Source organism: Aedes aegypti, chromosome 3 (assembly GCF_002204515.2).
Source record: "Aedes aegypti strain LVP_AGWG chromosome 3, AaegL5.0 Primary Assembly, whole genome shotgun sequence".
In the NCBI taxonomy this organism is placed as follows: domain Eukaryota; kingdom Metazoa; phylum Arthropoda; class Insecta; order Diptera; family Culicidae; genus Aedes; species Aedes aegypti.
The window spans coordinates 79,378,101-79,954,816 of NC_035109.1; the positions used below are offsets into that span (position 1 = coordinate 79,378,101).

At 37.4% G+C, this 576,716-nt stretch overlaps 2 protein-coding genes across 4 annotated transcripts; one reads left to right on the forward strand and one right to left on the reverse strand.

Moving 5' to 3' along the window:
- Nucleotides 1-8,476: 8,476 nt before the first annotated feature.
- LOC5578025 (cytochrome P450 4C1) lies at nt 8,477-29,455 on the forward strand. The gene is made up of 6 exons (XM_021848881.1): nt 8,477-8,741; nt 27,314-27,697; nt 27,759-27,828; nt 27,884-28,196; nt 28,732-28,975; nt 29,038-29,455. The coding sequence occupies exons 1-6, from the start codon at nt 8,585-8,587 to the stop codon at nt 29,376-29,378; spliced, it is 1,509 nt and encodes a 502-aa protein (XP_021704573.1). The 5' UTR covers nt 8,477-8,584; the 3' UTR covers nt 29,379-29,455.
- Nucleotides 29,456-34,038: 4,583 nt separating this feature from the next.
- LOC5579300 (FMRFamide receptor) lies at nt 34,039-446,042 on the reverse strand. Of its 3 annotated transcripts, XM_021848882.1 has the most exons (5): nt 445,124-446,042; nt 431,412-432,240; nt 415,715-416,599; nt 99,543-99,695; nt 34,039-36,429 (listed from the first exon to the last, which is right to left on the reverse strand). In XM_021848882.1, exon 5 carries the CDS (start codon nt 35,855-35,857, stop codon nt 34,442-34,444), a length of 1,416 nt encoding a protein of 471 aa, XP_021704574.1. In that variant the 5' UTR covers nt 35,858-36,429; nt 99,543-99,695; nt 415,715-416,599; nt 431,412-432,240; nt 445,124-446,042; the 3' UTR covers nt 34,039-34,441. The 3 variants fall into 3 exon arrangements, with proteins under 3 accessions (XP_021704574.1, XP_021704576.1, XP_021704575.1); XM_021848884.1 differs by lacking the exon at nt 431,412-432,240; XM_021848883.1 differs by lacking the exon at nt 99,543-99,695.
- Between the last annotated feature and the right edge of the window lie 130,674 nt (nt 446,043-576,716).

The window sequence follows — 576,716 nt, forward strand, 5'->3', positions numbered from 1 at the left end:
CGATCAACTTCCGCGAAACGGTATGCGCTCGTCACAAAATGAGAACAAGGTTCTAATCCGCATAGAAAAAAACTGCAAATAAAAAAATATCACTTTTCGACATAATTCGATTTCAAATAAAAAGATAAGGACACCGTCTTCAGCCATTTAGCTGCACGGAATGTAACTTAACACTAGACAATGGATAAGGATGCTCCAGTGGCACAGATGAGAAACATTCCTGACGAAACGTTTCAATGGCTGAAGCGGAAATCGAACCCACACCCAATGACACGATGCGCTTGAATGCCTAACGACGCTAACCACACGGCCACGAGGCCCACAATATTATATTTTATTTCATGTTACGGCCAGCGCTTTCTTTTTAGGGCATAAAAGCGATCCACAAATCAGTTAGGCTGTATTGTAAGTAATTTCTTATAGATTACTTTTCCGCAAAACAAAGCACTAACACGTCAATTAATCTTTTCACCGAACGAATTGGTACGCTTTTAAGTTCATTTGGTGCTTAAACTTGGTGATTTTATCAAATTTATTTCCATAGGCAGAGCAAAATATCAGACTCGCCCTTATTTCATTTCATTCCATTCGTTGTTTTGCACCGTCAACAACGAAACAAAATTCCGATCTGCCATAGTGAAAAATTGTGCCGGCAGCGGTGGATGGCCCCATTGTTTACGTTGAAAGTAGGTACGTGAAAATTGCGTTATCTGTCACTTCGCGGGGGGGTTGGGTTACTCGTACCCCGGCCAGTACCGTGAGGAGGTAGGGATAGGAGTTGCTGGGCAAGAGGCTAAGGACCGCACAGAGGGGTCTATTTTATTCCTTCAGGTACGCGAGGTACCAATGGTACGCCATGCCCAGCCATTTACCAACCATAAACGAAACAAATCATGCGGAATCTTATTCGCGATTTCCGACCGCTCCGACATAGCACTTCACTTCATGCGTGTTACTAACTCTCTCTAATTCTTCTCTCTTCTATTATCCTGCTGTTTTTATGAAGAGCAAAAAGTGACGCCACTATTTGCTCCGCATAAAAACAGAGGGAAAGTAAAAGAAAGTATTAATGCGCGCATCAATGATCTACGCCACCTGAGTAAATCCTAAACATTGAGGACTTGCTCCGCGAAAATGCTTTTTTTACATTTGTGTGCAGTAGAGTTGCAGCGTGGGCTATGCCGTTTCTGTTCGAAACTTCGTGAAATTCCGTTTTATTCCGTTTGTATCCAATTTCGTGAACAAATTTTGAAAATTTAGCGAAACTAAATTGTAAAATAAAAATTCCGCCTGTATGTGTTCGTGAAATTCCGCAGAATTTCGTTTTGAAGCGTAGATGACGGAATCATTTGGCATTTCGCTTACCCTTAGCAAAAAGCGTCACCCTTTTTGACACCCTTCTTCGTTGATTCCTTCGAAGGACAAAATCGAGCGATATGCACGAATCTACCACAGCAACGGCATTTTGCACCCTTGAACGAGAAATTGTTAGATCCGCTATGCTTGTTTTTTCCAGGTCCCTTGGACAGAAACGCTGGATCGACGGTTGTCGATGACTGTTGAACCTTCTGTAATAGCTTCGTTTTCATTACATCGCAAATAGGGTCCTAAAGGCCTGTCCCAATCTTAGTGCCAAACGATTAAGTTTGGGCCAGGAACACATGTTTACTCAATTTTTTAGTGTTTTTTTTTTTGATTAAGTCCAAAAACATTTTTTTAGCTTTTGTCATACTCCTTGGCTTAAACTCAAATTTTGGATGTATTTTGCTTTCCGTGTCCCTTCCGAAATATCAGATAGGAACAAACCCAGTGTTAAAACTAAAAGCGTTGTGGTGTTTTTGTCGATAAGGCGAACGTTAAACATGATCTTAAGTGTCTAGGTTCATTTATGGACCTAATTTTTAAATAGAAATTTAAATATATATAGTCGTTATTTGAGCGGGAAAAATTGCTAAAGTAGTTGCAGTAACATGCTTTTTCGTGTTATTAAATAAAAACAAGATTTCATCAAACATTTTAGGACCCTATTATCGCTGTTCCAGAGTTCTCTAATGCTATGACCATTGACTTGTACGTTTCCGGTAATCTAGCGAGATGCAGCATTCCGAGCCATTTATCGTCGATCTTCGAGCCGACTCCATTCTGTGTTTATTTTGATGCTCCAAATATGTGCATGAAAATTAACTTAAATTTACAACATTTTTTAGCTGTGTACGAATGCAAAAACGGCAACTTTGGCAAAGAAAGCTCTCAGTTTATAACTGTAGAACTGCTCATAAGAACACTAAGCTGAGAAGCAGGCTCTGTCCCAGTGAGGACGTAATGTCAAGAAGAAGAAGACAAGTCCGCAGCGCAAATTTTCCAGGTGTGCTAGTTTTCGTGGCCGTATGTGGACGGTACTAAAGTGAAGTTTATTCTATAAACTTTTATTCTAGTCTTAAGGACATATCCCCATGAGTACCAAAATGGCCTCTAATATGGCACCTTACTTCCCCCTTCGCTTTTCGCTCACTCCTCCCACGCTTCTCACAGTGTTTTGAAGAGCGATCACAAAAAATGATTATTTGAAGTTACTAACCTTATTGTAGAGCGGTGGTTTCTAAACTGAAAGCATTCCATAATGTGTTTTTCACAAATCACCAGTTTTTGAATGCAAATACGTAGTTATTGCTGTGATTTGTGTTATAAAATACCACGCACTTCCGAATCACTTCTTCTTCACGCACCGAGATATTGTTTGCTGGCTTTTCGGTGCCCGTTCTAAAACTCACTTTTAATCGTATTTCTACTCACCGTAGCAATTCAAAAATCTAATGCGATACTTGAAGCACTTTGATTATTCACGCACGATGCTCCTGGGAGCAATAAATCACTTATATTAGTCAATTTGTGCTCGAAAACAGCACCGGAACGCGAATTCACCGAGCCAACATTGTTTATGATTCGGATGCGCCGCTCTCACTGATTGGAAGTGATGCCAGTTTTTATGTTTGCAATTAGAATGGTTTGGATATTCATACACTTGCTGCAACCACGTATTTTACAATTTCCCCAAGCAACCAATAGTTCGGATTGTACTTAAGCAGTGAACTCCAGAGTTCACTTTTGGTACAAATCTAGTTTTAGTGAAACTTTTTCGCTGATTAAGAGAAACCATGGATATTAAATGAACTTCATTCTCAGAGAAGTAACTTATGAACTCATCAACAACTTGAAAGTTCAGAACAAGTTCGAACTGAACTTCTTTTGTACTTGAAGGAAACAATCAAACTTAAACGAACTTCATGTAAACTGTAAAGTTCGGTTAACTACTTAAAAAGGGAGCTGATTAAGCCAAAACATGCCCTTTTATCCGAACTTTTGGTTGCTTGGGTCATAATACTCAAAAGGTGTGCAATGTCACAAGTGTTGCAAAACATTTTTATGCGTGAGAAAAACAATGTACGACGCAATTTAACAGCAAAAATGAATATAAGATATTATACAGTACAATTGACTGTAGAATCCAAATGCATACTGATGGAAACTTCCTCCGTCCGTGAGAAGAGAGGAGAAAACTGCCAAAAATAGTAAACAACACACGCATGGTGTGAAAAATGCTTATAATTTTGGTCAAAAAACATGTTTTCACTACCAAATAAAATAAATTGTGATTTTGAGTTTTTATGAAGTTGTTGATGAATTCATATCGACAATAATACCTTTGTATGAAACGTGTGCAAGTAACACTACCTACATAACTTTGTTGGAGGAGGTATACATGAAACATGATGATTCATTTTTGGCCGACGCACATAACATTGTGCTCCGCCTTGTTGGGTGGCTCGAGAGGGTGCTTTGGCGGGTGGCTCGAGTGGGTGGCAACATTATGTTTACGTGCTCAATGAACCTTCACCTTAAAGTCATAGGTTGCTCCACTTCAATAAATTTCATATTATCACCAATATTGTGTGTATCATCAAACCATAATGTATTTTTACAACGTTAATAGTTTATTGTTTGTTATAGTACACACAAAATTACGATACACAAAATATTTAAAATTTTGTGGAAAGTCTTGCTTCGAATTCCGGACAGCATTTTAGAACTGATTCCAATTCCGGACTAATTAACGTTGAATACCGGACACTTTCATTTAACTAATATACTCGGTAGTTTTGTAAATATTTCAATAACATGGAGTTTATGGCACGCTATCAAAGGTTATTTCATCAGTCTTTGATTCCTGTCCCTGTTATTTTTACTTTTGAACAGCAAAATAATCACTTCTATCGCCACTCTCGATTCAGTGACATGCAATCTCTAGAATTTAGCACGTCACATTTTTATTCGATATTTTACCAAGTCCAAAGGGCAACTTTGTAGTTTTTTTGCCGTGGGTTCTCAAAAACTTTTGCGGTCATGAAATAACTGTTTTGGATTGTTTTATTTTGATTTTAAAGCATATTTTACTTCACATATACGAATTTTCGACTTTCGAAGCAGCTGCAAATCGTGCATCGTATACCGGATACTGGATTTTAACCACTAATAACGGTGTTTTATCTTATATTTAAGTGAATTTTACTAGTTGTAATTGTTATTACACTATTCTCGTTTTGTTTTTCATTTTTGATGGAACTGAAACGATTGTTGATATTCGTGTTTCGGTATCACATCCAAGCACTAATTACAAGTACCTAACTGTTTGCCAAAGTAGGAAATCAGCAAACGATCTGACATGCAAAACATTTTTATTTTTACAATTTTAAAGCCTACTGCGATGTATATACATTAAAAAAAAAACACAAAACGGTTCAATTAAACCTGTTTTGAGCAATTTTTTTTTTGAACATTAAGTGTGTATTTTTCTATAAACACAAGTTCTGTGTGGTACTGAATGAACATTGTCATAGATCTTGTCTTCCAACCCTGTTATGATGGCTGACAATCAAAAGCCTGTTGAAAGATATCCGAGAATGTAGCAGCGGATTGAACATCAAACGATCTAGTAGGCATGGCACAACTTTGACGCCTCACTCCTATAGTAACGTCAGAATAAGCCATTTTACGAGACGTTTCGGAACAGCTGATCGCTGAAGCGGCATCAATTGACAGGAGACCTGGGATTAAATCCAGCGTGATTTTTAACAACGCCGCATCTTACTAAACGAGGACATGGAGAAAATGGTAAAAAAGAGATCTAAAAATGTTCGTTACTGCAACATTACAACTAGATATTGTATAAGCTATCTCTTTTTCATCTATATTTCACATAAAAAGGCATGTTTGTGATCAGAAATATTTTAATATTTTTCTCCATTTATGTTTTTGCCTGTATGAAAAGCTACGCTAGAAATGCGCACAGTCATCAGCCATCATCATCGCGACAACTGACGACGATGATTGAAAAGTCCCAGGTCTCCTGTCATTTGACCTGCTTCGTAAAATGGCTCATAGAATGAATGGTTTTTCGTGGGGCTCCCGCTTGCCAACATCGATTCTGAGCTTCACAAGTTCATGGCTGGTATAAAGTATGTCTGTCATAAAAATGTCGATATTTTGTGTTTTGACATGCGAACTTTTGCCCTATACTAGTTTCAAACTTTTGCCCCTCCCGGTGGGACAAAAGTTCGTTTTGAACAATCTATTTTTAAATTGTTATAACTTAAGGGGACACGGGAGACCGTGTTATTTTCCCTATCTTTCGTCTCACTCTAACAATAATCATCAAAACATTGTGGAAGCAAATCTAAAGTTTTAGTGAACCGATGAAGCTGAAAATTTATCGGGTTGTGCACTACATATATAGAATCATAGTGATACATTTTCGCATCGATATATGGAGTGGTTCTTGGGATTTGCTTCTTGAAATGGATAGGATGATTATGATGACTTCCCGTGCGGCCTTAAAATGGGTAAATATTTTGACACAGAAGTTTGTTCAGTAAAATTCTTTTATGTTGAAGGTTCACTTTGTGGTATTGATTTCTTTTAAACTGTTATTGTTTTCCTGGTCGAGCTTTTACGTCACCTTACTCTATAACTGAAAGTTCTTGAATGCCGATCGATTTGCACCGGTTCATGGCAAACATTGTACACTGGAACCAGCTCTGAATTCATGATAACCATAAACAAGGTTTCGAATTTACTGTTCTAACCGATTTGTATGTGCGTTCGCATGAGCATGAGCATGAGCATTGATGACCGTACAATTCGTAGTTGCTTTGATAACAATGTCTAAACCATGCTGGATCATCTCATTAACTTACAGTAAATTCGGGTGAAATTGATCACTTTTCACTGTTTTCCATATCTGTTTTTTATGATGTTGCCAATTCCAAACAACTTAATGCAGGAAAACAAGTACGACGGTTAGCCTCATTGGTTTATGTACTCAAATTTCCAAACAGTTGTGATTTTAGTGCTGAAAATCGTCTATAAAATAAAAAATCAAGGAATTCCATTTCGGGGTGAAATTGATCACCTGTCAAAACAATTATTGTTAGTTTTGAAAACAAGTTTACTTATTTGATTTAGGCCTCCTGAATACAAATATGCTTGCCAAATTCTTAACAATGCAAAATTTATGGAAATAATAAACAATTAATTTTCAAAAATACTGCACAAAACGCCTTAATGTAGGCAATTTCCGAAGGAATCTTCTGATATCTATAAAAAATCAATTATTACAACAAAATGAACAAATTGGTACGAGTTTTGATGATAAAATTCGTTTTGGGGATATATTTCGAGCATCCTTACAAATTTTCAGGTTGACAACATGTCCAAATCCTTGTTTAAAAATATAAGTTTATTGATGTCTGCCAATACCACACAGAACACGATTATGGAATTTTCTATTATTTTCATAGAAATAAACATTCCTTAACACAAAAAGCTTCACAACATGCAATTCGACAATAGTTAAGAAAAACAACGTTCATTTACATAGATTGCATTGATTTCTGAGCTCTATTAGAGGGAAATTAAATCGTGTGACACAGTGATCAATTCCACCCGAATTTACGGTACTTTCAGAGCAACACTGCTTTTCTGCTGTAGAATATAGTAGCCTAGATTACTTTGATCTATTCTACCCTCCAGAAGCACCACCGCCGAGCAGTTTATATTTATGAATAACAATTTATCCTGACGTCCAATCAAAATGTGGTATTCGGTAAAGATGTAGCTAAAAGGATTACACATGAGAAGAATGTGTTTACTTTTCCATAAAACATTATGACGTAGAGATAGAGGGCTGAACACTAAAGGATGGCGTTTTCCATAGTAATCTCCATATAAACTTCAAATGGCCTGTGCACAGTCAAATTTCTTCTGAATCATGTTAAACTTTGGGAGGATGCTATTTACCATATTAAAACTCGTTTAAGCATAGGGGAGCCAAAATTTCAAAATTTGCATCACTCTAATGTTGTATACTGTACCAATATGAACTATTTGTTGAAAGATAGCTCTGTATAGGATTCATAATAAAATTTTATAAATCATTTTGAGGCTCCCTCTTTACTATGGTACTAATAAATTGCATTGAATATACAATCCAAAATGCAATTTAGATTTAGTAAGTTAACAGTTTTTTTTTCTTTTATAAACATGTTGCTCAAGTGGTTTGCAAACTTTTGTTTCAACTTAAAAAATAATCAATGATAACCCATTTGCAAATCTATTTCTTTCACTTGCTCAGCATGTCTCATGTTGACATCATCCAGATGAAATCGATAAATCACACAAAGAAGTTTTGTATGTAATCGGATTTACTTGTGGTTCTACCAAATCCCGTTTGGTCGTCTCTAATTCCTTCTAGCAAACAAGGAACTTTACAATAAGTTTCTTGTTATTCTGCAAAAATGTAGCGGCACAACATGTGACCCATGCAACGGTTCTCTCGATCACAGTTGTTTTATTTAAGGTGAAACATGTCGGAATCCAAGCATGAATGTCACGATAACTGGCGGCTTGTGCCCCTACTTAAGATTCTAATTGCCAGAAATATTGAACGTAAAAAGTTGATCTTCTTATTTTAAATTCTCTGCTAGTACACAAAGCTATAATGGAAATCACTCAGTAGTATGATGCTTCCCTCGCGAGATTTGTGCCTTCAAAGTTTTGGTCCATTATTGAATTTCGATTCCAAGCTCTTTCACCTTAAAGCACAGATTAGTCAATCGACTAAGCTTTGCGCTCGGTAGAGAGATTAGACCGAAAACACCGGTTAACGAACAGCAACGGCTATGCCAAATATTATTGGCAGCCCCCGTAGAGTAACAAAAGCAACGGCGATAATCGAGAGAGTGTTGCCTGCGCTGATAACCCCCCAGAGACACTTTTTTGGGTTTGTTTCGGACGATTTTGAAAAATCAAATGGCAAAGTTAACACGATAAAATGCGTCACGATGTCATTGAACATGGTCAAATCTTCGATTCGATGCTGTGTTGCGATTTTTTTGGTCTGGTTTAGAATCGCATCTTGGCAAAACGTCAGTCTGCAAACAAGCGTTGGAGGATACAGATCAAGAACATATTCTTGAACGAAGAACTTTTTTTTGTGTAATGCACCTTGGCAAGGACGTGAGCAGTGAAAATGATTACTCTAGTGTTGGTTGCGGGTGTGGTTTTGTATTTTCTGAGAAGTTTCCTACAGAAAAGGAATAAGCTGCTGAAAATAGCGAACCATTTCGGTGGTCCAAAGCCGCTACCAGTTATTGGAAATTTGCTCGAGTTTAACACCGATATTCCGGGTAAGTGTCAGATGCATTTGCGTTTTACTGAACTGGATCAAGAAATTTGTTCTTCTTATTGGTTAAGTGTGGCTAAGAATAAAAATAAGAAACTCAACATTTCCTATTTCATCGTCTTTTGGGCTCAAAATTCTCTTGAAACATTAATTTGAAATATGTGTCATCAAATATGAAGGATGTGGTGGACAATTGCGGGCCTGAAATAATAAGGCGATTCGAAATCCAAAAAAGTTTGAAAATTCAATCTGCCATACCTTCCGTAACATCCTTATGTTATAAAAGTGATCTGTGAAATTTTAAGCTTATTCGGTGATGATATGAAAGTGGCCTAAAACTATATAGAGTAAAGTGGGGCAAAAGTTCGAGTGGGGTAAGAGTTTCTTTTTAAGATTTCTAGCTCAATTCAAAACAAATCTTATAAATGTCATGATGGTTAGAATGCTATTCAAGTAAGAGACTTTCAATCCAAATATCATAAAAAATGATTGAGATTTATAAAAGTTATGGCTGTTTGTTGTTTTTTGACTTGAATATTGTAATTTTTGGTCAAACTTTCGTAGCATGGAATCAATTGAAAATAAAATCTTTTTGAATATTTTATGTAAGGGCGTTTCTAAACCTATCATAAGGTTGCTTTGAGGTGTATTAGTTTTTGCATAAATGCTTGAAAACAATTTTTGGCCCATAGTGGGGCAAAAGTTCGAATCAGCGGGCAAAAGTTCGACCCATGTATAAAATCACGGAAAAAATTGCAAATTGCCTAAAATCCACATATTATCTTTAAATTTAGTTAAATTTGTCTGATCGTGTGAAAACTGTCACCAAAATTTTACATTGCCACTTAGTTTTGCGAAAAACTGCTATTTTTGAGTATATTACAATAAACCCGGTTTTGGGCAATTTTTTGATGAAAATTTAGTGTGTATTTTTCGTCAAACTTAAGTTTACGGCTGGTGTAAAGTATGCTTGTCATAAAAGGATCGATATTTTGTGTTTTAGCTAGCGAATTTTTGCCCCACACTAGATTCGAACTCTTGCCCCACCGGTGGGGCAAAAGTTCGAATAAGACAATCAACTTTGAAACTGTTATAACTAAAAATGGGTAAATATTTTTACACAAGTTTGTTCAGCAAAATTATAGCCAATATGTTGAAGATTCACTGTATGGTATTTGTTTTGTTTTAACTGCTATTATTTTCCTGGAAACTTTGATCATACCACTAAGGTCGAACTTTTGCCCCACCTTACTCTAGATTTATATGAAAATTTACCGATATAAACGTGGTGGAAAATGTACAAATATTCAGTAAGATAATATTGGGGATGACGGGTTCTAACCACGCTGGTCGATGCTTTTTTCAAGTTGAAAATGTTTTCGACTTCTTCTTCTTATTCTTCTTCTTGGTATTAAGTCCTCACTGTGACAGAGCCTGCTTCAACGCTTAGTGTTCAATTAGCATTTCCACAGTTATTACCTGAGAGCTTTCTTTGCCGAAGTTGCCATTTTCGCATTCGTATATCGTGTGGCAGGTACGATGATATTCTATGCCCAGGGAAGTCAAGAAAATGTCCATTACGAAAAGATCCTGGACCGACCGGGAATCGAATCAAGACACCTTCAGCATGGCTTTGCTTTGTAGGCGCGAACTCTAACCACTTGGCTAAGGAAGGTCCCCTAGGGCTTCCTAGGGCATAGAATATATTCCTACTTCAAGTGGGGTAAGAGTTTCTTTTTAAGATTTCTAGCTGAATTCAAAACAAATCTTATTAATGTCATGGTGGTTCGAATGCTATTCAAGTAAGAGACTTTCACTCCAAATATCATAAAAATCGATTGAGTTTTGGAAAAGTTATTACTATTTGTTGTTTTTCGACGTGAATATTGTAATTTTTGGTCAAACTTTCGTTGCATGGAACCAATTGAAGACAAAATCTTTTTCAATATTTTATGTCAGGGCGTTTCTAGGCCTATCATTAGGTTGCTTTGAGGTGTATTAGTTTTTGCATAAATGCTTGAAAACAATTTTTGGCCCATAGTGGGGAAAAAGTTCGAATCAGCGGGGCAAAAGTTCGACCCATGTATAAAATCACGGAAAAATTTGCAAATTGCCTAAAATTCACATATTATCTTCAAATTTAGTTAAATTTGTCTGATCGTGTGAAAATTGTCACCAAAATTTTACATTTCCACTTAGTTTTGCGAAAAACTGCTATTTTTGAGTATATTACAATTAACTCGGTTTTGGGCAATTTTTTGATGAAAATTTAATGTGTATTTTTCGTTTAACTTAAGATTACGGCTGGTGTAAGGTATGCCTATCATAAAAGGATCGATTTTTTGTGTTTTAGCCAGCGAACTTTTGCCCCACACTAGATTCGAACTCTTGCCCCACCGATGGGGCAAAAGTTCGAATAAGACAATCAATTTTGAAACTGTTATAACTAAAAATGGGTAAATATTTTTACACAAGTTTGTTCAGCAAAATTATAGCCAATATGTTGAAGGTTCACTGTATGGTATTTGTTTTGTTTTAACTGCTATTGTTTTCCTGGAAATTTTGATTATACCACTAAGGTCGAACTTTTACCCCACCTTACTCTACGCTTTGCAAATGCAAAAATTACCAATCTGTTAAAGAAGATATTAGTTAACAACTGTCGAAGTGCTGAGAAACACGCTCTGTCCCAGAAGGGGCGTAACACCAGAAAGAAGAAAAAGGTGATCAACTGCAATAAAACCATTAAAAACCTATTTAAGACACTAGGAGTTCAATGGTCATTCAGCTCGAGGTCAGTAGAGCCAGCTAATATGAATTTATTCGCGAAATTATTCATTTGAACACTGAATATTCATGAGGTTAGGAATTTGAATCAAGGTGTTCGGAATATGAGACATGCCTAATGAGCAATGATGTGCTGGTGCTCGGAATCTGTAGCAAAATATCAGTCTGGTTTACGACACTTCAGGCGACCTTGACAGTTGGGGTCGAAATTCGCGTATCGGTTAAAGATGAACTCTAGTGGAATTAAATGGAATACAGTGCCTTACCGATTTTGGCAACAAGATGTCATCAAATAATCATCGAACTAATTATAAAAAAAATCGGCTCAATGAATCGAATGATGTCTCTTAATCAGCATTGCACAGAAACAGATTTGACCAGGGCTGGGAATGGTAAAATGTAGTAATAGGCTTGAATTTCGCGAAACTCACGCGGCACTACTTTCAAGCATTACAGTACAGTCGACTCTCTACATCTCGATATCCCTCTATGTCGATGACTGCTTCGGTCCCTTCATTCTGCATACGATTTCACTCTCCATATCTCGATGTATTCCTGTTAATTTTTTGTTCCTAATTTTCTCTCTGTAGGTCGATTGAACATTATGAAATGTTACTAGACTAGATCTCAGCGATTCAGAAGAATTTGGAAACTCGAAATGAAGTTTGTTTGTTTATTATTTTCCTAGTAACGGAGTGATTATCAATCTAGTGTTCATTCAATTAATGTTCTTTGTCTCAATTTCTCCCTATCACGATGGTCCCTTCGATATCGAGATGTGGAGAGCATTGGCGTAGCTAGGATTTTGTCTGGATGGGGCCTAGCAAATACTTGTTTTACAGAAGTAATGTCGGTCGCAATAATGAAGATTTTCACAATTTTTTGTAGTTTCAACAGGATTGATTTTGACGGAATCAAGATAAATCATTTTCGGTCCACGTGGCGCGAGTGAGAAAAAAAGAATCGCGTTTCTCAGTTAGTAATGTGTGCTTCAAATAAAGCTGCAAGTGGATTGTGGCTGCTCAATCAAGGATGAAGGATCAATTGGTGAGCTCGTTTCATGTTTTTTTTCAAATCTGTAAAATATGTATGACCGCACATTTAATCGTTACAACGGTGGGACATATATATGATTTTTCAACAAACTATGAATGGTTCGTCACTGTAAGTGTCGGCATAAACTCTTATTCATTTTTTTTTTTATTTTATATCTTTTTATATAAAATCCCTTGCCTTTTATCTTTGTTTTCATAAATAAAAAAGCTTCGAATGGTTCGGTCTGTTTGTCTGTGCTAGGAAGTGTAGACTTGTAAAACGTTCGTTTTATTCAAAAACTTTGAATGGTTCGCCACTGTAAGTGTCTGCATAAGAATATTATGTGATGGTTTAGCCGACTCTATGACACTACCCCGAATGCCACTACCCCGAACGCCACTACCCCGAATGCCACTACCCCGAACGCCATTACCCCGAAAGCCATTACCCGAATGGGTCATTACCCCGAACGCCATTACCCCGAATGCATAACATTTTGCGACTTATTCTAGTTAGAGAGTGGGGAGATAATTGTTCGATTCCTTATGAGTATTTAACGAGTTTGGCTCAACTATGTATTTTTCAAATATCAGAAGATAAAAAAGCAGCTAGTTTTTTAGCAAATTTTTTTCATACTAAGTTTTCTTTGGATTTGTCCTCTAATTTTGGTCAGATTCGAACAGCCACATTGCAATGCTCTGAAGAACAGCGTATTCAAAAAAGAAGGGTGAATTTATTATGAAAAGGATAGCTATAATATGCACAAAATTAGGATGTAGTTAAGTCTCTTATTGTAAATCGGTACCCACTTCTTTTACTCATTTTTGTAGGTGTCAGGCTAGTAGTATTAAGATCTCCGTAAAGATTTTGTTTCGTAAACGATGGCGATGGAAGATCACCCTGCGATAGTCACTGCAAGTGTTGTTCTATGGAACACGTTTAAAGACCAACCTGATAGACAATCGTTCCGCTATAGCTAGGAAACGTTAATACACTTGTACATGGTAAAAAAACGGCGGCCTATGATTGCCGCTACAGTAAAAACTTTCGTTGATTTGTGGGATCATTAGTTTAGAATTTCGATGAGATAACCACAAATATATTTTTTTTTTTGATTCAAGACAATGAAGAAATTATGATGGCAGAAAAGTGGTGAGCAAATCCATAAGAGACCTGTCAGTTTTAATTCAAAAAGATAAAAGAAGGGAAAATTTTTGATTAGAATTATAGCAGGATTCAATTTAAAAAATGCCTTCAAGATATATTCCTTTAAAAAAGCTGTTCTATGTGGAAATACTAGTGACTAGCTTATCAAACGAATACTTGAAAGAACAGCCTATTTAAGAAAGAAGGGCAATCATCTGGTGAAATGTTTGCAACTGTGACGTGAATGATGACTGTAACAACGTGATGATATGGCACAACCTATATTCATCGAAAGGAAAATATTTGTTTAAAAACAAAATTGAAATCTGAACACCACCAAGAAGTCCAAATACCGGTGATCACGCAGCTGTTCAGCAAGACCATATTGAGGGTTACGGGTTCGAATTCCTCCGGTGGCGGATCATATGCATTGAACATTTCCTTCGCGTCCCTGGGCATAGAAGCACATGTACAAGAATGGTAAATTGACAAGGAATGCTCTCAGTCAATAAAAGGCTTATTTTATAAAAAGCCCATTCACAAATTTCATAACCCTGAAGGAGGCAAAAAATGTTGTGATTGATTGTCTTCAGAATGTTACAGCCCATACACAATATGTAGATTTTCCATACAAAAAATGGTATGAGGGGGTGGATAGGTGTCAAAAATGGCAATTTTTGGCGTTATGAAATTTGTGAATGAACCCTTGAACTACGAAAGTGCCTACTGAGCTGATAAACAGGCACTGTCTCAGAAAGAATGAGAGGAAGATAGTTGCCAACAAGATATTTTGAAAAAATAACAGACATATAAAAGAAGGGAAAATATGTGATGAATATTTTATCGACGAATTTTACGCGCCATTAATTACCAGTTTTCATTATAGACGCATTTTTGCCCGCAAAATAAGATACTGCACTATAACTCATACTTTTCGGGGTAATGGCTCATTCAGAGTAGTGGCGTTCGAGGTAATGACCCATTCGGGGTAATGGCTTTCGGGGTAGTGGCGTTCGGGGTAGTGGCGTTCGGGGTAGTGGCGTTCGGGGTAATTGCGTTCGGGGTAATGGGATGGAGCTCCGAATTCCATTACCCAGAACGCCACGCTTGTTTGCTGACTGACGTTGTGCCAAGATGCGATTCTAAACCAGACCAAAAAAATCGCAACACATCATCCAATAGAAGATTTGACCATGTTCAATGCCATCGTGACGCATTTTATCGTGTTAACTTTGCCATTTGATTTTTCAAAATCGTCCGTTTACCAAATTCCGTGCAAAAGCTGTCCGGCTGTATACATCGACCAAACTCGCCAAAAATTCAAAACACGCTTGAGAAAACATAAGAATGCGGCAGAGAACGGTTGCACAAATGAGTCAAGGGTGGCAGTACATACCATGGAACTCAGTCATTTAGTCGACTGGGATAATGCGAAGCTCCTGAAACCTGTGAGGAAGGCTTCGCATCTAAACGCTTGGGAATCGATGTACATCGCTACTTCCGAGCAACCATTGATGAACGAAGATGAAGCCCCAATAACATCACTCTTATTTTACCTGAGCAGACGAAAAATCAAATGATTTAAGCCCCCTACATTCGACGTCTACTTAGCCAAGCTGTATATGTGTGGTTTTTTCCTTATTTACAATCAGTTGAACATCGTCCTGATGATGGCCAAAATCCAGCTCGAAACCGGTCGTTAAAAAAATGTAATTTATATGTCCTTTTAACATTTGTAAACATCATTCCAAGTGGAATCCTATAGGAACTTCTGATGGAATCCCTTGAAGAATTTGATGAAATCCCTAGAAGAATTCTTGATGGAATCTTTACAGGAACTTCCTTGGGCATCCCTAGAAGGAGACCTGTTGGAACCCCTGAAGGAGCTCCTAGTAAAATCCCTTGAGAAACTTTTGATTGAATCGTTCGTGGAATTCATTATAGAATTTTTAGAAGTACTCCTGATGCAATACTTGAACGAACTCGTAATGGAATCTCTAGAAGAACTGCTGATCCCTAGAGGAACTTCTGATCTGAATCTTCTGAAGCTCTCTCAATGAAATCCCCGAAAGAACTTCTAAAGTAATCACCTTCCCAAACGAACACCAAACACGTTGGTCCATGCGATATCGTACTCTCCTTGTACCTACTCTGTTCTCGTGTGCAAACCGAAACGCTCTAACCTGAACCTAAACCCAAACATTATTATTATTATTTAGTTGGTGTTACATCAATTAATTTCATAAAACCTCGTTAACGATGTTACGCCAATTTACTCGGTCCAAGGCTGTGTCTCTCCAACCTCGATTTTGGCCCACGTTCTCCAGATCTTGTTGCACCTGATCAAACCACCTCGCTCGCTGTGCTCCCCGCCTTCTTGTGCCAACCGGATTCGACGCGAACACCATCTTTGCAGGATTGTTGTCCGGTAGTCTTGCAACATGCCCTGCCCAGCGTACCCTTCCGGCTTTCGCAACCTTCTGGATACTTGGGTCGCCGTAGAGCCTAGCGAGCTCGTGGTTCATTCTCCGCCGCCACACACCGTTCTCCTGCACTCCGCCAAAGATCGTCCTAAGCACCCTTCGTTCGAACACTCCAAGTGCTTGCAGGTCCTCTTCCAGCATGGTCCATGCTTCATGTCCATAGAGGACCACCGGTCTTATAAGCGTTTTGTACATGGTACATTTGGTGCGGGGGTGAATCTTTCTCGACCGCAGCTTCTTCTGGAGCCCATAGTAGGCGCGACTTCCACTGATGATGCGTCTCCGTATTTCACGACTAACGTTGTTATCAGCCGTTAACAAGGATCCGAGGTAGACGAACTCATCAACCACCTCAAAAGTATCCCCGTCTATCGTAACACTGCTTCCCAGGCGGGCTCTGTCGCGCTCTCCGCATGACACCTTCTAGCGCGATGTTGAACAGCAGGCACGAAAGTCCATCACCCTGTCGAAGTCCCCAGCGGGATTCAAATAAACTGGAATGTTCGCCCGAAATCTTCACGCTATTCTGCACACCGTCCATCGTTGCTCTTATTAGTCTTGTGAGCTTCCCGGGAAAGCTGTACTCGTCCATGATTTTCCATAGCTCTTCGCGGTCGATGCTATCATAAGCCGCTTTGAAATCGATGAACAGGTGATGCGTTGGGACTTGGTATTCACGGCATTTCTGGAGGATTTGCCATACAGTGAAGATTTGGTCCGTTGTCGAGCGGCCGTTATTGGTGATAGACGACGGAAGATAATCTGGCATAGCACTTTGTTGGCGGCATTCAGGATAGTGATCGCACGATAGTTTTCACATTCCAGTTTGTCGCCCTTCTTGTAGATGGGGCATATGACCCCTTGCTTCCACTCCTCCGGCAGCTGTTCGGTTTCCCAGATTCTGACAATCAGCCGGTGCAGACAGGCGGCCAACCTCTCCGGGCCCATTTTGATGAGTTCAGCTCCAATACCATCTTTACCAGCGGCCTTATTATTCTTGACCAGGCTGATGGCATCCTTAACTTCCCTCAATGTGGGGGCAGGTTGGTTTCCTTCATCCGCCGTGCTGACGTAGTCACTTCCTCCGCTGTCGTGACCCTCGTTGCCTGTGTTCTCCGTGCCATTCAGGTGTTTATCGTAGTGCTGCTTCCACCTTTCAATCACCTCACGTCCGTCCGTCAAGATGCTTCCGTCCTTATCCCTACACGTGGCACGAAGCCTTTTCAGGATGCGTTGAGCTTCTCGTAGAACTTTCGCGTTTCTTGAGAACGATGCAGCTGTTCCATTTCTTCACATTCCGCTTCTTCCAGGCGGCGCTTATTGTCCCGGAATAGGCGGGTTTGTTGCTTCCGTTTTCTTTTATATCGCTCCACGTTTTGTCGCGTTCCTTGCTGCAGCATTGCAGCCCGCGCTGCATCCTTCCCCTCCAAAACCTGCCTGCATTCTTCGTCGAACCAATCGTTACATGTCCTCCTTTCCACGTACCCGACGATGCTCTCGGCAGCGTTGTTGATGGCTGCTTTTATGTTGCTCCAGCAGTCCTCAAGAGGGGCTTCGTCAAGCTCGGCCTCTTCCGGCAACGCTACCTCGAGATGCTGCGCGTATGCGGCAGCGACGTTCTGTTGGGCCAGTCGCGCTAGGTTATACCGAGGCGGGCGTCGATACCGCACATTGTTGATGACGGATAGTTTTTGGAGCAGTTTCACCATCACTAGATTGTGATCAGAGTCGATGTTAGCGCCACGATAGGTTCTGACTTCGGTAATATCGGAGAAGTGCCGTCCATCGATCAAAACGTGGTCGACTTGTGATTCCGTCTGCAGTGGTGATCTCCAGGTGTATTTATACGGGAGGCTGTGCTGGAAGTAGGTGCTGCAAATGGTCATGCTCTTGGAGGTGGCAAAATCTATCAGTCGTAGGCCGTTCTCGTTCGTCAGCCGGTGGGCGCTGAACCTTCCAATCGTCGGTCTGAACTCCTCCTCCTGGCCAACCTGAGCGTTCAAATCACCTATGATGATCTTGACGTCGTGGCTTGGACAGCGATCGTACTCGCGTTCGAGCTGCGCGTAAAATGCGTCCTTGTCAACATCAGTGCTTCCGGAGTGAGGGCTATGCACGTTTATAATGCTGAAGTTGAAGAACCGGCCTTTGAGCCTCAACTTGCACATTCTTTCGTTGATCGGCCACCACCCGATCGCACGCCTATGCATATCACCCATCACTATAAAAGCTGTTCCCAGCTCACGTGTGTTGCCGCAGCTCTGGTAGATGGTATGATTACCTCTAAACGTTCGCACCATCGAACCTGTCCAGCACACCTCCTGCAGCGCTACGATGTCGAAACCGCGGATGTTCAGTACATCGGAGAGTATGCGTGTGCTTCCGATGAAGTTGAGAGATTTGCAGTTCCACGTACCGAGTTTCCAATCGCTAGTCCATTTCCGTCGCTGTGGTCTTTGCCGATTGTTCCGGTCCGCATTCTCTCGTTGACGTTCCTGTGCTGATGTGTTTTTACGGCTGGCTTGCAGGGCCTGACACCAACCCCCTAGATGTCCGGAGGTCCATTCCCCCTAAATGTTCGGAGGGCCATAGTGCGCAGTTTAGCTTAGAGTCCTTCTCTGGCACTCGGACGATGATCAGCAGCCCCTGACATGGGGAACAGACGCTGTTGTGAGCCGCTCCTAACGTGGAGTACAGACGCTCCAGGTTTGCAAAAGCAAACCCCCCCTTCCCTGTCAGCATACGTCCAAAGTTCCCACCGGGGGTTGGTTACCCGATCTTCCCTAAGGTTACTCGTACCCCGGCCAGTACCGCGAGGAGGTAGGGATAGGAGTTGCTGGGCAAGAGGCTAAGGACAGCACAGAGGGGTCTATTTTATTCCTTCAGGTACGCGAGGTACCAATGGTACGCCATGCCCAGCCATTTACCAACCAAACATATGTAAAGTGAACATCGGCTCGAACACCGGTCCTTTCAACGCGGTTCAAATTTTGTTACAAATCTTTGCTTGCATCCGAGGTTCAGAACGATGGCACAAACGGACAGACAGAAAACACTTGATATCCACGCTTATCAATTTCTACTTATCGTGTCTAGTTGTATTATATAGTAAAATCACAGACAAACAGACGTAACACTTAGAACAAATTTCTTCAGAACCCATCGCCCAATTACACCATCATCATCTGGTGTGCATGTTGCACGAAAAGCTGTTTCGTGCAACAAGACCGGCAGATGGCGGTAGTATGAAACGTCAAACGCGAACAAAAACGATGCGCGTGCCTTTGGTTTTGATATTTGTAACATAGCAAATTTGAAGTGACCGTTAAATTAGTGGTCGATGGAAATTTCGTAAGTGTTACGTCTGTTTGTCTGTGGTAAAATCCTTGTTTTTTCATAAAGTTACCGCTAAATGTTATTTAAAGTATATGTCTTAGTTGATCTTCTTCAATAAAACATTTATTCAAGCCTCAAGGGTCTTGCGATTTTAAAAAATAAGTTCCACATATGATCGTAGAAATTTATCCGCGTGGATTTCAACAGTTTCCTGTCTGTTTGCTTTGTGCCATTATTTGAACCTAAGTTTGATCCGAAGTACACATGCATCACACGCTCGTTCAAATCTACTCAAAAGAGAGTAACTTTGACTCACTTTTGAAGTTTCAAGTTAGCTGTCAAAAGTGAGTAACTTTATTTTATCAAAGTGAGTAACTTTTTACTCAACCATCAAAGAAAACGACCTTACTCACTTTTGAGTAAACACAAACATATTTGACTCACTTTGTAAACGTCAAAGACTTGTGAAAATTTCGCGCGCTCGAACTGACAAATCCTCCGTTGTTGTGAAATTTCTTCCGTCGCCATGATGTCGGACTGTTTTCAAAAACAGTCGAGATAAAAGCCGAGCCGGCAGAGCGCTTCGGAAGTCCAACCGGTGAACTCCAGATTAGTGCTGCGAAGTCAATAATCCTGATATCAAGTGAAGCGAGGTCGGATTGAAAATGACCAAGGTTTTGATCAAATAACCGCAAAAAAAAATATAAAAATGTAAGTTTTACCGTCGTTCTTTTTATTGGACTAATTATCAATTCTTTACAGTCTAACCGGGAAGGCTACTGGATCGGTCAAACTACATCCTCCATGACTTTCATCAATGCCCCAGATATTTATAACATCCGGGGATCCATTCCAGAGCAGCGAACATTTCAACACAAATATCACAATTTTTTTACTTGTTATCATGTATTATTATTATGTTTTATGTATGAGATAATGAATAAATGTTATGCTCTTTGTATATTTCTTCTGATTTTATAAATAACATAATACATTTATTTTCCAAAATTATTATTTCCTGAAGTGAGTGACATCTACTCACTTTCGCAAATTTCAGATTAAACGAAGTGAGTAAGTGTTACTCCCATATTGACATTTGACTATGTTACTCTAAAGTGAGTAACGATGGTGTTAATCACTTTTGAGAAGTTCCACTTTGTTCCGAAGTGAGTCGAAATCTACTCACTTTTGAGTAGATCTGAACGAGCGTGCAGGTTCGGTTTGATACACTGGTACAGAGGCGAAGCGGGTTTGCGGTTCAACACAAGTTGCAAGGTTCAAACCAAAGTTGCACGTCGGTTCTGTTCATGGGGAGACTGCCCATGAGGAATTCAGGTGTAATGTTAGAATGAATTCATAAGAGAATCCTTATAGGAACTCCAAGCTAAATAACTCGGCAAATTCCGGATGCAATCCTTGGAGGAATGCCTGGTATAATTAAAGAAAGAATTACAAATGAAATCTATGAAGGATCTTTTGGTGGAATTCCTTGTGAAATTCCTGGTGGAATTCCTTGTGAAATGCCTGGTGTATCTCTGATGATATAAGTGTTGGTGGATTATCTGAGGATATTTCTGTAGGAATTCCTTGAGGATTTTTTCGAAAAATACCTGGTGTATTTGCTAGAGGAATTTGTTAAAGATTTTTTTGGAAAACGCTTGTGAAATAAAGGGAGTACCGAATCAAATTGCACCACTTTTAAATGGCAGTAACTTTTTACCCGTTGGGTATTTTCTATTGAAAATTTGGGTGTGATTTGTTCAATGTGTATTTGTTTACGCTGTGTAAGTTTCACTAGCAAATGTGCAAATGTCGTTGGGAAGATGGAGTCGGAAGAACTGCAGCGGTGATAAGAAATTTTGCGCACGTACCTCGAAAATCCGGTCTATCACATCGTGCCGTCAGCAGAAAGCTGAAAATGGTACATTCTACGGTGTCACGTATTTTAAATCGATACCACGAACTTTTGACCATCGATCAAGGCTCTGTGGCCTTGCGGTTAGCGTCGGTCGTTTAGGCGTATTGTGTCATGAAGTGCGGGTTCGATTCCCGTACAGTCGGTGGAACTTTTCGTCAAACGAAAAATTCATCACTGGGCTACTGGGTGTTCTGTGTTGTCCGTTGCCTAATGTTCGTGATTGTTCAGTCTGTGCAGCCTTTGGCTGAAGACGGTGTAAATTGTCTTTTTTTTCCTTTTTTTTTTTTAAAGGCAAAAATGGATCTTCGTATAGTGTCAAGGATCACAAACGGTTAGTTCAAGTTTTCAAGAGGAATCCCAACAGTTCAGTTCCAGATGTGGCGAAGAAACTGAAACTATGGGCCTCGTGGCCGTGCGATTAGTGTCGTCAGGCATTCAAGGGTTCGATTCCCGCTTCAGCCATTGAAACTTTTCGTCAGAAATGTTTCTAGGCTGTGTCATTGGTGCATGCTTGTCCGTTGTCTAGTGTTAAGTTACAGTCTGTGCAGCTAAATGGCTGAATACAGTGTCCGTGTCTTTTAACCAAAGCTTTCGTGCAAGATGCGAAAAAACGTGAAGGACTACATACGTACAAAGTCCAAAAGGTGCCCAATCACGATGAACGGCAGAATACAGTAGATAAAACACGTGCATGGAGCCTCTACACCTCGATGTTGACGAAAACACTTTACCTCGTTATGGATGATGAGACGTATGTAGAAGCAGAGTTCCGGCAGCTATCAGGACCCCAGTTTGTGGACGTTAAAAAGCACAAGATGTCAAAGTTTACCAAAAAATATATGATTTGGCAAGCAATTCGCTCGTGTGGAAAGCGGAGCACCCCATTCGTGACAAATGGAACTGTCAATAGGCAGGTATATCTGAAGGAATAACTCCAAAAACGTCTACTTTCTCTTCTGAGGTCACACGATGGTCCTACGATTTTCTGGCCGGATTTGACCTCGTGTCATTTCTCGAAAGAGATTTTAGAGTGGTACAAGGCTAAGGAGGTGAACTTTGTACCGAAGCATCACAACCCCCTGAACGCATCGAAACTGCGATCAATAGACCATTTCCGTCAGACCTTACCCCCAATTTTTATATTTTTCTTCGAAAGGCGATTATTTTCAATGATTATTGACGCTTTTAGATATTTTTATATGCACTCCTGATCTTCTTACAATTTTTTGAAAATTTGGGAATTTGAGGTGAATTTTGTCGTGCGGCACAGTTGTTTCAACCCTATGGGCATAGAAAGTGGAGATTTTTCCAAAACTTATAACATGCCTGCATTGAATGTTTGTAGACGCAACAAATGTCAAATCCAGCAACAACAAAATTGACTCGCTCGTTGGTTTGTTGCTTATCAACCTCACGTCAAACTTGTTCCACTCAAAGATGAGTACCGGGTGCACAAAATCGGCCTCTTCTCATGCAGCACGTCTCCTATACAAATAGATTGTATTCATTATTGAGCAAGGGCTAACAAAATTTACAAAAATTAAAAAATAAAATACGCACAGCGAAAGAACGCTCGAAATGCAGAATTTGCTTCCACTTTTCTCTTGGTTAAAAAAGCATGACAATATTTAAGTTTTTTAGAATTTTGCTTTCTATTTGAATAGCTAAAGCTGAAGCAAATGAAGAAACAAATTTCGCTTTTGCGGCCATCTTTAAGCATTTCGATGGAAAAAAAATCCCGGAAAACTTCCCATCTTACGAACTGTTTGCTTCCACGCGGAAGATGACTAACAGTTCCATTTACAGCGATCTGCATATAGTCAATGACCAACACGTATATGTATGGAATGAGTGCGAATTGCACAGATTTTTCACTTATTCAGACATGTTTGCTTTCGTTGCTTTATTTTGTGTAGATCGAACACATGCGATGAGTGAATCTGGTTTAGCGTGCTGCTTCTATGCCATCAAACAGTTGCACCGAAATCACAAGAACCCCACGAAAAATGGCCGTCGTTGTAGCTGGACAAATTCGTCTTTGAAATCCTTCCCGACCACAAAAAATGACCCATTCATCTCATGGCCTGAAGCTGCTATGGTGCGCCGGATGATCCGCGATAGGTTCCTGCTCTCTTATGGTTTTGTGGCCGGCGGCAAACTGGCAACGAAGATTTCACTGCGCGGAAGCGTATCATTTTTGTTCCCGGATATCCAAACAATATATTATACGAACAGCTCTTACAACCTTAAAAGCGGAAGTGTTCCGGATTTAAAATTGAGATCAAAAGGCTTAAAAGACGATATGCTGCCATACAGTGAAATTTTTCGTTGTCAATTTTCCACTGGCCGCAAAGCCAGGAGTGGGACCCTTTTCGAAAATTATTTAGCTGGAGCACCACAGCAACTTCTCTCTTCCTGATGGTTTTTCCACATGCAGGCCCGGATTTGGGGGGGGTGCCAAGGGGGCAAATGCCTTGGGCCCCCCGATCAGAGGGCCCCCCAAGGAATGAAAATTTAGTGCAAAAATATTAAAAAAAAAAAACTTTGCAATATTTTTTCTTCAGACATAAAATTTAAACTTTCCAGTTAACAATGGAATATATTTGTATATTTTTTTCTTAATACAGTCGACTCTCCACATCTCGATGTTCTACATCTCGATATCTCTCCCTATGTCGATAATTTTTCCGGTCCCTTCATTCTGCATACATTTTCACTCTCCATACCTCGATATCCTCCTTATCTCGATATCTCCCTATCTCGATGTGATTTTCGTTCCCAATTTTCTCTCCGTATGTCGATATGCCCATTATCGAAGGTTACTAGACTAGTTTTAGAGACTAGAAACAATTTGCGAAAACGAAATGACGTCTGTTTGTTTTCGTTTTTCCTAGTAACGGAGCGATTTTCAATCTAGTATTCGTTAAAAAATTGTTCTATGTCTCGATCTCTCCCTATCTCGATGGTCCCTTCGATATCGAGATGTGGAGAGGCGACTGTATGTATCAGAATCTCATAGTAAGGTTAAGTCAATTATTATCCTTGAATGTATTACAAACAAAAATCATTAATGTTAAGCCAATTTATTCAAAATTCTTTTCGAGTTAGCTTGGATTATTGGAATTGAGAATGCGTAAACGTTTTTGCAGGATCTAAAAAGATATGGCTAAACCTGTAAAGTACTTCTCAATCCAAACAATTTATTGTGTTCCAATCTCAACTCTATAACTTGAACATATTTGCAATGCTATCAGGAACTTGAAATGAAATCAAAATTCTTTTTTGATGCGGTAATCAGTATTTATAACAACTTCTCCATGTTGATATAGTTCTATAGTTGATGAAGTTTTTTTTCAATTCATTCAAATCATAGAGTTCACTTTGAGTAAAATCCGTAGAAAACAAATACTATGTTTTTTTAAGATTGCGACAACAAGAGAAAAACATTAAACTTGTACTCAATAGAGTCAATCGATCATGAAAAAAATATTGTTATAATCATTAATACGTTTATATGACTGTCCTATGTTCAAATACGGCCCAGTAAAAGTATTAAAACCAGAAAAGAGAAAAAAAAAATTGGTTGTTTGAAACTAAAAATTGATGTTAATAATGCCGAGTATGAAATAACTTTTCATTGAAAAGTTTATTATTGATTTCAAACAAAGAACTTTTTATTGATTTCAGAAGGATTACTCTGGTAAATAAAGATTTCAATGAAAATGACATCATTCCATACACAATAAATAAGTTCTTGTCATCATATCAACTAGTGGCTTTGTTCTTTTTGGCTAAATAGAGAACAATAACTAGAGTGAAAGGATACAATGTTCTCTATGAGAGGGTTGAATTGAAGGCTATATATGAGGAACTCGGCTTTGAAGCTTTTCATCAATTTTTCACTCCATACAAATTATAAAGAAGCTAATACAAAAGCCAATCTTCTATGAATTGTTGGAAAAAAAGTTGAATTCTTCGATTCTAAAAACTGACCTAAACGACACTTACACTCCTTTGCATATATTAGGACCAAACATCTAATTGTAAAACCAAATTCAACACGTTAATTTGTGGAACCGGGCTGATTTTTTTTTATTAAGGGCCCCCTTTATGAGATCCAACCCGGGCCCCCGAAGCCCAAATCCGGCACTGTCCACATGTTTTGGGTCTTGAAAATAAAACGGAGAAATATGTTATTAACATCAAGGTTCCGATGTTGGAGCCTGGTATGATAGATATTTGAACGGCCAGCACCAGCACCAAGGTCGTTTCCGGGACGGATGTGAGGATTGCAGTCATCACAATTACCAAAAAAGGAACAAGTAGGCATCCAAACCCGAAGATCGACAAAGTTGAGACCAATGTTCTGAATTTACTTAGGTGGCGCAAATCATTGATACGTGCCACTTTTTCTTTCTTTTATTTTCCGGCTGACGTCACTATTTGCTCTGCATAAGAATAGCGAAAGAAGAAAAGAGAGGGCTAGTGTCACGCATCAATGATCTGCCCCACCTAAGTAAATCCTAATCATTGAAGTAAATCCAGAAGCTTGAGTGGAGACCGCAAAGGAACAGCTGATCAAAATTCACCACAACATGGAGATAAACTCATAGGGGAAAAAGGGGCCTGATAAAAATCGGAGAGAAATAAAATGTAGAGGACCGTGGGGCGAACTGTCGTGCCGCCAATTTTTCATTGTTTTTCAATAGCTTCAAACCATATGGGTTCCTTAAGGAAGTTTGTTCAGTAAATTGAAAGAAAGCTCATGAGCAAATACAATTTTTTGACGGAAATGGTCTATTGAAAAGTACATCAGGCACTTCGGAAACATCCTAATGAAGTGACACCGAGGAAAGATACGCAGAAAAAATTGGCTGGTCCTGGTGTTGTACAGGTCCTTATGAGTAGTGTAAAAAGAAACATTCGTGCATTTGGATATGGAATTGAAATTGAATAAAACAAGCATGGAAAAAAATCATAACATGTTTTATTTTACACAGCTAAAAATAAGTTGTAAATTCCAGTTTATTTTCATGCACATATTTGGAGCATCAAAATAAACTGAAATGTCAACGACAAATCACTTATTTTTCAATCGTATGCACTTTAAATTTACACGATCATGTAACATTCAAGCATCTTTTGTTGAAAATTAAACGTGATGCTGCAACAATAGATTAATTTGATTTACTTTTATTATACCCTTCTGTTTACGCTACATTGAAATTAAAATATTTTTATCTGTGTACTCTCTGGAAATTTGAAGAAGATTGATTGAGCTTGCGATTTTTGCCAAATATTTGATTTTGTCACAATTTGATCCCGTACACCCTTTATATAGAAACAACTCAAGAGTGTTCATTTTCTACAACACCATGGCGTCAACGCTGCGTAAATTCACGCATTTTGGCTTGCCCCTCATGTGCATAGGCAAATCGCGGGACGCCGAAGCTTCAATTTGACAAGCTGACGTCAGTGTTCGTGTACCTATCCCTATCCCACCGGCGGTTTGAGTTGATTCAAACTTGTTTAATTTTGGCCAACCGATTCGTCAATCGTCAAACATGTTTGGCAAACTGACGAATTGGTTCGTCATGCAGCATCACACATGGTCAAACATAGCGCTAACATGAGCACGAACTTGGGGGTGGAATCAATGTTGGTCAAACGGTCTGAGTAGTCTGCGGGCTGCATAACTAATGAACACTGTTCTTCTTCACTTATTTCAAATCAATTTTAAGGGGTGGTTAATAAACCGCGTGCTCAATACAAATACGAATATTATTGAAGTATAGGATGAAGTTTAAAACCTTAGAAAAAGAAAAGACTAGTTGAAGGACAGCAGTATCAAATAACCATTATTTCTTTCAGGCATTTTCGAAAAAATAGTCCATCTCAATCACACATACGGACCAAACCTGTTCGTCTGGGGTTTTCTGAACGAGAATGTCCTATTCCTGGGGGACACCAAGCTGGTTGAGAAGGTCCTCCTAGCGAAACAGACGCAGAAATCGTTGCTCTACTCCTACCTGACCTGTTGGCTACGGACGGGACTGCTGCTGGCCAGCGGTGAGAAGTGGTTCCAAAGGCGGAAGATCATCACTCCGACGTTCCACTTTAAGGTTCTGGAACAGTTCGTGACGGTTTTCAATCGGGAAGCTCAAACTATGGTCGATGTGATGAGAAAGCACGTCGGCGGAAAGGAGTTCGATGTCTACTCGTATGTGACGCTGATGGCGCTGGACAGCGTTTGTGGTAGATTTTGGGGAAGTTGTGGGGAAATTCTGGTTTGTTTAATCTGAGATTTTATTTGCAGAAACTTCTATGGGGACATCGGTGAATGCTCAGAAGGACCCTGATAATCGATACGTACGGAATGTGAAACGGTATTCTACTAGCTTTTAATGAATGTTGCAAGATTTTAATAGATATGGTTTCCAGAATGTCAGTCTTGTTCCTGTTGCGAGTTATTCACCCTCTCGCAACACATCCAGAGCTGTACTCGCTCATACATCCCAATGCCTATGAACAAAGAAAGATCGTTCGAGAGCTGCACGAGTTCACCGATAACGTTATTGCGACCCGTAGGAAGCAGCTGAAGTCCGGTCAGATGCTGGATATCAACCGGAACGTAGAGGATCGGTACTCCAAGCAGAAGATGACCTTCCTGGATCTGTTACTGAACGTTAACATCGATGGAAAACCGTTGACCGATCTGGACATTCGAGAGGAAGTTGATACGTTTATGTTTGAGGTTAGTGTGATTCGTGAGATTTATCTGTACACCCCACTTTTTACGTAATTGATCGAGGTAATAGAATTATACGTAAATTTGAATTTACGTCTGTATGAAATTTCTTGAATTGTTTTCAAATAGACTACAAACAAAACTTGTTGAACGAAGTTTCATTAAAGCTATTTAAGGTTATCCAAGAGTTATTTGGACTATTGGTTATTAGATCTACAAGCGTGACGAGTGAGCTTCAGAATGTTGCAAACTAGGATATCCATACAGGATGTTTTTCCAAATATAGTTAGGCTGTACCATGTTTTGACCAAGTTCAACGACTATTTAAGGTTATCCAAAACCTCCTTTAAGTACAGGTATTCAGATATATAAGCGTAATTAGTGATCTTGCAAAGGTTTATGAACAACATTCACATCCATATATGAAGATATATTCTGCCAAGTTTTGTATGCCACAACCGTACCAATAATGTAGATGGGATTTATGTAGAAAGAGGTTGTAGTGTAACTGTTACCACCAATATCTTTTGTCAAATTTCAGGGTCACGACACCACTACCAGTGGTATATCATTCACGATATACCAATTGGCACTCAATCCGCATGTTCAAGACAAAATCTACGAGGAGATAGTGGCTATCCTAGGAAAGAATCACAAAACAGTTGAACTGACGTACCAGTCACTGCAAGAGTTCAAATACCTGGAGATGGCGATCAAGGAAGGTCTACGGTTGTTCCCTTCAGTCCCCTTCATAGGACGTAATCTTGTCGAGGATCTTGAATTCGGTAAGGCCCTCAAATCTCCTAAAACTTCTCCCGATAATCATCAACTTCCCTTAATTCTGCAGATGATATCACGCTCCCAGCCGGGCAAGACATTCTGATCCCGATCTATATGATTCATCGCAATCCAGAGATATACCCGGACCCGGAACGGTACGATCCGGAGCGATTTTCCGACGGTACCGAATCCAAGCGAGGTCCATACGACTACATTCCGTTCAGCGCCGGTACGAGGAACTGTATTGGTCAGCGATTCGCCATGTTGGAGATGAAAGCCGCGTTGATCAAGCTGATTGGCAACTATCGCATTCTGCCGGGCGAATCGTTGAAGAAGCTACGCATCATGACGGATTTGGTGGTTCGACCCGAGAAAGGTGTTCCGATTCGGTTGGAAGAACGGGTGTAGTTGCTCGGATGGAGATGTCGCTTTAGTTGTATAAATAAAATCGGAAGGTTTGGAGTGACTACACTGTGGACTTGATAGATCAAATATATACCTTTTTGGTGATCAAAACTAGAAGATCGTTTCATAGGCTAACGAAAACATTAAATTGTCATTTTACAAAGCTATTTTTATGTAAGATCATTTTACATAACTTTTTTTTATGAAATTCGAATATCAAAATAATATTAAATAATTTTGAAACAAATCAATAAACCAATGACTTTTTTACTCTAAAACTATTATAAAACTATTAAACAATAGCTTCAGATACTTAACTTCATCTTAGCAATTTATTGGAACCCCGTTTATCGTGTCGACATGTCTACTTGAAGGTTTCACTTCAATAGCTCTTGGTTCATGTGGGAATATTATAAGTTGGGTTTTGAAAGCATTACAAAAATATTCCATTTTTGGAAGTATGAATAATAAGTACCGTAAAATGGGGTGAAGTTGATCACTTTCGAGCGATTCTGTTCTATAACTCCTAGTAGAATTCATGTTTTATTATCCAAATATTTTTAAAACATGTACTGGTTGGATATCTATCGAATTATACAAACGAAATTTCGACGAAAAGTTCACTTAATTTCAAAAGCATTTATTGTAAATCAAAAAGTGAAGTTTTTGATTCCGGGATGAAGTTGATCAATTATTGCGATAAGTGTTCTAAAATAAAGAGATATGCTATTCACTAAATTTGGGGTCACTGAATCTGGAACAAGTCCCAAAAATCTTACAACTTAATGATATATCGGTCAATTTTGAATTTGAATGTTGGAAATTTCAGAACACACTACATTAAACGCCTAGAGGTATGCAATTTTCCTTGAAATTAGCAACTCGCGCACAAAAAAATACATTTTTACTCAGAAAATGATTGTTAATCCATAATTCAAATTTAAAACTGGATTTACAGAACATATCTGCAATGTAAGAAATAGTTTATTTAAATGGTGTCTTTATATAGCCTTGTCAATAGCCGATTGTTTAGAGAAGAACCCTTCAACAGTTCATCAAAAATTTCATAAAAAATCTGTTTTTCCATAGTATAATTATCTTGAATGTCAAACCAACCTTAGGAACATCAAGAGCAGCCATCAGGTAATACAACGTCACAGGAATTGCGCTAATCGAAATCAAATCATAGCTCTATTGACAGTTTATACATGTGGGTACTTGAATGATCAACTTCTCCCCACTGATCAACTACACCCCGAATTACGGTATCCAAATTTTGTTTGCCATCTACTACAGATGACACGCAGGCTTCGTCCTTTGGCCCAGGGACGAAAAAAATCATGTTCACTATACTCAATTCACTGAGATTTATGCCACCATCAAAGTAACCGCACCACCACCAATATGATTGTACCAATGAAGATGGCACAAAAGTAGACGGGCAAAACAAACAACGATGCCCGTATGTCGTTGGTGTTTTTGATTATCAGAAGCAGAAGAGCGTCATTTTTAGAAAATTGATTATCAATGAGGTTCATATTAATTGAAAATATGCTGCTATACGGGTAATGATCGATCGGATGCAAGGAATCGATTATATTGACGCGTCTTTAGTGTGCCTCGTGCAAAAATTACAACTTCCAGAAGCGGGATGTAAAAATGTTAAGCTGGTTAGAATGAATATCATTTTTTGTTTCCGATTATCACAAAGCAGTTGAGTAGCAGCAGGTTAAAAGAAAACTGACAATCTTGCGCAAGCGCTTTGCCAATCTTTGTTGTGTTGTCAAGGTGAGGATAAAACATATTAAAATCAACGAAGATTCCACCCAGCAAGTATCAATGTAGGCGAGGGTAGATTGAGTGTTTTCGTCCCTGCTTTGGCCTCTGTCATCCACAAACAAAGATTTTTGACATCTCTCACAACATCTCTCTTTGACTCACAAGTTTTCCTTGGATAAGTAAGATGTGAAAATATTGTATAATATTGGTCCCAGGATGCTGCCTTGAAGGACACCAGCTTTTATAGACAGTCTTTCAGACTTGGTGTTCTTATAATTAACCTGAGGTATACGATTTGACAGATAATTGCCCGAACAGAAGAAAATAACTACTGAATACCAAATTGAGGTATTCCATACCAGATAATTCCCAATACCTACAACCTGAATGAGGTATAAATAAACCCTGCATAAGAGGTAAAATACCTAAAATACTACCTTCTGCATTTCTACAAATACCAAGCTGATTATTAGATCAGGTATTGTAATACCTAAATAATACGTGATGGATTTTCATATAAAAGTGACATTTTTCAAAAGTAGTTCAATACCTCCAAAATATGATATGCATTAGTTATTGCGAGTTATTCTTTCCTCCTCGGGTGAGGAGGAGAGGAGACTCATTGTTCACTGACAGTTTGCATGTTTTATTGCCCCTGTGGCGAAGATTTCCCAAATCTTAAAGAAGCAGACCTTATGTAGTGGGTTAAGCCGTAAGCTTAAAAATTGAATTATATTAATTGTGATTCCTTTTCAACTAATTACGGAGGTCTTAAAATTTTGGTGAAAATCCAAGGAATCACAGAATGACTTTGCTATGAAGACCTAATTGAATAATTCCAGCTCAAATCTCCCTTAGTCTCTAAATGAATTAAAAATTCCAAGTTGTATCGACGCCCTGGAGTAATTTGACCTTATTTTAAGAAGACTGAAGGATATCAATTGTAAGATACAAGCTTCTTATACGCTCATGCATTTTTGAGTGATTTGACATTGTCTTATGTAAATCATTTGCATCTTAACGCTCTGTATCATTTGAAAATTTCAAGCTGTATCAAGGCCCTAGAGTAATGTGACCTTATCGTACATAGTTCAGCTGCATATTAACGCCCTTTGTGGCATCAATCAAAATGGTTAAACTTCATTCACGTAATGGAGTTTGACCATGTCTCATTTAGGTCAGACCTGTAGGACATAGGCTGAAAATTCCAAGTAACCGAATGGCTTAGATCCTACCTGACCGATCGAAAAGCTCATGTGAAAGTCGGCCGTGCACGTTCTCATTCATATGATATATCATCCGGTGTTCCGCAGGGAAGTGTTCTCGGCCCGCTAATATTCATCTTATTCATAAACGATCTCGCCGTCCGTCTAAAATCTGGAAAGCTGATGTATGCGGATGATCTTAAGATCTATAGAGAAATATCTTCGACTCTCGATTGCTGTGCATTACAATCTGACGTAAATGAGCTGATTTCATGGTGTACAGAGAATGGTATGGAACTGAACATAGACAAGTGCAAAACTATTACCTTCACGCGGCGCCAAACATACGCGACTCACGACTACGCAATCGGTAACAACATCATCGAGCGCGTGTTTTCCATTCGTGATCTTGGCGTAATAATAGATTGTAAGTTGAAGTTCACTGAACACATAAGCACCGTGACAGCGAAAGGATTTGCTGTGTTGGGATTTATCCGACGAAACTCGCAGTCGTTTCGCGATGTGTACACGCTGAAGGCTCTGTATTGCTCGCTGGTCAGGAGCGTCATGGAATATGCAGTGTGCGTCTGGTCTCCATACCATGCAACGCATATGCTCAGAATTGAGAAGGTGCAGCGCTGTTTCATCCACTATTGTTTAAGGCAGTTACCGTGGAACGATCCAACGAATCTTCCCGACTATGTAAGTCGTTGTAGGCTGATAGATTTGGAAACATTGACGTCCAGACGAACTAAGATACAGTGATTATTTGTGTATGACTTGTTGTCCAATAACATCGACTGCTCGGAATTGACCAACGAACTGAGGTATTACGCACCGACAAGGCAGCTCCGCGAGAGGCAGTTGCTGGTTATACGACCGCATAGAACGACATATGGACAGAACTGCCCAATGTCTAGTTGTTTGCGGGCATTCAATGATGTAGGATATTATTTTGATTTTAATGTGTCCAAATGTACTTTTAAACATAGAATTAAGTATTTAAATTAACAGTCTGGCGGATTAAGGTATTGATCCAAGACGTAGCAATTAAATAAATTAAAAACTGCAGATAGGTGAAATATTGATGCATTAAATCTTAGATAATATTGTTTTTGTCTATTATAGTTCAACTTAACCTTCAAAAACAGGTTCGGATGTTATGAAACTGCTCTAAACATTGCTTCAATATCTGCTCCGGCCGTTCTATAGTTGTTTTGGAAGCATTTGATTTTTATCCCGGGATCCCGGGAAATCCCGGGATTTTGTCCAGTCCGGGAAACAAGACCCTCTAGTTATAGTGTATACCGAAAAAAAAATCTGTACTTAGACAAAAAAAGCAATAAAAAATGTTTTGAAATAATAAAATGCGATAGCTAGTCGTTAAACTTATGAGCCAGCATTTCTTCTGAAACTATGAAACTTGCTAGGAATGAATTAAAAAATGTGTTATTATAGAAAGCTCTCAAAATATTAATAATGTTCCCCCGAATTACGCTGTTAATTTGAAAGGTTTCTTGACTAGTCAGTTTTCTTCGCAAGCGGCCGCAAATGGTTTTTGACTAACTCATTTCATCGTATTACTATCCAGAATTAATCTTACCTTTCCGTTGATTGGTCTGTCTTTCTGGTTTCATGAAAATTTGTTCTCTATATATGAAATAAAATCCTCACAAGAATGCAACCTTATTAAATCGATTTATTTGTCTAAAATTTTATCGCCATTTTTTGCGTCACATCTAATATGATTCAACACGAATTCGAACTACCAGTGCAATCTGGTATGAAAAAATAAGGATTTCAATGATTTGATTCTTAGCATATCTCATTCGTCAGCACATGCGCCCCTATGGTGGCGCCCGTAATAATTGGTCTTTCCGTAACAAATTGGATTTCTATGTTTTGTGTGTTCTCTCTTACTACCATTACTACCTTCAGGTATCGCGCTGATTAAAGCTATAATAGTGTCATAATCTCTTCTATCAACTACATCAACAGTCACTAACCTACCGGACGCCCAAAAGCTCAAAACTTGTGATCCCCGCCGAGGCCATCGTCCGAGCAGGAAGCCTTGAGCAACGGCTAGAACCCGGAAGTGGCCATCATGATCCCGTTGGTTCCGTTTTCACCCCGTTCCCAGCACGGGTGGAACATCGAGGTGCTCCGGCTTATAGGTTGGTGGGGCTGCAGCCGGGGCATCGATTCCCGCGCCGGGTAGTACACTATCGGACCGGGAGATGGAGCCCGGGTACTCCGGATCGTGGTCCGCGTCGTACGTATGCTGCCGAGCGTACTGTTGGTGATCTTGGTCGTACTGCTTCGGGTTGTACCCACTCGCTGGAAACGACCGCTGTTTCTATTGCTTCCTTCGCCGTTTGAGAATGAACTATCCTCATGGAGAAATCCATCCGGCGACTCCCGGCCGAGGCGCGATTTACAAAATAACAAAAGAAAAATCCGTTTAAACTTCTCGCCGAAGATGACGTAGATGATGAAGTTGACGGACGAGTTGATGGTGACGAGCAGGTTGGAAGTTTTGACTAGATAATCGTTGATTTTCGAATAGGCCGCTTCCATGATGTTGTTGACCATGGCGAGCAGATTGCACAGCAGGAACACAACCACTACGCAGATGAGCATGGTGGCAAGGCCGATCTCTCGCTTCTCGGACCTGGACAGTCGCTGACGTTCACGGTTCGCCTTGCGTACCTGCTCGTAGATCATGGTGTTAAAGAAGGAGATAGATGTGAAGGGGATCAGGTAGATGAACACCGTGTACATCCAGTGGACGTAGACTCGGATGTAGATGTCCTGGGTGCGGAGACTTGACGCACTCACGCAGTAAGCTCCTTCGTAGCCGGGGTGATCGAAGGCCGATACGGATACCTCCCAAAATCGAGGCAGATTATAGAGGAGCGAAAAGATGAGAATACCTATCACGTAGATCCGAGCCCGGCCGTAAGTGCAGAGGGCTCGGGCTCGCAGGGGATGACATACAGCTACGTATCGTTCTAAAGTAACGGTAAGCGTTAGGTAGACGCTTGCGGTCTGAGCCGTCATCGCCAACGGATATACGACCGGCGATATGACCGGGTGTATCACATAATAGTAATAGAAGAGATAGCCCGTGTATGGATAGATGGCGGGGATGCCAAACAGCAACATTGACGTTAGGATCACTATTGTATCACAGCGGGCTAGACCTATCAGTAGATAGTTGATGCTGGAACGCATCTGCGGTCTGGAGAGAATCACCATCGACAGAATATTGCCGAGGATGCCTAGCAGGGAAATTATGTTCATCAGGACACCACTGATCCAAAACTCAAACACCGTGAGCTCCTCGTCGATCTCCAACGCATAGTAGCACATCGACATATTGCGCTGGAACGTTCCATTGTGAGATCCGTCCGAGAAGTTCGCCGCCGATCCATGCAGGAAGTAGTGGTTGTCCTCGATAATGATACTGTAGTCATAGTCGACGTTTGTGGTGTTCATTTTTATGCCTACCTAACCTAGCTCAGCAGCCTGGCATTACCTTAAAATCTTTTAAACTAGTCTTGTCTACTATTTTCTATATAGCCTCAACGCAATGGCTACGCTCTAGTCTTAACACTATTTTAAAGCTGCCGTTGAATCGGTTCTTAAAGCAATAACGTCTTTTCCTTCAGCGATGAATGCAATCTCCGGTCCGGCGAAAATAAAAAGTTCCGCTTTTTACTTCTTTATAATCTCAAGAGCAAATCTCGCGATAAAATACGCCCAGGAATTTTCCCGCTCCTCGCTATGCCATCTATCTTTATAACCGTTGGTTTTCCTTCTATTCTACTGGAACTGGCGTGGGTTCGGCTTGGGTGCCTAACGGGCCGGAAGAAGTTCAAACACGTGTCCTTGGAGGCAGCAGCAGAAGAAGAAAAGTTTGCTTTGCGATGACACCGGTTGCGATAGTGGAGGTAACGATGAAATGATGACATTCGTTGTTTGCCGTGCTGGGAATCGACACTTCAGAACGGGATCCGGTCGCATTCCGGTGGTGAACGGTAGCCAGATGTTTCCAGTTTCGTTGCATCCTGGAAAGAGGAGAGGAGAATGGGACGAAATTAGTTCCATTGTTTCGATGATACTTTGTCATTGTTCATGGGTTACGATGGAAAGATGACTTTCAAGTGAGACTTGAAGAATTTGAAGATTGATTTTATTTGTCAATTGGCGATTGAATATTTAACTCAATTGAAATGCACATCTATATTAAATAATTAGGGCTGGTAACAGTTTGGTGTCTGAAATATAGAAGCTTTTGAGACTACATGCCTCAAAAAGACCAAACAAGAACCAGTAAATATTCCAAGAGATTTACCACAAGACATTAATAAAAGATTACTTTAGGGAATTCCTTCTGTAATCATGGTTTTTATTTACTTAGCTTTCTTTGAGTACCGTTTCAATTTATATTCCGAACACTTAAGGCTTACAGTGACTTTCAATGCATATTTCAGCATGAGTCAGGCGAAATGTTTGAAACTTTCAATTATTTTAATAGATAAACTGTAAACTATTGAGTGTACTAATAATAAAAAATATTTGAACTTGTTTTACAGTTTTTTTAAGTAAAAGTATGAAACAACATTTTACTTTGAATGTCCAACACTATGCTCATTAGTGTTCGAAAATTTCACTTCGTTAGAAAACTTGGGGCAAAGACGAACAGACGTAACATTCGAATTATTTTTATCTCTCAGCAAAGTAGCGTTTAATTTTAATATATATAATATCGTAGTTGGCCGACGGCTCACTCGTGGTACTCGTAACGCTTTCATTCGATATTGCGATCAAACTTTTGTATGGGGCAAAAATGAATTTTTAAGTAAAATGTCGAAAACTTTGGAGAAAGCTATTTTTAAGTTAAACAAGTTTCAATTTTAGACAAACTTGGTGTTGTACAAAGTTTTCATAAATTTAATTTTGAAGATTAAAGTTTCAAAATTGGTTAGAAAATAACGAAGTTATGGTGACTTCACTGAAGGCCATTTTTTCATCTTCAAGACGCTTGCGCCATCACTTAGCTCAAACTTTGAGGTTTTTTGGTTGTGCGAGTTTTTGGTTTTGCGAACTTTTGTGAAATAAGCCGCAACCTAATAGACATGGATTTAAACGAACCTCGAAAGCGAGAACTTTTTAATAACAAGAAATGAAACATTTCGTTTGAAATGTTTTCCATACATAGTGGACCATCCGAAATTTGAAACTGTCATTAAATGAATCATAACTATATTACTCCAAAATTTTCTTCAAGAACACATTCAGTGTTTAAAAAGTCCTTGGGGTCATGCACAAATTATGTCACGCTCCAAGGGGGGGGGGGTCAAGCCAAGCATGACAAGCCTTACAAAATTTTCGAAGCACTCATATAAAAAACGTGACAAAGGGGGGGAGGGGGTTCGAAAAAGTCGAAATTAAGCGTGACATAATTTGTGTACCACCCTCTTCCAGAATTCAACCTGGAATTATTCTTTAAATATCTCCATATTCGACCTCAAAAATTCTCTCAAGGATTGTATCAGAGTTTTGTTCAAAATCCTCCAAGTATTTTCCCCAAAAATTCCCCGATCGATTTTCATACAATTTACTTCTAGATATTTGTTCAGACTTTCTTCATTTTTTTCTTCAATTCATCCAATAATTTCTCCAAGGATATTTCCTAAACTCACTTTAGGGATTTGCTTAGGGATTTCTCTTGAGATTATTGCAAAAAAAAACTTGATGATGCCTATTTTTAGAGAATTCTTTTTTGGATTTCTCTATTAATTCATCTAATGTATTCTTCGTGGACTTAGTGAATAACACTGCCTATAACGATTTGCAAAAGGAGTATCTCCAGAGTTCTTTTAAGTGAATTTCTTAAGCAATATGACACTTGATGTCAAAGCTATTTTAGTTGTGCATTTGAGGATTTATGTGCAAATGTTGAAAATTTGTAAGATTTTAGTATTTCTGAAACGCTTACAAACAATCAGTTCTACGATCACTATATGAAGAAATCATAATGAGTTCGTCACTTATCCATGACAGCTTAGTTATAGTAGAACATGAATTCGGTCTCAAACCTCTTTGCGAAAACCATTTTTACAAACTGGGACCATTTTTGTAATCTAAGTCGGAAATTTCCATATAGCGTTAAACGCTTGGAGGCCCTATAAATGTTCATTCAATTTTGTTCGATTTACACTCCATTATCGTAATTTTGACCAAAACAGAAAACCGACTTTCGATTAGGTATATGAAAAATTATATATCCATTCAGAATAAGTATTTTGGAAATCTATCAAGTGCGATCGATAGCTAGGATGTCAGTACTTGCTTTAAAAATATAAATTGAAATTCTTTGAAACAGCATGCATAAATATTGAAGTTTTCTTCGAAAAACTATCAAAGTTACCCCGTTTTACGGTATTTGTAAATCAGAAACGTCTTAAAGTTAAGAATTGAATCATCCACCTTCAATACTCCAAGACTTTTAATCCTAAGCAAGCAGATAATCATATTTGTATTCTACAACTGAAAAGTTTGCACATTGAAAATCTTAATAAAAATGTATTTGGTGGAGAATTAAACTAGCACGTTGTACCTATCAGAAAATTGTTTCACTGTGGATTCAAGTTTCACAGAAAACTTATTGAGACAAATTGATACCTCCTTAAAGTGCACGAGCCTTAATTGGCCTCAACATAATAAGAAAACCATCAACAATGCCCGGACTGATGGAAATGGAATGAAACCTAAACTTTATATTACACACGTTGACCCCCACAGTCCATTCCAGCCCAGCCCAACTCAATTCTGCGACGACATCGATGATGACGGGGACACTAATTAAAGTGGCCCCCGCGGAAGGAAGACGGACGGAAATGTGTTGCCATTAAAACTATTTTTCTTTGCTTTGGCATTGGTCCCATCCACATCGAGCTATAAGAACAACCGGTTCATCCGTTCCGAGGACTCCTCCGAGGACGTTTATGGGAAATGTCTGCCGGGAGCTGACACAAAAGAACGTCGCAGGACATGGGCGTAGCCAGGACTTTCGTCAGGAGGGGGCAATCGACCTGTAAAGATATTTACCTATTTTTTTTTTGCATGAATTTGCCGAAGCATATAAATGGAAGCATGATTTATTGAAGTGGTTTTTGTACAACTCTTAGTTTGATATCTTGATGAATAGTTAGAGAAATTCGTGGAAATATATTTCAAAAAATTTAAAAAAATAGTAATCAGAAAACTCCCTAAGACAATTAATTAGGAAAAGTACAACATGGTAGACGGAATTCATACACACTTAAATTGGAATGCCGAATCTCGGCTAATTTTAACCGAGATCCGCAGAGCCGAGAAGTCGGCAGACAAATTTCCTGGGATCTCAGTAAATAAAAGCCGAGTATCAGCAAATCGTGCTTCGTTGCTAAGCAACCGGACATATTGCTAGCTAAGTCTCAGTTAAAATCGGGAAACCGAGATTAGCACAGCCGAGCTCGTGAAAAAAATCTTATTGTGTAGAAGAAAAGCCAGATAAATAACTGCAGTTATTTATGGAGGATATATTTTGAGGTTGAATGTAATTTTGTTTGCAAGATCCTAGACAGAAACCAGGGGATAATCATAACGATGGTGGATTTCCGACAAAATCTGATCTATGGAAAATGGTTCTAATTTTGATGGACATTAAGTGGTATCGTAAGGTTTTCCATTACGCAATTATCTGATTATGATGAATAAACTTAAAATTTCCTTGCATAGCAGTTAGATTAATTTTTTATCCTACGGCTAGAGATGAGGGATTAGGCCCCTTCTCGTCTGACTACGACCATTTCATAGAAGCTTTGTCAGTTATTTTAACATTGCATTGGAGGTTTTGCGACCGGGCGCGTCACTCGGAAAAATTTCATTGGTTTGAGTTTGAATTTTTTTTCCTACGATAATGTTGGGTGGTGGAAATTCGAAGCTAATTGCTGTCGCCGGAGATATTCGCCTCGATTGGCATTCTCCGTTTTTTATTTTGCGATTCGGATCATTAGCAGACGAAAAGGAAATCGATGCGCTTCTCGTTGATAAATTGGATTCCATTTGGTATGGCAGCCACGTAATCTTGGTGTTGTTCCGACACGAGCCACGAGCGCAAAGTTGAGGTATTCGAAATTGGATCTGTGTTCAGTTTGTGTTTTTCTTTTACTTTCCGCTTGAATCTCTCTCTCACAGAACGTGGTTAAGATCGGAATGAAAGCGATAAATGCAGCTGCAATAACTTGTTTTTCTTTTCTCCTGAAAAAGATTGCGTTTTCCGTAAACCAACGTCGCGAAAGGAGATTTCTGTTTGAATGAAGTTGGTTAAGGATAAATACAGAACCTGGAAAAGTGGGGAATGCAAAGTTTTGCACCGGATGGATTGCGTGCTGCCAACTCGTTTAGATGTGGGTAGCACTTTCGAAGAATTTCCTGATCTTAATTTTGAATTCATGTTTTAGGTTTCAAATGGAGTAAGAAGTTTAAGAGGTATTGGGGAACAGCGCGCATAAAATTCTTCTTGATTAGGGTGACCATTTCCGAAATAGAGTGACCAAATAAATCGCGATTTTGCAAAATTTTTATTTAAAAAAAATTATAACCGTTCGACCGATTTTCAATCTTTTTGGACGAAACGAAAGCTAAAGATTTTTACTTTTCAGGAAAAATATAAAATTTCACAAAATTGTTTTTTTTTTTACATGAAAAACTTAATAATTTCAGTTTTTTTGTGTTTGAAGGCCTCGGGACTAAAGCCAACGGGGCCAGTGGTTCGACGCCCTGCAAAGTTCTTTGGCTGATGTTCTATGTCCCGTGTACCGCTCATATCGTTACCATGCTACCGCCATCTGGTTTTGGAAGAATACCCTACCGGTGTTCCGGCATACCCCTCCAATGATCATCTATGGTAAACGTACGAGGAACGACAAACTGGTACCGTAATCCGGGGTAACATTGATCATTTTTTTTTAGTTTTTCTTAAATTTTTCATTTCACAATACAAATGTTACAAGTTTCATATTTTTAAAACAAGTACTGGCACCCACCGCTCCTAACTATGTACTTTATTTTGTTTTTCGAAAGATTTGAACATGTTTAAATAAATGTTTTAAGTGATTTTTTGATTCAGCTGATAAGGGGTAACATTGATCACCCAAGTAAACAACGTTCGCTTATATTGGAAATATAACTCTTACAAGTAATTTACTTTTTGAGTTATTTCAAAATTAAAAACACCTTGAACCACGGAATACGCCTAAAAGTAGGCAATTTCCTCCGGAAATTCTACATTCGTAATAGTAATTAGTTAATGTTGCCTAACTGAATAAACTTATGAAAGATTTGACAACGGAATCGTTTTCGGCGATGCCATTTTTAGTAACATCCGCATTTTCCTTGATCACATCGTCTGCAGAACTCATGTGAGACATGAATTTTCGGTAGTGTCAGTGAAAATGATAGAAATCATTGTTTCAAAAAGTTGACAAATTTGCGCATGAACTAAACGCAATTTTGGCAAAAACCTTAATTATCATTAGCTTATGAATATACGAAAGAGAGGCACCATTCATGGTTCGAAAATGTTTCATCAATAAATCTTTATTTGAACGTTTAACAAGATGAGTCATCACGATCAATGTTACCCCGCTGATCAATGTTACCCCGGATTACGGTATGTGGAATCCCATTATAACCCTAGGGATGGTACACAAATTATGTCACGGTAATTTCGTATTTTTTCGACCCCCCCCCCACGTTGTCACGTTTTTTGTATGAATGCTTCGAAAATTTTGTAAGACTAGTCACGCTTGGCTTGACCCCTTCCCCCCTTGGAGCGTAACGTAATTTGTGCATGACCCCCTGTTCCCATTCTTCAAATGAAAATTTGGAAAACCGAATATAAAATGTTAAATTGAACTAGTATTCTCATTCTACTACGCTAAGCCCTGAATTTAGTCTCTTTCTGTAGTTGATACCTTGGTTTTTAGTTACTTTTGTTACGCTCACTCCAATTTCCTCTTGGACCCATGACTCTGAGGCCCAGGACAAAGCCTGAGTGAGAACAATAGAGGTTCCCAACCTAAGGAAAATCTAACAAATTGTACAATCGAATAAACAATAGTTCCTCATTGTGATAGTTTTCCAAAACTTCAAGCTGGCATATCTTATCGTTTTCTTAGTCCCTTTCAAAAACTACGGTAGGTTTTGAAAAAAATATCTTACCCTATTCCAAGAGGCCACCTTGTGATTCCATTGGTTTCTTAGCGATCCCAAGAGCATTTGCAGGGCTCACCAAGGAATTATTACGGGAATTAATCTTTTGTTTCTATTCTTCAAAAGCTGTCTCCAACACTTGTATTTATACGATAATTACGTCATAATAGATTGGAACACTTATGGAGTCCATCAAACAAGCAGCCTTTTTTTTCTTGCCAGAAATTATTCGATGGTTTTATCGAATCTGTTAGAAAATTCAAAAAGTCTCTGTCAAGTATATTGTCAGCAGAATATTATCATTAAAATTATTAGAGAAAGCTCTTCATATTTCCCCAGGAATTCCTCTAGGGATTTCATTTATATTTCTCTAGATATTTCTCAAACGTACCGTAATCCGGGGTAACATTGATCATTTTTTTAGTTTTTCTTAAATTTTTCATTTCACAATACAAATGTTACAAGTTTCATATTTTTAAAACAAGTACTGGCACCCACCGCTCCTAACTATGTACTTTATTTTGTTTTTCGAAAGATTTAAACGTGTTTAAATAAATGTTTTAAGTGATTTTTTGATTCAGCTGATATTGGGTAACATTGATCACCCAAGTAAACAACGTTCGCTAAAATTGGAAATGTCGTTACTTACTAAAATCAGGGCCCTTGAGGCCGAATATGAAAACCAAACTCTTACAAGTCATTTACTTTTTGAGTTATTTCAAAATTAAAAACACCTTGAACCGCGGAATACGCCTAAAAGTAAGCAATTTCCTCAGGAAATTCTACATAGTAATTAGTTAATGTTGCCTAATTGAATAACTTATGAAAGATTTGACAACGGAATCGTTTTCGGCGATGCCATATTTAGTAACACCCGCATTTTCCTTGATCACATAGTCTGCAGAACTCATGTGAGACATAATTTTTCGGTAGTGTCAGTGAAAATGATAGAAATCATTGTTTCAAAAAGTTGACAAATTTGCGCATGAACTAAACGCAATTTTGGCAAAAACCTTAATTATCATTAGCTTATGAATATAGGAAAGCGAGGCACCATTCATGGTTCGAAAATGTTTCATCAATAAATCTTTATTTGAACGTTTAACAAGATGAGTCATCCCGATCAATGTTACCCCGCTGATCAATGTTACCCCGGATTACGGTACCTGAAATTATTCCATGAATCGTTCCTGGGAGTACTTCGAATTTCTCCAGAGATTCCTCAACAAAATTTTAAGGTGTTTCTGGAGTTGCTTCTAAAAATTCTTCCAAAAAACTAAATTTAGTATGCCGAATATTCAACGAGATATGCACAGCGAATTTTATGAGATCTCGAATATCATAAAATTGTGTTTCATTACGAAGCATCCTGACAATTTGCAAGCTTAATCATGCATAAAATTGAAAAAATAAGATTCACACAGCCGAGTTCATTACAAAAAATTTAGTGTGTAGGTTCATTCATGAATGCCTCCGAGAATTTCTCTCAATACTATTTCAAAAATTAATCTATGGAATCCTGCCGAATCTTTTTTTTATGTTCAAGAAATAATTTCATAAATTGTTCCAGAAATATGCTGGGTACACTGAACGCCTTTCTAGTCTAAATTAAAATTTCTTCATGCGTGCGCTCTTGAATTTGACCACAAACTACACCCAAAATTCCTTTAGATTTATTTTTTATTGTTTATGGACATGCTTCAATGATTACCTTTTTTAATTCCTTGTTAAATTCATTCCATTTTTTTTTCTTCAGTGTGTCTTGAGATAACATTCAAAATTTGCTTCTTAAAGTTTTATTGAGATTGTGCCTACAATAAATTAATAAACTGTTTATAAAGTCCCTTCAAAAATACGTTCTGTTGAAGCTTTTTTATTATATTCTTGATAGGGCTCATAAAATCTATTCTTCTGTGATGTCAATATTCATTAAAAAACTGTTTTGAAGATTTATTAAGAAATTCATCCAATTCCCCTTCTGAGTTACATTTTTTTAAATTTCTATGCTTATTGAAGGATTCTTACAGGAATCATCTTAAGAGTTTTTCAGGAATTTGACAAGGAATATCACCAAGAACAAGTTGAAGCATTTAATCATTCAATAGGCATAGGAATAATTTCTGAGATTTATTCACTACTTCATTTAGTGTTATTTATGAATACTTTTGCGCTAGGAACACAGCAAAAAAAAAAAAATCCATGGAACCAAGAGAAAATTTCTTGATTTTCATTATGTAAGAAATATTTTAAAGAACATTCCAGGAAAAGCATTTGGATGAATTCTAGAATAATGTCCAGGAAAGTCCTATGAAACATTCTATGTATTATACTTAAATGAATTCTAAGAAGAGCTTCGAGGCTATAATTAATGCTTTTTAAAAGGGTGCAGAGGTGATGTATTTATTTTATTGTTTTGGCGAGAAAATCTTGTTAAAAATGTTAAGAATCGATTTCTCCCCGCTCTGATAAAAACCTGGCTATGCCCATGTCCATCGCCCCCTTAAAAGTCTATGTAAGTTCTTGATACGGTTCACAAGCCATCATCAACATGTAAAAATTTAAAAAACAGGAACAAATTAAAATGACCCCGTTTCGTCAGGTTCCCCATTTTGTCAGCCTAAAATTCATCGAGGTGCTGACGAAATCGGGTCGTCACTGTACCTTGAATCACATGGACTTCGAAGTCCCAGTAACCTTTCACCATGAAATCCATTTTTGTGTTTTTGACAATCCTTATGATTTCATAGGGAACTGCTTTAAATCTATTGGAATCTACTGGAAAACTTTTGGATTCGCCGAAGCCCTCCTAAGAATATTCTTTAAAACATTTTGGAAATTCATTTAGTAACGTTTTGAAAATCACTGGAAAAGCTGTAACCGTCCATAATCATCTGAAAATCTTTGGTTTTCTTTAGGAATCTCTTGAACATATCTGAAAACTCCGTAAAAATCTCCTTAAATCACTGTAACTCAATTCAAAACCACGAAAAACCCACTGGGAACTCCTTGGATGATAATGGCTAACAGAGTAATATTTCTCCTTGGTGTTTGAGAATGAATGATAAAACAAAAAAAAGCAATAAATTAATCGTTGAAGCTTGCACCAGGCAGATGAACGGCAACGTTTTTCTTGGCCGGAATTCCCCAGGCAAAATATCCAACAATTCTCATTTTTCAGTTTACGATCGTTGTCTTAATAATCATACCTCTCAGGGCTGCAAAATGGTGAGTCGACGGAGTCCTCACAAGTTCCTACCTCATGCTTCCACGGGTCGACGGATGACAAATGACCGCCAGCTAAGAGTTGCGTGCTTAGCTGGTAGTGCAGCCTGGGTCCTATAGTCCTTCTGACTTCAGCTAGATTGAGGAGGTACGTCCATCGAGCGTCTGTTCACCAAGGAGGTGCGGCTCAAACAGCGTCTGTCTGGCATCCAGCGGCTGAATAAGAAATGTTCTTCCCCGGAAGCTACACCTAAGATGGCAGCTCCATCACGGCGGATAGGGAACCTTAGACTAACAACCTACTATCCTCGAAACATCAAAAAATGTTCAAGAAGCCGATAGAGAAAGATTACGAACTGATTTAACGGCAACGACTTTTAGCGCGAAACAACGGACACGAATTGGAACAACTCGCCAACGAGGCGTGTCGCATGAAGCAGGAGATCCTAGGACTGAGCGAAGTTCGTTGGCCAAACTTTGGAGAACACAGAATACCATCGGGACAGATTCTGCTATATTCTGGCCTGCGAGGTGAACACGCTCCTCGGCACCGAGGAGTTGGCCCAAGCTTACGCCGCGCTTATGAAGTGGGAGCCTATAAATGAGAGAATAATCGTCGCCAGATTTAGAACACGGGTCCGAAACCTTACCATAGTCCAATGTTATGCGCCAACCGATGCTGCCGAATTGCAGGACAAAGAGAACTTTTACAGTCAACTCAATGCTGTCGTGGATAAGATCCCGAAGGGTGATATCAAGATCTACATGGGCGACTTCAATGCGAAGATCGGATCCGACAACTCGAGCTATGAGCCCGTCATGGGACGCCATGGTCTCGGAGAAATGAGCGAAAACGGAGAGCTGTTGGCAGAGTTTTGTGGCAATAACGACATGGTGATCGGGGGATCACTCTTCCCCCATCGTCCGGTTCACAAGGTCACGTGGGTCTCCCGTGACGGCTTTACCAAATATCAAATTGACCACATCTGTATCAGCCGAAAGTGGAAACGGAGCCTTCTTGATGTGCGGAATAAACGTAGCGCTGACATCGCATCCGACCATCACCTCCTCATCGGCGAGGTGCGTCTGCGCATTGCGTGGATTCGTCGACAGGAGGATAGAGTCGGACGTCGATTTAACACACGCCGACTGGAAGATGCCACAGTGAAAGGGTCCTTCGTCGAAGAACTGGAGACTCGTGCTGCTAATATTTCGGAAGGTGGCAGCGTAGAAGAGCAATGGACCGCTATCAAGAATGCCTTCATCACTACCAGCGAAAATAATCTGAGTGAGCTACGCTGACGTATGCTGACAGGGAAGGGGGGGGTTTGCTTTTGCTTTTGCTTCTGCAAACCTTGAGCGTCTGTAGGGTAACTGGGGTTAAAACGCGCCCTCTAAAAAAGGAAGCGTTTTTAGCAATGAAGCACATTATTATAAGCCTTTTTACATTCATTATCTCATAGACAAACATGTTTTCTATTAAACAGTAGAAACAGCCATCCATTTTCTTTTTTCTGGAGTCAATAAATCAATTTTTATAAAATGCTTGCATATCTGCATTTTTATTTTTTGCGGGGTAAAACGCGCCACCTGATCTCAGCGTTAGTAGTTCGCGCGCACGCATGCGCAATCATACTAGCAAATACGTTGCATACATAAAGGCGTTTGATGTTATTCTTCGATTATTGGGATTGTTCAAATATTACGTAACGCAACAGGGGGAGGGAGGGGGTCTTACATAGTGTTACGGTTCATACAAAAATTTAAAACTGTCCATACAAAAGCTGTTATGTGGGGGAGGGAGGGGGTCAAAAATAGACAAATTTTGCGTTACGTAATATTTGAATGTATACTAACGCTGATTCGAAAAATGTGCATTTGTAAGGTTCAAATTGGCACGTAACTACGGCTTGGCATTACGTTTGCTGGAATTTGAATTCAAACGGCTGTTTTGGTGTTATGAAATAGGGGTGGCCGTTTTGCCCCACGAGTTGATTAAAGTTTAAGTTCTTCAATACGCTTTTCAAGGATAAATTCAACACTTTTTTCGCATGGAATACAAACTATGAGAGTGCACAAGTCGATTCTCGGTAATAGTTTCAAAAGTTTTGTTGTTTATCGGCCTGAAAAATTGCCTAGTAACACAAAATTACAACGAAAACAGCGAAAAACGTTTTTTCGAGTTTTTCACGATTTTTGCCAGGAAAACACTTAAAAATATATATTGAGAAGCATTTTAATACATTTTCCATTATCTCGGGTGAAAAACAGCGTCGCAAAGCACGTCGTTCGTTCAAAACAAGGGTGGCGCGTTTTACCCCAACGGCGCATTTTACACCCAGTTCCCCTACTCCATGTTAGGAGCGGCTCACAACAGCGTCTGTTCATCACGTCAGGGGCGGCTGATCATCGTCCGAGTGCCAGAGAAGGACTCTAAGCTAAACTGTGCACTACGGTCCTCCGAACATTTAGGGGGAATGGTCCTCCGGAAATCTTGGGGGTTGGTGTCAGGCCCTGCAAGCCAGCCGTAAAAAAATCAAGCAACGAATAATCAACGAGAGAATACGAACCGGGACAATCGGCGAAGACCACAGCGACGAAAAGGGACTAGCGATTGGAAGCTCGGTACGTGGAACTGTAAATCTCTCAACTTCATCGGGAGCACACGCATACTCGCCGACGTGCTGAAGGACCGCGGATTCTACCAGAGCTGCGGCAATACACATGAGCTGGGAACAGCTTTTATAGTGATGGGTGATATGCGGATGCGCGTCATCGGATGGTGGCCGATCAATGAGAGAATGTGCAAGTTGGAATCAAAGGCCGGTTCTTCAACTTCAGCATAATGAACGTGCACAGCCCTCACTCCGGAAGTACTGATGATGATAAAGACGCTTTTTACGCGCAGCTCGAACGCGAGTACGACAGTCAAAATCATCATAGGAGATCTATGATCGCTCAGGTTGGCTAGGAAGAGGAATTCAGACCGACGATTGGAAAGTTCAGCGCCCACCGGCTGACGAACGAAAATGGCCTACGACTAATTGATTTCGCCGCCTCCAAGAACATAGCCATTCGTAGCACCTACTTCCAGCACAGCCTTCCATACCGATACACCAGGAGATCACCACAGCAGACAGAATCGCAAATCGACCACGTTCTGATTGATGATCGGCACTTCTCCGACATTATCGACGTCAGGTCCTATCGTGGCGCTAACATCGACTCTGACCACTATCTGGTGATGGTCAAACTGCGCCCAAAACTCTCCGTCGTTAGCAACGTACGGTACCGACGGCCGCCCCGGTATGACCTAGAGCGGCTCAAGCAACCGGATGTCGCAGCGGCACACGCGCAGCACCTCGAGGCTGCATTACCGGAAGAGGGTGAGCTGGACGAAGCCCCTCTTGAGGACTGCTGGAGAATAGTAAAAGCTGCCATCAACGATGCAGCTGAGAGCAACGTCGGGTACGTGGGACGGAGTCGACGGAACGATTGGTTCGACGAGGAGAGCCAGGAGGTTTTGGAGGAGAAGAATGCAGCGTGGGCGGTCATGCTGCAGCAAGGGACTCGGCAGAACGTGGAACGCTATAAACGGAAACGGCAACAGCAACCTCTTTCGGGAGAAAAAACGCCGCCTGGAGGAGACGGAGTGCGAGGAGGTGGAACAGCTATGCTGGTCTCAAGAAACGCGTAAGTTCTATCAGAAGCTCAACGCATCCCGCAACGGCTTCGTGCCGTGAGCCGAGATGGGCAGGGATATGGATGGGAGCATTCTGACGGACGAGCGTGAGGTGATCGAAAGATGGAAGCAGTACTTCGACGAGCACCTGAATGGCGCTGAGAGCACAGTCAATGAAGGACGGAAAAACGGAGGAAATGCCTTCGTCAGTACTGCGGAAGATGGAAACCAACCAGCCCCCACTTTGAGGGAGGTTAAGGATGCCATTCACCAGCTCAAGAACAATAAAGCTGCTGGTACACGGGTAGAAATCAGAATCCAAAAACAAGATTATGACTCATAATATCATGATTCCAGCGTGTTTTCGTCTTATGAAAATACACCATGATTTGGACTCATGATATCATGAGTCAGATTTCCGTAACGCAACACACGCGTTAGGTTTTTGTAGCTGATTGATCGGAATCATGATTCAAATTCCAAAAATGCTGAGTCGCGCATCCGTTTATGATCGACAAAATAAAAAAAAGTTAAAAATAGCATACATTGAGATTCGAGCCAAGAACCTTCAGATTGTGAGCCACGTACTCTACCACTAAACCACTTCGTCATCTTGAAATCAGAGTGATCGATACGAATGACATAAAGCAAAGTGCGCCGCGTAGTGATTTCACACTGGATGTTACGCTTATGAGGAATCATGATTATGACTCCAGGAACCATGATTTGTGATCCTGATATTATGACCTAACCAATTTATGAATTTCATGATTTGTAAATCATGGTGTGGGGATCAGATTTTTATCCGTGTAAGGATGGTATCGGAGCTGAAAGGCGACACGTTAGATTGTGGGAACTTTCGAGCGATCACCATTTTAAATGCGGCCTACAAAGTATTATCCCAGATCATCTTCCGTCGTCTGTAACCTGTAGTAAACGAGTTCGTGGGAAGTTATCAAGCCGGCTTCGTTGACGGCCGATCGACAACAGACCAGATCTTTACTGTACGGCAAATCCTCCGAAAATGTCGTGAATACCAGGTCCCAACGCATCACCTTTTCATCGATTTCAAGGCGGCATACGACAGTATCGACCGCGTAGAGCAATGGAAAATCATGGACGAGAACAGCTTTCCCGGGAAGCTCTTCTTCTTCTTTCTGGCGTTACGTCCCAACTGGGACAAAGCCTGTTTCTCAGATTAGTGTTCTTATGAGCACTTCCACAGTTATTAACTGAGAGCTTTCATTGCCGATTGACCATTTTTGAATGTGTACATCGTGTGGCAGGTACGAAGATACTCTATGCCCTGGGAATCGAGAACATTTCCTTTACGAAAAGATCCTCGACCAGCGGGATTCGAACCCACGACCCTCAGCATGGTCATGCTGAATAGCTGCGCGTTTACCGCTACGGCTATCTGGGCCCCTTCCCGGGAAGCTCACGAGACTGATTATAACGACGATGGAAGGTGTGCAAAATTGTGTGAAGGTTTCAAGCGAACACTCCAGTTCGTTTGGATCCCACCGGGGACTACGACAAAGTGATGGACTTTCGTGCCTGTTGTTCAATATTGCGCTAGAAGGTGTTATGCGGAGAGCCGGGGTCAACAGCCGGGGTACGATTTATACCAGATCCAGTCAATTTGTTTGCTTCGCGGATGATATGGACATCGTCGGCCGAACATTTGAAAAGGTGGCAGACCTGTACACCCGCCTGAAACGCGAGGCAGCAAAAGTTGGACGATGCTCGAGGAGGACCTGCAAGCACTTGGAGTCTTCGAACGTCGGGTGCTTAGGACGATCTTCGGCGGTGTGCAGGAGAACGGTGTGTGGCGGCGAAGGTTGAACCACGAGCTCGCCCAACTCTACGGCGAACCCAGTATCCAGAAGGTGGCCAAAGCTGGAAGGATACGATGGGCAGGGCATGTTGCAACTATGTAAATGAATGTGGATACACGTCGGTCCCTCAAAGAATTTTTAAACATCCCCGGATCCAGATGACCAATAACACGGTTCCCAGATAGCCGTAGCGGTAAACGCGCAGCTATTCAGCAAGACCAAGCCGAGGGTCGTGGGTTCGAATCCCACCGGTCGAGAATCTTTTCGGGTTGGAAATTTTCTCGACCTCCCAGGGCATAGAGTATAATCGTACCTGCCACACGATATACACATGCAAAAATAGTCATTGGCATAGTAAGCTCTCAGTTAATAACTGTGGAAGTGCTCATAAGAACACTAAGCAGAGAAGCAGGCTCTGTCCCAGTGAGGACGTAACGCCAAAAAGAAGAAAGAAGAATAACACGGTTCCTAAGACTAGAACAGTTTTTTGAGAACTTGTGGAAAAATGGTGCAAAAATATCGATAAACAAAAAAGTTATCGTAATTTGAATATTGATTTTGCTGTAAAAATGAAGCTGCTAGTAGAGGGGTTAATGGGCAATTTAATAATAAAATTGTTATTGGATTACGTTCTTCTAATTGATTTTATTTTCCATGTTTTCAATTGGAGAGCTCGTATTTTAATATGGTAAACAGGAAGAGCTGTGTTATTTTCTAACAGCAAATGACATACATATAGCATTTTTTACTGAAACTCATGTTAAACTGGATCCGAAATCAAAAGAGGTCCGAATCTCCTTGTTTTTTTTTTCGTAATGATAAACTGGATGGAGCATGTGGAGGAGTTGTGCTATCATCACTCATAGACGTATAATCCCTAATTCTTTCCAATGCACAACAAATTAATGTGCCTGAAACTGACGTGCAAAAATTGACTCGTAATAAGTTTTTTTTGTCCTTTATGATTTTTATGCAAAACATCGATCATGGAATAATTCGCGAAGCAATTCCAACGGCAGAATTTTATTTGATGAGTGCTCTTCAGGATATTTCTCAATTCAATACCCTGATAGCCCAACTCGTTTTTCCTCTTCTAAAAACTCTTGTATGATTGATTTGTTCTTAATCACTCTAGCCAACTGATTACTCATGTTGATTTTGATTCTGATCATGTCCCTGTTACTAATTCCTGTAAGAGCTGGTGTTCCTCAAGGCAGCATTTTGGGACCAATATTATACAATATATTCACATCTGACTTACCCGAGTTACCTCAGGGACGTCGAAAATCTTTGTTTGTGGGAATGACACATGCCTCTCCACCAAAGGACGATGCCTGCGTGTCATCTGTAGAATTAAAAAAAAAGTTTGGGATGTTTTCTTCTTAAATTCAACTAATAATATTTCCAAAAAAAATCAAAAGCTCTTTATTTGAAGCCTTCAAAAGTCATGTTGCCACGATGAGAGGGGTTCCAATAAATTGGTCAGATAAAGTTAAGTATCGAGGGCTCATTGTAGATTAAAATTTAACTTTCATAAGCCATATTGAAGGATTTAAACCAAATGAAACAAATATATAAAATGTTTGTATTCACTCATTTAGAGAAAATCGAACCATTGTCGTCAGACCAAGTTTTAGAAGTTCAAACAAGTTTTCATGCCAGCCATGTTGTATGCTGTACCAATATGGACTAGTTGTTGTAATACCAGGATAAGAGCTTTGCAGAGGTTTTAAAATAAAATTTTGAAAACGATTGTGAAGCTCTCTTCCTGGTATAGTACTAATGAGTAACATAGAATATTCAATATTGAAAAATTGGTACCAATTTCGAATAAAATTAATCATAACTTTAGACAAAAATCGTTGCAATCTTCTGTTCCACAATTGATGTGTTATATATTTAGGTAAGGTTAGGTTGAGTTAAATGAAAGCGTTTTTTCTTTTATAAGCAGGTGAAATCAACTCACCTGTAAAAATTCTGAACTGCCACGGCAAATGAAATGCAATATTCTGTTAACAAAATGTTAATAAAATCTTAGGTTTGTTTTATAAAATTGGGATGATAGTGTTGCCTAACACAGAACACCTAAATATAAGAAATGAATATAGTGCTTGAAATGATACTAATAAATGAAAAAACCTAACTCAAAATTTATTTCTGATCTGCTTACGGGGAAATAGCTATCCCCTTCACTACACTCGATCTATAAAAGCATAATCCACCTACGTTACAATTTGGCTAATGCGTAAGGGTAAGCCCTTGCCATTGCTTTGAATGTGGTTATTCAAATATATTTGGTAAATAAAGCTACACCAAAGCCAGCCCTAATCCATTGGGGACTATTCCTACCCACTCGTACAGGCGGATGCTGGGGGCTAATTAGGTGGAAATTTCGTACTGTGGATAGTGCCATTTCTTGCTTAGCAAGAACGACTTGGGATTAGCGTTCTCCGTCAGTGACAATTAGAGTTATAGTCAGAGAGCGCCAAGACAGCACATTCGGAAATTATTTTCCTGAGTGGTATTTCAGTTATTTTTGGAACAGAATTCCCCTCAACAGTTCAACAACTTTTATCACACAAAGTGCTAACTAAGCTCTTTCGGTAGAATTCGCGAGGAATTTTGAATTAATGTACGATTAAGGAAGCGCTAGCGGAAACCATGCATTGATAAAACTTTTCGCAAGCACGCAAACCATTTCAATAATTCATGAGAGCTAAATGATGGCAGTCGACGAGTCCTGTAGACATTGACACACGGAAGCGGATAATTAATTTGAATTCCACCGCAATTTGTCAGTCCTACGCTAGCGTCATTCCCGACATGATGGGTAGAGAGAGTTAAATTAATCATGTTTGTTCAATGGAAACTTGAATCAACCGCTTTGATAGGGAAGGGTGTCTGTGTGGAGAGGCAACATTTGGATTGCGAAACCCAGCCATACCGAAATCATTCCTCGCGTTTAGTATCATACAGGTGTAACTGCAGTGATAAATTTCTCTTCGTTCATTTTCTCTAGCTTGCTATACAAAGTTCAATCGATCGTAACATTTTACGAAGCAGTATGACTAAGAACGATGAATTCTTTCTCTACTGAATCTTAAATATTCTTCCTTACTTTATTAGTTTCCTACTCTCTAACTTTTTTTCCATTTCAAACTCTTATTTGCTTAATTTTCTACTGTCTAACCCTCTTACTTTTTTACTCTTTTACTCTTGTTCTGTCTTAATCCTTTGCTCAATTACTATCATTATCTCGCTATCATACTCTCTCTTACTCTTTCACTCTCACACTCTGTTATTCTTTTTCTCACTTACTCTCTTTTTTCTTCTCCGCTTACTCTCTTACTTATTCTATTGATTGTATTTCGGTAATCCTTGAAGCCTTCCATTATATCAAAATGATCAATCGTGAAACATTGCGACGTGAGAACCCACGCAACGATACAAGAAGATAGAAAAAGGAAAACGATACCACCTATTTCAGTTTTGATGGATCTTCATCTCTGCGGTTGAAGTGTCCGTAATTTCCACTGGAACCTACGATACAAAGTTGCTAGCTACATATACATTCCCTACGGTGGCCCAACCAAGCGCATCTAACGCCCACCATCCATTCGTAGGTTGGTACTTGTCCTGTACGCCGCACGAGTCGAGTGTGCAAGCAAGCTGCAATATGAAAAATAGCAGTTCGCAAACTTTCATATTGTTATTAATGCACTTTTGGCGTACGCGCTGTCATTGCCTTTTGGGGGGCGGCCAACCGAGCGTTGCACCGGCACGTTATTCGCCCCGGATATCGCTCGAATTCGCCCAGCGAAAAGCGATAAAACTGTCGGGATTACGGTGGCGGAGGTATTGCCGGTGTAGTGCAGTTCAAGCTGCCTTTATGCATGAATGGCTCTTGGTGTTAAGGTCGTCCTTGTTGCCAGTAGAATTGCTACACGTCTGTACTGTATGTTGGTTCGCGTTTTCTGTGAATAATGTTCCGTGCCATGAATCATCCAAATGAGACCAGAAGCAGTTGTTGTGGATTGTTTGCTGTGGTGTTATTGGCGGGGAAATGAGTTTCAACTTTTTTTTTTCGAATGTGATAAATTTGGTCCAATGAAATGCAGTGAGTTGGCACTCAGATATACGGAAATGGTACATTTGGGTTCGATCGTGGCTTCATCCAACTGAACAATTGGTTTTTGTTGAATGGTGGGACACAAACAGGCACAACGACAGCAACGAACTTTGGGCACGACAAATGCATGGTGACTGGGTATTTATTTACATTTTAAATGTGAAAACCGTCATTTTTCATGTATTTGGTCAGTTAATGAAGTTACGAGAGTTGATGCGAAGTTCAAATTGCCTTCTCCTTACGTTTTTAAGACGGATCAAGAGTTTAAGATCATCGTCTATAATCACGGAATCAAACTTTATTTTACATTTTGGTATTGCAATGCCCCTGGCTTCAACAATGGAATTTGTTATAGTTTCAAGAGCATAGTCAATATCAAGTTTTGTTTGTAAAGAAATGTCAACATCAAGATTTCTATCGATATATGTTTCATATATATTTCAGTCGACTCGGAAATAATTGAAAGTGGAGCTGATAGGATTGAGAATCACTTCATGGGATATTTGAAATGTGACAGGGACATGATCAGAATTAAAATCAGCATGAGTAATCAGTAGGCTATTTACGAAGATGAATAGAGTCGGTTGAGACCAAATTAATCGTAGATGGATTTCTGGAAGAGGAAAAACATGTAGGGCAATCAGGGCATTGAATTGAGAAATAACCTGAAGAACACTACTCATCAAATAAAATTCTGCCTTTGGAATTACCTTGCGAATTATTCCATGAGCGATGTTTTGCATTAAAGTTACTAATGACATATTGACTTATTGCGAGTCAATTTCCGCAAGTCAGTTTGAAGAAAATGAACTTGCTACCCAGTGCATTGAAAACGCAAATATGGATCTCCTCCTAATTATATCCCATTATAAACTGTAATTGCAACATTCTGATCAAATCACATCCCAATTAGTATCAATTATGTAAATAGCTAGGGCTGTGTAATTCTCCCCCGTACAGTTTCCAATCACAGGAATTAAATATCGCCAATCAGACGAAAATTTCGAATGAATCGGCAGAACCGCCAATTTGCAACGTTTATCAACCCCACAAATGAGGAACAATCACAGACAGCATCATACAACAGACACCAGGAAGCTCATCAGTCAGTCAGCTCACAGCGGAACTGTAATTTGACCGTGTTTCCTGAAGGTGACAATTTTCCACTCAATTACCCATATCGGTGGCAACCGTTTTACATCGCACCTACATGGGAACATGTGCCCTGTTGAGTTACAGCTCACAGACGGTTGGAATAGCTTATCATCGGACATACGTCTGTAGAATCGAAATTAGTGGAACAAATTTGAGAAAATCGATTTGGTCACTTGGAACCTGTGGACAAAAATGGTTCAAATAACTACATTATTTGGAAGTTCAATCTCTCATATCTTCCTTAATATCTTTATGATGAAAACACTTCTAAACTTCTAACTTGAGCACAATACAGGGTGTTCAGATAATAATAATAATAATAATAATAATTATTATTATTATTATTATTATTTGTATAATTCATCTTACTTTTGTGCTAAATGAAGAAGGTCTTAGAACTAGTAATGAATATATCGCAAAAGCCTTGTCTTGAATTTCTTGGTCGTAATATTAAAATCTATCAGATGGAAAGCTTCGTTAAACACTCCATCATTAAGGTGAATGTTGCATGAGTACTTGATGAACGTTGAATGACTACAAACGAGACAGAGTACAGACAGCGTCTTGGATATCGCCATTGAGACTTGGTCGTTGAAATTCAATCTGCTAATGAGCTAATGGCGCTAAATGGCTAAATGGTGCGGTAAATGGCTGGGCATGGCGTACCATTGGTACCTCGCGTACCTGCAGGAATAAAATAGACCCCTTTGTGCGGTCCTTAGCCTCTTGCCCAGCAACTCCTATCCCTACCTCCTCGTGGTACTGGCCGGGGTACGAGTAACCTTGGGGAAGATCGGGTAACCAACCCCCGGTGGGAACTTTGGTCGTATGCTGACAGGGAAGGGGGGGTTTGCTTTTGCAAACCTGGAGCGTCTGTACTCCACATTAGGAGCGGCTCACAACAGCGTCTGTTCCCCATGTCAGGGGCGGCTGATCATCGTCCGAGTGCCAGAGAAGGACTCTAAGCTAAACTGCGCACTATGGCTCTCCGAACATTTAGGGGGAATGGTCCTCCGGAAATCTAGGGGGTTGGTGTCAGGCCCTGCAAGCCAACCGTAAAAACACATCAGCACAGGAACGTCAACGAAAGAATACGGACCGGAACAATCGGCAAGGACCACAGCGACGAAAATGGACTAGCGATTGGAAACTCGGTACGTGGAACTGCAAATCTCTCAACTTCATTGGAAGTACTCGCATACTCTCCGATGTACTGAAGACCCGTTGTTTCGACATCGTAGCGCTGCAAGAGGTGTGCTGGACAGGAGGCGCGTGATCGGGTGGTGGTCGATCAATGAACGAATGTGTAAGTTAAGAATCAAAGGCCGATTCTTTAACTTCAGCATAATCAACGTGCATAGCCCACACTCCGGAATAGACTGGCCCTTAAACAAAAAAGTTGTAAAACTCAACGGGGCACCCCCTAGATATGAACCTTAGGGTAAGAAAAAAGCTCTCTCATAATTTCAACTCAATTGGCTGCTCCACCAGCTGGCGCATTCAGTTTGAAGTTTGTATGCGATGTTCTTTTCAAATATATTGAAAATTGACCCTATGTCACTATTTCGTTCCGTATACTAGTTGATTGCTTTCAATTGAGCCCAGAATGACAAATACACTAGTTGATGCCCTAATAAACATAATTGCAGAAGGTTGTATCAGGATTTAAACTCATTTTCATTACGCTTTAAGCTATTGAATGTTAGGCATAGATCAGCACTCCCATACAGTCACTTACATGCATGCGCCATGTGCAGCAGCTCGCTCAGCGTCATAGGTGGCTATGATGCGCTTAGTGGCTACCATCAAGATATAAAAAGCAGTATTGCATGTGCTTAACAAATCTACTTCAGATAGTTAAAACACCAACTTTTTCAATTTTAATCATCATACAACCTTCTACAATTTTGTTCGCTATGGTATCAAGCAGTGTTTTTGACATTCTGGGTTCAATTGAACGCGATCAACAATTTTCCTGAACCAAGCAGTAGATGATGTACTATTTCACATATGTTTGAGCTGAAAATCCCATATTAACTTCAAATCAAATGCGCCAGCTCATGGAAGGTCAAATGAGCTGAATTTTTCAATAAGTCTTCCTCTAACCCTAAGGAATAATCCTGGGGGGTGCCCCGTGGAATCAAACAACTTTATTTTTCTTCCATACTGGGCTGGGCCAGTCTACTCCGGAGTCCGGAAGCACTGATGATGACAAGGACGCATTCTACGCGCAGCTCGAACGCGAGTACGACCGCTGCCCAAGCCACGACGTCAAGATCATCATAGGAGATTTGAACGCTCAGGTTGGCCAGGAGGAGGAGTTCAGACCGACGATTGGAAAGTTCAGCGCCCACCGGCTGACGAACGAGAACGGCCTACGACTGATAGATTTTGCCGCCTCCAAGAACATGGCCATTCATAGCACCTATTTCCAGCACAGCCTCCCGTATCGGTACACCTGGAGATCACCTCAGCAGACAGAATCGCAAATCGACCACGTTTTGATCGATGGACGGCACTTCTCCGACATAACCGACGTCAGAACCTATCATGGCGCCAACATTGACTCCGACCACTACATGGAGATGGTGAAACTGCGCCCAAAACTATCCGTCATCAACAATGTACGGTACCGACGCCCGCCCCGGTACAATCTCGAGCGGCTGAAACAACCGGATGTCGCCAATGCGTACACGCAGCATCTTGAGGCAGCGTTGCCGGATGAGGGCGAGCTCGATAGGGCCCCTCTTGAGGACTGCTGGAGGACAGTCAAAGCAGCCATTAACGACGCTGTCGAAAGCGTTGTCGGATTTGTGGAACGGAGCTCAAGAAACGATTGGTTCGACGAGGAGTGCCAGGAGGTTTTAGAGGAGAAGAATGCAGCGCGGGCTGCAATGCTGCAGCATGGTACGCGGCAAAACGTGGAACGATACAGACTGAAGCGGAAACAGCAAACCCGCCTATTCCGGGACAAAAAGCGCCGCCTGGAAGAGGTGGAATGCCAAGAGATGGAGTTGCTGTACCGTTCTCAAGAAACGCGGAAGTTCTATCAGAAGCTCAACACATCCCGCAAAGGCTTCGTGCCGCGAGCTGAGATGTGCCGGGACAAGGATGGGAGCATCTTGACGGACGGACGCGAGGTGATCGAAAGGTGGAAGCAGCACTACGATGAACATCTGAATGGCGCAGAGAACTCAGGCACAGAAGGTCAGGACAGCGAAGGCGATGGCTACGTCAGCACAGCGGACAGCGGAAATCAACCAGCTCCCACGATGGGGGAAGTTAAGGATGCCATTCAACAGCTCAAGAACAACAAAGCCGCTGGCAAGGATGGTATCGGAGCCGAACTCATCAAGATGGGCCCGGACAGGTTGGCCGCTTGTCTGCATCGGCTGATAGTCAGAATCTGGGAAACGGAACAGCTACCGGAGGAGTGGAAGCAAGGCGTTATATGCCCTATCTACAAAAAGGGCGACAAACTGGAGTGTGAAAATTATCGTGCAATCACCATCCTAAACGCCGCCTATAAAGTGCTATCCCAGATTCTCTTCCGTCGTCTATCACCTATAGCAAACGAGTTCGTTGGAAGTTATCAAGCAGGTTTCATCGACGGCCGCTCGACAACGGACCAGATCTTTTCCGTGCGGCAAATCCTCCAGAAATGCCGTGAGTACCAGGTCCCTACGCACCATTTGTTCATCGATTTCAAGGCGGCATACGATAGTATCGACCGCATAGAGCTATGGAAAATCGTGGACGAGAACAGCTTTCCCGGGAAGCTCACAAGATTCATCAGAGCAACGATGGACGGTGTGCAAAACTGCGTGAAGATCTCGGGCGAACACTCCAGTTCGTTCGAGTCTCGGCGGGGACTACGACAGGGCGACGGACTTTCGTGCCTGTTGTTCAATATTGCGCTTGAAGGTGTCATGCGGAGAGCCGGACTTAACAGTCGAGGCACGATTTTCACGAGATCCGGACAATTTGTTTGCTTCGCGGACGACATGGATATATTGGGAGAAAATTTGAAACGGTGGCAGATTTGTTCACCCGCCTTAAACGCGAAGCAACAAGAGTCGGGCTAATGGTGAATGCGTCGAAAACAAAGTACATGCTGGTTGGCGGAACTGAGCGCGACAGGGCCCGCCTAGGAAGCAGTGTTACGATAGACGGGGATACCTTCGAGTTGGTGGACGAGTTCGTCTACCTCGGATCCTTGTTGACGGCTGACAACAATTTTAGTCGGGAAATACGAAGGCGCATCATCAGCGGAAGTCGTGCCTACTATGGGCTCCAGAAGAAACTGCGGTCAAGAAAGATTCACCCCCGCACCAAATGTACGATGTACAAAACGCTGGGCAGGGCATGTTGCAAGAATGCCGGACAACAACCCTGTAAAGATGGTGTTCGCTACGAATCCGGTCGGAACAAGAAGGCGTGGGGCGCAGCGAGCTAGGTGGATTGACCAGGTGCACCAGGACCTGGAGAGCGTGGGTCACAGTCGAGGATGGAGAGAAGCGGCCATGAACCGAGGGAATTGGCGAAATATTGTTGGCGAGGCTTTATCAAGATAATTGATGTAAAGCCAAATAAGTAAGTAAGTAATGAGCTAATGAACCACAGTAAGCATTGCAGTTCTACACACGGTTCAATTCGACGACATTACAGACCTTCAACGTTATAATAGCTAGAGTTCGACACATCATTTTAGCCAATATACTTCGATGGTTGAATTATTCAAATGTCGTAAAATACGGATCTCCCGGGTTTCCATTCCTGTGTTTGGACTGTAATTTCTGTGAACGTTGTAATGAATCCATTTTGATGGTCAAGGAATTGGTCGAAATACAGTATGCTACGGGTCTTTCCGTACGATGTTCAAGATTTCCAAATGTTTAGTGTTCACTAAATTGCTTTAAAATGATACGCAAGCATTCTTAGAAACCTCAAAATTTGCTTAGAAAATATTAGAAAAAAATCATTTTCCTTAAAATTTTTGCTCCTTTGCACCTTGTTTCGCCATGGTGTTCCTGATTCGCCACCCTTCATAAGAAATCAACGTAGGTGGCGAGTTCAGGAATCCAAATTAACAACGTGGCTAATACTGGTGCAAGTGGTCCAGTATTCGCTATCCCAAATTTTAATACAAAAACAAAGTTTCTGATTAGTTTTCTTATTTTTCCTTCTGAGCATGGATTGAAAGCTTTCGTCTAACGTATTAACAGTAATCAAAGGTCTTTTGATTTACGTGTAAACAGTATTTTTCCTTAGGGTGGCCAAAACTGGTACACCTCCCCTAGTCAGGATTTTCCCGGAATCAAAATTCTTCTTGCAGTGCGTAATATCACACCCAGATCACGAATGAACTCAACCCGTTCAAGTGAGGCATCGAATGAAAGTAACGATTTTGCATTTTTTTTTATGTTGACGAACATTTCATTTTCTTGGGACCAGTCCATAAGATGATTATTATAATTTTGCAAGGCTGTTCAGTCCAGGGCGAAAGCGATAATCCGGAATAATTTCCCTGAACACGAGAATAACGGAACTTCGGAAATGATGAAAAAATGATTAGAAACTTGCTGGGTAACTTAAACAAACATTTTACGCTTTGCGATATAACAGTTAAACCAGTCAGCGATCCGATTCGGGGAGCTCAAATGACGATTTTTTTTATAAGAAGGTTGTGTGGTACCTGGTCAAAGGTCTTGGAAAAGTCCCCGTACACCGACTCTACTTGGCATTGTGATTCCACTGTAGAAAACAGAGTGTTATCATATTTCATCAAATTTGTCGTTGTTGACCGGTTTTCGGCGAAGCCATGCTGGAGTTCGCTGACGAAGGATTTGTGACAATGTATAGAAATTTAAGAACAGCGGTTTCGAACACTTTACTAAGGCAGCAAAGTATCAAAACGCCTCTGTAGTTCTCGACTTGATGCTATCATTCTTGAAGTTTTTCACATAGCCGAGAATGTACACTCCGTTAGAGAACGATTGAAGATCAGCACTATTGAAGTAACCAGCTCGTGTGCACAACTTTTGATAAACGATATTGGTAGACCGTCTACTCCAGGTCTCTTGGATGCGTCCAGACAGTACAGCAGTTCTAAAACATCCCCGGTGGAAAACCGGGGCTAGTTGACGTTATATGATGGAAGATGGGAAAATGTGGCTGACGAAGAAGAATCTCGAAAAACGCTCTTTTTCAAGTTGAATTGGTTGCTGATTACATATTCTTCGTAAGTCGTTGTTGTCAGTTTCCAGCTGGTGAAGTACAGGGGAAAAAGTGAATCGATGAGTTTGATGTAGTCAGGAGTGTTTGCGTATACCAAGTCTAGGATTCTACCATTAGAGTTGCTCATAGAGTTCAACTGAACGAGGCCACTGGTGGAAAAAACAACATCTTGTTCGGCAGAAGCATTCTTCGGTCGATAGCCATTGATGTCTTAGTCTAACTACCACAGAAAACTAGAAAAAGTGTAATCGTCTAGAGCTAGTATGAATTCGGTATTGGGAACCATATCACAAAAAGCTTGGATTGCGTTGGTGTTAACGATGTAGCTGGGATGGCGTTTGGTTAACGGTATACACTAAAACCTCAATTTACGAAGTCTTGTTTTCACGCTACCTCAATTTAAGTCTTTTTTTACGAAGTAAACTCAATTTACGTCACTTTTTTTACGCAGCGCGTAAATTGAGTTTTTGCAATTTCTCATCGTAATAGGCTGTTTTTCATCATGTCAATCTGTCATGAAACGGCCTACTTTCCTGCACTGAAGTATGCAGTGCGGGAATAGTCATAACGCAACTGAAACCAGTGCTGTAATGATTCATTACGCAACGCTTTATCATTACGCAACCGTTTTGAGTTGTGTAATGAATCATTACACAACAATTTTTCAGAAATTGTAAAATGATGGTGAATGCATTCCGATATAATTTCTGATACCCTCGAGTGGTCTTCTACGAAATTGCAAAAAATGTTGTACGTAACTCGTTGCAGAACTCGATTTTTACAGCACTCGTCGTAATTATCCTACTCGGCAAGCCTCGTAGGATAAATTTACGACTCGTGCTGTAAAAATCATCATTCTGCAACTTGTTCCGTAAACTACTATTAGACAATTATGTTGAAAATTATGTAATGGATTGACCTCCGGTTGGGGAAAACCGTTGGAAACCCATGCAATATGGGTATTTTCGGAACGGGCACGTCGAGGAGATGGAGAAAATCGATGTCCGACGCCATTGATTGATTGACTTTTTATTATGGGGAAGGTCAGCCCGAGGCTGGTTCTTCCCTGTACATCCGACGCCATTTTGGAATCCAAGATGGCCACCTCTGGTTTGGGAAAATCGTTGGAAACCCATGCAATACGGGTATTTTCGGAACGGCAATACACCGTTTACTCACAGGAATGTTTGGGGGCCTTTGGAGTATTTGAAAACTATCCTCTAATCACTTATTACGGTCGTAGATCCCAAGGCCTATATTCTATGGAGTCCTTCGAGGATCAAAAACATCCGTACAAACAATTAAAATATTCCGATGACTTAAACGAAGTCCTTGTAGGACCTAGGATATCAGTACAGAATTCAACAATACTCATTTTACTGCTATGAATAGATAAGGCCATAACAAAAAAACATCAAAAAATCGTATTTAGCCTGTACATTGCAGGTATATATTCCAAGAAGTTTTTGGACGAACTAAAACTCCTGTTGTACTCACTTAGTTACCAAACTCGGATCTGATAATACAAACCTATTTTTCAAAATATAACAATCTTCTAGGGTCTAGTATTGTGAGACGTTCTTCTACATAGAAATTATAAATCGATCTCCGTTAACTCATGTAGAACCATATGCCCAAACTCCAAAGAGTTCTTGTAAACATTGTAGCCTGATTAAGAACCCAGTATATCAACAATATGTTAATGATGCTAAATGAGCATAATTTCTCTAAATAATATAAATTAATTTCATACAAGTAAACTCCAAAAGGCAAAACCTCGTTTTACGCACTAATTCAATTAACGCACCAACTCAATTTACGTACCCCCAATCTGGTTCGTAAATTGAGGTTACAGTGTATAGCGACGATGATGAGTGATCGGTTGCAAGTTTGATGCGATCTACCATCTTTTCGAGTTGACCGCAATAACTTAGTTCAAGTGCACTACATTGAAGAGCAGTCTTAACGATTAGTTCACCGCAATCCCTCGAAAACTCGCTTGTTGTACCGAGCCTTGTTGGCTTGTTAAGCCATTCAGATTACTTAAAAAAATCTCTGAGGGATCTCTTCAGGAAAAACGACTATTACAAAATTTTTAGGGTAACTTCACTAGAAACCATAGGTATGCTTCTATGGAAATTTATTGGAGAAAGAATGATTAAAGTTCGTGGACAAATTCCATTGGAGATTTTTTTTGTAGAATTCTTGGCAAAATAATCGAAGGTTTTTCCATGAATTTTATAAAAGCATAGTCAGTTGCGAATTATCGAAATACCTGTCGATATCTCTTCTTGAATCATGCACGAAATTTTTAAAATGGCCTAAGATATTGTGTCCAGAATCTTGAAGAGATATCTTCTGGAGTTCTTTGGAAACTAAATAATTGATCAAACCAATAAAATAATTGTCTTGGAAATTTGTGAGCTTTAGGAGAATTTTTCAATGACTTTTGACTGATTTTCTTAGAGACATTCTAAGGATAAAATTAGTACACATGTCAATACAAAAACAAATCCTAAGAGAATGTTTTTCTAAGCTCTGCTTGATTATGTAGCTTATTCACTAAGAAGCTTCTTGTTACAATCATCGAAATCGTTTATGGGAGAAAATCAGCTCTCATAATTATATCATTGACTACACAGTTTTGACAACAATTCAGCCATTGAAACTCCAACAGAGTAGAATTCTAACAATAATTTTAATGAAACCTCTTAGAGAAAAACTAGTCAACAATTTTTCCGAAATTTACTCATTTTTTTCAAATTATTTCAAGGTAATTGTTTACAAACTTTTCAGTTTAAATTAATTAACTCATTATGCGTCGTATATATCAAGGATGGGAATCTAATAATCACGATAAAATCTACGATGCATCGCGGTTGTTCTTTAACGTGGACGCATAGCAACAAATATAAACTTTTTGTCGTGAAGTCATCACAAATAAGTACGATCTTCGAATAATGGATCGCTCGGCATTTGCAGGGTGATTACTATTTCCTGTCAGTAAAATTTATTATTGTAGTGAAAAGATTATTGTAAAAGAGTCTTGTAAAGGAGTTACTAATTTTTTATCATAAAGTACACAAATTTGCATGAAAAAAATCGTTTAAAATCATTTTTGTTCATAACTTTTTACTTAAATTTTTAACATTTGTCATGTCTTCTACAAAGTTGTTAAACATCTAAAAACGCGTGTTTTCGCTGAACATTGCACCTCTCTATCTCTTAAAGTAAAAGAATTATCAGTCGAATTCGTTTTAATAAGGCTTATCTGTTTGATAGTAAAAACCCATGCAAAGACGCTTATAGACAAAAGTTTTTATCAACTGCCGAAAGACGAGATATGATACTTTCATGATTTGTAAGAATTGTCTGCGCCATTTTGCGCCGAAGCCAGTTATAGAGGCCTAAACTACCCCTTGAAAAAACAGTAATTCATGAATAACTTTGTTACTTCAAAAGATAGGATGATGATATGTTCGGCAAAAACACGGGTTTTTCTATGAAAAACAACTTTGTAGAAGACACAAAAAATGTTAAAAATCTTGGAAAAAAGTTATGATAAAAAATATGATTTATAGGGGCCATTCACATGCAACGGCATATATCTCAAAAAATCGTGTCTTCGACAAAGTTGTTTCAAATTGCCAATTCCACAACTTTGCCGAAGACAACATATGTCTATCTAAATGTTTTGAAAAAATAGTTTTTCTATCTCACTGCTAGGTGGATTTTTTTTTTTTAACTAGTTCTTTTATTTGGGGCTCAAATGCGTGTAACGCTTTACGGAGCCGAAGTTCATTTTTGTACTATTTACAATTTATTTACTTTTTCATTACCAAAGTTAGTATGGGATGGAGCCAGGGTACTCGTGGCAACTCGAGGTTAGTGGTCACAATTTTGAAAGGGAAGGACATGGTAAGGATTGGGTTTAGGGTTCTCTGCAGCTCATCCGGGAGGTATAGCGTGGTAGCTCTATTATCGTGTCATGGCGTTGGTACCAATTTCTTGCCGGTATTCGTCTGCCGGATGGCCAGGATCCTCAATCCAACACAAAAGGGACAACACAGAGAAAAAAAAAACTGGAGAAGAGAACACAAGAGAATTAAACTTTTATACAAGACAAGCGAAGAAAATCGTAAATTGCGACCATATAAGTGAAATCGCGGGTGCCCAACACATCTCTAACTGGAACATAGGGTTGTCTACCTCGGGCCGCAAGGGTATCCAAAAGTTGCGCTCTGGAGGCGTCCATATCCGGGCACTGCCAAACTACGTGATCGATGTCATCGTAACCGGAACCACACCTATTACAAATATTGCTCAGCGCGAGGTTAATCCTGTGTAGATGTGCATCTAGCGAGTAATGGTTGGACATAAGTCTTGACATCACGCGAATGAAATCTCGACTTATGTCCAAACCTTTCCACCAGGCTCGCAAGGAAACTCTAGGAATTATGGAATGTAACCACCGTCCCAGTTGGCCATTTAGCCAATCGCTTTGCCAACCGTGAAGAGAACTTTGACGTACTAAATGAAAAAAATCATCGTGTGAAATTTGTCTATCATAAATCTCACCTTCCTCAGCGCCCACCTTTGCGAGAGAGTCCGCCTTCTCATTGCCATAAATTAAGCAATGTGAGGGGACCCATACAAAGGTAATCTTATATGATCTTTCGACCAGTGCACACATCTGCTCTCTTATTTTTGTAAGAAAGTAAGATGCATGCTTTACAGGTTTCATCGATCGGAGTGCCTCAATAGAACTGAGGCTATCCGAGAAGATGAAGAAGTGGTCTGCGGGCATGTTTGAGATCATCCCCAAAGTGAAGTTGATTGCTGCCAGCTCAGCAACATAAACCGTGCAAGGTTCCTGAAGTTTTCGGAAGGCGGAAGAGTTTTCATTGAAGACACCGAAGCCAGTGGATCCATTTATACGGGACCCGTCAGTGAAATATCTCCTGTAGGAATCGACATTCTGGTACTTTGCGTTAAAAATACGTGGGATAGTAATACATCGAAGTTGATCTGGAATTCCATGAATAGCTTGTTTCATGGACAGATCATATTCAACAGAGGAACTGTCATTGGTGAAGCGTACACGTGGGGGGTTGTAACATGGAAGGCTAATGTCAGATGACATGTAGTAGAGATAAACTCTCATGAATTTTGACTGAGCACTCAGTTTGAGCAATTCTTCGAAATTTTCGATAACGAGTGTGTTGCTCACTCCACACTTAATCAGTATTCTTAGCGAGAGCTCCCAGAATCGGTTCTGTAGCGGTAAAACCCCTGCCAGAACCTCTAGGCTCGCATTATGTGTTGAGTGCATACACCCTAAGGCGATACGCAAACAACGATATTGAATTCGTTCCAATTTAATCAGGTGGCAGTTTGCTGCTGAGAGAAAACAGAAAGAGCCATACTCTAGAACAGAGAGAATGGTTGTTTTATAGAGTTTTATGAGGTCTTCCGGGTGAGCACCCCACCATGTTCCGGTAATTGTTCGTAGAAAATTGATCCTTTGTTGGCATTTTTCCGTTAAATGCCTAATATGGGTTCGCCAAGTGCCTTTTGAATCAAACCAGACCCCAAGGTATTTTGAAGTCAAAGACTGGTCGATGTCTGTTCCCAAAAGCTTAAGCTTCAGTTGGGCAGGATTCCGCTTCCTAGAAAATACAACCAGTTGAGTTTTTTGCGGAGCAAACTCGATCCCTAAGTTTCTAGCCCAAGTGGATAGATTATCAAGGGAATTTTGCAATGGTCTTTGCAGGATTTCCGCTCGTGGACCCTTCATAGAGATCACAGCATCATCTGCAAGTTGTCTAAGCGTGCATGGTTCTTCCAAACAGTTGTCAATATCTTTAACATAAAAAATTATAAAGCAAGGGACTTAGACATGAGCCTTGGGGAAGACCCATATAGCTAATTCTGGAAGTTGTCAGTTGACCGAGAGTGAAGCTCATGTGTTTTTCTGACAACAAATTGTACAAGAAATTATTCAACATTCCAGGTAGTCCACTATTGTGCAGGCTTTCTGTCCAAGAAAACCGAAGCCAATTGCTCCTTGTCAGCAAAGGCTAGTTGAATATCTGATGAAAGCAACGCTAGACAATCGTTTGTTCCTTTGCCCTTGCGAAAGCCAAATTGTGTACTTGAAAGCATGTTGTTTGATTCGACCCAGTGATCGAGTCGGGATAGGATCATTTTTTCCAACAATTTCCTTAAACATGATAACATAGCGATCGGGCGGTACGAATTATGATCAGACGCTGGTTTCCCAGGCTTTTGAATAGCTATTACTTTGACCTGTCTCCATTCAGGTGGAACAATGTTGTGTTCCATGAATGAGTTGAACAGGTCAAGCAACCGTCTTTTAGCGATATCAGGGAGATTTTTAAGAAGATTGAACTTAATCATATCGCGTCCCGGAGAGGAGTTGTTTGATGAAAGAAGAGCCATAGAAAATTCCAGCATAGTGAATGGTCCATCCAAAGAATCGTCTCTTGGAGTTTCCCAAAAAGGCGGATGAGCTGGAACTGAGTCTGGACAGACCTTTTTTGCGAAGTTGAATATCCAACGATTGGAGTATTCGTCACTCTCATTTGAGGATGAGCGGTTTCGCATGTTGCGAGCCACTCTCCAAAGCGTCGTCATTGAAGTTTCTCGTGAGAGACCATCGATGAAACGTCGCCAATAGCTACGCTTCTTCGCTTTAATAAGATTCTTCAGTCTCTTTTCGAGCTTCGAGTACTCTAAATAAAGTTCTGAGGTACCATATCTACGAAAAGCTTTGAAGGCATTAGATTTTTCTCGATACAACTGAGTGCATTCATCATCCCAACCAGGTGTGGCTGGTCGTCTTTTGAAGGATGCACTTGGAACTCGTTGCTTTTGGGATTCTAATGCACTTTTATAAATCAATTCTGTTAGGAATCGATACTCATCCAACGGTGGGAGAGTGTTGAATGATTCGATACCAAAAGTTACCGCTGATGCAAATTTTTGCCAAAGGAACCTGAATTGACTGTTCTGACCTTTCACAATTAGTTCTGATAGAGGTTATTATGGGCAAGTGATCACTACCATGGGGATCATCGATCACCTTCCACATGCAATCGAGTGATAGTGAACTTGATCCCAAAGACAGGTCAAGACGGCTTTCTTTGCCGTCGGATGAAATACGTGTCACTTCACCTGTGTTCAAAATGTTCAAGTTGAAATCGTCGCATAAGTCATAGAAAATAGCCGCTCTATAATCGTCATAAGATTCGCCCCATCCAGTACCATGTGAGTTCATATCACCCAGTATTAAAACTGGAGATGAGAGCATGGAGACTGCATTCCAGAGATGACGGCGGTTTATTGAAACTCTTGGAGGAATATAAACAGAAGCTACGCAAAGGTCTTTACCCTTTACGTTTATTTGGCAAGCAACGATTTCTATGCCTGGATGAGTCGGGATGGGGATTCTGTAGAATGAATGGCACTTTTTGATCCCTAAAAGCACACCCCCGTAATTATCATCTCGATCCTGGCGTATAATGTTAAAATCGTAGAAGTTAAGATCATCTTCAGAAGAAAGCCATGTTTCACAAAGTGCAAATATATCACAATCGGAATTGTGAAGCAAAAACTTAAATGTGTCTAATTTAGGTTTTAGACTATGACAGTTCCACTGTAGCACAGTGATCATATCTTGTACCTCACTTGATGAATTAGCCATCGAAAGATATGACCGAAGCAAGGAGGGGCCACGAGATAGTCAATTCCCTGAGATATTCTTCTATTGCGGGGAGAAAAAGGTCGAGTATGCCTCTGAATGAGTCTGAAACTCCGAGAGCATTACCTATGCGATCCACAAGGGCCGTAAAAGTTATCAGTCCTCGCTTAGCCCGGGGGGTTTTCGAGGAAGAGCGAGGGACTTCAGTAGCATTTCTTTTGCTTTCTTGTCTAGAGCTTCTTTTTGAAGTGTATTTTATCTGTGGAGGTGGGGGCGGCAGATCTTTGCTGCAACACGGAACGGAAGCATCAAAGACCTGTTTCTTCGGGATTTTCAAATTTACCCCACCTCCTTTGGAATTAGGCAAACTTCTGAGGGAAGATTTCAATACCTTACGGCGCAGTTCCGGAGAAGATGGAGACTTTCTTTTACCGGGTACGTGTACCTCCGAAGAATCTCCCCCATCGGTTTCGTCGTCGTTCGCTTCATCGGAAGACAACTCTTGAAAAGAGTTACCAACTGGGATGGCTGATGAAGACTCTTTTGCAGGCGGATTTAAAGCTTTCACCATTTCCGCATACGTCTTCTTGGAGCGCTTCACAATGGAGCGACTCTCATTTCGAATGCGCCTTTTGTATGCCGGGCATTTCTGCAAGTCATGAAGATCCTCACGACAGTAGCTGCATTTTTCAGCTTCCTGTGTGCAAGCATCTTCTAAATGAGCTTGGTTGCATTTGCCACAACGGGGCTTGTTGTCGCAAAAGCTAGCACTATGACCAAGCTGTTTGCAGTTGGTACAATTGAATACGTTCGGCACGTAAAGGCGCACTGGGTAAAAAACACTATCAATGCAAACAAATTTCGGGAGAACGGAACCAGGAAAAGTTACACGAAACGAGGCTGACGGCGAAAACACTTTTTTATTTCCTTCCATGGAAACTGATTGTAATTGTTTACAATCCAGTATAGCCACATCAGGAATGGACCGGTTCTCAAAAACGCCTTTGTCAGTCTTAATGTCTTCGCATGTCAGACTCGCGTCGATAATTTTCCCTTCCACCTCGACCTCTCTGGCAGGTATGTAGATAAAATACTCCACAGTAAAAGCCTCATGCTGAGCAATCTCATTTGCAGCTTTGTAACTAGGTGCAGTTACACGCAGCTTGGATTGCTTCACTTGGTGAATAACGGTCCCAGGATATTTACGCGTCAGCTCTCTAGAGATCGAGAGCACATTCAAAATCTTATTTTTGCGCCGGAAATAGACAACCCAAGGCCCAGCCGAAGACGGTTGATAAAACCGCGTTCGAGCAACGAGATCTTTAGGAGGCGTATCGCCTCCATCCGATTCGTCCATGCGGGATAAAAATCAACCGCAACCAAATAATTATAAAAAAAAAAACAATAAAGTAAAAAAAATAAAAATAAAACAAAAAAAATGTCTAAAGTTAACTTATCAGTGGACTATTTTGTACACACCTCCCCTATACGGGCAAAAAAAAAAAAAATAACACCAAAAAAAAAATATATCGAGAAAAAAAAAACTTAACCGATTAGTGGGCTGTTTTGTACAAGCCTCCCCTATTCAGGCAAAACTGGCACCGGGAGAGAGACAGAAGTGAACCGAAAAACAACCTTGAACTCAACCTTGTTTGTTCGGAGATGCGAAAGCAATTCAAAAGGATGTGGAGTAGGTATACAATTGATACTTATCCGTTCCCGTTCGATGACCGCAGCTGGTCTTCTACACCGAAGGTAGGCAGAAAAAACGTGTCGTCGTTTTCGCTGCTGATGCAAACGGGGGATCCAATCACCGGGGGATGATGGTGACAATATCTTCACGTGGCACGATACCAGTTGACCCTTGCCAATCTGGTTCGCTTCCTTCACGATGCGCGGTTTAAAGCACTACGGTACAATACTGCACTGGTAAAAACCACACGGGCGGTGGAAGAAAAAACCAAAAAACTACCGACTGCCAAAAACTGAACTGGCTTGTTCAAGCGCACAGCAAGGAATGCTAGGTGGATTGATCACAAAACTTTTTGCATCAAAAGATGCGTTTCAATACACCAAGAAACTACTCCGAACAAACTGTATCGCTAAAATCAACGGTTTAGGCGCTATTCAAAAAGCGCATGAAATCGAGAAAATAAAACACAGTGCACTATGGTCCAGGGATCAGTTTCACGCGGAAAGATGCATTTTGAGCTTTAGAAGGTCTTCTACAAAATTGTTTGTATTAGTAAGGTCCTTTGTTTGGTGTTATTGAAAATTAGGGTGGACCACATTTTCGTAGAAATTGTGTAACTAACTTTCTTATTTGTAGAAATTATATTATACATGCTTCAGCAAAGCTGTAGACCATACAATTTCAAGCAACTTTGCCAAAAAAAAAAGTTTTTTTGTGTCTCTTGAATTGACCGATTTAGAGCTTTTTTCCTACGGTGATATAGGGTGGTCCGAACAAAACTGGTTTTCTGGCTCTAGAGTTTTCAATTCAAATTTCTCATCAAAGTAGTCTATGAAACACTTTTAGAGCTTTAAAAAATGCGTAATTTGGTGAATGAAGAAACTCGCTATAATCTTCCGTTTGGGAGTTATTGTTGTTTTTCTCTCAAAAGCATGCCTACTTTGATTGAGAATATCTCTGATCGGGGCAAACATATAGAATATCTTTTGACGGCATTCAAAAGACAAAATAAAATTGTATATTACATCAAAAAATTACAGATGTGTTTTTTTTGTAACTCTAATAAAATGTCTTGAAAAAACAAATATTTTTTATCACAAAAACTTTAATAACTTTTGAACTAAAACTGTTAAGCTAAAATTTTTTCCGCGTAAAACTGATTCCTGGATTACTGTGCAGTGCTATGTATAGATACATGTTCATATTTTTAATCTCAATTTCCAGCCACATGCATCATTTTTAAAGCATTACAGTTTGAACGCACATTATCCAGAAGCAATATTTCAACCAAAATAGGAATATCTTTCTCAAAAATTTTCCGTAATAAGTTTCTTGTTTTTCCTAGTTAGTCTTAAAGATTGTGGTTACATACTGTTTCAATCGGAGAAACTTTTCAGCGTTGTTTGGTTAAACATACTTATATGTGTAAAACGTGCGTGCATTCATTTTTTTTCAGTGATCATTTTCTGTACTGACAGGAAATGTACGCTAACATCCGACAAACTGTTTGTCCCACGACAAACAGTGCATCGGATGCTTCATATACACCCCAACCTTTTTTTTACGACCGTTTTCGGGGGGGGGGGGGGGGGTGTGTAAAAAGATCAGGATTATAATTATGTTTTTGAAAAATGCAACGGCTAGATGCGGAAATACTTTTTCGAGATATTCGGCAAAGTTAAAGCATGGGTTGAGAGCTTTCCAAAATGGCCGTTCAAGTTCTCATATTTTGGTAATAGATGGCAACACTGCTCGATTGTTATCAAAAGAGTCAATTTTATGGGGGTGTGATATGCAAATACCAAAAAAAATTTAAAGATAACGATACCGAATGTTCACCAAAGTTGCAGGAAGTGTTACGTGCCATACAGTCGGCCGAATCACAAATGTTCAATTGGCTGGCAACACTGTTTAAGAAGAATAAAAGATCAAAACCATAAAACTTGAGCGGAGCAGAAAAATAGAATGCTTTGCAACATAGCAATACTCTACAACTGTATTCAAGTTTTTCACGAAGGGTTCAAAATTTGTCGTAGCTGGCAACACTGCTTAAGTGAAATTGCGCCACCAGGCAATACAAGTGTTCATTAGCCTGGGACACGATTATATGAAACATTTAGATTCTCGCTCCTGTCCACTTTTTGGATTTCATTTAGGTCCCATACCAACTGTGCAAAATTTCAGCTCGATCGGAGAAATTTTTATGGGATTTACTATGGAAAAACTTACTTTTGCAAAGAAAAAACGCCAGAGGTCGCCCATTGACCTCTATAAAAATTCTGAACATAGATCTCGATAGGCATTTCTACGATGAACAACATTGCCCAAGACCGCAAATCAATTCGATGCTTGTGAAAAAAGTTATTGAGCATAGACTATTCGAAAATTTTGACCGATTTTGTTATTATTGTTATTCCTTTACGTGTTAATTAACGTCGCCTTGCCAATAGGTTTTCATTGAATAACTTTTTTCACAAATGTCGGATTGTTAGGCGGTCTTCGACAATATTCTTCATCGTAAAAATACCTATCGAAGTCTGTGTTCAGAATTTTAATAGAGGTCAATGGGCGACCTCTGGCGATTTTTTTTTGCAAAAGTAAGTTTACCCATAGTAAATCCCATACAAACTTTGAACGGCTAGTGCTAAAATATAGTTTCTCCGATCGAGCTGAAATTTTGCACAGTTGTTATGGGACCTAAATGCAATCCAAAAAGTAGACAGGAACGAGAATCTAAATTTTGTCCCACACTAGTGTGCATACAACTTTTGTTTTGCGGATATCTCAGGATCCTGACCACTTAGAAAGATGGCGTCTTCGGCAAAGTTGCTCAGTAGCTTAAGCGGTATCATTATAAAAGCTATGAGATTCAAAACTTTGCCACTAGGCGGCGCTAGTGAGCATGAAACCTTTGTTTTGCGAATATCTCAGGATCCTGGCCACTTAGAAAGGCGGCGCTAGTGAGCATGAAACTTTTGTTTTGCGGTTATAATCACTTACCTTGACATCTGCTCCACATGAGACTGTGTGAACATCATCAACAGCAAGGGACTAACATATTGTTTTGTCTGAATAAGGGCTATTTTAAAGGCTGCATTGAGGCTGAAGAAGTGATAACAGCGTTATGCAAAAACGATTGAGTTAGCTGTCAAAGTGTGTTGTGATTTTTATTTCAAAATAGAATCCTCTGTAATTTTTAATTTCTGCTATTCAATTGTTGTCAACGCAAGTTGGTAATGATTTCGATTTCGTACAGTTAATTAAAAATGCTACGAAGAAATCTGCGTCATCAAGTGTAGTGTTCTATCTTGTTGTTACACAAGGTTATCGATGCCGGATTCAGGATTTTTTTCGACAAATGATAGGCCCGTGTGCGTTTACAGCATGTCTGCTTCGGGATGTGAAAACTTTGTTGTTCGATGAAACAGTTTTATAATAATTAATTTAGTGTTCGACCCAATGTAGGTATATATTTCGGTTTGTATATTTTTATCAACATACAGGTGAACAATTTTCGACAATGGCTGTTGATTTGATTAAAGCTTTAAATAACCTCTAATCAATATCATTCAGGTTGGCTGAACAAAAGTTAAAACTGTAGATGAAAAATAGTTTGTTCAACTCAATATTCAGCTTTAAGTATACTGCTGAATAAGAGTGTTTAGTAAGCTTTTCTTCAAATTATTGTTCAGCTATCACGGTGTTCTGCCTTGTACACCATTGATCAGCCAATATTCAGCAAATACTCTTGCTGTTCAGCTTTCATTGTTACTTGGGTATTCTAGCCAAGAGATTCAAGATTTTGCCACCAAGCGGCGCTGGTGAGCAAAGAACTTTTGTTTTGCGGATATCTCAGAATCCTGACCACTTAGAAAGATGGCGTCTTCGGCAAAGTTGTTCAGTAGCTAATGGATTATCATTATTCTAGCCTAGAGATTCGAGATTTTGCCACTATGTTCACTAGTGCCACCTGGTGGTAAAATTTTAAATCTCATAGCTTTTATAATGATAGTCCTTGAGCTTCTGAACAACTTTGCCGAAGACGCCATATTTCTAAGTGGTCAGGATCCTGAGATATCCGCAAAACAAAATTTCGATGCTCACTAGCGCCACCTAGTGGCAGAATTCCGCAATTCAATGACCACCATATGATAGCCCTTGAACTACTGATCAATTTTGCTGAACATCATGATCCTCTATTTTGAATACCATGTCCACACAGTTACGGATCACCCACAGTGAAGGATTACTTTGGTGTTCAACATCGGATAACTCGCTCAAAACATAAACGTTGACGTAAAACATATTTTTCCCATGTTATACTATTTGTCTTCTACCATTTGTAATGTTAAGCACAATATTCAACCGCTAAATAACGGCGTTTTTGACAAATGTTTAGTTGATACCACACAGCTATCATTATATGGTCGTTTTCTGTAAGATGTGCCGTCAGCATTCATAAGCTCCCACAGGTGATGAAATTCAAATTTTGTAGCATAAAACATGCTCGTTCGCTTCGATTTAGTATGGATTCATCTTTGGAAAACATTTTTCTTGATTGTTGGTTCTAAATACCGAATATTAGCACTTCAAACTAGTGATCCAGAATATAGACCAGGAAATGATTGTTTACCACGGTTATGGATCACTTCCAAAGAATGTATATTTCTGCCATTTTAAGCATTGGATTCGACATTTTCAGACAATAGCACTATGGATGAAACTAATAAAACATCAAGGTTTGTCAATTTCGTTTTTTAGCAGACAAAAAAGGGTGGAAAACTTGGTGTGAAGCGAAAACAGTTCATGTCTTAGTTACTACAATGCAGTATCACAAAAAATGGCATTTTACCCTTGTTTCCAGCTCTTACACTGCTATTTTTTTTAAGTAATATGTGACACATTTTTAACTTTCGCCAAATAATGCAATAGAGATGCATTGAGTTGAAAATCTCTTGATTTTGCGCACTGATCCGTAATATGTCATAATTTGATCCATAATATGAAAATTGATCCATTATATGGTTTTCAGAAACCGATACAATTTTTAATATTTATGCAATCCTATGTAAATGTTACACTCAAAACAGTTCACTCACCGAAGTTCCAATTTGAAACGATTCAATTCGTGCTTTTAAATTACAAATTTATGTTTTCCATGTCGTTTTATTGAATTTTATAGGTTGGACTCCACACTATTTGATCCATAACTGTGGGGTCTTGGTACTTTTTAAGATTTTGATCATTTATGAAAACGATCGTTAATCTGAATTTCGGTCGTAAAAACGTGGTCGTAAAACGAACCGTCGGTAAAAAAAGGTCGTAAAAAGAGGTTGTAACTGTGCTACACGCGCGAAGTGAGGTGTTGAAATCATGCTTCTTCAAGAACGACGACCCTCTTAGACCATTCTGTGTCGTTTGTCGTTAGGTATTTTCTTTATATCCTTGGTAATGATGGACAAATTAAGAGTGAAGCTATGAAAAAAAAACCACGTGCTCAGATGGAGTTTGAGCTCACGATTCTTGCATCAAATAGGACTATTCTTTCCAATAATCACTTTTTAAAAAATACACTTTCACTTCACTTTATTACTTACACAATGTTAACTACAATTTAGACCTGTTGCTACTACCGCGCTGTCAAGGAAAAAGATGCAACCGAGCCACTTGATCATCCAATTTCTCAGAGGGGTACAAGTTTCGATTTAAAATCCCATCAGATCTCGCAGGCATCGTGTTTTGTCTATTTCTAAATTGCTATCGAAATGGCTGAAAATTTGAAATAAACCCTATTTTCATCGAAAAAAAAAATTGTAAGGACGATAGGAGAGACAATATTTCCAAACTTTTTTGTCATTTGAACTGCCCTTATGTAGACGCGTAGAATCACCCCATTGTCGACCCATTTGTGTTTTTTTGGAAAGATCCAGACCTACCCAAATGCATTTCAATGTTCTGTTCCCTTTATCAAAGAAGGAGATGACAAATATCACTGCAGCTAAATTTAGCAAATTACTTCCCTAGGCACTTCCTCACATCCTCAGGCATAGTCTGTGACTAAATGTAGAACCGCACGAAAGCACATATCTAGCGGCGGCAAGTCTGTGAGATGCTGACGTTGCCTTTGCCGCCAAGTTGGCATGACGCCAGAATGCTTCCTCAAACATTCATATTACACAAGGAGTGTATCGAAAAGAAGTTGCGAACATTAAATAGTATCTGGATTTAAGGATCAGGATTGGATATGGAAAATTTGAATGAAACGAAAATAAAAAAAAATGATTGGTAATGTATTCATACATAAATACGAAGTAACATGAACAAAATAATGTATTCTTTATAGGGTTAGTGATCCATTAGTTGTGGGTGTCCTATAGTTGCGGTACTGCCATTTACACTGATTTAATTGAATTAGCTGTAGATCCGACACCGCCAATCCACGTATTGGCTTATTGATTCACGAAATAGCTGAAAACACCGTTCAAATTGCTTCAAAAGTGATGAAATACCACCAAAACTGCTTAACCATTTCTCACTTGTACCAATAGTTGCAGTAAAGTGTTCCTATAATGAAGGATCCCATAAGAAAACAACGGATACCGCAACTAAAGGAACACAAATTAAAATTTTACCTCCACTAAAGGAACAGTGTACCAATAGTGGAGGTATTATTTTTCACTGACATCCCGATGGCTACTGCAATGAATTCAATTTTCTCATAAAGTGAATGGTCGTTACTTCCCGTTACAACAATAATATGTACATTCATTGCGCTACTAGAATTAATAGGGATTAAATAAAGTTGAACCGTGCTTAGTACCTCCACTATTGGAGCATTTACCCTAACTGAAGATGTATTCAGCAGAGCTTCGAAAATTTATTCCTAAAAGTGGCTTTTTGAAACAGAATTTTTCTCAATAAATGTGCTATTTTAGAGATTATTTCTAAATTAATTTGAGTTCATGTATAAAGTAAACACAATTGCCGATATTAAATATATGTTTTCTTCTTTTTTTTCGTTTGATATAAATTTTGTTTACTATTATTCATCAAATCTTCAGAAAAAATAAACTTAAAATATGTCATTTTGTGAAAGATTTTGATATCAAGGCTGGATCTATCTTGTTTTATTTATATGAGGAATGCATATTTTCAATACTGTTTTTAGTTTCTTTGAAACTTGATGACATAATGAAGATTTCCTTGGAAAACAGTTTGAAAAAGATCATCTATGCTCTGAGATAAACCGTTTTGCATGTTTGCGACTACTTTTCGATACAGTCCTAGGAGGGGGGACCCACTCGGCTTTAAGCTCTTTGCTCTGTGACTACATCTTTTTTTGTCTTGTCAGTTCCTAGAATAGAGCAGGGAGACGCGTGTCTCAAATCCAGTCATATATGAGCGCAAATATTGGCTTCTGGTGGGTTACAACGCAGTTTATTTCTGTGGTTTGCCGTCATTTCCGGCGCTGTCAAACAGCCAGCATGCGAGGGAAAAATGCGGGTTTTCCTGGCGAAAAATGGCAAGGCAAACATGGTTTGATGTGTTGATGGGAGTTGTTTGAATTTATGTGTGATTGATTTGTAGTGGATTTGAGAATCATTGACTATGGCATAAACGAGTTTAGATACAAATGCTTCTGAGGAGTTCACAAGAGTTTTCAAGGATTTATTGCAAGTTTCAACGAGGTTCTTAGGGGGTTTCAAAAGGTTTTTAAGTTTCTAAGGGATTCGTGTAAATTACTTTTAGGTTGTCAGGGGTTCCCAAAGTATTGCAAGGAGTTTTTTCATTGGATGTTATCTGTGTTATCTATGATTGTTTCTATTGGGGGCTTACAGAGGACTCCCAACGGATTCTCAAGTACACTAAATACATGTAGCAATGCGAGACTGATTTTGAAGTTCATGCTGCAACAGGGCATCCGACTGAAGGTTGGGAGACTTACGGCTTCGGCACCATGCGACTATAGGCCTTTTCATGTGACAGATCCGTCTATGCATTTGTTTACAACGGTGGAGGACCGGTGCTAACACGGGCCTGTCATTTTCATAGAAGAACTGTCAAAGTGCTTCCCGATCAGCTGATTTGAGACGTCATGTGAATAGGCCTATTATCGGCAACCAAATTTCAAACGCCAAATACACAGTATTTTTCTATCAAAACACACCAATGAAAACATTCAGATGACTCCTTGTTCTGTCAGCTTCCCGCTGACGAGATTTTTAAGACGACACAAACAATTTCGCCAGAGATGTCATCAAATCAAATGAACACGCCTCAAAATGCGACTGATTTGGAGCTATCGAACAGATTCGCGTGCAGCGCTTATGGGAATGTTGCCGAAGAGAATGAGGCTGCCGACAAAAGTCTTACTGACAAGAGATGTTTGCAGCGTTGCGAAAACGTTTCCAGAAAGATTTTAACAAGTCTGTAGAAGATGTATTTCTTTTAGTTTGCGCTATATATTTCACAAGGGAGAAAAAAAATCAATTACGTCGTCATGTTCTTTTCATTGCATGGTTCTACGGGCTTAACCATCATGAAACAGTCGCCATCTTGAATTCGGGCCGCTATCTAGGATTTTCAATTAAAAATTTTTGGCCTACATACCAAAAATACCCATTTTGTATGACTTTAGGGGTCAAACTTTCAAGAAATTGTCGCCATCTTGAATTTCGGGTCGCCATCTTAGATTTTAAATTCATCAGTTTTGACGTCAAGACTCCACATACCATAAATAACCATATTTCATGGCTTTAGGGGCTAAACCATCAAGAAACAGACGCCATATTAAAGTTCGGGCCGCCATCTTGGATTTTCAAATCATTAGTTTTTGCTCCAACCCCATATCAAATATACACATATCCTAGGGGGTGCGTATTGGATATCAACAAGCAGCCAGGCTACTGTCAAGCTCAGATTTTCATCAAAATGATCCGAGTATGCCTAGAAGTGTAGGGTCATTATTTCGTCAAGCTTTCAGCTGATTCATTGGACTTATTGCCGTCATCAAATTTCAGAAGCTTAGTGTGAAGCATTTTAAGTGTGCACCTTGAAAATGGTTTCCTGCGCAATATACAAGGGTTAGCACTGGTGAAAAAAAAAGTGTTCAAATAGAATTGCTAAAATGTTCGAGACCGCACCCCTCAGCCCATATCCAGCTTATTTACGCTAGCATGTCATAACTTATGAATCACCCCTTTCTGACACTTCTTGCATACACTATATTTTTTATATCTGAATCATAGTAAGCTTGTTGAGGAAAAATAGATAGGTTGACATTTGAAACTGGAAAGTTTTTACCATTGTGTTGAGAACAACTATTGAAAATATATTTCCTATTTCATTCTAATTATTTGCTCTTTCAGACTGATAATATACGGACATCTACCGAATAAAAAAAATATCGGCATTGGAGACGAATTAATAGGAATCATATTCATTTCAGTCTGATGCTTTTTGAGATGGTATTTTCAAGTTATTGCTCACTTGGTACCCAACTATATGGCGATTTTTGACGATAACTTATGTAAATGATCATGTGGACCTTTTTTTTATTCCTCACTAGCACATTTCATGCAGTTCTGAGAAAATAAATAAGGAAGAATCACAACTTGTCTTCTGTGATTCAACTGTTTTAAAATGAATCACCTTTTTAGCATTTTCTCACCGTGTACACCGCTTAAATTTTGCATACAATCATCTCGCGTTGAAAAACTAAGTACCGTGTGCCTTGTCATCGATTGAACCCTGGAAGCGTGACGTAGAGATTTGTGAGGACCAGAGCTATATTAAACGCTCCTCCATGGTTATCTGCTTACCATTTCACTGCCCTAAGTATCACAGCAGTCAGTACGAGAAAACCTCACGAAGTTGACATCGAATCACCGCGACGCAGCGCAGTATCTGGTTTGGCAATTTGTTTCGGAAACGGATTCTGTGTTGTGGATCTGTCTCAGCATCTAGCAGCTGCTGACAGGACATTACATTAACCTAACGGTGATTTTTCAATATCAAAAAGCAAAATGGTCCGGGCCAACTTTTGTTGGGATCCCTGGCCGCATTAAATGTAGAGTTGGAAATCTTGGTTAGGGTGAGAAGAACCTTTCGCAGAAATGGTGCAGTACAGTGTTGTTCAGCCTCATTTCCCCGAAAATAACATTTTCCGAACTACGAAGCCACGAACTACTACAACCATGCTCTATCCTCCTAAGATAGAAAAGCAGATGGTTAAGCTTGAGTACTGCACACAAAATCGATCAATTTTGATCCCAAAGAGCCACAATTCAAGTTTCGGTGAAATGAAATGAGTGAGTGAGTGAGTGCGAATCATTTCACCGAAACTTGAATTGCGGCCCACCGAGATCGAAACTGTCGGATCCCATGTGCAACACTCAAGCCCAACCACCTCCCCCTCCATCTCAGGAATACAACGCACAGTTGTAACAGTTCATGGTTTCACAATTCGAATTTCGGGGAAATGAGTCTGGTCAACACTGGGTGCAGAATCGATTATCGACGTAGCGCTCGGTAGTCCTATCTGGAATGAACTGCCGGATGACGGTTATACTCATAATAGCGATCATCAAGCGGTTCGCTGTAATATAAGACATAACAGGCAGAGGTCAATGAGGAATAACTCGTTCCACACCCAAGGTAGGAAAACAGCGTGCTTCGGCGATGAAGTATTCACTGAAGCCAATAACCAATTCGGGAAAATCAACTCTGAATGCAACCCAGTCACTCGTCCAGACAGCTGATGCGACAATCGCGCATAAAAGGATGCAGCCATTTGCGCGGTTGTCACTCCGAATGTGAAGAATGCATTCAACAGCGCAGCAAAGGGGCAATAACCCATTCACTTTAACCCATTAACGCCCGAATTATTTCACATTTGTAGTAATCACCTGATTCTTTCTGGAGTATCGCAATATAATAAGAGAATGCTAAAACCGTCATTTAAATGAAAATCTACGGTTATATTTTGTTACAGTACACAGTGGGTCATATGTACGCAAAATATTGAAAAAATAAAAATCTTTGATTATTTTCACAAATGTTTGAAGGTGGTATGGTGCATTCAAAAGTGACAAGATATTATTACAAACATAATGTAAACGACAATAACATGTTACCATTAATAAAAATAACAAAAAGAGGTTTATTTGAAAACTACATCACAAAATGATGCTGAATGTGACATGTGTACAAAGCACACAGAAGAACATACACGTACATGCACAACACATACTAGTTTGCACATTCAATCATACATACATTCATACATATCACGGAGAAAAACAAGCTAGTTTGAAACAACAACAAAAATGGTTGAAATTCAAACTAAAATTTTTGTTGTTCCGAAACTAACACTTGTTGTTTGTAAACCAAAATTTGGTTTGAAACAAAATATCTACATTATTTGTTTCCAACTTATATTTTTCTGATTGAACAACAATGATCAACGTTGTATCAAACTAATATATTAGTTGTTGACAAATAAAATTTTGTTAATTTTTACCAAATTTCAGTTTGCACGATATCTTTACGAATTTCTTAAATCAAACCAAAAATAAGATTGATTCAAACAACACCACACATCGAAACAAACTGATTTTTTGTTTGTAGAAATAACAACCTTAGAATAAGTTTGAAAAAAGCTAGATTTTTAGATTGTTTGCGATCTTAAACTCTGGTTCGAGAGTAAGCCATGTTTCCATTTTGTGTTGTGCCTGAAAACAAACTGTCACGTAAAAATATGAAACTTACTTATAAAATAATGCAACCAGAGTCTAAATATTATAAGATGCTGAATGTTCTGTCAATAATTCAGGTAATTAATTCTTTGTGTGTAATGGTACATATCTTAATTTATAAGGCTCAAACAAATTATTTTGTTTGCAGAACTATTCGAATAGCATGTATGTGAGCCGACAAATGCTGAGATATCAAGTTTTTAGAGGTATTTCTTTCGTTAGTTTTCGTATACGTTTTGTGAAATATATTAACTTTCCTATTACAGTTTTACTGTTGATAAAATGTCTACTAGTAGCGGAAGATTTGGCGTGGAGCTTAGTGGTAAGCATTAGCGGCATTATTGATTAGATGGACGAAGTCGCCGGATGCAATCCCGGAATACCAGTGAACTTCGATTTTGTCAATGATATTAAATTTGTTTGATATATTATTGTACTTTTTATAAACAAAAGCAAATATATAATATGTAGTTGCGGTTTGAATATTTATAATTTTTGCTTTAAAATGATTAAAACAAAAATAGAGAGAATATAACCAGAACGTTATTTCAATAAATTGTTTGTTCCAAACTAATTTTTGGTGGATTCAAACTAGAAATAATGCTTGATTCAACTATTTTCTTCGTTTGTTTTGAAAACTGTCAAAATCAAACAACCTACAAATTAGTTATTTCTAACAAATGTTTGTTGATTTCTAACAAATTGCTTGTTGATAAATATTTAACGCAGAATGTTAATTTATTTCAAACAACGAGATTAGTTGATTCAAATTGATTTTATGTTTGTGCAAAATTCAACCTTAGGTTTTGGTTGAAACAAACCAAAATTTGTTTGTAATTACTTTATTTTTTTCTCCGTGATATAGCCGTAGTAGTCGCATTCTTCTCCTATATTTCACGCCATCCTCGTTAGTATCAAATACTTACGGGATACACACTTATAAAACTTTCCACGAATATGATAATTTTTGTCGTAATAAAAACCACTAAGGATTTATCAGGATTCCAAAGATATTGATATATTGTTTCTACAAGATTCTTGAAGGCATCCCACAGGATTTCCTCAGAATTCTCGAAGAATATCACAGAATCCCAATTGGAATTATTCCAGGATGCTCATGAAAAAAAAAACACACGGAAATCCCATAAGGTTCAAAATTTCCGCAGTATTTCTACACAATTCCCAAAGAATTCTTACAGGTTTTACAAAAAGTTCCCAGAGAATTCTCACATGACTCTTTCTAATAAGACCAATCCGAACTCCCAACGTATTTCTACGAGATTCTCTCAGGAATACTAGGGTGCCGGTACCAATGGTTGTAATGTACCAGTAGATTGGACTATGGAATAAAACGAACATTTTTCGATAAAAACGACATGTGCTATTTTTGGTGGATAGATCGTCTCTAGTTTAGTTGAATTGCCAAATTTCAGCTTTTTATTTTATCAAAAAGTCACATAAATAATTAAGTTTATGCAAAAAATTTGCTCCCTTGCACCAGTAGTAGCCGTCGTGTTCCAATAGTGGATCAACGGATGGAAGCAGTTTTTAAAATGGATGTATAAAAATGAAGAAAAGCCCTAGAGATGATCTATATGCTTCATTCGAAAGATATTAATTGCCGTCAAATTGCCTAGAGAAAAATGTTAAACCTATGTAAAAACTTACCATTTTGTTTAAAATTCTTTGTATCATTCCCAAACGTCTACTACTGGAGCACTAGCGCAACTACTGGAACACGTGTACCAATAGTGGCTCAAGCGATTTTATGTTAAAATATTAATTATATCACTCTTTTTATATTTTTCCCATATAGTAGAGGTTGAAATCTTTCTGTTGACGTAAAAAGATCTCTGTTAAGACTTTTCGTTATTTTGTTATGATTTGTTATAGCTTAGGTAGTCCACTAATGGCACCGGCACCCTAACTATTTGCTATATTACTATAAGATAAGATTTCAACAGGACTTTCACAAGAATTCCTGCATATGCGTAAGATTCCCAATGTATTTTAAAACTTTTTGCTCACTATTTCTGTAGAATTTTTACAACATTTGCACTGTCTTTCAACATAACTCCAACAGGATTTCCACAGTATATCCTTGGGTTATCATCTAACAATTCCCACTGGAATGCCAGAATCCTTACCGGAATACAAGCATCTAAATTAGAATCTCAAAATCGGCACTGAAAATCCATGATATATGCTGGAATCCAGGATCCACACTGCAATTGAAGGATCCACACTGGAAACTCAAACTCTCCACTGGTATCCCCATATCGCACTGAAATCCTAGGATCCGCATCTGAAATCCATACTAGAATACAGGATCCTCAATGAATTCCAAGGATCTACACTGGAAATGCAAAATACTCACTGGGGCTCAAATATCTACACTGAAATCCATAAATTGGCACTGAAATCCCAGAATTCACATTAGAAAACAAGGACCCATGTTCTAAACCTGCGGTTCACACTAAAATCGCAAGATCCATACTGGAGTATCAAGATACTGAAACCCCAAGGTCTCCACTGAAATTTCAGGTTTCACATTAGAATTACACGAACCATGTAACAATCACAATTCAAACTGGAATTTCAATATACACAATGGAATACCAACATCCACACTGACACACTATGATCTGAACAACAGTCCCAGGATATACATAAAAATACAACAAATCTAGTGGATTCCCAATATCTACGTTAGAAGCCAGAGATCTACAATGCAGCAACACAATCTACACTATAATCCTAAGATTCACACTGGAACACTTGGAACCAGACTGGAACACCAGGATCCACATTGTTATTCCAGGATCCCCACTGAATTCCCAGGATTCACACTGAAACCCTATGATCCAAATTGCAATCCCAGAATCCCCACGGGTTTCCCAGAATCCCCACGGGATTCCCAGAATCCCCACGGGATTCCCAGAATCCCCACAGTATACGACGAGCGTGGTGATGCCGATAAGGGCTGGTGACAAAACAGATATGTTTTATGCTGACAGCGCAACCTAGTGGAAGAAATCTGAATTAAAATAAATGTCATTGGACTGCCCTTAAGGTCTTTCACAACTTTGCCAAAGATACCAATCATCCATTTTGTCTAAAAAATTAACTGTATTCAAAAATTTTACTGATCTCAAAATAGATCACTGGGCGTTAATGGGCTAACACCCCATAGTTCTGGCGCTTGTAGCCTTCTAGAATGCTATTTTGATGAGAGAACTGAATGTCGAAGACGATGCTGATGACTTCTTCCTAGTGGTTTATGGCGAATCCATATAGAAGGTGGTGGTGGTCAACAACCGCAAGTCTGAGCAAACGAAATTTATGTCGGTAGGTGATTTCATCATAGAATCATAGCGATCGCTTAGGCAACTTGGGGTAAAGCCCCAAGCACAAAGTGAACGGCAGCACGGTACAACGGCAGAACGGCAAGCTCATCTTGAGCTACACTCTACTTGTCAAGTCAAAGTTGAAAAGGATTTAGTCAACATGGGAATAATAAGTAAAGTGTAGATCAATATGGGCATGCCGTTTTGCCGTTGTACCGCGTTGCCGTTCACATTGTGCTTGGGGCTTAAGGATCGATAACAAGCTCAGCTTCGCTAGCCACGTTGAATTGCCTGTAAAAAAGATTTTTGTAGCGCTTCCGAGGATCTAACAGTTCTGCTGTAATTGAGAGCAAGCTTAAGCTCTTGGTAGACATGGCTCTATCTATACTAAGGTATAAGCGATCTATCTGGTCAAAAGCACTTAGATCGAACAGAAACTTAAGACGGTTGGAAAGCACGTTCAGGCTCGAGAGTAGCAAGCGCGTACCGAACGGTTCACAAAAAGGGAATTATGAAGAGCTTAGCTCATTCTTTGAAGGTTTTATAAGCGGTTTCTTCACCACCGCTTAGGCCTTAAACCTGGTTTAATCGTATGGGTAAACGTGGTTTACGGGTTAAGCGAAAGTGAAGAAATCGGCCCTTAGAGTAATAGAGCTGGAAGTTGCACGCACTTCGATATAAATATGACCATTAATCATGTTTCTTTTTCTTGGAATGACATTTGATCCATGAGATATAATAACATGGTAAATATAGAACAGCCTCTGACTAAAGACGGTGTAATTAAGTATAAAAATAGGAACGAAATTCAATTAGTTTTTTCATGACCATTTGAAGCACCCCACAGGAGTGAAGATTAATTGATCATAGATTTCGGTTATTTTTAGTTAGCTCAACACACTCAATTACACCGCTCTTTGTTCGGTAGTTCTTCAACATTGACAGCTCTGTCGCCGTTAGAGTTCTATTTATGACTCTTTGTCACGTTATACTCCTACCATGAAATAGCCACTCGATACTTGGGCCGATGTTATCAGATATCAGATCGGGGTGACATTCGATACAACAGTCCACCCAACCCTGTTCGGTAGCCAAAAGGACGCAAGTACGTAACGACCCTAGACCATTTCGTTCGGTATGGTTGCGTGCTGGACTTGCTGATGGTGGTGACTGATGCCAGTTAACGTGCACCAACAAGGCGTGAAACAAAATCAATACAATTTCGACTACTAGTTCGAGGAACGGACACCCAATCCGACTGCTATAAGCTACTCGATAAATCATTACGCCATCAATCATCGAAGCACCCCCAGACTATGTATAGCACCCATTGTCGGCAGCATGGACTGGGGGATCCATTGTAGGGTGGCCTATAATGGTCGAACTATAAAAATCATAAGTTAAATCCCTCCAAATTCATTGATTAGAACTCCAGAAGACACTGTGAAATATAGACGAGTACACAATATATATAGAGTATCTGTAAAAATCAAATTCAAAGATCATAAGCTTACTACGAAATTTTACCATTTTAACAATTTTAATTCTCATAACTGTTGTTGTTGTTGGGGGCCCAGATAGCCGTAGCGGTAAACGCGCAGCTATTCAGCAAGACCAAGCTGGGGGTCGTGGGTTCGAATCCCACCAGTCGAGGATCTTTTCGGGTTGGAAATTTTCTCGACTTCCCAGGGCATAGAGTATCTTCGTACCTGCCACACGATATACGCATGCAAAAATGGTCATTGGCATAGTAAGCTCTCAGTTAATAACTGTGGAAGTGCTCATAAGAACACTAAGCTGAGAAGCAGGCTTTGTCCCAGTGGGGACGTAATGCCAGAAAGAAGAAGAACTGTTGTAAATTTTCTCTATTAAAACTTCAAGCTCTTTCGACACTCGTTTAAGACTCAAACATAATGATAACGAAACGGCAACAGAAAGCGGAACCGGTGCACCAGCATGAACCACACCATCTCGACTGAACCAACACTGACTCGACAACAATAGTATAGTTCATGTTGGAGAACCAGTTCCACTCTCCGTTGCTGTTTTGCTATCATTACGTTTGGGCCTTTAGTGTCGACAGATTGCGCTCTAACTTTTACCAAATCTCACTCATGTAATCGATATGGGCCACCCTAATCGACAGTGGAAATTTTCAAAAGGGTGGTATTGTTGCCGCGTGAACAACGGAAAATATAATTACTCCGTCATTAATCTCCCTCAATGTGGGTTTTTTGAAAGCATGGCCCAAAATAATAAAAATTAAAAAAAACGCCACAGCAACAAAATGCTTACGCCCTTCCGAAAAAAAGCAGTGGGAGATGATCTGGAAAAGGACAATCAATGCAGAGAAGATGAATAGGGGGAAATAGCTCCCATTCGATGATGCAATAAGCCAACCGTCAGTCAATGACCGTCGCGCGATGGCGGAAAATTGGTCGGAAAATCAAATTACCAGAAAGTGTGTGCAGAATAAAATATGACAATGAATGATTTTCTTTTTTTTTTCTGGTATCTTCCCCGAGTGACAGGAGGTTTCACCGAGAGAGAGAGAAGTGATGCGAAGCGGGTTGATTGTCGTTGAGCAACAACAGAATATCAATTATTTCCGCAAATTTTGTTCAAGCCCACCTCCAAAAGGTGATTTTTGTGTAAAATTATTGTGGCTAAGAATTCGATGAAGCAAAATTTTGGATAGCCTTGTCAATCACTTCACAATGAAGAGTGACGCACCGTGGGGACAATTTATGTTCAACAAGCATAACGTTGAATGGAGAAAAGGTTATTTTTCTATCGAAATCGAATCAATGTTCCTAAATGTGTTGCTCTTCTTTCCGTACATTCATCTTTTTTTTCCAATAATATTGGCTTCCAAAGTGGAAAGTTTCTCTTCAAATCTGTTGTCTGTAACAGTATACCAACAAAGGAAGGTAACCATTGAACGAATCGAAATGAAGTTGACGATTTACAAGCTATGGAGAAGCTTTATGCTCGTTCGAAAGGACCACGTTAAGTGATAGTACGGATATAAAGTTCCTGTCGTAGCAAAGTAGTGAAAGCCACAGAAGTAAACCACAAGGACACCATGTTTGGCTCCCAAAGTTTTTTTTTTTCGATGAATTATCAAGGTGGGTAAATAAAAGGAACTACAGTGGTTATCACACTCAATGGTATGGAAGCCTTAGTGTAGATGTGGTTATGAAACTTAGAGGAAAACAATATGCACTCTGTTTCGAAAACATCCTGGTGTGAATTTTTCAAATTAGCTAGTATTTCCATCAGGGTTGCCAGTAGATTTTGGAAAATATCTAACGAGATCAAAATAAAAAGTCTTGCAAAATCTTGCAGACATCATTTTGCTGATATACTATAAGATCTAAATTTTACTGTAACAAAAAATATATAACATAGAAAAAAATATCCAAAATTAGCTTCATCACTAAAACGTGAGCTTGGCCTTTTTCAAATGCATGGGGCTGTATTGGAAAATATTCTTGTATTTTATCTATGGTATTTATCTAATAAGTTCCATATGTTAATTTAGATCCTAGCACTAAGATTCAAATGATTGCAATGAATTAAAGACAAAACGATGAATCCGTGAGAAAGTTTCGCAATGCCATACATCTGCCATCTTTTTTTCACCATAAACCAATATTTAAATCGCGATGATTTGTTTGTTTTTTGTTAGTTTTGTACCATGTTTTCATCAGCTTTAAAAAGCTCTTTTATTTTTGGAATCTGTGTCGATCATTGATAACTTGGTTTTGAGAATATTCAGAAATGCTTTGGGAGATCGACATCCTCTTATAAAACTCTTTTGTCCGCCATTTTCGTTTTTACTTAATATTTAAAAATATAAAATATGGCTTAAAAATGTCAGTTATTGAGAAGTTTCTTTCTAAAAATCATACACATCGGTTGAGATGTCTTAAAGAAAATTGAGCATTACAAAATGAGGTTTTTCGATGTTTTCAAGGCGGAACCAAATACCTAAATACTCATTACTCAAAAATGGTTGCACCAATTTGTTTAATTTTTCACAACAGGCTCTCATCGAACTTTAGTTTTGAGAGCAAGTAACCGAACATGGAAAATTTCTAAAGCCAGCAATATCAATGCGGGTTATGACTGAGCATCGATCGGTAAAATCTTGCTGGATTCGAAAAAGTCTTGCAAAATTAGTATTTTGTCTTTCTGTCTTTTCGTCGATTAAAAGTCTTGCAATGCCAGATTAATCTGGCATAATGGCACCCCTGATTTCCATATGCATTTTGATGGGTCTGGAAAGAGCGTGTAAGTTTCTTAGAGAAAAACAGAAACAAACTATATATGCGAGTGTTCGTGTGTTCTAATTTCACTAAGATCTACTAGATTTGTTTCCATTTTTCTGTTGACTTGAGTTTGAATATCAAGCTACAAAGTGCACATTGTGATTGGTAATCAGCTGTCAACTGTTCAATATTATTTTGTCAGATCGTTTTTCTCTAATTAATTTAAGTACAGACGCTGTACTGCCGACTAATTTTCATTTGCGTAGCTAAGATGTTTTGCTTTTAGAGGGGCTCTATAGGGCTCAACATTTTCTGTTATAAAACAATTCTAGAATCTAGGACGGCTCGGCCAGATGTCGGCCTTGTCACCGGGGTTAGGTATACCTAAGGTATACCGTTATAACGAAACGACGAAAGACAAAACGTCGAATCCCAAAATGTTGAGTGCCAAAAAATCGAAAGGACAAAACGTCCAGGGATCAAAAGGTCGAAAGGACAAAATGTCGAAAAAAAAAGAAAAAGAAGGAAAAGAAATTTCTTGAAAGAGTGATTCTTTTTCGAAAAAATAAATAATTCAATATGAGCCAAGCTTTATTCATACCATATTTAATCGATCTCGATGTGAAAAAAATATGTCCCTTTCGACGTTTTGCAATTCGACGTGTTTCGATTTGTGTTTCGACATTTTGTCTCTGAACCTGCCACCGGAGTAGCCCTGACTTCTGGCCACGGCCATGGACTTCGTCTGTGACGAGTGACAAACACCTTTTTTCCAGGGACGGTTCTTAGCTGTGGTACTTATCAGTGTACAAAATAAATCAACACCGCTTTATCGGTTGGGTGACAAATCGTCAAATGCCAATATGGGGTCATGCACAAATTAAGTCACGCTACAAGGGGGGGGGGAGGGTGTCGAGCCAAGCGTGACAAGCCTTACAAAATTTTCAAAGGACTCATACAAAAAGTGTGACAAAGGGGGGGGGGGGGGTTGAAAAAGTTGAAATTTAGCGTGACATAATTTGTGTACCATCCCTATGTCAAAAAGGCAAAACGTGGAAGAGACAAAACGTCGGAAGGACGAAACGTCGAAAAGAATAAAAAATGAAGGAAACAAAATTTCTTGGAAGAATAAATAAATAAATAATTCATCATGTGTCAAACGTTATTCATAGCATATTTGATCGTTCCCGATGAGAACTAGAGAATTCTGGCAAACAATGTTTAAAATTACCGGCCTTTGATCTTCAACTTGCACATTTTTTTGTTGATCGGCCACCACCCGATCACGCGCCTTTGCTATCACTATAAAAGCTGCTCCCAGCTCACGTGTGTTGACGAATTCCATCCAGAATGAGTCGAAAAAATAAGAATTGTGCTCTATAGTCTTCGATTTGGATTAAATTTTGCACATGTTTTTGGTATGGTAGAATAACTTTTGAAAATGGCCTATAAATTTTTGCATGCAACTTATATGCAAAATTCTAACTCTGAATCTGTTGATTTTTATAGAAAAATGTTCTATGAAGAAGTTGTAGTGAACCGTTTGGACTATAAGAAAAAAAATGTATACATAATGTATAATATATATTATTGATGAAGAAACGCGAAAAACTTATGAAAATGGCCTATTTTAATATTCAAACAATATTTTTTGCACTAAACTCGATATATTTCGAAAATGGCTTCTTCTAGAGAAATTATTCATATAATCATTATGGCTTCGAATCATTTCAATATGCTTAGTGTATTTATTTTGACAACAAATCAAAATTTTGAAAATCGACCAAAAGTTGTTCTTAAAAAAAACTTTTTTATTAAAAATTTCACCATCATAAAACTTTGTCCTTAACATCTTATTACTATCAAGATTCTATGGTGAAAATTTAAAAAATATTAAAATTGGGGTTTTGTGTAATTTAATATTCAAGTTTTCTTTTTGATTTTTCTATGAAAATAAATAAAATATTTTTTCAGTGTATATTTTTTTCTCATAGTCCAATCGGTTCACTACAACTTCTTAATAGAACATTTTTCTCTGAAATCAACAGTTTCAGAGTTAGAATTTTTCAAATAAGTTGCATGCAATAATTTTTAGGCCATTTTCAAAAGTTACACTTGAGTCAAAATGATCAATTTTTCTATGGAAAACGCTTATTCTACCAAACCAAAAATATGTGCAAAATGTAATCTAAATCGAAGATGGTCGAGTTTTGTGACTGACCGATTTGACATGGAATCCACTCATTTTCCATGTTATTGGGATTCCTATAAGTATATTTCCTAGTATTTCGTCCGAAGTTCTCTTAAGAAGTTTTTCAGGGATTTCTCCATGACTTTGTTCAAACGTCACTCGAAAGATTTCTCCAGGTATTGTTTGTGACAACTTTTCATGAACATTTTTATTAATTTTTCAGATAATTAGATCGATTGAAAAAAGAATAGACAATTTTCTAAGTCAGACAATGCGGTAAGTAATTAGTTCAAAATATGCTGCCCATAACTGCATAACAATCACATTCGACGTTTTTACAAATTGGAGTTCATACCATGGAGAGTCATCAAATAATAAATACTTTCGATCAACTTAATGAAATTTTTCTAGAAAATTCGAAAAAAGTACCAAGTCGTTTTGTCACATTGGTAATCATAACCGCAAAACAGTCACATTGAGATTATGAATGTGACTCGTAATGTAATAGCAATGAAACTTCTATCAGAATTATTTTTTGACTATTCATCTAGTATGCGTAATGAGTTGTACAAAATATCAGCCTCATATAAGCACTTTTGAGTTTCTGGTAATTTTTTGAAATTTCAGTTTCCTTCCATACTGCAATAAAATGCACACTTGGTATTCCATTCACTCAATGCCTACTTTTGTCGAATGTTACAAATTTATAGTTATGGGCAGTATGTGTCAACCACTAACGAAATGTCAGGTTCATCCCATCAGAAACAGTTGATAAATTGCGGTGAGAGGGAAGTGGGTGGCAGCGTCTTATAGAAGACTTGACAGTGATTTTATTTGCAAAGACTGAGGCCACTGAACACAACGAGTTGATTTTTCAAGAAAACCAATCAAATTTCTCTTCCATTCTGATTAATCTTTCAATTATTTAAGTATACTCTACAATTAAAAGTTGTAGAAATCTCAATTCTTTGCATTGAAATCTATGTGTTCGGAATATGTTACAGAAACAAAAATTTAGACTCGATAATCCGGAATTTGTTTTTTGGTGTTCTTGTTTTTAATTCTTATGCATAAATCTGAGATAATTTGTTATTGCAATAGGGTTTTGTTCTACTTCGTCGTAAGCGCTATTATTCGTCGTATCAAACTTTAAATGTTCCACTACAGCGGATATTCAAACTTACTTGCAACATAGATTCATTATCCAAGTGTAATTTTGTGAAAGCTGTTATGGTTCGTACAATTGTACACCAAAAATGCAATAAAACTACTGTATTTCGGTAAATAACTTCAGTTCAATTATCCACTTTGCACTTTTTCACCGAAATCGCATGGACGAACAAGATTTGAGAGAAATGCTTAGCGATCGATTGAGCCACACCACTTTCCAACACAAGTTTCTTCCCGGCCCCCGTGGGTGACTTACTTCGCCGGCCACTTATTTTCCTTATGGAAAACCTTCGTGCTTCTTCACTGAAGGATTTCATTCCAATAACACATCGTAAAACTTCAATGAATCACCCAATTTTACGAAATTTCCTCAACCGTCGCGTATAATTGAGAATGTAAACAAAGTTCAATCCGTCTTACTGAGAAAAAAAGCTTGTGCGCATCAATGTGTGCGCGACGCTCGACGTAAAAATATGGTTCCTTTGATTGTGTTGTTTTCGCTGTACTGTTAGCAAATGCCATAATTGTACGGTCAAAAGGAATTGTGTTCATATGTTTGGGCTGAATTTTGATGACGAACAATCGATTTTAATGGAAATAAGTATATTTCATCATGCTGAAGGAATGGAGGGAGATGCCCGTATATCTATATATTTTAGTAAAACATTTTATTATAGCGTTGATATGTTGTGTTTTAACCACTCAATACATCACAGTGAGCCGTAAGTTGTGAGACGAATCTGGAAACTGATTGTGACGAAGTTGAAAATGATACGACGGATTGAGAATACGGTAAGATGTATTTTCTTTGCATTATTTCCAAAATGAGATCAAGATTTATCAAAATGTTATTGTACAATGCTAAAGCCGTTTTGAGAAAGAATTGTTTGGCATCGGTTTGTATCAGCATCGTTCACTGCAATACTGGGAAAATTACAGTTCTCACTGATCAATGCTTAATACGATGGATACTAGCACATCGCCCTATACAATTTGAATGGTTTTGCAGTTTTGAACCTATTTTAGAAAAGGGGGGTTTGGAAAAGTGTTTTTCGTGTTTTAAAAAAAGTTTTATTTTCTTGTAAAGATCCCTACTGTTCCAAGAAATAATTTCTGGCTACGACACTGCATCATATAAATAAAACAACGAAAAAGAGATAATATTTAAGTTCTTTTATCGAAGATTTCAAATTTTATTCTTAGTGATTCGATTATCCGGAGTGAAAAAAAAAACATACTTCAGATAAGTCCGACCTGTATTATCAATATTGAACAGTTTTATTTAACAAAGAGGTAAAAATTTTCAGAAATATTCGCTTACTCTTACCCATTATATGCTTTAAAAGTCACTGTAAGATCAAGTGTTTGAAAATATGAATCGACGGTACGTTACCATACTTATGAAAATATTAAAATCAAATTCCGAATATTAACGTGAAAAATAATACAATTTTACCACATTTACCTTTGTGATACTTTTTTAATGGCCTGCCAAAATTTAAAATTTGATCACCCGGAAATGGGCAGTAAACCTTAATCACAGACAAACAGACGTCACACTTTCATCGCTGTCCATCGACCAACTTTTTAACGATCGATTCGAATATATGGTAGGTGGACAATCGACCACCCGCAGCGCTCACGTCGTTTTTGTTCGTGTATGACGTTTACACACTACCGCCACCTGTTGGTCCATCGGCCAACTACAGAATTTTTAGCATTGGGCGTACATGTTTTCGCGACTGTGATTTTGATCGCGATTTGTTCTAAGTGTTACGCCTGTTTCTCTGTGCCTTAATTTTACTACTAGTTTAATCATAATATTCAAATTCATGAAATTCATTGACATTTGGAGGACATTTGGGACTTTTTATAAAAATAACTCACATGGGAAACTCGAACAGATCGCATCGAGTTAGAGAGGTATCGATTTACATTGTTATCAAAGCATGCTAGATTGAATAGACCGAGCATTCCATCGTGTCAGGGGAAATATCGAGATACAGCATATCGAGTAAGAGAGAGTTAACTTCATTACAATTTTTAAATATAGAGGACTTGAATCACTGAAGAGTGAAGGAACTTGAATGGTTTTCTTGAAAAATCACTAGAAAAAGTCTAGGGTTAGGAATATTAGCCATGTTCAGAACTTGAGACTAAAGTGAATGTAATACAAAATATGCTGCATAGGCTTCTATCACACTACATAACTCCATATCACAGACAAACAGACGTCACACTCTCATCGCTGTCCATCAACCAACTTTTTAACGATCGATTCGAATATATGGTAGGTGGACAATCGACCACCCGCAGCGCTCACGTCGTTTTTGTTCGTGTATGACGTTTACACACTACCGCCACCTGTTGGTCCATCGGTCAACTACAGAATTTTTAGCATTGGGCGTACATGTTTTCGCGACTATTATTTTGATCGCGATTTGTTCTAAATGTTACGTCTGTTTCTCTGTGTCCATATCTTAGGTCATCTGATATAATACTTGACGGAACAAATGGATTCTAACTTTTGAATTTCACCAGACTCACCACAAATATGTGAACTTTGTCTTTGCAGTTGACTAACTACATTACCATGTTTGCGAATACACGGACAAAACATCCTCAACGATACCGACTAAGTTTGTGAGGCTCCGTGTCGATCACCAAAACTAACAATACACACTCTCTCCTCGCACACACACGTGGCCTCGCAAGTTATAATGGAGCTCAGCCCAATATTAGTTCCGTAAGCCAGATGAGACACGGGCCCGCCATCCAGTACACGCAAAAAAATTGTGGTTTAAAAACTACCATTTTAGGGGGTTAACTTAAGCGCTCGGACCGGCAATTTTCAGCAGACCAGAAATGCGCTTGTTTTTACCATGTCTGTAGTTGGAATCAGATTGTTTTAAATTATGTTTGTCAAATGTACCAGTAATGCGGTGTGGTGTACCGTAAACATAGTAAATTGGTCTGAATTTCCATGGTAGTTTTAAGAATGGGCGTAGTCAGCTAAAATAGTTATTTTTACCACAGAGTTTTTTCCCGTGTAGCTAGAACGGTGAAGATGAAGCTCCTATGCGCCGAGAAGACATCACAGCTAATGGCAATCAGAAGAGTACAATATTTGCACACGTTCTGCAGCGAGGTCCAACGGTAGACGGGTGACGGGTGACAGACTGTCAACCAGTGGAGTGATGGAATGCTTCTTCCGGCCCGTGTCGCTTTGATTATTATAACGCGCCACTGTGGGTCAGAATTAGAATTTCGTCACATAAGTCCAAAGATTTCTTCTTATAAAACGGATCACACTGTGGAACATTTTTTCGTCACAAGCAATAGAACTACAGTCAGTGGCATAAATTAGTAACCAAATGCTGTTTTTCCATACAAAATGCCCAAGTTTGGGGTGCTGTATCTCAGCTTCTGGTAGTCCGAATTGGCTGAAATTTGGATGACGAACTACAAATAAATTGAAAATTTGCCTGTAAGGGAATTATTACATTGCAGTCATTTAACATAGAGTTTCAGAGTTAGTAACCGAGAGACTTTTTAATTTAATTCGAAAACGGTAAGTCGTGGAAAGTTGATGTGTTCTGCAAATTTGTGTGCAAATTGAACAACTCTGTGGAACTGACCAACAACCCACAACTTACCGTTTTAGAGTTAAAAAAAAAAGTCTCTCGGTCACTTACTTTTGTCTTTGAACAACCCTCTGAAACTCTGTTTCGTTCACACAAGTTGAAACTCTGTTTTGTTCGCACAAATTCCAGCCAATTCGGACTACCAGAAACTGAGATACAGCACCCCAAACTTGGGCATTTTGTATGGAAAAACAGCATTTGGTTACTAACTTATGTCACTGGCTGTATCTATACAATTTATGATGAATTCATTGCCAGTTTCATCAGTTGATGTCGAAATACGCGTGCCTGTCAAAGGATACGAACTCCAGTGGAATTATATGGTATAGTACTAAATTCGGTTTTTCATCTACTTACAGGTATTCCACTGAATAGCTCGAAGATTTATTTTCATGGATTTTCACATTATTTAACGTGTTCAGTTAACTTGTATGCAAGTATACCGATTTTTGTTTTTGGATTTACTACAAAATTCAATCTTTATTTGTTTTAGAATACTTCTCATTGAAGCTTATAATACTTTCAATGCTCAAATAGTAGTTAATGCCACAAGTTGCAGGATGAAGATTTTCATTTCGAGTCGTTAAATTCTATATAAGTCGTTAACATCTATATTCTCAACTCAATTCAAAATCCATCTTTATCACCACAAACTCGACTTTTGCATGTATAAATGAGTTTGCATCACTTTGAGCATTCATTAGCTTGGGATTTTGTCGTGAGATTTAGATTTGTATCCCATAGTGAACGCGATGGGCCGGCAGTGACGATGGTTATGATTTAATGCGTCACGGTATCTACATAGAGCAGAACCCAAGGAGCTCATCGGAACTAAAGCCTGATTGCAAATATTTACCGTCGTGTCGTCGTCGGCGGGGATCTTTGCGTTACGCGCGTTGGCTCGGGAGCAGAATATCATCCGGATGGAACTTCTCTCAGGATGTTCTTCTGTGCCTCGAGATGGGTTATGCCATTGATGTCAGTTTGAACTTTCGTTTAGATGATTACCCTGGAATGATAAGAGGATGCGTGGGAGATAGTTAGCGAGATTGAAATATGTTGGAAGTTTGTACAATATCTTTATTACAGGAAACAATAAGCATAATGTACACTAGCTGTCATAAACAACTAAGAACTCGTTGGAAAAAAGAATTGCAACACTCAGTTGAATAGGAACATTTACGGCTTTGACACCATTCGACTATTATCGGCAACCAAATTTCAAACGCCAAATATACAGTATTTTTCAATCGAAACACACAAATGAAAATATCCAGATGATTTTTTATTCTTTCAGCTTCCCGATGACGAGATTTCCGAGACAGAACAAACATTATCGCCAGAGATGTGATCAATTCAAATGAACACGCCTCAAAATAAGTCTGATTTGGAGCTGCCGAACCAATTCGCCTACAGTTCTTATTGGATAGCTGCCGAAACGAATGAGGCTGACACTGACAATATCCACAGCGTTGTAAAAACCATGTAAAAACCATGCAATTTTTAAAATTTGTATGTACTGTAGACATTAACCACTCTGCGCTCCAAATGACCCCGTTATTGATAGACGACTTTTTGAATGATTTGAAGCCCGAGACAAACCTTGACTATAATTCGTAGACCAGTAGATTGGCAGTTTCAGCAAATTTATTTATCAGATCAAGTGCTATCTGTCGATGGAAACTCTGATTGAGAATACGTCAGCTAGGTGACGCAAGTGACGACTTGTTCAATCATCTATATCTCAAAATCCTTATCAGCTAGAAGGTTGGTGTCTTCGGCAAAGCTGTTCAGTAGATCAAAGGATCTCTGGCGGTAAAGAGTCTGATTGGAAATTCATCCGCTAGGTGGTGCTAGTAAAACCAACCTTCTAGACATTAACCTTCCAGCTGATAGGATCTTGAGGTACAGAAAAATAAATATGTCTTTTTACTAGAGCCACCTACCGGATGAATTCGCAATCAGACTCTTTTCCGCCAGATACCTCTTATTCTGCTGAACAGCTTTGCCGAAGCTACCAACCTTCTAAATATTGAGGATCTTGTGAAACAGACAATTGAAGAGAATTTATTACCAGCGCCAGCTAGCGGATCTGCTGAATATCTTTGCCGAAGATACCAACCTCCTGGCTGATAAGGATAGTAGAATCAACCTTCTAGCTGATATGGATCTTGTGCTAGAGAAGATTGAATATTTTTTTATAAGCGCCACCTAGCGGATGGATTTCCAATCAGACTCTATACCGCCAGATAGCCCTTGATCTGCTGAACAGCTTTGCCGAATACACCAACCTTATAACTCATTTGGATCTTGTGATATCCATTTCAGAACAATTTTGGATCACTGGTGTCCACGCTTTTTCCGTTATCTAGCAAAGGAGGATGCGTTAGGGGGAATATCTCACTCAAGGATAGTAAAACCAACTAACCGCATTTACTGAAAACAATATCTTCTATATAAATAAAAATGGAATGGTGTTTGTATGTCACGAAATGACTTAAGAACGGATCAGCGGATCTGAATGATTCTTACTCCGTTTTGTTTGTCACGGGTTCCGAAGTGTTTGGGTGTATAAAAAATACAGGATATTCACCGAGAAAGTCTGAAAAACTCGAATAAACGGAATTGTCATTTTGTATGGGATGATCCGCAACATTTTTCAACAGCCTACTTGATGGCAAAACGAAGTTTGCCGGGACCACTAGTTTCAAATATTTTAGCTACTGGTCTCCGAATTAACTCCGAATAGCTTGAACATGAAGTGAGTCAAACTTGTATAACTTCAAAGCTCGTGGTGATGGGCCTTGATTACTGTCTCCAGGCGAAAAAGCTGTTGCCTTGATCCTGCACCGGTAAGCCTTTCTTTGGAACATCTGTGCTGCCCATAACTGCATATTTGTAACATTCGACAAGAGTAGGCATTGAGTAAATTGAATACAAAGTGTGCATTTTATGGCAGTATGATAGGAAACTGAAATTTCCAAAAAATACCAGAAACTTATAAGTGCTTATTTGAGGCTGATATTTTGTACAACTCATATCGCATACTAGGTAAATAGTCAGAAAATAATTCTGATATAAATTTCATTACGAGACTCATTTATACTCTCAATGTGACTGTTTTGCGATTATAAATACCAATGTGACAAAACAACTTGGTATTTTTTTTCGAATTTTTTAGAACAATCTTACAGATTTCAGTAAATTGATCGAAAGTATTTATCATTTGATGTCTCTCCCCGGTATTAACTACAATTTGTCAAAAATGTCGAATGTGACTGTTATGCAGTTATGGGCAGTGTGGATTGAAATCGAGAACAATAAGTATTGGTGTTATGTATTTTCAACCTGATCGCATATTCGATGTGCGCATCATTGGAAGCCGCATTAACCCGTATAGACCTGAGTGAAAGCAAAAATACTGAAACCCTCACCGCTCAACGAATTCTTAACGGATTCAAATGATTTTTTGTCAGTTCACTGGCTCACATATCTTGTTTCTAAATGTGGCCAGAGGAACTCGGAAATATTCCTGTGGCCGGAGTTATACCGGTGGGTCACTGGGTCAAGTCGGGTAAAAAAGGGGTATTTTTTGGGACATGATAAGTTACCTTTATTTATTTGCAATGACAATCATTTTAATTTGCATAAATCATTAAGATCTGATATTCAACATTATAAATGAAGAGTTTTGCACCGTTTACAATATACTGGATGTCGCCATTCGGACGTAATGTCCGGAAGAACCGGCTATAGATTTGTTGGATACTAAACCGTTTCAATTCTTGAAAAGTAGAAATCAAACGTAATTGTGTACTCAAATGCGTTCCCATAAGCTTGGGACAGATGTTCAGATATAAATTGGACACTTTATCGTGAGTTTAAGGCGTTCCGGACCCGAAAATAGTCATTCGTAAGATCAATCAAATGCAAAACTCATAATTATCCAATTCAATCGTTTCTGAAAAAGTTTACACTGATGCAATTTTCTTAAAATTCCGTCATGTGGTGGCCACATTATAACCGATTCTGGAAATTATGTGTCTTGAAATTTGCCTACATCCAGGGGCACAAACGCACAGTACCCTTCTCACCCGACCTGACCCAGTGATCCACCGGAATAACTCCGACCATAGGAATATATCCGCATTCCTCTGTCCACTTCTAGAAACTAGATACGTGTGCCAGTATACTGACAAAAAATCATTTGAATCCATCGAGAATTCACTGAGCGGTGAGGGTTTCAGTATTTTTGCTTTCAGTCAGGCCTATACGGGTTAATTCAATTAATTCTGTACTTTCGCATTTGGAAGTGAATGACTTCGCGCTTCTGTTTGGAGATTACAACCAATCTGGATTATTGTCGAACAAATTACCGAACGAAACTCCTTCCTTGGTGTTTTGCGGTCACAATCGGTCAGTCACAGAGCTTGATCATCTTCGATTTGCAGTCAATTTTGTACATGTTTTCAGTATGATAAAATAAGTGTTTTCCATAGAACAATCGATCATTTTTATTCAAGAATAATTTCTGAAAATGGCCTATAAGTTTTTGCATGCAATATATTTGAAAAATTCTACCTCCGAAACTGCTGATTTAAGAGAAAAATGTTCTACGAAGAAGTTATAGCAAACTATTTGAACTCAGAGAATAAAATATACATTGAAAAAATATTAAATTTTTCTTCATGAAAAATTAAGACTTAAATTTTAAATTACACAAAAACTACATTTATGATATTTTTTAAATTTTCACCATAGAATTTTGATAGGAAACAGATGTTTTAGACAATGTTTCATGATGGAGAAATTTTTAATAAAAAAGTTTTCCAAAGAACAACTTTCGACCGATTTTCAAAATTTTGATGTTATTTTTGTCACAATTAATACGTTCTGATGATGCTATAAGAATCTTGGAATCATTTTTAACCATAATGAGTATCATGATCATTTCTCTAGGAGTAGCCATTTTCGAATCATATAAAGTTCAATGCAAAAAATGATTATTTTTATAATAAAATAGGCCATGTTCATGAGTTAATCGCGATTCTCTATCGAGAAAAATAAGTAAGTGGAAAAAATGTGGCCTATACTCTCGAAAACGTATTTGTCTTCATGGAGAATCGCGAATTACTAATAAAAATGGCCAATTTTATTATATTATTAATATATTTTGCATTAAACTTGATGGCTACTTCAAGAGAAGTGATCATGATAATCATTATGGTTTAGAATGATTTCAAGATTCTTATTGCATCATCAAAAAGTATTTATTTTGACAAAAAAAAAAACAAAATTTTGAAAATCGTTCAAAAGTTTTTCTAAGAAATACTCTTATATTAAAAATTTCTTCATCATGAAACTTTATCTCAAACATTTGTTTCCTTGAAAGAATCTTCAGTGCAAATTTAAAAAGTATTTAAAATGGTGTCACATTTATTTAAAATTTAAGTTTTATTTTTGTTTTTTTTTTTTTTTTTTTAAATAATTAAATACTTTTTCAGTGTATATTTTTTTCTTGTTGTCCAAATGGTTCACTACAACTTCTCTATAGAACACTTTTTTATTAAATCAACAGTTTCGGAGTTAGAATTTTTAAAATAAATTGCATGCAAAAACTTATAGGCCATTTTCAAAAGTTATTCTTGAGTCAAAATGATCGTCAGTCAAAATGACATGTGCAAAATCTCATCCAAATCGAAGATTATCGAGCACGATTTTTATGCTTTTCGACTCATTCTGGATGAAATTCGTCAGCAGTCTCCTTGGCCGATTTAATCTTAAACCCTCTACCGGCAGCTTAATTTTTTGCCACTAGAAAAATATTCAAATCGCAATAACTTTTTTGTTTCTCGATATTCAGCACCATTTTTTTACAAGACCTTAAAAAACTCTTCTTGTTCAAAAATCCGTGTCGGTGATAATCATTGGTGATCTAGTTTTGAAAATATTACGATGTTCCTTGGGGGACCGACATTTTACATATAAAATGTCTTTGGCGGCCATTTTGTTCTTGGTCAATTTATCAAAAAAATAAAATGTGTACTTTACAATGCCAGATAATATGGAGCTACTCTGAAAAAAAAAGCATACAAATCGCTTCAGTATTCTTGGAGAAATTTGAAAATTACGATATGAGGATTTTTAGTGTTTTCAAGATCTTTATTTGTCCAGTGTAGTACAAGAAACATAAATGCTCATTGCTCAAAAACGGCTGCATCAAATGGCTTCATTTTTTCACAACATACTCGCCAAAATGTATTATTCCGGGGAGTGAATATTCAATTACAATCAAAAATCTGTAGCCTTAGATATTTACGTGGGTTATGGCAACGTGTTGGTCCCCAAGGAATTTTGGAATATCTGCGGATCTAGATGACCAATCAGAAACTTTGTTTTTGTATTAAAAATGGGGTTGGCGAATACTTCGCCACGATTTTAATTTCGGTTCCTGAATTCGCCACCTAAGTTGATTTCTTATGGAGGATGGCGAATCAGGAACACCATGGCGAAAAATAGGTACAAAGGAGCAACAATTTGAAGGAAAATGATTTTTTTCTATAATTTTCTGAGAAAATTTTGCTGTTTTTAAGAATGTTTCCGCACCATTTTAAAGCAATTTAGCGAACGCTATCATAAAACGGTTTTTTTCCTTTAAATCGCACTAACGATTCTTTTGGGAAATTTTTGAAGAAATTTTTCACCAGATTTTTTAAGATTTCGCAATATATTTCTGAATTTCTCAAAAATTTTCTATAATAATTTCATTAAGTATTATTTAACTCCATGTTTTTGGGATTCTTCCATAAATAACATTTGAAATTAAATCCACTCTTCATTTGTTGGGTCAAAAACTACTCCAGAAATATCTCAATATTTTTAGCGATTGTTTTACAAATTCCTCTACGAATCACTCCATATCAGTTTTCTAAAGAAATACATACAAAAGAAGATTTCAAAGAACTTTCTTGGTAGTTTTTTTTAATAATTTCAGCTTAAATGTTATTTGGAAAATTTACTACATTCATGTCGTAGAATTCAAGAATTAAATCGTAGAATTTCTTAAACTTGTTGACAATGCACCTCACAGAAAAGCTTCACTACTATAATTATTATTCTTTTTTTTTCGCATTTTATAATAGAAAATAATTGTAGTTTTTACTGAAAGTATTTGTAACTAAAATCTAAGATAATATTGCATGCGCTCATGAAAGTTTCATGACACTATGAACATACTGATTCCTACCTATAGAAAATCCAAACAAACTTTTTTGAAGGATATACTATCGATTTTTTATTGTATTGTAGAAGCTTAACGCAAAAATATTGCAGGTATTTTTTAAGAACATAACCGAAAATGTATTGTGGTACAATTCTTAATGTAATATTTTAATGCATTTTTTTACGATTAAGGAACCATACGTACGATTTAGGAACCATACGTACAAAAAAGGCTGCAATTTTCGAAAACTCATAATTCAGCTTTTATTAGATTTTTTAAAATGTTGCTTTCTGGCATATGGAAAGATTTTTGTACGAAGATCATCAAAGCGTCATGCGAAGGAAAAAGAAGCAACAAAATGTTGAAGCTGGTAGAACAATAGATGGGCAATGGCACAATGCAAGATAATTTATAATCTTAAAACCTCTCTAATGAGTTTACAAATAAAAAAAATTTCTCAATAAGGTCCATCAAAATATTCTTCAGAAATTATCCTTGAAATCTATCCTGCCCTGCCTTCTGGTTCACTAGAATCCGCTTTCGTATCGCACAAAAAATCAAAAAAAGAATATAGATTTTGTCAATAAATGGTCAAATTATTTCTAAAGAAGTGTTTTGAGGAATATCAAGACAGAAATCTTCATGTATATCATAATAAATCTTTTCCCCATTCCCAGTTATTTTGTAAGTTATTATAACATGTTTCTCTACAGATTCCTTTACCGCTATGATAATTTCGTAAGCAAAAGTTTTCCGGTTTTTTTTTTAACAAATTTCCTCTGAAAATTCGAAGGCAAGAGACTACAACAATTTTCTTTACAATTCTTGGATAATCCGGGGATTTGATGCAAAATTTCCAGAAAAAAAACATAGAAACATTTTTGACACAATTTGTGGAGTTTTTTGGAAATATTTCTTAAGGACTTTTGATGAACTTCAATTGTCAAATTATTTTTTCATTGGAATTTGGTTCACTACAACTTCTCCATAGAACATTTTTCTCTAAAATCTACAGTTTCGGAACTAGATTTTTTCACATAAATTGCATGCAAAAAATTCATTTATCATTTTCAAAAGTTAGCTCGAGTCAAAATGATCGATTTTTTTTATGGAAAACACTTATTTTACCATACTGGAAATACAGTTAACTCTCCCTTACTCGATATTCCGTATCTCGATATCAAGTTAGAGAACCATAGTAAAAGTTGGTTTTCATGGCTAACTCGATGGTCCCTTGGAACTGCACTGTGTTTGTGTTCTATAACTCGATACCTCCCTAACTCGATGGTCCCTTCAATATCGAGTAAGGGAGAGATGACTGTATTTCAACCGATTTTTAGAACATCGATCGACTTATATTAGCCGATGTTGTCATATTAAAAGATTCACCAAAACAATTAAATTCAATGATTATTGGAAATTGGCTAAACATTTGTCATTCTTTATCTTATGTTTTCAATCAGGGCTTGTTTTTCAACAGCCATGATCAATGAGAAGCTTGAAAAAAGGTTTTTTGTAGCAACATTGTTTAAGGCATTCTAGAAGGAATTTTCATCGATTTTTTTTTTTGGAAAAATATTTTAAATTCTCTGGGAACCGAAATGCGCTGACTTTTTTGTTATAGAATACGTCCTGACTGATGAACTAATATAAATATGTAACCCACGTCATAATAAAAGCACCAAGAGCCAATTGTATGAGGTTGTTATTTCAGATGCAGATTGCAGACCAATAAATTTTAGAGATAACGATACTGAATGTTCACCAAAGTTGAAAGAAGTATTGCATGCCATACACTCGGCTGAAACACAAATGCGTATGTGGCTGGCAACACTGTTTATGAAGAATTAATAATATTTCAAAATCATAAGCTTTCAGCGGAATAGACAAATTCAAATGCTCAGCTACATAGGAAACTTTTCAACTGTAATCCAGTTTTTCATGAAGGGATCAACATTATGTCGTAGCTGGCAACATTGCTAAAGTTAGAACGATAAAACTCAATATTTCAAATTTTCTGCGCGTTATTTAGGTTGAATCTTGAGTAGAGCTTAAGTAAGCATTTTGTGTTTGCATTCGGAAAAGTGAAAAATAATCATTTTTACGCTGGCAACACGGAAAGTAGGTCTTCTATAAGACACATGTTATAGTAGATCCAAAGGCTTATGGGAAGACAACAATTTAGAGGTGTTGTTGAATATCTCGTGTGCGTTAAGAGATTGCACAGTACATACTGTACTGTCTGCAGTTTCAGTATTCAGAACGACGGGAGTTGAGGGTCATTCTTTCAGTTGAGAACTTGGCCGGTAGGGGCGCTTTTTCATACTTGCACTATATGAACCTTGAGGGATAAGAATGCAAACTTTGTAACACATGATATCTGTAGATCCTAATGGTTTGGAAGGATAGTGTCTTCGGAAGAGATATTCAGTTGCTGAAGGGCTCATTCTGATACGGAATTACGCCACCAGGCAGCGCTAGTGAGCATAAAACTATTGTTTTGCGGAATTTCTAAGATCCTGACCACTTAGAAAAATGGCGTCTTCGGCAAAGTTATTCAGGAGCCCAAGGGCTGTAATTGAGATTCAACATTTTTTACCAGATGACCCTAGTGTGCAACGTTTATTTTGTAAATATCTCAGGAACCTGACCACTTAGAAAGAAGCTGTCTTCGGAAAAGTTTCCCAGAAAATCTAGGACTATCATATGCCGAGCCATCTTTTCACAAGATCAGGATTCTGATATATCTGCAAAACAAAATTTCTATGCTCACTAGTGCTGCCTGCTGAATAAATTTCGAGTCTCTTGGCTCAAATAAAGATTACCCTTGAGCGCATGAATACATTTTTATGTTTGAATGCACGAACGTATTGAAAAGAATATTGAATATGTATACATACAATGAAATTAATTGCATGCAAATCTACAACCACACAAATCGAATCGCCATTGACAAACTGCAGATAAAGGCGCAATCCTTTAATGCAACTACCAATGGAAGCAATTAATCCATCCTGTAGCAAAAAATTTAAACGAATCACGTTGAAATGTGAAATTTCATCGGCACCCCACAACCGATGATGATGCCACGCAAACCCATCCTCCAACATCCTGAATAAAACATCTGGTTTCACAGGAAATGACAGCACAATCATTAAATCACAATCTTAATTGAATGAAAATAAATCACAAATAATAACCATCATCATCATCGGCACCATCATCGCGACCGCATCACGGGAGGCGGATTAAAGCGTATCGATCTGATCTCGAAAATCGTTGGGTTGGGTAAACAAGAAGGGGAGTAGGGTGCGGTTATTCCACTAAATTTCTCGAAACCGAAAATACTTGTGCTCTTCGGAAATCAAATCACGTAAAGAGTGGAACCTCAATGCTTGATCCAGAAATTCAAAAAATTAGAGATGGCACAAGCGACTTGAATGTGAGTTTTCAAGATATGAAACATCATCTTCAGTAGAGTTCAAATAACTTTGTTATTTTTCAATCAATTTTGAAACTTTGAGAATCTTACTCTTCAAAATAAAATTTCTGACAAGTTTTTAGAACAAAAACTTTGTCTTAAATCAAAACCAGTCTTAGTTTATAGTAGTTTTCTAAAAAATCCTCATTTTACTTACTAATCGGCTTTATTTGACTTTGTCTGACTCTAACTTGAAGGTTTCACTTTGTTCTTTCTGGCATTACGTCCCAACTGGGACAAAGCCTCTTCTCAGCTTAGTGTTCTTATGAGCACTTCCACAGTTATTAACTGAGAACTTTCTATGCCAATTGACCATTTTTGCATGTGTATATCGTGTGGCAGGTACGAAGATACTCTATGCCCTGGGAAGTCGAGAAAATTTCCAACCCGAAAAGATCCTCGATCGGTGGGATTCGAACCCACGACCCTCAGCTTGGTCTTGCTGAATAGCTGCGCGTTTACCGCTACGGCTATCTGGGCCCCTTTGGGTTACACTTTGTATGTTATGTAAATTGAGAAGAGCATACGAATTTTTGATTTTGAGAAATTTCGAAAAATAATGCCACACCTAAATGAGGAGTCATAGGTGGGCTATGGTAATGTATTTTCAGAGCTCTGGCTCTGCGCTAAATGATGATAATGATGATGATGCTGACGGTGATACGATGAGATAAATCGAAATCAGGAATTCAACGAGTCACGCGTGGAATGATCAATGTCGACCGCGAAAAGGGGATTCAATTCAAATCGGATGACGGTTCCCGGGAAACTTCGATTGTTGATAATTTTCCAATCAATTTTCCTGTTTTGATACGGTAGGTAATTATGGCGCTGATTGGTCCGCGATTTTGCTAATCACGTACGCTAATCAGAGATTCCTCAATGGATAAGTGTGAAGCTGTGGAATTTATGAGTACAAATTATGTTGATTGTTTTCGCCAATACAGAATTTCGCCCCGCTCTTCAATATAAACGGATCGCCAAGTTGTGATGAAATTGTCGTAGATAATCTTATCCCAAAATATAATAAATCGTTCAGTCGAGGATGGTTCATCAACAGGTGAGCTCGTTTTATGCTTGTGATTACAAATTTTAATCGTGGCAACGTTACATTTATGCAATCGTCCTTACACTGTTCGACAAAAAATTTTTTTTGGCTGGATCAGGGACGCGGTTATATGGGTCTTGAAGTGCAAGAAAAGTGTAGAAAGAGGCCGTTTTCAAATGATTTGCAGCATCCCTGGATTAGTTTTTGACAATGTTTGAAAATTTTGCATTTTTCATAAAAAAAAACGTAATAAGCAAAATATCAATATATTTTCAAATTCAATTATTCAACCATTGAATTAGTCAAATCAATATTTTTTAGCCCTAGATCGCTTCAGGGAAACGTGCACCATTTCAGAAGAATATTGGCATCATTTTTATATATGAATTTGGAATGTTAACGATCATTAAATAAGCATACGAGGATGTGCACCATATAAATACTACTTATTTTTCTATTCCACACATCTGGTTCATTATATAATAATTACTATAGGTTCAAGAAGACGCTTGATTAGGATTTAATTTTTTGCTCCATTTTATAAAGCAATGAGCAATGCAATCCAGTAACATTTGAGTTCAACAAGGATACGACTACGGAAAATTGATGTGTCTGTGATGTGATGTGATGTGAATATATGGGCTGGTTGGTCTAATAAACTCTTGTCAGAAATACAAAATTTATATAGGTTGGACACTGACATGTAAGTGGTCTTACATGCGCTAGTCGGTTTATCAGGAGACGATGTCTGTAAAAAATGTGATAAAATTGTTATTTGCAATTTCTAAATGTTTCGATAGGTACTCATTAATCATTTTTTACTTATCGTGACATTCATTTTCCCTAGGAAAATTACAGAATAACATAAAATAGCAACAAATAATTTAGTAATCATCATTATCACATTTTTTGCGAAATCCGCTCAGGCAGGCATGAGCTCTTTTTGATTCAGTCTGTGCACAATACTAATCATTTGTGAAAATTGATTTAGTGGTAACATGCCTGCTTCTTACTTGTAAGATGAAACAATTTCTGGTTAAACCATTTCCGATATTTTTTTATTTTTCGGTTCTAAATTTCACATGTTTTTTGGCAATTTCAATCAAACTTTCAGTTTTGAGATTTGGAATGAATTTCACAAATAATTGCGATGTATTCAAAATGAGTAAAACACTTGTTTTTCTAAGTCTTCTTGTTTAAAGAAAGAAAAATAGAAATTACGTGAAGTTTCGCAAAATTGTTTATCACAAATGTATGGATAAATTGTTTCTTCACTTAATTGAAAAGCATTTTTACTCGTTTCGAGGATATGGGAATGGGGGCTCATAAATGGACACGTTTGTCCTTATATGGGAGACGAGTTTAAAATTAACCTTAATGGTCGAATTCTTTATGTTTCCAATATGCTTACAACTAAACCCATTTGAAGAAAACATCCCATTGAACAAGAAACTAACGCTCCATTTGAAAGTTTGATTAAAATTGCCAAAAAATATGTAAAATGTAGAACCAACAAAAAAATCGGAAATGGTTTAACCAGAAATTGTATCATCTTACAAGTAAGAAGTAGGCATGTTACCACTAAATCAGTTTTCACAAATGATTAGTATTGTGCGCAAACTGAATCAAAAAGATCTCATGCCTGCCTGAGTGGCTGTCAAATGTTGTCACAAAAAATGTGGAAATGTTGATTACTGAATTATTGGTTGCTATTTTACGTTAGTCTGTAATTTCTAGGGATATTCTGATAACAAATGTACCTCACGATAGGTAATCTATTCTTAATGAGTACCTTTACAAATCTTTGGAAATCGCAAATAACATTATTATGACATTTTTCACGGACTTCGCCATCGGCTCCTGATAAACCGACTAGCTTATGTAAGACCACTTACATGTCAGTGTCCAACCTAATTTTGTATTACTCCCAAGAGTTTATTAGACCAACCAGCCCATATAAACATAACAGACACATCAATTTTCCGTATTCGTATCCTTGTTGAAATCAAATGTTACTGGATTGCATTGCTCATTGCTTTATAAAATGGAGCAAAAAATTAAATCCTAATCAAGCGTCTTCTTGAACCTATAATAATTATTATATAATGAATCAGATGTGAGGAATAGAAAATTAAGTAGTATTTATATGGTGCACATCCTCATATGCTTGTTTAATGATCCTTAACATTCCAAATTCATATATAAAAATGATGCCAATATTCTTCTGAAATGGTGCACGTTTTCCTGAAGCGATCTAGGGCTAAAAAATATTGATTTGACTAATTCAATGGTTGAATAATTGAATTTGAAAATATATTGATATTTTGCTTATTACGCTTTTTTTTGATGAAAAATGCAAAATTTTCAAACTTTGTCAAAAACTAATCCAGGGGTGCTGCAAATCATTTGAAAACGGCCTCTTTCTACACTTTTCTTGCACTTCAAGACCCATACCACCGCGTCCCTGATCCAGCCAAAAAAATTTTTTTGTCGAACAGTGTTATCACTGACAAAAGGTGACTTCCTGATTTTTTGCTTCCTCATTAAACAACACCCTTCCCGTTGTGATTGTAGAGATGCAGAGGCACTCTCGGTTTCTAGAAGCAACAATCATTACACACTAACATTCCTTCCCCATCCCAACTGCCAAGGGCTTGAGCGGCATCGTTATTGAGCAAAAATATGTACTTCGAAAGTAAGCGAAAAGTCCTATCCCTTATTAATAACAAGAAAGACATTGGTTTTTTATTCAGATTGATGCCTAGTAATAACAAAGAAATTTTTGAAAATCCTCTCATCCCATTAGGGGGTTTACTGTTAATCTTATGCAAGGTTTTGTCTAACTGCAAATATAAAGAACCCTGCTTCTAGTGCAGCATCTCCACTGGCCCAATTTGATTGATTGCTAGACAATGTAAGAGCTTGACCTGACCACTTTTCACAGTTAACAAGAAACTTTAATCTCCAATTAGGTGCACTTCGGGTGCAGATGACCATCTGCCCGTTCTTCTCATGCTCACCATTATAAGTTTTCTCGTCTCGACTATTACCGGCGAAATATGCCTCAACAGTGCTTTCTCTCATTCCTGCATTCTTTTCCAGGTAACGACTTAAGGATCTGCCGGAAAAGGAAATAACTCGAACGTAGCTTCTCCATAGTCTATTTCAACGAAATATTTTACCTTTTGCCACAGACAAACAGACGTAATAGCTAGAAAGATTTTCAATTCAAATTATAGTTATGCACCTATCAAATTAACCATAAATACGAATAATAAGTACCAAACCAGCATTAGAAATTCAAAACGGCATTATAATAGCACTACAAATGCAGATAAAAATTAAAAAAGCACTCCATTTGCATATAAAGTATGTTTCACAGTTTTCCAGTGTTTTAACAAATACACCATGTGCTTAGTGTTTGCATGTAGCCGTATGACGGAGCAAAACATAAATCTTCTCACTACCAGTGTGGTATACCACAATCGCATATTTTATGATGGGTAACGGTGGTTCAAACCGATAAAAGTTGAGTTGTAATTTGAATTTCGCAATGAAAAACTATCATAGTTTGAAAGTATTATGGTCCATCTACTATGTTGGTCTAGCATATCCTGTACCCCGGTAACGTACAGCTTGATTTGTTACATGACATTTTTATAATATTTGCAACAGTGGCTCAAAATACATTCATTTCTTATGGATTTGGTATCAGAGATGCAATAAAAATAAGAAGAATGAAAATTCAGAACAACACGTGTTATTTTTCGTCGTAGATGAAAGCTTTTTTTGACTAAGCGTTTTTCAGACTAAGTAAAACTCAAATAACTCTTGTGAATGTTGCAACACTATCGGCGATAAAGTGGCCAATAATTGAAAAAACTGACTGCTTCTGATAGCTTTTTTTTCACTTATATTACGGTATTTCTGTAATACAAGAGCAGGATTTTTTGCCTATTACAAAGCTCTCTTTTTTCAAGAGTGCTAAAGCATAGCATATTATTAACGATCGTACAAATCGTGGGGGGCTATACAATGCTCAGCTCTATCGGTTTTAAGGAATCTTGACAAAAAAAAACATTTTGGATGAACTTTTTTTTCTACGTAACAGAAATAAACAAATCAAGCATCATATTGTACACCTGACCACAGTCCTTAAATCGATGAGGGAAGGGAAGGAATGTTAGTTCAATCAATGTGGCTATGGGAATTTCTCCAAACATTCTATCCAGAATCTTCTGGTGGTTGCTTCTAGTTATTCTACTCTAGAGTTTTTTCAGCGATTCAGAGTTCTGTTTGATCTTTCGACCTTGACACTTGCTTTTGCCGGGGCGAGCGACGAGGGCAGGATCAAACATGTCGCGCGTTGGTCTAGTAAGTGAAAAAGTGGCGTGATCGATGAATTCGGTTGGAGTAACTGAAAAAGTGCCGCGATCGGTTAGTTCTGTTTGATCCTTCGACCTTGACGCTTGCTCCTGGGCAGTGCGTCAAGAAAGCCCGAACAGTTTTTTTTCCTGAGTGCTTTTTTATAGCCGAGCAAACGAGTGAAGCCGAAAGTGGATTGTGGCTGCTCAGTCAAGGATAACGGATCAATTGGTGAGCTCGTTTCATGCTACTATTTCTAATCTATAAAATATGTATGACTGCACATTCAATCGTTACAATGGTGGGATGTAAATATGATTTTTCAACAAACTATGGATGGTTCGTCACTGTGAGTGTCGACACAAACTCTGATTCATGATTTATTTATGTTTAACATTTTTTTTTTTTCAGAACACCTCTTATATACCTTTATTTTTGTAATTAAAAAAACTTTGAATAGTTCGACACTACAAGTGTAGACTTGCGAAAGGTTCACTTTATTCAACAAACTTTGGATGGTTCGCCACTGTAAGTGTCGGCATAAGAATAAGAGTGTTCTATGATGTCCCAACCAATCGAGTTTTTTGTTTCTTTTCAAATGAGTAAAATATAATAACACATGCTTTCGTCCTGACAGCTGTAGGAATGTTACATTTAGGTATTTGTTCAACAAACTTTGAACTCTACATAGAAATTGTTCATATCAAATGAAAATATAATATTTACGTATAAGCATGTATATGTCTCACAAATCATTGTTTATCATGGTCTAATCGCTTATCAAAGTGAATTCTATGACCCAACGATCATCCCCATTAACAAACATCCCTCCCAGTAACCTTTGTGGAGATGCAGAGGCAAACACGGCCTCCAAAAAGCAAAGGTTACACACTAACATTCCTTCCCCCAATCCCACCTGACTGCAAGGACGTGGCCGGCGCCGTTATTGACCCTGTATAAATAGAGGCACTGAATTATGCACACTGAAGAAGATTATGGCCAATCCCAGCTGAACTTCTAGTTGATTCTTTGTGAATTTTCACTGACTTCGGTCAATCACGGAATAGCAACCATTGATATGTGTAGTCAGTCTAAGCTAAGCTAAGCTAAGCTCTAGAGTTTTTTCAGCGATTCATGGGTTATACTAAGAGCTCAACCAGATTTTTTTTCTAGGGTTCCACCAGGAATGATATCAATCATTCCTCTAGAAATTGATCCACAGATTCAACCAGGAAATTATTCCGGGGAAAATTCTTCAGGCATTCCTTCAGGAATTCATCAAGGCATTCTACTAGAGATTCTTCCACAGGTTTCTCTACAAATTAATCAGGATTTTCTCCACAGATTCCTTCAAAGATCATTAAAAAAAAAAAAACTTCAAGTTAATATCAAGGCTGGCTCCATGAATTCCTCCAAAGATTGCTAGAACAATCTCTTCAAAGATTCCTTTAGAATTAGTTCCAAGGATCACATCACGAATTCTTTCAGAAACATCTCTAGGGATTCCTTGAAAAAATCATCATTAGAAATTCCCCCAGAAATTTCACCAAGACTAATTCCAGAGCTTCCTCCTAGAATTTCTCCTTTTATTCCACCAGGAGTGATTCTTTCAATGCTTCCATCAAGAGTTCCACCAAAAATTCTCCATAGATTTATAATTTCTCCAGCGAAACTTCGGAAATTCATAAACAGATTCTTTCAGAACTCTTTTCTTGTGATTTTACCAGGAATTCCTTTAGAAATTCCTGGACATATTGCTGAAGGAATCCTTCCCAAGAAATTCATGCAGCATTTCCATAGATAATTCTACCAGGAATTTCTCATATTTAAATCTTCCAGTGATTCAAGTGATTTCTCAAGCAATCTCTCCACAAATTCTTCCAGAAAATCCTTCAGCGAAGGAATCCCTACACGCTTTTTTCTAGGAATTCCTTCAAAAATTCCTACACAAATACCTATATAGGTTTACTCCAAGATGCCTTGATTTGATTCTACCTAGATTTTCTACAAGAATTCATCAAGGATTATTTTCAGAGATCGCACCAAGAATTCTTTCAAGGATTCCATCAGGAAGTCTTCAGGTATTCCATCAGAAATACTGCAAACAAATTCACTCAAACGTCCTCCACGGAATTCTACCAGGAATTCCTTTAGAGATTCCGCTTGAATTTTTTGTTGAGAGATTCCTCAGGTTCTTTTTCCTCTTCTTCTACTTCTTCTTCTTGGCATTAACGTCTCCACTGAGACAGAGTCGGCTACTCAGAGCGTAGTGTTCTAAGAGCACTTCCACAGTTATAAACTGAGAGATTTCTTTGCCTTATTTGCCATTTTCGCATTCGTGTATCGTGTGACAGATACGATTATACTCTATGCCCATGGAAGTCAAGGAAATTTCCATTACGATCCTGGACCGACCGGGAATCGAACCCAGACACCTTCAGCATGGCTTTGTTTTATAGCCACGGACTCTAACCACTCTGCTAAGGAAGCTCTAACATGATCAAAATTCAGCTATGAGAGGATTATATTTTGCACTGGACGGTACATTCATCAATTGGCGAAGATGGCAAGACATACCGCTGTCGATTGGAAGGTCTCGAGTTCGAATCCAGTATCCAGGTGATTTTTGAATATGGTTGTTATATGATGATAATTGTGTACACATTCAATAAAGCCTAGAAGTTTTTTTTTATGTTTTTAATTATTTTTGGACCAGCCGTATAAACGCTGAACTAAATGCTTGTTAAACGTTTTTAAAGCTGAAAAATAAAGTTGGTATTCAACGACATGCTTAAAAGTTTCTACAAATTTGTGTGAACAAAGCCCGAACAAAGGTTGGCCCTAAAAATTATTAAAATGTTATTAAACATGATGCTGACTGCCATAATGGTGTTTATTAAATGAGTGAATATTAGTTGGGTTTAGAGTGGTAGATAGGAGCAAGTGAAAGATACAACTACAAAGTACAAGGAAAGGGACGAGCCTGGGACTGAACCCATGACCTTCTGCTTATGAAGCAGAAGCGGTAGCCATTACACCACCAACCCTGTCGTTATTCATGGCATATCTAGAGCAGTGAAAGGAAGAATCTGAAGTCCAATTCTTCGCTTAATTCCTGGTAGATTCTCTAGTGGAAATGTTGATAGTTTTTCAGAAAAAATCTTGTGGGCTCATTGGATGTTTTTTGATAATTCTCGAAGGAATTTCTGATAATCCTGAATAAATTCTTAGAACGAAAATCATAATAAAACCTTTGAAAAACTTTCAGGAAGAACTTCTGGTGAAACTCTGGTAGATTTTTCCCTACCAGAGGGAAATTCTTTGAGAAATTTCGTATGGTATCTTGGAGAACATCTTGGCGGAATCCTTGGAGGATTTTTTCTAGAATGTTTTGGAAGAACCTCTGTTAGAATTTTTGAATTGCCGGTATTTACCAACAATAACTTGCTAAAGTTTCTGGAAAAATTTCTAGTGAAATCCCTATGAAAATTTCAGCTGAAATTTACTGGATGTTTCCTGATGGAAATCCTGGAAAATTACCTGGGTGAATTCCAGATTAAATTCATGGAGGAACCTCTAGTGGAATCCTTAAAGAATGCCTGTAAGATTTATGGGCGGATTTTGAGTTGTAATCCTTAAAGGAAATCCTAGCAGAATGATTGGAGAAACTCCTGAAGAAATTCTTGGTGGAACTCTTGTAGGAATTCCTTATTTGAATCCCCGGAGGAAGTCCTGATAGAGTCACTGGAGGATATACTGGTGGATTCCCTAACTACTGATGAATCCATATAAGAATTTTCAGATGCAATCCTTGGAGGAATTTCTGATAACCCCTAAGAATCTCTGGAGATATTCTGCGAGAAATTTCCTGAAAAAAATCCATTAGAAATCCCTTCACGATTACCGGGATTAATTTCTTAAGCAATTTCGGGAGAAATTGATGAATTCCACGAGCAAAAACCCTGGAGTAATTCCGGAAGGAATCCTTTAAGGAATTCCGAGATTGATGAAGAATTTTAGGAGGCATCGCTAGATTCATTCCGGGAAAAATTCCTTAAGGAATTCCGGGAGGACTCCCTTGAACAATTTCTGAAGGAATCTCTTGAAGAATTCCCTAGAAAAAGTCCTGATAAAATCCCTGACAGGACTTCTGATGGAATCCCAGTAAGATTTAATAATGAAATTCTAGAAGTATTCCTAATAGCATCCATGAGAAGCTCTTGATAGAATTTTTGTAGGAATTCCAGGTATAATCTCTGAGGAACTTCTAATGGAAACCCTGAAGGAACTTCTGCTGTAATCCTCAGAAGAACTTCTAATGAACTTTTGATGTAATCCTAATCCCAATGGAATCTCTTAACGAACTCCGGATGGGTTCCTTATAGAAACTCCTGATGAAATCACTGGAGAGATACCTGATAATATGTCTGGCGGAACTCCTTATAAAATACAATAAAGAAATTCTTATGGAATTCCATGAGGAACCCCTGATAAGAGGAATTCCAGGAGCCATATCCGAAGAAGGAATTCCTGGAGAAACTCCTTAAAGGAATTGCTAATTTCCAAAAACTTCCTATAGGAACTCAACAACAATCCCTGGAAAAACTCCCGATGAGACCCTTAGAAGAATTCCTATTAAAAAACTTAGGGGTACTCCTTATGGAATCCCTACAAAGTATTTTTGTAGCTTATTTTTTGAAATGTCTTTAAACCAAAAATTCGTAGGCTCTTCTGAATTCAAATCGCATAAAAAGGGAAACCTCACATTTTGAGCGAGAAATATTATGATTTGCAAGTGACTTGAAGATAAATTTTCAAGCTCTGAAATACGATCTTCAGTAATGTGATCATAAATTTGTCATTTTTCAACCAATTTTGAAGTTTTTAGCATCATTCTTTCGAAAAATAAATTTTGGAAAAGTTTCTAGAAAATCAAATGTGTCTAAAGTCAAGGCTAAATTTAGTTAACCTTCATCCAGCCAACATACTTTTCATATGCAAAAAACGCTTTAAAATGTGCATAACTTTTTTGTTTCTCGATGGATTTTGTTGAAATTTTCAGAACTTCCCGAAAAACTCTTCTAGTTTATGGTCCAGGAAACTTGGGAATATGGTCCACGTGGTTCCGGAGTTATTCCGGATTGTCTTGGGGTACCAAAATTGGCCACATCGTCCATTCAACGTATATCTCAAAACCCAGATGAGCTAGAAGGTTGGTGTCTTCGGCAATGTTGTTCAGCAGACCAAGAGCCATCCGTCAGTAACAATCTTAGGTGGAAATTTATCCGCTAGGTGGCGCTAGTAACATTTTTCTTCAATTTTTTATAGCTCAAGATCCTGTAGAGCTAGAAGGTTGGTGTCTTCGGCAAAGTTGTTCAACAGACCAAGGGCTATCTGTCAGTAACAATCCTGATTGGGAATTTATCCGCTAGGCAGCGCTAGTAACAAATTGATGAGCTGATGTGCTAGAAGGTTGGTGTCTTCGGTAAAGCTGTTCAGCAGACCAATAGCTATCCGTCAGTAACAATCTTAGTTGGGAATTTATCCGCTAGGTGGCGCAAGTAACATTTTTCTTCAATCTTCTATTGCTCAAGATCCTGTAGAGCTAGAAGGTTAGTGTCTTCGGCAAAGTTGTTCAACAGACCAAGAGCTACCTGTCAGTAACAATCCTGATTGGGAATTTATCCGCTAGGTGGCGCTAGTAACATTTTTTCTTCAATCATCTATATCTCAAGATCTTGATGAGCTAGAAGGTTGGTTCTTTCGGCAAAGTTGTTAAGCAGACCAATAGCTATCCGGCAATAACAATCTTAATTGGCAATTTATCCGCTAGGTGGCGATAGTAACAATTTTTTTTTCAATCTTCTATATCTCAAGATCCTGATGAGCTAGAAGGTTGGTGTCTTCGGCAAAGTTATTCAGCAGACCAAGAGCAATCCGTCAGTAATAATCTTAGTAGGGAATTTATCCGCTAGGTGGCGTCAGTTACAATTTTTCTTCAATCTTCTATATCTCAAGTTCCTGATGAGCTAGAAGGTTGGTGTCTACGGCAAAGTTGTTCAGCAGACCAAAAACTATCCGGCAGTAACGATCTTAATCGGGAATTTATCCGCTAGGTGGCGCTAGTAACATTTTTTTCTTCAACCATCTATATCTCAAGATCCTGAAGGGCTAGAAGGTTGGTGTCTTCGGTAAAGTTGTTTAGCAGACTGAGGGCTTTCTGCAATAGCAAAACCAGTTGAGAATTTATCCGCTAGGTGACGCTAGTAACATTTTTTTCAATCATCTATATCTCAAAATTTTGATGAACTAGAAGGTTGGAGTCTTCGGCAAAGTTGTTCAGCAGATCAAGGGCAATCTGGCAGCAACAAACCTGATTGGGAATTTATCCGCTAGGTGGCGTTAGTAACAAATTATCTTCAATTTTATTTAGCAAAAGTTAACAAGCAGTTCAATGTTCGGTGGCTCCAGTTTGTCTTCGGCAAAATTGAATTATGATCAAGATTTTTCACGCTTGATTTGTAGCTTACGCAGCTCAACAGCCACAATACATGAGTTGGATCAACAATTTGTTTTAAATGCTTTTTTTTTCACTCAAAGCCTTATATTTTATTAACGAGATTTTTTGGTGGAGCAAAGCCATGCTGAAGATATCTGGGTTCGATTCCCGCTAGGCCCAGGATCTTTTCGTAATGGAAATTTCCTTAACTTCTCTGGGCATAGAGTATCATCGTACCTGCCACACGATAAATATACAAATACGAAAATGGCAATTTTGGCAAATAAAGCTCTCAGTTAATAACTGTGGAAGTTCTCATTGAACACTTAGCTGAGAATCAGGTTCTGTCCTAGTGAGGACGTAATGTCAATAAGAAGAAGAAGAAGAACGAGCTTTGGGCTAGTTCATCGCGGAACCAATGGCTTTACTTCCCTTCAGAAGGAAGTCGTTACTAAAATTTTAATGGCTTTCTCTTAGATGGGTCGCATCCCAGGTCCTCAGGGTATGTTCTAACCACTATACCGAGTCCATTTTCACACAGAGTCCTAATTCTTTGTTTTTCTGCTAGAATAACGCACTTTTCTAATGTAAACAATAACATTGAGTTTTGACAGACGCTCAATGTGTTTCATGTTTGAATATTTTCGACGGCATGAGCGTGAGCTAGTGATTTTGCGTCCAAACATCGATTTTCGGTCCTAAATAGCTAAAAAATGATTTACTAAACAGTTTCTTCTTCTTCTTTCTGGCGTTACGTCCCCACTGGGAAAAAGCCTACTTCTCAGATTAGTGTTCTTATGAGCACTTCCACAGTTATTAACTGAGAGATTTCTTTGCCGATTGACCATTCTTGCATTACATTTTTTTATACTAAATTTAGGGGAGGGATTTTAGTGATTTTAGTATTTTACTTTTTGCAAAAAAGTATTTATTTTCAATTAGTCATTCTTGCATGTGTTTATCGTATGGCAGGTACGGAGATACTCTATGCCCTGGGAATCGAGAAAATTTCCTTTACGAAAAGATCCTCGACCAGCGGGATTCGAACCCACGGCCCTCAGCATGGTCATGCTGAATAGCTGCGCGTTTACCGCTACGGCTATCTGGGCCCCAACAGTTTAGAGCCCCAATATCTGTCTGAGAGTGATAAAATTGATTTAAATTTTGTTCCCTAGATGTCACTAGTGATATTTTCATAGAACTTATCTAATTCAACAATATGATAAGCAGGAAGGTTAGTTTTTCGGCAAATATTATTGGATGGTTGAAATCTACCTAGTAGGGATCAAGTTGGTTTGAGTTTTAGTGGCGCTGCCATATTTTTTTAAGAAGATTTTTTTTCAAGATCCTCGTACGCTAAAATATCGGTCTTTTAGCATTTTTTTCAAGCAACAACAATTTTCCTTAAAACAATCCAACTGAAATGTTATAGACAACGGTTTAAATGCTCAACTTGCTGCTCAACGCTAAGGTTTAAAGTAAGAGCAAGCTGAGTACAAGTAAATGCAAATAATGACACTGATAACAAAACTTGTTAAATTTGTTTTTCGAGTTTTGAGTTTTTAAAAACTTCCATGAGTTGATGTTTCTTAACTCGATATCGAAAACATTAATTTACTGGGATTGTGTGAAAATTTATTCCCATGAATAATCAAAACGCAAGGGGATTCCTGAACTGAAAAAAATGATACTCAACGCGTAATGCACATGCAATATGCACATAAATTGAAAAGTTATATGGAATAATTTTGTATGGCAAAATCCGTCTGATGTACTATGTACTTCACGATATTGAAAACTATATTCAGGAAAGTATTTTTAGTACCGGTTGTACATAATGGAGAAAAACAAAAATCCTCACAAATGTCTTTGTCAAACAAACGTTTTGATATTCGGGACATTTCTAGTGATATATCTTTCTCCATAAAAATGAAACGACTTAATTATTTTGGTCAACTGTAGGTATAATCGTAGCCGATAGTATATTCTTAAAATATTAGGAATTTTATCAGGATTATAGGATAGCAAAAATCCTACCATCGCAGTCTAGAAATATATACTGTAGACAACAACCTTCTAGCGGACGAATTCTCAATAAGATTTTTCTCCGCCAGATATATAGTGCATTTTCGATTTTGGCAACATGCCAAAAAACCTTTATGGTGCCCAAATCGAACCGTGTAAAATAGAACGGTTGTTTTAATTGAAGAAAAAATGTTACTAGCACCACCTAGCGGATAAATTTTGTTTGTAAATTTTTTATTGTTACTGACAGATAGCCCTTGGCCTGTTGAACAACTTTGCCGAAGTCACCAACCTTCTAGCTCTACAGGATCTTGAGCTATAGAAGATTGAAGAAAAATGTTACTAGCGCCACCTAGCGGATAAATTCCCAACTAAGATTGTTACTGACGGATAGCTATTGGTCTGCTGAACATCTTTGCCGAAGACACCAACCTTCTAGCTCTACAGGATCTTGAGCAATAGAAGATTGAAGAAAAATGTTACTAGCGCCACCTAGCGGATAAATTCCCAACTAAGATTGTTACTGACGGATAGCTATTGGTCTGCTGAACATCTTTGCCGAAGACACCAACCTTCTAGCTCTACAGGATATTGAGATATAGAAGACTGAAAAAAATTTGTTACTAGCGCCACCTAGCGAATAAATTCCCAATCAGGATTGTTACTGACGGATAGCCCTTGGTCTGTTGAACAACTTTGCCGACGACACCAACCTTCTAGCTCTACAGGATCTTGAGCTATAGAAGATTGAAGAAAAATGTTACTAGCGCCACCTAGCGGATAAATTCCCAACTAAGATTGTTATTGACGGATAGCTCGTGGTCTGCTGAACAACTTTGCCGAAGACACCAACCTTCTAGCTCATCTGGGTTTTGAGATATACGTTGAATGGACGATGTGGCCAATTTTGGTACCCCAAGACAATCCGGAATAACTCCGGAACCACGTGGACCATATTCCCAAGTTTCCTGGACCATAAACTAGAAAAGTTTTTCGGGAAGTTCTGAAAATTTCAACAAAATACATCGAGAAACAAAAAAGTTATGCACATTTTAGTGCGTTTTTTGCATGTGAAAAGTATATTGGCTGGATGAAGGTTAAAAATAGTTTTCTTCAAATTTATCCCCTGTTAACCAAAAATTTTTGTGCGACCGTAACTTCATGAATACTCATCCGATTCTAGATCCTTTTACATGCTTTTGAAGCTTATTTAGTGGTTTTTATACTGTGCATACAATAAATTGAAATTTAAAATGTTTTGACTGCGTTATTTAACAAAAAGTACCGAAAACATTTTTTTTTTAATAATAAAAAAAGTATTTTATTTTAGCTGTTCATTTTTTTTGCCGGAAACTACATTTTTACTGTTTAACAAAAGTTTATAAAGCATCATGCTATAACGTCAAGTTGAAAAATGAAAACATCTCAAAAAATGTCAGAAAATATTATTGTTATAAAGTTAAGGAACAATTAAACCTTCAAAAAGTCTTAAATAGGTTTCAGCTTTAGTATTAACGATTAACTGACAAAAATTTGAAAAACATCATTTTTTCCATTGAAAATCCATGTTCTGGGCAGTTTTTGTTAAATAAGTAAGTCAAAATAATTATGACATAAATTTGTTGTACCTACAATTTAAACATACTTAATTTTGCTTCAAAAGTATGTAAAAGATTAAGAATCGATTAAGTATTCATGAAGGTATGGTCAGACAAAAATTATTTTTTTCGTTAAAAGAGGAAAAATTTGGTGAAAACTATTTTTAATTCAACAAACTTTTCCAAAATTCAAATTTTAAAAGAATGATCCTAAGAGCTTAAAAATTGGTTGGAAAATAACAGTCTTATGACGACTTCAATGAAGGTCATGTTCCATAACTTGAAATTCATCTTCAAGTCACTTGCGCTACTTCTAAATCCTAATATCTTTGATCCAAAATGTAAGGTTTCCCTTTTTATGTGATTTTAATTCAGAAGGGCACACGAATTTTTGGTTTTGAGAACTTTCGAAAAATAAGCCGCACCCTACTTCACATGTAACTAGATTTGGTCTTATAGTGTAAACTGAGACAAAAGTTTATTTTTGACATTTATATCACAATTCAAAACAAATGTTTCGAATTCTATTCAAGAAAAATACATTCCCACCATATAATACAGAAATTAATTGAGATTTTGAAAAGTAAAGGCTATTTGTTGTTTTTAGACATAAAAATTGTAATTTTTGCTTGAATTTTTATTCATTGGAACAAAATAGAACTCTATTATCCATAGAAGAAGGCAAAATACATTGCGCCGAAACGTCGGAAAACGGTAAATCGCTATGTTTCCTTTAATTTTATGAGACTGGATGCCAAACCAAAGCAAAGAAAATAATAAAGATAAAGCCTTATTCATTTATTATATGGAGTGAAAGTATCTAACAGTTATCAAACCACTATGACATTTATAAAATTTGGTTTGAATTGAACCAGAAACATGAAAAAGAAAGTTTTGCCCGACTCGAACTTTTAAGCTACTTTACTCAATTGGTTTTTGCATAAATGCTTGGGAAACATTTTTGGCCCATAGTGGGGCAAACGCACGAATCAGCGTGGCATAAGTTTGAGCCATATACAGTCAACTCTCCATAGCTCGATATTGAAGGGACCTGAGAGGGAAGATCCGGTACGAAATTTATGTACGTCAAGGTGAACCGAGATTTCGCTGTCACGAACTGTCAGTGTGAGCCGCCTTCTAAAACTATGGACTAATATGATAGAAGTGTGTAGTTGATTGAAGCATATTTTTGATTTTTATTAAAGGTGACAAAAAGCAGATAAGATTCAGTTTCTGCACATTCGAAAGCAATTTCAAAAGAGGATGTTTGATTTAGATTTAAAACAGTAGTGAAACACGTATCATTTAGCTCTTATTCAATTTTGATTATTCAACTAAGGCTGAACTTTTGTCTCACCTTACTCTAATAGTTGCACTGCCTCAATTACAACACGTGGGCTACTGGGGTACTAACATTAGACTAGCGATGGATGAACTTAATTCGAGTGTTACGTCTATTTGCCTGAGTTTTTACTATACTACCATATAGCCAACAGCAATGAAAGGGGAGTCAGCTCGTAACTCAAAAGGCACTCCTCATTTCAATGACGCTTGCTTTTGCTCCTTCAAAACCCCTACAGTATGAGGCAGTAAATGGCTTTCTCGAAATTGGCACCCAACGCACCTTCCGTATTCCGGCAGGAGCAAAACACGCGCCGGAGTTGTCAGTTTGATTCCACTGCATTAGAGTTAAATTCCTTCAACTGACGGACGGACTGACTGCTCTCTGATGGATAGCTCCAGGGGTAATAAATTGCCAAGGAATAATTGTGCTTGTGTTGAAAGCAGGACGCCACCAGGAAGTATTTACGATCCTCCATCATCGTCCTTCTGATTAGGAAATTTATGGCGCGCCCAATGTTGGGCCACGTGCGGTTCTGCAGTTGGGCGATAATTTATGACTGCTGTGCGAAAAATTAGACTCCCCGAATCGGTGGATGGCTTTTGGATCGGTACGCGATGTGGAGCATCTTCGGAATTTTCACGGGGTGGAGGGAATGGATCCAATTATGGCAATCCAAGAGAATGGAGATAATTAACGGCTCCCAAGTGGGCGATATCAAACAATTAGTGGGACTGGCGAAAGCAAGGATTAGGATCATTGATTTGGCTGGACAGATTATATTGATAGTTTCAGTAACATATAATTGACTTTCGTTATCAGTGTCTGGCGGAATATGGGAAGCCTTACTTAGGGTTGAATGACCTAGTCAACAAGTTCTCGTTGATAACTTATATCTTTTGAACATCAAGGTCAACAATGTTTGATTATTAGCGATAATGCCATCCATAAATTGAGCGTTTTCGATATCGATTATGAGTTTATTAAAAAAAATCCATAAATATAACTTTCGATCTATTTCTCTGTAAATTACAGGAGTTATAATATGTCAATCGAAATACTTGATGGAAAAATAAAATGTAGTTTATTTGACTGAATATTCTTTAAAAAAAAATTGATCCTAACAAAGTAAAGTTTGATTTTGTGGGAAATTACGTCATATGAGCTTCAAATTTACGTCATATTATTCGCTTTAATATGTCTGGTTGATTAACACGATTTTATCTAAATGTGTATGTTCTTGGTGATTTTTTATTAAATGTCTGTTTTCTACCCCCAATTGTGTCTCCAACGACAATGGAAACCATTACTTACCCACAAATGATAGGGATCGATATTCGTAAATTGCATCTCCATGGAACACGTATTCGCCATCCCCACAAAAGCCACTAGATTGCATTTCTCTTTTATATCCAGCGCTGCCAAGTGTCCTGTCACGTCCGCCAATCACAAACCCTCCACCCATGCTTCCTCCCCCCCCACCACGACGTCGCTATCGGAAGTAACCACTTGAAATGCCATCCACATCGCCAAAGTGTAATTAAAATTTTATCCCCACAAACTGCGCGATGGTGTTTATCTGGACTGCTCATGATGCGACGGGGGAATTGGGACCCACCGACCGGAAGTGCTCAGTGCACGATATCACGGTGTTCCTGCAAAACCTTCGAGCATCTCAATGTGGGACGTTGAAAGGTGATAATTTTCTCCCAGCTGACAAGGTGGCGGGTGTGATGCTGCGGCAATTTCGGATGTCCATTTAATTCAATTTGTGTGTGTTGACGGCGGTGGGTAATGACTGCGGCAATTTAAGTCCTGCATCAGTCCCTGATGAATCGGAAATTGGTCAGTATTGAATGGAATATTTTATATTTTGAATGTCTATTGCTTGTAGTTAAAGCAAAAAGAAGTTTAAAGACAAAAGCTCGGAAATGATATGCTTGAAGAAAATGTTTCCTTGTTTAAAAGTGTATTCCTATCCCTATCCCTTCTTCTATTCCTATTCCAATGGTGGATGGGTTCTACTATGGACAGAGCCGTAGCGTGGCCTCATGGCGCCCTTGGCGAACCCCGATTTGGCCGCCCTTTGTTCAAAGTTCTTTTTTTTCCGCAGGTTTCTGTTTCTGTTCGGGATGAACCTCTGTGACCAGTTTTCTGTGATCTTTTGTGGTATACCCGTGTCCTTTGTTTAGTGCATGTCGTTCTACTCCATTACTATCGAGAAATAATGAAGTAGTCGTTTTTTATACAATTATCATTCTTCACCATTTGCAAAAGCACGCCCCTCAATCAGGTTCGGCCACTGGGCTGGTTGAATGATACCGATTTTGATCATGCATCGGTACTCTAGTGTATTAAATTATTGCTTCTATTTTTTGTAACTGTGAACAGGCTCCATCGCTTTAGACATTTTTATTCCTCGAAACAAGAAGCTTATTTTAGAAGGTTTACGTAAAGTTTCAGCAAATTCTGAAGGATTTTTTTTTAAATTTTAGAGCGTTTCCTGAAAATATTGTTTATTGAAATTCTTTAAAAATAACAAAATAAAGCTCATATAATACTTAAACATTAGCTTACTTTGGTGAGGCTTGTGCAAAAAGTCATATTAAATTTGTCATATCTCTTTTAAATTGTCTAGATATCCAGAGGTTTTTGAAGATGTTTGAAGAACTTTAACTTAAATTAATGTTTAAATGACCAAAGACGAAAGATACTACTGGATTCACTGCTCAGAAGTTGGTGCCTTGTCATTTAGGTGCCTATATTAAAGTTTCGATTAAATGCATAGTACTGAAAAGGACATTGTTTATTAATTTATTTCTCCATAAGTTTTTAAATATATTTGTCCAATATTTCAAAGGAAACGTTCAATAAAGTTTGGTAATGCTATTTATTAGTCTTAAAAATCACTTAAAAACGAGGGTGAATTGATGAATATATTAGTGCTTGATCATGTAGTATAATAGTGCATGATCAAGTGCTTCAATAATCAAGAATTTGTCGAACATTTTTGCTATCATACAAACATCATACAAGAATAATTTAAAAGAATTTTTATTAATTGTGCTACTATGATTTTTTATGTAGAAGTTTAAAGTTTTTTTATCTTTATTAACAAGATTCTTAGCCATGGGCTTGTTCATCTCGGCGTTGGTCCCGAGTCTTTACTTCCCCTCCGAAGAAAGTCATCGCCTTTTTATCATAAGTGACTATCTCGGAGATGGGATTCCATCCCAGGTTCTCGGCGTGACAGGCATGTGTTCTAACCACTACAACAGGTTCGTCCCCATGGAAAGTTTAGAGTTTACGCAATGAATTTGTGTGAAAAGTTTGATACTTTATTATCAGGAATTACTTGAAAAGATCACAAGAAGATTTTAAGGAAATCTTACCAAGATTTAACTAAAAATAGCAAAAGAGAATTAATGAAATGGATGTCACGAAAAGTTCTGTACGTATTCAAATATTTACCAGTCAGATCAGAGCAGTCTTTAGCAGAAACAACAAAATCTGGTATTCCACAACAAAACAAACAATTCCATTGTTTTCCACGAGTCTGGGCATTTGGCATAAAGCCATTTAGCAAATGGTCATTTGGCATAACGCCTTCGGCATAAAGGACATTTGGCATAAAAGACAGTTGGCACGACGACCATTTGGCATCATTTGGCATAATAGTACCAAATAGCCCACTCCCATTCTTCACTCATGTTCTTATTTCAATGTTATATAATTATCTGATAATCCTTTTCGGGATTCTATGATAGTTTGCTCATGATTGAATCAAATGTTTGATTCTACCTATGCAAACCTGGCTTGAGATTCTGTGAGAACACCATTAACTAATACCAAATAATCCTGCTTAAAATTCTCTATAAAACCCACCTAGTATTGTTTTATGATACTGATTATTATTAGGAGTTGTTAGGAGTCCGTATCTCAGGAATTTTATATGGACGAATCACTTTTGAGATACTTCCAAAATATTTTGTTGAAATCGTTTAAATCTACTATGTTTATGAAAAGAGCTAATAATTTATAAAAGAGGAATAATGGAACAGTGTTTGTGACGCAACATTAGCCTCTTATTGCTATTTGTGTATGTGTATGATTGTTTTTCTAGATACTGTGAAATTAAAATATAAATAAATAAATATAAATATCTTCAAAAAATTCTAAGGTGTGTCACGCTTTTTGGCGCCCCCTGAGGCCTGGCGCCCTTGGCGGGTGCCAACCTAGCCAACCGCACGCTACGGCACTGACTATGGATTCTTACTGATGGCAACAACAGTCGTGAAATACGGAGGAGCATCATCTTTGGACGTCGAGACTTCTATATGCTGAAAAATCCATGATGCTACTAAGTCCCAATTCTACAACACTCTTGTACAGTGGCATGCAAGAAGTGCTGGATATAAGTTCAAATCTGCATTTCGCTTCCAAGTAAATTGAATTCCTTCACCAAACGGCAATATAAACTCATTTTCATCACAAGAATCATGCTAGAGTTACTTTATTTGCAAACCTGTTTCGGTTTCTGGCAATAAACTTCCCATTGCCCAACTTATTCCACAAAACAGCACCCATATATCAGTCACAAAGGTTAATCGTCAGCGGCCAACCCAAAATCCAAGTCACGTTCGTGATGATCCGGTCCACGTGACTTGCCCGAATACCACGGACGAAAAAGCTCAAGGATTCATCCAATCCTGCCATGCGACCGAGTGGGTAGACTAAGAGATAAATACCGAGCGGGAACAAACAACATCAACGTCTCGTTAAGACTGGAGAAACAATGCAGATGCAAAAGATAGGAAGGTAGCTCATAAACAAACAAGTTCATAACCTCCAACTCCTGGTAGGGCAGCTTGCCGAAACTGGCAGTGCAACCCTTCCGGAATACATTTCCAGAAAAATAGCAACAAAGTGGTGGGGTAATAACTTTCCGAGCTAATATAGACGCCTTTAGTCTCGTGCTTTGGCCACCGTTACGATGAACTTCCAGAAGATGTTGCGTGAAGTTGGAGCGGGAGGAAATCCAACAGTTTGTGATTATTTCATTCCCTTGAAGCAGTAAGACAATTTGTTTTTGGGCAAAGCTTAAGACTTTATTTCAACCTAATTTTGATAATTTTCCTCGCTGGATGGAATAAACTTTATGGGGCCTATCTCGCCACGGACTTATGTCGAGCTGAGGACGACAGCTTTCTTAAGACACGGAATCAGAAGCCAACCGCCAAAGGTCAACGCAATGAATACCTGCTGGAGTTTGGGTTGAGATGATTGCGACTAACAAGGGCGAACGTGAGATGGGTTAATCTCCCGGTTCGGTGAGTCGAACACGATTTCTACATTTCGCCTCAAAACTCAAACAAAACCCCCAGAAGCGTTTAGGCTTAGTGCTGATCTTATTATACCACTGACAAACAGATGTAACACTGGCGAAATTTGCATCGTCTATATATTCAACGATCATTTCATATTCCTCAAGCTTCAAACAAGACAACTAGAGGCGTGCGAATCGTTTTCCTTTGTGTTTGACGTTTCACACTAGCGCCTTCTGTAGGTCTTGTTGCACAAAATAGTATTTAAAGGAAATTTTTATCAGTGTTACGTCTGTTTATACTATGGTTTCACGGTGATGAGAATGATGCTGAAATCACACTGAATTTGCTGTGAAAAGTGTTAGAATTATCGCCTTGAGTGTTTTTCAGATGCTGAAATATTTGTTTTACGCTTTTAACTTTATTATAGAGTTACCGTCAATCGATACAATCGATATTTTGGTGAATGTGAAGTTTACTCGATACGCACAAAATGACTTTCATTTAGAGTGTCTACTTCCGGGCCATTTTGCTTGTCCTGGGATTCGGGATAAGAATTGATGCCTGTCACTGAAAATTCAGGGATCCCGGGATTTGTTTAGGATTTGTTTTTCAAGATAAGCAGTTGAAATCTTTAAATTAATGGATCATTGAATGCAGTTTTTGCAAGTGCTCACCGCATCAATACAAAAGCGCCACTGTATATGGGATTTAACATTGTGACAGCATTGCTGTTCTGAAAAACACACAAGGCTACGGTGGCGCTATCTATGCTTTCCATAGCGGCCGTTTTGGTTATTTCAATGATCCATTAAAGCGAACCTATTGTAATAAAGTGCTGTTTACTTAACAAAAGTCAAAGCTTACCTTGAATAATTACGTGTATGTTGGAAAAGTTTACAAAATCTCTATTATAAATGAAAGAGTCATAAAAAATAATTCATAATATAAAGACAATTTTATCCAGAAGTTTTGAAACTTCATCATCTTCTTTACTTTTTAAGTAAAGAGAACGATATAAAATAGTTGAAGGTACTGTAGGGATATGTAATTATTGAAAATTTAGGTTACTTTCAGATTAGCTTTCTCAGTCTGGGGTTATGGAAACGACCAATGTTGTAAAGAAACGTAATAAAATACAATTGCAGACTCATTAAATATTTCTCACTTTTTTGGGTATTTAGCCTTTTTATGAAAACAATTACCCATTTATTTCCTTCCTTTATGATTTTTTTTTCTATTTTATCAAATAAATTTCGATGCTGAGAAAGTATGTCAATGTATTGCTTGAAAATTACCGTTTTTCATCAATTTTTCAGTCATCTCTGGAATCCCGGGATTCCCGGAATGGCATAATTTATATCCCGGGAAACGGGAAATCCCAAAACTTCTCAAATCCCGGGATGGTTACTCTACTATCATTATTATCGGGCATAGCTGTCATGCACCCAGAACATCCTGGAATATGATTCTTCAAATCGTTAAACTTAATGAAAACTTTTTCGAAGGACTTTTGGATACTAAGTTATTTAATATAGACTTAGACGAGTTTAGTTCACAACACGTATACATAAAAGGATATAAACTTTAGTTGGAGTTAAATGGTACAGTACTAGATAAGGGATTAATTTACTACATGAAATGATTCCTTATGAAATTCTGGAAGGCATTTCCAGGAAAAACTTCCAGAATCTGCCGAAAAGATCTGGGATTTATCTGGAGAATTATTCGAAACTTTCTAAGCAATTTTCATGGAGCTACTCAACAAATGTTTAAAGTAGCGATTAAAACTGTTGGATTTACACTCCTATAATCTTTCAGTTTATATTTTGGTCTTAATGTAAAAATACCTCAAGAAATACAATTTCATCAGTTAAAGGCATCAGTCCAACTTCACATATTTAACTGAGAAATCCTAAATGTTCATACTTAGGAACTATTTGGACATCTTCAGGACGATCAAGAACTAGAAGAAGGTTTTTATGGAAGAATACCACAAATTATTGACTGAACTGCCTAGCTCATTACATCTGTCAAGCATTTATGTTTAATAGACGGAAATTTTAAGTGGTTTTTGCTTGTCTTTGGATTCGTTAATGATATCTTCTTCTTCTTTCTGGCGTTACGTCCCCACTGGGACAAAGCCTGCTTCTCAGCTTAGTTTCTTATGAGCACTTCCACAGTTATTAACTGAGAGCTTACCAGGGTTGTTAACGTTGATCAACGATCAACGGCGTTAACGTTAATGTAGATCCTGATTAAGGCGAAGTAGGCCGTCATTGAAATTTGTACGCGTCGTTGATGATTGTTGCTAATTCATCTCACAATTTCGAATCAAAGAAAATCAGTTGGTTTTGCACTGACACAGCTGAAAAAGTATCAGCATACTTTATGCATGTTAGCGCGTACAGTGATACATTTTCAAGTCAATATAAACTATCAAGACTGAGTTTCATCACTTTGAAATGCAAGCTGAAAAGTCATCATTGTTGCCAAAACGAATGACGGGCTACTTAGCCTTAACGTCAACGCCGTTGCGTTGATTTCCATGGTTGTTAGCATCAACGTCAACGGGTTGCGTTGAATCAACGATAACGTATAGCGTTAACCTAATCGTTGATTGTCTGTGCGGTTCGTGTAGCTGCAAATTTTCAATTTACATCTATAAACAAATGGTTGCTATACAGATATCGTATCCAAGGTATCCAAGAATGAAGAAACTTCATGAGGTACCTAATATTTTCCATCATTCTGTTCTCGATTGCCGATCTGTTTAGAGCTTACGTGCCCATACACTTTATTTTCTGAAGATACTTGAATCTAGTAAAGTTGAGCAAAATGGGTTTCGCCCGAGAATTCGCGATCTAGTCAAACAACTCCGAGCAACCTCAGCATGATGTCATTGACCGATGGATTCCAATTCAAGAATTCTGACACGACAAACTTAGTTGCATTGATAAGCCAACTAATCAAGCAAGAAGGGATTATACAAATCTTCATGATTGTGTGCTCAAAATTAACTTGCCTCGATGCAGATTTTCTTGACGTTCTATCAAAGTGTAGGTATACCCGTACAATTACAATTGTGTCAACTCAATTAAATACTGCTTCTTCAGGAACAACAGGGCCGAATCTAAGTGTAGCCGAAGCGAGTACGAGGGCTACATCAGTGTCTGCCGAAAACATCAAGAATTATTTGAGATCTGGGTGAAAACTGACAGCATGGAATCAACATGAACTACCCCGATGACATAGGAGCATTTCTCGTGGCTTTGTTACCAGGTTTGATCTAGCTCAGATCGATACTGATCAATCTTACAATGCTACAGCCCACTAGTCTTGTCCTTTCATTGTAATCCTTCGCCACATGATTGATAATGGATGATGGAGACTGTTTCCTAATGCATGCGATTTTGGAATTCACGAAAAACCTTTTAGAAATAAATACATATAGACATATGAACGTCCAAAACATACATTTGTTGTTATTTTATTGATAATGTGATTTAGGGGTCTATTTTGTAAATCGAGCGGTTTCATGTGACTCATCTGGAGTCATTGTCGATCAAAGTAAGCATGCATATTTCAGATGTCACCCGTCGACTCCCATAGTAATCTCGTCACATAGAGTGACAACTGTCGATAATCTCGAGTGACAGAGCCGAGTCGAGCGAAATTTTTGGTCGACAGTGACTCCAGTCGAGTCGTTTTTGATCGACTCGACTTATAAAGGGCCCTTGATAAACATGTATTTTACATGCTTCATGAACTGTTGTATTTTTGTCTTTTCCGATTTATGTAATTTTAAATCCAGAGTCAAAAAAGTTTTGTATCATTCAAAACTAGAAATCACAAATTCGGGCTTATTAACGTAAGAAACAACGTTATCGTTAACGTTAAATCAACGCCATACGTTGACGTTATCGTTGATCAACGACTCGGGAGAAATTAACGAAAGTTTCGTTAATCGTTACAATCAACGTCAACGAATCAACGAAACGGCGTTAATCGTTGATTAACGTTAACAACCCTGGAGCTTACTATGCCAATGACCATTTTTGTATGCGTATAATCGTGTGGCAGGTACGAAGATACTCTATGCCCTATGGAAGTCGAGAAAATTTCCAACCCGAAAAGATCCTCGACTGGTGGGATTCGAACCCACGACCCTCAGCTTGGTCTTGCTGAATAGCTGCGCGTTTACCGCTACGGCTATCACTTCGGAGTGCAACAGGAGTATACAGTTTTGTGCCAGAGAGTGAGCTCGCTAAAATCAATGTCAGTAGCATGATTTTTTGCTAGTTTCAATAATTACTTTACTTATGGCTCCTGGGCACCCATTCTGGTACATAGGGCCGACGTGAAAGATTTATATCCTGGGCAATTGCCAGCTATCGCCTTGACCTGCGGCCAGATCAAATTGTCGTTGACTTCTGTTATTTCTTTGTTGAGGCTGCGCCGCCATAAGCCTCTGGGTTTGCCTCTGCTGCGATGTCCTGCTGGATTCCATTCCTGCGCTTGTTTACAGATTTCGTTTCCGCCCCGACGTAGAGTGTGGCCGACCCACCCCCACTTTCGTTGTCGAATTTCGGTTTGGATCGGTTGCTGGTGGCACCGACGATGGAGGTCAGCATTAGAAATCCAGTTGTGTGGCCACCATGCCCGAATTATATACCGCAGGCATCTGTTGATGAACACCTGCAGCCATTGAGTGTCCTCCGCTGATACACACCACGTTTCACTTGCGTATAACAGCACAGATTTGACATTGGAATTGAATATTCGAATTTTGGTGCGTTGACTAATCAGATTGTTCTTCCAAATATTTCTTAAGCTCGCAAAACAGTCCTCGCCTTCTTGATCCGTGCACCTATGCCGATCTTGGTCAGACGCCAATTGGCTTCCAAGATATTGGAAGTTTTAGACGTTCTCCACTGTTTGGCCGGTTACTGTAAAGCTGAAAGGGCTGGCCGTGTTTTCATCCAACGATTTGATCTAGTTGACGTTGATGTTGAGACCTGCCGCTGAGGAGCGTTCGGCAAGATCGTCTAGCATACTCTGCATATCAGAGCGATATCTTCAGCCAAATCGAGGTCATTAAAGTGCTCCACAGCAGTCCACGGTTTTGTTCACGGTCAATGGCACCTATCATATATAGCCTCGTCAATTACAATGAGGATCAGTAGCGGCGATAGTATACATTCTTGCCTAACTCCAGCTACAACCCGGATGGGTTCAGACAAGATTCTGTTGTGCAATACTCTCCACGTAAAGGCCTCGTACTGCGCTTCGATGAGGCCGATGATTTTCTCAGGAACACTCTTGCGTCTCAGGGCACCCCACATGTTTCGTGATTGAGTCGATCGAAAGCTTTTTCCTAGTCAATGAATATCATATACAGGGACTCTTGGAATTCATTGACTTGCTCCAAGATGATACGGAGCGTGACAATATGGTACACACAGGATCGCCCGGCACGGAGTTCCGCTTGCTGCCGACGGAGAATCGCATCGATCTTCTCCTGGATCCGGTTTAGGATCACTTTGCATAGAACTTTGAGAACAATACAACAATAGTTGATGCAACAGTTGAGTGGATATTGCGGGGTTTGCTTTGAGCATCTCGGCTGATATGCGATCGCCCCCAGGGGCTTTGTTGGATTTCATAATTTGGATGGCTATTTCTATCTCATGCTGTGAGGGAGCTGTTAACGCGACTAATACGCCGCACCCTAGGCGGATCATGCTGAGATGTTGGTGGCCGGGTTAACACTTGGAAAAGTTGTTCGAAGTATTCAAACCAGCGTTTCAGCTGGTCAGTGGGGTCAGTTAACAGCTGCCCAGTCGTGTCTTTCACGGGCATCGTCGTATTCATCTTTGCTCCACCAAGGCATCGTGAGATATCGTAGAGAAGACGAATGTCGCCGGTTGTTGCGGCTTTCTCACCTTCGTCAGCAAGGGAGTCCACCCACGCTCGTTTGTCCCGCCTACATGCGCGTTTAACTTCCCTTTCTAGAGCCGAGTATCGTTGACGGGAAAGTGCCTTGGCTCCTCTGGTTTTCGCCCGATCTATCGTGGCTTTGGCTTCTCTCCACTTCTCTATCTTCCTACAGGTTCGATCGGTAATCCGCTGTTTTCTCCGAGTGCGTAGCTCATCCAGATTATTTTCGTTGGTAGTGATGAAGGCATTCTTGATGGTGGTCCATTGCTCTTCTACGCTGTCATCTTCCGAAATATTAGCAGCACGAGTCTCCAGTTCTTCGACGACGGACCTTTTCACTGTGGCATCTTTCAGTCGGCGTGTTGTCAATCGACGTCCGACTCTTTCGTCCTGTCGACGAATCCGCGCAATGCGCAGACGCACCTCGCCGATGAGAAGGTGATGGTCAGATGCGATGTCAGCGCTACGTTTATTCCGCACATCTATAAGGCTTCGTTTCCACTTTCGGCTGATACAGATGTGGTCAATTTGATTTTCGGTAAAGCCGTCACGGGAGACCCACGTGACCTTGTGAACCGGACGATGGGTGAAGAGTGATCCCCCGATCACCATGTCGTTAGTGCCACAAAACTCTGCCAATAGCTCTCCGTTTTCGCTCATTTCTCCGAGACCATGGCGCCCCATGACGGGCTCATAGCTCGAGTTATCGGATCCGATCTTCGCATTGAAGTCGCCCATGTAGATCTTGATATCCTCCTTCGGAATCTTATCCATGATAACATTGAGTTGACTATAAAAGTTCTCTTTGTCCTGCAATTCGTCAGCATCGGTTGGCGCATAACATTGAACTACAGTTTCGAACCCGTGTTCTTAATCTGGCGACGATTATTCTCTCATTTATAGGCTCCCACTTCATAAGCGCGGCGTAAGCATGGGCGCTAAGCAGAAAGCCAATTCCAGAATGCCGAGGAGCGAGTTCACCTCGCAGGTCAGAATATAGCAGAATCTGTCCCGATGGTATTCTGTGTTCTCCAAAGTTTGGCCAACGGGCTTCGCTCAGTCCTAGGATTCCGAGCTTCATGCGACACGCCTCGTTGGCGAGTTGTGCCAGTTTCTCAAGACTTGTGCTCTTGAAAATTCGAGTTGTGGCTGTGTTCTAACCGTTTGTAAAACTCTAAGAATCCTCTGTGAGATAACTGACGCTCGCCGAATCAATGATCGCGTTGCGTTCGTTAACTAACTGAACTGAATTTTAATTTCCAACCTCATTCATACACGCTACACCCTCAAAATCTTAACGCATACACACTCATCACGCATCACCCATGAGCGCTGTTTCTGTCGCACTCATCTGCTAGAACATCTTCTTTCATCTCTACTTCATCATTCATGGCGACGCATGTTGGTACATGTGCGTGCGTTTTATTGAAGGCGCACCTATTCTCGATTTGACCAATACAAAAGAAGGCTGTGCTTCAAAGCGATTGGGATGAAAACGATTCGTCAGACGAAAAACTCATCGTGATCTTCCATACACACTGGAACAAACAAGTCTATCTTATTGCCCAATTTTGACGATTGTACCCCGTTTGGCAGTAAGTCGTTTGGCACAACCTAAATGAACAACACATTTTTGAAAGAAAATATTGTTGGCAAAAATTTTGAACGATTCCTATTATTAAATGAAGACAAAATTTATGATTAAAACAATAGAAGATCGGACGCCACAAATTATTGCAGCATATTGATACAGAACGACATCAAAAATGCGTTCAGAACCATCGAAGTAACTACAGTAATCGATTTCTCTTTTCGACAAAAAAATTTTTTTGGCTGGATCAGGGACGCGGTTATATGGGTCTTGAAGTGCAAGAAAAGTGTAGAAAGAGGCCGTTTTCAAATGATTTGCAGCACCCCTGGATTAGTTTTTGACTAAGTTTGAAAATTTTGCATTTTTCATCAAAAAAAGCGTAATAAGCAAAATAACAATATATTTTCAAATTCAATTCTTCAACCATTGAATTAGTCAAATCAATATTTTTTAGCCCTAGATCGCTTCAGGGAAACGTGCACCATTTCAGAAGAATATTGGCATCATTTTTATATATGAATTTGGAATGTTAACGATCATCAAACAAGAATATGAGGATGTGCACCATATAAATACTACTAATTTTTCGATTGCACACATCTGGTTCATTATATAATAATTATTATAGGATCAAGAAGACGCTTGATTAGGATTTAATTTTTTGCTCCATTTTATAAAGCAATGAGCAATGCAATCCAGTAACATTTGATTTCAACAAGGATACGAATACGGAAAATTGATGTGTCTGTTATGTTTATATGGGCTGGTTGGTCTAATAAACTCTTGGGAGTAATACAAAATTAGGTTGGACACTGACATGTAAGTGGTCTTACATAAGCTAGTCGGTTTATCAGGAGCCGATGGCGAAGTCCGTGAAAAATGTCATAATAATGTTATTTGCGATTTCCAAAGATTTGTAAAGGTACTCATTAAGAATAGATTACTTATCGTGAGGTACATTTGTTATCAGAATATCCCTAGAAATTACAGACTAACGTAAAATAGCAACCAATAATTCACTAATCAACAATTCCACATTTTTTGTGACAACATTTGACAGCCACTCAGGCAGGCATGAGATCTTTTTGATTCAGTTTGCGCACAATACTAATCATTTGTGAAAACTGATTTAGTGGTAACATGCCTACTTCTTACTTGTAAGATGAAACAATTTCTGGTTAAACCATTTCCGATATTTTTTATTTTTCGGTTCTAAATTTCACATGTTTTTTGGCAATTTTAATCAAACTTTCAAATGGAGCGTTAGTTTCTTGTTCAATGAGATGTTTTCTTCAAATGGGTTTAGTTGTAAGCATATTGGAAACATAAATAAGTCGACCATTACGGTTAATTTTAAACTCGTCTCCCATATAAGGACAAACGTGTCCATTTATGAGCCCCCATTCCCATATCCTCGAAACGAATAAAAATGATTTTCAATTAAGTGAAGAAACAATTTATCCATACATTTGTGATGAACAATTTTGCGAAACTTCACGTAATTTCTATTTTTCTTTCTTTAAACAAGAAGACATAGAAAAACAAGTGTTTTACTCATTTTGAATTTATCGCAATTATTTGTGAATTTCATTCCAAATCTCAAAACTGAAAGTTTGATTAAAATTGCCAAAAAACATGTGAAATTTAGAACCGAAAAATAAAAAATATCGGAAATGGTTTAACCAGAAATTGTTTCATCTTACAAGTAAGAAGCAGGCATGTTACCACTAAATCAATTTTCACAAATGATTAGTATTGTGCACAGACTGAATCAAAAAGAGCTCATGCCTGCCTGAGCGGCTTCCGCAAAAAATGTGATAATGATGATCACTAAATTATTTGTTGCTATTTTATGTTATTCTGTAATTTTCTTAGGGATATTCCGAGGAAAATGAATGTCACGATAAGTAAACAATTATTAATGAGTACCTATCGAAATATTTAGAAATTGCAAATAACAATGTTATCACATTTTTTTACAGACATCGTCTCCTGGTAAACCGACTAGCGCATGTAAGACCACTTACATGTCAGTGTCCAACCTATATAAATTTTGTATTTCTGCTGAGAGTTTATTATACCAACCAGCCCATATATTCACATCACATCACATCACATCACAGACACATCAATTTTCCGTAGTCGTATCCTTGTTGAACTCAAATGTTACTGGATTGCATTGCTCATTGCTTTATAAAATGGAGTGAAGAAATAAATCATAATCAAGCGTCTTCTTGAACCTATAATAATTATTATATAATGAACCAGATGTGTGGAATAGAAAAATAAGTAGTATTTATATGGTGCACATCCTCGTATGCTTATTTAATGATCGTTAACATTCCAAATTCATATATAAAAATGATGCCAATATTCTTCTGAAATGGTGCACGTTTCCCTGAAGCGATCTAGGGCTAAAAAATATTGATTTGACTACTTCAATGGTTGAATAATTGAATTTGTAAAAATATTGATATTTTGCTTATTACGCTTTTTTTGATGAAAAATGCAAAATTTTCAAACTTAGTCAAAAACTAATCCAGGGGTGCTGCAAATCATTTGAAAACGGCCTCTTTCAACACTTTTCTTGCATTTCAAGACCCATATAACCGCGTCCCTGATCCAGCCAAAAATTTTTTTTTTTTGTCGAACAGTGTAATTTGAGCAGATCATTGTTATCGATTGCCGCTCTCAACAAAAGAACAAAGAATATCTAAAAATATAGCTCCACTGAACAGTAGGCCGTCCCTTATTTTTCGAAAATGTGAAATGTTATAAGTTCGTTATTGTAAAATGCTCGTTTTGGTAAGAAAAAAAAATAGGTAAAAATTTGATGTCCGGACGTGAACGCTAAGTGGTCCCCCGAAGGCTCTGAAGGTAGATGACATCGCAAAATCGAGCTCGCTGCTCTAGTGCACGCAGCATGAGTACGAAAAGCCACTAGTAACGAATTCTCCTGCGCGCGTTGATAGTCAGCACAGAAATTTATTTTCTTCACTATCTAGCTCTAGAGCAGCGAGCTCGATTTTACGCACGGGATCACCTTCAGGGCCATTGGGGGACCACTGAGCGTCCTCGTACGGGCTTCAAATTTTTGCCCGATTTTTTTCTTACCATAACGAGCATTTTAAATGACGAATTTATAACATTAAGGTGATTATAGGGCTCTACCCCATTTGGCATAATGCCGTTTGGCATAAAGCCAATTGGCATAAAGCCAATTGGCATAATGGCCAATTGGCATAACTGCCATTTGGCATAACGGCCATTTGGCATAATTGAAAGAACACATTTTCACAAAAAAACTCAAATTTGGACTCGATAAATCCAATGTGTCATCTTCGACTCTAGATAATAGAATTGGATAACCTCCGACTACCGACCAGCGCCTTCCAAGTCACACTTGTAGATGTGAGTAATCAATCTTATAATGCTCTCTGAACGTCTGTCTTCTTTTATTTGTGATAATGCTGTAATTCGATGTTTGACCGTGGCTTGGATATCACAATTTTGTCGCAGCTAGAAACGCAGTAATATGAAACCGTTTTGCTTAGCCTCTAAAAATATTGTTTCTTTTTTATTTCTGAAGGCTTAGAAACCAAATATAAAGAACTGCCGATGTTCTAATGAAGGAAAATCTCAAGAGAGATGCTTTGCCTTAAATGCCACAAAAACCAGTTGATAATGGTTAATAGTTCAGTAGGGAACTTAACCTATCGTTGAACGGCTGAAAATCTTGCCTATTTTATAACAGTACGTGTATTTCTAATGACGTGTTCTACAATTAGCGAGACTTTGGGCTTTCAACAATTGGCGAATTACTCAATAAGAAATTATACCTTCTTTTAAACACTGTTCTTTTTAGTTTGTAGCGTAACGAATCATAGGCGCGCCAAGATCGAAGTTTATTACATTGGATTGCCTTGGTATCGTGTTGATTCGAATTTTCCGGACGCATAGAATCATTGGCACTGGTCTTAATTCACACAAAAATCTTTTATTTTTTTCGGCTTTCATGCATGGATAATGTAGAAGAAGTTGAAATTATGGTGTTTAGACGAAAAAACACTTCTTCTTATATCTCTGGGCCAGAATGAGAATCAATCACGCTTACCACTAAACCATCAACATCGCTACCAGAATGTAGTCCAAAAACACCTAGAAACAGACTACTACCCAGCTTTCAAAGCGTCTAGCAATTAGAAGCAGCACGATATAAAAGTAAAGATTAGCTAAAATGCAAACTCAAAAGAACAGCTCATGTTTGCAAGAAGATGAAATTTACTAATTTAAATTAATTGCTCTTCACCAACACGTAATTTCCATTTCAGTAAAATTAAAACAATACGGCTGCACTATTTTGCAGGTTCTGCCACTTCAACTTGTACTCTAGATATATAACGTATACGTGAAATTCAAAAACATCCAAGTGGGTACTCAGCCGCACATGAAATTTCATAACTTATAGAAGTCATTACTTTCATTTGATTTGATTTCATTTGATCAAATTGTACGCAACGGTGTTTGCGTTTCAACACACTCAAACTTGAAACTTTTCTAATGATGCTGTACTGAAATGAAGGCTCTATCCCATTACCCCGAACGCCACTACCCCGAACGCCACTACCCCGAATGGGTCACTACCCCGAAAGCCATTACCCCGAATGGGTCATTAACCCGAACGCCACTACCCCGAATGAGCCATTACCCCGAATAGTATGAGATACAGTACAGTATATTGTTTTGCGTGCAAAAATGCGTCTCTAATGAAGGCTGGTAATTAATGGCACGTAAAATTCGTCAGTAAAATGTTCATCATATATTTATTCTTTCGAAATATCTTGATGGCAACTATATTCTTCTCATTCTTTCTGAGACAGTGCCTGTTTATCAGCTCAGTGGGCACCTTCGCAATTCAAGGGTTCATTCACAAATTTCATTTCGCCAACAATTGCCATTTTTGACACCTACCCACCCCCTCGTACTTTTTTTTTTGTATGGAAATTCTACATATTGTGAATGGGCTGTAAGATTTTGAGGACAACCACCCACAAACTTTTTTGCTCCCTTCAGCGTTACGAATGGGCTTTAATAAAATAAGCCTTTTATTGACCGAAAGGAATTCGAATCCATAACCCTAAATATGGTGTTGCTTAACAGATGCGTAATCACCGGTATTTGGACTTGTTGGTGGTGTTCATATTTCAATTTTGTTTTTGAACAAATATTTTTCTTTCTTATGAATATAGGTTGTGTCATAGCATCACGTTGTTACAGTGATCATTCACGTCATAGCTGCAAACATTTCCCCAGAAATTTGCCCTTCTTTTTTAAATAGGAATATATCTTGAAGGCATTCACTAAAATGATTCCTGCTATTATTCTAATCGGAAATTTTCCCTTTCTTTTATCTTCTTGTATTAAAACAGACGCCTCTTATGGATTTACTCACCACTTTTCTGCCATCATCATTTCTTCATTATCTTGAATCAAAAAAATATTTTTTTGTGGTTATCTCACAGAAATTCAAATTAATGATCCCACAAATCGACAAAAGTTCTTACTGTAGCGTCAATCAGAGGCCGCCGATTTTTCTAACATGTACAAGTTCACAAGTGCAATAGCGGAACGGTCGTTTATTAGGTTTGTTTTTAGGTGGGTTCATAGAACAACTTTTGCAGCGACTATCTCAGGGTGAACTTCCATTACCATCGTTTACGAAACAAAATCTTCAAGAAGATCTTAATCTTAATGCCCGACAGCTATAAAATGAGTAAAGGAAGTGGCTACCGACGTCCAATAAGAGACTTTACTATATCCTAATTTTGTACATATTATAGCTATACTTCTCATAATAAATGCACCCTTCTTTTAGAAATAGAGGACAAAACTTAGTGTGTAAAAATTATTTGCTGAACAACTAGCTGCTTTCTTATCTTCTAATATTTGAAAAATACATTTTTGAGCCAAACTCGTGAAATACTCAAAATAAATCGTACAATTATCTCCCCACTCTCTAACTAGAATATGTCTCAAAATGTTATCCATTCGGGGTAATGGCGTTCGGGGTAATGACCCATTCGGGGTAATGGCTTTCGGGGTAGTGGCGTTCGGGGTAGTGGCATTCGGGGTAGTGGCGTTCGGGGTAGTGTCATAGAATCGAAATGAATTATCCCATATGCTTGGATCTCCATCTACACGATACCTCTTCAGTGATATGCTCAACCGCTGATGTGACTTTACATTGCTGATGTTTTTGCCATCAGCCTCAAATACACACTTCGTGACAACGAGTCTTTCTTAATGTGTTTCCTGGTACTTCACATTACTTATCATGGTCATGATCAATATTTTCCCCTTCTTCCAGCAAACTTAACTTATCTTAGTTAAATATTTCAAGCACCAAAATAATCGTTTTGCAATGTGAGAGAAAAATAATATTTCGTTTAATTATGCCAAATGGCCGTTATGCCAAATGGCCGTTATGCTAAATGGCATTATGCCAAACGGCATTTTGCCAAATGGGGTAGAGCCAAATCTCCAGAGCAAAAAAATTTTCCAATAGCGAAACTCAAAAGAAAAATTAATGTTTGAAAGAAAGGTAAATTCTCAGTAACTAATAAAATTAATACTATTGGCCTAATAACTTTCCTAATATGCTTCAAGTTTATAGAGCATATCATTGTTGAATAAAGTGTAATTTTGTATCAATTAACTCCAACATAAACCTGATGTCATATAAGGGATTCAATAGAAGCGTAAAAACGAATGTCATCTTACGAAATCCTTGGTTTCAGACTCATTATGCCTAACAACTATTATGCTAAACGACCATTATGCCAAACGAGTTTATACTGAACGGCTTTATGACAAATGACTTACCACCGTGTAAACCTATGCAAGCTTCTGGTACCTTTTGAACTTCCAAAAACCTCTAAATAATCTTCGGAAAACCATTGATATATTTTATAGAACTTTACGGAAAACCAGCCTGCACAATTCTTTGCTTCTCTTTAGTATGATTTTAACCCGTTAAGCATAAAGTCGTTTGGCCGATTGGCATAAAGTTGTTTGGCATAAAGTCGATAAACCGACTTGTTTTTGTATACGATAAGCACAATGTTTTCGTTGCAGAAAATACCATGGTAAAAAGTCGCATCATTATTCGAAATTTGCTTCCCGAAATTCGTATTTTGTATTGTATAATGCAAACATAGACCATAGTTTTTATTCCGGTAGTGAATAAATTCTTTTATTTTTGAATGAACTTGAACTCTTTACTACGTTGTTAATCCTTAGGAAGTTTCAAAAATTTTTGACTAATTTCCGACAGATTTTTAGCCAAATGTTTAAAGCAACCTATTCATACTCCTGGAAAAATTTAAGTATAACACAGCGTGATAAAGATGACATTTTTGCGTGTTTTAAGGATCAAATTATGTGTGTCTAGTAGATTTGGAGTTGCTGATACCGTTCTCAGAAATGTTCCAGCACGTCATAATTTTTAGCTACAGGTCGCCAAAGCTGCATAAAGCACTGTTATCATTGATGTTTACATGACACTTATAGTATGATCTATCAAACTGTCTTGTGATTTAATCCACCAAGCATGCAAAATATGACTTCAACTTCCATTTCAGATATAATTTGGTTTAATTTTCACGATTAAATTTAGATTAAATCGATTTTTCCAACATGCTTGCAGTATCCATACAAAATTTTTCGTTTCACTCATATGGCAAAACACAATACCTTTCAAAACCATAAAAAAAAACTTTTAAGCATCGAAGCTATTATGAACTTTGTTGATAATAATTGTTATAAGCATGAAGTTTGAATTCTGTAGCAAATTAGGGAAATAAATTGTCATACGAGCCGGTTAACTTGAATGCAAGTTGGCTGAAATAGTCAAATATTGCATTTTCAACATCAAATATCTCAAAAACTAGACGTGGTATGATATTTTTGAAAAAGGCAATGGTTTCATCTATTCTTAATTTTGTAAATAGCAGCATTTTGGTGCTTGAGACAAAAACGTGTTCCACAGTGTAATTTTATTCCACAAGGAATACCGAAAGCTTCATAGCTTTTGCTACAATTCTCTTGGAAATTAGTCACAAATAAATTTGTTCATACTTTCAACGTGAATTCCTCCAGGAGGACAATCGTTTCTTCTATGTCTACATTTAATCCATCAATTGATTCCGAAACATGTTTCCGGATTCTACTATAAAAATTACCTAATCTTTCAAAAGTTTAAAGTTTTCCCTCGCATTTCTTCCAAAAATTCATTAATTTTGTCAAATCTTTGACATATTTGAGATATTTTGCTGATCTTCTTCTTATTCGTCTTCTTCTTCGCCTTCTTCTTCTTCTTCTTCTTCTTCTTCTTCTTCTTCTTCTTCTTCTTGGCATTTACGTCCTCACTGGGACAGAGCCTGCTTCTCAGCTTAGTGTTCTTATGAGCACTTCTACAGTTATTAACTGAGAGCTTTCTTTGCCAAAGTTTCCATTTTCGCATTCGTATATCGTGTGGCAGGTACGATTATACTCTATGCCCAGGGAAGTCAAGGAAATTTTTCATTACGAAAATATCCTGGACCGACCGGGAATCGAACCCAGACACCTTCAGCATGACTTTGCTTTGCAGCCGCGGACTCTAACCACTCGGCTAAGGATGGTCTATTTCGCTGATGCTTCTACTATACTGTATTTGTTAATTCCTTGAAACAGGGTTCCCAATAATTTTATTACAAACGCTTTCGCGAATTGCGTCAGAAATTCTTCTTTTTTTTTTCAAATTCTGCTTCAAATCCCCAGATTATACAAGAATTATCTACAAAAAGTGTTTTAGAAATAACGGTTGTCTTCGGATCTTCAGATTTATTTTTTAAAGTATTACTTTTTGTTCCTAAATTAACATAGCGGAAACTGTGAAAAAACATTTAGCAAAATGATTGAGAAGGGCAAAGTGATTTACTAAGATATACATGAAAAAATTTACAATGAGCTTCCTTTAAACATTTCTTTAGAAATAGTTTTATCTTTTATTGGCAGTATCCATTTTCAGGGATTGAATTCTTGTGCAAGTCCAATTCGAAATTTTTAGGAGCTTACTGGTAGAAATTGAGAGAACATAGAAGTCAAGAAAGGAATTCTGCTTGATTTCAAGGATAATGTCTCAAGAAGATTCTGATGGAAATTCTTGGTAAATTTGATCTTTATTTTTTATTTTGTTTGAGAAGTTTTACTAACTCTATAATCATTCACATCTAGAGAAAATATTATAGAAAATCACTTATTTTTCGTCGTTCCGTTGTCCATCTGTTGGTTCTCCTACTTCAACATTTTGTTGTTTCTCCTTCCTTCGCATGAGGAACTTCGTTTGAAAATCTTTTCACATTTTAAAAGCACCTGCAATAACACTGCGGAACACGTTTTTGTCTCCAGCATCAAAATACCTCTATTGACTTAATTAAGGGTTGCTGAATCCATTGCTGTTTACAGAATTATCATAGCACGTCTAGTTTTTGAGATATTGGTTGTTGAAAATGCAAAAATAGACTATTTCAGCCAACTTGCTTGCAAGTTTGCCAGCTTGTAAGGCAATTTATTTGCTTAATTTGCCACAGAATTCAAACTTTATGTGTATAACAATACTTATCATCAAAGTTTATAAAACTTTTCATACGGAAAAGTTATTTTTTGATGGTTTAGAAAAGTATTAAATTTTGCCATATAAGAGAAACGAAGAATTTTGTATGGAGACTGCAAGCATGTTGAAAAAATCGGTTTTATCTAAATTTAATCGTGAAATTTCAACGAAAATACATCTAAAACGAAAGTTAAAGTCCTTTTGGCATGCTTGGTGTATAAGATTACAAAAAAGTTTGATGAAATATACTTCAAATTTTAGGTAAACATCAATAAAACCAATGTTTTATACAACTTTGGCGACCTGTACCTAAAAATTGTGACGTGCTGGAAAATTTCTGAAAACGGCATCAGATTAAGCAACCTCAAATCTACTAGAGACACATGATTTGATTCTTGAGACACGCAAAAATGTCATTTTTGTTGCGCTGTGTAATTAAAAATTGTCCACCAAAAAGTTTGGAATAACTGCATGTAGGAAGAAATTGGTTTCTACCTCAATCTACTCGCCATATCATTAAACTTCGTAGTTCATGCAAAACATTTTTTCACACCTGCTATACAAATTAAAGTAAAAATCTACTAAAATGAAATAAGAAATTTTGTAGTAAATCCCTATAAACACTAGTTTTTCTGTGAGGTATATTGATAGGAATATGTTGTATAATAAAAATAGGTTTCAGAAACTCTACGTTAAATTCATGTATTTTCTAACAAGAATTCAGTACATTTTCCAAAAATTATTTGAGCTGAATTTGTCCAACAAATTTCTTAAGAAGTTCTCCCAAAAATTTTGTCTGTATGTGTTTCAATCTGATAAAATTTCGATATGGATATGGAGCGATTCGTGAAGTTATCTGTCAAGAAATCTCTAATAAAACATTTGAGTTATTCCATGAGTAGATTTTAGACCAGAAATGGAGAGTGGGTAGATATCTAGATGTTATTTATGAAAGAATAGCAGGATAAACATTCGGAAAAATTTACAGCGTAATTTCTAAAACCTCAAAGAATACCTGATGGAACTTCTGGAGAATTTTTTGAGAAGTTCGAAAATAAATTGCAAAATCTTGTTATGATCTGTTATAAAATTTCTGCAAATAATCCTAAAGAGAATCACAAGTGATTTTTAAAGAAAGAAATCTTTGAAAAATAATTGTGTCGTTCTCCGATTAGTTTTTCCAAAGAAGGACGGCATACCAAAGCAAACAATAATATAATTCTCTAAAGAAATTCCTTATCAAAATGCTCGAACAACTTCTGAGTATTTTCATGGAAAAGCTTTTGAAGAACAAAAAATAATTTTGGAAAGATCTCAGTAATACCAGAAAATCTTAAACAAATTTTTATTGAGCAACTGGGGAGTGAGTGCACCACATTCTTCGAAGGGTAAGAACAATTAGAAATCTTTCCTGTGATCAAGTTAGGAATTACAACTGTAAGAAAACTAAATGCTTTATCACTTCTCGATAGTGACAAAGTAAAACCACATGCACTAAATAATGGACACTGCACTGCAAAAGTTCGGAAATGTTTCATTTCGAAATCCCCGTGAGAATTATAAGAGGAATCTTATAAAAACTCGAAAGTTCGTAGTTGAAGATTCACAATGAATATTCATCGTGAGTTCTTTGGAAGAACTCTTGAAGTGTTTTTTTTTCGACTGGATTAGACAAAAAGGGAATATTTTCCGTAGTGAAATAGAAACTTACAAATATCCCTGATATGCAATCATATCAGACAAAACAATAAACAAACAAAATATGGAAACTAAGTAAATTGTGAATATCGTGATTATTACGTACAACGTTATTTCTATAAAAAAAATAAAAATCTACTAGGCCCTCTCCAGAAAAAACCTAGCTACGCTAATGACGATCACGGTTAAAAAATATTCATATTACTTGGGTGTTAAGTAATTTATGAAAACCGGAAGTCGCCATCAATCGCGATAAACATCGAAATTCGTCAACTACTCATTGGTACCAATCCAAAAATTCCCGTATTGTGTGCGTGTTTGGTGATTTTCACAAAACCGGAAGTCGCCATCTTGATTAAAAAAAAAAAGCGATACACACTGATTTCAGTCGTCTTACATGGGTTTCAAGTCATTTTCACAAACCGGAAGTCGTCATCTTATATTCCAAAACGGCGTCAGACATCGATTACTGGCATCTCTAGTTTTATTCAACAAACTTGTCGAGATAGACATTCAAAGGTAATCTGCTCATGACATTAAAGTTTTAATGTCAAAAGTGCAAATGTTCTTAAATAAAACATTTTAGAATAAGTCTTGAAATAATCTGCGTACACTCAAAGAAGGGGCCTTTCTAAGCCTATGCTAAAGCCATGCTGAAGGTGTCTGGGTTCAATTCCCGGTCGGTCCAGGATCTTTTTGTTCCATTACGAAAATTCCATTTCCTTGACTTCCCTGGGCATAGAGTATCATCGTACCTGCCACACAATATACGAATGCGAAAATGGCAACTAAGGCAAAAATAGCAGTTAATAGCTGTGAAAGTGCTCATTGAACTCTAAGCTGAGAAGCAGGCTTTGTCCCAGTGAGGATGTAATGTCAAGAAGAAGAAAAAGAAGAAAAAGAAGAACGTATTATGTTTATAAAGTGTGTAATGTAAGGTTTGAAATAGCATTGAGGAAGTATCAAGCCTAATCTTCGCGAACATGGCCTCAAATTCGTTAGATTTTGGAAGAGGAATACGAATAGTAATAGAAAGAAAAAAGACAAAAAAGAGAAAAGCGAATAGGAGTAGGATTAGGAATCCATTCAAGAACAGTAATACTAAATTTTAGGGCAACTTGAGAACCCTAGATATTCGGAACAGCTGAAGCAATATTATTCAAGATTGACAAAGATGGAGCTTCACAATGTGCCTGGCTCTTTCGCTTTAGTTATACAAAAAAGGTAGAGTATATTCGAACTACTTGCGTCACTTCTGCGAAGCATCTACATAATTTTGAATTTTGTTCTTAATGTACCATATCAATCCAATTCCCTGCCACCAATGTCTCCTTTTGAGTAACCACTTGATCCAAATCACATCAGCAGCAATATACTTACCGTCGACGCGCATCACATTTCGACGCAATGCCGGATCCCTCGTCCCAGCTGGTCCACTAATCTTCTAAGTCCCTTTTTGCACCCCCAAAAAACGACAAACGACCATACGAAAATATCAAGCTCGACAAAAACACGGCTGGAAGATGTACGATTATGTTCGCAAGTGCTTAGGTGCAGCCAGCTGCCAAAACAACTCCCTAATTCGCATTTGCTTTGCGCTTCTAAAAGGTGATCTTCTCTGGGGGGTGATAAATTTTCCACCGTTGTTGCCACTGACTGCCTATATGAACACTCCCGGGCAAAAGTTTGGGGTCATCCTTTAAAAAACACGCAAAAGTGTTTTGTACATATCACTGTGAATACACATTCAATTGAAACTTTTTAAAGCTCTTTCTTAAAGCAATTACTTAATCCTACTTCGTATGTATTTTAACACAACTTTGAATTTCGTTTCCAAAATTTTACTTCAGTTTGACTCAAAATGTTTGCATGATGACTTGAATTATTTTGAATAGTTGTCAGATATTTCTGCATAAAAATTATTTTTAAGATTTCGAGTTAACGGTTCTTATTTCGTACCGGTTTAAAATTGTGTCGATCCAATGCTGACAAAATTGTCCATGATTAACTTCAGAGTATTTTTTTTTTTTGTAAATGTCACAACTTCAAGTAAAATTTTGTAAACATTTTTATAGAAATTGTGTGTGTTCTTAATTTCTACGAATAAGATTATTTCATTTTTTTTTCGAATGAGCCATACAGTGTTTTGATAAGACGTGTAATCCCTAAAGTATATACAAAATACTTTTGAATGAATTTTTGACTCAAAACTTTTGAACGGGACTGTATGTTGGGCCATTCAGCGAAGCTCAATTTCAAGCACCTGGTGGTCGTTTTACTTACACCATTTGCCCCCGGTTTCATCGAAGTGCGAACGAATTGGCAATTTGTCGAGAAATTGAGACTTGTTGTCGCTGCTGGGCGAGATGAGGGGGGAAAGCATGCTTGGCAGTTGGCAAGTGGTGGGAGGGTGGAAAAGTATACAAGCGAAAGAAGTACCATTAAGGGAGTGATGGGTGATGTGTTTCGTTTTTTTCTAGCATGATTCTTCTTTCTGCATGTTGGCTCCGTTAGGAATTAGGATATGACCGTTTCATAACTCAATTGGTGTTACACTAGGTAACAATAGATTAAAAAATTGATCCGCTGATGAATCTGTTCTCAAACTATACGTAACACGTACACTGCCCATAACTGCATATTGGTCTACACTGTGCCTGAAACCGTTTATAAAGAAAACAATGTCCAAGATTTTTTCACCTATCATTCGAAATACATTCAGCTTCAGCAGACCAATAGACGTAGTGGTAAGCACGTAGCTATTCAGCAAGACCACGCTGAGGGTCTTGGGTTTAAATCCCACAGGTCAGAAATCTTTTCGTAAAGGAAATTTTCTCGACTTCCCGAGGCATAGAGTATCTTCATATCTGAAACACGATATGCGCATGTAAAAATAATCAATTGGCAAAGAAACCTCACAGTTGATAACTGTGGAAGTGCTCAAAAAGAACATTAAGCTGAGAAGTATGCTCTCTCCAAGTAGGAACGTTAAGCCAAGAAGAAGAAGACAAATGGTCAAAGTGTATGAAAAAAGTTTTATTTTGCCGCCTGGTGTTTTTGTCCTCCTACTAATAGTCGTTTTTCAAAGCGCGTATTGATTCACTTTTGGAGGAACAGAGAGCAATCATTCTAGTCAATGGAAGCAGAGAAAGCTTCTAGAAGAAGCTGAGAAAGCTTCTCACAGAAGCAGAGAAAGCTTCTCGCAGAAGCTCTGAAAGCTTCTCGCAAAAGCTGAGAAAGCTTTTCGCAATCATTCTAGTCAATGGATTTGTTGGTGAAATTCTAACAAAAAATGTTATTTCAGCGAACTATTTTCACAGCAGATCATCAGTTACGATTTCATCAGTAGGAATAAAAATGTTTTCTGTAATAAACTAACACCTTTCCATATTCGCAAAAAGAGTAACTAGTGATGTGTGATTTTTTCCATTCATGTGTAAAAGAATACTGGGTGAAAACGTGGCGGCAGATGCGTGTCGGTCGTTCAATTAGGCTAAAAAGTGGAACTTAGCTGAGCCTTCGTTCTCGTTCAAATGGAAAAATGTTGGCATGTTTTGCACGGCGGTTGATTTAGTAACAGCGATAAAGGAAGGGGTAATTTAGTTGATTGGAAAATATGTAGTTTGCCTCGGGGCGGGCGAAGCCATGCCATAAGTTATGAAGGCTTATGGGTGCCATAAAGGAGAAGTCTTTTTTTTTTTGCAGTTCCGTGGCGTTATATTGCGAAATGTGTACTTTTAAAATGTTATTGTGTTGCTTTGACCAATTAGCACCATGCATCATATAGTTTCAAAGGTCTTTAGTGGATTTTTTTTCTGAATATAAAGAAAAAAATCGTCACAAAGTCGTCGTTCATTCATTTTTTTTTTTCGAATTCTCTATACAAAAAGTGCACGCAGCGAACTGAACTATCGAATTTCATACATTTTGCCTTATGAAAGGTGGAACGATTATTGCAATACGAACGCTTTATGTGTCGATTGGCGCGTGTTGTATGGTCGGGCCTGTCGATCGCAAAGTTCTTGGTTCGATTCCAGGTTGCCGCGAAAACAATTTTTTGTTTTCAAATTCTGGTTTCATAAGGCAAATTTATGAATTTCAACCCGATTTCTTGTGGCGAATTTTCATAAGGGATTCCTATGTTTATCGATAGTCCATTTGCCTGAGTGTGTGACATAGGAGGAAGGAGGTTAAATTTGTCGAGATGGCGTCCAAATGAAACACGCGGTTGAACTTACGACGTTTTATTTTCCGCGTCTGCTCGTGTCGGTTCAGGGTTGTTATTAGTCTCCGGATTCGACAGACTATCAGTGACGGTGACGAAAAATAAAAAGTTTTCGTCACTTCCTCAGCTCAGCGCAAACTTAGACGCCCAACTACTAGCAACCAAGCATCTCGTCGCGACGAAAAATCTTTGCCGTTTCTCTCTGTATGTGTTTTTGTTGAACATGTTCAGCTTGAATGGAAAGGCAGACAACTAATCGGTGCCAATTGAAAGGCCGACCAAAAAAGGAACTCGCAAAAAAAAATTCTTCTTCTGGAATTGAACAATAAACCTTTAGATTATCGGTAGCACGCGCCTACCGACATGGCTAACACATCTTCTTGAAAATTTACCAGCCCAATTGCTAACACAAGACACTTTGTTGACTAGTAGTTTGTAGCTCAGACTCTCTTTGTCTGCAATTGTGCGCTCGGTGACGATTAGAAGCTTAAGTTGGTTCAGTGCGGAGGAGTGACGGGAAGAGTTACGAAAAATATTACTGGTGGACTTTTTGCGGCTTTGTTTTGTCGTGGTCTCCTTGCACTGAATGTTTTTCTCAATTTTTCGTCATCGGTCAGTGACGAAACCGATGGTTACCAACCCTGGTCGGTTAGCAAACTCACAATAATACAGGAATTGTGTCAAGAAAATATACAAAGGTGGTTTTCAAAATAAAACACACTAAAACAAAAAATCGAAACGGAAACACGATAATCGATAAACGAACTAAATCGGGAATTGACGGAATACACTCTTGTCCAAAATCAGTCGTAACATACATAAATTTAACACACGGAATATTACAAATTATTAAATATTGCGTGGGGTAGTTTTTGGACAATTTTCGAATTTGTGAACAGGGATGACGGGGTTGGTGGTCTAATGGCTACCGCTTCTGCTTCATAAGCAGAAGGTCAGGTTCAATCCCAGGCCCGTCCCTTTCCTCGTACTTTGTAGTTGTATCTTTCACTTGCTTCTGTCTTCCACTCTTAATAATAACAGTTGATCTATCACAGTTCATAGCATTTGCTAGAACCTGAGACGGACCAAACAAAAACCGTTTCCCTACGATTCCATTCTTCCATCATTATAGCACGCCTTTCATTACGCCTGATACATAGGCAGTCTGCTAACCAAACAGCAAGCATCTTTGCCATAAAAAATACAGCCCCTCTACATCCTTCCCGCATGAACTTCCGTAGACGCAGTGGTATATACGGTCTACTTTGGGAGCCAGTTCAATGTATCATCAATTCCTCCCCTTTTCCATCATTGCTTTGCTTTCTGACGTGGCCGGCGCCATTGTTGCCTCAAATAGAAAATCATCAGCACTTAAACACTGAGGGTTAGTCCCAGGCTTGATAATTCTCCTCACCATCATCAGAGTTCGGTGACATACTCTAGAGCAGCGTGCTGCCTTTGCCTCTTTGCGAGGGAGCGAAAGAATGCTAAGCAGAGAGGCAACGAAAAATGAGCGAGGAAGATGTAGCACAAAACACAACAGAGTAAAATTCCATCAAAAAAGGGTGCTCTCACAATTCCCCGAGAAATATCTATTCGGGCGGCAGACACAAGAGTTCGTTTGAAGTGTGAGTGATGGTAAGCATCGCAACGAGAGAGAGAGATAGTACCTGAAAAAATCCTCGTAATACAAACAATTACGGCGCCGTCTTCGTTCGAAAACAAGTAAATTTGGGGATGGGAGGGAAATGTTGACGTGTTACTTGTTTTATGGAATCCGACAGGTCCTCTGCATTTCCGCAAAAAAAACCCAAGAAATCAATATTCACCCTGAAATCTTAGGATCCACACCGGAAATTAAATACCCATACTGGCATCAGATTCATCTTGGAAACCAAGGATGAACCATCCCAAGATCCACACTGAAACCGTAAGATCCACACTGGAATTCCAAGATGTATACTGAAATCTCAAAATCCTTACTGAAATCTTTGCAATGAAATCTCAAAAGTCTCACTGAAATCTCCGGTTCTACACTGGAAATCCACGACCCACGTTACAATCATAGAGTCAGGATACAAACCGGAATACCAGGGTTCACACTGAAATCCCAATGTCCACACCAGAATCACATGATTCACGCTGAAAAATTACGATCCACAGCACAGCCTCCACACTGAAATACAGTCAAATTTCATAGCTCGACTTTGAATTTACCATCGAGCTAGGGGGATATCGAGTCACAAAACACAAAATCAGTGCAAATGCAAGCCAAGAGACCATAGAGGTAGCCATGAAAACCAACGTTTACTATGGTTCTCTAACTCGATATCGAGATACGAAATATCGAGTAAGAAAGAGTTGATTGTAGGAAGCCTGGGATACACAATGATGTAACACAATCCACACTAGAATCAATGGATCCACACTGAAACCTAGGATTCAGACTGGAACATCAGAGTCCACACTGGATTCCCAAAATCCTCTCTGGAATACCAGAATCCACGCTGAAATCCCACAATCCATACTGGATTCCCAGGATTCATACCGAAATCCCATTATTCACACTGGATTCCGAAGATCCACACTGGAATCCCCAAATTTACGCTGGAAACCCAGGAGCGACATCAAAATACCAAAATCCACACTTAAATACTAGATTCCACACTGGAATCCCAGGATCCTCACGGAAATTCCAGTGTCCACACTGGAATACGAGCATTCTCACTGGAATTCCAGAATATTTTCGCGAAAGCGAAGACATTTTGGCAACACTTGCAACACTGACAGTATTTCTGAGCACGGCCATATGAGCGTCACAACCACCGCATCAAGTGCCAGCAGTTGGCTGAGCATCACAAGTGGGACTCTTCCAGTTCCACTTCCAGTGAACTTTGTGTCTATGTATATGTGTTTTTTCCCTACCTAACTGCGCAAAAGCGATCGTCCAATGGGAAAAAGGATAATGCAATCGCATCGGGGTAAAGGGTATATAAACAAGAGCAAAATTGTAATCTGGGATCAGTCTGAAACGTACGATTATACTGTACACCAATAAAACGTAAAAAAGTAAAAGTGATAGTACTACCGCAAAAGTACTACCGATCCGTTTGGCCTGGTGATATGTTCTCCCGTATTGCTGCGAATTCTGTTCCAGTTCCTGCGGAATCGTGATTCATCATTGACGCTCGGCAGCTGGAGCCGCTAGCTCCTTCTGCTGCTGTTGTTGTCTCGAAATTGCTCGCTGCTTTCCTGATTCCTTAAAAAGTTGTATTCCCGTTCTTGTCAGAACAGAATTTTCAGGAGGCAGACGATGCAGAGTGACGATTGCTTGGCAAGTTGGAGATGGTGCAATTTGATGAAGGGATTGCCGAGTTCTCCCTGTGAACGTTGCGTCATTGTTGGCAGTCAGCCAACTGGTCCTTCGGAAGTTTTTCATCATTGGCGTTGTGGCCAACATAATCCACACTTGATTCCCAGGATTCATACTGAAATTCTATGATCCACACTCGAATATCAGTATGCACGCTCGAATTCAAGGATCCCACTGGAATACCTGGTTTTACACTGGAAACCAAGGATCCACACTGGAATATGAAGATTTACACTATCACCTTACGACTCACATCACAGACCCAGGATCGACTCCAAAATCCTATCATCAACACTACATCTTAGGGTTTACATTGGAACAAAGATATCCACACTGGAATACCAGAATCCATACTGGAGTTCTAAGATTCATACTGGTATTCCAAGATCCACATTGAAATCCTGCGATCCATATCACAGTCTCAGGACCTTAACTGAAATTTATGATCCATACTACAATCCCAAGATCCACACTGTAATCAAATGATCCACACTGAAATATCAGGAATCACATTAGAGTTCCAAGATTCAAACTGGGCTTCCACAATTTTCACTAGAGCCGTGGATTAGAACCCTAGAATCCCAAGTTTCACACTGAATTTCTGCGATCCTCAATACAATCACAGGATCAACATTGGAGTCCTACGATCTGTACTACAATCCCAAGAATCAAAGAATCCACTCTGAAATGCCAGGATTTACACTAAAATGCTACGATCCACATAACAATCTTAGGATCCCAGGAAAAAAAAGGTTCATACCGTCAGACGGGGCTACTTTTGATTCCGGGGGCAACTTTGGACACTCACGTTTCAGATTTATTTGCTGCATAAATATTAATCTGAGCCATTTTGTATGTTCAGCGCTTTTAATAACCAATATCTGCTCTACATCCAGGTATACACTTTTATTTTGGAACAACATCAACAATAACAGGATAAACAAGACTATATATCAAAAAATTCCGAACATATATTCTCAAGGTATAAAACATTTGCCAAGTAAAGTAAAAGTAAAGTTGTTTGATTTTTTCACATATCTGTTTCATTACATATAAATAGGAAACTCACAACATCATCCTAAAATAAATAATTTTCGTTCATATTTTACATAAATCTGCAGTACAAACCAAATGCATCCTTCATCTGCTAAAAATAAACTCCCTTAACACCGTCTCAAAACTATTGAGAACCAGACTTCTTCTAACAAAAGTAAAATTTTAATCGTCACGATCTTGCAAAACATAATTCCTGTATTGGAGCTACTAGTTTCGGCGCTAAAGTCTTGGGTAATCAAAACGACTGTTTTAGATTTTTTCCCGACGCTCCGACTCTAATCCAAGTCTTCTTCAGGGGGAGAATTCTATTTAGTCGTATTTCGTATGGTAGAATAATAATAGTAATACGACTAAACAGCTCTAAGAGCTCTAAGAGAGCCGTGAAGAACAATGTAGCGTCGTGACGGACTTTGGTTTCAGGTTGGCCAGAATCGTCACCCGTTCTGTGGCGTAGTTGGTTAACGCGCCCAGTCTAGCGTATTGGGAGTCGTGGGATCGAAGCCCACCGGAACGATTTCATCATTTTTCACAATTTTACATCTCAATTTGCCCAAATCGACTTTTGTGTCTACGAACTTCAGGTTTGTTCACTTCCTTCTTTTTTTCTCCTATGGGACGTAACGTCACCAAGTAGGACAGAGCCTGCTTCTCAGACTTCTTTTATTTTTGCATGTGTACATCGTGTGGTGAGCACAAAGATAGTCTATGCTTTGAAAGGTGGAGAAAATGTCCATTTTCGGCCGGTGCAATTCGGGTCTACGATCCTCAGCTTTGTCTTGCTGAATAGCTGCGCGTTTTCTGCTACGGCTATTTTGGCCTCTTTAGATTGAAATTCCAAAACATATGTAGATTTTAGTGAATGATGCAAATATTAGAAACATTCATTTCAGTGTAGTTTGGAAAGTAATGATTATCTAATGAAAGAGTTCAATCTGTTCAATGGTGTCCGGCCATTTGGCCGAATTCCGTTTGGCCGAACGCCATTTGGCCGAATGCCGTTTGGCCGAACGCCATTTGGCCGAATGCCGTTTGGCCGAATCATGAACAAAAAAATTGCTACAACGCTGATGTATAGGATTCATAAGTGTGACCTAATAACTGATAAGCTAATTAATTTGTTGATTTTTATGATGTGATGAGACGTCATGTTTGCCATGTTGAGCTCCAAGAGAACGATAACATCGAACCTTTAATTCAGGACGAAGCTGTGAACTCCACACTTCGCGTCAAGACTCTGAGGTGATGATTGAATCGCCACTGGATTACCAACGGTTTAATAAGGTTTCAAGTTTTTTTAATAATTTCATCAGAAATTTTTCCTTCTTTTAAACATAAGCTATTCTTTCGAGTTTCACTGGTTCCATTACTATCGGTAATAATTTAGTTTATATTTTAATTGGGAACTTTTCCTTCTTTAAATCATCGGTAGTTCTTTGTAGTCGTACTGATGAAATGATTATATGCATTACACTTGCCTAAATTTTCATAAGAGATTTTTCCTTCTTTTGATCATAGGCTTTTCTTTCAAGTGCTTAAGGTTAGCTCAAGGGTTAACTTAGGTGAGATGTCATTCTCCTCCAAGATTAAGATTACAATATGAGAACTGACCACTGCACCGTTGCTTGAGTATAGCAATTAACGACTCAATGAACACTTACGCACACTGTTTCTGCGTTTTGAAAAGAAGAAGCCAAGACTTGTTGATGTCAGAACTATGACATATATTACTTAGTACGGTTCGAGAGATCGAAGCAAGCCGATCCAGCAGAAGAACGAATAAGTTTTAGTTACTGTCAAAAGCTAACTACAGACGTGATGCCAAAACATCTGCTGGTGGCTATTACCGCTGGCATCGAAGTGAACAACTGCTTATCTTTTAGCACTGACTGTTTCTTCAACTAACACTTAAAAGCTTATGTATATCAATGATGATTTATCTTTTTATGAATAAGCTGAATAAGTTCATTGGAATTTATCATAAATCCATGCTAAGAGCAGTTCACTTTTGTTTTCAATTTCGGCCAAACGACATTCGGCCAAATGGCGTTCGGCCAAATGGCGTTCGGCCAAATGACCCTTTCGGCCAAATGGCATTCGGCCAAATGGCATTCGGCCAAATGACCCGGAACCCTTTTCAGTATAGTTTTGAAACTAAGCGAGTATTGCCAGTAATTATATAAAGAAACATCTTATATTCGTGACATAAAGTTTGAAACGCGTCAGATGTTTTGGATACTTTAAAATATCTGTTTAACATACATAGTAAATGACGAAAGCTACCTCATGTTGGCTACATTTTCCATTACACTCAAAGGTGCGCTGATAAACCCCATGTTTAAAGGAATAAAAACTTTTGGAAATGGAATACGTATCCCTAAGCTCCAGAAAAAACGCACAACATTTTGTTAAAAAAATCAGATGAAAAAGATGAAAGCCGAACTCGGTAAAAGCACTGCAATGGAGCTTAAAGTCTCACACATCCATTAACTATCCGTTATTCAACACGTGTTGATGGCGATGATGGCAGAGCGGAAAAGCGCTCAGCAAATTGAATGAACATTGAAGTCCAGTCTTGCATGAATTCCCCCACGGTGTAGATGGGCCACATTGTGTTCGGTGTTTGTGTTTGCACTAAGCTCGGACGCTCAAATATATGTATACCGTGGGTGGTAACATTGCAGCGGTCGGAAACATGAATTCTCTGCTCATTGTCCCGATAGAAGCTTTCTCCGTCTTTTGATGTCCAAATTGTGGAACTGTTGGTTGAATGAGATGAGATTTAAATCCGATGTGGGTGATTTTACGTTACATGTAGTTTCCAGTCGAATTCAGTTATGAGATAACATTTGTGACTGATTTTGTCTTGGGAACTTTAATGTTAAAGTCGCTGGTGGGACGATTTACAAAACAGGGCAGGATTTTGTTTGACGAGTGCTCTTTAGGATATTTTTCAATTCAATTTCCTGCATGTTTCATGATTATTGAAACAAATATTACTTATCTGAGTTACCTCAGGGATGTCAAAAATCTTTGATTACGAATGACACAGCCCTCTCCGCCAAAGGACAAAACCGCGTGCCATCTGTATAGTAGAATCCAAAAATAGTTTTATATTTTTTCTTAATACTTGCAAAAATGGTAGATTTCTCCTAATGCTTCCAAAGCTCAACTTACATATAAACCAAAAGCTTAATATTTGAAACCTTCAAGTAGAAATGTTGTCACGATGAGAGGGGTTCCAATATATTGGTCACATGAATTTAAATATCAAGGGCTCAGGCTAGATAAAAAATTAATAAAAATGTGTTTTCATAAAATATAACTTTATCATGATGACTGTACTAGCTTCCATTATGCTTGTGATTTTCTCAACTTCCTTCCGTTTATATCAAAAACCACTAACAATACTGGGATTCCCTCGGTACAAAAGCACTTGAGAAACTTTAACCCATTCATTTATTTCAACGAGGTACAAGTACCTCCAGCGCATATCTGCAGACAGAGTTCTGTCTGTTCTATATGTCTGCTGCCTTCTGCAACCCATATCAACCGTTCAAGCACCCACCCGTACTCCGGAGTATCACTCCAAACCATCAAAAGGTCTCTCATAATGGAAAAATGATTTCGAGCTTTCGCCCCTTTTTCCTGCCGGTTTACATGCATAGTTCCCCATTCCCATTGGCCCGGAGCAAAACAGAGGACACTCAAAATTACAGAACAGAATGAAAAACGACATTCACAAGTCAACTGTGAAGCGATAGGTATGCACCACTAGGGTGGGGCAGATTTTTCGAAAATTTTGAAGATCAAAAGATTGTGTTTTTATCTGCTGCTGGTGATCTAGCTTTAACCTGTGGCATTGGTTACCCTACTACTCCACTCCACGGCCCATGCATTGAAGTCTCTTGGAATCAGTACGACATGTTCATCGGTTAATCCTCTAACATTCGCCGGAATTCGTAAAGCACCCACCTCGGAGGAGCGTAGCAGCTGCCTACGTAGACACCATTAACTTTCGCGAACACGAATCCTTTTTTGGTGCTAGAAATCACTTCTTGAATGGGAAATCACATCACCTGTATCGCCGCTAATCCTGTGCTGTCCGCCACCCAGTTGGCCTTATCAAGCGGTACTCGATGTTGCTCAGCTATACTCGCACTTTGCTTCCGTTGTTGACTGCCACAACCCTTGCTGTGCAGTGTCGCAATGATTCAAGTTGATCTGCGTTTCTCCCAGTACTGTCGTGATGCGATCGCCTTCTTGTACGCAGGACACTCAAAGCTTCCCGTTACATGGGCGTTTCCTTCATCCGGTTTACGGAGTAAACACTTCGATCGCTTCTTGCAATCTTTCCCAAAGTGCCCTTTCTCCCCGCATTTCCTGCACAACTCGGATCTGTCGGGACCGTTACAGATTGCCGCCTGATGTCCGAAGTCCATGCACTTGAAGCACCTCATCGGTGGCCTCTCGGCTCTTGAGACGAGTCTCAGCGGACAAACCGACCATCCAATTTTCACCTTTTCCTTCTCCACTAGCTTGTTGGCTGTGGTCACTGGTACCCGAATCGTCGCTAACTGTGTGCCATCGAACGATTTTGAAAGTAGGATTGTCATGGCCACATCTCCAAAATCGCACTGTGATCGCAACTCCTGTTGCAGATCATCATTGGATGTGATCTCGTCCAGGTATCTGCACTCAACCACTGCATTCTGAGTTAAGACTTTTACGCTTGCCTCAACTCCTGGTAGGCCGAGCTTTTGATCACCGGATCGTTCTCGAAGAGCATTTCTCCTCTCTGAGTACGCCTCGTTCTGACCACGTTCTCCTTCGAGGTCTTCTAGCTTCGGATCATCTCTGACCTTACGAATAATCGCTGCGTACGTGGTTTGGTCGTTAGCCTTAACTAGTATGGCGTCCTAGTTCGACCACTCACGTTGTGGGCGGCTAGTCACTTTCTTCGTACCCTCGTTTTTCTTTTCTCTTCCTTCGCCATGTTTCTTTCCTCTGTTCTCCTGGCTCCTAACGGTTTGCCGTTCTTCATCGTTTTCTGCTCCGTTCAACAGGTAGTTACCCCGCTCGTTTTTCTGTTTTTTTTAATCCCGCTTCTTCTCCTGGCGAGTCTCTATCACGCTTCTTCAACGGCTTGTTGGCATCTGCCTTAGGGGTTTAGGCGTGTCAGACACTGTTTGTTGCTTAGCATTTTGTAATGCCTTTTAAGCTGCCTCGGCTCTCATTTTTAGCGCTTGCTGTTCATTTTCGACTACGTTTATGGCGGAGTTTATATTCGTTACTAGATTCCTGATCTTGTGATAATGTGCCTGTCCTGTCCTTCATGTACTCGTTGAGTTCATTGACCTTCTTTTTGACCTCCATCAACTTCGAATTCCCCGTTAGGCCTTCCTGGCAAATGATGTTGCTCGATGGGCTTTGAAACCATAGTCCTGCTTGGAGTCTAGAATTCTTACCTTGCTTCGCTTTGCTGCTACTTGCTGGTGTCATGGTAATTTCCCTGTGATAATTCATAAAGGATACGGGGCCCAGATAGTCGTAGCGGTAAACGCGCAGCTATTCAGCAAGACTAACCGGAGGGTCGTGGGTTCGAATCCCACCGGTCGAGGATCTTTTCGGGTTGGAAATTTTCTCGACTTCCCAGGGCATAGAGTATCTTCGTACCTGCCACGCGATATATACACATGCAAAAATGGTCATTGGCATAGTAAGCTCTCAGTTAATAACTGTGGAAGTGCTCATAAGAACACTAAACTGAGAAGCAGGTTCTGTCCCAGTGGGGACGTAACGCCAAAAAAAAAATCATAAAGGAATCTTTACACAAATATCCGCAATTTTTAGGGTGTACGGAAGAACTGTTTGTAATATTTATAGAGCAAACCTCTTCGAACCCTAGAGAAATTATTTAAAAAAAATTCTCGATCAATCGCTTGATTCTAAGTTATATAAGGCAAGAAAATACAAGAGAGATTCAACCCAACCAACCAATAGTTCGGATATCAATTGATAAGTAAACTCAGAAGTTCAAATAAAGTTCAAAATTGGTTTAACGGAACTTTGTTGCTGATTAATAAGAGAACGTCTATAATCAGAACTTGATTCTAAAAATAGTACGGCTTCTATTTATTATAAACTTGATAGTACTATTAAAGTTGCCTTCATGCTTACAAATCAGCACTAAAGTTCACAACTAGTTTTCGAATAACTCGTTTAGAACTTCAATGCAAAGTTCAGTGAAAGTATTAACCGTACTTAAATCAAACTTCTCCCAGACTTGAAAATAGTAACAAAGTTCGAATGTAGACTTCGCAGCCACTTGGAAAGGTTTAAAACGAACTTGCTTTGAACTTCAAACACAATGTTCAGTTAAGGTGTTTACCGAACTAACTCTGAACTTCTTGAAAATTACAATAAGAATAATTAGAATGTTCACTTACAACCAATCTCTAAGAGATCTATTTATTAGCCTACCCAGTATTTACACTCTCGCAGAATTAAGTCAATGAGAACTGTTGGAATCTCGTTGACTAATGAAACACAGAAGGGCAAACAAACGCGAGAAGGAATGGACAGCATACGTTCGGTACACTTTCTTTTCCCGAGCTCCGGAGATTTTTATCAAACTCTACACGGTCCAATGTTTTATTTGACCTACCTGCATTGGTAAACTGTGTTTAGATGCAATATTCTTATATTTTGATGGAATGTAGACTTTTTAAGAGCACTGCCCAATGCACCAGCAAAGTGAAATCCAAATTTCTGTCGTTTTCCGGCGAAATCCAGGGGTAATCCAGAACGGTGCTTTAGGGAACACAACATAATTACTCTTCTTCAACTATGCTCATCACCTGCGTCAAAGCGGTCTATGAGCGACTTTAAGAACTTAACAAAATGCAAATTTTCATGCAAAAATATTGATGATATCTATTTTAGTTCAAATGTTATTAAAGTTTTTCTGCTTAAAATCCTTTGTTTTGCAAGGCATTTTATTAAAGTTACAAAAATACCACATCTGTAACTTATGTATATAATATACAATTTTATTTTGTCTTTTGAATGCCGTCAAAAGATATTTTTCATGTTTGCCCCAATCAGAGATATTCACAATCAAAGTAGGCATGATTTTGAGAGAAAAACAACAATAACTCCTAAACGGAAGGAGATAGCGAATTTTTTCACTCACCAAATTACGCATTTTTCAAAGCTCTAAAAGTGTTTCATATACTACTTTGATGAGAAATTTGAATTGAAAACTCTAGAGCCAGAAAACCAGTTTTTATCGGACCACCCTATGCCACCGAAGGAAAAAAGCTCTAAATCGGTCAATTTAAGAGATACAAAAAAACTTTTTTGGCAAAGTTGCTTGAAATTGAATGGTCTACAACTTTGCTGAAGCATGTATAATATAATTTCTACAAATAAGAAAGTTAGTTACACAATTTCTATGAAAATGTGGTCCACCCTAATTTTCAATAAAATCAAACAAAGGGCTCAACTAATACAAACAACTTTGTAGAAGACCGTTTTTGTCAAATGTTTCATTCTAAAGCTCAAAATGCATCTTTCCGCGTAAAACTGATTCCTGGACCACTGTGCAATGTATTCAATAGAAAATGACAAGAAAAATCGTTCCCAAATACCACTGAGAGCTAATTAATTTGGTGGAAAATTTGTCGGCCTTTAAGAAGTTTTTTCTTATCTTTTATTTTTGATCTCTATATTGAAGTTTATATTTAAGCTGAATAGCATTCTCTACAGTACCTCAAGGAAACTTTTTGTGAACTGAAGTTCGGACAATTACTTAAAAAGTGAGGTGCATAGCAAGCTATTCATGACATTTAGATCAGCTGATTAAGATTAAATATGCTCTTTTGTCTGATCTTTTGATTGCTTGGGAATACTCAAGAAGAAAGTACCTTGGAAAAATTCGTAGGAATAGTCTGAGTGAAAAGATCCCTGGATAAACTGCTAGATGTGTAGCAGTTTGTGGAAGTCATTACTGTTTTTCTCTGAGTGTAGCGGTAGGAGTGTGTGTTGTGCTGAATAGTTGAGGAGGAAGTTGTAGGATGGTAGAGACTTGAGCAGATGACATCCGGAATGGACAGATAGAGAAAAGACAGCCATGATGTATGGCAGACATTTTTTGTGATCGGAAAAATTTCGTTTGAATAAAGTTAATTTGTTACGCAAACGTAAAAATTCGGATGATATAGATGATTATTTATTTATTTTATTTATTTATTTGGCTTTACATCAATTATCTTCATAAAGCCTCGCCAACAGTATTTCGCCAATTCATTCGGTTCATGGCCGCTTCTCTCCATCCTCGACTGCGACCCACGCTCTCCAGGTCCTGGTGCACCTGGTCAATCCACCTAGCTCGCTGCGCCCCACGCCTTCTTGTTCCGACCGGATTCGTAGCGAACACCATCTTTACAGTGTTGTTGTCCGGCATTCTTCCAACATGCCCTGTCCAGCGTATCCTTCCAGCTTTAGCTACCTTCACGATGCTGGGTTCGTCGTAGAGCTGAGCGAGCTCGTGATTCATCCTTCGCCGCCACACGCCGTTCTCCTGTACGCCACCGAAGATTGTCCTTAGCACTCGGCGTTCGAACAGCCCAAGAGCAAGTCCTCCTCGAGCATAGTCCATGTCTCATGCCCATAGAGGACTACCGGTTTTATGAGCGTTTTGTACATCATGCATTTGGTGCGGAGGTGAATCTTCCTTGACCGCAGTTTCTTCTGGAGCCCATAGTAGGCACGACTTCCGCTGATGATGCGCCTTCGTATTTCCCGACTAACGTTGTTGTTAGCCGTCAGCAAGGATCTGAGGTCAACGAACTCGTCCACCACCTCGAAGGTATCTCCGTCTATCGTAACACTGCTTTCTAGGCGGGCCCTGTCACGCTCTGTTCCGTCAACCAGCATGTACTTTGTTTTCGTCGCATTCACCATTAGTCCGACTCTTGTTGCTTCGCTTTTAAGACGAGTAAGTATCGTTTCAAATTTTCTCCCAATAATATCTATGTCGTCCACGGAGCAAACAAAATGTCCGGATCTCGTGAAAATCTTGCCTCAACTGTTAAGTCTGGCTCTCCGCATGACACCTTCAAGCGTAATATTGAACAACAGGCACGAAAGTCCGTCGCCCTGTCGTAGTCCCCGCCGAGACTCGAACGAACTTCATACTCCAGTTTGTCGCCCTTTTTGTAGATAGGGCATATAACGCCTTGCTTCCAGTCCTCCGGTAGCTTCTGGGATCTTTGCTAGGAATTATTGCAGAGATAACTTCGAGGACACCTCCGGAGATTCTTTAAGCCTCTTCATATTCCTCCGATTTTTTTTCCAGAGACTCTGAGGATTCTTCCAGGAAAATCAATACAGGGATTTTTGCAGAGATGTCTCCAAGGCTTTCTCCAGGTTATACTACACTCCAGTGATATCTCTAGAAATTCCTCAGGTTCTAGAGATTTTTCTAGGAGATATTCCTGAGATTTCTTCCGTCGCTATATGAACTATTCAAAGGATTTTTCTAGGTATTCCTCCAGGGGTTCGCCTTGAAATTTCTACTGTTATTCGCCTTAGCCTTCAAAAAATCCTCCGGGGATTCCTCCAAGAATTTCTCTAGAAATTCCCATAGATACATGAATTTCTCCAGGGATATCATAAAAAAGAATAAGAATTCATCGAGGGTTTCTTCGCTTTTTTTTCAAGAGATCCCTGTAGGAATTCCATTTCTTAAGAAGGTTTTTGAAAAATTCCTGGGTAAGTGCCTGAAGCGATTGCTGGAGGAAGCTTTAGTAAAAATGTGAAGAATCCCTGGAGAAATCCCCGGTTAAATTTTTACGCAGTCTTTAGACGCAGTCTTAAGACAAAAGGATAATTCGTTATTAAAAAAACAGTAGTTACTCTACAAGCTCATGCCTGGAATAATTTTTAGAAGAAACCATGTAGATTTTGCTGGAGAAATCCTTGGAGAAAATCACTGTTGACGTTTTGGTGGTGGAATCCCTAGAGGAATCCATGATACTGTTCTGGAGAAATCCATGGAATAATCCTTGGAGGAATGGAAAAGTCTGGAGGAGTCTATGAAAAGATTTCCAAGAAGAAATTTCTGTAGAGATTTTACTGGAGAAATTTCTGTAGAAATTTCCCTAATGTAATCCTAAGAACTTCTTAGGAATATTTCTGATAACATTCCTGCAGGAATTTATGGGAGAACCACTGGAGGAATTTCAAGAGGAACTCTTGGAGTAATCCTAGGAAGACTTTGTGGAAGCTCAGAATGAACCCTTGGAGAAACTCCTGTAAAATCCCTGTATAATTATCTCTAGAATAAATATGAGCAATTTCTTGAACTAATCCTCAAATGATTCAGGATTCCCAGAGTAATTAAGTAATCCTTGAATTGGCGCCTGAGAGATGTTGAAAAAGTTCGTCTGAAAATAGCAAAGCATTAATTGAAGGAACTCGACTGTAAATAGTATTTATACTGCCAATTCAAGTAACATTTTGACGAGCAATGAATAATATGGATAAACCACACGGGGGTTACCCATTTTGCATAAAGACGTTTCGCATAAGGATGTTTCGCATAAACCAACAGGTAGCATTTTAAAGAAGGCATATAATGCTGACTATTGAAAATGTCCATTATGCCAAACGTCTATATGCGAAATGTCCCACCCCCAACCACACTTTGGTTGATACGACCATTAATTGTCGAGCCAAGGGACGCACATCCCTATTCTAAAGGGCCCACGAGTTTGACTCCGCACTGGGCCCCGCGTTGTGCAGGAGAGAAAAGCTCAAGCAACGTGGGCGGCAAGTATAGGGTCGTTTTGGGCCAGACTAGAGTCCGAATTCAAGCTCTTTCGGACCTCTTTGGCGTGTTTGCTATTGCCAGTATCGTGGACGCAAACTGTTTCTTTCAGTGTCATAATCGATAGTTTAGACCGGTCCATATTTACTCTTGAAGACTAAAATTGTTAAACAAATAACCACATATAGGGTAACGACTGTTTACTTCGTTCTTAAACGCTTACAGATGCCGGCAGCGGCAAAAAGTACAGTTAGTGCAAACTGAGATGATTGGCTACAGACGTTTGCGAACGTTGAAGTGCGATTTCGATTTTTTTTCTCGAACATTGACCTGCTCTGAGCCAAGAGGTCTCATCCGGGTAATTTACCTGACCTAACGGTCCTTTTCTGAAGAAAGTGGCACTTAAGCCGTCAGCTTTAAGGGTCAGAACAGAACGTTACACATTCAGCAACCGCCATACCTGGAACGAGAAGAAAATTATAAATTTAATTAAGTAACATATGAGAAAATTAAATGATTAAAAAATAAATTTATAATGTATCTGTTGTTCCAATTTTGATATTGCTGTGTGCGTTTGAAATGCAAATATCAAATGCGGGAACACCAAACGCGGTAAGTTTTTTCACAAGGAAGGCGAAGTCAAAGATAGCTTTTCTTTGCTAGGTTGGCGGTGATATGGATCACGGTTGCTAAGTGTCCTTTGATTAGTTTGTGTTACCGCATTTGGAACGCATTTCAACAAGATTTGCACGTCTAACGCAAACAGCAATACATAAAATTAGTTTCAAGCTGTTGCAAAAGTACAATCAGCACTGCTTTGGAAATTAGTTTCTTTAGGGTGGTCCAAAAAAGGAACATTGTCACTGTCAGAAAACAAACAAATGATCTTCAGAAGTATGTTGAAGGATTAGAAATAGATCAATGGAAACAATCTTCCATTTATTTTTATAATGTTGGTTAATTTTTAAGGGAGGTAATTTCAATTAATACTAATTATAATTCAAGACAAATGTGATTTTGTACAAACTTTTCATAAATTCAATTTGGAAGAGAATGGTTCTGGAAGTTTTAAATTCTGATGAAAACTAACAAAATCTGCCAAGTTCACTGAAGGTCATCTCTTATAACTTGAGAATTCATCTGCAAGCTATTTGTACCACTTATACATCCTATTTTGTTCGGATCGAACAATGAACATTCTCATTTTATGTGATTTGAGTTCAGAAGAGCACGCTAACCCTAACGCACACCTCCCCCGATTTTGCAGCACCATCCATCTCGGTACGACATTTGACAAAGCACGTAATTTTCGTCCCCCGAAAAAGGACGACTGGATGGATGGATGGAGTGATGGAATTGCCGAGTGGAATTTCGAATACAAGGGACAACGGCCCTGAAGGATACAAAACAATTCCTTCCAGCAAGATGTGCCGTCATCTTCGGAGGCGATTTATGCCCCATTTTTCTTTTAATATTCTTCTGATTTCGCCAGATTATCACCGAGTTGCTTTGTTCCTAGTGTTACTTGGCCAGGGTACACAGCATAAAATAACAATGTAATCATTGTAATAAAATAAATGGAACAGGCATTCAAGCCAAAGGTAACAAATATATACAATGTCAGTATTCATTTATTAACAGAAAATCTAAACTTTATCTTAAGAACAAGCTTCTGATTATCAAACAAATTTTCAGGCCAGCCATGTTGTGTGCCGTACCAATATGGACTAGTTGTTGTAATACCAGGAAGAAAGCTCTGCAGAAGATTAAAAATAAAATTTTGAAAATGATCCTGAAGATTCTTCCCTGGTACCTATCGTACTAATGAGCTACTTAGAATATCCAATGTTGAAACATTGGAACGAATGTCATTACAACAATTATAATATAATTTACGCAATATTTTCGACGCGAGTGTTATGCATCTAAAACGACAAAATATTACAACTTATGTTTTGCTGTGTAGATTACCTCTGGAGCACTGTCGTCATCGATCCAACATTTGTCACCCGGGAAGAGAGGAGTCCGGAAAAGAGCCAGAGGCAGTGGGGTAGGAATGAATTTATCATTTTGTGTTCATTTTGCCGGATATGGAAACCATTATCCAAAAGGCTCTACTCGCACAGCAGATTGGACGAATTCGGGATGACATAGACGGATGATGATCGGAAGCCTACGGGTTTTGTTTTAGATACTTATAGCAGGGACAGTTTTAGGGGATAGTAAGTTAAAGAGATCTATTTGATACGTATAAAAGCTGTAAAATCCATCTAGTAATAAATTCAATATTCTGTCTAGACAGAATCTTTGAGATGATATCAGCAATCATCGAGTTCGAGCAATTATATTTTATTATAATAAATTCTGATTTTTATCGCTTAGAATCTCAGCAGAAATCAACCAAAGACCATATGAGTTGGTACTCCATTAAAAACACGAATAATGAATAGATAAATTAGGCTTACTAATGAAGTACGTTTTGCCATTCTTTCCCTAAAAGGTAAAACGACGAACAGATGGTAAAGTTTAACTTTCTTTGTGCTGAAGCAATCTGCCCATATCCGTAGGTACTACCACTACGGCCGGCAGTGACGTTGATCTCGGTCTGCCCGGTGCCTACGAAAGGCGACTGCTCGGTCAATTTCCTCTGGACATGCTGACAAACTCCCACACATGCCATGCCATGAATAATGCATTGAAGCTCAGTCGGTGAAGGTTCCACACGTCCTCTGGCTGGGTGGATGAATTTGCGAAGCAAAGCTGTTCCTTGGAGGATACACTGAGAGCTCAATTTACGTGAATTTTATTCTCGTAATTTCATTTGCGTAATATCACGTAAAAGGAATTTGGAACTATGAAGAATTCGTTCGTCACATAGGTAGTGTTTGTGAGAAAATTTGTTTGTTTGCCATGGAGGGATGGCTAATATGTTGAAATACACTTCTCCTCTTACGTTTTCAAAACGGATCAAGAGTTTAAAATCATCGTCTATAATCACGTAGATCAATTTCTGGAGAAAACTTTAAGAAATCCTAGAGGAATCTATGGTTACATCTCTGGAAAAATTCGTGGAGAAATTCTTGTCGAATATATTGAAGGAATGGAAGGAAGAAAATGTCTGGAGGAATTCTTGAAACAAATCTTTAGGAAAAATTGCTGCAAAAATCTCAGAAGAATTACTATGTAAATTTAAGCGAACCGGTTAGAGCCCATGCTAGATTACACGATGTATAGCGGAAACTTACATGATGTTATTGTAATTTTACACGATATGACGTGTAAATTTGCGATATATCTGGCCTTCCTTTCATGTGCATGATTTTACGCTGAAATTTACATGAATTTTTCTTTCGGTGTTGGTCAATTGCTAAAGGAATCCTTGGAGACATTTTTGAAGTACAGCCAAACCTCTTTTTGCGCCCTGAACTGGGGGAGCGCAAAATAAATTGAAGCGCAAAAAGAGGGAGCGTAAGTTGGAATTTGGAGCGTAAAAGAATTATAAGCATAAAAACGCTTTTCGTTTGTTCTCAATAAGTTTTGCGAAGAGCTGGGGTTTATCTATGGTTCTTCTCAAAGGTATCAAAAGGGATAACGTGGACCATAGTCTGACGCAATTTTGGAATCGAAGATGGCGACTTCCGGATTGTAAAAAAAAATTGGGGTGGGTAATGTCTTTTACATTACCGCGGGGTTGACGTAGAACTACGATGATTAATAATTTGATTTGTCATGTGTATGAATTTGTAAGTGTACTAGTTTTGTGTTGTTATTGATCGGATGAAGTTTTCAGAAGTTAACTCTTTTTGGACTCATTTTGGTAGTCCTGAAAAGAACCATTTGTCGTTCTGTGGTTCCGAAAACCAGTGTTTGGTGTTCCAGGAATAATGCCAGATGATTGAATTTGTTTGTTTGGTCGTTGCTTCCTTGTGTTGCTTGGGTAGGTGATCGGTTTCTGGCTCCAGCTGTAGTTCGCCAAACTCCTCCAGTAGATTAGATGTTTGATAGCTCGGGTGCTTCGATCGTTAGAATCGATAGAATCGGTCCAGTGCTTTGGTTTGTAGCAATATCCATTGCATGAGCATTTAGGCTCTGTACATTGATACTCATCAATATGCAGGCTTGGCCGCTATGATCCAGTATTTCACGCAGTTCGTCTCAAAGCGTCACTAATCGATGATTGCCTAAGCGCTGCAGCTCATTCCTCAAGTCAACCCTCTTGGGAGAATTGCTGCCTTTGGCATGATGGAACTTAAAAATATTGGAAGAGTTTGTCAAAAATAGTCCTTGCAGTGAAGTAACCCGCGACAAACAAACATATACCAATTGCTGATCCTGACTTTTGTCATAGTCGTACACGACCTCGGGGAAAGTTCCACCTTGCGACTTATGAACAGTAAAAGCACAGGCACTAACCATCGGGAACTGAATGCGTTTGCAGTTGATTATGCCGCACAGTTTGAAAGTAAAATAAAAATTCTCTATACAGGAGTGAAATTGGAATTTCAAAACCAAGAGTCTTACGTTGGCATGAAATATTTTGAACTCTTATAACTGTTTGCTGGTTTAACGAAATTCCTTGAATGGCACCGCAATTGAAAGACAAGACATCAAAGGGTCATGTCGTCTACTTACTGAATCCCACATACCTGTCCAAATAGTTTAATAACTGTTTTAAAATAGAACGTTGATTTCAAGCAAATTTATAAATAGGGGTGCTAGAGAAAATTTGACGTCATTTGCTCATTGATGCCACATACACAGATTTATCTGTAATTGCACAGATTGTTTCCCGTTCTTGCCTACAGATATCTGTGATCATTGATCACAGAATTTTTAGATAAAAAAATGTTTAAGATTTTAGGATATTTCACGAGTTTAGGACACGGTTTTGGAAGATATAAATCAGACATGCCTTTACTCTGTTTAGTTTTTCTCAAAAACTTAAGTTTTTTAATATTGTAGAAACTATTTTGTACATTTAACTTACTTTTAGAAAAATAAGTTCAAATTAAAAATTATTGACATGCCAAAAACAGTTATAAAACGTTTGCGAAAATTCTTTTTGTTCTAAAAAATGAAAATTTTGGGTTATTTTTGCGACACAGATTTTAACTAAGATTCTCGGAGGTTGACTAAAAATAAAAAAGATTTTTTCAGCCAAAAACACAGATGAGAGTCGGAAAAAATGTGGCAATATTGCATTTGCTTTCCATTCTCCGCTTGGATCGCATCTCAGCAGGCGACAGATCGGCTTGCTCTGACCGGGCGTGCTTCTCAGGCACAGACATCGATAGCGAAGGACCTCCCCGTTTGTCTTGCTTCGCTCAAATCAAACTGTCGAGCGAGCGAGAGAAGATGCCGTCCGAAGCCAAAGTCATCACCGCTGCCGCCGCCAAGAAGAAGAAGAAGAAGAGCAAGCAGTCCACAGGAAAATTTGCGGTCGAACTGTGAACACGGTCGGGCAAGTCATTCTCGTTTTGTGCTTCACCGCTTGTTTGCGTTCACCCAGCCATCGTCATCGCCGCCATCATCAGATTTCGACTTAAGCCCGGTGATTCACTACCTGTTACTGTTGTGCGCCATCCACGCCACGAAACTTACGGTTCGTCGTATAAGCAAATATGCTCAAATTTATACATTTGAGTTGAGGATTCCCCGTTTGACCATGGCAATCAACTGATAACATCCCGCAGTGTTATTTATCTGTAACAGCATCAAAGCTAACAAAGCCATCGGCCCTTTTCAGGGCCATCAAATTAGTGGAAAAGAGTTAAAAGAGAAATATTTCCGACTTTATATATGACTTCTTATATTCCTAAATCAATTTCACAGCTACATACAAAATTTCATTTGTCATGAATAATTTATGACTCAACCATTTGACATTGTACTCGCGGACGCTGCTGCAGTGCCGTCGGGGTGAGTGCTCAACATTCCACAACGATTGTAAAATAGAGTGCCATTTCCAACAGCGCCTTTAAAATCCATATTTTATGGGAACACTTTGATTAGCAAAATTATCACATGTAACAAAATTGCGACATATTAAGAATGCTTTTGAAAAGACATTCTCATTGAACAATTGTAATAATTTTGGCACCCATGGATCAGAAATTTACCGTCATAATAAAGAAAACGATTGATTATCAATAGCTCGTATTGAATATTTAGTTAATATCAACCCTTCCAGCAATTCATGTTCGACCAATTTCTCACGCAGTAGCATTCTCCGCAATTTTCAAGTAATTCCAAGCCCAACACATTATTGGCACATACCCATTTCCCAGATTGGTCGATCAGAAAGCGAAGAGCACAAAAGGGAGGAGCATCATCTGCTATTCTGAGGTTATAAAACATGCTTCCTTCGTCGGATCCAGTTTCATTCCAATTCCGTTTTCGAGCTGGTAAGAGCTCCTCCGAACTTGCTCAGCGAGAAGTACCTCGATGCTAGAAATCTGCTGAGCTTCAAGCTGCCAATCCAGCATCTGGTTTGTGAAATCGCTCAAGATTTCTAGGTTGACCGATCCGCGCTTCTAGATTTCGACTCGTGGTCACAGCATCCAAGCTCAATCGGCCCTTTTCAGGGCCAATATACGTTCATAAAAGGGTTTATTGGATGATATTTACTGATTTATCTATAATGATCTAAATATCGCGGTATACTACAATTTGGTTCACATAATTTACCCCACATAATTACATGAATTTGAGAATTTACCGCTGCAGCGCCGTCGGACCGTAATAACATCATACTACTCAGCATTGTATGGTATTTCTAACAGCATCGTTGATTTATTATATAATGGGGGAACACTTCCTAAATTCTCGAGTATGGATATTGGAAAATGTATTAAAATTGCGACAGATTTTAAATACTGTTCAACAAACTGTTTCCTGACCCATTGTAATGAGCAACTATTGATCTGAAATTTTTCTACATGTTAGTCTATTGCAAATGTCATAGTATATAAATCAGAACACATTGAACATTGATCAGAAATATTTAAAATTTGCACGAAACCAAAACATGCGTGATTTTAATTAATTGCAAGCTATTAAAATAATGTTGATATTTTTACTGTCCATACGAACGCGCATGTGAATTTTCCAAGGTATGTAAATCCCTAACCAAGACATCAACTTCATGTATCTTATCCAAGATTGGTCAATCAGAAGAAGGCGAAGAATACGAAAGGGAGGAGCATCTTCTGCAATTCAAATTATGTAAAACATACTATCTTCGACAGATTCGGTTCATTTAAGGGACGAATGACCTTCGGATTAAAATCCCTCTGTAACAACAACTGGATTCGGTTCATTTCATTTACACTTTCGAGCTAGTAAGAACTTCTCGTGATAAACACAGTATAGCTAGTAATATTTCTTAATGTGCTTACCACATACTTGCTATAATCTCTTAATTCATCTCGTAGCATCATACAATATCTGATTTATCACGAATAATCGACAATACGGCAATTTGAGGATGGTCCGAGAACGCTGCTGCAGTGCCGTCGGGATGCAATAACAGCATAATGCTCATCTTATACGTCCCTTGCCAAGACATCAATTTCATATAGCCTATTTCTCAGATTAACGCAATAGACAACATGTAGAAAAATCAATTCAGATCAAAAGTTGCTCATTACAATTGATCAAGAAACAGTTTATTGAATAGTATTTAAAATTTGTCGCAATTTTAATACATTTTCCAATTTCCGTACTCGAGATTTTTGGAAGCGGGGGCCATGACTGGTCCTGGCTGGAAATATTCGTGGGGAGAACCTCGACCCTTTGCTGCAGGAATTTCATTAACAACTCTTTGGTAAAGCAGAAATTTTCCGAGAAAAAGTCTGCTAAAAGTGAACTTTTTCAAAACAACTCTTATTGATTGGAATATTTATCAACAACTCTTTGTTAAGTAAAATCATCCTAAATAACTCTTTGCTCCATCGCCAAACCAAACCATTTCATTGAATTTATCAAGTACAAGAATATGAATGGTAAGGAGAGGCAGATGGTGTATATTTCGCTGGCGTTACTTTCCAAATGGTCGCCGGTTGGCGCTGACTACTAATCCGTCCACTGAATGATTTTCAGTTGTTGCTTTCGCTTCGTTGCTCTCTGGTTCTGTTCGTTACTCGCACACTGCTGTGGCTTTCACGCGCTCTTCTTTGCTGCTCCGCTGCTTGATCCGTTCGTTATGCCGTTCGATTTGTGAATGAGCTGGGAGCAGAACAACCAGTGGTTTTATTTGCTCGAGCTTCTTTCACCGATGGCGAGTGGTGGGGTTCTCGCTTAGTTATTTCGTCACTCCGTTCGCTACTCGCACGCGATTGGTTATTGCTTTCGCGCTATTTTCGTTGATGATTCTTCGCTGAGAAAAAAAAACTGCAACTCTTTTGATTTTTCATGCAAAATAACCATGCATGATAAACCATATCTCAGTTATTTATGAACCGATTTGAATGAAATTTTCACAGAATATCAGAAATAACTTAAATTTTAACATATATTTTTAAGTGATTTTTCCAATCACACGTTGAAAAGCAGTAACGGTTTGACTAAAGTGAATTTTTTGACGATTTTTTATAATTGACATAACTAAACAGCAAAGTTGTAGATTTTGACGAGATGAATAAGTTTGCTGAAGACAGTTTTACAAACCGTTGTTACTTTAAAACTTGTAATTGGAAAAATTATTCAAAAATATATGTTAAAACTCAAGTTACATTTGATATTCTGTGAATGTTTCATTCGACAATATTTCCATAAATAACTGAGATCTAACTTACCAAAGTTGGTCATTTTGTATGGAAAATCGAAAAAGTTGCAAATGCATGTGAATAAGTTTGGGCCTTCCTTAGCCGAGTGGTTTGGCTAGAGTCCGCGGCTACAAAGCAAAGCCATGCTGAAGATGTCTGGATTCGATTCCCGGTCGGTCCAGGATCTTTTCGTAATGGAAATTTTCTTGAATTCCCTGGGCATAGAGTATAATCGTACCTGCCACACGATATACGATTGCAAAAATGGAAACTTTGGCAAAGAAAGCTCTCAGTTAATAACTGTGGAAGAATACTAAGCTGAGAAGCAGGCTCTGTCCCAGTGAGGACGTTAATGCCAAGAAGAAAAAGAAGAAGAAGAATAAGAAGATGTGAATAAGTTCTCAGTTTATTCGACAAACCAGCTAAATATTTCATGGGTGCACAACAGCAACAGGGTAGCGGATCACAGGGATTTAGTTGAAATCTGGAAACGTAGCTCAATAGTGAGCAAGTTCGGAGGAGCCCTTACCAGCTCGAAAGCGGAAATTGAATGAAACTGAATCCAACGAAGGCAGCATGTTTTATAACCTTGGAATAGCAGATGATGCTCCTCCCTTTTGTGCTCTTTCTGATCGACCAGTCTGGGAAATGGGTATGTGCCAAGAATGTGTTGGGCTTGGAATTACTTGAAAATTGTGGAGAATACTAATACGTGAGAAATTGGTCGAACATGAATTGTTGGAACGATTGGCATTCCCTAAATATTCAATACGAGCTATTGATAATTAATAGTTTTCTTTATTATGACGGTGAATTTCTGATTCATGGGTGCCAAAATTATTACAATTGTTCAATGAGAATGTCTTTTCAAAAGCATTCTAAACATGTCGCAATTTTGTTACATGGGATAATTTTCCTAATCACAGTGTTCCCATAAAATATGGAACATAAAAGGCGCTGTTGGAAAAGCCACTCTATTTTATAATCGTTGAGCACTCACCCCCACGGCACTGCAGCAGCGTCCGCGAGTACAATCTCAAATGGTTGAGTCATAAATTATTCATGACAAATGAAATTTTGTATGAAGCCGTGTGAAATTGATTTAGGAATATTAGAAGTTATAAATAAAGTCGGAAATATTTCTCTTTCAACTCTTTTCCACAAATTTGATGGCTCTGAAAAGAACCGATGGCTTTGTAAGCTTCGATGTTGTTACGGATAAATAACACTGCTCGGACCAGCAAAACTCAGGGGGCTTCTGGTATTTGCCCCTAACGGGATTGCTTCTTGACCACCAATGATGATTTCATCACGAGTCGAAATTTTGAAGCGCGGATCAACAGCTCCTCGGCCGATGAAATTTGCGGCGGCGATGACGATGGCTGGGTGAATGCAAACAAGCGGTGAACCATAAAGCGAGAATGACTCGCCCGACCGTGTTCACAGTTCGACCGCAAATTCACCTGTGGACTGCTTCCTCTTCTTCTTCTAGGCGACGGCAGCGGTGATGGCTTTAGCTTCGGACGGCATCTTCTCTCGCTCGCTCGACAGTTTGATTTGAGCGAAGCAAGACAAACGGGGGCGTCCTTCGCTATCGATGTCTGTGCCTGAGAAGCACGCCCGGTCAGAGCAAGCCGATCTGTCGCCTGCTGAGATGCGAGCCAATCGGAGAGTGAAAAACAAATGACGTCAAATTTTCTCTAGCCACCCCTATTTATAGATTTGCTTGAAATCAACGTTCTATTTTAAAACAGTTATTAAACTATTTGGACAGGTATGTGGGATTCAGTAAGTAAACGACATGAAGCTTTGATGTCTTATCTTTCGATTGAGGTGCTAATCAAGAAATTTCGTTAAGCCAGCGAAAAGTTATAAACGTTTAAAATATTTCATGCCAGCGTAACGCTCTCGGTTTTGAAATTCCAATTTCACTCCTGTATAGAGAAGAAAGACGTACTTCTACGTCAAAAATTACTTGAAACCCATGTAATATGGGTATTTTTCGAACGGGATCGATGAGTAGATGACGGAAATGGATGTCTGACGCCATTTTGGAATCCAAGATGGTGGCGTCAGGTTTGTGAATGTCACTTGCACAATGCTTAAAAAGAGGGAGCGTAAAAATAGTGAGCGTAAAAGGAGGTTTTGCTGTAATCCCTAAAAAAAATCCTGGAGTATCCTTGGAAAAACTCTGGAAGAATTACTGCAGAAATCTCTGTTTACATTTTTCTGAAAAAAAAATCATTCGGGGTGATGGGTCGTTCGGGGGTTTGGAATACGGGGTAATGGCGTTTGGTTTAATGTCATTCGGGGTAATGGGACTCGGGGTAATGGGGTAGAATCAAGAATACTTAGCATAATCAGTAGTTTATACGCATGTATGGTACGACGGTTCAAATTTCATGATTTTTCATTCCGATTTAAAATAGCATCATGTGACAGTCCAAAATTCATCCAGATAGACTCATGTCGGAAATCAAACATCAAATTCTCCTTGTTTCTAGCCTTTCGTCCACACCGGGATAGAGCCTGTTTCTCAGCTTATTGTCCTTATGAGAACTTCTACATTTATTTACTGAAAATTTCCTTTGCTGGTTGACCATTTTTGCATGTGTATATCGCGTGGCAGGTACGAAGATGCTCTATGCTCTGGTAAGTCGGGAACATTTCCAATCCAAAATGATCTTCGACCGGTGGGATTCGAAAAAAAAATCCTTTAAGGAATCGACATCATTCGACAAGTCATGATTAATGTCTTTTTTATCTTTGAGCAAAACGACATTTGATCGCTGGCGAATTTTAACTTTTGATAGCAATCGAGACAAGTTTAAATGAGGCTCCTTCAAAAATTCCTCTTGAAATATATCCAGAGATGTCTTCGGGAATGCATTCGGAGATTCGTCCAAAGATTTTAGCAGAAAATCCTCCAAGATAATCTCTTCCGTAATTTCTATAGGAATTTCTCCTGGGATTCCACCAGGGCTTTGCCCGAGATATCACCATAAGAGATTTTAGAACGTTTCTGATAGCGCTCTAGGAGTACCTTCAGCAATTTCTCCAAAAACTATTTCAGGATTTTTTACAGAGATATTTCTACAGGGATTCCTTTATTTAGAGATTTCGCAAGGAGTTCCTGCAGGAATGTCTCCAGTAATTCCTTTATAGATTCCCCCAGCATTTTTTTACTGGGATTCTTCCAGGAATTTATGCAATGATACCTCTAGGATGTGTTTAAGGACTACTCCTATTCTTTCACGATTTTCTCCAGAGATATTGCCAGGAATTCCTCAAGAGTTTCAATCAGGAATTTCTCTAGGTGTTCTGCATCTCCAACTTCTGCAACATCCAGGAATTCTACTATAGTTACTACCAGGAAAATCCCTGCAAGACTTACTCCAAGGATCTCTCCAGATAACACAGGGATTCCCCTGTGATTTATCGAGAGATTCGTTCTGGGCCTCCATAAAAAACATCCAAGGGTTCCTCTACGAGTTGCTTTTGTAATTTTTCCATAGATTCTCCCATAAATTTTATCTGAAATTATTTTAACAAATTCTCCAGGAGTTACCTTAGGAAAAATGTATACACAAAATCCTCCAAGGATTCTCCAGGGATTCCTCCAAAGATGCCTCCAGGAGTCCTTCAGTAATAAACTTAGATAATCCTTCCTACAGGAGTTTCTCCAGAGACTCCTCCAGGGATAACTTTAGGAAAATCTCTACAGGTATTTCCGCAGAGATTTCTTTAGTTTTTATTTTTTTCAGGAATTCCTCCAAGGCTCAAGAAAATCTCTAATGATTTCCTCTTGAAATTGTTCCAGGGATTAAAAAAATAAAAACTGCGTAGCCAAAAAGCAGGTTTTATGTTCCAGTGATTTCTTTAGGAATTCTTCCAGAGATTTCCTCAGAAATCCCTCAATAGGCTCATGCAAGAATTTCTCCATGTTTTTTTTTTCTATCAGAAATTTCACCGAGGATTCCTCTAGTTTTTTAAGAGAGGTTCCTCCATAGATTGCTCCAGCAATCCCACCAGGAATTTATACAGAGATTTCTCAGAAACTTCTTCCAGAAAGGAGTTCCAGGAGAACATTACAAAAAAATAGGGTGGACATCTGGAGTATTTCTTATTTTATTTGATGAAATCCCTAGAGAAATTCATGGATGAACCTCTGTAGGAATTTATAGAGAAATTATTAGATTTTTTGAAGGCACAGAACGAATCTCTGGAAAAAATTCAAAGGGAATACCTGGAAAAATCATGGGAATAATTCATGCAGTGAATTTCCTGAGGAAATTCTTTAAGAAAACTCTTAAGGAATCTCTATAGGAATTAATGAAGTAATTTCTTATAGAATCCTTAGATAAACTATCCGTGGAATCCCCGGAAGAATTCCTGAAACAATCTCTGGAGAAAATCTCAGAAATAATTCCTAGAAAAATATCAAGAGAACTACTTGAGGAATTTCTGAAGAAATAAGGGCAAACACGAAATTATTGCTACACCGAAAATGTCATGCCAATTTTCTTATAATTTTAGGGTTGTTTTATACACATATTTACTTTTAAATCAAAAGAAAAGTCAATCTATGGAGCCTTGGAGCCATTTTTTAACTAGTTCTTCTCGTCTTTGAGTGTCTTCTTGCTCTTCCGAAGTACTGCTCTACCGGGCGTAGCTCCGGACAGTTTGGCAGATTCATGTCCTTTGGAACAAAATGGGCAGAATTGGCCTCATACCAGTCCAGGACACTTTTAGAATAGTGGCATGATGCCAAATCTGGCCAAAATAGCGTAGCTTCGTCGTGCTGCTGCAAGAGCGGCAAAAGGCGCTTCTCGACGCACTCAGATTTGTAGATCTCGCCATTTACTGTGCCTTCACAGGCTCACTCCTCAGTCCGCAAGAGCAGATGGTCTGCCAAATGAGATATTTGGAGGCGAACTTCGACATTTTCTTTTTCTTAAGGTGAAGGTTCATTGAGCACGTAAACATAATGTTGCCACCCACTCGAGCCACCCGCTAAAGCACCCTCTCGAGCCACCCAACAAGGCGGAGCACAATGTTATGTGCGTCAGCCAAAAATAAATCATCATGTTTCATGTATACCTCCACCAACAAAATTATGTAGGTAGTGTTACTTGCACACGTTTCATACAAAGGTATTATTGTCGATATGAATTCATCAAAAACTTCATAAAAACTCAAAATCACAATTTATTTCATTTGGTAGTGAGAACATGTTTTTTGACCAAAATTATAAGCACTTTTCACACCATGCGTGTGTTGTTTACTATTTTTGGCAGTTTTCTCCTCTCTTCTCTCGCTTCTCATGGACGGAGAAAGTTGCCATCAGTATGCATTTGAATTCTACAGTCAATTCTACACTTGTGACATTGTACACCTTTTGAGTATTATGAAATTGTAAAATACGTGGTTGTAGCAAGTGTATGAATATCCAAACCATTCTAATTGCAAACATAAAAACTGGCATTACTACCAATCAGTGAGAGCGGCGCATCCGAATCATAAACAATGTTGGCTCAGTGAATCGCGTTCCGGTGCTGTTTTCGAGCACAAATTGACTAATATAAGTGATTTATTGCTCCCAGGAGCATCGTGCGTGAATTATCAAAGTGTTTCAAGTATCGTATTAGATTTTTGAATTGCTACGGTGAGTAGAAATACGATTAAAAGTGAGTTTTAGAACCGAAAAGCCAGCAAACAATATCTCGGTGCGTGAAGAAAAAGTGATTCGGAAGTGCGTGGTATTTTACAACACAAATCACAGCAATAACTACGTATTTGCATTCAAAAACTGGTGATTTGTGAAAAACATTCTATGGAATGCTTTCAGTTAAGAAACCACCGCTCTACAATAAGGTTAGAAACTTCATATAATCATTTTTTGTGATCGCTCTCCAAAACACTGAGAGAAGTGTGGGAGGAGGGAGCAGAAAGCGAAAGGGGAAGTAGGGTGCCATATTAGAGGGCATTTTGGTACTCATGGGGATATGTCCTTAAATTTATCGTCCACATCGAAAGCAAGTCGGTGAAAAACTCCAACCCCGGAATTTGCTTAAAATCGGCTTTTATATACGTTTCGTCGTCCATCACACAGCAGCCATATCTTGTCAGCTTCTTCTCGTACAGCTTCCGCGCCAGAGTTTTAGCCGTCGATTATTGGAAGTTCTGTATGTATGTAGTCCAGCTCTCTTCTTTGCATTCTGGACGTAACTCTGCGACATTCTCCGGTCCCGGTTTCCTTCCAGCTCCTTTGCCGTGGTCCAATGTCAACCGCTCCTGGAACAGCTTCAACACTCTGGAGACGGTAGAATGGTGAATGTTCAACATTTTTCCCAACTGCCGCGCCGGGCCGACAGGTCAGGAAATTCCATGTGTTTGGAAAGAATTTGTTCTCTCGACTCGCTATTCACCTCTATTTTCGTTGAATCGAAAAACACGACTTCGAGTTTGACAGCATGTAAACAATACACATCAATCAGAAAGTGTGCAAAATTTGGTTGATTTTTACCCAATGGTAGAAAAGTTATGCCCTGTTGAATGTGTCGCAATAATCTGAAGTAATCCTTTAAGAAATTGTCTTGGTGTAACCTTGAGAGAAAGCCTTGAGAACATCTCTGCAAAAATCACTATCGATCCTTATTTTCCAAAACAAATTCATCTGTTTCTGAAAGAATTTTAGGAGGAATATAAGAAGAAATCACTTGAAGAATCTTTGGAAGAATCTCTGAATGAGTATTTAATGATTCCTGTAAAATAGTCCTCAGTCATCCATTGATTTGAAAAAGATTTTATTGAATGAATCTATGGTGGAATCGCTGGAGTTAATTTCATCAGAAACTCTTGGCAAAATCGCTATAGGAATCCCTGTAGAAATATCTCTATGAAAATTCCTGGAATAATCCTTGGAGGAATCCCAGCACAAACTCCTGGCGAAATTCCTGAACGAATTGCTGAACAAAAGTTCTTCCTGGACGAGTCTAATGGGTTTCGGAAGGAATCTATGAAACTTTTAATGAACGATAAGCTGGAGGAAATTTTAAAAATCATGAAGTTCTTGAGTTTCCGACCAAATTTCCAAAGTACTTCCTCGACATTTTATTGGGTCAATCCTGAAGACAATTCTCAACATTCTTGCATTGATGTTTGCAAGATCTTCGGAGGAATTCATAGGAGAATTTTAAATTAATATTTGGAAATAAAAAAGGATTAGTTGAGGGAAATTATACAGTATTGGACAAAACATTTGCAACTTTTTCGATTTTCCATACAAAATGACCAACTTTGGTAAGCTACATCTCAGTAATTTATCGTCCGATTTGAATGAAATTTTCATAGAACATCAGATATAACTTGAATTTTAACATATATTTTTGAGTGATTTTTAAAATCACGGGTTTATAAATTATAACGGTTTATCTAAAGTGTAATTTGCGACGAAAAATTCAAAACTATTTATCTCAAAATCTGATAGCCCTACACAAAAACTGTCTTCGGCAAACTTGTTCACCTCGTTAAAATCTACAACTTTGCTGAAGATACCATGAAGGAATATGTTTAGTTATGTCATTTATAAAAAATCGTCAAAAAATTGACTTTAGTCAAACCGTTACTGCTTTTGAACTTGTGATTGGTAAAATTGCTCAAAAATATATGTTAAAAATCAAGTTATGTCTGATGTTCTGCCAAAATTTCATTCAAATCGGTCTATAAAAAACTGAGATATAGCTTACCAAAGTTGGTCATTTTGTATGGAAAATCGAAAAAGTTGCAAATGTTTTGTCCAATACTGTAGGTTTATAAGGGCAAACAGTTCATACATACAGAACCTCGAACAATTCGCGCGAATATCGAACGATTTTTTTTTTTTGAGCGAACGTTCGTGCATTGTGCGCGTAGTGTAATCAAGGCTCAAATTTCATAATTTGATAAATTTCAGAATCAATTTTCATAACGCCGAAAATGGCCATTTTTGACACCCACTCACCCCTAACGCTTTTTGTATGAATAATCTACAAATTTTGTATACGCTGTAACATCACGAGGTTACGCATCCACCCCCTTCAGCTTTATGAAATTTGTAAAAGGGCTCTTATATAGTTTTTTACAAGCTTTTTTTACGTATCCCTGACTCATTACGTTATCAGAGGTTCAAGTGTAACATACAATAAGCCAACTGTCGCCCCAACTTGTAGTAACGGCGGCGGCGGGGAAATTGACTGCCCGAAAATGCAAACATGTTCATAACTTCGCAATACATAGTGCGTAGGAGAAGATAATCATAAACCGTTAGGGTTTGGGGTCGTCCGTTTTTTTTTTTTGTTCGACCATTCGTCATCATTGAATTGCGCTGTGGAACAATGTGTGACTTTTAGTCAGGTCAGTTTGGTTGGGATTTTGTGGGACCATTTGAATTTTATGCAAATACACGTGCAACTGAATTGCCTTTCATGCTAACAGTAAGTATTGTTCTGAATGAATTCCCAGATAGAATTCGACAATAATTGGAATACTTTGTGCATCTCCAAAGCAAGGTAAATAAAAAACTTTTTGTCAACCATCCACATCAAAATCTGGTCATCAAGAGATTTGCATTCCAGCATCCTCACTAGTGACATATGATTTAATTGCACATTCACAAATTCCAAGCTACATCCACGTATGTGCGTTGCTATATTTGGTCAGAGAAAATCCACAAACCAGAGGCTTTCAATATTTATTCGCCCATGTGTCGTTGCCACATTGAATATGAATAACATCAAAAGAGTAAAATTGGATATTTTTTATCGGCTTCATGTTCAGCTGTGTATTGGTTCAAATACTGTTGCAAACAAATAATCTATGATTTCCGCTTTGAAACTGGGTCCATTCACTGGCGCGCTCGTTTGATGCATTGTATGACTCCGAAATAGCAAGCTTGTGGAAAAAGCAAACTCAATACTAATCCTTTTTAGATTGATGCTAGCATATGTATATTTAATCGTTTGAATCCGTTTTGTATTTGCCTAAAATCAGAATTCACTCATTCGTGTAGGAGTGTTTGCTAATCTGAACACTGATCATTGCTATCGAATATATGGAATACCATTTTTTTAGATTTGATTGAATTTTCATTGATTCAAACTTTAATTAGTTATACACTCAATCAGAGTCCTCTTCTTCTTGTTCTTGGCATTAACGTCCTCACTGGGGCAGAGCCTGCTTCTCAGCTTAGTGTTCAATGAACACTTTCACAGTTATTAACTGAGAGCTTTCTTTGCCATTTTGCATTCGTATATCGTGTGCAGGTTACGATAAAACTTTAAGCCCATAGAAGTGAACGAAATTTCCATAACAAAAAGATCCTGGACCAACCGGGAATCAAACGCAGACACCTTCAGCATGGCTGTACTTTGTAGTCGCGGATTCTAACCACTTGGCTAAGGAAGGCCCTTACGATTACCTTATGTTCGTCAAAATACTCCTATCAGTAACAATAATTGTACTAAATGTTACAAGTCATTCCACTCAATTTCATCTGTTCAAACCGTTTCAACGACCACTTCCAACAATTTGCGATGAATCAGCTCTTGCCATATTTCCATTGTCAAAAGGATGTCAATATTGCAACTCGAGTAATGCAAGGAAATTAAATCGTAAATTATTTATTGCCGCTCTTCCTACGTACACTTTCCAACAATCGCTTAACCATTCGGAGAATGCCATCGTAAAAAGTTCAACATTGCGCCCTCAACAGTCACCACAGTATTGCGATCGGTTTAGTGCCCACTTTCCGCTCCTACACGACTCAATACAAATCGAAAAGAATATAAAACAAGACCCGGGGAGTGCAGCTTTACTACGCATTCGAAGAAAAGTGGCTGACGAAGCGGTTTTCCAAAGAATTTCCCTTTAATGTCAGCAAATCTCAGTCGGTCCCAAAGTCCCCAGAACCGCTTTATTCAAATATGTATTGCCGCAATTAGATGGTCCCCCGTCGAATACAGTGCTTCAGTGCTTTTTGGGGATTCTCATCCCTCGTAGAATTCACACAGCAGAATGATACTAACGAGGTCATTAGAATAAATAAGGCTTTCCATGCTGTGCCAAATGGTTCATCGCGATTTATTGTTTCAATTTGTGGAGAGACATTTCGGTGCAGTCGAAATTGAAACAATCCAAATTGATTAAATGATTCTGAAAAATCGAAGTGACAATTTTCGGAGTAAGCTAGCTTTGTGCTCTTTACTGTTATAAATTAACTTTTTTGTCATTCCATCTGTACCTGAACGTGTTTTTCATGTTACCATGACCAGTTTCGCCTTTGAGTTAAACAACACGGTTTAGGACAATTCTAAAGATTTGATCGGTGGTGACAGAGCGCCGAAATCACCAAAGGAAACTGCCAGGGGAAATTCTCCCAGGATTTAACCTATGTCGAATTCGTTTTTGAACCTAGGTTGGAACTGGCGCAACCCGTTCTGAATCACAGTTCCAACCCCAACCCGATTCAGGTTCGACCGAACTACAATTTGCTTGACGTTGGTTTGTTTATGTGTTGATCACCGACTCAGTTCCTAAAAACGAAAACGACACTAGTAATATAGACTGGAACGCGCAGAAAATGGTCAACTTCAAATTGATGTATTTCTATTGAAAATGCATTTAAAAAAACCTGAAATGCTGCATTCGAAAGTTGAGTGTACATACAATGGACAGATGCACGCGTTCACTATTTGACGTTTGAGCGGTGCCGTGTTATTTACGTGACCATGGCAACGAGTGAATTCGGCATCGCTCAAAATTCAAATTAGTGAACTCGTGCATTGGTCCATAATGGACCGATGCACGAGTTCACTAATTTGACGTTTGAGCGGTGCCGAATTCACTAGTTTCCATGGTGACATAAAAAACACGGCACCGCTGAAACGTCATATAGTGAATCCGTGCATAGGTCCATTGCTATCACGGCAGACACAAAAAAAAAATCGTAAACCGTGGGTTGCTATGATGAGTTTTCACCTTTGCTCTCCAGTTTTCAAAATGACGTCCAAGTGAGAGAAGCAGCGTGTCAAAATTTTACTCGCGCGCAGTAAAAGAACCCAAAGTTCTCGCATGTGAAGGCGGATTTCAAGCAGTATCCGAGATAGGAGTTTTATACCGCATCAAGGTAAAGGAAGGTAGCTGAAATTTTCAAAACTAGCAAACTATCGAAATTCTCGAAACAATACCTGCGTGCGCAACAATATGTGCGTGATGTTCGGCGTTGATTGGCCCGTGATGCATTTGTATGGTCAAAAGAAACTGTGCTTGTATTTTTGCTGTATTTTGATGGGCCAATGAATTCTAAGGGAAAAACACATTTTTCATCATGTTGTAGGAATGGAAGAGGGCGGGTGTTTACTTGAATATCTGAATAATCTAGTTGAACATTTTATTATAACGTTAAAGTATTGTATTTTGACCGCTTACTGAACCATTAGTTGTGAGACGAATCAAAACGGACTACGATCAAAATAAAAATGTCTTACGACGGACATAGGCAAAGGAAAGTGATAACTTAATTGAATTTTTTTGAAAAGAAAACGATCAACATTTATCAAAACCGTATTGCACATTGCGAAAGCTGTCTTAGTTTGGCATCGGTTCGTATCAGCATAATTAACTGCTAAACTGGAAAAAATGCTGGTTCTCACTGATCCAACTTAATACTTACGATGGAAATTAGCACATTACCCAATTGTTGATTAGGTTTCAGTTATCAATCAAAGATTTTAACCGAAATCATTCATCATCATTCATCATTTGTTTCAAAATATCATGATGATATTTCTTTGAACACTACTGGTGAAAATTCTTTCGAGATTTTTCCATGCATACCTAATCAGACCCCTATCTTGGAAAATTATGCGGGAGATTAATGAAACAGTCCATGGATTTATCCAAACCTTGGTCCAGAGATATTTCTTGGAACACCTCTGAGAGTTTATTTAGGATTTTTTTGTTGTCTCTCTAAAATACCTGACTGTCCGTTTATCAATTTGAGTGTTTTCAAATAACATCGGCCACATTCATTCATCATCATTGGATAATTTTTCAAAGAATCCTGATCATTATTCTGAGATTTTGCCATAAATTTCTCATCAGATCCTTTTCATGTATGTTATTTCTTATACAATTACCCAAAATGTATGTCCAAATATAGTCCTGAAATTGTTCCAAATAGTTGATTGAAGGTTTGCTTCTAAATAGGGTTTATTAAAAATTATCGTCAATCTCAAACTAAAACTCATCAATCTTTCTACTTATTCAGATCACTAAAATTCATCCAAGATTAGTTCAAGAGCTTCTACAAATGTTCGAAACTGCTACGAAATACTACCAGAAGTTTCCTGGTATTATTTCTTGAAATGCCTTTAAATATATTTCAAGAATTGTTTGAACATTTTTCTTAGGCAGTATCCATTTTCCTTGTTTTGCTATTTTCTTAATTTGTCTTTGGAGAAATTCCTGTTCAAATTAATATCTATAATTTTTTTCAAAGAAATGACTTTACTAAATCTGTTACATCCCATTTGGCCGAATGCTGTTAGGCTGAATGTCGGTAGGGTGAAGGTCGTAATAACGTTAGGCCAAAAAGGTTGTTAGGCCGAAAGGGATATTAGCCCGAAAATTGTTGATGGATCGTAAGACCTTATGGGTTGTTAGGAGTTTGATCAAACTTATCTGTATTACCAAGATGCCTACAACATTTGCTGTGAAATACAACTACAAAGGATAGCTTTTGTTTAAAAGGAGGGAAATCACTCATAAACGTGTCAGCCATTTGAAACAGTTGTTTGTATTTTCCATCTTAAATAATGAAATGTGATTTCGGCCTAACTACCCTTTCGGCCTAACAACTTTTTCAGCCTAACGGCCTTCATCCTAACGACGTTCGGCCTAACGGCATGCTCCCCTACATTATGTATTGAAAAATGTTGGTAAAAAGATGAGAAAAACTTGTAAAAATTACCTGTATTCCTTCTTGGAGCAACTGTTGGAAGAAGAAACCTTGAAAATATTAAACCATTTGTATTGTTGGAATCCCTACAATATGTTGTTAGGAAACTTCTGAACGATCCTTCAGGAAAACTTCAGGAAAAATTCGTGAATTCCTAGTATCTCTGTAGAATGATGTAATTTGTTGGGAAATTTCTACCCACAGAAATACTTGGTGGTAATCTTATTGAAATTACTGGCCAAATCTTGAAGCGATTCCTGTGTAAATACTTTGATAACAGTTCGAAAAATATCGAGTTTTAAAACATATTTCCAGAGTTTCATGAAGTTTGTCTTTCAAAATGCTTTAACAGATTTATGAGTTGTCCTAAGAAGAATTATTGAAAGATGTTATCATGAGCTGCATCCTTGTCATTTTTTGATGAAATTGTAAAATGCTTTCCTGATGGAGTTTGACAGAAGTAAGATAAAAGGATTTTGTTACAAAAGATTTCCCTGCGAATATTTATTGGAGTTACCTCTGGATGACTTTTCGATAAATTGAAAGTTGCATTTCATCACAATGTTTTGAAGGAGTTTCTCCGAAAAGAATTCATTAAAAGCATTCCATTGGGGAATCATGAAGTTATTCATCGCACAATCCCAGAAAAAGTATACAAGAAGCAGTTTGAATATAAAACAAAATATTGAAAATTATTTGCAGCTCTTATAAAAAATATCTTAAATTAATCCCTAATGAAATTATTGATGTAGTTTCGGAACGATTAAGAGTGGGAAAGAAATTTAATAAATAATAGGTTAATGCGAAGTAGCCCGTCATTCGTTTTGGCAACAATGATGACTTTTCAGCTTGCATTCCAAAGTAATAAAACTCAGTCTTGATAGTTTATATTGACTTGAAAAAGTATCACTGTACGCGCTAACATGCATAAAGTATGCTGATACTCTTTCAGCTGTGTCAGTGCAAAACCAACTGATTTTTTTTTATTCGAAATCATGAGTCGAATTAGCAACAATCATCAACAACGCGTACAAATTTCAATGACGGCCTACTTCGCCTTAATGATTACTTGAAGCTACCCGAAAGTGAAATCGCTACATACCTTTTCGCTAAAACCCATAGTGGTTTTTTTTTCTTTTGACCCAGAAAGTGGTTGAAACATCTTATTAATATTTTTTTCCGGTAGAAATTTTATTCAACTCATGCTTATATTTTATTTGATTAGGGGATGCAGAAAATGCTTCAAGGGTAACATTTTGTGTTTAAGAGCTGTTTTGATAACGTTCAACAATTTCAGTATTCTAAGCTAATATTATCGAATCGACGGATAAATACATTTTTTCGAAGTCGTTTCAGCAATTCATTATGTTGGAAGGAAAAACCGGAAATTTGATTTCTAGACGAGACATTGGATTAATTCTTAAGAAAAATATTAATGTGTTATAAATGAATCCTTCCGGGGTACGGGTTCGTGAAGCTATTTCTTGTTTCTTAACGATTTTTTGAGTTTTTTTAACGATTTTTTGTGAAATTTTATAAATGTTCTTTGGAAAATTTGTAGAAGATTTTCAAGAAATTTTTTTCGGCTAATCGTTTAGGACTCTCCGAAGAAATTCAAAATATTTCCTAAAATGAAGTCACAAAAAAGTGCTGCTCCGGAGGGTTTTTTTTTTTAAGAAGGAAATTCTTAACAGATTATGTGGAGTAATACCTGGAAAAATGAACAAGGGTCTGATAAAATCTCTGGAAATATTCCTGAAAAAAAAAACCTGAAAAAAGTCGCGAGGATGCATGAGCAATTTTTCTTGGGTGTCTCTGGAAAGCTTCCTGGCAGAATCTATGGAGATCTTTCAGAGAAAACCTCTCGAGAGATGTCTGAGATTCTCTCTGGAAAGATGTTTGAGTAAATTTCTCAATTGATTCATGAGAAAATTTCAAAAAAATGATGTACTACAGAAAGGTTTTTGCAAAAATTTTAACCAACATTCCGAAGAGAATTTTTGTAGATACTCCTAATAGTTCCTAAATAACTAAATCACAAGAAGTTGCAGTAGCAATTCTTGGAAATATTCCTGCAAAAATCAATGGAAAACATTTTGAAAAATATCTGAAGGTATACCTCGAGAGATGCCTTGATGCATTCATCATCCATTCTTTCTGAAAAGATTTGTTTGGCATTTGTTTGGTTGCTTGCAAAATTTTGACAAAATGCTGGTTTAAATTATGAAAAATTCAACCCTATTTTGAACGCAATAATATCCGAAAGCACACCTGGTGACATCCAAAAGGCGATGCCTGCCCCCAAATCAACTACGTGCTGGTTTCTCAGTTATCATAAATGCCACGACCTTTCGAAGCTCTGATACGGCTAGTACCATTATTTCGTTGTAGCTAAAATTCGGGCGCGGTTATCCAGCGTCACGTGCTTTAGAACTAACAGAATGCTGCGCCTTAATATTCAACGGTTGTCATGGGGTAGCTTGCAGTACCGCCAGCACCTAGACTAGCAGTTGGGAATAATCAACGTTGCTGGAGATGTCGACAGCCTAAGGGGCTTTATCCACGAAGCAGTGACAACCACGGCGAACGATGGTCAACGATGAAGACGAAACTACTGGTTCGATGAAGAGTGCCAGAGAGTGACAGACGTGGAGAATTTCGCCTGAAGCGGTATGCTTGTGACCAGTTCCCGACAGAACAGAGAGCGCTACAGGGCAACGAGAGCCGAATAAAAACGAATCTACCGCAGAAAGTAATGGCAGCGCGAAGAAAGTGATGTTCAAGATAGCATGAAACAATACCGCAATAGTCCCTGTCATGTGCCATGATCGAGAAGGGAATTTGCTGACAGATAAAACGGAGGTGACTGCCTGGTGGATTGAGCACTTTCAGCAGTTGTTGAACGGTTGCGTAGAAACAGGGTGAACATTAATGATGACGATCGATATTTGAACCCACTGACCATTGGAGAGGTTGAAAAAGCTATCAGCGAGCTGAAGAGCTTCTGGGTTCTATCCCGTTAGGCCAAATGCCGTTAGGCCGAAAGGGTCATTAGACCCGAAACGGCCGATAGATCAGGATAATTTGCACTACCTAAAAGCCCACAGTTATCGCTGTGATACAAGAAAGAACAGCCTTTGATTAAAAGAAGTACAAAACACTGATGAATGTGTTAGCCATTCGAAAAAGTAGTAAATAATCAAATGTTATTTCGGCCTAACGAAATTCCGTCTAACGGCATTCATCTTAACGACCTGTACCCGCTGGAAAGAACGAGATCCGTGTACACCCGATTCTGTTTTTGCACTGATTTTTTTTACACGGCAGTGCAAAAAAAGTTTCCATACATTTCTTTCCGCCAAAACCTTATTTTTGCATGAAATGTTTTTTGTACGGTTTTTTATATTTTGATCTTAAAACTTTTTTTTGCACGGAAACGTGCAGTGGCAAATAATGTGTGACCATAGTTTTCCAGCGAAACTAATAAGACTGATACGTGCAACGTTGGATGGTTTGAAATCATGTGTTCGAATTTCAGACGAAATGTCAACCTCTTTTGTTAGACGAATTGAAGTGGGGAGACGCACTATCGAAATGACTGTTTAATATCACACTTGAGGGTGCTATTAGTTGTTGTTGAGATTCTATATCGTTAGGCCGAATGCCGTTAGGTTGAATGTCGTTAGGACGAAGGCCAATAGGCCGTATACCGTTCGGCCGAAAGGGTCGTTTGGCTGAAAGGGTTGTTAGGCCAAAAATGGTTGTTAGTTGTAATGAACCGTAAGATCGATTGGGTAACTAACAGGGATAGGCCAGGATAATTTGCAGTGCCTAGAAGCTGCCGAATGCATTTTTAGGTCAAATGGATTAATATATCAGGATAATTTGCGTTACCCAGAAGCCCACAATATCCGCTGTGAAATATAACTAGAAAGAACAGCCTTTGATTGAAAGAAGCAATAAACACAGATGAATTTGTTAGCCATTGGAAACAGTTAGTAAATTATTAAATGTTATTTCGGTCTAACGACCCTTTCGGCCTAATGACCCTTTTGGCCTAATGGTATTCAGCCTTAAGGCCTACGGCCTAATGACATTTGGCCTAACGGCATTCGGCCTAAGGGCATTCGGCCTACCAACCTGCACCCGTTGTTGAATAGTTCGTTTACCTTGAAACACTTATGATATGCGACAATGACGTTTCCCACGAACTAAAAAGCCGAATTGCTACTGCGAATAGGACAGACCGGAAGGCTTTCGATGTTTTCGAGCGTAAAGTGCTGTGGACAACACTCGATGAGAAACTCGAAAATGGCGCAGACGCATGAGTCTCGAGTTGTATCAAGTGTATAAAGATGCAAATTTTGTTAGGCGTGTGAAATCCAGTAGGCTATAGTCATTTAGGGTTCCAGGTCATTTGGCTGAATGCTATTTGACCGAAAGAGTCATTTGGCCGAATACCATTTGGTCGAAATTGTAGTGAACTACAGTTAGTATGCATTTTTAATGATTTTCAAAGCTGAATTTCAAAGAACAGTTTATTCTTAAGGAAGAATAAATCATCATTGATATACAGCTCTTTAGTGTTAGTTCCAGGAACAATCAAAGCTAGAAGAATATCATTTTAAATGTAAGCAATTATACACTTATCTGCTAGCATAGGTTTTTACATTGCGTTTGTAGTCAGCTTTTGACAGTTAGTAAAACGGTTTTCGAATTAATCGTCTTTCTGTAGCATCGATTTGCTTCAATCATTCTGATAGTACCTAGTAAATTAATTGATTCCTAGCAACCACAAGTTTGGCTTCTTCTTTTCACAACGGAGAAACAATTATCTTCCTTAACGTAAGTGTTCACCGAGTCGTTCGGTCTAATGTTTAATTGCACTCTATGAACGTATAATATGCCTTAGTTCCATTAAATATGAAAAATTTTAAACTATGAAAGAACAGCCTATGATCAAAAGAAGGAAAAATATCTTATAAAAATTTAAGGTAGTGTAACTATAAAAAATTAAATAAATAAATAATATCTTAAAATATGATTGTAAAATTCCCAATTAAAACATAACGCAAAGTATTGCCTATAGTAATGAAGCCAGTACAAGTTGAAAGAATAGCCTGTGTTTGAAAAAAGGAAAAATTTCTTATGAAATTATCAAAAACATTTCAAACCCTAGCACACCGTTGGTAGCCCACAGACGAACCAGCCATGAGCTTAGAGTCTTGGCGCGCGTTCACAACTTCGTTCTGAATGAACGGATAGTTTTATGTATTCTCTAGGATCACTTATATAGCGACCAACATGACGTCCCGCCACACCATGAACATCAACAATTTAACTAGCAGATCAGTTATTGGGCCACACTTATGAATCCTACACATCAGCGTTGAAAAAAAATATTTATATTTTGTTCTTGATTCGGCCAAACGGCATTCGGCCAAACGACCCGTTCGGCTAAATGGCCGGACACCGTCACTTAGCGTTCGGGGCAACTGGAGAAATATCGCCCAAGACCGATGAAAATGGAGCTCAACAATACGCCCGACAATGCAATGACGTGACGCTATATACAAAACCGAATATTATCTTGCGTAAACCAATCATTTTGAATTTACTTTTCGTCAGCCAATCGGGGCAACGACCCTTCCTACCTCCCTCTAGCTGCGTCCATGAGCTCGCCTATATCGATGCTAACGACGTTGATGCATTGCTTCCACAGTTTCATTCAGTCTTCAGTGCCAATCAATTATATAAAAAAAAAATGTTGTGCGTTGATCCGCTCGGAAAAACCAAACAAATTTCTCTGTATCTGGAATTGGAGGAAAAGTAATGGTTTGATTCAACCTGCATTGCTTTTCATCCAAACAAATAATCGTGCTGAAGGAAGGGAGAGTGGCACAAACTGCCAATTTTTTCTTAGTCTATGCTTGATAGCCAAAAATCGAATTAGTAATACACGGAAAATATGACTTTCATGATGAATTTATTGGATGTATTACCACATTGTTTTTTTTAAGAACAGATAGAAGGCAACAATTTTTCATTATATCCAGAATTATACGCCAGGAACCATGCTTCTCCATTTGTTTAACATTGAACACCGAAAATTTAAAAAAGTTTGAAAATCCAATCTCCCATATTTTCTCTACCATCCTTACCATGAAAATAGTGTTCTGTGATATGTTCAGCTTTCTAAGTGGTGATTTAAAGGTGGCCAAAAACAAAGGTGGTTTATATGGAAATAACTATGGAGAAATTTTGAAAAATGTGTCAAACACGTTAGTACTGAAATGTCAGTACAAACTTATCAACTCATAGTAAACACTCATTCTTCAAACCATAATAAAGTAGAGTAGAAGAAGAGAGAAATTCAATCCGACGGATAGGAGAGGATATATTCATGAGCCCTGCAAAAATCTACAAAAATCCCAAGCCACAATAGCTCAACAGGGATTTGTTTCTTCGGCAACATCCTTCATTAAGGTTTGAAGAATGGGGTTTCACTATGGGATGATAAGTTTGTACTTACATTACAGTACTAGCGTATTTGGAACATTTCTCAAAATTTCTCCATAGTAATTTCTATATAAAACTATATTGTCTTTGGGCCACCTTTAAATCTCCACCGAAAGAGCTGAAAATTTTACAGAACACTATTTTTATGGTAAGGATGCTAAGGAACATATGGGAGATTGGATTTTCAAACATTTTTAAATTTTGAATAGCCCGACATAACATCTTCGTCATTTTTTTTTATCTTACATGATTTAACCCACCGCTCCCCTAATTGAACGTGAACGTCTGGCGGACTATATCTACCACTGCCACTAGTTGATGAAATTGATTGACGTTTGGAGAGTGTGATGATATTTTTAGATTCAACTCGAGCTGTCTTTATTTTTTTTTCACGGAATACATTAATCTGGCGGCTGAATCAGACTTCATGATGAGCTCATTAAACCGTCGTCTGATTGATGTTGCTATTCAATAAAATAATTAGGTTTGGGAGATTATCCGCCACATGGAAAACGTTGCTTTCAAAATTGTTTCGAAGGCATTTTAGACTGGAAATCGCAGTTTTTATCTCTTTTATACGATTTCTGCTTACTCCACGTATGGGATATATTCCATTTTTCATTCAGTCTGAGATACACTCCCGTGCATAAGTTTGGGTTCACCCCCTAAAAAACATGCAAAAGTTTTCAGCCCATATCTCTGTGATTACACGTCCAATTCAAACTCTTTAAGCCGCATTCCAAAGGCAAAGAGTTATTCTTACTTCGTATGTTTTTTTCCAAAAACATTCTTTGAACTTTGTATACTTAATATGTACTTAAAATTGTGACATTTTTCAAAAAACACACTGAAAAAACATTACTAATTTCCTCAGCATTGGATCGACCAAAATTTTAAAACAAGGTGTCTTTAGAATCGCAATCTTATATTCTTTGAAGAGCACTCATGAAATTTTTGCGGAAAAATCTGAAAAGTATTCAAAATCAATGAAACAGTCAATCAAGTCATCGTGCAAAAGTTTGGGTTCACCCCTCAGTATGGTGTATCGTGCAAAAGTTTGGGTTCACCTGAACTTACTTAAATCTGTGAAATCTCAAACCAATCACGTACGCGCCATTATTTGCGCTCGAAAAAGTTTTAAACTATTAAAATCGGATGAAAAATGGCAGAGATATTGACAAAAATGATGTGCGTGTGGCTCAGATGACGCAGATGATGCACGATTTGCATCATACTGAGGGGTGAACCCAAACTTTTGCACGATGACTTGCCTGACTGTTTCATTGATTTTGAATACTTTCCAGATTTTTCCGCAAAAATTTCGTGGGGTCTCTTTAAAGAATATAAGATTACGATTCTTATGACACTTTCATTTAAAATGTTGGTCGACCCAATGCTGAGGAAATTAGATGATTTTTCAGTGTGTTTTTCGAAAAATGTTACAACTTTAAGAATATTCAATTCGAGTGTGCGTGCTGCAGACGAGTGTGATTGTTGTTTTTCCGCTCTGATTGATTCCCGTTTTTTATGTGTTTGATATCGTTATACCTACGCTACCGAACGATTTGAGGCTGTTGATACTATACGTTATCATTTTCCATCGTAGTCCAGCATAATAGTTGATCTTATCTACTGAAAACGATTGAAGAAGCAAACTATTTTGGTGACATTCTCAACGAAACAAAGGATTGTTGTGCATCTATCGACGATCGACGATTGAGGCCGTTGTCAGTTTCTTTTGCCGACGCTTAACGCCACCTAGCTCTGAGAAGTGGAATCACGTATTAAGATAGGGTGTGACAAAATGGAACAAAATTGCAACTCATGCAGAAACGAATGTCGCGCTGATGAATCTGTAGTAGTTTGCGAAGGTTTTTGCGAAGGTATCCGTCGGTTCCATTCTAAGTGCGTTGGACTTACCGACGAAGAAGCGGATGTTTGTCTCTATCGAAATATAATGTGGATGTGCGATGATTGCCGTATGTTGATGGAAGATATGCGTTTTCGTTCAACTGTTAACGCTGTGAATTCAATGAACAATCCTGTTATTGCCGAAGTTGACTCTATTAAAAGTGAAATGAATAAGATGGGTGAAAGATTGAATGAGTTGAATGCAACAATTAGCTCCCTGATCTCTACCTCTCAAACTTCATTGCAAAACGTATTTTCATCGTCGCCAAATGAAGTGCCGCCGCTGTCATCAACGAAAATTCCGTCCAACGATCCATCTTCCGATTATGCCGAACAGCGTAATGAACCGAATGATACATTCAAGCTCTACCTTTCGAATATTGCCAACGATGTTACTGCAGATGAAGTGAAGCAAATGATCAACGAAGCAATCTCTGTTGACCAAATTTACGCAATTCATTGCCTAAAACCAAGTTGGAAAGATGTTTCTACAATGGACTTTATCTCGTTTAAAGTAGAAATCGATGTGAGACACCGAGCTGAAGCACTGAAAGCATCAAATTGGCCAAAAGGAGTTCGCTATCGTGAATTCAAGGATCACTCAACAACGACGTGGCGACCTGATCATTAACGAAATCCCACACTAATGCGATATATGTTTAGGTTAAGTTAGGTTAAGTATATTTAAAGCGTTTTTTTCTCTTATAAGCAGGTGAAATCAACTCACCTGTAAAAAATCTGAACTGCTACGGCAAATGAAATGTTATATGTAAATAAAATCTTAAATTTGTTTTACCAAATTAGGATGATAGTGTTGTCTAATAACACAGAACACCTAGATATAAGAAATGAATGTAATGTTTGGAATGATACTAACAATGAAATTAAAAAAAAATAAAAAAAAATTAATAATAATAATAAATGTTTTGCTTTTCTAATTTTTTGTTCAACATTTTTTTAAATGGCTTGATTTTACATTTTACAACGAAATCCAACTATTTGAAAACGGTTCTATGTTTATAATCTGCTGATTTGTTAGCGAAGTTGATGAAGATAGTTCATGCTTAAATATGTATAGTTGTTAATTGTCCTATGCTTTGAATGAAAGTAGTATTATCATTAGTATTAAGAAATCAAACTGTGCAGTTTAATTACTGAAGATGGTGATCAATAAATAAATAAATAAATTTAGTATACAAAATTTAAAAAATGTTTTTGGAAAAATACATACGAAGTAAGAATAACTCTTTGCCTTTCGAATGCGGCTTCAGGAATTTGAATTGGACTTGTAATCACAGTGATATGGACAGAACTCTTTTGTATGTTTTTGAGGGGGTGAACCCAAACTTTTGCACGGGAGTGTATCTTGTTTTGAAATATGTAAACAAAATATTTTCTACAAAATATGTTTAGAAAGAATTCCTGGAAAACATTTCCAGAGGCATATTTATTCCTCAAAGAATCTCATAAGAGATTTCTTGCAGAATATTTAGGTTGGATCCTGACAGGGTTTTTAACGAGATACTTTGAAGAACCTTTCAAGATCTGAATCACTGAAAAGGATTGCTGGAGAAATCTTTGAAAGGGATTCCAAGAGAAATCTTGGAAAATGATTCCTGAAGGAATCTCCGAAAGGTATTCCAAAACGAATTTCTATAAAAAAATCCTAAAGGAATCTCTGGGAGCGCTTCCTTAAGAAATACCTGGAAGGGATTCCGAGAAGCATCTCTGGAAGGGATTCCTAGAGGAATCTCTGAAAGGGATCCATAGAAGAATCCCTGAGCAGGTTTTCTAGAGGAATCTCTGGAAGCGATTCCTAGAGGTATCTCTGAAAGGTATTCCTAGTAAAATATCTTAAAGTGATTTATGTAGGAATCTTTGAGAGGGATTTTGTTAGAATCTCTGAAAGGAAATTCAGCAATCCCTTTCAGAGATTCATCTACTTACTACCTTTACTACAAAATTCCCCTTCCCCTCCTGAAGAAATCTTTAAAGGGATTCCTGGAGATTACATTGGGTATACCGTTCCAAAATTATTTCTTTCAGAAACTCCTGTAAAGACTGGCACTCGTAGCAATAATTTGCATAACAAATCAGTCTTGAGTGTATCGATAGCCAAATTCAGATTTTCAACAAAAGCAATAAACATAAACCAACTGATTTCACCGAAGCAATCGGCTCGAACGAGAATCGATAAAGACACATTATTATCAAATAACGATTAGGGACAATCATCATCACCAGTGGTGGTGTCGAACCGAAAAGTAGTTTCAAATCGAAACCCAACTCTCTTCGCCTTCGGACTCGTTTGGGAACCAGAAAAAAAAATAATGCTTGCAAAACCGTACAATATACGCACCGCAATGCGATCTATGTATACGGCGCTGGTGGGTCAGGAAAAAACCCAATAAAATCCAATAAACGCACAGCTTGATCCCTTCGAAATGGGCTTCCTCTTTCTGGTGGGTTGGGGGTGTTGTGGTAGACTGTCAGCATCGCAGAAAACTCCACTAGTACCCACAGTGTTGGACTAACTCTCCGGACAACGGTTCGGTCCAGACCAGACAGAAAAATCCATCGACATGTCACGTTTACAAATGTCCCTTCGCAAATGCGTTTCGGACATAATTTGAATACTTTTTCTCTCGTTTGCTCGGTGTTGGATATAGTGTACTTTTCTTGTTCCTGAGATAATTTGAACTAGAAATAATGCATATTTATCATCCATTTCACTTATGTCTAAGATATTTTTCTAAACAACCTTGAACAAACGTTCTGTTTTGTCGTCGTGAATACAAAATGTGTGCTTCTTCTCTAGAAGATGTATTTCGCGGTCTTCAAGATTTTCTGGCAAAACGAGTCAGTTTCCTTTCTAAGTGATTCCTTGTGGGAACGTAATGTCAAGAAGTAGAAGATTAACAGTACTGCCCATAACTGCATATTTGTAACATTCGAAAAAAGTAGGAATTGAGTAAATGGAGTACCAAGTGTGCATTTTATGGCAGTATGGGAGGAAACTAAAATTTATAAAAATTACCTGGAACTCAAATGTTATTATTTGAGGCTGATATCGCATACTAGGTGAATAGTCAGAAAATAATTCTGATACAAATTTCATTGCTATTATATTACGAGGCTCATTTATAATCTCAATGTGACTGTTATGCGATTATAATTACCAATGTGACAAAACAACTTGGTATTTTTTTCGAATTATCTAGAACAATCTCACAGATTTCAGTAAGTTGATCGAAAGTATTTATCATTTGATGACTCTCCATGGTATTAACTCCAATTTGTTAAATGTCGAATGTGAATGTTATGCAGTTATGGGCAGAGTACGATAGTACTGAAATGTAGAATCTCAACAATCTAGAATGTGTAAATTTGAAAAGTAGTGAATTTATATAATAATTATGTTTTGAAATAATAAAAATGTTTCGAAAGATGGGATTCGAACCAACGTCTCCGTTCACGTAAAACCGGCGCTTTTACTAACTACGCTACAGAAAATATCAAGGACTTGTGGTAAAAAATCTTACTTCAATCTGTAAGGAAATTAGTTTTAACTTAATTATTATCCCTGTAAAGTCTACCGAAGAGACTTCTACATATCAATTGAATCCCCACTAGATGAATTACTCAAACATCTCACCTCCGTCCAATTCAATGAATCTGGGTGACACCCGTCGTTGACTAACAGCTTCCACTCATAGGGTTCATTCAAATATTACGTAACGCAAAATTTGCCAATTTTAGACCCCTTCTTACCCCCACGTAACAGCTTTTGTATGGAAAATTTTAAATTTTTGTATAGACTGTAACATTATGTAAGACCCCCTCCCTCCCCCTGTTGCGTTACGTAATATTTGAACAGTTCCATACACCCTTGGACATGCACTGCTGCTCCTGTCTGTCCGTCGGTCGGTCGGTCGGTCGGTCGATGTACTTCAAGGCGTCTCATATCTAGCTCGTTCGGAATCTCCTATTTCCAATAAATTTTAAGGATCCGGGTTTTTCTTTTATTATTCAAATCACCCTCCCCCTATTTGCATCGAACTTTTGGATGGATGCTTCGTAAAGCGATTAAATGTATGATGTGTTCCGCTTGTTCACATCAAAACTGGAAGTGGAAAACTTTGATTGAAATTTATAATGGCATCAATCAGCAAATGCGAATTTCGCAAATTTGATAACAGATATGTGCCAAATTCGGTGGAAATCGTGCCCCAAGAGACAACTTAATCTGCAGCAGTTTATCGATCTCCGGAAACGACCAACGAGCACGTCGAATCATAATCCGGATAATGTAAAATGTTCTCTAGAGAGATACAGTATGGGTCATGAAAATGGAAAAATTAGCTTATCATGTTTTATGGTGAGAACAAGCCATAGCAATAACTAGACTAGTAAAAAAATATGACAAAAATTGTACTATTTGGCAAAATTATTTCAGAATACAGTGTAGTATTAAAAAATACATTTACCTACACAAACTATAAAAATAAGGCTTGTGTGTGCTAAATTCAACTTCGAACAATTTTTTCCTTTTTCTATGGACCACACCGTAACCCCCAAGCTCAGTACAGAGATCAGAGCCTTAAACATAAAGTGACATCAGTGCTTTCGAATCGTAAACTCTTCGTGCCTATGCAAAAGGAATGATTTGCATCGTCCTCGTTCTTCGTTGGACAGCTTTAGGTCACCCCAAAGGCAAATGGGACGTGCTCGAGCGAGAGGGGTGGGCGGAGGGCAAATGAATATAAAATTTATGAAAATAATAAACCACCAGTAATGGGAATATGCTAAGCAAAACGTCATGGTGGGTGATGGAATCGTGATTCTTCTGTGGGTTAGGCGTTCGGCATGAGAAATCCGAGGGCTGCTCCGTTGGAAGTGGGTTAAAGGGCATGGTGAGGATTTAGCAGTAAAAGTTTGGAAGATCAAAGGTTGAAATGAGCAAAAATGACAGTACAATTTCAAGGTACTAGCGATTGTCAAACAATTTTCAGACAAAGTTCAGACACTAAAAAGTATTAAACATGTTACCTACCCAGAATCAGAATCAGAATCAGAAAATCAGAATCAGAATCAGAATCAGAATCAGAATCAGAATCAGATCAGAATCAGAATCAGAATCAGAATCAGAATCAGAATCAGAATCAGAATCAGAATCAGAATCAGAATCAGAATCAGAATCAGAATCAGAATCAGAATCAGAATCAGAATCAGAATCAGAATCAGAATCAGAATCAGAATCAGAATCAGAATCAGAATCAGAATCAGAATCAGAATCAGAACCAGAGCAGAGCCAGAGCAGAGCCAGAGCAGAGCCAGAGCAGAGCCAGAGCAGAGCCAGAGCAGAGCCAGAGCAGAGCCAGAGCAGAGCCAGAGCAGAGCCAGAGCAGAGCCAGAGCAGAGCCAGAGCAGAGCCAGAGCAGAGCCAGAGCAGAGCCAGAGCAGAGCCAGAGCAGAGCCAGAGCAGAGCCAGAGCAGAGCCAGAGCAGAGCCAGAGCAGAGCCAGAGCAGAGCCAGAGCAGAGCCAGAGCAGAGCCAGAGCAGAGCCAGAGCAGAGCCAGAGCAGAGCCAGAGCAGAGCCAGAGCAGAGCCAGAGCAGAGCCAGAGCAGAGCCAGAGCAGAGCCAGAGCAGAGCCAGAGCAGAGCCAGAGCAGAGCCAGAGCAGAGCCAGAGCAGAGCCAGAGCAGAGCCAGAGCAGAGCCAGAGCAGAGCCAGAGCAGAGCAGAGCAGAGCCAGAGCAGAGCCAGAGCAGAGCCAGAGCAGAGCCAGAGCAGAGCCAGAGCAGAGCCAGAGCAGAGCCAGAGCAGAGCCAGAGCAGAGCCAGAGCAGAGCCAGAGCAGAGCCAGAGCAGAGCCAGAGCAGAGCCAGAGCAGAGCCAGAGCAGAGACAGAGCAGAGCTAGAGCAGAGCCAGAGTTAAAGCCAGAGCAGAGCCAGCGCAGAGCCAGAGCAGAGCCAGAGTTAAAGCCAGAGCAGAGCCAGCGCAGAGCCAGAGCAGAGCCAGAGCAGAGCCAGAGCAGAGCCAGAGCAGAGCCAGAGCAGAGCCAGAGCAGAGTCAGAGTCAAATCTAGAGCAAAGTCAGAGCAGAACCAGAGCAGAGTTAGAGTAGAGCCAGAGCAGAGCCAGAGTCAAAGCCAGAGCAGAGCCAGAGCAGAGTCAGAGCCAGAGCCAGAGCCAGAGCCAAAGACAGACCAGAGTCATACTCAAAGCCAGAGCAGAGTCAGAGCAGAGCCAGAGCAGAGCCAGAGCAGAGCCAGAGCAGAGCCAGAGTCAAAGCCAGAGCAGAGCCAGCGCCGAGCCAGAGCAGAGCCAGAGCAGAGCCAGAGCAGAGCCAGAGCAGAGCCAGAGCAGAGCCAGAGCAGAGCCAGAGCAGAGCCAGAGCAGAGCCAGAGCAGAGTCAGAGTCAAATCTAGAGCAAAGTCAGAGCAGAACCAGAGCAGAGTTGGAGTAGAGCCAGAGCAGAGCCAGAGTCAAAGCCAGAGCAGAGCCAGAGCAGAGCCAGAGCAGAGCCAGAGCAGAGCCAGAGTCATACTCAAAGCCAGAGCAGAGCCAGAGCAGAGCCAGAGCAGAGTCAAAGCCAGAGCAGAGCCAGCGCAGAGCCAGCGTCATAGCCAGAGCAGAGTTAGAGTCAGAGCCAGAGTCATAGCCTGGCTCTGCTCTGGCTTTCAAAATATTCTGAAGATTCGCAGGAATCCACAGGTATTAACGAGATTCTGAAGGGGCTTTGAGATTTCAAAATCATTCAGTTGGTTTTGGACAGCTTCTACAGTAATTCTCGAGATTCCAAAGTAGTTCGCAAGATTTCGAAGCGAATCCCGTATTTCCGGAGGTATTCTCGAGATTCTCGGGATCCCAAGTAATTCTCTCGAACATCCAATACAAACTATGGATCTGGAGAGTCTTCCGATTCTCGAAAGATTTTGTAATTACAGGTGAATTCCAAAGGGATTTAAGGCATTGTAAAAACTCCGAAGAGATTCTTTGGTATCTTAAAGTATTCAAGGGATTCTGAAGTGAATTTCAGGATTTCGAAAAGTTTCAGAGGAGAGTGCTTTTTGACGGTTTCTTGAGCATCCAAAAGGATTTTAACCCGTATAGGCCTGAGTGAAAGAAAAATTACTAAAACTCTCACCGGTCAGCGAATACTCCACGGATTTCAATTATTTTTTGTCACTATACTCGTACACATATTTAGTTTCTAAAAGTGGTCAAAGAATCTCGGGAATGTTCTTGTGGCCGGAGTTATTGCGGTGGATCACTGGGTCAGGTCGGGTGACAAGGGTTCTGTGCTTCTGTGCCCCTGGAGGTAGGCAAATTTCACGTCACAGATAATTTTCAGAATCGGCTATAATGTGGCCACTATATCAAGGAGTTTTAAGAAAAACGCATCAGCGTAAACCTTTTGATAATCGATTTAATTGAAAAATCATGTTAACTGCATTTGGTTGATCCTACAAATGACCATTTTCGGGTACTCGGGATGCCCCAAATGTATGATAAAGTGCATAATTTGTACCTTAACATCTGTGTCAAGCTCATGGGAACGCATTTTAGTGCACTATTATGTTCAATCTATACTTTTAGAGATTTGAAACAGTTTAGTACCTAACAAATCCAGAGCCGGTTCTTCAGGTCATTAAGTCTTAGTGGCTGCATCTGAAACACTCTAAACGGTGTAAAACTATTCATTTATAATGTTGAATATCAGATCTTAATGATTTCAGCAAAATAATATAAATGCCATTTAGAAAAAATAAAGATAACTTTGCATGTCCCAAAAAATCGCCTTTTTCTACCCGACTTGACCCAGTGATCCATCGCAATAACTCCGGCTACAGGAGTATTCCCAAGTTCCTCCGGCAACTGCTAGAAACTAGATATGTGGACCAGTATACTGACAAAAAAATATTTGAATCCGTTAAGTATTCGCTGAGTAGTAAGAGTTTTAGTAATTTTGCTTTCACTCAGGCCTATACGGGTTAAGAATTCCAAAGAGATTCGCAGGATTTCTAAGAGACTCTCAGGATATTGAAGGATTATGAAGAGATTTTTGGGAATCAACAGGGATTATCAGGGTTCTTTCCGAATGATTTTCGAATTTCCTAAGTGAATCCCTACAATTAATTTCTCTCTGGATTTTAAGAAGTTTCTTAAAAATGTGGGTCGATGAGGGACCCATGATCGAACATATATAAAAATTTGAGAAGGAGTTGTTTAAAGTTTTTTTTGAATAATCCCAGAAGGAATTCATAAGAGAAGCTTTAAATGAAATCTTGAAGAAATGCAAAAGAAAATGGGTGGAAAATAACTGGATTAATTTGTGTAAGAACTCCTGGAGGTATTTTTGTATGGTTCTAGGTAAAAATCCTTAGCAAATGTCTTCAAAATTTCTAAGAATTAGCTTTGTAGAAATGTTCGGAACATCTTCTAGCGCAAATATTGGAGAATCTGACTAAAGAGTGATTAGAAAGGCTCTGTAGAAAGTTCTGGAATAGTCCTTGGGCAAATTTTTGTTACATGTTTTTAATTATGAATCGTGGTTTACGGCCAACCAGCCGAGTGGAAGTTTAACAACTACCGAAAAGCTAAACATTACATATAATTTGCAATTGGATTAGATGGACAAATTGATGTGAAGAATTGCGAAAAAGTGACACGTCTTCTCAGTGAGAATCGTGTGACTTGTAACTTTTTCGCAAATCTTCACATCAATTTTTCCATCTAATCCAATTGCAAATTATATGTAATGTTAAGCTTTTCGGTAGTTTACTTACTTTACTTAATTTACTGGAGGTAGTAGCGTTGGAGTGATCGAAGTATTGTTGGAGGAATTTTTAAAGGAGATCCGCCTGGAGAAGTCTCTGGAAGTATTTCTGAAAAAAATCTCTGGAGAAATCATTAACAAAATTCCTTAAACTTTTCCCTGAGAAATCTGAACAAAAAAACTTAAAACCTAATTAACTATTAAGTTTTTAAATGTTTCCCTAGAGTAAATGAACATTCGACACTAATTTGGTCAAAATCGAATCCGTGATGGTCGTTTATACTTGGCGGAAAAAACTTGGCGGAGAAGGACCCATATCTAAAAGTGACGGTTAAGGTGCAAACATTTTTGTTGCTATGTTCGCTTTTGGAACCATTGCTTACTGTAAAGTGGAACCAATTCTACGTGTCTATTATCTTTAGCACTTTATCACTCCTTAATAGCAACTTTATCTAGATCAGTTTGCAGTAAAACGCCAAAGCCAGGCTTCACCGAATTTAATGTTGACGGGGAGGAAGGAAACATTAAAACCCCATCACAGTAGGGCGTATCAGCAACCCAAATTTCACGTAGGAAAAAATAAATCCAAAACCTATGAAATATCAACTCCCACACGTCTCGCCTCAATTTTTTTTCCTTCGCCTCAATGAAATCTGCTGACACACGTATACAAAAAATGCCAGCTCAGCAAACATGGGTCAACGAATCCTCGTAATATGCTACCCACCGTTTCGTTTCCGAAAGGCTAGGTACGTGAAAAGGGTTAGTAGCCTGCTTTTATCGGAAGCCGTGAGGAAACGGCTCAATTAGAACGGATAATGGCAGCCAAAGAAGGAAACGTAAACCGACCGACAAAAGGGGCCGATTTCACCTTGGTATATCCGGGAGGGCGAAGAGATTGCTGCTAATGACTAATGGGACAGCTCTTTAACCGAGTGGAGAAGGCCCTAATCGGGGACGGTTCCGTTTACAACTTCTCGGAAGTGGGTTCAAATGCGAAATCGGTTAATGAGTCGGTTTAGGGTTCAACAAGTTGAGGTCGCTTGTAATCCGAGTTGTGCGGATTGTTACATGTCAGATTTGATGAGTGGAGATTATTTTTTCCGCTAGTGTCTTAACCAGGATTATGTTTGTATGGATAATTCCAAAATAAAAACGTCGAATGCTACTGCGCCAACTGCAATGATTTGGAATACCAATTTTCCTTTTATGTAGGCAGCACCCAGACAACCAGAAATCGCATAAAACTTAACGCAATAACTCGTTGATTATACAAATTACATCAAACCCACAGAACACGGTGGTTAAAATCGTAAGATTGATGAGTTTCCTCGCATAAAACGCTTTTTTTGTTTTTCGTTTGTACGTTTTGTTTCGTCCCGTACACTCGTACAAAGTAAGTCGAATCAATCCGTAGCAGCTGTCAAATCAACATTTGTTATCATAAGTGAAATCGCATAAGGTCACAAGTTGGTTCGGTTATACACTCGCATTGTATGCTCTTATTTATCACAAAATATATGCACGTATATCGCCTCCACTTTTGTACGTAGAAAACCTTTTCGCGACATCTTATAAGGGAAATGTTGCTCGTGCAAGGCCTCCAGGTGATTTCGTTGTCCTGTCGTCCTGCTTAGTCGCGCTTAGTCGACGACTAAGAAGCTTTTCTCAGATTTTTTTCGTAACGCCCTTTGGGACATCAGTTGAAAATTCAAGCTGTATAATCGACTTGAATTAATTTAACTTTGTTGCATTTGGATCAGGTGCAACTAAACGCCTTGTGTAATATCAATCGAAATTGTCAAGCTGTATCAACGCTCTGGAGTAAAATGACCTTGTCTCAATAAGATCAGTTGCATTTAACGCCCTGTAAGATATCATTTAATGATTACAAGCTATATTAACGCCCTGGAGTAGTTTCACTTTATTCTATGTAGATCAGGTGCATCTTAACGGTCTGAAGTTATCAATTCTTAGTTGTATCAACACCCTGGAGTATTTTGACTTTGCTCTATGTAGATCAGGTGCAACTCAACGCCCTGTATGACATAAATCGATCCATCTGTGTTGACGCTCTGGAGTAGCTTTACTTTATTTCACATAGATATTTGCGAGATCTAAAACAACGCCCTGCAGAAAATCAATCGAAATGTTCATGCTGTATTGACTTCCAGGAGTAATTTGATCTTATTCCATGTATATCAGGTGCATCTTGGCGCTCTGTAGGACATCAATTGAAAATTCCTAGCCCCTCATAGCCCTGTATAACATCAATCGAGATATTCAACGCTCTGGAGTAATTTGATGTTGCCTCAAATAGATGAGCTGTATCTAAACGCCCTGTAGGACATCATTGCTGTATCAACGCCCTTGAGTAATTTGTCCTTATTCTATGTCGATTATGTGCATCTTAACGCCCTGTATAACGTCAATTGACCCAGGAGAAATTTGACAGTATTCCAAATAGATCAGGTGTATTTTAACGTCCTGTATCAAATTAAAATTGGCAAGCTATATCAACGCCCTGGAGTTATTTGACTTTATTCCACCTATATCTTTGCAAGATCTGAAGGATCTAAAAACCGCTTTGGAAAATCAATCGAAATTTCCATGCTGCTTCAACACAGTGAAATTATTTGATATTGTGTTATGTGGATCAGCTGCATCTTAACGCCCTGATTAAGATCAATTTCAAACTCTAAGTGGTACCTACGACAAATTTGACCTTATCCTATGTAGATGAAGTGTGCCTTAACACCCCAAATCAATTAAAAATTCTAAGCTGTATCGACGTTCTGGAGTAATTTGATCTTATTTCAAGAAGATTAGGTGCATCTTAACGCCCTGAAGGATTAAATTGTAAAATACAAGCTTCTAAAACACATTAGAGTAATCTGACATTGTCTTATGTAGATCATTTGCATCTAAACACCATGTATTATTTGAAAATTTCAAGCTGTATCAAGGCCCTGGAGTAATGTGACCTTATCCTACATAGATCAGCTGCATATAAACGCCCTTTATGGCATCAATCAAAATTGTTAAGCTTCATTAACGTCATGGAGTTTGACTATGTCTCATTTAGGTCATACCTGTAGGACCTTAGCTGGAAATTCCAAGAAGTATCAACGTTCTGGAGTAATTTTACTTTATTATACGTAGATCGGCTGCATCTCATCGTCCATTTGTCACCACTGAATCTGAAATTCTGATATTCCTTTGGTGTGAAAACTAAAATGTTTTTCGTTTGAAAAGAAAAATTATGTTGAAACTATTAATACGACAGCATGAAACAATATCGATCGATTTATCTCTAGTAACTCTTAAAGTTTGATGAGATACATGGAGTTTTGAAGCAGAAAAAAAATCATCATTTCGTATTCTTGTTCATTTTGGGCCAATAGTTTTCATGCGATAGTGACGAAAATTCATTATAAAGTACTCATCAAAAACGGTATTTGCTGAAATGAGTTTGAAAACCTGCTGTAATGAATAATAAATAATTCTAAAATCCACTAATAGATCCAACGCCAGACTATTATAATAAACAATAGCGTAATATTTTGAGATCCAGGGCAATTGTTAAATTTTTTGCACTTTGGTATCACTTTAAGAGCGATATATTTGGCAGAAGTTTGAACCTCTTGTTTAATCCAAAATTAAGGTTCAAACTTTCTAGATGTCCTGCTTTAAGACACCTTGAGCATTTGTTTGTGAACCTAATTTTTCAATTCTATTTTTATATAAAGTAATATAAGGGAATTTACGTGTTCAGCAGTCTAAGCCGATGTCGCGATTCATTTGTAATTTTTTGACATATGCAGACAAACTTTGTTTGTTACATTTATGCGCTGCTCAATCATGTCTAATATCACACCGGCAGGCTTGTTGAGTACTTTTGAGAAACGTTTTTACAATATTTCAAATATCTCATGTAATTGTGGCTATTGCCTGCATCCTCATTTTATTTGCCAGCCTTTCCCATAAGAACTGCAGGCAAATCTTTTCGGCAACTCCACATAAGCCGCATTTTGAGGCGTATTTATTTCAATCAATGACAACTCTGGCGAAATTGTTTGTTCGGAAATCTCGTCAGGGGGAAGCAGGCATATTAGTGGATCTCTCTTACGCTAGCTAGAATTTCATATGCAATAATTTTGGTCATTTTAAATTTGGTCATCTTGTATTTCATCAGAAAAAAATTCACCATTCATGCACCATTCGTTGTTAATTTTGTGGTCACCATCAAAAAGCTTACTAAGGTGTCACCTAAAAATGACATCCATCATTTGAGGGAAAGGGGTGGTCTACGAAAGTGTGACAGTGTATTAGGTATTGGAAACAAACACGCTTCGAAACGATCAAAGTTTCAAAATTTTAATTGATTAGTTCGATCGATTTTGATGACCCTCTTTCTTATAAAAAATCACAAAAAAGTTATATTATGATTAATTGAATATTTTGAATTCGATCCACACCTTAGTTGCACACATCACCTTGAGCGATTTTGAGTTTGTGAAAGGGGCTTTTATCTAACATGTAGGCTTGTCCTTGAAAGTCAGAAAGGTTTCCAAAACGAAAAAATCCCAAACCGGATTGGGATACAAACCTGTCACCCTCAGCATGGTTTGCAATATTATCTTCGTTTGAATTTTTCATAGTTACTTACGACCCTTTTTAGTTCTGCTATGAAATTAAACATTCTTACAAGATTAAAAAAAAATGTTCAAATTTAGGCCCTAGGGGTGCAATGTATGATGCGTATACTGTGATTGAGGGAAAAGTATGATGTTTATTGCAGATAAGGGACCTTGTGTATTTTCGGCATCGGACATATTTGCACCCAGTTCGACTAAATTTTAGCAGTGAAATGCACGTAACATTATAAAAATATTTTGAGCAATGGGTCATAAAAAGACCACCCTCTCCTGACCAATTGAATGAACCGGTCAAAAATATTAGAAACCGCCTTATGTGTGTGTTTATCAAAATTATCACCAAACAAAAAAAAATCGCGGAATATTTAGAAAAATTTCGTTGCGTTTCGAAAAATTTCGTGCGGATTTGAATTTCGTATCGGTTGTACGGAATATTTCAATTATTCGTTTCGTTTCGCATCGAACAGTATTGAATATTCCGCATATCGTTTCGTTTCGTATCGCCATGGAAAATTCTCATATCGCATACCCTTACGTGACAGAGGGTGTGGGGGTCTAGAAATCCTCAAAAATGATGGACGTCATATTTGAAACTTTCCTAAGAAAAAACTGAGTTAGAACAGCTGCAAAAACTAGGTGAGTAATGGTATTAGCCGTTGGAAATGAACAATTTTCTAAATTTATGAAAACAACTTTCCTTGAGTTAACTGTAAAATGAGATTAAATTATGGGTCTGGTGGTTATATTGTATTATGACGCCATCTTGATTTGTATGAGCCATTTAGTATGACGATGCTTATCATGTTGAAATGAAATAAAAATTGACTTGAAGCAAATACTCTCCATTTTGAGAATCTGTGTGAACTTTGATCATTCGTCCCTGAGATATTCCGATATATCTAGAGGGCTCAACTTTATCCATATATTCAAAAAAAAAAAAAAATTATAGTTGTTTCTCCGTTTCACATTTTAATTGGAATGAGCATTGAACACAAACTAAACACGTGCAAATGCATATTAGTTCTCATATGTTTGGAGTATATATTAATTTGATATAATTTTCTTGTGAGACTCCCTCATTAACGCCTGGGAGTACAACCGCCCTCCCGCGATAGCCACTCCCTCCTCAAAAGGGGATGACTAAGAAGCTAAAATTTTACGACGACAGGGCTGTATACGTACATTTTGGTTGTCTGGGCAGTATGCCTGTTCTATACATCTCAAGTGACATTACCATTTCAATACGTGAAATTGAAATCCAAGTGCCTCGAAGAAGCTAGCATTATTCACAAATTGGATATTTGGCTTTTCTGGTAGATAACCTAACGACTGCTGCTGTAGTTCGATTTCACTTTTCTTGCATCCTATTCCGGCTATCGCCAAATGGTGCTGTAATATTACACTGAAATTTCCATTTATGTAACTTCTATTTACCTGAATGCCATTTGAGAAGAACATGAATGTGTGAGCACTTGCAAAATTCGCTTAGCACACACTTATGAATGTTTTGTGAATTCGGAACATTGAAGCGTGTACTAAACCAAAGGAACATCTTGAGGTGAAGGTAAGCTAGAACCAGATCTGGTTTTTTATCTTTATTTTCGAGATTTTTTAGCCCTGTTTTAGGCTTGTTCATCTCGGGACCAACGGCTTTACTTCCTTACGAAGGAAATCGTCACTGTAACTTTTACGTCATAAGTGACTGCAGTCACTTATAGATTCGAACCCAGGTCCTCGGCGTGAAGAGCGCAAATCTGGAAAACCAAGAATTTGTGTGTTATTCTTCTTCTTCTTGGCGTTACGTTCTCAATGGGATATAGCCTTCTTCTCAGCTTAGTGTTCAATGAGCACTTCCATAGTGATTAATTGAAAGCTTTCTTTGCCAAAGTTGCCATTTTCGTATTCGCATAATGTGTGGCAGGTACGATGATGCTCTATGCCCAGGGATGTCAAGGAAATTTCCATTCCGAAAAGATCCTGTACCGATTCGAGAATCAAACTCAGACACCTTCAGCATGGCTTTGCTGTGTAGCCGCGGACTCTAACCACTCGGCTAAGGAAGGCCCCTAAGAATAACATTTACTTAAAGATTTGATTTGCCTGTCCCCGACCCATCACGTAAATTGAGGATTCAGTGTACCTTCACTCGGTCTAGCATGCAATAGAAAGACAAAAGAATACAAATCGGTTGCAAACGAAATACTTCCTCAAGCATTTCCCTCCATCTCAACTCGGAAAACCGTTTTGCATTTCGATGTCGTCGAGGTTGATTTCCTGGAAATATTCGAGCTGGTTTGTGGAAACGACACATTCCAATGGGGAGGTCGTCGAGGAAAAAAATCAATTTCACAGATAACGACCGAAGCACACAATTGATGTCTTGGGCGGTTTAACGTGTGGCACTGTGCCATAGACTATGACGAGGGGAAATTTTTTTTATCTATGGGATTTTGTATGCATTAATGTCAACTGCTTTAATGTTTTTTATTAATACTTACTTACTTTACTTTAGCTGACTCTACGTCGTTCAAGACATGACCTGTGCCACAATGTTACGCCAACTAACTCGGTCCATTTCCCCATAACGCGGGTAGATCACCTTTTCGTGGTGCGTTATGGGGTAAAGATCTACCAGTGAACCCTAGTCCTGACTGCTTCAAACGAAGAGAACAGGATGTTATAGTAATCAAAGGAACACTTTTAGTCCTTGTTACATTTTAAACCTTGTTGAAAGTGACAAGTCTCGGTTTTCCCGGTTGCCGAGAATGATCTTGAGACAAGGAAAAAAAATGAGTCGAATTCAACAATTTGTTTTCCAATCTTTTATTTATTTCGTTCTCTAGTTTGAAGAAGTAAGGACTAGGATTCTGATGCATGGACAATATCGGTGTAATTTCTTAGCTTTATCGAGGGATCCGATTTTGCCTGATAAAGGGGCGCGCCTGTGGAGAGTGCATGCACCACACTCTTCGAAGGGTAGGAACCTTTTAGTTAGAATCCTTTCCTGTGATCAAGTTAGGAATTACAACTGTAAGAAAACCGAATGCTTTATCACTTCTCGATAGTGACAAAGTAAAACGACATGCACTACACAAAGGACACGGGATATACTACAATAGATCAAATATTGGTCGCAGTGGTTTATGTTCCGAACAGAAAAAAAAAAACTCGGTCCATGTCTGCTATCCTCTAATTTCTCGATCGCCCCACACTTTATTAATGAAAACTGAAATATAGTCTGTCAATTAAACTTTATGTTTTAAAAAGCATACATTTGTGTCAAAGAAATATTATGAAAAGGCATTTAGAAAGTCATAACTAGTCGATAATAAACTACAGCCATAAGTTGAAGAATCGTTCAATTTTAAAATCAAACGTTGCTAAATGCGAACTCTATCACTAAAAACCAACGCGAAAATTGATCAAATCCTTTTATTGAATCAATTTGCAGGAGGTATCAGAAGGCCGGCTCCAAAGGCACGTTCCCCACCGGTTGGGAAATTTGTGCCATCGCCATATTTGAGCCTATTTCATCATCTACCCGATGGGAGAGAAAAGGGAAGGGAAAGATGGGAGGAAATAAAAGTGGGGTCCCTTGAAGAGGGAAGATCGCATAAGCGAAATAAGAGCATGTAGCTCCATACCACAATGGGTTCGAACAGCGCCCTAAAAAGGGCACTGCAAAACGCATGAGCGAAAAGAGAGCCTATAACTCATTACTCCAGCGGCTTAAGGGCATATAGGAAGGAATCCCTGTCATGGCAGTGAAAATGGCTTCCTCACATATACAAACACATTTCTGGAAGTCCACATTATTTCTCAAAATATTTCACTTACCTACACTAAGTTCACTCCCAAATTGCTAACGAGACATCAGATCACTATTACCTTACGATTTCTGTAGTTTCAACACTAGTAGCTGGTGGAAATTTCGTGAACCGTGCTAATTTTCAACACGAACGTTTAACTTTGCTACAATTGTTTACACTTATCCGCCTGCGAACGAAGAACACTTTTCGCCAAATTTTACCACTTTTGCTAAATGTAGAACCTCCAACACTGTTTACTTTCAGTACTTGTTAATGAAAGAACAATTACTGGTTGATTTCTGATGAAAACAACTTAAAATTTCATCAAACCGTGCTAAAAACAATCACTTGATCACAGTACTTCGCTTTTTTTTTATTTTTCTAATTTTACGCCGGCTGCTCGCTTGCAGGGCTGTCAGTTACGTTGATGGTTACGTAGGGTAAATGATGGCTTCGGCATCCTGAGGGTATTTTCGGCAGCACTAACTTATCGTCCTTGTTTAAATTTATCTACGGAACAAGAGTTAACTTCCATGTACTCAACATATTCCTTGAACTTTAATCTTCCATGTGGATCTCATCTTTCACAAAAATATTATATAACATTGATTTAATCATTAAATAAAATAAATGCTTACGAAATTATCGTCATTCGTGAGCTGCCGAATAAAACAACACAAGAACAGCTTAAGGAAAACTCACCACTTTAAACGGTCCAATTCTCCGCTCCAATTACAATTTTTTCCCAAAAACTACGCACCGATCACTTATGCACTTTTGAACTTTCGATTTGTGTTAAAGCACTCGAAAATACATAATTTTAATGTTTCAAATCACATATTAAAATTAATGCACTTTGATTTCCTCGGCAATCACTTTTTATTACTGGACAAGGTTGCCAGGAAACATACTCAATTGCAGTGTATTTATTATTCACAATTTAAACTCATACAAAAATTCCAACACAACTAATCAATTTATTGGAATTAGGCTACAAAGCATGCATTGGTAATAATTGAGCCTATCAATACTTTTCTTATCTGCGTATTGTAGCGCATTAACATCAATATACTGAGAAACATATAAAATATACCACTTTTAATAGGTTAAGTATTTTGGCAACACTCTTGTTGTTCTACAGGCAATTCGCGACTACGAAGCAAAAAGAGATTCCACAATGCACTCGCACCAACGGAAAACCTCGTAAGGAACTGTCATCGTGTGCGTGAAAAAAGCAAAAAACATCTCTCCTTGTTTTTATCACAGAAAACCGAAGAAAACATCAACAGCCTCGTTGTCGCGAATCAGAGGATGATGTTTATGTGTCAAGTCATAAGTGAATTGATTTGCAAAGGGTCTATTCTGATTTTTTAATGCACTGAGAATAATATGAAAGCAAATAAATTTTACTGGCAAAGTTTGGATTTTGATCCGAATAAGCCGATCGAACAATATTCGGAGAATAACAAAAAATCGTGAAACATCGCAACCGGATTTTTTTTTAATGTTACCATTCACTCTCTCGGGAATAACATGGTGATAGAGCATTCGAGAGCAGCAATACGTAAGTTCCCCTAGGACATCAAGCAATCTTATTTACTTTAAGGGGAAAAGACTCAAATTGAAGTAGCGATTACTGACAACAACGTCTTATCTATTATAATTTCACTATTACCAACAAATAGGAGAATAATTTTTGTATACCACTACTTTTATACAGTTATTAGTGGATTCAAAGGAGTTTCACCTTAAGAATAACAGAATGTCCTGAAGATTCAGGCTTCTGAATTCAGTTTCACTTAATAAGTGTTTACCAAGTAATTGGGATCGCATTTGCGAAAAAACTAGACAGTTACATATCAGGTGATACGAAGTTCCATAATCGGAGTCACAACTATCACACACAAATGAGTCAGCACGCTGAATATTTGCCATGTGATAGTTGAGTCGACAGTGGCCTGTCAACGCTCTGACCAAGAGACTGCAATTCTGCTTTGTCAGATTTGTTAAATACTTCGCCACCCTTGGAGATGGCTCAGTAATGTACAATTTTGTTTGACGACATGACTCCAAACAGTTCCAATATTGCTTGTGCTGAGTTGCCGCCCAAGAGTTTATCTGAAGCTAGCTCACCAGCCTTGAGTTGGCCGAAGCAAGAGCTTTTATAGCAGCCTGACTATCTGAGCAGAGGTATATGACTTTACCCATTACGCGCTGTTGAAGTGCTGATTGCACTCCACACATAAGAGCAAATATTTCCGCCTGAAAAACGGTGCAGTTTTCACCAAGTGAGTAAAACTGATTCAGCCTTAGCTCACGAGAATATACACCTGCACCAGCTCTACCTTCAAGAAGGGAGCCATCAGTGTAACATACTATATAGTTTGATATACTTCTTTCCAAATAGCCAGATGTCCACTCTTCCCGTGAAGGGAATTGTGTGGCAAATATCCTGTAAGGAAAGTGACAAGCACTTGTGAGATCACTTGGAGCAAGGACATTTTTGTCCCAATTCACCAAAAGTGGAAACAACGAAGTGTGTGTAGATCTACGATTCACTGGATTTTTCTCCAGTAGATCCAGTATCCATAAACGGTAAGAGCTAGAAAGTGCTTCTTGTTTAAGATGTATGTGTAGTGGCGCAACGTCTGAAAGAGCGCTACTGTGGGAGTTGTAGAGAACGCACCAGACATCGCCATCAAGCACATCCTTTGGAGATGGCCCAATTTTGATTGGATTGTTCTCACTTCGCCCTTTGGCCACCACACAAGACATCCAAATCTTAATATTGGTCGAACAACTGTTGTATAAATCCGTTTGATATATTTGGGTTTGAGGTCCCAAGTTTTACCAAAGGTTCGCCTGCATTGACCGAAGGCCATGCAAGGTTTTTTGACTCTGAAATCAATGTGAGGTGTCCATGAAAGTTTGGAATCTAGAATGACTCCGACATACTTTACTTGATCAGTCACATTAATCTCTGTGCCAAAAAGACGTAAAGGTCGAATTCCATCGCGGTTTCGTCTTTCCGTAAACAGAACAATGGATGTTTTATTCGGGTTAACCGAAAGGCCATATTGGCGACACCAACTCTCGACTACCTGAAGAGCACTTTGCATCTGGTCGAATAGGATGCTTATGCACATACCAACCATCAGAGCTAGATAGTCGTCGGCAAATCCATAAGTTGAAAAACTGCAATTATTGAGTTGCCTCAATAGCGTATCTGCTACGAGATTCCACAAAAGTGGTGACAAGACTCCCCCTTGGGGGCATCCGCAAACACTTAATTTTCGAATCGCTGCTTGACGCAATGTAGGTTATTGAGCATTTGATGAATCCAATTGGTAATCATTGTATGTAGCCCATGGTTTCGTGCGGCTTCCAAATTGGCATCGAAAGACACGTTATCCAAGGCACCCTCAATATCCATGAAAACACCCAAGCAGGATTGCTTCTGAGCGAATGCTTTCTCGATATCGTATACAACTTTGTGTAAAAGAGTCACAGTGGACTTTCTAGATTGGTAAGCATGTTGATTCACATGAAGAGGCATGTTTGCCAAATAAACATCACGGATGTGATGATCGATAATGCGTTCCAGACATTTCAGAAGAGAAGAGGTCAGATTGATTGGTCTAAAACTCTTCGCTTCTTCATATGACGCACGTCCTCTTTTCGGGATAAACTTTACAGTAATATCACGCCAGGATCTGGGAATGTACCCGGTAGCAAAACTGCTTACAAGTAGCTTTTTCAAACATGTTTGATAAACTCAAATCCCTTTTGGAGCAGAACAGGATAAATCCCATCCGCTCCTGGAGATTTGAAAGGAGCAAAACTATTAAGTGCCCATTGAATCGATTCAGTAGTTACGATACTGCGAGCCGAAGCCAGAGACTCATAACTACATTGAAAGACATTTGGATGCTATGTCCACATATCCGGGGAAGTGTGTATTGAATAAACATTCTAAAACTTCTACATTAGAAGAAGTAAAGTCACCATTAGATAAGCGAATTTCTTTCACTTGGAAATCCTTAGATTTTGCAAGGATTTTGTTCAGCCGACTGACTTCACTCAAATTGTAAACATTTGTACAAAGGTTTTTCCAACTGGCTTGTTCAGCAGAACGAAGAGCCTTCTTGTAAGCCTTGCGATCCGACTTGAACGACTCTGCTCCAGCTGAACAGCGTCTGTGCCAATTCCTTCTACATTGTTTCCTGAGTCTAGCTATATCTGAATTCCACCATCGGTACCTCTTGTGGTCTTCACGGACCGCAGAGGACATGCTTCTTCAAAAGCTTCCATAATTTAGGATGTTCTAGTATCAAGGGCATCATCCAGATCACTTGGATTTTCAATGGACGAAGAGTATTTATGGAATCGGTTTGTTGACCGAAGATTCCAAAAACGCAAAGTCTGCGCAGTTACATTTGAATGTTCAAAAAAGATGTAGCGATGATCAGATAACGTGAAATCGTTAAGAATTATTCTGGTACAACTTGTGACTGATTCTGTTCGAGCAGAGCGTTATGACTAACACTTCTTCTCTAGCAGATACCATGAAGGTTGGGCGATTAACAATATTAAATTCAAGATCTGTACCAGCTAAGTATTCCATCAGACTGATTCCTCTCAAATTGATATCTGAGCTGCCTCAGATGATGTGTTGGGGATGGTTCATCATGTAAATATACCGAACATATATCCTATTGAGGTCACCAACAGAAACATCGATTGTGACAGCACATACATCTCCGGTAGTTAACTCAGAAATGAGTGTAGCAACGATTGCTTTATTAACGAGCACGCATGCGCGGGGCATGGAGCGCGAGTTTGCCATTTTAAGTTTGGTGAAAGTAGCAAAAACTGGGTCCAAAAGGTTGCTTAGATAGAAGTTCCCTCTACGAAAGTAGGGTTCTTGAACTACAGACACTTGCGCTGCACCATCTTGCATGAGTCTGCAAAGATTGATCGTTGCTGTTCTTTTATGCTGAAGATTGATATGAGCTATCCTAACCATAGCCACTACTCAAACTAGGTAGGATTAAGCTTTTTGCAACATCAGCTCGAAAAAGATCAGCAGCGAAAAAAAAAAACAGATCGGTATTAATTGAAAGTCACCAAAGGCGAAAAAGCACAGAATACACTGTGTAAGACGCATAATGCGAAACCATACAGGTGATAATTTATATTAAATAGCAACATGTTTATAACCCTACCCTTATTAAGCCTCAGGCTGGAGACTGAAGAAGGACAGCCGATTATCTCGGAGAAACACAAGGTCACCTGCGCCATTGCTCTGGATAGCACAGAAAGGGCGCAATACTGCAGAGGGCGCCACCATTACTTTTAGGACACCGAATTCCAGACCGCTCGCTAGGTAGGAGATTGTCCGCCCCACGATGGTTCAGAACCGGTCGGACTCATTCGATACCGATATTTCCGCATGACATTTTAGCGATTAGCAAAGCCATCTTGACTAGAAAACCGTAGTGATTGAACCCTTGAAAAAGGTCCCAAACGGACCAAAACGTCGGGAAAAATAAAAAATTAGCGTTTTTGATTCCCTGAAGACTGCTCAGCCAACATTGGTTCAATAACATAACCCCAGTCGAAGCTCATCCAAAAATCACAGTTTTAACAAATCTCACAATATGCTTATAATTATTTCCAAGAGAATTGTAACAAAAGCTATGAAGCTACCTTTCGGTATTCCTTGTGGAATTCGATTATACTAAAATTCTTCCAGAGATATTAAAGGGTGCCCTTAGGTAGTTTCCTACAAATCTGTAGAAAACTAGTCAAATAGTTTTCGATTTTTTTTTAATTAACAACATAGTAAGTGTTTTTGGTAAATGTAGTTTAGAGTTTGAGTTAATTCATGCGAAATTACTTTAAGAGTGAAGCAAAGTTAAAGAAAGAATTAACTGTTGGAATAAAGACCAGGGTCAATTTTGTTAGACTTTTCCACACCAGTTTAAAATTTTGCCATCCATCTGTAGAAAATTTCGTCCGGTTGAAATTCCTTGAAAAAATTTGTCATGAATGAAGCCATAATGTTTTACCAAAAATTCCCGCTAAGCAGAAGAAATTCCTTTATTATTTTTGCTTATTTTGTCAATTGATCTCGGACATTACGCGAGTTGGAAAACGACTTCCTGTCCGCCTCTGGCTCTTGCGTTTGCTATGTACGAATATAATTTTAAGTGTGATAAATTAAGAGTATGATATAGACGCTAGTGAAAGATGCAACTACAAAGTACGAGAAAAATGACGGGCCTGCAATTGAACTCACGACATTCTGCTTATGAAGCAGAAGCGGTAGTCACTAGACCACCAACCCCGTCCCATATGTTAATAATAATTTTATATTATATAAATATATTATTTCTATACATTTCAAGAACAAATTATCAAGTTTGACAAACATAAAGAGACTAGGTTGTTTTGTGGGGTTTATGAACAACAGGTCGATAGACAAAACGTTGAATGGACAAAAATGTGATTTTTTGTCGAAAATTATGTGCTTAGAGGGGATTTTTCAATTCTTTGCTAAAAGTATTCCGATCTTTAGTCCATTCTTTCTTTTTTTTTTCAAAATATTTCGTCATTTAGTGTTATTATATTTTGCCACTTTTGAAAAAAGTCTACACTTGTTTTACTTACATAGCACGTCCAACCCATTTATCATTGCGTTAACCGGGCTCACCTGCAAAAATAAACCAGAATGGTGAAAATGAATTATTAACTTTGGTCATTAATTATTAGACTTTACGTTCCTCTTTAAAGGTGAAGATGAATCGAAGCCAATCCTCAAATTTTCAAAAACACAAATCTAAAAGAACCAGACAGCGTTTTGAGCTGAAAATCTAATCGATTGGTCACACGCTTGTTGTGACCAATCGATTAAGTTTTCAGCTTGAACGGCTGTTTAGTTTTCTAGATTCGTGCTCTTGAAAATTTGAGGTTTGGCTTCAATGCATCTTCACCTTAAGAGAAGAGAAAATTCAACAACAAGCATTAATTGCTCCAAAATGAAATACATGGTAACAGTTGGAGACAGAGGGAAATTTATGGTGTCATTACTACGGTAGTGTATGACATTGATCAATACCTTGCCACACTTGAAATTTATACTAACATTACTGGGAATTACTGAAATGTACATTCTTTCAAATATTCGTAGTATGAGTTGCTACAGAAACGAGAACTTATGCGAGCAGTAATAAAATTGTTTCTATAACTTTTTAACTTATTTCCATTTAGGGCAGAAAAATACCTGAAATGTGTTGTTTGATAATGTAATAGTAGCAAACTGGACACGTTTTGTCGATAGTCTTCTGAAACTAGCAACGAATACATGTTTCCAAAAAACACCCGTTAAGAGCCAAACCAAACCTGACCAAACAATTTTCAATTACTTACAGTTTTCGGCGCTTTAAAAAAAAACGCTGTCCTCGAAATGTTTTTCCGAGAACAGCGTTTGTTAAAAGCACCACAAACATAAGCTTCCGGTGAAATCATTTTACGTCCTACACAGAGTAATAGGCTTGGTTTTCCACGTAGTTTAATGAAAATGTGACATTCCCGGTAACCGGGAGCCAGAGTGAGCTTAACTGTTTAAACACTTTACGAGCCCAGTGCCATCACAGTTACTGCAATCTCTGCCGAAAATTAATACCCATCCCGGTAAACGTCCCAATCTGCTGCTTAGCACAAACCGCACGGAGAACGAACCCCGGGGCAATGAAATACAAGGGAAATAGTGTTATCATAACCTAGGAAAAGAATAACCATCACTAGTTTATCTAAAAATCGAAATATCAACGTTTGACACCTTTAACCAACCTAGATGTTTACATCGTCGTCAAAAACACCACAGGAATTTCACTTCTGACATAATATGTTCCTATCTGACGTGTCAGAAGGTACACAGAAAAACAATTTCACATGAAATTGAGTTTAAATCGAATGGCGTGATAAAATATAAAAAAATGTGATTTTGATTTGAAGCAATACGAAAAAAAGAATGAAAATAGCAGATGTAGATTTCTGTCCTAAGCTTAAGCGTTTAATACAAAAATTGATATAAGGCATGAGAACTCTCACAAATATTTTCAAATTATAAAACTGAAAATCTGCACTACAGTATTGGAAATTATCGATAAATTGAAAAATTTAAGAATAGCACAAAAAAGCTAACGAATGAAAAATATGTCATTGTTTAATTTTTCATATTTTTGTTTGAACTTTTATTCTAATTGTTTATGTTTTTTTTTTCAATAAAACGCAGAGTGTTTTCCTTCCTTAAATGCTCGTTACTTTGGCTGCCTGTCAAATACAACGACCGTCCGTGTGCCATTGTTGGCTGCCGTTTGGCGTCCGAGCGCAGCCATCAATTTTCCAATTTTATGCCCGGTTCGTAACTTTACCGTCTCTTAATACGATGATGCTGCTTTCTTTGCTGATGTTGCGTGGACATAACATCACCTTTCAAAATGGTAAATTTATTGAATCCAATAAAATCTCATCTTCTCACTCGCTGGCCCGGAATAGAGGTGTGCAAGGATACTGTAAGCTTCCCGAAGGCATTGTGGTTTGCGAAAAATGTTGATCCCTTGCGAAATCTTACCAGCTTTGAGAAAGGCTCATCTGCAATGATCCGGATTGTGCCCCGGGTCGAGGGTTTCACCGAAAGCTTTTCCCTGAATTGGATTGGTCGAAATACGAGGGGGAGTTCAGATTCAAGGTAATAGGATGAGCAAATCCAATTTATTCAGTGCTAATGGATTTAAGTTCCGCAATTATCTAATTGTTTTAGGACAAATGCATAACAAGATAATAACTGAGATTTCTGGGGTAGTTTTATGTTTTCTTTTCTAAAGGCTAAGAGACGCGTCATATTTTCAGCCATTTTGTTCAATTCTTCTGCGAAGTTTTGAAACATTTTCTATTTATTATATTCGTTCTTGTTAACTTTTAATTATTTTACTCTTTCTTCTTAATTATTCTCTCTTTACTCCTTCTTGTTTACTATTTATTGACGTTCTTAGCTTAATGTTTCATAAGTTTTAACATTAATTAACTAAGACTGTCTTTTACCAAATTGCTATATATACATTCGTTTACCTTGTGACAAGCTTGATTGTACTCTATGCTCTGAAAAGTCAAGAATATGTCCATCATGAATACATCTTGATTGTCTAAAATTTAAACCCAAACATTATCAGAATGGTTTTACGTCAAAACCACGGACAGCAAGGCAGTCCTAAAATTGGCAGCAAAACTCTCTGCGTAGAAGTGCATCTGATATCGATAACATTATATTTTTAATCCACCATGTGCATCTAAACAAATGTGTGTATTTACAATATGACGGATAATAAAGCTTGCCCTTGTCTCATACGTTATTTCATCATGCAATCCTACACTAGGATGCATGTGCAACAATATAATCCTGCTATGAATAGGCATAGGATTTCACCAAATAAAACATCATTATACTTCAATCATTAGAAGCTTAACCTGAGAAACGTACACATGACTGCTCATGTTTACATGGTCAATGTAACCAAGCAAGAGACTCATTGATGGAGAACAAAGCTGTATATAGTGCTGGGTAACCTTTCGCTCATTAGTTTGAAACAAAGATCATTTACATTTAATGAGAATAAGCTGCTTAGAGAGCACCGAAGGGGGTTTATGATTATTTTTCAATAGATTATTAACACACCAGTCGTTGCGCTGTTGTATTTTGTACAACACTAGTGAAAAAACCTCGCTTTTCGTTCACAACAGCAGCATGGTGGTTCTGACGATGGCCAACCACGCAACGACTGGAAGGTTAAAATAACCAAAACAACCACAACGAATAAGGACTGTTCATTTTATAAAGTGGACACCTTGTGCATGCTGTATCTTTCTTATTAATCAATAAAATTTCAATCGGTTTTTTGCACATCGTTCGACTAGTATTGTACAATGTTGTGATAATAAAAATTTTCCAAAATAATTAAATTTCACACGAATATGGAACAACGATTAGATCGGTCAATTTTTTGAGGTTATCAAAATCAATGATTGTAAGAAATTGGCTGGAAAATTCGATAATTTATATTTTCTATTTTCAAAAAAGGCTTGTTCTTCGAAAGCATCATCAATCAGAAGCCAGATGGAAAAAATCAAGTTATTTTTGGAGCAACAATTTTACAGATATAATAAAATCAATTTTCCCGTATATATTTAAAGAATTTTTTTTTTAAATTTGATGGGAATTGATATGAGTAGAATTTTTTTGTGTAAAATACGTCCTGACGGAAGTCCCAATATAGTACTAATATGAAAAATAACTTACGCCTTCATAGAGTTACTTAGTAAGTCCCCACGTCACATACAAAGCACAACAGAAACACAATTGTTTTATTCTTAGAAGACCTATCAAAGTACATTGACAATCATCAAAATTGGCAACACTGCTGTAATAAAATCGATTTTATTTTCCACATATTATTTTCATAATATGTTATTCTGAGATTACCAATTGAAAAATTCGGAGAAAACTGTTTACAATTTCCTGTAGATCGATAAATATGCGTACATGATTTTAAAAGTATGAGACTTTTTAGTAAAACTACCATAAACAGTAAAATTTATACTTAAGACTGTAGTTTAATCTCACGATTTAGCTTTCGTTTATACTAATATAGTTTCTTTAGTAATCCAAACTAGTTTTGAACACGCTTTTTACTTTTCTCTTTTGCTGGGAGTGAAAGGATGGTGTATCAGCAAATTTGGCATAAATGGGTAAATCACTAAAGTTACCTAATGTCATAGAATGGTGGAATATAATTTATATTTTTAAAGCTTTACCTTTAGTAGAATAGTAAAGGATACCAACATACAATTTGTTCATAAAAATAAGGATTTTTGTTTTGCGAAAAATAATGTTAAACTTTGACGGACAGCTTTTTTTAAGAGTTTTTGGAAAAACTATTTAGCTCTTCAACCAAAAGCATTTTCAAAGATTTTATATTTTCATAGCATTTTAGAATAATAGGTCAACGATACACAGAAAACCGATTACGATTTTATCAATAAATAAAAAAGATATGGCATAAACAAAGTGTCCACTTTATAAAATGAACAGTCCTTAGCATAGATAATCTAAGTCAAGGTTTCTATTGAAATTTTCCAGAATATAAGCAAATAAAATTACGTGTCTGTCTGTTTACAGCATCTATGACAAAAGGTCGAAAGACAAAAGGTCGAAAGGTCAGAAGGTCAAAAGACAATGAGTCGGAAGGACAAAAAGTCGAAGAACAAAAAGGGAGGGACAAAAGTTCGAAAATATTTTTTTCAAAGAAGGAAAAAAAATCCGCCAAGCAAATTATTTTCGACCTTTTGTTCCTTTGACCTTTTGTCTTTTGACCTTTTGTCCATAAACCCTGTTTACATATCGATTCACACCGACAGAGTTGTCATGTCAGTGTGACTTCTGTCAGCCGCTCCATTTTCTTCGGCAGACTTTCCCATAAGAACAACGGGCTAATCTGTTCTATTATTATCGGAAACTTGAAATCAATCGCGTTCAAAGCCATGTTTATTTTTATAGTGACAAATCGGCCAAAATTGTTTGCTCAGTCTAGAAAAATGTGTCAAAGTTAAGCTAACAGAACGAAAAATTATGTGGGTGTATTCATTGAAGTGAAAAATACTGTGCAAGCGTGTGCTAGAAAAAAGGCGTAAGTAACATGATCGTTTTCTCTTCATCGATACTCACTGTTCATGCTACAAACGCGAATTCACTCTTCGCCGTCCTAGCAAGGCGGAGTCTTCGATCAACTGCTCTATTTATTAAAGCTTAGTTGTACTTGTAGTAGAGAAAAGAAGACGTGTATGACGATGATTTATTCTGCGAATAAAAATGCAAGTCTCTTAGTACTTCCTCACTCCAAGACGCTAGTCAGCAAAGCAAACTTCCATCCTGAGGTGGAAACATTTTAAAAATCTTCCGTCTTGTCTCCTGTATTTACAGAAGAGAGGAATGTTGGGGAGAAATTGATTGTTTTACGTTTGCACTAATTCTGGTATATGTTTGAATTAACTATTTCAATTGTGATGAATAGTCGAATGCTTCCGAAACCGTAAACTACCCTATAACATCCTCAAAAGTACTGTAGAAACTGAAGATTCAGCCCAACAATACTGTTAAACCTTCCTGAAGCATTTAGAAAAGGTTATTTAATATGCATTAAGGGTGAAAAAAGGCTCATGATTCTGAAACGCTCCTAAAATACTTATTTTTCAACTAGGGATTCTACTATAGATTTCTCCAGAAATGCCTTCAGCAATCTTGCTGAGATTCCATTAGAAATTATTCGAGAATTTGTTTCAGAAATAATTGAAGGAATTTTTTGATAAATCTGTGGATAAATTCTTGAACGAATTATGATGAGTAGTTCCTGGAGGAATTGCCAGAGGTATCTCTGGAAGAATTCCAGATGAAATCCCTGGAGTACCTCTTGGAGGAAGCGGCGCAACTCCCAGAGCATTTTTCTGCTCTACAAGTTAAACTTAGCCGTGTTTTTTTTCGAAATTGTGACTTTCTTATTAAAAAACCACAAAGAGTTAAAAAAAACAGTTTTCTCGCTTGCACTGATAAATATACTGCAGGCTTCTGACTAGACGTTTTCTTAACAGTTGATTGATGTGATCACCGAAACTTCAACAATCTTTTAGTTGAAAACATTAAGACAAATTAAACGGCCTTTAGGACAGCTGATTTGTTTTAGAATAATTTCTTTTGTTTCAATAATAACGATAGAAATCCTAGTCCTAGAATTGCTCAAAGGTTCTGTTCCTAAGCAGAAAAAAACACAAATTGACACTGCTCCACCATAAGGGCATAACTGACATAAGCGATTTCTATTCATCGATCCTCGCTATCCCTAATGACTTCGCCAAAATATATCAAAAACTGTAATTGAAGCAATATTTAATGATTGTTTACCCTACAGCACAAAACAGTCTTCTGTAATAATGCAGAAATCAACGAAATTCTTTTAAGATTTACTTTAGACCTTACATCAACATTACTGAAGATATTCTTTCAATAATTTCAACGAGAATTATTCCAGCAATTACTCAGTCGTTCAATAGGGCGGTATTCAAAACTGTAAAGGCAATAGATGGCTCTTTCTTAGTGGTAGTAAAAACAAAATCTTGAAGCGAAAAAAGCACAAGGGAAGACGAACTAAACACAAAAAAGTTTTGTATTCACATTACGCTTGATGTCCAATCAATGCTTTTTTGAATCAGTTTCCTAATGGACTAACTGCTTTGCTCTTGTCCACAGTTGATCAGCAGAAGTTTACTCGTTTAATTTTGTATGGGGAAAAGCATCTAACTTCAAATTTCTCGTAATTAAAGGCATTAATCGAAAACATATTTGGTAGGTGTAATAGTCATCATCATTACGTACAACCGGTACCAAATATTTTTTCGAAAAAAGTTCTCAATTTCGAGAAATAATTCGTTAGATGTATTTCACCACACAAATATTTTTCGCGTAACCTTTAAGCGATTTTTCGTGCATAGACACTAGCGCATATGCGTTACTGTGCGGTGAGTAGCGAATCAGACCATGCATGTAACCCATTGCAAGTAATTTACGTTTTTCATTATTTTCCATACGTTTTGACGGTTCTCGACTACCATTCTTCCATGCGCTTGTGTTGGAAGTTTGAGAAATTTGAAAATCCAGCGTAGCGCGATCAGTGAGTGTAATACACACATCAGTGTCGCCGCTCGGCGGCCAGTGAGTGAAACTGAATGTTCGGAAGGTTGTTGTCTGTACTTTTTGCGCTGGCGCCAGCTGTTAGCAGTTATGAATAAGATCAACAGTCGTTACCCTACTTCAACTGGTTGAATTTGCTGAAACAGTGTTATTTGATTCACATAATTGGTGTTGTCTGATTATTAAAATCGATCTTTTGGGACCAAAAACGGGGTTCTGAACTGGACTTAAATTTGTAACCTGCATTCAAAATGCCACATTTTTGTCTTCAATAAACTGTTCCAAATAAAATCATAATTATTCGACAAAATATGACCAGGCATTTTGAATACAAATACAAATTTGAGTCCAGTTCTGAACCCCGTTTTTGGTCCCAAAACATTTGTGGTCATATTTTGTTGAATAATTATGATTTTATTTGGAACAGTTTATTGAAAACAAAAATGTTTAGACATTTCTCGCGTAACTTTTCAATAGGACCTAAGTTACTCGTACTTTTTTGATTATACTATTATACGATTATTATTGTAATACTAAAGCTATTGGAACGTTTTTCACTAGAGATCGAAAGACAATGTTTCATACAAAAACGAAACATTAGAGATTATTGTGACTCAGTTATTGATTAAAGAGAAAGTAGGGGGAGATCCCCCAGTACCGGACACTTAAGCCACTAAATTCATAATTATAAAAATATTGGTTTTATGTGCTCGTGTTACCCATTTATGATAAATATTATCATTTTTATAGTGTACAAAAATAAATTTGAAAATATAAGTATGAATTTTGACATTGCATTTTGATGATGTATTTTAGTACCAAATTGATCGATCTTGAAAGGTGGCACCCAATACCGGACACAATCTGGAAATGCCTCGAATTCTGTATATTTGAACATCATTGAATGTGTTTACTTTAGGAATAGTATATAATTGCCAATTCAATGCATTTGCAACATTTTCAAGAACAATTTGAGTATATCATAGTTTGCAAGATGTTCATCAAAAACCTCCTTCTTATATGATGAAAAATAGAACATTTTACGATGTTGTTCTGAATGTTCATTTTTCTTAACTTTATTGCATGTTTGATACCATGATTGACGGAATCCACGAAAAATGAATGTATTTTGAGACACTCGTGCAATAATTACACGCAAAAAAATTGTGCGGTAAGAACTACTATTTTAGGGGGTTAACTTAAGCGCTCGCACCGGCAATTTTCAGCAGACCAGAAACGCGCTTGATTTTACCATGTTTGTAGTCGAAATCAGATTGTTGTAAATTATTTCTGTCGAATGTACCAGTTATATGGTGGGATGTACCGTAAACATAGTAAATTGGTCTAAAATTCCATGGTAGTTTCAAGAATGGGCGTAGTCAGCTACAATAGTAATTATTACCACAGAATTTTTTCCCGTGTACAAAGATATCATATAACAAATCCGGCTGTCCGAAACTGGGGGACAGGAGGTGCTTAAACAAAATTGTAATTTGTCTATATATAGTCCAATTATAGTACAAAATACATTCATACTATCTAATTAGGATTATGTTCGAATATGCTTGCGTGATCCAAAGTATTTTTTCATATTCAAAATAATTACTAAATAGGCTCAAAATTAAGACAATACGTCAATTTTTTTGTAATTTTCAATCTTTTGTACTTTTTTAAAAAGGCATACATATTTCAAGGATGTGTTATTCTATACAAACATTAGTCTCCATAATAGCTTCCTTTACTACTAACACACCATCTTGATTGGACCATGATTTCTCAATATTTCGACTTTGTCCGGTGTTGGGCGCTGTCCGGTACTGGGGGATCTCCCCCTATACAAAGAAATCCTCTTAATGTTAGAAAGGCGGCATCTACAAATTACGTAACGCTCTAGGGGGAGAGGGGAGTAGGCTCAAGCGTTACGGCTCATACAGAAATTTCAAAAATTTCATACAAAAAGCATTACGGAGGAGGGGAGGGTGTTGAAAACTCCTAATTTAAGCGTTACATAATAAATGGACGCAGCCAAAGACATTTCAACAAAAATATTAAATTAATCCCAATCCAGTAGGAGTAAAATGTCACTTTATTTACGGAATAAATCAGCGGATAAGTTTTCCGATTGAAATTACAATTTGAATTACATTGCAGGAGTTACGGACGTTACGGGATCGCCTCTACTAATCAACAGCGTAGGGTAACCAATATACTCTGGATCATTTTGTACCAAATTTCCCAGTTTAAATCAAAAGGGCCACTCAGTTCGCATGCCATTTGGTTAGATAAAACCGTTGTACACTTGCATCAACCGTTTGGGCATGGAAAATGTATATATTGACTCAAATTAATTTCATTCAATCGGTTCATCTATGCCACCGTTACAACACGTTACACACCTAAATAGGAGCCATCAGATATTTTGAGAATGTAAACAAGAACTTTTTTCAAATTTCTGGGCTTGAAGCGTAAAATTCCTTCGGTTGTCTATTGTTACTCGGTTGATTGGACTTTACGCAAGCATTTTAAACAAACAGTATCTTAGACTTTGTCTACAATCGAATGTAAATGTCGAAGGTCCAAAATATATACTTTAAGGGTCCAACATGTATTCGGGTGTTCAAAATAATGAAAAAAACGGTTGAATAATTTTCTACGTATTTTAGATGTTTTTCTCCACATTTTGGCATGTTCATTGACTACGCTGTGCAATAATTGTACTGTGCAAGAGGATATGACAAGAAACGGTATTTTTATTGTTTCTTCTCATATTCTTTTGCACAGTAGTTATGAACAGCGTACTATCCAAAAGAGAGGATTAGATATTATTATATTTATATATTTAAAAACTTATTGTTTCCAAAGTTTCAATTATTTTTTTTACTTTAAAGCAGTAAGACATCAAACATAACTTGAGGTTGACTTTGACAATATTGTACCACTCAACACTTTATAAAGCGTTACTTATTTATTTACTTATAAAGCGTTATATTTTTTCTATCTTTATTAACGAGATTTTTAGCCCTGTGCTAGTTCATCTCGGGACCAACGGCTTTACTTCCCTTCCGAAGGAAGTCGTCACTGAAATTTTTAGTGACTATCTCGGAGATGGGATTCGATCCCATGTCCTCGGCGTGAGAGGCGTGTGTTCTAACCACTACACCAGGTCCGTCCCCTAAAGCGTTATTTACTTTTTGCCAATTCAACGAAAAAAATGAAAATTCCTGGAGATAAGCATGAGATTTTTCGTTAAAATGATTCAGTTCGTTAAACACTTTACAAAAGTTGTAGAATCCAAAACCATTCGATTTTTCGAAATTTTGGTTCCTTTAAAGTTGGAAGGAGATTCTCGAAAGATCCTTTGGGAAATATTCCTCAAAATTCTGATACATGTTTTAGTTTAGTTACCAGAGGCTTATGTAATTCGTAAACAAATTTCTTAAAAAAAAAAATACGAAGCGTAAAAATACCATCATTGTTTATTTTATTATAGTCAAAAACTTAATTTTGGCAGGACTTTGCACGACTCTGGAAGTATCAGATATTTGTCTTTGGTTCATGAATAATTTAACATACATATTTTAAATTTTGTACAGAAACGCTTGTACAATGTAATGAACATATGCCCAGAATCTTATGCTGACAGAAATTCCTTTTTGTAATAAAACAAATCGAAAATAAGAATCTAGTGATTCTTAATTGGTTTGTACAAATAAAAATTATCGTTTTGTCTCAAATTCCGAACATGACTCATATTCAAAAGAGTGGCGATTTCAAAGATAAGAGTTGATATTTCATATTTTTTGGAATCAAATCATAGAAGGGTTAATCATCCAGTTAAGATTTTTTTGGAACCAGTGTTCTTTTTACGCCCGTGAGATTTTCTGGGAAACTTCAGATTAAAACCAGTCAACCAGAAAACTGCTTATCAACATGCCGAAGACACCAATTTTCCAAATCATCTAGATCCGAAAACATCCCAGACAACCAGAAATCGCTTGAAAGTTCACGTTACAACTCGTTTGTTCATACTAATTACATCAAACCCGCAAAACACCGTGGATAAACTCGTCAGTTTGATGAGTTTCCTCGCATAAAACACTTCTTTTCTGAGTTTATTTATACATTTTGTTTCGTCTCGTACACTCATACAAAGTAAGTCGCATCAATCCGTAGCAGCTGTCAAATCAACATTTGTTACCATAAGTTAAGTCGCATAAGATCACAGGTTGGTTCGGTAGAATATTTATACACTCGCATTGTATGTTATTATTCATCACATAATATATGCACGCATATCGCCTCAATTTTTGTACGTAGAAGGCCTTTTCGCGACATCTTATAAGTGAAATTTTGCGCATATAAAGCCTCCAGGTGATTTCGTTATATGTACATTTTGGTTGTCTGGGATCTCACGCACGCTTAGACGATTGTACACAAAAGTGAGTACGATTCGCACAAACTTGAGCTTTTCTGAACCAGTCCATCAGGTGTGTATTTTTAATGCATGCTCAAAAACCTGCGGGGATGGTTTCATTTTCTTTCTTTTTTTTTGCAAAAATATATGACACAAAAAGTAATATTAAGCATCTCAGTGGGTCGTGAAGGTTGAGATTTTTTGAGCATAAATCCACAGAAAGTCCATTTATAAGGATGTGTTGAAATAACACACAAATGTGTTGGTCCAAAAGAAACCGATTTTGTGTAACACTATTTAAGAATGTTACGCTCCAAACAAGTAAGAAACAAGTGCCCCTACGGGCAAATTTTTCAAGTCCCTAAAAGTCCATTTTACGAGACGTTTTTGAACGGCTGATCGCTTATTTTGTGAATCAAATGTTGACAGGAGGCGGTGTCGTAACGTGTGGAAGTAACAGCAATAACATCAGTGTTGTCATTTCGTAAAATGGTCTAAAGGGTGATCACATACTTTCAGGTGTTTTCAGCTTTTTTGGCTCGCGGAGCACTTTTTGAAATAGAATTGTTGCGTGGAGCACCTGTTCTTCACCAGAATTCCGTTTTAAATCCGGATTTTTTACACGCCCAAATCGTCCTTATAATTTCTACTAAAATCATTGAGGGACGATTCATATATGACGTCCATTGTTTTTCGGGATTTCTCAACCCCGTCACCCCTCTGTCACACTTCTTCCAATACCTTATACAGGTACTGTCATACTTTCGTAGATCCCCCCTCCCCCAAATGCTTGACGTCATTTTTGAATAACTAGTAAGATTAATGTTATTTATTTTAATCAAACGTTTAAAAATATTTGATTATTTCTTAATCTTTTGATTCTACAGTCAAGTCTCCCTTACTCGATATAGAAGGGACCATCGAGTTAGGAAGGTATCGAGTTACAGAACACAAAACCAATGCAACTGCGATCCAAGGGACCATCGAGTTAGCCATGAAAACCAAATTTTACTATGGTTCTCTAACTCGATATTGAAATACGGAATATCGAGTAAGGGAGAGTTAACTGTTATATAAAAAAATGTTTATTTGGTTCAACTTTTTTCCCAAGGCTTTGAAGATTAAGTAACTTTATATGCTTTTTGTTATTCAACATATATTTCAAAATTCTTTGCGTGAATAAGGGAAACATTGCTTTGATTAAGAAATTTTTCAACATTTGTTTTTAGTTCAGAAAACAGAGTGAGTTTCTGTAGAGAAATATTTCTGTTTTCGGGCCTTTAATAATGTGTGCATAGGTCAACACTTACGGAAATACATATTCATGATTCTGATACAACTCTTGAAATATTCCTAATATTTTACCACGGTGTCAATTTTGCGATTATTATCTAAGTTGCATTTGCTTCATTTTTTTTTTTTCGACGGGAATAAGTATCTCAAAAACTCATTTTTGTTGCTAAAACTGTACAACGAGGTACACGAAATTTCTTACATGATCCAGTTTTTGACATCGTGTAAAAACTGGGTTTCGTCATCCACCATAAAGTCGAAAACATCATGAGGTGAAAACAAATTGGAACCAGCTATAAATTTTCAAGAGCATAAATCTAAAGAACAAAACAGTGGTCTTAAACGATTGATTGGTTGGAACCAATGAGTTAATAATTTATCAAATTTTCAGCGCGATCGGTTGTTTTGATCTCCAAATATGTATCCTTGACAATTTTATATATTGCTTGGTTTGTTGTAATTAAAAACATCTTTTCGAGCAAAAAGTTGAGAAATTTCAAGGTATTGATAATGATTTCCAAAACCATTGCGGAGCATCTGCCAAGGCTTTGCGGAGCACCACGTGCTTCGTGGAGCACGATCTGATAACCGCTGACTCAGATATTCGACTTCATTACCAAATCGAGAGAGATTCGCGATAAGGGCCTATCTGACAAATCAATAACAATGAGAAAAGAATCAATGAAATTCTCATGTACAATTTTTAATCGCAATTAGAGAAAATATACTCAAACTTCAACCTTTTCACTCTAATACACATTTCATAAACCTAGTTTCAAAATCCTCATCAATACCACATACATCTTCTACGATTTCCCTAGCTATTTCGTACTAAAAAAATATTATAAGGTTTCGCCTAAAACGCACTCAAGAATGCCAATATCGCCCAATGTTATGAGCCTGTAATCGATATTATAGGGTAACGGTCGTATTTTGGACCCCCTAAGGAAGTGATTTTAGTTTTTTGCCCCAATCAATTAATTGCACAGCATAACCAAGTCAAAGAACGTTCCAAAATGTAGAGAAAAACTTCCTCTACGAGATAAAATTGCCCCTTAGGTCATGTAGGATCCAAAATAAGTCGAAAATAATTGGATTGTGAAGCACTGTTTTTCATCATTTTGAACACACCAATACATTTTGGACCCTCAAAGTATATATTTTGGACCCCCGGAATTTTTTATCGTTTGGCGACAAAGTCCACGACACTGGTTGTATAATATGCTTGCCTATAGTCTAATCATTCGATTGACAATGGAAAACCGAAGAAATTCTACGCTTTTAGTTCAAAAATTTGAAAAAAGTTTTTGTTTACATTTGAAAAATTTCTGAAGGCTTCAATTTCTGTGTGTAACGTGTTGTAACGGTTGCCTGAATGCACCAATTAAATTAAATTAATTTCAGATAAAATAAGCACATTTTCTATGTGCAAACGATTGATGCAAGTGCGGAATAGTCCTTCTTACCAAAAAGCATGCAGATGGAAATGGTCTCCCGATTTAAACTGGGAAATTCGCAGGAAAATTGCCCAGGGGGTCCAAAATATGTAGGGGTCCAAAATATATTGGTTACCCTATTCAGTGTCACCTATTAATTTTGCGCCGTGTTTACATTCTGGTTTCAATTAGGCCGCCATGTACACCTGGTTTATTTTTTGTTTGCAGTGTCGCCGTTTACTCTCGCCGTGTTTTTATTCTGATTTCAGATGCCCCCCCTCACTTTGATAAACAAAAACACAGGCATAATCAATAAAGTGTGTGATTTTGCATGAGGTGAACGACATGCGTCTTCTACAAGTTTGCGTTTTTTGAATAGTTAAATTATCGATAGGGGAAAAGTTCATGTGCAGTGAATAGACAACCAAGCCACAATTTCAACGCTATATTTTCTTAAATTGTGTGCATTTTGTCAGTTTCGCCTAGTTCGCGAATCTTTCTAGAAATGGATGAAATCCTATAAACTCCTTGATGCAAATTCCTAACGTCCACAACCATAGGCGTACAGTACAGTAATTTTCATTCGAAATGCTCAACTTTGACACATTCTAGTTTTCAAGTAATCGATTAATTTGCCCTGCTTGCTAATATAGAGCTATTGTACAGCTGACACTCAATATATAAGCCGTATAATAGCCAAATAAACCCAACGAAGATAATCGCAAAATTTATAGTTTGAAAAGCCCCTTTTATAATGGGATATACTAGGTCAAAAAATTTGAAATAATAGCAGTTCTTCATCTTACAATTTTTCTCCTATGAATATTTTAAACATTCGTGGTTTGGATGTATTTTTGTCAATTAGATAGTTGTTGTTTAAATAGTAAGTGATATTAAATGAACAAACTCAATGTCAAGCAAAAATTCTCGTTCATAAATTCGCTATTATTACGAACAATTTCACTTCACATCTCACTCTCCAGCAGGAGCTCAGAAAAATTTTAATTAATTTGGTTAGAAAATTCAACATATTTCAGCTCGATTGCTCGCATGAAAAACGACATGCACTACTATGATGCAGAACGGTTGTGCAACGTTCCCCCAAATGTCGTTTCCTCGAACGCCAGTTCCCCGAATAGCTCATTTTCCCGATAAGTGGCAATCATAATCTTAATAAATTCATCCATTTCAGGGTGGTGAATAAACCGGTACCCTGATATGCATCCTTCTTAATTTTATTGGTGAGTTTCAGTGTCCTCGACGTCTTGGGCAAAATGTGTGTAATCGCGAATGACCAAATTGAATTGAATTCTTTTAAATGCTTATTGTTCTTTCTAGTTTGTCCCTGCAGTTCATTCTGGTAAATTTTTGAACTGCATCACTTTTCGAGGAAACGGGGTCATTCGGGAAAACGGCATTCGGGGAACTGGCTTTCGGGGAACTAGCGTTCGGGGAAATGACATTCGAGGCAACGAAATTCGGGGAAAGTAGCACAATCATTCAGAACAGCACTGTAACACAGCTTCGTGGAACGATTACTGGACATAAACTCTAAAGTTATTATCGAAGAAATTGCTTGAAGAATCGGAAGGAGAGCATCCAGAGGAATTCTGGATGGAATTCACATATCAGCTTCCATTTATCAAATTCTTTGACGAAATCTTCTGAAAATTTCTGGATTAATTCATTTTAAGATTAATAGGTACATCCTGGGCATTACCCTTTCGAGTTCCATAATAGATTTTAAGCAGATTCCTCCAATGATATATTGCTATTTAATTTTTATTCACCGGTCAGGGGGAAAAGAGAGTCAACGGCCCTTCTCTGCCCCTCCTCGGGCTACGCTCATATAGCTTACTGATAACACTATTATTTTTTGCGAGCCATTGCAAGTCGAGAAACGTGTCACAATTTATCATACAAGTCAAAAATTGTGCTGAATGGATAACAGTTACATGGAGCACATGGTAATAGAAATAATCATATTTTTTGTATTAAATACATTCCGTATAATTGTGACTTCAACTTTCTAGAAGAATATCTTCTTGAAAAACTTTTCTTAAATGAGCTATGACCATTGGCGTAGGAACAGAGGGGGGCAGGGGGGCCTGGCCCCTTCCAGAAGCATCTAGGCCCCCCCAGAATTTTTGATGATAATCAATAAAAAAAAGAATTCAATATTAAGCAAAATCTTCTGAATCAATGTACATGACTCTTGTTATTGGTAAAATCTCTTCAGTAGTTACGTTATTTTATGTTGTACAGCTATAGTGAGAAAACCTCGCTTGTCTCTCTTACACAGCATCAGCGTGGCGGTTCTGATTTCGGTGAATCGCGCGACAACCGCAGGCGTAACCGTCCGGCTGTCGATCGATTGGTTACTGTTAGAACTAGCTTCTCGTTAGAACTAACTTCTGGTGTTCTCATGTTTTTGGAGGAAACCCTGCTCGAGGTGTCCATACATTAACATTAACATAAACTTGTACATATAATGTCGGAAAAAATAGATGAAATTACTAAATGAATTTCTTAGAAAATACATAGCGAGAATTTTTGTCGAAAAATAAGGTTTAATTTTTAAGGAATTTTAGGCATGCCCAAGTTTTCTTGAGATGAATGAATTTGATTCAATTTTTCAAGTATATTAGCGTGAATAAATTTATTGCTTTAATTAGGGTGCCGGTATCAATGGTTGTAATGTACCAGTAGATTGGACTTTATTCTTCCAAAACAAATCTTATTATTTCATAATTTTTTCGACTATTTTCCAACAGATTGTAGAAAACTTTTCCATAAAACTTTTTGATATTCTTTATAGAATTTTAGTTCCTGAAATTCCTCAACGAATATTGAAAGATGGTCTCAGATTTTTTGCAAATCGCTGGGAAATTAGTCGAATAATATTATGGGACTTTTTCATACTTTCAAAGCGATTTCATCCCGGTGGATATCCGTCCCTTGTATGTCTACTTATTCTTAAACTTTCAAAGGTTCAAAGAAAACTTCGTAAGAAGATTCTTATGGATCTTCTTGAGAAATATTTTTTATTTGTAAATTCATTAGAGAGGTTCTAACTATCCTGTAATTTACTTCTAGAGAAAAGATTATAAATTATTCCATTGCCCATGATTTATTCTACCTGCTTCAACATTTTGTTGTTTCTCCTTCCTCCGCATGACACTTTGAGGAACTTCGTACAAAAATCTATCCAAGCAACATTTTAAAGAATCTTAAAAAAGGTAAATTATAGAAGTTTTGGAAAATTGCAAATTTCTTATACGTATGGTCGTAAAATGATTGGTCGTATGGTCGTATCGTAAAATCTATCAGTTTAAATTCAATAAAACCGTACATTACGATTTTTACCACAGTACACCTCCGAATGTTCTTAAAAAACGCCAGCGATATTTTCGCGTTAAACTTATACAGTACTACAAAATAATCAATAATAGACCCTTCAAAACAGTTTGTTTGAAATTTCTAAAGTGAAGAAAAAATAATTCTACATTAATATGTTCTCCATAGTATCATGAAACTTCAGAGTTCATACACAGTATTATTTAAGATTTTAGTTACAATTACTACAATTATTACAAAAGACGAAGAGAAAAAACAAGAATTTTTGTAGTAAATCCTACAAGCACCACTTAATCTTTTCTGTGAAGTACATTGTCAGCAAAATGTAGAAATTCAACGATTTATGTATAGAATTTGACAACATGTAAATTATTAGTAGATTTTTTTTGTATTTAAGCTGCAATTATTCAACAACAAAAAATACCAACAAAGTTCTTTAGAAATCTGATATGAAGTGATTCGTGAGGAATTTGTAAAGCAATCCCTAAAAAATATTGAGATATTCTTGGATCTGATTTTTGTACAAAAAAAAATGGAGAACATTTTTAATTGTTATTTATGGAAGAGATACTGAGATTACCATTTACCATTCGCAAAAAAGTAGTTTTTTTAGAACCTAAAAAAATACTTGATGGAACTTCTGGAATTTTTTTTTTGATAAGTTCAGGAAGTAATTGCAAAATCGTAGTAAATCTGATGTAAAATTTGTCCAAAAAATTCTCAAAAGAATAGTTTAAAGATAAAAACCTCTGGAAAATACTTAGATGAATCACTGGTAAATTTTTGGAAGAAGATATCCTTGAACAAATTACTCGGGGAATCTTTGAGTATTTTTGCGGAAGAGTTTTTGAAAGAACATTTGAACGTCTTTCGCTAAGAACTTAATAGAAATGTTGGAATTCTTTAAACATTTCTTAGTTAGGCATTTGAAACATAGTAAAAAATATATTTTCGAGAGACTTTTTAAGAAATTCGAGATGTTGCTCCTTGATTTTAGATGAACCTCAAAAATGATTATCTGTGAAAAAAAAAATGCAGACAGTTCTGAGGAGGAATTCTCTGAAAAAAAATGAATAAAATTTTCCTTGATTTTTTTTAAATTGCTCATGAAATTCATGTGGAATATTACGAGGCATTCTTACAGTAACACCTGGAAAAATAATTGTTTTTTTTTTTCAGGAAGTCTAGATATTTTTAACTGCAATTTTTTCAAATTATCCTGTAGAGAAACTTCAGGAAGAACTTCAAAATCAAAGTTGGAAAAACTGTTGGCGTACTCTCTGATGAATTCGTGGACTGAATTCTTACTTGGTGATCTTGAAGACATTTTTGGTGAGACTCTCAGAATTTTTTATACTATTTTTTGAGAAATTAGCTCTAAATCCTGAAAATCCTAAACAAATTGTTAATGAGTACAGAAGGATACTTTAAACTATCAATTGGAATTTATATGTAAATAGTGGCCCCGGCAAACTTCGTCTTGCCATCAAGTAGGCTGTTGGAAAACGTCAAGAATTTCCCCATACAAAAAGACACCTTAGTCTTCTCCCGTTTTCTCAGTTATTCCGGAGACTTTCCCGAAGTTTTCCTCGCACGAACACGGCGCATCCCTTGAGGAGTGTAACAGTGAAAAACTTGCGTCAATCCGTTGACCCGTTCTCAAGTCATTTCGTGACATACAAACACCACTCCATTTTTATTTATAGAAGATAGATATAGAAGATAGATAAGTACGTAGAAGACCTTCAAGAAGAAATTATTTTAAAAACACTAATGTATGGTGGAATCTTTCAAAAGAATTCCTAAGCCATTCGATAGAGATTTTTCAAGAAATTTTCGGGTGAGATCAGGAAGTCTGGGAATGATTTTCCGTGGGAATCCTAGGACGATCTAAGTGAAAACTGATAAAGGAGATTTTGGAGAAATCACTGAAAAGTACGAAAATAATTCATGAAGAAATTCCCGTAGGAATTCTCAGAGAAATCTGCTGAATACCTGAAAAGTTCGTAGAAGAATTACAAAGGACATTCATTGCAAGTTTTTTTTGCTAGAATTCTTGAAGGATTTTGGCTGGATTTCAAAAAACATTAAAAAAAATTGAAATTTACAAATACACCTGATGTGCCACAAAATGAGACAAAATAACCAATAAATAAAATCAATACAAAACTACGATTTTTTTTTAAACCGTTATTGTTGCGATCAACATTACTTCTGTAAAACAATTATTTGCTAGGCCCCCCCTAGGCCCCCTCCAGAAAAAAAAATCCTATCTACGCCAATGGCTATGACGGATGGTCCCACTTACCCCGCATTTTCACTTGACACGGGGTATTCTGCAACAAATTTTGCAGCAGTTGCGACAATTTTCCACATTCGAAGAGGTTATCAAATTTGAATATTGAACCTATCGCACACCGTTTAAATTGCATATTTTATGACTATACTCACTGGATTTAATGTCTCATTCAATCGATGAAATACTCTCGTGACTAGCATTATATTTATTACTGGTTACTTATGGTAACGGATGCAAGCACTTTCCTGGTAAACTACAAATAAACAAGCAATATCCATGTAAGTCAAACCAAAGCGAATTATAGGATTGTACTGAAAATATATCACACACATTATTATCCATCCAAAACAATATAATCAGTTTGATCTCCATTTGTCAACACCTGCGATTATTTCATTTCTCATTTCGCTTCCAATTATGACTAAATCATCATCCCCCTTATCCCTTTCTACCATTTTCTCTCTCGCCATCTGTCTCTGCCTTGTAAGTCGTAACTCAAACGCTTTGTTCCGCTTAAATGTTCCGTAATGGAACGCAATCCATTAGAATCCCCTTTACCCGTCCGGGTGGTGGTGCCGCGCTCTCGAAACCCCCCGGTCAAGGTGAAAACGAGACCGCCATTAGCTGTGGACATTAGCAGAAAACATACGATTCCAAAACAAATTGAATTATGCATCCTCAGTGGTGGGGAGCTCTCCACGAGAGAACAGCAGCCATTCGTCGTCATCGTCATGATGGAGCATCCCAGATAGGTATAAACATTTATCACACCGAATTAATTTATTTATTCACTCGTTGACTGCGGGTTTATGGTGTGCTAGGTAGGTGTCCTACCGGAGAGTTCATGGGCGGAATGGTGGCCCAGCTGAAGGGGTCTTAGGTGCCGTCCACATATTACGTAACGTTCAAAGGGGAGGAGTGAGGGTCAAGCGTTAAGACTCAAACAAATTTTTAAAATTTATATGCGAAAACTGTTACGAGTAGTCAAGAATAAACTATTATAGCGTAACGTAATGAATGGATGCTGCTTAGTAGACCTGGTCCAGGAGTGAAAATAAACACCAAAGTGTCACACTTCCACCGTGGAGTTCATTGATTGCATAAGAAGGGGTAAATGGTTCAAGATGCCACATTGAGATGTGTTACGAATTCCCTAGGAAAAGACAGACAAATTTTTCGAGCATCAAATCAAAGTAGCCCTTGGCTAGTTCATCTCTGGACCAACGGATTTACTTCCCTTCCGAAGGAAGTCGTCAATATAATTTTTTTTATCAGACTATCTAGGGGATGGGATTCGATCCCAGGTCCTCAGCGTGAGAGGCGTGTGTTCTAACCACCAGGTCCGTCTCCATCAAAGTAGTCTCTAGCCCAGTCTCTTCGATTCAAGTGAGGAAGCAAAAAGTGGTGCCAATCATGGTCACTTGTTCCGAATTTGGAGGACTTATGCAGAAGATCTTGAACTCCATTAGAGGAATCAAGGTTTCCTCTGTCACGAATGACCTTCCCTTGCTACGGCAATCAGGTTAAAGTGACATTAATAGAATTAAGCAAGGTTTCCATCCAAATCGCAGTAAAAGGAGATTACCGTGTTTTGGCGAAAACCCTTGAAGCTCGCGGGGAAAACATAGCAATTTGTCTTGGTTTGCCCTTAATTTAAGTTTTTTGTCTCAAAAAGTGGAAAGTTGGGTTTTATTATTACTATTAACTCAAGTAAAGATGTTTTTTAATCATAGACGAGTCAACTACTAAGATTTTTCGGTGTAGAAACACATTTTTTTGTTTTCTCGAAAACAGTTTTGAAAGATATATGTTATTACACGGAACTATAATCCAATTTCCCTTTCTGAAACAATCTTCTGGTAAGTCTAGCCATGGACCATTTGATAGATCACGTGCGGAAATGACCATACCGTTTGGGCCCCCCCTTTACGATTCAATTCATCCATCAATCTTCCCGATGTTTGTTTATGAGCTAACTCCGATGGCGATGGTAGGTGCCTCTCCATATTGACATTCGCACATCCCGCGGAGGGAAACGACCACGTACAAAAATAAATCAAATTTCATACATTCTCCACGCGCTACCGGTTTTCCACTCTTCTCTCATCATCATCGCGTGTGAGCGACAACCCTCATCCAACTAACGAAAATAAAATATTCAATTTTCGGGATCAGTCAAACACTGAAAACAGCTTTTCGTGCTTTGAGTAATAATTATATCGTGCAACGAGATTTCCCATATATTTCGTCATTTTCGTTCACTTTGCGAAATACTTGTCCTTGATATAATTTCCAGATCGTGTAACTTTAGGAAATAGTTATAAAATATACCTTCCATAATAGGATCTCAATTTCAGTACTAGACGCTTAAATTTAGTCCAGAAACACATGAGATTTTACCAAAAATTTTTGGACCCTATTGTTCGTCTAAAAGTCTGGAATTAATGAAACTGTTTCATTGCGGAAAACAACGAATAAATTCGTAGCTGAACCAAACAAATAACATTTATTTTCAGTGTACAAGACAGATGCGCACACCTACACACCAGAAGTGGAGCCAACAAAAAAAAGTTGGCGCTCGTGGAAAAACTTTGTTGACTGAGGTTGCCCGAAAATCGTCAACGACAGATTCGCACCTCTCGAACCCGGCACCGCACTTGTCACCTCGACGTATAAGTCAATGTTGTGACGCCGAGCAAAAACACCGCGTTTCACACACTCGGCACGTCATCAGCTTTCCGCAAAGCATGGGAATAAGAGGTACGGCGGGAACGCGTTTCTAGTAGGGTGTTCCAAAATTTCAAAATCCGAATTTAGTACGACATCATTTAATTCCATTAGAGTCGTGTACTAGACTCGATTTAACTACACGACACTGAAGGCGGCCTTACAGTTGAATAGAAATACGCGTATCTGTCAAAGGATACAAACTCTAGTGGAATTAAATGGTGCAGTACTAAATTCGGGTTTTCTTTTACCTATAGGTATTCCAGTAAACAGCTCGAAGATTTATTACAAAAATTTCACTTTGCCGGATTTGAAGTCCTTATTTGAAGATAATTTATATGTTACCTTTGGTAAGGTGTGGCCAACTTAGAATTGAAACAAACATGTTTTTGAGGGGACGGACCTGGTGTAGTGGTTAGAACACACGCCTCTCACGCCGAGGACCTGGGATCGAATCCCATCCCCGAGATGTATGTATGTATGTATGTAGGTAGCCACCATCCTTGCTTGAGTCTTGCTCTGCTTGCGGTTCCACTCAACAGTGAGGTCAAATTTCATTACCAACCTGATTTCAACATACTGCTGTATGAAGGGCCAAAAGGGGGGTGGCGGACCCGTAAGCAGAGACACTTACGCGAAACCCGCGGGAAGTAGAGAATCTCCTTCCAACAGTATGATCCAACAGATTGAGTATTGGAATTTGCAGTACTTGTCGAGCTTTCCACGGGATGGTTTGTTAGAAGAAGGGCGCGTCAAATCGATTACAACTGTTGGAGAGAAAAGTATTTATCGCGAGCGACTAACATTTTTCCTCCTGACTCCGATTGGCACTCCACTTCATTGTCCAGTTGTAAGTTCAATGATGCCCTGATGCTCCCTCCCTTCCCAGTATATTGTCAATGTTATATAATATAATATGTAATATAATCTATAGTTTGAAATGCAATATAATAAAATGTAATGTAATATAATGACACATAATATAATGTAATATAATATAGTATTTATAAACTCCCGACTCCGTATCCTGAAAATGGTTAATTAAGTAAATGAACGCTGTATATGGCATAAAGTAACAATTTCATGTAACAATCTTGTACAAACAAAGTTCGCGTCACGTTCAGTAACTCCACTTCATTGTCCATTTGCACCTTCCATGATGGTCTGATGCTCCATCCCCTTTCCATTATATTGTCAATATAGTACATATATTATATGGTATACAGTATTAAAATATGAAACAATTTAATATAATTGAATGTAATATGATAAAGAATACATAATATAATAGTATACTATACGCCAATCCTAGCATCCTGAAAATTATTAAAGCTAGAAGTGTACGCTAGACAGGGCTGATAGTAATAATTCCAAATAACAATCCTGAAGTTCGCGTCTCGTTCAGGAACTTCCTTGATGCTCCTTCTTTTCCCAGTATACTGTCAATATAGTCATTATGTTATGTAGTATATAGCATAATATGAAATAATGTAGAACAATATAATATAATATAATGTAATACAATATAATACAATATACAGTAATGACCCGATTTTGTCAGCCCCCGGTTTTGTCTATCCCCGATTTTATCTACCCCGATTTAAGCACCCTTTTTGACCCGGTTTTGTCTACCTCCGATTTTAGCAGCCTTTTTTCCAGATTTTGTCAGCCTAAAATTTATATTTATTTTAATTAGACTTAACACATCTATATTTGCAATATTGGGTACAAAAAGTCAATTATGACCTTGGCCACGTCTATACAATCATCTGAAGATCGAATTTTTGAAATTTGAAATTCCAAATAATTATCCAAGAAATTTATCAATGTTACCTTGGATTACGGTACAGTAAAAAATAGTAAAAAATAATGTTTATATTAACAAGATCATAAAACTATGTCCTTAAGTTCAAATAAATCTTGAAACCAGTCGAAAAATGTTATCCCGATTTTAGCTCTTTCCCGATTTTGTCAACCCAAAATTCAGCATGGGGCTGACAAAATCGGAACATTACTGTAATACAATATAATATAATATAATATAATATAATAATATAATATAATATAATATAATATAATATAATATAATATAATATAATATAATATAATATAATATAATATAATATAATATAATATAATATAATATAATATAATATAATATATAATATAATATAATATAATATACTATAATATAATATAATATAATATAATATAATATAATATAATATAATATAATATAATATAATATAATATAATATAATACAATATAATATAATATAATATAATATAATATAATATAATATAATATAACATAATATAATATAATATTATATAATATGATATAATATAATATAATATAATGCAATATAACATAATATAGTATAATATAATGTAATGTCATTTAATATAATATAATATGGATATATGTAATGAAATAAAATATAACATTGCATTATATAATACGCCGACTTTGGTATACTGAAAATGACTAAAGTTGGAAGTGTACGCTGTACAGGCCATACAGTAATAATTTCAAATAACAATGATGTAAGAACGACATTAGCGTCAAGTTGTCAAGAAGCCTCTCAGTGGAATATGAAGATTAACAAGGCGCAACAGGGTCTGTGAACGTGCCTTGTGACCGAAGATGATAGATGACAGTCATGATCCAAGTAAAATGGCTAAATATTGTGGACGAAATCTTGTATAGATAATAATGCAGAAATAATTTATACAAGACATAATAAATTATTAAATTTACCAAAAATAAATAAAAGGAAATAGAGATATAATATGACCAATCGAATCTCATATGTCGTACAACACAACAGATTGTTCCAACAAGCCTGAAAAAATAGAATGTTAAATATAATGATATATATATATATATATATATATATATATATATATATATATATATATATATATATATATATATATATACAAAAGCTGAAACATGAATAACAATGATAAGTCAGTATTTCCGATATGTGGACTCCAAGTTGCTTCTGCAAGTTAAACCAATTAAATGAATAGTATAATAAATCAGGAAAAAAAAAAGTAAAAAATCTGTGTTCTTTAAATATAATAATTCATTTAAATGAACATTACCGCCTCGTTTTCACGATTGAGACGATTGAAATCAATAAATGTTTCTTTAAGTATGCAACCATTTTGCTTCCGAATGGGTCATTTTTAATTGTATTTATGTGTGTTTCTTGAAAGCGAAAGTTTAGAAAATCAACTTGAAAAATAGAGAAACTTTTAAACCTAAAATGCTAAAATGTTAAAGAATACTATATAAATGTTTTCAAAAGTGCTGTTAATGATCCTAAGTGCGATGATAGATTAATATAAAGCCCTTAAATATAACAAATAATAAGACTCTGAACAAAGTTATATTATCATATACAGTTGTGTTCAAAATAATAGTAGTGAAAGCCGATTTTCATACAAAATGCTCAACTCTGGCATGCCGCAACTCTGTCTCCATATGAACAATCGCCATGGAAACCCGGCAGTGAACTACAAATATACTCAACATCATTACCACAAGATTTGAAACTCTTCACACAACCGGCTAAAAAGTTAAGCACCAGGTGAAATCGCTCAAAATAATAGTAGTTTTAATAATTTAAATATCTGCTGTATTTTGAGTTTTTGAATTTTTCTTTACTCATCGTTTCAACCATATCCACCCAAGCTATGAATGTATAAACAAGCCAATTTTTTACAAAATTGTTGCTGAACAAAAATTTACATAAGAAAAACTACTATTATTTTGAGCGACCCCATCCGGTGCCCAACCCCCGAGTCGGCAGTGTGAAAATTCTCAAGTCCTGCGATAGTGAAATTGAGCACATCTGCCAACACGGAAACAAAGCTGCAGCATGCCAAAGTTGAGCACTTTGTATGAAAAACGGCCCTCACCACTATTATTCTGAACACAACTGTAGAAACGATATCGCATATTTCAAAATGATGAACAACTCAAGGACACACGTATCAATTTAACAAAGCGATGCAGTGAATACAGTGGAGAATACAGAAGATAGGACTCATTATGGATGAAAATGTTTTGGTGAAACCATTGTCTCGATGCATCCTAAAATTGTATCAATAAATTTAGGATGGGATTATTCTAGTATAAAATATCCAACACAAAAAAAAAACAATGAAATTATGAAGGGTAAATACTGCTCAGTGTTCATACCATTCCGATTTAAACACAATAACAAAAAAAAAGAAAGGAACAAAAAACTGCGGTGATTACTTTTTTTAAATTCATCTCGGTCTCCTATTTTGCCTCCACTCTCCATACATCCACTGACTGCAAATTTTAAGCTGACATGTATTCGATTCATGACAGTTACGTTTGGTAGGTTATGCACTCCTACTTTTCCTCAGTCACAAACGAAAAATAAGTTCCATACCATTAACGTTCAACGCTCCGTCATCGTAATCATCGTCATCATCGAAACTTCAAAAGCAGTTTTTTTTTCAAAACTAAAAATTATTCGATGAAAATGTGTTCACTGTGTTTCGGTTCGAGAATAGAAAACAGTGAACACATTTTCCCGTGGATTTTCTTGATTTCGAACGAAAAAACTGCTTTTGAAACTTCTGAAATCGATGACGGATCCTGCCCCCTTAAAAGCTGCTGAGGAAGTGCGGTGGGAAGAAAGTGGGTGGCAGCGTCCAGTAGAAGACTGTGTGTCTGATTCCAATACATGTAATAAACATTCAAACCTAAAGGGCGCTGCCATAGTAAACGCGTCGAGCGATGCGTGCGCGTGTGCGAGCCCGCAAAGCAGAATATCAACAACAGGAAATCCTCTGATCGCATCGCGTTCGCGGACGCGGACGCGTTACTATGGCCGCACCGAAAGACAATGACCTGCGCACAATCACATGTCTTACTGCATACATCCCACCAATACAGTCATAAACATTCGAGATACAAGATCGACACCCCTACCCCGAGCATCCAAACTCAAGCCAAATCTGTAACACGCACATGCCCAAGCGAAGTCAACAATATGTGTGTAAGAAGAAATGTTCATCTGTTCACACAAAAACATATGAAGGTGCTCAAACTTATCGTGTAACCACACACTTATGAGCAACCACGCTTGAGCTGAATAAGTATCCGTGTCGACCACAGCGTGAGCAAAACATCGCGGTGAATCCGGGCAACTGGAGTCAGCATGCTTCCACTCACAAATATTACCGTTTCCTCCCAAATTCCGAGCACAACTCATGTTCCAAGCACTCGACAGTTTGTTGCGATTTTTCAAGAAACCACTCAAATTTATGCACATGCTTGGAAATTCTTTAATGAATCAATTTGTCTAATTACAAACGTTGTGCAAATATCATATTTTGCCTGAAATTGCCACAGTTTGGAATATGAGTCGTGTTTGGACTTTGAGACAAAACGGTACATCACTCTGAAAAGATGCGCTGGCGCTTTACAACCTCAAAGCTCAAAACACATGAAGCCCAACAAATATTACAAAAAAAAAAAAACGTTTGCGCATATGATATATATTAGGCGGCATTCACAAATTACGTAACGCTCTAGGGGGAGGGGGAGTAGGCTCAAGCGTTACGGCTCATACAAAAATTTAAAATTTCTCATACAAAAAGCGTTACGGAGGAGGGGGGAGGGGGTCAACAATTTTCAATTTTAGCGTTACGTAATAAATGGACGCTGCCTTATAGATTGGAACAAACTCCTATAATGAAGAACACAGCATGCCGTACTTTTTTCAATCATATGTCGTTCACTCACACAAGCACACGCCTAACTGTTTCGGACATCGTTCGGCTTTTCGCACTTCCACTTCACTCATACAAGATATGCACAAGATGGGGATCACTTAATTTTTCTGCTTGTAAGCAACTCAATCAGAAATTCACGGATAAAACATAGCAGAAGTCCTATCATTTTTTGTCACATTATGCCACCGAAGAAACACAGCACTCGTTGAAAAAACACGCACTTCAATCACTACTCAAACGAACAACCAAGCCAAAAAGCCTTCACTTCCGCAACAAAACACAAAAACGTCTGCTCGCGACGGCTTACTGAGCCGAACTGAATCCCATCCCCGAGATAGTCACTAAAAATTTCAGTGACGACTTCCTTCGGAAGGGAAGTAAAGCCGTTGGTCCCGAGATGAACTAGCCCAGGGCTAAAAATCTCGTTAATAAAGATAGAAAAAAAAAACAAACATGTTTGGTTCTTACAACGACTCTAGTGGTCGAATTTAGAAGCTGAATCGTTTTTTTTTTTCGCAGCTTAGTTCGAACGCACTTCTGAGAAATTCAACATGCGCGCAAAAATTTGGAAAACCCATAGTAATTTAGTAATTAAATTGTAAAAGTGTTAGGTTTTCCAAGAAATACTGTGTGACTTGTACTGAATAAGAATGAATAAACTATTTCGACGGATCGCAAGCCACAAAGCAAGCGTCTGGCAGTTGCTGTACACCGTTAGCTGCGGATTAAAGACAGGATCATTAAAATTCAAACACCTCGGACCGCAATTTGGCGAAAAAGTTCGATGCCGCACGCAGTACCGTGCAATTGATTCGTCTTCGGATCATAATATGTCTGCAGGCAACCAAATAGGGAACAATGTTAGAACAATGCACACTGGTCGAGGAAACTAATTTAGACGGACATGAGGTTTTCGTCAAGATTCATTGATTTTAGAGCCATAGTTTCTTCTGAGGAATATGTTCAGAATTTTCAGTACTTCAAAATGTACGGACAAGAGTGACGTACACGCCAACTTTTTTATTTTATCGAATCGTAAGTTAGTAACTTCAGCAAAGTTGTAGCAAATGATCATAGAAACAACTTTGCCGAATAAATTTTGTCTCGGGTTTGCTTAAGAGCCGAGATAATTAAGTATTTTTAATTAAAAATCGTTTTTCGCTCTTAAGTGTTTTATTTTTTAGTTTTATTGGCTTATTATGTTCTACAAAGTTTTTCTACTAATCATTTGCTACAACTTTGCTGAACATACCAAAGTTGTATTTCTTATGGTTTTCATGTTATTTGAGTTTTTCGTCCTTAAATTAGCTTTTTTGTAAACCTTGTTTCTCAACTATGAGCACCTCAAAAAAATTATCTTTCCATCAAATGATTTTGCAGTCTTTCAAGTACCTGTGAGCAAAACTTGGAGAAGATGATCTTTTTCTATCTCGTTCAAAATCGATTTTAGTAATAAACAATATGAGGTAAATTCATGTTTATTGAATATTAATACATGCTAATTCAAGATGTTAACAAAACGATCAGCAGATGGTGACGACAAGCCTGCCAACAATTTTGTACATTGCATGCCCTCATCTTCGGAAAGTTCGTGAACTTTCGGCTCGCCGAAGTTGGCATTGCACAACTGAAGTTTTCACAAATACTAATTTGATGCTTCGACCACTGGACTAAGTCAGTAGCAACCAAGCAGCCTGTCGTGCACTAATAAGTGAAGATTCGATAAGTTCGAAAGAAAACATATGGGCTGATCCCGAACTGATATGTCTACTAGATGTCCGGTCCGAATCGGGTTAAATTGTACCCGATGTTGGACCATTGTCAGGTTGACATCGGATCAGTGTTATGTCGGTGATCAAAAAGGTAGTTGTATTTATGTCGAGTTAATATCGGCTTGAATCCATCCTCTGACAGTATCCAATATCAATTTTCATCGCTTCATCTTCTTGGAAGATTCGAGTGTAACTTCTCAGACTTTGTGATTTAAGAAACCCTGATCAACCAACTGAGAACTCTATATTAAATTGGTTGAAATCAAATTTCATGGACACTCGCATTCAACTGACCATCCAAGTGTTTTGGATGATGTTAGTGATACTACAACATTCTACAATATGGAAGCTTTTGAAGAGTATGTCCTCTGCGATCTGTGAAGACTACAAGAAATACTCCATTATGAAATTCTGATCTGACTAGACTCAGGAAATAATGTAGAAGAAGTTGGAACAGATGCCGTTCAACTGGATCAGAGTCGTTCGAGTCGGTTTGCTAGGTTATAACAAGGCTCTTCGATCTACTGATCCATCCGGCTGGGAAAAACGCTGTGCAAATGCTACCGGTTTGTGTGAAGTTGGTAGGCTGAACAAAATCTAACGATTTTCAGGTGAACTGATGAAGAAGTTTTAGAATGTTTGAATGAATGAACCAAAAGACTTTTTATGTATTTACCAGTATGGTCTTGATTCCTTGATTTTTTTTTTCAATTCGGCCAGAGAGACATTGAAACGGCGCTATGCAACCCTGATAATGATTTGAAGATTTTTTTTTATGAAGTGACAATAGTGGATGTTATATGTAATCTTCATTCAATAAAACAAGTGGTAGGCGAGGGAAATTGCAGCGGCCGAGATCCATCCGGCATAGTTTGAAACTATCATTGATTTTAATTTAACTAGCTGTGTATTTTTTTAACAAATGTTTAAGTGTTTGCTGTTCAAAGGTCGAGGGATCAATTTCTTTTTGTTTCAGAGAGCGATCAATGGCGCTATAGCCAAGGCTTTTCCAGCCAGGACACGAGGGAGAAATACCTATGTCCCATCCCTGGAAAAAAGCAAACAAAATTTGTGTGCATTAACATTTTTAGCAACGCCACGTTTCTTCTTTCATAAAATTGAAAACTTTTCATCTATCACGTTATTCATACGTGAATAATCTGATCGCCGTAATTTTTTTGATTATCTTCAAACCTAAGTCTGCACAGTGGGCTTGACCATTTTAATATTTGTAACATATTTACGATATGCTGCCACGATGTGTTTTGTAGAGCAATTTCAAACCAATAAAATCGGCATGTCTGGAATTATCACACAAGAATGCTATGATTTTCCCCTTTCATTTGCAACCAAAAAACATAAGAAATACTTATGTTACACAAGTAAGAAAATCATGGTAGTTAGTTTCATCGTTATATAAATTGTTGGAGATCTACAAAATCGGAAAGCCCAACAAGCAAACAATGCATTTATTTTTAACAGCTGCAATTAGGGGTTGGAAGTGATGAACACGAAAGACAATCAATTATTTGATGCACGAACAAGTAGATTTGGCAATATTACCAAGTGTTTCGAATTTCCTTCTTTCTTAGAGATTCTACATTCCAAAACTTCGGGAGATTTGAAATTGTCATGAAATGTTAATTTTGGCATGAAATTTAAATGAGCATAGATTATTCTATTTTCTTAAAACTTAACTTATATTTGTAATAATTCAAAGTAATTCACTCAAAATAGTAAAGTGCAAACCACAACATAGCTTTGCGAAACATAGTACTTGAGATCTGCTGGATATAAATGACAAACCAGTTTTGTTGCACTAAAATTCACCGTTTTTTCTGCTTTTACGTGTGATCGGAAACTTTACTGATTCACCTGAGATGGCTTCGTTATTAAGCTCATGAACACGTGTAGTTTCTAAGTAACATTTTCCAACTTGATTGGATTTATTTATGTTTCATGTTATAGTATTAGAACTCCGTACAACCCTGTTAAAACTATGGCAGAACTAAACAATACAGCATCTTATTGAGGTCTCCAAGCAAAATGTTGCGGACACAATCACACGATAGTTCTTTTGCCTATAGATTTTCTATGAATGCAACATATCGATGTTTGTTAGAATTCATTTGCACTTTTTCTAACGTAAATTTAACAAGGAAGTGTGTATTCGCAAGCAATTCTGTTGTGTTATCTTTTCCATAGCAAACAAAAACAATTTTCTGTCAATTTCCCAACAAACAAAGATAATTGTGTCAACATTGCACTACTAAGCAGGCAATTGGGTTGGAATTTTTGAATTTTTTTATTGTGGCTGTCATTGGCACAAATGAGAACTTGTTAATATTCTGAAATCTATGACAAAAGGTCGAAAAGACAGAAAGTCGAATGTCGGAATGTCGAAAGAATAATAAAGAGAGAATAATCGAAGAATAATAAAGAGAGGGCAAATGGTTGAAAATCTTATTTCAAAGATGAACAAATTTCCAAAAATGCAAATTATTTTCGACCTTTTGATCTCTTGACCTGTTGTCTTTCGACATTTTGTCATTTCGACCTTTTGTCTTTCAACTTTTTGTCCCCAAACCAAGCCAGGATGATGAATAGTGCTTTTGAATTACAAACCAAGTTTTAAAAGAGTTTGTTTGGCATACTTAGTTGTGGAAGCAATGCAAATTTCAACAATGTATGAAAGTAAAGGAGAGGATGGCTACTCAGATCCATACCTGTAAATTTTTAGGTGTAGAGTGTAATCTACTCTAACTTTTTGCACGATTTTCATCTAAATCCTAACCTTACCTAAATTTATTGATTTACGGCGTAAACATGATATTACAAACAACAAAACTTAAAAAAAAATTGCGGTATATCTCCCGATTTATTATTTTGATTTTAGCAGCAAATGAAAGAGGAAGATCTTTGCTATCGTCGGTCCAAATCTGAGACATGCCGAGATTTTTTGTTATAAAATTACATAAAAAACACCTTGCTGCAAATATTAATGTTGACAAGAACATACTTAAATAATTTTGCAGTATTTCCATGATGCTTTTCAATATTGGCTGTCCAAGCTCTTAGATATACAGATAGATACACCCGATTCTGTTTTTGCACGGGGGATGCGTACCGTGCAAAAAAAGTTTTCAGTTCAAAATTTCAAAAACCGTGCAAAAAAAGTAACACCGTTTCAAGCAAAAATAAGGTTTTGCCGAAAAAAAATGTATGGAAACTTTTTTTGCACGGCCGTGTAAAAAAAATCCGTGCAAAAACAAAATCGGGTGTAGATAGATAGATAGATAGATAGATAGATAGATAGATAGATAGATAGATAGATAGATAGATAGATAGCCCACACTTCGTGGCCGTGCGGTTAGTGCCACCAAGCATTTAGCCGCAAGGAGTCAAGCAGTGTGGGTTCGATTCCCGCTTCAGTCCGGAAAACTTTTCGTCAGGAACGTATTTCGACTGTGCCACAGGGCGTTGCATGCTTGTCCGTTGTCTAGTATGGTGCTTCCTTCAAAATGGATAATCGTCCACTGAAAGCATTAACATATCGGTGTCTTTTTAAAGAGGACGTGCGTCGTATGAAGAAGCGAAGAGTTTTAGACCAATGAGACTGACAACTTTTCCTCTGAAATGTCTTTAACGCATTATCGATTATCACATCCGTGATGTTTATTTGGCAAAGTCCACAGTGACCCTTTAACACAAAGTTGTATACGATATCGAAAATGCATTCGCTCAGGATCAATTTCTCTTAGGCGTCCTTTTCAAAACGTATCTTTCGATGCCTTATTGGAAGCTACGCGTAGCCATGGGGTGCCTACCGTTTTGATTCATATTACGGACAGCTGGTGGGAACAAACACCTTCAGCATGGCTTTGCTTTGTAGCCGCGGGCTCTAACCACTCGGCTAAGGAAACCGTGTTAGAGACTCTTGGTCAGAATTCAGAAATTTCGCAGAGCTAGATATATTTTTATATTAGCCACGACAATCCGACTTTTTTTCAACCTCAAAGATTTCCCAGTATAAAAGTTTGTTATTAACATGCGTTTGAAGGTTAAGGCCTAGAGTTTTTTGACAAATTAAAATTTTGAACACCTCAGTATTTATGTGTATGTAGGTGCAATAATTTCAGGTAAAAACTTTCAATCAAAACTCGTACAAATGGCTTATAAGATCCAAATGCTTTTTTTTTACAATTCACTGACAGAACTGACTTTGACCTACAAACACAATTTCAATGGTCCACCCTAATATACGTACGGTACAAACTTACTCACGTATGCAAATATCTATACTTCAACATGTAGGAACGGAGCGCTCTTCTGCTTTCGAACGACTCCAACAACAGCAGCAGCAGCCTTTCACTCGCATGCATGGATTGGAGTGATTTAACTGCGACAATGAAATTAACTGACACATTATTTATAACCATTTAACTTTTCGCACCTGTTTCAGGGGCAATCCCGTCGGGACGCGCCTCGGGACAATCATTGGCCGTTGACGGTGGGACAAACGGTGGTAACTGGGGTTGGAAAATGCATTATGTTTGTCTATTGACACGTGTGCGGTAAAACAAGTGAAACAGTAAATTGGGATTTTTTGTCATCAATCTGAAACTGTTTTCGCTGTGAGTTCGAACAGAAATCTGTTGGAGAATCACACTACGGAGTGATTTTTCGTCCCAAGCACCAACAAATGCTACTCACTTAATTTAGGATAGCTGAAGTCAAGTTTGTGGCTGTTGAAAAGGCAGACTTTTTGAGTCAACTTGCATGCAAGTTTATCAGCTTGTATGGAGATTTATTTGCTTAATTTGCCACAGAATTATAACTTTATGCGTGGTATGCACCTGAAACGTAAAGCGCTCAAGTAAAATTTCTCTTTTTTACCAAAGTAAGTCCGACAGCTGATCCAGTATGAGCGAAGTGTCACTTTTACTTGCGGAATAATTGAGCGGCACATTTTTCTGTAACGGAAAAGTGACAGCTCCATTTGATTTCCAAGTGAACGAAATTCGGTTACCTAATGGTGACTTTACTTCTTCCGATGAAGAAGTTTTAGAATGTTTATTCAATACACACTTCCCCGGATGTGTGGACATAGCATCTACGGATGAACCAAATGTCTTTTCATGTAGTTACGAGTCTCTGGCCTCGGCTCGCAGTATCGTAACTACTGAATCGATTCAATGGGCACTTAATAGTTTTGCTCCTTTCAAATCTCCAGGAGCGGATGGGATTTATCCTGTTCTGCTCCAAAAGGGATTTGAGTTTATCAAACATGTTTTGAAAAAGCTACTTGTAAGCAGTTTTGCTACCGGGTACATTCCCAGATCCTGGCGTGTAATTACTGTAAAGTTTATCCCGAAAGGAGGACGTGCGTCGTATGAAGAAGCGAAAAGTTTTAGACCAATCAGTCTGACCTCTTTTCTTCTGAAATATCTGGAAAGCATTATCGATCATCACATCCGTGATGTTTATTTGGCAAACATGCCTCTTCGTGTGAATCAACATGCTTACCAATCTGGAAAGTCCACTGTGACTCTTTTACACAAAGTTGTATACGATATCGAGAAAGCATTCGCTCAGAAGCAATCCTGCTTGGGTGTTTTCTTGGATATTGAGGGTGCCTTTGAAAAAGTGTCTTTCGATACCATATTGGAAGCCGCACGAAACCATGGGCTACCTACAATGATTACCAATTGGATTCATCAAATGCTCAAAAACCGACATCTCTTCTCGACATTGCGTCAAGCAGCGATTCGAAAATTGAGTGTTTGCGGATGCCCCCAAGGAGGAGTCTTGTCACCACTTTTGTGGAATCTCGTAGCAGATACGCTATTGAGGCAACTCAATAATTGCGGTTTTCCAACTTATGGATTTGCCGACGACAATCTAGCTCTGGTAGTTCCCTGGGCTTGGGATTATATTTTCCAGGGAGCGATGAGTTTTGATAATTGATCGCTGTTGTTAGTAGCTTTGATTAGATGTTGGTGAATTTCAAAGCAATGGCAACCTTTTTATTACAAAATTTAGATTTTGTCTTCTGACCTAAAGATTCTGGTTAAACTACTGCATAGTACGGCTATCACTCATCAAAATTACTTTCACTTCGGGAAAATATAATTTCAAACTGGCGAGAAGATTACAAACTGAGGGTGGGTTAGGAGCACAGTCAGACCCTTGAATGTGCAATGTGGGGTAGTAATTGGGAATGCCATTGACGGTTTGTAATCTCCTACGAGGTTTTCGAAAACCAACAGGGCGCGTGCACCGGGTTGCGGATAGGAGCAAAGGGAGATCAATAGCATCTACTTAAAATAATAGAGCAAAAAGCCGTTCCATGATTAGGTAGTGTTTAGCGATCTTCTATGGTGTTCTAGTACTATAAAATTCTTCACTCACTGGGAATTCTGGCCTTGATAATATCCATAGAGATAAAAACATAAAATAATACCTAATACTGTAGTAATAAACGAAATAAAATCAATCTTCTATACTTGACAAGGTTTTGAAGACAACCAATGAGTGAAAGAACTACCTATTAGAAAAGCCACATCAGCTAAGGCTATACATATACAAATGTTGGTCATAGGGTCATAACGAGCATTCGGTATGTATGTCTATGATTGATTCTTATCTAATAGGGTCACTAGAAGACCACGCGAACAATTTCGAAACAAATTATTTTTATACATCGGTCTTATGATCCGAAAGGCTCAGCTATGCTGTAATGTCATTTTTTAAGCTATTCATTACTGCTGTTTAATTGTTTATTATTCTAACAAAACTACATAATTACTCATTACTAATCACTGTTCCTATATTCTCTCTTTCTCACCTTCTTATCTGTTGCATGATTATGATCATTACTAATATAATGCATGAGCATGCACAATAAGAATAATTTCAGAATTGTAAGCAGTCAATGGATAACTGGATAGAATAGCTTCGAAAAGGGTGCTCAAAACAGAATAATTCTGGTCAGGGAAGTATAAACATCATGAGTAAGTAACACATTTCATTTTAATAATATAATTTTTTTTTTATATAAATCAGCAACGCCAATCAGTGAATTGAATTATAATTTTATATCTGTACATGATAAAAACAGATAAAGTTTGTAAAGTTGTCTCCATCGATTGAATTGCGTTCTTTTTAGTAATGTTCAATCATTAGCAAAAGCTTTTAAAGCGTCGCATCGTGCCATCAGCAGTTCTTAGCATCACTCTCATATTGTTATAAATTTCTATAAAGCGATCAGCTAATTCTTTCTTACTTGTACAATTGTTTGGAATTTTAATAAATCAAACCAAACTCCAAAACTCAAATTAAATTGCTCTCAGCACATTTACATTTTGCAGCATTAATCGCATTACTGTGTCAAGTCTTCTCCAATTTCCTATACCCTACCCCAACCCTTCCTATCAGTTCCGATGGTGTTCAAGTGGTCCGCATAGACTATTACGGCCATTACCTATCCCTTCCCCCGGCTTTGGACTGACTTGCACTCTCATTGCCCCACCAAACGCTGCAAAATGAAAATGAAAATGACTATCTAGCTCTGGTAGTTGGTATGTGCATAAGCACCCTATTCGACCTGATGCAAAGTGCTCTTCAGGTAGTCGAGAGTTGGTGTCGCCAATATGGCCTTTCGGTTAACCCGAACAAAACATCTATTGTTCTTTTTACGGAAAGACGAAACCGCGATGGAATTTGACCTTTACGTCTCTTTGGCACTGAGATTAATGTGACTGATCAAGTAAAGTATGTCGGAGTCATTCTAGATTCCAAACTTTCATGGACACTTCACATTGATTTCAGAGTCAAAAAAGCTTGCATGGCCTTCGGTCAATGCCGGCGAACCTTTGGTAAAACTTGGGGCCTCAAACCCAAATATATCAAATGGATTTACACAACAGTTGTTCGACCAATATTGGCATATGGATGTCTTGTGTGGTGGCCAAAGGGCGAAGTGAGAACAATCCAATCAAAATTGGGCCATCTCCAAAGGATGTGCTTGATGACGATGTCTGGTGCGTTCTCTACAACTCCCACAGCAGCGCTCGAGGCCTTTTTCGACGTTGCACCACTACACGTATATCTTAAACAAGAAGCACTTTCTTGCTCTTACCGTTTAAAATCCAGTGAATCGTAGATCTACACACACTTCGTTGTTTCGACTTTTGGTGAATTGGGACAAAATTGTCCTTGCTCCAAGTGATCTCACAATTGCTTGTCACTTTCCTTACAGGACATTTACCACATAATTCCCTTCACGGGAAGAGTGGACGTCTGGCTATTTGGAAAGAAGTATATCAAACAATATAGTATTTACACTGATGGCTCCCTTCTTGAAGGTAGAGCTGGTGCAGGAGTATATTCTCGTGAGCTAAGGCTGAATCAGTTTTACTCACTTGGTAGAAACTGCACCGTTTTTCAGGCGGAAATATTTGCTCTTATGTGTGGAGTGCAATCAGCACTTAAACAACGCGTAATGGGTAAAGTCATATACTTCTGTTCAGATAGTCAGGCTGCTATAAAAGCTCTCGCTTCGGCCAACTCAAGGTCGAAGCTTGTTATCGCATGTCGAAATCAAATTGGGGAACTGAATTCAGTCAACTCTGTAATCCCTGTACGGGTACCTGGCCATTCTTCCATCGCTGGAAATGAATTGGCTGATGAGCTAGCTCGCGATGGAGCATCGCATGACTTCATTGGCCCTGAGCCGGCTATTCCAATTTCTAAGTGCTGGGTGAAGCTTCAGATAAACTCTTGGGCGGCAACTCAGCACAAGCAATATTGGAATATTTTGGAGTCATGTCGTCAAACAAAATTGTACATTACTGAGCCATCTCCAAGGGTGGCGAAGTATTTACAAATCTGTCAAAGCAGAATTGCAGTCTCTTGGTCAGAGCGTTGACAGGCCACTGCCGACTCAACTATCACATGGTAAATATTCAGCGTGCTGACTCATTTGTGTGTGATAGTTGTGACTCCGATTATGGAACTTCGTATCACCTGATATGTAACTGTCCAGTTTTTTCGCAAATGCGATTCCAATTACTTGGTAAACACTTATTAAGTGAAACTGAATTCAGAAGCCTGAATCTTCAAAACATTCTGTTATTCTTAACCCGCTGGAGTAATGAGCTATAGGCTCTCTTTACGCTCATGCGTTTTGCAGTGCCCTTTTTAGGGCGCTGTTCGAACCCATTGTGGTATGGAGCTACATGCTCTCATTTCGCTTATGCGATCTTCCCTCTTCAAGGGACCCCACTCCTATTTCCTCCCATCTTTCCCTTCCCTTTCCTCTCCCATCGGGTAGATGATGAAATAGGCTCAAATATGGCGATGGCACATATCTCCCAACTGGTGGGGAACGTGCCTTTGGAGCCGGCCTTCTGATACCTGATACCTGATACCTGAAGTCCGACAGCTGATCCAGTATGAGCGAAGTGTCACTTTTACTTGCGGAATAATTGAGCGACACATTTTTCTGTAACGGAAAAGTGACAGCTCCATTTGATTTGCACGGCAGGCGTTACCGATGTTACGAAATCGGCTCTAGTTATCAGCTGCGGACTGTTCAAGGAATTTCGATAGAGAAATCATTTCTCGCATAACATATGATCCTCCATATAGGACAATGTACCTTCTTACCATCGTTTCTCAGCTGTGTAAAAATCAAATAATCTATTTTTTGGCACAACAAGTAACATAAAACCGCTAACTGTGTAATTGAAGTCATTCGGATCCAATACAACTTCGAAAACACGATGGGAGTTTAGTTGGTGATATATGCGTAGATGGAGGGAGTACTGTACTTTCTATCTTTTAAAGGTCACGTGCCACGAATGCCTTCTTTGAGCTCTTGCAATCCATTACGTCTATAAATGATAAATTTTTGATCTGTAGTCGAACCAGCTTGGCAATAAAACCCCAATTGTGCACTAAATTGAACAACCCATTGTCATCACAAATTCAGCTCTGCTCGATTCGTTCTATTGCTGCATGGATTTCTTCTCACGTATGAGTACGATTTTCCGCCTCCGAACATACATAATTCCAATTGAATAATTTGCACGATTCATTAAAAATTAATCATAATCCGTCGACGAAATCCAATCACACTCCGGATTGAATCGAGAACTCACCCTACTTCTGGGGCATATCTTACCGCCACCGTTCTGCTTCATTCGAACCGAAAGCGGAAACGTGTACTTCCCCAATAGGATTTCCTTCCCTTCGACACGATAATCCAGCCAAGTGTAACAATCGCTTTCCTTGGATGCTCCTTTTCCCGTCTTTCGGATTACTTGCTATGCTTTCCATCCGCCTAAGTCTATCCTCTTCGAAAGAAAAAGTACATTTTCATCTTATACATCTGCAAGGCTAAGTAATTCACTCGGTATTGAACACCAATTGCTCCTCAATCCGTATCTAGGAGCAAATGTTTTCATTCAATGCCGTTTACACTTCCTCCGGGCAGGAAATGGGTAATTCAGAATGCTGCGGGGGCGATAGATATCGACACCATCGGCATTTCGTCTTCAAAAGCTTTACCGGTTCTTGTAGGATCTTGTTGAAAACTCCTAGAACAACATTATCCCAATGGAATAGGGTGACCGACCAACAGCGAAACCAGGCAGCAACCCCCAATGTCAAAAGCCAAATCTTACACATGTGCCAAATGTAAATGGTCACCAAGAAGCAACAATCTCTTCCAAGCTGGACATTTATCCCCGACCGAATGGGAAAATTGAAACGGCTTCAAATGCGACAATCGGTCCCACCCTCCGCTTAGCCGTTGATTAACTCTGGCTGGGAAGCTGCTGAAAGTCAAGAAGGTCCTTGAAAGCTCGATCCGAAACGAAAACGACGACGCATGGCTGGAGTGGGAATCCTTGAGCGATGAGGCTGTTGACAGAGAAGCAAGCAGGGGCCGCATCCCCCGGGAAGACCCGCACTATATCCCTCTCCCAATAATGGTGGCGTATGGCTGTTTGTAGTGGAATGTAGGGCAAGTTTGCACCTTAACCAATTTGTTCTCTCAGTTTGCTCAGATCCATCTTAAATATTAGTGAAGGATCGACTGTAACTCGTGTATTGAAGGAATTGGCGGCTTGGAGTCTACAACCCTTTATTGAAACAGTCTTTCTACTGAGTGATTCCAAGCAACAGCACCAAAATTTGGTAAATTTTTTAATTCATTTTTTTCTATTGAGCTGAAACTTTGCACAGTTTTCCAGTTCCATCTAAATCGTCATTTTCCGATATCAAATCTTCAAGTTGAGTCACGACTAACTTTTCAAAAAGGTGTATGTGAAAATGGTTCAAAAATATTCAAAAAGCTGCACAGCAAAAACGGTTCGTTCGATTGTTAGACAACTAAAGAAACAAAGTTAGACAACTAAATAAAGATTCCAAAAAAAATACACACAGTAAAAAATTTTTTTTTTTTTTGCATTAAAAAACATAATTTTTGACACAAAAACTCAAATATCTCAAAACCCTATCGGAATACCAACGTAATTTTTTGAGGGAAAACGGTCCATTATATTAGCTATCTACCATAAAAAATTGGTGATGGTAAACCAATAAACAAAAAAGTTATGACATTTCAAACATGTCACAATTTTCACATTAAGTAGAAAAAAAAATATTTTTTTCGGTGTAAATTATTATGGGAACCGCAGTTTCTTGCTGATTTTATTGTTAAGGGCCTTGCGTGAATTAAACAAGTCGTTTTCATGTATTCATTAGTATTATGTATATTATATGTATAAATATTATGTATATGTATAAATATTATATGTATATGTATATATGTATAAATTAAATGAATTAACAGATTACACGAAAATAATTTTTTTTTACCAGGATATTTTTTTTTTAGAGTATGATCGATGAGTTTCTAAATGTTATATATAAACTTTAAAAGTTTTGGATTTGGGTATGCGTTATGAGATCATGAAAACATTTTATACTTATTTATTTATTTATTGTTATTCAATTTTTTTACAATATCGAACACTTTTGCATCATTATCAGTACAGTTCGAGTATAGTTTTGCTTTAATTTTATTTTCTGACAATGGAATGAAACAGTGAAATTTTTGGGTTCCTTGGATCGTTTTCGCGTTATTATATTGCTCGCTGAGCTCTGATGCCATTAATTCGTACTCTTCAGTAGTAGTAAAACAAAATGATAATTTTGTTAAATCTTCTTCTTTTCTGCGATTCGCCCAATCAAATAGTTCTTTTGCAGTTTTAATTGGATGCTCACGTTCTTTGGCTAAACTTGCTCTTGTGGCCATGCGCTTTATGGTTCCTCCAATAGCATCACAAGGACCTTTGCCATGTGACGTAGCAAAGAAATGCCATTCTGCATCAATTCCGTACTTTGATTTAAATTGACATAGGCTCGAAAAATTCTTACGGTTTTTGTACTGCGATTCTGCTCCATCAGACATGAAATATATCTTTCTGATTTCTTTATCCTTATCAACGCGTAAAAAGTTAATCATTTTGGCAATGAACAAATTTACAGATACTGAGTCGTGTCTTAAATCTTCGGAAATTACAATAAAACTAAAATGTTCAATTTGCGTACTTCCATTGAAATAAATAACGAATGGATGAATTGTAGCTTGTTGTACGTTCCAGTCATGGGACTGCACTTCATCTTGCAATACAAAGCTATAGTTTTCAGAAAAATCACAAATGACTAAAAATTCACCATCTTGTAATGTATTTTTCGTATTTTTTAAAAAGCGGGATTGCTCTGTTTTAATAAAGTCGTGAGGAATTAAACTTTCTAATTTCAAGCAAAAAAATGACACAAACTCATCTACAGGTTTTACAATAGTTTCTAGGTCACACCTATCCGTGGTCACCCATTGCTCAAATGATAACTGATCAATATAATTTTCTTCAAACTCAGCGAATAAAGTATTTTCCAATGATGAAGAATCTGGACAATCCGAACAAGATCGTAGATAGCAATTTGATGTTGTATTTTCACACAAAAGACTACCAGTTAACATTTTAATATCCTTTGATAAATTGATTCTTTTCAAACTATGTAAGATTAGGTTAATATTTTCGTGTGTTGTGCACACACAAACATTATGTGTTCCTGAATTGGATAGAAGCTTGCATTGCCTTGGACGAAGGCTTGCAAATGAGGAAGAACCTACCTTAATATTTTCGTTAATTTCCTTGAAGCGTGTATACGCTTCTTTCAAAGTAGTCATCATTAATCGTTTTTGGATTGCTTGACGCTTTCCATCTTTTTTTACAGATACATAATCTTTTTGGCCAGGCATAGCTCTACTTACTTCATCGTCTTCAAAATATTGAATTATTTTTTCTTTTGTCTCATCTGTTAATGAAGTACTCGACCTAGCATTTTTGGTTGCAAGACAGTTATTTTTGAATTGTTTTGCCTCTTTTGCTGTACTTCTATTGGTTTTGAACTCATCAATGGCGTCTTGAATAGACCACGAGCTTGGCAGCATCGACAAAATCAATAATTTTTCTTTCCTTGTCGTGGCTAGATTCGAGAACCTTTCCTTCATATTCATAATTACCTCATCGTAGTCTGTATTTTCCACATCCTGAGGAGGTTTCTTCGTACAGCTTCGTTGATTTCACGGTATTTTTTCTCGGGATAATTGACGTAACCCATCTTCGTCCATTTAATCGGAGTCACTTTTATTCCAGCTATCCCTTCGTTGAAGCGTTCGATGTTGACCTTCTGGATGCACTCATCTTCTGATTGATTTGTTGAAACAGATGTCGCTGATGGTACCGTGGCAAGACTATCTGCACTTGGTACTTCTGGTAACTCCTCAGTTGTTGTCGGTGCATCTAGTAATTCCTCAGTTGTTGTTGTTTTCGAACTTCCTGCAACCTGATTTGTATTCAATGTAGACATTGGAGCATAACCAGCCGCTTTCAGTTTATCTATGGTGCTTTCGGTGAGATTTCGTAGCTCTTTCGAACACTTTTTTCTGCAAACGGCCTGCAACAGTTGAGAAAGCGACTACTCATGTTGCTCGTTAGATTTTAATAAACAAAATCACTTTTAAGTTTTTACTGACTAGTTTGGTGTCGTTTGCTTGACTGAAGAAAAATTTTACAATTAAATCTTTTATAACCATAGTGGTAGTATATTTTTAGCTTTTTCGTGAGTATGTTCATGGTATGTACCTATCATGTTTTTGATGTTGTTGAAGTTACTCGCTTTCTCCCAAATATGATTAACAAAGTCTATTCTCTACCAAGGCGGGTCTATACCCAGGTGTAATCAGATTTTAACTTTGTGGAGAAAACCAGCGCCGAGAAAACCGACCTGCTTTACGTATACTAGATCACCTGGGTATAGACCCGCCTTGTTCTCTACGAGGTAAACTTTTTGCAGGTAAACTAGTCGTATACCTGTATAGAAAACTTTTTTTGTAGCTTTTGTCTTCAATATTAGATTTCTTATAGGTTTCTTTTATCAAAAGGTTTCAACACTATTGAGAGAATTTTTCTTCAGTTACGTACAATAAAAAATATGACACTATCAAGACTTTAGATCACAGCACTGGATCGCGTCTAACTTTCTAATAGATGCTATATTAGTTATGAATAATTAAATAAAATATCATGAAAACAACTTGTTAACCTCATGTGGTACCCTTAACAAAAAATTCAGCAACAAACTGCGGTCCTAAAAAAAACAATGAAAAAAAAAATAATTTTTCACTAAGTGTCAAATTTGTGAAATATTTGAAATGTCATAACTTTTTTGTTTATTGGCTTACCATCACCAAATTTTTATGGTAGATATAATGGACCGTTTTCCCTCAAAAAATTACGTTGGTATTCCGATAGGGTTTAGAGATATTTGAGTTTTTGTGACAAAAATGATGTTTTTTAATGCAAAAAAAAAATTTTTTTTACTGTGTGTATTTTTTTTGGAATTTTTATTTAGTTGTCTAACTTTGTTTCTTTAGTTATCTAACAATCGAACGAACCGTTTTTGCTGTGCAGCTTTTTGAATATTTTTGAACCATTTTCACATACACCCTTTTGAAAAGTTAGTCGTGACTCAACTTGAAGATTTGATATCGGAAAATGACGATTTAGATGGAACTGAAAAACTGTGCAAAGTTTCAGATATTTTTGAAATGGTCGATCAGAATCGACTTGCATGCCTCCGTGGAATCCCTCTACTGTCCGACGTTTCGGCAACTGTATTTAGCCTTCTTCAATGGGAAAATAGTGATCTGTTTTTCGTCATTGATGTCAGTCTCATTGTCTGTAAAATTACCAATTTTATTCTACCACTGTTCACAGAGTTCACCTAGAACGAACAGTTATAGACCAACATTGAAATTTTTATTAAATGTGGCACATTTGCCCCAACCTCCTCTTCCATTTGAATGACCACTCGAACGAAAAGACGCACGAAAGATTACTCGGGCGATAGAATGTATGTAACATTATTGCTTCTGTCTTTTTTTTGACCGCTCCAAAGAGGGGAGGGACAGTGCCATCATATATCTGTTGAAAGCACAATGGCTATACGATGGCCGTCTCCATACCTACTTACAATGCGAACCGAGAGAGCTTTGTTTTGCCATCCCACACAAACATTTAAGAGGCTTTTGTCTTTGGGGAGGTGTAAGGACACTATATTCAGTTCATTGTTTCACTCGTTGGGGAGTACTTTTGTCTGAGGCAATATGTCGAGGAGGAGTCGAATCTATATGAAAGATTCATCGTGAGAAACCTGACAAGTGTCTTTGTATTTAAGGTAGTTGGGGCACACTCAATCGAACATGAAGCTGGATCAAGTTTCAAGTTTTCTAGAATATTTCAAACTTTGCATTCTGTATGATGTGATTTTCCTGCGGATTATGTTATTCTTTTTCTTGACATTACGTCCTCACTGAGACAAAGCCATCTTCTCAAATTAGTGTTCTTATGAGCACTTCCATAGTTATTATTTGAGAGCTATCTTTGCCAAAGTTGCAATTTTCGCATAAGTATATCGTATGGCAGGTGATATTCTACGCCCACGGAAGTCAGGGAAATTTTCATTACGAAAAGATCCTGAACCTACCGGAAATCAAACTCTAAAACCTTCGGATGGCTCAGCTTTGTAGTCGCGAACTCTAGCCACTAGGCTAAGGAAAGCCTCTGAGAAGTTCATACACATGACAAATAAGAACTTTTGATCGCAATCGTGATTTTAGACCAGTTTAAAAGGAAACCAGGAAAACCCCCAGAGAGATTTTACCTAGAATTCATTAAAAGATTTCTCCAGAAATTTCTCCAACGATTTCTCCGAAAACGTTTCCAGAGCATTCTCGAGGATTTTTTTTTTTTCGAAGATTCATCCAAGGATTTCACCAGAAATTCCTCCAAGATAATCTCTACTTTAATCCCTCTCGCAGTTTATAAGGCATTCTATTAGGGATTTTGCCACAGATCAATTCATTAAAATTTTCTAGTTGCTACCAGATTTTTAAACGGGTTTCGGAATAGCTCCAGGAAAACCTTCGGCATTTCTTACAGGAATTCTGCCAGGAGTTCCTTTAAGAATTTCTGCACAAAAATCTGAACAGAGATTCCTCTTGTGATTCCGCTAGGAGTTACTTGAGGAATTCATGCATCAATTCCTCCAATGATTCCTTCATGGCGCCTGCCAGTACAATCTAAACTGCGATTTCTCCAGAAATATTTTCAAGAATTCGTCTGGGAATTTTTCCTACAAGTTTTTCAGGTATCGCTCCAGAGATCACCAAGGTTTCATCAAACAATTTCTACGGATATTTTTTCAGATATTGCTCCAGAAATCTCCTCAGAGATTCCCCCAAGGATTCTTACAAAGAAATTCCTACCGTGATTTCTCCAGGAATTATTGCTGCATTACTCTAGCTTTTTCTCCCGTGATTTCTCCATTAATTCCTCCTAGGATACTTGCAGAGATTTTCCCAGATAGTTCTCTCAAAATTCTTCCAGGAACTATTCCGGAAACTACTTAAGTGATTGTTTTCTGGGATTCTGGGATCTAGAGATTATACAAGATTTTAATTTTCGAATTCCTCAATGGATTATTCAAGAGTTACCTCTTGGAATTCTTCCACGGGTACCTTCAGAAAAATCGCTACATTAATCACTCCAAATATTTTTGCAGATAATCCTTCAAGAATCCCACCCGAAATATCTTCAGAGATTAGTTCAGGGCCTTCAAAATTCCCAACAAGTATATCTTACAGAGTGCCCCGAGAAATTGCTTCAAATATTCTCCATGAATTTCTCCAGGAATACTTCCAAGAATCCCATTATAAACTCCTTTCCTGAAGACATTGCTGGAGAAACCCCTGGATAAATTTCTGGAGGAATATTTAGAAAATTTATGAGGGATTTGATAGAAGAAACCTATGATAATCACTTGAGGAATCTCTGGTTACGTCCTTACCCTTGGAGAAACGTCTGAATAAATTACAGATCACTGTACAGATTGTCCTAGAACAATCCCTGAAAAAGTACCGAAGCAATCTCTGATTATCTGGGTAAAATGCTGAAAAAATCTCTGGTTAATTTTTTTAACATATCCTTGGAAGCTCTTGCTGGAGGAATCCCTTGAGAAATCCCTGTAGATATTTTTCTGGAGAAACCCCTGGCATAATGCTTGAAGGAATCCGTGGAGAATGTTCTGGAAAAATCGTCCGGAGGAATCCATGAAAAGACTTTCCTAGAGGAATCAATGTAGAGATTTTCCCAATGTTAGAAGATTCTCGAAGCAATTTTTGATGAAATTTCGATAAATTGGTGAATCTCAGGGAGATATTGGAAGAATTTTTGAAGGCCCAGAACAAATCCGAGAAGAAATTTAAGGGGGAATCTCTCAAGCATAACCTGGAAATTCTTTAGAGTAATTCATGTAGCGGTTTGCCTGGAGTTGTCTCTGGGAGAATTTTTTGATGAGTTCATGAAGTAATTTCTTGTATAATACTTGGAGGAATTTCTGGTAGAAACCCTTGAATGATAGACCGTTTGGTTCAAAATTTTGCCGCTAGGTGGTGCTAGTAATCATGTAAAATTGAGCATTTTTGGGGGGCAGGATCCGCCATTGATTTCAGGAATTTTCAGAAGCATTTTTTTTTTTGTTCAAGTACAAGAAAATTTACAGGAAAATGTGTTCACTGTATTCTATTCTCCAACCGAAACACAGTGAACACATTTTCATCGCATAATTTTTAGTTTTGAACAGAAAAACTGCTTCTGAAGTTTTGATGATGACGATGATTACGATGACGGAGTGTTGAACGTTAAGTAAGTTCTATCTCGTGATCTATATGAGATACACCCGATTCTGTTTTGCACGGATTTTTTTTACACGGCCGTGCAAAAAAAGTTTTCATACATTTTTTTCTCGCCAAAACCTTATTTTTACATGAAACGTCGAGAAATGGTGTTACTTTTTTTACACGGTTTTCGAAATTTTGAACTGATTTTTTTTTTTTTTGCACGGTACGCATCCCCCGTGCAAAAACAGAATCGGGTGTAGAAAGTTCAAGTCTTCGGCAAAATTATTCATAATGTCAAAAACATTCGGAAAACAGGTAATTTGATTCAATATTTTGCCGTTTGTTGGCGCTAGTAATAAAAATGAACACCTATCTCATCATCCAGATAAGATATAAAGACCGTGTCTTCGACAAAGTTGAATATAAAGTCAAGGACATCCGAGATGCGAACGGTTTGGTTCTAAATTTTGCCGCTAGATGGCGCTAGTGAGCATGTAAAATTGAGAATTTCTAACTAGTTTTATCTTTTGATCCTAATGAGATAGAAAGATCGAGTCTTCGACAAAGTTGCTCAGAAAGCCAAGGACATCCGAAAATCAAACAGTTTGGTTGATAATTTTGCCTTTGGGTAGCACTAGTAGGCACATTTAATCAAATAAATTCTATCTTGGAAACCAGATAAGATTGAAAGTTTGAGTATTTGGAAAAGTTGTTCAGAAAGTCAAGGGAATCCGTATAACAAATTGATTTATATATTATTAACTTCATACAAGTTGTATCTCATAATTTCGATAAAAGAGAATGTTCAAGTTCTTAGCAAAGTTGTTAAGAAGGTTACGAAAATCCGGACGTCAAACAGTTTGATTTATTATTTTCCTGCTTGGCGGCGCACAGTATTTTGATCGGTCGAAATCGTGAACTTAATTCTGTAGCACCTTTAAACGTGATTTTTTCGGAATGGTGTCTTCGGACGAAAATTTTCTAACAATAAAGCGCATATTTTGACGGTAAATGTTAGTTCGCAACTTTGCCACGGGCGGCGCTACGAAAATATTTTTTTTTAAATGACGATCTTTAAATGTGATGTCTTCGGCAAAGTTGTAGATAATTCAAATACAAACAACTTTGCCAAAGACACCTAGTGTGTATTCAGCCGCATTTCCAAAATACGGGAGTATTTTATGAACGACCCCCTAAAACTAGTTTTTCTCCGATATTTTGAAAATACGAAGTTTCCGGTAGCAACAATGTTCTACAAAATTATGTAAACAGTCAAAATTAATCATTCTCTAGAAGACACTAGTCTTCTAAAGATCAAGGAAAAGCAGTTATAACCGTTTAAGTGCAAAAATCAGTCATTTTTGGGGTCCATGTATTTATTCGGGTTGCAGCTGGTGGCAGATGAAAACTAGTAGGATTCAAAATACATCATTAGTAGTTGTAAATGTCGATAGTGTCATTAGTATCCACGAGTATCCCTTTTACTTAGAGAAAGTTTCATCAATGACTCTTATTACCCTGTAGTACTTAGTTATATGATGGGTAGAGGGCTACGTGGCTCCATACTTCTTCTTTTTCTTCTTCTTGACACATTCTTCATCATTACGCACAACCAATAGGTTCCAAATACATTTTTGAAGAAAGTTCTCAATCTCCTGAAAAGACGCTTTACGAAATGACTCTCCCTACAACTATTTTTCACTTGAGATTTTTGCGTTTTTTCGTACATCTCAAGTAACCAAATAGCACTTTAATTCGCTCTGCGTGCTAGCATTATACAGCTGACACGCTTAATTGGTCGAATAATAGCACTAAAAGACCAAAAAGATAAACTAGCAGGCTAGTGTTTACTACATGACACGTGCAAGAACGATGCAGTGAGTAGCAAATTAAGTGATGTATCAAATTAAAATCCAAAATCAGGCAAATGCCTCAATATCAGATCATTCTGTAAATGAGTGTTGCAACCATAAGAACTGCGTTAACATTTGAACACTGATTTGATTCACAGAATAGTGATTCAATGATTTATTCTTTTCTCAACAGAATATTTCACCAAATTTGCATAGCTTGCACTTACTATATAGTGTCTATGTACGAAAAATAGCTAAAACTGCAAGCCAAAAATAGTTGTCTATGTATAGTTGTAATTGAGAACTTTCTTCATAAAAGTATTTGGAACCTATTGAGTGTGAGTATAAAGATGAAGAATGTGTCAAGGAGAAGAAAAAGAAGAAGTTCGGAGTCACATAGCCCTCTACCCATCATATAACTAAGTACTTCAGGGTAATAAGAGTCATTGATGAAACTTCCTCTAAGTAAAAGGGATACTCGTGGATACTAATGACACTATCGACTACTAATGATGTATTTTTAACCCTTCTAGGTTTCATCTGCCACCAGCTGCTACCCAAATACATACACGGACCCCAAAAATGACTGATTTTTGCAATTAAATGATTATAACTGGTTTTCCTTGGTCTTAGGAACCTAGTGTCTTCTAGAGAATGATTCATTTTGACTGTTTACATAACTTTGTAGAACATTGTTGCTACTGGAAACTTCGTATTTTCAAAATATCGGAGAATAATTAGGTTTAGGGGGTCGTTCATAAAAAACTCCCGTATTTTGGAAATGCGGCTGAATACACACTAGGTGTCTTTGGCAAAGTTGTTTGTATTTGAATTATCTACAACTTTGCCGAAGACATCACATTTAAGGATCGTCATTTAAAAAAACATATATTTTCGCAGCGCCGCCCGTGGCAAAGTTGCGAACTAACATTTACCATCAATATATGCGCTATATTGTTAGAAAATTTTCGTCCGAAGACACCATTCCGAAAAAATCACGTTTAAAGGTGCTACAGAATTAAGTTCACGATTTCGGCCGATCGAAATACTGTGCGGCCGATCGAAATAATAGTGAGCATAAAAAATTGAGCATCTTGAACTTGAAATTAAAGGGATGATCCCGTTATAAACCACAGAATCAGTGTTGCTGAGGTCCGAGGTTGCCACGAAAACCACCTTTTCTCTGGTTCTTGAACTCATTGTCCACATATAGAGCATCAAGTTATGGAGGGTCACCAACGAGTAACAAATCGATCAAATTTTCAACTTGATCCGTTGTCCGGTTCGCTAGATTTGTGGTCTTGAAAAATTGAGCTTTGGTTTCGATGCATCTTCACCTTAAATCTCATAATTTGATGAGATAGAATGTCCAGAATGTTGTTCTCGATTTGTGCACATGGAGAATGGTCGGCTAATCCCAAGCCCCATTCATCTCTGTGCAACTTCGATTGCTGTGGTCAAACACGGAGTGTAGTTGCTACTTGAATTTTACGGTCATCTATGCTCATGCTCATACTCATGCTCAAACCAGGTTGCTATGACAGTAACCTGGTGTTTACCTAGAAAGGATGTACGGAATCAAATTGCACCACTTCCAAATGGCTGTAATGACTTGTTCAGACAACGGAGTTGTATCATGATACAAGCAACGTGGTACAACTGTATTGAAAAAATCCGATCACACTAGATATAATGGTGATATTGTTTGATAGCTGATTTTATGTTTCAACTTCTTCTTATTCTTACTAAATTTAATTGATTGCTATCTGTTAGTCAAAATCATACAGCTCTGGAAGTTCTTTCTGGTAGTTTATCCGTGAAATCCCTTCGAATGTTTTAATAGGAAGTTTAAAATTTCATCCAGATACGTCCATCGGGAATTTGCTTCAGAAAGATCTTTTGGCAGGTTCCTTTGGGAAGTTTTTTTTTTGGAGAAATTGCTTTGGAAAGTTCCTTTGGGAAGTTCGAATAGAAAATCTTCCGATGGAACTTTCAATAGAACTTCTAACGGAACTCCTGAAGGAGCTTCCAAAGGAACTTCCGACGGAATTTCTAAAGTAATATTTTCAGGTAATTCTACAGAGATCTCTGCACAATACCTTTTAAAAATTTCTATACCAACTCTCCCAGAAATTCTTCCAGCAATTTTTCAAAAGATGCTAATAGAAATATCCCCACAATTTGCATCAGAAAGTCGTTCAGCATATAGTGGAAATATATATAATCCATCATACTAAGGGTTTTAATAGGTATTCCAAAGACTCGTACAGAATATATTCGAAAACAAATAAGAAGTTTTTGAAGACATTTGTTCTAGCAATTCCTACGCCTTTCCCTCCACGGTTACTCCCAAAAGTTGTTAAAAAAAATCCTCAAGGGGTTAATCGAAAAAATCTATTTGGAACTTTTCCAAGAACTTCTGAATAAATGAGATCTGTAACCATAAACTATTGTTTTTTTTTTTTTACTAAGAAATTCTATAGCATTTTTATTTGATAAAATCCACCAGCTCAACATTCCTAAAAAGAAACAAAAGTCTATTTAAGGCTTAACACCAGTTAACACTACAGCTTTTTTTCAGGAAATTGTCCAATCATTTCTGTACAAATTTTTTTGGGGATTTTGTCCAATGTATTCCAAGGATTTTCTTCATTTCTCTGGAGAGATGTCTGGAAAAAGTCTGAGAATTACCTTGAAAAAATACTTGGACAAATCTTTCAAGACTGCATTGAGAAACATTTCAAAGAATTACTGGAGAAATTCCTAATGAAATCTAAGTATGAATCTCAGGAATAATGCCTCATGGTGTCCTTAAAGAAATCCTTAATTGAAATCTCGAAGAAATCATAAAGGATGATTTAGTAGAAAACCCCGGGAGGCATCTTTGGAGAAGTTTCTGGTCGAATTTTCAAAGATGTTCTAAACGGGAGTCTTGGAAGAGTTCTAGGGAAACCGATGGAAGAATCATCTGAAAAACTCCCGGAGGACTTGGATTTTTTTCAAAAAAATATTTAAAAAATAATATTGTGAGAAATTCCTGATAGAATATCTAAATTTACAAGAAATTTCCAAAACTCTCACTTAGTCGCTACCAGCACTGTAAAATGTTTCTGGAATGATTCACTGAGAAAATATAAAATGAATTCCCTGAGGAGTTTCTGAAAAAAATCACAGTAAAAATCATAGCGATATCCTCACCTGAATTACTGGACAAAATTTCAAAACAGTTTTCAGGGGGATTGTGCTACTTTTCCCCGAATGTCGTTTCCCCGAATGTCGTTTCCCCGAATGTCGGTTCCCCGAACGCCAGTTCCCCGAATGACCCGTTTCCCCGAATGCCATTTCCCCGAATGACCTGTTTCCCCGAAAAGTATAGCAGTTCAAATAAGTGCTATAACAGTATTCAGCAGCAGGATGATAAATTAGAAACAACAATAAGCAATCAAAAGGAGGAGGTATTTAATCATTCTCCGCTAGACACATGTTGCCAAAAATTCTGAGGACGGTAAAACTAGTAAGAACCGCCAATCAAATAAAGAAGGGTGCATATCAGATAACCAGTACGTTCGCTCCCCCTGAAATGGATTAAATTATGACAAATATGAGTGCCAAAAACTTTTCGGGGAACTGGACTATTCGGGGAAACGGGATATTCGGGGAACTAGCATTCGGGGAACTAGCGTTCGGGGAAACGACATTCGGGGAAAAGTAGCACAACCTTTTAAGGGGATTGCCCCAAAAATTTTCTACAGAAATTACGAGGAGAATAATGAAACACACGTTGGATTTTTTGGAATAAAAAACCCTTAAATTACTTGTGGAGGTATTTCCCGAGAAGCAATAAAATATCTGAATAAATTACCAAAGAAACTCCTGAAGGCATTCCGGAATAATTCGTGCTGGTATTCTTTTAGGAATTATCTGGAGAAATTCCTGGGAATTTTCTAGTGTTTCCTTAAGAAATAACCTGTGCAACCAACACAGGTGGTGGTAGCAAAGCTCGAAACTTTGAGCCAATCCTTCTCTAGTAGAGAAGCTAGGTAGAATACAGGACGCTTCGATGCTTAATGACTTTAAAATGGCTTGCTCAATTTTCACCACCTAATATAATTTCAATCTTGTCCCTCCCTTGCGACGCCTATCCACCTATTCATTTCAATCATTTGTAAAAATCTTCTATAGATTCCCATTACCCTTGAGTCGCATGACCGCTATACCCATAACAAAAATAATCCAATTTATTAGTTTATTTCAATTAAGCTTTAGTTTGTTCGTACCATTTATTTGGTTGTTTACTCTTGTTTAGATATCTGAGATTCAAACTAAAGCTTTAGGTAGATTCAAGTAATTTTCAATATTAAACTAAACTGATATGTGTTGAAAAAACGGAACCACGAAAGGCCACTCCATATTGCTTTTTCTAGTTGTGGAGTTATCTTGATTGTGGGACAGATAAAGACTGTGTTAGTGGAGTTTTTTTGTCTGAAAACTCTTCCAAGAGGTTTTGTACGGTAAGTGATGCATATTAATTTCTTTTTCATTTAATTTTATTTAAATTATTGGGTGGCCCAACTTAGTTCATTAATTCATCTATTTTCAGATTATGGACAACAATCTTCTTCTTGTTGTTGTTGTTGTTGGCTTTACGTTTTCCACTGACCGAGAGCTGGAAAGGTTGTCACTTTCGCATCCGTTTATCGTGTGGCAGGTACGATATACTCTATGCCCAGGACAGTCAAGGAAATTTCCACTACGAAAAGATCCTGGACCGACCGGAAATCGAACCCAGACACCTACAGCATGGCTTTACTTTGTAGCCGTAGGCTTCAACCACTCGGCTAAGGAAGGCTTCTGGACAAACAATGCTTCGCTTCATGCTTTCGATAATAAAGAAAAAGGTCAATTGAACAATAATAATCATTTGTAATTCTACCTTATTTGTTTAAAAATACACCTTATGTATTTTTCTACATTTTATTAATTTAGGGAAAGTATACCAGTTATGACCATAGTGGTTCAGTATTTGGCAAAATGTGAAATTTTAATAACAATCAAATTTTAAATCTTTTTGAATGTTTTAACATCAAGATTGATCTTAAATCTTATTATTGAGCGATTCCACAGAAAATGACGACTTTTTTTTTCCCAAATTTCATTTTCATATTTTTTGATTTGGATGAAATTTTGCACATGCTTTCTTTATCCCCAAAAATGCCTTTTTGCATCATCGGTTCGCCATTTTGACTTTAGCCTTACTTTTGAGAAGGGCCTAAGAAAAAATTCCTTAATAATTTTCAAAAAATTATAACTTAGAAACGGTTTGTCCGATCAGTTTGGTGTCTTCCGCAATACACTGTAAAAAAATATTTTGTAATTTTTTATACTTTGAAAATAAAGCTTAAAATATTATTTTCTCAAAAATCGTATTTTTTTTTTTATATGTTAAAGTAGACAAAAATTGAAGCCTTTTGCACAGTGGGTCAAGATAAAGAAATGATGGAAAAAAAGTTATGATTTTTTTTAAAAAAAAGGTGAATTTTTGAAAATGGTCATAATAAACTTTTTAAATGTTTTTCAACTCGATTTTATGAAAGTACGCAAAATTTACAACAAAAAAGGTGTAAGGGAAAATCAGACTAACTTTTACCGTTTTAAAGTTACAGCGATTTTAATTCAAAATCATGATATAATTTTCAATTTTCGCTCATAATCCCAGAAATTTATTCATTGTCTGAAAAAACAGATAATTTTTGACTAAAATGTTTGAAAAAATATTGATTTGGTAATTGAAATGGATGGGGGCCCAGATAGCCGTAGCGGTAAACGAGCAGCTATTCAGCAAGACCAAGCTGAGGGTCGTGGGTTCGAATCCCACTCGCCGAGGATCTTTTCGGGTTGGAAATTTTCTTGACTTCCCAGGGCATAAAGTATCATCGCACCTGCCACACGATATACGCATGCAAAAATGGTCATTGGCATGGTAAGCTCTCAGTTAATAACTGTGGAAGTGCTCATAAGAACACTAAGCTGAGAAGCAGGCTCTGTCCCAGTGGGGACGTAACGCCAGAAAGAAGAAGAATTGAAATGGATGAAAAATTGATACCACATGATTTAATTGAAAAAGAGCAGTCTACATTTTTGAAAAATTAAAAAAATAACTTGCAGGAAAGAGAATTTGTAGCTCTATGTGATTTTTCAGAAAATTACACTATTGTACTTCAGGATGAAGTTCAAAGTCATCACTGGAATGCGCAGCAAGCAACTATTCATCCATTTGCGATTTATTTTAAAGAAAATGGCATGCTCATTCATTTAAGCTTTGTAGTAATTTCCGAAAATTTGCGGCATGATTCTATATCCGATAACTTATTTATCTCAAAAATGATCAATTTTATACGCCAAGAAAGGACTTAAATTTGAATAAAATTTATTTCATGCCCGATGGAGCTGCATCACAATATAAACATAGAAAGAACTTTTCTAGTCTTTGCCAATTTAAGAAAAACTATGATATAGATGTTGAATGGCATTTTTTCGCAACATCCCAAGGCAAAGGGCCCTGCGATTTGTTTTTATTTATTATTATTTGTTTATTTATTTATTTATTATTTATTTATTATCGTCAATCAAAGTAGACTACATGTTAACACTTAAATCTATATACTGCTATATCTTACAGAGTTAAAGTATATTCTAAGGTTACTACGCGACATTGTTAAGTCTATTGTTTCGCAATGTTGATTATATAAACTCATCATTCGGTTTAGAGGAGAAAATTTTGCATAATTAGTACGACGGTGATTAATAAAAAACAAGTTACGATTCCTCAATTGCCGGGAAGGAGTATAAAAATTTAAACTGTTTAATAGGTTAGGAGAATCAATACGATGCGAAACAATATCGTTCCCAAATGAAACCATAGCGAATTCGCGGCGCTTTTTCAATGTCTGAATATCAATGAGCATGCATCTTGATTCATAAGATGGAAGAGGGAAGGATGTCCAGCCCAATTTACGAAGAGCATATAACAGAAATTGCTTTTGAACTGATTCAAGACGTTCTTCATGCGTTTTCATAAAAGGAGACCATACAATACTACAATACTCTAATATAGACCTCACGTAAGCGACGTACAAAGTTTTGATAGTGTATGGATCATTAAAGTTAAAACCAAAGCGTTTGATAAAAGCGAGCATATTTGTTGCTTTATGTATAATGGTATTGTAATGAACGATAAAAGTGAGTTTTAAGTCTAAAATTACGCCTAAATCTCTGACACTATCGCATTTTTCAACGATTTGATTTCCTAAAACTACAGTTGTTTCTTCTGTGTTTCGCATTCTGCTAAAAGAAATTAAATTACATTTTTTAACATTTAACTGAAGTAGGCTTTTACTACACCATTCATCAAAAATAGATATTTCACTCAGATAGATGTCAATGTCGTTAGCATACTTGATTTCCATGAATTACTTCATATCATCGGCATAGATAAGAATATTTATATGCTTAAGAATGTAGGAAATATCATTTACATATAATATGAAAAGAAGAGGTCCTAGATGTGAGCCTTGAGAAACTCCTGATGTAACATGGATAGGATTCGATTTTTTACCATTATTACTCACTATTTGTTGCCGATTTGTTAAATATGATTGTATCCAGTTTAAAGAAGGTTTATCAAATCCTATCTTTTCTAACTTGAAGAGTAACATAGAGATGTCAATGCGGTCAAATGCTTTGCTGAAATCAGTATACAGAGCCTCTACATAGCTACCATTGTCCATAGCATTCAAAGTATAATTCGTGAATTCTAGTAAATTAGTAGAAGTGGAACGGCCTTTAAAAATCCATGTTGTGCATTTGTAATTCTATTCCTTAATTGCCCAAACAATTTTCTATTAACAATGGATTCAAAGAGCTTTGGAATACAGGAAATTATAGCAATTCCACGATAATTACGAATATCAGTTTTCTTCCCTGATTTGTAAATAGGTACTAAGAATGATTTCTTCCAGATTTTAGAAAATTTGCCGGATTTTAGTAACATATTGAACAGCCAAAACAAAGGAGATGTTAATTCAACAGCAAGCTTCTTCATAAATACTGGAGGGATTTCATCAGGTCCTGCACTTTTTGTGGCATCCAATCCTTTCAAGCCTGATAAGATGTCTTGTACACTTATCTGGTGCACACTAATGTCATTTGAGGGAGCAGGGAAGAATGAAAAATAATTTAAGTCCCGATCCTCTTCTGAAAATGTCGTATAGATTTCTTGGAAAAACGTTGAAAACAGGTGGCAAATTTCTTCCGGGTTGTTAGCGTCTTTATCGTCAAGTTGCATTTTTGATGGTAGATTGTTTGATTTTAATTTTGTTTTAGTATAATTAAAGAAACTTCTTGGGCATGACTTCACTACATCACTCTCAATTTTTCTATTATACTCTTCAAGTGCAGAATTTACAGCAATGTTCAACTGTTCACATAAGTGCAGGTATTTCTGCATATTATCATCACTTCCATGTTTTTTTATAAATTTTGTGAGCCTTTTGCTTTCGATTTTTTAAATTCCTGATATATCAATTGAACCTGATGGGATTTTTTGAATTACCAAAAAGTTTTTTCCTTTTGAGAGGTACCTCTTCACGAATAATTTCCATTAGTAAACTGTAAAATATATCAACAGCTTTTTCGACATTATTTTCTTCTCTGATCAGTGATTGCCAGTTAATTAAGTTTATTCTATTTTTTATGTTTTCATAATTTGCATTATGGTATTCATAGATATCCTCATATTCGCACACTGTGGGTCTGCAGTTATTATGAATAAATAATGAGTATTCCAGTTCTGTATGAAATGCTTCATTTTTCCACAAGGGTGCAATTCTTTCATTAACGTAGAAATCTTCTTGAATGTTTGTCAATAGAAAGTCAAGGTAACAATTTTGCCGATTTTTTACATGATTAATTTGGTTCAAGCCCAGAATTGCAATTTTGTCGACAATTAATTGTAACGTTTCATTTTCCCCGACCACTGGAAGCATGATGCCCTCATTTTCAAAATCAGGGATGAAGTCAGCATTGCGTTGGTTGAAGTCACCATATATGTGTACTTTCACCTCAGGGGGAAGGCCAGATATGATATCTTCAGCATTTTTGAAAAAGGAGTCGTAAGCATGTTTGTTGGCATGATCAGGTGGAAAGTAAACTGATGCAAATACATGTTTTTCGTTTTCTATATTTACTTTTACCAAAACATGTTCAAACTCTCTAAATTTTGAAGAACAAATAATTTCAGAATTAAATTTTGAAGAGACTGCAATGAGGACCCCTCCTCCTGATTTTCTTTGTGACATAAGAAAATCACGATCGTCTCTAAAAACGTTATAATCACATCCGAAAACTTCTTCGCTTTTTATAGATTCGTCCCAACTTGTTTCTGTGCCTAATATGATCGAAAAAGATGACGCTAATATGTTTTTATGGATTTACTTGATTTTTGAAGATCCTCTCATACGATTGAAATTCTGACAATAAACAAAAGCCTCGGAAGCTTTTGGAAGGTCTACATCATGCCTTGTATTATCAGATTCATTTAAGTGTTCATCATTTAAATTTATACAATAAAACGCATGGGCTAGTCTAGCTAAAGAACGTGAACATCTCATCAAAAATGCCAAGGAATTATTTTATTGGGTTCAAAAGCGAAAGGAGGAGCAACTAACACAAATTTTCTTTTCTTATGCAACTACAACAGAGTATGAACATATCAAGGAGCAGCTTAATGAACAATGTTCGAAAGCAATAACTATTCAGGGAACACAAAAATACCATTCATTTATTCCAGTTTTCATAGATAAAATAGAAGTCAGGCAATTTTCAAACTGTAATGATAGTAAAAAAATTGTAATTATTATGAAAAAGTAAGAAATCTGTATCAAAATAGGACGCTCCATCATTGTACAAGAACATGAAATAAAATGCTTTCAGAAAAAAAATATTCTTTATTTTTTCAACTTGAAAAACATCCGAAAACAACCAAAAGTTGTGAATTTTCAGTAAATTTAATTTTAAAATCACTGTATGTCGGAAACGGTGGCAATGAGCAAAATTTTCTCATATACCTTTTTTGTTGCAAATTTTGCGTACTTTCATAAAATCGGGTCGAAAAGCATTCAAAAAGTTAATTCAGACCTTATTGAAAAATCAACATTTTTTTAAAAATCATAACTTTTTTGTCCATGATATCTCATTTTCTTGACCCACTGTGCAAAAGACTCCATTTTTTGTCTACTTTAGGGGGAGATCCCCCAGTGCCGGACAGCACCCAATACCAGGCAAAGTCGAAACATTGAGAAATCATGGTCCAATCAAGATGGTGTATTAGTAGAAAAGAAAGCTCTTATGTTGAATAGTGTTTGCGTAGAATAACACATCCTTGAAATATGCATGCCTTTTTAAATAAGTAGAAAAGTTTGAAAATCTTTAAAAAACTGACGTTTCTTCTTAGTTTTGAGCCTATTTAGTAATTATTTTGAATATGAAAAAATACTTTGGATCAAGCAAGCATGATCGAACATAATCCTAATTTGATAGTATGAATGTATTTTGTACCACAATTGAAGTAAATATGGACAAATTAAAATTTTGGTTAAGCACCTCCTGTCCCTCAGTTTCGGACAGCTTGATTTGTTATATGATATCTTTTTTTATGATATCTTTTTTTTACACTTTGTTAAAACATAAATCTTATTTGAATCTGTCAGATATTCACAGATTATAAGCATGTGATTCAATGTTAATAAGTTAAAGATTACTTTTCCATCATATTCTTTGTGATTAACAAACACCTTGAAAAACGGTCAAACTTTCAATGTTGTTTAGTTTGAAATTTAGGTTATTGAGTTATCTAGTTGTAGCATCAAGGGGACGATATGAAGAACAAATGGACTGCCACGCAAAATAAAGTATCCACGTGTTGCACAGGACCTTATGAGTAGTGTCAAGAGAAAAGTTCGTGTACTTGTATATGTAATCAGAATTGAATAAAACAAACATGGGAAAATATTCACAACATGTATTATTTACTCCCTGAAAGTTTGGAGATGATTGGTTGAAAGAGCGATTTTTCCAAATATTCATGTTTGTCATAATTTGATTTTGTACACCCCCTTTAATCGTTCATCAAACTCACTGATTGGACGGATAAAACGACGTATGTGTTTGCAGATGACAAAAGCAAACAATTAAACAAAAAGTCTGCCCCAGTCAACTTTTAAATTTCATTCTTTAGAAAATGCACAGATTATTTTACCGCAATTTTTGAAAGATTCAATAATGCAGCTGGGAACACAAAAACGCATTTTCCCAGCAAAGATAGTGCTGGTGGTTAGGTCGACCTTACAAACGTGGGCAGTGTAGCGGTGTTGGAAGTATAATTTAAGTTTTGAATTTAAATTTTCATATAAACATCTTTGAACCACTTTAAAATCCTTCTCATTATTTATGCAAGTGAATGTTCACAAATACCTAGTCAACACCGAATTGATATCTGCCCCAGTTGGAATGTATAAAATTGTAATGATCAAACTTTGAAGCCTTCATGTTAAACTTTATTGTGTGCAATTAAATTTTCCACTACCAATTTATTACTTTGTCTAATTAAGGGACTCACAATTATTCAGGCTTCCGCTATGGAGAGGCATCTGTGCGCCACAATTGCGGTGATATTTCACCATCGAAATTGACGGCAAATAACGAGGCCAACATATTGTTACTTGTGGCTCAAAAATGCTGGTGTAGTGCGCGAACGGCACAATCGATTGGGGACATGCAAATGTTCACACGGAACACTAGTTCATACTGGGGCACAGCCGAATACACTTTCTCCTTTTGTCTGATTTTACATCGTCACCCGAGCAGGAACGCATAAGTAGAACCTATCATATTTCGGTATTATATCATAATTTGGTATTGATCAGAAGTCCAGTATACCAGATTCTGTTTTTGCACGGGGGATGGGTACCGTGCAAAAAAAGTTTTCAGTTCAAAATTTGAAAAAACCGTCCAAAAAAAGTGACACAATTTCTCGACGTTTCATGCAAAGATAAGGTTTTGGCGAAAAAAATGTATGGAAACTTTTTTGCAAGGCCGTGTAAAAAAAAAATCCGTTCGAAAACAGAGTCGGGTGTAATTGTCTACACTTTAATTTGGTATAATTTTGGTTCTTGAAATATTGTTCAAAATAATTAAAAATACCTCATTGAGAGATTAGGAAGAAATTGAAAACTTATTGAAAATTTTCACTTCTAATTTAAAGTCCTTCATATATTTTTGAGGTATTGCGGTACCTGATCTAATTATGAGTTTGTCGTTTGTAGAATATGCAAGAGATATTTGAAGCATTTTACTTCTAATGCAGCGTTCTTTAATACCTAATTCAGATGGTAAGTATTGGATATCCTCTGGTATATAAATCCTTAGTTTGGCATTTAGCAATGATTTCCTTCTGCTCGGGCTGCGACCAAGGTGGAAGCACCAACAACTGTGTGCATCGATGTTTCCGCTCGGCAGGATCGGTGCAATCTGTTTAATGTGCATACACATTTGCAGCGTCATCATCGTGGGCCGCGTGTCGTACATCGTGCATTTAGCCTAATTACAGGAGCAAACGATGTGGCAACATGATTCCGATCTGTTGGTACAAACCGCGCGTTGCGTTGGTGGAAGCTCCTAATTGAAATTGCCTCACGCCCTATCAGTTGAAACGCTACACAGTGGTTCAGAACCCGATAAATGCCGAACATGAGCTTTTTCGGTGTCAAGGAGTGAAAATATTTCACTCATGAAAGAGAGAAACAAGTGAAAAATATAACTTCAAAGTACGAAAAAAGGAACGGGCCTAAGATTGAACCCATGAACTTCTGCTTATGATGCAGAAGCGGTAGCCATTGAACTACCAATTCCGTTTTTTTCTGGAGATATCATTTGGTTTTATTGACAAACAGAAGACTTACAATTATTATCTCATTCTTAGGTGTTTTGATCAAATATGTCAGAATGTCAAAGGTTACTTCTTAACATATGCAGTAACCTTGCCGAACATATTTTAGCAATATCTTCAGTTTTTCGTGTTTTAAACCACTGTTCACTACAGGGAGCGTAATTGCCGGGCCGTTATTAACAGTTCGGTTTTATTTCGCTGGAAATGTTGACTAGGAAAAACTGATGCCTCAAGGATGATAAGGTTGGCCGGTAGATTTGTTGAAAACGCAGTTAGACATCACTTTCCTTCATCTGGCATCAAAGATATCGCATTCCAGAAAGGTTCAGTAAGGGATTATTTTTTTTTCAGAAACACGAGATTTTCCATGTGCCAGAGCTAGGATCCTTGATGGTCTATCAGAAACCCTGTAATCACATTGCTTTTGATCCGCTGGAAGTGTTATCTGTTGGCCATCTTCACCCTGCAAATGGAAATGTCAGTCCACGAGCATGAATTTTCTCCCTCTTTGAGATTCCAGTGCTTCCTCTGATATTATTAAACTGGAACCTCCATTTGAAGAATTGTTTGGAGGTGCGTTTTTTTATATTCATTTTAAATAGGCTAGGAATGAGACTTTGTGACTAAGCTCGTGAGAACTACGTCAGCTGCATGCTAACTTGCCTTGATATTTTTCGTCATGTAGTAATTCCGTGGGAAACTGGCCTTTAGATTTACAAGCTTTACCAGAAATCACTTGAAGATCTCTGAACAGCAAAAATTCAATTGTTTAGGAAACGGTTGCGATTTAGGATACATGTAATACATTCAAACTTCTATCTTCTATCTTCAATCTTCTATCTTCTATCTTCTATCTTCTATCTTCTATCTTCTATCTTCTATCTTCTATCTTCTATCTTCTATCTTCTATCTTCTATTTTCTATCTTCTATCTTCTATCTTCTATCTTCTATCTTCTATCTTCTATCTTCTATCTTCTATCTTCTATCTTCTATCTTCTATCTTCTATCTTCTATCTTCTATCTTCTATCTTCTATCTTCTATCTTCTATCTTCTATCTTCTATCTTCTATCTTCTATCTTCTATCTTCTATCTTCTATCTTCTATCTTCTATCTTCTATCTTCTATCTTCTATCTTCTATCTTCTATCTTCTATCTTCTATCTTCTATCTTCTATCTTCTATCTTCTATCTTCTATCTTCTATCTTCTATCTTCTATCTTCTATCTTCTATCTTCTATCTTCTATCTTCTATCTTCTATCTTCTATCTTCTATCTTCTATCTTCTATCTTCTATCTTCTATCTTCTATCTTCTATCTTCTATCTTCTATCTTCTATCTTCTATCTTCTATCTTCTATCTTCTATCTTCTATCTTCTATCTTCTATCTTCTATCTTCTATCTTCTATCTTCTATCTTCTATCTTCTATCTTCTATCTTCTATCTTCTATCTTCTATCTTCTATCTTCTATCTTCTATCTTCTATCTTCTATCTTCTATCTTCTATCTTCTATCTTCTATCTTCTATCTTCTATCTTCTATCTTCTATCTTCTATCTTCTATCTTCTATCTTCTATCTTCTATCTTCTATCTTCTATCTTCTATCTTCTATCTTCTATCTTCTATCTTCTATCTTCTATCTTCTATCTTCTATCTTCTATCTTCTATCTTCTATCTTCTATCTTCTATCTTCTATCTTCTATCTTCTATCTTCTATCTTCTATCTTCTATCTTCTATCTTCTATCTTCTATCTTCTATTTTCTATCTTCTATTTTCTATCTTCTATCTGCTATCTTCTATATTCTATCTTCTATCTTCTAGGCATCTCGTTGGCAATTTTGAAATTTACGCAAATCTAAATTGAGTAAATGAAGGTTTCAGTGTATACCATTCCACAAATGTACGTACGTGAATCGCATTTCTATCTTAATGGCAACATAGCGCAAATGACATTCACCGCCGCCACCACCACAAACTGTATCAACGAACCCGCCCATGACCTGACACCACAATTCAAAAACTTTCACCCGAAGTTCATGAATGGAAAGCGAGTGGTTCGTCGCACTCGCTCCCAGGAAAATGCATCGCCCTTCACATGGTGGTCGCGCATTACAATTACCTACCCCCTTCCAAACACAACCATTAGGATGATTCAAAATTAAAAATGTTATAAAGCATATCTCCCTTATTTTTTTACAATCTTTGCGATAAAAATAGTGCTCTGTGAAATTTTCAGCCTTCTCGGTTGTGCTTTAGAGATGGTCCAAAGACAATGTAGAAATTACTATGGAGAAATTTTGAAAATTTTTCTCAACTCGTAAGTGCTGTTTGTATGTATAAGCTTATCACCTCAAAGTGAAAACTTATTTTTTTAATCATAATCAATAAGGTTATTTAAGAAAAATCCTTGTAGAATTAAGTTTATTTTAGATTTTTGCAGAAGTTTGTAAGGCTATCATCTCATATGAAGCTCAACTATAGCAAACAAACTCATGAATGATTATAAGATGATAAGTTTGTTCTTACGTTACCTAACGTTACAATAGTAACGCGTTTCAAACATTTTCAAAATTTCTTCATAATATTTTCCATATTAGCTAACATTGTCTTTGGGCCACCGAAAATGCTGAAAATTTCAAGAAACGCGTGGTAAGAAAGATATAGTATTTGTGATTTTTTTGGTAGTTGTGATCGCCCTAACATCCCATTCACGCAAGCATAATCACAAAATGAGCGAAAGCTTCCGGTTGTGATTAGTCAACTTCACTTCTTCGGAATGAAGCGCGTGGGTTTTGCGCTTCCGACATATGTAGGTACAAATGCGAAAGAAATAATGGGGGAAAAGGGCAAGGTCACAATGCTTCCAACGTGAACGAATTTGAATGAATTGTTATAATGCATTCAATGCTAAATGTTAACCTTTAGGAGCGGTGAAGGTGACGCAAATTGCATGCTGGTTTGAAGTTTTAATTTATGCAGGGCATCTCTGCGAATAACAATAAATGGGTTTGTGTAAATTGCAGTTCAACTTGGATGGGCTTATGAAGGTTGAGTTTTACTATTCATATTCTCATCTCGTAGCCTTGAGACTTGCCATTGCAGTAGAATACTAAGACGATTTAGGTCTTAATTAGTTTGTACATCCGTTGTTTATGAGGACAAAAGAATGAGATCTACAACTTCTACTTAGATGACATTATAGAATTTATGTTTGTTTCCTAGATCTTCATCATGGAGTCGTATTGAATGATATTGGCTATTTGTCGAACAGATCTTTAAGACTTATGTCACTATAGCATAGCAAAGCATAGCATAGACTGACTGTACATGTCAATGGTTGCTACTTCATGATTGATCGGAACTGGTAAGAATTGCACTACGATCCAAATGAATAAGGGATGGGAGTTTCCGCTTATTCTCGAAGTACAATTTTAGCAGATCTAATATTATTGATCAATAACGGCGCCGGCCAAGTCCTTACAGTCAGTTGGGATGGGGAAGGAATGTTAGGGTGTAATGATTGTTGCTTCTAGAGACCGAGAATACCTCTGCATCTCCAGAATCACCACGAGGAGGGTGTTTATTAGTGAGTGAGGAAAAGATCTGGGAGTCACCATTGGTCAGTGATGCGATCCATGGATAAGAAGGGAAAATACAAATTAAACTTAAAGCTAGTTTTGCATTTTGTCTCGAGTAGTTTTCGGTAGAATATTTAAAATATACGTCAACATCCATAATGTCGAACCATTCAAAAGATGTTTTTAGTAATGTTAAAGAGAGAAAATAAATTTATTCTTCTTCTTTTTGGCATTTACGTCCTCACTGGGACAGAGCCTGCTTCTCAGCTTGGTGTTCTTATGAGCACTCCCACAGTTATTAACTGAGAGTTTTCTTTGCCTAAGTTGCCATTTCCGCATTCGTATATCGTGTGGCAGGTACGATGATACTCTATGCCCAGGGAAGTCAAGAAAATTTCCATTACGAAAAGATCCTGGACCGACCGGGATTCGAACCCAGACACCTTTAGCATGGCTTTGCTTTGTAGCAGCGGACTCTAACCACTCGGCTAAGGAAGGCCCTAAATAAATGTATATTTAAATTATATAAAACAGGCATAATGCCGACACTTGTAGTGACGAACCATACAAAGTTTATTTGAACATTACATAATATAACGTTTTCATGAAAAGATGTGTCATTATAAGCATGAAACGAGCTCACCAGTTGGGAATCCATCCTCGACTTAACATGGATATCTTTTCGCACTCACACAACTCGAACCGTAAAACTTCTCGGCGTCCCGAAAACGAACCGTCTTGCTTGGGCTCTCCGAAGCACTACCTATCAAAACTCGCGAAACGAAAAACAATCTCCCGGCGTCTCGAAAATAAACCGTCTTGTTTGGACTTTTTGAAACACTGCTAAACCGTCTTGTTTGGACTTTTCGAAACACTGCTCAGAAGTCCCGAAAACGAACCGTATTGCTTGGGCTCTCCGAAACACTGCCCAGAAAACTCGCGAAACGAAAAACAATCTCCCAGCGTCTCGAAAACGAACCGTCTTGTTTGGGCTTTTCGAAATACTGCCCAGAAAACTCACGAAACGCAAAACAATCTCCCGGCGTCCCGAAAACAAACCGTCTTGTTTGGGCTCTCCAATACCCTTCCAGACTTATGTCGCTATAGAAGAATAACTTAAGTAAGGTACATCGAGTCAAGATGAAAGTGTTGAATATGATGCCAATAAATTGATTCAGTTTTTCTTCCTTAAAAGTTTGTCTGTAAGTTAAATGTTTATGTAATTGAATTTCTTATAATTATTTATGTTCAATAAGATACTTTGCTATTTCATCTAACCCCAGCCATTTCAATTTGTCCCGGTGTACCCTAATATTTTAAGTTTTATCACGCTCTAACCTACTTGATAACCTCTTTTAGATTGTATTATAACTAAAGGATCCAACCTTGAAAAAGGTTCTAAATAATACAAAAGAGCTGCAACTGTATTTAAACCATGTCCAAAAACTCTCCAAACTTGAAAGTAGGTATAAAACATTAATATAAGGTTTTGTTTATTGTCTTAAAAAATGGCTGACCGTTTTATAGTTTACTAGTGGTCCTGGCCAGGCTTGGGAACTATGATCACAATTTGCCACAGTTCATCGATTCTGCCAGTTAACCAAAACACAAAGCAGCAGCATCAATACCATCATCTGCTACGCTGTCAACGGTTCACACACTTCTTGACTGTTTTTGTCTCTCCACTATGATCGTTTTCGGACAGCCATCTCGAGGTGAATGATTGAAAAAAAATGTTAAATAACACAGTGCAACAAAACTGACATTTTTGCGTGTCTCAAGGATCAAATTATGTGTCTCTAGTAGATTTGGGGTTACTGAATCTGATGCCGTTCTCAGAAATTTCCCAGCACGTCACAATTTTTAGCTACAGGTCGCCAAAATTGTATAAAACAATGGTTTTATTAATGTTTACCTAAAATTTGAAGTATATTTTATCAAACTTTTTTGTGATCTTATCCACCAAACATGCAAAAGAGGACTTAAACTTTTGTTTTAGATACATTTTGGTTGAAATTTCACGATTAAATTAAGATTAAACCGATTTTTTCAACATGCTTGCAGTCTCCATACAAAATTCTTCGTTTCTCTTATATGGAAAAATACAATACTTTTATAGACCATCAAAAAATAACTTTTCTGCATAAAAATTATTACAAACTTTGATGATAAGTATTGTTATACACATAAAGTTTGAATTCTGTGGCAAATCAAGCGAATAAATTGCCTTACAAGCTGGCAAAATTGCATGCAAGTTGGCTAAAATAGTCAATTTTTGCATTTTCAACCACTAATATCTCAAAAACTAGACGTGCTATGATATTTCTGTAAACGGCAATGGATTCAGCAACCCTTAATTATGTAAATAGAGGTATTTCTATGCTGTGTGTGTGTGTGTGTGTGTGTGTGTGTGTGTGTGTGTGTGATACAATCCACCTCCCACTGGCCGGCAGTGCTTTTATGGAAGAAAATTGTATGCATGTATTTAATGATACCCTTCGATATCTTTATATCTGCAGACAATTTTAGCCCAGGAGATGAAAGGTGATAGCTCTACTGAAATTCCAACGACCCATTTCAAGAATGGCAGTAAATACACACACATTCTGAGGTCATTTTTATTTACAGTAAGCCCCGCATAAAAACATCCAGATATCAAATGGATATATGCAATGTTTTTACACTTCCCGAATCGAAAATCATATTTTCGACCCTGGCACGTATTTAGTTTGAATTGGTAATAAGTGAGTAAAGTTAACAATAATAAAGAACGATTTTACCAGGATGTGAAGCAGTTTTTCTCCGTTGCCGCACTGGGGTTTCCGTAAAATACTATACACTTTTTCACTGCACTCCACGCGTAACACCATAGAGGTATTTCTATGCTGGAGACAAAAAACGTGGTCCTGGCAAACTTCATCTTGCCATCAAGTAGTCTGCCGAAAAATGTCATGGATCCTCCCATACAAATTGACATATTAGTACTCTCCCGCTTTAGAAAATTTTCCGAAAACTTCCCTAAACTTTTTCCGTCACACGAACACATCGGAACCCTTCAAGAAAACAACAGTGAAAGAATTATGCAAATCGGTTGTCCCGTTCTCGAGGCATATCGTGACATACAAACACCACTCCATTTTAATTTGTATATAAGAAGATGGAAGATTAATTTTGATTGAAGAGAGCAGCCTCCAACAACAATGTGGTCAAAGATGCAGGCAGTTCATTCATGCGAAAATGATGAATCGAAAAAGTAGACTTGGCGGCTTGATGGTCTAATGGCTATCGCTTTTGCTTGGTAAGCAGGTTCAAACCCAAGCCCCGCCCGTAGTGAGACTACTTTGTAGCAATCATTAGAACTAAAAACGAACATTATACCTTTCCTCTATCTTCGCATTCTATCATCATTCTAATCTTAACTCCTTCAACGCTATACAATATATACTATTCAAATACTACAGACATGGGCATACAGTTCGTAGACTGGATGAGGAAGTCGTGGATACCAGGTCCGATTCATGGAGAAGAATCATTCGTTCTTCCCTAACAGCCAGCGGCATCTCCAACCACCGCACACTGGTTTGGAGCCCGTAAAAACGTGCGTTTTTTAGTTTTCGATGTCTAAACGTGGTTTTAGAAGGGTGGTATGCTCTGAAGAGTTGGAGGATATTGCACCGGTCGGAAATCTTAAGGCCCAAGAAAAGATAGTACCGTAATCCGGGGTAACATTGATCATTTTTTTGAATATTTCGTTTGAAGATACAAATGTTGCAAATTTTATATTTTTAAAACAAGTACTGCCACCCATAGCTTGTAACTATATACTGCATTTTGTTTTTTGAAAGATTCAAGCATGTTTAAAAAAATATTTTGAGTGATTTTTTGATTCAGCTGATATGGGGTAACATTGATCACCTTTGTAAACAATGTTCGGTAATATTGAAAATGTCGTAACTTACATAAATCATGGCCCCTAAAGCCGAATATGAAGGCCAAACGCTTACAAGTATTTTACTTTTTGAGTTATTTTAAAATTAAAAACACTTCGAACCACGGAATACGCCTAAATGTAGGCAATTTCCTAAGGGAATTCTATATTCTTTACAGAAATTCGTTAGTGTTGTCTAATTTAGCATGCTTATGAAAGTTTTGACAACGGAATCGTTTTCGGCGATGCCATTTTTAGTAAGAATCGCATTCTCCTTACTCATATCGTTTGCAGAACTTATGTGAGACATGAATCTTCGGTAGTGTCATCCTTACCCATTGAAATCATTGTTTCGAAAAGTTGACAAATTGACGCATAATGTAAACGCAAGTTTCGCAAAAATCCTCACTTACATTAGCTTATGAATATAAGAAAGAGGAGCACCATACGTGATTTGGAAATGTTCCATCAATAAATGATGATACGAACTTTTTACGAGATGAGTCATTCCGATCAATGTTACCCCGCTGATCAATGATACCCCGGATTACGGTACAAAAGACAAAACTGAAAAAGCAGTTTTTTGCATTCAAACCAACAAATTGAAGAAAATAAAAAAAAGCTGTTTTATTTAGCAAATAAAAGAGCTGTATGTTCATATTTTCTTTGATTTGTCTATTTGAACAGAGAAAACTGCTTTTTCAGTTTTGACTTTTCCACCATTTTTACTTGGCCCTTAATAGAAAGACCGTACGGCATGGCATGTCCTGCACTGGTGGTGACTCTAAATCACAATGCATACATACAAGCCCAAAAAAGTGGACTGCTATGCTATGCTTTAACCCTTTGGGGCCGGCGTGGTCATATATGACCGCAGTACAAAAAAGGCTGTAAAAAAAGAATCAATGAACAAATGTATATACTGTCTTCGGCAAAGTTGTCCCAAATATACTCTTTTATAAAAGAAAAATATAAAGTATATGCCTTTATGACCTAATTGACAACCTAGAACATCCTGAACATCCTGAAGTTTGGAAAATTGAACTATAAGCACATACGAAGCGTGAAATGCTGTTTGTGAACATAAATGATGTTCAGGCTAGATAATACTGAATTACTCTTTCAACGAAAACACTATTTCACTTGCTTTGCTATGTCCTGGGATGTTCTAGGACGTCCAAACTGTCCTGAACACTCTTTGAAATCTACAACCGTAACAGTAATTGTTTGGGTTAAAAACAATAACATTACAAGTTCAAATAGAATCTACCAACCTCTGAGAATCTCAAAAGCTATTTCAAGGAACGTTTCGGATATTCCATGCCCTCCAAATTACCCTGGAGTTCAGAACTTCAGGTCTACACTTGTTCCAGTAGTTATTCTCGCTAAACTGAGTGAAGTTATATAATCTACAATGTTTACTGAACCTTGTCACGGATCAAAAGGCTACTTCAAGAAACGTTTGAGGTATTCCAGGCCCTCCAAATTACCCTGGAAATCTGAATTTCATGTCTACATTTATTCCAGTAGTATTTCTTGCTAAACTGGGTGAAGTTATATAATCTACCATGTTCACTGAACTTTCGCACGTATCAATAGGATGTTTTAAAGAACGTTTGGAGTATTCCGGGTCCTCCAAATCACCCTGGAGTTCAGAACTTCAGGGCTACACTTGTTCCAGAAATTTATCCCGCTAAACTGAGTGAATTTATAAAATCTTTCCTGTTCACTAAACCTTCTCATGCATCAATAGGCTGTTTCAAGGAACGTTTGGGATATTATAGGTGCTCCAAATTACCCTGGAGTTCAGAACTTCAGGTCTACACTTATTCCAGTATTTTTTCTTGCTAAACTGTGTAAAGATATATAACTTACCAAGTTTACTGAATCTTGTCACGGATCAATAGGCTAATTCAATGAACGTTTGGGGTATTCTAGGCCTTCCAAATTACCCTAGTGTTCGTAACTTCAGGTTTACATTTGTTTCAGTAATTTATCTCACTAAACTGAGTGAAGTTATATAATCTAACATGCTCACTAAACCATCTCATGGATCAATAAGCTCTTTCAAGGAACGTTTGGGATATTCCAGGCCCTCCAAATTACCCTGGAGTTCAGAACTTCAGGTCTGCACTTGTTCAAGTAATTTATCTCGCTAAACTGAGTGAAGTTATAAAATCTAACATGTTCACTGAATTTTCTCACGGATCAATTAGCTGTTTCAAGGAACGTTTGGGGTATTCCGAGCCACCCAGATTACCCCGGAGTTCAGAAATTCAGATCTACAATTGTTCTAGTAATTTTTCTTACTAAACGATGAAGTTATTTAATGTTCACTGAGTTTTCTCACGAATCAAAAAGATATTTCAAGGAACGTTTGGAGTATTCCAGGCCCTCCAAATTACCCTGGAGTTCAGAACTACAGGTTTTCCCTTGTTCCAGTAATTTTTCTTTCTAAACTGAGTGTAGTTATATAATCTACTATGTTGACTGAACCTTCTCATGGATCAATATGCTGTTTCAAGGAACGATTGAGGTATTGCAGATCCTTCAAAATTTCCCCAGGACTTCAGAACTTCAGGTCTATTATTTTTCCAGTAATATTCCCTTCTAAACTGAGTGAAGTTATATAATCTACCATTTTCACTGAACCTTCTCACAGACCAATTGGCTATTTTAAGGAACGTTGGTGATATTTCAGGCACTCCAATTTACCCTGGAGTTCAGAACTTCAGGTCTACCCTTGTTCCAGTAACTTTTCTCGCTAAAATGATCAAAGTTTTCCCTTTGGGGCCGGCACGGTCATTTATGACCGCAGTCGGAAAATGGCTGTATAAAAAGAACCAATGAATAAAATTTACTGTCTTCGGAAAAGTCCTTGCAAATATACTTCCCTGTCAGGGCAAATTTTAGGTGTATGCCTTAATGTCCTACTTGGCAACCTAGAACATCCTGAACATGCAGAAGTCTGACAAATAGAATAATTAGTATAAAAGTAGCTTAAAATGCCTTTTGTAAATACAATTGGTGTTCGTACTTGGTAATATGTACATACCTATTATGTCAAGAAAAACGCTGCTTCACATGCCTTTGCATGTCATGGCAAAGAGTTTACCAAGTGCTTAACTGACAATAAGGCAATCCATGAGACAGCTGTGATCAGCTAAATTTTTTTGTTTGCCATGAATTTTTGACAATCATCGCTTGGGGAACAAAGAAGATTGGTAAGCACTGATGACGCTTAACGAAATTTTGGTAAGTTTAGTGTTCACTGTGCTTCACTTTGAGCTGTCAACCCAATCGCGAAGTGTCCTCATGGATAGTCTTATAGTCCACACTGCCATCTGTTGCAAGAACCGCGCGAAGCACTGTCTGCCATGATGGCTTTTAGTTGACGTTTGCATAACACGCACACTACTACACGAATTGCCTGTAAGTTTTGTTCGCATCATTCAGCAACGTGTACACTATCAAAAGTCAAAGCGATCGAACACTAGCGCCTCTGGTGGAACGATCGCGTCGGTCAAATTAAATTCAAATTCATCGTTAAACGCATGTACCATGAGCTTCTCGAGAGTGTTACGTCTGTTTGTCTGTGACAGTACAGTAGTGACGCCCCTACACGGATAGTCGTGTTGCATGATTGCAAAAAAGAAGTAGAGCTCGAGATTTGTATGACGATTACCGGATCTTTTCGTAAAGGAAAGAGTCTCGACTTCCTTGGGCACAGAGTATGGGCGCATGCCTGCCACACGATATATCTAACTAACACTAAGCTGAGAAGCCAGCTTCCTCCCAGTGGGAACGATATGCCAAGAAAAAAGAAGAAGATTCGTCGACAAACACATATATTCAAAACGTGTTTCTACTCGTTTACGCATTTAGACTCTACTGACGTTTTCACAAATGAGTGATTCCAAGCAACAGCACCAAAATTTGGTAAATTTTTTAATTCATTTTTTTCTATTGAGCTGAAACTTTGCACAGTTTTCCAGTTCCATCTAAATCGTCATTTTCAGATATCAAATCTTCAAGTTGAGTCACGACTAACCTTGCAAAAGGGTGTATGTGAAAATGGTTCAAAAATATTCAAAAAGCTGCACAGCAAAAACGGTTCGTTCGATTGTTAGACAACTAAAGAAACAAAGTTAGACAACTAAATAAAGATTCCAAAAAAATACACACGGTAAAAAAAAATTTTTTTTGCATTAAAAAACATAATTTTTGACACAAAAACTCAAATATCTCAAAACCCTATCGGAATACCAACGTAATTTTTTGAGGGAAAACGGTCCATTATATTAGCTATCTACCATAAAAATTTGGTGATGGTAAGCCAATAAACAAAAAAGTTATGACATTTCAAACATGTCACAATTTTCAAATTTAGTAGAAAAAAAAAATTTTTTTCGGTGTTAATTATTACGGGAACCGCAGTTTGTTGCTGATTTTATTGTTAAGGGCCTTGCGTGAATTAAACAAGTCGTTTTCATGTATTCATTAGTATTATGTATATTATATGTATAAATATTATGTATATGTATAAATATTATATGTATATGTATATATGTATAAATTAAAATGAATTAACAGATTACACGAAAATAATTTTTTTTTACCAGGATATTTTTTTTAGAGTATGATCGATGAGTTTCTAAATGTTATATATAAACTTTAAAAGTTTTGGATTTGGGTATGCGTTATGAGATCATGAAAACATTTTTAATACTTATTTATTTATTTATTGTTATTCAATTTTTTTACAATATCGAACACTTTTGCATCATTATCAGTACAGTTCGAGTATAGTTTTGGTTTAATTTTATTTTCTGACAATGGAATGAAACAGTGAAATTTTTGGGTTCCTTGGATCGTTTTCGCGTTATTATATTGCTCGCTGAGCTCTGATGCCGTTAATTCGTACTCTTCAGTAGTAGTAAAACAAAATGATAATTTTGTTAAATCTTCTTCTTTTCTGCGATTCGCCCAATGAAATAGTTCTTTTGCAGTTTTAATTGGATGCTCACGTTCTTTGGCTAAACTTGCTCTTGTGGCCATGCGCTTTATGGTTCCTCCAATAGCATCACAAGGACCTTTGCCATGTGACGTAGCAAAGTAATGCCATTCTGCATGAATTCCGTACTTTGATTTAAATTGACATAGGCTCGAAAAATTCTTACGGTTTTTGTACTGCGATGCTGCTCCATCAGACATGAAATATATCTTTCTGATTTCTTTATCCTTATCAACGCGTAAAAAGTTAATCATTTTGGCAATGAACAAATTTACAGATACTGAGTCGTGTCTTAAATCTTCGGAAATTACAATAAAACTAAAATGTTCAATTTGCGTACTTCCATTGAAATAAATAACGAATGGATGAATTGTAGCTTGTTGTACGTTCCAGTGATGGGACTGCACTTCATCTTGCAATACAAAGCTATAGTTTTCAGAAAAATCACAAATGACTAAAATTTCACCATCTTGTAATGTATTTTTCGTATTTTTTGAAAAGCGGGATTGCTCTGTTTTAATAAAGTCGTGAGGAATTAAACTTTCTAATTTCAAGCAAAAAAATTACACAAACTGATCTACAGGTTTTACAATAGTTTCTAAGTCACACCTATCCGTGGTCACCCATTGCTCAAATGATAACTGATCAATATAATTTTCTTCAAACTCAGCGAATAAAGTATTTTCCAATGATGAAGAATCTGGACAATCCGAACAAGATCGTAGATAGCAATTTGATGTTGTATTTTCACACAAAAGACTACCAGTTAACATTTTAGTATCCTTTGATAAATTGATTCTTTTCAAACTATGTAAGATTAGGTTAATATTTTCGTGTGTTGTGCACACACAAACATTATGTGTTCCTGAATTGGATAGAAGCTTGCATTGCCTTGGACGAAGGCTTGCAAATGAGGAAAAACCTACCTTAATATTTTCGTTAATTTCCTTGAAGCGTGTATACGCTTCTTTCAAAGTAGTCATCATTAATCGTTTTTGGATTGCTTGACGCTTTCCATCTTTTTTTACAGATACATAATCTCTACTTACTTCATCGTCTTCAAAATATTGAATTATTTTACCTTTTGTCTCATCTGTTAATGAAGTACTCGACCTAGCATTTTTGGTTGCAAGACAGTTATTTTTGAATTGTTTTGCCTCTTTTGCTGTATTTCTATTGGTTTTGAACTCATCAATGGCGTCTTGAATAGACCACGAGCTTGGCAGCATCGACAAAATCAATAATTTTTCTTTCCTTGTCGTGGCTAGATTCGAGAACCTTTCCTTCATATTCATAATTACCTCATCGTAGTCTGTATTTTCCACATCCTCAGGTCCTAATTTGAAGAGGTTTCTTCGTACAGCTTCGTTGATTTCACGGTATTTTTTCTCGGGATAATTGACGTAACCCATCTTCGTCCATTTAATCGGAGTCACTTTTATTCCAGCTATCCCTTCGTTGAAGCGTTCGATGTTGACCATCTGGATGCACTCATCTTCTGATTGATTTGTTGAAACAGATGTCGCTGATGGTACCGTGGCAAGACTATCTGCACTTGGTACTTCTGGTAACTCCTCAGTTGTTGTCGGTGCATCTAGTAATTCCTCAGTTGTTGTTGTTTTCGAACTTCCTGCAACCTGATCCACCGATGATGTACAGATTGCCCGTTTATCAACGTTTAAACGGCAGGACGTACAAATGCGTAAATTTGTATTCAATGTAGACATTGGAGCATAACCAGCCGCTTTCAGTTTATCTATGGTGCTTTCGGTGAGATTTCGTAGCTCTTTCGAACACTTTTTTTCTGCAAATGGCCTGCAACAGTTGAGAAAGCGACTAGGGGGAGATCCCCCAGTACCGGACACTTAAGCCACTTAATTCATAATTCGAAAAATATTGATTTTATGGGCTCGTGTTACCCATTTATGATAAATATTATCATTTTTATAGTGTACAAAAATAAATTTGAAAATATATATATGAATTTTGACACTGCATTATGATGATGAATATTAGTACCAAATTGATCGATCTCGAAAGGTGGCACCCAATACCGGACACGATCTGGAAATGCCTCTAATTCTGTAAATTTGAACATCATTGAATGTGTACACTATAGGAATAGTTTATAATTACCAATTCAATGCATTTGCAACATTTACAAGAATAATTTGAGTTTTTCTTAGTTTGCAAGATGCCCATCAAAAACCTCTTTCATATATGATGAAAAATAGCACATTTTACGATGATGTTCTGAATGTTCATTCTTCTTAGTTTTATTGCATGTTTGATACCATGATCGACGGAACCCATGATAAATGAAGGTATTCTGAGACACTGATGCAATAATTACAAAGATATCATATAACAAATCATGCTGTCCGAAACTGAGGGACAGGAGGTGCTTAACCAAAATTGTAATCTGTCCATATTTAGTTCAATTATGGTACAAAATACATTCATACTATCAAATTAGGATTATGTTCGATCATGCTTACGGGATCCAAAGTATTTTTTCATATTCAAAATAATTACTAAATAGGCTCAAAATTAAGAAAATACGTAAATTTTTTTGAGATTTTCAAACTTTTCTACTTTTTTAAAAAGGCATGCATATTTCAAGGATGTGTTATTCTACGCAAACATTAGTCTACATAAGAGCTTTCTTTTCTACTAATACACCATCTTGATTGGACCATGATTTATCAATGTTTCGACTTTGTCCGGTATTGGGTGCTGTCCGGCACTGGGGGATCTCCCCCTACTCATGTTGCTCGTTAGATTTTAATAAACAAAATCACTTTTAAGTTTTTACTGACTAGTTTGGTGTTGTTTGCTTGACTGAAGAAAAATTTTACAATTAAATCTTTTATAACCATAGTGGTAGTATATTTTTAGCTTTTTCGTGAGTATGTTCATGGTATGTACCTATCATGTTTTTGATGTTGTTGAAGTTACTCGCTTTCTCCCAAATATGATTAATAAAGTCTATTCTCTACTAAGGCGGGTCTATACCCAGGTGTAATCAGATTTTAACTTTGTGGAGAAAACCAGCGCCGAGAAAACCGACCTGCTTTACGTATACTAGATCACCTGGGTATAGATCCGCCTTGTTCTCTACGAGGTAAACTTTTTGCAGGTAAACTAGTCGTATACCTGTATAGAAAATTTTTTTTGTAGCTTTTGTCTTCAATATTAGATTTCCTATAGGTTTCTTTTATCAAAAGGTTTCAACACTATTGAGAGAATTTTTCTTCAGTTACGTACAATAAAAAATATGACACTATCAAGACTTTAGATCACAACACTGGATCGCGTCTAACTTTCTAATAGATGCTATAATAGTTATGAATAATTAAATAAAATATCATGAAAACAACTTGTTAACCTCATGTGGTACCCTTAACAAAAAATTCAGCAACAAACTGCGGTCCTAAAAAAAATTAACAATGAAAAAAAAAAAAATTTTCACTAAGTGTCAAACTTGTGAAATATTTGAAATGTCATAACTTTTTTGTTTATTGGCTTACCATCACCACGGTGCCCCGACAGACCGTTATTATGTAAAAAAATTGTCCATCAAATCTGAGTACAGGGCTCGATTCCTGAGGTCATTCTGCTCCTCTGGGCCAATTTTTAAAAAAATCCCTAGGAGGAATCTCGAGAAATCTTGGTTTGAAGTTTTTTACTTAAAAATTCTATATAATCCATACTAAAATTTTGCAATAGCACTGAAAAAACCTACAAAAACGTTAAAAAAAGTTGGCCAAACTGTTCTCAACAAGTATACAATTGTTACCTCGTTGTTAAAATTAGATATATTTACAACTGGCTTAATTTACCAGAGTGGCTTAAGTATATTTTTACATGGCTTAAACCAGTAAGCTTAGTTTAATAGAATGAAATCTAAGAAACAAATGTCAATTGATGTCACATTCGATAAACGTGAAACATTCAATGCAGAATATTATTAATTAACAGCTTATTTTACGACTTTCATACTAAGTGACCAGCCCACCAAAGTCTGCCGTATTTATTTTGCTTAATACAAATTACTTTTTGTACATCTGGTACTACTCTTGATGTTTACGTCAAGTTTTCCACCGAGTAATGCCCTCAACACTTTACTAAAAAATGTTTTGTTCAACATTCTCAGCCACAACTGGATTATAACTACACGAGAAACATGAATGCCACATGGTCGGGGTTCAGACAGACTGGACCAAGTGTTTTTAATGGTTTCAGGAAAACGTACCCCAAGCATTCGGTATAATTATAATAAAATATGTGCATTATTTGCTGTAAGAAGGGAACTTATCTCTTTAAAGAAACATCTGTTTCAAAACAGAATTGAAAATATTGTAATTGATGGAGTCCTTGACTTATCTTTGCAAGGCCAATATGTCATCTAGTTAGTTCTGTCTGAACACCGACCATATGTAGGAAGTGTTCGGCGATTAACAAAGTCTTTAACAACTTCAAACAAATCCCCAACAAGTACTACTTAAGTATCAACATCACTAGGACTTCCTTTCTATGCAACCCTTCACTTCGTTTTATTTTTTTCGGTATTCATCTTCAATCTATTTATTGACTTCTAAGTCGCGTTCGACTCAGTAACAAAAAATAGCTGTTGCAGGTAATATCAAAGACTTAAAAATAAGCCTTGTAGCTGATTAAGCTGATAAATACAATCAGGTGTAAGCATTATAGACGAGGAGCTTATTTTTTTTGTAAAGAGAATGAGTTTCTGAATTTACTGTTCAAAATTGTGTTTTGTCGCATATAATCCTTGATTTTGCAGACCATGACTTTATTGGAATCGATCGCAGTTCAGTAAAGAAGGGTTTCACTATTTCAAAGATGGACAACTAGGATAAGATTGTAATGCCATTTACTCTACCCAAACGTATATGGTTGCATGTAGAGAAAGAAGCAGGTTCAGATGTGTTGGTGCTGAAGCAGTGCTTGATTGAGATGTGGATAAATTTGTTGAAGAGCCATATAACACTTGTGACGTATGATAATAATGTTTCCCTTGTAGTGAAAACACGTGTTTTGGCTGCGAATATCTCCTTTTACGGATTACGTAACCAGCTTAGGGACCCGCAACATTTCAACACTGTTGCTTGATAAAGGCTTATCTGACTTCATAGATCCATTATTTCATTAACAACTTTGCCGAAACACCTCGCGATCCTTTATTGTACAACACTGAAAAGTGTTTCGAAAATCAAATCAAATCAAACGAATTTTTTTTTCAATAATAATGCAAAGAGAGAGCCTTTATTGAATGCAAGCATGCCTAAATGAAACATCACTGTTAAGTTGCCGTGTATAAAACGCTTATTCTTGGCTCCCTAAGTACATTTATTTGAAAACAGGAGCGAAATTTATTGAGTGAACCAAATAGACAAACTTCAGTGAGCTGGTCATTTAGTGCGAATGCTGGAAGAAAAAGTTGCATCAATCAGGTGAAGCTCAGCGACCTCGTGGAATACATCGGCGTATGGTCATTCTGTTATTGACGTGAGCGTACCAGAGTAACCAAATTATTCAAAATTTGACACAACCGTTAATACTAGCTCTAATTGACTATAAAATATTCACATGACTTATCTGCTAACTATCATTGTGCTACATTTATTCTCAGATCCGTTTTTAATAACAACATTGTTATTTATTGATTTATTTGGTTTACTGTTCAATCGGTTTAACAAAGAAAAAAATAAATTTTCAGCTCAAACGGGTATTTGGATTTCCAGTTTTGTGTTCTTAAAAATTTGAAGTTTGGCTTCGATTTAACTTATTTTTTCATTCATCTTCACCTTAAGGAGTGGCTTAAGTTAAGCCAGTTGTAAATATTTCTTATTGTAACAACGGTAACAATTGTATACTTGTTGAGAACAGTTTGGACAACTTTTTGAGCGTTTTTGTATGTTTTTTCAGTGCTATTGCAAAATTTTAGTATGGATTATATAGAATTTTTAAGAAAAAAAACTTCAAATCAAGATTTCTCGAGATTCCTCCTAGGGATTTTTTTAAAAATTGGCCCAAAGGTGCAGAATGACCTCAGGAATCGAGCCCTGTGCTCAGATTTGATGGACAATTTTTTTACATAATAACGGTCTGTCGGGGCACCGTGGGACCGTTTTCCCTCAAAAAATTACGTTGGTATTCCGATAGGGTTTTGAGATATTTGAGTTTTTGTGACAAAAATGATGTTTTTTAATGCAAAAAAATTTTTTTTTACTGTGTGTATTTTTTTTGGAATCTTTATTTAGTTGTCTAACTTTGTTTCTTTAGTTGTCTAACATTCGAACGAACCGTTCTTGCTGTGCAGCTTTTTGAATATTTTTGAACCATTTTCACATACACCCTTTTGAAAAGTTAGTCGTGACTCAACTTGAAGATTTGATATCGGAAAATGACGATTTAGATGGAACTGAAAAACTGTGCAAAGTTTCAGATATTTTTGAAATGGTCGATCAGAATCGACTTGCATGCCTCCGTGGAATCCCTCAAATTGTTCTTAAACAAAAGGTGAAAAGCAGGGGGGTTGAAAATAGTATATTTTTACGTGACATAATTTATGGATGCTTCCCAATAGATGTCGCTAATTATGACTGGTAACTTTGTCGAATACACCATGTTTCGGAAGTGCTTCGTTTCGTGGATATTAATTTATTACCACTAAATCCTGACTCTCATCGCGTTGTAGATCTTATGTACTGAACATGCCGACAAGTTAGATAATCTAGAACATTCGAAATGATCTGATAATATTTGCTGAACACTCAAAAGGTTCAGAATATACGGTAGATTACAGTTCATCACCTTGTATGATGAACAAGCTTGTTATTACAAGCATAGACTTCAAGTTATGAACTCAAGAGCAGTTTGGAAGACCTAGCACCTCCCAAAAAAATATTTGTCATCATTTCTTGTTATGTTTAGCATTTTGAGCACCAAAACTATTCAAAGGCGTTCAAAAAACTGAATAATAGTTCTTGGAAAAAATCAGGCCCCAAAGGGTTAAAGCTATGCGCATGAAATTTTGGGTTTTAGAAGTGGAGACAATATATGCACGGTGTGCTGGAACACACATATTATCGGACTTGCATGAACCTCCGATCTTTTTTCACTAAATGTTAGCCTTGGTAGTCAAAAAAAGCTTGCTGAATATTAAAAAATCTTTCATCGGCAAAAAATTGAAAAAAGACGATTTTTGTATTTTTACCCTTTTTCCATATATGAGTTCATAGGAGAATATTAGAGATACACTAATATGATGACTTTTAACGACCTAATGACCAATTTGACATGACATATCTTTAACATGAATGAATTCATAGATTTAAGCATCATTTCCCACATACACTGACATAATATGACCAGCCCATGGTGGTATGCCGTATTTTATATAATGGAAATTTCACTTTTCACTTCAGAAAAGCTCATACGAACGCTTTGTATTCTTCTTTCTGAATCAAATCAGTAATATTTTACGTATGTGGTATAGTTTTCAAATCAGAATAGGAATTCCCAGAAATTGATACACATGGCAGTATAAGCTGTATTCATGTGCTTATACGCGCAAACTTCTTGAAAGCGGGTTCACTATAACATGATTAACAGTGAATGGCTTATATAGCCTTAAGGTGGTCTCAAGCTCATCGTGATACAAGTTTTGTGCAGTCACTAATCTACTCATATGCAATGCGCACATTATATTTGGGGTTTGATGTGCCTGATTTTGAGTAAAAGGGCTGGATTACTTCGGATAAATGTGGCGACGGTAACAAATCGATCCAACGTAATCCAGCCCTTTTATTCACGACTTCGCACTTATGGAGGGCACATTTTGCGAAATAGACACAACAATTTCAATAACCAACATGGACACATAAATTTTAGGTATCTTTGAAAATGCGGGTAACTTTGATAGTGCGGGATCCGCAACGTACACTAAACAAAATAACCAAAATTATGTTATTCAGTTAAGCAAAACGAATACGAAACTAAGGAGTATCAGTGTGACACTTCACCTCTGAGCTGTTTTCGTGCCAATCAAGAGTATGTGAGGCTTTATATTCGAATATTAAAAAATGATGAGATTTTGGTACTTTCAAAACGCTTATAAACAATCTGTTTTACTATCACTATTTCATGAAACTATAATGAATTCGGTACGTATGCTTGATGGCCTAGCTATAGTAGAACATGAATCCGGTATCAAACCTCATAGCGAAAAACAGTTTTACAATTTGGAATCATTTTTGTAATCAAAGTCACAAATTCCCATATAACATTAAAAACCTAGAGGTATGCAACGCCTCATGTGCTTTACGGGATTCAGTCGATTTATACTCATTCATGTTCCAAAAACGATTGATTTAGGGTGAATTCAATGTCGAAACATGATTATCGATAGATATCTATTCAGAGATATATGTTTATACCCATTATTATCAACTTATAATGGTGTTTATTATGTTTGTTTTGACTGAAAACCCTTTTAAAAATGATTTTTGTTCAATAAATTCTGTACTTTAATTGATAAAATCTAATCCAGTTTCTCTATTAACATTCTCCAATCCAATTCAAACTGTGATGATGTCAAACAATAGTTTGTTTTGGATTTTCATGTGCTTATCTACTCATTATCAATGTTACCCCATTACCAAAAACTGACTTTCGATTATATGAAAAACTATAGATTCATTAAGATCGAACCGTTATGCAATCTTTCATGTACAATTGATAACTAACAAACCAGTGCTTGTTTTACAAATAAAAAAAATCGATTTTCTCTCAAAAAACTATCAAAGATACCCCATTTTATGGTATGTATTTAGTTTTAAGTATATGAAGGTAACTAAGGATATGTTAATGATGTGAGGTTTTAGCAAACGCACCCAACCAGCGGCTGCAAGATTTCAATATAAATCGGCATGACAACTTTTCAAATTTATTTATTTATTTGATTATTGATCAACAAGCTTAATTTAGCCCCAATGATCTAAATAAATTATTATCTAATGAGCATTAAAACAAAAAACAAATCAAGACATAGAAGAAACGAAGCATTAAATATCCTATTGCTATTCAAATATAAACATGTATGTATTGATTCAGGGCTCCCAGTAGTAGGATTCACGATGTACGAATTCCCGGAACAGCAATCCAGCAGGCCAAGTTGATTCCAAGACGGCTTTCTCCCTGTGCTTCCAATCAACACCAACTTTGAAGGAGATGTACTTTAAGTTGTCGTAGTTTCCCCAACGCGGCAAGAGTTTAATCACATCAGGTGAATCGTGAGTTTTCAATGAACTTGTGACCATTTCGCGCATGACATCGACGGAAACATGTTTGGCTACTCTAGTGAAATATATCCAAAATTTGCGACATCCACGAGACGTAGGTTCAACGTTAGACCCCTTCAGCAACTCAGAGCATTCATTCGTATCCAACGACGATGTTCTCCCTTGATTGAATGAACCTCGCGGTGTGGAAGTAGGCAACATAGCGTTGTTGATGCTATCATCAGTCGTTTGACAACCACTGTTGAATGAGAGCTGCAGTTCCGCAAAGCACTGCTTCAGCGTTGTTATTTCGCTCTGTAGCTGACTTACGGTGTGTTCAATTTTTCGTCCGAGTTCTATACCTTCTCCTTGTTTCACGTTCGATTCATTGCTTGTTGATGGTTGTTGTTTGCGAAACGTAAGCAGGCAATCGTCACACAGCCAGATTACGTTTTTGAATTCCACGCAGACTCTGAGTTGGTACGAGTTCATTTGTGTGCAGATAAGGTGGTATTCTTTGCAGCATCCATCACAAACAACACGCTCTACCAAACCACCGCCGATAGGCAAAGAGCATTTACCACATCCATGTGACAGAACCATTATAGAGTTGGTATGAGTAGACGGTAACACAATAGATGATTCGGTAACAACCAGAAGTTCAACAATTAGTTTTGCAAATAAAAGCTTTGATATTTTTCAGAAGCTGTCGCAAATAATGTTCTATGAAGCGATTCACAATTCTTCTCAACTTATAAACCCGTTACATAATTAACACAATCTTTTGCAACTAATTTATGCGATTAACAATCTAGCAATTCACGCGACATGTACATAATCGAAGCAAACACACACAACACCAAAAGTTACTCATACAAGGAATATCTTTCAATCAAAACAAATGTGAATAACAAGATCAGCTAGAGTGAACATACCATACAAAATTGAAACAGTACATTGCCCTATATAATTGTATGGCGGTTTATTTAATGGTTGCATGTAATTATACAATTGTCTGTTATCTTAAAAAAGCTTCATGTTCAATAACGAACTCCAATAATTTCAATTATTCAGTAGAATAGGAAACATTGATTGAAACTTGATAAGTTGTAGTATGTTTACCTTAATAAATTTATGTAAAAATGCGATGTCGTTAATAAACGGCATACCACAATGGGCTGGTCACATTGTGTGAATGTAGGTAGAAATTATGCTCAATTTGAAACGTCTTGTAATCGATTCGTGATCTAGGTATATCGAATAAGTCTGCAATGCATCAAAATTAGTATAACTCTAATATTCTCCTATGAACTCATATATGGGAGAAGGGTAAAAATACAAAAATCGACTTTTTTCAATTTTTTGCCGATGAAAGTTTTTTTAATATTCCGCAAGCTTTTCTTGACTATCAAGGCTAACTTTTAGTGAAAAAAGATCGGAGGTTCATGCAAGTTCGATAATATGTGTGTTCCAGCCTTTGAAATAGTATTGCTGTGTGCATTTGAAACGCAAATATCAAATGCGGGAACAGCAAACGCGATAAGATTTTTCACAAGGAAGGCGACGCCAAAGATGGCTTCATTTGCTAGGTTGGCAGTGATATCGATCATGGTTGCTAAGTGTCCTTTGATAAGTTTGTTTGAAGCATACAGTCAAACCTCCTGCGGCTACAAAGCAATGCCATGCTGAAAGCATCAGGGTTCGATTCCCGATCGGTCCAGGATCTTTTCGTAATGGAAATTTCCTAGACTTCCCTGGGCATAGAGAGTATCATCGTACCTGCCACACTAAACATGTTAAACGAAAAACAATCTGTCGTATATAGGTCTTTCTTACAATATACTGCAACAACAGATCTTAGGAGTAGAGCTTTCAATATTTTTCAAATACATTTTCCTTTCTTTTACCAAATAATTTTCATCAAGTGTTACATCCTAACTGGAACAGAGTTTGTTCCACAGCGAAATGTTCTATAAGCGTTACCTTAATTATTAACTGCGAACTTTCTTAGCCGATATACTATTTCCAAATATGAACATCACAAGAAGCTCAAAGATACTCTATGTTCTCGGATGTAGAGAAGATTATTATTCCGAAAAGTTCATCTACTAGACCGTCACGAGTTCTATTTAGTTATGCTCTCTAATACCAAAACAATTTTTAATATCCATAGCTTGGCAAATCTCTGAACGAACACCTCGCTTGTTGAGTACCTACCATTTTTTTTGCTATGGGCACGTGTTGATCTCGGTAAAAGCTTCAAAAATTCCAATATTCATTTTGCCAATGCCAAACGGCCTTATGTCAAACGACTTTATGCCAAACGGGGTACAATCTACTTATACAAGGAATCAATCAGGAGACTGCTTGGTACTCACCCTCAGTAAAAAAGTAATGTTGTGGATCTCCCAGGAAACTGTACATATATTTGTCATGGATTTCTAAATAAATTCATCCAGAAGTTCTTTGAGATGTTTTTTTCCAGAAAGTTCCACCAGAGAATATTTTAGGGTTCTCCATATTTAAAGGAAAAAATATAAACACCAAAACAACAAACAAACATCTTTTCATAGAAAACAAAAAAAAAAGAAATTTTTTTATTTACATTAAGCTTTTGAAGATTATCTACAAATTTTCTTCATTTAAATCACCTGGTTTCGGTTCAAAATTTTTTTGATCACTTACAAAACGAGCTAGATTTTTGAATAGTAACAGTGGTCTATAATGATGGTGAGATTTCAACATTTTCATTTTATTGAACATACTTACAAATGAGCATTTGTTGGGATTACCTGCAAAGAAAGAAGAACAAAAGAATTTCTAAAATGTTATGTAACTGTTTGGTGTTGGACTAACAAAAAATAGGATTAAAATAAAACTGTTGTTTTTATTTCTTTTTTCAAACATTGTCTCAAACATCCATATAATTAATCATGAAAAAAAATACTTGGAGGATTTTGAAAAAATCATTCTAAAATTCCAACATGACCGCAGAGTCAATCAAAAATATGTAAAATAAATTTTGTACTATACCATTTAATTCAACAAGAGTTTGTATGCTTCAATAGATACGCGTACTTCACACTCAACTGTAAGGCCGTGTTGTGTGTCTTGTACTAGACTCGAGAAATTACACTGCTCGAAGATTTATTACGTTATACAACTCAAAATTTTTCTGCCAAGAATCTTGCCAGCAGAAATACAAGTTGTCATGGGATTCATATCTGTATCCCTCTAGTCATTTTCCCTTAGATCCTTCAAGAAATTTCTTCAATAATCACTCGATTAATTATTCCAGAATTTGTTTCTCGAGGATATCAACAACATCCAAGAATGCTTACCCTTTTTCATAGTGCAATTTCTTTTCGTAATATTTAAGTAATCTTTCCTAGAGTAGAATGCTGTCAAAATTAATCTTAAAATTCCAGAAGAATTTCCTTGGTACATTGGATTCCACCGGACGTTACATCAGCTATTACTGCATGGATTCTTGAAATATTTTGTGAACATTCTTCCATAAATCGTTTCACGGATTTCCTAAAAATTTCTCCCAGAGTTCGCGCAACGAGTACTTTGAGGACTAGGGACATCTATGGGAATTCTTCATGAAATTTCGGTAGGAGATCAGATATATATTGATACATATATTGAGATGTTCGGTAACACAGCGTAACAAAAATGACATTTTTGCGTGTCTCAAAGATCAAGTTATGTGTCTCGAGTAGATTTGGGGTTGCTGAATCTGATGCCATTTTCAGAAATGTTCTAGCACGTCACAATTTTTAGCTACAGGTCGCCAAAGTTGTATAAAACACTGATTTTATTGATGTTTACATAAAATTCAAAGTATAATTCATTAAACTTTTTTGTGATCTAATCCATTAAGCATGCAATTTTGCACTTAAACTTTCATTTTGGATTGAATTTGTATGAAATTGCGCAATTAAATTTAGATTAAACCGATTTTTTCGACATGTTTGCTGTCTCCATTTAAAATTCTTCGTTTCTCTTATATAGGAAAATACAATACTTTTTTAAACTATCAAAAAACAAATTTTCCGCATCGAATGTATTATAAACTTTGCCGATAAGTATTGTTATACACATAAAGTTTGAATTCTGTGGCAAATTATGCAAATAAATTACCTTACAAGCTTGAAAACATGCATGCAAGTTTGCTAAAATAGTCATTTTTTGCATTTTCAACAGCCAATATCTCAAAAACTAGACGTGCTATGATATTTTTGAAAACGGCAATGGATTCAGCAACCTTTAATTGAGTGAATAACGGTATTTTGGTGCTTGAGACAAAACCGTGTTCCGCAGTGTAATCAATCCATGGTTATTGAATAAATTAACTCATTACGCGTGGTAAAGATGGATAAATTCAAGCGTGTGCTAGAATAAGGGCGTAAGTCGCATGATCGATTTCTCTTCATCGATCCTCTTTTCTGTGAATAAAAGTGACAAGATGCGGGTTTGTAATCAGTTTTTCACTTCAGGGCGCTAGGTAGCGATGCACTCTGTGCTGACAAACTTGCGTCTCTTCCCCTTTATACACAGAAGAGAGGTTCGATGAGTAGAAATCGATCATGCGACTTACGCCCTTATTCTAGAACACGCTTGAATTATGGGTGAAATTATGAAAAAATAGACGTGCTCAGCTGGGTTTCGAACCCAGGACTCTTGTATGCTAAACGAGCGCTTTACCAACTAAGCTACCGAGCCACTTGGGAGTGGGTTAGGCAGAGGGTCTGCGTGATCTGTGGGGATTTGAATTTGAAACTTGTAACCATCTGAGTTATTGGGTCACCAAGTGGCTCGGTAGCTTAGTTGGTAAAGCGCTCGTCTAGCATACAAAAGTCCTGGGTTCGAATCACAGCCGAGCACGTGGATTTTTATCACCCATAATTTATCCATCTTTACCATGTGTAATGAGTGAATCAATATATTGATAATTAGAAGTAAGGAGATCGCAGCAAGCCGTGCGCGCGGGCGGCTGTGTTTTGAAGTTCGTGTCACGTTTACCGCGTCCAGCATTTTTTTTCGGCTTGTGTAAATTAGGGGTCTATTTTATAAGTTGAGTCGATCAAAATGACTCGACTGGAGTCACTGTCGACCGAAAAATTCGCTCGACTCAGCTCTGTCACTCGAGTTTTTCGACAGTTGTCACTCTATGTGACTGGATTACTATGGGAGTCGACGGGTGACATCTGAAATATGCATGCTTGCTTTGATCGACAATGAATACAGACGAGTCACATGAATCTGCTCGATTTACAAAATAGGCCCCTTAGATTCGGTGGATGCCACATGCAAATGTTCTGTGGGAATGTTTTTCAAAGTGACAAAAGTGTTTTTTTTTTTTCTTTCAGATATTAGTGGAGTTTTGTTTTACTTTTATTCGATTTACTTGCATGCTCTGTAATAGCTTCAGAAATTGAATTCGTTTCGCGCGACTCGTTTTTTTTATGTCCTGTGTGCATGTTAAACGTGTTGAAGAAATTGAATTGGTTTTAGTTCGTGGATGGTCGATTCGGGATGGATTATAAACTACAGTTTAAGTCGATTTTTCGTGCGGTGCGTGCATTTTTATAAGCAGAAGTTTGCGGCTCATTGTTGGAGGAGCGACGGATTGCAGTTTTTAAAAAGGAATTTGGTGAGTTTGTTCTGATCAGCAGCGCATGATCACAATGCGTAAATATTAACCTTTTGTCGGCCAGAACGTTTACCGAACGTATCCTATGGCACTACCTTTTCCATCAACATTCCACAACATCCCGTAACACCTATGAGAGGTCGTAGAGTTCTCTGCATCTTTCTTAAGTAGGTGTTCGATCAATCATCCTTTCCCATTCCCCAACTTTCGCAAGGACGTGGCCAGGATAGCTCTCGACTATTGGAGGATGCGTCAATCTTGTCTAAGAGTTAGAGGTTAGTCCCAAATTTCTGACTTAGGTAACGGACGGGAAGGAGGCTACCCTCATACAATGGTCTAGGACTGTACCACCCACGAATTTTTGCGAACTTCTTAATGCTAATGCTAATTCGAGTGACAATTAGAAGTTCGGCGTCGGCATTCTAATTTGGTGCTTCGCCGACGCATAAGGATTGCCTTTGTCAGCGTAGCACTTCGGTAGAATGCCGACGCCGAACTTCGGCGAACTTTCGGTGATATTTCATTGCTCTTATGAGCTTCGGTCTAAAGTTAATCTGAATGCACAATACATTAGATATTTGCCTTTCGTTAAGGGTTATTAATGATCTAGATTGTTCAGTATAAATTTCATAAGAAGCATAAAAAAACGTTGGAAATGCAGGAGTTTCTCTTCGTATTTCTTTCAGCATACCTTATGCAGCAAATTATTCGTCGCCACTTAATCTAAAATATATGTGTAAAAAAAAATGTTTGTAGTCATTGATAGCAACCGATGAAAGCGTAATTTGAATTAAAATTTTAATTGATTTACACCTACACACTTAAATTATTTTACGGATTCCTGTGAAATTTCAACAGCTGAACAGTTCGGTAAAATACATTACCGGAGTACGGTAAATTTTCACAGTATTCGGTAAAAATTCACCGGAATCCGTAAAATTCCGACGAAATTACGGTGTTTTATTTTACCGAACTGTTCAGCTATTGAGATTACGGTGAAATTCACCGTAAGAGCTTAGTGTGTACATTTACCGCAGCACAAATCATATTTCATCACAAGAAATAACAACAATTTTTAAATGGATCGTTTCATGTGACACATATTACGAGTCATTAATTTCCAAAAATATTAGAGCAATCATGTGTCTTCTTGTTGAGTCCGGATTTTAAATATGAATGGGACAATGAAAACTTCCGAAATGTGGGCCAAGGCCCTCACTCCACACATCCTGTGTATCGCTTTATGGTGATGCTACAGCACATAAAGGATTTTGTTGTCGCCTCAAGCCACCTATAAACCATTGTTACGGTCCGATCTTTTTGACAACCTACTTTCTATAAAACAGTAATCCATAAAAGAAAGGTTCTTTTATGGTTATCTTTCCCGGAGTAAACCATTGTCATCCATATTTCATGTTTTTGGACCTACTTTCGAACACCTCATTCCCCCTGCTTTCCAGCGAAAAAGGTGCACATTTTTACAACCGTAACGACCATTCATCGCACGGCAGTAGAATTCCTTCGACCCAAAAGGCAATCAATTTAATCATGAGTATCACCTCCTGTCCTTGGGGATTTGAAATCTGACAGACAACCACGCAGTACGCAGAAATTTTATGACCCGAGCGAGTTAACCTGCTGATTAACCTTGCCTAACCCAACCCTTACCGTACTTGCATTAGTCGGTTGTGACGGCTAGAAGGATATTTTGTATCGGGGTTCATACCGGGAATGGAGAAATTACTCCACGTTGAATTAATGACGCTTAAAGTGGGGCACGACGAGAAAACCCGCCCTCGGGTGGAGAAGATTTCACTTTGCGTGATTCCTCCCCGGCGCCTCCCATGATTCCTACCAGGCCCGGATTTGAAAGGGGGCAAAAGGGGCAAATACTCCCCGATTATAGGGGTTCTCCGAATTGCAAGTAGGGTATTATTAATTTCATTTTCATGCTGTTTTAAGGTTTTGAAGTTTTGACACGAAACGCGTGTCAAATGTACACATTGAAATTGAAACTGCAAAAAGAAACCATGTGCTCCGGTGGGGATCGAACCCACGACTCCCTATTCGCTAGATGGACGCTTCAACCTACATGCTGCGGAGTCCCGACGCTCGAAGGCTAACTGGATTCGATGACCCCAAAGCACATGGGATCATCATCTTGCAGTCTAAACTTCGTTCGGATATATGAGATGCCAAATTAATCCAACATGTTCGAAATTGACGAATAAACTTGATTGCGAGGAGTTCCTCCAGGTACCGAGAATTCCTCCAAAGATTCCACCAGGATGCCACAAGAAATGCTGCAAAATAGTTCACCAAGACTTTCTACATGGGATTCCACAGGAATTACTTTAGAGATTCCGCTTGCAATTTTTTAGGGGTTCCCTAGGTTCCTCCAGTGATTCTTCTAGGGAATCTTCAATGAACTCTTTTTTAATTCTTCCAGTGTTTACTTCAAAAATTCTTCCTCTTATCCCAGAAGGGCATTTGACCTGGTATTTCTGCAGAAATTGCTTCAATTCCTTCCAGTAGTTGTCCCCAGAAGTCCACCTTACAGAATGCTTTAGGAACTGCTTCAGGGATTGCTTTAAAGTTCTTCCAGAGACATGTTTAGGAATTCTCTGGGATTTTTTCCAGTGATTGTTAAAGTGATTCCTCTAAGGATTTATCAAGAAATTGCTCCATGGATTTTTCCAAAAAAAAAAATCTTTCAGATGTTCTTTCAAGTATTCAACCTGAAGACATTCAGAAAAATGCTTTTTTGGTTCCTCTGAGTATATATCAGTGGAATCCCTGGAGGAACAATCTTTTGGAATTTTGTAGAAGCTTTCTGATGGAACACCTAGAGTAGAGAAAGGAAGAATTTGTAGTTCAATCCTTCGCGGAATTCCTGGACGATGCTCTCGCGGAAATATTGGTGGTTTTTCAGAATTAAACTCTTGTGGACACTTTGGGCATTTTTGGTAAATTTCCTGGAAGAATTACTGATAACCCTGAATAAGTTCTGAGAAGGGAAATCCTAGTAAAACAATTGAAGTATTTTGTTTTGGAACTTTCGGTGAAACTCGTGTGGATTTTTTTGGTGGAAATTCTAGCGAAACTTTGGTGATATTCCCAGCGTTAATCCTGGAAGCTTTCCTGGTGAAATTCTTTCAAAAAAAACTGCTCACTCAAAAAATACTGGCGAAATAATTGAAGAAAATACTGGCGAAGTCTCTGAAGAAATTACTTGTGGAATCTTTATACAAAATTGTGATCAAATCCCATAACAAATAAGTTATGAAATCCTTGGAGATCGTCTTGACTGAATCCTTGGAGGATTTTTCCCAGAATGTTTTGGAAAAACCGTCTAGAGCATTATTTGAATTCCTAGTCAATTCACCGGAAAAATATTGGTGCAGTTTCTGAAAGAATTTCCAGTGGAACCCCTATGAGAATTTCAGCTGAAATCCTTGAAGGTTTTCCTGATGTAAATCCTGAAGAATTTCCTGGGTGAATTCCAGACGAAATCCATGGAGGAACCTCTGGTGGAATCCTTAGAAGAATCATTGGAGGGTTAATGTGAGGATTTTTAGTTGAAATCCTTAACCCGTATAGGCCTGAGTGAAAGCAAAAATACAGAAATTTTCACCGCTCAGCGAATTCTTAACGGATTCAAATGATTTTTTGTCAGTTCACTGGCCCACATATCTAGTTTATAGAAGTGGCCAGAGGAACTCGGTAATATTCCTGTGGCCGGAGTTATTCCGGTGGGTTACTGGGTCAAGTCGGGTAAAAAAGGGCTATTTTTGGGACATGCTAAGTTACCTTTATTTATTTGCAATGACAATAATTATAATTTGCATAAATCATTTCGATCTGATATTCAACATTATGAATGAAGTGTTTTGCACCCTTTAAAATATACCGGATGTGGCCATTCGGACATTATGCCCGGAAGAACCGGCTGTAGATTTGTTGGATACTATACCGTTTCAATTCTCGAAAAGTAGAAATCAAACATAATTTTGTACTAAAATACGTTCCCATAAGCTTGACACAGATGTTCAGATACAATTTGTCCACTTTTTCGTATGTTTGAGGGGTTCCGGAACCCGAAAATGGTCATTTGTAGTATTAATCAAATGCAAAACTCATAGTTATCTAATTCAATCGTTTCTATGAAGGTTTAAACTGATGCAATTTTCTTAAAATTCCGTCATGTAGTGGCCACATTATAGCCGATTCTGGAAATTATCTGTGACTTGAAAATTGCCTACCTTTAGGGGCACAAACGCACAGTACTCTTCTCACCCGACCCGACCCAGTGATCTACCGGAATAACTCCAGCCACAAGAATATTTCCGCGTTCCTCTGTCCACTTCTAGAAACTATATATGTGTATACTGACAAAAAATCATTTGAATCCATTAAAAATTCGCTATGCGGTGAGGGTTTTAGAATTTTTGCTTTCACTCAGGCCTATACGGGTTAAAAGAAATCATAGTGGAATAACTGAAGGAATACTCCCTGAAAAATCCTTTTTTGATCTTCTGATAGTCACTGGAGGATATACTGGTGGATTCCCAAGTTACCGGCGAAATCCTTATAAGAAATTTATTGTAAAATCGTTGGAGGAATTCCTCAAAACCCCCAATAATCCCTGGAGATATTCTGCGAGAAATTGCTTGCAAAATCTGGGTGAATTTCTTGATGATTTCCGGGGTTAATTCCTTAAGCCATTCTAGGAGGAATTCCTTGATGAATCCAGCGAAGAATCTTTGGAGAAAGTTTGGAAGGAAACTCTTGAGTAATTCTGGTGATGAAATCCTTATACGAAATTTTTGGTATACTCTCTGGGGGCATTCTTGAAAACCTTTTAGAATTCTGGAGATATTTCGAGAGGATTTCCTCAAAGAACATCAAGATTAATTCTTTGAGGCATTTTGCGAGGCATTACTTGATCACTCCCGGGAGAAATCCCTTGAACAATTCCAAGAGATATCCGTTAATAAATTCCGGTAGGAATCCGTAGTTGATAGCTTTATGCAACTCAACTCTAGAGGAACTGCTGAAGGAACCTTAGAAAAATTCCTGATAGAATCCCTGATAGAACATGTGGTGGAATCCATGAAGGTGTTCATGATGGAATCCCTGAACGATTTCATAATGAAATCATAGAGGTAATTCATATTGAATCCATTGAAGAACTTCTATCGGAATCCCTGCCGAAATTCCTAATAAAATTTATTGAAAGATTCCTGATGGAATCCCTAGAGAAAATCTTAATAGAATTTCTGTAGGAATTCCTTGTAGAATCTTGTAGAAACTCCTAATGGAAACTCTAGTGGAACTCCTGCTGTAATCCTTAAAAGTACTTCTGATGTAATATCTGTAGGAACTCCTGACGAAATCCTTAGAAAATTTCCTGATAGAACTATTGATGGAATCTATGGAGGAACTCCAGATAAAATCCACAGGAAAACTCTGATGGGAGTCCTAAAGGTACTCCTGATAGAATTCCTATAAAAACTCCTGATTTAATTCTTGGATGAAGTCCTAACGATATTCTTGATGGAAATCCTAATATCCCTAGAAGAACTCCTAATTGATTTCCTTTAGACCTTACAGGAATTCTTACTGATGAAATCCCTGCAAGATTTTCTGATAAGATTCCTGATGGAACTCCTGATAGATTCCCTAGAGGAACTCCTTATGATATCTCTAGAAGAAATCCTGATGAAAGTCCTCGAGAAACTCCTGATAGAATCCCTTGATAAACTCCTGATGGAATCCTTGGAGGAATTCCTAAAAATATTCTTGAAGGAACTCCTTTTGAAATCCATAGAAGAACTCTTGATGGAATCCCAAGAAGAACTTCTGATAGAATTGCTAGAGGAGTTCCAGGTCGAATCTCGAATCCCTGAAAAAACTTCTTATGGAATCCCTGGAGGAACTCCTGATGGAATCCTTGCAGGAATTCCTAAAAATATTCTTCGAGGAACTCTTGGTGAAATCCTTAGAAGAACTCCTGATGGAACCCCTTTAGAAACTACTGATGAAATCCCTGCAGGAATTTCTCATAAGATTCCTGATGGAACTCCTAATAGAATCCCTAGAAAAACTGCTCATTATATCTCTAGAAGAAATCCTGATGAAAGTCCTCGAGAAACTCCTGATAGAATCCCTAGAGAAACTCCTGATGGAATCTTCTGGTGGAGACTCTGGAGAAACTTCTGATGAAATTGCAAGAGGAACTCCTGATAGAATCCCTAGAGGAGTACCAGGTGAAATCTCTGAAAGAACTTCTGATAGAATCTCTGGAGGAATTCCAGATGGAATACCTAGAAGAATATCTTATGAAATCCCTAGAACAACTCTTGATGGAACTCCCTAGACAAATTTCCGATAGAATCCCTAGAGAAACTTCCGATGGAATCCCAAGAGGGTATCCTGATGGCATCCTTCGTGGAATTCATGATTGAATATTTAGAAGTACTCCAGATGGAATTCCTGGACGAACTCATGACGAATTCCATCCAGAATGAGTCGAAAAAAAATATTTAAAATCGTGCTCGATAATCATAAATTTGGACCAAATTATGCACATGTTTTTGGTATGGTAGAATAAGTGTTTTCCATAGAAAAATCGATCATTTGGACTCAAGAATATCTTCTGAAAATGGCCTATAAGTTTTTGCATGCAACTTATTTGAAAAATTCTAACTCCTAAACTGTTGATTTTAGAGAAAAATTTTCCATGAAGAAGTTGTAGCAAACCATTTGGACTACAAATCATAAACTATAAACTTGATATAGTTCTAAAATGGCTTCTTTTAGAGAAGTGATCATGATAATCACTCTGGTTTAGAATGAGTTGAAGGTTCTTATTGTAACATCAGAACGTACTTGTTTTGCAAAAAATCAAAATTTTTAAAATAGACCAGAAGTTGTACTTAGCAAAAAAAATGTATTAATAATTTCTCCATCATGAAACTTTGTCCGAAACATTTGTTTCCTATCAAGATTATGTGGTAAAAATAATAATTAAGGTTTTCGTGTCATTTGAAATTTCAGTTTTATTTTTTAACTTTTCATTTAAAAAATTTATATATAATATTTTTCTTGAAAAGTCAAAATTTTTAACTTTCATTTTGTCCAAGAAAATTGAAAATTGGTTAAGTGGTTCAAAAGTTACGGGTTATTTTTTTTTTTCAAAATAAAAATTATGCAAGCCGCGATTTTTTTGGCCATCCTATTTTGGAAATGATCACCCTAATCAAAAAAATCCAAAAACACGTGCATCCTTATTTCGGATAAGGAACAAAATAGCAATTTTCCACGGAATTCGGTTTCCCACTAGATCGTTTTTTTTTCATGCAATGGCTGATGTTTAAATCCCTAGAATAACTGCTGATCCCAAGAGGAACAACTGATGGAATTCTTGTAGGAAATTTTTATAAGTTCCTGATGGAATCTCTGAAGGAATCCTGGTGTAATCCTTACAATGACATCTGATGGAAACTTTTGAAGTTCTTCTGATGAAATCCATGGAAGGACTTTCAGAGGAATCACTAATGAGAGGAGAGGAAATCCTAATGAAATCCCGTGAGGAATTCCAAGTACATTTTCCAAAGCAGTTTCTAAAAGAAACCTTACAGGAATTCTTAGTTCAATCACTGGAGAAATTCCTTATTGAACTTTTGATGAAATCATAGGTAGAACTCTCTGGTGGATTTGCTAAAGAAATAGGTTGAAAATTGTAAGAAACTGTCCTTATTTTCCCAAAAGAATTCAGAAATCAGAAAATCTGAAAATTTGTGCTCACAAGAGTGAATTGATCATAAAAATATCTTTTTACCAAAGCTTATACAAATGTCAAAAATATTGAAAAAGAAAAAAAATTGGTTAACTTTACTAGTTTCATGAAGCTTTTAATGTCAGAGGACCGGGTAGATCGACGATCCCAAGGACGCAAAAAAAAATATTTTAGTGACCTTCTAACAATCAAATTTTTAAGCAAAATTGTGAAACGAAAATTATTGTTTTTTGTTCCTTATTTGTTTTTATCATCTATTCGTACCTATCAAGTGGTCCTGGACATAGAAGAAAATTGATATATGTAGAAGCCTCATTCAATTCTCTCAGTGCATTGGGGTCACATTATTTTTTACCAATTTTAAATGGTTCAGTTTAGAATAAGCGATGCTTTTCTCATGCATAATGAAGATTCCAAAAAGGTATAAAATTATAAAAGGCATACGAGTGTTTTCAAATTTGATTAATTTAATTAAATTTGAAATGCCAAAAATGCCCAAAAAATAATATCTTTACACTTAGAGCTTCGCCGGTCGAAATGAGTGATTTATCCGAAAGGAAAATAACGGACAAACAATTTTCATTAAAAAATTTGATGAGTATTACAAGGTAGCATGTTTGTCAAATTTTCAGTTGAACTTACCCACATTCCGTTAAATACCACAAAACTATTGTATACTTAATCTGCCATTTTTTTACAGAATTGATTTCATTATTTCTCAGATTTACGTTTAAAAATCGTCTTTTTGTTTTTTTTTTTGGTTGGTTGAATATCTGGACAATTTGTTTGATTAACCATTATCGCACTGAAATCAACATTATTCTGCTTATGCCATTCTATGAAATCGTGGCTGTAATGTCAGCTGACTCCCATTCGCTATTTCAAGTCCCTTTGCGTTGTCTAGCAGTAGTAGCGAGAAGTCGTTATATGTTTAGGTTAAGTATATTCAAAGTGTTTTTTTTTCTCTTATAAGCAGGTGAAATCAGTAAAAAATCTGAACTGCTACGGCAAATGAAATGTAATATGTTATTAACAAAATGTTAATAAAATCTTAAATTTGTTTCACCAAATTAGGATGATAGTGTTGTCTAATAACACAGAACACCTGGATATAAGAAATAATGAATGTAATGTTAGGAATGATACTAATAAAAAATCAAAAAAAAAAGTAGCGAGAAGTGTCGGATTTGAGCTCCGGGTACCCCGAGTCAAATAATATGAAGGGGGCCCCAAATATCCCTTTATCATACCTAACCGGGGCACCCGTAGCTCAAATCCGACACTGCTCCCTACTCCCTACTAGACAACGCGAAGGAACTTCATTTTGGTGCGTTCCATTTCCATGCCGGATGCTAATGAGCTGGAAAATGCTCTCCGCATTGCTCTTTATTTTTTTTTTTGCTCTAGCGCTTGGTCCTCGACAGTAGCATAATTCCATTAAATCAGAGTGTAAAAAAGGACTTGTTTTTTGGGTTACAAATGAGGGTATTCTGGCGGAATATTGGGCTTTAATATATGGCGAGCTCCCGAATCCGCAGACTGCCGGCGCTGTTTAATACCCTTAAATTGAATGAAAAAAAACTGTATCATAAAAGCTTGTTTCATACAGACGAAAAAAAATGTACTTCGACATCGTTTCGCACGAGCAAGAATCAGTTGAAAAGCGATAGCATCTTGTTAAAAAAAGGTATAAACTGAAATTGAATTTGCTTCAGGAAAGCTAGCGCAAACCAGGTACAAATATGAAAACAGCACACCAGAACCGTGCTTGTTGCTTTGGCACCTGTTTGTGAAATCGCGAAACAAGAACAGTCACGCGTCGTGGGAATGATACGCAAAGAGCTTCTATTTATTCAGCGATGCTCGATAAGATGATCCAAAACACGCAAAAACAGCATCTCAGTCTCTCTCCATCTCTCATAGCTATGGATTCGCAAGATAGGCAAATTGAATTGCATTCAAATTGACATTTGAAGCCTTATTGTGCGAGGGGAAATTCTGAAACGAGTGTCGCTATGCACGTGTGCTCAACAACATATCCGATGCTCTACCTCCAGATTTGAGACCGTGATAATGGGTGCTATGCGATATGTGAAACGACATGCAATATGATTCGAAGTTGAGTGGGATAACAAAATCAGCGCTGTGAGACGTTATTTTCCTCCCAATGGAGATAACAGGTAAGAGCACAGATGATAGATCAAAGGAATGGTACAATTTGCGATTTGTGCAATGTGTGATGCAGAGGGATTCTAGAGTATTCAGCGAAACATTCATTGAATGATTGATGAAGCAGTACCTTCCTAACGAGATAAGTTACTGTTCAATTCATAGTAGGACAACGGGAGTATCCTGGAAAATCTTCCCTAGAATTCCATAAAAATCATAATATCAAATGCTGCTGTAATTGGTATCATGATTTTTTGTGAAATTCTGAAAAAAAAATGCATGCATGAGAAGAAAATTTCTGAATGTTTCATATACAATATTTTGAGAGTATCTCTATCAGTATCCTAACTTCAGCAGAATCATATACAAAAATCCTCTGGAAGAATCCTGCAGAGAACACCAGAAGAATCCTGCTCAGGATTCCGGAGAATCCAACTGAGAATTCCTAAGAATCCTGCTCAGGATTCTGGAAAATTCGTGCTCAGAATTTCGCGAAAATCCTTATTATTTTTCCGGAAAAAATCCTTCTCTGGATTCTGGAAAAACCTTGCTCAGTATTCTGGAAGAATCTTGCTCATGATTTCAGAAGAATCCTGGTCAGGGTTCCGGAAGAATCCTGCCAAGGATTCCAATAGAATCCTCCTCAAGATTCCGCAAGACTTCTGCTCTGGATTCCGCAAGAATCCTACTCATGATGCCGCAAGAATCCTGCTTAGAATTCCAGATGAGTTCTACTCAGGGTTCCGAAAAAATCCCGCTTAGGATACCGTAAGAATCTTGTTCAGAATTCCGGAAGAATCCTGCTCAGTATTTCAGAAGAATGCTGCTCAGTATTTCGGAAAAATCTTGCTCAGGACTTCGCGAAAACCCTGCTCAGGATTCCGCAAGAATCCTGCTCAAGATTCCGCAAGAATCTTCCTCAGGATTTCGGAAGAATTCTGCTCAGGATTCCATTAGAACCCTACTCAAGATTCCGGTAGAATCGTGCTCAGAATTTTGGTAGAATCGTGCTCAGAATCTCAGTAGAATCCTGAGCAGGATTCTACCGGACTTCCTCAGGATTTCGGAAGAATTCTGCTCAGGATTCCGGTAGAATCCTGCTCAAAAGTCCGGTAGAATCCTGCTCAAGATTCTACTGGAACTCTGAGCACGTTTCTACCGGAATCTTAAGTAGGATTCTAATGGAATCCTGAGCAGAATTCTTCCGAAATCCTGAGCAAGATTCTTGCGGGATCTTGAGCAGGATTCTTGCGGAATCCTGAGCAGGATTTTTGCAAAGTCCTGAGCAGAATTCTTCCGAAATCCTGAGCAGCATTCTTCTGAAATCCTGAGCAGGATTTTTGCAGAATCCGGAGCAGGATTCTTCCGAAATCCTGAGCAGAATTCTTCCGAAATCCTGAGCACGATTCTACCGGAATCCTGAGTAGGATTCTAACGGAATCCTGAGCAAAATTCTTCCGAAATCCTGAGCTAGATTCTTGCGAAATCTTGAGCAGGATTCTTGCTTTATTATGAGCAGGATTTTTACAAAGTCCTGAGCAGGATTCTTCCGAAATCCTAAGCAGCATTATTCTGAAATCTTGAGCAGGATTTTTGTGGAACCCTAGGCAAGATTCTTCCGAAATCCTGAGCAGAATTCTTCCGAAATCCTGAGCAAGATTCTTCCGAAATCCTGAGCAGAATTCTTCTGAAATCCTGAGCAAGGTTCTTCCGAAATCCTGAGCAAGATTCTTGCGGAATCCTGAGCAAGATTTTTGCGGAATCATGAGCAAGATTATTGCGCAATACTGAGCGGGATTCTTCCGAAATCCTGAGTAAGATTCTTGCAGAATCATAAGCAGGATTCTTCTGGATTCACAAGCAGGATTCTTCTGGAATCATAAGCACGATTCTTGCGGAATCCTGAGTATTCTTTTGGAATCCTGAGAAGGATTCTTTTGGAATCCTGAGCAGGATTCTTCCGGAATCTTGAGGATTCTTATATCTATCTTTTAAGACCAAGTAGAATTTATTGTGGAAGCCTATGGCATTTATGAAACGAGACAAATCATCTAAGGGGCCGTCCATAAATCATTTGGTCATCTATGGAAGGAGGCAGGGAGGTCTAGCCAAGGCCACGGCCCATACAAATTTTAAGATGTTTGTATGGACAAAAAAATACTTGGGGGAAAGAGAATGGTGCCTTGAAAATCCAGAAAAAATACCAATACCACATTAGTCCCTAATGTACTCTGACGCACTAACCAATTTGGAGTACAACAAACTTGAGATTTCCATATAGGAATGGACCATCCTACTTAATATGAACATTGTTATCGTCTTATATTAATTCCAGTTGAATGATGTTGTAGGCGAAAAGCTCTAATTTTCGACATACAAGAATTGTACAAATTTTTGGATTTTTATACGAAGTCAAAGGCCAAAATCGTCTGGATGGGTCGATCACTAATGCTAGGTCAAACATTGGTGCCCTTCCCCTATACCGTCGATGGGGGTGACAATGGGTCTAGGGGGTGAGATTGGTTCAAAATGGAAAAATATGATTTATGAAATATTTCAGCTAATAACGCTGATATTACTAAAATTAATAATTCATATGTTAGGGAACATATTTTTACACATAATTCATCACAATGTACATTTTTAGAAATAGTAGTTTTTGTTTACTATATCTGTAAACTTGTATGTTGAAATTAGATAAAATTTACAACATTAAATTTCTCCTGTGCAAAGTATTACGCATGTACTTTCACCTCTATCGTTATATTAGTAGAAGGTTTAAAGTCTTTACATTACACGTCACTCATATTTTCCGGAATCTATTTGATTTTTCAACAAAAAATTCGGTACGGTGTCTAAAACATCAAAAATGGGGGTGAGATTGGGTCAAGCAAGAACGACAGTAAATGAAATTGCAAGTCCACTTTTTTTACATTTTATGGTGCCGGTAGTTCTCTTTTTCATGTGTTTATTCTTTCAAAATACAGCATCTCTTAAACATCAAACTAGTCTACTTGAGGATTCCGTGCATTGAATAACAATGCAACGCATTTGACAACTTCTCAATCCAGCAACTGTGTTTCGTGCGCAGCAACATCGTAAAATTTTATCAAATGGATTGTTTTTTTTAATTTAATTGCTCATGCTCTAATCTTCGCCCCCATTAATTGAAGTACAGGTTTTCGATAGTTTAATCAAGTACTTATTATCTTCTCACTTTTCATCTTCACTGGTACTTATCCTGCCTATTTCCACTATGTCTTTTTCTTTTTGGCATTACGTCCACACTAGGACAGAGCCTGATTCTCAGCTTAATTTTCAAAGAGTACTTAGTTCATAACTAAATGGTTTCTTTACATAAGTTGCCATTTCTACAGTCGTACCGTGTGGCAGGCACGATGACACTTCATGGACAAGGAACTCAAATAAAAATTCCATTACAAAAATATCCTGAACCGATAGGTAATCGAACTCAGGTAATAGGTAATCGAACTCAGACACCTTCAGCATGGATTTGCTTTGTAGCCGCCTACTAACGAAGGCTATGGAAGGTCCTGATTTCCACTATGTATTGTTTTTATTTATTGCAAAGTAATTATTTATGCTCTTGTAGCATTTATGTGATATATGCAGGGTTCTGAATTTTTGTATCAATGATGCGAAATCTACGATTTTTCTCACGTAAGGAGAATGCTTTTTTCGCTTCCTCACGTGAACATCTTTTATCGCTCACACTAATTTTCCCTGGAGCTACGATGGTGGATAACCGAAAACCACTCCACTCCGGGGATAATTTATTTTTCACTCCATCATATTTTCGCTCACCAACTGCTCCCGAGAATTATCACTATGTGGATAAACAAAAACTAGTGCCGGCGACGGGATTCGAACCTAGTACATTGCTAAAAACAACCGCGATGCGTGCACGCTAACCATGCTACCACCCCAACTTGACGAAAGGAGTGGTTAATTTGGTGCATAAAAGCAACTGCTGCTTGTGGCGATGGATACAGGAAAAGTTCTCCATGGATCGGAGAAAGAGGAAACAAACTTCTCACAGCTGCGGAAATGTGCAATTATCTATTTTCGCTTTGTTTTGTGGACGGATAAAATCGCAAGGCAGCTAATCGCTGAAAATTGCTGTGAGGGATAAATCCATTATCGTGAGAGTGAGTGAGAATTCGGAAGCCTGGATATATGTTATTATTCCCAGGAAGTCGAGAAATTTCCCAACATGAAATAATCCAATGTCAGAATATCGGAATCAACCCCGATATGTCATACATTAAAGTTCTCCAATATTTTTTAAATAATTATATCAAGTACCGTTATTTCGGGAGAAATTTATCATATTCAGCGTTTTCAATAATGTTAGCAGTGCCAAAAACTGAATGCGGAAAAAAAGTACTGCGGTAAACCCATTAACTCATGTAGTGGTAAAAATAATATTTAATATTAAAAATCGGTTGATCATATTTCGTTTCTATTCCATTCTTGCTGAATATGGTGGGTTATTTGATTGACAATAATAAGTTCAATTTGTTCTTCGTCACAGACTATCAGTATAATGATGAGCAACAAATATCATACACTGAAATGAATTTTATTGTAGAAACTACTGAATGCATGGTAAAACTAAGAACTACACCAACAATTTTCAAGACTACATAAATCTGTTAACTTTTTTGAAGTGTAGTCAACATCAATACACAAGAAAATTTATTTATTTAACCAGAATTGCAATATTTATGACTAGAAATAAACTTGATTTGAACCACACTGTGCTGTACGGTAGGTGTCACGGATTTAAATGCTTTGTAGTTAATGCTACTATGGAAATGGTCACATTTACTGCACAGGATTTTTACCAGATTATGGTAAACTAAACAGATTTTAGTAGTCGGTTGAAAAACGTTGATGAAGTTCTTAATCCCACCTAATTCTAGTGGTAACGTCCGCGTCTACAAAGTAAAGCCATGCTGAAGGTGTCTGAGTTCAATTCCTGGTCGGTCGAAGATCTATTCTTAACGGGAATAATATTGACTTCGTTAGGCATAAAGTGTTTTTGTGCATACCACAGAATAAAAGAATACGAAAATGGCAGCTTATGCAAAGAAACCTCTCAGCTAATAACTGTGCAAGTGCTCATATGAATACTGCTGAGAATATATAGCTAAGAACAGGCTCTGTCCCAGTGAAACGTAATACGAAGAAGAAGGAACTATTCGGTACATTTAGAAAATCCTTTAAACTTCCTGTAACCTCCTGTAAACAGTTAATAAATCAATGAGTTTGTTTTGTTTTTCGAACAATTTCGAGGAGGGGCGAAAATTAATGCACGCACCACTGAAAGAACGTTACAGGTAGTTTCGCCAGGGGCGAAGATTAGAATCGTACGAAAACGTGCTTTAGTTTTCGCCACCCTGAAAAAATAGTTTAAAACTGGTTATAATTGCTGGAATAGTTGAAAAAATCTATTCGTGTCTCTTGCTGATGCATGTCTTATCAGAACTATTCATTTTTTAAAGATGAAATAGTTATCTTAATATGTTTTCCTTGCCTTTTAAAATAGACGCTTTTCTCAATTAACGCAAAAAATAGCGTATCATTTTTTCCACATTTTTATATGTGATTATTTGGCGGTTTAGAAGATTACTTTAATTAGTAACATTTGGAAACTAAGTATATTTTATTCCAATCTTTTATATAAGTTAAAAAGTAAAACATTTTTATTTTATTACAATCTAGAACAAGCTAATGTTCTACCAGGGGGGCGAAAACTAGGGAGGGGGCGAAGATTAATACATCTACCCTATTTATCAGTGTTTTCATACTATAGAAACATCTCCTGGAAGTACAAATGAGTTGGAACACTGAAATATCGTTATTATGACGTCAACATCTGCCTGAAATGTATTGATCGTGGAATGTCGCTCCGAAATTTAACTATTTGCAAAGAATTAAAATAATCAAATGGGTTTATCATACTTGTGAAACATCTTAGATATCTTTTCATCTTGTTTGCATCGTATTTCATCAATATTCTTCAGCTGTGAATGGTTTTGCAACCATATTATAAAAAACAAGTTATTTCATTTACAGTGACCCAATGTAACCCAATGGCGTTCGGCCAAATGAAAGAGGTTTACACTGATGCAATTTATTTAAAATTCCGTCATATAGTGACCACATTCTGGCCGATTCCGGAAACAATCTGTGTCTTGATACGCACAGTACCCTTTTCGCCCAACCTGACCCAGTGACCCACCGGAATATTTCCGCGTTCCTCTGTACACTTCTAGAAACTATATAAGTGTGCCAGTATACTGACAAAAAATCATTTGAATCCATTAAGATTTCGCTGAGCAATGAGGGTTTTAGAATTGTTGCTTTCACTCAGGCCTATACGGGTTGAAATGGACAATGATCTCAATGAGCACGGTTCCATTGCTGAAAGAATTTTCGAAATCGCTTCGAAAACAACAGAACATTGTCAAATTTGAACTTCCGAGTTTTCAGGGTGTTGGATGTGCAGGTATTAGGTATATTTGATCATGCTGTAGCGCACCCTGGTGAGTAAATTCCGAAATATTATGTCAACTGAGTGGAAGATGGTCCATGATCAATTTATCCAAACATGGTATCATTATAGTGTGTATCGTTTTTCAAGCTATTTACGCAAATCACTGTCATCAATTGAGGACGCTGGGCATTCAGCGCATCTGTCCTCAAAATGGGACGCTGGGCATTAACGGGATAAAGCAGTTTTCTCCAAATGTTTCCTTGTATTTTTCCATCAACTTTGTTTAACCATAACCCTATGAATACTCAACCTAATCAAAATCTTTATAAAATTAGCATCTTGTAATAGTAATCAATATGAGTTAATGCATATGCATTGATTTAATGCAGAAGTATTTTTGTTAGCAAAGTAATTATAAATCATTGCTGAGACCATTAGAAATGTTTAATAATTGAGAAAACTAGTTTCGGCTTAATTTTAACGTTTAACTATGAAACTTTCTGGTATTTTTCGTTTAAACTTCATGTTGTTCTGGGAATTATTGTTAAATAATAAAGTTGAATCGGGTTTTAAACTATATGATATGTTAACACTTTTAATAGACAAACAAATTATGTGCATGTAGCATGTTTATATTTTTGGAATCAGTTGAGAGTTCATAAAGTTATGGTCAAACAAAATTTGCTTCTTCTGGTAAAATAAGTAAAAATGTTGAGAAAACTTTCGACTTGATCAAAACTAATGTTCTACAAAACATTTCAAGGATTGCTGCTATAAGTTCTAAAATAAGTTAGAAAATAACGAAATTAAGTAGACTTCACGAAAGGTCAAATTATATAATTTTGAAATTCACATTCAAGTTGCTTGCATCACCTTTAAACCTTAACATTTTTGGCTCAAACTTCCAGGTTTTACATTTTATTCGATTTTTTTCGAGCAAAGTACACGATTTTTTAGTTTGAGTACATTTTAACAATAAGCCGCTCCCTAGTATCTACAGTCACCATTCTCACAAAATACCATGCACCTCCATTTAGCACAACTAAAATAATTCAATTTTTTCACAACTCAAAACGGTTATGATAACTTCTGGATCTGGAATCTTCCGCAGAATAATTGAAACCGGAACATTACCATACTATTCGCTTGACCTCCATTCTGGCTCTTCGATGCAATCAATCCAGAGCTAACCTTGTGGTAGCGCAGCACGAAATTCATTACTCCGTGCATCCACTATAACTCTGGAGAGTTATGCCGGAATTTCCTAACTGAAAATAAGAAACAACAGCTCGGAATTATTAATCACGACATTCCGGGGCAGCTGCACCGAAATAAAAGTCAACGACGACGGATCAACCACCCGAATAAAAAATTACAACCAATTTAACTGGTGATCCTATTCAAACACCATAGCACCCTATGGTGTACAATAGAGCCTATAATTTATTTATTGTAGAATGTTTCAGCAAAGCTCCACTGTTTTCCAGATTTGTAAAAACTCTTGTAGATATCCGTAGTTACTATAAACCGTTTTGATGTATTCTGCGCTATAGAATTATTCGCGCCTTTTTAAGTCATCAATCAGATCTCAAGTAATAGCTACAATGATTTTCAAGTTATTTTACGCGAGGTTTTTCATCACTACGTATAATAGTAATTGTTCATTAAGGCTAAGTAGCCCGTCATTCGTTTTGGCAACAATGATGACTTTTCAGCTTGCATTTTAAAGTGATAAAACTCAGTCTTGATAGTTTATATTGACTTGAAAAAGTATCACTGTACGCGCTAACATGCATAAAGTATGCTGATACTTTTTCAGCTGTGTCAGTGCAAAACCAACTGATTTTCTTTGATTCGAAATCGTGAGATGAATTAGCAACAATCATCAACGGCTCATACAAATTTCAATGGCGGCCTACTTCGCCTTAACCACGTGGTCTTTTTTCGGATCTTCAATGAAGGGTAAACTTTACGTTTCGTTCTATGGTTAATCTAATTGAAAAAATAGCATTGTTTTAACAAAATCTATTGAATCTTATTTTTTTTTTTTACCAGGGCCGTCGACGGTTGAACGGACACTGTGAAAAATGAAACTCAATCCTTGTCTCGTCGCACGATGGGCAGAAACAGAGAAAGGAAGGGGAAGCAATAATGTTGTTATTTGGTTTCTTTGCAGCGGTTACGACAACAGGTTGTTCGGTGGGAAATGTGATGACGCTATTCAGGTGGGCACAATACCTTTGACATTGATTTGATTGAATTTTAAAATTTTCAACAAAGCCCGAGAGCAGATGATGAAAAATGATCACCTGTCAGGGCGGTTGGATGAAAAGTGGCCTTGACCGTGGAGGGATTCGTTTCATCCATCAACTTGGTCTTTGGTGCTTCCGAACGATGATGACGTTCTAGGTTAGAGGTCCATACAGGTATCGAGATTAGCTGTTGAGCTGATGGATTTGGAAAAGACTGGAATGATGTATCGGTAACGCAATGGGGTGTAAGTATCGAGAGCAGTAGAAACAATAGTGACTCAAAAATTATTGAACGGGTTTTTCTATAAGCTTTCAGGCCTTTCAGGACGGATAAGTAATATTGATCCAGCTTATACACTTGGCAGTACACCTAGCCAACAATATTTGGGTTTTCCCTATATCATAACTAATGAACCAGTCAAATTATGGTATCATTGAACGCTTAAGCATATCGAAATATCATAGGTTTAAGAAGTGTAATCTTTAATTTTCATACTAATACTGAACATGAACAAGGTGAAAAACTCATCATAATGCTTAGATGGCGACAACATCTAAGATGACTGCCAGGTTTTTTACTTAAAAGTAAGGGCCTATTCTTCAATCGACTCGAAAAATGAATCAGCTATTTGAAACTTGTTACTTAGTTGTATAAAAATGATGTTAATTGCACTCGTCATATTCGTCAAAATCTCATAACATTTTTTTCCAAGTTGTTTCATATCAAAGTTTTAGTGATTCAATAGAACTTTTTGACATACTGCGATAGAAACATACATTTTTATAATAATTATTATGATTATTATAATTATTATAATTATTATAATTATTATAATTATTATAATTATTATAATTATTATAATTATTATAACATCAAGAAACAACATACTACGCTATTTCTATTACTTTTATATTATATCTTAACATCTTGACTCTAATCTAAGAGTTATAGATGTGTGCAAAAAAGTCGCCTTGAAAAGGTTAAAGGTACAAAAAGACTACAACTTATTTAATATAAAGGCCACTTTTCCACAACCAACATTTTTCCAGAGCACTTCAATGTGGTTTGATCTGCAATCAAAACAAACAAATCACGTTTGTTCAGAGATAATTTAATTCAATCATTTATTCTCCTGCTCAACCACAAACAGGCACCCGGCATGGCTTTTCAATTGCAATCAGTCGGTTTTCAACAAATTGAACAAGTGTCCCTTGAGATCGAGCGTCCACTTCAGTAACCGGAAATATTGCTTTCTTAGAAATCATACAGCATTTCGCCCTCTAGTGAAATACTCGAATAGGTCGGAAATCAATTTTATGGAAGCAATATCGAATTCCCTCAAAAGGCTTCCACAGAAGTCAACTCAATAAAATCAGGGCATTGTTTCCTTCGAGGCAGGATAACATGACAAAATTGATTAATGAACTCCCAGGAACAAAATTCTTCATTTAGCCCGATAATGTATTAACGAGTGGCCCCATAAATTCCCGTTTACACTTGTTTACACTGACTTACGGCTAGCGAAACGAACCAATGGACGGACAGCCCCTCCCATAATGAAGCGTTATCGACTGGTTCGGCTCGATTTCCAGTAGCAAAGCGACAAGGCCAACAAGATTTATGGAACGACCAGCAGCGCTCAAACAGAGGAAATTAATTGCACTTTGATACGATTCTGTGTTCTCACCTTTCTGCAGGTTTCCCGAACTCCTCCCCTTGCGACCTTCCCCCAGGTCAATCGGTGGCCGTTTCCGTCTTCATTCCAGTTCGGTGTTCAGAGGCAATACACTATAGGGTTACCATCCGTCCTTTGTTTAGCAGGGCATGTCCTGATTTTGAATTTGAATTGAAGTGTCCTGATCAGGCAATGATTTCACAGATAAAAGAAAACTGAAGAAATAGAGTAGGGTAGATGTATTAATCTTCGCCATGCTTTAGTTTTCGCCCCCTTCATACACATTTAGACTTTTTTGTATGAAGGGGCGAAAATTAGTGCAAATGGCGAAAATTAGATCTTTACCCTACTGTAGAAATAATTCAAATTCATGTATTGTAACAGCATCATGTTTACTTGTATTTTATGCTCCAAATATGTGCATGAAAATTTACTTCAATTTACAACATATTTTTAGCTGTGTTGTTCTCATTTGATTTCAAAGCACGATCAGAGCAAGCGAAGCAAAATATCCCTACTGTATCGGTCCATGACCAACAACGTTTCGATCGTTGTAACAAGCATGATAAATAAAAACAGCGAACGAGAGTCCCATAGAGAGAGCGGTGATAAAGCCCATTTTCTCACTCGTTTATCATTGGGGGTAGGTGTTTTATTTTACTGGCATGATAAACAACCCCAGAATATCCGAAGGCAATAGTGTGCCCTAGGTTTGGAGTTTGTTTAAATAGATTTTATCATGCACTGTAATCCCCTCGAAATAACCAGAGCGGTAACAATAAATGACTCTCATGATGATTTGCAAATCAGATTGATAACACAGCGTAACAAAAATGACATTTTTGCGTGTCTCAAGGATCAAATTATGTGTCTCGAGTAGATTTGGGGTTGCTGAATCTGATGCCATTTTCAGAAATGTTCCAGCACGTCACAATTTTTAGCTACAGGTCGCCAAAGTTGTATAACACACTGGTTTTATTGATGTTTACATTAAATTTAAAGTATAATTTATCAAACTTTTTTGTGATCTAATCCACTAAACGTGCTATTTTGCACTTAAACTTTCATTTTGGATTAAATTTGATTGAAATTGCGCGATTAAATTTGGATTAAACCGATTTTTTTGACATTCTTGCTTTCTCCATACAAAATTCGTTGTTTCTCTCATATGGGAAAATACAATACTTCTTTAAACCATAAAAAAATAACTTTTCCGCATCGAAAGTATTATAAACTTTGCCGATAAGTATTGTTATACACATAAAGTTTGAATTCTGTGTCAAACTAAGCTAATAAATTGCCTTACAAGCTGGGAAACTTGCATGCAAGTTGGCCAAAATAGTGAATTTTTGCATTTTCAACAGCTAATATCTCAAAAACTAGAGGTGCTATGATAATTTTGAAAACGGCAATGGATTCAGCAACCCTTAATTGAGTGAATAGCGGTATTTTGGTGCTTGAGACAAAAACGTGTTCCGCAGTGTAATTGATAAATACAATTAAAATCTACAGTTCGTACCCAAAATTCATCAAATATCTTATAGACTAGATTCTTTATAATATTTTCTCGAAAAACTTTCAAAAAAATAAGCGAATAATGAAAAACTCAGCTTAAGTGCCGCCTACAGGAATGTCTAGGTCAAAAATGGCATTTGTTGTGCTTTGGCCAAAGTTTTACTTCTAGTGTATTTCTAAATGTAGTACCGGGCACCCCTGCTGCTTTGACCGCTTTCACACCGTTCGAATTAAAAATGGCTAAAACGCCAGTTAGCTCGTCGAGGCGAAATGAAACCATTGAAACGAAATGCAAAATCTAAACTAAACATCCAAAACAGGTAATCATAAATGGGGGGAGGGGGGGGGGTTGGCCCATTTCACATAAAGACGTTTCGCATATGGACGTTTCTCATAAGGACGTTTCGCATAAACCAGTTCTATAGAAGAACTGGTAGCGTTTTAAAGCAGGCATATAATTCTCATTATGCCAAATGTTCATTATGCCAAGCGTCCGTATGCGAAACGTCCTTATTAGAAACGTCTTTATTTTTAATGCCCCACCCTCAGAAATGGGATGTTATGTTGTGCGTAGAGTAACTAGAAGTTCAAATAAAAAAGGAACCTCGATGGTTTGCATGAGGCACTGTTCAAATTAACGTTGGTACACGGTACATCACATTTTCATGAAAGAGTATTAGTTACATGGACGTAGCAAGAATTTTCGTCAGCAAGGTGGCAGACCTTGAAAATTCATTTACGAACTTTGAGCGAAAACGATCATAATATACAACCTCCGGAAGTCAAGGAAATTTCCACCTTGACACCTTCAGCATGGCTTTGCTTTGTAGCCGCTGACCCTAACATCTCGGCTATGGAAGGCCCTGGGTTTCTCTAATTATTTTTCAAAAAGTTTCACTTAAAAGACATACTATTTCTCAAACAGATTCCTTTGAAATGTTCCTATTGAATTCCTTCAGGAATACTATTCAGAATTCTTTCAGGGTTACTATCAATGTCTATTTCAGGAATCAATTCAAAATTGTTTCAAAGCATTCATCTGAATGTTTTATTATTTAAAATATATTTCTTTAAACATAACTCCTAGTATTTTACTGGGATCTTACGTACTCCCCAATTCTATTAAAAGTTCTTCTATGGAACTACAGTATGGCCCATAAAAAAAATGCGAAAATCGTCATATCATGTTTAATGGTAGTTTTTGCATAGAAAATGTGAATGAAACAAATATTATTCATTACTTGTATTGTTTAATCTATTTAGACTCAGTTTTCCGCTTTGAACATGATTTTTATCTGTTACTTTCACCTTACCATAGAGGAATTGGAAGCATACCTTCAAATTTTATCATGCGGACGTCGATTTCAATAGCTGTGTGATGAAAGTTTCTAAAACATCAACGATGGCGTGAGATTCTTCACAGGCCTTGTCTCCAGCATACGCTCATATCAAATGATAAAATTGGTTCATACCTGGGTAATTGGAGACTTAAACATATTTTCGAAAAAAACGGCTCATTTTGGAGAGCCGTGGTTGAACCTCTATATAAATGTGATAAGTGGCTCCATTATGCTCGAAACTTATGAGCTAGTATTAATATAAGTTGTCTCTAACCGAAGGAACAAACTTCATCCTCAAAAATCTGTTATAGGCCTCCGTATTTATTTTTTATTCAATCTTAACAAAAAAATAAAGGCATATCAAACCTATAAGACGCAAATGCTCTCAAAACATTGACCCTGGCAAAATATTTTATTGTGATCATGAAAAACACGTTCTCCATGAACTCCTTCATCCTCTGATACCAAACAAACTAAAATTTTCAACAAAAAAGTGTGATTTTCGAAGGTGGAAAGTTGATCACCAGAGTACACGACAATCAGACGCTGTTTCTAGCTTTGGGCGGACAACACCTTTAAACTTATTTGCTTTATTACATTATTTAAAACAGTAAAAAAAATATGACAAAAATTGTCCTTGATAGCGGAGTTGTGTCAGAATATACTACAATATTCAGAAATTTCATTCACTATCAAAAACAATTAAAATAATGCTTGTGGATGCTATATTCACGTTCGAACGATTTTCGCTTTTTTTATGGGCCATACTGTATTTGGAGAAATTTCTTTAGACATGTATATAGAAAAATATTGAGGGTTTTTTTTTTAAAGCTCGTTCACGGACATCTTTGAAGAATTGATATTAGTTCTAGAAATTCTTTTCAGAATGCTATCAGAATTAGTGCCAAACATCTATTCCAAGAATTACTCCCCAAATCACCAAAATCCCCACGTGAATTCATATGAAACCTACTCTATGAGCTTCTTTAGACACTCCTAACAGTTATTTTCTCAGAAGCTCTTTTTCATATTTCTTTGCGCATAATTTTGAAGATTTTTCCTTGATTATACACATTTTTTTCCCAAGAAATCATGAAAATATTATGAGCATTTTAAGGAATATTTTCAGGAAATTCTGATTTATTTTCAGAAAGTCCTCTAAGAACTTAACCATGATTTTTTCTATGAATATTACTTGCACATATTCATAAAATCCGTTTGGATTCGGCAGATTATTTTGTGGTTATATTCTCAGAAATATTCAAAGATAAATTGTGGTTATGAAAATAAAACCTGAAGGAATCATTTAAGTTCAGCAAAAAAACTCATCTCCCAAGAACTCGAAAAATCCTTCCGAATATCGAGGATATTTTTAAGTACTTTAGGAATTATTGAAGAAGTCCAAGAAGAATTGCTGCAGGATTTATCTAAGTCTCTCTTGCAGAAATTTGTGGAATAGAAGAAGTAATAGGTATCTTGAGTTTTTTTTTTTTTTTTTTTTGATTCTGCAGATTAGTTTTTGGTAGTGTTGTATTTTTTTTTTTCTAGTATAATGACGCATTTTAACGTAAACATGAATTCTGACGATCATTTTTAACTATATAAAAAATATATTCATATTTTCATTTCATTGCATACATTTCACCCTTCTGGCTTCGCCCATGATAAGTTAAGGTGAAATCAAATGTTTTAAACAGCGACTCTTTTTGATAAAATTGTGTAACTCGGTTACAAACGCTGTAAAGGTTTTTTGAAAACCAGTTAATGCATAAATCTCGAAAACTTATTCAAACAGACTCAAGTCAAAAATCTATACCAACTTACTTTCTCGATTCTACGTGTTTCGCAGACGAAATTCTTCACGTTTTGCTCTAAAAAAATCCATTTATCACTTTTCCAACGTTTAATTTCAACTTTCGCAACCTAACCACTACTTTCGCCGCTCTTCTATGTGGAGAGACAAAGTGACTTAACCACGAATCGAATCACAACACTACTTGAGTCGATTTTACACTGGTACAAAATCGTCGTAAGTAACTGAATGAAACGGGTTATCATTTTGCCATACAATTTTGTGGAAAACGATAGGAACTACCTAGTTTTTTTTAACGCGATCTGATTGCTTGCAAAATTTAAGCGATGTACATGGTAAAAAAATGTTGAAAAGGTGATTCGTTTTAAAACAGTTTTAGAAGACAGGTTGTGATTCTTCTGAATTATTTTCTCAAAACCGTATGGAAGTTAATAACGTCGATTTGAAAAAGTAATCGAGAAATAAAGCTTTCATTAATTATTTACGTCGATATAGAATAAATAGGTTTAAGCATAAAACCTAAGCGAACTTATGGTGAAATCAATAGATTATTAAATTCATTATATGCCATCATTTATAAAAAAAATAACAAAAATTCGACGAATCTTAAATTTGATGTAGTTTTAAATTCACAGTTGATTCTCCATAACTCGATATTCAATCGACTGCTATAATTATCTAGTTGTAGAATGTATCGACCAAAAAATAATTTTCTTTTTTATATTTTCAATACTTTTGTTATAAATTCTGTAAGCTAGATATACAAATCATTTGTGATGATTATTTTTGAAAACTATTATTTGGTTAAAATGGAAAGAGGCTAGACACACCATGTTTTTTACAGACAACTAGTATTCATATGTGTATATTTCTGAACTTGCTTTGCAATTCACATATATTTATTGTAGACCGAGGACCTGAAATCGAAACCCAGGGCTAAAAATCTCGTTAATAAATTTAGAAAAACAAAATTGTTGCATCTCCAAACAGAATAATCTACGTTATATCGAAAAAAGGGATTTGTAAATATCGAGTTATAGAGAGAAATTTGCACTACACTTGCCATCGACTGAAGGAGTTAAGCGTCTTATGCAGGGCCGGATTTACAAATGTGGGGGCCCCGGGGCCGTAACCTTGTGGGGGCCCGGGGCCGTAACCTTGTGGGGGCCTTTTCCCCAGTATTTTTTTTTTTTTTTTGGAATAGACTACGGGATAATTTCATGAATAAATTTTATTTTTTAATGCTAAGCAAGGTTCTAACTACCAATCGTCAGTTTTAAACTATCTTGAAATCCTTATAAATGTAGCACAAAATAATTTCAAGTATGGGTTACCGTCTACTGGGATTAGAATTCTAGGATTGTATATTATAGGTTATCTTTTTGTAGTATTCGTTCGATTATTGAAATACGTTCATGGGTAAAGTCTAAGTAAAAGTTAATTTTTTTTTCGATAATTTTCACTAATTTTTAAATGTGACTGATTCTCATCGAGGAGATGAAATTGAATCAAAGAAATTGGACTGTATTAGGAACAAAGCTGACAAATTTTACAATAACAATGATTATTATATTGCTGTGTGCGTTTGAAACGCAAATATCAAATGCGGGAACACCAAACGCGGTAAAATTTTCTACAGGCAATCCGATGTCAAAGTAAGATTTTCTATGCTAGGTTGGCGGTGATATGTGTAATCGTTGCTAGGTGTCCTTTGATTGTTTTGTCTTACCGCATTTGAAGGACATTTAGTGAAGATTTGCACCTCAAATGCACACAGCAATAAAATTTTAACTCAAGAGCGGTCGTGCATTCAACCACCGCCAGCGCCACCTCGCTTGAGCTGTGTATGAAAAGCGAGCTTTTTTCAAGGTGCGTGTACTCAGTACACGCATGCGACCGATCTAGGGTTAAAATAGTGTTCATTCTACTAAAAGTTCAATATTCTATGACACCCTAAATTTAAAAAGGAGTTATCTTCAAGATTTTCTAAATGATATATCTTTAATTTACTACTTGTCTCAGAAATATACTTTTTTATTGGAAGCTTTCGACCTGTACAAAGAGTGTTCCAATAAAATTCTACATCAATATTTCAAATTTGAGAGTCTCCCCGCTCACGAATCATTAAAAAGAGTCAATGAAAAAAAATGAGTGAACGATTCCCGGTTCTTTTCAAAAGAGTCATGATTCACTAGCACTTATGGAAGGTCAGCTCAAAAATACCTTGGAAAGTTTTTATTTTAATTACACTTAACATAGTCGAGTACACCAGACATGTGAGAGTAATTGAAGTATTTAGTTATATGAAATGTGTTCTCATTTGAAAATTGTCATATTCTAGGTTCAAGAACCGTAATGCATGATTTTTTTTTTCAATGAATCGATCAAAAAATTCGATTCATTTTTGTGACTGATTCACCTACGATTCGCTCCCAAATTTCGACCATTTTACCCATCTCTATTTCAAATATTTGCTTAGATATCTAAAATTATGTTACCCCATTATCAACCCTTTGACCATCCATCCTCACGAACATACTTTTGTAGATTTGCTATGTCTTATACATTCAACATTTTTGCCTTTTTATCATCGGTAACATTGATTCCATATTTTTTCTGCTATTCTTTCTATTTGTTTGAACTAAAAAACACGAATGGTTTGCTTACGACCGCCTAAGCGATATTGAAATAAATTAAATAACTTGTGTCCTAAAGTATTCAATCCTCTTAAAGTTATTGAAGTGTTCTGTACATAGTCGTTATTTGATATTACAAAACTATTACCTATTCGGTTTTTTTTTTTTTTTTTTTCAATTCAAGTATGGTAGAGATTCAATAAATATGCTTAATTTTATTTCGATTTCAAACAAAAAGTTGGCACTCTAATTATATGACTCACATTGTTTTGAGTCTTTCTAAATCTTAAATAATCTTGTAAAGGCAGCTCAAGCTCATCCATGAACATTTTAGTATTTAGCCTAAGTATTTTGATTTGAAACTAACTCATCTAGTAACTTCTTTCAAATCGTTCGATGTGGTTCAAAAAAGTTTCATTATTCAATTCATCGGCTTCTAATTATGGTTTGTGGGGGCCCGGGGGCCATGGCCCCCTTGGACCCCCCGTGAATGCGGCCCTGGTCTTATGAGTACTTCCACAAATTAACTTAGAGTTGGGCTGTCTAACGTACGTCCCGCGACCTCATTTTGTGCGGCCCTCGGATGGTTCAAAGATTTTTCTCATATTTGGCCCGTTGACTATCCTACCAACCCGAAGTAAGAACATACAGTCGCCCCACAGTTATGGATAGCACACAGATATGGATCAGAGTTGGATTGAAACAGTAATATCTCATCAAATATAGTTGCAATTATGGAGAACACATTTTACCTTTGTGAACCATAAATCTGTACAGCATTGCAATAAATTACAATATGCTTAAGCATATTTTTTCCGACCGTAGAAAATAAAATGTCAACCGTATTCTCCGAAGCGTTGATTCATAACTGTGGGGCATTGACCACCATACCACAGTTATGAATCTAAGATAATACGATTCGTAAAGAAACGTCAAAATGTATGCTTTCACTAACACACCATTCGTTTCCCTCGCAGATAAATTGCTTTTATAGTGTTCTGAACCATAATATGAGTCGATTTGAACCATAATAGGGATCCTCCTCTCCCACTGATTCACATCTGTGGGGTGGACATCGTTTGAAATTTCTGTGAAAATTGACACTTTTTCGTAAATAACCGGGAATTTTGAGTGTATTCTCAAAAACAACTATATTCTGCAGTGTCAGGGAGGTAATTTTGTTTTGTACAGCGTCACCATGAGTTTTAATCATATGTTGTTCTGAAAAATGACCCTTAGTTGATCCATAACTGTGGGGTGACTGTAGCAAAACTATTTAATTTAATGGTTCAAGCTAATATTTTATTGAAATTGATTTGTTTCCTTTAAATCTTCTTAGCTATGTACTTAATTTTATGGATGATTCAAATTCTTAATCTCAAATTCTGTGTGTCCCAACAATGTTGCTACTATGACTTCCTTCGGCTTTCAAAAAATACAGCCTGAAAAAATGCACAAAAGGCTAAGTTTTCACACATAATTTCACTGAATCATAGGCTAATATTCTCACAGAATCCTGAAAACAAATTTTACCAACACCTGGGCGTTATTCGCGCAGATTTCTTGAAAGTATTATAAAAAGACAGGATTTTTACAAAATCTTGAACAGGGTTTTTTAAGACTTTTGGACATGACTTTCAAGGATAACATTGGCAAGATTCTCACAGAATTTTCACCAGAATTCCATATACTTCATACCTGGATTTACAACGAATTCAATACATAATTTTCTAAAACTCTTGGCAAGATTACAATATGTGGTATATTGTAATAATGTTTCGTCCAAGGTGGAGCCATACGTTGTGTGGTGGACTGGTAGCGGGGACGACGACGATGAAGAACAAACTGATTCACCTTTAACTATTTGGAACTTTATTGCCACCGAGAGGCAGGGTGCCTACTCGGTGGGGAGATGTGAAACTATAATATATGTTCAAATCGGGTGCGCCTTTAATAGGCGCACAGAATCGGAAAACTTTCTCTAGTTTGGCGCGCTTGCTGTTGGCCCCCAAGCGAAGAAGCATCACGCTGGATGGTGATGAAATATTCCGTTTGATGTTCTGAATGGAACAATAGATAGCAGCAACAAGTGATGTGGTGTGAGCGCAAACAACCACTACATGACATTTTGTTAAAACCTTAAGCGAATTTATAATACAATTTTGAGCAGCTTACTTTTGAAATACTTCAAAGTACTCTCAAACATTTCAAGGTTGCATTTCGAAATGATTTTTGAGGAATCCTGGACATTATAACTAAAATTTTTGTTTAGCACATATCGGGTCGGATTCTTATAGAATTCAGAGTATGATTTTTAAACAATCAAAATATTCCGCAAGAGTTTCTTTATAGTTTATATAGTCAGCAAAATGATTAGCGGGATTTATCTTTTTTTCGATTTACTTTCAATCACTGATTTTTGTTAGATTTTATGAACTTCATTTATATACTTTTGTCAGACTTTATGCGAATAATCGTGTTTTTTCATATGGCCCGCGACACGAAATTGTTTCTGTGATTTGGCCCGCGGTTCAAAAAGGTTGGACAGCCCTGACTTAGAGCTATCTTTGAAAATCGACCATTTTTGCATGAGTATATCGTGGGACAGGTACGAAGATACTCTGTGACCTGGGAAATCGAGAAAATTTCGTTTACGAAAAGATCTCGACCAGTGGGATTCGAACCCACGACCCTCAGCTAGGTCTAGCTGAAAAGCTGCGCGTTTACCACTACGGTTATATGGATCCCTTTGTTTTCGTTGTACAGTTTGTTAATACGAGATTTTTTAGATGTTTTAAGTTCGGGCGCACAAATTTTAAAAATTTACTCTTTGACAGACAACACATCAAATAAACTCGAGCCATATGTCCTGATTTTCAGACTCAACCGGATGGTCACCCTAGAAATACACAACAGCATAGTTTCCGCCGGGCAGGGTGCGAATTGTTCGAAAGCCGGTCCGTCGATGGTAAAAGGTGTCAATTTTCCGGCCAAAGGTAGACACTCGGTTTGCTTTGAACGGAACCAGAATTTATTACTTTATTCGACCTTGAATTGTGCTTTAGTTTTCGCTGCTGGGCTTTTGTGGGATCCTACTTGTTCTATGAGTTGTTTCAGAAGTGAACATTAGGTCTTCATAACTCACACATGGAAAATCTTGATGATACCGGTAGATATATGAATCATGCAGACGTGTGTTGTTTTATTGCGATAAAATGAATTTATTACAGAGCTGAAGTATCAACGATATGGAGTTTGGATTGATTTAATGCAACCATGGTAAGTAAGTTGAATCCTGCGATTCTATTTACATACGTAAATTCAATATAAAATAGGATTCACATCTACAAGTATAGCAAGAATTTAGGACACTTTTTTACCTTTGCTACATTTTCCAAACAATTCAAATTCAATTTTTGAATCATCCATAAATTGCATCATTGTAGTAAAATTAACTATCAAACTCTCTAAAGAGATCAAGGCGTAATAATTAAGTCGTCTTGAAATTAATCAGTGCAAGATATTAAAATTTTTCCCCAAATAGCCGTAGTGGTTAACGCGCAGCTATTCAGCAAGACCAAGCTGAGGGTCGTGGGTTCGAATCCCACCGGTCGAGGATCTTTTCGGGTTCGAAATTTTCTCGACTTCCCAGGTCATAGATTATCTTTGTACCTGCCACACGATATACGCATGCAAAAATGGTCATTGGCACAGTAAGCACTCAGTTAATAACTGTGGAAGTGCTCAGTAGGGACGTAATGCCAGAAAGAAGAAGAAGATATTCAATTTTTCATCGTACTCAACTACAGCATTCATTCATCCGTCTGAAACGACAAGCTACACACTTGATTACCAATGGCATCAAATCCGTTATAATAAATCGTGCGAGATTTATTCAGACATCTTCACACCGGAGTGATCGATCGCTGAACCAATATGATTAGTGATGCTCATTACATTGACAAGCAAGGTAATGAGCTATATTCACGACAAAGTACACTTTTATTACCAATCGTTGAACGTGTAATTCTTTCTCAATCTCCATCGAAAGACGGTGACGCAACGGCTGCCGTTCTCCTTAGCTTCATTGCACCTTCCGGGTGCGCTAGCTATTTATTCATCTTTCACGCTCCACGAGAGGCAAAGGATATAGCTCATTACGAACACTTCCTTTGCCTGGCTTGAGTTTCGACGGCGGTGCCCCCGAATAGAAAGGAATATCACAATTATAACATACAGAGATATTATTTCAAATAAATTGTGTTCTTTATAGGTGGACACAGACGTCTAATATATTTGTAACATTTGACTTGACTGCCTCAAAGTGATTTTTGAAAGATTTTTTTTAATCTGACCAATTCATTGCAACCCCTCTCATCGTAACAACATGTCTGATTGAAGATTTCAAATAAAAAGGTTTTGGTTTATGTGAGAATGTTATTAGTTGAGCTTTGGAATCCTCAGGAAAAATCTTCCATTTTTTTTTAAGTACGAAAAAAAAAATTTAAACTTTTTTGCAATCGACTACAGATGACACGCAGGCTTCGTCCTTTGGCGGAGAGGCCTGTGTCATCCGCAAACAAGGATTTTTGACATACCAGAGGTAAATCAGGTAAGTCAGATGTGAAAATATTGTATAAATGCTACCTTGACGACGCCAGTTCTCACAGAAAGTCTTCAAGACTTGGATTTCTGATAATTAACCAGAAGTGCACGATTTGACAGATAACTTTGGATTATTCTAACAATGTATGTTGGAAAATTAAAATTATTTAATTTTACAATCAATCAATAGAAGAGCAAGACCAGTAGAATAGCTTTCAGATTTGTTGGAACGTATCAAATTTGTTACATTTAAAATAATACCTCAGGTTGTTATAATTATGTCATTACTTCCAGATCGTATTGGTACCTCCATTCTCGTTGAAGGCTCTGTTTGTGCCGTGGCAGAAAAGTGCCGGCTCCCAGCGAACGTGCTGCTGCTTAAGCTGATTACCTACTGCACGGGGAAGGAATCCGGCTTCAGTTCAGACACCCAGAATGAGATGTGATTCAATCCCGGATAAGCCCTCGTAATTTTGGGAAATCTCTGGGAAAAATGAAAAATGTGTCTCCAGTTTACGTGCTGTGGCGTGTGTTAGGAGAGAGGTGTTTTCGGCTCATCTTCGTGTAATCTTCCAGTTTTGCTCTGCTCAATATTGAGATAAAGCTCTTTAAAAGAGCTTTTCCTACACCTCACCACGGGACTTAAAACAGGGACTTTAATTCATATTTGTACAGGACACGGCTTCCACCGCAAGTTGTTACAAAACTATCAAATGATGGGTGTCATCTATTCAACAATCATAAACTGTCCTTATTTATTTTAATCTTTGGAATAATGAAAAATTTTTGAATGCTGCCTCAATTCCAAATTCGTAAACCTATCTATCTAGGGTAGGTGTACCAGTTATGGACATAATGGTTCCCTATTTCGCCATACGTGATAATTTGATTGTTTTCAAATTTTTATTCATTCTTTGTGTTTTAGTAGTTTGATATCAAATGAAACTTGATGTTAAAACATTAAAAAATATTCAAAATGCGAAAGTTTTTGAGAAAGCACATATGGCCAAATAGGGAACCACTATAGCCATAATTGGTACACTTTCCCTATATAAATAAAAATGGAGTGGTGTTTGTATGTCACGAAATAACTTGAGAACGGATCAACGGATTGAGGTAAGTTTTTCACTGTTGCATTCGACAAGAGATGCGACGTGTTCGTGCAAGGAAAGAAATTTGGGAAAGCCTCCGGAATAATCGGGAAAACGGGAGAAGACTCAGGTGTCATTTCGTATGGGGGATTATATGACGTTTTGCAACAGCCTACTTGATGGCAAGACGAAGTTTGCCGGGACCACTAGTTTTAAATAAATTTCAGTTCTTTTCTACGATCGCTCTAGTTTTTTTACATCTTTCAGATATATTAGAGTTGATTTGAATAGTTTTAAGGGTGATGTATTTGAAACTTAAATAAATTTATGGATAATACCACTTTTTCAATAATTTATTCTATAAAATATAGTAAGTCGAACATTAACGAAATTTTTGGATAGCATTTGCTGAACCATTCTAAAGAATTACAAAAATATTGCCTTTGCTAGCCCTTGATCAAAAATAATCTCAATGCACTATGATATCTGCGAATACTGAATAATTTCAAAGAAATTATAACAAGTTTTAAAGTAGCTACGAATCGATATCAGCGTCTTTCACCTTAAAATCTTTATTCAATATGGCATGCTGTCTATTGATAAAGTATGTTAAATTAAATATATCAAATGATATATCAAAACAGAGTCCTGTACGAATCCTAAATTGAGTCACTGTAAGAAAAACGAAAAAATAAACCTGAAATCATCCGAACACTAAGCAGCAATTACCAGCTTGGGAAGCGGAAATTTCTCGCTCGATGCTTAATCGGATTACGGTAATGGATTCCGTTTTATTTGCAAAGGACCTGTCATTCTATTTTTTATGACAACTCCTCTGGCAGCGCCATTTACTCGCAAGTATCTCTAAGGATCAATTTCCGGTCGGTCGGTACTCTCACATTTCCCTCGTCCCCCCCTCTGAAGTTATCTTTTCAATTACCCATTCCGTCACCCAAACGCAGCAGAGGAAGCACAGCAAATGACAGTGCACCTTCTTATTTGCTGAAGTGCACTCTTTTTTAATGCTTCACCTAGGTTCGTATCAAGAGTCACCGCCGCTACTCGGCGGAATTCCTCGCGCGCTTTTGACAGGCGTATGACAGTAACCGTTCACCGACGTCATCCTGTTGCGACAGCGGTTTCCGGCGGTGGGGGGTCTTAGGGGTCATGCAGAAATTATGTCACGATCCAGGGGGAGAAGGTTCGATCCAAGCGTGATAAATCGTACAAAATTTCCGGTGGTCTCAAAAAGAAAGCTTTATAAGAACAGGGAAGGGGGACGAAAAAACTGTGACATAATTTGTGTTTCACCCCTTACCTGCCCTAAGCTTTGCAAGCACATTCTTTACGAGTTTTGCGCTGAGGAGCATCAAACAAATTGTACTTTTTGAAATGTTTTTTTTTGCTAGTTAGGGCATGGTATGTTCTGGAAAGTATGGGTTCAAATTGCGCACAGCTTCAATTAATGGGTGAACTTTATTTTAAATTACGAAAGTAGATTGGTAATAGTAATCATATTTCTCAGCGACAGATGGAGCACGAATAGCTGCTCAATTTTCGAGCATAAGCAGGACAAATTTTGAAGGGATTTTAAATTCAATGGTGTAAAGTATAATTATTTGCGCTATCTATTATTAGATGGCACCCGCTGATGAGTCATTGCTAGCGAGAGTTTCCAAATAGAAAAAATATAAATTTTTCTATTCATTGAATTCTGTGAATTCTACGAAAGAAAACTGCAGAATAGGGGAACTGGGGGTAATTTGCCCGTAGGGGGCACAACGCGCCACCCTCGATTTGGACGAACGGTGTGGTGTAGAATACTTTTTTCCACCCTAGGTTATAGAAAATGGATAAAAATGCTTCTCTTTATAAATTTTTATGTGTTTTTTCTCAAGAAAATCGTAAAAAACGTGAAAAAAGGTTTTTCGCTATTTTCATTGCAATTTTGTGCGATCTTCAATGTCAAATTTTAGGTCGATGAAGAATCAAATTTCTGAAACTATCGTCAAGAGCCAACTTGTGCACTGTCATAGTATGTATAGCATGCAAAAAATATGTTGAATTTGTGCTTAAAAAGCTTACTGGAGGACCTAAACTTTAATCAACTCGCGGGGCAAAACGCCCACCCCTATTTCATAACACCAAAACAGCCGTTTGAATTCAAATTCTACCAAACGTAATACCATATTGAAGTTACGCGCCATTTGGAACCTTACAAATGTTCATTTTTCGCATCAGCAATCTGATGCGATAACATCTGAACAAACGCCCGGGTGTATGCAACCTAAAAACAGGCATGATTGTGTGAGTACGTTAAGCTGAACTGAAGCGGGGCGTTTTACCCCGCAAAACAATACATAGGGTGATATGCTAGTAGGGGGACTGGGGGTAGTTTGCCCACGTTAAGGAGAACAGCGATTTTAGATGTGAAAAACATTATTTTATGCTCTTTTTTAATTATGGTCGGATAGACAAACATGTTTTCTACCAAATAGTAGAAACAGCTATCCATTCTAACTTTTCTGGGGTTTATAAATTGATTTTTAAAAAATGCTTGCTTAAGTGCATATGTATTGTTTTGCGGGGTAAAACGCCCCGCTTGAGTTCGGCGTTAGCCATGCTGTAAACGAACGCACACAATCATGCATGTATATGTGTTGCATACATCCGGGCGTTTGTTCAGATGTTATTGTTCAATAATAGTATACATGCTGATGCGAAAAATGTACATTTGTAAGGTTCCAATTTTTGTGTAACTTCAACGTGGCATTACGTTTGGTAGAATTTGAATTCAAACGGCTGTTTTGGTGTTATGATATAGGGGTGGGCGTTTTGCCCCCAGAGTTGATTAAAGTTTAGGTCCTTCAATAAGCTTTTTGAGGGCAAATTTAACATATATTTTGCACGTAATACAAACTATGACAGTGCACAAGTTGGCTCTTGGCAATAGTTTCAGTAATTTGGTTATTTATCGACCTAAAATATGACATTGAAAATAGCACAAAATTGCAACGAAAACAGCGAGAAACGTTTTTATACGATTTTATCGATTTGGTTGAGAAAAACACATAAAAACATATTAAGAAAAGCATTTTCATCCATTTTCTATGATCTAGGGTGAAAAAAAGCATTGTAAAACTCATCGTTCGCCCAAATCGATGGTGGCGCGTTTTGCCCCCTATGGGCATATTACCCCCAGTTCCCCTATCCATCGTATTAAGCATTGATCAGTGAGAACTGCAATTTTCCCAGTATTGCAGTGAATGATGCTGATACAAACCGATGCCAAACAATTCTTTCTCAAAACGGCTTTAGCATTGTACAATAACATTTTGATAAATCTTGATTTTTTTTTGGAAATTATGCAAAGTAAATGCATCTTACCGTATTCTCAGTCCGTCGTATCGTTTTCAACTGCGTCGCAATCAGTTTCCAGATTCGTCTCACAACTTACGGCTCACTGTGTGTATTGACTGGTTAAAACACAACATATCAACGCTATAATAAAATGTTTTACTACACTGAGGAAACGGAACGTATGAGGTACATAAGATTTTCTTATGGAATAACGACATAAAAGTATTTTGTTCTTCATTCGAGAATCTTATAACATTTCACAACAGACTTATGAAATAACACTCATTACATAGACAGATATACTTTCATAAGAAACTCTTTTTGGTTATCAAACGCATTGATTATTGGCTTTCATAAGAGAATCTAATGGAGTACGATTTTCTCAACAATTTCATACGAAAATCTTAAGAATTACGTGGAGCAATGCTAATAACAAAATATTCACGATTGAGATTCATTAGCGCGCGTATGACAATGATTAGTAACACTTGTGAAAAATAGTTGACTTCCTATCAAGAACCACGTGAGAATTTCATACGAATTTCTTTTGAAATAAAGACATAAGAAGCATCTAATGAGACTCATGAGAAAAACTTGTGAAATTCCATCGATCATTGCGTTCATAATATAAATTGGTATAATATCATAAGACACTCTTATGAAGGATCATAGATATCAATTATGGAATTCTTCAGGACCATTATGTATTTAGAGAATCGCTCTTTGGATTTAGGATAATAAAGATATTCATAAGATCTCTAATAATACCCACAAGAATTTCTTGTGAATATCGGACGTTTTGTGTTTCATAAGAATCTTATGAAAGAGAGAAACTCAGTCAAGAAATCAATTCACAAGCGTTCTCTTATGAAATTCGTACGCAATTTCTGGCTCAGTGTAGAATATATAGATCTACTGGCATCTCCCTCCATTCCTTCAGCATGATGGAATATACTAATTTCCTTGAAAATTCATTGTTCGTTATCAAAATTCAGCCCAAACATATGAACACAATTCTTTTGACCGTACAATTATGGCATTTGCTCACAGTACAGCGAAAACAACACAATCAAAGAAACCGTATTTTTACATCGAGCGTCGCGCACACATTGATGCGCACAAGCTTTTTTTTCTCAGTACGACGGATTAAACTTTGTTTACATTCTCAATTATACGCGGCGGTTGAGGAAATTTCGTAAAATTTGGTGATTTATTGATGTTTTACGGCGTGTGATTGGAATGAAATCCTTCAGTGAAGAAGTACGAAGGTTTTCCATAGTGAAAATAAGTGCCCGGCGAAGTAAGTCACCCACGGGGGCGGGAAGAAACTTGTGTTGGAAAGTGGTGTGGCTCAGTCGATCGCTAAACATTTCTCTCAAATCGTGTTCGTCCATGCGATTTCGGTGAAAAAGTGCAAAGTGGATAATTGAACTGAAGTTATTTACCGAAATACAGTAGTTTTATTGCATTTTTGGTGTACAAGTGTACAAACCATAACAGCTTTCACAAAATTACACTTGGATAATGAATCTTTGTTGCAGGTAAGTTTGAATATGCGCCGTAGTGGAACATTTAAAGTTTGATGCGACGAATAGTAGCGCTTACGACGAAGAAGAACAAAACCCTATGCAGTTAGGCAAGCATTAAAAAAAATGATTTATTAAACCCAGAAGAGCGAAAATGGATAGCTGTTTCTACTATTTGATAGAAAAAATGTTTGTTTATCCGACCATCATTGAAAAAAAAAGCATAATATAAAGTTTTTACATATAAAATCGCTGTTTTCCTTAACATAGGCAAACTACCTCCAGTCCCCCTACACCTTGTGTCACGTTCTATGTCAGACAGAAGGCAGCTCATCAAAAGTAAAAAACATGTTCCATGGTTTCATGGAGCCATGATTCTATTTATCTATTTCCGATTGACCATTCAATCTCAAGTGTCCAGAGTTTGGCTGCCTTTATACGCATGATTGTCCCATGTTCCTAAATACGCATTCCAGAAAAAAAGCGTTTAAACATGTTATTACATCTATGCCTCTTATTGATCTGGTGTGTGAAACATTTCAATAAAATCGTTGCAGTATTGTAACGAATAGCATGTTTCTTAGAATCAAGAATCAAGAGTTTGTATTATGGAAAAATTTAAATTTTGCTATAAAATCCAAAGTGGAACTGTTATGCATAGAAACACGAGGTTTTCGGTGAATTTCTACGCATAACAGTCTCACTGATAGTGTTTGCAACTCGGATGGAAGTACCCATTGTAAGCCCCCTCGTCGCAACATAGAATGTATTCGGCATTAGCAGCTGTTTCATTGAGAAGACCGAAACGATGACGTAACAGCGTAACACTTTCGGTCGCCGAAATTTGGAACCCATTGTTTGTAAGAGAAGTAGTTTTCCCAACGTCGGCACCCAGCTCGGTCGTAGCTAATAATTAGCATTTTAAATAATTGACGCGAAATAGATAAATGTAGTTTGTGTCCTCGAATAAATGTATTTTACCTAATAAATGTGTTGATAATTGTATGACGAACTTTTGTGGAATAAATAGTGTAAATGTGCGTAATTTGAAGTGTCCCAAGTGATTAACCGGAGAGAAACCCACCCAAGACTATTGGAAGACAGTATCCAATCCATCGAAGAACTTGTCCGCCCAGGAATTCCCACCGGTTAAGCCACAAGGCTCCTAATACAGTCCACTCACTCAGAAGGAAAAGGACCAGCTCCCAAACATTGGTCCTTCGAGCCGGATTCATTGGAAGGATAGTGATCTTCAAAACGCCATTACACACTTCCCGAAAGTGCACTCACCGTTTTGGAGAAGAAGATTTTGCGAGCGACCATCCCACCATTCAGTTTCTTCAACAACAACGCAGCTGGACCATCAAATTCCAATTGGAAATCTCAACTTCGATCACCATTCTGTTGTGATACCAACACCGTGGAAAGGTTCAATCAGGCTAATTGCCTTGGTTCATCCAGGTAATTGAACACTTATAAAGTATATGTCCTGCCGTTGCTGGACCACTTTCGGTATCTACAACGTTATTTTCTTTTACCTTCACAACAAACCACCACTGCACTGCCGACAAACTATGAGCCGACGGGAATGAATGAAACCAAAACAAACACGACGACGATCAGCTGCTAATTCATTACCCCGTGTTCGAATCGACCGTAATTAAATTCGATTCCACCCGAAATTCATCGCACTTTCAACCCAATTCAACCGGGATTTCTGTTGATTCACCATATAAACACTATCACCGATCGAGAGGGGAAATTGCTTGCACTTTTTTCACCGGTAAACGCGCCGATCAAAGCAGCCAAAACACCACCGACGAGAACTAAACCGAGACTGTCGTTTTCTACTGATCCCGACGGCAAACGTGTGGACTGGACTGGACGGAGAGCAATAAAATCAACACCACCAACGGCGTTCAACACAGCGCGCGACCGGACCATTGGTGACGACGAACTGCTTGTTTGTACAGGTCAGTGTTTTTGTATTACACCAATGTATATGTCTTGTCGAAGCGGGAGTAGATAGCTTACTACAAACATAAAATTTTCTCTCGTGACTGTGGATGTGTCCAACATATTTTCGTGGAAGCATAATCGAGGGGCCCGCTGATGCGATTTTCGATTGATGTTTTCACTATTGCGGAAAAACAGTTTTGTGAACCGTGATATTCCGGCACACTGTTATTTGGATCATTTGAAGCGCACATACTGATTTCTCAGGTTAGTTAGAACAGTATATGCCTTGCCGAAGTTGGACACCACAGATTACTACATAATTGCTTCTACTTTCGTGTGATATTTCTGGACGTTTGAGGGATCTGTCGATACAAGTCTTCAACCAAATAAATTACCAACCGGTTAGGATCTGCTTGAGGTGCATACCTGTAGAGAGGGTACAAAATCCTGTTTTTCCAGGTAAATATAGAACAGCTCTACAGTGTATGTCTAGCCGAAGCTAGGAATTAGCAGAATATTACACCTACGTTTTTTGTATTCGAACCCTCTGTCCAAGCGCGAGTGTGAAGATGCCGGCGACGACGTCCACCGCTAAGAAAACTCCAGCCATGAGGACCCTGAAGACAACGCTGCGGTCGCTCCTCAACATGTTTCAGGACATTTGTGGGTTTGTCGATAAGTTGAGTGTAGTGACAAGTGCGAGTCAGGTGACGGTGCGACTAGAGAAATTAGATGAATTGTGGGAGAAGGTGAACGATGTGATCCTAGACATCGAGACCCACGAGGACTTCACCGAGGAGGATGAGATCTACACCACACAGCGATCCGAGTTCGGCAGCAAGTATTACGATATGAAATCACTGCTGCTGGACAAAATAAAGGAACTGGAGGAACCCCCAGCTTTAAACCAATCCATTCGCAGTCTGGATACATCACAACAGCCGACTATGGAGCACGTGCGATTGCCGCAAATCAAGTTGCAGACTTTCGACGGCAACATTGACGAGTGGCTGAGCTTCCGCGACTTGTATACGTCGCTCATACACTGGAAGACGGACTTACCAGATGTGGAAAAATTCCATTATCTGAAAGGATGCTTGGCAGGCGAAGCGAAGGCTCTGGTTGACCCACTGGCAATAACAAGGGCCAACTATCAGATCGCATGGGACACACTCACCAAGCGATACAACGACAGCAAGCAGTTGAAGCGGAGACAGGTGCAAGCACTCTTCAAGCTCCCGAAGCTGACTAAGGAGTCGACTCCCGATTTGCAATCCCTGCTGGAAGGATTTGAACGAACGATTCAAACCTTGGATCAGTTAGTTCAACCCGCCGATTATAAGGATCTACTGCTTATGGATATCCTGTGCGTTCGCCTAGATCCAGCCACAAGGAGGAGCTGGGAGGAATTTTCATCGATGAAGGAGCAGGACAGCGTCAAGGATCTGACCGAATTTCTCCAACGTAGAGTCAAGGTTCTGGGATCTCTTCCTACAAAATCTTCCGATTTAAAGCCAGAATTTCCAGTGTTGAATAGGAAACCATCCAACCCACACTTCAGCTACAATACAGTTCAGTCAACAGTGGGGTGCTGTTTAGCATGCTCGGAAAGCCACCTGCTTTACCAATGCCCGACTTTCCAACGGATGTCCACAACTGACCGCGACAAAGTGTTGCGAAACAACGCTCTCTGCAGGAACTGTTTTAGGCGCGGACATCGAGCGATGGATTGTCCCTCTCGTTTTGTGTGTCGGAACTGTAGGGGAAAACACCACACTTTGGTTTGTTTCCGACCGTCTTCCAATGAGAACAGGAATGGATCCCCGATCGAACGAACTGCAGCAGTGGGCAGCAGTACCCAATCACCAGGGAGGTCGAAGATTCCCCAAGGAACACCTACCCTGGTATCCTCCAATGTATCCTGCAACCGTACATCGTCGGTGCTTCTAGCAACAGCTATCGTTTTAGTGGAAGGTAAGGATGGAGCTCAAGTTCCGGCCAGAGCACTTTTGGATTCCGGATCAGAGTGCAACTTCATGACGGATCGCTTCTCGCAACAGTTGAAGGTTCAACGGCAACGATCTGATGTTTCGGTGTTTGGAATCGGGCAAGCCAGCACGAAGGTGAAGCAAAAAGTCGCAGTTACAATAAGATCAAGAAATTCAGAATTCTCGAGAAGGATGGAGTTCCTGTTACTACCAAGGGTGACAGCGAATCTTCCAATAGCCAATGTGGAGGAGGAACGCTGCGAGGAACAGTATATTCAATCGGTTCGAAGAGATTCGGACGGTCGATACGTAGTCGCACTACCAAGGGGTGAAGCCGTTTTTTGGAAGGCTTGGCGAGTCAAGGGATATCGCTTACCGACGGTTTCAAGGCCCGGAACGTAGATTACTGAAGGATTCAGCGCTGCGTAACCAATACAACTAGTATATGGAGGAATACCTAAAGCTCGGTCATATGTGCAAGGTGGATGCGTATTCGGAAAGGGCACAACAAGATTCGTTGTTACATACCCCATCATCCAGTAGTAAAGGAGAAAGGCACCAGGATACTGAAGCAGCTTGCCTTGGATTTGCCTACCCAAAAGCGCCGAAGACTGCAGCGGAGGACGTCTACATGGACTAATCCGGAAGCGGCGAACCCAGCTAGACGAAATTAACAAAAATACCGAATTACGGTTAAGGAAATGGGCTTCCAATAGTCCATTGGTATTGCAGGGTACACCAGAAGAAGATCTCGTTGTAGTGAGGAAAGAAAGGGAAGGAGTCCAACTAGATCCCGATCAAGCGGTGCGAACCCTAGGACTAGGGTGGCATCCGACGGCATATGTATTGAAATTCCGGTTCAAGATACCCGAAATCGACACGGTGGAATAACTGACGAAGCGAAGAGTCTTGTCGATCATCGTAGACGCTCTTTAACCCACTAGATCTGATTAGACCGATCATTACTTTAGCAAAGGTATTCACGCAGCTACAAGGGAGAACGAAGCGTTGGTGACCAGCTACACCTAGAGATGACGAAATAATTAGAGCTGTCACTTTGAAGCCAGCGACAGCAAGCTTGAATAGAGCTGTTGAAAAATTGTGTATCCATCATCGGTTAATAAGGTTGAAGGCAATATCGAAAGGTAAAGACAGTTAGACCGTCCACATGCGCACGAGAGATTTTCTTTCTTTTCAGAAATCCAGCAATTGCAGGGCGGGCGGGAATGTTTGCAACTCGGATGAAGTACCCATTGTAAGCCCCCTCGTCGCAACATAGAATGTATTCGGCATTAGCAGCTGTTTCATTGAGAAGACCGAAACGATGACGTAACAGCGTAACACTTTCGGTCGCCGAAATTTGGAACCCATTGTTTGTAAGAGAAGTAGTTTTCCCAACGTCGGCACCCAGCTCGGTCGTAGCTAATAATTAGCATTTTAAATAATTGACGCGAAATAGATAAATGTAGTTTGTGTCCTCGAATAAATGTATTTTACCTAATAAATGTGTTGATAATTGTATGACGAACTTTTGTGGAATAAATAGTGTAAATGTGCGTAATTTGAAGTGTCCCAAGTGATTAACCGGAGAGAAACCCACCCAAGACTATTGGAAGACAGTATCCAATCCATCGAAGAACTTGTCCGCCCAGGAATTCCCACCGGTTAACCCACAAGGCTCCTAATACAGTCCACTCACTCAGAAGGAAAAGGACCAGCTCCCAAACAGATAGTGATGACCAATTAGGTGGTGAGCATACTACTGTAGATGACCATTCTTACGTATAGATTGTACCGAATGTAGATGTTTTTTTTATTTAACGATATTTTTCCAAATCCTAGTGATTTGGATGTTTCCACTTCTGGTGAATTTGGATACAATTGTCCTTGCTCCGAGTGATCTCACATTTACTTGTCACTTTCCTAAAAGTAAATTTTTCACACAACTCCATTCACGGGAAGAGTTGGAAGTCTGGCTATTTGTGAAGGATTATGTCAAATAGTCATTCTGCTTTGACAGCCCTTGCTTCGACCAACACAGGATCTAAGCTTGTTAGCGCATGTCGAACTCAAATTGAGCAATCGAAGTTAATTCTGTAAATCTTGTATGGCTCCTGGCAATTCTTCCATTGCTGGGTATAAGCTCACAATGGAGCATCGCATGACTTCATTGGCCCCGAGTCAGCTATTCTGATTTTGAAGTGCTGGGGAAAGTTTCAGAGATTCTTGGGCGGCAACTCAGCACAAGCAATATTGGAATCATTTTGAGCCATGATGTCAAACAAAATTGTACATTACTGAGCCATCCCCAAAGGTGGCTACGTATTTAACAAATCTGTCAAAGCAGTCTCTTGGATACAACCTAGACTGGCCACTGCCGACTCAATTATCACAAGGCGCATGCTGATGCATTTGTATGTGATAGTTGTGATTCAGATTATGGAACTTCTTGTCACCTCAGTTTTCGCGTGATTACGATTCCAATTACTTGGTAAACACTTATTAAGTGAAACTGATTTCAGAAACCTGAATCTTCAGAACCTTCTGTTATGCTTAACCTGCTGTGGTAATGAGCTATAGGGCGCTGTTTGAACCCATTGTGGTATGGAGCTACATTTGCTTATGCGATTTTCCCTCTTCATGGGACCCCACTAGCGTTGGGCAAATTTGCCCAGAACATCGATGTCACTGAATCGATTCACATTTGAGCTGCTGAATCGATTCACCGATTTAATCGAATCCTTTGAATCGATGTTTTCGAATCGATTCGAATCGGACGAAAATTATCATTTATGAAGCTTTAAATGAGACCAAATGCCTTTGCATTCGATTTCAACATCTTTCTATCACATCAGTTTCGAAAATCAATCGAACAGATTTACTACTTCAAGATTAGTTCTAAATAGGTTTTTTTTTTCACAAACTTATTAAGAAATATTTAACGATTCCAACAAAATGAATCGAATAAAAAAAACGAATGAAGAGAATCGATTCACCCGATTCTTGGTGCTCCAAACATCGATTCAAAAAATCGATTAATCGGAAAGCAAAAATCGATTTTCGGAACATCGATTCAAAATCGCCCAACGCTAGACCCCACTCCTATTTCCCCCCATCTTTCCCTTCCCTTTCTTCTCCCATCGAGTAGAAGATGAAATAGGCTCAAATATGCCGATGGCAAAAATTTTAGCAAATGGCGGGGAACGTGCCTCTGGAGCCGGCCTTCTGATACTTGATGTCTCGCCGAAGTTACCGGTGATAACGCACCAACATCGAACAATGGTCACCGATTTCAGAAGCCTTCTACAATGCGAATCCATCACGATCTACCATTAGACGACCAGCAAGGACCATCCCAACGTGTAAACAGAATCAGCAAACTGTTTGTCCAGGTAATTAAGCCGGCAGTATATGTCTTGCCGAAGTTACCGTGGATACTGCACTAGGGTGATTCAAAATTTAAATATGTTTGAAAATTATATCTTCCATATCTTCCTTACCATCCCAACCATAAAAATAGTGTTCTGTGAAATTGTCAGCATTCTGGGTGGTGATTTAAAAGTGGCCCAAAGATAATTTAGGTTTGTATGGAAATTTCAATGGAGAAATTTTGAATAATGTTCCAAACACTTTGGAACTGTAATGTTAATATAAACGTATTACCCATAGAGAAAACTCATTCTTCAAACCTTAGTGAAATACGTTGTTGAAGGAATAAATCCCTTTTGAGCGAATATTGTTTAAGATTTATGTAGTTGCAGGGCTATACCCATATGGAGCTAAATAATAGCAAACACACTTAGGCGGCGTCTATTTATTACGTAACGATAAAATTGGAAATTTTTGACCCCATCCCCCCCTCCGTAACGCTTTTTGTATGAAAAAATTTAAATTTTTGTATGAGCCGTAACGCTTGAGCCTACTCCCCCCTCCCCCTTGAGCGTTACGTAATTTGTGGATGCCGCCTTATGAATATCTCTTCTCCTATCCTTCGGATCGTATAGCGCTCTTCAGCAAATTTCTTTATTATGGTTTTAAGAATGAGTTTTTACTAAAGGATGATAAGTTTGTACTTGCATTCCAGTACTAACGTGTTTGAAACATTTCAAACTTTCTCCATAGTAATTTCAATATAAACCTACATCGTCTTTGGGCCACCTTTAAATCACTACCTAGAAAGCTGAATATTTCACAGAACACTTTTTTATGGAAAGGATGCGAAGGAAAATATGGGAGAATGGATATTCAAACTTTTAGAATTTTGAACAACCTTAATACTACACGCCATTTAAATTGAGGCGACCGTATTCAGATTAACTCAACGCGGCCCTACCAATGTACGACCATAATTAACGAACAAGAGCGACATCATCCTGGTCTCATAAAATGAATAACTACGATTAGCTACAATCTGGATACAAGATACTACACGCAGCTCAATAGATTTCCATGGCTTTCAGGATACGAATCAACAAACAATAACCGACGTAATCAACAACTGTGGAACCATTACACCTGACATTTCACCTGCCGCCACTCATGCATCGTCTTCATAGCCATCTTATCATTCGATAACTTTCTATTATCAGAACATCAGAGAGTTGCGTACGATTATCGAAGACTTTTACCTGACCGTAATGGATGTCGAGTATGATATTGTAGTGCTGATAAAAACATGATTGAATTCGGAAATTCAAACCCCACAATTATTTGGACAGCTGTATACTGAATACCGTCAGGATCGAGATTCATCGCGCTGTGGAAAGTCTAGAGGTGGTGGCGTTCTTATTGCCGTCAACAACATGCTCGTTTCTTCACGTATCGACACCGCTCCCATTGATACAATTGAGCATCTATGAATCAAAATCGAAGTGTCTGCTAGTAAAACTTATGTCGGAGTCGTCTATATACCACCAGATGTTGCATCTGACCCAGATACCATTAGCGCTTTGGTCAACTCACTCGAAACAATTGTTAATTCGTCTGAGCTGCATAATTCACATATGCTGTTTGGTGACTTCAATCAACCGAGCTTGACATGATGCTTTTCTTCCGGGCATGGTTTGATTGTGGATCATCAGTTTTCGACTACTACTGTGACTAGAGCAATCCTGCTAGATGGAATTTCATTACTGAATATGATGCTAGTCAACACCATCAAAAATGCTCTCAACAGAACTCTGGATCTTTTGCTCGTAAACTATGATATCTTGGAGAAGAGTATCCTGCATGATCCGCCTGAACCATTGACTCGTGTGGATCCGCATCATCCGCCATTTTTAGTCGTTTAGCATTGTCAATCTGTCACATAATTCAGAGATATTTATGAGAATGCTGCGTACGATTTCAACCGAACCGATTTTGAAACACTTAATCAAGCATTTCTAATACAGTCGACTCTCCACATTTCGATGTTCTATATCTCGATATCTCTCCCTGTTATGGTTTAATCCCTTCATTCTGCATATATTTTCACTCTCTATATCTCAATATCCTCCTTATCTCGTTATCTCGCTATCTCGTTGTGATTTTCTTTTCCGAGGTAACTAGACTGGATTTTAGAGATTCAAAACAATTTGCGAAGACAAAATGACGTCGGTTTGTTTTTGATTTTCCTGGTAACGGAGTGATTTTCAATCTAGTATTCTATAAAAAAAAACTTCTATGTCTCGATCTCTCCCTATCTCGATGGTTCTTTCGATATCGAGATGTGGAGAGGCGACTGTAACTGGACTCTTTTGTATGCGGCGAAAAACGTTAACGCTGCGGTGGATTATTTTGTCAGCACGCTGATTGAACTGTTAAGACTCCATGTGCCACTACGCCAATCACCTCGAAGCCGGTGTAGTCAAATGGAACTCTTAGGAGATTGAAATGTCAGAAACTTCACGAAAGTGTTCAAGACAACGGAACCCATTTACGAGAAGATCTTTTATGGATGCGAGCTCCAAGTATAAATGTTACAACCGCACATTATACGAAAGGCACGCTAGACGTACGCAAACGAACCTCCCCAAGTAACCACTAGCCCGCTAATTCACCCTTTTTGGCCTTATAGAGCTATTATACGGCTAATACAGAGCATGTCAGCTTTATAATAGCACTATATTAACACGCAGGGCGAATTATAGTGCTAGTTGGTTACTTGGGTCAGGCAGAACCGAAAATGATTTTGCTCATTCGTAAGGAATGTGGAGAGTTAGTAGTGTTTGATCCTTTGCTCGCGTCGCTTGCTCCTGCGGGGGCGGGTGATGTGAGCAGGATCAATCGTGTTGCGCGTCGCTCGCGCGGCATGAATAAATAGTGGCGTGATTCGCGGATAGGGTCAGTAGTGTTTGATCCTTTGCTCGTGTCGCTTGCTCCTGCGGGGGCGGGTGATGTGAGCAGGATCAATCGTGTTGCGCGTCGCTCGCGCGGCATGAATAAATAGTGGCGAGATTCGCGGATAGGGTTAGTAGTGTTTGATCCTTTGCTCGCGTCGCTTGCTCCTGCGGGGGCGGGTGATGTGAGCAGGATCAATCGTGTTGCGCGTCGCTCGCGCGGCATGAATAAATAGTGGCGTTAAACGGGTTAGGCGTGAATGTATCATGGATCGCATCACCAATCGCTGGTGACTCCCAGATCTTTACCTTATCCCACTAACCCAATATCCCTTCCATGACAACTGTGGAGATGCAGAAGATTCTTCGGTCTCTAGTAACAACGGTTGTCTAGCTAACATTCCTTCCCTTCCCCGATGACCGTAAGGACGTGGCCGGCGCCGTTATTGACTTTTAAAATTTGAGCTCTCGATTTGTGCACATTGAAGAATGGTTAGCTAATCCCAAGCCCCATTCATTGATTCCCTGTGCAACTTCGATTGCTCTAGTCAATCACGGAGTAGCAACTACGAATTGTACGGTCATATATGCTCATGCTCATGCTCATGCTCTCATTCGTAAGGAATGTGGATTGCCAACCTCCATGACAATTCACCCAATATGCGATATGAGATGCACAAAATTTCAGCCTCAAATGAGCTTCTTTGAATTCTTGGTATTTTTTTTTTATTTTAATTTCTTCCGAACTGCCATAAAATGCACACTTGGTATTCTATTCACTCACTGCCTACTTTTGTCGAATGATACAAGTATGCAGTTATGGGCAGTGTGGGCAACTACAGAGATAGTGCTAGGCCAACTTTATGTCCATAAGCGTTGGAAAATATGCTGTGATATCATTCTCAAGATGCACAGTGGTTTCATTTGTTCTACGAAGCGGTCATAAATCATTTTATTTAATATCAAATGGGAAAACCATCAGAAATTGCCAAATTAATTATTTCTGACTGTTAGAACTCTATCGAGGTTCATGTCGTTATTGATATCACTTCAAAAATTCTGATCAAATTGCAAATGCTCTGTTATATGAATTATTACATGTGCATAAAACCGACATTGTAATTATCTCTTTTTCCGTGTCCAAGATAAACAAAAGTATTTAATAGTTTATTGATAAGTACCATGAAATCTATACATTGAAAGCAATATATCAGGATTATTATTGTACAACTTAAGAAGATTCCCACACACAGAGTTATTTCACTTACATATAATCCTAGTTTTGATATGTGGATCTGAAAATCTAATGAACACTTAAAAAAGTGCCGAAGATGTACAACGCAAATAAATCTTAGAATACTTATGAATTGATAATGCCAATTTCACATCAAATCTCTACCAAAACCAAATTACGAACTTGTCACTTAATGTAATTAACCTTACGTTTCATATACTTACAACTAAGAAATAACTAATGAATTATTTGTTAATATTTTGTTGCTTCCCAATATTTTTTTATTCTTACAATTTTATTTTTTTGGCGCTGGATATATAGATACTGGAATGTTGTTGAATATCTTGTTTTGATGCTCAAGATAAATACAAGAACATTTCAATGATAATAAATCATCGTGCTGTTTAGAAGAATACCTATAAGTAGATGAAAAACCCGAGTTTAGTACTATACCATTTAATTCCACTAGTTTGTATCCTTTGACAGATACGCGTATTTCGACCTCAACTCTGAAGAACGGCCTTACAGTTGAGGTCGAAATACGCGTATCTGTCAAAGGACACAAACTCTAGTGGAATTAAATGGTATAGTACTAAATTCAGTTTTTTCATCTACTTTTAACATTTTAATGTCGTTCCTCCCACACTTTGGGAAGTCATGTCATATATATTAGAATGGCTGTTGTACCAATACTAATTTAATAGGATTTTATTGTCTCATCGCCCTCACTAAAACTGCTTAATAAATCAATATACAATGTTGCTTTTGCATTCATATCGAATTGAAGAATGAGTAGTGAAAATTTCCAGTTGGCTATAAATATATTGGTAGGTTATAAATTCTATGAATATTTTTACCATTGCCTTTATTGGCAAAAACTTTGAAGGCACGCTGCTAACTTATTTGCAAATATTTGCAGCCAGAACCTTCACAGGATCATTTTCCTATTCAAACATGATCATTTGGTGGTAGAAGTTTGATTAAATGTGATTGAGAACATATTCAAAAACGTATTTCAAATAAAGTGCTGTAGTTACAAAGTGAGTATATTTCTATCCTCATTACTCACATCAATACTGACTCCTAGATGCCAAATAACACTCTAAAATGTATCGGAAGTGATAGATATACATCTGTACTAATGTTCTGTAATCTAAACTGATTGAAAAATCAATTGATTCTGGTTTTCGAAGACAATACACAAAGTGCTAAAATCGTCTAATTTTTAACGTATTTTTAACACTCTATCATTCATAGCCGTACTATGCATATCATAGAGAAACGTCTATAAAGTTTATGTTTTTTTTTTAATTTTAATTTTTTTTTAATTTGTTTATTGGCATATCAGTCTATTTTGCTCGAAGTAATAGGGAGCATGGAGACGAAAGCAATGAATACTACCCAAGTAACACAACTTGTTTTATAAATGAATAAAATACTTGATTCATACAAATTGGTATGTTTTGTGGTGAATATGGATAACTTTATTTTGTACACTTATATCACCGAAACAGCGCAAAAATGGCGGCTTATAAAACATCTTTCATGTCATAGAAGATGTTTCACAATACATCATTAGAACATACAATTATGTGTTAAAGATGTACTACATAGCATCACTAATACTTACTTGTTATATTGAAGCTAAGAAGATGTATTGTTGTACAAATTACATCTGTTTTTGTTTTCATAGCATCATTTCAAAACGAAATCAAAATAATGAAAGCGAATGTTTTTTTTTTTCTCTTCGCGAATTGCTTATGGTTGTTATTAACTTTTCTTCTGTTGATTCCCAATAGTGTACTCAAACTGTGTGCGGCTCCAGATTTATTGTGAAATGCACAATTTATTAATTGTTAATCCATGCGCCTCAATGAAATGGAAAACAAAACAAACTATCCTAAAAATATGTGTGTCATCATAGAATTTTTCATCGGATCAATTCCCAATGCCAGAAACACAATATGGTGTCTTCCTCGCGAAGCCTGCAGTGCCGTCAAAAAATGTTCGGATGTTTATCGATTAAATATTCTTAACTATTTTATGAAAATCATGTTACTAAGAACATCCACATTAATATCAATCGAACTACCCTGAATAACACACTTCTTGTGGATAATCACAATGTGTTTATTGTGCTCACTTCTCAAATTAACATTCGGACAGCATAAATCAAACGACTTTATATACTGTGCCGTGGCAATTTTTTGGACCGTCAATGTTGCCCCCGGCAAATTTTTACTTTGCATTCGTACGTGCCACGTGGCAACTGAAGCACTTGTATAGTTTGTTTGAACAACGTATTTAAGACGTAAAAATAACATGTATAATTCTCAAACCATCAAGTTGGCTCAAACAGTTGTTCATAATGCGCTACTGGCGTTTTACTTAGCATCTCATTTTCAAGAAAGGTAATGAAGGCACAATTTCTGAGGCAACTTGTAATCATCAAACCTTACAATGACTGTATTTCACCACAAGATGTTTTTCAAAAGGATTATAATACTGTTGTAACACATCATATGTCAATCTCGAATAGCATCGAATGCAATCGCTGTAGCTCAGCTGTGATGACGATGGACTTCAAAGAATAACAGAGCATATGCTACTGTATAGATTGCTTGCATTTATATTGGTGAACAATCTCACCTCCACTATGCATTACTTGGTGGTGTAGTGATAAGGTGTTAACTTCTGAATCCAAAGGTCACGTGTTCGAGACCAGGCGAAATTTTTTTTTTAATTTTCGTCAAATTTTTGTGGCATCGTATGTCTGATTGTAAAAGTGTGGAAAAGTCGTGCGAAGTGCTTAGATAGCCTCCATTTTGATAGGTGTAAAATGGTTTGTAAAGTTTATACCAACTGAAAATTGTCTTTTTGTCACCTTAAAAATTAACATTCAAAACTTTGATCGTCATACGGGAGTGGGTTTAGAAAGGCCCGGGTCAATATGAACAACTTGCCTGATGTTAATGCATCTTCATGGTGTTTGAATGTTATTGAAAACTAGTTCAAAATACTTTATTAGCGCATACGTTTCGATAACGTAAACATGTGCGGTTTAAATCTTATAAAAGTTATATTAACGTTCATGAAGCTATAATAATACCTAGACCCTTTGTTTTATTTCTAATTCATGATCTTGCATGACATGTTTTTCGAATACTGTACTATAGCTCATATATAACACAAGATGTTATATAATACCCAAAAAGAGCTTCAATATAACAATATATCATTAATGCTGCACAAAAAGATGTATTTGGTGTTACTTGGGTAGATGGATAGGTACCGTTAGGGAATGGCGAAAGAAATGTATTGCTTTTACATTCTCGAGATCATAATTGAGCCATGAAAAGGTAAAGGAATGACAACCAAGACATTTTGTTTTTCAATTTATGGCCTATGGGTGGTACCACTGTGCGATGTAGGAATCTTTTGATATGGTCCTACACAATCAGAGGAAATGCGATTGAAAGAGTTCCAAGCTTTAGAGACCTCGAAGTGATTCTTGATACCCAGCTCACATTCAGAAAGCACTACTCGTACATTATTGCTAAAGCCAACAGAAGCTTAGGATTTATCTTTCGTCTGTCTAAGGAGTTCACCGATCCACACTGTTTAAAGGCTTTTTACTGTTCTTTGAACGTTTAACTCTTGATACCGCTTCAACTGTGTGGAGTCCGTACCACGACGTCTGGATAGAGCGAATCGAGTTAATACAGGCTGAATTTATCCGATACGCATTGCGGTTCCTTCCATGGAGCAACCCTGATGAGCTTCCTCCATATGAGAACCGATGCCGCTTGTTGGAACTGGACACACTTGAAAAACGTTGAAAGATGATGATTGTCATTTTTCAAAAATTACTACCGAATACATTGATGCTTCTTTTATTCTATACAGAATTAATTTGAATGTAGTACCCAGACCCCTACGAACTCGCAATTTTTTGGGCTGGATTTCCAATTCGAAGAATGTCCGAAGTTTTTAACTGTGTGAATGGCCTGTTTGATTTCAATATTAGTATTGATGTCTTTCATAATCGTTTATATTCTATAAATGTGTGATGTTTAATGTTATGCTTACACCACTTCATCAGGCTGTAAAAGGGCGTGAAACTTCAAATACAATGTTCACATTCAACAGCCTGCGTAGATGTGCCACCAGCTGTTGTTTTTCAGCTTACTGCTTGTACTTATTCGATGTATAACAAACGACAAAGTGCTTCATAATCATATATTAAGCAGCATAAAAAATATATGGTATAGAAGCAGGCGGATTAATGATTGAAGATTTTTATTTCACAACATCAGGTTGCTACCTTTTCCGATGTTGAATTACATTTTTTTTAGAATTACATGAACTAAGGGCAGAGGGATACTTCATTTGACATAAATTCTTCACAATGGCTTTGAATACATCAACTTTGGAGGTATATGATATATTGAGTATATTTAGCGACTTAAAATGTTTTGTTTTGTTTTTTTTTTTTCAATTTTCGATCTGTGAATCACGATAATAAGTTAGTACTAATTTTGTAGCCTACCACTCGAAGTGTAGCATTGCGAAATTCTATAATGCACGGTATTTTTTTAAATCGTAGTGTATAAGGAATGCTACAATGCTACAACGATGGCAACGTTAACGATAAGTGCAAATGACAGCGAAGCGGAAACACACATGAGATGTTGGCTGGATGAGCAATACAATGCTGCATATTTTTGGAGTTGTATAATGAATCTGCAATCCCGAAAAATATATATATAACAAATATATGTTCAGTAAAGTTCATTGCAATTATCTATTTTCTATCCCATACTAAATTTAAAGTTTATTCAATTAACAGTCATATGGTGGACCAACCAATCACGTAGTATATACATTGTATATTATCTTTCCGTTTGCAATTCTAAATACTTTTTGCTAGGTTTTTCCATGTCTTGATCTACTGATACTACATACTACCAGGTCCTCATTGGCGACGACGATGGAGGAAGCGTACCGCAACAGTTCAAGTCGCTAATATCCTCGCGGCGTTGCTTTTCTGAAATTACGTTCGAGATGCTTTAACCCTCCTATATGGAAGACGTAAAAGATTTAAGAGGATGCTCAATGCGAATGCCACGGCTAGTATCCTAAGGCGATGCCAATTGAATTCCTTTGAGAAATTTGGAATTTCGCAGCGCATGATGGAACTATAATCAGATAGACATATAGCTCTTTAGTTGGTTTCGAAGGATTCTGATGATAAGTAATGAAATGTATTTTTTAAGATTGCAAATTTCAAATAAAAAAATTTTGGGCTTCATATAATTTACCTATACCAATTTGTTAATGATCCATGTTGAATTTGCGCAAAATGTACTCTTTTTGACTTATCAAATTAACCAAAGTAGCAAGTTCTTCACCATAAATAATTATTGTTAATTATTGTTGTCTGAAAAAAGTTGCAAAGCTACAAAAAATATACTTGAATAACCAGCAAAGCATTGGCGTCAAGTTCTCTGTAGTTCACCTAATCTATTTTACTCAGAAATACCACAGAAAATCTTTTATCAACCGCAGGTGAAATCATCAATCACTACCGGTAAGAGCTCCTTGACATAGTCCGTCCATAACATAACCCATCTCTCACGCTTTCATTGTCCATCCACCTGATGACTGAACTAATCCCTCATATTTCTCCACATCTCTATCCATTTCCCGAACGAGCCGAATGACAAATTGGATTTCCTATATTCCACGTAATTGGTTCACTGAGCCGAAGCGTTCAGGAATACATTCCTGATGCCTCCCCATTCAGATGAGAAATTAATCGCTCCAATTCGATTGCTGGTCAAATGTGGATCTGGTTCGAGTAGGTCATTCGAACTCATGGCACGACGACACGATGGGTCCTCTAATCCGACCTTTGATTCCGATTCGATTCACACGGAAGATCAACACGTGGAGTTCTTTCACTTAGACTGAAACGAACTGACCTTTCACCAAGAAATTGCTTCGACACGCACTGTTATCATCATCATTATCATTTACCGATGGTGTAATCTTCATCATCAGAAAAAGCGTTCTATATGGTCGTTTGAATGTTTCTTTATTTCCAATTGGGTTGTTAAATGATGAAAAAGTTACAGTTTTCTGAGAGTGCTCAGAGTTCATTTCTGTTAGTATAACCAAATTTTGTTAATTTTAGTCATAAAAAAGATTGCAAAGGATTTCATTCTATGAACACAATGATATTTCAATGGACATAATGACAGTTTATCCCGAAGTAAAATTTTCCGAGGGATGATTCGAAGTCGATTTCCATGTTAATTTCAAACGTGTTTAAAAATAGTTCCTGTGCCATAAAAATTTTGTAATCATGGATTTCGATTTGTTTTGTAATGTAGACCCAGAATATTTAAAAACTAGATACTCTTAAACAACCCAATTGTTCAGGCAATGTTTCAACGCTCAGTTGGTCCAGATAAGAAAAGAACCTGATGAGACGCGCAATCATCGAAAAGAGAAGCCATAGAGAAGACAAATTTCCTGCCGATTCAAATTAGGCTCATCAAGTGTCTGCTGTCGTTTCGAGATGACAAGGGCAATTTGGGGTGATGGATTAGGTAACGTGATAGAACAGCGCGATTGTCCGTTGGTGGGATTGAGTTAACCGATGGTTATAACTTTAACTAATGTTAAGGACATATCTCCTTGGGTACCAAAATGGCCTCTAATATGGCACCTTACTTCCCCCTTCACTTTCCACTCCCTTCTCCCACGCTTCTCTCAGTGTTGTGGAGAGCGATCACAAAAAATGATTATTTGAAGTTACTAACCTTATTGTAGGGCGGTGGTTTCTTAACTGAAAGCATTCCATAATGCGTTCTACAAAAATAATCTGTTTTTAAATGCAAACAAGTAGTTATTGCTGTGATTTGTGTTGTTAAATATCAAGCACTACCGAATCACTTCTTCACGCACCGTGTTGTTGTTTGAAGGCTTTTCGGTGCCTGTTCTAAAATTCACTTTTCATGGTATTTCTACTCACCATGACAATCCAAAAATCTGATGCGATGCTTGTAACACTTTATGTTTTCTTGCGTCATGCTCCTGGGAGCAATAAAACACTTAAGTTCACTTATTTGTGCTCGAAAAATAACACAGGAATACGAATTGTGTTGTGCAAAAAATAAATAATCATTTTTTTAAGATCGAAAAGGACCTTTGCAATCGTATTACGGCTGTATTTGGCATGTTAACAATCATTAATTTGAACTAATTCTACTGAAAAAAAGGAAAAAAATCATAATTGTATCTAAAAGTTTTGAAAAACTTAAGTTTTTGAGGAAAATTAAACAGATTAATGGCATTTCTGCTCTATATCTTCCAAAGCTGTGTCCTAAACTTGTGAAATATACTTTAATCTTAATAACCTTTTTTATCTGCAAAATCTGTGATCTGTGATCACAGATGTCTGTAGGCAAGACCAGGACAAAATCTGTGTAATTACAGATAAATTTGTGTAAGTGGCATCACTGACTGGGCCAATATTGTTTATGAATCGGATGCGCAGCTCTCACTGATTGGAAGTGATGTCAGTTTTTATGTTTAGAACTAACATTGTTTGGATATTCATACACTTGCTACAACCACGTATTTTACAATTTCATAACACTCAGAAGGTGTACAATGTCACAAGTGTTGCATGAGAAAAACAATGTACGACGCAATTTAACAGCAAAAATGAATATTAGATATTATACAGTACAATTGACTGTAGAATTCAAATGCATACTGATGGCAACTTTCTCCGTTCGTGAGAAGCGAGGGAAGACAGGAGAAAACTGCCAAAAAAAAGTAAACAACACACGCATGGTGTGATAAATGCTTATAATTTTGGTCAAAAACATGTTTCCTCTACCAAATGAAATAAATTGTGATTTTGAGCTTTAAGTAAGTTGTTGAAGAATTCATATCGACAATGATACATTTGTATGAAACGTGTGCAAGTAATACTGCCTACATAATTCTGTAGGTGGAGGTATACATGGAACATGATGATTTATTTTTGGCCGACACACATAACATTGTGCTCCGCCGTGTTGGGTGGCTCGAGAGAGTGGTTTAGAGGGTGGCTCGAGTGGGTGGCAGCATTATGTTTACGTGCTCAATGAACCTTCTCCTTAATCTAATTAAGTGCATCACAGGAATGTCAGAATGGTTTTAAACTTTTTCTGGGTTTGATCAGTAGTGTAAAGAACTATTTCACATCCATTCGAATTAGGAGTCACGATTTGGATTCCCACCGAGAAAACGAATTACTTATTCGCCAATTACACTTCAGTTTGTCTATATGATCCAATTGCAAAGTTTATGTTATGTCTTTAGTCTCAAACTGAAAACATTATTATAATAACACAGTTTGACAAAAAAAAAAGTCGATCTGAATGCACAGAGACCGGACACCCCGGGCTTGAAAGTATAAAAATAAACAAAAATAATGGCGTTTTCAGAATTTTGGTGTCTGCCCCAGGTCATTTTTAAAATATACTTGAACATTTTGCATTTTTTTATTTAAAAATCTAATCTATTCAATAACCCGACACAGTGTTCTAGTTTCAGGACAGCAAGATTCATGTGCCATATTATGTTTTAAACTTGAAATTCAATATGAAGAGTTGTATTAAGATTTGCATGGACTACACCCCCCCTCCCCCTTTTTTTTGTACCCTCTCCATTTTTAAAGTATTGCAAATGATGGAATATTTGATATAAATGGTTGAATAAGCAATTTTAGTGATTCTACCATCCACCAGCTATCTCTCCAGAAATATCGTGGTTTATGAACAACCCCTTTACTATACTAAGGAACCATCTATAAATTGCGTGTTCATTTTAGGGGGGGGGGTCTGTTCAAAGGTTACGGTTCATGTAAATAAAAATAAAAATTTGAAGAGTTGACCACAAGGGGAATGAAAACTACCAAAAATATAACCACGTGGTTCATGGAGGACCCCTTGCAGATTATTTTGTGTCTTGTTTACTATAATAGCTGATAATACTTCATTTGATCGCAAAAATGCCTTCTAATTGTGATTAGACTTTTAAGCATTTTCACAAATATCAAAAATATACATTTTCAAAACGGATTTATTTTTTGTTCAAGGAAATCTTGCAAGATGACAAATCAAAAAATGCATTCTAAATGTAACATTAATGATTAATTTTTTATAGCTAGCCATCATGTTACTTATAAGTTCTTTGTAGTTGTTTGCTCTATGGCTCCCCAGAAAACCAGCACAAACAAGTTTGAAATTTTGGTAAGCAGATTTTTCATCAATTGTTAATATGTTATCAAAAGCAGAGATTTTTAATATTTTTCGAATTTTAGGCCCATCTCAACTTTTATGTGACTTAATTTTTGGAAAAGATCCTTCAGATGCCCTGTCACTTTAGAATTTTAGCATTCAGGGTAATGGGGTAGAATCGCAAACACATTGATTCATTTTAGACAAATCTTTGATTTGTGGATCCCTTCTAAAGTACTGCTTGTTTTTGTTAATTACCAGTGGAGTGAAGTTTATTTGCTTGTGGGTTGGCATGTTAAAACCACAAATTTTACACAAAATACTTCTAACCAAATCACATTTTGAGTTATCCATTTTCACCTTGCATTGATATTTCACTTTGTTTTTCACTTGAATGAAGAAACATATCACGGCCGAAAGTGCGGTGATGTTTGAAAAGATGATTTTTAGCTACCCACTCGAAAAAAGCAAGTTTGACAACAACAAAAATCAACCCTTTTTTATTAGCCCACTGCTATTATTCACCTAACACGCAACCATTCTAAATTTTGATGAATGGCGCATGATGCATTTATATTTATTTTAACATGTTATTCATAATTTTAAAATAAATCAAATGGTTTACTACAAAAGTAATATTGTAATGGATCATACAAAAAAATCATGCGGTTAAATCGATCAGATACATAATATAGAAATGAAATTACATCCACTTAACTTCAAATCGATTTTACTGAGAATGTATAAGTTTTCACATTCGCCCTAATTTTGACTCTGTATTGAATTTCAAGCGTTTGCAACTGTGTGTCTGCTTAAATTAGCGTACATCTTTTTTCGCCATTCCAGATTGTTTTTCTCGAAATGACTATTTGTTTACTAACATTGAATTGTCTTGAGGAACCACTTCCCAGTGGGAACCGAAGATGGTGGCTCGTTTTTTTCCCATGGGGTAGTATTGTGGTGCCAGAAGCCTGTTTTTATAAATTGATCCTACCTGTAAATCGTTGGTCAAGTATTGTTTGTTTTACAATTAATCACCGATTTCCAATAGCTCCAATTTCAGCATTGTTTATCCTTCAATGTTCAACACCCAAAACAAAACAGTTTAAGGGCACCATATTGAAAGGATATTCATAAAAATAGTAAAATAATCACACAAGCATAGCATTAATAAAAAAAATAGTTCATAGTCCGTTGATCTGGACAACGCCACATGATCTTTTTTTTTTTGGAAATCAAGATCCCTCTCCCCCGTCGTGGCATTTTGTCCATATACAAATTTAAAAAAGTCACGTGGTTTATGGAGAGCCCATGGTTTGGTCAACTCTTCAAATTTTTATTTTTATTTACATGAACCGTAACCTTTGAACAGACCCCCCCCCCCTAAAATGAACACGCAATTTATAGACGAATCCATAGTATAGTGAAGGGGTTGTTCATAAACCACGATATTTCTGGAGAGATAGCTGGTGGATGGTAAAATCACTAAAATTGTTCATTTCAACCATTTATATCAAATATTCCATCATTTGCAATACTTTAAAAATGGAGAGGGTACAAAAAGGGGGATTGAGGGAGTCCATGCAAATCTTAATACAACTCTTCACATTGGATTTCAAGTTTTAAACATAATATGGCACATGAATTCTGCTGTCCTGAAACTACAACACTGTGTCGGGTTATTGATTAGATTGCATTTTAAATGCAAAATGCAAAATGTTCAAGTATATTTTAAAAATGACCTGGGGCAGACACGAAAATTCTGAAAACGCCATTATTTTTTTAATTTTTATACCTTCAAGTCCGGGGTGTCCGGTCTCTGTGCATTCAGATCGACTTTTTTGTTGAACAGTGTAATAGTTGTTATATAGATTAAACAAAATTGAAGAGAGAATATTTTGATATGGTTTGAATTCAAAAAAATGACTGCCATTTTTGTTTCAATTAAAGCATATTTTGTTTCAATTTAGTTTCATGTAAACGAAATCTTGTTATAGTCTTTGTAGAGAAAGGGGTGGTAAAATGAACACCTTAAGGAAATCATCTTGTTACTGATAGAAAAAAAAAACTTGCAGAGTTCTATCGCACAACACTAAAAATAGGGATGTTATCTATAGCAACGACACGAATTCAGATTTTTCTTCTTCTTCTTGGCATTAACGTCCCCACTGGGACAGAGCCGGCTTCTCAGCTTAGTGTTCTTATGAGCACTTCCAGAGTTATTAACTGAGAGCTTTCTTTGCCTAAGTTACCATTTTCGCATTCGTATATCGTGTGGCAGGTACGATGATACTTTAGGCCCAGGGAAGTCAAGGAAATTTCCATTACGAAAAGATCCTGGACCGACCGGGAATCGAACCCAGACACCTTCAGCATGGCTCTGCTTTGTAGCCGCGAACTCTAACCACACGGCTAAGGAAGGCCCCTAATTCAGATTGAAATAGCTAAATTTTTACAGCAAAAACGATGCAAATGTTCATTTTACCTTCACCATTTTAATGAAATATTTGCGATTCTCCATCAATAATAATGCGTTTTCCTGAGTAAAAACCTTATTTCTTCCACTTACTTATTTTCCTTTATGGAGAATCGCGAATAACTAATAAAAATGACCTTTTTTAATATTTAAATCTTTTTTTTGCATTTAACTCGATTTAATTCGAAAATGGCTGCTTAAAGAGAAATTATTTGTATAATTATTATGGTTCAGAATCATTTCAAGATTCTTATTGTATCATCGGAACGTATTAATTTTGACAAAATAAAATTTTTAAAAATCGGTCAAAAGTTGTTCTTAGAAAAACTTTTTTATTAAAAATTTCTCCATCATGAAATTTTGTCCCAAACATCTGTGTACTATCAAGATTCTATAGTGAAAATTTAAAAAATATTAAAAATGGGATTTTTGTGTAATTTAAAATTCAAGTTTTATTTTTAACTTTTCATGATAATATATAAAATATTTTTTCAGTTTCGATTCAGATTTGAAGCGAGAATTTTTCAAATTAGTTGCATGCAAACATTTATAGGCCATTTTCAAAAGTTATTCTTGAGTCAAAATGATATTTTTTACTATGGAAAACACTTATTCTATCATACCAAAAACATGTGCAAAATTTAATCCAAATCGAAGACTAACGAGCACGATTTTTACTTTTTTTCGACTCATTCTCGATGGAATTCGTCAAAAGCAAAAGCAGGCCCTGTCCCAAACAGAAGTGGTGAAACGGTTATTGTGACATTAACGCCTAATATATTGTTTAAACACCACGAGCGCATGACGGCTCACCATAGCAGCATGTCTGAAAGAACTTGAAACTATTGAGAACCAGAGCCACAGGTCCAAAGTTCCGATAAAGGTCGATGATCAGCACTGAGAAGGTCGTCCCTCTGTCACTATGTAGGTAGCGCATCCCTGGTTAGGTGGCCTATCGAAGACTCATAATCAACCAAGACAAGCATAAGTAAAGCAAACGGATTGATTTTACGGCAACAGACAAGGCTACGAATAAAGTATTGTCTGTTTCATTAATAACAAAACGCGCCGCCAACTTTCAAACAAACCAACAAAATCGTCGCCAGCAAACGAATCGAAGGAGGTGATTTGCCGTTGTGTTGATAAGACCAGGCTTGATAGAAACTCCTCTGCGAGGCAAAGAGGAGGCGATTTTGCCGTTTTTCTGAGGAGAAAAAAATAAACTCAGAATTTTCAACACAGATCCTCAAGCGATTCGAGTGAGAGTGCAGAAAAATGCGAGGATTTTTTCAGACTCTCTCTCTCTCTCTCGTTGCGATGCTCACCATCACTCACACTTCAAACGAACTCTCGAGTCTGCCGCCCGAACAGACAGTCCTCGGGGAGTTGTGAGAGCACCCTTTTTTGATGGAATTTAACTCGGTTTTCTTTTGTGCTGCATCTTCCTCGCTCATTTTTCGTTGCCTCGCTGCTTAGCATTTTTTGGCTCCCTCGCAAAGAGGCACTGGCAGCACGCTGCTCTAGAGTATGTCACCGAACTCTGATGATGTTGAGGAGAATTATCAAGCCTGGATAAGACTGGTAAAACGTCAAATTCTCAGCGGCTGGCCGACTGGTGACGATTTTGGCGACGGTTTCACCGTCGCGCTGGATAAGGCGCAAAATTTACAATACAACGATTGGAAAGTCGGATCTTGGAATGTGAGAACTTTGAATGAAACCACGCGTGTTGAGCTGCTGGCTCGTGAACTGCGGAATGTCGGCGTTATAGTGGCAGCAATTCAGGAAATAAACTGGCGGAAAGCCGGATGAACATGCATTCCGAGTGGTTTATCCTATCGCCAACACTTCATTCAAGTACCACATCTACAGCGGCGGTGATAGAGTAGAACATGGAGTTGGTTTCTGAATATAGTACAGTGGGGCAAAACATAAAAATGTCATGGTGGCTTGAATTCTATCCAAGTAAAAGACTTCCATTCCAAGTATCATAAAAATTGATTGAGATTTGGAAAATTTATGGCTGTTTGTTGTTTTTCGACGCGAAAAATGTAATTTTCGGTCAAGAGTACTGTTTGATCTTTCGACCTTGACGCTTGCTTCTGCGGGAGCGGATGACGAGGGCAGGATCAAACATATCGCGCGTCGGTCGAGTGAAGTGAAAAAGTTCCGCGATCGGTTAGTTCTGTTTGATCTTCGACCTTGACGATTGCTCCTTGGCAGTGCGTCAAGAAAGCCCGAGCAGTCGTCAGTTGTTTTCCCTCTCGGGTCGTGCGCCTATTTTCTCTGAGTGCTTTTATATAGCCGAGCAAACGAGTTAAGCTGAATGTGGATTGTTGCTGCTCAGTCAAGGATGACGGATCAATTGGTGAGCTCGTTTCATGCTACTATTTCTAATCTATAAAATATGTATGACTGCACATTTAATCGATACAACGGTAGGACGTAAATATGATTTTTCAACAAACTATGAATGGTTCGTCACTGTGAGTGTCGACATAAACTCTAATTCATGAATTATTTATGTTTAACATTTTTTTGTTTTCAAAACACCCCTTTCTTTTTATCTTTATTTTTGTAATTATAAAAAAAAAACTTTGAATGGTTCGACACTACAAGTGTAGACTTGCATAAGGTTCACTTTATTCAACAAACTTTGGATGGTTCGCCACTGTAAGTGTCGGCATAAGAATAAGAGTGTTCTATGATGTTCTAGCCTATCGAGTTTTTGTTTTTTTTCAAATAAGTAAAATATAATAACACATGCTTTCGTCCTGACAGCTGTAGGAATGTTACATTTAGATATTTGTTCAACAAACTTTGAATGGTTCGTCAACTCAAGTGTCGGCATAATTTTCCTTTACATATTTTCATAAAAGCATATTTATATTTGACAAAAAACTATTTATCATGGTCTAATCACTTATCAAAGTGAATCCTTTGACCCAACGATCCTCCCCATTAACAAACATCCTTCCCAGTAACCTTTGTGGAGATGCAGAGGCAAACACGGTCTCCAAATCGCAAAGGTTACACACTAACATTCCTTCCCCCAATCCCACCTGACTGCAAGGACGTGGCCGGCGCCGTTATTGACCCTGTATAAATAGAGGCACTGAATTATGCACACTGAAGAAGATTATGGCCAATCCCAGCCGAACTTCTAGTTGATTCTTTGAGCATTTTCACTGACTTCGGTCAATCACGGAATAGCAGTCTAAGCTAAGCTAAGCTAAGCGAAAATTGTAATTTTCGGTCAAACTTTCGTTGCATAGAATCAAATAACTAAAAATTTGAGTAAATATTTAGACTTAAGTTTGTTCAGCAAAATGATAGCCAATATGTTGAAGGTTCACTGTATGGTATTTGTTTTGTTTCAACTGCTATTGTTTTCCTGGAAACTTTGATTATACCACTAAGGTCGAACTTTTGCCCCACCTTACTCTGATAGGAAAGCAGATGAGATAGTTATTCGGTGGAAATCGGTAAGCGACCGAATCTGTGTGGTGAGAATGAAGGACAAGTTTTTCAACATATTATGCGCCAACGATAAACTTGAAGACATGAAGGATGAGTTCTATGAAAGCCTAGATAAGACCTACGGAGAGTGCTCAAAACAAGACGTCAAGACAGTCATCAGTGACGCAAACGAGCAGATCGGGAAAGTAGACTTCTTCCGACCCGTCATTATAACGAAAAACCTTCATTCCGGTACTAATGATAATGGCCTGCGGCTTAAAATCTTCGCTGCTGCTAGAGGGATGACAATCAGCTGTATCTAATTTGCACACAAGAAAACACCCGCAAATACCTAGCGACACCGGAGTGGCAACCGCAGAAATGGTGTAGAATAGACCATTTCCGTGAACATTTTTTATTGGCTTATATGCTTTCTGTCAATTTACTGAACAAATTTTCCTAAGGAACCGATATATTTTGGAGCTTTTAACTATTAGAAAACAATGAAAAACTTGCGGCACGTTAGTTCACCCTTCGGTCCCCTACAATTTGTTTCACCTCGAAAAAATGCAGACCCCTTTTTCCCCTATGGGTTTGCCACCACGTTGTGATGAATTTAAGGACATATAGGAAGGAATCCCTGTCATGGCAGTGAAAAAGGCTTCCTCACATATACAAACACATTTCTGGAAGTCCAAATTATTTCTCAAAATATTTCACTTACCTACACTAAGTTCACTCCCAAATTGCTAAATCCCAAATCCCAAAATCAGAACACTATTGCCTTACGATTTCTGTAGTTTTAACACTAGTAGCTGGTGGAAATTTCGTGAACCGTGCTAATTCCCAACGCGGACGTTTAACTTTGCTACAATTGTTTACACTTATCCGCCTGCAAACGAAGAACACTTTTCGCCGAATTTTACCACTTTTACTAAACGTAGAACCTCCAAAACAGTTTACTTTCACTACTTGTTAATTAAATAACAATTACTGGTGGATTTTAGATGAAAACAACTTAAAATTTCACCAAACCGTGCTAAAAACAATCACTTGATCACAGCATTTTGCTTTTTTTATTTTTCTAATTTTACGCCTGCTGCTCGCTTGCAGGGCTGTCAGATATGTTGATGATTACGACGACATCAAGCAATCTTATTTAGTCGAAGGGGAAAAGAATCAAATTGAAGTGGCGATTACTGGCAACAACATCTTATCAATTATAATTTCACTATTACCAACAAATAGGAGAATATTTTTTGTGTATCAATACTTTTATACAGTTATTAGTGGATTCAAAGGAGTTTCACCTTAAGATCAGCTGGCATGACCAGATGATTTTTGTTTATGTTTTCATTCATCATAATGGGCTCCGCTGGTTTCGCTCCCTCCTTCCTTCACGGTTCCTGAAGTCTCCGTAATCACCGCGGAAACCACCTTCACCGCTTTGGCCGGTTATGACCGCAACCGGCGAACACTATACGGTTCTGTAACGCAAGGATTGTAGTCGACAGATGCCTGATCTCTCTGTTTTGTGCCGACGAGGATTGAATAAGCCGGAAGATTCCCGCATAGAGGCAGCAACAGCCGCTCAAAATTGCCTTGCGCGGCTGTTGTTGCCTCAAGGCGGAAATCTTCCGGATCAACAGCCAACATATAGATTTAGGCATTTGTCGGCATGAATAGTAAATAAAAGCCTCTAATAGAACTAGCGGTACCAGTGGCGCGGGAAGTGGGTAGGACAGGTAGGACATGTACTACCCACAAGAAAACCTGGGTAGGACAGACAAAGGGTTGTCCTACCCACGATTCACAAGAACAAAATCAGCAAAGAGGTTCAAAAATAAATTAAACTATTAATTATCTGTTATACATACAAACTCGATCAACGTCGTACTTATTCTTATGGAGAGTGAAACTTGATAAGGTTTTTCATGGTTCCTCATGTCTAGTGAAGTTATCTATAGTGGGGTTGGGAAACTAACCGTAAGAATTGTTACAAGAAACTTCTTCAATCGTTAGAATAACTAATGGAGCAATCCTCCATGGCATTTCTGAATGATAAAATGGGTGGTTTCTTAAAAAATATCAACGACCAATCCTGTATATGTTCTGTATTAGGATCGACAGGTTCTTCAAGAATTTCGTCTCAGATTCCCCGAGGAAAAGCTTCAGAAATTATCATAGCGATTTTATTTAGAATACTTTCAGGGTCTCTTAGAGGGCTGATAAATCTCCTGAATTTCTTCAAGAGATTTTTCAGCCAATTCTCCCAAAAATTCTTCTAGCAATCTTCTAAAGCATGCTTAGAAAGTATAATTCCTTTAGAAACTCCTGCGGAATACTATCCCGAGATTCGATTGATTTTCATTGTTGTTATCACCATAAATTAGCTATAAAATCTTCTAAAACCTCCTCGAAAGTTCATGAGTTCTTTCAAAGATCCTTGTTGATTAATGATGACTCAAAACTTACATATGTGTTATCAGAGGTTACTTGAGGATTTTCTTTAAAAATACCTCACGGATTTATTTTTCAGAAAAAAAAATCGTGGAGGCATTCCTGAAAACATCATTCAAGACTTAAGAAAATCTTATGTAATTAGTGGACGAACTTCTGTACAAATCTTAGAAGGAATCTCTGGAGCAATTTCTGTAGGTATCTTCAGATAAATGGAGAATCAGATAAATCCTTAAAAATTCTTGAAGGCATTTCTAGTTATTGGTTGAATTCTATAGGACCAGGAATTTTGGAGGATGTTCCAGGGATGAATCACTGAATAAAATCTTAGAGGAATTCTTGAATGTTTTTTTCATGAGGAGGAATTTATAAGATTTTCGAAATAATCTTTGGAGAAATTCCATTTCTGTTGTACTCCTTGGGAAAATCCAGGCTGCATTCTTGGGAATTTTTTTCGGGAAAATTCCCTTCATGGGGAAATTCCTTAGTAAATAATAGCAAAATGTACCCCTTTACAAATTTCCGAAGTAATATATGAACAAACCTGAATTAATTTCTGATAAAATTCCTAGAGAAGATCATGGAAAAAAAAAACTTCTACCGTACACCGAGCAGTAACGATGAACTATCAAGAACAAACTATAAAATCTTATAGAAATATCTGCTCTGATAGTATACAGAATCAATTTCCTAACTTATTTCCTGGATCCTATTAGAGTTAGTTTTGCTTTCTTGCTTCCTGTTTGGTCCTATTTTTAAGGTACTCAGTCGTCCAAAAAGGAAAGCTTCCATTGTTTTGTGGTGACGACAGACACTATTTGCGCTTCCGTCCCTTAAATATACTAACTTTCAATTTCCAGTTTAATGATTTATAGCGTTAGCATTTTTCTTAGCTTTATTGTGCAAAAAGTATTCGCCAACGTTTGTCCTACCCATGAGATTTCGAACGTGGACGCGCCTCTGAGCGGTACCGTAACTGTTGGGTGGATGAGAGATTTGTTGTTAGGGGGTGGTTTTGAATTTTGAATCTGTGGAGTAAAATATATTTTCCTAAAGGAAGACCTGAATCGGGTTGGGGTTGAAACTGTAATTTAAAACGGGTTGCGCAAGTTCCAACCTAGTTCAAAAACGTTTGTTTGAGTAATTTCAGCTTAGATTCGTTGGTGTTCCTGTATGGGTCGCCCTGACCGGGATCACGGTCAGTTTGAGCGCGCACCTGATTTGACGTTTCCAAATGTAAACAAGCATCCCAATGCAGGGGTGGAATCGAAAAACTGTTGCAAAATCACCACGCTGATACCCATAGGGTTGAACAAACTGTGCCGCATCTCGAATTAGTTTTCAAAATATGGTGAGTATCCATGTTTTAAAATATTTGTAAGAAAATCAGGAGTACATATAAACAAAATCTGAAAGCGTTAATATTCATTGGAAATGATTGTCTTTCGAAGAAAAATACAAAAACTGGAGGTTAGATCTGACGGAAATGGTCTATTGATTATCGACGTGACGTTCTGTAATCCTAACCATTTAGGCACCATGAACTGGCGCGTTGATGACGGTTATCACGGTTGCTGTGATGCTTCCATGCCGAGAAAAGCCCCTCTCAGAGAGAACAGGCCACCGGTGTACTAGCGGTGTGAAACAATTGAAAATCTTCGAGCAATCTGCTTTCGGGCTAGACGCGTAAGCACAGAAGCCCAAAGAGAAGAACGCGGTGCAGCATTCAGTGAACTTCTACCTGACGCAGCTTCTGTCAGGACATGGTTGCTATAGGCAGTACCTGCATAGGTTCGGGCACCCAAAAACTCTTGCGTGCCTCAATTGTGCTGTGGAAAGGAAACAGTGGAGCATGTCGTGTTCGATTACCCACGTTTCATTGTTGTGAGAGATCGCATGCTTGCTACATGCGGAGGGAACACGTCCCCCGACAACATAATCCAAATAATGTGTGCGGATGCCTAGTGTTGTAATGCAGTAAATACGGCTGTCACTCACATTATGTTAGAATTGCACCAATTGAGCAAGAGCTAGCTGCAAAGGATTAGCCCTGACGAGGCTGATCCCTTGTAACTTTATTAAAGTCGGCCAGTAGATAGACAAACAGTTGGGAAGAATCAACGTTTCTGAAGATGTCGATAGCCTGTGGGACCCTATCCACGTAACTGAAGTGTTAAAAAAAACTGTGAAAGCAACGGGCAGGAAGTGATTGGCATTGGTCAACGACGCACACGAAACAGCTGGTTCGATGAAGAGATTCAGTGAGTGCATACATGAAGAAAGATGGCAAAATCGCCTCCTCTTTGCCTCGCAGAAGAGTTTCTATCAAGCCTGGAAAGGGTACAGACTCTAGTATGCCAACTACAGAGGAATTACCTTACTGAGTTCAGCGTACATAATACTGTTGCACATCCTGTTTAACAAGCTGAGACCGCTCGAGGAGTTCTTCGTCGGCGAATACCTAGCAGGTTTCCGTGAAGGCCGATAGGCAACGGACCAGATGTTCATCTTGCGAATGGTCTTAGATAAATTCCGGGGGTATAACTTGCAGACCAACCATCTGTTCATTGATTGCAAGGCAGCGTGCGACTTAGTGCAAAGAGATGAGCTGTGGCAGATAATGTCTGAACATGGTTTTCCGGCGAAACATATTAAGCTGAAACGTGCTACGCTGGATGGTTCAAGTGTTCGGATCGCAAACGAGGTGTCAACTTCAACAGGTGTGAAGTTAGACGTGTTGAAGCAGGGAGACGCACTTTCAAATTTACTGTTCAACATTGCACTCGAGGATGCTATTAGGAAATCTGGCGTGCAGAGAAATTGCACTATTATCACAAGGTCGCACATGCTTCTTGGCTTTGCGGACAATAGACCTAATTGGAATCGATCGCAGGTCAGTGGAAGAGGCCTTCGTGCCTCTGAAAAGGGAGAAAACGAGGATAGGCCTAACCATTAATTTTACCAAAACGAAGTACATGGTTGCAGGTAGAGATAGAGTCAGATATGGTGGTGTAGGTGCTGAGGTAGTGTTTGATGGGGATGTGTTTGAAGTTGTTGAAGTATTTTTTTACCTTGGAACACTTGTGACATGTGACAACGACGTTTCCCGCGAAGTGAAAAGACGTGTTGCGGCTGCGAATATTTAGGGCCTTTTACGGACTACGTAACCAGCTTAAATCCCGTAGCTTGCAAACGGAAACAAAATTCGCCCTGTATAAAACATTGATTCTTCCGGTGGCTCTTTACGGGCACGAAGCGTGGACGTTGGAAGAGGCAGACCGAAAAGCTTTCGGTGTTTTCGAGCGTAAAGTGCTGCGGACAATACTCGGTGGGAAACTGGAAAATGGTATGTGGCGCAGACGCATGCATCACGAGTTATAGCAAGTGTATAAAGATACGAATAATACCAAGCATGTAAAATATGACATATTTTTTATTAAACAACCGATATGTCATTCGAAAAATTTTAAGTGATCCCGAAATGGTTCCTTGTTTCCAATAAATTGAGGCTTGTTCCGGCGGTACTTTCTTATGTAGATAAAAAAAACTTTCAAAACATATACATCATATACATTTACATTGTACAGCTTTATATTACCTTACATGCACGCTGTTACCATACCATTCATTATCTAAAATACTGGAACTCTTTCAATTTCAGACACGAGCATGTTGAAACAATTTCTCCACAAAAGAGTGCTCATCATGCTGTTTCATCCCTACTATCATCGATAGGAAGGACTAACTTTGTGCCAAAAAATATCAAGTTTTGGTCCCTATAAAACAAGTGAATGAGAGTGTCCATGCAATATTGCACTTTATTAAATTTACCGCTTCACTCACCAGGAATTCCATTCCATGCACCGTTTCAGCCCCGAGAAAACCAACAATGCATGATTGATCTACACCAGAATGAAGCTGCGACCCACCACAACGGAACAGCAGCAGAACTACATTTTTATTACCAAAAAGTTTATTACCCCATCCACCCGCATTTTATGCACATATAAGCAAACATTCCCTCACCACACACACTGAAACATATCTACGTTTTTGTGCAACAATTTGTCACTAATTGAAATATTGCAGCATAGAGTGTTCGCTCTATTGGCACTCGGGTAAATGGATGGACGTCCCATAATGGCTTCCAAATGGTCTCTCTTCGTTTCGATCGTCAAGTGCCAGAATTGACGCCTCGTTTTGTGTACTAGCGAGCTGGTCCGGAATAGTGGTCCGTACAATCTACCTCTATCGTAATGGTATGCGATATGCGTTGAAACGAAATGCGCGTTCCGTGATTTTGTTTTTTTTTTTTTAAAGCTTGCAAAAATATATTTTTCTTTCCTTTAGTATTAGGCAAGCGAAATCAATCAAAAATAAATTCCAAATGGGAACCAAGGATAACTTTTTTCTACGCATGGTATGGAAACTATTCAAAGTCACTTTAAGACTCTAGGAACCTCTAAGATCTTCTTGAGAACATCTAAAAACGCTTTGAGAAACTTTGTGGGATTCTACAAAAACTATTTTGGAACCACGGTGATAGGTTTTGGAACTATTGGGGAACTGGAAACCCTGTTTTGGAAAATCAGGAAACTTCTAGTAACCACTTGATAACCTCAGTGAAACTCATCGATTGAAATCTTTTGGAAATTGATTGGAAAATTTTGTAACTACTTCAGAAATTAAGAGTTTACTATTGAAACGCCCTAAAAACCTCATAGGAAGAGGATAAATACCCTCAAAAGATCGCGATAACCACAAAGGGAGCAGGGAATAACTTAAAGTGCTAATAGCCCAAGTAACATTTCCAAAACCAACCGGTTTTATTAAACTTTATTCTGATTTTATTGTATAACTTTTTGGTGATCAATTTACTTTGTCATGGTTTTAAACAGACCTCAAAAATTTTCATTAACTTATTTTTTACAAAACAATCCGTAAACTGTTTTGCATGTAGCATCAAAACAATATCCCAATGAAGCAATTTGATCTGGAAACTGGTTTAATGTGAGCATTTAATTATCATACTAAATCACTAAACGGTTTCCATATAGAAAAGCGGCCAAAAATATGTTCACCATCTCATGTAATATTAACGGGTTTTATGATACAAATTTGATGTTTTGTTTTCGAGACAAACTTTTGAATAAGTGATATAGCGAAAATAAGAGTTTTGTTACTAATATGCATACAGGCCACTTATGCAATTAACGTAGAGAAAACCATGATAAATATTGAAAAAAAGTGCAAATATGTGCAGCTAAATTCTTTACGATCGTTTTAACTTGAATCTTAAAATTCCCTTGAAAAAAATTAGCCTGCGACAACTTAGAACAGATAAGTATGGGATATGTACGTAGTTCCATTGATACAGTATGTCTTACTTTGACATACTGTATCAATGGAACTACAAAAGATTTTGCTCTGATATTCTCTGATATCTTATTAGGAATGTTTACTACGGTATGGAGTACGAGAAAAACCTATCAGAACAAGTTATGTTTTTGATTACAGATCGGACTCGATTATCCGGCGACCCGATTATCCGCAATTTTAGACTGGATTATCGTTAATAATATTTTTTAGGGTTTTTATGCAGAAATTTGATATAGTTCAATATTATTAAACTCAATATGATTGTTTTAGCAGTATTGGATGCTCATGAATTACCATAGATACTTCCCACACAAATTTTGTTTTGTATAAGGGATCTTCCATATATTTATGATGGATAGAACACAAGTGACCCTAGGCTAGTTTTGACCGTGAAAAAAACGTTGTTTAAAATGCTTGTTATATTGTTAAGCACAGAATTTTCAAAATCAATACGATTCTGAAAAGGTTATCATTCATAGGATAAGATAACCTCCAGTAGACGATTTTAAGTAAACTGTAGCTTTGGTGAGATTTCCGTCAACAGTTCAGTTTTATGCAGTTGTTAGCAGTTTTAATACAAAACTATTTCATTTTTTTATTTAGAAGACGATTCCTCAAAAGCTTGATAAAAATTCACTATATAAACTGAATTATTGAGGCTTCGTAAAACGAGATATAAATTTGTACCATCAAGTCACCAATCGCCGTGTGGACTCCATTCACCGTGCACATATGCCGACTACAACAGAATGTTCATACAGTTTCAACAAACAATATTTTGTATGAAGATGAATTAGATGAAGTAGTAGTTTTCATGTAACAATATTCCCAGTATACACACCATCGTAAATGATGAGATATAAGAGTACAAATGTGGAGGCGATATACGTACATCTTGCATGCAGCCTTATGGCGCATGTACGTATATCGCCTCCACATTTGTACTCTTATGCGCTATCTTATACGATTTTGTGTTTACTGGGTTGATTATATCTATTTCAGTTAATGAAGTTATTGCTAAAATGCTTTATATTTTCAGGGCATATAATTAGAGTTACAAAAATAACACATCTGTTTTTTTTTTTTAAATAATATATAGTTCTATTTTGTCTTTCGAATGCCTTCAAAAGATAGTTCCCAGTAAACACATGATCGTATATCATAGGATATAAGAGTACAAATGTAGAGGCGATATACGGACATTTTGCATGAAGCCTTATGGCGCATGTACGTATAGCGCCTCCACTTTTGCACTCTTATGCGCTATCCTATACGAGTTTGTGTTCACTGGGTTCTTATGTTTGCCCCAATAATAATAACTCCTTAACAGAAGGAGATAGTGAATTTCTTCACTCACCAAATTAGCAATTTTAAAAGCTCTAAAAGTGTTTCATAGACTACTTTGACAAGATATATGAATTGAAAACGCTAGAGCCAGCAAACCAGTTTTATTTGGACCACCCTATGTCACCGTAAGAAAAAAAGCTCTAAATCGGTCATTTTTTTGGCAAAGTTGCTTGAAATTGAATGGTCTACAACTTTGCTGAAGCATGTATACTATAATTTCTACAAATTAGAAAGTTAGTTACACAATTTCTATGAAAACGTGGACCACCCTAATTGTCATTAACACCAAACAAAGGGCCCAACTAATACAAACAACTTTGTGCAAGACCGTTTTCATCGAATGTCTCATTTTAAAGCTCAAAATGTAACTTTCCGTGCAAAACTGATTTCTGGACCATAGTTTCATTTGGCATAAAGTCGTTTGGCATAAAGCCGTTTGGCATAAAGTCGTTTGGCATAATGGTCGTTTGGCATAATAGTCGTTTGGCATAATGAGTCTGAAAGCAAGAATTTCTCAATTTTTGGTTTTAACTTTTCTATTGAATCTTTCTGATGACATCAGGCTTGTTTTGGAGTCAGTTAATACAACATGACACTTTATTCAACAATCATTCGCTCTTGAATAAATTTAAGAATATTAGGAAAGTTATTGCCAATAGTATTTTATTATTTACCCAGAAATTATCCTTCTTTCAAATATTAATTCTTCTTTTGAGTTTCAATATTGGAACAAATTTTTGCACAGATGCACAGATTTTTATATATTTAGCACAGATTTACCCGTCTTTTAATTGTTCTATTTTTTTTCTATTTATGATGTAACTATAATTATAGGTATGAAAACTGTTGTTTTAAAATTTCAATAAATGTCTCCTTCTTTTAAGCATAGGCTGTTCTTTGGAGCTATATTTTTAAAGTATTTTTTTTTATTTCCAACTGACGAAAGGGCGGTAATCGATAACATTGATCTGCTCAAATTATCAGCGAAAAGAAAAATCTATTACTGCAGTTACTTCGATGGGTTGTGTTACTTTTCCCCGAATGTCATTTCCCCGACTAGCCCACATCCCCGAAAAGTTTTTAGCACTCATAATTGTCGTAACATTATACATTTCAGGGTGGTAAACGAACACTGACAATCTATCATGCACCCTTCTTTATTCAATCGGCGGTTCTTACGAGTTTTACCGTCCTCAGCATTTTTGCCAACATGTGTATAGCCGTGAATGGTAGAATACTTTCTTCTGTTTATCGTTTTTTCTCGTCACCACTTTTCGGGAAAATCAGTCATTCGGGGAAATTGCATTCGGGGAAATGGCATTCGCACAATCACTTCGATGATTCTGAACGCACTTTTTCGTTTATTTATTTTCGTTTTATTATGCCGCAAGAATTTTAGGCGTCCATTCTTCTATTGGTTTAATTATAAATTTTGCCTTCTTTTAAAAATTGCCTGTTCTTTATATATATATATATATATATATATATATATATATATATATATATATATATATATATATATATATATATATATATATATATATATATATATATATATATATATATATATATATATATATATATATATATATATATATACTGTTTTAAACTTTATTATTGAGTAAAGCTAAATGTTAATCATTTTTATATTTTGCTGTTTTATCAATTCTTGTCAGATGTGTTGTTAGAATGATTATGACTTTAAAACCTGCCAATATTCAACATACACTTTCTTGGGGCAAACGCGTGATCTCCTCGATAATGGACGATGGTTTTGATGTACACATCCAAAATTAGAATTTATGTTGAACCGTTGAAAAGTTTTGTCACAAATATTTTCTCTTAAAGATGTGTTGTTCATTTGAGCTATGCCGTTATATTTTTTTTTTTTTTGCGTTAGGGCCTTAAACATTTTAAACGAAAAATCTGCTCTCGTATATAGGCTATTTTTCGATTAAGTCGCATTGATAGATCTTTGGATAAGAACTTTTAATATTTTGCTAAAAAGTCCATTCTTTTATCAAGTAATTTTCATCACGTGTTATGTCCAAACTGGAACAGAGCTTGATCTGCAGCAAAATAATCTATGAGCGTTCCCTTGATGAATAACTGCGAACTTTCTTTGCCAATTTACTGTTTTCAAATATGTTAATCGCAACAAGCTCAAAGATATTCTATGTACTGAGATGTAGAGACCCGTCACGAGTTGTATTTAGTAATGCTCTCTTATGTCACAACAATTTTTGAAATTCTTAGCTTGGAAAGTCTCTGAACGAACACTAAGCTTAAAAAATGCCGATATTTATTTTAAGTCAACCATTATGCCAAATGACCATTATGCCAAACGGCCATTATGCCAAACGACCATTATGCCAAACAACTTCATGCCAAACGGGGTACAATCAGTTTAATGCTACGATGAAGAGAAGATCCTCCTACTCCTGGGTTCAAATCCCAGACGAGCACGTGGATTTTTTTCATAATTTCATCAATAATTTGTCCATCCTTACCACGCGTAATGAGTTAACGAATGTAATAGTTTTATGATTCCTGTGAATATCAGCTGTTATACTTCAGTGAAAGGATGAAATTAATCTCTTTTTGTTCCAATTATTGCCACAATTGGTACTATAGCTATAATTGGTACATATACCTTATCTACTGTCAAACCACCATGATTCAATGTTCCATGACTCAATTTCAATTCATAGAATCATATTGGAAACAAAAAATCATGGTAACTATGGGACTGTCTATTAATTACGTACGACAGATTCCGTCAAAAATGAGTTGATATCAGTTTCCATCGATTTTTCAGCAGCACGAACAAGACAACATCATATTGAATTAGCCCATAATAAAAAGTAACCGCATATCAATCCCACTACAGATTTCTACTCTCTGTAACTAAAAAATGACCTGTGTTTTGGTCATCTTTCAAATTTTCCCGGAAAGGTATCGGAGTAAATGATGAATTGTGAAAGTTGCACTGAAATGTAAAAGATACCTATATTGATGCGCTTAAGCTAATATTTTGCGAGTCAGAAAAAGGAATGGAAATTCTGTATTCACATGATAACAAACTTTGGAACTTATGGTAGAAAATAAGCAATAAATAATAACATGTCGTCAGTGAAGCTCAATCCACGGTGCAAAGTGAACCGTAATTATCAAGAAAAAATAGTAATTAATACTTTTATCGCCAGTCTGTTTATATAGTTGTTCTGCATCTTTGGAGCAAATTTCAAAAAAATCGTTAGACGAAAGTTTGAGATACGCCCTTTTGAAGGCGTAACTATTAAAATCGTTGAATTTCACTACACTAATATTGTATGTCAGTCCCAAAATTGTCTCTGAAAGTTGTCAATGAAATAAACTAAACAAATCTCGTTAAAGTTTGTCATTATTGATTGTTTAATTGCAGGCTCAACTGCACTGAGGCATTACGGAGCTGATTTCATTGTATACGTAATGAAATCATTTTGAATACAAAAATCTTCATCACAAGTTAAAGTGTTTGAAAAGATAATTATAACATGCACTTAATGAATTGCAAGTTGTATTTTATAGGTACATTCACTCTTGAGAATGCCTACAGTTCTGTATTTCACGCTTTTTTCCTCGTTTTGAATTTTATGTTGCGTCTAACTCTGATAATTAAAAAATCGAAGTACTCGTAACTCGACGTTTTAAAATATCAAACAATTCCTTGGAAGGCTGTTTTGAGGGACTATAATAGCATTTCTGAATTATTTCTTATATACAGTTATTTGCGATGAAACTGAAACTACAATAACAATAACAATCTAGCGCTTATTATTTATTCTGGACCAAAGGCAGAGTTTCTCATAATGTTTTACAGATAAGCTTAGGCGTAGAATATCTAAACTTGTTCGGCATAGAATAACTTGTGTAGCTTATGATGGCACCATTTTTAGCCCTTTATTGGCTTTTCCAGTAAGCTTTTATGTTTTAAACAGATGGAAATTGATTAAATGATAAACTGAAATGAAGAAATATTTGGTTTGGGTAATGTTAAAACCCATGGCTCCATGTATGCTATGCCAGAACATAAACTAACAAGTTCTGTGGAAAAAATACATTTTAAATCAAAAGCAACTATGGATTTCATGTTTTGCGTCATTCGTTTCGTTCTGATAAAATGACGAATAAGAATGCATTTCTATACAGATGCATAACCTATAAATACAATATGCTTTTTCAAATGTTTTTGTCAATTTGAGAAAGACCAGTCTAATGAAATATCCAAAGAAAGTAAAAGCAAACAAAAAGGAAAAAATGATTATGGCAATACACTATATTCATGTACTAGCATTCTTAAAACAATTAAGTTTTTTTTTATAATTTAAAACGATTTCAATACATATATTATTATTTATACAATGAAATCGGCTCCGTAATGCATCAGAGACTTGAGCCTTAAAATAAACAATTAATTTTGGTGAGCTTTAACAAGGTTTGAATATTATATGTGCTAGAAATGATGCAGAGAAGATTTGCGATATTGAAATACAACGTTATTGAGGTACAAAATGACAGTTTTGACGGTAACGCCTTCAAAAGGGCGTGACTCAAAATTTCGTCCTAACGATTTTTTGTTTTTGAAAATCGCTCCAGAGGTGAAGAACAACTATAGTAGTGCATTGTTGACATAATTAGCTTTGTTTGCTGTGAGAACTGTCACTACGTTGCTTTTGTTTGCTCTGTGAAAAAGTTAGCATAAACAGAATTGCTGCCGAGCGTTCACTTACTTGTCGGACTGACGTTGACCGAAAACTCAAATGAAGTCAAACAAACATCAATACTTTCTATTCTGAGGAAATCGACTAGTGTTAGGGTAGATGCACCAATAGTGGAGGTACTAAGCACTATTGAACTTCATTAAACCGCCTAAATTCAAGAAGCGCAATTAATGTTCATGTTAATGTTGTAACGGGAAGTAACGACCATTGACTTTATGAGAAAAAAATATTTCATCGCAGTAATCCACGGCATGTCAGTGAAAAACAATACCTCCACTATTGGTACACTGTTCCTTTAGTTGCGGTATATTTTTAATTTGTGTTCCTATAGTTGCGGTATCAGTGGTTTTCTTATGGGATCCTCCACTATAGGAACACTTTACCGCAACTATTGGTACAAGCAAGAACAGTTTTAGCAATTTTAGTGATATTTCATCAGTTTAAAAGCAATTTGAACGCTCTTTTCAACTATTCCGTGTATCAACAAGCCAATACGTCGATTGGCAGTGTCGGTTCTGTGACTAATGTTATAAAATTAGTGAAAACGGCACTACCGCAACTATAGGAACACCCACAACTAAGGGAACACTTACCCTATACTGATCGTGCGTTGGTATTTGTGACACTTTGCAAATGAAGCACCGTGCAACTATAAGGCAATCCATGAGACAGCTGCGATCAGCTGGTTTTTCGTTTACCACGAGTTTTTGACGTTTCGCGATTGGAGTGACCGTTCGATTACAAAAGAAAAAGTTAAGCTCTGATAACACTCGCATGCTTTGTTTACCCCTTCGCTTCAGTTGCATGCACACTTTTAACTGTCAGTCCTATCGCGGAAAGTCCTCATGGATAGCCTTATTTGCCACTCACTGCATAAAAACAGCAACACTGTATGTGGAATTTCACATTATGCATTGCTATTCTGTCAAATACAAGAGACTACGGTGGCGCTATCTATGCATTTCAAAGCGGCCGTTTTGATAATTCGAATGATCTATTTGATCTAGAAAACACTAAACCAAAATAAAATTTCCTCAAAGAACCATTACCTATTAGGGAAGATTCAAATATTAATTCCATCACTTTCCGGAATTTCTAGACCCCCCTCCCCCCTCTATCACGCTTTTCCCAATACCTATTATATGTACTGTCACACTTTCGTGAACCTTCCACCCTCCCTCAAATGATGGACGTCATTTTTGGATGACCCCTTGACATCAAGTGATAGAGAAAAAACGAGTTTGCAATACAAGGAGAAATATTGAATTTCTTTCAAAAATGGCGCTTTATTTTTTATGTTTATGTCGATATTTTTCGTAATTGTGGCGTTTTGACCAAAAACAAAATAAGGAAATAATAGTCTGTCTCAGCATGAGAACATGTTTGACCACATTAACATTAATACTGATGATGATGTTCGATGTCATGCACGCATCTACCCCCATGCGGGCAATGGCAATGCCTCCTGTCCTCTGTACGATAGAAATTTACAATGGGAATTATTCTTGTGTTTGAAGTCTTCAAGGATTGTTTCCAGCACTCGTATTTATACAATGATTACGTCCTGATAGATTACAAAACTTAAAGAATCTACCAAACAACCAAGCCTTTTCAAAACATCTTGCTAGAAATTGTGCGAAAAATATTCATATAATAATTTTATAAACTGTTCCAGAAATCAGTATGTTATTAAAGAGATTTTTCAAGGTATTCGTTCTAGATTAAATTTCTTCATGCATTCTCTCTTAAACTCGTCCAGAAACTACACCCGCTATTCCTATGAAGTAATTTTAATTTTTGAGGATTGACTACATTTAGTTTATTTACTTTGTTACATTCTTCCGTGTTTTTCTTGAGTAAAATCTCAAAATATAACTTTAGAATTTGCTCCTTATGTTATATTGGGATTCTGATTTGAATAACTCCATAAGCTCTTGAAAGGATCCTTTCAAAATTACATTTTGTTGAATACTATAAGATATTTTTTTACAACGTTTCCAGGTCAAATTCTTCTTCTGAAGTAATTCTTCAGAACATTTCTGGATGAATTCCAAAATATTGTTTAGGAAAATGTATATACCGATCTCCAGTTGAAACATTCTATGAATCATCATACCTAAAGGAATTCCAAGAAGATCTTCGAGGCAATTACTGATGCCACTTTGAAGGAGTTTCTAGGAAAAAAACTTAAAAGAATTTTCATGATTTATTATGGGAATTTCGGTATTTTAAGAAAAAATCTAAAATAATTCAATAGTCATGTAGGACTAGGTCAGGTTCAAGTAGTCCTAATGGTCAGAACAAAATTGCGATCAGAGGGATCACTACGAATCGAATCTTTAGAGTTTTTCCAATAAGTAATTTTTCAAGACGTTAAATGGACCCGTTTTTCATGACGTGTTTAGGATCTTTCTTTGCTTACTGTGAAAAAGTAGGGTGGAGAAACTGCATTATTTTATGGTTCATGCAAAAAGGGTGCATGGGCAGTGTATAAAGATTTTTTCCGCGCAAAATATGAGAATGAAATTGTGAGGTCTCATCTCCCTCTGCCAAACAAAAAACCTGGCTACGCCCATGTCCCTCGCCACCTTAAAAGTAAAGGTTGTGAATGTGGTTCATAAGCAAAATCAACACGTCAAATTTTGAAAAACAGAAACCAAAAATTTGACCCGATTTTGTCAGGTTCCACATTTCGTCAGCCTAAAATTAATCGAGGGGCTGACAAAATCGGGTCCCCACTGTATTCCAAAGTTATTGATTTTATGCGATCTTGTTATACATTTATAATAAATATTATTAACTAGTGGTGCCTTCAAACTTCGTTTTACCATCAAGTAGGCTGCTGATATTTTTTTAAATATTTAGACGAATTAAGACATCCAATTTTGATAATGTATTTTAGTCCAAATTGACCAATCTTATACAATCTAAAACATCTCGAAATTATGAAAATTGAAAGTGTTTTAATCCGTTGCCAGTTCAAAACATTTGCAACATTCACATGAGTAATTTGAATTCTACTTAGCTTGGAACACTATGTTTTTACATCGTTCTTGATATGACGGAATCATTCGAAATATTGCATACCCTTACTCCATTGTATCCATCGCCGGACCGGAGCAGATGTTTGATAAGAAAAGCATCTTGTTCACACGACGAGGAAGATTGTCACAAGTTTGAAGACAATTCTCGATTACTTTTTCAAATCGACGTAAGTAACTTTTATACGGGTTTGAGAAAATTAATTAGGAAAAATCACAATCTATCTTCTAAAACTGTTTTAAAATGAATCACCTTTTTAACATTTTTTTGCCGTGTACATCGCTCAAATTTTGCATACACTCAGCTCACGGTCAAAAACTAGGTAGTTTCTATTATTTCTCACAAAAATAATTATAAGAAAATGATAAGCCGTTTCATTCAGTTACTTTCGACTTTTTTCTACCAGTGTAAAATCGGCTCAAGTAGTGTTTTGTTTTGATTCGTGGTTAAGTCACTTTGTCTCTCCATACAGCGGGGCGGCGAAAGTAGTGGTTAGGTTGCGAAAGTTGAAAATGTTACTTTCGTCGTTTTGTAAATCCGGAAATTAAACGTTCTAAAAGTGAAAAGTTGAGTTGGTACAGAGCGGTACGTGTAGAATTCCGCCTGCTTAACACGTAGGATCGATAAAGTAAGTTTGTATACTTTTTTGACTTGAGTCTGTATGAATAAGTTTTCGAGAATTTATGTCATTGTTAAGTGCACCGGTCATCGCTTGACAGGGAAGCGCGTGGGGTCCCCGAAGCTGGACCCGAGAATTGGATTTGAGTGGCTTCTCTCTTCTCGACGGGTTTGAGGTGAAATTGTGTGTCCCCTGATCGGCATGGTATATCTACTGGCTGGCGTGGATGTTTCATTCAGAGTTATGTGATTTATAAAGTTGAATAGAGGAGAACTTTGATTGAGTGGTGGATAATGGACTATGATGCGCAATGGAGATGCTCAAGGGAGGATAACGGGCAGCTAGAGCTCACCAGTGCCAAATCAGATGATTTGTTAACCGCACCGCAGAGGATCAGAGTGTTAGTGACAGACACGTTTCCGACACATAATCTTCTGAATCGGTTTACCAGGATGACATCAAGTCGGTAGAACCACAAATCTAAATATGATTTGAGTGTCAGACTAGACGTGTCCGATAATTCGTCGGATCCATGGATCATGGGTGTTTTTGCTGCAAGATAACAGCAAAGAGAAGAGACATCCACAGTAGTATAGCAAGTATCTTAAAACTATTTAAGGATTTAAACTAACACAGTAGATTCACCACACCTCGATGTGGTGAATATCAAAAGAAAACAATACATCCACAAAAGAACGAAAGCGCGAATCGTTAGATCATCATAGCTCCGGTTTATGACCATGAGTGATTGAAGTTTTACGACAGCTGGCATTTAGTGGTGAGAATGAATCCAAAGCCGTATCGATTTGCACATATCTATCCTTCCACGCAGTCAGTGGTGGGTACACAATCGTCGTCGTCAAATGGAAAAAGTCGGGAACGAAACTCGTCTTCGTCACTCAACCAGCATTGGATGACTATTTGCTGCAGTGATCCGTCACATAGGCTTTGCGTCTTGACGAACATATAAGCTTCATTCGTTAGAGTCAAATCATCTTTTGAAAGCTCTGAGCCGACTAAAAATATTAATCGTATCATCGCCAGATTATGAATAGATTAAAATTATCCAGCAAAATGTATAAACTCAAATTATCCATCAAAAGTCTTATGCTCTATGAATTATCTTTGAATTCTTTTGAATTTCTTCTGATCAGAATATGTAATGAAGAATATCAAAAGCAGGCGACGGTAAGGAATTTCATGGCACTTCCATGATTCACTTCGTCATGAGGTTTTATCCACGAACATATGGTCTGAAACTTTGCAATAATAAGCACTTTAATACGCCGCATTGTGGGGTCAAATATAAGGTCAGTAGTTTTCAAATGTGATTCCTATCAGAAAAACTTGAAGAAACTGTTAGTAAACAGAATGACGGAGAAAAAAGAATCTTAGCTGTACAATGTACATATATCAAATCGATAAATCGAAAAATCGTCATCCGTCATCATAAAAATAATCAACTAAACAGGGCACGACGCACATCCAGTCATTTCTATTCAGTCCGGACGGAAGAAGCACAAACTAAATCAAATAAAATTGACACCGAAATGAATTGACCCAGATCCCCACTCACTGATTTTAGTATCTCTGTAATGAGAAATGGAACGCGAGAATGAGAAACGGAAATCTCTGATTAATTCATCCAACAGTTTTGTGATCTCCCTTGCAAAAAAAAAATTATCTCACGTTTTTCATTTTCCTCGACAACTTAATAAACCCGACTGGAATAATGCCTGCTTCTCAGTTTATTAGTTCTACATGAGCACTTCATTGTCTACACCAAATAAGTTAGAGTTGCCATTTTCGCATCCAACACAAGGTCAAAAGACAAAACGTCGAAAGGACAAAAGGTCGAAATACAAGAGAAGAGGTTCGACCATTTGTCTTTCGCCCTTATGTCCTTTGAACGTTTTGTCTTTCGATATTTTTTCATAGATTCAAAAAGGTTCATGTTACAATTTTCGAATAATCCAAATTTTCTCGATTCTGAATAAAATGTCGATTGAAATTATCAGTAGAAGCGAGAGATACGTTTTCAATGAAATTGTAGCCTTTTATTGCAATTATCTGCACACAAAAATACAATATCAAAAGGAAACAATACATCCACAAAAGAACGGAAGCGCGAATCGTTCGATCATCATAGCTCCGGTTTATGACCATGAGTGATTAAAGTTTTACGATAGCTGGCATTTGGTGGTGAGAATGAATCCAAAGCCGTATCGAATTGCACATATCTATCCTTCGGCGCAGTTAGTGGTGGTAGCAAATGGAGAAAAATCGAAACCGATCCACCGGCATGCGAAGCTCTCTCTCTCTCTCGCGCAGTTTTTCTTGTTTCTAATTGGACAGGAAAAATCGGAACTGAAGTTGGCAGATAAACTTCACGGCTTTTGGGGTACGGGTTGGGAATGGGATGCTGCCGAGGGAAAAGTTTTAACAAGCTTCGCCATCATCTTTTTTCAGATGCTGCTTCATTTACCCTAGGGAGAATAACAGTCAATTTTCAATTATGGCAGACAAAAAGATGAGGTGATAACGCGGGAATGAAATCATTTTTATCGGTAGAAATGTCAAAGTAAATACTGAGAAAACATCACTTGCGAGCGCTACTATTATTAAAAGATAGTCAGTTTCCGAAGAATCATTCAATTGTCAAACTACATAAAAGACACCATTGCATAGTGGGACGAACGCTCAAAATCGTTATTATAGTATCTTCGGATGAGAATTTTCAAAAAAATGGCACATCGAGTGACCAGAACCGTTGTTGCGGTTTTCCACCACAGGTGGCGTTGAAAGTTTCAACTTTTTTATTGACGATTTTCTAATATGGTATCTTTGACAAAGTTGTGAATGAATAAAATTGAAACAAGTTTGCTGAATATACCAACTCTCTATCTGGTATCGTTTAATTGGAATATTTTCAAAATTTTAAGTTAATGATTATTACCATGTTCTATAAAATGATTTATATAATCGAAATACAGTCGACTCTCTACAACTATTGATTGATATTGTTACGGTCCACACGAATTTAAGACTCGATGGATATTTCGGTCCCTCCAAATTTTCATACACCGTGCTCTCCGTAACTCGATATCTCCACTAGTCAATGTGACGTCAAAGGTAAATTTCTCTCCATAACTCGATATCTATTCAAAATCCTTCTTTTTTAGGGAAACTTGGACTAATTCTTGTTTGAATTGCAACTGTTTTAACCTCCAATATGACCGTATCGGTTTTTTGAGGAAAATTTATCGGTTTTCAATAGAAAATTACGTATTGAAAATATATGTAAGTTTCGCAGAAAGAATGTGATTTATCTTTAACTATTACTTGGTTGTTATGTTCCGATTAAACATCTATGTTACGTGAGAAATGTTTTGTGAAGCCCTGTACACTGTCATGTTTGTGTCTGTCATTCTTCGTGTGTTTTATGTCTGCACCCGTGCTGTCAAAATATGCATATCAAAATAAAGATTGTGAAAACAAGATGCAGCACGGGCGCAAAGGAGCCAATTTGTTCCTTTGGGAAAACACACCGAAATTGTGAGTATTTATTAAGGACTGTTCATTTAAGAAAGTGGACACGTGTTTTTTTACAGTAAACTGTTTATTTTCGTACAAATTCATGAGTTTTCCTAAAATACATGGAAATCAACGTAATTTATATCAAATTCACATAAATTTGAACATTTATTGAGCATTACTGGAGAATGCTCTTACTTTTCTTTTGATACCTCCCATAAAATTCTGCACAACTTTTTTCGGAACTTTTCGAACTGCTTTTTGAACTGCTGACCACACTTTCTTGAAAAAAATCGATGGAGCTTGCTTCTCTTCCATCCTTCTTAAGATGCCGTTTGATTGTTGCCCAATATGTTTCAGTGAGGCGTAGTTCTGAGCAATTTGATGGATTCGATCATTTTTCTACAAATTCGACTTATTCCTTCTTGAGCATCTCCAAAGTAGCTGAAGCATAGTGAGCCGATGCTAGGTCTGGCAAAAACAATGGAGGCATGGTATGCTTTCAGTAGATGGGCAGAAGCCATTTTTTAATGCATTCAGTTCTGTAATTTTCGCCGTTGATTGAACCCGTCGTGAAATATGTAGTACTTTCATACCGCAGGAGCAAATTGGAGTATATGGATTGGGGGAAAGCCATAGCAGAGAGGTTTGCTTTTGTGGTTAGCAGACTGCCTATGTATCAGGCGTAAGGAACGACTTGCTATAATGATGGAAGGATGGAAGCGTTAGAGAAACGGTTTCTTGTCCGTCTCTAGTTCTAGGACGGACCTGGGATTGAACCCATGACCTTCTGCTTATGAAGCAGAAGCGGTAGCCATTAGACCACCAACTCCCGAATCAATACATATTATTGGTCATAGATGCCTTATACCCCAGAATACTCTGGAATATAGTCTCCAGATCAACAAGCGTTTTTTCTGCTTCTTTTAAAATTTTTGCTCCTGCAAAGTAGTTTACAACAATATGTTACTTTGGTTTTGATGTTGTATTGTTTTGTTGTATTTCAAAGATGATCTGAGTCATCCAAGAAATTCCCGTAGTACCTAGTTACGGTGATCGTAATGATACGTAATGAGTGACATAGTGGATGATTAAGTGGATGATTTATGCAGTATGTGTTCTTAGAAATTCATTAAATTTATGGAAATCTTCCCATAGAAATGGAAAATTTGTTTGTTCACAATATAGGTCATCCAAGAACATCAGACGGGGTTGGTAGTCTAATGGCTATCGCTTCTGCTTCTCAAGCAGGAGGTCGTGGGTTCAATCCCAGGCCCGTCCCTTTCTCATCTTTGTAACGTTCTACCTAATAGCTATCTTTCTCTATCTCTCTGCGCCGTTATGACGCAAACATTATCGGTTCTATCTATCGCTAGAACTGAATAAATCGACTTAACCGCTTACCACAGTGGTATCCATACGGTCGAATACCCCCATCCATCACTAACAAAACACTCCTACTTCCAAGGTAGCTGTGGGAAATGCAGGAGATTCTCCGGTTTTCTAGTAACAACGACTATCTAATTAACATTCCTTCCTATCCCCGATGGGCATAAGGACGTGGCCGGCGCCGTTATCAATCTAGAAATATGAAGGATAGTGTAATTGCACATTGAAGATGGTAAAAAGCTAAAACCCAAGCTCCCATCTGAGTGGTTCTCTGTGCAAATACCACTATCCTGATTGATCACGGAGTAGCAACTACGAAGTGTATGTTCCATCAGTTGATCGTTTTTTTGATCGTTTTTTGAATATAGGTCATCCAAGAACATCAAGAAACAGTGGTCTTCAAATCTAGGAGCATATCTTGATACAAATTGAAAAATTTTGAATTTGATACATGTTCAGAAAAAAATAGAAGAATCTTGGCAAATGCAACAATAGCTTCAATTCTTCCAAGAACATCCGGAAGCATATGTCATAAGACCCACAAGATCTGCCAATACAATAACAGATTGTTTGATTGTTTGTACACGTACTGTAGTCTCATGTTAATGTACTGGTTAAATTGTTGAGTTTAACGGGTGCTCTGCATCATCCAATCTAGAATATAAGTAAGCTCTTTCAAATCTATTCGCATAATTTGTTATCTATTGGAGAATTTGGAATTCCGTACCTACTTAGAAAGATTTAAAGGATTCAACTGCGTAATTCAAGGAAGTAAATTTGATAAAATCAAGCTGTTTATTTTTATTTCTATAAACTGGTGAAACAAATTTTGCTTTTGGACTTCCTTTTGCTACTCTCAACAGAAATTTGAGGATCGATGGTGTCCTAGTAGGACCAAGATCGTCGGTAGAGATATACTTAGTAGACTCTATGCCCTATATCCCATGAAGTTCTAGGGAACCAAAAACATCCAGACAAATAAAAATAAACTCAGTATACTTGTATGAAGGGTTAAGAGTACATGTCATAATTTGAAGCATTCTATCTGATAACTTAAAAGCCTATGCCATTATTAAAAACCATCCACTTACTACATCAGCAAATTGAAGGCATTCATTTCAGGAAGTTTTTGGATGAACTAGAACACCTCTTGTGCGCACTTAATTATCAAAACGAGAAGTATCTTGATAAAAAAAAACGATTGAGAAAAATATAACAATCTCATAGCGATCAGAACTATGAGATATTCTAGTGCTGAAAAATTATAAAAAGAACTTTGTTTACTCTTGTAGAATCATATGCCTAAACTCCAAGGAATTTTCGGAAGATCTTAGTGTGAGCATTAAACCCATTAACCAATTACTGTGTATTTAGGTTAACTTTAGACCTAAGTTCTTAAGTGAAATGAAATATCACCGAAGTTTCTACCGAAGTGCTACACCGACAGAGGCAATCCTTATGCGTCGGCAAAGCACTAAATTAGAATGCCGGCGCCGAAGTTTTGACTGCCGAACTTCTAATTATCACTCAAATTGCTAATAATTTAATAGGGTAACTGGGGGTAAAACGCGCCCTCTAAGGAAGGAAGCGTTTTTAGCTATGAAGAACATTATTATAAGCCTCTTTTTTATTCATTATCTCATAGACAAATATGTTTTCTATCAAATAGTAGAAACAGCCATCCATTTTCTTTTTTTCTGGGATTAATAAATCAATTTCTATAAAATGCTTGCTTATCTGCATTTTTATTTTTTGCGGGGTAAAACGCGCCACCTGATCTCGGCGTTAGTTGTTCGCGCGCACGCATGCGCAATCATGCCTGCAAATACGTTGCATACATAAGGGCGTTTGATCAGATGTTATTGTTCGATTATAGTATACATGCTGATTCGATAAATGTGCATTTGTAAGGTTCAAATTGGCACGTAACTAGAGCTTGGCATTACGTTTGCTGGAATTTGAATTCAAACGGCTGTTTAGGTTTTATGAAATAGGAGTGGCCGTTTTGCCCCACGAGTTGATTAAAGTTTAAGTCCTTCAATACGCTTTTTAAGGATAAATTCAACACTTCTATCGCATGGAATACGAACTTTGGGAGTGCACAAGTCGATTCTTGGTGATAATTTCAAAAGTTTTGTTGTTTATCGGCCTGAAAAATGGCCTCGAAAATAACACAAAATTACAACAAAAACAGCAAAAAACGTTTTTTAGAGTTTCTCACGTGGTTTTGCCAGGAAAACAATTAAAAATACAGTCACCCCACAGTTATGGATCAGCTAACGGTCGTTTTTTAGAATAAAATATGATTACAAATCATGGTGACCTTGTACAAAACAAAATCACCCGCCTGGCAATGGCGAATATAGTTGTTTTCGAGAACACACATAAAAAATCACGGTTATTTACGAAAAAGTGTGGATTTCGATAGAAATTTCAAACGTTGTCCATCCCACAGATGTGGATCAGTGGAACAGGAGGGTCCTTATTATGGATCAAATCGACTCATATTATGGATCAGAACACTATAAAAGCAATTTATCTGTGAAGTAAACGAATGGTGTGTTAGTGAAAGTGTACGTTTCGGCGTTTCTTTCGGAATCGTCTTATCGTTGATTCATAACTGTGGTAAGGGTTTCAAAGCCCCACAGTTATGAATCAACGATTCTATGAATACGGATAACATTTTATTTCATACGGACGAATAAAATATGCTAGAAGCTGTTATGATTGATTTCAATGCTGTACAGATTTATGGTTCACGTCGATAAAATGTGTTCTGCGTAATTGCAACTCCATTTGATGAGATATTCTCCGTTTAAGCCAACTTTGATCCATATCTGTGTGCTATCCATAACTGTGGGGTGACTGTATATAGAGAGAAGCATTTTAGTACATTTTCCATTATCTCGAGTGAAAAACAGCGTCCCAAAGCACGTCGTTCGTTCAAAACAAGGGTGGCGCGTTTTACCCCAACGGCGCATTTTACACCCAGTTCCCCTAAACTGTTTTTCCATGTGAGCTACGGAGTCGTCGTAGAAGCCTTCTCCGATCAATTAAAAATCGACGGCCGATCAGCTGATGGAGCAGCCTGTTGAAAACTAGAAGTGAGCCAAGCCAGCTTGAAATCCGTCGGTTGGCTTCGATCTGACACCACCTACCATCTATGGTTTAACGCCGATGTGCCACCCCTCCACCCTCGCTGGGTTTGATTGAGGAGCCAGTTTCCCGACGAAAGCCAACAACCGCTGCCAGTGCAAGGCGAGTGAAGAGCATGCCGTTCCGTAGGATGAAGACGAGCCGATCTGGGCCCCAGAAAGCCAAGGGAGGCCGGCGTCAAGCAAGCTCATGTGGTATGTGATCGATCATTCCTTTCTCCTATTTCCCAATAATCAAAATTTAGAAAATTAATCGAAAAAAAGTTTCTACAACAAATTCCAGGATCCACAAATAAATAAATAGAATCCTAGGATCCACACAGCAATCCTAAGATCCAACCTGACACACTTCGATCCACACTGCAATGAAATAAACCACACTGGAAACCAGATATCAACATTAGAAGCCTAGGATCCACAATGAAGTAACACAACCATCATTAAAATTCCAGGATCCATGCTGCAAACCCAAAAACCAGACTGCAGCATCAGGATCATCATTGGATTCCCAGCATCCCCACTGGAAAATCAGAATCCATATTGGATCCCCAGGATCCGTACTGAAATCCCGATATCTACACTGCCATCCCAGAATCCACACTGGAAATCCAGGATCCCCTCCCTTTCTCATCATTATAGCACGCCTTTCCTTACGCCTGATACATAGGTAGTTTGCTAACCAAAGAGCAAACCTCTCTGCCATGCCTTTCCACCAACCCATACATTCCTGCATGAACTGGCGTAGAGGCAGTGGTATATACGGTATACAGTGGGAGCCAGTTTAAAGCATCATCAATTCAATACAGTTTTCTGTAATTGACATTATACGATAGATTTAAGTTAAATTTGAATTACATATATTCAGACTTACCAAGACCTTGATGCCAGAATTGGCCTCTTTCAATGTCAATTACATAAGCGGACTTTCGTGGTGTATCTAACAAACGCCACGGATCTTCTGGCAAGGTTCGGTCGTATTGCGACAAACGGGTCAATAAAGGCTTAAATGCAGCATGAGATATTTTGTGTTCTAAGAAAAGATGCTAAATCTGACTCGACGACACTGTTAAGGATTACATTTTAATCGTTCAAATCTTCATCTGGGCTGTAGTAATCTTCAAAGGCAACAGACTTTTCCTCGTCGCTAACCAATTCCAATACAGGTATGTTCCATTTTTATCACGTTTTGATTTTGTCACGCTTCGATTTTGTCACGTTCCGATTTCGTCAACAAATTACAGTCGAATTTCGTTCGTTGCACTATCTTCAAGTGGGCTACGTTTTAATTGGGCTCCCGTTAGTTGGGCTATAGCCCACCTAAAACGAAGGCGAACGTCATTTTCTGACATAAGACGCAATTTATCAATGTTGGTAGCTCTGTTTTTCTTTTGTTCTATGTTATTTGACAGCTCAAAACTCAGCCCGATTAGTGAAAGTCTTTCACTAAGTGGGCTACAGGTTTAGTGCAACGAACGAAAGTTGACTGTATTCCGTTTTTATCAACACACAAAAATTGATTTTTTTTTTCAAATTTTCAAAATGTTTAGAATATAAGCTAAATACTTATTTTGAAAAAATTGAAATGCTTTTTAACAGCTTCAGAGGGTGGTATGTCATTTGGTATAAAGTCGTTTGGCATAAAGCCGTTTGGCATAAAGTCGTTTGGCATAATGGTCATTTGGCATAAAGTCGTTTGACATAAAGGTCGTTTGGCATAATGGTCGTTTGGCATAATAGTCCTTTGGCATAATGAGTCTGAAATCAAGAATTTCTTAAGATGAGATTCGTTTTTACGTTTCTATTGAATCTGTCTGATGACATCAGGCTTGTTGTGGATTCAATAATTGACAATAATTGATACAAAATGTCTCTTTATTCTACTATCATATGCTCTTGAATAAACTAAAGCATATTAGGAAAGTTATTGTCAATAATATTTTATAATTTATGCAGAAATTACCCTTCTTTCAAGTATAAATTCTTCTTTTGTGTTCCGCTATTGGAATAACTGTTCTTTCAAGATTTCTTTATTTTTTAGATATTTTGTTGTTCCCAACTGACAAAATGGCGGCAATTGATAACATTGATCTGCTCAAGTTATCAGCAAAAAGAGAAATCGATTACTGCAGTTACTTTGATGGGTTGCCAGCCCGTATCCCGAATACCAGTGTCCCGAATATCCCGCTTCAACAAAAAGTCCACTTCCCCGAAAAGTTTGTGGCACTCATACTTGTCGTAACTTTAAACATTTCAGAGCCATCTGATATGCACCCTTCTTTATTTAATTGGTGGTTCTTTCGAGTTTTACCGTCCTCAATATTTTTTCCACCATGAGTATAGCCAAGAATGACAGAATACCTGCTTCTTTTGATTGCTTATCGTTCTTGCTCGTTTACCTTCCAGCCACTAAAAACTATTATAGCACCTATTTAAACTGCATCACTTTTCGGGGAAACGAGTCATTCAAGGAACCGGCATTCGGGGAACCGACATTCAGAGAAACGACATTCGGGGAAAAGTAGGACAAGAGCTATAATTCTGAACGCAATTTTTGATGTCTTTTCATTTTATTATGCCGCAATAGTTTTTGCCGTCCAATCTTTTATTGATTTAATCATAAATTTTGCCTTCTTCTAAAAATAGGCTGTTCTTTATATTTAGGGGGAGATCCCCCAGTACCGGACACTTAAGCCACTAAATTCATAATTCGAAAAATATTGATTTTATGGGCTCGTGTTACCCATTTATGATAAATATTATCATTTTTATAGTGTACAAAAATAAATTTGAAAATATAAATATGAATTTTGATATTGAATTTTGATGATGAGTTTTAGTACCAAATTGATCGATCTAGAAAAGTGGCACCCAATACCGGACAAGATCTGGAAATGCCTCGAATTCTGTAAATTTGAACATCATCGAATGTGTACACTATAGGAATAGTTTATAATTACCAATTCAATGCATTTGCATCATTTACAAGAATAATTTGAGTTTTTCTTAGTTTGCAAGATGCCTATCAAAAACCTCTTTCATATATGATGAAAAATAGCACATTTTACGATGTTGTTCTGAATGTTCATTATTCTTAATTTTATTGCATATTTGATACCATGATCGACGGAACCCATGAAAAATAAAAGTATTCTGAGACACTGATGCAATAATTACAAAGATATCATATAACAAATCAAGCTGTCCGAAACTGAGGGACAGGAGGTGCTTAACCAAAATTGTAATTTGTCCATATTTAGTTCAATTAAGGTACAAAATACATTCATACTATCAAATTAGGATTATGTTCGATCATGCTTGCGGGATTCAAAGTATCTTTTCATGTTCAAAATATTTACTAAATAGGCTCAAAATTAAGTGGATACGTCAATTTTTTAAAGATTTTCAAACTTTTCTACTTTTTTAAATAGGCATGCATATTTCAAGGATGTGTTATTCTACGCAATCATTAGTCTACATAATAGCTTTCTTTTCTACTAATACACCATCTTGATTGGACCATGATTTCTCAATGTTTCGGCTTTGTCCGGTATTGGGTGCTGTCCGGCACTGGGGGATCTCCCCCTATACTGTTTTAAATTGTATTATTTAGTCAAGCTAAATGTTCACCATTTATTTATTTCGCAATTCTTGCAAGATGTGCTGCTAGAATAATAATTACTTTAGAACCTGTAAATATTCAACATATTTAAACACAAGATCTCCTTTCAAGATATGCTGGAAAAATATTATTTTAATCACAAATTTTCCATCCTTTCGATTATAGACAGTATTTTTGATGTACACTTTCAAAATTAAAATTTATATTGAATCGTTCAAAAGTTTTGCCACATATATTTTCTTTCAAAAATGTGTTGTTCATTTGACAACTCAACGATACTTTATGTTCTGGGATGTGGAGAAAATTATTATTCCAAAAAGATCTTCCACCAGACCCGACACGAGTTTTATTTAGTTACTAGTGGTCCCGGCAAACTTTGTCTTGCCATCAAGTAGGCTGTTGAAAAATGTAATGGAATCTCCTATACAAAATGACATATTAGTACACACCCGTTTTACCAAATTTTCCGGCAACATCCCTAAACTTTTTCGTCACACGAACACGTCGGAACCCTACAAGAAGACAACAGTGAAAAAATTGTGCAAATCGGGTGTCCCGTTCTCAAGTTATTTCGTGACATACAAACACCACTCTATTTTTATTTATATAGATGCTCTTTAATGTCACTACAATTTTTGACATTCATAGCTTGGATTATCTCTGAACAACCACCACGCTTTTTGAGAAACTACGAAAAAATTTTGCTATGGGCTCAGTGGTGTTGATCTCGGTAGAAGCTTCGAAAATGCCGATATTCATTCTAACTCAATCATTATGCCAAACGACCATTATGCCAAACGGCCATTATGCCAAACGACCATTATGCCAAACGACTTTATGCCAAACAACTTTATGCCAAACGGCTTTATGCCAAACGACCTTATGCCAAACGACTTTATGCCAAACGGGGTACAATCGCTTCAGAGTTAAATTTTCGACATTATGTTAATATTGAGCATCTACGATACATGGTAGGAGTCAAGTCAAGGGGCCTTCCTTAGCCGAGTGGTTAGAGTCCGTGGCTACAAAGCAAAGCCATGCTGGGTTCGATTCCCTGTCGGTCCAGGATCTTTTCGGAATGGAAATTTCCTTGACTTCTTTGGGTATAGAGTATAATCGTATCTGCCACACGATATACGCATGCAAAAATGGCAATTTTGGCAAAGAAAGCTTTCAGTTAATAACTGTGGAAGTGCTCATAGGAACACAAAGCTGAGAAGCAGGCTCTGTCCCAGTAAGGACGTTAATGCCAAGAAGTAGAAGAGTCAAGTCATATACGAATCAATAAGGTTTGACTGCTAATCAATTGGAGTTTTCAAATTTAGCATGGTCTGTTGAACAAGATTGGCCCATCTATCAACAATCGAGAGTTGCTCTGGCCACGTCCTAGCAACAACTGGAATTTGTGATTAGTTGAATACGTACTTAAGTTAGTTGCAGAAACCTCTCCTTTTTCTTATATAACAAGACAAAAAAGTTTTCTATGTAAATTTGATAGACATATAAACCTCCCTCCCCCTATGGTATGATTTTTTGTATGGAAATATAGAATAATTTGTATGGCACTTAAGATATCTCATATCCCCCCTGCCTCCCTCCATAACCGCATACATATTTAATGGACGATCCCATATATGTTCAGTTCTTTTTGATAACGGATGCACTTGGGAATAAACTCAAGAATGTTTGGGAAACGGCAAAAGACATGATCGAGTTTATTTTATTTTGATAAGACTGTCAACCTTGTCATATTTTGAAACTTATCTTCTATCTCTCAAACTCGATATTATTGCACAAATTATAGAAAACAGCAATTGATTAGATACTGTTTCAAGGGGTAGAGGAAGAGGTCCAGCAAGACTAAGCAATATGTATAAGATTTTGATGCCATCCCAAATCTACTGGAATCTTGATCTTTGAGCAGACATGAATCCCTTCCCCACATGGAGACTAAAAGGTTAATTGGGTGGCTTATACCAACAGCCATACCCTTTTGCAGAAAACATTACAGAAGAATTTCTTACCAAAAAGTTCTTATCTGATGATGCTTGTACTAGAGTTTGTACACTTTTGTGTTTCTGATGAACTTCTATATAAATAAGAATGGAATGGTGTTTGTACGTCACGAAATGCCTTAAGAACGGCCTGATAGACTCACACGATTATTTCACTGTTGCATTGGTCAAGTGTTCCGAGGTGTTTGAGTAAAGTAAACGATTTGGAAAATTATCTCGAATAACTGGAAAAACACCTTGAAACTAATCCGTCGTTTTGTATGGGAGATTGCATGCTATTTTTCAGCCGTCTAATTGATGGAACACAAAGCTTGACGGGACCACTAGTATTTAATATTATATTTACTCAACAAAAAGCTAGAATTTAAGGTTAGTTTATTGCCAGCCTATTTGTGATCTAACGTAAAGCTAAAAGGCGCTGGTGGTGCTTTTCTAGATTGGCGAATCTTTGTCGAAGTTAATAACTTTAGAAGAAAGATCACCACAATCATGTTCCTGTTAAATTTGGCAATTCAAGGTACAGGAAACCGTAAGTATTAATTTCAGCTTGCAAAACTTTCGCAACATCACCCCACATTCTAATGTGGCCAAAAATGCAAAAAAAAATGCTTTCGCAGAAAAACTCTCAGTTAATAACTGTGGAAGAACACAAAGCTGAGAAGAAGGCTATTTCTCAGTTGGGATGTAATGCCATAAAGAAGAAAAAGAAGAAGCAGAAGGATGAGGTTGAACAGTAGTAAAAGATGTTTTTTCTGGTTTAATCTTTCTTAAAAAAAAATGATCAGCTTGCCCTACTTCCTTGTAGTTATTTTTACAAATATGACGTATCTTGTGATGCAAAGGACATTTATGTGATTATCGTTCTAATATTCTTTATTACATTCATTGAAACTATAACCAAGAAAATTAAAGCTATAAATTATTTATTACAAAATCATATTGATTGATAGGAGTCTGCAAACACCTTTCATTACGAACCTTTATAAATGAACAATCAAAATGCTCCTCACAGCTACTAAACACCAATACTGTGCATTTACATGATGAACGTGTGTATTATCTGCAATGTATATGACAAACTGCAATTTGCATTTCCAATTTGTAAAATATTTTGTCTAAGAAAATTATTCCGTTTTTGTCACGGTTCCGTTTTTGTCAACTGAAAAACGCCGATCGTGCTGATAAAAACGGAACATACCTGTACTTCATCACCTTGGACTTCAAACGTGTCATGCACGTCGTATGTATTTTTCCAAAACTCCGGTGAAGGTACACTTGGTTCAATTTTAACTGTATTAGCTTTCGCATTGCTCACAGTTTCTGTTGGACATTTATTTAAGTTTGACATATTATCCATTTGATGAACTTTTAAGCGATTGCAAATTTCTGGCAACTTTTAAACAGCTTTAAACAAGCATTTTCTAGGACCAAAACAAAAAAAAATCATTCAGCATCAACAGTGCTGACAAAGGGCGACCAAACCTCCGAAATGCTGCATAAAATTTGACTTGCATTGCACATGCCAGTTAATGATCAACAAGCATGTCAATGGCTGATAAAGAACAGAGAGCATATGTTATGCGAACCAGCTGCTAGTTTACATCGAATTTTAATGCTTGGTTGTTACCTGTAAAGTATACCACATACAAGACGCTGATAAAACAGGTAGTCCTCTACGGGCATGAGAAGTAGACAATGCTTGAAGCAGAGATGCATTTTGAACGCTCATGTTCTGTGAGCGTTCACAAATGTTCCTTTGATTGCTCTCGTGTTCATGTTCAGTTTTTGAACAAACGCAAGGATCACTAGACTGATCGCGGATTCGTGTTCTTCAAAATTTTTGACAAGCTCGCTTTTACTGCTTTGACCTTACAGTCCCACGATTCCAACACACAATCTACATCTCTTGTGGATCCGTTGATTATGCCATGGCTGCGTCCCAACAAGGGAATGATACTCATTAATTGAAACTAATGAAATCTGGGATGAACGGTCAAGACGGTCACCCATATAGATAGAAAACCATGCATTTTCGCAAATGTATATCCGTTTTTCGGCTTTGGTTTCGGAAAACCGGAAGACAGTTACGATCAGATTCGACGTGGATAAATTGCAGACGTGGTAGCAATATTGAAAAGCTTGTTAGTGAATAGTGAATGTACATAATTTGTAATGCAATAAATTTCCTAGTATTCTGAAAATTCCTTTGAAAAATAAAGGCATCTTTTGAAAATAAAATCTATGTTTATTCAGGAATAAGTCAAAATTATCTTAAGACCGGTATTATATTTTGCGCTTTGAAGGTATGCTTTAAAGACTAATCGAATAATCATGCCAATGAAAACTTCAGAATATGGGTCAAGGATTGACGATATAAGAGATGTTTTGAGAAGGGTCATCGCTCGGTCACTAAAGCGTCATTGATTGTTGATCGTTGTTTAGTTATTAGTACGACTCTGAAATAGAAATGATATTAAATAAATAACTTTTCTTTGATTAAGGTTCAAGAATCCATCATTCAATCATCAGCAATCATCAAAAATTAAAAACCAGTTTTTTCGTTCAAATTTCAATCAATCCTTATAAAAATCTATCATCGTATTTCAAGTGGCAAGTGAAATACAATGATAGATTTTCAAAATCATTGCTTCGATTTTGAGCAAAAAAAACTGGTTTTGAAAAATTATAAAACGATGATGGTTATTTTCCTCTTAAAAACAGTTTTTAACTTGAAAATATTGAACTGGAATGCGTCTGCATTTGCACCATATTTGTATCGATGAGAACAACGAATGACGGTAACGGTTGCCACGCAATGAACAGAGTTCTGTGATCAAACGTAACAAATTGTTTGAACTTGAACACGGCTCTCGTGAGCACAAGGTTTGAACAGATCATGAACAGAACGCGTTCAAATGCATCTCTGGCTTGAAGAGGACCTGCAAGCACTAGGAGTCTTTGAACGACGTGTGCTTAGTACGATATTTGACGGAGTATGTGAGAACGGTGTATGGAGGAAAATAATGAATCTCGAGCTTGCGCAACTCTACGGTGAACTCAGTATATTCAGAAAGTCGCCAAAGCTGGAAGGGTACGATGAGCTGGGCACGTTGCGATAATGCCAGGCAACGATCCCACAAAAATAGTGTTCACATCGAATCCAGCCAGTACAATACGAGGAGGGCCGAGCTAGGTTTTGTGGCCAAGTGGAACAGGATCTTGCAAGTGTGGGACGATCGAGAAACTGGAGGCAAGCAGCCAAAGACCGAGTTTATTGGCGTAACTCAGGGGGCGCAGGTCACGTCTTAAAGAACGTAACGCCATCAAAAATTTAAAAAGTAAGTATTTTAGGAAGTTTTTAGATGGATTAGAGCACCTCTTGCACGCACTAAATTTCCAAAACGGGGATCTTGACAAAACAAACGATCTACAAATATATAACAACCTTGTAGCGACCAGAATTATGAGATATCCTTGTTCCTTGAATTCACGAATAGATCTCCAGTTACGAATGTAGAATCATATGCTTAAACAGTAATTATCGAAAGACCTGAACTTGTACACATTTACGCCTGATAAAGAACCACATAAACCAATTATCCTCTTCTTTCTGACGTTACGTTATATCTGAAACAGAGTCTACTACTACTTCTTGGTATTAACGTCCTCACTGGGGACAGAGCCTGCTCCTCAGCTTAATGTTCTTATGAGCACTTCCCCAGTTATTAACTGGGAGCTTTCTTTGCCTTAGTTGCCATTTTCGCATTCGTATATCGTGTGGCAGATACGATTATACTCTATGCCCAGGGAAGTCAAGGAAATTTCCATTACGAAAAGATCCTGGACCGACCGGGAATCGAACCCAGACACCTTCAGCATGGTTTTGCTTTGTAGCCGCGGACTCTAACCACACGACTAAGGAAGGCCCCTTTTCAGCTTTATGCTCTTATGAGCCCTTTCACAATTATTAGTTAGAAGTTAGAAGTTACTCTATGCCCTGGGATTTTGAGAAAATTTCCAACTCAAATGAATGAAGCATAGGCAAAACAATTTATATCTTCAAACCACTCCTCAGAACGAAAAGAAACTCGAAATAAACAAACTAATTAAATACCTCAATGCAAAACACAACACAGTAAAGCAGATTTACAACCAAGCGCGAAAGAAAAAGAACTTTTTCAAAACAGATCCTACAGATAAAGCTATCCTATAACAAGTTGGTAAACAATTTTACTAACAATAGGTTCCTACTCATAGCAAAGAAAAAGGACGGAGGACGGAATGGAGGACACATCCTAACCCATATAAACAGACCACTTCTTCTCCCCCGTTAAAAAGAAAACTTCCTTCCAAGAATAACCCGAAAACACCAATAAACGGCCCGGCTCATTTTCATTTTATTGCTTTTTACCTTTATCTCAGCTGCGTGTTGATACTGTTTTGCACGTCGTCCATCGTTTCTGCGCCCCAAAGGGGCAGCTTCTCGAGCTCTGGTCCTAAACTTAATCTGCGCCTATTGTCGACAACACTCCGAAGGCTCTCAGCTGGTGGCACTTCGAAAATGTAATTAAGCCTCACTACACGCGCTCCGCTTCCACTTCTGACTATACTTTTTTCGCAAAACTACTTGTATACGGCAAACTCGGAGGACGATCAGCCACTTTCAATTCGGTTGGGCTGTCTTACGAGTGTAAATTCTTCTGTTTTTCCTCCTGTGCCTCGACACTTCTAATTAATTTAATGTTTGCAACTTTTCCATAACTTGCCACTAGCTTTTCTTCGACAGTTCGTTCGCAACTCACTTATTCCGCTTGGATTGCTTCATTTGCATAAAACTCCCTCCCTTAGACGTGGCACGCCCAACTGACGCTCACTTTTTGCAATCTGCACTTTACAATGGACTTGATTTCTCTTCGTCCTTAAATAACAACTGCTGGAAAAAATAAACTTTCATAGGGATTTTTCTCGTCTGGGAACGCACGTCACTCTTGGCCAAGCTGATGGAAAGTTGACGATCAAAACGACACTTTTTCAACTCACAATGGACACTTTTGCATCACTTTGCCATTTGGTGCTCAACTGCCAGCAGAATGCTCTGCCAACCGTCGATGATGATGAAGATGATGGTGATGATGGTGGTGTAAACGTTTTCTCCGAAAATTTGAACTTTAGCTGGACGTTGCACCTCATACCGAGATGCCATCGAGGGATGGACTCGCCATTGGTATGCGTTTGTAGTTTTTCCAGGTGGTGTCCTTTTGCACTTGGTGGAAGTTGCTTATCGGATGACGCAGTTCTGTGGGTGGAGAAATTGGAGAAAAGGTATCAATCGGTATTAGTTTAATCCTTTGCAAATGGTATGGAAAAATATGGAAACATAGACTTGTGGACAAGCATAAGAAGTATATGAAGTGTTACAAGAGGTTACAAGTATAAGATATATGTACAAGCTAGTCTGCTAACAATATCAATTAATAGAAAATAGATAATTTTCAGAGTATACCACAGAGAAGGGAGTGGGACGTTTCGGATCAGATTAGGATATATCACATTTCTCCAATAGTTACGTAAAGGAATGTCTCCAGAATTACTATAAAAAAGTCCAAAGATTCTCCCGATGCTCCCAGAATGTTTTTTTTTTTTAAGATTCACCCAAGGAAACTTTTAGTATTCCACTAGCAAAATCACTTGGGATCTCTGTATTTATATTAATTCATAAATTCGTCACGTTATTCCTGTGGAATCTCCTATTGGAATTTCTTAAGGTTTTCCTTATTGTCCAAGGTACATTCCCAGAGTTCCCGTCACAAACAGGTATTCTCAAAAATTTCTTTGCAAATTATTAGTTTTTCTATTTGATTTTTGAATATGTATAACTCGTACTGGAAAGGGGTTTGTTTTTTTTTCGGTTCATCGGTGCGGTTCCTATCTCTCCGTTTGCGCGCGATTCTGGGCAGCGCATCGGAGAAGCCCAAGCAATCGTGTCCAGTTCAGGTTGTGCGAGTGCGAAAAGATATTAGTGTTCAGTCGAGGATGGATTACAAACTGGTGAGCTCGTTTCATGCTTATGAATTCTTATTTATACCGATGCTACATTACTTTTGTATTTTTTAAACAAACTATGGATAATTCTTCACTACAAGAGACGGCATAAGCCCTTATTATGTTTTAAATTATTCTAATATACATCTACCTTTCTTTATCCTCATTATCAAAAATAACCTTTGATTAGTTCGATATTATAAATGTCGACGTGACAGGTTTACGCTTTCTTAAAGAGACCCTATACGGTTTATTTTATAAAATTTTCTGGACAAATTCATTAATTTAAGTCGGAATGCATAAAATTAAGAAGATTGAATGGTGTTTTAAATTATTTTTTTCAAACATTTATTATTATCGTTTTTGTATTTTTCAAACAAACTTTGCGTGGTTCGTCATTTTAAGTATCGGCGCAAACCCTTATTCTTATTAAATATAATTTTAATATACTTAGCTTTCTTGAATGAAAACCTAAAAATAACCTTTGATTAGTTCAACATTTTGAATATCGACGAATTTTCTTAATCTTCTATATTAAAATATCTTTTCACCGCGAGACAAAATGCCAAAAAGTTTTAGGAAAAAGTCGTATTATTTCTCCTTATCCACGGATCGCATCACCGACCAAAGGTGACTCTCAGATCTTTTCCTTCCTCACTAATAGACACCCTTCCCGTGGTGATTGTAGAGATGCAGAGGTATTCTCGGTCTCTAGAAGCAATATTCATTACACCCTAACATTCCTTCCCCATCCCAACTGACTGTAAGGACTTGGTCGGCGCCGTTATTGATCAAAAATATGAGATCTGCTAAAATTGCACTTACCGTTACCGATTAAGGTAATCCTTTGGCCTTTGTTCGACCGCCTCAATCTCTGGTAATGCCTCCAAAAAATTGTGATTGCAACTAACAGAGTTTTAAATTCCTACACTAGTTCTTCCAAGTGTTCCTATCGGTATTCGTTCAAGAATTTCTTCTGGGGTTCCTCCAAAAGTTACCTCCGGGAATCCTCCTGAGGTTTCTCGTGGGATTCCTACAGGAGTTTATCCAAGGATTCTTCAAGGAAACTCCTTCAGGAATTCCTCCAGTAGTTTCATTCAGGAGACCCTGAAAATTCTTCAGGAATTGCTCCAGGAGTTCGTTTAGGAATTCTTATAGAAGCTTCTTAGGGATTCCTTCAGGAATTCTTCGGGAATTCCTCTAGAAGCTCGTTCAGGAATTGCTACACGAGTTCATTCGGGAATTCTACCAAGAGTTTCTCCAGAAGTGCCTTCATCAATTCTTTCAGGAGTTCCTTCAAGAATTCCTCCAAGAGTTCCTGCAGGGGTGTCTTTAGTGATTTATGCTGAAGTTACTTCAGAAATTCGCACAGTAGTTTCTCCAGGAATTATTCCAGGAATTCCTTCAAGAAACCCTCCAGAAGCTCCTTTATGAATTCCTTCAGGAGTTCTTTCAGAAATTCCTCCAGCAGTTCTTTCCGAAATTCCTCTAGGAGTTCTTTCAGAAATTGCACCAGGTGTTCCTTCAGAAATTTCTCCAAGATTATCATCAGGAATTCCTCCGTGACTTTATTCAGCAATTCATCCAAGAGTTTCTCCAGGAGTACCTCCAGTGATTCCTCAAGGAGTTCCTTCAGGAATTTCTCATGGAGTTCTTTCAGGAATTCCTCAAGGACTTCCTTTAAGAATTCCTCTAGGAGTTCCTTCAGGGTTTACTCCAGGAGTTCCTTCAGGAATTACTACAGGAGTTCCTTTGGGAATTCTGTCAGGAGTTTATTCAGGAATTGCTTCAAGGGTTTCTTGAAGAATTCCTCCAGGGACTCCTTCAGGAATCCATTCAGGAGTTCCTCCAGAAGTTCGTCCAAGGTTCCTCCGAGGGTTAATCCAGAAGTTCCTTCAGAAATACATCCAAGAGAACTTTCAGATATTCATCATAGCATTCTTCCAAAAGTTTCTACAAAAATTCCCCCAGAAGCTCCTTTAGGGATTTCACTAAAATTTCCTTCCGAGATTCTTCCATGAGTTTTTTTTAAACTACACCTTCAGAAATTCCTCCAAGAGTATCATCAGGAACTCCTCCATGACTTCCTTCAGAAATTCCTCCAAGAGTTCCTCCAGGAGTACCTCCAGCGATTCCTCCAGGAGCTCTTTCAGGAATTCATCAAGGAGTTCCTTTAAAAATTCCTCCAGGAGTTCCTTCAGAAATACCTCCAAGAGTTCCTTCAGGAATTCCTTTAGTTGCTCTTCAGAAAATTCTCCACGAGTTCCTTCAGGAAATCCTCAAGGAGTTCCTTCAGGAATTCTTCCAGTAGTACCTTCAAAAATTTCTCTAGAAGTTTATTCAGGAATGCCTCCACGAGTTCCTTCAGGAATTTCTGCAGGAGTTCCTTCAGGAATTCGTCCAAGAGTTCCTTCAAGAACTGCTTCAGGAGTTTCTTCGGGAATTATTCCAGAAGTTCCTTCAGAAATACATCCAGGAGAACTTTCAGATATTCGTCATAGCATTCTTCCAAAAGTTTCTTCAAAGATTCCTCCAGAAGCTCCTTCAGAGATTTCACCAAAATTTCCTTCCGATATTCTTCCATGATTTTTTTCAGAAATTGCACCAGGAGTTATTTCAGGAATTCCTCCAAGAGTATCATCAGAAATTCCTCCATGACTTCCAGCGATTCCTCCAGGAGTTCCTTCGGGAATTATCCCATGAGTTTTTTCAGCCATTCAGGAATTGCTTTAAGAGTTTCTTCAAGAAATCCTCCAGGAGTTCCTTCAGGAATCCGTTCAGGAGTTCCTCCAGAAGTCCGTTCATGAATTTCTCCAAGAGTTCCTTCAGGAATTCATCCAAGAGTTCCTTCAAGAATTCCTCTAGTAGTTCCTTCAGACAATTAATTTATTTTATTTATTTGTTTAATTCTCAACTAGTTCCTTTAGGAATTCCTTCAGTAGTTTCTTCAGGAAATTCTCCAAGAGTTCCTTCAGGTAATTCTCCAAGAGTTCCTTCAGGAATTCCTCCAGGATTTCCTTCAGAAATTAGTCCAGAAGTTCGTTCAGGTAATCTTCCAGGAGTTCCTTCAGGATTTCCTCCAGCAATTCTTCCAGGAGTTCCTTCAGAAATTCCTTCAGGAGTTGCTTCAGGAAATCTTCCAGGAGTTCCTTCAGGAATTCCTCCAGTAGTTCCTTCAGGAATTTCTCCAGGAGTTTTTTCAGGAATTCCTCCAGGAGTTCCACCAGGAATTAGTCCATAAGTTCCTTCAGGAATTCCTCCAGGAGTTTTTCAGGGATTCCTCCAGGAGTTCTTTCAGGAATTCCTTCAGGAAATCTTCCAGGAGTTCCTTCAGGAACTCCTCCAAGAGTTTCTTCATGAATTCCTAAAGTTGTTTCTTCAGGAAATCCTCCAGGAGTTTCTTCAGGAAATCTTCCAGGAGTTTCTTCAGGAATCTTCCAGGAGTTTCTTCAAGAATTTCCCCAGGAGTTCCTTCAGGAAGTTCCTTCAAGAGCTCCTTCAGAAATACCTCCAGTAGTTCCTTCAGGAAATCCTAAAAGAGTTCCTTCTGGAATTCCTCCAGGAGTTTCTTCATGAATTCATCCAGAAGTTCATTCAGGAATTCCTCCAGCAGTTCCTTCAGGAATTTCTTCAGGACTTCCTTCATGAATAAATTCAAGAGTTTCTTCAGAAATTTGTCCAAGATTTCCTTCAAGAATTCCTCCAGAGTTCCTTCAGGAATTCCTCCAGTAGTTCCTTCAGGAATTTCTCCAGGAGTTTTTTCAGGAGTTCCGCCAGGAATTAGTCCAGAAGTTCCTTCAGGAATTCCTCCAGGAGTTTTTCAGGGATTCCTCCAGGAGTTCTTTCAGGAATTCCTCCAGAAAATCTTCCAGGAGTTCCTTCAGGAACTCCTCCAAGAGTTTCTTCATGAATTCCTAAAGTTGTTCCTTCAGAAAATCCTCCAGGAGTTTCTTCAGGAAATCTTCCAGGAGTTTCTTCAGGAATCCTCCAGGAGTTTCTTCAAGAATTCCTCCAGAAGTTCTTTCAAGAATTGCCTCAGTAATTCCTTCAGAAAATCCTCCAGGAGTTTCTTCGGGAATTCCTCCAGAAGTTCTTTCAAGAATTGCCTCAGTAATTCCTTCAGAAAATCTTCCAGGAGTTCCTTCAGGAACTCCTCCAAGAGTTTCTTCATGAATTCCTAAAGTTATTCCTTCAGGAAATCCTCCAGGAGTTTCTTCAGGAAATCTTCCAGGAGTTTCTTCAGGAATCCTCCAGGAGTTTCTTCAAGAATTTCCCCAGGAGTTCCTTCAGGAATTTCTTCAAGAGCTCCTTCAGAAATACCTCCAGTAGTTCCTTCAGGAAATCCTAAAAGAGTTCCTTCAGGAATTCCTCCAGGAGTTTCTTTAGGAATTCATCCAGAAGTTCATTCAGGAATTCCTCCAGCAGTTCCTTCAGAAATTTCTTCAGGACTTCCTTCATGAATTTATTCAAGAGATTCTTCAGGAATTTGTCCAAGAGTTCCTTCAAGAATTACTCCAGAGTACCTTCAGGAATTCCACCAGGAGTTCCTTCAGGAAATCTTCCAAGAGTTTCTTCAGGAATTTCACAAGAAGATCTTCAAGAATTGCCCCAGGAATTCCTTCAGGAACTCCTCCAGGGGTTCCTTCAGAAACACCTCCAGTAGTTCCTTTAGGAAACCCTGCAGGAGTTGCTTCAGGATTTCCTCCAGGAGTTTCTTCAGGAATTCATCCAGAAGTTCATTTAGGAATTCCTCCAGGAAATCCTTCAGGAATTTCTCCAGGAGTTCCTTCAAGAATTTGTTCAAGGGTTTCTTCAGGAATTTGTCCAAGAGTTCCTTCAAAAATTCCTCCAGAGTACCTTCAGGAATACCTACATGAGTTCCTTCAAGAAATCTTCCAGGAGTTCCTTCAGGAATTCCTCCAGATGTTCCTTCAGGAAATTCCTTAGTAGTTCCTTCATGAATTTCTTCAAAAGTTACTTCAAGAATTCCTTCAGGAGTTCCTTCAGAAATACCTCCAGTTGTTTCTTCAGGAAATCCTCCAGGAGTTCCTTCAGGAATTCCTCTAGGAGTTTCTTAAAGAATTCCTCCAGGAGTTTCTTCAGGAATTCCTCCAGGATTTTCTTCAGAAATACCTCAAAGAGTTCCTTCAGGAATTCCTTTAGTAGTTTCTTCAGGAAATTCTCCACGAGTTCCTTCAGGGAATCCTCAGGAGTTCCTTCAGGAATTCCTCCAGAAGTTCTTTCATGAATTTCTCCAGCAGTTTCTTCAGAGATTCCTTCAGAAGTTCCTCCAGAAATTCTTCCAGGAGTACTTTCAGAAAATTCTCTTTCAGGAGGTCCTTCAGGAATTCTTCTAGGAGTTCTTTCAGGAATTCCTCCTGGAGTTGCTTCAGGAATTCCTCCAGAAATTCTTTCAGGAATTTCTCCAGGAGTTCCTTCTGGAATTTGTCCAGAAGTTCGTTCAGGAATTCGTCCAGGAGTTCCTTCAATAATTCAAGGATCTATCTAGACAATCCGGAAGATACTACTCACGTAACTTCCCCAGGAACTCCACCAAGTAGCTCTGAGGAAAATCCTCCAGATATTCCTTTAAGATTTTCTGTATGGTATCTTGGAGGATTTCTCGATGTTATGCGTTGAGGAAATTTTGAAGAAATTCATAGAGAAAACTATAGCATTTGACGAGAAAAATCTGAAAGAATTCTGAAAAACCCCAAGAGAAATTGCTATATGAACTTCTTAAGGAATCTTTAGAAGAATTTATGAAGGAATCCCTAGAAAGGATTCGGAAAAATACTCCTGGATATACTACCAGAAAATTCTCTAGAGTAATCACTGGAAGAATTCCTGTATGAATCCGTATACTGCAAAATTGCCTGGAATAATTCCTGCAGAACTTCAAGGAGGTATCTTTGGAAGAAATCCTGGACAAAATCCGAAAATTAGGTGCTAAGGCTTTGGGTGTTTTGAGAGGAATCCCTGGAAAAATCCTTGGAGGAAATGTCTGCAGGCACCATGGAGAAGAAATCTCTGAAGATATCGTAGATGAATTCTTGGAATAGTTTCGGCAGGAAATCCTGAAATATCAAAAGAAATCTGAGCGGAAACTTCGAAGGGATTAACAGGCAAATTCCTGAAGGAATCGTAGGATGTATGGAAGGACGAAAAAAATGTCTACCGGTTGGTTGGGTGGCCGAAAATGGTTTGTGGCGCAGACGCATGAATCACGAGTTGTATGAAGATGCGAGTATTATTAAGCGAGTAAAATACGGCAGACTTCAGTGAGTTGGTCACTTAATGCGAATGTCTGAAAAAAGAATTGTGAAAATAATATTTAGCAGGGAACAGGTAGCCGAGCAGAAGTAGACGACTTCGTGGAAGACCACAAACACGCTGGCTGTTCACAGTGGAAGAGGACCTGGAAACTCTAAACGTTCGAATGACAACTGTAGAAGTATCACCCAAGACCGACAAAGATGGAGCTCTATAATACGCAATGGTACAAGATAGGTAAGAATCCGTATAATTGCACAGAACTTTGTTTCAATTAACATTTAATCGTAGTTGAAGAGTAGTTATTAATAGTATTCCCACACGGTTGAAAATTTTGAGACATTTAATCATTTTATACTTCGTTTTAGCTAAACGAAAAAAAAGTTAGAATTCCACGTAATCCCATCCACTCCGCGCTCGCATAGAAAAGCGAGAAAAATGCATTCCAAGAACAACATGTTTTAATTAAAGAATTAAACTTTTTAATTTGTTTTCGCGTCAACGACCGTCGAGCAAAACAAAGGAAGGGGCGTCCCCTTCTTTCGACACTGTTAATTTGATGCCATTCGTTTGCTGGATCCACTGTTGAACAATTGGTGACAAAGACGAAGCAGCGCGTAAATTCAAGCCATGCTGCATCAACAACATTACCAAACGCAGCAAAACGATTATGGCGGTATTGCGCTTCCGAACGAACGATGATAATGGGCGCCATCTGAAGAATTGATTGTATTTTAATGCCACCCTCATGTTTCAATCAATGGGACAAGAATTAATTAAAATTGGATAAATGGTTGTTTGCGCGCAGAACAACACAGCCATCCATCGCGTGTGCTGCTGTCACGCAGTGGTGTAGATTTAAAAAAATATCACGCAGAAGCTCCACATTATTTATATTTAACTATTATTAGCCATGGAAAGTTCTTAGGAAAATGATTTTGGGTTTAAAAACCCTTTTTTGAACATAGTCACAAATTTGATAAATCCCGCATTTATTTGTCCTGGGATGTCCTGGGATGTTTGAATGTTTGATATTGTTGCCAGCTTTTTGAAAAACATGGACCTCTGTGCGTCTTAGTCGTCGTTGTTCGGTTGGGTTTATGCAGAACGGAAATGCAGAGTGTTGATGTGACGACCCGGGAAATTCATGTCGCAATGTGTTTATTTGTTCGGCAAGGAACTTTCCCTTCCTTTAAGTTCTGTAGATGAAGCCATGCTGAAAACAAGTGGAAAAAGCTTTGGCTGCAATTTTTTTCATTAAAAGTTTTATTATGAAGTTGAATTTGTGGCAGGGCAATACATGTTTGGAAATATTTTCAGTTAACCAGTGAATACAGTGTCGGTACTTTTTCTAAATAATTTGAACTGTTTTCTGAATTTTTACTTCTCCGAATCCAAACATAAGAAGAGGTGGATGGAGCATTTTATCGTTGACTAAACGCCCCTAGTTTTTAAGGTCATATTAGTATTTATTCTACTCTTTTGTTAAATCATTTAATTAAGACTTCTTCTTCTTCTTGGCATTACGCCCTCAGTAGGACAGAGCCTGCTTCTCAGCTTAGTGTCAATAAGCTCTTCCACAGATATTAACTGAGAGCTTTCTTTGCCAAATATGCAATTTTCGCATTCATATTTCGTGTAGCAGGTACCATGACCCCACAGTTATGGATCAAATAGTGTGAAGTCCAATCTATAAAATTAAATAAAACGACATGGAAAACGTTAAATTGTAATTTAAAAGCACGAATTAAATCGTTTCAAATTGGAACTTCGGTTAGTAAAATGTTTTGAATGTAATATTTACATAGGATTGCATAAAAATTAAAAATTGTATCGGTTTCTGAAAACCATATTAAAGATCAATTTTTATTTTACGGATCAAATTGTGACATATTACGGATCAGTGCAAAAAATAGCAGTGTTAGAGCTGGAAACAAGGGTAAAATGCCTTTTTTTGTGATACTGCATTGTAGTAACTGAGACAAGAACTGTTCTCGCGCCATACCAAATTTTCCACCCATTTTTGTCTGCTAAAAAATGAAATTCACAAACCTTGATGTTCTATTGGTTTTATCCTTAGTGCTATTGTCTGAAAATGTCGAATCCAATGCTTAAAATGGCAGAAATATACATTCTTTGGAAGTGATCCATAACTGTGGTAAACAATCATTTTCTGGTCCATATTATGGATCACTAGTTAGAAGTGCTAATATTCGGTATTTAGAATCAACAATCGAGAAAAACGTTTTCCAAAGATGAATTCATACTAAATCAAAACAAACGAGCATGTTTTATAGTATAACATTTGAATTTTAACACTTGTGGGGGCTTATGAATGCTGACGGCACTTCTTACAGAAAACGACCATATAATGATAACTGTGTGGTACCAACTAAACATTTGTCAAATACACCGTTATTTAGCGGTTGAATGTTGTGCTTAACATAACAAATGGTAGAAGATTAATAGTATAACATGGGAAAAAAATATGTTTTACGTCAACGTTTATGTTTTGAGGGAGTTATCCGATGTTGAACGCCAAAGTGATCCGTCACTGTGGGTGATTCGTAAGCGTAACTGTGTGGGCATGGTACGATTATACTGCGAAGCTTGTGTTAACCCATCACAATACCGAAGTAGTGATGAAATGCAACCAAAAGGCATTGCAGCATGCGAGAATCTTGGTTGGACAGTGTACCCTCGACTCGAAGCAGGAAGTCAGAAGGTGAAGGTGATTTCAGCTCTATCCGGATTATGCCCAAAAATCAGCGATTGGCAGCAGCAGCAAAAAGCGACTACTGGTTAGCCGTTTTGCTATGAATTGTTGCAAATAAATTTGGACATGATGGTCAGGAGCAATTTATCTAAGTACCATTGAACTACAACTCGATTTTGATCAAAAAATGATTAAGATAAATTGTTTTTAAGCTCCTTTGCACCTGTACAGAAAATCACAGGGAGATCTTTTGACGGTCTAGTCTGTATTACAGCTCGTTGATTAAGGTGACAGTTGATAAAGAATAGAGGAGATAAAAACAAAAAAAAAGGGGGTCCGTAGCCTTGAGGTTACGCTTTCGCTTCATAAGCGGAAGGTCATGGATTCAATTCCCAGCCCCTCCAAAAAATAACCCGTCCAGCCACCAGAAGACACTGCACGGAGGACCGTGCATAGGGGAGCACATCCATCGTCCGTCAGTATCAGATGGTGACTGAGACAAATTGACCCACTTCGCAGGCAGCTAGCCTCAAACGACTCAGGAAAACGGCAAAACGAACCACCGCAAAAGAGCAACGGACTATGGCTTATGGAAATCGATTGAACCAACAGCAGAGCACTCTCCTACCTGCTCGGTGTGAGAGCAAAAGAGCAGAAGAGAGTGAAAGCAAATGTAAATATAGATTAGTGAAAAATAGAACTGTATCGGTAAGGAAGATACAGATAAAACTGATTCCGGCACAGTAGTGGCCACGAGCACAACGTTTTGAATGTAGTGCGCATCGTACCTTCGTGCTGTGCGTACACGAATTCTCTCTGCTTTTGGAAGTTTTCTTAAAAACTACCTAAAGCAATAAAACAGTACTTTTCAGTGCTACAAAAACAGTACTTTTCAGTACTATTTTTTCTACTATTGATCCCTTTACGATCCTTGTTTGGACCCGTGCCTTCGATTTTTCGTTGGACCCGTTGGCGAAAGCTAGCGGTGGTAATCCTTCTTGGACACCGTCTTGGGAAAAAACCTTTCGATGGTCACGTCTTCTTTCGTTTATTAATTAAACATGGTATCAACAACAAACAAAAGGAAGGGTGAATCTCTGAATTCACTACTTCCTTCCAAAAAAGTGGGTTTTAAAACTGTCACTACACGTGGCAAGAATGGAAGAAAGGACGCTTCCCCGGAATGCGAACTTTCTTCCAAGGGTGAAATGAATAATTGTATCGAAATGAGCAATCAGTTCGATGCTCTAGACAAATTTTCCGAACACCAAATCGAAGCAGCCTCTAGCCCAGGCTCTTTGATTCAAGTGAGGAAGCAAAGAGTGCCGCCTATCGTGGTCAGTTGTTCCGAATTTGGGGGATTTAGGCAGGAGATCTTGAACTCCATTGGGGGAATCAAGGTTTCCTTCCAAATCGCAAAACAAGGAGACTGTCACGTTTTGCCCGAAACTCTTAAAGATCGCGAACTTCTTCTCAAACATCTTGAAGAGAAGAAGCACATATTTTTTACTTATGACGACAAAACTGAACGTTTGTTCAAAGTCGTCTTAAAAGGTCTCTCAAATGACTATAAATCACCTGAAGAGATCAAAAATGGAATGAATGATTTACTTGGATTTTCCCCAGTCCAAGTAATCATTATGAAAAAGAGAACCCAATATGGCATTGTTCGGAAAGGGCTTTCTCAAGAATTTTATTTAGTTCACTTTAACAAAAAAGAACTAAATAATTTTAAAGCTTTGGAAAAAGCAAAACTTTTGTTTGATGTCCGTGTGACAGGGGGACATTTCCAGAAACCTTAAGGAAATTACCAGAACCCCACTCAGTGCCGTCGGTGCCAAAAGTGGGGTCAGAGTACAAAAAATTGTCGCATGGATGCTAAATGCATGATTTGCGGAGGTTCTGTCCAGTGAAGGAAGATACCATCAAGTTCATATGCTCTAATTGCGGGGCTAATCATAAGTCAAATTTTTGAATTGCCCTTCACGCAAAAGAGTCATTGAGGCTCGTGCCAGGCAGATGAAGGACACTATCCGTTACGATAACGGTCGTTTCCGGAATTTCCCTGGTAGATTATCGAACAATGCTCATTTTTCAGTTAACGAACGCTTGATTAGGAATCATACCCATCAGGAAGATCATAATCTTGCTCGTTCACAAACTAATTTTAATCCGTCGGGTAGCCGTTCGAATCTTTCAATCTCGAATGTATCTACCCACGGAAAATCCTTTGCCGATATCGTAGCAGGAAATTTGAACTCCTCCCCTGTTCGTACTATGAGTACCCATTCTACTTGTTTCAAATCAAATGGAAAAAACCCTACCTCCACAGGCAACTCCTACTCCGCTTCTTCGTCTACCGAAAATTCTAATAGGAATTCATCAGATAATGTACCCACTTCAAGTGACATGTCTGTCTCTGATTTTAATTTTCTAACTGAACAATTGAATCTAATGGTTGATGCAATGTTCAAAGCCACCACTATGACTGAAGCAGTCCAAGTTGGTGTAAAACTTACAAATCAAATTGTTATTGGATTACGTTTTTCTAACGGATCCAAATAATATTTAAATTGGAATGCTCGTTCTCTGAATGGTAAAGAGGACGAGCTGTTAAATTTTCTAACGGTTAATAACGTGCATATGGCAGTTATTACCGAAACGTATTTAAAACCTGGATCCAAACTAAAAAAAGATCCTAACTTTTTTTGTTTATCGTAATGATCGACTTGATGGGGCATGTGGGGGAGTTGCAATCATCATTCATAGGCGTATAAAACATCAACTGTTTTCGTCATTTGAAACTAAAGTTTTTGAAACTTTAGGTGTTTCAGTTGAAACACAACTTGGTAAATATGCTTTCATAGCTGCCTATTTTCCTTTTCAATGCTCTGGACAGCAAGTTAATTTGCTCCAAACTGACTCGCGAAAATTGACTCGCAATAAGTCAAAATTTTTTGTCATTGGTGACTTTAATGCCAAACATCGGTCATGGAATAATTCTCAAAGTAATTCCAACGGCAGAATTTTATTTGATGAGTGCTCTTCAGGATATTTCTCAATTCAATACCCTGATAGCCCTACATGTTTTTCCTCTTCTAGAAATCCATCTACGATTGATTTGGTCTTAACCGACTCTAGTCATCTATGTAGCCAACTGATTACTCATGCTGATTTTGATTCTGATCATGTCCCTGTTACATTTGAAATATCCCAAGAAGCGGTTCTCAATCCTTATTTTCGAGCCGACTGGAATATATATAAAACATTTATTGACTCTTATCTTGATGTTAATATTCCCTAACAAACAAAACTTGATATTGACAATTCTCTTGAAACTTTAACAAATTCAATAATTGAAGCCAGGAGCATTGCAATTCCAAAATGTGAAGTAAAATTTGAATCCGTGATTAAAGACGATGATCTTAAACTTTTGATCCGTCTTAAAAACGTGAGGAGAAGGCAATTTCAACGCACTCGCGATCCTGCTATGAAAATTATATGGCAAGATTTGCAGCAAGAAATCAAGAAACGTTTTTCACAATTAAGAAACAGAAATTTTGAAAATAAGATTTCTCAATTGGACCCTGGCTTTAAACCCTTTTGAAAATTATCTAAAATCTTGAAAAAAAAACCCTCAGAATTAAGCTAGCTGGCGTACGAGGGATCCACCAATTTGAGAAAACCGAAAGGATCCCCTTCAGTTTTAGCATATACTAGCGATCAGTGACACAACATTGGAATTGGCCTGATTTCAACGAGAATTGCTCTACTGCTATGTTACATATTTTGATAGTTTAAGAATGCTAAAAGGTCTTCATAGTATCCAAATATTACGAAAAATATGTATATATTAGTTTACACTTATTCTAACAAATAACATTTTAACTAGAATATTTTGAAGAATTTATACACATAAGATATACAGGAGTATTGTAGGATTGTTCCTAACGATATTTTCAAAAGACACTCGAAAGGTGAAACATATTTATTATATTTACTTTTCTTCTTATTCCATCTGTCTAAATCAATTGCAGCAGCCAATATTACACGGAGCACTTTCTGAGAACCGCTGATCTAAGACAAGTAGATTATTATTAATAAATCGCCAAAGAAAGGTTTGAAAATATCGCCTTTCAAAATTGTACATTACAATGGACATACAAAAGTCTTTTATATAACTTCCCATCATAATGATTGTCATGAGTGTGAAGTGTCATCATTGAACAGAAAACGATTCTTACAATTTGAAACAATTTTTCTTCGAACTAATGTCACCCCTCGAAGGGAGTGAAAATGGGTAAATTTTCATGCATTAATAGATCAGTAAAATATAAACGAATTTCAAATATTTTTCCAAACATTTGCAAATGCATTATCCATGCCTTTCATTTCATCTTGCTTTTCCTTCGTGTTTTGTAGGATACTCAACTGAGACGTTTATCTTGCATTGATGATTTATTTTTTTCAGAAATACATGCACATTACAAACAGAACAATGTAATATGGACTTTTCAGAACAAAAAAGTAATAAGTTTGAAAAAATGGAAAGTTTCGTTTATTTTCAACGAAATATTCAAACGAAACGGATATGGTGAAATCAAAGCAAAAGTTTTGGGTTGACAATTTAAAGCTAATTCTTACCATAGAAAACTCAGATTCGCTTTTTCTTCACCAGAATAAAGTTAACAAGATAAACTCTTGATAAAATTGAAACTCCTGAGAAACATTTTGATTGATCAGAGTACATGTTTGATTTTTAAAACACACAGCATCACTTCCATATGGGATATTTCTGTTGAAGATTACCAGTAAATCACTCCGAAGAAGAGCATCTAATTCGAATTTACAGAGTATCTTATATGGTACAAATAGATCCCAGTATCTCTTAGCTTGAATTCAGTAGACTGTATCGACTCTATACTAAATGTGCAAGCTTTTCAAACTTCTATGGAAAACCAAAACTTCCGATTCCGCTCCCAGTGGGAGGACGATTTACGACAGTATTTTCCTCGGAAATATAAACAGAGAAACACATGGTCAACCTTGAAAAACTCCTTAAAATCAAGATACCAACCATTGATCGCCGTTTGCTGTCGGTTGTTTCGTCGTTTTCACCAACATTTAACCGTCACAAAACAGCGTCGTCGCCTTCGTCGTCCAAATACTTGTATAATTTCACAGCGTTTTTCCTGCATAAATGATGCTTCCTGGCTTCCTTCGCCTTTTTTTCACCCGTAGAGTCTGACGATGGTTGATATGATATTATTAAAATATTTTCTTACTCTTCTTCATACCGTGCTTCACATCACATCCAATTCACTCACAAATTTTCCCCCCTGATCGCCCGTTCCTTTGCAGGGGTGGATAAAAATAGACAATTATTTCACACCAATTGGGAACTTGTTACAAAATGGGCCAAACCCACCGAAGGCAGCAACAGCAACACCATCATCTGTAGTCGCATCAATAACATATTCGAAACGTCGAGGGATACTTTTATTTTTTTGGATATCAACCAAACCATCACAAACAACAACTACGAAGACATCTATTGAGACGTCTACCAAAACGTCGAGACCGAACTCAATATTCCCCCTTTTCTCGACCGATACCAGTTGATCTTGAAATATAATTCGCACTCCTTCTGCTATCGCCACTAATAAATCTTCTCTTCTCGGTGGTCTCTATCACTGAATGGTGGCTTGATTTGCATTTGGGACCGCTCCCCACACACGGCTCTTCTTAATTTCCCAAATCACCTTCACTTTCAGCCGTGAGGCGAATCCCTGCGGACTTCATTGGTTGGATTCGGCGTCACTTTCGGACGCGTTTTCAGGGAGGTAGCAGCAGTTCTCAATTTGTTTAGTCAGGACGAGTCGATGTGGGATTTAAGTTACACGATTCTGGAAAAAAACAATAAATTATAAATAAATAATGAGAAACGACAATTTTGAATTTAAAACTACATTCATCTTAACTTAACTGAATTCAACGATTTTCTTTCTACACACGAATTAAAGTTTCTATATTTAGATGCATAATTGTTTAAGAAAAAGAAATATCGAAAGAAATATCTAAATACTACAAACAATGTAAGCCAATAAGCATTAAATCGCATAGTTTCTCGGTGAACCTAGTAGTTAACAAAACAAATGAATGTTCTGAAAATTGAACTGTGCATAGGGTGTCAATGCTAGTAATAGACCCCTTAGTAGCTGAAATTCATTCTCGACGCCTTTCCGCAATTATATATCAGGAGGATATACGTTTTGTGGAGTCTTATAACAAGTTCAATGTCTTTACTTCACAGTACACTCATGCAACATACAAAATCATACGATTTTTCCAGAGAAATATACATTTGGAAAACTGTTGTCCGAATGCCTATTATGGACCCTCCCGGGGTCCATAATAGGATTGTTTACAAATTTGACGTTGCGTATTATGGACCCTCCATTTGATTCCCATGTAATCCGGCTCGCTGCCGACGTGCCTATTATGGACCCACCTGGAAATGCGTATTATGGACCCTCTTGTGTGGTTTCATTTAGAAAACTGTTCAAATATCTGTATTTATGCGCCTCAAACCAAATATTTTGCCTGAAACTGCTGACTAACAATGCAATCGAAGTTCCCCCGGTGGATTTTCATAGGAATAAGGTTGCTTTGAGTTTTAATTTTATGTTTTTCTGTAGGGGGTCCATAATACTCAAAGGGTCCATAACCGGCATCGACTCTCTAATTTAGATCAAACTGAAACATGTACGCTGACGTGGTGGTTCTGGCAGTGGCAAACCAAGCAACAACTGAAGGGTTAATCTTACGTAAAAGCTAGAAGGCTTCACTGTCGTGAGACATCGAAATCAGGCATTCCCATTTTTTGATTTCCAAACTACCAAATATGGAGCGCTCGGATCATTCCTAGTGGAACTGATTCTCATTGAAATGTATCTTGCTATTCAACACAGGCATCAAATTTGGAAACCAGTATTATTACAGTTTCACTTTAAAACGCTCAGCCTGTGAAATCATTACAAGCTACAAACCCTATCGAGCGATGGGAACTTTTGGTTCGGTTGTAGGTGCTTCATAACTTTTTCGATTAGGCACACTAGAGCGAGCAGATTCATCATTTCGACTTTGGTACAGGCTGAGAACTTTCTGGTGAGGTTCACTGAAATGCTATGCCTGCACCAAAAATTTAGGAAAAGGCTGATTTGCATCGTAGCAACGGCATTGGATTGGCCACTGGAATGACCTAATTTTGCTATTTCTCAAAAATTATTTGAGACGCTTTTAGTGGGTAGCTGCGATGTGTTTGTAATTCTCAACTCAATACTTAAGGCTAAGTAGCCCGTCATTCGTTTTGGCAACAATGATGACTTTTCAGCTTGCGTTTCAAAGTGATAAAACACAGTCTTGATAGTTTATATTGACTTGAAAAAGTATCACTGTACGCGCTATCATGCATAAAGCATGCTGATACTTTTTCAGCTGTGTCAGTGCAAAACCAACTGATTTTACTTGATTCGAAATCGTGAGACTAATTAGCAACAATCATCAACAACGCATACAAATTTCAATGACGGCCTACTTCGCCTTAAACAACATGCAATCAGCGTGAAACGGCTCCATCCCATTACCCGAACGCCATTACCCCGAACGCCACTACCCCGAACGCCACTACCCCGAATGGGTCACTACCCAGAAAGCCATTGCCTCGAATGGGTCATTACCCCGAACGCCACTACCCCGAATAGTATGAGATACAGTACAGTATCTTATTTTGCGGGTAAAATATGTCTCTAATGAGAACTGGTAATAAATGGCGCGTAAAATTCTTCGCTAAAATGTTCATCATATATTTTCCCTTCTTTAATATGTCAGCTATTATTTCAAAATATCTTGTAGGCAACTTCTTCTCATTCTTTCTGAGACAGTGCCTGTTTATCATCTCAGTGGGCACTTTCGTAGTTCAAGGGCACATTCACAAATTTCATAACGTCAAAAATTGCCATTTTTGACACCTACTTGTATGGAAATTCTATATATTGTGTATGGGCTGAAGTCGCTTCAAAGTGCACGTAATAACTCGTTAATTCATACAAATTACATAAAAACCCGCAAAATACTGTGGATAAAATCGTCAGATTGATGAGTTTCCTCGCATAAAATGCTTTTTTCTGTGTTCATTTATACATTTTGTTTCGTCCCGTACACTTGTACAAAGTAAGTCAAATCAATCCGTAGCAGCTGTCAAATCAACATTTGTTATCATAAGCCAAGTCGCATAAGATTACAGGTTAGTTCGGTAGATAATGTATACACTCGCATTGTATGCTATTGTTCATCACATAATATATGTACGTATATCGCCTCCACTTTTGTACGTAGAAGGCCTTTTCGCGACATCTTATAAGTGAAATTTTGAACATAGAAAGCCTCCAGCTGATTTCATTATACGTACATTTTGGTTGTCTGGGTGTAACATTTTGAGGACAACCACCCACAACATTTTTTGCCCCCTTCAGCGTTATGAAATTTGTGTATAGGCTTATAATAAAATAAGCCTCTTATTGACTTTGTCAATTTACCATTCTTGTACATGTGCCTCTATGCCCAGGGACGTTAAGGAAATGTTCAATACATATGATCCGCCACCGGAGGAATTCGAACCCATAACCAGTGGTGCATTTTGAACTGAACGCGAGCCAAAAATGAACGGAGCCCGAGCCAAATTTGCACTTGAACGTAGTAGTCAATGAACTTACGAGCAAAAGCTTGCCGTTGCTCAAGAACGGCCCGTTCAGTTCACAATAACGATTGAAGCTTCCACTTGAGAAATGAATCTATCAATTGCTGTAATTTATTGCGAATATAGAAATCATACAGCTCTCGATATTATGCATATCAAAAACACAAAATTGACCAAGATTTTGTCATAAATCAGTCAAAACTGATCGCGTTCATTTTTCGGCTCGCACGGGTTCATATTTTTGAACTGCTCAATGTTCAAGCCTACTTGATCGCTGCGTTCAACAAAATGAACTGGAACGCGAACTGAACGCGTTCAAATGCATCACTGCCCATAACCCTCAATATGGTCTTGCTGAACAACTACGTGATCACCGGTATTTGGACTTCTTGGTGGTGTTCATATTTCAATTTTGTTTGTAAACAAATATTTTCTAACAACTACCGATAAGCTAAACGTTACATATAATTTGCAATTGGATTAGATGGACAAATTGATGTGAAGATTTACGAAAAAGTTACACGTCTTCTCAGTAAGAATCGAACTCACGACTCCCCGAACTCTAGTTGGGGCGCGTTACCACTACGCCATGAGAGGACTCATGAACGCAGAAGTTAACCTGAATTCGATTTCAGCTCAATAATCACGTGGTCCTTTTTCGCAAAGTGCACCTCTTTCGGAAGAATTAGATGCCCATCCAAACACAACGCTTTCTATATATATCCAATGCCTAGCCCGAGAGCGCATTGTTTTTTAGGTATAGGAATAGCACACTACACTAGCCAGCAACTGCGCTGGCTGAGGTTTCTATTGTGTGGGCTTCCAATGGGTCGCGACGTTCTCAAGCGACCGGTTACGGAACATGACCAACTAGAGATCGGGGAGTCGTGAGTTCGATTCTCACTGAGAAGACGTGTAACTTTTTCGCAAATCTTCACATCAATTTGTCCATCTATTCCAATTGAAAATTATATGTAATGTTTAGCTTTTCGGTAGTTGTTAAACTTCCACTCGGCTGGTTAGCCGTAAACCACGATTCATTATTAAAAACAAGTAAATATTTTCTATTTTTATGAATATAGGTTGTGCCATAGCATCACGTTGTCACAGTAATCATTTACGTTCAGCTGTAAATATTTCACCAGAAATTTGCCCTTCTTTCTTAAATAGGCTGTTCTTTCAAGTTTTCGTCACTAATATTTCCATGTAGAACAGCTTTTTTTTTTGAAGGAATATATCCTAAAGGCATTCACTAAAGTGAATCCTGCTACAATTCTAATCAGAAATTTTCCTTTATACTTATCGTCTTGTATTAAAACAGACAGGTCTCTTATGGATTTACTCACCATTTTTCTGCCATCATCATTTCTTCATTGTCTTGAATCGAGTTTTTTTTTGGTTTTTATTGTTGTTTTTTTGTTTTGTGATTATCTCATCGAAATTCAAATTAACCAACGCAAGTTTACACTGTTGCGGTAATCAGAGGCCGCCATTTTTCTAACATGTACACATGAGTATTAACACTTCCTTGCTATAGCGGAACCGTTATCTATCATGTTGGTCTTTAAGCGGGTTCCATAGAACAACACTTACAGCGACTATCTCAGGGTAATATTCCATTACCATCGTTTACGAAACAAAATCTTTAAGAAGATCTTAATGCGACACCTACAAAAATGAATAAGAGAAGTGGGTATCGACGTCCAATAAGAGACTTTACTACATCCTAATTTGGTGCATGTTATAGCTATCCTTTTCCTAATTAATTCACCCTCCTTTTCGAAATAGGTTTTTCTTCAGATCATTGCAATATGGCTGTGTGAATCTTGCTAAAATTAGAGGAATAATCCAAACAAATCTTAGTATGGAGCCAGATCCTATTCTTGGCACTTTTGATTCACTTGGGCAGTGGCAGACAATTCGGTCGAGAAAAACACCGCATGCTAAAGTGAATCATCAAAGTGCCCAAGTAGCTCTGCACCATATGTAAAAATTATTTGCTGAAAAACTAGCTGCTTTTTTATCTTCAAATATTTGAAAAATAAATTTTTGAGCCAGATTTGTTTAGTACCGTAAAACGGGGTAACTTTGATAATGCGGGTAACTTTGATAATGCGAGACTCTCAACATACTAAACGAAATAACAAAGTTCCTGTAAATCTGTTAAGCAAAACGAATGCAAAAGTAAAGAGTATTAGTATGCCACTTCATGTTAAAGTTAGTTCCGTTGGAATCATGTACATTTGAGGATTTATATGCATATATGGAAAATTTATAAGATTTTAGCAATTTTGAAATGCTCTCAAACAATCTGTTCTACGATCACTATTTCATAATGATAAATTCGTCACTTATACTCGATAGGCTAGTTATAGTAGAACTCGAATTCGGTCTCAAAACTCTTAGCGAATACTATTTTAACAAACTGGGACCATTTTTGTAATCTAAGTCAGAAATTTCCATATAGCGTTAAAAGCCTAAAGATATGCAACGCCCTACAAATGCTCTGTAATTCATTCAATTTTGTTCGAGTGATGTTCCATTATCAAAGTTACCCCAAAACATAAACGAAAAAATTATCAAAGTTACCCCGTTATACGGTACTCGTAAGGAATCGTACAATCTCTAACTAGAAAAAGTCTCAAAATATGATGCATTCGGGGTAATGGCTTTCGGGGTAATGACGTTCGGGGTAGTGGCATTCGGGGTAGTGGCGTTCGGGGTAGTGTCATAGATTCGCGTGAAACTAAGTATAGGTGTTCCAGTAAATATTCGACTTGATAAGGAAAACTATTCTCGAGGTTACCGCTTCGTAAGCGGAAGGTCATGGGTTCGATTCCCAATCCCCCCACACAAAAACTCCGTCCAGCCACCAGAAGACGCCGCACGAAGGACCGTGTATTGGGGAAGAACACATCCATCCTTCGTCAGTATCATCGGATGGTGACTGAGACACACTGACCCTCTTTGTAGGCTGTTGCCTCACACGTATCTATACATTATATTGGATTTTTCTGAAGTAATTATGTTTCCTAGCCTATATTATAGAAACCCTAATAAATACGCTGTAACCTCAATTTACGAATTAGATCGGGGTTTGTGAATAGAATTTGTTCGTAAATTGAATTAGTTCGTAAAACTAGGGACCTTAGTTCATAAAACGAAATTTGGCTTTTGGAGTCTACTTTTAAGAAATTTATTTTTATTTTATAAATATATCATGCTTTTCCACTATTCTAAGCATATTATTGATTTATTTAGATCTTAATTAGTGGAGTTTGGACATGCAGTTCTATATGAGTAATTAAAGATAAATTTTTATCATTTCTAAGTTGTCTCACAGTACTGGACCCTAGAAGACTGTTATATTTGGAAGAACCGTTTCAATCGTCTAGATCCCAGTTTTGGTAAGTAGGTACAACAGATGTTCTAGATCATGCAATAACTTCTTGGAGTAAATATCTTTAATCTACTTGTGTGATAAGCAATCTTTTAATGGTTTTTAAAATAGCACAAACTCCAAACCCTTCATATAAGTAAACAGGGAATTGTGTGGATAAGTACCGATGTTCATTGTTCTCCAAGGACTCAATGGAATACAGGCCGAAGGATCTTCAAGCATAAGCTGTTGTAACCCTTCATATAACTACACGGAGTATTGCATTGATGTGTACGGATGTTCTTAAATGACTTGGAGGACGGACTCCATCGAATAATGGCCTTTGGGTCTATAGGCGTAACTACTAGTCCATTGATAGGTTGTGATAGTGCCGCAGACCCTTTGCCATTTACATAAGTAAACAAAGTTTTTTTGATTCGTACCGATGTTCTTGATCCGACAAGAAGCCCATTTTTTTTATAAGTGCACTGAGTTTGAATTTAATGTGTGCCCCTAACTATTCACATAATTAAACGAAATATTGTGCTTATTTGTACCGATTATATTGATTCTCCAAGAACTGCATTAAATGTAGGCTATCTATCAATATGTCGCTTTAAATGGATTTTGATCTTATGATTTCTTCTTCTTCTTGGAATAACGTCCTCACTGGGACAAACCCTGCTTCTCAGCTCAGTGCTCTTATGAGCACTTCCACAGTTATTACCTGAGAGCTTTCTTTGTCAAAGTAGCCATTTTCGCATTTGTATATCGTGTGGCAGATAAGGATAAGGAAAGCCCTTCTTATGATTTATATTGTTATTGAATAAAAGTAGTCTATTGAACACAACCATTTGAAAATATTAATAACATGAGTCTACAGTTTTTCTCTGGAAGATCTTGTTGATCTTGATCTTATGAAATGTCTTCCCGGAAGTTCTTGGACGACTTTCCGTTGTTTTCATCAAGAATTTAATTTAAATTTTTGAAACAATTTTATTCTTCAATATATAACAAATTATACTCGTTGATTTGGAGTACTATATTTCAGAAAGTTCTTGGATAGCCGTAATTGTCCATAAACATATTGAGATTTAATGAAACATACTTCATTGAATTACTAATAGTGCGTACTGCATCAATAATCGTCCACTATGCACGCATCGTATTACGTTTGTAGATCCAAAGACTATTTATTCCCAAAAGTCCTCTGATGTCTCAGAACATCTCTTAAATGCAACACAACAATACAACAACAAACTCAAAGCAACATATTGTTTTGAACTTCACTGCATATGCAAATATTTAAATGGTTCATAGATCACATTTGTAGATCTGGTGACTATATTAAAGAGTATTCTGAAGTATATGGCTGGTATGACCAATAATATGTTATGATAATTCATAGCTAAAAATATCTTTGAACTAAGCTACAAAACATAAGTTGAAAACAGATCAGATTATATCCACGTCATTCCAATTCATAATTTCTAAACTTAATTTACGCACTTCGTGAAAAAAGTTGCATAAATTCAATTAACGTTAAAAGCTTCGTAAATTGAGGTTTAAATGTGTAGTGTGCAATTGTAAGGAATTGTATTAGCATTACCGTAAAGACGGAGAATATTGGATTAGCTGCACCAGCACAAAAAAAATTAAAATTTCTGTACCATTAATTAAGGTGTTAAGGGACGAAAAAAAATCAACTCGAATTCCAAGCAAACTCTAGTACGTCAATATTTGAACAAAGGACAGCCTTACCATTCTCTCGTCGTGTATATCAAAAGCTAAATACAATTATGATAATCCTATGACAGATTTCTGAAATAATCATGAAAAGGTATGATTTTTGACGAAAATGCAAAATAGGGTGTTAAGGAATTTGAGGTTTGCAAATAAAATCATATTTTGCCAACAACAAAACTTTATCTTTTTGGTCAGTAACTTTGATTCTTTCACTCAATTTTATAGGTTATGTTCAACCTTAATCAAATAAAACATCAATATTATTGAACTTGAATTTCCTGCAAACGCAAACCGTCTTATTTGAACTGCCAAAACTTTTCATAGTTATTAATCCTGTTTGGGAACTGATTATTATACCTGTATGCAACAGGATCATGACCTATATATTTGCAGTTTACAAATCCTATAAGCTATGCAGAGCAACCTAGTAAAAAACCTATTTTATAAGGATAATTTCAACAAGCTTTTAGTTTTTATAGGGGAAATGTCCAATTTGCCCTGCTAATAAAATCTACACTAAACAACGTTTTTGCATGTAACACACAAAAAAACTGAAGAAAAGTGTTCCTGTATAGAGCGGAAGTCTAACGGAAACTCTATAACATAATACACTTAGTGCCCAATGAGGCCGCCAAGTTTCTCAAAGAGAGCCTATAAATGACAAAATATTATTATTGTTTACCACTTTATAGAAATACCACTAAAAGGATCAATTGCTTCAAAACCATTTCCAAATACAAGAATCATATCAACTATCTAAACATTTTACCAGTGTGATCGAATGAATTTTGAAAATAGTTTCAAAAAAAATCCTCTATTTACCTTAATACGTTGTTTTCAAAAATTTTCTACCAGTTTTACCGATTTTCGAGATTTGACATATTTGGTGATATTCATTAACAAACAAATTATACCCCTTTACTTTTAAAATACAGTTTCACTTCACGGAATAAGTCAAAAGTATATTAGAATATATAACGGCATAAATCGAATGAGATTAGTAACTTTAAAAAAGTTGAAAAGATAATCCCTTAACACCTCACTTATTTTCAAATAAAACTTTTTCCATAAAAATTAATAAAGTCGAAATCTAGATTGAATTTTTAAAAGTTCGTTTCTGGCTTTATGATCTCAATAAAATAAACTTATCTTCCATGTTATTCACATATTTTTTCAAAAATCTTTTCACAGTTTTGTAGTTAAATGTATCTGGCCTATAAAATTCGAACAAAAATGTTTTTCAACTTTTTCAATATCTATACTCCAAAATACTTTATTTTAGTAGAAATCCTCTATTACATAATGCAGCTCATCCGAATCCTCTCCGGAGAAAACTGAGTTAGTTGTCTTTTCTAGGAAACGTATTCCAGAAGAACTAGAGCTGCAATTTACGGGTAAGGCACTCACGCAGGGTTTATCGCATATGTATCTAGGGGTCTGGTTCGACTCCAAGTGCACCTGGGAAAAGCACATTAGGTATCTGTATCAGAAGTGCCAACAGAGAATCAACTTCATGCGTAAACTCACCGGAACATGGTGGAGAGCCCACCCGGTAGATCTGATAAAGCTATATCAAACGACAATACTGTCGGTTTTGGAATACGGTAGATTTTGCTTGCAATCCGCCGCGAGAACTCATATCCTAAAGGTGGAGCGTATCCAGTATCGATGTCTTCGGATCGCGTTAGGCTGCATGAGCTCGACTCACACAATGAGTTTAGAGGTATTAGCAGGTATACTGCCTTTATCAGATCGTTTCGTGGAACTGTGCCTCATCCATTGTGAGGTGCAAAATCCTTTGGTAATTGGCAATTTTAAAAAGTTAATCGAACGAAATCCTCAAACAATATTTATGACACTGTACTACTTGTACATGGCTCTGGAGGTTAACCCTTCTTGGGATGTCCCCTATAGGATTGCTTCTCTGACTTCTCTGATTCTGCTGTAGTTTTTGATCTGACCATGAGGCATGAAATGCGTGGAATTCCAGATCAGCTCCATTGGCATTTATGTTTCTGGTACTTCTCCAGTCGTAAAAGATCTTGAAATGTTCAATGAACATTCTACAGTCATCTCTCCCTTCCTCGATATTGAAGAGACCATCGAGTTAGGGAGGTATCGAGTTACAGAACACAAAACCAATGCAACTGCGATCCAAGGGACCATCGAGTTAGCCATGAAAACCAACTTTTACTATGGTTCTCTTACTCGATATCGAGTTACGAAATATCGAGTAAGGGAGAGTTAACTATTGTATTGTAATTTTTGATTTCTAGGAGACAACTAAGCCGATTTGAATGATTTTTTCAGCGACGCTCCTTATTACCCGATATTGTATAGGCCACGTTTTATTGTGTGATTAATTGACTTAAAACAAAATGGTGGCTAAATAAATTTTAAATGAAGATGTCGGTCTCCCAAGGAATATCAAAATATTTACAAAACGAAATGACCACCACAGGTCAATTACTACTAAGATTCCAAAACTAGAGTTTTTTGAGAACTTGTGAAAAAATGGTGTAAACATATCAAGCAACAAAAAAGTTATCAAAAAAAACTCTAATTGGAAATTCCAAAGTTCCGTTCAGTCTCAGAGATTGAACACTTTTGAAAGTTGTTTTGGGGGCAACACCAAACATTCACACGGGAGTTTAGGCCTCTATAATTCCTTTACATCTGGCCCGCGTCATGTTCTAAGAGCAATTGGATGGCCCTCACAACCAGTTTGGCTGAGGACCACTGATCTAAACTGAGTGCTCTATCTAATCAATTATATACCATCACCTTGGTTTTGGTCCCTTCTCATAGCTCCGTTACAGGCAGGAAGTTTTTTTTTTTGTTTTCAAATGAATGAAATATGCTAACACACGCTCTCAACTTGACAGCGATAGTAATATTGCAGTTATGTATTTGTTCAACCAATTTCAAAGGGTTCGTTACATCAAGTCGCTGTATTAATTTTCTTTCACATGATTTTCTTTATAATGACTAAACATATTATTTTTATATGCATGTTTACATATCACAAATAATTGTTTTTCATGATCTAATCACTTATCAAAGTGATTCATGTACCCAAACGATCCTCAACAATCTACATTAACATTGTCTTCCAGTAACCTTTGTGGAGATACAGAGGTGAATACGGTCTCCATTAGCAAAGGTTGCACACATATATTCCTTCCTCCAATCCTACCTGACTGCAAGGACGTGGCCGGCGCTGTTGTTGACCCAATATAAATAGTGACACTGAATTATGCACACTGAAGAAGATTATGGCCAATCCAAGCCGAACTTCTAGTTGGTTCTTCGCACACCGTCACTGACTTCGGTCAATCATGGAACAGAAACAATATATAAGTGTAGTCAGTCAGGGCTAAGCTAAACCAATGTTTAACAATAAATGATAAAACTATGTAGTGATAAACAGTGTACAAGATCGCCAAAAATCATCAAGACGTTTAGTTTGAGCAAGAAAAAAAACTGGATTTAAGTGAGATATGCATATCTCACTTGAAACCAAGTACGTTGAAAAAAAACACCCTAATTTCACCGGGTCTGTTGCGTATGATAAGATTTCATGCAATAAAGGTGGTGGTGCGATATGTGGTAAAACATCGTAAATTACACAGGAATATCAATTCTACGGAAGATGTCATTTCCCCATTCCTTTGGATTTGACCAAATAAAACATCGCAAAAAGTTGATTTGCTATATTTATGACTCTAACATTGTCTTTCCTAAAAATGTAGTATTGTTCAATATTCGTATTTTAATTTTAGAGAAAATAAGATCGATCAGGTCTCCTCGGGAAACAAATCTACCCAGTCTTCCCTATCTTTCCTAACTAAACTGTTTAACTAAACTAAAATGTTGCAAGTAAATGTTCAAATTTTTTAAATCTTTTATAATTTCAGATTTTTTAGGAAAATGTCACTACAATTTTATCCAGCTCTGTCTAATTTACTTCAGTGGAATTCATGGAATATTTCCGGAACCAAGATGTCGAAGAATTCATCGACAGTTCATGGAAAAAAGTTCTTGCGGGAACAACTCGGAGAACACTTTAAATAATTCTGAAAAAGAAAAAAATCTAGAGGAATTTCTGGAGGAAACCTTGCAGGATTCTCTTGAATAAACATGCACGAGCCAATTTATAAATCGATAAACAATTGATTCTGATTTAATATTAATCTCTTGCAGGAGTTAGAGCACGCGTGAGCAATCCTTTTTGACAAGGATCACAAACAGTTGAACAGTCGGCAGAGACAACTAATCGTATAGCAAGCTCGAAAAAATGTTGAAAGAAGTTAATTGTAGCTGACACATTTGGGAACAGATATGAAAAAGAAAACTTTCTCGACCCGTCGGGAAATAACACTCACTGATGAGCTCGCTCTGAGTTGAAAAAATTGTCTGGTATTTTCACTAACAATTTTTCGCGAATATAGCTTGGCACTTGGCACAATCTTGCGATTCAGCAACTTTAAAAACTTTTTCGTGAACTACACGTCGCACAATTCGTGGATAAGTGTTTTATTTTTTTTTTTTGTCTTGTACTAAAGCTTCTTACACTGGATGAGATCTTCGTCAAACACACTAAAATTCTAAAAGTTCGTAATTTTCAACGAAGGATTATGTTTAAAGGTTCGTATTGAATTAGAAATGAACGATCTTCGACAACAAAATACTTGGTACAATACAACAATGGTTTGATTTGATTTAATATATATTACGAAGTTGATTATATGCATGCTATCGCACTGGTTTGTTACAAAAACAACAAATGATCTAGTAGTTCAATCGAACGTTTTTTAAATAACAGAAAATTGTGTTTTCCTTCTGAATTTATGCTTTAAAATCATTAAATCAGCTTTGAAGCTATTAAAATACTATCAGCACTTACTTAACACTTTGCATAGATGGCGGCAGATGATGTCGAAATAATTGTTTTAAAGTTGATTATTTGAGAACCGCTGAACTTTCGGGCACTAAACGTAGTTGAAGAGCAACAATTTATTGAAATCACTCGCACCGTTTGATCTTATTCTTCCCAGCGGACATATCTCAGATCCCAAACCAACCAACACAAAAACGGCTAAGCCAGAATCTGCGATTGTGGCCGTCATCTACGTCGTCAACGACGTCGATCTACTTTCGTTCCCATAGACCAACACTGAAATTATACGCTAGCTGCTGCTGTCACAGAAAACCGCGGCGGGGCCAACCGAAAATAACAATCATCACTTGTTTGCGCCTCAGTTCCACGCGCTATTCCACTGCACTGTCACGTTTTTCCACCATCCACTTAGCATCCACCCTAAAATAACACCTTCTACAAGCAGAAGTGCTGATGCTGATGAGAGAAGATGCCTCATTCAAACCATTCGAAACAACTTTACTACCAACGTGGTCTCTTCCCACTTTTCAAAATTCCTCCTCCCCGAAGTCCCGCTTGACCGTGAATTTCCGCGCGCGCTTCAAATAGTTTGCAGCACACCGGACAGTAGTTGATCCTGACCTTTCCCTCAGCGCTAGCACCTTACACTAGTGCATATCACGCCGCACTACACTACGCGTAGCGTGGTCGCATCAAACGAGACACTCAAAAACGACTGCACCCGGTTCTTGTCGTAGTCACCGTCGAACGATAACTGCCCCCGTATTGGACCGTAGATAGTTGGTAGTGTAACGCGGAATAACGCGTCTTATCACTCGATTAGCGAAGACCGAACTGAGGAATGCAACGCGGAACGGAACAACCGATGCCCCATAAGACCTGCTCCCACGAAACCAAGCGCGCGCGCTGCTGCCTTTGACTGACGGTGGTCTTGCTGTTGTTGGTGTTGTTGCCTCGAAATCGAGTGACCGAACTCTTTTTCTTTTCGGAGATGGATGGACGGATTTCACGCGATCACTGTTTTCGGTTGCGCATTTTTTTTTTGGGTGTTGGGCTGGGAATGAACACCATCGTGAGTGTTAACCGTCGCACAGAGGAGTAACTGGAACAAATTCGGGGCCATAATTACCATGCCCAAGCCCACTAGCGGAATATGTGGAATCTCGTAGCAGATTCGCTATTGAGACAACTCAATAATAGCGGTTTTGCAACTTATGAATTTGCTGACAACTGTCTAGCTTTGATAGTTGGTAAGAGCATAAGCACCATATTCGACCTGATGCTCTTCAGGAAGTCGAGAGTTGGTGATATTGGAGACACCCTTTCGGTTAACCTGAACAAAACATCTATTGTTCGTTTTATGGTATGACGAAACTGTGATGAAATTCAATATTAACGTCTTTTTGGCTCTGAGATTAATTTGACTTATAAGGTAAGGTACGTCGGAGTAAAGTGATCGCTTATTGTTTAGAATACATACAATACAACAAAATTGTAGCACAATTATATCAAGATTTATTACAAACTAGTAGACCCAGCAAACTTCGTTTTGCCATCAAGTAGGCTGTTGAAAAATAACATCTCCCATACAAATGATAACACATTAGTTTGGTCCCGTTTTTACAACTATTCCAAAGATGTTCGTAAACTTTTTCTATGCACGAACACGTCGGAACATTGGACGAATGCAATAGTGAAAGAATTGTGAAAATTCGTTAAACCGTTTTCCAGCCTTTTCGTGACATACAAACACCATTCCATTTTTATTTATATAGAATAACAAATTTTGTTTCTTTTTTGATAAAATCATTTTAAATGAATGGAGGAGATTATTATGTTAAATCAGTTATAATTATAGTTTCCAATTCCGGGAACATTTCCCGGGAAATAAGATTTCCCGTTTCCCAGGAAATGATTCTCTGTTACCCGGGATTTTCATAGTTCCCGGGAAGATCTATTTTAATAAATTATTGACCATCTATATTCAAATAATCGCACAATTTACTTTTCATATCGTAGCTAAGAATATCTTCACTAGATCACTAATTAAATGTTGATTTTTATTGGTTGTTTTCGTAATTCAATAGTTATTGAAAAAATAAAAATAATAATAGATATTATATTTTTGACGCCTCGAGAACAGGTCAACGGATCGACGTCATAGTCATTACGCAACTGAAATCAGTTGGTGTGGTAGCATGGTTTTTTTTTTCTGTTCGGAAAATAAACCACCGCGACCAATATTTGATCTATTGTAGTATATCCCGTGTCCTTTGTGTAGTGCATGTCGTTTTACTTTGTCACTATCGAGAAGTGATAAAGCATTCGGTTTTCTTACAGTTGTAATTCCTAACTTGATCACAGGTAAGGATTCTAACTGAAAGGTTCCTACCCTTCGAAGAGTGTGGTGCATGCACTCTCCACAGGCGCGCCCCTTTATCAGGCAAAATCGGATCCCTCGATAAAGCCAAGAAATTACACCGATATTGTCCATGCATCAGAATCCTAGTCCTTACTTCTTCAAACTAGAGAACGAAATAAATAAAAGATTAGAAAACAAATTGTTGAATTCGGCTCATTTTTTTCCTTGTCTCAAGATCATTCTCGGCAACTGGGAAAACCGAGACTTGTCACTTTCAACAAGGTTTAAAATGTAACAAGGACTAAAAGTGTTCCTTTGATTACTATAATATCCTGTTCTCTTCGTTTGAAGCAGTCAGGACTAGGGTTCACTGGTAGATCTTTACCCCATAACGCACCACGAAAAGGTGATCTACCCGCGTTATGGGTCGTAGCATGGTTAGAAGATTGGTTCAAAAAATCGTTTTTTCTCCACACCGCTCATTCGATCAAATTTTTAGTGTCCTCCGAAAATTTGAGCTCATTTTGATATTGTGAGATACATTCATCAGCTACAACTTTGCCGAAGACCGTTTTCAAATCGGATGCCTCAGTAATTAGTTATTGATTTATATCCAGTCACAAATTCTTTAGCAGTGCTCATTTAACTTCTGAACAGGCAATATGGGGCTCTGAACAAAAATCATGCTTTCTCTTTCACTCTCCCAGAAAATTTGTAAACAACAAGGCCAGTAAAAGTATACCATACAAAATCAAAACAATGCAGAGCCCCATTGCTGCACCTGGCGCGAAAGATAGCACGCAAAATCATGGCTACTATGTTTTACTACATTTATCCAGTGATGCCTGCAGATCAGCCCAATAATTATAGCCTAAGTTTTACAAATTTTTCAAAAATCAAAAACTTATTACTCCGATTTAAAAACGGTCTTCGGCAAAGTTGTAGCTGATTATTGTATCTCACAGTATCAACATAGTTCTAATCCCCAAGAGCACATGGGCAAACACGATGACCGATTGACCGAATGAACTGCCTGCTTTTCCCATAGTAATTCCCATATAAACTTTAAAGGACTTGTGTAGAGTCATTTTTCATCTAAATGAGCTCAAATTTTGGGAGGACACTCAGAATTTGATCTAAAATCGAATGAGCGGTGTGGAGCAAAAACGATTTTTTGAACCACTCTAACGGTTAGCGTGCACGCATCGCGGTTGTTTTTAGCAATGTTCTAGATTCGAATCCCGTCGCCGGCACTAGTTTTTGTTAATCCACATAGTGATAATTCTCGGGAGCAGTTGGTGAGCGAAAATATGATGGAGTGAAAATTAAATTATCCCCAGAGTGGAGTGATTTTCGGTTGTCCTCAATCGTAGCTCCAGGGAAAATTAGTGTGAGCGATAAGAGATGTTCACGCGAGGAAGCGAAAATAGCATTCTCCTTTCGTGCGAAAAATAGTAGATTTCGCATCATTAATACGAAAATTCAGAACCCTGATCGTAACACAACTATTTAAAAATAATGGTGATTGCATCTCGATATGATTTCTGATACCCTTAAGTACCTTGTAGCAAATTGGAAAACAATTTTGTACGCAATTCTCGATTTTACAGCACTCGTCATAACTATCAAACAAGATTTGCAGTAAAAATCATCATTCTGCAACTTATTTCGTATACTACTAATTAAATGTTGGAAAATATTATTTGAACTCCATACAATTTGGTTCGAATGACCTCAACATAGAATTGTTTTTAATTTTATAAACTTTTTTGTTATAAATACCGCCAACATTTTTTAAGAACATAAATGAATTACACACAAAAAATATAGAAATAACCGTGTAAATGCAATGGGCTAAATATAATATTCACATAAGATTAGCTAAATTTTTACGTTTTTAGGAATTCCCGGGATCCCGGGAATTCACGAGAAATAACAATTTTATTTCCCGTTTTCCGGGAAGTCAATTCAGGGGAAATTCGGAACTCTAGTTATAATAACAAAGGCTGTCTCAAATTTGTATCAATTAAAAAACAAAATTAAAAAACAATTTGTTGTAAAAAAAAAATGAGAGCAATTGCTTATAACAATTTTTTTATAATTCAGTAACAAAAAATAACAAAATTAGTTGTATTTTTGTTTGATTTGAAACATAATGAGTAACATTTTTGTTTAAATTATAACATATTTTGTGTCAATTTTGTTAAGTGTAGAGGAAATTGTGTTATAATTTTTGTCATTTTAGCTGCTAACCAGCTAAAATTATAATAAAAGGGTTCACTATGGGTTTTGACGGGTCGTAGGAGCCTGATTCATATCATATCTAAGTAATGACAACGAGTTTTAACTTAAAATTAAGCTTTCATCATTAAAATAGTCAAATTAATAATTCTTGTCTTGTGTTTAAATCCAAACTAATTTTGATCTAAAATCCGGACACTAGTGATTCAAACTCCAGACAGCTGAATTACCGTTCTGATTCAAATTCCGGACACTCAACTTTGTATGGGAAAAGTTTCAATTGAAATGTTTCAAAATTTGCCGTTGCAGACTCGATTTAAAAAGCTTTTTTTCCGTAGCAAGCCATGAAAATTTACAATAATCAAATAGTTTTGACATTTTTCTAATAGCTGGTATTGTTTAATTAACTTTTTTACTCTTCCAACTTTGCTTTTCATGAGCTGTTCGGAATATGAAGCAAAAGTGAGGTGGTGTCCGGAATAAGAATCATGAAGAGGGCACAAATTTCTATTAATTTAAATTTATTCTAGTTGTGAAATTAAAATCTCCACCTCCACTCGAAAGGTAAGTGTTTTGATATCATGATAACGCTGAGGTATTTTATAGAATGATTTAATGTATATGCTTTTAGATGACTTGTACTTTAAAGAGGCCTTAAAGTGAAGATGAATGGAAGCTAAACTTCAAATTTGGAGAACCAAATACCCGTTTGAGCTGAAAACTTAATCGATTGGTCACCACCAGCTAGCGACCAATCGAATAAAATTTCAGCTTAAACGGATGCTTGATTCTCCAGATTTCTGCTAATGAAAATTTGAGGTTTGGCTTAAATTCATCTTCACCGTAAGTGTCAGTAATATGAATCAAAACGGTACGACATAAAATATTTGTGTTAAATAAGTCAAAGCGTATCTCAGACCTATTAAACTCAACATTGATATGATTTTGATGCACTCTTTTACTCTAAGCTGCTCCACAAAACGTGAAATGTATGTTGAATAGTGTTTTTATCACCTCAATTGAATCCAAAGATTTCGGGTTAGACGCTCATGACTCGAACTGCGGAAATACATGAATCGCACATTTGTTTCAGCGAAAAATTGAGTGAGTGATTACAGGGGGTTTGCTTCATGTTTTCTCTGCTTGTAACTTTCAAAATTTTCATTCAAAAATATCAAATTGAGAAATATTTTATAACGTCCGAATTTCGAGCCATTCGTCTTCAATCCCAGACAGTCTCTTGCAACACTTATAAATAAACATTTTAATCATATTTCAAAGTTTTCATTACACTGTATTGTAAGGTGACCAGTTGTCCGCGTTTCGCGGGACAACGCATTTTTCAACATGATATCACTGCGTTAAATCTAATTGTTTGACTAAACTGAGCAATTAAATCGTGATTTAGACCTAAAATATTTGTAGAATACACATCCAATACGAATTATGTTCAATTGGGAGGTGTCCCGCGTTTCGCGGGACATATATGAATTTGATCACAATTATTAACCCGAACTCGGTGGTGCGTCCGGCGATGTTCAAATGAGAAGAACTTGCACTGCGAATAAATTATGTCTATCGGAAAAATAGAAATATTAGTAGTAGAACGCTAGTAGCGTTGTTGTCACAAAACTGATTTTAATTATTATTATCTTAAATTATGGATGTCCATTGTTTGTTCAATACCATGTCGTTCTTTTGGTTTCTAAAATTAATCTGACACTTTGAGGCCCGTTACTCAAGCTGTCAGTTCGTGGCAAACTAGATGTTAGTAACACGAACAGCAGCGACATTAGCATTCTTAGGTTAATGCTTCTACTATCGGAAACAACTCTTTTGTTTTTATTTTTATCTATTGTTTAGCAATGTTAACTAGATCACAAGTTTCAGTAAAATGATAAATATTGTTAGAGGTAAAAGTTATGCATAATATAAAACATATTAAAATACAATTTGGCCTTTTTTCAAACAATATTATAAGAGTGTCATTAAACAAATGGAGAGCAAGTAGTGGTGCGGAAGTCGAGTGCAGGAGGCAATACTCGCTGCACGGATAAAAATCTGATTCCTACACCATGATTTACAAATCATGAAATTCATAAATTGATTAGGCTTTTGTTTTTTTTTTGTTTTCATTTTATCGGGTTGACTGACAGAAATATAAATAGATCCGAAATGGATGCGCGAATCATGATTTTCGAGCATTCGATGCATGATTTCGAGCACTCAGCTGCAGCTTGTGTCATGTTACGACAGTCTGACTCATGATATCGTGAGTCCAAATCATGGTGTATTTTCATAAGATGAAAACACACTGGAATCATGATATCCGGGTGCGCGGAGTCTACATGGACATCGAACCGGAAATTCCGGAGGTACTGTATTTTCAACACCATAAAGGAAGGATTTTCTATGACGAAAGGAAAGCCAAGTGTTTTGCGTGCAAATCAGACACCCATCTCAAAAGCACATGTCCGAAATTACAAGAACAACGCATGAGATGGACACCAGCCGAATTCATTGGTAATAGCCTCTGGAATCGCGTATGAACCAGAGCATTGGGCTGTTATTGAATGCGATCCATACGTCATCAAGCGAATGTGTGCGTAACAGCCTCACTGTTGTTCCCAGTTCTTCTTTTGAGAAGAAAAGGTTCAGGGTTCCTAGCTGTGAGTGATATGATAAAAACGAACGACAACAACTGATTGAAGCAGATAGGGTTAGGGTAGCAGCAACCTATCACGCAGCGAACTGGACTATCGAAATTCATACAGTTTGCCTTATGAAAGATGGAACGATTATCGCAATACGAACGCTTTATGTATCATTTTAGCATCACTGCATATCAAGGCGTCAATAGGCGCAGGGTGTACGCACGAGCCTATTGATCGCAAGGTCCTTGGTTCGATTCCAGGTTGCCGCGAAAACTATTTTTGTTTTCAAATTTTGATTTCATAAGGCAAATTTATGAATTTCAACCCGATTCCAGGTTGCCGCGAAAACTATTTTTGTTTTCAAATTTTGGTTTCATAAGGCAAATTTATGAATTTCAACCCGATTCCTTGTGGCGAATTTTCATAAGGGGTTCCTATGTTCATCGATAGTCCATTTGCCTGAGTGTACAACATCACTCACGATCAGATAGAAGTGTACCATGATTGATTGTAATTTATTTTTTATTAAATTAAATATATTGTATTTACAATTAATTATCGGCTCCGTAAAGTGTTATGCACGTCTGAGCTCTTCAAATAAACGCACTCAGAAAAAAAAAGAAGACCATTAAAGGCAAACAATAATTTTAACCATTATTGACCGACATTATCCCTGTATGAGTAAGTCGTTGAGTGAGCGATTAGATAATAGGTAAAGCGCAGAACAGCTGAGCAGCATCGGAAGCCGGTGTACGATGTGTTTGGACCTGGTGTCAATGCCAAATGGATACAGATGGGCCAACTAATAACAACTTGTGGATGATGGTGGTTGCCGGCTTTTGGTGGGTTCCTTGGAAGACCGAGTGCGCATGCTGAGAACCGATTGGTACTCAGAAGGGATGCCAGGATTGATAGGTTTACAGGTTTTTGCTATTGGAACGGCAGCTTGTAGTTCGAAGTCGCCGCCAGCTGGGTTGATTTCTGGGAAAAGCTTTGCTGTGTTGCTAGAAATGGACTCCTAGCACAATTTTGAAAATATGTTCGACAAATGTATGTACATTGTATTCTTATTGCTTGAAGGAGAAGCACTTCATTCAGTATCTCGAAGTAAAACATGAGTTTTCAATTTAATCCACAGATACAAAGCATAATAACATGAAAATTGAGATGATACATTTGCATCCAATCATATAAAGACAATTCTGTGATTATATGTAATTAGGCTGATTTCTGGAACTTCGATGGTTTGTTTTCAAGATCTTAAGGTGAAGATGAATCGAAGCCAAACTTTAAAATTTTAAAAGCACGGATCTGGAGAACCAGACATCCGTTTAAGCTGAAAACTTAATCGATTGGTCACCACCAGCGACTGACCAATCGATTAAGTTTTCAGCTTAAACGGATGATGGGTTCTCCAGATCCGTGCACTTGAAAATTTGAAGTTTGGCTTCGATTCATCTTCACCTTAAGTAGGAAATATCTATGATTTTTGAAAGGCTCTTCTGTAATATGTTTGGTAGGCTTCTGATGGCATCCCTAATTGATTTCACATTTTTTGCTTAAATATTCTTTTGAAGATCTTATAATTTTGTATCTTGCATGAACTTGAGATGGTTATATCCTAAACAAAAAAATGCTTGAATCCGATTATGTGCAAATTAAAGTCTTATGTATAAAACGGGGTAACTTTGACAGTGCAGGACCCACAAATTATAATGTTTCTGTTAATCAGTTAAGCAAATTGAATGCAAAAGTAAAGAGTGATAGTATGACACTCTATTTGTTTATTTATTTTATTTCTATTCATTTATTTCGTCAATCAATTGTAGACTACACGTTTACTTAATTCTATGTTGTATTATATCTAAATAAAATATTGTCTAAGCTTTGTTCGCGACAACGTCTGATCCATTTATGTGCAATGCTGATTATAAAGAGACATCATTCGGCCGAATTTCGCATAGTTGTTTCGTTGATTATTTGATGCGAACTAATTCCAACTTCTTAATTGTCTAGCGGGCGTGTAGAAATTTAAACTTGTTAAAAAAAATGGTGGAATCAATAGGATGCGTTATAATATCATAAACAAATGAAATCATGGCTAATTCGCGACGCTCATTTAAAGTTTGAATGTCAATAAGCATGCATCAAGCAGTGGCAACGTTGTTCAGCCTAATTTGCGATAGGCATATAAGAGAAATTGCTTTTGTACAGCTTCGATTCTATCCCCATGTGATTTTATATGTGGAGACCTCACAATACTACAATATTCTAGAACTGATCATACATAAGCAATGTACAAGGTTTCAATCGTATATGGATCCCGAAAATTGTAGCTAAAACGCTTAATAAAGCTTAACATATTGATTGCTTTATGGATAATCGTATTATAATGATCAGTGAAGGTAAGTTTAAAACTAATATAAAACCTAAATCTCTAATCTTATCGCACTTTTGAACAATTTGATTTCCTAAAGAGACAGTAATCTGTGGTGTATTCCGTTTTCTGCTATATGTGATTAAATAACATTTTTTGACGTTTAATTGAAGTACAGTGGGATTCCGTTTTTGGCAACAAAGTTGAAATTTTCAGTTGCCAAAAACGGAACCGTGCCAAAATCGGAACCCATATTTCAAATTTTATTTTTCAACTATTGGTTTTGAAAGTATCATTACAATGTTAATACATCATTTTTATGGAATCATAAGGCGTTGAGACTTCGAAAAGGTTCACTTCGAAGCATTTTTCCGAGGGTTCTACTATGCTATGAATCTATAGCTCCGTAATATTAAATCTGGCAAACGATTTTCTGATCGCGTTTTTACGCATCAACGTCTTCAATTATTTTTTAGAAGCTTTATGCATAACTTTTGTATAAGAGGTCCTTGTAAAACCAATAATCGCATAAGTGACTTTTATTGAAGAACTGGACATTTTCTTAAAACTATGAGAAAAAAAGAAAACAAAAATGTTTTCTTTTAAAGACGTATTTGCGAATCAAAAGCGCTGGATATTGCAAAACCAACCAACCAACCTTTTTTTCTAATTAAATGAACATTTAAAATCAGTTTAACTTTAGCATAAAATCTAAAAATTCGGTAAGTTTAGAATTGCTCCTTCAATTTATGTTTCTGATAAAGTAAAGCATTTTATAATGAATGGTTGACTGTATCAAAAGGGCATACATAAACATGAGTAGATGCATAAATGTCTTGTAATTGTGTAGAATTTAATTTTTACTTGAAATAATTTTCAATTAAGCTTGATATATGTTTTACACCTGCCTTATGAAAGCAACTGAAATTTACAGGATCCTGTTATGAAACCTCAAGAACCTTATAGGAATCTTCAGGTACTCATAAGAAATCTACAGAAAAAAAAACGCTTGAGCTCTGAAGCATCTTGCCAAGCATCCGTAGGATCTCGCATAGAGTTCTCAGGATCTTGCTAAGGATTTTGCTATGAATTAACATCTTGAAATTCCGCTGCGATGTTGCCGTAAATTCTCAAGTCTCCGATGAAAAAATTAAAAAATAATATTAGGCTCCCACTAGCACACCTCAAATTCCTCTGGGGACCTTTTCAAAATCCTCAAGCTTTCGCCGAAAATATTAAAAATATAACTAGAAATTCACATTATCCCGCTTAAAATTTACAAGACGCCCTAGAGTTCATTAGGAATCACCAGATGTTGGACATAATCCTCCATAACCAGTTATACACTCTAACGATCCCTTAAGAAGCTCTCAGTGTCCACTTGGAATCTGCAGATATTCTCATGAATTCGTTAAAATTTCTGAAAAGTCCCACAAGAACGAAGAATTCCTTAAGGGTTCTCCAGGGTACAGTTAGGAAACTCATAGACTCAGCTCGTAAGGAACATTTTGATGATGTTGAGACCCGTATCCTTGATTAACAATCTTGTACAGAATTCTGGATCGTCTCTTAACAAATCTAACGCCTTATAAAGTCTATAGAAAATAGAGAACGTAGCTTTAAATAGTTGACGCAGAGAGATCAATATACACACCAATATCACAGACAAAAAGTAAAAACACTCTCAGTCGTATTTATCGCACGCTCCAATGGTATTATTGAAAAAAAAATTGTAGTTTGGACTGTATTCGCATTTGTCATGTTATTTAATGAAATTTAAAAAAGCTATGATACACAACATTTTGCTGTACATATTTGTATCTATTATTGCGGTGTGTTTTTACATACGCAATGTATATAAATCCATAATAATAAAGACAGCGAGACAAAATTTATGATTGTTACTCTGTGTGAGTCATAGATTTTTCGTTGCTCTTATGTCGGTGCTGTTGCTTTGTTCGAACAAGCTGTTCCAAATCTGAAGAACAGTGTTTTTTTATTGTATCACCTACACAGTTAAAAATAATGAAGATTACACGTTATGTAAACTTTATTTATGCGATGTAAACACGACGTCATGTAAATTTAAGTCTTGAATCATGTAAATGTGTGTTATATGTCACGTAAATACATAGAATCCTGCCGGATTACATGACATATACTTGAAGTTTACATGACCTACCATGTAAATGTCCATTTTATACCACGCTCCGATTATGTGCATTATATGTCTCAGAAATTTACACGTTACGTTCGAACTGTGTACTGGCAGACTAAAGTGGGCTGGTCACTCAATATGAATGCCTATGAAAAAAGAATGGTCTTAAGTTGAGATACTGGTGGAGATTATTGGTCTCATGAAACGTAGCCTATGTATGACCAATGACCATTCTGAAGTAAATAAGCGCGTACGCGAGTCCTTAGTAGTTGGTGAGATTTGGGGAAACATCGACGAAAATGGAGATCTGGAATGTAATCGGTGTGGAGTTGACATGCTATTCAAGTGACCAAAGCAACAGACACGATAATATTTACAAAAATTTACAAATTTTAATGGTATTAAAAATGTTGCCAAAAACGGATCCATTTTGTTGCCAAAATCGGGGGGTGCCAAAATCGGAGCATGCCAAAAACGGAGCATGCCAAAAACGGAATCTCACTGTATTTTCTAATTTCATTCAGATAAATGTCCCTATCTTTGTTGCTATTGATTTCCATATAAAGTTTCATAGCAGCAGCATAAATAAGAATTTTAAGATGTTTAAGCACATATGAAATATCGTTAACAAACAATATGAATAACAATGACCCTAAATGTGAACCTTGGGGAACTCCTGATGTAACGTGAACAGGTTTAGACATTTTTCCCTCAAATCTTACTATTTATTGGCGGTCTGTTCTATATGATTTTGTACAGTTGAGGAGTCTCATCGCAATTCCCATTTTATTGAGCTTGAAAATCAACATGGGAATATCTAATCTGTCAAATGCCTTACCAAAATTGGTGTAAAGTTCTTCGACGTGGTTGCCTCTATCCATTGCATTTAAAGTGTAATTTAAAAATTCCAAATGGTTTGTTGTAGTAGACCTTTAAAGAAATTATGTTGAGTATTTGTTAGTCTAAGTTTAATTTAGCTGAACAAATTTTGATTTATAATTGATGCAAATATTTTTGGAATGGATGAAATAATAGCAATTAGCACGATAATTTCCAACACTAGATTTTCTACCAGACTTGTAAATGGGTATGAGATATGACCTTTTCCATTCTTTTGGAAATCTGCCCATTTCAAGTGACATGTTGAACAGCCAAAATATCGGTGCTGTAAATTCATTTGCTAAATTGTTCAGTAAAACAGGTGGGATTCTATCGGGCCCTGATTCTTTGGTGGAATCAAAATCTTCAGTTCTTTTGACGGGGTTGGTGATCCAATGGCTACCGCTTCTGCTTCATAAGCAGAAGGTCATGGGTTCAATCCCAGGCCCGTCCCTTTCCTCGTACTTTGCAGTTGTATCTTTCATTTGCTTCTATCTTCCACTCTTAATATATCACAGTTCATAGCATTTGCTAGAACCCGAGAAGGACAAAAACAAACGTTTCCTACGCTTCCATTCTTTCATCATTATAGCAAACCTTTCTTTACGCCTGATAAATAGGCAGTCTGCTAACCAAACAGCAAACCCCTCTGCCATAAGTTATACCAGTCCTACACCTTCCCGCATGAACTGGCGTAGATGCAGGGGTATATCCGGTCTACTGTGGGAGTCAGTTTAATGCATCAATTCCTCCCCCTTCCCCTCATTGGTCTGCATTCTGACGTGGCAGGCGCCATTTTAGCCCTCAAAATAGAAGATCACCAGCATTTATACACTGAGGGTGTCTGTTAGTCCCAAGCAGTCATCTGGCTGGTTTTTTGTGTAAGTGCAGCTGATCTGGCGATATTGGAGTAGCAACCATGGGTGGCCAATCAAGCTCAAGCTCAAGCTCTGTTAAAATGTCCTGTACCGGTATTTGACTAACACCGACATCGCTTGTGAAATCAGGAAAACTAGAAAAATGTTCAAAATCACGATCGTTATCCGAAAAGTTTGTATAAGTCTTTTGAAAGAAAGTAGCAAAAATTTTGCAGATGCCATCTGGACTATCTGATGCTCTATCATCCAATGTCATTTTAGATGGAAAATTGTCAGAATTCATCCTCGTGTTAGCATAATCGAAGAAATTCGTAGGGCAAGATTTAAAATCATTTTCTATTTTTGTGTTGTACTCTTCGTGTGCAGCGAATATGGCTTGATTAAGTTGATACAATTCATTTTCCAAACTTTCTTGAGTTTTTTGTTCCCTGTAAATTTTATGAGCCTTTTGCTTACGATTTTTCAAATTAGTTATTTGCCTATTAATCCAAACAGGATTTTTCGACCCATTCTTACGACGTCTCCGCAATAGTGAAACATCCATCTGAATAATTTCCGCCAAAATGGAATAAAAATACATCACTGTAATTTCTAAATCACCTTGATTTAGCCAATCTGTTCTATTTAATTTTTGTTTAATTTCGTCATTTTTATAATCAAAGGAATTCCTCAAGTCACAGTTGTCAATTTATGATTATTATGAATAAAAATTAAGTAAAGTCGAAGCACCGGTTTTGGCCATACGCCAGTTGTAGCCATAAGGGATTATACACCGTTTTACATAGCCAATCAACATGAAACCTTTTGTGTTCAGAAGATCACATTCACATGATAGAGCTACATTCATTTACTCGTCCAAATTGATTCAAAATAACAATTCATTTCCCTTATAATTTTTATTCCCATGCACCTAATTTGGCCAGGGCACTCCTAATTTGACTACTCTCATGAGAAATCAATGCGATTGGCCAATTTAGGAACCGAAGATAAATCTCTGGCCGAAACTGATTCCGTTGGCCTATATTGGACCAACAAGATTTTTAAAGCGAAAAAATGGTTTTATCTCAGTTTTGATATTTTATACACATAAAATGGATTAAAAGCTTGCATTTGACATATTTGTAGTATAAATACGGCTTCCCATTTAATTAATATTGACATTTTCTCTTAGGCTGGCCAAAACCGGTGCTTTTACCCTACCCAATAGTTGTGCGAAACGCCTCATTTTTCACACAGAAATTTATGTTTGAGAATAAGAAGTCCAAATAACAGTTTTGTCGGTTTAAATATAATGGTAACGGCTTTTACATAACGCATTTTCTATAACGCAATTGTATTGAGTTGCGTAATTAATCATTACAAACCTAGTTTCAGAATATTTAAAATTATGTTGAATTACATCCCGACATGATTCCTGATACCTCAAAGTGGCCTTCTACGAAATTGCAAAAAAAAATTGTACGTAACTCGTTGCAGAACTCGAATTTTACAGCACTCTTCGTAATTATCTAACTCGGCAAGCCTCGTGGGATAAATGTACGACTCGTGCTGTAAAAAGTTTCATTCTGCAACTTGTTGCGTAAAATAACTATTAATTTGTGGATTTTCCATTTGTTTACAAACAAATTATCAGAGATAACACAAAACCAAAAAAACGACTGACAAATTTTGACTGCACTCATAATGGATCGTTATGCAATATTTCATCTGCAGTCGGTAACAAAGATACCAGTACTTGTTTGAAAAAATAGGGAATACAAATCTATATTACAAAATGTAGAAATATTCCGATTTTTTTTTTCCAAAAAACTATCAAAGTTACAATAGTTTGTTCTACATGGAACTCTCTTACTCCTCAAGCAGATTGATTAAATAATCCAATAACAGATTTGTGAAAAAATTGTTACAGATTTCAAAATTTTTTAATGAAATTATAGAAAAACCCTTTCGGAATGCTTAGCAAGTTCATTGCACGATATTTTGAAAAGTTGTATTCAGATTTACTGAATACCTAGCCAAATGGTTATTTATTTTAAGGAAAACCCTTGGCCCGATAGCCTTCAAATTTCCTGGAAAAACTTAAAAGCTTTTATCCGATGATCTTTGCAAATAGACTAATTAGATTCTCGGTAGATGCCTGAGCAAGCTGATGACCAACTTTCTGAGAGAACTACAACAGACTCCGCCCATGATTCTCAAGAGATTTGTCGCAAAACCCTTGGCAGATTTTCGAAGGATGTTTGCCATACTATAGAAAAAATCCCTCTGAGATTTTCGACAGATTCTGTACGATATTTCTCAAAGACGCCGGATGACAAATCTGAAATATTTTTTTTTTACATATTTTGTAATGTTTTACTGTATCTACATATGCAAAGTTGAATTATTTTGTTAGCTATTCGTTATACCAAGAAGCGAGACATACATTTGCAGGGAATTACAGAGTGTCCCAGAAAGTATGGGCACGTCTTTACAATACTGCCATTCGGAGACTAATGGACATAAAAATCTGATTTTCACACATTTCGTTTTCATCAAGAGCATATTTTAAATTTTGGGCGATTTTTTCACTATCTGTTTGTTGATGGCGTTACATTTCTGGAAGCTCCTCCTATCAGTTTTTGCACAAATCGCGTTATATTTGAGCATCTTTGTAGTACGAAATTTGAGCTAGGTCATATCATTTTTTTTTAATTATAATGTAAAGTGCATAAAATTTGAAGAGAAACTAAAATTCGGTTTCAGCTGTGGTCGATTTTTAAAAGGGTCAAAACCAAGTCCTTGTATATCCGTAAAAGTCTAAAATTTTTATTGTCTATCCAAAATATAGATATTTGACATAAGTAAATTTGAAATGATTTGTTTTATTTATATTGAAAATATCTGGAAAGCTAAGATTTCGATAAGTTATTTTATGTGGAGGGAAACACTAGCGATTTTTAAGAATTCTACCATTTTGTAAAATGTTTCGTAGCAAAGCCAAATAAAATTTGAAACAAAAATTCTTGTGGAACATCTTAGATACAATGTACTTGAACTTACCACATCGAAAAATATTGATAAAAACATGTAACATCAAAAAAACATCAATGTAAAAGTTTATTTTATCAAACAAGATTTCAATAAGCAGCATTTAAAATGCCCCAACAAAACATACAAAAAATAGAAAAATATTTATTTGTTTGGAAAAATATTGTGATTGACGTTATCAAAGTCGTGCCCATACCTTCTGGGACACCCTATAGATGAATGGGAAATAGAACTACCTCATCATCTTTGAAGTGAAAATGAGTATCAAAAATACAGGTTTGAAATTTACATTAACTCAAGAGCAGTCGCGCATTCAACCATCGCCAGAGCCACCTCGCTCGAGCTGTATATGAAAAATGTGCTCAATACACATATGCGACCGATTAAGAGTACAAATCTTAAGGACCAAACAGCGCGTTTCTGTGAGAATTCAGTTGATATTCATCGCGAGTGAATGACCAATCGATTAAATAGTACATATTCTTATAACCCAGCTAGATAGTAAAGTTTCAAAAGTTCAACTTTTATCGACAACAGTTCCGACCACTATCTATCGATCATTGGAACCGATATTGATTTTGTCAAATACTGAAAAAAAAAACTATACAGTTGTTTGTTAACGATTGGATTTATATTTGATAGTGGGAAAAGAATAAATCATCAATGGGGTAAGAATACCCTTTTGATAAAATCTGCCTTTTTTTTAAATATCGACGGATCTCAAAGACCACGCAGAAACGAATCGTTTCGTTATCTTCCCACAGCATCATCGTTCACAATCGTCGGGTGTGGGAATGGTTGCTATCACATCGATGGGAATCTAGAAGCCGGCTGTCAACTCGTGACACAACTTAATTGATAGATCTACCTCGCTGCCTCGCTTCAATGCCATCGGACGTGTACGGCGTGCTCCGATTGATAACAGAACCGGTCGCCGTCGTCTTCGCTAATTGAGTAGAACTAATCCAATTCGGGGATTTCATCGTTTTGTATGTGTGGTAAATAGTTCTACCGGCTCTCCGGTGCCATCAATTTTCAATGTACATATTTCGTCTCATTTCGTAAATACCTATTAGGGGAACGTTAATCCCTGAATGTGAGCTGAACTATGTTTCGGAGTGTCCGGTCGGTCGGAGAGTTAATTTGAACAAATTACCCACGTCCAAGCGATTCCTACTTGCGTATGAGTGTGCATATGTGTGGTGAAACAAGCACGGTACAGTCCATCAAAACGACGACATCTGAATGCCATTTTCCACGCGCTAGCTGTGAAGTTCGTCGAGTGAAGAGCAGCAAGAGGATAAACATTCAACCCGCTGCCAAGTATAGAGCTCTCTCATCCATCCATCGAGAAGCAGGGAACAGGTGTTTGTGATAAACGCAGAGCCAGGGACAATTACGCTTTCGGGAAGGTGAGATGTACCACGCTGACAGAAAGGCGAACAATCGTTATTCATCCTTGGTAGAACAGGGAAAAAACTAACGAACACATTGCATCCAATGTTGTTCCCGTTTTTGCTTTTCTTGTGGGTTAGATCAGCTTTTCAGTAAATGGAAAACAAACAGATCAAAGAGAGTTTTGTCATGCAAGTCTCTTTTGAAGTCAAGTCATTTGGTTTAAGCGCTGGTGAGCTCGTTCCATAATAATATTTACATTTTCCCATTTTTGTTAAAAACCACAAATAACAACAAACAAATTGTTTTCTTGCTCCAACTTTTTATGTTCTGAACGAAGATATTTGAATAATCAAACGGGATATTTAAAAATTGTGAGCAGTAGCAAAATTACTAAAGCTAATACAAATGGTATGTTTAACATCATTTGGAGTACTGAGTCAAGTATGACGTAATCCAAACGGTATAACGGCTTAATTTGAAACCATCCCTGCGAGGGCCCCGTTGACTTGAGCCGTTCAGATAAATTGCACGTTCTAATTTTTTAGAGCCAAAAAGAACGTAATTCAAATCAAATGATGTAATTGCTCTGAACCGCCATCAAAAACTGAATGACCAAGTTTCCATTGTAATCCTTCAGTTTTATGTCGCTTTTGAAATGCAAAACTTCTTCTTACAGTTATTATGTTCTAATCCTTCACCTACAATACAAATAACACCCATAAATCAACAAAACTTTTTTTTCGACCCATTAAAACTATGCGTCTGATGCGGTACAAAACTCAGATGCTGCCACTGCTGCTCTTCATTGTTACATCTTATCGCTTAAAAACCCATCACCCCTGATCTGAGTGTAGTTTTCACATTTCAATATTGTAACCACATGTAACATTTTCAGCGCTAATAAAAATATCAATTTCTTTGTTTACGCATTATGATACGTGACATGTAACACAATATTGATTCTATCGTTAGAAAGTATCACCCCAAAATATGTAAACAATTCCACCGGACACTATCTGTCTATTTTGTAGCCGTACAATTTGTAAAAACTAGACAAAAACCATTCCTGTTTAGAAGGGACGACCATTATCATGTGTCCATCGCAGCACGCAAAGAAATCGGACACCCTTTCAATACAATAGGCCAGTCGTGCGATTTGTAAACAAACACTCAACTCGTCAGTTGCTGTTGCGAGCCTGATAGCGATTCAAACTATTTATTTTTCTTTACTATTTTTTTCCCTCGGGATGAAACACCAAATAGGATAGTAACGAACTCGTATTCAGAGCTGCCCTTCTCCGGCAAATCTCTGGCTGACACATTTAACCGACCGATTCACTATGGGCCAACAATCGCAATTTCGTGACAAAAGTACAAAAATCTCGAAAACTTCTTCAAACAGACTCAAGTCAAAAAACTATACAAACTTACTTTATCAATTCTACGTGTTTCGCAGATGAAATTCTACACGTTTTTGCTCTGAACCAACTTTTTCGCTTTTAAAACGTTCAATATCCGGATTTACAAAACGACGAAAGTAAAATTTTCAACCTTCGCAGCCTAACCCACCGCTCCGCTGTATGGAGAGACAAAGTGACTTAACTACGCATCAAAACAAAACACTACTTGAGTCGAATTTAAAATGGTATAATACCGTCACAAGTAACTGAATACAACGGCTTATCAATTTGTCATAGAATTTTTGTGGGAAACAATAGGAACTCCCTAGTTTTTTGAACGCGAGCTCATTGTATGCAATATTTAATCAATGTACACGGCGAAAAATTGTTAAAAAGGTGATTCATTCTAAGACAGTTTTAGAAGACGGGTTGTGATACTTCTGAATTAATTTTCTCAAAACTGTATGGAAGCTACTTACGTCGATTTGAAACAGTAATCGAGAAATCTCGTTCTATAAAATCAATTAGGTTTTCGATCTACTTCGTCGCAAGCGCTATTATTCGTCGTATCAAACTTGAAAAGCTCCACTACGGTGGATATTCAAATATACAATGTAGATTAATTTTCCAAGTGCAATTTTATGAAAGCTGTTATGGTTCGTCCACTTGTACAACAAAATTGCAGTAAAATTACTGTTTTTTGATAAATAACATCAGTTCAATTATCTACTCTGCCATTTTTCACCGAAATCGCATGGACGAAGACGTACCGCGCGAAATCTGATTAGCATTCGACTGAGCCAGACCACATCCTTTACATCCTCTGTGTGACTTACTACACCGGGCTCTTAACTTCACTATGGAAAATCTTCGTACATCTTAACTGAAAGATTTCATTCCAACCATACGTCGTAAAACTTCTATAATTCATGAAATTTTAGGAAATTTTCTTACCGCATATAGTTGAGAGCGTACACGAAGTTTTTCATCCGTCCGGACTGAGAAAAATACATGTACGTATCAATAGGGCCCTAAAGCCCTGTCCCAATTTGAGTGCCAAACGCTTAAGTTAAGGCCATAAACACATGTTTACTCAATTTTCTAATGGTTTCCGTTGGTTTAAGCTCAAAAAACAATTTTTTTTAGATTTTGTCACATCCTTTGGCTTTAACTCAAATATTGGGTGTATTTTGTTTCCCGTGTTCCTTACGAAATGTCAGATAGGAACAACCCCAGTGGTCGAACTAAAACCCCTGTGGTGTTTTTGTCGACTAAGCGAACGTCAAACATGATCAAAAGTGTCAAGGTTCATTAATGGACCAAATTTTTAAATTAAAGTTTAAACATGATTAGCCATTATTTGAGCGGGAAAAATTGCTAAAGTAGTTACAGTAACATGCTCTTTCGTGTTATTAAATAAAAACAAGATTTCATTAAAAATTTTAGGACCCAATTTGTGCGTGATTTTTGGCGTACAGAGCGATTCCTTTGATTGTGATTGTTTTCGCTGCACTGTGAGCCGTCATGCATTTGTTCGGTCAAAAGTAATTGTATTTTGATGTTTCTCCAGCTACTATTTTACAGCCATTCCATGAAAAACCGATCCAGTGGGTCACCGAATTCCGTGAAAATTTGCTATATCCGAAATAAGGATACACGTGTTTTTGGATTTTTTGATTAGGGTGACCATTTCCGAAATAGGGTGACTCGAAAAATCGCGACTTTGCAAAATTTTTATTAAAAAAAACATAACTTTTGAACCTCTTGACCGATTTATAATTTTCTTGGACGAAATGAAATAAAATCCCTTTTTTCATGTTTTGAAGGTCTTGAGACCAAAGGGTCTATCGTTGTTCTTATTTTTGTCAGCGATGTATGTTCTTCAGTTTTTGAGATATATTTTTTTGAAATTTCAAAATCAGGTATTCCACAGATTATTTAAAATTCAAGTGAACTTTGATGAAACACAGCTAATACTGATTTGTATTTATCAATCAACTGGAGTTTTAGGAAATTCATAAATAAATGAAAGAAGATAAAAATTGCATTGTAAACATTTTCTGAATAAAACTGATAGTGCATTTTTGAATCATTCTTGGAACTAGCTCATAAATAAAGTTCATTGGATGTTGTAATATGCCGTCCCAGCAGGCTGGCTTTTGTAGCATTCCGTTTTAAAACTCCACCTAAAGCATCGCATGGTCCTTTGCCATGACACGTAGCGAAAAAAATCAACTCTGCAGTAACACCAAAATCTTTTGGCATATGACATAAATTATAGGCTGTCATTTTATTTTTATATTGACTACCTGATCCATCTGAGAAAAAATGATTTTTTTGCAAGCCAGGAATCATATTTTTGATAAATTGCACGCAGTTCGATATGAATGAACAAACTGCAACGTCATTATGTTTATTATATTCTGTAATGGCCTGCATTGACTAATTAACTTATAAATTCTAATCCAGAAGATTTATCTTTGTAATAGATGGCAAAGGGATGGGTTGTGCACTATGCATTTGCCCAGTGAAAACCCTGAATGGCATCCTGTATAACAAAAAAAAAATCTGAAAAATCGCATATTACAATGCAATTATTTAATTTTAAGTTGTTTTTAAAATATTTCAAATAGTTTCCTTGCTGTTCAGCAATAAAATTATGCGGCAATAGCTCGTATAGTTTATCTACTAAAGTGTCAACAAACTCATGTGTATCTAATTCAACCAGGTCCATAACACAACGATATGCTTGGCGTTATATTTTTCTTGAAAAGTCAAAATCTTTAGCTTTCAATTTGTCTGAGAAAATTAAAAATCGGTCAAGCGGTTCAAAAGTTATGATCTAAAAAGAATTGCAAGGTTGCGATTTTTCTGGTCACCTTCTTTTGGAAATGGTCACCCTAATCAAAAAATCCAAAAACACGTGTATCCTTATTTCGGATAAGGAACAGAATAGAAAATTTTCGCGGAATTCGGCGACCCACTAGATCGGTTTTTCATGGGATGGCTGAATATATATAGCTATAGTATTTACAGCTAAATTTTGATTTCTGACCCATAGTGCGATCCGAGGAGAAAGAACTTCTAGTGACGGTCAATGGCGACATATTTCACGTGCTGCCGCAATGACATCTCTGCGTCCATCCCGACGACGAAAACGACGCCCGTGGTGACGGCTGCTGGCAAGCAAATGTTTTGAGTTAGTCACCCGCTTTTGCCACCCAACTGGGCAGCGGCGGCGTCGCGGCGAAGCGACGTCCGGTTTTGTGTTGCTCTGTGTCGAGCAAAATCTATTTTTTCGTCAAAAGGTTCCACTGAATGGGACGGTATTATAAAACGTTTTTCCACATTGGCATCGGGTTAATCTTTGGCTCATAGCAGCGAAACTCGCGGAAATTAAAGGTAGATTTGTCTATCGGCAAACAACAGCGACCACCATGCGTCTCCATGGTTTATTTCTAGAAGAAAGGAGTTCATGGAGCGGCATTCCTGTAATGATTGAATTGATCATGTATTACGTAACCAACAATTTCACGATACAATATTCGGCTGCATCCTACATTTGACAAACTGTTATGCAGGTACCTGATTAGCACAATTGAATTCTCTGCACTTCACAGAACTCTAACAGAACGAGCACTGCCAAGGCATTGAGACACCTTGCCCGGCCCACTGTATCCTTTAAGCTTTAAGACTTTATTGTAGATATGGCCCACTCTAAGAAATTATCATGTAAAAATTATTCTACTTAGATGCACATAAAAGAAGTGAACCTTTTGACAAAAATTTAGGTCCGTTTTTTAAATTACATGAAAAACGCGGCATGACGTAAAAATATAAAATACTAACTTTGACGTTATGTCGTAAAATCAAATCCTTAGAGATTTCACGTCATGCCGTGTGAACAGGAACACTTACCGTTTAAACGCCAGCAAAAGGGTGCAATATATTGTGCGATATGTTCGCTATCCAGTAACGAACATTTCTTCCAGATTCACACTAGTATTTGATATGAACACTAGAGTGGTTCAAAAAATCGTTTTTGCTCCACACCGTCAATTCGATTCTATATTAAATTCTGAGTGTCCTCCCAAAATTTGAGCTCATTTGGATGAAAACTGAGACTGCACAAGCCCTTTAAAGTTTATATGGGAATTACTATGGGAAAAGCAACCAATTCATTCAATCGGTGCATATATTTTGATTCACAGAGCGAAAGCTTTACTGGATTTATAGAGCGCTGAAAACACATGCAAATTTTTCGGATATGACCTGTTCGCAGTCTATTTAATTCACATGAGGATCTACTGCTACCACTTCTGTTTGCCGAGTTCCTTGTTGTAGCATTACCCCCCACACTTCATTATCCTTCAAAATCAATTCTCGTCAAACGAGTGTCGACGAAACGACACTGTCCAATGTTCATAAGTCCAGTAGGCCTAGAGAGGAGCTTCGGCAATCGAATCCCTTCATGACAAGTCACACAGTGATAGATACAGTTCATAAACCAGCTCATAACTTCATATTATAAACCAACACTAGTTCTGGAAATCTTTTGTCATGGTCAGAAATTATACAAAAGTTATCTCGAGTATTTGCAAAGGATCAAGCAAGAAATCTCACAACTTACGAACTTACGAAACTCTCAGGTTCTTGTCTCTCCCAAGTAAAATTACAATCTCAATCCAAGGATACTTCTTTCCTAAAATATCTATAAAAATAACACAGTGGAACAAAATTAACCTTTTCGCATGTCTTCAAGGTAAAATTATGTGTCTCCGGTAAATTTGGGGTTGCTGAATCCATTGCCGCTTTCAGGAAATGTTCTATTACTGTAGTCACTGGTGGCTGAATCTTTTTATTCTGATAATTTCCGCAATTGGTTTCTTCGGGATGCTGTTCTTGGAGTAGAAGTTAGCAAGAACATGGAACTAAATTATTACGAGAACTATCCGCTATCAGAAATAAAAATGATTGCAAAAACAGGGCTGAAGATCACTGTTCTAGCACGTCCCAATTGTATGCTACAGTTTGGCTAAGGTATATAAAACACTGGTTTTATTGATATTTAAATGATTATAATAATATTTTATTGCTTGAATTATCACTTGTTTAATTAATAATGATTCATGGTTTACGGCTAACCAGCCGAGTGGAAGTTTAACAACTACCGAAAAACTAAACATAACATAAACTTTACAATTGGATTAAATGGACAAATTAAGTTCGTGAAAAAGTTACACGTCTTCTCGGTGAGAATCGAACTCACGACTCCCTGTTCTATTTATCGAAAAGGACATAAACTTTGTACGAGACATAGTTTGATCAAAACTGTTCGATTTTATATCGATTTGATCCAATTTAAAAACATGCTTGCTACCTCCATATAAAATTAGTTTTATGTTATTTTTGCTTTTCCATATTATCAAAAGTAACGTTTCAGTGACGACTTTAATACAAACTTTGCTGATTCGTATTCCTTGCTTGAGTTTGAGCCTGATTGGTCGCCAGTGATTGCTACTCCAGTATCGCCAGATTAGCAGCACTTGCACAAGGAACCAATCAAATGAATGCTTAGGACTAACAGACACCCTCCGTGTATAAGTGCTGGTGATCTTCTGTTTTAAGGCAACAGTGGTGACTGTCACGTCAGAATGCATTTGAAACTGGCCCACAGAAGACCGGATGTACCCCTGCATCTACGCCAGCTTATGCGGGAAAATATTGGGGTAAGGTTTTTTTCATGGTAGAGAGGCTTGCTTTTGGTTAGCAGGCTACCTAGGTATTAGGCGTAAGGCGGCGTCCATTTATTACGTAACGCCAAAATTGGCATTTTTGACCCCCTCCCCCCTACGTAACGCTTTTTGTATGAAAATTTTCAAATTTGTGTATGAGCCGTAACGCTTCTTCCTACTCCCGCCCCCCCCCCTCCCCCTAGAGCGTTACGTAATTTGAGGATGCCGCCTAAGAAAAGGCTATAATGTAGAACTATGGAAGCGAAGGTTCCGTTTGTAGTTCTAATGATTGGTATAAACGAATAGATTCAAGAGTGTGCAAGAATAAGGGCGTAAGTCGCATAATCGATTTCTTTTCATCGATCTTCTCTTCTATGAATGAAAGTGACAAGATGTGGGTTTGTTAGCATTTTATTCATTTCAGACCGCTTGGTAGCTATGCAATATTGCGTCCTGAGGTGAAAAAACTCAAACAAACTTGCCACTTTTATTCACAGAAGAGAGGATTGATGATGAAAAATCAACCATGTGACTTATGCCCTTATTCTAGCAAACACTTTAAGTGTGATATAATTAGCGCTGAAGACAGAAGCAAGTGAAAGAAACAACTACAAAGTGCGAAGAAAAAAACGGGCCTGGGATTCAACTCATGACCTTCTCACGGTGCTCCCCTGATCGTTATTATCAGATAAAAATCTCCATCAAATCTGTGCTCACCAGCCGTTTTCTATGGCTAAGCTGCATGTTTTGGCAAAATTTAAAAAAAAATCTTAGGGCCCGTTTTAATGTTACGTCTTTTTGATTGTATATGTCCACAAATTCAATGAAAATCTGATATATTTGAACGGGTTTTTCTTCTTCTTCTTAGCATTACGTCCTCACTAAGACAGAGCCTGCTTCTCAGCTTAGTGTTCAATGAGCACTTCCACAGTTATTTACTGAGCGCTTTCTTTGCCAAAGTTGCCATGTTCGCATTCGTATCTCGTGTGGCAGGTACGATGATACTCTATACCCAGGAAAGTCAAGGAAATTTCCATAACGAAAAGATCCTAAACCGACCGGTAATCGAACCCAGATACCTTCAGCATGGCTTTCCTTTGTAGCCGCGGACTCTAACCACTCGGCTAAGGAAGGCCCTTGTATTGTTAAATCCTTTGAAAGAGCGCGTCACTTTTGGTTATATGTACATTTTCAAATTTGGAAATCATTAACCTTATTCATTCGATCGGGCCCTGAAAGAATCACTGGGCTCATTAATTGGGTCCTAAAATGTTTGATGAAATTTTGTTTTTATTTAATAACACGAAAGAGCATGTTACTGCAACCATTTTAGCATTTTTTCCCGCTCAAATAACGGCCAAATTATATTTAAACTTTAATTTAAAAATTGGGTCCATAAATGAACCTTGACACTTTTGATCATGTTTGACGTTCGCTTAATCGACAAAAACACCACAGGGCTTTTTGTTTCCACATTGGGGTTGTTCCTATCTGACATTCCGGAAGGGACACGGAAAACAAAATACATCTAAAATTTGAGTTTAAGGCAAGGGGTGTGACGCCTTATACATATTGAGTAAACATGTGTTTTGGCCTAAACTTAACCGTTTGGCACTAAAATAGGGACTGGGCTATATGACCCTATTGATTCCCTGACTCTCAGGAGCCTTTGGAGGTAATTTTAAAGAAATAATTGATGAAATTCTGGACGTACTTTAAGAAATAATATTAGGAAGAATCCGGATATATCGAATAGTTTTTCATTCTCTAGAATTTCTTTAGAACTTCTTGGAGATATTCTTAGAAAACTGCCTGGAAAAACCATTAGATGAGCTCATGGTAAGGTTTCGAGAAATCATCATTGGCGGAGCTAGGATTTTTTTTTGCTAGGGGGACCTCACGAATCTCCCTAAAAAAATGAGCATTTACAGCACTGCCAATAACTGAATATATGTCACATTCGATATTTTTGTCAATTTCGAGTTATTGCCGTGCAGAGTCATCAAATCATCAACACTGCCGATCAACTTGCTAAAATATGTGAGATTGTCTAGAAAATTCGAAAAAAAAAATACCAGGTTGTTTTGTCACATTGATAAATGTAACCGCATAACAGTCACATTGAGATTAAACATGAGCCTCGTATTGTGATAGCTATGAAATTTCTATCAGAACTATTTTCTGACTATTCACCCAATATGCAATATTTGCTGTACAAAATTTCAGCCTCAAATAAGCACTTCTGGGTTCTTGGTAATTTTAATTAATTCTTGTTTCTTCCCATACTGCTATAAAATGCAAAATTGGTATTCTATTTACTAAATGCATACTTTGGCCGAATGTTACAAATATGCAGTTATGGGCAGAGTAGATTCTGAACAGGTTACTTTAGTAGTTTTCAGGGATTGTACTAAAATTTTTCCTAAGTTTTAGCCATATTTTCAATCATGAATATCTCAAACAATATTACATTAATTCTCATAAAATCCTTACAGCGGATTATCCAAAATATGAAAGAAATCCTAGACAAGCCTTTTCAAACTGCACTGAAAACCCTGTTACATATTATTACTTTGCATTCATCCAAATTATCTCAAGGAATTATTTTCCACATTCCTACAGATGCACCAAGATTATTGAAAAGACACAAGGTAAACAACAAGCCATACTTTCGAACATTTATCCAGAAATTCTTGGAATGTTTTATCTTAAATCCAGTTTCAGTTTTGAAACCATAGATACTTGCGGGCTACTTTATGAATTTTTCATAGACATTCTTAAAAGATTTCTTTGGTTTAATTGCGTTTTATTCAAAAAATCATTTTGATTTTACTCAGTTCATCTATTTTATTTGAAAAATTCCTTTCAAAATTTTCTCCATGAATTTCTTTAAGGTTTTATAAAAAAAAAATTGTTCTTGGAAAAACTGTAAAACTTTTTCCTGGATTTTTAAACAATTCCTTCACGGGCTTCAGTAGTAATGATCCGAAAGAGATGTTTTATATGCAAACATGTTGTTTTCAATTTCAAAAAAAATCAAAGCTTTTTGACTAATCACATTTACTATGTATTCTTCATTGTTTGCAGAGTGTCTCACAGCATCCGTTAGAATTATTCTGTTAACAAACTAAATACTAGTGAAAAATATTCAAGGGATTATTAGAGAAGTTTTTTTTCAGTTTTTTTTATGAAATTTCATACAATAATATCATATGTTCTTCATCTATAAATTACTTAAAAATCTCATCCAGAATTTGGTTTAGATATTTTGCTATAATATTTTCATCTTAAGCGCGTACAATAAATTCACATATTTGTTCTTTCTATATCGCTTCATGAAAATTGTACATACAGTGCTGTTCTGAATAATAGCAGCGCATGTCGATTTTCATACAAAATGCTCAACTTTGACATGCTGTAGTTTTGTTCCCTTTCAAGCAATCGAGCTGAAATTTTCTCCACAGAACTACAAATATGATCAATTTTGTAACTACAAAATTTCAGTTTTTTCTAAGTCCCTGCCAAAAAGTGAGACACTAGGTGAAATTTTTTCGAAAAAATAGCAGTTTTTCATTTTAAAATTTTTCTTCTACAAATATTTTAAATATTTTCGGTTTAGGTGTAGGTTTGATAAGTAGGAGGAGATTGTTCCAACGGTAAGTGATATACAATTTTAAACTTTAATGTCAAGCCGAAATTCAAATTTTTAAAACTGCTATTTTTTCGAACAATTTCACCTAGTATCTCACTTTCCGGCAGGGGCTTAGAAAATATTGAAATTTTGTGTTTACAAAATTGGGCATATTTGTAGTTCTGTGGAGAAAATTTCAACTCGATTGCTTGAAAGGGAACAAAACTACAGCATGTCAAAGTTGAGCATTTTGTATGAAAATCGACATGCGCTGCTATTATTCAGAACAGCACTGTACCTATTTCAAGCAAATATCTGTTCGTGTGATTGCTTCAGATATTTTTGAACTTGGCCAAATTTAAAACAATATTGTATTGTAGAACTCTTTGTGACATCTTTAGAAAATTCTTGGGCATATCTGAAGATTCAATTGCGAAGTAATCTGATAAAATGATTGAACAAATTTCCGGGTTTCAAAATAACATTTTCATTAATATTTTGTAGAATTGCTGGAGGAATCCTTAAGCGATTCCAAGTGGAAGTATTTGATCGTTTACAAAATCTCTGCAGGAGTCCCGAGATTGATTTCGAAGAGAATTCTTACCAAATTACAACAAGTTCCGTATTGAAGCCTGGGGTATTTTTTCCATCGAGTATGTTCTATTGGGCAAAACTACAAATTATTGCATTTACCTATCTGGTAACTTGAACTCAATCACCTGGACCAAGTGCTTTCTAATTATTTCAAGAAAATGTACCCTAAGCATTCGAAAGACCAGAATATGAGCATTATTTATCATAATATTAGAACTAGTCTATTTGAAAACTATCTGTATTGAAATTGCACCAGGAAGATCCAAATTATTGAAGTCCTTGCCGTATTTTAACAAGGCCAAAATGTCATCTAGTCCGGTCTAATTCTGATCACTCAAGTGTAATATTTTATGCAAAAAAGCTCTTCAGATACAAAAACTTTAACGAACTTTTATCAAACGTTAAAGAACAAATTTATCCATTCTATTTGACAGGAAACGACATTGCCAGATAAACTGGACTTTGCCAGACAGAAATCTTTCACCTTGCGCCTTTATTTCGCGCCATCTCAATTCGTTTTCTTCCATGATACATACATATTAAACAATATGCCAAACATTACGTTTGGGGCAATTCCATTTGATGTAGCGCTTTATTCGTTCCACATGACCCACATTTCATTCATATCTCTTTCTACTAACCTGTCATTCCTTTTGATGTAATAATCGAACGGCGATATTCGTGCGATGATGCCATCAAAATGCTTACATGCTTGAGTTCTGCTTTCAGTCATCACGACACGACTGTGAAATAACGAAATTCTTCAAGAAGCGTTCTCAGTTCATGTGAAGCACAATCAAAATTCTAGCGCGATCTGCTTCTACCCACCTACGCATTCCTTCATCAAACGGTAACAGCAAACCGGAGCATATCACATTTACATATATGTTTGGTTGAGCAACGATGGGGTTCTTCGAAATTCCAGAATCACCGGGATGCTGTCTTGTTCGTTCGTTATCGTTGAGTTCTCACTCATTCAGCGCTGATTCTTTCGCGCGTGAGCTCCGAGAACCGCTCTGGCACTTGAAATTAAAAACTCTAATGAAATGCCATCCGATAACAGTGTGTTTCAGGAAACCCGTTTCAAGATTCTGTCGGTTGAAAGTGAGAGATTATATGTCGAATAGGGCTTACGTGGAGTGACATTTTAATTAATAATCTAATGGGACCATGGTCATGCATGGGTCCCTGTAGACGTCAGATTGTACAGTTTACTGAAACTTCCATCTTTTTATTTATTCAAATTCCATTTGCGTTTTGTAAACTTGAGCATTGAATCTTGTACTGAATCAAATGAAAATCTTAAATGCTCGCTATTTATAATCTCGCCCTAAAAGTGAGAAAATCCAAAAGTATATTTGAGTCAGTTACTCGCATCCACTGAAGATTACTGCACTGCAAGAGACAGTCAAAATACAGTCGGGTCTCCTATTAAACGCATTCCTATAACGTGCACTCCTATTACGCTCACTCCTATAAGACACACCAGAACGTAATAGGAGACCCAGGGCTTATGGGATTTCATCACTTTGGGGGTGTTGTTGAATATCTCGTATGCCAAAAGAGATAGCACAGTACTGTCTTCGGCGAAGTTTCAGTGCTAAGTACGATCTACCTTTAGGAGTTGAGGATCATCCTTTTAGTTGAGAACTTGGCCGGTAGGGGCGAATTTTCTGATTTGCACTATATGAACCATGAGGGATAAGAATGCAAAATTTTGTAACACATGATATCTCTGAATCCTGATATTTTGGAAGGTTGGTGTCTTGGGAAGAGTTGTTCAGTAGCTCAAGGGCTGACATGTGGTGGTCATTCTAATACGGAATTACGCCACCAGGCGGCGCTAGTGAGCATGGAATTTTTGTTTTGCGCATAGCTCAGTTGCCTGACCACTTAGAACGATGGCGTCTTCGGCAAAGTTGCTCTGTATCACAAGGTCTAACATTATTTGAGCCGAAAGTTTTGAAATTTTGCCACTAGGCGGCGCTAGTGAGCAAAGAATTTTTGTTTTGCGCATAGTTCAGTAGCGTGACCACTTAGAACGATGGCGTCTTCGGCAAAGTTGCTCAGTATCACAAGGTCTAACATTATTTGAGCCAAAAGTTTCGAAATTTTGCCACTAGGCGGCGCTAGTGAGCAAATAATTTTTGTTTCGTGGATAGCTCAGTAGCCTGACCATTTAGAAAGATGGCGTCTTCGACAAAGTTGATCAGTATCACAAGGGCTAACATTATTTGAGCCAAAAGTTTCGAAATTTTGCCACTAGGCGGCGCTAGTAAGCAAGTAATTTTTGTTTTGCGCATAGCTCAGTAGCATGACCACTAAGAAAGATGGCGTCTTCGGCAAAGTTGCTCAGTATCACAAGGGCTAACATTATTTGAGCCGAAAGTTTCGAAATTTTGCCACTAGGCGGTGCTAGTGAGCCAAGATTTTTTTGTTTTGCGCATAGCTCAGTAGCCTGACCACTTAGAAAGATGGCGTCTTCGGCAAAGTTGCTCAGTATCACAAGGGCTAACATTATTTGAGCCGAAAGTTTCGAGCTTTTATATATACGTAGAAATCGGGAGAAAAAGTTTTTTTTATAAGATTGAATTATCGTTTTGAAAAGAAGGTTTATATTTTAAAAATATTCAAACAAGAGTGTCGTGTAACTAAAGAAATAAGGCTAGTCATAGTTATCTCATTAAGATTGTTTGCGAATGGATTTCCCAATTTATTAGTAATGACTGACATTCAAACCTAACTTCATTTCTATCCAATCCATACCTTGGAAAATGTTCAAGAAATGAGGTTCATGCAATGACGAAATAAAAATAAACATACATATTTTTTCTCTGGTTCATATGAAAAGCTAACGATCACATATTTGAGTAGTAAACGGATCCTCACTCATTCTCATATCAAATTATTGATCAAAAAAATTTTCAATCCGTCAAAAATACTAGGATACTAGCCATACTTTTATCCGATTGTAAAAATAATGTATATATTTTTCTCCAGGCACTTTTACTTAAACGTGACTATGCGAGCAAAATCGATAGCCTTGTGTCATATTGAACAACTTTGGTCAGGCTACTGAGCTATCCGCAAAACAAAAATTCTTCGCTCACTAGCGCCGCCTAGTGGCAAAATTTCGAAACTTTCGGCTCAAATAATGTTAGCCCTTGTGATACTAAGCAACTTTGCCGAAGACGCCAACTATCTAAGTGGTCAGACTACTGGGCTATCCACGAAATAAAAATTCCTTGCTCACTAGCGCCGCCTAGTGGCAAAATTTCGAAACTTTCGGCTCAAATAATGTTAGCCCTTGTGATACTGAGCAATTTTGCCGAAGACGCCATCTTTCTAAGTGATCAGGCAACTGAGCTATGCGCAAAACAAAAATTCTTTGCTCACTAGCGCCGCCTAGTGGCAAAATTTCGAAACTTTCGGCTCAAATAATGTTAGCCCTTGTGATACTGAGCAACTTTGCCGAAGACGCCATCTTTCTAAGTGGTCAGGCTACTGAGCTATGCGCAAAACAAAAATTCTTTGCTCACTAGCGCCGCCTAGTGGCAAAATTTCGAAACTTTCGGCTCAAATAATGTTAGCCCTTGTGATACAGAGCAACTTTGCCGAAGACGCCATCTTTCTAAGTGATCAGGCTACTGAGCAATGCGCAAAACAAAAATTCCATGTCCACTAGCGCCGCCTTGTGGCGTAATTCCGTATCAGAATGACCACCGCATGTCAGCCCTTGAGCTACTGAACAACTCTTCCGAAGACACCAACCTTCCAAAACATCAGGATCTAGAGATATCATATGATTCAAAATTTTGCATTCTTATCCCTCATGGTTCATATAGTGCAAATCAGAAAAAGCGCCCCTACCGGCCAAGTTCTCAACTAAAAGGATGATCCTCAACTCCTAAAGATAGATCGTACTTAGCACTGAAACTTCGCCGAAGACAGTACTGTGCTATCTCTTTTGGCATACGAGATATTCAACAACACCCCCAAAGTGATGAAATCCCATAAGCCCTGGGTCTCCTATAACGTAGATTCCTATTACGCCCCCCAACCATGTGTCTAATAGGAGACCTGACTGTACGCGTATTTGTCAAAAAACAAGCAATTAGAGGAAATCAAAAGGTACAGAATATTCAAATTTACATGCTCCTCTTTATTAGAATTTATGCTCAGAGGGTTTGGATACTTGAAAGTGTTGGAATCAATCAATTGCTTGAAGCACCCCTCTGAAAACTTTCAAAAGTGGTATATTGTACCGTTTTGACTCATATTCCGAACACTTAAGGACGACAGTGACTTCAATTGCATCTGCTGAGCATAAATTACCTGATATTTGTGTAAATTTTAATTCCTTCGCAAAGTCTAACGGTTAGCTGTTGTTTGTGCTACTAACAATGTTTATTTTAATTTGTTTAGTTTTGTTTTTACGTAAAAGTACCCAACAACATTTTGATTCAAATGCCGAACACTGTGTTCATTCTGTCTCATATTCCGAACACCTTGATTCAAATTCCGAACAACACGAATAAATCGTATTCAAAAGAAGAATTTCGCAAATAAATGTATTTGAGCTTATTCTACTGGTGTCGAACCAGATAATCATCACTACTCCAGAGGTATAAAATAGATTGGAAGACGTTAAAATTGAATTGCAATTGACTGCCATTCCCTTGTAATTTGATGACATATTTCAGCGAAACATTTCAACCAAATCGCCATACAAAAACCGAGTGTTCGGAATATGAGTCTGTTCGGAATTTGAGACAAAACGGTATACAGTTACCAACAGAAGATTGAATATAATCATTCCTGCAAAAACTTGACTCTCCACATACTCGAACTCGATTTCCACATCTGCGAACCATCCACCCAGAAACCAACACCGACAATCAATCGAAAGAGGGTGGTAAATCCTTCGACGCGTTCAAGTGGCTTTCCTTTTCGTAAACTTGATCCATTTGTCATACAGGCAAGCATCAGGGCATTCCTCTACCCTCTCTATAGAGAGTACACCAAAAGCAGCCCACACTAAACGACACCCCAACAGCTGCTCTTCAAAAGAAACCGATGTAAACAAAACGTCACTCGTTCCGATTCGTGAAATGTGGGGACGAATCGTGCTGCACTCACCCAGAATGAACCGTCGTCACTCACCACGAGTTCCATCACCGATCGGTTTCTGCGCGCGCTTTCATCCGAACGAATTTCACGATCACTGCACGGCTTCTCCACATCAGCTGCTGCCAACATTGAATCAGTTCGAATTCAATGCTAGTTGAATTATGTTGGATGCTTGATTCGCGGCCAACCTCAATAAAAAGAAATCACTCAACAGTGACACCGACTGCTAGTCTTGAATTCTTTGCAGAGCTATACGTATGGAGGAAGTGTTTGCCTTTTGGTTGGGCAGTGAGGTGGCCCATTTTTGTATGAGAAAAAAAGCGAACTGTGGATATATTAAGTTACACTCAACAAATTTGTCAAGTTGAACCCCCAGAAGTTACTGTGAAGGTTTGAGTGAAATTTATCAACTCTAAGGCTGCGAACCGTTTCACCGATTCGTTTAACTTTTAGATAAAATTTAACAGTTCGGCCAAAAATAACCCTGTTTGGGAGCATGGTTAAAGTTGACAGTTCAAAAGTTTTTTTCTGCTCCCGGTAATTTGAGAATAACTAACCATCTGTCAACTTTGGTCTGAAATACTACTCGACTGTCCAAAATCAAATTGGTCGAAGGCGAAGTTGAATTTAACCATTTGAGGGGAAAATATCTATCTGTCAAATTTTAACTTATAGTTAAACGAATCGGTGAAACGGTTCCCAACCTAAGAGAAAGCTAAACGAGCTTGTATGGCTTATGTATAGCTTTGTATGAAGAAAATCGACCAAAAATATGGGAAATACGGTTTCAATTAGGTTTTGGATTTTATTCAAAAGTTGTCTTTTTTTCCACATGTTAGTTTAAAGTTTTCTCTGTGCAACAGTATATTTTACAGATTTTTGACAAAAAATTTCGCTCATTGAAAGATGGATAACATAATGACAGCTCGCTTTCAACCATAATGAGTGGTTTCGGTATATTATACACAGTTTGTTTATAATTGTAAAAGAGGTCATGATGTGTAGATCAGAGCTGGGAAAAGTTCTGAAATTTACACTACAGTAGGCAAGCGTAGCAAATCACAGTCAGCGGAGCCAGTGAATCTCACGCGTATCGCTGCTGTAGGCAAAATGCCTTGAAAACAGCAAAACACCCGTTGCTAAGGGCAACTCAAAACTACTGTAGAAAAATGTTCTATTTCCCGCTGCATTTCCCGCATTTACAGCCTTCAATGACACTACTGATTTACGAAATTCATGTACCCAACATAGGCTACTTGATGAGATTCACAGTTTTGAACTAGTGTATTAGAAGAGCCAAGTGATTTTCGCAAAAACTCAAGCATACTACTATTACCATTCCCAGCACTAGTGTAGATGACACTAGTTGTCTATGTTCGTCTAGACATAGGTGCCGTTTTTTCAAAGCCATATTGTTTAAATTACATTTTTCTTCAATTTTTTTTTAATATATTTTTTAAATAATTCCGGAGCCTAAAACTAGTTAAAAAATTGGTTTTGGAGTAAAATGAAAAAATCTCAACACTCTTAAAAAACCTAATTACATTTTCGATAAATTATTTTCAGAACTGAATTGAAGATTGAACAATCACTAAACATTGGCGTAGTCCGAGGGGGCAAGGAGATCAACGGGTTTGCTACAGAGTTGAATTTTCTAAAGATGGTCTCTAAAATTCATGTTTGGATTTTGATTAATAAATGTCCGGCATATCAATTCATATGTCCGGGTTTAAGGACAATACTTAGGCTGATACAAATATTAATTTTCTTTTATGTCACCCACACCACCTTCACCCCCCCCCTTCAAAAATCCGAAAATTTTTAAGGGGATTCATAATTTTTTCGACATCAGGTAAGTTTTTTTTTATTTTTAGAGTAACAACCATGTAAAATAATGATCCAGATGACGATTGAAAAAAGTTTAACAACTATCGTTAAAAAAAAAGTTCGAAAAATAACTTTTTTTTTCATTTTTATTTTTTGTTCCTTATATTTCCCCCCCCCCCCTCGTACCTTCCAAGTGGTCTGGTTATTTTCACGATTTGCCATTTTTGAAATTTTTACTATCATTTTCCTCGTTTTCGTGAAGAAGTAAGCCTAAACTAATTGTATAAGTATCACACATTATTCATCTGAGAAAATAAGGTAGTGAAAAGTGAGCTGGAACATTTGGTGCGTCTTAAGCGTCCGGATATTGATGCGGCACGGTAATGGAATTCAACAATTTTTTCTAGTGTTGCCTGTTACAGCAAAATTAGATACTGTGGTGAAAGTATTGAGTGCTTAAACACTTATAATTACTTGTAGAGCTATTCATTGGCAGTATTTGGCGGCTTCCCCAGTTATTCACTGCAATTGAAAAAAAAAACTTTTTGATTTGATGCTGGGTATTCTTGCACCATCTCGTTAAAGCAAAAGAATAGAAAAACAATACGGAGAACTTATTTCTACAATGGGGCAGAATTTACGACAAAAAATGCCTTCGGTTTTGAGGAGCTTCCAATCAATTATTTGATATAAGAGAGTGTTATATCACAAAGCTTTTGTTGACTCCTAAAATGCAGGGTAGATAATTAATTTTTCGTAAGCCAATGGGATACAATTAGTAAGATTTAAAGGTGAAGAAAAGTCAAAGTGAGGCTTGAACAAATCTTTCAGAGCTCAAAGCTGTAAAATCACACTGCCGTTCATGCTAAAAATTTACCAACAACAAGTAATTAACGATCAAGATTTTAGCTAGAACGCCTTCCTGTTTCAATATATCTGTGCTCTTGAATTGTTGGGGTATGTATTCGATTCATATTAACCTTGAATTAGGGAAAAATGTTTTTAGCACTAATATATTCCCTCTATCGAACTTTTGAACAATTTGATAGCGCTTTATTCGTACCATTCTGTACTTACAACACCTGAGAAAAAAAACTTTCCTAGTTGACATTTGTTAAACCCAGATGGAAGATCGAAGCAAATCAGACATCGGACTTAATTTCATGCTTTCTGAGCAAATGTGAGTAGAGTTGTATAGTTGTAGAGTTGCTCGATGTGCATAGTCTGCTCAGAGCAAAGCTGTCCTCCCCTTGTCCAGGGCATATTCCGGAAAATTTTAAAATAATCCATCTGAAAACCGCTCTGATTTTTTTTTTCAGGAATTACATACATGATTCCTCATTATCTGAAGATCATCTGAAAACTTCTCAGGGAATAATTCCGAAACTTCTTTTGATAGTACTTCCAAAATTTCCTCTACATATCTCTCAGAAAATTCACTCCAGAAGCCTTCCGGGAGTCTCTCCATGAATCAGTCCAAATGAATCATTCCAAAAAAAATCATCAATTCCTGCGAGAATTTCTTCAGGAACAACTTCGGACTTCTGAAAAGGAATCTTCTGTTAATTTCTCCGTGATAAATATTCATTTAGTAAACATATCGGAAATTTTTCAGGGAATTATTTTAGAAAATTATCCAAGAAATAACTCCAGGAATTTGTTTGAAATACACCTAGGAAACTCTATCAGAGATTACTACGGGAGTGCTTTAAGGAACTACTACGATAATTCTACTAGGATTTTTTTCAAAACTTCTTCAGAGATTTTTCAAATATTACTTCCAGAATTCTTCCAATTATTCCTCGCAAACTTTTCTAGGATTTTTTTCAAAAACTCCTCAGGAAATGTATGAGGAATTCTCTCGTTGATTTATGTATCTGCATCTATTGGGAGTTTTTCTAAAACAAAAACTCTAGAAGCTTGTATTCAGCGTTTCCTTTAAGTTTTTTTTTGTGAATCATTCAAGGGCTTTTCAGGAAATAACGTCAGATATTTGTCAGGAAATTACTTAAGGAATTTTTAACATTATTCCATAAGGTCTTCAGGGAATTATTCCCGAAATTCATCCAGGAATTTATAATGCGTCATTCAGGATATTCCTCCAGAAATTACCGTATTAGTTCATTCCAGAATTCCCTTATAAATTCGTTTCGAATTTCTCTGGAATTTAGAACAAAGATTCGCCTGAGAATATCTTCTACCAAAGGAACTCCTAACTTCGAATATTCTTGTCTAGGAATATTTGTCTAAATACTCCGGTAATTTGTCTAGGATTTTTTTTTCAGATTTCCTCCAGAGGTTCTTTAAAATATTGCTCTGAGAATTTTCCAAGTATTCCTCACGAACTTATCTTATTCCTTCAAAAACTTCATTACGAATTTTATAAAGAATTCTCTCAATAATTCTCGTACCTTAATCTATCGGGATTTTTTCAAAAGAAATTCTTCAAAAACTTCATTACGAATTTTATAAAGAATTCTCTCAGTAATTCCCGTACCTCAATCTATCGGGATTTTTTCAAAAGAAATTCTCGAGCAACAATTTATCTGTGTATTTCTCTAGAAACTCGCCAGAGAATAGAGTCCTAAAGCCCTGTCCCAAGTGCCAAACGCTTGAGTTTAGGCCACAAAAACACATGTATACTCAATTTTTTTAAAGTTTTCCGTTTGTTTAGGTCCAAAAATCATTTTTTTTTATGTTACATTAGATTTTGTCTCACCCCTTGGCTTAAAATCAAAATTTGGGTGCATTTTGTTTTCCGTGTCCCTTCCGAAATGTCAGATAGAATCAGCCCCAGTGTTGTTTTTGCCGACTAAGCGAACATCAAACATGATAAAAAGTGTTAAGGTTCATTTATGGAAGCAATGTAACCCAAACTAATGTTTGAATATGATATAGCCGTTATTCGAGCGGGAAAATTGCTTAAGTAATTGCAGTAACATGCTCTTTCGTGTTATTGAATAAAACCAAGATTTCACTCAACATTTCAGGGCCATATTCCTTCAGCGTTTTCTTTAAATTTTTTCAGCGAATCATTCTAGGGCGATTCAGGGCATAACGTCTTTAGGAATTCCTGAAAAAAAATTTACTCTAACAGACATTCCATGAAAACCCGATCTAGTGGGTCACCGAATTCCGTAAAAAATTGGCTATTTTGTTCCTTATCCAAAATAAGGGTACACATGTTTTTAGATTTTTTGATTAGGGTGACCATTTCCAAAATATTCCAAAATTTTCTGGACACCCAGAAAAATCGCGACTTTGACAATTTTTAATTTTTTAAGGAATCATAACTTTTGAACCGCTTGACCGATTTTCAATTTTCTTGGATGAAATGAAAGCTAAAATTTTGACTTTTCAAGAAAAAAATTAAAAATTTCATGAAAATTATTTTTTTACATGAAAAATATAAAAAACATTCCCGTTTTTCCGTGTTTTGAAGGCCTCGGGACAAAAGGGGCTATTTCTGTTTTTATGTTTTCTTGAAAGTAAAGAAAATTTAACGTTTGCTGACAAGTTTTCAGCGATGCATGTTTTTTAGTTTTTGAGATATATTTTTTTGAAAATAAAAAATCAGTCATTTTTAATCGGCACACACTGTAGGTCACAGTGATTTAGATTTTTTTATTTAAAAAAACTCATAACTTTTGAAAAGCTCAACCGATTTCTAATCTTTTTTTTATGAAATAAAAGCTTACGTTCTCAACTTTTCAGAAAAAAATATAAAACCCCGAAAAAAAAATAAAATTATATTAAAAGCATAAAAATTTCTAGTTTTTTATATATTTTCATGTAAAAAAATATTTTTTTAGGGTTTCGTGGAATTTCGTACAAGAGTTTCTTCAGTTGCAAATCCCAGGGGAAACACGAGAAGTTTCAGAGAAACTAATGGAGGATTTTACAAACGAATTCCTAGAACAACGTTTGTAGGAACTACTAGATGTACTTCCAGAAGATGGAAATTCTACAGCAACTAACTGCCGAAGAAACTCGTGGGACAATTTCCGGATGAAATCCTGGGAAATCGTGCGGAGGAACTCCTAGCGGAAATTTCTGAGAAAATCCTTGCGGAACATCTGGAGAAACTCCTAACTCTTACTGAAATTGCAAAATATACTCATGGGTTTGCTTCTGGAGAAACTCCAGGGAAATTTTGCGGAGGGAGTCTTACAGGAAATGTCTGAAAGAACTCTGGAAGATCTTTTGGAGCTTCCGGAGTAAATCGTTCGGGAATTTCCAGAGCAATTCCTATACAAACTGTTGGAGGTACTACTACACAAACTTTTAGAGGAATTCGTACAGTTTTTTTTTTGGAGGAACTTTTATAGAAGCTTTGGAGGATTCTTACAAAAACTCCAGAGGAACTCCTATAGAAAATTCCGAAGGGACTCCTACAGGAACTACTTCAGGAATTTCCAAAGGAACTCATGCAGGAACTTCCATAGGAACTTCTACAAGAACATCCAGAGGAACTCCTACAGGAACGTCCATTGGAATTCTTACAGGATCTTCTGAATGAACTCCTAGAGGAACTTTTTAATTAACCTCCGAATGAACTTCTGCAGTACCTTCCGGAGGAGTTTCCAGTGAAAAACCCTTAGGTACTTCCGGAGAAACTCATACGAGAACTTCAAGAAAAACTCTTTCAGGAATCTCCAGATGAACTTCTGGAGTATCTCTTACGGGAACTTTTGGAGTAACTTCTACGCAAATTTACAGAGGAACTATAGAAGCTTCCGGAAGATCTTCTACTGGAACTTCTGGACGAACTCATAAGGCAACTTCCGGAGAAAATTCTAGTGGATCTCCCGAAAGACATCCGGAAGAACTATCTGAGGAACTTCCGGAGAGATTCCTACAAGTCTTTTACAGGTCTAAAGAAACTTTTGGAGGAATTCTTACAGGAACCTCGGAGGAACTCTGACAAGAACTTTCAGGGAAACTGCCACCGGAACTTCCAGAGGAACTTTTACAAAAACTTCATGAGGAACTTTCACAATAAAAAACTCGTACAGAAACTTCCGGAGGGACTTCTACAGAAACTTCCAGAGGAACAACTTCAAGAATTTCTAGAAGATCTCTTACAGGATCTTCCGTAGGTACATCAACAAGAACTCCCAGAGGAACTCCTACAGGAAGTTTCATAGGAATTTGCGGATAAACTCCAATAGGAGCTTCCAAATTATCTTCCGAAGGAACTTCTGCAGAACCCTTCGGCGGAACATCCAATGAAAACCACTCAGGTACTTCCGGAGACACTCATACGAGAACTTTAAGGGAAACTCCTAAAGGAACCTCCAGAGTAACTGCTGCAGTATGTCTTACGGGAGCTTTTGGAGTAATTTCAACGGAATTTTTCAGAGGATCCCCTAGGAAAACTTCCAGAGGGACTACTACAGGAACTTTCGCAGGAATTCCTTTAGAAGCTTCCGGATGATTTCCTACAGAAAGACATCCCAAAGGAACTTATGGAACATCTCTCAGAGGAACTTCCGATGAAATTCCTACAGGACCTTCCGTAGGAACTACTACAGATGCTTTCAGAGGAATTCCTACAGAAACATTTGGAGGAATTCCTACAGAAACTTTCTGAAGAACTTCTACAGGAACTTCGGAGGAACTCTTACAAGAATATCTAGAGGAACTCCTTCTGGAACTTCCAGAAAAAATCCTACAGGAACTTCCAGTGGACCTCCTATAGGAGTTTCCAGAGAAACTCATACAGAAACATCCGTAGGAACATCTACAAGAACTTCCAGAGGAATTCTTACAGAAGCTTTCGGATGAACTCCACCAGGTAGTTTCGAAAGAACTTCAACAGAAACTTCCAAAGTAGGAACTTTCAATTAACTTCCGAATGAACTTCTACAGGACCTCCCGGAGGAACTTACATTGAAAATCTCCAGGTACCTCCGGGGAAACAGGAACAGGAACCTTCAGAGGAATTACTGGAACTTTTTGAGTAACTTCTAAGGATGTTTCCAGAGGAAGTACTACAAGAACTTTCGGAGGAATTCCTATAAAAGCTTCTGGATGATCTCCTACAGGAACTTCTGGACGAACTTCTTAGGCAACTTCCGGAGGAAATTCTAGTGGATTTCCCTAAAGATATACCAAAGAAACTTACGCAAGAACTCTAAAAGAAACTTCCAGGGGAACTCGTAGGGCAACGTCCGGATAAAATTCCAGAAGTCCTAGTCCAGTTCGTTTATCCCCCCTTACAGTAGACGGATCTCGCTCAATATCTCGAAGTAGATTCTGCGTGTAACTTAAAATTTTCTATAGTTTGATTTTCATGGCCACCCTATCGGACAGAGAGCAAGCAGGAAGCAAGATGTAAACGAAGTGTAGACCTACGCTCCGTTGAGGATTTTTAAAGCTAAATATATTATTGGAACGGCCGTGCAGACATCAGCAGCAAATGGATTGGATTGAAAGGAGATTGAAATTATGACACCATACCGGTTGAGATTTGTGTGTGTGAAAATATTTTCCGATGGCGATGGATGAGAAAATAATTACAGATGATGTATACAATGATCTGTCAATGTGGGATGACCTTTTTTCGGAATGATATATCTCTCTTTCAACGCTTGAGCATAGATTATTGGGAAAATATGTTTCACTCTGACACGTACCTTGCCTTTGGTATTGAAATGTGAAATTTCGGGAAAACCTTAATTGAAAATAAGTTGAATGAGAATTAAATTGAGAAAAATACTTCAACTTCTTGATATATGTCTGAATTTGCCTCAATTCCATCAAATTGCATAAGGCCATATATTTTTCATCAACATTTATTATTGCTTTTGGTGTCATATGAGACGTAGATACTTTATTTCATCTGAACAATTCATCGGAACTTCACTCATCGTGATAACATGTCTACTTGAAGGTTGTAAATAGAGAGCTTTTGGTTTATTGTAGGTTGAGTTTTGGAAGCAATTAGGAGAAATCTTTCATTTTTGCAAGTATGAATAAAACATATCCAAACTTTTTTGCAATCGACTACAGATGACACGCAGGCTTCGTCCTTTGGCGGAGATGCCTGTGTCATCCGCAAACACGGATTTTTGACATCCCTGAGGTAACTCAGGTAAGTCAGATGTAAAAAAATTGTATAATATATAATTGTATAATGCTGCCTTGAGAAACACCAGCTCTTACAGAAAGTCGTTCAGACTTTTAGTTCGGATAATTAACCTGAGAGCGGATCCACGCCGTTTCGCAAACCCGATTATTTTTGTATTTTTTGAATCGCCTGAAAATTTGCATACAGATTCTTTATGACCAAAAATGCCATTATGCACTTTCAGACCGCCATTTTGAACCTCGCCTTATTTTTGAGAAGGGCGTATCGGAAAATGCATGGCAAATCTTTAAAAAACTGTAACTCGAAAACGGTTTGTCCGATCGATTTGAGATCTTCTACAAAGTTGTAGGTATTGCTTAGGACTATATGGAGAAAAATATGCACTGTAAAAAAAAGTTACAGATTATTTTTTATTTCAAAAACAAAATTTTAAAATCGATTTTCTCCAAAAACGCAGTTTTAATTTTTTTCATTTTTTTTATATGTTTTAGGGGACAACTTATGTGATTTATTGCACAATGTTTCAAAATGGAAGAATTATGGACAAAAAAGTTATGATTTATTAAAAAAATACAGATTTTGAAAAAAATCGAAACAGAGGAAAACAATATTTTTTATGTGATTATTTGAAAGTACAGAAAAATTGCAACCGAAAAGTACTTAAGTAAATTTTTTCTAGGTTGCATCAATTTCGAGATATACTCATATTTATATAAAATTTTCAAATAAAATAAAGTAAAATAGGCCCTTTTCAAACATATTTCGTGTTTCTCCATTCCAGATAAAAATTACTTTGATTGAGCGTATCGTAGCTAAATCGTTTATCGTTTGATCAAAACATTTATGCTTAAGTATTGAAAAAAGAGTGCACGGTAAAAAATATAAACGATATTTTCAAATGAAAATTTGAAGCTAATAGTTCTTAAAAACCGCAACATTGATGTTTTTAATTTTTGGATATATTTTGCGGTTGTTGTAGGTATTGTTTAGGACTATTTGGAAAAAAATATGCACGGTAAAAAATAATGACAGATTTTTTTAATAAAAAAAAATTAAAATCGATTTTCTATGAAAATGCATCTGTGATTTTTATTATTTTTGGACATGTTTTAGGGGACAACTTATGTGATTTAATGCACAATGTTTCATAATGGAAGAATATGGACAAAAAAGTTATAATTTTATAAAATATTACAAATTTTGAAAAAATCGAAATAAAGGAAAACAATTTTTTTATGTGTTAATTTGGTAGTACAGAAAATGCATTGGAAGAGTACTCAAGTAAATTTTTTCTAGGTTGCATCAATTTCGAGATATACTCATACTTATATAAAATTTTCAAATAAAAAAAAGAAAAATTACAGTATAAAAATAGGAAGAACTTTTCAACTCTTTGGCAATTTAAAATCAAATATGATATAGAAGTTGGATGGCATTTTTTTTGCAACATCACATGCAAAAGGGCCATGCGAGGCCATAGCAGGGACACTAAAACGTATGGCTACCAGAGCCAGTCTTGCCAAAGAACGTGAACATCCGATAAAAAAATGCTAAGGAACTATAAGATTGGGCTCATAATCGGAAAGAAGAGCAGCTTACACAAATCTTCTTTTGTTATTCAACTACTGAGGAATATGATATCATTGCACAAGAACTTAACCAACTATTTTCAAGTGCAAAAACAGGTCAAGGCACTCAGAAATATCACCCGTTTATCCCTATCTCTGAAACACAAATTGAAGTTAGACAATTTTCGAGCTGTGACGATAACAAGAAAGTAGTTGATATAATTAAGTAATAAAATTGCAGTATATGTATATAAAAAAAAAACAAAAAAAACAAACAAACAAAAAATTACAAAAAAAAAAACAAAAAAACAAACAAAAACAAACTCCTTCTCCATGGTTGTACGACCTTGCCGCGATGAGAGGGCTTTACCCATTAGCCCTGTATGCTTAGCCCTGAGGACCAAAGGTACACCGTTGTGATAGAATCACATTTTTAATGCCACGTTTAGATTTACCGTGTATATTTCGGAAGTGACGCATCTCAGCTAAATTTTACTTGAGTATTTTTCGATAGAAATTTTTCATATTTAAAAATAATTAGTTATTTTTCTGTACTCAAAAAAACGCACCAAAAATATCGTTTTACATAAATTTGTTTTATTTATTTTTTTAAATAATTTATTTTTTATCCAAAAATTTACCGTTTTGAGGCATTGTGCAAGAAATAACAAACAATATGCTGCAAATCATATCCAAAAATTAAAAACATCAATTTTTAAGAACAATGAACTTCACATTTTCATTTGAAAATTTCGTTTATATTTTTTTACCGTGCATACTTCTTTAAATACTTTAGTATATAGGTTTTGATCAAACAATAAACAATTCAGCTACGATTCACTCAATCAAAATAAAATATTTCTGGAATGGAGAAACACGAAATATGTTTGAAAAGGGCCTATTTTACTATTTTTATTTGAAAATTTTATATAAATATGAGTATATCTCGAAATTGATGCAACCTAGAAAAAAAATATTTAAGTACTTTTCGATTGCAATTTTTCTGTACTTTCAAATAATCACATAAAAAATTATTGTTTCCCTCTATTTCGATTTTTTTTTTCAAAATCTGTAATTTTTTAATAGATCATAACTTTTTTGTCAATAATTCTTCCATTTTGAAACATTGTGCAATAAATCACATAAGTTGTCCCCTAAAACATATCCAAAAATAAAAAAAATCAAAACTGCGTTTCTGGAGAAAATCGATTTTAAAATTTTGTTTTTGAAATAAAAAATAATCTGTAACTTTTTTTTACCGTGCATATTTTTCTCCATATAGTCCTAAGGAATACCTACAACTTTGTAGAAGATCTCAAATCGATCGGACAAACCGTTTTCGAGTTACAGTTTTTTAAAGATTTGCTATGCATTTTCCGATATGCCCTTCTCAAAAATAAGGCGAGGTTCAAAATGGCGGTCTGAAGGTGCAAAATGGCATTTTTGGTCATAAAGAATCTGTATACAAATTTTCAGGCGATTCAAAAAATACAAAAATTAAATTTAAAAAAAATCGTCATGTTCGGTGGAATTGCTCCTGAAGATTACGATTTAACAGATACTTTTGATTATTATAACAATCCAAAATACGAAAAATAAAGTTTTTTTTTTATTTTACAGCCAAACCAAAACAATCGTAGTAGGGTTTCTAGAATTGGAAAAACAATAGCCATACTTATAGGTATTGAGTTGGGAAATATCTTGGAGAGCACTCATCAAATCAAATTCTGTCGCTGGAATTGCTTTGTCAATATCCCATGTTTGGCAATGACAAAAAAAAAGATTTATTGGGAGTCACTTTCCGCAAGCCAGTTTGAAGCAAATTTACTTGCTGAAAAGGCAAAATGGCAGTTATTAATATACATTCATCAAGCTGAAGCTTCTAAAGTTTCAAAAAAAATTTCAAATGACGAAAAAAGTTGATGTTTTAAACGCCTATGAATGATGATATCAATTCCACCACATGCTCCATCCAGTCGCTCATTACGATGCATAAAATGTATCCTCTGATACAGTGGTTGCGTCGAGCAAAGCAGAAAACATAATTTGCCCTAACCAAAAATCATACAAAGAAAGCAAAAGTAACAAATGATAAAAATCGAGACATTAGCTTCGAACCCGCAAAGATCATTTATCTTCATTTTTGTCTGCTCTACCACGTGTGGCGTAGAGAGGAATAACGAACCGAACAAACTGCCACGTGTATACAACCCTCTCCTCTACCTTTGGACGACTGTCGAGCGGCGAATGTGGTTACACCGAAACAACCAGATAGGATTGTAAAACCATGTTTTGGACGGATAAACGCATTATGCCAGAATCCTTTTCTGTCGCTGATTTTTAGATGGATGGTACAGGTAATGGTGAACTTGTTTTGCTTCAGGCTTGAAGTTCGTGCGGAAGTTATTGTTACACGTCCCACACTCTGCCTCAATTCTGACAATAATTTGACACCAATGTGACACTTATTTTCAAATTGACGTAATCCTAAACTTAAAGCTTTGTGGGCTTCGTGGCCGTGCGGTTAGTGTTACCAAGCATTTAGTAGCATCGAGTCAAGGGGTGTGGGTTCGATTCCCGCTTCAGTCCGGAAAACTTTTCGTCAGAAATGTATTTCGACTGTGTCACTGGGCGTTGCATGCTAGTTCGTTGTTTAGTGTGGTGCTTCCTTCAAAGGGCAAATCGTCCACTGGAAGCATTAACGTGTCGGTGTTTAAAGCTGACGCCAACGAACTGAAAAATCCTACTGCTTTACTACGCACATCGTGACTTGAGTTCCCAGGTGTGAAACTTCATCGACACCGTGACCTTCACCAAAGCCGCAACAACCCGTATGGCATGGTAAAAAGCAACGGTAACTGTGTTTATCCATCTATCAAATTTCCACCCAGATGCAGTTCGTTTTCCTGGAATCCATTGTCACCTTCACCGCGCCGTGCCATCCATGGCCACGATGGTGTTGGGGTTGTATGTCATCCGATGCCCGCTGACAAGGCCACATTGCATTCATGCGTTTGAACTACTCGCAAGGATAGCTTTCACGCTGACAAACCCGACAGACAGCTGCGAAGTTCCTCAACTTCCGTGAATTGTTTTTTTTTTGGTGGTTTAGTATCTGCAGACATTTTCTAGGAAACCATTTCCCCGAAGGATTTTTTCTCGAAAATTATTTTCTCGTGCCGCATGGATGATGATTGCATGATTTGCGGAGGTTCTTCTTACGCTAAGGACGTCTGTCATGTAAAGGAAGATACTAAAAAGTTTGAATGCGCAAATTTCTTAGGCAATCGTAAGTCTCACTTTTGGGATTGCCTATCGCGCAAACGAATCGTTGTGGCTCGTATCAGAGAACGTTTTTCGTAGCCAAAATTCCCCAGGCAGAATCTTCAACAATTCTCATTTTTTAATTAACGATCGCTTGCTTGTAAGCCTTACCAATCAGGAAAATTATAATCATGCTCATTCCCAAGCTAGTTTTCTTCCAACGGGTAACCGTTCAAAACATTCCAATTTTAAGGGAAACCCGTGCAAATTCTTATTCTAATGTTGTCGCAGATATCTTCAGCTCCTCCCCTTTTTTTTTTGCGAGGAGTATTCGTTCGAATTGTTTCAAATCAAATGGAAAATTCCTTGCTTATTCCGACGTAACTTTTTTTCATCAACGGGTCCCAACGGAAATCATCAGAAAATGCACCTACTTCTGCCTTTGATTTTGCTTTTTTTAACTGAACATTTGAATCAAATGATTGATGGAATATTCAAAACCACTACTATGGCTCAAGCAATTCAAGCTGGTGTAAAACTTAGCGAGCTAAGCGATATTGTCAGCCCCTTTTTGCGGAGAGCTTTTTGCTCCCACGGTTAGATTGTCAAACTTTCTTAAAATCTTATTCAACTCAGTCAAAGTTATTATAAATATGCATAAAATAGTGAAGAAAGAATTATGATAACTTGTTTTATTTTTGAAGGAGAGCTGAAAAACTTTTCGAAAAAGGGGCTGACAAAATCGGGTCATTACTGTATTTGAATGAACCCTTACTAATAAAATTGTTATTGGATTACGTTTCTCTAATGCGTCAAAATATGTTTTTGAATATTTTAAATTGAAATGCTCGTTATTTGAATGGTAAAGAGGACGAGGGTAAAGGGAGTTGCTATAATCATTCTTATAAAACGTATAAAAATTCAACTTGTTTCGTCATTTTTTGGTTTCAAATGAAACTTTAGGTATTTCTTTTGACACAAAGCTTGATAAATATGCTTTCATATGTGCCTATTTGCTTTTACGATGTACTGGGCAGCAATCTTGTTTGCTCCAAACTGACTTGCCGAAATTGACTCGCAATAAGTCATTTTTTTTTTGTCATTGATGATTTCAATGCACAACATCGATCATGGAATAATTCGCAAAGCAATTCCAACGGCAGAATTCGATTTGATAAGTTCTGTTCAGGATATTTCTCCATTCAATACCCTGATAGCCCTACTTGTTTTCCTCTTCTAGAAACCCTTATCCGATTGACTTGGTCTCAACCGATTCTAGCCACCTTTGTAGCGCCAACTGGTTACCCGACTAGAGGCTTGTAACAAAAATATAATAAAATTTTATCAGAATATGATATGAATATCATATTATGATATAATTTTGTTAGGCTCCGTTATCCATAGAACATAATAAAACAGAAATATAACATAATGTGTTTTATTTTCCTTCAAGATATTTTTTTGTTTATTTTTAACAACTTTATAACAAAATAAATAGATAGTTATTCATTTCAATAATATACAATATTATCGTATATCGATCAGTATTATAATTTTGATACTTTGTATCAAACATTATTACTTGGTTTGATATGTTTTTGACAGAATTAAAACACATTTTGTTATGTTTATGTTACAATTCATACACTTTTTATTATAATTTTAGATATTTTAACAACATCCTGCATCAAGTTTGTAACAACCTATGTTCGAAAAAAACTTATAACATAATAAAATATGCAGATATAATTTTGTTATGTACCCTTAGTCGGGTAGTCACTCTGATTTTGATTCTGATCATGTCCCTGTTACATTTTAAATATCCCATGATAGCATTTGACGTTTCACACACTTTTACAGCTTGATGAATAAGTGTAAGCGTGGTTATTGTAGTATAAAGCCATCGTACCCTTCTCTTTCCAGCAACAAGATCAAATAGGATTTTTTATTGTTGTTTTCATACGGAAACGGTTTCCGTTGATTGATCCCTTTACGATCCTTGTTTGGACTGTTTGTGCCTTCGATTTTTCGTTGGACCCGTCGGCGAAAACTAGCGGTGGTAATCCTTCTTGGACACCGTCTTGGGAAAAAACCTCTCGAAGGTCACGTCTTCTTTCGTTTATTAATTAAACATGGTATCAACAACAAACAAAAGGAAGGGTGAATCTCTTGTACATTGTACATTGTACACCAAATTCGGCCAAATTTAATGGCTCTTGTAAATTGGAAAAACCTTGAAATTTTACCCGTCGTATCATACATTCGTATGAACTTCTGAATATGATACGTACCAGTTCCTTCTGAAACATGCTCCAGGTGCCCTTGTGAACAGAGAGGCCATACTCACTCCAGGGTTTCAATTCTGAACTGCTACGGCAAATGATATGTACTATGTTGTTAACAAAATGTTAATATAGGTATGCTTAATTTAGTTTTACCAATTTAGGCTGATAGTGTTTTGTAATGTTTGGAATGATACTGATGAAAAATTAAAAAAGAAATCATTCGGAAATGATATTCAAGGAAATTACATTCGAGGAGTGTATTTTCGGGAAAATGACAGACTAAGCACGCATCTGTCTAGTGGCTACTGTTTGCCACCATATGGAGCTTTTTTTTTCGCGCGGTTGCTCGTTCTCTATCCGGAAGCGACACAATGCTGGAGCACCTACCGGCAAAGCAAAAAACCGGAACGAAACCGCCTAGCCCAGACATTATGGAGACGCTTGGCATTTCAACGTCGAATCGGTATTGGATACGGACGTGTGCTAACCCGAAGGGCATCAATGTAAAAACCGATATTTACCCTCCAATCCATCCATCCATCCATCCAAGTTTATCGCAGACACATCCGTGGATTCCGTTGATCCGATGTCTAAAATTGACTCCTCCTTGCGCTCGCGAAGCAAATCCTTCCCCCTCTCTGAAAAGCTCGCAAGATGGTTTGAAAATCTTGTTGCTGATAAATAGATTTGGGTCGCTTCGTATGAATAATACATTTCGAACGGCGACGACGAGGCAGCCAAGTGCTTGCAACTTTCGCAGTAGGTACTTAGAGCAGGGGTTCCCAAACATTTTTGAGGCAGCGGCCTTTTATCAAATTCTACAAACATCGGACCCCTGTAAAAGAATGCTCTTGAACAGTGTTGTGAAAAACTCAATTACTCATAACTCACGCTTGAGATTTTTCATGCGTGAGTTGTCAATCAAGCAAATCAGCAGTCAAAAAATCATGGATGAGTTGCCTCACCTTTTTGACTCATTGTCTCGTATTTCCACAGCTTACTCACACACGTCAATAATTTCTTGTTAGTCTAGTAAAATTATGTTAATCCTTTCTAACGTTAACAACATCATTCGGGTTTCACGAGTTTATGCCGGGTTTTACGACTGAATCATTTTTTACGGTATGAGTTGATTGAGTTGATTTTGCGTCAAAATCTCAAGCGTGAGATTTGCAAAGCAGATCTCTAATGAGTTTGCTCTCACGGGAGAGCGCATTGATTGAGATTTTGAGCGTGAGTCTATCAACACTGCTCTTGAATTCAAAATTTTCCGTTTTTTTTGAGAATTAGATGAAATGAATACAGCCGAGTGGTTAGAGTTCGCGGCTACAAACCAAATTCATGTTGAAAGTGTCTGATTTCGATTCCCGGTCCAGGATCTTTCCGAAATGGAAATTTCCTCGACATCCCTGGGCATAAATTATCATCGTACCTGCCTCTCGATATACCGTTTTGACTCGAAATCCGGACACCTAAGCACAAACGTAACTTCAAAGTTAAATTTTACTAACAAATTTATGGATAAAGGTAAAATAATTTTATGGAACATGAAATTTGTTGTGTTTCATTGACGATTTTTTACATAAAATAGCAATTTATGACATGAAAATTGTATAAATAAGTGAAATTTGTCCAAATCTCTTGCATCGAAATCCGGACACTGATTGAAGGTTGCTTCAAATTCTGGACACATTTGATTCGAATTTCCGGGCACTCCAATATTCATAGATTTTACGTTGTTCCATAAATAAACATGCACAAAACTAACTAAACTTACATAAATATGATATTTTTTTCGTTAAGAACAACATAAATGCTTCAAATTGGCAATGCTAAAGAAACTAGCGACAACATTTTTACTCACCCGCTTATCGAGCACTTCGTCAGATTACAGGTTGGTTGTTGGACAAGTCCGCCACGCAACAGCACAAGCCATTACCGCCATGCGGGGTGACATTGGGCCTAGGGGGTGACTTTGACCGCCTTTTTCGATGCATATCATGATTAGTAGAGACGTCAAAAAACTAATCTATGGCCATCCATTAACTATTTATAACGTATTCTTAAAGCTTGACACATTCTTTTCATTATTCTGGCATTAGCTTGCTGTAAAAATATTGGCCCAAAGTCAGTCTTATGGACCAATGTCACCCCGCACGACGGTATTTAAATCATTCTTGCTCCCACATGTTCTTTTCACACTGGAAATGACTAAATAGTTTGGCCCGAAGGTTATAAAACTGTGGAATATAAAGTAACAGAACTACCTGGAGAAGTTGACTTCAGAACAATCTTCACTTTTTCAAATGTCCGGCTCTCAAGTCAACCAATTTGAATGCCTCAAAATCCAGACACAGAGATTTATTCAATAACAACGGTTATTTTGCACACATTTCAGTCACTTCAACTCTTCTTGAACACAAATGAACACAGAACTAGATATGAATAGCATTCAAAATAGCATAGACACACTAAACTTCTTAAAAACACAAATATTGTCTCAGTTGTTGTTCTTAAGATGGACCCTAGTAGCAAAGAAAATTGGCACTGCAGGTGACACAAAATTTCACTTCATTTTCATGTTATCTAATTGACAGGCTACTTTGATGCAGTTAACATTTAAATTATCCCAACAATTTGAACTTTCAATCTATGTTGAAAAGTTATGACAAAACGCACATTAAATTTACTAAAATACAATAATTCCTCAAGAGTGTCCGGCTTTCGAAGCAAAACGGTACGAATGCGAAAATGGCAACTTTATCAAAGTAAGCCTTCAGTTAATAACTGTGGAAGTGCTCATTGATCATTAAGTTAAGCAGCAGACTCTGTCCCAGTGAGGACGTTATGCCAAGAAGAAAGAGATTGACCAAGTAAATTTTGATTAATATTTGGATTATAAACAGCGTTGGAAAACAAAATTGAACGACAGATTCCTACAATTTATGCCTTAGAGGGATCCCCTGGTAGGGAAACCCTGACTTGGAGGAAGCAGCAGAGTTCTAATAGAAGCTGCCATGTTTGATATGGCTAATGCTAAGGGATGACGACAGAGGACCGTTTTGTAGGTTCTCCGTATCGAACAACGGCGCCAATATGTTGTTTGGAGATGTGTTGTGTTGTGCTGTGCTTCTAGCTATGATTGAACTAGTGCCATGAAAGATGCTAAATGCTGTGCACTTCGCTCGGATCGGTCATCATGTAAATGCTGGCGATGGCTGTAGGGACATAACTACTCAGACTAGTTGACAAACATTGGAGTTGAGTTAAATAACTTTGCTTGCCATGGCGATACAGATCCGCCTCTTTGTACTGCTTTATACTTCACTTCTTCGTAGAGTAAAAGAAAGACTATGCTTAAAATATGATGCAAGCTTTGTACATAAGTTCAGTCAAACTTAAGCAGTTTCTTATGTGAATTTGTAAATCGACGGATTTTGAACTGGATCGAGCTGATTTATAATTTAACGACTATTCATTAGTAGATTTCCATTTAAAATGATTTCTATCTACTTGAATCCCCTGAAACTGGAAATACAGTGTTTTACCGATTTTTCCCAACAAGGAGTGAATAATAAGTTGCCAAATTCGACAATTTAAAAACGTGCTTGTTTTTATCATTGTAATTACAAGTTTCAGACGCAGCATGGCAACTACTAAGAAGGACATGAAAACGTCTGGTCTGGGAGCGTTAGTTATTTTTTCTAATCAAGAGCAGTTTGTACTGGGTACAAGCCCCATCTGTAAAGCACACTTGTTATACAAAATACATGCGTGGTGTTACGTGCAGTGGCCATTTGCGAATGTTCTTGAATGCAAATGTGCAGCTGTAAAGCTTGACCTTATTTAAAGTTGCTAGTTTCGAAAGTAGATGCCGTTCAGTATTGTTTCTGATGAGAATTTTTTCGATTCTCCTGAACATACATAGCATACACGGAGAAATCAGACTACCAAAAAAAAAGTTCTTTTTACTCAAATTTGGGTACACTGCATTTAGTTTTTACCCACGGTTTGGGTAGTTTTGCCTCTCTCGCAACAGCAATGTTGTCAAAAACAGAGCGAGATGCACCGACCCATCGTCGAAGTTCAAAAGAATAAGCCAAATTTGGGTTCATTCGAGTTTACCCAACATTAAGTTGTTTCAACCCACTACGGATACTTCGGAAGCTAACGTTGGGTAATATTTGTTTCACTGAGTTGTTTTTTTCGCTGTTGTCAAAGGAGAACTACCTAACGATAGCTATATGTCAGTTTACCCAAATTTAGGTTATCCAACGAAAGAGACGAAATGCGTCAAAAGAAGTCAAAGTTGGGTTGATTTGTGGCTCCTTGTAAGAGTCCCGTTCAATGGCATGTTAGATCGGTAACGAAAGAACGGGAGAGATTAATGTCACAAGAGAAGATACGTTTGAATTCACGGTTTATTTCAAATTACCTTGACCTTTGCCAACTAAGTGTTACTTATACTGCTCCTTTGCAATAAGCGTGTGAAACTTTCCATTGGTTAAATACTCTATAAGGCAATCCATGAGACATGGATCAGCTGGTTTTTTTTGTTTACCATGAGTTTTTGACATTTCGCGATTGGAGTGACCGTTCGATTACAAAAGAAAAAGTAAAGCTCTGATAACACTCGCATGTTTTGTTTACCCCTTCGCTTCGGTTGCATGCACACTTTTAGCTGTCAGTCCTATCACGGAAAGTCCTCATGGATAGCCTTATTGTTACGCTAATAGTACGTGCTTTCGACAGCAAAGTGTAACCTAGCCTTAGCCTTCTAGCATAGGCCTTTTCATGTGACAGATCCGTCTATGCATTTGTTTACATCGGTGGAGGACCGGTGCATACACGAGGCTGTCATTTTCAGAGAAGAACTGTCAAAGAACATTCCGATCAGCTGTTTTGGAACGTCATGTGAATAGGCCTATACTGTCAAAGCCAACCCGGTGCTAGGCAGCCATGTTTTCGTGGTCAGCATCAAACTCAAGAGCAACAACGTACATTGGCCTAATCTTATTAGGGAATTTTTCCTCCAATACTAAAATGTGTTTCTAGATAATCATATCAACCCAAGTTGACTTTCTGTACCGTAATCCGGGGTATCATTGATCAGCGGGGTAACATTGATCGTAATGACTCATCTCATCAAAATTGTATTTGATAAGTTAACATTTTTTAACATTTGCATTGTCAAACGAAATATTAAACAAACATTCAGAAAAATGATCAATGTTACCCCGGATTACGGTACTACAATCCAATAGTTTGCAAATGCTTGTTTGTTCGAACAAAACAATAGGGTAACGTATATAACTTGGACATGCATATAATTTGGAGATAGTGAGGAATTTATGTTAGGGAAATCATGTATTGCATTATTTATACACTATGCTACTAATTAATGATGGTCATTTTCATAACAGCTATAAATTGGCTTCAAAAATATCGAAACTGTGAATTGTATCAACAGAACATCTGTGAAACCTACGAATGCAAGAGAATGTACATTTAAAAACATATTTTAAACGCAATAATAGCGCTCAGAATTGGTCGGCGTTAAGACAGAGGGGACCAAGTACAAAACTTGTAAAAATTGGATTATACTTTCATTATATGCAAAATTACATTACCTCCATTTCACTTTTATCAGATTTGATGAAAATTGTAAACTGCAAAAGATATGTAATAAATTTACTTTGGATGATCAATAAAAATCGATAAAAGTGTGCAGTCAGAGTGGACCATGTGCTTATTACCATAACAGCGAAAATGATCAGCGCGCTGAGAAATGTGAGGAAATGAAAAACATTTCAAGAGATTTGTCAGATTTTTCGACACTGAATGATTCTCCTACCTATCCATCAAAAGAAATTTATAAAAATTACTTAATTCGATGCAGTTGATTTTGATTTTCGTCCATTTACCATATTTGGATGGGTGATCGGAAATTGCAACAATTTCTGTGCAGGCAGAGCGGACCAAGTGTCAAAGAGCACTAAACTGATTGATTATTGCATTTTTTGAGTCAATTTCAGAGTCCGATAGGAGCTAATGGTAGTTCTATGGTGTATGTATGGAAGGTGCTAGAACCTGCTTATTGGAACAGTATATTTTGGTCGGTATGCAAGATTTTCACTTGGTTCACTCTGACTGAACACATATTTGAATATTTCTAGTCTTCAATACCCTGACCGTGCAAAACCTTAATTTTCAAGCTATCGTAATGCCACTGATTTCGTTATTGACGATATGGATTATTGAAGAATTTACGATACTGGTGTCGAAGGGTCTTGATAATCTGCTTATCTTAGAGATTTGCACCCAGTTTGATCATGCAAGCATTAAATGATTGTTATTTTCTTAGAAATTGTTCAGTCAGAGTGAACCAACTCACTGAACGGTGGTCTTTAGTTCAGTCAGAGAGGACCAAGTATACACATAGTCCATCAAAAATAGTTCTATCAGAGGTTTGGATTATGATTTTTCATGATTATCACTTCACATTAAATTGTTTGAAAGTATCACAAATATGTGTAGAAATATTGAACCAAAATTTAAACGAGTTCAAAAATTACAGAGCGTTAAACTTCAAACCCATTTTTCTCAAAATATGAAAAATGTCACTTGGTCCACTCTGACTTAACGCCGACCAATTGGCATTCATAAAAACTTTTAAGGTTGCAATATGATAAAATATGTCTAAAATTGAAGCTAAGTTCATTTAAAATCTTAACATGAGTATATAAGGCATAAATCAGGTAATGTCCAAAACAGATTACGGTTTTTTGTTCAGTTGATATACAGTCAACACTCCCTTACTCGATATTCTGTATCTCGGTATTACCCCTAAATTGATAGAATGCGCGGTCCCTTAAATCTAGCATACTTTGATCTCTCTGTAAGTCGATAACTCTCTAACTCGATGTTCTCTAACTCGATGCAATCTATTTCAGTTTCCTGTGCAAGTTAACCTCTCTAACTCGACATTTTCATAAAACTTTTCGAATGTGCTTCAAATGTTACCAATTTATGAATTTAAATATTATGATAGTAAAATGAAGGTTTACAACCCATTGCAGGGTGATAAAATTTTAAAAAAATTCAGGCTGTGTTAAAATTTTACTATTCTTCACGGTAATATTATTATTTCCAATGTATTTTGACAAATAGAAGAAAATTTAAAAAACTGAAAAATATACTCGATGGTCCTTTTAATATCGAGTATGGGAGAGCTGACTGTAATTTGGCCATCTGATGAAACGCACTGGAATGTCGCAGCCATACATTCTTGCGGGCGTATTTTGTGGATCTGATGATAAATTTTAAAAACTGTAGTGTGTTATTTAGAATCCATGAAAAAGACATTTTCATTTTATTGAAGTAAAGCTATATTTATATTATTGAACGTAATTCCAGATCTTAAAACTATTTGTCGTATTTCTTGAAAGATCTCAAGAAACTTCTAATTAGCGGGTATGAGCAGAAATTCTTAAATATAACTAGCCTTCTGCCAAGAAAACCATCTCTCATTTTTCTAAGACACTTTGGTATTTCGTCTACGCAAGTATTTTACAATTTGACAAAAGCTAGCTAGATGTTTAGATTGCTTTGGCTTGGTTTCAAATAAGAAAATTCTCAAGGCTGCTAAAAACCATAGTAAGAATTCTCCTTGCTAAACTGTCGCCAGGAATCCACCAACAGAAATATTTTAAGAATTTGCCAAAGGTTCCGATATATCCATTTAGAAATCCAAAGAAATCCTACAACAATCTGGCCAACCGATGATTTTTAAATAAATTGTTTAGTGTCTGAACTCGTATGAAATTACTAAGAACGTTAAAAAATAACCAATTTTATTTCACATGATCTGTTAAAATATGTTAAAAAAATCCACTTGTACTGGTTATGGCAAGAATGTAGAATAAAACTATATGATTCCGTTGAGCGTGTATAGAATAATTTTCATAAGTGCATCAAAGATGCAAGGAAATACCGCTAGGATTCCTCGAATCATGGTTTTACAAACAATCTGCTAAAAATCTTGTTGAGAAATTCACGAAGAAGCTTCCTGTATGTTGTCATTATAATTTCGTGAGAATTCGCCAAGTATCCCACCAGAAAATTATTAAGGGTCTTACTTATTATCAATCTAAGCTTTTGGGAGCTTCTCTCGAAAAATTCGTGGTAAGCTATGTGGAGTGCAAGATGTTAGGCAGCTATGCACTGGTATAATTTAGTTGTTTCGGCCGTGGTTTCTATCAATTCAGCAATCATACTTTTTTCCGCTTTTGTCTATTTGAAGCTAAAATTTCAGTTTGATGACTTTCAAAATTGTTTTTTTTTTGTGACTAATTAGCTCTCGTGAAGGATACATAATCAACACTAACAGAATCTAGAATATCTAAGAAAAAAATCGATACACAATTATTACAGAATTCAGTGAAAGATTCATACATAAATTCCAATGGAGTTCAGGCAATATTGTCAGATGGATTTTCATAAACTTCTGAACAACATTCTCACATAGTTATTCAAGATTTTCAAAGGACAAGGTTCTGATGGAATCCTTTATGGGATGTGGCCGTAGCTCGGACCGGAAGCAATAAAACAACTTGAATGCTAGACGGTCAAATTAGAACTAAATCAATTTATGGACCAATGCACGACTTCACTTGTTGACGTTTTAGCGGTGCCGTGTTATTCATGTGACCATGGCAACAAGTGAATTCGGCACCGCTCAAACGTCAAAATAGTAAACTCATGCATTGGTCCATGGACGAGTTCACTAATTTGACGTTTGAGCGGTGCCGAATTCATTTGTAGTCATGGTCACGTAAATAACTCTATGAAAACGTAACTACGTCAACATTCATAATATCGAACTAATCAGAGATTATTTTCTGTAATAACAAACAAAAAGATTAGTGTTTATCAAAATTCGTAACCCTATAGTACGCCGATATTTATAATGTCGAACTATTCAAAAGTCTTTCTTAGAATTATTCAAAATAGAAGAAGGGCTTATGCCGACACTTGTAGTAACGGACCATTCATAGCTTGTTTGAAAAATACAAAACCGTAACGTTGGCTCGATACTAATGTGAGCTCACCCGTTGGTACTCCATCCTCGACTGAATACGAGAATTTTTTTCGCTCTCGCTCAACGTGACCGGAACCGGACACTTCACCGACACCACGAAAAACAAACAAACCGGCTTGCTTGGGCTTCACGAAGCACTGCCCAGCAAAACGCGCGAAACAAATCCTTCAAAGCTAGAGGTGATGTACGCTAAAGGCACAACTTTCCCATTTGAAAAAAAAGTAGGCATTGAGGAAATTGCGCTCAAAGTTTAAAGTTTGTTATCTCATACAAATTTCCAAAACTTTCTAGTACATTTCTGCCTTCTATATTAATTTAGCACCACTGTACTTTAACATAATTTACGTTCTACAGTTGATATTTGGGTTTGAAGTTCATATAGAGTCTGTTATGCCTTTATTTTCAAATATGGGACTGTACCAAGCTCATATTTTTTACAACATTTTCAAACAAAATGTGAAAAAATTTTGATATTCATAGTAAAGTATATATTAAACCTTGCATGTAACGATGAAAAAGGTGTTGGTTCGAAAATCCATATGGGACATAAATGCTTTTATGGGTAGTATAGAAGTTGTATATTTTATATGATGATAGATTTTAATGCCTACTTATCTATAATCTTACGGGATTTAATTTATGACAACAAAGTTGATTTGACATCTGCTACGGATTCATCCGACTTACTTACGTGTACGGAACGAAACAAAATGCGCTATGAACTCATAGAATAGCGTTTTATGCGAAGAAACTAATCAATCGAACGATTCAATTCACCGTGCTATGCGGGTATGATGTAATATGTACAAGTAAAGGACTTTGCACTTGAATTCTTATGCGTCTTTTAGTTTTGTCTGAGTTATAAGACAAATGTCTACTTAGTGACAGTTGTTATTCTTCAGTATATCAATATCACAAAGAATAGGAACAAACAGAACTTCTATGACTCTTCAAGATCAAGGCTTTGTACAGCGAGTCGGGTGTTCTCTCGTTTATAATCATTAATGTGCAATACCACAATTGTGCTCGTCAGCCTTTTGTCAACGAAGCTTTCAGGAGGCTAGGTTTTTCCAGAGAACATCGTCACTCTCTGTTCTAGAAATGACTGCGTTCACATGTCTGAAAAAGCTTTCACCATTTCCACGGCAGAGAATGACGAATAACTTCCGGTGGCTAAACATTTGTCTATGAATTATTCAGAAACGCATCCGACTCCCATTAGCTCCCATCCTCCCAACATTACGTCATGATCCAGGTGTGAGCAGTTTTTACTAATAAGTGGGAGTGAAAAGCCCAGAACACAGTCTACCGACGACGAGGGCGACATTGGCTGAGTATGAACCAAGAAGAAAGGATCTAATGTTAATTCCATTTCTTCGACAAGCTTGTGTTGCTGCTAGGCTTCAATTAAAAGTTGCTCATTCTAGCAGTTGCTTTCATCGAGATACGATGGTGTCGTGGTCGCGTGAACAGCTGGGGATGAACAGCTGCCATTTCGATTCCCGGGAGCCTTTCTAAGCCTTACCATTCTGAGGAAAAGGAATAACACCAGTCGGCTCTCAGATGAATGACGTCAACGGAACACACATCGTATCCCGAGTAGAAAAGAATCACAAAGCAATGGCGAGTTTACAGTTAGAACAAAATTAAGTGAATGGAAAAATATAACATTGGCTTGTTCAGAACAAGTGCAAAAAAGGCAAACATAATAACTAATTTGATAATCAAAAGCTTGTTCTTAAGACATAATTTCGAATTTCTGTTAATAATTGGATACAGACATTTTATATATTTATTCCTTTAAGTATCACTGGAAGAAACAAGTAGGGTTTTCAGAGTATTAAATTGAGAAATATCCCGTGTCACCAATGGTAATTTCCGCAAGTCAGTTTGAAGCAAATTAACTTGCTGCCTAGTGCACTGAGAAGTTTCAAAAACTTTGGTTTCAAATGACGAATAAAGATGTTTTATACGACTATGAATAATGATAGCAACTCCACCACATGCTCCATCCAGGCGATCATTTTTATGAACAAAAAAGTTTGGATGTCTTTCGAGTTTGCACCCAGGTTTAAAATACTTGTTGGCACCTTGTTGTACTGAGTCCTAATTTTACTCATAGTTTGCCATTCACCTCTACCCGGGATACCTCGCTGTCGTCATCGCCGAAGCAAACTACGGATAAGTGGTTTCCTCCAAATGCCACCAACTTTGACTCGTTTAAGCGAATTATTGTATTAATCGACATTATTGTCCTATGTGTGGATACGTGTCTCACAAGAGGACAATTATGAAAACCCACTTCCGCTTGTTTTCCGCTTGCTTTCCAATTCCCAAACCGCATCCGAGCGAAACTGGAGCAGAGCATGGCTTTGTTATAATTGTGTTATGGCGCTACCGCGATATCACCGACACGACACCGACCGGTTCCAAGGATTGACGCGAGGATAAATGATATCATACCCCTGGTACTTTGACGGAAAAGTTTATTTTGATGGTTTTATGGAATTGTCACATTTCATTGCTCCCCTGAAGAAGAGGAAAAAATAAAACGAATTAACCGTAATTGACGAGTTGGAGCGGTCCCAAACAGCAGTCAGAGTGATGGAGTGTTGCATGACGTGCATTACTGTTTCGGAAAAGGTCCCACTTGCTGACGGATGATGATGGTGGTGGAAATGATTTTTACGATATGATGCTTGTTCACTTGGAGTGATTGATATCGTAAACTGCGAGTGAATTAAACTTTTAATCGGAATCGTTTTGATTATCCTACTTTATGAAGAAGTTTATTATGATGCAAACGCAAATGGCGTTGAAATGAATTTGCTATCAACAGATTGGCTACCCAATTTCGGAATGTTATCACGGATGAATTATGACGTCGTTCAATATCATTAAGAAGAAGGATTCAAAGTGAATCACGAATGAAAATCAACCCTCAACTCTCAACTCTCTCCGGCGGAATCCAAACGAACTGGAGTATTCGCCTGAAACCTCCACACAATTTTGCACACCTTCCATCGTCGCTCCTAACAGTCTCGTGAGGTTCCCGGGAAATCTGTTCTCGTCCATGATTTTTCAAAGCCCTAATTCCGGTAGGAATGTCTCTTGAAATTTCTCCGAGATTTTTTCTTTGATAACTCTTAGATAGAGTGTCCGTTTCCCGGCCATTTTGCTCGTCCCGGGTTTATTTATTTATTTATTTATTTATTTATTTCGTCAAGCATAGGTAGACTACATACAATAATTACAATACTTTCTTACATGCTATGGATTACTTCTATTGTTCTTTAGTTGTGTTTTAAGCTGCTCTTTGGACATAGTAATGCCAATGAATTCGCAATGTACATTATACTGACGCATCATACGGTTTATTGGTCCGTTTTGAGCATAATGCGTTCTGCATGATTTTTCTGAAAATAATTTTCTTGTTCTTAAATGCCGAGAGGGTGTGTAGAAGTTTAGTTGAGAAAGAAGTGCAGCGGAGTCTACACGGTTCGAAATAATGTTGTTTATAAAGAGAATCATTGCGAATTCCCGGCGTTGCTTAAGTGTTTCCAAGTTGATGAGCATGCAGCGTGCTTCATACGACGGAAGTGGCAGCACAGTCCAATTCAATTTCCGAAGGGCGTATAAAAGGAATTGCTTCTGTACTGATTCTATGCGTTCTTCGTGTACGACATGATACGGGTTCCATACTAGGTGACAGTATTCCAGAATTGGTCTTACATATGTAGTATACAATAGTTTAATAGTATATGGGTCTTGAAAATTGTTGCTGAACCTCTTAATGAAGCCAAGCATGCTGTTTGCTTTGTTTATTATGGAATTATAATGTTCTACAAAAGTGAGTTTAGAGTCTAGGATTACGCCAAAATCCCTTACAATTTTACACTTCTGCACTACTTGATTTCCTAAAAATACTTCAATTGGTGGTGTTACATATTTTCGACTAAATGCTATTGAATTACATTTTTTGATATTGAGCTGAAGTAAACTTTTATGGCACCAAGTGAAGAATAAGTTAATGTCATTCTGGAATTCTTCTGCTTCGCTAGAATTACTTACTTCCATGAAGAGCTTCATGTCGTCTGCATATATAAGAAATTTTATTTTTCTAAGTAAAAAGGAAATGTCGTTTACATACAAAATAAAAAGAAGTGGGCCTAAATGAGAACCTTGAGGTACTCCAGAGGTTACAGAAATGGGTGCTGATAATTTATTTTGAAAGCGCACAATTTGTTTCCTATGTGATAGATATGACTGGATCCAACTCAAGAGTCCTGGCTCCATTCCTATTTTCTGCAATTTGAATCTTAATAATGGTATGTCGATTCAGTCAAATGCCTTACTGAAGTCAGTGTAGAGGGCTTCTTCGTGCTTGCCATTGTCCATTGCGTTGAGAATAAAAGATACAAATTCTAGCAGATTGGAAGATGTTGAGCGGCCTTTAAAAAAGCCATGCTGCCTACAAGTAATTTGGTTTTTTACTTGCTGGAAAATTTTGTCGTTTACGAGAGATTCGAAGAGTTTGGGAATACATGAGATAATGGCAATTCCGCGATAGTTCCTTATGTCAGATTTTGTACCTGATTTGAAAACAGGCACCAAATATGAGGATTTCCAAGCTACTGGGAATTTTCCATTATTTAGAGACATGTTGAAAAGGCGTTCTAAGGGAAGGGTAAGTTCTTCTGAGAGATTTTTGAAGAACACGGGTGCAATGCCATCCGGTCCTGTTCCCTTAGTTGCGTCCAGGTTTTTTAGTGCCGATAAGATTTCTTGTTGTGATAGTTTTTCAATAGATATGCTATTAGAAATTTCTGGGAAAAAAGAAAAGAAATTGCGGTCGCGGTCTTCTTCAGAGTAGGTGGTATACACTTCTTGAAAGAAATCTGCAAAGAGGATGCAGATATCGGAAGAGTTTTCACCTACGTTTCCGTCAAAATGCATTCGCGAAGGGAAATTGCTACTTTTTAATTGTGTGTTTACATAATTAAAAAAGTTTTTAGGACATGATTTGACTTCGGATTCGACCTTACGATTATATTCTTCATGTGCGGAGTTAATGGCTGAGTTGAGTTGGTTACATGTGTCATGATAATTTTGTAAGTTGGTGGCAGTATTTTCTTTTTTGTATAATTTATGCGCTTTCTGTTTCTTGTTCTTTAGGTTTTTCAGATGTGGGCTAAACCACACCGGTAATTTGTTATTTTGTATTCGTCTTTTTCTTCTTGTTGGCACAGTTTCATTAATTAAAACAAAAACCTATGCTTGTCCCGGGAAATTCCGGGATCCCGGGATTTTATTAAATTTTCAATAAAACAAGCATTTTGGTTGAAATTTAAGTACAAATTTAACAATACAATTTTTTCAATGAAATAAACGGATAATGTAACTTTTCAAAATAATATTTTAATTATAACAAATCACATTTCAAATGAAACTTTCTTATTCTGATGAAGTAACCTAACAAAAATCAAAACATAGCTTGACTTATTACGGGCTTGTTATGGATTATTTCAAATTCTCTATGACACTTATGGATAAGAGTACACTCTTAAAAATAATGGAAATTACTGTGGACGTAATTCATAGTATGACTGAATGACACATGATGTAAGTGATAAAACGACACAAAAATGTGTCCTTGTATTGAACAAAAAATGTAATTTTACACGTTAATAGACACGAAAACGATGGCACTATGATCGGTATTTCCCGAATCACACGCTATGGTATTTGAAATGTAGCATAAAAGACGTAAAATCACATGATATTTTCGGAGTGTGTATGATTAAATCATAATTTTAAAGCAATTTTCTTCAAACATTTGAAAAGCTTAGCATAGCATAGCATAGACTGACTGTACATGTCAATGGTTGCTACTCCGTGATTGATCGGAACTGGTAAGAATTGCACTACGATCCAAATGAATAAGGGATGGGAGTTTCCGCTTACTCTCGAAGTGCAAGTTTAGCAGATCTAATATTATTGATCAATAACGGCGCCGGCCAAGTCCTTACAGTCAGTTGGGATGGGGAAGGAATGTTAGGGTGTAATGATTGTTGCTTCTAGAGACCGAGAATACCTCTGCATCTCCACAATCACCACGGGAAGGGTGTTTATTAGTGAGGGAGGAAAAGATCTGGGAGTCACCTCTGGTCGGTGATGCGATCCATGGACAAGGGGGAAATATACGACTTGTATTTAAAGCTAGTTTTGTATTTTTGTCTAGAGAAGTTTTTGGAAAAAATGCGTCAACATCTATAATGTCGAACAATTCAAAAGACGTTTTTATTAATGACGAAAACTGAAAATTACATGTATATATTTTAACTTATATGAAACAGGAATAATGCCGACACTTGTAGTGACGAACCATACATGCAATTTTCTTCAAACATTTGAAAAAACATAAAAACTTTAGAACAAAAGAAACGATTAAAGATCATTGAAGGCATTGTAGGTCATGCTAAAAGTTAATTACTGTAAATTATTGACTGAAGTTTACTGCCGTGAATCGCAAGTCAGTCCCATCTGCATTCTGGTCAAAATTGAGTTGATATAAGTTTTCAACATATCTTCTAATGATCTTTCAGCTGCACTAACGAGAAATCACTTTTTATTCAGGAAAAAACATCAAGTCGGATTGTGCCATAATGAAAAGTAAACACATGTCAGTCCCACTGCAGATTTTTGCATCGTGCAACACAATAATGAGCCGTTATTTGGTCATCTTTATATTTTCTTGGAAAGGTAACGGAGTGAAAAGAATCTTATGAAAGTTTCATTGAGATCGAAACATGTTCCAATCTCCTGGAATTTTTTGAACATGAGATTGAAAACTTCTCAGTCAATGTTCTCTATGCCTACTTTTTACAGATGGTACTGACCTGGAAGAAACCAATACAAAATTTATGTACGTCAAGGTGAGCCGAGATTCTGCTGTCACGAACTGTAACTGTGAACCCGGATCTTAAAGAATGGAAAAAAATGATATAAACGCGTAATTGATAAACACATTTTTTTTGCATTTCAACAAAGTTGAAAATAATCGGTTGCAAAGAAATTCCTGCACACCCAAAAGCAATGTCACGATATTACCTTTAATTTGATCGAATATAAAGTATACAAAAACGCATCTTTTTACTCTTTTCGAATCAAATGAAAATTAAATGCACATAAAACTATGGTCTTTTTTTATGTTTATCCAGAAAGATCTAAGGTACACAACAAAAGAAAACAAGCGGTTTTTTCGCAAGCCTGCCTTGATTGTAGTTGGTGAGCCGGAGTAATCTTGCAATTCGGAAAAGTGTTGTTTCATATTCCGTGTGTAGTTTCTGTGCCTCTCTCCCAGGTACTGACTTGCAATTTGCGGCAGTTTAGGTGTGCAGTCGCCTCTCCACATCTCGATATCGAAGGGACCATCAAGATAGGGAGAGATCGAGACATAGAGCATATTTTTAATGAATACTAGATTAATAAACCGATTCGTTGTTAGGAAAATAGGAAAAATATTAAACAAGCAGACGTCATTTCATGCTCCTCGATGTTTTTAATCACGAAAATCTGTTCTAGTATCCTTTGATAATGTGCTTATCGACTTATGGAGAGAAATCGGGAGCGAAAATCAACAAAACCACATCGAGATAAGGAGGATATCGGGATATGGTGAGAAAATTTTTATGCAAAATGAAGGGACCGAGAAAATCATCGACATAAGGAGAGATATCAAGATGTAGAATACCAAAATGTGGAGAGTGGACTGTACTTTCAAATTTGTTATCTCAGCATAGGCTTATAAAAACGGCTAATGTTGGAAATGAAAGCATTAAAACTTTGCAACTAGACACATAAAAATATGTGTTTCTTACTTGGTAAATTGATCAAAAATTACTTGTTTATTCTCTTTTTCATTATGCTTTACTACTTTATCAAATACGGTTAATAGTGAGGAAAAATGTCATTGTTTTTCATTGGAATTTAGTGGTTTTCATCAGAATCTACGTACATTTCGGGAATCCCGGTATTTCCGGGATGTCAGAAATAAAATCCCGAAAAACGGGAAATCCCGAAATTCGTCAAATCCCGGGATTTTTTGTCCCGGCATGTCCCGGGATGTACACTCTGCTCTTAGAGAATACCTCAAATATTTATCTTCATGGGCGTAGCCAGAGGGGAGCAGGGAGGGACCATTGCACCCTCTCCTGTTCGTCGAAAAACATCAAAATCATATTTCAAAAATAAATATTCAGAATACGTAGGTTAACGTAATATTTCGTCATGATGAACTTTTTGAATAATTCTTGAAGTACAACTAAAAAAGACACCCGGCATCATTTGAAATTATTCATATCAACTAGGGTTTTGGTACCGGGAGTACCGGTACCGAAAGTACCGGTATTACCGATTATTTTTGGGACCGAAATACCGGTACTGAAAAGCATTGAGTACCGGTATTTTTGGTACCGTAATCCGGGGTAACATTGATCATTTTTTGAATATTTCTTAAATATTTCGTTTGAAAATGCAAATAATGCAGATTTTATATTTTTAAAACAAGTACTGCCACCCATAGCTTGTAACTATATACTGCATTTTCTTTTCTGAAAGATTTAAACATGTTTAAAAAAATGTTTTAAGTGATTTTTTGATTTAGCTGATATGGGGTAACATTGATCACCTATGTAAACAACGTTCTGTAATATTGAAAATGTCGTTATTTACTTAAACCATGACCCCCGAAGCCGAATATGAAGGCCAAACGCTTACAAGTCATTACAAGTCATACCTAAAGGTAGGCAATTTCCTAAGGGAATTCTATATTCTTTACAGTAGTTCGTTAATGTTGCCGAATTGAGCATACTTATGAAAGCTTTGATAATGGAATCGTTTTCAGCGATGCCATTTTTAATAAGAATTGCATTTTTCTTGTTCATATCGTTTGCAGAACTTATGTGAGACATGAATCTTCGGTAGTGTCATCCTTACCCATTGAAATCATTGTTTCGAAAAGTTGACAAATTTACGCATAAGGTAAACGCAATATTCGCAAAAATCTTCACTTTCATTAGCTCATGAATATAAGAAAGAGAAGCACCATTCATAATTTGGATATGTTCCATCAATAAATGATGATACGAACTTTTTACGACATGAATCATTCCGATCAATGTTACCCCGCTGATCAATGATATGATACGGTACTGATTCTTCTTCTTTCTGGCATTAACGTCCCCACTGGGACAGAGCCTGCTTCTCAGCTTAGTGTTCTTATATGTGCACTTCCACAGTTATTAACTGAGAGCTTACTATGCCAATGACCATTGTTGCATGTGTATATCGTGTGGCAGGTACGAAGATACTCTATGCCCTGGGAAGTCGAGAAAATTTCCAATCCGAAAAGATCCTCGACCGGTGGGATTCGAACCCACGACTCTCAGCTTGGTCTTGCTGAATAGCTGCGCGTTTACCGCTACGGCTATCTGGGCCCCGGCACTGATGAAAAGTCTAATACTCGTTTGAATCAATACATTTCTTCACAACAAATGGTACGTAAGTTTAGTAAAGTTCGTTGGTGGCGAATTTCCCAGGTCGTTCAAGGAACGTATTACAATGCCCACACTATTATGGGTCACCTAGTCACGATTATTAGACACTCTGTTCCACATGCAATTCAAATGGAAATGACCTATATTAGTGGGTGACTCAATAGTGTAACCACTGTACATAAAAGCTTATTCAAATGATCATATTTACAGTTCTAAGGAAGGTTTATCTCCGTACATAAAAATGTTAGAAGCACACTCATTGTTTACATCTTAATTCTGTTAAAACATGTTTTGGAATAATAAAAAAAACTGAGGGTGAAGATATTGAACGGAAATGATTTAGCAGATCCTATGGTTACCAACAGGATTATCGAATGCAAATGAAGCAGCTCATGGTGAATATCAAGCTTTCTAGACAACTAGGCACAAAAATAAAGAAAAGTTTTAGGGTATTGAAACATTCAAAGGTGCTTCAATTATGGTACAAAGAGTAATAGAATTTGTTCAGAATAATTCAAGTATCACGAGTCTGTTCAAAGCTAAATATTTGTTGACACTTCACGATGCATGGGCAACAATTGGAGCACCCAGAAATGGATGGACCCAGAAAGAGCTCTCTCCGTGTCTGAAAGTTTTGTTATAAACATACGCACACGTATAACAGTTAAATATTGAACTTTGAACACGCTTTGCATTTTCAAATACCGTAAAATGGGGTGAAGTTGATCACTTTTGTGCGATTCTGTTCTATAATTCCTAGTAGAATGCATGTTTTATCATACAAATATTTTAAATACATGTACTGGTTGAATGTTTATCGAATTATACAAACGTAATTTTAACGAAATGTTATAATAATAGCAAAAATATTATTTAAAAATCAATAAGTGGAGTATTTCATTCCGGGGTGAAGTTGATCAATTACTGCGATAGGTTTCCTAAAATGAAGCGATACGCTATCCACTAGATTTGAGGTCATTGAATCTGAATCAAGTCGCAAAAATTTTACAACTTATTGATAAATTGGTTGTTGAATGTTGTGAATTAATTATTAATTATTGTTGTGATATAATTATCATGAATGTAAAAACGAATTTCAAAACATCAAAAGCAGCTTTCAGGTAATGCGACTTCACAGAAATTGTGATAATTGAAATCGAATCATAGCTCTCTTGACAGTTTATGCATGAGGGTACGGGAATGATCAACTTCTCCCCAAATTACGGTACTATTTAATGAATGAAAAGCACGGTGACAACATGAAAATTAATAATGAATTATTCATTTTTAACTATGTTTCGCACCACATACAATATTACACAATACATCTGCAACTTTTTCGAACTTCTTATAATACGGTTAACTGTGGATTGTTAAAGGACAGATTTGAATGTAGATCAAAATAAAACGTGAATTTCAACACATATTTTTGAGTATTTCATGAGTTATAGAGATAGAACGGTTTTCTTATTATAATTGTAGGATCATATTTTGTTAGTGATAAAATTCATAAAAATATGAAGAATAAGCTTCAGCAAACTTGTGTTAATTGAATTGTATGCTCTACTTGCAAAAAAAAACATCCAGTACCGGTATTTTACCGGACCTACCGGTACTGAGAGTTACAGTACCGTAGAACCGGTACTCGTCAAAAGGGGTCGGTACTAGGAACCCTAATATCAACATTCCGCAGTGCTGAAGTGAAACTCGAATGGCTTTTGCCAAGCATCTGTTAAGTTATGTTGAAATGAATTCATCCAGGAGTTCTTCTAAGAATTTGTTATTAAATCTGATAAGACATAACTACGGGGCCCAAACGACCGTAGCGGTAAACGCGCAGCTATTCAGCATGACCATGCTGAAGGTCGTGGGTTCGAATCCCGCTGGTCGAGGATCTTTTCGTAAAAGGAAATTTTCTCGATTCCCAGGGCATAGAGTATCTTCGTACCTGCCACACGATATACACATGCAAAAATGGTCAATCGCAAAGAAAGCTCTCAGTTAATAACTGTTGAAGTGCTCATAAGAACACTAATCTGAGAAGCAGGCTTTGTCCCATTTTGGACATAAACGCCAGAAAGAAGAAGAAGAAGACATAACTTCACATACTCACCAGGATTTTCTTCTGGGATTCATCTTTACTTTCCATATTATATTTTTCTTAAGATTGTTCAAGGCATTAAGAAAATGTAATTCCAATAATTTATTTCAGAGATTGTTCTCGGGAGTATCTCTAATTTCTCCATCTTAAGATATTTTTAAGAGTTCCCAGAATTTATCCTGGATTTTATAACAGTATTTCTTCTTTCAAGATATCTCCGAATTAGGAATAACATCATGCATTGTTTCCGTAATTCTTGCAAAAAAATGCAGAAAAAATTGTAGAGATTTGTTTCTTGATATTTTTGCATAATTCTTTCATAAGTTCTCAAAGAACTCTTCTAGTTTTAAAATATGTGTCGATATTGATAACTAGTCTTCGGGATTTGAAGATATTCCCAAATTCCTTGGGGGACTCACGCGTAGCCACGTAAATGTCTCAGGCTACAGAATTTATATCGTATTTGGATATTCACTCATCGGAATGATGCATCAATGCGAGTATAGAGTGAAAAAAATGAAGCAATTTGGTGCAGCCGTCTTTGAGTAATGAGCATTTATGTTTCTGATACCACGGTAAACAAATAAAGATCTTGAAAATTCTAAAAAACCTCATTTTGTAATTTTCAGATTTCTCCAAGAATACTGAACCGATTTGTATGATTTTTTCAGAGTAGCTCCTTATTACCTGGTATTGTATAGCACATCGGAATATCTTCAAAACTAGATCACCAATGAATTAATCATTAATCGACACGAATTCTTAAACTAGAAGAGTTTTTTAAGAACTTGCGAAAAATGCGCAAAAATAACGAGAAACAAAAAAAGTTAACGTGATTTGAATATGGCGGTAAAATTAAGCTGCCGGTAAAGGGGTTAAAAGCGTATTTCAATGCGAAAAGTTGACATATTTTAAGGCATTGATACAAATTTTCAAAACTGTCGCGGAGCACCTGCCAAGTCTTCGCGGAGCACGATATGAAAACCGCTGATCTAGAGCAATTCTAAGTTTTGCATGATCAAGTTATAAGTCAAGTAGGGTAGGTGTACCAGTTATGGGCATAGTGGTTCCCTATTTCGCCATACGTGATTACTTTCATGTCTTCAATTTTTGAAAATTTGTGTGTGTTGCAGTAGTTAGACTTAAGATATATCTTAGTCATTAGAATCTCAAAAATATTTAAAATGTGAAAGTTATCAAAATTTCACATATGTCCAAATTGGGAACCACTATGGCCATAACTGGTACACTTTCCCTATGTGGATGCGAATGAGGTTATATCAAGTCCAACATTTGTTTAGGTAAAATGGCTTTAAACTTTAGCAAAATAAATTTAAAAGCAATATATTTTAACCCAATTGTCTATTTGTTTTGTTAAATCCAGCATATTGTACATAGAGACCTTTATATGGAAAAGAATAAAATGTCTTGTCTGTTACAGAAAGCTTTCTCGGGTCCCTCACTGCATTTACTCAAATTCGTGAAAGATTTAAGATAAGTAGTTAATCTCGATATACTCCAGGATTTACGCCGTTAAGTGAATCCCCCTACTATAAAATTCATGAACTTATGGTATGTGTTTTTGAAGTTTTATGTAGAATACATAATCGAGAACTTCGAACTTTTTACACTATGGAATTTACATAAACCTAAAACTTATGAACATGCTACTCAGGAAAAAAGTGAAACAAGAAGGGTTTGGAACTCCACTTTGCTAACTGTGAGTGGAAAGATGGACGCGAAGTTCAACGTTTCTTGCAAAAGGGGTACTGAGATTGTGTATAATGATCGTTTATGCGTAAAATTAGTAAATGAACTTTAATGATCTTTTGCCCTTCCCTAACGGAAATCCTGGCTTCATCTTAGAATTACTCCTGAAGTTAATCCAAGTATTTTTCAGGGTCTCCACCTGCAATTTTTTCTGTGATTGCTTCTAAATCTCATCAACGGAATAATTGATTTCCCACAGAGTATCGCAGGAATCCTAACGCACATTCTTTCAAGTATCGAATGCAGTTTTCTCTTCTATGAATCTCTGAAGAAATTTCTAGTTCCTGTAGGAATTCATTTAAGAATCATTTGAAGAATCCCACATAAAAATATTTGATTGCTTTAACAAATATCACAAGAAAATAACGTACTTGTTTATCCATTCAAATTCATGTTTTTTGTTCTAAGAATTGCATATGTTTCCGTATAATAAACTTTGCTACAAAATTGCTTCATTATGGGCTAGAACATTTTCCCAACATTTAGGTAAGAAAAAGTACACCTCAAAGCACCTTTACGGAAAACCTAGTTAGGCTATGGTTATGCTATTTATTTGGATGGTTTTAAGATAGTTGAACGGAAGCCGATTCCCTTGATTTGCTCTTATATTTGTTCAGTATTTTCAAATGCATGACTTACTAACGTAACATTTCAAGTGAAGTTTAGAAGTTATTGAGAAATCAACTACAACGCTTTTTTGGCCCTGCCTCATCCCCATGATATCTAAAATTATACCCATTTTAGCATTTAAATATTGTCCATTGTTTTGACGTAGGACTACGTCTTTGTTTTCTATATTGGGGTGCACTTTAAAAGTACGGAAAATGAGACATGTAACGAAATTAGGGGAGATTTTGAACGTTAATAACTTAGTTGTTTATGAACCAATTATTACGATTTTAGTATCATTCGATCAGAAATGTATCTACGTATCGTTAGTAATATATCCGATAAGTGAATTTTGTGTTAAACTATTGAAAATTTGATAAATGTTGACCCCTTTCTTATCCAACCAATCACGTTCGAGCACTTTTCGACGGTGTCGCTTCCCACTATAAAAGCAAACGGGTCCCTGCTTCTTCCTTCAGTCTTCTTTTTGCGGTCGGACTGTGAACACGGTCGGGCGAGTCATTCTCGCTTTGCTTTTGCACCCGCGTCACAGTCCAATTTGTGTCGTCGGAAGAGGAAGACGCAAGATTGATTTGCGGCGGCGATGACGATGGCTTGGGCACTTCTCCGAGCGGCAAACTACTGCTGCTCGGAGAAGCGTCCAAGCCATCGTCGTCGCCGCCGCAAATTTATCCGCGCTCCCAGATTTTGACCCGTGATAAATTCAGCATCGGCGGTCAAGAAGCAAGCCCGTTAGGAGCCAATTACCAGAAGCCCCCAGAGTTGCTGATCCGAGGAGTTGCTGCTAATCGAGCGTCGGAATCGCTCGAGATTCCAAGAGTGAGCATCGTTTCCAGATTTCGACTTGTGCTCGGGGATCCACTACCCGTTGCTGTTGCTGTTTGCGTTAAGGATTTCCCGTTTGACCATGGCAATCAAGTGATAACTTCCCGCAGTGCTATTTATTTGCCACCGGACCTTGTCAGGACCATCAAATATGTGGAAAAGAGTTGAAGGAATAATATTTCCGACCTTATTAGATCTTATATTTCTCAATCAATCTCGCAGCTTCATACAAAATATAATTTGTTATGAATAATTGACTATTCGTGGACGCTGCTGCAGTGCCGTCGGGTGAGTGCTCAACATTTCACAACGAATGTAAACTAGAGTGGAATTTCCGACAGTGTCTTTGATCTGCCATATTTTATGAGAACACTTCGATTACGAAAATGATCAGATGTAACAAAATTGCGACATGTTTAGAATGCTTTTGAAAATAAATTAAAGAGTTGTTTGTGTAATATTCCCTAATGTGTTTACCACATACTTGCTATAATCTCTTAATTCATCTCATAACATCATACAATAATTGATTTATTACGAATAATTGACAATACGGCAATTTGAGGATGTTTCCGAGGACGCTGCTGCAGTGCCGTCGCACAGTGGGACGGAATCAAAAAAAGTGGGACATGTGGGTTTGCGCCAAAACTATCGGTTTTAGCGTTTTGGTGTCTTCTGCAATGTTTCTTCTTTTTAAGAGTACTTTATCATAGGAATAAAAAAAAATCGTTTTCAATTGTATACACTGAGAAAAAAAAATTAACTTTTTTATTTTTTCTCAAAATTGAAAACTACCTAAGGAAGTATTGTAGGTAACGTCATTTGAAGAAACTTTGTCGAAGACGAAAAAATTCTAGCTCTCATACTTACTAAGTTATATGGTAAAAATGATGTTAACCCCCTTGAAAATGATTTTTTTACAATATCTTTTTTATATGATTTTTTTAATTTTTACAATGTTCTACAATGTTGTAGAAACTTCAAAAATACACATTTTTGCTGAAGAGACTAAAGCGCTATCTCTTATTTTGAAAGAGCTATGAACTATTTCTTCTTTTTTATACGTCACCTTTAAGGGTTAACAGCTTGCAAAGTTGCAGGTAGTAGTAGTTAATTTTGACGTTATACTGTTCAGTAACTTACACACTTTCAAAACATATATGAACCAGAGCGGGATCCAATGGGATCAATAATGTTTTTTAAGTTTAACGATCTTGATGTTATAACATACTATTGCAGTTTTCAACAATTATGATGGACATATTATGCTTCTGAATAATTTTATATTGCTTTTGAGGTTCATATGTATTGCAAAACAATAGTAAGCAATTGGTTTCAATATTGGAGTACCTTTTTTAACTCATGTTAGAATATTGATTTATTTTCGGAGATGTTTCCTTCATCCAAATTTAGTTCATATTTGTTCAACAAATTCATCGAATTCTAATATTTTCTTCTGCTGGATTTATAATTAAAGCTCATTTAAATCATTTTCTTCCCAATCTTCATCGTCGGAGGAATTTGACCAATCGTTGTGAGAAACATCTGGTTCTTTCAAACATTCCAATACTTCTTTTCGAAACGGAATACTTTTCCTCTTTGGAATTTTTCGCATGGATGAAATCAGCGGATCCGAAGATACCATGAGGTGGTTGAAAATGTCCTGATTGGTTGCTACACTGTTAAAAAGAAAAGTATGCTTTATTATTTGAGAAGACATAAATATTTGAAAAGTTTACCGTGAGCATTTCCTTGATCGATTTTCGCGAAAACTTTTGATGTCCTTATTTCGACATTCTTGAGGTTCTTCAGATAAAGTTCCGACTGGAACGATGCAATGTCTGACTATTTCAGCGCCATGAATCAGAACACGGTGAACACTGGATGGCATTTTGTACCAGTCGTAATGCTTTACATATAGCTGAGCAGATGTTTCTCACAACGATTGGTCAAATTCCTCCGACGATGAAGATTGGGAAGAAAATGATTTAAATGAGCTTTAATTATAACTCCAGCAATATCAATCAATATTCTAACATGAGTTAAAAAAGGTACTCCAATATTGAAACCATTTGCTTACTATTGTTTTGCAATACATATGAACCTCAAAAGCAATATAAAATTATTCAGAAGCATAATATGTCCATCATAATTGTTGAAAACTGCAATATTATGTTATAACATCAAGATCGTTAAACTTAAAAAACATTATTGATCCCATTGGATCCCGCTCTGGTTCTTATATGTTTTGAAAGTGTGTAAGTTACTGAACAGTATAACGTCAAAATTAACTGCTACTACCTGCAACTTTGCAAGCTGTTAACCCTTAAAGGTGACGTATAAAAAAGAAGAAATAGGGTAGGTGTACCAGTTATGGCCATAGTGGTTCCCTATTTCGCCATACGTGATATCTTGAATGCCTTCACATTTTGAAAAATCTTTTGTGTTTTAGCAGTTAAATAAAGGAAAATTCTCATTGTTAAAACGTTTAAAAATATTAAAAATGTAATAGTTATCCAAATTTGGCATATGGCCAAATAGGGAACCACTATGGCCATAACTGGTACACTTTCCCTAGTTCATAGCTCTTTCAAAATAAGAGATAGCGCTTTAGTCTCTTCAGCAAAAATGTGTATTTTTGGAGTATCTACAACATTGCAGAACATTGTAAAAATTAAAAAAAATCATATAAAAAAGATATTGTAAAAAAATCATTTTTAAGGGGGTTAACATCATTTTTACCATATAACTTAGTAAGTATGAGAGCTAGAATTTTTTCGTCTTCGACAAAGTTTCTTCAAATGACGTGACCTACAAAACTTCCTTAGGTAGTTTTCAATTTTGAGAAAAAATAAAAAAGTTAATTTTTTTTTCTCAGTGTATACAATTGAAAACGATTTTTTTTTATTTCTATAATAAAGTACTTTTAAAAAGAAGAAACATTGCAGAAGACACCAAAACGCTAAAACCGATAGTTTTGGCACAAACCCACATGTCCCACTTTTTTTGATTCCGTCCCACTGTGCGTCGGGTTGCAATAACAGCATAATGCTAATCTGTACATCCCTTACCCAGACATCAGTTTCATATAGCCTATTTCCCAGATAAGAAGCCATTTCCCAGATTGGTCGACTAGAAAGAGAAGAGCACGAAAGGGAGGAGCATCATCTGCTAATCTAAGGGTTTAAAACATGCTTGCTTTGCCGGATTCGGTTTCATTCCATTTTAACTTTCGAGCGGAGCAGTTCGCCGCTCAGTGAAGCACCCCAGCCATCGTCATCACCGCCGCAATGTTCATCGCTGGCGGAGCTTTTGGCCCACGCTTCCAGATTTCGACTCGTGATCGTGCGTCGGTAGTGCAGTAAAGAAGCAAGCCCGTTAGGAACAAAATACCAGAAGCCCCCTGAGTTGCTGATCCGAGGAGCTGCAAATCGAGCGTCGGACTTTTGAAATCGCTCAAGATTTCAAGAATGAGCATCGTTTCCAGATTTCGACTTACGCCCGGTGATCCACTACCCGTTGCTGTTGTGCGCCATCAACGCCGTTTGATCATGGCAATCAACTGATAACATCCCGCAGTGCTATTTATCTGTGACCGCATCGAGGCTAAGAAAGCCATCGGCCCTAGTCAGGGCCATAAAATTTGTGGAAAAGAGTTGAAAGAATAATATTTCCAACCTAATTACATCTTATATTCTTCAATCAATCTCACAGCTTCGTACAAAACTTAATTTGTCATGAATAATTGATGACACAACAATTTGAGATTGAATTCGCGGACGCTGCTGCAGTGCCGTCGAGGTGAGAGCTCAACATTTCACAACGATTGTAAAATAGAGTGGTATTTCCAACAGCGTCTTTGATTTGCCATATTTTATGGAAACGCTCCAATTACGAAAATTATCACATGTAACAAAATTGTGACATATTTCGAATGCTTTTGAAAAGAAATTCTCATTGAATAATTTTCATCATTTTGTCACCCATGGATCAGATATTTACCTTCATGATGAAGAAAACTAATGTTTATCAATAGTTAAGTAGTGAATATTGAGTAAATGTTAAACCTTCCAACAATTCATGTTCGACCATTTTCTCACGCATTTGCATTTTCCTCGATTTTCTAGCGATTCTAAGCCCAACACATTATTGACACATTCTTCTTCTTTCTGACATTACGTCCCCACTGGGACAGAGCCTGCTTCTCAGCTTAGTGTTCTTATGAGCACTTCCACAGTTATTAACTGAGAGCTTACTATGCCAATGACCATTTTTGCATGCGTATATCGTGTGGCAGGTACGAAGATACTCTATGCCCTGGGAAGTCGAGAAAATTTCCAACCCGAAAAGATCCTCGACCGGTGGGATTCGAACCCACGACCCTCAGCATGGTCTTGCTGAATAGCTGCGCGTTTACCGCTACTGCTATCTGGGCCCCCATACCCATTTCCTAGATAGGTCGAACAGAAAGAGAAGAGCACGAAAGGGAGGATCATCATCTGCTAATCTAAGGGTTTAAAAGATGCTTGCTTCGCTGGATTCGGTTCCATTCCAGTTTCGCTTTTGAGCTCATTCGAACCTGCTTAGCGAGGAGCACCTCGCAGACACAAGCCTGCTGAGCTGTGATCAGCGTTTGGTTTGTGAAATCGCTAAAAATGGACCTGCGCTTCCAGATTTCGGCTCATGATGAACTCATCATCTGTGGTGCAGTCAAGAATCAAGCCTGTTAGGCACCATTACCTCTATTATTAGGCAAATCAAGCGTCCGGCTTGTGAAATTGCTCAAGATTTCAAACTTGAGCTACATTTTAAGATTTCGACTTCAGCCGTGTGGTCCAATATCTGTTGCTGATGTGTGCCATCCACACGACGAAACATTCAGCTGGTTCGTCGTATAAGCAGAGAACTTGTTCATTGCATTGCATTGAGAATTTTTCGTTTAACCATGGCAATCAACTGATAACATCCTGTAGTGCCATTTATCTATGACAGCATTCGTGCTAACAAAGCCTTTGGCTCTTTTAGAGCCACCACATGTGCGTAAAAGAGTTATCGGAGTAATATTTCCGACTTAATTTATTACAATGAAAAGCAATGAATAATATTTCTCTCAAACCATAAGAACTACCAAGCGATAACTGGATCTACTACTGAATCACTACTGTTCTTTCCATTGCTACTGTATATTTCAGAGGAGGTTATTAATATAATTTCAAAATGATCATACATCCTGAAGTGAAATTTCTCATTTTCATAGATAAATATGACGAATGATTGACCAAATTGCAAATCGTTATATTCATTAATATTTACGAAAGTTTCGAGCACTGAAAACAGTATGAAGTCAAAACGAGCAACAAGAATGACCACAAATTCAGTTACATTAACCATCGTGGTCCTACGTCACCAGTTCGTACAACCCCATACGGATGTACCCTTATAGTTTTTATGACTAAATATAACAACGGATAATTTTTAACAGAGAGAACAATGTGAGTCCAATGGCTACTGAATGGTATTGAAACACTAAACTTATTAACGCATTTGAAGATTCCCTCCAGCGCATAAATATATTATAAGCAAGCAAACAGATTCAACATTCACAATCCAACTGTGTCATTCTAATAGATAGCTTTTAAATTATTCATGCCACTCCGGAATTGCTATAATGCAATTCATCCAGTAAATCATCTTCTCCGAGTGTGCAATTGTGCTTTCGAACTCTATCCGCTTTCCACCCGCCGCCTAGATGGATATAGCCACTTTAAAGCGTGAAAGAAAAATGACAATCACCCACTTTGGAACGAAATGGAATGAAACAAGGCGCATTCCTTGGGAGGCAGCCAAAGCAACAAGCAGTTAAAGAAGGAGAATTATCTATATTTTTTCACAAAGTAGCCACTCAAATAATGAAAATCAAGCAATAATAAACTGGGAACTGACACAAAAAATGTAAAATTGGCACAAAAAAGTAAAATACTGCTAGAATGAAAATAAAATTAGCACTAGAGATTCAAAATCTTTCCAATGAAAAATTAAAACTTAGCACTTCAAAATAAAAAAAAATATAATAGAAAATAAATATAAGCACTGTCACAAATCATAAATCAAAAAATTGCAAATAAAATTGTAAAAACTAGTTGAGCAATTCTCGCTGAAACCAGGCCGCCATCGGCACCCATCGTTAGAATTCCAATTTTATGTCACTGATCGCTAGTTTTCGATAAAACTTAAGGGTGGTCCTTTCTGTTTTCTCAAATTGGTGGACCCCTCGTACGCAACTAGCTGAACAGTTTGCGAAAAAGCCCATTTTTTGATAAATCTTGGGTATTTCTTCACATGATATGTCTCATATTTCGCTTGGAACACATAGTAAACTGAGTGGCATCGTATAGAGAAAGGATATAGCTTTCATTTAAACTTGAAAAAAATTTTGGCGGCCATTTTGAATTTGGCCGCCATCTTGAATTTTGTTAGAAAAATCGATTTTTCACCATTAGCGCACCGCTAGTTTTGAATTCTGAGATCACCATCAGAAAGCTGAGGAAAAATTGCGTAAGATAGGCTACAAAAACTAGGTGAGCAATGGTATTTACCCTATGATATGAACGATTTTCTAAATCATGTTTTACTATTTTGACGTATATGGCGAGTGCAATCAATGCAAACATAATTTTTTGTACAACAAAGAAACAAGTTTTCAATCGTTGGTGTATTATTTTAGACAAATGAAGAATGGGAGTATTAATATGAGTGAAAAAATCTGGCGGCCATCTTGGATTTTGACGCCATCTTGGTTTTAAGTAGTAGAATGAGTTTTCACCTTGTTAGCACTCAACATGTTGAATTTCAATGCTACCGTTGCACTTATTCTTCTTCTTGTTCTTCTTTTTACTCACGTTACGTCCCTACTGGAACAGAGCCAGCCCTTCAGCTTGACTAGTTTTAAAAACAAATTATCAAATAGGATTTTTTAACGCTTATTTGCTACCTGAATGATTCTTCTGCATATCTTCGAGTTGTAAAATTGCATGATTTCTTGATCATTACTATTTGGTCTAAAACCATTGATACAAATGAACAATCAGTTGAACAGCTGAGATAAGATAGATAGAATCTGATTGTTTTTTTTTTTTTTTTTAACGGAGGCCTTATAATTCAACATGATGAGCACTGAGATGGTGGAAAATCATGCAACTTCTAAAAACCAAGATGGCGTCGAAAGCCAAGATGGCCGCCAGTTATTCTAACCACGAAATTATACACCTGCGTTTCGTCATTACGTCCACATTAGAACAAAACCTGCTTCTCATAATTCAATTTTCACATGCATGTTGGGCGGTACTAAAAACGATACTTTATGGCTTAGAAAATCATGGATATTTTTTGCTTCAAAATTTAAGACTTTCATTATAAATTAATGCATTTTTGTCAATGTTTTACGTTAGAACTACAGATATTACCACAAGGCTTACTAATGTCCCGACACGCATGTTTTTTGACGGTTTTCATTTATTGAATTTATTTATTCATTATTACTGAATTCAAAGATATGTCGAAGAATTATTCTGTTGTCAGAAATCGCATTAAAAAAGAAAATTCCTGTTTAATAACCTGGATTAATAACTAATAAAGCTGAGTATCAGGCTCGGTTCCAGTAGGGACGTAACGTCAGTAAAATGAAGAATAATAAGAAGAAGAGTATACGTAACCTTTTTTTATTGGTAGCCTCTAAATTCGACATGCTGTGTGCTATCAAGGTGAAAAATTAATTCTACTACCTAAAATCAAAATGGCGTCAAAATCCAAGATGACCGCCAGATGTTTTTACTAAAAATAATATTCTTATTCTTTACTCGACTCGAATAAAACACCAAAGGTTGAAAACTTGTTTCTTTGTTGTACAAAAAATGATGTTTGTATTGATTGCACTCGCCATATACATCAAAATCATATAACATGATTTAGAAAATCGTTCATTTGATAGGGTAAATACCATTGCTCACCTAGTTTCTGTAGCCTATCTTACGCAATTTTTCCTCAGCTTTCTGATGGTGATCTCAGAATTCAAAACTAGCGGTGCGCTAATGGTGAAAAATCGATTTTTCTAACAAAATTCAAGATGGCGGCCAAATTCAAAATGGCCGCCAAAATTTTTTCAAGTTTAAATGAAAGCTATATCTTTTCTCTATACGATACCACTAAGTTTGCTATGTGTTCCAAGCGAAATATGAGACATATCCCGTGAAGAAATACCCTAGATTTATCAAAAAATGGGCTTTTTCGCAAACTGTTCAGCTAGCTGGCGTACGAGAGGTCCACCAATTTGAGAAAACAGAAAGGACCACCCTTAAGTTTTATCGAAAACTAGCGATCAGTGACATAAAATTGGAATTCTAACGATGGGTGCCGATGGCGGCCTGGTTTCAGCGAGAATTGCTCAGTTGCTATTTATAATATTTTAAATGCTTTTTTTCATTTGTTTTGCCAAAATACGGCAGTGCGTTTTTTCAGTTTTTTCTTAGAAAGTATTCATTTTTCCCCTCCTTGGAGTGAGCTCGGGATCTCTTCAAGCTTCCATGTGGAGTTGCCTCGGCCTGATACTCGCCGGGAAAAAGCACATCAAGCCAAGAGTGATCATCAGCCCGGATATAAATATAACCATTTAACTCTCTCGCTTCAGTGACTGTCAGTTGTACTGAACTCAGGCTAAAACACGCGGGATACGGGATGTTGTTCGACCGACAGAACCCGGTTAGGTCGTTCAAGAGCCATGGGTTGTTTCTATTTTCCCCGGTAGAGAAACAATGACTGGATGCTGCTCAAACGCTGCGAAGATGATTCAACAAAGAAAACAACAAGAATCTGCTACAATCTGGTCCCGGCATTAGGGACCTTCAAGACAACGGCCATGGGCGTAGTACAAACCAAGAACCCATATTTTAAATTTTATTACTACACTCATAGTAATAAATTCATAGGGCAATTTCTGTCGAAAAACTGGAAACATTGGGATATTCTAAAGTTTTCTGAAAGAACTCCTGGTGGAATTTATCCTTCACACTTTTTAACTTAACTGACCAAAGAAAACTCGCGTGAAGGAAAACCTGACCACGTCCATGACAGCAACTATGGCAAGAGCAAACCGATTTGCTGTGAGCTGTCACCGCTGCTGTTCTGTGAAACTAAAACTAAGTTAATGCCTAATGATGTCAAGGATTTTCATTCCAATTCCATTTTCTCGGTGCCATTTTTCATCGCGGTCGACGACGTGGTTGGGTTGGCTTTGAGCTTTCCTACGCCGTCGACACACAGTTCGGGATCAGAACGCCAGAACCTTCGAAGAGAATGGTGCCAGCAGCGGGATAAGAAGGATAAACAATAGTTTGGCAAAAAATATTGCAACCACTTTCGGTTTTGGGTGGAGTTGCTTGTTGTCTTGTGACACAATGTGGCACACTGATGCGGCAGCGATTGCAATATGGTGGGTGGTTGGTGATAAAAAGAGGATATTGAAGGAAAAAGCGTTTTACGCTTAATATCATTCGACACCATCTCCGGTGGGGATTTCAACAATTGCGAAAGAATGATGCAGGGAATGTCTGAAAACTCAGTGCAATGCCAAAAACATGCGTGCCACTCAGAAATTGATTGTGCGTCTACCATTCTTCGCGAGTAAACTCAAAGCAAGGCGCAGGAGACAATTTGTTTTTGTGCGAGACAAAGCAAAGCACAATCTCTACTCTTTCAGTCTCTTTCGTGAAAGCACAAAATCCACTCTAGAATATTTTCAACAAAATATGCTTTGAAAGCGGACAAGCTTAATAAGTGCTTTGCAAAATCTTATTGTTATGGATCTTGACATATTTGGTTAAGTCAGAAACATAAGGTGATGACGAATTATGTTCAACGTGTTTAAGAGTTTTGACAGTCACATATTAATGAAATGAATTCAAGTGAATTTGTTTACGCGTGTACGAAACGCAAAGAGTGAAAATGAGACAACTCGATACTATGCATCCCAAAGCACATTGCGAGTCAGCACAGCCAGGGTGCAGTCCAGAGAAAAATACTCCTGCACGTCTCTTTCGAATTTTGGGTGCTATCTCGCAGCAGCGCGTGTAGCACCGAAAGAGATTTGAGTCGCACCCAATCCCTGAATGATGGCTAAGAGAGATGGCAGATGGCAATGAATACGTGGGAATTGAGAGCTCGGTGTTAAGCAGCTAGAATTATTTGCAGTTTTGACGAGTTCATGATCTATCCATATATAAAAATAAAAAATATATAGGGTTGTTTGTGTGTCGCGATTTGCTCAAAAAAATGCTTCCTCATTTCTTAACGCATACACAGTTAAGAATCCTTTTACCTAAGCTAAATTACAACGTATCTCCTGTAGGCAGCACATTTATAATTTGCCAAATTCCAACAATATCAATATCCTAGAAAAAGAAATCCTTATTAACATCAAACCCACATGACATTTTTTCCACGTTTGTTAAAAGCCAGTCTAAAGCCAACTAATTGAACAATTCCGAAAGCAGTAATCCAACCCCAGGTAATTTCCCAAAAGCCACACACTGTAGGTGTAAATCGCCATCAGTGTAAATTGGATTTTCTCCGGCATTCATTTCATTACATTTCCTGGAACGGATTTTTCACTGTGTGCATCAAAACTTCGCAAACAGCCATGCAGCATGCAGAATGAAATTCCTAGGAACTTGCGAGCCGTGGCTGCACTCATGGGATGACATTGCTGTGAAATTTACAACGAATTCGTTCCATACAATAATGCCCTTACCGGGGAGAGAAGCAATTTTACAAATACTTTGAATTAACAGCTTTGATTAAGTGTATTAAAAATCATTTTTTACCTACAAGAAGGGTTGCTTACATTGAAGGGCCAAATGAATTTTCATTGAATCTGCCACCGTTTCAAATTCACAGAAGTTGATAATTGAAGCCATGCACTATGGTCCAGGAATCCGTTTTATGCGGAAAGATGCATTTTGAGCTTTAGAATGAAACATTAGACAAAAACGGTCTTCTACAAAGTTGTTTGTATTAGTTGAGCCCTTTGTTTGGTGTTATTGAAAATAAGGGTGGACCACATTTTCATAGAAATTGTGTAACGAACTTTCTTGTTTGCAGAAATTATATTATACATGCTTCAGCAATGTTTTAGACCATTTAATTTCAAGCAACTTTGCCAAAAAAGTTTTTTTGTATCTCTTAAATTGACCGATTTAGAGCTTTTTTCCTACGGTGACCTAGGGTGGTCCGAAGAAAACTGGTTTTCTGGCTCTAGAGTTTTCATTTCAAATTTCTCATCAAAGTAGTCTATGAAACACTTTTAGAGCTTCAAAAAATGCGTAATTTGGTGAGTGAAAAAACTCGCTATCTCCGTCCGTTTAGGAGTTATTGTTGTTTTTCTCTCAAAAACATGCCTACTTTGATTGTGAATATCTCTGATTGGGGCAAACATAAAAAATATCTTTTGACGGCGTTCAAAAGACAAAATAAAATTGTATATTATATCAAAAACTAACAGATGTGTTATTTTTGTAACTCAAATAAAACGTCTTGAAAGTCAAATATTTTTTATCACAAAAACTTTAATAACTTTTGAACTTTTTGCATGAAAACTTGCGTTTTGCTAACTTCTAAAAGTCGTTCATAGTCGACTTTGACGAGAAAATAATATTTAAAAAACTAGAGTTGAAAAACTTATTATTGTAGGACCACCCTGCGATGATTAGGAAAAAATGCTCTAGATTGGTCAAATTTTGAGCTACAGAAAAACTTTTTTTGGCAAAGTTGATTGAAATTTCAAGTTCTACCGCTTTTCTTAAGAGCATATACCAGTATTTTGCAAATAAAACAGTTGATTATATAATATGTGCAGGCATTGCAGAATTCGCTTTTATTTGAGTATGAAGCACGATCAAAGCAAGCTTAGCTTAGCTTAGACTGACTACACATATCAATGGTTGCTATTCCGTGATTGACCGAAGTCAGTGAAAATGCACAAAGAATCAACTAGAAGTTCGGCTGGGATTGGCCATAATCTTCTTCAGTGTGCATAATTCAGTGCCTCTATTTATACAGGGTCAATAACGGCGCCGGCCACGTCCTTGCAGTCAGGTGGGATTGGGGGAAGGAATGTTAGTGTGTAACCTTTGCTTTTTGGAGACCGTGTTTGCCTCTGCATCTCCACAAAGGCTACTGGGAGGGATGTTTGTTAATGGGGAGGATCGTTGGGTCATAGGATTCACTTTGATAAGCGATTAGACCATGATAAACAATGATTTGTGAGATATATACATACTTATACGTAAATATAATATTTTCATTTGATATGAACAATTTCTATGTAGAGGAAAATAATGCCGACACTTGAGGTGACGAACCATTCAAAGTTTGTTGAACAAATACCTAAATGTAACATTCCTACAGCTGTCAGGACGAAAGCATGTGTTATTATATTTTACTCATTTGAAAAGAAACAAAAAACTCGATTGGTTGGGACATCATAGAACACTCTTATTATTATGCCGACACTTACAGTGGCGAACCATCCAAAGTTTGTTGAATAAAGTGAACCTTTCGCAAGTCTACACTTGTAGTGTCGAACCATTCAAAGTTTTTTTTAATTACAAAAATAAAGGTATATAAAAGGTGTTCTGAAAAAAAAAATGTTAAACATAAATAAATCATGAATCAGAGTTTGTGTCGACACTCACAGTGACGAACCATCCATAGTTTGTTGATAAATCATATATTTTATAGATTAGAAATAGTAGCATGAAACGAGCTCACCAATTGATCCGTTATCCTTGACTGAGCAGCCACAATCCACTTTCGGCTTCACTCGTTTGCTCGGCTATAAAAAAGCACTCAGGAAAAAAATAAGCGCGCGACCCAAAAAGAATAAAAAAAAACTGTTCGGGCTTTCTTGACGCACTGCCCAGGAGCAAGCGTCAAGGTCGAAGGATCAAACAGAACTAACCGATCGCGGCACTTTTTCAGTTACTCCAACCGAACTCACCGATCACGCCACTTTTTCACTTACGAGACCGACGCGCGACATGTTTGATCCTGCCCTCGTCGCTTGCCCCGGGAAAAGCAAGTGTCAAGGTCGAAAGATCAAACAGAACTCTATGAAGCACGATCAAAGCAAGCAAAGAAAAACATCCCATCTGTTGCGGTCCACGATCGTCATTGTATCGCAAGATGTAACAAGTCTGATAAATGGAAGCAGCGAGCGAGAGCCCCAAAAAGAGAGAGATGATAAAATCCATTTTTCTCGCTGGTTTACCGTTGGGGGTAGGTGTTTTTCTTTACTAGCACGATAAACAATCCACGAACTTCCAATAGCAATACTGCCCCCCAGGATTGGAGAATGTTAAGAGGGGTTTTATCATGCACTACTATCCCCCCAATCTGATCAAAGTTGTAGCAGTATACGATAAACAGTCTCTCATAATGTGCAGCATGTTATGATAGTTACAGAGAGCGATACGTGAGAGATTCTCTCAATTTTCTCAGGATTCAATCCCTGAATATGTGTGATATTGTGGACCACCCTAGTTTCAGATGACAATGTATGAAAGCTTACATTTTTAGAAACAATTTTGTAGAAGATCATTTTTGTCTAAAATTTGATTTTCATGCTCAAAATGCAAAATAATAAAGAAATACACACTATGAAAATCTTCAATATAGTTTTAGAGCCCTATCTTTCTTATTTCAGATTTCTCGTCAAAGCAGTCAATGACCGACTTTAAGAACTTAACAAAACGCAAATTTGCCTGCAAAAATATTGATGATATCTATTATAGTTCAAAAGTTATGAAAGTTTTTCTGCTTAAAATCCTTTGTTTTTCAAGGCATTTTATTAGAGTTACAAAAATAACACAACTGTAATTTTTTGATATAATATACAATTTTATTTTGTCTTTTGAATGCCGTCAAAAGATATTTTTTATGTTTGCCCCAATCAGAGATATTCACGATCAAAGTAGGCATATTTTTGAGAGAAAAACAACAATAACTCCTAAACGGGAGGAGATAGCTAGTTTCTTCACTCACCAAGTTACGCAGTTTTTAAAGCTCTAAAAGTGTTTGATAGACTACTTTGATGACAAATTTGAATTGAAAACACTAGAACCAGAAAACCAGTTTTGTTTGGACCACCCTATGTCACTGCAGGAAAAAAGCTCTTAATCGGTCAATTTAAGAGACACAAAATAACTTTTTTGGCAAAATTGCTTGAAATTGAATGGTTTAGAACTTTGCTGAAACATGTATAATATAATTTCTACAAATAAGAAAGTTAGTTACAAAATTTCTATGAAAATGTAGTCCACCCTAATTTTCAATAACACCAAACAAAGGGCTTAACTAATACAAACAACTTTGTAGAAGACCGCTTTTGTCTAATGTTTCATTCTAAAGCTCAAAATGCATCTTTCCGCGTAAAACTGATTCCTGGACCACTGTGCCATGTGACACCGACAATCAGGGAACCGTTTAATTCAAAAGAATGTTGACAATCGCCAGCGGAAATAATTTGAAACCCATTCATGGACCGAATCCATTACCAAAAACAAAAAAAAAAACGGGCATTTTTGGCCCAATCCCACGTCTCCATCACAGCCATTAAGCGTGCTAATAGATTTTGATTGTTTCGGCCGTTGTAGGTATGTGGTGGTCAATCGAATTCAACTTTGACTGGGAATAATTGTTCCACCAACGACCGCACCATTTAGGGATCGCCACCATCGGTATCATTTACATGCCACCGAAGCACATCCCATTTCAATTAACACACACCACATTCGTCATTCAGCATCGGCAGCGAGCGCGTGCTTCGTGTCAATAGTGGTTGGTGGATGATGATGCTAAGCCATCCGGATCACTTCCACGACTAGGCGGTTTTATTTTTCGGGGGCCACGTCATAGAATTATAAAAACCCTTTGTATGTGTTTTGGGGTCAATATAACTCCAATGCATTTTGAAGGGCTACAACTGCTTCGTTGGTGAACCGATTCGTATTTTTTTATTCACATGTTTTTTTTTCGATTTATTTTTTATTTGTATTTTTTGTATAGGGTATAAATACCAAGTATTGCAAAGGGGGGAAAAAAGATATGTTTCATATTATTCCACTAGAATATAAAGGCTAATATCAACAGGAATTATGAAACTATTTGTTTTTTCTTTATAAGTAGACCTTGATAAGAACATTTGCGCAACCTCCTTATCACCTCCTGGGCAAATTTCTATAGAACACCCGTTCCGAAATTTACGATTTCATCCAGTAAAGCTTTTTCAACTGATAAGAGTTCGTTTCCTCCTGAGAACAAATGCACAAATTTAGCTGAAGATTTATCAAATTTACCGTTTTAACTGGTACAAAGAGTGTATTAGAACTCAAGAACTCGACACCCCGGAAGCGGTTTGTTTACATTTTTTGTTCAGTAAAATGGACGATCTACGGGTGACTTCCATGGCGGGGTTGTTCGATGAGGCATTTTACTGTAATTTTTGTGCTCAATTGCTAGGATTTTTTTTTTTAATTTCTTAATTAGTATTATTCCAAACATTACATTCATTTCTTAAATCTAGGTGTTCTGTGTTATTAGACAACACTATCATCCTAATTTGGTAAAACAAATCTAAGATTTTATTAACATTTTGTTAACAACATATAACATTTCATTTGCCGTAGCAGTTCAGATTTTTTACAGGTGAGTTGATTTCACCTGCTTATAAGAGAAAAAAAACGCTTTAAATATACTTAACCTAACTTAACCTAAACATATAACGCATGAATCGTGGCAATAGAAGATTGTAACGATTTTTGCCTGAAATTATTTATTATTTTATTTGACATTTGTTCCAATGTTTCAACATTGGATATTCTATGTAACTCATTGGTACTATACCAGGGAGGAAGCCTCAGAATCATTTTCAAAATTTTATTTTGAATTCTCTGCAGAGCTTTCTTCCTGGTATTACAACAGCTAGTCCATATTGGTACAGCATACAACATGGCTGGCCTGAAAATTTGTTTGAATATCAAAAGCTTGTTCTTAAGACAAAGTTTTGATTTTCTATTAATAAGGGGATAGAGACATTTTACATATTTATTACATTTGACTTGAATGCCCTCAATGTGATTTTTGAAAGTTAAATTCTTATCTAGCATGAGCCCTAGATACTTAACTTCATCTGACCAATTTATTGGAACCCCTCTCATCGTGACAACATGTCTACTTGAAGGTTTCAAATAAAGAGCTTTTGGTTTATGTGGGAATATTATTAGTTGAGTTTTGGAAGCATTAGGAAAAATCTTCCATTTTTGCAAGTATGAAGAAAAAATATCCAAACTTTTTTGCAATCGACTACAGATGACACGCAGGCTTCGTCCTTTGGCGGAGAGGCCTGTGTCATCCGCAAACAAAGATTTTTGACATCCCTGAGGTAACTCAGGTAAGTCAGATGTGAAAATATTGTATATATAATAATATTGTATTGTCGGTCTCAAAATGCTGCTTTGAGGAACACCAGCTCTTACAGGAAGTCTTTGAGATCTGGAGTTTATCTGATCTTTATCTTTGTTTGATCTTTGATCTTTATCTGATCTTTGGAGTTTATCTGATAATTAACCTGAAGTGTACGATTTGACAGATAACTTTGAATTATTCTAACAATGTATGTTGGAAAATTAAAGTTTTTCAATTTTACAATCAAACCTTCATGCCAAACACTGTCGAATGCTTTTTCAATGTCTAGAAGAGCAAGACCAGTAGAGTAGCCTTCAGATTTGTTGGAACGGATCAAATTTGTTACACGTAAAAGTTGATGAGTGGTCGAATGTCCATGGCGGAATCCGAACTGTTCATTGGCAAAAATTGAATTTTCGTTGATGTGGGCCATCATTCTGTTCAAAATGACCTTTTCAAAAAGTTTACTGATGGAAGAAAGCAAACTGATTGGACGATAGCTAGAAGCTTCTGCAGGATTTTTGTCTGGTTTTAGAATTGGAACAACCTTAGCATTTTTCCATTTGTCAGGAAAATATGCTAATTGAAAACATTTGTTAAATATATCAACTAAAAATAATAAGCTACTTTCTGGAAGTTTCTTGATGAGGATGTAGAAAATTCCATCATCGCCAGGAGCTTTCATATTTTTCAATTTTTTAATAATAGTTCTCACTTCTTCCAAATCAGTCTCCCAGGCATTTTCGAAAACGTTCTCTTGATTGAGAATATTTTCGAACTCCTGAGTAACTTGATTTTCAATTGGACTAGTAAGTCCTAAATTAAAATTGTGCGCACTTTCAAACTGCATAGCAAGTTTTTGAGCTTTTTCGCAATTAGTAATAATTTGTTTTCCTCTTTCAATGCCGGTATTGGCTTCTGAGGTTTTTTCAAGATTTTAGATAATTTCCAAAAGGGTTTAGAGCCAGGGTTCAATTGAGAAATTTTATTTCCAAAATTTTTGGTTCTTAAATCTGCAAAATGTTTTTTGATTTCTTTCTGCAAATCCTGCCATATAATTTTCATAGCAGGATCGCGATTGCGTTGAAATTGCCTTCTCCTCACGTTTTTAAGACGGATCAATAGTTTAAGATCATCGTCTATAATCACGGATTCAAATTTTACTTCACATTTTGGAATTGCAATGCTCCTGGCAACAACAATGGAATTTGTTAAAGTTTCAAGAGCATTGTCAAAATCAAGTTTAGTTTCTAAAGAAATGTTAACATCAAGATTAGAGTCAACATACGTTTCATATATATTCCAGTCGGCTCGTAAATAATTGAAAGTGGAGCTGATAGGATTGAGAATCGCATCTTGGGATATTTGAAATGTAACAGGGACATGATCAGAATCAAAATTAGCATGAGTAGGATCTCTGGAGTTAGGAGTTAGGATCTCTTTTGAGTTTAGATCCAGGTTTTAAATACGTTTCGGTAATAACTGCTATATGAACGTTATTAACCGTAAGAAAATTAAACAGCTCGTCCTTTTTACCATTCAGAGAACGAGCATTCCAATTTAAAATATTTGAATTATTATTTGGATCCATTAGAAAAACGTAATCCAATAACAATTTGATTTGTAAATTTTACACCTACTTGGACTGCTTCAGTCATAGTGGTGGCTTTGAACATTGCATCAATCATTAGATTCAATTGTTCAGTTAGAAAATTAAAATCAGAGGCAGACAAATCATCTGATGATTTCCCATTGGAATTTTCGGTAGACGAAGAAGCGGGGTAGGAGTTACCTGTGGCGGTAGGGTTTTTTCCATTTGATTTGAAACAAGTAGAATGGGTACCCATTGATCGAACAGGGGAGGAGTTCGAATTTCCTGCTACGATATCGGCAAAGGATTTACCGTGGGTAGATACATTCGAAATTGAAAGATTCGAACGGCTACCCGACGGATTAAAATTAGAATGTGAATGAGCATGATTATGATCTTCCTGATGGGTATGATTCATGATCAAGCGATCGTTAACTGAAAAATGAGCATTGTTCGATACTCTACCAGGCAAATTCCGGAAACGACCGTTATCGTAACGGATATTATCTTTCATCTGCCTGGCACGAACCTCAATGACTCTTTTGCGTGAAGGGCGATTCCAAAAATTTGACTTATGATTAGCCCCGCAATAAGAGCATATGAACTTGGTGGTATCTTCCTTCACTGGACAGACGTCCTTGGCGTGAGAAGAACATCCGCAAATCATGCATTTAGCATCCATGCGACAATTTTTTGTACCATGACCCCACTTTTGGCACCGACGGCACTGAGTGGGGTTCTGGTAATTTCCTCCAGGTTTCTAGAAATGTTCCCATATCACACGGACATCAAACAAAAGTTTTGCTTTTTCTAAAGCTTTAATATTATTTAGTTCTTTTTTGTTAAAATGAACTAAATAAAATTCTTGAGAAAGCCCTTTCCGAACAACGCCAGATTGGGTTCTCTTTTTCATAGTGATTACTTGGACTGGGGAAAATCCAAGTAAATCATTTATTCCATTTGTGATCTCTTCAATTGATTTGTAATCACTTGAGAGACCTTTCAAGACAACTTTGAACAAACGTTCAGATTTGTCGTCATAAGTAAAAAATTTGTGCTTCTTCTCTTCAAGATGTTTGAGAAGCAGTTCGCGATCTTTAAAAGTTTCCAGCAAAACGCGACAGTCTCCTTTCTTTGCGATTTGGAAGGAAACCTTGATTCCCCTAATGGAGTTCAAGATCTCCTGCCTAAATCCCCCAAATTCGGAACAACTGACCACGATAGGCGGCACTCTTTGCTTCCTCACTTGAATCAAAGAGCCTGGGCTAGAGGCTGCTTCGATTTGGTGTTCGGAAAATTTGTCTAGAGCATCGAACTGATTGCTCATTTCGATACAATTATTCATTTCACCCTTGGAAGAAAGTTCGCATTCCGGGGAAACGTCCTTTCTTCCATTCTTGCCACGTGTAGTGACAGTTTTAAAACCCACTTTTTTGGAAGGAAGTAGTGAATTCAGAGATTCACCCTTCCTTTTGTTTGTTGTTGATACCATGTTTAATTAATAAACGAAAGAAGACGTGACCTTCGAGAGGTTTTTTCCCAAGACGGTGTCCAAGAAGGATTATCACCGCTAGCTTTCGCCAACGGGTCCAACGAAAAATCGAAGGCACGGGTCCTAACAAGGATCGTAAAGGGATCAATAGTAGAAAATAGTACTGAAAAGTACTGTTTTAGTAGCACTGAAAAGTACCGTTTTTAATTTTAGCACTGAAAAGTACTGTTTTATTGCTTTAGGTAGTTTTAAAGAAAACTTCCAAGAGCAGAGAGAATTCGTGTACGCATAGCACGAAGGTACGATGCGCACTGAATTTTCATCGAATAATTCTCAGTTTTGAACTGGAAAACTGCTTTTGAAGTTTGGATGATGACGATGATTACGATGACGGAGCGTTGAGCGTTAACGATATTAAATGAGACAACATGATTATAAAAGAAAGCCAAACTTTAAATTTACAAGTGCACAAGACGAGAGAATCTGACAACAGTTCGCGTTGAAAATCAATCAAATTGCTTGCTTCCTGATGGTGACCAATGGGATAGATTTTCAACGCGGAGCGCTGTTTGGTTCTCAAGTCTTGTGCTCTTGAAAATTTGAGGTGTGGCTTCGTTCTATAATCACCTTAATGAAGTCCGATTGAGCTCAAATTTTGCATGGGGACTTTTTCGAGGAGACAATACTTTTGAGCACTACCATTTTTTGAAATTCGAAAAATCGATTTTCATTGGCACCCTACTAACCATGCATGCAGTACATGAACAACTTTGCCGAAAACATTGGCCTCATAGCTGTTCTGCTTCTTAAGACATATGAGTTTGAAATATTGAACAAAGCAATGTGTAATGAAACAATCCTTTCATTGTTACAAATCTTCACTAAAGAAAGTATATTTTTATACAAAACTGTGTCTGAGATGTTAATGCACAATGCTTCATTTTTGGACCTTTTTTCATTTTTTTTTCGTGATGAACCATCCTTCTATAGAATATTCTTATATTTTGTAGTACTGAATTAAATTCACAAATAAGCAGCAGAAAAATCCATGCAAATTTCGTGGAACTTCGAACTTGGGGTCAATATCACCCCAAGGCACAGACGACGTAACTTTTTTTGGCACAGACAGAAGGCCAATTCAACCCGGTTCAGCGGTGGTTGTCATTGGAAGCGGTGGCGGCGTGTGGCTTAAACCCGCTGCTGACACCCGGCTTTCGATTGGAATTATTCGAGTTTTCTTCCAGCGTGAAATGTGTGGACACCAGAGCCGATTGGTGGAGGATACATTGTTGTCACAACAACATAATAATGTTATCGGTTGGAATCTGAACCTCGAAACGGGTTGAGTTGGAGGCCCGCCTTCCTCGAAAAAGGTTGTTTTCAATGTCGCGTTGAATATCAAACGAGTGGCAGATTTGATCATGAGCGGGGGACGGACACCTGACGAAATGGAAGGTCAACTGGAACTGAGAGCTGTGTCAGTGATGTAGTAAGGTACTTTATAAACATATTTTTCAAACACTTTGGTAAGTTTTGAGCAACGCGTTTTTCTTAGTCTTCAATTTTTGCAAGTATATGAAAAAATATCCAAGCTTTTTTTGCAATCTACTACACGTAAGTTTCGTCCTTTGGCAGAGAGGCCTGTGTCATCCGCAAACAAGGATTTTTAACATCCCTGAGGTAAGTCAGAAAAGTCATGTGTGAAAATATTGTATAATATTGGCCCCAAAATGCTGCCTTGAGGAACACCAGCTCTTGCAGGAAGTCTTTCAGACTAGAATTTCTAATATTTAACCTGAAGTGTACGATTTGACAGATAACTTTGGATTATTTTAACAATGTATGTTGAAAAATTAAAGTTTTTTTTTTCATTTAAAAATCAAGACTTCATGCCAAACACTGTCGAATGCTTTTTCTATGTCTAGAAGAGATTTGTTAGGACTAATTATTGACAAAAATTGAGTTTTTGCTGAGCCATCATTCTATTCAAAAAGACCTTTTCAAAAAAAAAAACATACTAATGGAGGGGCCTTCCTTAGCCGAGTGGTTAAAGTCCGCGACTACTAAGCAAAGCCATGCTGAAGGTGTCTGGGTTCGAATCCCGGTCGGTCCAGAACCTTTTCGTAATGGAAATTTCCTTGACTTCCCTGGGTATAGGGTATCATCGTACCTGAAACACGAATGCGAAATACGAATGCGAAAATGGCAACTTTGGCAAAGAAAGCTCTCAGTTAATAACTGTGGAAGTGCTCATAAGAACTTTACGTTGAGAAGCAGGCTCTGTCCCAGTGAGGACGTAAAATTCCAAGAAGAAGAAGAAGTAATAGAGGAAAGTAAACTGATTGATTGGACGATAGCTAGAAGCTTCTGCAGGACTTTTTTTCGCTTTTGAAATTGGTACAACCTTGGCATTTTTCCATTTGTTAGAAAAATATGCCAACTGAAAACATTTGTTAAATATATCAACCAATAATGATAAGCTACTCTTTGGAAATTTCTTGATGGAGATGTAGAAAATTCCATCATTGTCAGAGGCTTTAATATTTTCATATTTTTTTATAATAGTTTTCACTTCTTCCAAATCAGTCCTCCAGAAGTTTTCGAAAACGTTCTCTTGATTGAGATCCCTTTTTGAAATTTGAAACCGCCACTGTCAACGTGGTGGTGTAATATTTCTCAGTTACCGCTATTGCTATGTGGACCCCTAATATCTCCTTACTACACCGCCAAAATCGCACACCAAGCCTCATTCAATCACAAATTCCACCTGTCGACAGACAATCACTCCCAATCTCCGAACCGACCTCATCACCACTAACCGTCAAAGAACCGCCCGACACGAGAAATCATTACACGTGGATGATCGACGTGTGTTCGACAGTGCGTGCGGGCGTGCGTTTCATGCATTGGTCCAACATCTATGTATCCGGTGTGCTTTTGATGGTTCACGCCAAACCACGTACCATTCCGCGTGATTCGACACGTACGAAAATCCCACAAAATCATTTTCGGAGGCGCCACGCAGTCGAAGCCGCTGCCGCCACATGGGGCGAACCTCAAGTGGCTACCACCAGACTCTGAGGTCGACCGACGACATGGGCTTTGTGCCACCGCTGCATAGAGGAGTAACTAGAACAAATTTGTGGTCATAATTTCAAGTGTAAAAAATCAGATGGGGTTGTGTACAAGACATGACCGCATGACGTTAACTACGCTATATTATTTGTTGCATTTTTCAATTCCGTGACGATCCATTATTTCTTCTCTAATGTAAATTTTCTTGACTTTTCTGGCATGATATGTCATCGTAGCCACAAGTATCCTATAGATATTTCTTCTTCTTTCTGGCGTTACGTCCCAACTGGGACAAAGCCTGCTTCTCAGATTAGTGTTATGAGCACTTCCACAGTTATTAACTGAGAGCTTTCTTTGCCGATTGACCTTTTTTGCATGTGTATATCGTGTGGCAGGTACGAAGATACTCTATGCACTGGGAATCGAGAAAATTTCCTTTACAAAAAGATATCCTCGACCAGTGGGATTCGAACCCACGACCGGCATCATGCCCAACGTATCAGTCCTCTCACCTCTCTTGACAGTCGGGGCGCCAACGTACCGGACACTCTACCCCAACCGGAATCGTTGGGTCGACTCCGACGTCTTGAAGGAGAAATGGACGAAGAGCTCCTGTTTCCTTCTGTTCGTTGCCCAGCTAAAACTCCCGGCAGCCAGAGCCCCGTCAGTGCGGTCGTCTCCCACTCCGGAACTGGCGGACAACCTTTGGCGTTGGGAGAAGACCTGGAAGAGGGAAATCAAGCCTCTGAGCCTAATTCCCTGGACGACCTCCCACTGAAGGTTTGCAAGTAATCGGGACGCGTCGGGCTCTACCCTCTACCCCAATGGACAACGTGGGAAGTCAAGTCCTCGTACTCCAAATGAATACCAAAGCATCCAAGACCAGCAGCTCTGAAGCCTTATTACCCTCCAGCATCCCTGTCGGCTTCTTCGTGAAGCAGCCTGGGCACCCCGGGCCCTCCAACCCGGGTGGTAAGTCCCACTCTGTCAATGGTTTTTCCGGTACTCTCAGCACGCCTAACTCTGCAATACCTGCACTCTCTGTTAGACATCACAAGCAACGCTACCCAAATTGCGACGAAGCTTCACTATCACCGACTGCTCCTTCAATGCCATCGTCAGGACTATCCGGAACATTAATTTTAGACAATCAGTCCCAGCCGTTAGATACTCCGTCTGGGCTCTCCGGGTACTCCAATCCCGGTGGCAAGTCCCTCTCCGTTACCAGCCCTACTGGTGCCAGCACGGCATCCTTCATCACCTCCTTCGGTTTGACCACCAGGCTTTCCGGAATTCCCAGCTTGGACACCAATTTAGCCTTACCTCAACATTCAATCCGGGGTAACCCTGATTTAAGCACAGCGGTCACAACTTTGGCTACCGATGTTTCAGCGGCAGCTCTTTCTCAGCACCTCAACTTGGGCGACAGATCCTTTCTACGGCAAACGTCTCCAAACCTCAGCGGAAGCTCATCCATTTCCCGGACTTCTTTTCCCACGCCAACTCTACCAAAACCGATAACCTTTCTGCTTCAATGGAACATGATTGGTTTCTACAATAATCTCGCAAACCTCGAACTTCTAGTCCATGATACTCCACCGTGGTGCCTAGCTCTGCAGGAAGTGAACAGGGTATCGGTCGAACAACTCAACCGCTCGCTTCGTGGCCAATATCGTTGGACTATGTACCGTGGTAACAACTTGAGACACTCAGTCGCTCTGGGTGTATTGACGTTGAGATCCTCAGGCTCGACTCGGACCTACCCGCTGTCGGAATACGCCTCATCGGGCCTATCAGGATTTCCGTTTTGAACATCTATCTCCCTTGCGGAACCCTTCCTAACCTCCGTGAGCGGATTGATCGAATCCTCGATGCGACACGCGGACCTACCCTTCTTGTTGGCGACATGAACGCTCATCACCCTATTTGGGGTGGGCAGCGTTCCGACACCAGAGGAATTTCCTTACAAAATATTTTCGAGGAACATGACCTCATTGTCCTTAACAACGGTGCAAATACCTTTTTCAACGGACATACCTCCTCAGCCATCGACGTGGCGGCTGTAAGTCGCTCCTTCGTCAACCGCTTACAGTGGGGTATTGTCTCCGATATGTACGGCAGTGATCACTATCCCATTCGTATAGGCACCAGCGCCTCTTCGCCGGCTTTGGCCCGTCGTCCTAGATGGATCTACGAGAAGGCTAACTGGAACGAGTACACTCAAAGTTTTTGCGATCTTTCCCGGAATCATGCACCCACCAATTTGACCGATCTGGCCAAAGTGATCCACAATGCAGCAGAATCATCCATACCTCGCACAAGTAATCGTCCGGGCAGGAAGGCTCTACACTTGTGGACGGATGACACCAGGAGACTCCCGTGGCCCATCAAAATTCCGACCAGTTGCACTTACGTGCTGTATGTCAAAGATGATGGAGCGGATGGTTAACCGTCGACTGAAACAGTTCCTGGAATCTCACGACCTCTTGGATCATAGACAACATGCTTTTAGAGCAGGGCACGGGACTTCAACCTATTTTTCCCAACTCGGCGATGTCCTACAAACGGCTTACTCCAGCGGCTTGCACACCGAGATCATTTCCCTGGATCTATCGAAGGCGTTCAACCGGACATGGGGTCCATTAGTGCTCCGTCAACTAGTCCAATGGAATTTATCGGGGCACATCATGCGTTTCGTTCAGAATTTTCTGCAAAAGCGTTCTTTCCGAGTCCTTGTTGGCGACTTCCTATCAGAATCATATCGGGAAGAGACCGGCGTTCCACAGGGCTCTGTGATAGCCGTCACCTTATTTCTGGTGGCAATGAACGGAGTATTTAGTTACCTTCCCGGTGGCATATACGTATTTGTATACGCTGACGATATTCTGCTTGTCGTTTGCGGGAAAACACAAGTTCGTGTCAGAATCAAAACCCAAGCAGCTGTCAACGCGGTATACAAGTGGGCTTCTGCAGTTGGCTTCGAGCTGGCTGCATCGAAAAGCGTTAGATGTCACGTGTGTCCATCTAACCACCGAAACCCCGTCCCAATAGTGGTTAACGGGGCAGTCATTCCTAACAAAAAAACCGTCAAGGTGCTTGGAGTCACTGTTGACCATGGGCTCACCTTCCGGCATCACTTTGACTCAGTGAAGCAGAGTTGTCAAACCCGCCTCAATATAATCCGGACGATCTCACGACCCCACAGAACCAACAATCGGGCGGTACGCTTCCGGGTTGCGCAAGCCATAATTGATAGCAAGCTAACATACGGGTTAGAACTCACTTGCATAGCGTTAGACCGACTCATTACCACTCTCGCTCCTGTATACCACGGGTACATACACTCTTAAAAATAATGAAAATTACTCTGGACGTAATTCTGGTTATGACTGAATGATACATGATGTAAGTGATGGAACGACACAAAAACGTGTCCTTGAAGATGTATTGAACAAAAAATGTAATTTTACATGTTAAAGGACACGAAAACGATGAAACTGTGATCGTCATTTCCCGAATCAGACACTAACGTATTTGAAATTGGACACCAATTTACGTCATTCGGCTCGCTTCTTTTATGTGCATCCCAAAAGACGTAAATCACATTATTTTTTGGTACCGTGTACGTATAATATCAGGATTACTCCCATCAACTCCGGTGGACTCAAGCTGCGTTGAAGCAGGTCTTCTCCCCTTCCGCTTTTTCATTTACACGACTGTCTGCAGAAAAGCTGCTGCTATTACCGAAAAAACATCTGGAGACGACAGGATCTTTATCTTATCTGAAGGGTGCAGAATCCTTCGGACGGCCGCCAACGTGGAGCTCCCCCCAGTGGCCAAGGCTCATTGGTACGGAGACATTTGCTGGCACTCATCGAAACCAAACATTGACAACACGATCGCAAATCAGTTTCGCGCAGGGGATAATTCATCGATCCTTAGGGCTACCGTCCTCGACTGGCTACATACCAAGTATCCTAGACACGAAAAACGCTACACCGATGGGTCACTCTCCAATCTCGGCGTCGGCCTGGGAGTCTCGGCCCCCGAAATTTCACTAAGCCTCAGTCTACCTCCTATATGCTCCGTTTTCTCCGCGGAAGCCGCTGCTATTTTCACAGCAGCCACCATACCATCCGACCGGCCAGTAGTAATCCTTACAGATTCAGCAAGCGTTGTTGCTGCCTTGCAATCCGAAAGGCCTACACATCCATGGATTCAGGGGACCCTGGAAAATGCTTTGCCGAACACAACCTACGCATGGATCCCCGGACATTGTGGGATACCCGGAAATGTAGCTGTAGATAACCTTGCCGGTACTGGCCATTCTTCTCCACGTTTCGATGAAACGGTTCCCTTCGATGACGTTAAAAGATGGATTTCGAAAACCTTCAAGACCGTATGGGGTGCTGAATGGGCTCAGTCCTACGCTCCACACATACGGAAAATCAAAATCTCAACCGAAAATTGGACGGATTGTCCGTTTCTCCACGATCAACGAGTCATCTCCCGTTTGAGAACCGGGCATACACGGGTTTCGCATAACATGGCGGGACGTGGTCCTTTCAAACGGACATGCTCTATTTGTGGCGTTCAGAACTCTGTCGAGCACTTTATATGTGCATGCCCACAATACGAATCAGCCCGAAGATCATTCGGAATTTCAGGAAGTATTCGCAGCGCCCTAGGAAATGATGCGGCCACCGTGTCAACTTTAATAGGTTTCCTTAAAGCTACCAAACTGTTCGAACAAATCTGAGCCAACAACCCAAGCCAGTAATCAAGAGCCACTTCATCGTGGTTTCGCAGTTCTATTGAGCTTTCGAATGTGAACATCACTAGGATGAGGGCTACCGACAATCTCGGTAGTTACACACAATTAGGTTATCAAATTATTTCAAAATAGGGAGGTTTCGCATGCTGCGGCCAAAATTTTCAATTAGGATTTTCAAATTAAGACTGTCTGTGGGTGTTACACGTATAACTACGACGGGACGACTGTCATGCAATGTAGCTAAAACAGCTTTACTGTATTATGGCGAGACCCCTTGGTTGGGCTCGAAAGGGGCACCCCCTAAGGGTCCTCTTCTATTTTTAAGAGGCACCGTTCCGGTGACCTCTCCTGCCGAGTGTTGAACTAGCTGTAAGTTAAAAAACACTAAAATAAAGAAAAAAAAAAAGGTAATTTCAAACTAAAGTTTGCGTTGAATATTGCACAAACAAAATTCTAATTTGACTCAGCCGTGTACGATGGTTGAAACAAACAAATTTCTTGGTTGTTTATTTTGAGGCTTCAAATTTAAAACCAACTAAAATTTTGTTAGATTCAAACTAAAAAATGTTTGTTCTGTTGGACATTTGTAGAAACAACCAAAAGCTTAGGTTGTTTTAAACAAGAAATATTAGGTTGAAATTACCAATCTTCAGTTTGTCACAAATTTATTGTTTGAAATAAACAATTTAATGGCTGTTTTTAGCTCTATTGTTTTAGTTTTTAGTTTTATTTTTCAATCACAAAATAAACACAGCATATTGAGCATTTTATTCATTCATTTTCCTCAAAAATTGGTGATGAAAGGGAGTTTTTAATGGCCACCTGAAATTAACATTTGATAATGGATATCAGGGATAAACTGATGGAAATGTATTTTATAAATACCTGTAAAATGTAGCAACTCTCGTTGTCATCTCAATGTTCCTTAGATCCGCTCATGGTAGTAACTTAAAATACAGTGGTTTCCACTAACGACTAGCTACAACCAGTTCCATTTGTGGTAACTTTGTTGGCTAGGAAGCAAACTAACTAATATTTAGTTCGGTGACAATGAAAAAAAAATCAACCTAAATATGTATTATTAAAAACAAAGCAAACATTTGTTGGAAACAAATTGCGTGACACTTCAGAACAAACAAAATTTGAATTAAAAAAATATAATTTCTTATGTTGATGTTGACTACATATCAAGTTTGTTTCGATAAAAAATGTTGACAATCAACAAAAATACAATTTGAAACAACCAAATTTCGACACTGAATTTCAACCAACGAAATGGTTGTTTCAAACTAATGTAATTTTTCTCCGTGCTTATACATGTATGCACAGAGAAAAATTTCAACCTATATTTTGTGATTACTATACCCAAAATTAGTTATTATTATTATTATTATTCATTAGAGACACTTTACACCGAAGTGCTTTCGTCTCGTATAAAAAGCCCCAAAATTAAGTGTATCGATAATTTTTTTAACCCAAAATCACTCGGTATTTTGTTTCTTTCTCACGAAAGTTATCAAAATTAGAGAGAGCTGCGTCTACACAATGGGGGTACATTGGCCAAGCAAGCCAAATTTGGGTCTTCGGCTTGGGTTGAAAGAACGTAAATTCGCGTTAAATCAATCCAAAATTGAGTATATTTTCCCAATGGAATTAAGGGCAAACTACCTAGTGGGGGTCTTAGAAATTTAGTGAAAATTGAGTGATTGTGCTCAACTACGGAATTGCGTTGGAAAAACCCTAAATTGAGTGGAGTGTGTTCCAGCACCTCACAGTTTTGTGCTTTAGCTATATATGCCCATAACTGCATATTTGTAACATTCGACAAAAGTAGGCATTGAGTGAATGGAGTACCAATTGTGCATTTCAGGGAGGAAAAATACAATTCTCGATTACTTTTTCAAATCGACGTAAGTAACTTTCATACGGTTTTGACAAAATTAATTAAGAAGAATCACAACCTTTTTTCTAAAACTGTTTTAAAATGAATCACCTTTTTATCATGTTTTTACCGTGTATATCGCTTAAATTTTGCATGCAATCAGCTTGCGTTAAAACACTAGGTAGTTCTTATCATTTCCCACAAAAAATGTATGACAAAATGATAAGCCGTTTCAATCAGTTGCTTACGACGTTTTTGTACCAGTGTAAAACCGACTCAAGTAGTGTTTTGTTTTATTCGTGGTTAAGTCACTTTGTCTCCCATACAACAAAGCGGCGAAAGTAGCGGTTAGGTTGCGAAAGTGGAGAATCTTACTTTCGTCATTTTCTAAATCCGGAAATTAAACGTTCTAAAAGTGAAAAATCGAGTTGGTTTAGAGCGGAACATGTAGAATTTCGTCTGCGAAACACGTAGGATTGATAAAGTAAGTTTGTGAACTTTTCCGACTTGAGTCTGTTTGAATAAGTCTTCGAGAATTTCGAAAAATTACCAAGAAGTCAAACGTGCTTATTTTTAGGGTTAAATTTTGTGCAGCACATATCGCATATTTGGTGAAAAGTCAGAAAAAAAAATCTGATAGGAATTTCATTGCTAGTACATTGCGAGGCTCATGTAAAATCTCAATGTTACTATTATGCGGTTACAACTGCCAATGTGACAGTACAACTTGGTATTTTTCCGAATTTTCTTGAACAATCTCATAGATTTCAGTAAGTTGATCGAAAGTGTTTATCATTTGTTTACACCCCACGATATTAACCAGAAACAGTCAAAAATTTCGAAAGTAACAAACATGCAGTTATGGGCAGTAAAGAACATTATGAGACTATTAAGGGCACCAAATAATTTTATCCATGATTGAACCAAACTACTCCTGTGTAGCGCCGCCGACGCTGTGTTCGGTTTGCTTTGAAAATTGATTAAACGGATGGCTGCGTGAGATGACTTTGGGGGAAGGCATGAATTTGTAATGAATTCCGGATCGGGCCCCCAGCTGGTCGCTGTTTGTTTTGACCGGAGTTCTTCCGCTTGTTTTGCTGTTTGACCGATTCATTACAATGTCGCCCGAATTGGGTGGTGACATTTTTGGATTTAGGTACCTCAATGCGACACGCAGCAATGTGTTAGACGTAGATTGAGTTGCATTTGTGAAATGTGTTCAAATCCCATGAGATTGAATTGAAATTGGGGTCTTCCTTAGTCGAGTGGTTAGAGTCCGCAGCTACGAAGCAAAACCATGCTGAAGGTGTCTGGGTTCGATTCCCGGTCGGTCCAGGATCTTTACATACACTATACACGAATGCGAAAATGGCAACTTTGGCAATGAAAACTCTCAGTTGATAACTGTGGAAGTGCTCATAGAACACTTAAGCTGAGAAGCGGGCTTTGTCTCAGTGGGGATGTAATGCCAAAAAGAATAAGATTGAATTGAAATCAAATGGACTGGGTTAGAGCGAAATTAAGTTATGTGAACGTATTGCCTATTAGTAGATTCGCTGCTTTGACAGGTTCGTTGAATACTTTGCCACCTCTGGAGATGGCTCAGTAATATTCAATATGGTTATAAGATATAACTCAAAATTACTCCAGTAGAGTATTACCTCGATGTTTTGGAGTCGTAGTTTTTTTTTATCACTTATGCTTTTATGACAGAATGAAACTAAAAAGTAGTTTATACACACAGCAAAGCAGCTTTGCTATTTTGCATCTCATTTCGCCATGGTGTTCAAAAATTTATCAGCTCCCATAAGAATTCAATGTAGGTGCGACACGCATGACTTTACAGCGGATTAGATAATTAACTTAGAATCTGGAAGTTTATAACCTATGGTACCAAACACAAATTTTTCTGAGCAATGTAGCAATGTTTTTTTAATTCTGTTGCATGTTCTTTTCGGGTGAGCGAAGAAATCAAGATCAATCGAGTGCGAAAAGATATTCGTGCCTAATCTTGAATGGATTACCAACTGGTGAGCTTGTTTCATGCTTATGATAACACATTTATACGTGGCAACGTCACGTTTATGTAATTTTCAAACAAACTATGATTGAGTCGTCACTAAAATTATCGGAATGAAGCCTTATTTCTATTTTATATAATTTTAAAATCCACATACCTATCATTTTTCGTCATTACTAAGAGCATCCTTTGAATAGATTGACATTATGAATACCGATGTACTTTTTATTCCTCTACCAATATCTTTTCACTGTGAGACAAAACTTCAAAACTAGTTTTTAACAAGAGAAATATATTTCCTCCTTTTCCATGAATCATATCACCTACCAAAGGTGATTCCCAGATATTTTTTCCTCCTTCAATAACCCTTCCAGTGATGATTGTGGAGATGCAGAGGTATTCTCGATTTCTAGTAGCAACAATCATTACACACTAGCATTCCTTCTCAGCTGACTGTAAGTACATGACCAGTCGCCGTTATTGATCAATAATATGAGATCTGATGAAATGTGTTCTTCTTCAATAAACGGAAAATCCTATCCCTTAATCATTTGAATCGATGTGCAATTTTAATCAGTTCCGATCAATCACGGAGTAGCAACCATTGACATGTATGGTAGCAACTAGCGGTATGACCAAAATTAGGACTTTTACCCTACATTTCAATTTGTCACACCGGGTCTGATACTGTGAATGACTTCAACAATTATAAATGTGACAGACTTGTTACTGAATTTGTACCACTCAAAAAACCTAGAAGAGAATAGGCTAAGAAAGCTCTTGTACATTATTATGGATGTTCTCCTAGTGGGAATGGCAAGAAGACACAAATCAAACACATTCAATTCTTCCGCAAGTTTTCCTACTAATTTCTTCACAACTAGATCTCTCTCCCAGTCGCCTCATCAGTCAACCCCCCAAACTGATCCCAAGAACCCATCAATCCTTGGCAGCTGGTTAACTTCCTGCCCACGTTTCCCTTCTTCACGACCAATCAAGCCCACAAGGAAACAAAAAAGAAAGCGTTACACTCATCGATATAATTCCCAATTAACGCAATCATCAAAAGCACACACGCACGTGCCACGTATTTTGGGACAAACTTTTCCAATTAAAGCGAACCCCTCCGATTCAGACGCCCTGGTTTCGGATGCTGAACCGCCATCTATCTACAGTATTGTTCGTTATAATAGCAACTTCCTCGATTTTTTATAAAATGGTCAACTTGGTATACATCTCAGAATGAAAATTTCACAGCAGGTCAGACCTAACTTGTATTTCAATAGATATTTTGTCCAACACTGTACATCTCGTAACAACCCCCATCAGCACCACATAACTTTGGAACAGCGCGCTGGAACCACTTGCAACTCGCAACGGGAGCCGAGTTAGTAGTTTTACGACAGTTTTCTTCCGCTTTCGGCAGTCATTGTTTTTATCGGTGGATGTGGTTTTCGGTTGTTTTCTCCGGTTAACGATCAAGACCTTGAATGCAGTACTGAGGTGGCCCATTTATGTATGGGAAAAATCAAACTGTGAAAATCTTAAGCATCACAAACTGCTTACATCCCATTAATTTTAACTGTAAAAGTTTTTCTGAAATTAAGTCCAAACTTTTGCTCCATCTTACTCTATGTGACAAACGAAGCTTTTCAAAATGATATAAAGGGCGAACACGAAATTATTGCGACACATTCAACAGGGAAAAACTTTTCTACCATTGGGTAAAAATCAACCAAATTTTGCACACTTTCTCATTGATGTGTATTGTTTACATACTGTCAAACTCGAAGTTGTGCTTTTCTATTCAACGAAAATGGAGGTGAACCAACGCGAGTCGAGAGAACAAATTCTTTCCAAACACCTGGAATTTCTTGACCTGTCGGCTCGGCAGTTGGGAAAAATGTTTAACATTCACCATTCAACCATCTCCACAGTGTTGAAGTGATTCCAGGAGCGGTTGACGTTGGACCACGGCAAAGGAGCTGGAAGAAAACCGGGACCGGAGAACAAAAAGACGGAGCGAAAGATGTAGTGGATGATCAAAGCAAATCGCAACATCTCGAGCCGCGATTTGGCTAAAAAGATCGGCATGTCGCAGAGCTACGTCCAGAATGCAAAGAAGAGAGCTGGACTACATACATACAAAGTACAGAACTTCCCAAACCACGATGAGCGGCAACAATCGACGGCTAAAACTCGGGCACGGAAGCTCTACGAGAAGATGCTGACAAAATATGGCTGCTGTGTGATGGACGACGAAACGTATATAAAAGCCGATTCTAAGCAAATTCCGGGGTTGGAGTTTTTCACCGGCAAGAACAAGTTCGATGTGGACGACAAATTTAAGAAGAAGAAAATGTCGAAGTTCGCCTCCAATATCTCATGTGGCAGGTCATCTGCTCTTGCGGACTGAGGAGTGAGCCTTTCGTGACAAGGGCGAGATCTACAAATCTGAGTGCCTCGAGAAGAACCTTTTGCCGTTCTTGCAGCAGCACGACGAAGCTCCGCTATTTTGGCCAGATTTGGCATCATGCCACTATTCTAAAAGTGTCATGGAATGGTATGAGGCCAATTCTGTCCATTTTGTTCCAAATTACATGAATCCGCCAAACTGTCCGGAGCTGCGTCCGGTGGAGCAGTACTGAGCAATAATGAAGCGGGAACTTCGGAAGAGCAAGAAGACAGTCAAAGACGAGAAGGACATGTTAAGAAAATGGAAAAAAAAACTGAGAAACTGCTTCCGGATGACACTGTAAAGACTTTGATGGCGGGCATCAAGCAAAAATGCCTTTAATTTTACACTCAAGCTCCATCGATTAACTATTTTTTTTTATTTTTGAAGCAAATATATGTATAAAACTACCCTAAAAGTTTGGTTTGATTTTAAACATCATAAGAAAATTGGCATGACATTTTCGGTGTCACAATAATTTCGTGTTCACCCTTTTCATTCGTTTTTGTAAACAAGAATATCATTCAAACTTCGATGTAAACGATATAAAATATTGAAAATTGTAGTATATCAATATGACAACGCAAGAAAATTCATCCAGTGTATTTTTAAGATATCTGATATTATGGTGCTTTATCAACAATATAGCAGGTAGCGCAAAATTGGAAATTTCAAAAATATTACCTAATTTCATTATGAAAATTTTTCCTTCAATTTATTCTTAAAATATTCTCAATAAAGTTATCTAAAAGTCATCATTTTCTCAGCAAGCTTCAAGCTCGTTCAACCGCCGTTAGAGTTGACGGATACTGCTCAAACGTTTTTGAGATTTTTGGAGTTTGATCGTTATGGGCTACCCTAATCGAAAGCCAACTGCATCACGGGCATCGTCGTTCTCGTCATGGTTTTTTGTGGAAGAAGAGGGTAAAGCATCGACCAAAGGACTTTTGTCTACGGCTTCGCCCACTCCGGTTAGGGTTGGAGATGAATGTGGTGTACCTTTTGTTTGGATAAACTATCCTACCAACTTCCACCAGCATTGCCACCAGTCGACCAGGTGAGTACATCGTTCTTGCTAGGAATCGACCACTGACTGTAAACGGATCAGCGAACATTCAAACAATCAAGCGCCTTAGGAGGGCAGTTAGATGCGCTGTTCAACTTTCAGTGTTTCTGATAGTTTCTAATGGTTTTTTGCTTTGCAATTGCACTGTAGGCTGAAGCGGAAATCGGGAAGGACAAAAATTAGGGTAAGTCGTACAAATAATGCCATTATTTCTAACACAATGGTTAAGGTGATTATAGAACGAAGCCACACCTCAAATTTGTAAGAGCACAAGACTTGAGAACCAAACAGCAAGCAAGTAGTTTGATTGATTTTCAACGCAAACGTTTGTCAGATTCTCCAGTCTTGTGCATTTGCAAATTCAATGATTGACTTCGTTTTATAATCACCTTAAACAATCCCACTGATTTCATTATTATCAATACAAGCTTCCTTAGTCGAGTAGTTAGAGTCCGCAGCTACAAAGCAAAGCCATGTTGAAGGTGTCTGGGTTCGATTCCTGGTCGGTCCAGGATCTTTTCGTAATGGAAATTTCCTTGACTTCCCTGGGCATAGAGTATCGTCGTACCTGCCCCACGATATACACATGCAAAAATGGCAACTTTGGCAAAGGAAGCTCTCAGTTAATAACTGTGGAAGTGCTCATAAGAACACAAGCTTTAAATCCCTCCATGCCTCTGTTAGCATGCCTTCCTTTAAGGATACCTGAACGTGAATACAGCAGTTGAGTCTGTCTATAAAAGTCCATACAAATAATAGTCATTTTTTTATGACCCCAAATTTTCCCATCCCTGACCCATTGTGCAGCGTCAGCAGATGGACCAACTAACTGCGGTTTCTCGGAAGCTAGTCAGAATCAAAGCATGACCTTTCTATTTCTCTCCGAAAGTTTCTTCCATCCAGGTTAGTCTTTACACGACGACAACTGATTGGATGTGCAGATGTAGACAATTTCTTACATCGACGCCGTGTGATGTGGTGACGACGGTGCAGTTTTGTGCTTTTTGTCTACTTGTGGTGAGACTCGTGTACATCATATACCTTGATACAAGTGGATTTAATTGTAACAGTTCGAAAAGTCTTTATTTAAGAAGTAAGTTAGGAGCTGAAGTTTAAGTATACGACTGAAAAAACTCTAAAACTTTTGAGTTTGAAAAACAGAACGTCGGGAGTGATTTTTTACAGGTATACTTACTTTAAGGTTTTCACTTTAGAATTTTTGTCCTGTCAGTACAAATATCACAAATAATTCTATGAGCAATCGTTAGAATTCCAATTTTATGTCACTGCTCGCTAGTATATGATAAAACTAGAGAGTTTCGGTTTTCTCAAATTGGGGGTCCCTCGTACGTTAGCTAGCTAAACAGTTTGTGAAAAAAAATGTTTTTTGATGAAACTTAGCTATTTCTTAGCATAATATGTCTCATATTTCCCTTGAAACACATCGCAAACTTAGTGGCATCGTTTAAAAGAATGATGTAGTTTTCATTTGAAGCTAAAACAATTTGGCGTCAATTTTGAATTTGTCTCTCTTTTTCAATTTCGTCAGAAAAACCGTTTTTTCACCATAAGTGTTTTGAGTTCTGAGGTCACCATCAGAGAGCTGAGAACAAACTAAGTAAGATAGGCTACAAATCTAGGTGAACAACGGTATTCACCCTATGAAATGAACGATTTTCTAAATCATGTTTTGCGATTTTGATGTAAAGGCTAAGGAATCAATGCAAATATCATTTTTTTAGTTTTCAATCGTCAATGTTTTCTTCGAACCACTTATTATTTTTAAAAACTGTTTATTAAATGGAAATTTTCTTTTATAATGCGTTTTGATTCTTCCACATATCTTTGTGTTCCGTATGCCTCAAAGCGTTCCAAAATAATTAAATTTAACCAAGGTTATGGAAAATTTAACACACGTGCCATACTTGTTTTTAATTATGAAACGTGGTTTACGGCTAACCAGCCGAGTGGAAGTTTAACAACTACCGAAAAGCTAAACATTACATATAATTTGCAATTGGATTAGATGGACAAATTGATGTGAAGATTTGCGAAAAAGTTACACGTCTTCTCAGTGAGAATCGAACTCACGACTCCCCGATCTCTAGTTGGGGCGCGTTAACCACTACGCCATGGGAGGACTCATGAACGCAGAAGTTAACCTGAATTCGATTTCAGCTCAATAATCACGTGGTTCTTTTTCGCAAAGTGCACCTCTTTCGGAAGAATTAGATGCCCATCCAAACACAACGCTTTCTATATATATATCCAATGCCTAGCCCGAGAGCGCATTGTTTTTTAGGTATAGGAATAGCACACTACACTAGCCAGCAACTGCGCTGGCTGAAGTATCTATTGTGTGGGCTTCCAATGGGTCGCGACGTTCTCAAACGACCGGTTACGGAACATGAGTCCGTTGCTCGATAAATACACGTGCCATAATTTCATTCCATTTATCCGCCTGCAATCATACAACACGCATGACATTTATCGTTCGTGGAATATAACGAGCCATGAACGAAAACAAGACAGACACACACCACCCACTGTTTCGCGCCGATCACTGTGTGCCAACACGGGTGACATTCGCTGACCCACTCTCATTCTGATCACAAAACAGAGGTGAATATTTTCCATTTTCTGTGCTATGTTTGCAATCAAAGGGGTGTTCGATGATTCAATAGATTATAATTAGGTTGTTAAAGGCTGCATTACCATAAAATATGAAAGCCATTACCAATTTTATGCAAAACACAAAACACCCGAATGGCTCGATCTTGTTGCAGTCTGTGAGAGTTGCTGCTCTTGAACGCTCTCGAGCCACATACCAAACGAGAGAGTGAATGTTTATATTCATAGAGCTCTCCGATTGCGATGTGCCACAAATTGTTATGGTTCACGAATTGTAACACTCTCCGAATATTGTTCGATCTTCTTATTCGGATCAAAATCCAAACACTGATTAAAGCAATAAAATTTCTTCCAGAATACCTCTTTACGATTTCTTCTATGGCCCAAGAGTTCCTTCAGAAATTTTACAGTGATTCCTTATGAAATTTTTGCAATAATGATTATTATTATTTTTTAATTATTTCAAGCTATCCATCGAGGTTTTTGCTCCAAGAAATTCCTCCATTTTATCAGGGATTTTTTCGATAATATACCTAGGAATTTCTCAAGAAGTATCTACAGAAATTTCTCTAGAATTTTATTTTGAAGATTTTTTACCAACTCCCTTGCATTTTTCGGGAATGTTTGCAAAAATATGTTAAAATTAATTTTCCATTGTTTTCTTAAGACTCATTGAGACATTTCTCGTATGTTTTTAAAAGGTGTGGTCCATGAACTCCTCTATGAGTTTTGCTCGTGATTTCTCAAGGAAAACTAAAAATTTTTTAAACAAAAAAAAACCCTAGAATTTTTTATACAAATTTTAAGAAACTAAATAATGAATATCTTTGAAGAGGGCACAAATTATCCAAGTATTCATTACAACTTGTATTTTTGTGACCTGCCCGAAATGCATGAAATTCGCCCCTAAAAATTCCAGCTAACACACAATGTTTTTTCGATTACTATACTTCTCCAGGGTACATAGGAGAAGGTATCGACCGTGATTGTTTTTATTTTAATTGTTTTATGGCTTTAGCGGTCATGTATTTTGCCTGTGTTGGTAGCAAAGCTCAAAGCTTTGATGAGCCAACCCTTTTCCAGTAGAGAAGCTAGGCAAAATACAGGACGCTTCGATGCTTACTGACTTTAAAATGGCTTGCTCAACTTTCACCACCTAATTAAATTTCAATCTTGTCGCTCCCTTGCGACGCCTATCCACCTATTCATTTTCCATCATTTGCTTCAATTGACTTCCTTTAGCTTTGAGTCACATGACCGCTAAAGCCATAAAACAATTAAAATGACTTCTCCAGGGTGTCCGTAAATAATCCGAATTTTTTTTCGGAGACGTTTTTCCTGAGAGCTGCTAGTCATACTAGAGATGTTTTATCCCTGAAATATAAAAGAGATGAATGCAAATGTTCTATTGTTGTTCGAAGTAACCTACAGTTTAATGATTTCAAGTTAGACTGGAAATAGAAAATTATAAAATCAAACCCAGTGAGTTCTACGGACATTTCTCTTCCGTCATAAAGTTCCAAAAACAGTTCCCTTTAAGACACCACAACACATTTGGCTTAGTTTTAGAAATATTTGACATCAAAAATGTGTCAAATTTACTGCTTAATAATATTATGTGTAAATGTTTAAAACCCTGCAAGAATACTTAATTTATTCGGCCCAATTACATAGAGCCATGCCTTCAAAGTTTGAACGGATAATTTGCGGACACCCTGTATGTATGAATTTCTTTTTGAAACCTTTTAAAAGATCTTTTATGAAAATCTAAAGGAGTTTTCTGATAAATGAGACTAGGAGCTCCATTGAAATTCTATTTTCAACTCTGGAGAAAGGGTTTTTTTTTTCAGGAATACCATGATCCAACATCGGCATTTTGCTACGGACAACTTAAGAATTCTTTCAGGAATTCCAGGAGATCAATGATAAAATTCCAAAATGGCATGAGAGGCCTTATGGAAAATTTCAAGACAAATGCAAAAACGATTACCAACATTTGAGCAGTGAAATTTTAAAATAAATAAATTGAAATGCAATGGAATTAACATTTGTCTTCACAAAAGAAATTGAAAAATAATGGTAAACTTTGTTATTGTCCTTTTTTTCTGGGTTCATTTGTCCGAAAAATAATTCGAATCTGTGAGATAGTTGCTAGGAATTCCTTTAAGAATTCATAGAGGAATTATCAAGGACATGATTCGAGGAATTCTAGAATGGATGAATGAAATTTTGTTTTGAAAACTCTTAGAGAAACCTTTGGAACAATTTCAAAGATATTTCTTAAGTGTTTATTTTAGTGAATTTCCTTGAAAATTTTTTGTGATATTTTTTTTTCTAGAGAAATTTTTTAACCTTCCTAATGCATTGAGAAAAAGTGACACATTATGCATTAAGGGTCAAAAATGACCCATGGCATTGAAACGCTCTCTAAAATCCATTTTTTAACCGATTTTCGTTCTTTTAGCTTTATATGAAAGATATGGATTTCAAGGATGGAACCCTGGAAATTGTTTGTCAGTATGGCCATTCTGGGCACAAGGGCACAAGGGAACCTGGAACCTGTTTCAGAAGGAACTGGCGTATCTCATATTCAGCAGTCCATACACATGTATATAACGACGGTACAAATTTCATGGTTTTTAATTCCGATTTACAAGAGCAACAAGAGGACCAACATTTAGATTTGGCCGGTATTTCGGAGTATTCCGGAACCGGTTCCGCTAGGGTGTGATGTGGACATTTTCAGACCATCATATAGTACCATCATGCGACGGCTCAAAATACATGATTTTTCATCCAGATGTAAATGGACACCATGCCATATACCTGGTGATACGCACCTAGTGGAACAGAGCCTGCTTCTCAGCATTTATTAACGGAGAGGTTTGCCATCTGACTATTTTTGCCTATGTATATCGCTTGACAAGCATGATGATATTGTATACTTGGGAAGTCGAAAAAATTTCCAACCCGAAAGGATCCTCGACCGGTGGGAATCGAACCCATGCCCATTAGTTTTATCTTACTGAAAAGCTGCGCGTTTACCGCTGAGGTATATGGGTCTCTTAAACATAAAGTTATCATACTTGAATTTTATTTCCGTTATTACCAAAAAAATGTAATATAAGGAATCGAAATCATTCGACATAATTCTAACTTATAACTATTATAACTTTTGACATCAATCGCAATTTTGAGACCTGCTCAAATAGGGCATCCTTTTATGAAAACCTTCAGATATTCCTTCAAGAATCACTCTCTAAATATCTCCAGAGGTTCTTCCAGAGAATTCTCCAGGAATTATTTCGAAAATTCCTTCACGAATAATCTCTACCGCAATACTTACAGCAATTTCTTCACTAGGAATTTGCCAGAGATTGCTCCAAGAAGAACTATTGTTTCCCATGATACATTTTAGACCAGTTTTGATAGGGCTCTTGATAGGCTGGAGTTTCTCCAGGGATTCGATAAGCAATTCGTCCTAGGATTCCTGCAAACAAAATTTACAGGCATTTAATTTGGTTACCGGCATATCGGTCTATTTTACTTGAAGTAAGAGGGAGCATGGAGAAGAAAGCAATGAATACTAGATGGATAGGTACCGTAAGGGAACGGCGAGAGAAATTGGATTAGATGTTGAAGAGGGCATACCTGAGAGAGACTCGCGAAGAGGAAAAATATCAACGTCATATGCAGCCCAGATTCCCCTCTCACGAAACGTCAAATGCAGCCCACCGTTTTTATGGCTTTAAAAGTGAAAAGTATTGTGTTCAAAGTAAACTGTTATTGAAAACCTCAGTCGGCGGAGTAGTTTTTTCCAAAGTTGCTGATGAATCTAAGCAGAAGATTAATTATTTCTTATGTCTGCTACGTTTGCTGGCATGAAATTTCACTCAAACGGCTATTTATGATTCGAGGTGATGCAAACTCAATCATTTTTTGCTGAGAGGTACATGTGAGGGTTTAAACAGCATGCGCATAATTGGTATAAACACAAAGTGGAATAAGAAAAAAACTAAGCAATCACAGAAAAAGAAGACCGTCTTCGCGAGTCTCGTCTCAGGGGCATACCATATAGAACAGAATTACTTGAAACGTCCTTCTTTTTGGCTAACGTCCCCATGGGAACGGCTTGGCGTGTTTTTCGAATAACACTACCAAGACAGCCAAGACATTTACAGGGATTCCTTTAGAGATTTCGCAAGGAGTTTCTGCAAGAATGTCTCTAGTGATTACTAAAGTAATTTTTTCCGTGGGATTCTTCCAGGAGTTTCTCTCAGAAATCCTCCAAGATCTGTTCCAGGAATTCTTTCAGAAAGCTGCGGAATTTCTCCAGATAATTTTTAAGCGATTTTTCTGGCATTCTTTCAGAGATTTCTCTAGAAAATCAAGGATTCTTGCAGAGAATCTTCAAGGCAACATTTTTTTATGAAGGGATTGTTAGAGTATGTTAATGTTCATATCTTCAAGGTTTCCCCCAAGAATTTCTCTAAGAGTTACACTACACAGTTCGAACGAAACGTGTAAATTTCTGAGACATCTAATGCACATAATTGGAGCGTGGAATATCATGGATATTTACATGATATGTCATGTAAACTTCAATTATATGTCATGTAATCTTGCTTGATCCTAAGTGGTTACATGACATATAACACATTTTTACATGATTTCGGAATTAAATTTACATGACGCCGTGTTTACATGGCATAAATGAAATTTACATGACATGTAATCTTCATTATTTTTAACTGTGTAGGACATTTTGTTTCAATGGTTACTCAAAATATTTATCTAGTGATTTCTTTAGAATTTTCTCTGATGATTCCTCCACGGAAACATACAAAGATATTTCCAAGTAGTCCTCTCAAGATGCTTCCAGGAAATATTCCGAAAATTTCTTCTTGAATTCCTCCCTGGATTACTCCAGAGATTCTACCAGGAATTTTTACAGGTGTTTCTCAACTTACAAATTCCTCAAGAATTTCTTGGAGGAATTCTCCCAGAGTTACCACAAGGAAAATCGCGACATGAATTATTTTAATAATTTCTCCAGACTAACTGGGACTCGTTCTGAACCACCAACAGGGATTCCTCTAAGAGTTTTTCTTGAAATTCCTTCAGTAATTCTCCTATGAATTCCTGCAGGAATTTAGTCATACATTATGCTAAGAACTACTTCAAGGATTATTTTACGAAAATCTCTACAAATATTCCTCCAGTAAATGCTCTACATTGATTTTTTGGTAAATCTCTTCATGGAATCCTCCAAAGATTTCTTTTGGGATTTCTTGAAGAATTATTCCAAGGATTTCTCCAGAAGAGTCAAAACAGGGGCTACAGGGTTTTTTCCAGGGATTTCTCTACAAATTCTACCAGCATTCATCGTGGGACACCTCCAAGGATTCACCAAAAATCCTCCAGAAGCCCTTTAGAAATTCCTACAGGAGTATCTCCAGATGCTCATCCAGGGATTTCCCTAGTAAAACCTCTACATTTTACTGAAATATGCTTTTCGTCTACGCAGTCTTTATTATAAAAAAGCCGGTAAAAAAATAAACAGCGGAGCCAAAAAGCATAGTTTATGTTCCAGGGATTTTTTCATGAATTCATCTAGAGAATTCTTCTAAGAATCCCTCGATTGGCTCTTGCAAGAATTACTTCAGACATTTTTCCAGGAATTCAACCGGGGATTCTTCAAGGGATTACTCTATTTTTTTCTAGAATTACAACGCATTTATCCGCATCGACCAAGGAGTGCGGGTTCAATTCCCGCTTCAGTTAGGAAAACTTTTCGTCAGGAACGTGTTTCGATTGTGAATTTTTTTTTAAGGTTTCTCCAGGGATTGCTCTAGGAATCTTTTCAGGACCTCATCTATTTTTTTTCAAACATCTTCTAGAGAAAAGGAGTTCCTAGAGGAATCTTTAAAAAAATCTCAGATGAAATTTAGGATGAATTATTATTCATTTTGATGAAATCTCTGGAGGAATTCATGGGTAAATCTATGAAGGAATTTATAGAGAAATCTCGAAGAATTGCCCAGAGGAGTTTTTGGAGGCCCACAACGAGTCTCTAAAGAAATTTGAAGGGGAATTCCTGGAAGATTACCTGAAAAAAACCTTAGAAGAATTCATGTAGCCATTCCCTGGATGCATGCCTGAGGGAATTCCTAAAGTAAACTTTTGAGGAATCCCTAAAAGAATTCAAGAAGTTATTTATTGTAGAATCCCTAGATGAATTTCTCCAGGAGAATTTCGGGAGCGATCCCGGAGGAAGTCTCAGGAATAATTCGTAGAAGAATCTCGAGAAGACTACCCGATAATATTCTGGAGAAACAAATGGAAAAATATCTGGAGTAATGCTTCAAGAAATCGTTGTATTGTAACTTGGAGGAAGCCTTAAAGACATCACTGCATAAATCCTTGTAGAAATATTCCTGGAGGAATGTTAAGAAGAGTCCCCGACCAGATAGAAGGAACAAGATTATAACAGTTTTGCTCTTATATGATTTTATTATAAGACCAGTTGTTATAAAACATATACCGTTAGTAGTTGGAATAACAAATTTAACGCAAAATAAATATAGAATATAACAAATCCTATTAAAATTATACCAATATGATTACAAAACGTGTTACCGACCTGTCACAACAAAACAACATTATTGCAAATTTGGTTATTGTTCATAACTTTAGATGTAATTTACAATAAACTTACACATGCAACGTAAGAAATACAGTGAAACCTCCATGATTCAATATTGAAGGGACCATCGACTCATGGAAATATCGACTCATGGAACAGCAATCCTTTGGAAAGTGGCTTCTAGTCATAGTAACCATGAAATTCTGTTTTAGTATGGTTCCATGAGTCGATATCGAGTCATAGAACATCGACTCATGGAGGTATCACTGTATAACAAATGTCATGTAATTATTCTGATACAAAAATGTGACAAGTTAAGAACAAAGCCATCTTGACAAAGTTATATGAACTTCTTTCTTTAACAGCTTTTGTTACAATATGTCATAATCTTGTTATGTGATTCTAGACGGGTGTCTGAGAAGCCTGAGTGGCCCAGAAGTAATATCTGAAAAAGTTCACTGAGGAATCGTTCGAGAAATTCCTTGAGAAATTCTAGTTAAAATTTTACTGGAGGAATCTATGGAAGAATCACTAGAGACATTCCCGCAGTAAGTCTTGGCAAAATCCCTGTACAAATATCCCTGCAGAAATTCTTGGAATAATCCTTGGAAAAATCCCTGAAGGAACTTCTGGCAATATTCCTGATGGAATTGCTGGTATTTCTGGAGTTCTATCGGAAACGGTCTGGTAGCGAACAAAATTTGTTTCTTGGAGAAATCTCAGGGTAACCGCTTGTGGAACCCATGGAAAAAAAGGAAAGGATTACAGTAGAGATTATCTTGGATCTTATGGCTCCTGCACATAAGAATGCAGCACGTACACAATATGCAACCAGTGGATTACAACAAAATTGTATCACAATTATATCAAGATATGTTACAAATATCAAATTTTATTTCATTTTTGTTCATGTACGTTGAGTTGTAACAATGTCCTTACATAAATAAAACAAAATCAGTTATAATAACAAAGGCTATTTCAAATTTGTTTTAATTTATAATATAATTATAAAACAAATCGTGATAAAAAATCTGAGGGAAGTTACATATACATGTGCGCTTTTATTCATGTAAAAAACATAACAAATTTTGTTATAATTAAGTAATGAATAATGACAAACTGAGTTATATTTTTGTTTGATTTGAAACATAATAAGTTACATTTTTGTTTAAATTATATTACATTTTGTTTCAATTTTGTTAAGTATAGAGGAAATTGTATTGTATTTTTTGTTATTCTATCTACTACCGACCATTGGATAACAACAATGTAGCACGATTATATCAAGATTTATTACAAATATCAAATTTTGTTTCATTTTTGCTAGAAGTACTTTGAATTCATGGATAATTCATAATAATTGAACATAATTGAAACAAAACCAGTTATATTAACAAAAGCTGCATCAAATTTTTTACTAGTTAGAACATAATTATAACACATTTTTCATAAATTTGTGAAAGCAATTGCTTATAACAAATTTTGCTATAATTCAGTAATGGAAAATAACAAAATGAGTTATATTTGGGTTTGATTCGCCCAGCGGTAAACACGCAGCTTCTCAGCTAGACCAAATTAAGGGGCATGGGTTCGATTCCCACCGGTCGAGGATCCTTTCGGGTTGGAAATTTTTTCGACTTCCCAGGCATACAATATCATCGTGCTTGCCAAGCGATATACATAGGCAAAAATAGTTAGATGGCAAACCTCTCCGTTAATAAATACTGAGAAGCAGGCTCTGTTTCACTAGGTGCGTAACGCCAGATATATGGCATGGTGTCCATTTACATCTGGATGAAAAATCATGTATTTTGAGCCGTCGCATGATGGTACTATATGATGGTCTGAAAATGTCCACATCACACCCTAGCGGAACCGGTTCCGGAATACTCCGAAATACCGGCCAAATCTAAATGTTGGTCCTCTTGTTGCTCTTGTAAATCAGAATGAAAAACCATGAAATTTGTACCGTCGTTATATACATGTGTATGAACTGCTGAATATGAGATACGCCAGTTCCTTCTGAAACAGGTTCCAGGTTCCCTTGTGCCCTTGTGCCCAGAATGGCCATACTGACAAACAATTTCTAAGATTCCATTCTTGAAATCCATATCTTTCATATAAAGCTAAAAGAACGAAAATCGGTTAAAAAATGGATTTTTGAGAGCGTTTTAAAGCCATGGGTCATTTTTGACCCTTAATGCATAATGTGTCACTTTTTTTGTAGCGCCGCTCCTAGAGGTCGCTGAAAGCTTCTTTTAGCACGAAAATGTTCGTTTTCAAAAGTTAGGAAAAGTCAGAAAATTTCAGATTTATATCTCTTTTCTCTACAAAGTTGCAGCTTATTTACCGTACCGATTGGCCAAAAATGACCCCAATGCACAAGGAAGGTTAAACATGCATATAATTGCATGTATGCATAACTGCAAGTTTTATTAAAATGTATCTTGAATAAAATATAATAAAAACTAAAGTAAAAGAGCACTTTCGAATTCACCAAAACTTGTGGTTGTCGGCATTTTATCAAGTGCATGTCATGTCATGTAATCAAGGATTATCAGCAAGCATTTCTAACAGAAAAATCCATGTTTCACGTCGGTAATTTATCCTTGGTATCTTGGTAAATCTTGGAAAGAATTTCTATCAAGATCATACGTTAATTTATTTTCTTTCAAGAATTCCTATAAAAATTGATTTGCGAATTCTAAAATAAGACTCCTGAAAAAAATCTTTAAATATAATTTTGTTTAGGTTTGTTTCAATTCATCCCAACATGTCCAAAATATTTCACTGGTTCATTTGAAACTTACTTCGGGGTATTCCATAACGGATTTGAAAGAAAATCGAGAAAATATCCCAAGTAACATTTTTAGTTTTTTCATTTGCTACAAGTCGTTGTTACCACCATATCGTTAAAACTCATTTTAGAACTTTTTAGTCTTAATAACCTTAATAAGCCTTTGTTAAAACTCCGTTAAGCCCGAAAAGGCCCACACTACAGGAGGTTGTTAAGACTATACCTTAAAACCGTTTCTAAACTTCTTAGTTTTGTATCGTATCAATACATCTACCCTTGTAGTATATTATAAAACATTCATAAGAGCTATTGTATAGCCTTATTGAGCTCATCTAGCGGTATTGAATCTTTTACGATATCCTAATACACGGAATAAAACCAATGTTAAGAGCTTATAATTGAACAAACATCAACCAATAAGTTGTTTTAAAGGTGATTATAAAACGAAGCCAAACTTGGAATTTTTAAATGCACAAGATTGGAGAATCTAACAACAGTTCACGTTGAAAAACCAATCAAATTGCTTGCTTTCTGGGTGTGACCAGTGGGATAGATTTTCAACACGGAGAACTGTTGGTTCGTAAGTCTTGTGCTCTTGAAAATTTGTGGTGTGGCTTCGTTCTATAATCACCTTAAACCATAACCTTTTTTTAATATTGAAACCATCATGATGTCTGCCGACTCATAATAATCAATTAAAATAATCATTCTTGCGTGGCAGAAAATTTCCTTACGACCGCGTGAAATTCCTGCCAATAAAAATTTACTGGTAGAATGACATAATTTTTTTCGATTTACAGCAACGCGCCACATTTACGACATCATAATTGGCTATCAAATATTTGACTCCATTCCATTATCAGAATGATTTCATGCTCATCTCAATCATAAATTGAAATTTCCCACGCATATTGTAATTATCAATCCGAAACGGCAACAATAAAAATGGATTCCATCCAGTTAAATCTTGCTAGTTTTGTCTGGGATGGTTTAAGATCAATTGGTGATAATTCCGAACAATATAATCATTCATAAACGCTTTTGATCTTAAGGACCTGTACGCAGAATCCTCCACTGGCTAAAATATTCCTAAATGATAATATTTGTTCTGCACTAAGACAAATAGGTTTTTTAGGAGCCTTGACTTAAACTAAATGCATTCAGGAAAGCTAGTAAACAAATCGGAAGATTCAATTTTGTGATGCAATTCATTTTATTAAATTCGTGTCGTTATGGATCAAATTGTTTTTATTGGAATGAATTGTTGTAATAAAGTCCGTCGTGCTTGATCCGTTGTACTGATACAGAAAACGGTAAGTGATAAGTGAAATCTTTTTTCGTGTAGCTCAGCTGTTGTGTGCAGATAGTTGTCCCACTAGAACGGGAAGTTCAGCAAAACATAGAAAAAAAAGCTTTATACACTAAAACCTCAATTTACGAAGTCTTTTTTTACGCTACCTCAATTTAAGTCACTTTTTTTACGAAGTAAACTCAATTGAAGTCACTTTTTTTACGCAGTGCGTAAATTGAGTTTCGACAATTCTGTGGGAAATCATTGACCTCCGGTTTGGGAAAACCGTTGAAAACCCATACAATATGGGTATTTTTGGAACGGGCACGACTACGGGATGACGAAAATCGATGTCCGACGCCATTTTGAAATCCAAGATGGCGACCTCTGGTTTGAGAAAATCGGTGGAAACCCATACAATATGGTTATTTTTGGAACGGGCACGACGACGAGGGGATGATGAAAATCGATGTCCGACGCCATTTTGAAATCCAAGATGGCGACCTCTGGTTTGGGGAAAATTGGTGGAAACCCGTAACATATGGATATTTTTGGAACGGGCACGACTAGGGGATGACGAAAATCGATGTCCGACGCAATTTTGGAATCCAAGATGGCGACCTCTGGTTTGGGAAAATCGTTGGAAACCCATGCAATATGGGTATTTTTGGAACGGGTACGACTAGGGGATGACGAAAATCGATGTCCGACGCCATTTTGAAATCCAAGATGGCGACCTCTGGTTTGGGAAAATCGTTGGAAACCCATGCAATATGGGTATTTTTGGAACGGGCACGACTAGGGGATGACGAAAATCGATGTCCGACGCCATTTTGAAATCCAAGATGGCGACCTCTGGTTTGGGAAAATTGGTGGAAACCCGTAACATATGGATATTTTTGGAACGGGCACGACTAGGGATGACGAAAATCGATGTCCGACGCCAGTTTGAAATCCAAGATGGCGACCTCTGGTTTGGGAAAATCGTTGGAAACCCATGCAATATGGGTATTTTTGGAACGGGCACGACGAGGGATGACGAAAATCGATGTCCGACGCCATTTTGAAATCCAAGATGGCGACCTCTGGTTTGGGAAAATTGGTGGAAACCCGTAAAATATGGGTATTTTTGGAACGGGGCACGACTAGGGGATGACGAAAATCGATGTCCGACGCCATTTTGAAATCCAAGATGGCGACCTCTGGTTTGGGAAAATTGGTGGAAACCCGTAAACATATGGATATTTTTGGAACGGGCACGACTAGGGGATGACGAAAATCGATGTCCGACGCAAATTTTGGAATCCAAGATGGCGACCTCTGGTTTGGGAAAATCGTTGGAAACCCATGCAATATGGGTATTTTTGGAACGGGTACGACTAGGGGATGACGAAAATCGATGTCCGACGCCATTTTGAAATCCAAGATAGCGACCTCTGGTTTGGGAAAATCGTTGGAAACCCATGCAATATGGGTATTTTTTGGAACGGGCACGACTAGGGGATGACGAAAATCGATGTCCGACGCCATTTGAAATCCAAGATGGCGACCTCTGGTTTTGGGAAAATTGGTGGAAACCCGTAAAATATGGGTATTTTTGGAACGGGCACGACTAGGGGATGACGAAAATCAATGTCCGAAGCCATTTTGAAATCCAAGATGGCGACCTCTGGTTTGGGAAAATCGGTGGAAACCCGTAACATATGGATAATTTTGGAACGGGCACGACTAGGGGATGACGAAAATCGATGTCCGACGCCATTTTTGAAATCCAAGATGGCGACCTCTGGTTTGGGAAAATTGGTGGAAACCCGTAACATATGGATATTTTTGGAACGGGCACGACTAGGGGATGACGAAAATCGATGTCCGACGCCCATTTTGAAATCCAAGATGGCGGACCTCTGGTTTGGGAAAATCGTTGGAAACCCATGCAATATGGGGTATTTTTGGAACGGGCACGACGAGGGGATGACGAAAATCGATGTCCGACGCCATTTTGAAATCCAAGATGGCGACCTCTGGTTTGGGAAATCGGTGGAAACCCGTAACATATGGGATATTTTTGGAACGGGCACGACTAGGGGATGACGAAAATCGATGTCCGACGCCATTTTTGAAATCCAAGATGGCGACCTCTGGTTTGGGAAAATTGGTGGAAACCCGTAACATATGGATATTTTTGGAACGGGCACGACTAGGGGATGACGAAAATCGATGTCCGACGCAATTTTGGAATCCAAGATGGCGACCTCTGGTTTGGGAAAATCGTTGGAAACCCATGCAATATGGGTATTTTTGGAACGGGTACGACTAGGGGATGACGAAAATCGATGTCCGACGCCATTTTGAAATCCAAGATAGCGACCTCTGGTTTGGGGAAAATCGTTGGAAACCCATGCAATATGGGTATTTTTGGAACGGGCACGACTAGGGGATGACGAAAATCGATGTCCGACGCCATTTTGAAATCCAAGATGGCGACCTCTGGTTTGGGAAAATTGGTGGAAACCCGTAAAATATGGGTATTTTTGGAACGGGCACGACTAGGGGATGACGAAAATCAATGTCCGAAGCCATTTTGAAATCCAAGATGGCGACCTCTGGTTTGGGAAAATCGGTGGAAACCCGTAACATATGGATAATTTTGGAAACTGGCACGAACTAGGGGATGACGAAAATCGATGTCCGACGCCATTTTGAAATCCAAGATGGCGACCTCTGGTTTGGGAAAATTGGTGGAAACCCGTAACATATGGATATTTTTGGAACGGGCACGACTAGGGGATGACGAAAATCGATGTCCGACGCCAGTTTGAAATCCAAGATGGCGACCTCTGGTTTGGGGAAAATCGTTGGAAACCCATGCAATATGGGTATTTTTGGAACGGGCACGACGAGGGGATGACGAAAATCGATGTCCGACGCCATTTTGAAATCCAAGATGGCGACTCTGGTTTGGGAAAATTGGTGGAAACCCGTAAAATATGGGTATTTTTGGAACGGGCACGACTAGGGGATGACGAAAATCGATGTCCGACGCCATTTTGAAATCCAAGATGGCGACCTCTGGTTTGGGAAAATTGGTGGAAACCCGTAACATATGGATATTTTTTGGAACGGGCACGACTAGGGGATGACGAAAATCAATGTCCGAAGCCATTTTGGAATCCAAGATGGCGACCATTAGTTTGGGAAAACCGTTGGAAACCCATGCAATATGGGTGTTTTCGGAACGGGCACGACGAGGAGATGACGAAAATCGATGTCCGACGCCATTATTAAATTAAATTCACCTAAACCTCTATCAACGAAGTCTGTTCTTACGCAAATTCAATAGACGTCACTTGTTTAACGAAGTAAATTCATGAACATCAGTACAGATCAGAACATTGATCCATTTGATTATATTAAGGCGAAGTAGGCCGTCATTGAAATGATGCCCACTACAAATCGATGATTGTGGCCAAACCGTCTCATGATTGCGAATTAAAGAAAATAACTAGGTTTTGCACTGACATTGCTGAAATGTATCAGCATTTTTTCTATATGTATGCTCAAGTAGTGATACTTTTATTGATCAATATAACTTAGGATGACTGAGTTTTTATCACTTTGAAATTGCAATCTGCAAAATCAACATGGCTACCAAACCGAATGACGGGCTTCTTAGCCTTAAGAGTTTATATTTTATGCTATTAATAAGTATCATCAATGTACAACTACTTAAGTTTGTAGATACTCAGGTCTATATATCGTGGAGTCCTTGGAAGTACAAAAACATCGACACAACTCAATACAACACTTTCGTTTGCAAGTATGGACAGTAAGAGGCCTTTGCAATATTGAAGAACTATCTATTGATGATTGGTTACGCTTGTATATCCTAATGCCCATATTCGATAGAGATTTTAGAGGACCAAGGACATCCGCACAAATTCATACAATAAACCGTTTACCCACAGAAATGGTAAGGAGCCTTTGGAGTATTTGAAAACTATCTTCTAATCACTTATTATGGCCGTAGATCCAAAGGCTTTCATTCAATGGAGTCCTTTGAGCACCAAAACCATCCGTATAAATCAATAAAATATTCCGTTGATTTAAATGAATGGTTAAGAGACTGTGCCATATTTCAAAAACTACCTATAGACCATTGTTCACGTTTGTAGATTCAATGAAGTCTTTGGTGGACCTAGGATATCGGTACATATTAGAACAATACTCATTTTACTGCTACATATAGATAAGGGCCTGTGCCATATCAAAAAAAAGCATCTATTGATAATTGGTTACGCTTGTAGATCCTAAGACCTATATTCGATATAGATCTTGGAGGACCTAGGACATCCACACAAATTATTACAATACACGGTTTTACTCACATGAATGGTTAGTGGCCTGTGGAGTAATTGAAAAGTAACTTCTAATATCTTATAACGGTCGTAGATCCCAAGGCCTATATTCAATGGAGTCCTTGAAGGACCTAAGACATCCGCACAAATTATTACAATACAGGTATACCTCGATTTAGTGGACCCTCGATTTTATGTACTTCGATTTTATGTACATTTTACCTCGATTTTATGGACATTGAAATTTCATGTTATATTTTTTTTATGTTTACCCAATTCTAAACATGCGTTATGTAAATTAATTATATTTAAGGACTTTGCGTTATGCATATAGAGTGCCTGGGTCTGATTTTGTTGCAAAATGGTACATATGTATTATTAAACTAGTGGTCCCGGCAAACTTCGTCTTGCCATCAAGTAGGCTTTTGAAAAACGCTATGGATCGTCCCATACAAAATGACAGTTACGTTCACGCTCATTTTTTCGACTCTCCCGGTGAATATCCTGGGATTTTTATATACACAAACACGTCGGAACACTTAACGAACAAACCGGAAAAAATAATCATTCAAATCGGTTGACCCGTTCGGAAGCCATTTCGTGACATACAAACATCACTCCATTTTTATTTATATAGATATTCTACAAAGCTTTACAAGATGAGAGTGGTTTGAAAATAAATACTCCAGTGTGACTTCCTCAGCCGTTTTTTTTTGACATTCAAGTGCTTTCTTTTTTGGATTTTGTCCCAACCATGTATAGTGTGACATAAATAAACGATAAATTTAAACATGTCGCCATTCTTGAATTCAATATTTATAGAACTAAGTCTCTTGTGATTTGCACGAATAGAAATTATTTTGGGTCATCCTTTTATTCTTAGGATTGTTCATAAAATTCCACTATTATAAATTTCTCATTTGTAGATTTTAGGGGGTTAAGAAATTGATCCAAGAGCTCTTCCAATTTTCTCAAAGAAGGCGGAGTTGTCCAATCCAGCAAGGATTTCTCAACAGAGTACTCTAACGATTATGCATTATTCTTCAGTATTACAGATGGATGTTTACATTAAGTTTTTCAAGTTTCCCTCCAAGAGTTTTCCACAATTCCAACTTTTTTTTTCAAATACAGCTTCAGAATGTGGGTCTCGTGTCCGTGCAATTAGTGTCGTCAGGTATTAAAGCGCATTGTGTCGTTGGGTGTGGGATCGATTCGTATTGTGCCATGAAGTGTGGGTTCGATTCCCGCTCCAGTCGGTGGAAACTTTTCGTCAAACGAAAAATTGATAATTGGGCTACTGGGTGTTTTGTGTTGTCCGTTGCCTAATGTTTGTGATCGTCCAGTCTGTGCAGCTTTGGGCTGAAGTCGGTGTAAATTGCCTTTTATACGTACATCTTATCTTCAAAATATCGGTCCAACGCTAACAGATCTTGTTTGTCAAGAGCATACTGAGTGCAAAGCAGTGGCATTCTGTACAAAATACAATGTTCATAGTACCACTCATGATGATTTATATTTATCATTATCCCAATACCCGAATAGGCTGGCCCCACAACTAATATCTATATCATCTTAATTGTGATACGATGTTTGATGAGCATCAAATAAAATATGGGTCATACCATAATATTTCTAACTAATGTTCTACAGATGAGAGTACAAAATGCTCAACATAAATAATAAGAAGAAGAAGGGAAAACTAGGATATATGGGACCGATATGCGATTAAAAACTGTATAGAACTAACGACACTCTATTGCTCTAGTGACCATGCTGAAACAATATGGTTTTACTCAATTATTCACATTAATCAAACTGTCGAATTGAATAGCGACTTTGTTTTCGTTTTTAAGGTTGGTATCACTGTTTTTGTTTCGATCTGATATTGTTGGAACCAGTGAGTCCCGAGCTAATCTATAGTTTCGACACTAACCCGATTCAGGTTCGATCGTATTGAAATTTACCTGACGTTGGTTTTGTTTACTCTTTTTGACAATTCAGTTCAACCTAGGCTTGAAAACGAAAGGGACAGTAGATTTCAAAACATACTTATTGATACTTACGATCACGAAGGAGTATACTTTAGCGTCGTTTAAATAAAAGAAATTGATTTTTAAAAATGGCATCCAACAAAGCATTCAATGTAAAAAAAGAACGGTCGGGTATTCTTTTTAGTGACAAGGTGAAGATTATTAAGGATTTGGAAAATGGATTATCGGTCCGAGATGTTATGTATAAGTACCGCATCAAGGCTCGTTCAACAATTTACAACATCCAGAGAAATAAATTAAAGATCATGGATAATATTGCGAACATTCAAGGAAATTTTGGTAAGAAATTAATATTTCAATTTGAGGAAAATACGAGACTTAGTTTGTTTACAGCGCATCGAAAGCACTTCAAACAAGCACGCCATCCCAAAGTCGATGAAGCATTGTACATCTGGTTTCTACAACAAAGGCAACGTCATATTCCGGTAAGCCAAGATATGCTGCAAGTGCAGTCAGAGAAATTCTTCAACGAATTGGTTGGTGAGGGAAATTTTGGAAGTCGAGGCTACATCGACAAGTTTATCAAGCGACACGATATTCGCCTTCTCAAAATTACGGGTGAGAAATTATCAAGCAATTTGGCTGTTATTGACGAATACGTCCAAAAGTTTGCGGTTGAAATGAATTTCAAAGATTTACAACCGTGTCAAATCTTCAACGCAGACGAAAGCGGCCTTTACTTCAAAAGCACGCCTACCAATTTCTACGTCGATAAAGATTCTGTTGATGCACCAGGAAAGAAAGTTATGAAGGAACGCTTAACTTTCATGCCATGTTCCAATATGGACGGTTCGTTGAAATTGCCTCTAATGGTCATTGGAAAATATCTTCATCCTCGGCCATTGAAAAACTTGAAAGTGTTGCCAGTTCATTACGCTGCATCGAAAAATGCGTGGATGACACGCAATTTGTTCAAAGCATGGTTTTTCGAGCAGTTTGTGCCACAGGTTCAGAAGTTTTTGGAGGATTCGGGACTACCCATTCGGGCAGTTTTAGTTTTAGATAACTGCTCTGCCCATTACAGTTCAGAGGAACTAAAAACTGATGATGGAGCAATATGGACAAAGTTTCTTCCTCCAAACACAACTGCTGTTATCCAACCAATGGACCAAAACGTGATTCAAATGATAAAATCACGTTACCGACAAATCATGATGAGAGAAGTCCTTGGAAGGCCTGGGGATTTCCATGACAATGTCAAGAAAATAAACGTTAAAGATGCCATATTTTGGGTTGCTCAATCATGGGATCTGGTGCCCCAAACTTCGATAAGAAAATCGTGGAATTTGCTGTACAACCCCGAAGTTGAAGATGAAGATGATTTGCCACTGTCTGTTATCAAAAATCGGCTGTCACAAATCTCGGAGAAAATAAGGACTTCAGATACCATCGACGAGGAGAACGCAGAATTCGAATTCATGAAAGATGAAGAAATTGTTGAGAAAGTGCTAAACCCGTCAGCAGATGATGAAATGTCTTACAATACCATAGATTCCAGTGTACCAGGCGATGACACTTTGAATGATTCAGAACTAGTTGATGACGATTACCAACCGGTTCAGGATGAGTATGCTCTGAATGCTATTGATGTTATGGTCAAATATGCTGAAGACAATAGCTGGCCCCTTAATTCTCAATTTTCGTTGCGTGAAATGCGAACGAAAATCTTTGAGAAAATTGCGGACAGAAATTCATCTTGAAATTGTAACAGCATGCACTGTTGCATGCAATACTGAATTGATTGTTTTTTTTACAATAACTGTGTTGAAAAACATTTACAAAATGAGAAATCGTATAAAAAAATCTAACTCAAAACCTTGATTTTCCATTGTTTTATTTACTATGTTAAGGTGAAGATGAATCGAAGCCAAAGTTCAAATTTTCAAGAGCACGGATCTGGAGAACCACACATGCGTTTAAGCTGAAAACTTAATAGATTGGTTACCAGCTGGTGGTGACCAATCGATTAGGTTTTCAGCTCAAACGGATGTTTGGTTCTCCAGATCCGTGCTCTTGAAATTTGGAACTTTGGCTTCGTTCGGCTTGTTTATGGGCCCTGTTTTATGAGTCGAGTCGATCAAAAACGTATCGACTGGAGTCACTGTCGACCAAAAATTTCGCTCGACTTGGCTCTGTTACTCGAGTTTATCGACAGTTGTCACTTAATGTGATTAGATTACTATGGGAGTCGACGGGTGACATTTGAAATATGCATGCTCACTTTGATCGACAGCGAATACAAACGAGTCACATGAATTTGCTCGATTTACAAAATAGACCCCTATATTTATATTAGGGCCCTCAACCTATTTTATATATCGAATCGATCATAATGACTCGACTGGAGTCACTGTCGACCACAAAAGTTTGCCTCGATTTTATGGACAATTCGATTTTATGTACATTTTTTAAATTGTATTGTCCACTAAATCGAGGTATACCTGTACACCGTTTACTCACATGAATGGTTAGGG

Coding starts and splice junctions, on each gene's coding strand:
- LOC5578025 (XM_021848881.1), top strand. CDS start 8,585: ATGATTACTCTAGTGTTGGTTGCGGGTGTGGTTTTGTATTTTCTGAGA. Junction 27,698..27,758: donor GGCGCTGGACAGCGTTTGTG/GTAGATTTTGGG, acceptor TTTTATTTGCAG/AAACTTCTATGGGGACATCG. Junction 27,829..27,883: donor TACGTACGGAATGTGAAACG/GTATTCTACTAG, acceptor TATGGTTTCCAG/AATGTCAGTCTTGTTCCTGT.
- LOC5579300 (XM_021848884.1), bottom strand. CDS start 35,857: ATGAACACCACAAACGTCGACTATGACTACAGTATCATTATCGAGGAC.